This window comes from Macrosteles quadrilineatus, unplaced genomic scaffold (assembly GCF_028750875.1).
Source record: "Macrosteles quadrilineatus isolate MER2022 unplaced genomic scaffold, UCM_ALF_1.0 Scaffold_1__1_contigs__length_201487025, whole genome shotgun sequence".
NCBI lineage: Eukaryota > Metazoa > Arthropoda > Insecta > Hemiptera > Cicadellidae > Macrosteles > Macrosteles quadrilineatus.
This window is the reverse complement of record NW_026542594.1, coordinates 80,718,267-81,146,378: the sequence shown is the minus strand read 5'-3', so window position 1 is coordinate 81,146,378 and position 428,112 is coordinate 80,718,267. Positions and strand designations below refer to the sequence as shown.

At 36.0% G+C, this 428,112-nt stretch overlaps 2 protein-coding genes and 1 long non-coding RNA gene across 8 annotated transcripts; 2 read left to right on the top strand and 1 right to left on the bottom strand.

Moving 5' to 3' along the window:
* Positions 1-53,004: 53,004 nt before the first annotated feature.
* LOC128983669 (beta-mannosidase) lies at positions 53,005-307,710 on the top strand. Of its 6 annotated transcripts, XM_054403051.1 has the most exons (17): positions 53,025-53,324; positions 71,723-71,850; positions 86,048-86,197; positions 87,598-87,746; positions 119,193-119,392; positions 135,044-135,212; positions 137,429-137,500; positions 151,898-152,063; positions 205,019-205,122; positions 208,357-208,449; positions 253,007-253,197; positions 253,875-254,065; positions 254,390-254,655; positions 280,234-280,381; positions 288,218-288,432; positions 292,362-292,574; positions 307,412-307,710. In XM_054403051.1, exons 2-17 carry the CDS (start codon positions 71,730-71,732, stop codon positions 307,655-307,657), a joined length of 2,694 nt encoding a protein of 897 aa, XP_054259026.1. In that variant the 5' UTR covers positions 53,025-53,324; positions 71,723-71,729; the 3' UTR covers positions 307,658-307,710. The 6 variants fall into 6 exon arrangements, with proteins under 6 accessions (XP_054259029.1, XP_054259026.1, XP_054259027.1 ...); XM_054403054.1 differs by lacking the exon at positions 307,412-307,710 and having other exon boundaries at positions 53,005-53,324; positions 288,218-288,439; positions 292,362-292,556; XM_054403052.1 differs by lacking the exon at positions 208,357-208,449.
* Positions 307,711-320,000: 12,290 nt separating this feature from the next.
* Positions 320,001-324,863, top strand: LOC128982856 (uncharacterized). The gene is made up of 3 exons (XR_008489747.1): positions 320,001-320,274; positions 322,216-322,374; positions 324,720-324,863. It is a non-coding gene; the product is annotated as an uncharacterized LOC128982856 (long non-coding RNA).
* Positions 324,864-333,447: 8,584 nt separating this feature from the next.
* On the bottom strand, positions 333,448-426,695 carry LOC128983667 (ras-related protein Rab-8A). Its single transcript, XM_054403049.1, has 5 exons — positions 426,415-426,695; positions 415,732-415,792; positions 407,959-408,163; positions 383,582-383,722; positions 333,448-334,253 (listed from the first exon to the last, which is right to left on the bottom strand). The coding sequence occupies exons 1-5, from the start codon at positions 426,536-426,538 to the stop codon at positions 334,158-334,160; spliced, it is 627 nt and encodes a 208-aa protein (XP_054259024.1). The 5' UTR covers positions 426,539-426,695; the 3' UTR covers positions 333,448-334,157.
* Between the last annotated feature and the right edge of the window lie 1,417 nt (positions 426,696-428,112).

The following is a 428,112-nucleotide window of genomic DNA, read 5'->3' as shown; positions in this document are numbered from 1 at the left end:
ATACATATTTATAAAATATAAATTAGAACTACTTTTTCGATACCGATACTGCATATTTTCTTCCGATACCGATAAAGTATCGCTTCATTCGATACCGATACCGATACCGCAAGTATCGAAAGAAAAGTATCGATACCTACTGGTATCGATAGTATCGCAACGTCCCTAGTTGTACCCCGTCCAAAGCTGTAGAGACAACTTGACGATGGTGCGGACGTCTAGTTGTCTCTACGTCTAGTTGTCTCTACGTCTAGTTGTACCTCTTAAAAATCTACAGGTACAACTAGTCGGGAACGTCACCGTCTACTTGTACCTCATACGTCTGCGTCTACTTGTACCTACGACTACTTGTACCTACGACTACTTGTACCTACGACTACTTGTACCTACGACTACTTGTACCTACGACTAGTTGTACCTACGCCTACTTGTACCTACGTCTAGTTGTACCTGCGGCTAGTTGTATCTCCCCTTCAACTTGTCACCGGTTTAAGAGATTAATTTTATTTCTTTAAAAATCATACAATCTTACAACAATTTATTATAAACAACTTGCTACAAAAGCCAGGAAAATTTGGCTTGTCTGCAGCTCATTGAGAAACCCCTGTTCTTGACAACAACGTACTTGTGTCCCTTGGTCAGTCCTTTTCCATATTACACTTTGGTTTTCCTTATTTCTTGTCAAGATCTGCTATCATTGTTTTTTCCACTTAAACTCTACTTCTTAGGTTTATACACAAAACTTTTATCATCTGACCACCAAACCCCACCAAATTTCGATTTAAAAGACACAGCAGACATAGCTCAGCACGATAATTCACCAACTTCTATGACCACTGCTCAAGACGAACTGACATCTTGCATATCTGGCATTTACTTATAAATACGGGAGGGATGGGGGTGAGATGTATTTCCACGAAACGTCCCCGGCGCCGGGAATGCAGTGTATGGCATATGTTTCTTTTGAATCTACCTTTCAGTAAACTAAGACAATTGTAAAACTGGAGCCTTACAGGGAGGGCTGGAACTGCACTCACGGTCAGTCCCTGGTCCTAATCCAACTACGGAACTGCACTCACGGTCACTTTGAGCCTTTCTGGAGGTACTGGAACTGCACTCACGGTCAGTTTTTAATTAGCCTATATCACATTGTGCAACACCATGATTGAATTGATTAAAACTTATTAAATTAGTTGAAATATATTGAAAAGTTTTGATTAAATTAATCTAAACGTCAAAAAATAAACTTACTACTGACATTGTAAAAAATACACATATATATGTGCACGGAAAATTCTAGCATAGTATTTACGATAACATGATAGGCTATATTCTTATTATAACGAAGCTTCTTTTGTAAAGGTTAGGTTAGGTTAGGTTAGGTTAGGTTAGGTTAGTTATTGTTGTATTTATTGGGACAGACACTAAAACGTGTATTAAATATAAGTATTGGATAAAGTAAGACAGAGGACGGAATAAACAGATGACTAAGGGGCTAGCAAAGCGTTCAGCCGTGAAAGACCGATTTTTGACCGTGAGTGCAGTTCCAAATGGCTTAGGCGGGCTACCCTTCCAACCCTTGTAAATTCCTTTGACCGTGAGTGCAGTTAGTTGTCAGCCAAATTACACATCCTTAACAAACAAAGTGTTTCATTTAAATAATATTACTAAGGGCCTGGTTATAGTTAGTAACTGGTGTTGAAATATTAAAACATTGTGCATACTCCTAAGCCAAGCCGAGATCAAACATCACAATGAATTCTAGGTCTAAACATTGACAACACATATAAAAATAAGTCACATAATAAGGAAAAGTAATGTAAAGGTATATCTTATAAAAATAAATTAGATTAAAAAAATAAATATAGCGTATTCCAAATACACATTAGTATATAGTATACACATTCACAATTCAACAAAGCTGGTTTAAAAACTAAATAGGCATATAATATTGCGCATAACCGAACCAGTCCCTAAAAAGTCCCTAAAAAGCTCAAATACAAAACAAATTATTATAATATTTAAACAAACTCAGAATCAAATTATCTATGTCAGGTTAGAAATCCCAGTACAATATATATTTTGTACAAAAACAGTTTGTTATTAGTCTTTCTTTGCTTTTGTTGACGTTATTTTTAATAAATAATTTATATTACTCCAGAGGTTTAACTCTACTACTAAAGGCAGCAAACATGTTTGTGAATAAATATTGGTTTACTAAGGTAGCTTTGGTCTTGTGTTTGATGATAATGATGATAAAAAGGCTTCCCTGATTGAAAGATTGGAAATCGTCTTCGTCAAAAATGAAAAGGCAAATAAAGGTGTGTTGAGATAAGCTTAGTTCTTGGTCAAAACCGCTAAATTAGCATCCCTACGAAGTTATTATTTCTACGTTTATGCTCCTTTTGGAAAGGTTTAACAAAATTAGTGTAAAGTAAAAGCATCCCATTGACCAAACGTATCGCTAGATTTGTTTCTGATCAACATAAAAACTACTATTAGCCTAGTGTAAGATTATGTGGTGGTATTCCTCCTAAAGGTGCGATTGATTTTAAATATTCTATCAAAAAGGGGTCTATTCAACGGCTGATTCCTAACTATTTTGCGACTGGTTAGGTTTCCATTACCCAGTTAAAAAACAATTAATTACTTTTCTTCAGAATCTTCGACATGCATATTTTTGGTTGGTTTTAAGAAACGGAAACTACCTCTAGGTTTTACTGTTATATATGAATGCTTCCTTTACCACCGTACATGCTGGGCTATATTATTTGAACCTTTTTTGCAGTACCTGGTTAAAATCTCCTCTAAAAAATTATGTGTTTCCGCCCATTGGAACTTGTCATAGTACTTACTTGATGATTAATGAACAAATATATTGCCTGTCCTGAACGAACCTATTTCATCTTTATTCCCAGGTTGATTTCCAAGAGTGGCCGTTGAGGTTTATCCCTTTATACAATAATTGATTAAACACCACAATAAATTAATCTAAAATTAAAATTGGTAAAATAAAATATAAAAAATTGAATAAATCTTGAACATATGTTTTGAAATTAAAACAAAGCAAAAGTTTTCCATTAAATCCTGAATCGTTTATTTTTTAGTCAATGTGGTTATTTCAATGATGTTAAACATTCCTTCAACACAAAAATAACCTTCAAGTTATAAGAAAAAAACTTCATTATCTTTTCAGCTATTCTAAGTTAAATTCCTTTGATTTGAGCCATCTCCGATGATTCTACTACTTATCACGTGTTTAACTAATTTACAAAAAAATACACAAGTTTGTAAATTGCACAGTTAAATAATGATTTCAACATTGTAAGACTAACTAAAAAGTCTGAATTATTATAAGTAAGGTTATTCGTGGTTTTATATTGTGTACAGTAGGCTACATTGCAGAATTGGCTGGCAAATAAGTAGTCCAAAGGTAATATATTTAATTATTACTAGAGGTTAAAATACCTTATAATCCGTCAGTGTGATCAAAAAGTCACACTGACGTATTATAAGGTATTTTAACCTCTAGTAATAATTTAGATATTGTGGGAGGAAAAAACAACAAAAATGAAGTAACATATTGCTTACTGGCTTGATGATAAATCACAATCAGCTGTATTGAAGTAAACAAAAATCAGCAGCAAATGACTTCCAATGCTATTCTTATGGAGAATATTTTACGTTATATCTAATTTTGTGTTAACATTTCACTATTTTTCCCGCCGTCACGGGATCAAGACCTTTAATTTGAGCCCTCTCCCGTCGTTCTACGATTTCCCAGTCTCTCACCACAATTTTGATGCAAAGAATCGGCTTACGTAATTAATATATAGATAGAATAGATAGAGTGTAGATGTAACAGTCGCTCATACATTACTAGACAAATTTTACTTAAGCCAAATTCAAGTCTGGAAATGTATGAAGCGGCCTTTTGGTCTTTCCAGTTGTATTCCTATATGCTGTTCTTACCATGTACATTCTTAGCGGCCACTATTTACATCAACGTTATTAGTAATGTACAATATTTACAGTTTCTTAATTACAATTAATTATTTATCGCTCAATTCTGTTAGGTTTGAAGGTTTAACTAACCTGTTTTACATAGCTAAATGTAGTAACCAGCCAACGCGGAATACAACGTCGCAATCCCTTGTTAAATATCTTTAACTGTAAAAGTTATAGTAACATATAGGCCTAAATACTATTTTTAACATACACAAATCTGGGTTTCAATCAATGTTGCTTCAGATAAAAACGTTGAGCTACCATTAAACATTATTAGTTTTAGGAGACACTTTATTTTGGATACGTTATGATTTCTGGTCGCTATCTTATGCTGGACCAAAGGATCGAAAGAATACGCAAACAATACCGGTATCATTACAATAGAGACATAGCTCCGTGTTTAAAGCGATATTATACCTCCACAAACTTGGGTAGTAACTATATTTAACTAAGTTTGTTAAGACCAAAAGAACTGACTAATGTAAATAGTTTTAATTTAGAAACTGTACTATTGTAGATTACTAATAACGTTAATTGTAATAGTAGCCGCTAAGTATTTACATAATCAGAACTGTAAGTATGAATAAAACCGTCAAGGCCGAAAGACCGCTTATACATTTCCATACGTGACAATTCTGTCTAGTGTATGAGCGGCTGTTACATCCAACAATCACATAAGACCAAGTTACATATACATTTATTTATCTAAATAGTAATTTAAAAGCGGTATATTTTTATTACTACTTAATATAGTTAGTAAGTTTTATTTAATCAGTGAGAACTGATTGGTTGCTTTAGTCAAATGTTAGTCAAATAGTCAACACCTAGCCGTGGTTCTTGTTGGTGTACGCAAACTTCGCTTGTCAAATTCCACTGACACAAGGGTCAGGCCTTGTCTCACCCTCGTCAAACATCAACCTGGCGGGTCGTACCAAGGCCCCACTAGAAAAAGCAGGCCATGCTGCAGGATCCATGACGTCACACTAGTGGATAGATTTCATTGATAAATTCATTGCCATCACCATTCCCATATGTTTTAGGTAAATAAACAAGCTGGCTGTTTGTAAGATTTTAATGGTAAGAGTTTAGTACAACTATCCACCACTGTGACGTAGTGTTGCGCTACCCGCGCTGCAGCATGGCCTGTTTTTTCTAGTGGGGCCTTGGTCGTACGCAGTCTTCGCTAAATTCCAGCTGTACGCAAATTTCGCTGTACGCAAACTTCGCGACACCACTTGGTAGAGGTGTCCAAAGAAAGGTATGTATTGGTCTGTAGATAAGTTATCAAAAGAAAAACTAAGCAAAATCCCTTAGGACTCTGCCCTAGAAGCCTTTAAAGATCCCTCCACAGAGTTGTTTACATTTTGGCCATGTGAATCATACTTTTTAATGAAACAGCTGTTTATTTTTAAATTGTATTTCAAACAACGGAGTTAATGTTATTTTCTTATTTTAAAATTGTTTTTCTTATTTTTCAGCCATGTTTTGCAATGTAACATTCCATTACGAAATCAGTGCAAAATCCTTTTATCACAGCAATTCATAAATTATTTCTTATTGAACTATCTTATATCTATTGTACTGGATGGTGTCTGCCTTTTTCACCACTTTTGCCTACATTTTATCATATTATTCTACACATATCAAATATTTATGTACAAATATCTGCTCTTATCATGTCCAATAAAATCCAAACATAGAAACATTGCCTAAAATGGTACCTATCTTGACAAATTATTTGCACCTGCCTATATTACGAACGTTGGCGCACTGGGTTCGTAACATTATTGAAAATAACACGACATGTTGGCTGTAAGATATGGTACAGAGAGAAAATACTATTTATGCAGCTACTGTCATGACAGAAAGGTCATATTCCATTTAAACTAGATCACATAATCCTTTATAAAATACGTTGATTAACAATATTTAAACGTCAATGTATACGTACCGTAACAGCCAATTTACAGTATTTTTTGTTTTTGGAAATGTCCCATTGCTATGTCATTTGCATTATTTGCTGCCAATAAAGTCAAAAGGCCGTATGAAATAGGAGGCCCCTAACAGTTCAAGAATAAAATCCAACTTCACTTCAAGTATTACACTACACCTAACATTCCGTAGAGAGATTATATTGACAACTTTATGTTATTGATAAGGCTGAGACAACTAACTGACATCCCCCATGTCAAGAAATTCCAGCTTCAACAGTAACCTCAAAATAAATTTCTCAAAAGTAAGCTAGAGGGTGCATTCGTTGGCACAGAAGTAAGATATGAACTGACGCGACGTGACGAAGGAAAAATCAAACTTACACTGTAACGGATATACCTCCCTTTGAATATGTCTTCCCAAAAAAAGTTTTCTTTTCAAATAAAATCATATTACACTGATGAAATCACGGAAGTGTTTAACTACAAAAGATCCACCAATACGATTTTAATACTATTTAAAGGTTCTTCAAAAGGAAGAGATACCAGATGACATACTAATAATAACTCCGATGACGTACGGTAAGGGGAATATTTTATTCATTGAATGATCAACCGAATTTGGCGACTAACGCAATTAATATCAATATTGTTTTTACACTTATTATTCTTTAAACAATGCTAAATGCTCAAAATATGTAGCCTATATTTTATTCAATTTAACGCAGTTAGGTGAATTAACGTAATCCTTGAAAGTAACCGTCGATTTCGAAAAGTTTCACCTAGTTACTATTAAATAGTATTAGTTAATATATCGATGTTCACATGACCGGATGAGTCATCAGCTCTATCCCTAGTCCGTCGGTCATTATCCCTCGAGGCACCGGCCGATGGACCAGGGAACAGCTATGATTTACACTATCACCCTCTACTACGACATTTTTTTTTAGGTAAACATTCCAACGCTCATGATGACATCGAACACTCATGCATATTTGTATATAGGCCAGGCCTAGCCAGTCAAAAACCTGAATACACTGTAGGTATGAATCAGACCGCTTATATCATAAACAACTAAATATTAAGGCTAGTTTCCTAACCAGAGAACACACAAGAATGGCACTTTACAAGACTTTTTATACCAAGCCTTCATAAACTAAGAGTATTTCATAAGTTACGTTGCCTGTGTAGATTTAGACTTAAAATCAGTATAAAATCAGTAATGGATTGAAAATCTAAGTGTTATTTACGTTTTGTTTGCACTATAATGTAGTGTACCTGTTTCTCGAAATCGACTAATTTTTAAGCTCTGTGTATTACCAGGAATTATTTCAAAACTAATAAATAAATAACGTCTTTGTTGGGCAGCGTACATCAGATTATAGATCTGTTTTACATTAAAACTTTTGTCATTCAAGGAGTTTAAGAGTCTGTGGTACCTAGGGCCTTGGTCCGAACTGACGGTGGCGCGCTGGGCCGAGTTGGTCCAAACTACGTAGGTCATTTTGGTTTAAAGCAGGACGTTGTTTTTCCAGTTTTAGACAGAACGTTGTTCCCGCGCTTGGGTGACAGATGTGTGAGTTGGGTCCTAGGTGGCCGAGGGTGTTTACCCCAAACGTGATCGACCGAGCACAACTTTCACTTCTAGACCCCAAACCCCGGATGCTCGTTACCTACCAGCTACTGCCATCCAGCAGTCGTTGTGTTTTGACAACTCGATCCCACAGAGAGAGCATACGAAGATAGAAGACATAAAAATATTAATATTGATGTTGATGACACAACATGCAATACGGAAATCGATCAAATTAAGTATAAGTATAGTTTTTTAAACACAAACTAAGCACTTTCTGTAACCCAATTGAATATAATTTTATTTAATTTTGTATGTAAATGACACAATACTTTCTCTACTGCAGAAAACACACATACTCGCTGAATTTAAATTTACTGAAAAAGCAAAAACCTACATACCTACATATTACTGTCGGGGAAATAAATATGTGCACTCGAGTTTGAGCCTAAATATCTCTGAGATGAATTATCCGATTTTGTTGAAACAAAAATTAAATATAAGCTGGTTTAAATACGTTGATGACACAACATGCAATACGGAAATCGATCAAATTAAGTATAAGTATAGTTTTTTAAACACAAACTAAGCACTTTCTGTAACCCAATTGAATATAATTTTATTTAATTTTGTATGTAAATGACACAATACTTTCTCTACTGCAGAAAACACACACACTCGCTGAATTTAAATTTACTGAAAAAGCAAAAACCTACATACCTACATATTACTGTCGGGGAAATAAATATGTGCACTCGAGTTTGAGCCTAAATATCTCTGAGATAAATTATCCGATTTTGTTGAAACAAAAATTAAATATAAGCTGGTTTAAATACATTTTACGTGGTAACAATTAAAAAATTCCGTTTACCAGAAAATTTTATATAGTTGAAAGATCCTAAAAAGTACCGGGTTTTAAGAAACTCCACACTAACACTGAAGTTTAAAATGTAATTGTAAACAGACCACTGAGCCAATCTTTCTGAAATTTTTATGGCTTATTGGTAGGTTCCATGCATTTTAAAATTTTTACTAACAATAGTTTTTATGCTGCTGTTAATTTTAAAAACGTATGCTAACATCGTTAATAAGACGCTAAAAATCTTGTTCAAAATACCATCATGTTTGTCGTGACACAAGAAATAACAAAAATATGACAGATAGTAAATATGCAAACCAACTTCTGTTCTGAATTTAAGAAGGTTTCAACTTACTACAAGATTCCAGTACGTAGAAAGGGCACACAGGTAGTTACATAATAAAATTAATTAAAAAAAATATTTGACTGATACACTATTTTAATCAAACGAGCCTCTCACACACAGGCACACGCTTGTGTTGTTTTCCGTGCGCCATCCGTGACCCACTATTATAAAATTGATTTTGAATACACATGATGTCCGTTTAAAAGTAGTTTTTTTTTTCTTGTGCACTAGATTTTTATATAATAGTATAGAAGATTACTGAAGTGTCCAAAAGAAGTATTTACAATGTTATTTTCTGATTTTAAAATTGATTTTATTCTGTATCATGTCATGTTTTGCAATATAAAGTTCCATTACGAAATCAGTGGAAAATCCTAAAATCTATAAAGCAATTCCTGGGTGACATTTTCTTGCGAAGCATTCTTTTTGGCTTGAAATTGTCAGATATTGTATTTGCGAAGGTTTATACTTTATTTGAATTACTATACAGTAATAGTTTTGCCAGCATATTTTTTCAGATATGCTGGCAAAACGTGGTTTGTTTACAATTACATTTTAAACTTCAGTGTAGTGCGGAGTTTCTTAAAAACCGGTACTTTTTAGGATCTTTCAACTATATAAAATTTTCTGGTAAACGGAATTTTTTAATTGTTACCACGTAAAATGTATTTAAACCAGCTTATATTTAATTTTTGTTTCAACAAAATCGGATAATTCATCTCAGAGATATTTAGGCTCAAACTCGAGTGCACATATTTATTTCCCCGACAGAAATTTTATTTTTTTCATCTTTCTTTTGACCATTCTTTCATAGAAGATTATCTCCTAATGTTTTTTCAGATATGCTGGCAAAACTATTACTGTATAGTAATTCAAATAAAGTATAAACCTTCGCAAATACAATATCTGACAATTTCAAGCCAAAAAGAATGCTTCGCAAGAAAATGTCACCCAGGAATTGCTTTATAGATTTTAGGATTTTCCACTGATTTCGTAATGGAACTTTATATTGCAAAACATGACATGATACAGAATAAAATCAATTTTAAAATCAGAAAATAACATTGTAAATACTTCTTTTGGACACTTCAGTAATCTTCTATGCTATTATATAAAAATCTAGTGGTGTCTGTCTGTATGTGTGTTACTACTGCATAAACTACTGAACTGACTGGGCTTAAATTTTACAATAATATAGCTACCATACCAAGGACCATTATAGGACTATTCACACTTCGATACTGACCGTGGGCTTTGCTCCTTTGGCTTTAAAAGTTCTGAGGTGAGGATTTCAAAAGTAAATATTGATTGGTCTCCATGGCTGCCATGAGAACACATACAATGTTTGCAATTTGCTATGCCACCCAAATTTAAACTGTCAAACCACATTAATTCACAATTCCACAGCTGGTTTATAAATAGGCATATAATATTCTCTACAATCATGTGACGTGTTTATGTATTCTTATATTTGATGGTTCATTGATTATTAATGTTATAAAAAAGTGAGATTGTATATCTGTTGCTGTATCTAACCCTAATTAATTATTTAAATTATTTAAAATGTTGCTAATGTGAATGATTGTATTGAAAGATTTTGGTGTAAAAAATAGTGAAATTCACATTTACTTGAATCATTTTAACATTTTTGAACACTTAACATGTGTTTAGAGTAGGGCACCTTAAAAATTGAAACTTTTCTCAAGGAGATATAATTAATTGTATATTTTTGCCATTTTAAAAAGAGAAATATTGTTCACACCATTTGCCTTTTCACAAATTGTTTAATCATAATTTCATAATACTACCCATAGATTAGTTATGATGTTTTCTAATCCAGAGGTAGCTACTACCTATCTATATTATAACTTTTGACACTTCCTGTAGATTTCACATTCTATTCTAATAATGAATAACTTTTTACTAGCGTTTCATAGTCATTACATGTATATTATCAACCAAGTTCCTCTTAACTTAACCTACCCTTGACATAAACATTGTTTGAATGCCTTTAAATTTCCTAATTTTAAGCTGATATACAAATATTTCAATTTGAAAACAACAATAAAAAACTAAGTTGTATATACACTTGCCTTTGGTGCATGAATAGTAGGAGCTATAAATAGTAGGGCTAAGTATGTTTCTGTTTGTTTAAGTAGTAAGAGTGTTAATGTGGTTTATGGTAGGTACATTTATTGGAATTTAATCTTATTTTACACTGTTTTTCATTTCGGATTTCAAAAAGCACCATTTAAACATACATCAACCCCGGACGAAGGACGGGTACTCTGCTAGTTTCCAATAAATGTGTGTTGTTTAAAATACAATTAAAAATTAACTGCTGTTTCATTAAAAAGTATTATCCACATGACCAAAATGTAAACAAATCTGTGGAGGCATCTTTAAAGGCTTCTGGGGCAGAGTCCTAAGCGAATTTACTTCATTTTTCTTTTGATAATTCATCTACAGACCATGACATTTCTTTGGACACCTCTACCAAGTTTCTACGCCCAGCCGTTCTCTAAAATTAGCGGAGACAAAGTTTTCAATTTAATATTTAGATTCCCCCATGTTATGGGGAAATCAGTCGCGGGGCTCTTATGGGAGAAAACCCAACTTTGATGGAAGATCAAGCCCGAACTAATAAAGATTTCAAACAAATAAAAACACTTTGCAAAACTACAGATCAGGGCATTCTTTTGACACTTCCATCGTCAAAATCGGTCCAAAAATGAGGGAGGAGTTCTGTTCACAAAGATCGGAGCGTATTATACAGGGTGAGTCTTCTAAGCTGTCCTAAACAGATAACAGACGAATGGCTTGACATACAGAGATGAAACAAAACTTTTCCCCACTAATTCATACCCAAGGATATTTTTACGTTGTTCCTTGGGTATGAATTAGTGGGGAAAAGTTTTGTTTCATCTCTGTATGTCAAGCCGTTCGTCTGTAATCTGTTTGGGACAGCTTAGAAGACTCACCCTGTATATATAGAAGATAGATTACGGAAGATATATCGATAGATTGGGAGAAATTTGACAAAAATCTATCAAAATTGTGTTTTTTGATGGTTCGTTATTTTGTTTTCAATGAAGCGAGGCTATGTTTATATAGCCATAGGTAAAACATAAGTATGCTTTATCTATGATATAGCCAAGGACACTCTCATCAGTCTTTTAAATACAGAAAAATGCTTTGAACGTTGATCGGTAGGCCTACACTAGTTTTCTAGGAGTAGGCTGCGTAAAATGACATTTTGGCGTCACAGACATAATGACAGAATGGACAGACAGAGGTCCAATCCAAGATTTTAACCAAAGTGTTACACCTCTTAGAAATGGGCAGGTTTCCTCATTTCCAAGTACTGAGTAACTGTCCTGGCGGCTATTGTCAGTCGGGTGCGAGGGATGTGCCGCGCGGCGGACCGAGCCTAACAATAAATGGATGCCAGATGTAACAGCAATCCATGAGTTGTATAAGCTATTGCCAATCGGCTGGGTTGGAAATATGTTTTGAAAAAATGAACCAGTCATACAGTATTATTTAAACACATACTGTGTTTGGAGTTAGGCCTATATCACTTATTACTTTAGTTTTATGTTAAGAGTTCAGAATGTAAGTGTTGGCAGCACATTACACCTAGGTACGAGAACATTATACATTTACTTTATGTAAGTTACCATTATCATGGTTCATACTATTACAAGACAACTTATTTTAAACAATGCCCACACTTTTTAGATAATAAAAGATAACATTTAAACACAATGACAGCCTTATCAAATAGGCCTACAATGTTCATTTTGGGGTGACACCTAGGTTTGCATGTCTGTACCTATTTCGTTTTGTTTATTTCAGCTTAACTTAACCAATAAATGGTTTAATACTTCTGAAGTCAAACGAGGTAAAGCCCGTGGGTTACAGCTAGTATTTTTAAATTCAAAATACGCGGGGTTTAACTTCAGCCGTCGTGGTAGTTCGGCGCTCTACAGACAGACGGCGCGCTGATCAGTGGCTCGCTCGTGTTACTTCTTTGAAAACATGCATGACTTTAAACACATTTAATTAATGACATTTAAATCTTAGCTATTTGAAACTTTTACATGAAGGACTTGATAATATTTTGAAGGGGATTATGAAAGCAAAAATTGATAAAATGTCCGTTATTGGGTTGAAAAATAGTGATGAATTTCGACTTATATTTTTTTAATATTCTACGAATTTAAAAATAAAAATTAATTTATTGTTTCATATTTCACTAGGCATTAAAGCATTCTTCAAAATGAGACCAAATTCAAAATTTTACATCAACAAATAAACCCGTAGTTTGTGTTTAAATTTAACATTATTCTTATGGGACTAAAAATCCAATATGGCGGAGGTACCACAGACTCTTAAAATACTCAACTAAAAGCTTATGTTATTAATAAAAAAATCACACTGTTCATAACAGTTTGATATAATCAACATTTTTTTGAAAATGTTTAATACTGTGAGTGAAAGAGTTTTTTTTTAGCAACTACCACAGTACTACGTAAAATCAAAACAATATTTAGGTTGATTGGAGGCCAATCACTTTCTCGCAACTACGCGATAGAGGGCTGACCCAACACCCCAATAACTGGAATGGATTGTTGTGAAAGGAAACTCTAAGAATTTGCAAATGAAGTCCATTCTGAGTAACGTGTGGGGATTAACGGGACATTCTGTACGCTTTTTACAAAATATTTCCTTTGCCTTTCCAAGTACTGAATCTATATGGTTTTGCTTATATTAAACAATAAGTCAAATACGTTGTAGCAGATGTCTTTATCTGCATTTTACAACAGGTATTTCGTTCACCTTTCTCAGAAATAGCTGTTCATGGCGTGTTCCTGAATCAACAATAAGGTATATTGTGTTATTGTCCTAATAAACACGAGAGACATTCGCCTATCTTTATGGTCGAATTATATAAATAACATTGAACTGATTAATTGAACAAATGATCATTGTTAATTTATTGTAACAATTAGGCTATTTATGTACTGTACATTTATGTTTTATGTTTTACATTTATGTTTTATATGTTTGTTTTGTGCTGTATTTATGTTTTAGTATACATATATACTGTTTAAATATTTATTTATTCAATCAATGTCCTGACTAATCAATACACAACCTAAACTATATTAAATAGAGATTTGATCATATTGTCATAGCATCTCTTTATAAGAAATCTGTCCGGAGTATGTGCAATTTTGGTTTATTAAACTTATTGGTAAATTGGTGTAAGATTGTTTTAGGTTTATTCGTAATCCGGACGCATACGAAGTTGAAGCTTTTGCTTTGGTATTAACAGTCAAGTAAAATAAATAAATAATTAAAATAAATAAATAATTAAATAATCTTATAAATTTAAGAAAATGGGTTATTCGTTTGGCTCTGCTACCCGACCATTTTTATTATTGAGGTCTCAAATTAAAGGTATGCGCGCACAGATTTGCCATCAAGCATCGGCGTATATTTTTCTATTATCTCACTCGGCTTATACGTAAACGAAATTGCTCCCCATGTTTTTCTTATGGGAGTTAAATTTGGTTTTCATGATTTTCTTCGTTAGGCTAAACAAATCATGTTAACAATTTAATTTTTGAGTTGTTCTAATTCTTATAACGTAGTTTTCTAAAGTTATCTGTTGTGGCTGCCTAGAAATAATCGGACGTTTGTTTCTCCTTTGAAAATGTATTGATAATTATAGTAGTGGTAGTTAATTCAAGACTATGACAAATTGCCAATTATTGAGTCAACTTGGTCCCCACGCACAGGCTTCGCATATGTAGGCTCTGTCGATTTTCATAAATTACGTTCATTCTGTATCTATTATTCTTTTGTTATGAATTGTTTTTGATTTTATTTATTTGATTTAATTTTACCATGGTATTTTTCCGGACAAACTCCATTAAAAATATAGCACGGGTCGAGGTTAATTTAACAACTTAAAACTAATTCATTCAACAATAGTTTACCTGAAAACTATTTTACTAATATTTGTTTAAAGTTTTACAGAATACACTTACACATGATGCTATTGTATGTTTTTATTTATACATGATATAGGTACTTACAACAAAACTTGTGAATTTTTGTGTTTATTTATACATTTACTAGCTGTTGTACCCGTGCTTTGCAACGGGAAGAGGACACAAAATAGAAACATTTTAATCTTTACATCTGTTGCATATAATAGTTACACATCCGCCAACGCTTTTAGAAACAAAATTCAATTTTTATAGCCTTAATAGAAACGTTTAAGTTATATGACTTTTAAATCTGGTAAGTAGGGGATACCACTATTTTGGTTTTGATTAATGTTAAATCTTGTGTAGGCTGATATGAGAAAACATTACCAAATCTTCGAATAAAACATTGACATAGGCCTACATGATTTACCTTAATCTTTTAATTTATTATTGCCATTTTAAATTTCAATTTTGAAGTTACAAAAATACTAATTATTAAATTTTAATGAACATTTTTTTTAAATTTCACTCTTTTTTATATTAAATCACCCTTCCATCTTCAGTTTCTTCACTCACAATAAATCATTAGCAAAACTAAGTCAGCTGTTATAAACTTTAGAAATATTGCTGTGCCTTATACTGTTTTTTTTTTAATATTAAAGAGACTATATCTATAGGTACTATAACAAAATTTAAACAAATAATTTAGCATTAAAGACAGCAGACAAAACTAATATGATTATCAAAGCATCAAGGACTAAAAAATGTAATAGCAAATACAGTATATGTTTCATTGCATCTCCTGATTCTACTCTACAAAAATATCAACAAACAACTTAATATACAAACTCGTTCTTTTAATCAGTTCCATCATCCATTGCATTTACATTTTCACAATTACCATTATGTAAACATAGTATCAGATATTTCATTGATTTTAGAAACAAAAGAGCACTGTGTACTGATTAGTTTTATGATATTTTCCTTGGGTTAGTTTAATCAGTGGTTTGGCAAAACACAAATAATAAATGTATCAAATAAAGTAAATGTGAACTGAAAGCTGTGTTAAGATAAAATAAGATTATTTTGTATTAGCATTTGATAATTAAATATAGTTACATATATACAACAGATTTAAGAAAACAAAAATCAACGTACAATTTAGTTATTGATGATATTCTTTATTTTTAGTTTAAGCATTAAAAACAAAACACAATAACTTAATTTACCTAAATATACATATAAAAAACAATGTGATGTGCAAGTTATGTTAAGTTAATCTAACACATGTTAAGCAGTTTCAATTTATTTAAAGTAGCCTCCAAATTCATACAAACCATCTATACATTGTAATTTTCATACTGTTTCCATGAAAACATATCAATAACATTATTTTCATAACTTAGACGCTTTGAGTGGGGCCTTGAGTTGATACAGCAACGGTTATAGAATCTTTTTTTCTATAATCATTGACATAGTTTTAGAATAAATAATCCATGATAAAAAGTTAGATTAAAATAAACCTACCTCATAGTTATGGAAAATATTATATTTAATTTCTTTGTATCAGCTGTCTAAAATTGTGAAATATGCAGTTTAGCAGTTCTTCTTGTTTACATTTAAATGTCAAAGCAAATGTAAACAAACATTGTTAGTGTTCTCATCACAGCCATGGAGACCAATCAATATTTACTTTTAAAATGTTCACCTCAGAATGTTTAAAGCCAATTTAATCCCAGTTGGTTCAGTAGTTTTTGCACCTATTAGTAATACACATACAGACACCATTAGATTTTTATATAATAGTATAGATTGTATGGCAACAACGTAAACTTAAAGATAGGAGCGAGTGTATGCAATTCCAAGATAGAGTTTAGTATTCACCGATCCTACGATAGTTTAAGAGTATATTTCGTACCTGGGGCCGAAAATGACTTTTTTTCAGCTCGGGATCATTTTTAAGTTCGAGACGAAGATGAAATCGGTCCGTGGTACGATTGCTGTTTTTCACCCAACTATACAAAACTGAGAAAATATATCAATAATGTAGGCAAGCATGTTTCTTTACAACCTTTTTATCAGCTCGTGAACATCACACAGAAAATATCCGCATATCGGTGGAAATGTATTTTCCTGTCGATCTACAGAATGCCTTTATAAATTAAAATAGGCTAAAAAGACATAAAAAAAGAATTACAAATGTTTAAAACTAACATGGGTTTAACGGGTTGCTATGCTGGTGACGAAATAACAACTAATTATGAAAATAAAATCAAAACAAATGGAACATATTCCAATCACATTTATTATTTACAGTGTATGTTAAATGGAGAAGTATGTGTAGTACATTGCATAGTTTTTGTCGAGTTTTCAACCGCTGGACCTCAACTTCATTGTACACTTCATTGTTCATTGATCACTGGGAAATCCATTGTAAACTATAAGATATGCACACTAATCAATGCAAATACTTTAAGGTTATGTGAAAAAATATTTAAAGGAATCAGCAAAAATAGTAATACATAGTAATGGGCAGCGGTCTATTGCAATTCATTAGGGATATACTGCTTGTATATTTAATGATATATATAAATGTTTTAATTAAATAAGCGATTTTCGGTACTAGGGCTGGGAAATTTTAATCACAACTATAGCTGCCATTTCGACCCTGGACAGCAATGCGTAGCTTTCAGCCTCCAATTAACGTCTGTAAAACTACTAAAACAACGTATTGCGGTGAAAAATATTTGCCAATCATACTCAATCGACTCGGAACACTGCAGTTCCTGATTTAATTAAGGGTATTATAAAAAGTACTCATGCAGTAATCAATTAAACAGGGTAACGAATTGAAGGATAGATACAACTAGACTATAAGGACGCAAAATACGCGTAGGTACAACTAGACGTAGGGACTACTAGACGGAGGGACCACTAGTCGTAGAGACTACTAGTCGTAGGGACTACTAGTCGTAGGGACAACTGGTCGCATCCGTACAAGCTAGGTGATACTACTTGTCGGTGGGATACACGTCTAGTTGTACCTACGTCTACTTGTACCTACGTCTAGTTGTACCTCCTAAAAATCTGCAGGTACAACTAGTCGGGTGAGCCACCGTCTATTTGTCCCTCCGTCTATTTGTCCCTCCGTCTAGTTGTACCTACGACTAGTTGTCCCTAGGCCTCGAGGTACAAGTAGACGGAGGGACAACGAGACGGAGGGACAACGAGACGCGGTCCCGTCTGAATAAACTAATATACTATGTTTAAATTACCTGTTTTCTGTCAAAACGATCAGTTTAGTAGTATGATGACTACAGCTGTTTCGTGCTTTTCAAAAATAGCACATCTTCAGGTCCAGAATGTCTTGCTAATCCCTCATGTAGAGTTCGTCAAAAATATAAACAAATAAATAAACGGGACACACATACGGATATGTGACACACGTAATAGCTACTTACATTACAAGTGTAGTAAGAGCGTTTTTACATCACGCAGGTGAATGTTGTGCAACGAGCGAAGGCGAGTTGCATAATTCACCGAAGTGATGTAAACACGCTCTTGCGTAACGTGTAACGTACAAGATTTTACCTGACCCGACAATATTCAGGAGGTTCCGAGCAATATGCTTCATTATCAATTTCACTCATCTTCTAACAGTAACGTTCATTTACAAACAAAAGCTAGGTTAGGAAAATTCTTCAAAGCATAACAATAAAATTCAAACACACAGCTGATTTCTAGCGTTGAAGGTCGTTGGCTCCATAGAGGTATATTTTTTAAGTTATCCACTCAATGTTATTTAAATGGGTTTCATTACATCACCGAGTGAGTTTTTTCCAACTTTACATCACTCGAGAAGTAAGGAAGTTGTATACATCACGCTTGGGATAGGGAAGTTTAACATGGCGGGTTAGGTAAATACATTTAATAAACTGGTCGACCAGACGCTCGTGTGCTCCCGCTATCTCCGCGTACCGAAATCTCCGAGCCCAAATCTGTCCCGCTATCTCCGAATTCTTGAGTGACCCTTATAATCCCCTGTCACTGCCTGCGTTGGGAGCTGTCATTGCATCCACGGCTGCGAAGCCCCACCTCCTTATTACCTCCCCTCCCCCCTTGAAAAATTATAATTCCGTGTGCGGCTCAATAAGTACCACAAGCTTTGTCTGCGACTCCTGGTAATAAAAAAAAAAACAAAGTTATAATAGCTTTTTAACCGTAATATTTACAGCAATGGGGGTTACACTATTATGTTTACAATAATATGGACGATAAAAGCTGATTTTAATCAGAACAAGCCTTTTTGACAAATCCTATTTTCTGTTGTTTTAAGTTACAATCACTTTTCAACAGTAATTTTATAGCAATGAGAGTTGTACCCATTTTATTCAGAATTCAAAGGAATACGACCTGTTGGCCCCTCCTAATCGAGTAGTCCACTAAAACTGTATATAGTTTATCAATATTTCTATTCCTAATCCAAGCAAATAGTTTAAGCAGTTCAAAATGTATTGTAAAGAAAACGCTTTCAAGACAATATGGTAACGGAGAAAATTAAAGAAATTGTAAATTTAAAATTCCCATGTTATTCTTATGGAGAATATTGTAAAATGTTGTAGTTTGCTTGTTTATGGATATATTTTGATAAAACTTGGCAATTTTATTTACTTTTTACTAAGCTATCAATAATTTTCTAAAAAACACACTTTATTAGTTTCCTTGTAGCAGCAAACCTAGGTACTCGTTAAACCTAATGTTGTTTAAATATATTTAATTGAAAATCAATTCAGACAAATGGAAAGTCGCTTAGTCGGCAGGTTTGCTGCGGCGGGGGTATTTATGCAAATGCTGAATATGTGTAAAAAACGCTGAATGTTTACAGCTGCTACGTTAAGCAAATGGTATTATAGCTTTAGTCTAGAATGTTAGCGTCGGCTGCTAGACTTTAAAAAAATTAAAACTTAATTTTTAAAAACGGAATTCCTAAACTAACATTATTGCTTCGACATTCCCTAGTTCTCAAAATGATCTTTCTTTCAACACAAAACTCGTGAAAATCCGTTAAGTGGTTATTCAGAATCATGAAATAAAAAATTAAAAAAAAACCCTGTCACGTTTTAATATATACTAGCTGTTGTACCCGTGCTTTGCAACGGGAAGAGGACACAAAATAGAAACATTTTAATCTTTACATCTGTTGCATATAATAGTTACACATCCGCCATTGCTTTTAGAAAGAAAATTCAACTTTTATAGCCTTAATAGAAACGTTTAAGTTATGACTTTTATATCTGGTAAGTAGTGGATACCACCATTTTGGTTTTGATTAATTTTGAATCTTGTGTAGACTGATATGAGAAAAACTGAACAAATCTTTGAATAAAACTTTGACATACATGATTTACCTTCATCTCCCTTAATTACTTATCTTTTAATTTATTATTGACATTTTAAATTTCAATTTTGAAGTTGCAAAAATACTAATTATTGAATTTAAATGAACATTTTTTTAATTTCTTTCTTTTCTTAATTTCTTTATATTAAATTACAAATCCTTCCATCTTCAGTTTCTTCACTCACAATAAATCATTAGCAAAACTAAGTCAGCTGTTATAAACTTTAGAAATATTGCTGTGCCTTATCAATACAGTCTTTTGAAATATTAAAGAAACTATATCTATAGGTACTATAAAAAATGTTAAACAAATAATTTAGCATTTAAGACAGCAGACAAAACTAATATGATTATCAAAGAATCAAGGAGTAAAAAATGTAATAGCAAATACAGTATATGTTTCATTGCATTTATGATTCTACTCTACAAAAATATCAACAAACAACTTAATATACAAACCAGTTCTTTTAAGCAGTTCCATCATCCATTGCCATTAAATTTTCACACTTACCATTAAGTAATCATAGTAATAGATATTTCATTGATTTTAGAAACAAAAGAACACTCTGTACTGCTTAGTTTATGCTGTTTATGTGCTTAGTTTTATGATATTTTCCTTAGTTTAATTTAATCAGTGGTGTGGCAAAACACAAATAATAAATGTATCAAATAAAGGAAATGTGAACTGAAAGCTATGTTAAGATAAAATAAGAGTATTTTGTATTACCGTTTGATAATTAAATATAGTTACACATATACAACAGATTTTAGAAAACAAAAATCAACGACTACAATTTAGTTATTGGTGATATTCTTTAGTTTAATTTAAGCATAGGTTTAGCAAAACACAAAAACTTAATTTACCTAAATATACATATAAAACACAATGTGATGTGCAAGTTATGTTAAGTTAATCCAACACATGTTAAGCATTTAGAATTTATTTAAAGTAGCCTCAAAATTCATACAAAACATCCATACATTGTAATTTTCATACTGTTTCCATGAAAACATATCAATAACATTATTTTCATAACTTAGACGCTTAAAAAAAAATCCAAAGCAGAGCCGGAGTTGATACAGCAACGGTTATAGAATCTTTTTTTTCTATAACCATTGACATAGATTTAGAATAAATAATCCATGATAAAAGGTTAGATTAAAATAAACCTACTTCATAGTGATGGAAAATATTATATTTAATTTCTTTGTATCAGCTGTCTGAAATTGTTAAATGTATGCAGTTTAGCAGTTCTTCTTGTTTACATTTAAATGTCAAAGCAAAGGTAAACAAACATTGTTAATGTTCTCATCGCAGCCATGGAGACCAATCAATATTTACTTTTAAAATCCTCACCTCAGAGCTTTTAAAGCCAAAGGGGCAAAGCCTACGGTCAGTATCAAAATGTGAATAGTCCTATAATGGTCCTTGGTATGGTAGCTATATTTTTGTAAAATTTAAGCCCAGTTGGTTCAGTAGTTTTTGCACCTATTAGTAACACACATACAGACAGACACCATTAGATTTTTATATAATAGTATAGATGATGTTATACTAAATTTCTATAACAATCGTTCTGTGAATAACCTTAACGTCTATTCTTAGGAAATACTTTTGGAATAAAGATGAAATGGATTCATACTGGCAATTATATTTTTTCATTAAGTAATTACTATGATGAGTTCGAATTGGCGGAAAAATATTATTGTTTAGAGGAGATTTCAACCAGTTACTATCTGGTAATCCAAGGAAAAATGGTTCAAATAATATCTAACATGCATAGTTTGGATAGTAAAGGGTAAAGGGTGCATCCACTTAAGTAATACTCTAGAGGTAGCTTACGTTTAGCGAACTATATATGACGATATAAAATAACTGTAATATTATTTTTATAGTTTATTCATTTGTGAGTTATATCATTTACCCATTGCCCATGTCCTATAACCAACGACACAAAAGAGGGTGGTATTGGAATATTATGAGGGGTGTTGACCTGGAAAGGCCAAGAAGCGTCCAGTGGTATGGGTTTTTAGGAATGCATTAAGACCTGCACGAAATCTCGGGGGATGAATTCCATAGACTTCCTCCTTTCCCGGAAAGGGTAGTTGCATGTTATTTACTTTTTGAGTAGCCTTTAGCATAAGTGTCATTTTCGAGTGATCTGTTGACGCTTAAACATCGACATGGAGTTCACGACGGGTAAAAAAGGTGCGCGAAACCTAATCCACAATGGTTATAGGTATTACAAGAAACGTGAGAACAAGTCGGGGGAAGTGGTTTGGTGGTACGTTAAAGAAAAGTCGTGCCGCGGAAAAGTTGTGGTGAAGGAAGACCAAGTGTTGAGAGAAGAGGAACATCAATGTGTTCCAGACGTGGCCAAGTTGGAAGTGACCAAAGCAATAGCTAACGCCAAGAAGAGGGCTCGGGAAGACGATAACGCAACAATTGCTCAGGTATGTAAACAATACATTAAATATAATTTATATTGTATAATATATTTTGGCGAAACAGATATCTCACTTGGATTCAAGGGGAGCCGTTAAACTGTATTTTCATTGCTTAGGGCTACTTCTTCATTCCTCATTAATAAAATGATACCATACTCTATGTTAGTACCCTGAAAAATAACTTTATTATACTAAAGTGATTTCGAAATTTATTTCTAGGTCACAGTATAGTCACAGTACAGTATTAAGTATCTAAATAAAAAAAGAATAAAAAAGAGCTTTATTGGACAAGTATTTTTGACGCTATTGACATAATCAAAACTTTGACATGCATACTAAATACTTTATTACATATACTGTATTTTGAATTAAAATTACATTTTTGCTAAAATGGTTAGGTTGAGTACTATTGATAAAACATACCCCCTTAGGTTATATGGTTGTGGTATGTATAAATTTGGCATATCTCACATTCCCTCTTATGTGATGTCGATTTTACTTGACAAATTTATTTATTTTATACTAAGCTATTCATATTTTACTAAAAACACACTTAACTACCCTTCCTGTAGCAGCAATCGAAGGTACCTCTTCAACCTAATGTTAGGCTATATAAATATATTACATTGAAAATCCAATAAGATAAATGGAAATTCGCTTAGTCTGCATGTTTGCCACTACTCATGGCAAAAATCACCCTAATTGGTAAAGTAGTTTTAACGTTATTGATAAACTATAAACTTTCACATACATAATATTAGTTCATTTTATCCAAGTTATTAACTTGATCAGTAATCCACTAAGAAGTATTAATAGGCTACTCTTTGCTCAGACATTATCCTTTGGGAAACCAAACATAGAAACACAATACACTTTTATAAACATTATTAAAAAAAAGTTAATATTGCAAGTTGATTAGTTTTTACTCAAATAGCATGGAAATGTTAAATTTTACACTTTTTAGCGAATTTCCCATATAGGGAATAAGCTATTACCGTAGTACTCATGGTAAGACCTGGACCCGGGACCGATTTAATTTTTCATTTTGAGGTCCCTAGAGGCCAAAAACACCATCCGTTCAAATTCATATATATATATATGTGTGTCCGTTAGCGCGATAACTCGAGCAAAAATGATCCGATTTCGATGAAATTTGGTACAAACGTGTAAACCTACGTTTATTCGAACGAGTTCGCGATCCAGCATAATCGGACCATGGGAACGGGGGTTTGTGGGGGGTTTTATGGGGTAAAAATGGGTTTTTCCCATTTTTGACCCTAAAAACAAAAAATGTTGCAATTTCTTTCTAAACCGTTTTGTAGAGCTTAAAAAAAGAAATAATTTAGTATATTGAAGCGCTGTTGTATGCCTAACGGTCACGGAGAAAATTCAAAAATAGTGTAATTTAAAATTCCCATGTTATTCTTATGGAGAAAATGAAAATTGTTGTAGTTTACTTGTTTATGGATATATATTGATAAAATTTGGCAAATTTATTTATTTCATCCTATACTATTGACGTATGGTCAAAAAACACTTTTTACCTTCTCCGTAGCAGCAAACCTAAGCACTCGTTAAATCTAATGTTATTTAAATAGTGAATAAATATGTCTTATTTATGGAAATATTTTAGTAAAAATGTAATCAGACAAGTTGAAATTCGCTTAGTCTGCAGGTTTGCTGCGGCGGGGGTATTTAGAATTTTTTCGGAAGCGTTAGGCATACAACAACGCTGAAATATACTAAATTATTTGTTTTGTAAGGTCTACAAAATATATTGGAAAGGAATTGCAATTTTCTTTAAGTTTTTAGTTTCTTTTAGTTTAAGTCAGACCGTGGAATGGGGTTTATCCCCCACATTAACTAAAAAAAATCACAATTTCACCATTTCCGTTACTTCTATAACATTTTTTTTTTTTCAGATATACAAAGAAGAATTTCAACCTCTCCAACAAGCTGGGTATGAGTTTGTAACTCGAGTTCCGCAGTTGTGCAACTTAAAAACGGCATTACATAGAGCGCGGAATGAGTCGAAGGGTGGTCAAGCTGAACCTGCCAGGAGAGAAGACATCAACCTAGACCCTGCAACTTTATCCATGGCTGATGGGACAACATTCCTCTTAGCAGATGACTCCCAAGGGGACAGAATCATCATTTTTGCTAGCCAACAAGGAAGAGATACCCTGCATTCATGCAACACTTTTTTTTCGATGGAACCTTTAAAAGCTGTTCAAAACAATTCAAGCAAATCTACTCCATCCATGCGGACCTGGGCAGTACGGAAGAAGAGACGAACGTTGTGCCAGTGCTTTTCGCTCTTCTACCAGGCAAAACAAAGGAAACGTACACAAGATTGCTCAAATTAATAAAAACTGCTGTGCCTACGTGGGATCCTGCAACAATTTCACTGGATTTTGAAGCGGGAGCAATAGCAGCAATACGTGAAGAATTTGAGAATGCAACACTTCATGGATGCTTATTCCACTTTGCCCAGTGCAACTGGAGGAAGATCCAAGAGTTAGGACTGGTGAACCAATACAAGAACAATGCGGACGTGAGGCAGTGTGTAAGGTGAGTGAATAGAGTCCTGACCTTTTACTATTCACTTTTACTCTCTTACTATTCTATCATTAATATGAGGACTCCTAAAAAAATATATTTGCCATTCTACCAACAAGTTTACAAGTTAATCTTTACAGGTTTCCAAACAAGTGTTGGTAAATTAAATTACTGCATAACTAGCTTTTGGCCACGTCTTCGCTCACGTTATATTGGAGTTTTGTCTTTAAAATGACTTCAAAATCGGATCATTGTTGCTCGAGTTATCGTGCTAACAGACACACACACACACACACACACACATATATATACAGGGTGTTTTTAGCGAATTTCCCATATAGGGAATAAGCTATTACCGTAGTACTCATGGTAAGACCTGGACGCGGGACCGATTTTTTTTTTCATTTTGAAGTCCCTAGAGGCCAAAAACACCATCCGTTCAAATTCATATATATATATATATATATATATATATATATATATATGTGTGTGTGTGTGTGTGTGTGTGTGTGTCCGTTAGCACGATAACTCGAGCAAAAATGATCCGATTTTGATGAAATTTGGTACAAACGTGTAAACCTACGTTTATTCGAACGAGTTCGCGATCCAGCATGATCGGACCATGGGAACGGGGGTTTACGGGGGGTTTTATGGGGTAAAAATAGGTTTTTCCCATTTTTGACCCAAAAAACATAAAATTTAGCAATTTCTTTCCAAACCATTTTGTAGAGCTTAAAAAAACAAATAATTTAGTATATTGAAGCGTTATTATGCGCCTAATGGTTACGGAGAAAATTCCAAAAAATTGTAAATTTAAAATTCCCATGTTATTCTTATGGAGAATAAGTAAATTGTTGTAGTTTGCTTGTTTATGAACATATTTTGATCAAATTTGGAAAATGTTTTTATTTCTTACTAACTATTAACGTTTTACAAAAAAAAAAAAAACAGTTTTACTCTCCCTGATGCAGCAAACCTAAGTACTAGTTAAACTAATTCTATTTAAATAGAGAATAAATGTTATATTTTTAAGTAGACATTTCAGTGTAAATCCAATCAGTCAAATGGAAATTCGCTTAGTCTGCAGGTTTGCTGCGGCGGGGGTATTTTTAACTTGCATCTTTATTTATGTAAAAACCGCAATAGATAGAAATATGCAGTTGGCGGGAATCATCTATTGACGTAGGGGCCCAATTTTCTTGAATTCAACGTTACATTCACATTCACCCCCTTTCCCCCCTGCCCAAAACTTAATTTTTTTAAATATGTAGCATGGTACCCCTTGTGACATATCAAATGAAAAATAAATTTCATAAAATTCAGGGAAAATTAACCAACATTTAACCAACATTAATTAATTGATTTAAAATTAACCAACATTTTAAATGTAGTGAAAAATACTTATCTTGATTTGGCAAAAATATAAAATTATATCATTAATAACAAAGCGATATTTTACTTTTAAAGGTATGTGCCCTAATCCAAAAATATGTTAAAATATTAATATTATGAACGAAAACATATGATAATTAATTATTCAATTAATGTAAACATTATAACATTTCCATTGAAAATACAAATTTTGACAAGTACAAATTTTGAAATCGATTTTATACTAACTTCCTGATTAGCTAGAGACTTGAAACTTGAAACATAGCTCATAAATGGATGACAATGCAATATTATATCATTTAATTTTCATATTTCCCTTGGACTACGCCTCATGGGCTTGTTTCTATTAGGGAACGAAGTTCCCGATGAGCTAGATACTTTAAACTTGAAACATAGCTCACAAATGGATGACAATGCAATATTATATCATTTAATTTTCATATTTCCCTTGGGCTAAGCCCTTTTGGCTTCCAAATTTTCCATGTTTACATTGAAAAGAATGTAAACATATAAATTAATTTAAGTCAGCTGTAAACACTTAAATTTGACAGTTAGAAGAGCAGAGGTTAAGAGGGACAGGTTCTGCTGGGTCTGACTTAGGGGAGGTACGAATGAGGCATTTAGTTCAAAATTCCTCCGCGAACAGCGCTGTAGTAGAGAGCACTTTGTCAATGAAGGTTTACTATTCGCAAAAATAGTTCTGTTCATAAAATAAAATTATAAATGCCTCAAATTCAATTTTATAATTTTTTAATTATAAAATTAAACTACCATAACCTAACCGAACTAACCAAACTTGCTGATAATTAAATAATATAAAAAAAGATTAGTAATAGACAAAATAATTATGTTTATTAAATAAAACTAGAAATTGCTCAATTAAAATTTTATAATGACTTAATAATAAAATTAAACTGTCATAACCGAACCAAACCAACCAAACTTGCTGATAATGAAAAAAACTGAGACAAAAAGTTAATGCAACCAGCGAGATTCGAACCCGGGACCTTTTTTTTTTTTTAGGGTGAGGAGGGAAAATGCTTTTACGCACACAGGTAGCCAGCCTGTAGTGTGAGACTCCTGAGTTTATCACAGACTACTCACTAAAAAACCCCCTCTACTCTGTCGGACACAGACCTGGAATTGTTTGTCACATTACTTCAAGTCAGGCCAACATGTGACCTAAGCCCACAGGGCTCGCACCGTTTCTGGCATTATTTATTTTTTTGACCTACACCGCATCCCGGTCGAGGTCAAGCTTCTTCGCGCGGAGAACACCCTGGATGTAAAGTGACACACAGGTCCAATTGTCCTCACCCTCCATCATCATCGGTATGACCGTGTCCACCGACAGCAGTCCTACGAACTGTTGAGCCTCTAGGCGGGGCCTTTCCCAATGCTGGCAGTGGAAGAAAGTGTGTTCCACGTCATCGGGAATGCCTGGGCAGTATATGCAATCGGGTGACACGGCTTTGCCCATCCTGAACAGGTACGACTGGAAAAAGCCGTGACCCGTCAGAAATTGGGTGAGGTAGAAGTTCACCTCTCCGCACCGCCGATTAACCCAAGGTTGGACCTGTTGTATCAGTCGCCTGGTCCAGAGCCCCCTTGTCTCCTGTTCCCAGCTCTCCTGCCACAGCTGGAAGGTCCGGGTGCGTTCCTCAATTCTTGCCTGGTCCTCCCCACGGCGCTGATAAATTGCCTTCCTCTCCGCCGCCAAAAGTTTGACGGGGATGACTCCAGCAACCACCAGGACGGCGGGTTCGGACACTGTTCGATAGGCAGATGCTACCCTTAGTGCTGCCTGACGCTGCACTCGGGCGAGCCGCATCCTATATATCTCCTTATTGAGAGCGTCTGCCCAGACTTCCGCACCGTACAGGAGCACGGACTGGACCGCAGACATCAACAGCCTTCTGCGGCTGGACCGCGGACCTCCGACGTTGGCCATTAACCGACTAAGGGAAGAAACCATTTTAGCGGCCTTGTCCGCCGTATGGGTGATCTGGTCTCGCCAGCTGAGCTTGCTGTCCACCATGACCCCGAGGTACTTTGCGGCACGAGTGGTTTGGACTTCAACGTTCCCCACCATCAAAGGCACGATGGTGTCAATCCTCTTTTTAGTCAGAATCACAATCTCAGTTTTGCTCAGAGCGAGCGAGAGACCATGTTCTGCCATCCATGCGTTAATGGTTCGCATGACTCGATTTAGTTTCAGCTGGGCAAGCTCAATGCTACGTGCAGCTATTAAAGCCGCAACGTCATCTGCATACCCAACTAGGACAGTTTCCTCAGGCATCTCGGATCTCAAGAGGCTGTCGTAGGCGACGTTCCAGAGGTCCGGGCCCAGTATGGATCCTTGAGCAGCACCAGAAGTTACATCCATCGTCCTGGAGCCTTCTCTAGTGTCGTAAATGATGAGGCGGTACCGGAGGTAGTCCTCTATCATGCGCATGAGGTATGCCGGGACGTGGAAAGTGTTCTCCAGTGCGTCCAGCATATCGCACCACCTCGCGGAATTAAATGCGTTTCGCACATCAAGTGTTACAAGCAGCACAACCCGACGAGAATAGTTGTTAAACTCCTCAGCTCTCATTACGGCTCGCTTTACCTCCTCAATAGCGTCAACTTATGACCGTCCCTTCCTGATGCCGTACTGACGAGGGGATAGATTTCCTGCAGCAACCACGGCTGAATTCAGTCGGAAACGGATCAACTTTTCCAAGACTTTCCCAGCAGTGTCCAACATACAGAGAGGTCTGTAAGAGGAGGGTAGGTCTGGGTTTCCTTTTCCCTTCCCCACGAGCACAAGCCTAGCTGTTTTCCAGCAGAAGGGAAACTTCCCCTCGGCCAGACAGGCATTGTACGTGCTCAAAAGGATTTGTGGATTTATTGAAAAGACTTTCTTCAGGGCCTCACCAGGTACCCCATCCGGTCCAGGAGCCTTGTTGTTCTTCAGGGATAGAACGGCCACCTCCAACTCCTCGAGACTGAAAAGCGGTACGTCGTCCACCCTTCCGAACTCCCGCAATGGGCGCAGTGTGTGAGTCGGGAAAAGGGACTTTACGATCCTCTCCATAGAGGCCCCGTCCATAACGGAAGGTGGAGAGCGGGTGCCAAGCTTCTTGGTTACTATCTTGTAACCCAGGCCCCACGGATCGGAATCGACATCGTCCCTTAATTTCTCCCAGCAACTGCGTTTGCTCCGGTTAATGGCCCGGCGAAGAGACTTCCTAGCCACCTTGTAAGCGTCAGACTTAAGACGTCTATCTTCAGGTTCTCTGGCCCTGGTAGCAAGACGTCTGGCTCTCAATGCTGCCCGTCGCAGTTCTGCGATCTCGGTTGTCCACCAGTACACAGGTCGCTTATCGCACCGGGATCTCCTGCAAGGCATTGACTCTTCACAGGCCGAGACTATCAGCCTCATCAATGATGTAACTGATGTCTCTGCGTGAGCCACGCCAGATGCAGCAGGTACCACTGGCTCTCCCCGTAGTATGACTTCGGTGAATTTGGCCACGTCCAGCTTTTTGGTGTTCCACCGAACGGGCACCTGCCGAGACACGGTAGCTTGTCTCTGATGACTATCCATGACATCAAAAATGATGTACTGGTGGTCACTGGCCGTATAATCCTCTAGGACTCTCCAGGCTCGTATCCTCGGCAAGAGGGACTCAGATGCAAGCGTGATGTCTGGGATCGTTCCCCTCATTCCGGGACGCTGGAAAGTTGGCGTGTTGCCCTCGTTTATGACAACAAGTCCAGCCCTGGCAGCAAAGTCCAGGATGTACTTCCCCCGGGAATTAGTGAGAGTCATTCCCCACTCGACAGCCCTAGCATTGAAATCCCCCGCCACGACAACGTGCCCGGCGGTATCGCGCACGCTCTCTTCCAGGCGGTCTATCTTTCCACGAAAGTCACGGATAGCCTCGTTGGGGGTGAGGTATACACTAAAGTAAGTGACATCCCCGCACCGGACCCAAACGAATCCTCGGCCCTTCGCGTGACTCCTCACCTGCACTTTAGCTGTATTACGAACCCAGAACGCAGCAGTACCAAGTGTATCGGGAAACCAAAGAGATGGGTCCCTGTCCCGGTACTGGTACTGTTCGCTGACCAAGAGCGCGTCAACACCGTGTTCGAGGGCAAGCTGACTGAGAAGCGCGTCAGCCGTCCTGGATCGATCTACATTGCACTGGAGGATCCTTATCTTCGTGGTTGGGCTTTCGCTTGTTGTAGTGCGCCTTTAAATGCACTGCACTGCCCAGACCCAGCTATATGTTTAGCGTTTTTATCATTGAGGCCTTTCTCCTTACAGAGGAAACAGGTCTCAACTTTACAGTCCCTACGAGTGTGACCCACCTCCCCGCATCGAAGGCAGTTCTTGCCTCGGTCGGGCCCTTCGCAGTTTCGGGAGGAATGGCCGAAATCAAGGCATTTAAAACACCTCGTTACTTCCACCCTCCGTCTCAACCTGCAATTAACCCATCCAACCCTCAAATGCTGGAGTGCCAAAACCTTACTGGCGTTTGCGTCTGCCATTTCGGCGACCGCCATCCGCTGTTGACTCCGGTTTGGTTTCGTGAGCCACACCCTCAGACTAGCCGTTTGTCCGGCAAGCTCGGGGACAGCTTTTTTTAGGGCATCAATGACGTCATCCTCCGTTGACACACAATCCATATCCCGAACCTCGACGGACGTCTTGGGTTCGAGAGCACGAACGGTGCCCTGACCTTCCACAGCTGCCTTTAGTTCGGCAGCAAAGGCGGCTTTATCTTTAGACTTACCCAGTTCGAGGAGGACGTCCCCGTCCCGGGTTTGTCTAATCGACCGTACAACCGTGTCGGTTTGCTCTGGCTTAGTCTTGGCCTTGATAACACCCAAGACTTCGGCGAATGATCTTCCCTCCAAAGGCTTGACCAAAATTGCCTCAGTCCTGGGCTTTTTGGGCCGCGACTTTTTAGCGAGTGCCGAGCCAGGCACAGCTTGGGCCACGCCGGTCGACTGCGCCCTCACTGCCACATATGTCTTGGAGCCGACTTTCGCGTGCCTCAATTTCCTCTTCTCCTTTTTCGTAAGGCGCTTTTCCCACACAGTCCCAGATGGTGTTTCTACGACTGACCCCTTTCGGGAGCTACCCTCAATGGGTGTCGCAGGTTGCTGTGGCTGTTGAGGTTTCGCTGGAGCGGCAACTACGTCAGAGAAGGGCCTAGAAGTCTGGGTCGCCTTGACCTTAACTTTAGGCTTTGCTGTATGAACAACCTCTTCTCTTTTTGGAGGGCTTTCTGATGTAGGCCTCCTGCGTTTCTTGGAAGGTCGCGCATTGTCGTCAGGTAGGGACACCACCTTCTCGGCGATCCTTTCCATGGCCGCCTTGCTCACCAGCCGGCAGGCGAAGACAAAACCAAGGTCGTCCTCGAGCTTAGCCATACCATTTTTAACCACTTGGTTAACTCCTCTCTGCGTCTTAAAGGTTTCAAGCATTGCCTTTATGGTCTGCTCCATGTTTCGAAGCCGGTTTTCAATGTCATTTTCTGCGTCGAGATATTGCTGACGCAGAAGTACCATTCCCGACACTTCCAAATCTAACGCTGCTGTTAGGGATTCCTCCGGCATCCCTTCACCAGACTTTGAGGGTGGTCCACCGTTTCCTTCTCCACTTGTCAAGGGGGATCCCAAAGTCAAGTCCTTTGTACACCTGAAAGATGCAGGTGGAGGGGACGTCTTCACGCCTTTCAATGTTGGCGATCTCTGGACCTTGGAGCTTCGTCCAAAAGGGTCTCGCTCTACTTCCGACTTCTTTTCTTGCTCATTCGAGCTATTTATCAAAGATGTGTTCAGGGTATTTGTTATAAAAGCCATCTTGTGTTTACCAGCGCATCGTGCGGCAAGGGGCGGCCCGGAATAGTCAGGAACGGGTATACCCTCGGGGACAGCGCCCCTACCCCAGTTCCCCGAGGCCCAACCTCCGTTTTCCCAGCACCGGATACCTGACGTGCCGGGGGTCACCCGTCACAATGTAGAGCCCGACCTCTACATCCATGCCGCACTCCCTGACCAAGGACCGAAGTGGCTGGCTTCTCACGACTCACTGAGAATACCCATCGGCAGTGCAGAGCACACATCAACCCCTGCAAACACAACAGGGGCACTCCCAGGGACTCCCAGTGAGAGCGTCGGTCACCCTTTTAGTCGCCTCTTACGACAAGCCCGGGAAGGCTGCGGTTCTATTCTAACCCCGAAACCGCAGGGGGAACCCGGGACCTTTAGCACGCCAGCCCGGCACGCTAACCACTAGACCACAGAAGCCGTTGTCCACAAACTGTATCGTTACGGTAATAGCGTTCCCTCAGCTAATAAGAAGCCCACAGCTGTCATCGTAGCCTCTTCCGTACCTCCCCTGAGTAAATACCGGTTCTGCTCCCAAGATATTCTAAAATTTTTTTTTTTTAACAAGTATTTATTCACAATCTATTCTATACTAGAATAATAAGTAAATTTGATAACCATTTTAACATGGGTTAGTTACACTCCATCAAGTGCACTAACATAAAAAAAACTTTTAAAAAGTTCAACTAAAAACGATTTGGAAGGTCTATTGGATTAACTCTTTTGAGCCTATATGTGGCTTCACTATTGTCGAGGAGGTTGACTGCCAGGAAATTTGGATGGGTTTCTAATTTTCTTTGGTATTTTTCACTTCGTTTCTTTATTTCTTCTTTAACATAGGGTAATTTTGTATCTTGATGAATTACTTTATTTGTGACAAACCAAGGTGCTTGTAAAATTTTTCTCAGTGTTTTCGATTGAAACCTTTGAACTATTTCTATGTTTGAGTTGGAAGTGGTTCCCCAGAGTTGGATACCGTAGGTCCAAATAGGTTTCAATATAATTTTGTATAAAAGTAATTTATTTTCAACAGATAATTTTGAATTTCGACCAATGAGCCAATTTAGTTTGTTTGTTTTTAAATTTAAATGAAGTCGTTTGTTCCAAATGTGTGAATGCCATGTAAGCCGTCTGTCGAGATGCATACCAAGGTACTTAACTTCGTTGGATTGTGGAAGCATGACATTATTCAATGTTACTGGGGGACAAGTTCTTGTAGACATAGTAAATGTAACTTGAACAGATTTTGTTTCATTTACTTTAATTTTCCAATTCTGTAGCCACTGAGACAAATCGTCTAATGCAGCCTGAAGGTTTGATGATGCCAGAATAGGATCCTGATTTGATGATAAAAAAGCAGTGTCGTCTGCAAATGTTGCAACCGTAATACCCTGAGTACTTGGAAGGTCATAAGTGAACAAAATATACAAAATAGGCCCAAGAACACTGCCTTGTGGTACACCTGATTCAATTTCATGCACATCTGTAACTATATCTTGATATTTAATTTGAAAAAAGCGTTCGGACAAATACGATTTCAACACTCCATAGTATGTATGGGGCAGCAAAGTTTTAATTTTGAACAATAATCCTGTGTGCCAGACTTTATCAAACGCCTGGGCTACGTCCAAAAAAGCAGATGAACAAAAACGTTTATTTTCAAGATCTTCCTTGATTACATTAACTATTCTATGCACTTGCTCAATGGTGGAATGCCTTCGGCGGAATCCAAACTGATGGGAAGGCAACAATTCTTTTTCGTCAATTATAATTTGAAGTCTTTTTAAGAAAAGTTTTTCAAAAACTTTAGAAACCACAGGAAGAAGAGATATAGGCCGATACGAGGATGCTTGATTTAAAGGTTTACCAGGTTTCGGAATAACAACAATTTGTGAAACCTTCCACTGTATTGGGAAGTATTCAAGGCGTAAAACTGCATTGAAAAGTACTGTGAGGAAAACTATTCCTTTTCTAGGAAGCTCTTTCAACACTTTACCTGTTATCAGATCATAACCGGGGGCTTTTTTGCCGTTTAAATCGTCTTTTATTACTTTAGCTACTTCAGATGGTGTGAACAATTTTATTGGTAAATCAAGTTGATTTGGAGAATCGAGGAATTCCAAAATTTCTTGCTCAACATTTGAATTAATATTATATGGCTTGAACACTTCCTTGAAGTATGAAGCAAATACATCTGCTTTCTCGATGTTGTTTTTGGCCCAAGAACCGTCTTCTTTTAGAATAGGTGGAATGCAAATTTGTGGACGTTTTAAGTTTTTTGTAACTTTCCAAAGGGAGTAGTCACTAGCTTCAGATGGAGAAAGGTTTGATGTGAAATCTTGAAATCTGTCATTGTTTAATTTAAACAGTAACCTTTTTAGTTGTTGAGTGGCCCTAAAAATAAACAATCATTTCAAAGTATAGATAAAACATCTGATTACAGAAAATAAGGTTTTGGGTTTGGTTATGTATTAAGAGGCTATATAAAATAGATTTTCCTACAGTTACCTAACAATGTACATGTTCTCTCACTGATTTGAGAAAGCAAAGTGGCCAATTCGCTCATCAGTGAGACAATGTTAACATTGTCTCACTCTAATTACTTTGTCTCACTCCAGATTTGCAACGTGAAGGCACGAATTAGTGAGCGCGCATGCAGGCAACGTCGTATGCGCGCGAAATACGTTGGCAGCACTGGCTGTAAATCAGCTGGTCAGCTGTTGTACTGTTGTATTTGTCACTTCACGTTAAATGTTATATTAAAAGTTCACTTCTGTGCAAAAATAGGTTATGTTTCTTCACCAATTTATTTGTTTTATGGTACCACTGTAGGAAAAGTATAATGTGCAACTCGAGTTCAAAGTACAATTGCTCACTTTTCTCACTAGTTGCACAAATAACTATTAACATATTTACACATTAAAGACTAAAAACTAGATAATAATTTATAAATAAAATGCTTTTTAAAAATGCCACGTTTTTAAACGCACTAAAAAGTATAAAATAATTTATAAAATGTTGAGAGAATAAATACTTGTAAGATTTAAAACGAAAAACGTGGGGCGCATGCAATAGATCATAATAGTTCAATAGGTGAAGTTAATTGTAAATCAGCATGCGCCCCACGTTTTTCGTTTTAAATCTTACAAATATTTATTCTCTCAACATTTTATAAATTATTTTATACTTTTCAGTGCGTTTAAAAACGTGGCATTTTTAAAAAGTATTTTTATTTATAAATTATTTTTATTGAATCCCAGTCGATTCAGTAGTGTTACGTGATTTAGTAACATACACACGTAGACTAACACCACTATACATAGCCTGACTACATTTACTGACTTATAAACTAACGACCGGACGAAGGACCTTTACTCTGCTAGTATAATATAAGATATTGAATGTTGATTGAATTATGACACGTTTAATATAAGAAAGGGTTTTTTTCTTTTAGAATGTGCGTGGCCCTCGCGTTTCTCAAGCCTGACGACGTTGAAGAGGGGTGGTTGGAAATCTACAGCCAAGCTCCAGGACATCTCCAAGAGTACATGGACTACTTCGTTGAGCAATGGCTTGACAATCCCAGCATCCCAATCGAGATGTGGAATTGTCATGGAAGGCGTCACCGCACCAACAATCCAGTGGAAGGCTGGAATTCAAAACTAAATCACGCGATGAGGCCGCATCCTCGTATCAGGGATTTAGTGATGGGACTAAAGAAAGAGGCCGAATGGGCTGACATCAAAATCGAGAGAATGTTTTTGGGGTTGGAGGGTACAAAGAGGAGGAGAAAGTACCGCTCCATCGACGAGAGGATAAAGACATCACTTCAATGCACTTACTTAGGGCCAACAATATAATCAACATTTCTTGTAAATATTTTATCATTTTTCCCTGGCTTTTAGAGTATTGTAGAAAAGTTTCCCACATATAGCCGCAATAGGTTGTCCATGTTGGTCTTTGTAATTGATAATGTAGTCTGCATGGTTTCACCCATTATCGCAAGTTTACAAATTTCAGTCTTTATTTTAATAGCACCAAATAACCATTAACTTCATGATGGAATGGCCTCTAGATCGTCTGAATAAACTAATATAGGTTTAAATTACCTGTTTTCTGTCAAAACGATCAGTTTAGTAGTATGACGACTACAGCTGTTTCATGCTTTCCAAAAATAGCACATCTTCAGGTCCAGAATGTCTTGCTAATCCCTCATGTAGAGTTCGTCAAAAATATAAACAAATAAATAAACGGGACACACATACAGATATGACACACATGAAAATACATTTAATAAACTGGTCGACCAGACGCTGATTCACAAGACACGGCGCCGGTGGAAGGTAAGTCGCGACTGTCACGTGTCGGCAGCGTTGACCCCTACCCCTGTGTTATCCTTATCTCGCTCTTTTCTTGTCTGCTTACTGGTGATATGGATGGCGGTGTTATAAATAATGTTGGATTCGAATGACAATTTCTCGTTCAGGATGTTTTGTGGTTGACTTTTTGATGCTTTATAAATTTCGAATTCTTCAACAGTGTCCATGTAATGAATGCCCTTTGTTGCAAAAATGTAATACTTCTAAGTTATTATGTATGTTGGTGTAATTGTGGTTGGAGGATATAAGATGGTTTGCGTAGGCTGATTTTGAGTTTTTCTTCGGTATGTGTTCTTTAAACCTAGTGGAAAACGATCTTGCTGTCTGACCTATATAAAAATTAGGACAATCATCACATATCAATTTGTAAATTCCAGTTTTATTAATTTTATCAGAATCTGGTTTAGTTCTCTCAGTGATTATGTTTGAAAGTTTGTTCTTTGTTTTGAAAGATACTACGACATCTCTTTTTGCAAGTTCGTTTGTTAAGGTGTGGTTTAACACAACACCATAATCTGCGCTGATGTATCTTTTGTTGCCTCGTGGTTGGTTCTTGGTTTTATTCTGTTGTTTATTAATCAGTTTATCGATTAGGGAACTGTTGTAACCATTGGCGACTGCGATGTGTTTTAAGACATTTACTTCATCAGTATAATCAGTTGGGCTCAATGGGATGGAGAGTAGGCGGTGTACAAAACTATTATAAGCAGCGATTTTATGGTTATGCGGATGGTGTGATTGTGAATGAATAGTCTGGTCCGTGGTCGTTGGTTTTCTATAGATTTTGAACTGTAATTGGCTATTGTTTCTCGTTATTGTGACATCCAAGAAGTTGATTGATTTTGTATTTTCTATTTCGAGGGTGAATTGTAGGTTCTTATGTATTCTATTTAGGTATGCGTGGAGTAAATTGAGTTGCCTGCCGTTACCGTTAAATAATACAAGAGTATCATCTACATACCTGCTGTAGTGGATTATTCTGTGTTTGTGTCGGTTTGAATCAGACCAAAGATGTTTATTTTCTACGTTATTTAAGAATAATTCTGATAGAATGCTCGAAAGAGGTGATCCCATGGTCAGTCCTTCATTTTGGATGTAGAACTTGTTTTCAAATTCGAAATAATTTTGTTTTAGAACGGTTTGAGTTAGAGTTATAAGTTCATGCTTAGCTTCTGTTGAAAGTGATGAATTTTTGTCCAAATTGTCTTTAAGCAAGGCTATTGTTTCATCTACGGGAACTTTCGTGAATAAATTCACGACGTCAAATGAAGCTAAAATATAGGAGTCTTTGAGCTTTGCGTCTGATAGTTTGTTCACTAGGTCAACTGTGTTTCTTACGCTGTGATTGTTTTCCAATTTTATCTCATTCCTAATAATTGTGTCTAGTTTTTTGGCGATTTTATGAGTCGGAGCAGGTGTGAAGTTTACCAGAGGTCTAATGGGAATATTGAGCTTGTGAATTTTGGGCAGTCCTCTTAACTGAGGGGCTCTGGGGTTAGTTACTTTAACATTTCTTATATCTTCAGGTGTTAAAAGGTTCTTGCATGACGAAATTATTTGATTGATTTCTTTGGAGAAAGATGGGGTTGGGTCTTTGTGTAAAGTTACAACGTTGTTGGTCTCAATGACGTTCTGGACCTTGCTGACGTAATCGCCTTTGTCTATTATGACCGTGGAGTTTCCCTTATCTGCTTTTGCGATAACAGCATTATTCTGTTGTAACTTGTTCCTAATACTTTGAGCAATTTGTTTCAAGGATTTGTATTTTGACAAATATTTGATTCTAGGTTTGGGGCTGTTCATTAACTTGTGGATTTTGTTGGATATCATAGCTCTAGCAGTATCACGTTCGATATTGTTTTTTAAACACTTAACGGCAGTTTCTGCATTTAATAATTCAGAGATCAAACTGTTTTTTCTATCGTTTGGGAAGTTGAAGTTTAGTCCTTTATTTAGTAGTGACATTTCTTGGTCTGAAAATTGTATATTTGTTTTGTTGACAACTCTAGGATGGAACTTATGGTTGCATGTGATTGTTTCAATTTTTATCTGTGCCTTTACTAAAGCGTCGAATTTTTTGGATTGTGTTTTCTTTTTATTTGTACCTTATTTTGGATTTGAGTTTCTATTTGAGAAAATACATCATTCTGTTGGGAAGGATGTAGGCTATTTAAGAGTAAGAGATGTTTTCCTAGTAGTAATTTATTGGTCATGCTTTTTTTAGCATATAGAGATTTTATTTCACTTTTAATCCAAGTTTTCACACCAACTGTTTAGCCTTTCTGGCAGCGGTAGATGTATTAGAGATTTTTACAGAAACATATTTTGGCACAACTCCGTATTCTAAACATTTTTTATTGAAATTTATGTTTTTTATTGTCTTAAAAAGTTTTAGCTTGACATTCTTGTATGAATAGGCCAGTTTTAACTGACAAGTTTCCAATTTCATGATGGAATGGCCTCTAGATCGTCTGAATAAACTAATATAGGTTTAAATTACCTGTTTTCTGTCAAAACGATCAGTTTAGTATGATGACTACAGCTTTTTCATGCTTTTCAAAAATAGCACATCTTCAGGTCCAAAATGTCTTGCTAATCCCTCATGTAGAGTTCGTCAAAAATATAAACAAATAAATAAACGGGACACACATACGGATATGACACACACGAAAATACATTTAATAAACTGGTCGACCAGACGCTGATTCACGAGACACGACGCCTTCATTCACCACTTCCTACGTCGCAGACCTGTTTCCCTTCCCATAGCATTTTAAGATTGCAGATACCTTAATCTAGTCTTCAAAAACAGTTCCTACACTCCAGACTACTCGCCTTGTCTACTTCCTTCACCACTTCCTACGTCACGGACATGTTTCCCTCCCTTCCCTTGGCATTTTAAGATTGCAGATACCTTAATTTAATCGTTATAAACAGTTCCCACACTCCAGACTACTCTCCTTTACTACTTTCTTCACCACTTCCTACATCGTGGGCCTTTTTCATTCCCTTTCCATAGCATTTTAAGATTGTAGATACCTTAATTTAATCGTCATAAACAGTACTTACACTCCGGACTACTCGCCTTGATTACTTCCTTCACCACTTCCTACGTCGCGGACCTGTTTCCCTCCCTTCCCATAGCATTTTAAGATTACAAATATCTTAATCTAATCGTCATAAACAGTTCCCGCACTCCGCACAACTTGCCTTGACTATTTCTTTACCACTTCCTACGTCGCGGTTCTGTTTCCCTCCCTTCCCTTAGCATTTACGGATTGCAGATTCCGTAATCTAATCGTCATAAACAGATCCCACACTCCATACTGCTACCCTTGACTACAATGTATCAGTAATCTTCAGTATAATCTTTGCTCAATAGTAACAACTGATGTTTTCCTTTTGTACTGTATTTTGTTTTGCTAGTATACTGTGGATAGACAACTTACAAGTCTTTTGTTTACTTTTCCAAGATGGTTACTTACTCGGTAGGGCACACGGGAGGGACTAAGGCTAACATATCTTGTAGTGTCAGCGTTCGCCGCTAGAACCGCTAAGTTGAAAAAATTTAATTTTTTTTATTTTTAGTTATAAAATTAACTTTTAACTATAAAATATTGTTTTAAAATTATAAACTAAATTTTTAATTTTTAAAATAAAACTGTCACAACATAACCTAACCGACCAGACTTGCTGATAATATAAAAACTGTATAAGACAAAAATCTTATTAATGATTACTTATAATTTTTAATTAATTATAAAATTAATTTTAAAATTTAATATTATAAAATTAAACTGTCATAACCTAACCTAACCAACCAAACTTGCTGATATGAAAAAATTGTTGACAAAAAGTTAGTGCTACCAGCGGGATTCGAACCCGGGACCTCCTGAATACCAAATCGAACCGCTACTAACTATGCCACGAACGCCGCTGAAAACACATCGTTTCGTTACGGTACTCCTGTTGCCTCAAGAGTAGAAATTACCCACTAGGGATATGACGTCACTACACCTTTAGCCTTAGTCCCTCCCGTGTGCCAATTCCGTTACCTTACTTAGCAACCCATAAGACTAATGTTAAAAAAATGTGACTTTCAGTTTCATTTTTCTACGTAATTAGATTTTTGTTGGCAGTACTAACTGCAGTAAACTCTTTTTTAGGCCAGAAATAAACTATTTACAAGATTTGAAGAAAATCATCGGAGCCGTTTTCGAGATCTTTCTGCAAGCAAGCATACATATTACATACAAGCAAACATTGCTCGTATAGGATATAGGATTAGTGGACTGTGTACTGAAACTGTGATGAACAAAATGCTAGAACGAACCTATTGTGATTGTAACTATAAATGTGAATAAGAGTGATACAGTAGTGTTTTGTTTTGTGTCTATGGAAGTTTGTATTTACCGTAAGTCGATCCCAACGAGCTTCGCTTCCCTCCTCTCTATTACAGTACTACACACTAAATACAATTTATTGCTAAAATTTGTCTCAAATATGCTTAAATTAATCACACAATGAAAAATAGATGCTGTCCGCAGGCAGATGGGTGCCCGTGCAGTCGTAGAGAGTACGGTAGCGGTGGAGCGCGCGCGCAAGGTGCGGAGGAGGAATAATGGATGAGAATTTGGCGTTAAACTGCTAGTGCTGCAATTGACGGACCCCTGGCCGAGAAGAGCATCTCAAATCCAAACCTTATATCCTCAACCCTAGAATTATCCGTCTTGGGCAACCACAAGATGATAAAAGGATTATTGTATATTCATAAGTTTGTGTACAATTGACTACATGGTGTTAAAATACCAAGTGAGCCAAAGGCATTAAGAAATACCCCCGCCGCAGCAAACCTGCCGTCTAAGCGAATTTCCATTTGGCTGAATTGATTTTCAATTGGTCTATTTAAATAACATTAGGTTTAACGAGTACCTAGGTTTGCTGCTACAAGGAAACTAATAAATAGTGTGTTTTAAGTAAAATAATTATTGCTTAGTATAAAATGAATATATTTGCCAAGTTTGATCAAAAGATATCCATAAACAAGCAAACTACAACATTTTACAATATTCTCCATAAGGATAACATGGGAATTTTAAATTTAAATTTTTTTTGTTTTCTCCGTAACCAATAACCGTACAAAAACACTTTGATATACTGAATTGTTTGTTTTTTTAAGCTCTTTAAGAAGGTTTAGAGAAAAATTGGAAAATTTTGTGTTTTGAGGGTCAAAAGTAAGAAAAACCAATTTTTACCCCATAAAACCCCCCATAAAATCCTGTTCCCATGGTTCGATCATGCTGGATCGCGAACTCATTCAAGTTTATCCGCCTTACACCTTCAAACCAAATTTCATCAAAATCGGATAAAAATTACTCAAGTTATCGTGTTCACGGACACATATATATATAAATCTATATATATATATATATATATATATATATATATATATATATACATATATAAAAATTTGAACGAATGGTGTTTTTGGCCTCTGGGGACATCAAAATGAAAAAGTAAATCGGTCCCGGGCCTAAGTCTTACCATGAGACCTACGGTAATAGCTACTTCCCTATAGGGAAATTCGCTAAAACCATTGATGCCAGCGAGTGGCGAGACTGGGTGCTTTCTCGATTCTCCGCTAGGGACAGGATGTGATGGGGTTTTAGGCGTCGCCTAGGAGGGGAGGATTAAACATTAATAATGGGCGTCACCCAGAAGAAAGCTGTCTGGCTGGGCCAGAAATGGACAAGGAATGGAACTGGAAAGAACGTCAAACGTCATGAAATCGTGACGTAGGGCTACGTCATGGAGCGTCCCTTGAGTCTTGCCGGAACTTAACCCCAGTTGGCCTGGCCTGGCTCTAACGGGGCCAACGTAAACTAACGGGCCTGCAGGCTCTGGCTGTGACGTCACAAGCGGAGTCTTACCAGCCGAGCCACCTACGTTGCAAAGCATTGCGCGGGCCTGTCATCGCTCACTCTAATCTGCCCTCACTGGTGCACATAGGATTGAATGTATACAAATTGTACGTTAAAGGCCGGTCTACACGCAAGGATTTACCTACGTTTTAAATGCGCAAGTAAATCGTTGCAGTCATATCGTTGCGTGTGTACCGCAAAACTGTGCATTTTTTAGAACTGCGCGGAGACGGAAGACGGAGCGATAAAACTATTGCTGAGAGCATAGTTTTGACAACGTTTTCAGACAAGTCGTTGCGTGTGTACACTTATCATCCGTTTCAACTCCGTCTTCACGCTCAAAACCCCAGTATGCACTGTTGTCTTAACCTGCTGTCAGAGGTATAAGTGTGTTTTTTAATTACGATCGCAGATCTTCAACAATGTTTCCGTGATTTTATTGTTGAATTCATCGAACTGTGCAGAAGTTCCCTTAATTTGTGGAGGGTAAAGAGTAAGGAGTATAGTGACTGTGATAAGAAAAATACCTAGATACTTTTGAAAAATATAAGGCAGTAGAATCAAACGTGAACAGAGAAACTATTATGAAATTGGTTGTCTTTTTAGTAACCAACGTCTTGAACATAGTGGGTGCCGTCGTCTCTCAGACTTATTTCTTTGCTTTCTTGTAACACTGGCTGCAGAAATCGACCACAAAAACACATCTTCCATCATATTACATGCACATAAACTGAAAGTTATCACAAAACTGCACTAAAAGTTGGTGCTGAAACCTGTACCGTGTGGACGCATTTCTTTGATACGACTTGACCGCAACGTTTTACCTGCGCAGATAAAACGTTCGCGAAATCCTTGCGTGTAGACCCGCCTTTATTTTAATCTGCATGAATAAAGAAACACAATCGTGTCAACTAAATCGTATTACAATGAGCATGGAATACAATAAATATATTTGAAGAAGTGTACTTACATGTTCACATATTACTGAGATGACAACTTTTTTACTCTACGTTTGTCCTGTTTATCATTGTACAGTTTATCCCTAATGTTCTTTGAATAATTGTTCAACAAGATATTTCCAAATATCGAAACACATTTTTTTACTGTTACTAAATGAGGAATTTCACATGTACTACATTTAGTCAAACATAACACAGAACTCTCCTGTAGTATTTCCAAAGAAAGTGTAGTAAGAACTTTTTCTGTGACTTCACTTTAAGGAAACTGTCTTCATGTCGATCAATTATGCACTTAAAAAGCTTGAGTACTCCAATGAAAATATGCACGACTTCAGGCTTTGGTTTTTTTTCACCCCGACTAATGATTGACAAGTACTTGCCAGCCTCTCCCATTGCAGTTTCTTCGATTGACAGTTCCTTTTCATACATGACCAACTCCTGGCATGTGATACACTTTTGACATGATATTATTTTTTTCACTGCATATCCTAAAATATTAAAAAGATAAAAGTATTTTTAGACATGTGGTTTTCATATTTTTTGCATAAAGTACATTAAAAATATGTTACTTTACTTTACTTTATTACTTTTACTTATGAGTAGGCCTATACGAGTACACTTACATACAAAAAACATATCTAATTGATAGCTAAAATGAACAATAGCTAAATTAGTGTGCCTAGTACCTAGACCGAGCGTCACCTAGACCAAGAGGTTTATTCTTTTGCCGCTTCGAAAGAATAAAGTAATAAACATGCAGCTGATTAGAACATATTGAAATTGATTAACCGAGTTAGTTAATTTTTAAATCAACAGAATTCAGCACACATTTTTTTGGAATGTTCAGAATTAATTCCAAAATTATGGTTAAAAATACTCGTTTTGATAGATTTTTGAGTAAAGGAAAGCGTTTTTATTTATAAAAAACAATGCTAATGATAACATACCTGCTATCATATTTTGAGTTGTTTTTGTCTCTGGATCACAGAACAAACTATAAAAGGTATAAAATTACCTGAGTACTGCCAGAGTGATCCTGTTGGTCCTTACGGATTACGCGTTTCGAGGAGCTTAAGCCTTCGAAGGAGCTTTCGAGGACCTTTTCGAAGTGATAGATGTGTTTCTTGTATAAGATCTGATGATGAGGACTTAAGCTCCTCGAAACGCGTAATCCGTAAGGACCAACAGGATCACTCTGGCAGTACTCAGGTAATTTTATACATTTTATACCTGCTATGTATATTAAGGCCATATTTTTATTTTCAGACGTTTCATATTTCTTATCATCTTCTACATTGCAGTCTAATGCTGACTCATCTTCTAATTCATCCGGGAATAACTCGTTATCTCCACTATTTTCCAGACACAATTGCTTGATAGAAAACTCCCCTGCTTCTGATGACTTTAATTTAAGCAAAGACACCGCTTTGAGTTTTTTCTCAGACTACAGAAGTTCCGTTAAAGTAATACATGATAATTGCCACCACTCATTTGGCGGTATTGGGCAAACCTTTCCTCTATTTCGTCATTTTGAAATTTACCTAATAGCACGTACTGCAGAGTCTTTGTTTGCAAAAGATGTTTGCACATTGCTACTAAGGTCTGTGTAGTGTGGTTCAGAGAAAATTGAGTCTCATTACTAAGTTTGCCACAAAAGCTACCTTGTTTTTTTTTCACCGGCCGAGTCGAAAGAAGACCACTCATTTAACCACTGAACAAAACTGTCTAAAAATACGATAGCTGCATCTTCTTCACTCTTTATTGGCTGTTTAAAAACATCTCTTGATTTTATTCCAATGGTTGTGCTTTTCATATTTACAATTTTCAACCAATTTAATACTACTTTTATTAGCTGGCAGGTTCCGTTTGCTTCTTCTTTAAATAATACTTTAAGAGAAGATACATTTTTTCGTCAAAAAACTTTGTATACAAAGCAACATTTTGACGTTCTATATTGCTCGGATAAAGTACTTTTATATATGAATATATTATTTGTAATATCTATACCCCTTGAATATATTCTACATTCCAAACTTGTGCTTACACAAGCAGACAAATCTATACGAGGTGCTTCTTTTAAAGGAATGGAAATCTTTGAAAATGTTAAGCAATGTTCGTTTTTAATAGTTATGTAATCCAGGTTAGTATTGCAAAACTTTTGGAAATCAGTAGTAAGTTCATCAAAATTATGTATACAATCTCTATCGAAGAGTTCACAATCCTTTTGTTTTTTTATAATTTCAATTTCTTTTTGTCGTTCTTCAGGCGTTTTTCTTTTTTTGGACAGAACCTGAGACATATAACTAGGTTGGTTTTGAAATATAGTAGGAAAAGCACCATCTTTTAATTTTGGAACATGCCTTTTACAAGTTAAAACTGTCCCGTCCGGTCTTCTAACGGAATCTTCTTTAATTATGTCCGACTGAACAAAGTGGTCTTCGCAAATAACAGAATTCTTTGTTAGTTCAAAATTATCCCGATGAATACATCCAACCCATTTCTGCCTTAAAGCTGTGTCTGATGGAAACCTAAAAACAGACTTATACGCGGTTCCATCATAATTAGATTTGCAGCCCGGTACGCAACACCTCCGCGGCATTTATGACAGACAGAAAAGTATAGTTTTAAATCATTATTCTTATTACCTTCACCATAACACAGTTTCCTACTACCGCTAGTAAATGTACTGCACTTAAAAACTGTACACACATTAAACATTAACACAAACACCACTGTCACTGAACTGAAACTGAAGAGTGGCGAGTACAAACAGCGATCAGCTGGCTCGTGGCACCGGGCTACTCCGGCTCAAGTCAGACTCCGCTCGTGACGTCACAGCGGAGGCGGGAAAAAGCCTGCCAGCCCGTAGTTTACGTTGGCCCCGGCTCTAACCAAAAAAACAATGCTAAATTCTGACAAGGTAAGATAACATTACACAACAAGAACTGTGTTTATACCTTTGAAACTAATTTTGTTGTTATATAGTTTTACGTTTTTGGAATTTGGTTTGACCAATAAATCGACCCTGCTTGCAAAACATTAGTTATCTTCTTATTTTTATTTATCTAGCCTACTTTTTGATTTCTTCTGTGATCGTACAGATGACCATCAACTTATTTATTATCAGTTAGGGTATGTTTAACCTAACCATTGACTTTATATTCAACTTACTATGTTTAGGTTTAGATTAGATTAGAGTTAAGCTGCGCGCGCACTACGGCGGCACGGCACGGACGGGCGGGCGGCACGGCAATTTTTAAAAGTTAATAACATTGAATGTCATATGAGTGCGCCCACTACGGCGGTACGGCCGGCAACGGACGTTCGGCAGCTTCCGCCGTTTGTTAAAAAATCCGGGAGACAGAACTCCAGGACATTTCCAAGCTGCCGTGACGCCCGTACCGACCGGGAGCACTGCACACCGAGCGGGCGGGCGGCACGGTACATCCGCCATTCTCAACTGATCTCTGTCAAAGTAGCAGTGTTTTCGTATGTTGTAAACATAGATGTTAGTAAGTTGATTTTTCTCGTTGAGAAATACCAAGAACTGTACAACATGCGACATCCGGAATATTTTAATAACGTCCGACGTGACAATATATGGTCAGAAATATGATCTATTATGAAACAATCAGGTAAGTTTTACACATAATCCTTCTACAAGATCAGGAAACAAGGTGTGGAACCCTCCAAAACTTAGTCTTTTCCTGTTTATGTGGTGTATTTAAAATCTTTGCTTGCACCTTCTTGTCTCCTCTTCCTCTGCTAAAATTAAACCTACTATCACCACTTTATCTACATCCATCTTTACTCACAATTTTTAGCTCGCAGACTGTCAACTGTCCTAAATTGCGGATGTGCGGATGTCCCGTCCCGTCCGTCCGTGCCGTGCCGCCCTAGTGCGCGCACCCCTCTTAAAAATGCCGTCCGTGCCGTACCGCCCGTCCGTGCCGTGCCGCCGTAGTGCGCGTGCGTAGCTTTAGTCTGGGATTGGGAGAGGGAACAGGGAGGGAATCAAATCCGACAAGCCTTAGCCTTAGGCTTAGCCGCTTAGCCTGAGCCTGAGTAACAGTAATGTCCATTAGTCCATCCAATGAAAATTTTAATCTTTTGAGACAACAGAGAGATTTAATAACAAAAATATTGAATTATAAGAATAAGGTAGGCCGAAGCATTGCTCTGCACATTCATTCAGTTTCTTAACTGGGCTACGCTAATATTGATTGGAACTATCGAATTAAAAATATTGATTAGTAATCAATATTTTTAAATATATTACAAAATAAAACTATCATAACCTAACCTAACCAACCAAACTTGCTGATGGTGTAAAAATCGCATGAAGGTCTACTAATCGAATCGATAGTTTCAATCGATATTAGTGTTGCCCAGTTAAGAAACTGTACCCATATTTAGTTTTAGTTTGATTTTGCTTGCATTAAGTTAGTAACATTTAGTGGATTTGAAGGCTGTAACTTACTTTACTTTAGGCATCTTTAGGTCCTACACTCCTTTGAATGAAAATATCGATTATTCAATTGTTTCATTTGATATATCGTTTGGTTAGTTAGGTTAGGTTAACCTTACCTAACTAACCAAACGTTATAACTTATCGAACAATCAATATATCAATCGATATTTTCATTCAAATGAGTGTAACTTAGGACCTTAAGTAAAGTGCAGCCGATTTGAATTCCATATTCTTTCAACATCATAGGCTATCACAGAAATGTTAGTCAACCATGGAAGAATTGGGGAATATCTTAATATTTGGTATTTGTTTACTTTAGGGGCTTTCAACGAATTTTGAAAAAAAAATGGTTTTATCTCATTATTTGGCATATTTTGAACACTTTTCACATTTGGGGCAAGCGCCTAATCACCCTAAAAATCACGAAAAGTGCAAAAAATCTGCATTTTTTATACTTTTAATGTGTTTTTACTATTCCTAGGGCATTTTAAACATCCTCTGGCACTTTTTTGGCATCTTCTGTTTTTACCCAGAAAATCAGGTTTGAAAATCATAAAAAATTGCAAAGTGCCGAAAATGCCTAGCCCACTCCTCTACCAAACTAAATACCTATAATATAACTTACGCAGAGGTGAGAGGATACGCGTCCGATAACAGGACGTGGATTAGGCGTCCGGCTCGGCAGTTACTGTCATAACCTAACCTAACCAACCAAACTTGCTGATTATGAAAAAAATCAAATGAAGGTTCAATTCTCTTCATAACATAAAATTATAAATGCCAAAAATTCTAACAAAAGATGTGCAAAATGGTCGAAAGATATAATTACCGGCTAAATAAAATTGGAGCAACAACAAAATATGTTTATTGGAATAGACTGTCAGCCGTGCTGCGGTTGCCATGGTTACCGTAGGTTCCGGCGCACACCGCTGTAGTTTACGTAGCGCGTACGCCGTAACTACCATGGTGCTCCAAGCGGTGTGCGCCAGAACCTATGGTAACCGCAGCACAGCTGACGGTCTATATTTAATTCTTTTTGTCTATGGTTTAACCTCTATGGTCGTGATGCATGATCTTTCTTCTTACTCTTTACAAACATCTTAATTTTATGGATAGCGCTGGGTTCACAACGATATGGTAGGCATACGGTTAAGTATCGATCGTCGTAGTATGAAAACAGCTACTATCGAATATCGTAAATCGATTGGCTTCCATAGCGCCAACCAACCAACCAAAACGTAAACAAACCAGTTTAGCTGCTAACTCATGTTTTCCAATTTTTATTTTATTAATAAAAATGTCATCGTATTTAATTATTAATTGTTTAATGTAAAACAGATTGTAAATAAACTTTGTTAAAAAAACCAAACCAACCAACACCGACAGACAGAAGAGAGAAGACAAGAGATTACAAAAACTACTAGCACTAGCCTAAAAGGAGAGGAAAATATTTGATTTAATTTATTCCAACATTGTTCCTTTTGATCAGTTTCATGGTGCATAGTGCATTATTATGGAGGAAATATGCAAAGGTCATCTAAACGCTTTTAAAAGTAAGGGGGTGGTAATTTATCTGGCGTTAATTGCGCAAGTTACTGGAATATTAATTTTAAAATTCCTCCGTAATTTAAGTTCTTATATATTTATCATGCTGGTTATCAGCCTTACTGTAATTGGATAATAAACATTTTCATTTTGGCAAATGTTATGCCAGGTTCAGATATTATGTTGTACTACTAGTGAACATGTGCGGCTCAATGCCCCGCAAAATAACATATATGGATTTAGAAAACATCATTCATCGTATTATATACTGACTCGACGTCAAAAATTAAATACAGTAATAATGAAGCCTTGGAAGGGAAGCAGTCCAGCCATTTTCTAGCTGTATGTGTATTAGCCTATATTTAGTAAGTTAATAAGTGTTCAAGTTCAAGTATGTTATAGGCAGCGAGCAAGGTTGTAGGGTAGTTATTTTTTAAAGATTTTTAAAACACATTTAACAAAACATTTTATCATATCAAACCAATAGGCCTATGTAGCATATTTTGAGGGTCATAAAAATGCTGCTTGAAGAAAACACACTTTTAAAAATAAACACTAAAAAAACAATATTTTTATCACAAAAGCACTTCCATGAATACTACAATTTTAGCCTTAAAGTTACCTTCAGGAAGATTACCCTGGTCAGAGTTTTCCGTAACGAATATGCGTATCCTATTAAAAGATGTCCTTACTTAAAACAACATATAATATAGTTTCTCATGACTGAAATTGGTCTGGGTAAGAACAGCGCTGCAAATGCCAAAGGTAACAGAAATTAGCATCTTTCCATTTTAAAAGGTAAGTTTGTTTCAGACGGTTAATTTTTATCATCAAAATCAAAATATGTCCCCACTCACTTGTTCCAGTTAAGAGTGACTTTACATTCTATTAAGCTGTTAACCATTCTGATCACATGAAGCCTTGTGCCATTAATGAGGCACTTTTTGATATATTAATATTCCTTATCAATAAAACCACTGCCCCCTTTTATTAGTCTAATCTGTGTCTTGGCAATCCACTGACCTCTATATTAAAAAAAACTCAGTTGGATTTTCTGGATGGGTGTCTCCACCTTTGTTTTTTCTCAAGGACCCACTCTTCTTCCCCTTGGTATACTGACAATTAATTAGATAAAAGTTACTTGGCTTGGTGCTTTCACAACTGCAAACTCAAAATACACCCACAGCCAAAAAAGAATCAAGATATATTGGCAGTGTTCTTGGACCTATTTTGTATATTTTGTTCACTTATGACCTTCCAAGTACTCAGGGTATTACGGTTGCAACATTTGCAGACGACACTGCTTTTTATCATCAAATCAGGATCCTATTCTGGCGTCATCGAACCTTCAGGCTGCATTAGACGATTTGTCTCAGTGGCTACAGAATTGGAAAATTAAAGTAAATGAAACAAAATCCGTTCAAGTTACATTTACTATGTCTACAAGAACTTGTCCCCCAGTAACATTGAATAATGTCATGCTTCCACAATCCAACGAAGTTAAGTACCTTGGTATGCATCTCGACAGACGGCTTACATGGCATTCACACATTTGGAACAAACGACTTCATTTAAATTTAAAAACAAACAAACTAAATTGGCTCATTGGTCGAAATTCAAAATTATCTGTTGAAAATAAATTACTTTTATACAAAATTATATTGAAACCTATTTGGACCTACGGTATCCAACTCTGGGGAACCACTTCCAACTCAAACATAGAAATAGTTCAAAGGTTTCAATCGAAAACATTGAGAAAAATTTTACAAGCACATTGGTTTGTCACAAATAAAGTAATTCATCAAGATACAAAATTACCCTATGTTAAAGAAGAAATAAAGAAACGAAGTGAAAAATACCAAAGAAAATTAGAAACCCATCCAAATTTCCTGGCAGTCAACCTCCTCGACAATAGTGAAGCTACATATAGGCTCAAAAGAGTTAATCCAATAGACCTTCCAAATCGTTTTTAGTTAAACTTTTTAAAAGTTTTTTTTTTATGTTAGTGCACTTGATGGAGTGTAACTAACCCATGTTAAGATGGTTATAAAATTTACTTATTATTCTAGTATTGAATAGATTGTAAATAAATACTTGTTAAAAAAAAAGATATATTGGTTAAAAAAAACTATGTTTGTGTAATAACAACATTATTCACATGAAGTAGATGATTTGTTTGATTTGTCGATCAGCTGTTTAGTTTCGAATGAATTAATAATGTCAAAGATTTGTAATTTAAATACATAAATTATTATAGTAAAGATTTCTTAATCATGGTAACTTATTCTCAACTAAATTTTACTATTCCCAGCATTAAAATATAGTAGTAAGATCCATTATGGGTAAACTTTAAGGTACACAATCCTTGACTGAAATGTAGTAGGTATACATTAAGAGTCATAATACACAGAAATTATTATGTAGTAGACTTTGACTATTTTCAAGTAACAAACATATGTTTCTATAAATAAAAATTATCTCCCATGTTATCCTTATGGAGAAATACGAAACTTTAAAGGGCTCCAGGGCCTCAATCTCTCATTATTTCCCTAAAATGAAAGTTTCCTGCACAACTTCACGTTACCCTCTTTCCAATGACACCAAAAACATGTCAATCGGTTCAGTAGTTTCGGAGGAGTAATTGTCACAAAAAACCTGCTTGCGTATTAAATAAGTACGAGAGGTCGTCCAGTGGTCGAAACTCGACCAAAAATATGTAATGTACTCACTTCTCTATTTTCACCCCACACTGTAAATAAAACATGTGATTGGAGTTTCTTCCATTTTGTTTTGATTTTCTGTTTATATTTCGTTGTTATTTCGTCACCAGCATGGCAACGCATAAGATCCATGTTAATTTTTTCAAATTTGTAAACTCATTTTTTGTGCTTATCTTTGAGCCTATTTAAATTTATAAAGGGATTCTGCACACCTACAGGAAAATAGCTTTCTAACGGTATGCGTAGATTTACCCCACGATGCACACAAGCTGAGAAAAAAGGTTTTAAAGAAACATGCTTGCCTATTAATATATAGATAGATAGATAGATTTATTTGCATTCACTCTCACTGTAATATTGTGAATAAAATTGTGGCCTTCCGTCGTCAAGGCCACATTATGACGTTTGACGACAGACATAGGAGCTATAGGAGCAGCTGCAGCAAAGGCACCAAGGCAATAGTTTACTATTCCACCATATGAGTATAGAGTATGAGACAGCCGGTGCGGTGATCCAGAGCCGATGCCGATACTAAAAGTCGATGTCTGTCATCCGGTAGAAAACAAGCTCGATATTTAACCGAATGCCTACCATATCGTTGTGAACCCAGCGCTATCCTAATTTTATCTGTTTCTTTCTGTTATTGACATCTGCTGGGCTGGTACAAAAGTGTTTGAGGTTATATTTTCATATATTTTTGTATGAAATTAGGCAGTTTCTGGTCATTTTAGGAACTTCAAGCTCCAAAATTGCTGTATCACGGAATTAGGCTGATAAATCACGGAATTATTTCTGTGAATCACGGAATTAAGAAATAGAAGGAAAATTGAGTGTAAATAAAAAAAGGACATAAAAAATAAATTTTTTGGTCATAATACAACCTGAAACCATCATTTTCTTGAGAAACTTGCACACATTATATTGGTAAGAAATATTTGTTCCAAAAGTCGTAATTTTATTTGTTAGGCCTATAAGGCAAATTCAAGAGAACCGTCCTTAAGGTCACGTTATTTGGGCAGTTTACCTTAGTTTGGTAGAGGAGTGTAGTTACCAAACTAAATATAGGCTATAATATAATCTGACCCAGCCTAACCTAACTTAACCTAGCCTAACCCAACCCGACCTAAACCATGCTTAGGTTAGCAATATGCCGAAAATGACTATTGAACTGACTACTGAATGACTACTGAAAATGGTTATTGTAAGACTAATGAATTTAAATATGTTAGGTTAGGTTAGATTGTATTATATTTGGGAAGAGTGTTAAAAATGTCCTAAAGTAATAATATACCTAAATAAAACAAATTAAAAGTAAAAAAAAAAAAAAAAAAAAACGCCGATCTTTAGCACTTTTTTGGCAATTGTCAAATTTCAGGGTGAAATCGGCATTTGCCCCAAAAGTGCCAAATGTAAAAGTGTTCAAAATAGGCCAATTAATGAGATAAAACCATTTTTTCCAAATTTGTTAGAAGCCCCTAAAGTAAACCAATACCTATTTTTAACCTAACTTAACAGTGTAGCCTACAAGTTGTTTGTTTCCCATCATCCTCAATAGGTGTCAATGGTTTGCTGAAAAATAAAAAACTAAAATCTATTTAGGCCTAATGAATAAAATCTATAGACCTGAGTTTCTTTGGGTGCAATTTCAACTATAATAACCTATATCTGCAACTGTTACCGCTTCCTGGTTAGGCAGTGCATAGGCCTCTAGACCCATTTGCTGAAATGGGGGGGGGGGTCACCGGGGGGCCTGGGGGGTATGGAATACCCCCCAGCAAAGGAGGGGGGTCTGGGATTTGGAATCAATTTGGAATTTGGAAATAACGTGCTAAAACAAGTGGTTTTGAAGCTATTTTGAGGGCCTAGTTTAATGTGTTCAAGCTTCCCAGTATAGGCTATTTAAACGTCAAAGAAATGTCTAAAAATTAACTTGTATAATGTCATGTTTTTGCATTATTAAGACTTGGGGTTTTAATATCAAAGGAATACCGCAACATTACAACACATTCAAGCATTATTGATTTACGAAAACACCCTTTCAACTCATGGTGGATGTATTTTCCTTCCACCATGCTTTCAACTGCTATTCTTCCTGTGATATCTAAGGTTTTTGAGAGGGTCATGTACGATCAACTGGTTGAACATCTGGACCAGAATGAACTCTTCTTGGATTCTCAGCATGGTTTTAGGAGGGGCCACTCGACTTCAACTGCCTTGCTTCGAGTTGCTGAAAGGATATCTGAGGCGTTTGAGAATCAAGAGTCAATTAGTCTGACACTCCTAGATCTGAGTAAGGCTTTCGACATTGTCTCACATGACATCCTTTTAGGAAAGCTTGAATGTTATGGAGCAACTGGTGTCGTACTGGAAACCTTCAAGTCGTACTTGAGAGGTAGGAAGCAGGTTGTTGTGATTAGGGGTGCTTCCTTTGGTGAACTTTTGGTCGAACATGAGGTCCCCCAAGGATCAATTCTGGGTCCTCTGCTCTTTCTCCTAATGATAAACGATTTCAGTGGTGGGGAGGAAGCTCTCCTTTATGCAGACGATACACTGATTAGGGGAGGAGCGAGCTTGGACGGAATCAGAGATGCAGCAGCTGCTGACCTCGCTTTGGCAGAGATATGGTTTAGAAACAAAAAATTTCAAGTTAATGCCAATAAAACACAACAGATTGTCTGCAGTTTAAGTCAAGATTTGGCCGTATCACAACACCACCAACCCCAACAAGATAAACTTCTAGGCTTCGCCATAGACAGGAAACTAAGTTGGCAACCTCAAATTGACGAAACATGCAAAAAGTTATCTAGAGTTGTCTCTCTGCTGCGTAGGCTAAAGAGTAGCTTAAGTGATGCCTTTCTTATAAACATCTACCACGGACTGTTTCATAGTCACATCACTTACGGCATACTTCTCTGGGGCCATGCTTCAGGGTGTGATGAAGTGCTCAGACTACAAAAATCTGCCTTGAGAGCCATAACATCTAGCGCTCCTTTGGAACACTGTAAGCCAATCTTTAGAAGGCTAAAGGTGCATACTGTTATTGGTCAGTATATATTCTCCTCCCTTGTACACGTCAGGTCGAACGTTGAGCTACTAAAGACCAGAGGAGATGTTCACAGCTATAATACACGTAGCAGAAGCAAAATTGACATCCCTAGATTCCGCCTCACGGGAACACAGCGCCGTTTTCCTGCCTTTTCTTGGATGTTGTTCAACAAGCTCCCCCCAGAGATCAGCAGTCTTCCAGAAAAAAAAGTTTGCCAGGGTTGTGCAAGATAGGCTTCTTCAAGGAGCATACTACTCCGTGAGAGAGTATTTTGAGGACAAATGGTAGAGTGCACAATCACCTCCGTAGTCACCCGCCAAGTTTTTATTTTTATTTTTGAAACTTTCAAATTTATTTTCTTAAAAGGTAGGTACAAGTTTTATTTTGTTGTAAATAATTAATATTTATATTTCTAAAAAAAAAGAAAATTGACACAGTTTATCCAGCTATGCTGGTCAACGACGCAGCTTTGGTAATAAGGTAATAAGGTGCCAATGTGCATGCTAAACGGAAAATGTCCAAAATCAGACCAAGATTTTGAACCAGAGAACTTATTTTATCTAAGAAGTGTTTAAGAACTTGGACCCAAAACGACTGCATTATATCTGCCCAGTAAGCAACAGTTAACCTACACAAAGTACACTATCCAACTAATGTTGCCGTCGGCGTCCCGTCACTGCTACCGCCTGGAGAATTGGTTCTCAGTGTTCTCATTTTTTCTACGTCAGTGCCAGTGGCATTTTACAAGGGATCAACGTGAGAATAAAGTTTTTGTGCAACGATTTTGTGGTTGTGCTGGGAATTAAATCTGTCCCTTCCACATCTAAGTCTGAGACACTACCATTTTGTTGTTGTTTTGTGGCCAGCAACATGCCAATTGTGTTGTGGTATTCTTAAATATGATATCAGGTGCTCTAAATATGAATACTATTTAATATTGAAAGTTTTGAAATTTGCTACGGTAATCATTGAACATTACTGTAATTACAAATTCCTAACGCTCAACTCAGATAAATTAATATTCAACTACCTTTCAAGCTTTGACTATTGATACAACTTCTTTTCTTTATCCAATACCCAAACCCAATTCAAGTTTTCAATCATCTAGGTTAAAATGAATGATAACATTAAATGCCGAAAAAATAAATAAGAAGAAGAATGCGGCCGAACGTCAAATGTCAGCATCGGACACTGCCGTTGCTGTATATGTCTGAAAGCGTCCGTCGTCTGCTGATCTTCCCTACTTTTCATAACGTACAAAAAAACAGTCAGACTCGAACGATGAGTTTTAGGTTAGAGATTGTAATTAGTCCTTTCATTCGCCACAAGTGTAAAGACTACAATGAATTTCAATTTGGCAGAACGATTTGCAATAAAAATTATTCAAGTTCCCCTGGTATAATAGTTTATATATATAAAAAATATTTTGGGGGGGTCATGACCCCCCTGACCCCCCCCCTGGGACCGCCCTTGTGGGGAACGGTCCTGTTACGTCAATGGCGACTGCTCTCAAACGGGGCACCTACGTTGTATTTCCTCATTGGGGCTTTTCGTTTGATAACAGGGCCATTGAAGCTGCGCAGGTCACACACCTTCTGCACCAGTCTATTACGTTATCTTTCTGATTAGCCCAGTAGAAGCGCTCCCTTACTATCACCAGTGTACGATGTACCCCTAGATGGCCTCCAGAAATTCCATCGTGCACTTCCCTTAGCACTTCAGGAACCCTCTTCCTTGGAATAATTAGTTGGAGTTTTCGGTGCCCCCTTCCTCCGATTTGACGACTCGCTTCAAAACTCCTTCTTTCATTAAAATCGAGTTCCACTGCGCCCAGTAGGTCTTGGCGTTCTTAGACAATGGAGCAATATCCTGCCACGATCGTCTTCCTTTATTGTCCATCTTCCACCTTACCTGTGCAGTGCCACAGTTGTCCCCGCACGGTCTTCTAGATAGTGCATCTGCATTCCTGTGGCTCGGTCTCGCACGATGGATTGATTCGAAGTCATACTCCTGTAACCTTTCTAACCATCTTGCAACCTGTCCTTCAGGAGACTTAAATCTTAGCAACCACCTCAGTGCGGCATGGTCCATTCTCAAGAGAAACCTTCTTCCATACGGATACTTATGAAAGTGTTCTATGGACTTAAACACTGTGAGAAGCTCCCTCCTGGTGACACAGTAATCACGATCAGGCGCTGACAGGACCTTACTGAAGTATCCGATCACATGTCCTTCTCCATCCTGAAGCTGAGAAAGTTCTCCTCCAATAGCTGTATTGCCGGCGTCCGTGTCTAGTATGAACTTTACGTCTGATCGTGGATAGCTCAATATGGGTGCGCTGCATAATTTAGTCTTCAGCTCTTCAAAAGCTTTCTCGCAGTTGTTATCCCAAACAAAGGTCCTCTTGTCTTTGGTCAACTTGGTTAGTGGTTTGGCAATATTAGCAAATCCTTTAATAAATTTCCTGTAGTAAGCGCACAGCCCAAGGAAGCTTCTAACCTGGTGCTAATCCTGAGGTATTGGCCAATCGGTGATAGCTCTGATCTTCTCCGGGTCCACAGACACTCCTTTGTCTGATACAACATGGCCGAGGTAATTGACCTGTTTGCGGAATAAGTTGCACTTCTTGGGGTTCAACTTCAGATTAGCCATTCGCAGTTGCATGAAGACATTCTCCAGGTTCTTCAGGTGGTCTTTGAAGGGTTTGCCTTGGAGGATAATGTCATCCAAGTAAACCAGGCATGTCTCCCATGACAATCCCCTGAGGACGTTCTCCATAAGCCTTTCAAAAGTAGCAGGAGCATTGCAAAGTCCAAAAGGCAGCACAGTGAATTGCCAAAGTCCTGTCCCATAGAGAACGCTGTCTTCTCCTGGTCCTCAGGAGCAAGCCCGGTCTGCCAGTAGCCACTTCTGAGATCTAAAGTTGAGAATATTCTACATCCTCCCAGAGTGTCGAGTGTGTCATCAATCCAGGGGAGAGGGTAGCTGTCTTCCTTGGTGACATCGTTGAGAAGGCGGTAGTCTATGCAAAATCTTGTTGAGTCGTCCTTCTTTTAATGCTTTAATGTACCTTGAGACAAAGCTATTTACAAAATGGCATAGAATGATCTGGGTGGATGTCAAAGACCCTATTGATGTAGTCCATTGACATGACTGAGTCTTTTTTCTGTCACTGGTGCGCTCGGAGAATCCCAACATTATAGCGTGGTCACAAACAACCCTTTGACAGTGCCAGCTATTGTTGCACGGGGCCCCTGACTTAACAGTATCATGAAGTAGGCTAGGGTAGCTAGAAGTAACAGAAGGCGCATGCAGGAAGTGGATAAAGTGGCAGCATTATAATCCTCAATATAGACATTCATATTTTTTTATGATAGATAGGCATATTGCTTGCAGTAGGTGCACAGAACAGAGAATAAAGATTTTATTTCATTTATTTTATTTTATTTTTATTCTTTGCTCTGTGGGTAGGTGCTACAGGGCTGTACCAAGTTTTCCTTCACAAGTTCAACTTTTTTTATAACAAAGGTTCTTGTGTCTAGAACTAATTGACTTAGAGACTTGAATTTGTTAGCCTATACATCATCGTTGTACTATAACTTAAGTAATATTTAGACCCATTTTTATTACTGTCACGTTGCTATTTTTGTAAAAATAATTATATCTTGTGAAATTTTTATACTTTTGGTGTCTTACAAAAAAAAACTTAAGGTAACAATACGTAATTGAAATTTCTAAAAATTGGGTCTGTTGACTCATAAAAGGCTGATAATTATAGCCTACAATTCTTAAAGCCTTAGCTCTACACCTTTTGAATATAAGTGTAGGCCCTACCTAAAGAGATGGCAAATTTAACATTGGCGAGATAAGTCGGGGACACACTTGTCATACACCCTTCCGATCCGACTCCGATCATACTGTGGTACGACTGTCGGAGAGGGGAATGGTACTTAACTTTGAACGCGGTTGTTTACACCTCTCCGACACGCGTCACGTCATACTCCGATCCTACTCCGATTTTGGCTCCGATCACGCACCGACACTGCAGTCTATTCGTTTGTCGGATGCAGGATGGGTTGTTTCTTAAAAATCACCTTTATTCTTAAGATTTAAGAATAATGGTTTAAGATAAATATATGCCGATGCTTGATGTGAAATCTGTGCGTGCATACCTTCAATTTGAGACCTCGATCATGAAAATCGGACGGGTAGAAGAGCCAATCGAACTCAAGAGAGAAAACCCAATGTGCTTAATATATAAGATGGCACTTAAGTAAACCACCTAACTTTCTTTCCATACAGAATGAACCCAAATTCTTCGTTTTCCACTGCCCTTCAGAGATGTCTGACTTTCTTCCTCTTCATCTAGACAAACCACCATCATGGCTGAATCCCGTTGTCCAAAGTTTTTGAACATGTTTACCACCTTCCGCACGTAGCTTACAAATCAGACTGGCAACTGTTGATTGACCGGTGGAGGAAATCGGAGATGGGTCGGAATCGTGTATGACATGTGTGTTCACCCCCTCCGATCCCGCACCGATCCTTCTGGAATCCCGCAAATCTGATCGTAGTAGGATCGGAAGAGTGTATGACAAGTGTGTCCCCGCCTATAGACCGTTCCCACTCCCCTTTAGGTGAATTAGATTTATTATGTCAGTATAAAATATACAACATAATAGAAAAGAATAATAATTTGGAACATATATATAATATATTCCGTCTATTTTTATGCAGTTAAATTTCTTGTTAGCTGAACAATTCTAAAATTCTTTAGTAGTGCTGTAAGGTGTTTTTGCAATATCCAAAGAAAAAAAAAATAGGTACTGTTCATGTACCTGTAATGTAGTAAATGAAAGGAGCAAATTTTTTCCAAATGTTAAGTAATTCCCACACTAAAAATTGATTCCCGAGACATGCATTAGCCTATACTTTGTGGTTAAACCAGAATAATAGAGGAATAGAGCCCTTAGTAGGTCGGCTACTTTTATATTCTTGACAATTATAAATTAGAAAATCATTACAATTAATTTTTGTTTTAAATCATCACTATAGGTTAATGTTGAGTTTTTTGCGACTTTCACTTGGGATAAGCTATTATACTGTAGGTCTCATGGTAAGGTCTCATGATTAACGTGGGTTTACACGTTTGTACCAAATATAATCAAAATCGGATCATTTTTGCTCAATTTATAGTGCTAACAGACACGTATTAATTTATGAATTTAAAAAAAATGTGTTTTTGGCCTCTGGGGATCTCAAAACGAAAAAGTAAATCGGTCCCGGTCCCAGGTCTTACCATGAGACCTAGATAGTAATAGCTTATTCCCCTATTTGGGTTTGGATGATACCTAAAATAAAAACAAAACAAACTTAGATAAAATCGACGATTAATATATTTTTTATAAAGGCCCAAATAATTATAAATAACTTTAAGGCCAACACTGATCGGTGTAATTTGGTAAAACTCTCCAACTATCACTCATTCCTGGTTGGAGATTCGGTTTCACTACTATATCTTAGTTGTTGGTTAAATCCATACAAAATCTCTAAATCAAGTTGTGTTACCTAAGCTTACTTATAGTACTTATCTTTTATTGATTTATAAGATCTGTTGCAAAATACCCATAAACTAGTTGTTTCCAGTTAAAAATATGAACTACATTTAAATGTCATTTTAATAATTTAAATACAATTTTATCTTGTCACTACATAATAAATCAATAGTCAATACTCAATAGGCTACTGTTTTAATAAAGGTTTTAACAGAGTACCCAATACTGCCTGACAGAACAGTTAACATTTACATCTTACTTTTGACATGTTAAAGGTGAAACTCTTTCCATACAATTTTTTTCCGCAAACACTCTAATAACGTCTTTAACCAGAAGACCTTGGTTTCGTTGTTTTTTCACCATTATTTTTAGTTAATCAAAAGCGCGGTACGTACAATGCCCCATGTTGAAAGTAGGGCATTGGACTTTAAAGTTGTCATGTATTTTAAATATACAAGTCCAAATTTGTACCTAACATATGATTCATTTCTTAAAAGAAAACATCTGTCTTCATAAAAATAGCCCGTTTCTCTTCTGTCATTTTAATATTTACTTTTTCTGTTTACCTATCAAATACAATGATAACTTATGAGATGGGATAGTTTATTTATGCAGTTTCATTCATAGTGAGTAAAAACCAGTCTATTTCATTATGTGATTGTATTTTATTTTCAGATAATGGAGTGTTTAACGTTTTCATAGATATTTGTATGTGTTGTGTTTTCCAATTTTTAATTTTGATTATCATAAAATTCTACCTAGAAGAAACAATCCCGTGTTTGCGATTTGGCAACGTATTAACAACAGAGATGGTATGATAATAAATTGTGAAAAGTTACCTATGCCTATGCTGGTTTTTGAAGTTCAAAGAAATGTTATGCGACCGCTTGGTTTTTTTTAAATATTGCACAGACAGATGCTGTCACAAAACAAACTATTTTGACTTAGGAGATCTTAGCGTACAGTACAAAACAGATTTAAATTGCCAATAAAATTAAATGAGTCAGTCTCAGTCTCCGGAATAAAATCCAATAGTAACGAGGCTAAATATTTGTAAAATAATATTATAGGATGAAGCTTCTATCTTCTATACTATTATATAAAAATCTAATGGTGTCTGTCTGTATGTGTGTTACTAATAGGTGCAACATTTACTAAACCAACTGGGCTTAAATTTTACAAAAATATAGCTACCATACCAAGGACCATTATAGTACTATTCACATTTCGATACTGACCGTAGGCTTTGCCCCTTTGGCTTTAAAAGCTCTGAGGTGAACATTTTAAAAGTAAATATTGATAGGTCTCCATGGCTGCGATGAGAACGATGAGAACACTAACAACGTTTGTTTACATTTGCTTTGACATTTAAATGTAAACAATAAGAACTGCTAAACTGCATATATCACAATTTCAGATAGCTGATACAAAGAAATTAAATATAATATTTTCCATAACTATGAGGTAGGTTTATTTTAATCTAACCTTTTATCACGGATTATTTATTCTAAAACTATGTCAATGATAATATAGAAAAAAACTGATTCTAAAACCGTTGCTGTATCAACTCCGGCTCTGCTTTGGATTTTTTAAAGTGTCTTAAGTTATGAAAATAATGTTATTGATATGTTTTCATGGAAACAGTATGAAAATTACAATGTATAGATGTTTTGTATGAATTTGGAGGCTACTTTAAATAAATCCTAACTACTTGTTAGATTAACTTAACATAACTTGCACATCACATTGTTTTTTATATGTTTATTTAGGTAAATGTTATTGTGTTTTGCTAAACCTATGCTTTAATTTAACTAAAGAATATCATCAATAACTAAATTGTACGTCGTTGATTTTTGTTTTCTAAAATCTGTTGTATATGTGTAACTATATTTAATTATCAAATGGTAGGTAATACAAAATACTCTTATTTTATCTTAACATAGCTTTCAGTTCACATTTACTTTATTTGATACTTTTATTATTTGTGTTTTGCCACACCACTGATTAAATTAAACCAAGGAAAATACCATAAAACTAAGCAGTACACAGTGTTCTTTTGTTTCTAAAATTAATTAAATATCTGTGTAACTACATCATATACTTCCACGGATCTCAGTAATCCTATCCATGTCTTCCCGTCCGTCTATACATTTCCTGTCCCACGGTGGTGTAACGTTCAGCTGCCGATGCATCAATCGTGGAGAGAGACAGAAGACAATCTGCAAGCTGTGTACTTTTTAATTTAAAATGCCAATAATAAATTAAAAGATATGTTATTAAGGGAGATGAAGGTAAATCATGTATGTCAAAGTTTTGGTCAGTTCTTCTCATATCAGCCTACACAAGATTTAAAATTAATCAAAACCAAAATGGTGGTATCCACTACTTACCAGATTTAAAAGTCATAACTTAAAACGTTTCTATTAAGGCTATAAAAGTTGAATTTTGTTTCTAAAAGCGTTGTCGGGTGTGTAACTATTATATGCAACAGATGTAAAGATTAAAATGTTTCTATTTTGTGTCCTCTTCCCGTTGCAAAGCACGGGTAGAACAGCTAGTGTCCAATAAGTATGCTTTATCTTCTGCAGAATGATTACTGCGAGATATCGCCAGAAGAGAAGGCCAAGCAAAACCTTTTGGTGGAAAGGTTTTGGAGGTAATTTCCGGCAATGAGCTATCATAGTCTCTGGTGCGAGTCGCTGTGAAATGGTAGAATATTCAATAATTATATCACCTTTATGGTCAATGTTTAAAAATGTTTCACTTGCTAAAAACATGAGAGCAAATCCAAGGGAATCAATATTTGCTGAATATATCTTTTACGAATAAGGAATGGCCAAGAGAGCTACCCTAGTCCAACCTTGGGTTAGTCGGCGGTGCGGAGAGGTGAACTTCTACCTCACCCAATTTCTGACGGGTAACGGCTTTTTCCGGTCGTACTTGTTCAGGATGGGCAAAGCCGTGTCACCCGATTGCATATACTGCCCAGGCATTCCCGATGACGTGGAACACACTTTCTTCCACTGCCAGCATTGGGAAAGGCCCCACCTGGAGGCTCAACAGTTCGTAGGACTGCTGTCGGTGGACACGGTCATACCGATGATGATGGAGGGTGAGGACAATTGGACCTGTGTGTCACTTTACATCCAGGGTGTTCTCTGCGCCAAGAAGCTCGACCTTGACCGGGATGCGGTGTACGTCATAAAAAAAAAAATAATAATGCCAGAAATGGTGCGAGCCCTGTGGGCTTAGGTCAGATGATGGCCTGACTTGACAAACAAATCTAGGTCTGTGTCCAACAGAGCAGAGGGGTTTTTTTAGTGAGTAGTCTGATAAATTCAGGAGTCTCACACTACAGGCTGGCTACCTGTGTGCGTAAAAGCATTTTCCCTCCTCACCCTTAATAAAAAAAAGAGAACTACCCTAATGGTCTTTGTGAGACATTGATAAGTCTTCCACCACAATGTATTGCGAATAAAGATATCATTGACAAAATCTTCAGTGAAAGATTCAGTTGCTATAATAATATAATATGACTAGCTGACCCGGCGAACTTCGTATCGCCTAAGTTATAGGTTTCCCCTGAGACAGAGCGATGGAAAGAAAGTACCGTTGCGTTTAATTTTCAAGATGATCTCGTTCGCATCGCTCAATCACGTCCTGGTTGAAGTTCGTTCGCTACGCTCACTCACCTTTGGGTTGGAGCTTGTTCGCTACGCTCACTCACCTTTAGGTTGGAGCTCGTTCGCTGCGCTCACTTGCCTTCAGGTTAGCTCGTTCGCTGCGCTCACTTGCCTTCTAGGTTCGCTCGTTCGCTACGCTCACTCGCCTCCAGGTTGAAGTTCGTCGCTACGCTCACTCACCTTTTGGTTGCAAATTAGCTGTTGTCATAAATGTAAAAGAAATAATGGTGCTGCACCCTGTTGGTAATCCTTGTAACTTTAATGCTATTGAACATCATAGAACAGAACCAACTTGTTTAATTGAAACAGCTGTTAAGATTCATTAATTCCATTTCTCATAAGGTTAACATGGGAAACTCCAGAGCCACTGGGGCGGAGCCCTTTTAAGAATTTCGATTCGGGAAATAGTTTACGTCCGATTCGCATACCTACAGAATTTACACACCAAATTTCATAAGGATCGGTGAAGTCGTTCTGGAGGAGTTTGCAGACAAACACTGTGACACGAAAATTTTATATATTAGATAATATTATTATAGCATAATATAATATAATGCTATAATATATGCATAATATAATGCTATATATATATATATATGATTCAGTTGCTAGTTTAAATAATTATAAAATTGACATACTTTATGGGTTTGATGCACTGGACACTTCACTAAATAATTTTTAATATGCCTTTAAAGGCAACAGGCCATGTAGTCCAGGAGCTGAGGGGGTTTGAGCATGCATGAAAGTAGTACGCAATGTTATTGCTGATTATTGTAATATGGACTGTGGTGATCAAAATTACGTATGTCGCCTATTTCAAAAGTGGTCGATAAGGTGGGGGGGAGGGGGCAAACATGGCGGTTTGCGCTATGCGTTAAAACGCTGATAGTTCGAAAACGGTAAAAGATAGAACATCGGTTAAAACGTCGTTGGAATTCTAAACATGTGGACAACAATAATGGTTATTGGGTCCGAGGTCGTATCTCTATAAATAAACAAGTTATTGTATAAAATATGTAAAAATGGACTTTTCGTGTAGTTTTTTAACCGAAAGTAGAATTAATTTGTGAGTGTCGCAAAGAAGTAATATCAAATATCTTTGCTGATAGTTGTAATATGGACTGTGGTGATAAAAAATACGCATGTCGCCTACTTTTCAGGTGGTCGAGAACTTGGGGGGAGGGGGGCAAAGATGGCGGAACGCGCTATGCATCGAGACGACTGTAGTTCGAGAACGGTACGAGATAGGACATCGGTTAAAACGTAGTTTTAATCCAAAAAATATTACCAATAGAAAAGGTCATTGGGTAAAAAGTTGTATCTTAACTAATAAAAAAGTTATAACAATAATAAGTTTAACAAAATCTACATCGTACAGCTATTTTTTTTCGGAAATCATATGGATTGTCGATAAATAATAGTGTAATTCCTTAATTACTCGGCTATATATTAACTAGATGAATTTTCTTATAAGAAAAAAATATATTATTACGAATACATTTGGTTTAAAATGTAAAACACGGTCCTACGAACGCCTTGGGGTTCGTCCGATAGGTTGAGTCATAATTGCTGCGCAGTGCTGCTGATATCGGCAGTCGGCACAACTGTTAATAAGAACTGAATAACTGGCATAACTGAATAATAATCTGTTACATAATCATATTATAATAACCTACAACTTTATAATAATTAAAATTGGATTTGTAGTGGTAGTCTGTATTATGCATTTGATTGCGGCGAAACCCCAAGTATTATATGTAGTTTGGAGACCGTGTTTTACATTTTAAACCAAATGTATTCGTAATAATATTTTTTTTTCTTAAAAGAAAATGCATCTAGTTAATATATAGCCGAGTAATTAAGGAATTACACTATTATTTATCGACAATCCATATGATTTTCGAAAAAAATAGTTGTACGATGTAGATTTTGTTAAACTTATTATTGATATAACTTTTTTATTACAGTAGTTAAGATACAACTTTTTACCCAATGACCTTTTCTATTGGTAATATTTTTTGGATTAAAACTACGTTTTAACCGATGTCCTATCTCGTACCGTTCTCGAACTACAGTCGTCTCGATGCATAGCGCGTTCCGCCATCTTTGCCCCCCTCCCCCCAAGTTCTCGACCACCTGAAAAGTAGGCGACATGCGTATTTTTTATCACCACAGTCCATATTACAACTATCAGCAAAGATATTTGATATTACTTCTTTGCGACACTCACAAATTAATTCTACTTTCGGTTAAAAAACTACACGAAAAGTCCATTTTTACATATTTTATACAATAACTTGTTTATTTATAGAGATACGACCTCGGACCCAATAACCATTATTGTTGTCCACATGTTTAGAATTCCAACGACGTTTTAACCGATGTTCTATCTTTTACCGTTTTCGAACTATCAGCGTTTTAACGCATAGCGCAAACCGCCATGTTTGCCCCCTCCCCCCCACCTTATCGACCACTTTTGAAATAGGCGACATACGTAATTTTGATCACCACAGTCCATATTACAATAATCAGCAATAACATTGCGTACTACTTTCATGCATGCTCAAACCCCCTCAGCTCCTGGACTACATGGCCTGTTGCCTTTAAAGGCATATTAAAAATTATTTAGTGAAGTGTCCAGTGCATCAAACCCATAAAGTATGTCAATTTTATAATTATTTAAACTAGCAACTGAATCATATATATATATATAGCATTATTTTATGCATATATTATAGCATTATATTATATTATGCTATAATAATATTATCTAATATATAAAATTTTCGTGTCACAGTGTTTGTCTGCAAACTCCTCCAGAACGACTTCACCGATCCTTATGAAATTTGGTGTGTAAATTCTGTAGGTATGCGAATCGGACGTAAACTATTTCCCGAATCGAAATTCTTAAAAGGGCTCCGCCCCAGTGGCTCTGGAGTTTCCCATGTTAACCTTATGAGAAATGGAATTAATGAATCTTAACAGCTGTTTCAATTAAACAAGTTGGTTCTGTTCTATGATGTTCAATAGCATTAAAGTTACAAGGATTACCAACAGGGTGCAGCACCATTATTTCTTTTACATTTATGACAACAGCTAATTTGCAACCAAAAGGTGAGTGAGCGTAGCGACGAACTTCAACCTGGAGGCGAGTGAGCGTAGCGAACGAGCGAACCTAGAAGGCAAGTGAGCGCAGCGAACGAGCTAACCTGAAGGCAAGTGAGCGCAGCGAACGAGCTCCAACCTAAAGGTGAGTGAGCGTAGCGAACAAGCTCCAACCCAAAGGTGAGTGAGCGTAGCGAACGAACTTCAACCAGGACGTGATTGAGCGATGCGAACGAGATCATCTTGAAAATTAAACGCAACGGTACTTTCTTTCCATCGCTCTGTCTTAGGGGAAACCTATAACTTAGGCGATACGAAGTTCGCCGGGTCAGCTAGTCATATTATATTATTATAGCAACTGAATCTTTCACTGAAGATTTTGTCAATGATATCTTTATTCGCAATACATTGTGGTGGAAGACTTATCAATGTCTCACAAAGACCATTAGGGTAGTTCTCTTTTTTTTATTAAGGGTGAGGAGGGAAAATGCTTTTACGCACACAGGTAGCCAGCCTGTAGTGTGAGACTCCTGAATTTATCAGACTACTCACTAAAAAAACCCCTCTGCTCTGTTGGACACAGACCTAGATTTGTTTGTCAAGTCAGGCCATCATCTGACCTAAGCCCACAGGGCTCGCACCATTTCTGGCATTATTATTTTTTTTTTTTATGACGTACACCGCATCCCGGTCAAGGTCGAGCTTCTTGGCGCAGAGAACACCCTGGATGTAAAGTGACACACAGGTCCAATTGTCCTCACCCTCCATCATCATCGGTATGACCGTGTCCACCGACAGCAGTCCTACGAACTGTTGAGCCTCCAGGTGGGGCCTTTCCCAATGCTGGCAGTGGAAGAAAGTGTGTTCCACGTCATCGGGAATGCCTGGGCAGTATATGCAATCGGGTGACACGGCTTTGCCCATCCTGAACAAGTACGACCGGAAAAAGCCGTTACCCGTCAGAAATTGGGTGAGGTAGAAGTTCACCTCTCCGCACCGCCGACTAACCCAAGGTTGGACTAGGGTAGCTCTCTTGGCCATTCCTTATTCGTAAAAGATATATTCAGCAAATATTGATTCCCTTGGATTTGCTCTCATGTTTTTAGCAAGTGAAACATTTTTAAACATTGACCATAAAGGTGATATAATTATTGAATATTCTACCATTTCACAGCGACTCGCACCAGAGACTATGATAGCTCATTGCCGGAAATTACCTCCAAAACCTTTCCACCAAAAGGTTTTGCTTGGCCTTCTCTTCTGGCGATATCTCGCAGTAATCATTCTGCAGAAGATAAAGCATACTTATTGGACACTAGCTGTTCTACCCGTGCTTTGCAACGGGAAGAGGACACAAAATAGAAACATTTTAATCTTTACATCTGTTGCATATAATAGTTACACACCCGACAACGCTTTTAGAAACAAAATTCAACTTTTATAGCCTTAATAGAAACGTTTTAAGTTATGACTTTTAAATCTGGTAAGTAGTGGATACCACCATTTTGGTTTTGATTAATTTTAAATCTTGTGTAGGCTGATATGAGAAGAACTGACCAAAACTTTGACATACATGATTTACCTTCATCTCCCTTAATAACATATCTTTTAATTTATTATTGGCATTTTAAATTAAAAAGTACACAGCTTGCAGATTGTCTTCTGTCTCTCTCCACGATTGATGCATCGGCAGCTGAACGTTACACCACCGTGGGACAGGAAATGTATAGACGGACGGGAAGACATGGATAGGATTACTGAGATCCGTGGAAGTATATGATGTAGTTACACAGATATTTAATTAATTTTAGAAACAAAAGAACACTGTGTACTGCTTAGTTTTATGGTATTTTCCTTGGTTTAATTTAATCAGTGGTGTGGCAAAACACAAATAATAAAAGTATCAAATAAAGTAAATGTGAACTGAAAGCTATGTTAAGATAAAATAAGAGTATTTTGTATTACCTACCATTTGATAATTAAATATAGTTACACATATACAACAGATTTTAGAAAACAAAAATCAACGACGTACAATTTAGTTATTGATGATATTCTTTAGTTAAATTAAAGCATAGGTTTAGCAAAACACAATAACATTTACCTAAATAAACATATAAAAAACAATGTGATGTGCAAGTTATGTTAAGTTAATCTAACAAGTAGTTAGGATTTATTTAAAGTAGCCTCCAAATTCATACAAAACATCTATACATTGTAATTTTCATACTGTTTCCATGAAAACATATCAATAACATTATTTTCATAACTTAAGACACTTTAAAAAATCCAAAGCAGAGCCGGAGTTGATACAGCAACGGTTTTAGAATCAGTTTTTTTCTATATTATCATTGACATAGTTTTAGAATAAATAATCCGTGATAAAAGGTTAGATTAAAATAAACCTACCTCATAGTTATGGAAAATATTATATTTAATTTCTTTGTATCAGCTATCTGAAATTGTGATATATGCAGTTTAGCAGTTCTTATTGTTTACATTTAAATGTCAAAGCAAATGTAAACAAACGTTGTTAGTGTTCTCATCGTTCTCATCGCAGCCATGGAGACCTATCAATATTTACTTTTAAAATGTTCACCTCAGAGCTTTTAAAGCCAAAGGGGCAAAGCCTATGGTCAGTATCGAAATGTGAATAGTACTATAATGGTCCTTGGTATGGTAGCTATATTTTTGTAAAATTTAAGCCCAGTTGGTTTAGTAAATGTTGCACCTATTAGTAACACACATACAGACAGACACCATTAGATTTTTATATAATAGTATAGAAGATAGAAGCTTCATCCTATAATATTATTTTACAAATATTTAGCCTCGTTACTATTGGATTTTATTCCGGAGACTGAGACTGACTCATTTAATTTTATTGGCAATTTAAATCTGTTTTGTACTGTACGCTAAGATCTTCTAAGTCAAAATAGTTTGTTTTGTGACAGCATCTGTCTGTGCAATATTTAAAAAAAACCAAGCGGTCGCATAACATTTCTTTGAACTTCAAAAACCAGCATAGGCATAGGTAACTTTTCACAATTTATTATCATACCATCTCTGTTGTTAATACGTTGCCAAATCGCAAACACGGGATTGTTTCTTCTAGGTAGAATTTTATGATAATCAAAATTAAAAATTGGAAAACACAACACATACAAATATCTATGAAAACGTTAAACACTCCATTATCTGAAAATAAAATACAATCACATAATGAAATAGACTGGTTTTTACTCCCTATGAATGAAACTGCATAAATAAACTATCCCATCTCATAAGTTATCATTGTATTTGAAAGTAAACTGATAGGTAAACAGAAAAAGTAAATATTAAAATGACAGAAGGGAAACGGGCTATTTTTATGAAGACAGATGTTTTCTTTTAAGAAATGAATCATATGTTAGGTAATCTTAACAAATTTGGACTTGTATATTTAAAATACATGACAACTTTAAAGTCCAATGGAGCAAAGCACATTGAACTGAGCGTGACAAAAATTATTCCATGACTTCTACAGAAAATTCCCTTTAATTTGACACCTTAATCATCAAAATCGGTTCATAAATAAAAGAGTTTTGCTGTGCACAAGAAATTCCTTACGGAATTAGAATAATAGATACTAGCAGCGATGAAACCAAAGATTGTGAGTTTGCATTGCGTTGCTTAGCACACTCTGTGTTAAATTACTGTGATTTTTAAATTGTTATAATTTTAAGAGAAATGTAGTCCATAAGTGTAAAGGTATCGGTAAGTATTTTTAATTTATGCAAGTATTCGATAAAAGTATACTCATTGATGATATTCATATGAGTATATCCTGAGTGTGGGCTTAGTGATAACCTCAGAATATAGCTTAGTTTCCTTGCCATTTGTTGACAGTAGTTTGTGTTGTTTTGTCCAATGTCAGTTGTGTCCTTGTTGCAGTATCATCATGTTGATAGCCACCCTTGCTCTTGTTTTGATGAACTCCTTTAGGAGCCTCAGTGTCTCGGCACAACCTTTCACTCTCAACTTGAGCTCAAATTCTTGGTATGCAGAAAATGCAAACTCTAGTAAGTGCTTTGATTCAATTTTTACCATCTCGTAATGTTCAATTGCTTTATATTTCTTGCATTGCGCTTAGTGATAAATTTACTATTAATATTCCAACATTTGTCTCCCTTGACTTATATAGGCTACTCTATCTTTTTAATCTTAGTTATACAGTACTATTGTATAGTGTTGAGTGTACCAGTGAATAATCATTCCCGTCAATATTTGATTTGTATAAGAAACATCATATTATTAAGCTTTTGATTTACCTATTCCACAACAAACGTCTTAAGAGTAACTTTACAGCCTGATTAAAATCTACCCTTTCACTGGTTCAAAGAGAAAGTGTCAATCATCCTTTTATAATACAAACAAAATTAAGTGTTCCAACCAGTTCATCTTCAAGCTTCCCACTAAACTGTCTTGTACAAAAAAGGTTGGTTCTATTTATAAATTGAAATTTTACCTTTGTCAGCCAGCTCCTGATTTGTTATCAACTTGTTACGGCCGTTTCAGCATCACTGTGCCATCCTTGGACTGTTCAGCCAAAAGGCGTCGTTAAAACACAAAAACATATTTACACGAAACACACACATATTTGTCAAAACGGGGTTTTAAAAAAGGTTTTGAGGATAGTACATTCCCGCACTCGAGCAAGTAGCTGACTGGAGTCATCCTTGCATTGTCGTGTCGGTTGCAGTGTTATCAGCTGTACTTTGCCCCTTTGGTCTTGGTTCTCTCCACTGATTTAAAATACTATTGAAGATGAAGTGTGATTTGAATTGTAATTTATCGTTTAAAATTAGTTCACTATTGTCATTTTTTATGTGGGCTTTGTAGATCTCAAATTCTTCCAGGGTATCTAATTTGCTGCCTTTTGTACAGGTGTAAAGGATTTCCAAGCCAGTGTCAAGGTTATTTAAGTCGTGATTTTCATCTATCAGGTGTTGAGCAAAAGTTGATTTTTGTTTGTCATTTTTCGGGTTCAGATGATGCTCTTTATATGTTTATATGTCTCTTTATATGTCTTTATATGTTTTGAATGTTTTTCCTACATAAACACTAGGACAACTAGCACATTTAATTTTGTATACCCCTGACCTGTCACCCTTATCTATAGCCTTTCTTGTAATATTAAGTTTGTTTAAAGTCTTATTGTTTGTCCTAAAAGTTAACTCTATACCATTTTTCTTTAATTCCTTGACTAAACCATGCTGTAACGAATGGGAGTATTCTACGCATACATATATCCTATCTCGCGGCACTTCATTACACACATTACACATTACACTACACATTACATTACACAGTGAGGTTATGCGTCGATTACAAAACAGGCGTAAATGATCGTCTTGTTTCATCTAATTTCCCGATCAAACACATTCCAGATGTTTTACACTGTTTGCGAGACTCTAAATATTTTTGCAAGCTTGATATTTACAAGGCTTATTTGCACATTCCAGTTGATGCCCCAAGCAGCAAAATTCAAACTATTACTACACACCGTGGTACATACTTGATGCACAGACTTAGTTTCGGAATCAAGACCGCGCCTGCCGAATTCAATCGCATTCTAAGCCAAATTCTAAACAGGTTACCAAAGACTGAAGTTTATTTTGACGACATAATCGTGCACGGTACAACAAAAGATGAATGCTACAATAATTTACGGTTGTGTCTATTCCGTCTACATGCAAACGACTTGCATCTAAACAAAGACAAATGCAAATTCTTTTGCGAACAGATTGACTATCTTGGTCATGTGGTTAAGTACAATCAAATTTCAAAAAGTCCAGAAAAGATTAGAGCTGTTTGTAATATGCCTCAACCAAGGAATATTGATGAGGTCCGGAAATTTCTTGGAATGGTTACTTACTAGGCTCGGTTCATCCCAGACCTATCTACAAAAACAACACCTCTTCGACAGCTTCTACAGAAAAATAGAAGATTTCATTGGTCAATAGATTGTCAAACTGGCAGAGTCCTAGGTCAATATTGAAGGGGGGATAGTTCTATATGTATCCTCGGAGCGGTAGCTTCATCTAATTCATAAAGTAGCATAGAATAACACAGTGGTAATGACGCCGTTTTTTCAAAGTTCCAAGCCCGACTCTCTTACCATTCTTACCAAGATGGCGGAAATCGGCTTCACTACTCTTATAGCTGTAGGTATAGGAGTGGCGACTTTATATTTATTCTATGCTCTGTGGATTTCACTTAGTGGAAGAGGAAGTATGCAGCTGTGGAAAAATAGAGTATAGTTTAATTGTCCACTTCAGGAGGCAAATAGGGGAGAACAGAAAGAAGACTTGGATAAGGAAGGTCTAGAGATGAGAAAACAAAACTTGACAAGAGACAAGGAAACAATTGAGATGTTAGGAAAGTAGCTAGGGAAATAGGAAGAACCAGGGATACATACAGGAATTTAAACTGAAAAAAAAAAACAAAAACAAAGAATGAAAAGGAGTGAAAACTTTCTCATGAAGGGGAGAGGAAGGGTTAGATTGAATCCCAATGTTCCCATCACTCTGGGCGGTAGGGGGAAGGGAGCCATGCTGTTAGGGTTTTGGACACAAGTGTGTCTGGACAAGGATTGAAAGTGGCCAAAGCTTAAGAATAAAGATTTTTTACAGGGAATTGGCCTCGCAAATAAGTCCCATACTTAAGCCAGAGGTGGTGGTGGGAACGAAGGGCTTTAATTTATTATTTAGGTTATCATCGATTACCTAATCAAAAGAGAATTTGTTACTGACTTTCACAAAAAAAACCTTCAAAAACGGCACATAAAACTGCAAACTCAATTAGGCCTTTTACCATCTCCACCTTTAACAACCAAACCAAGAAACCCGAAAACGCCAAATAAAAAAGATCGATACAAATCCTTCTTGTCCTATGTCTAGATTGCGAATTGATGTTGTTTGTGTCAGTGAGCACTGGTTAATCGAATCACAAATTTCTTTGTTCACTCCATATGGGTTTGTAAATGCAGGAATATTTTGTAGTAAATTTTCAAAAACGGGGGTGCTGGCATATTTATAAGATCGTCCATTCATTTTAAAGAAGTTGATTTAAGTGAAAGCTGTTCAGAGCAAAATATTGAATTAACTGCAGTAATGGTCAATGGCACTTGTATTTTATCTTTGTATAGGCCTCCAAATGGAGACTTTAGAATTTCTTTTGACTAGTGTACCTGTTGCTCGAATTCGAGCAATTGCGAAGCATTACAGGCGACTCAAAGATTATGGAAATACTCACGATCTACACAACAGTTAGATATAATCAAAATCTTTTGTAAATACCGTATCTTATCTTTTTTCAATAAGCTGTTCTTGTTTTAGCGAATTTCCCTATAGGGAAGTAGCTATTACCGTAGGTGGTACGGTAAGACCTAGACTCGGGACCGATTTCCTTTTTCATTTTGATGTCCCCAGAGGCCAAAAACACCATTCGTTCAAATTTTTATAATGTATATATATATATATATATATATATATATATATACGTCCGTGAACACGATAACTTGAATAATTTTTGTCCGATTTTGATGAAATTTGGTTTAAAGGTGTAAAGCGGGATAAACTTGAATGAGTTTGCGAACCAGCACGATCGGACCATGGGAACGGGGCTTTACGGGGGGTTTTATGGGGTAAAAATTGGTTTTTCTCACTTTTGACCCTCAAAACACAAAATTTCCTAATTTATCTTTAGACCTTTTTAAAGAGCTTAAAAAAACAAATAATTTAGTATATAAAAGTATTTTTGTTCGATTATTAGTAACGGAGAAAATTTAAAAAATTGTAAATTAAAAATTCCCATGTTATTCTCATGGAGAATATTGTCAAATGTTGTAGTTTGCTTGTTTATGGATATATTTTGATCAAACTTGGCAAATTTATTTATTTTGTACTAAGCTATCAATATTTTACTCAAAAAAACACTTTATTAGTTTCCTTGTAGCAGCAAACCTAGGTACTCGTTAAACCTTATGTTATTAAAATATATTTAACTGAAAATAAATTCAGACAAATGGAAATTCGCTTAGTCGGCAGGTTTGCTGCGGCGGGGGTATTAACAAATAAATAAAAGGTTAAAATACCTGTTTGTCGCCTTGTGGTCCAAGTATTGTTCTAGTGGATTATGTACATTTCGGCGCGAGCGCCATCGTCGGATCCATATAAGAACTGTTTACACTAAACTTCCCTGAAGAGGTGCGTAAGATGTCCACAACACAAAACACATATAAAAACGGTGAATTAATTAAAACGACAAGTATACGTAATAATTTTTGTTAACTTGTCGTTAATTTTTGTTAATATGTATGTTAATTTTTTGTTAAACGAACGGGTTAGTAGTAATTTTGTAGTTGAAAATACAGTACTATATCCACCGCTAGTCACTGACCGGCAGGAACTGGGGAGTCTACTCTCAAGTCGATGAATTCTAAGCTATTAAATTTAAATTTTTAAAATCTAATTTAAGTAAGCGAGAATGAGTGGCAAAGGAGTGTACGTATGTTCTAAACGAAAATAAAATAAGCGTAGGAGAAAAAGTCTGAACACAATGAAGCTAACCTGAACGGATGGGATCGTGTTACTTCGTGGATCGTATTCGCGTCAGAGGCTTCTAGCGAGCTATTCGGTGGTCGAACAACAAATAATCAATTCTTTGGGCCAAATCACGATTTTCTCGGCCGAGGCCTATGCGCTCAAGCGGCAAACTATAAACTAAACTAGTCAACAGCTGTACGAAATTCACTTGTAGAGCCGGTATAGTTTTCGTCTGTCGTCTGTCAACAAACACCAGTCTTGAGGTTATGTTATGTTGTCGTCGGTGTTAAATATTGGTAACGGTCGGTTTGACTTTATTTGGTGGAATGGAGTGCTACTATTGATAAATATGTTGTGTGAGTGTGTGTATGTACTTCACTGTGATTAAAACTAGGCCTACGTTCTTTGGTCCATAGTCTAAACAAAGGCCAACACATAGGCCTAAGTGTACACACCATCCGTTCAAATTCATATATATATATATGTGAGTGTGTGTGTGTGTGTGTCTGTCAGCACGATAACTCTAGCAAAAACGATCCAATCTCTAAGAAATTTGGTACAAACGTGTAAATCTACGTTTATTCAAACGAGTTTGTAAACCAGCATGATTGGACCATGGGAACGGGGTTTTATGGGGTAAAAATAGTGTTTTTTCATTTTTGACTCTCAAAACATAACGTTTCCCAACTACTCTCTAGACAATTTTTCTGATCTTAAAAATACCAATAATTTAGTAGTATATTGAAGTGTTTTGTATGTGATTTACCGAGATTAAACTAAAGGAATTAATTCAAAACTTTTATTATTACAGAAATAGCACAACAAGATAACTAAAACAAAAACATTACAAAAGTAAACATTGCCATATGGCTATTAGACCATGACATTTCCCCCCTGAGATTAGCTACACATCTATAACTGTGTCCTTTTGCGGAGTTGATCTGCGTGGTTCTTAAACACTTGTCCTCCTCCTTCTATTTGCCAAATATTTCTTCCTAGTCTTTTAATGACTTCCAGCATAGCCTATATTGCCCTTCCTCACCTCAGACCAACAAATAGGTTGTCCGGTTTTGAAATCTGGTATAAGTATGTTTTAGCGAATTTCCCATATAGGGAATAGTTGAATGATAATTTATTATTATAATAAATATCCTTATTATTATATAAATCCCCATATAGGGAATAAGCTATTACCGTAGGTCTCATGGTAAGACCTAGACCCGGGACCGATTTACTTTTTCGTTTTGAGGTCCCCAGAGGCCAAAAACACTATCCGTTCAAATTCATATATATATATATATTTATATATGTGTCCGTTAGCGCGATAACTCGAGATTGATCCAATCTAAAAAAAAATTAAATTAAATTTAAATAAAATTAAATTAAAATAAAATTGATCCGATTTTGATGAAATTTGGTACAAACGTGTAAACCTACATTTATTCGAATGAGTTCGCGAACCAGCATAATCGGACCATGGGATCAGGGGTTTATGGGGGGTTTTACGGGGTAAAAATGGGTTTTTCTCATTTTTGACCCTAAAAACTTTAAATTTCTAAATTTCTCTCTAGACCATTTTGAAGAGCTTAAAAAAACAAATAATTTAGTATATTGAAGTGTTTTTGAATGTTCATTGACTACGGAGAAAAATAAAAAAATTGTAAATTTAAAACTCCCATGTTATTCTTATGGAGAATAAATAAACTGTTCTAGTTTGCTTGTTTATGGATATATTTTAATCAAATTTGGCAATTTGGTTTATTTCATACTAAGCTATCAATATTTCAATTGATAAAACACACCTCAACATCTTCCCCGTAGCAGCAAACCTAACTACAGTACTCACTAAAATTAATGTTATTTAAATAGGAAACAAATCTGAAAATTTATAGGGAATATTTTAGTAGAAATCAAGCCGGGTAAATGGAAATTCGCTTAGTATGCAGGTTTGCTGTGACGGGGGTATTTTTTTTATATTTTTAGTGTAAAAAAACATTATTTCTATTTCTTCTACTTGGTTGTGTTCTATGACTTTTTCTATGTTTCCATTGTTTGCAAATCGGTTATTTCAATGATTGTTCAAGAAATGTAGCACAGTGTTAATTCAGTTTTATTTTTAGCCTATATCAAATTGTCCAGGATTTCTTGCTCTTTTCCATTGTAATAATTACACCAACCCAAGTTTCGTCTACAGATGCAATATGCCAAAGAATATCACCTACGTACAATCTCCAAGAAGTGGTAAAAACGGCAGAAACCAACCCATACAATAGATATAAGCTTTGACTATTAATACAACAAATATAAGTTAACTCCATAAGAAATAATTTTAAACGTTACTGTGATATTAGGATTTTTCACTGATTTGGTAATTTTTTTTTTTTTTTTTTTTTTTTTTTTTGTCCTAAGGACGCTAGGCACGAGCCTGGGATTGTTTTTCACATTACTTCAGGCTAGACCTAGGGGTTGCGGCATTATCACTTAGATAAAATCCATTGGTGACTTGGCGGGGATCGAACCCGGGACCTCAGGGACTGAAGTCCCGCGCTCTAACCACTACGCCAGCTCGCTCCCCGCTGATTTGGTAATAGAACATTATATTGCAAAACATGACACGATGCAGAAGAAAATCAATTTTAAAATCAGAAAAATCCATTGCAAATACTGTACTTCATTTTGACAAATTCAATAAATCACAATTTAAATATTAACAGCTGTTGCATTAAAAAGTAGTGTAGAATTATGCATATGGTCATAATGTAAACAAATCTGAAGAGGCAACTTTAAAGGCTTCTGGGGCAGAGCCCCAAGGGAATTTACCTCTTTCCTCTTTTGATGACTCATCTACAGATCAAGACCTTTCTTTAGAGACCCCTACCAAGTTTCTACGCCCAACCGTTCTCTCAAAATAGCTGTGACAAAAACCCCGTTTTCCTCCATAAGAATAACATGGGATGGGAATTTAAAGGCCACGGGGGCAGAGCCCCAAGGGAATTCACTATGTTTCTCTTTTGATGGCTTATCTACAGACCAAGACCTTTCTTTAGACGCCTCTACCGAGTTTCTACGCCCAGCCGTTCTCTCAAAATAGCTGTGACAAAGAAAAACAGTTTCAAATTAATATATAGATAATTTTGACAGGGCTGTGAAGAAATTACACAAATTTGCAAATAAAATTATTGTTTGTGGTGATTTTAATATTAATCTTTTAAAAGACTGCGACCCTACAACAGTAACTTTCAACAACGTCATGAGGTCCCAAATTTAGTTGCAACTAATAAACAGCCAACTCGAAAAAACTCTTGTCTTGACAATATTCTCGTAAATTTTTCAGAAGCTTTTGTTTGATGTACAGTTACTTAAGGACTGCCTTTCTGATCATGAACCGCTAGTTTTAAATTTTAAGGTCATAAATAATTTGAATAACAATTGTGTACCAGTCACAGAGCTGGTGCGCAAGCAAAATGAAAAGCAGATCACACTTTTCAATAAATTGCTTGAGTGTGAAACCTGGGACATGGTTGGGTTGTATTTGAATAAAATAATAGACGTTAAAACTTTGTTTGACAATTTTTTCAATAGATATGTACATATTTGGTATTAGTGTTCAGCTTTAGTAGAACGTAAGGAATTAGTTGTTAAAAAGAAAATTAATTGGTTTAATGATGAACTTAAAAAGGCTAAAGATTTAATGTTAGGCTATTAAAATGTTTACAGGAGCATGGAAAGGGACAAATTGGGCCAGACTGAGGCAGCATATAATTCTTATTTGTTTTTTAAAAGACAGTACAAAGCTAAGATAAAGAAAGCAAAGAGACAAGCATATTCTGATTTTATTGAAAATTCAAAGAACAAATGTAAGGCTGCTTGGGAGGTAATATCTAAAGAAACTCTACCCACCACATCTACAAGAAAAATTACACTCAATCCAAATCAGTTAAATAACTTTTTTGTTGAGTCAGTCTCTGACATACAAAAGAACATACCTGATACTAACACCTTGGCACAAAATCTAGTTAAGTCATCACGACAAAATGCACCTGTGTTTCATTGGGCAGCAATAACAGCGGAGGAGGTAATTACAACTGTTTCTAAAATTTCAAATTCCAGGAGTACGGATTTTTATTGGATTTCTAATTACTTACTTACTCAAAGCATCGATTAATTATATTTACGAACCGTTGACGTTTGTCTTATATCAATGTTTAGTTCATGAATATTTTCCTGATTTATTGAACATTTCAAAAGTAGTACCTGTGTACAAAAAAGGTGACAGGTCTCTACCTCAGAATTATCGCCCAGTATCCATTGTAACAATATTTTCAAAAGTCTTTGAATCTCTTATTCATTCTCAACTTGCCAAACACTTTGAATTAAATGGTCTTCTCAGTGATTGTCAACATGGTTTTAGGGCAAAAAAATCTACAACATTTCTAGTCTGGTTAATGAAGTGCTAGTGTCTTTTGAAAATAAAGAGTCAGCCTCTCTTAAGCTTTGTGATTTAAGCAAGGCTTTTGATTGCGTCCATCATAAAAACATTTTAAACAAACTCCCTTCAGTTGCTGCAATCATATCTTTCCAATTGAACCCAATATGTTTCTGCAAATGGATGTCAGTCGTCAGTCTTCAATACTAACCAACAATACCGGTGTTCCGCAAGGTTCTGTTCTTGGGCCATTTTTATTCACTGTTTTTATTAATGACCTTCCATTTAACGTTGCCTCTAAGGTTGTCATATATGCAGATGACACAACCTTACTATCTTCACACAGGAACTTAATGTGTCTTGAGGAACAAATAAGTAGTGTCTTCAACACAGCTCAAAATTGGTTCTCTTCAAATAAGTTGCTATGTAACAGGGAGAAAACCCAAAGCTTGTTGCTTAGTTTGGCTCATGTTGAAGATGATCAAAATGTTAAATTGCTGGGATTTTTTATTGACAACAAATTGAATTGGAAGTCTCATGTTGAGTATGTGAACAGAAAAATTTCAAGAGTTTCTTATCTCATGTGGAAGCTTTAGGGATTTTGTGAGTTTTGAATATCTGGCTTACTATGCTTTTTGTCAGTCCCATCTTTCAATGGCATTGCTCTTTGGGGCCATTCAGGTTTTGTGTATGACATACTTAAAACACAGAAAAATATCATTAGAACAATTTTTAGAACAGGTGACACTGAACATTGCATACCACTTTTTATAAAACTCAAAGTAATGACTGTTATTAATCTTTACATTTACCACATTCTCATTTATACCAAACTACATATTACAGATTTCAATAATAGAAAAACATTCCATAGCCACAAAACAAGAGGAAAAACAAATTTGACCTTCCCCAGCACCGCTTAGCAAAAACAGGAAACTGCTTTAAAATTAACTACGTGAGATTTTTCAATAAACTGCCTGACACTGCCCGATTTGTGACTATGAAACAATTTAAAATTAAAATATCTGAGTGGCTTATTGCCAATCCTGTTTATAAAATAGAAGATTTTTTATCATGTCCTGTAACTATTGATTTTAAGATTTAATTCATGTTATTGTTATTATTGTTCACCACCTCTATGTACCGTTACTGTTAATTTAGCATTTGTAAGTACAAAGTACAAAGTTCAGTAATTATTGTTAGAATGTAATGTATTTATTTATTTAATTTATTGACCATGCCAATGTCTGTATATGTATGGACCAAAGGCAATAAAGATTCTTGATTCTTGATTTTGGAACTTTCTTTGTGTGTTATTAGCCACATAGTAACGCTTCAATATACAATAGTAGAAGAACCTCCCTAATCTGACCACCGATGGTCTAACTCCTTGCTTGGTCCGACCGTACCGATATAATACAAGAAACAAATTGTTACAAAACACGACCTCTACAGTACACTGGAGAGAACTAACAGCAAAATTGTCCTCAGCTGATCCATAAGGATGAGAAAATATCTAGGGAGTATGTTTAGCCTATCTAGTTATATATTGATGGTTTATATAGGATGGAACCTAGTATTCTTGCGTTACACGTTTTTTGGCCTATGTGTGTATGCGTTTGTGAGTAAATGTTCAGCTTGAAGACAGTGCCATAGACAAATAGAATAAATATAGACTGTCAAAGGAAAGTTCCGGCGCCCACCGCAAGGAGTGCCGTGTTGTTACGGCGCACACCGCCGCAGACGGGGAGTGCAGGAGCCGTATGCGACCAGCAGACGCTGCAGCAAAAATAATGTAAATTGATTGTTGATTTTAATAATAAATAATAGGCCAAGTAAATACCCTAATATTTTATAAATACCTAGCTGAATTTCTTCCTTCTTATAAATGCCAAAATAGTAAGAATAAAACTCGTTTACAAGAACCTAATAAAAAATAATCCCTCGGTAGAGGGCCCCTTCACAGCATGTAGCTGACGGCCCCAAGTGGTCTCAGTCCGGGCCTGATAACAAAGAAAAGACTGGGTATTTGTAGTAAACGTTAAATAAAACTTTGTTTTTCTTGTAAATAAAAAAAAACACTTTTACCCTCCCTGTTGCAGCAAACCTAAGTACTCGTTAAACTAATGCTATTTAAATAGGGAATAAATGTGATATTTTTAAGGGGACATTTTCAAATGAATCCAATCAGGCAAATGGAAATTCGCTTAGTCTGCAGGTTAGCTGTGGTGGGGATATTTTTATAACTTAGAGAGCCGTTCTTGAATTTAAAATGTTTTTGTGAAAAAACTAAATAGCGGCTATACGAGTAACTTTTTGAGTTTTTGAAATTTATGATATTTTGACTTGTCTATGTTCTATATGTTTTCTATTGAATGGGGAATAGTTTGTGTATCCTCAGAGTGGTAGCTTTATTTTTGTCCAATTTGAGTCTATTCGGTTCAGTAGTTTTTTAGTTTAGCTCATACAAATACACAGACAGACACCACCTCTTTTTTATAATAGTACTAGCTGGCCCGACAGACGTCGTCCTGTCCTAATGTGGTTTTATGTCAAATGCTCGTTCATTTTTAAGATGAGCTTGTTTGCATGGCTCAATCACGTCCTGGTTGAAGTTCGTTCACTACACTCACTCACCTTTAGGTTGGAGCTCGTTCGCTACTCACTTGCCTTCAGGTTAGCTCGTTCGCTACGCTAACTTGCCTCCAGGTTAAAGCTTGTTCCCTACGCTCACTCACCTTTTGGTTGCAAATTAGCTGTTGTCATAAATTTCAAAACAATAATAGTGCTGCACCCTGTTGGTAAACCTATTAACTTTTTAATGCTATTGGACATCACAGAATCAAATTGTTTAGTTGAACCAGCTGTTAAGATTCTTAAATTCCATTTAAATATGAGTAATCAAAAGGTTAACATGGGAAACTCCAGAACCACTGGGGCAGAGCCCTTTTGACGGATCTGCACCAAACTTCACACAAACCATCCTTGAATAATGCTTAATAATGCCTGAAAGTCTCATTACAATCTGTCTAGCGGTTTCGGAGTCCATAAAGGACAAACAAACAAACATACATTGGATTTTATATATATAGATAGATAACTAGAGTAGGGACCACATAAGTTTGCAGTTGAGGGAGGAGCCTATTTACCATATGGGTTTGAATGAACCAATGAGAACCGTGCGGTGTTGCCAAATCTAATAATACCAGCTGATTTGAAAATATTGCTCAGTATATTTTATTAGTGCGATGTGGCAACGTTGCACTAGCCTTGTCTTGTGATTGGCTGCCACCAACTGCAAACTTACGTGGTCCCGACTCTAAGCTTAATTCACTTCTTACAGCTTATCAAATTTTTTAATTATGTAAACAAACAAAAGTAAACAAAGTGTTTTTTTGTGTTTTCTTTAGAGTTTTATGACCTGAATCCAAAATCTAAAGTCAGTTTGGAAATATGTACACTCAGAGGCATGTTTAAATATACTGTACAGGGTTATTACAAATGATGTTCATGATATCAAGCATACATAAAATATAGTTTTATTTGTTATACAAAGAAATAAAATGGTTATATGTTATGAAAAACTCAACTAGTTTCGACACACATACACAGAAATGTGAATGTTCAATATGGGAACCCCTTGTGATACAACAGATATCCATAATGTAGTCAAGCCCTTACCATACTTTGAAAAGTGTGTCTTGATCTATTATTTCGATAGCATTGATAATCTGTTGCTTGATCTCAGGTATGCTATCTGGTAATGGTGGTGTGTACTAATGCATTAAATCTTTGATGAATGTGTCAATATTCAGACCACCGCGCCCGATCCATCTCTCAGGCAGCACATTGTTAAGTTGAGCCATACTACAAGTAACATTCAAATGCAACCATTTATCTTTAAATTCAAGTAACTTACCACTTGCCAATAGAGTGGTCATTAGGAGGATCCTCATTAAACCTGGTTCTGTCCATTGCACACTATTAATAATCGATTTGTTAATTTGATAATCCAGCAGACATAAACCTTTCCTGCCTTCAAATTCAGCCAATACACATTTACAACAATTGACTTGACAAACAGCTGATATGCACCCAAACCAATGTAAATGAAACTTGATGTGTTTTCCTTTCCAATGTTACCAACTAAATAGTCTTAAAATAAATTTACCCAGTAATATAATCAAAATCAGGAACATCAGCATTGGTAATAACCCTGTATAATATGTGTAAGTCTTAAAACAAAAAACCTGAAAGGGAACAAACTTTCCAAGCAGCGTATTAAATATATAAATTTTGTAACACTTATGTTATATACTTCTATAACATTAAGCTGAAAATATTTATAGTGTAATGGGCGTGAGGTCAATTTGAAATGCAAATATCAACACACACAAGTTTATTTTAATCCTTCTAAACTTTCAACTGTGTATGTTTATAAAATAACAGAAAAAAACTGGATAGGGTATGTATGAGTCTTAAGTTATGCATTGTTAGGCTACATTACTTTCATATACAGGGTGTCCAGCTTTGACTAGGACAAACTTTACCAGATTATTCGGGATGTCAAAACAAGCAAAAAATTCAATACAACATGTGTCCTATCTCAAACCTTTTCCGTCTGTCTGTCTGTCTGTATGTGCTTTTTACAAAAACATTCATAACTTGTTGAAATTCAGCAAATTAATAGGTTTATCGCTTTGCCCACTACCTTTGTGTAAAATATGAATACAAAATTTATAACCGTTTCAAAATGGCGCCTATTATTTTGTTTTCAAAGCTTAATATCTTAAAAACAATTTTAAAAAATAACCGCCATTTTGAAACGGCTATATATTTTTATTCATATTTTACTCAAAAGGTAGTGGGCAGAACGATAAACATATTTGCTGAATTTCAACCGTTAACAAGTTATGACTATGAATGTTTTTGTAAAAAGCACACACAGACAGACAGACACTAAACGGAGATAGGACACAAAATGTTGTATTGCATTTTTTGCTTGTTTTGAACTCCCAAATAATCTGGTAAAGTTTGTTCTAGTCTAAGCTGGACACCCTGTATATTTTGGTACAGCAAACTTACATACTCTGTAGCCAATATTATTCATATTTATTCTCTTTGTTTAGACATTTTCCATAAATTAGATTGCAGAACTGAAATCCCACATAGCCTACAGCTTTATATCCAGCTTTATTGTTTTAGTAAGATATTTCTTGTATTTTAATTTTTTTGTCATTGAAGGCATCAAAGTCGAGGCAAAAATCCCAGGAGGAATCTTCACAGATTTGCTCAGAAGTGGAATTTTACCTAAAGATTTGTTTTATCGATTTAATGATGAAGATTACCGATGGGTTTCTAAAGATGATTGGATGTACACCACCAATTTTGATGGTGAGTGTTGTTCAATTTCCATGGTACAGTTTAAGTTTTATCTTAGTTAACTATTGGTTTTGTGATGTTATAACCAGTGGCATAACAGAAGGGCCCTCAATGCGGGGGGGCCCGGGAGCTGAGGGGGCCCGCGAACCGGTGAGCGGGAAATGGCAAGCGGAAACCGGCGAGCAAAGAGGCCCAAAGAGACAAGTGGGGCAAAAAAATTGGGAGTTAATTCTTATTGAAATGTATTATCAATCATTTAATAATTGTATTGAACAAGTATTACCATTAATGGTACGGTATTAATAATATGTTGTTAACGTTTAATTTTGTTAGGCCTATTCAGTGATAAAGAACTAAGGTAACCAATTTAACGTTTTATTGTAACGTCGGTCATTGGTTACTATGCAATCTTACTTTCGTCACAGTTTACTTCTTTGTGCTTTCGTACACTGCTTTATGTCTGCAAACAATTTGAAACATTAATTTACTACATTGTTAGCAAAACGGGAGTGCCGATGGAGACCAGGTCAAGTCCCTTCAAACGCACGCATCCCCACAGGTCTCCATCGGCACTCCCGTTTTGCTAACACTATAGAGCCTGGAGTCATGAACGTGGACCGGTGCTATTAATATTGTATTATTTAAAACTTTAGTTTTGCCCTAATATTAATTGTATTTTGTTAAATATAGTATTGATACTCTACTGACTTTGTTTGTTAGCCTATCTTATTTTACCTCACAATAATTAATCAATACCAAGGACATATGTTTGTAAGGTCAACAATTGAAATCCGTTCAGAGATAAAATAAAAAAAATGCAATAGGCTATTTTAGCCCGTGATAAAAGTACATCAAGCTTTTAAATTGACCAACTTTTAGTGTATGAGTTAATTATAACCATACATAGTTAAAAACTAACCTAATAAATAATTGATAACATGTGTAATAAACCAAATATAAAACCTCCCTGATATAAATCATTCTAATACAGATAAAAAAATAAATTATTTTAATTTTATTTCAAAACTATTTACAAAAACCGATATTGATATAATGATGTATAGTCAACGTATAGTCCGTGTATAGTCAATGGTCCTACAGAAAATCTGTAAACATTGACTTTTTTAAGTATTAAAAATCATAAATACCCACACTTTTGGGTATTTACCCAGGCCTGGGGTGAATACCCATTTATAAGTACCCTACCCTCTACTAGGTATTTAGTTGGGCGGCCCTCATCACTATTGAAAAGTCTAGACAGATAAGATGATGGAACTTAAACAGTAGTACTATATAGAATTTAATTTTTGTCTATCACTCTCATGGAAAATTGTTTGATAGTGCAACCAGTTTTTATTTTATTCTTATTCTTATTATTATTTAAGGTGTTTGTATTATTTCTTTTGCTTTAGTTGATATGAATATTTTGAAGAAAGTAAGTGTGTATTTGGAGTTTGAGGGTCTAGACACAATAGCAAAGGTGATTCTCAATGGTAAAACACTCGGCCAAACAGAAAACATGTTTCTACTCTACAGATTCAATGTCAAACAGATTTTACAAGTAAGTACTGTTTTTATTATTGGGATGATTACTTCATATTTTAAGACATCGCCATCAAAAACACTGTACACTTTGGCCATTTTCTTACTATTTGATATTGGTTATGGTCACAGTGAAGAGGGTGTGTAGAGACAAAAAAATTATCACTTAAAATATTCTATAAACATGGACAATTGGAGCACCTTAAAACCATGATTTTTAAAATAATTCAATTTAATCTTAATTTCTTGAAAATTTGTTTCCATTTAAAAAAATCAGTGGTTTCTTTACTGGGGGAACCTGTGAATTTTTGCTCATCATTAAAATAAGATGACCCCTTCTTGTATAAATAGATCGGGACCGTGTCTCGTTGTACCAGCATCTAGTTGTACCTCATCAACCAAGAGACAACTAGACCAACGTCACGTTGATACAACTTAACATAGGTACAACTTGACAGTGGCGTACCCGACAAGTTGTACCTGTAGATTTTTAAGAGGTATAACTAGATGTAGATACAACTAGTAACTAGATGTAGGAACAACTTGACGGTGGCACACTCGTCAAGATGTATCTACCAGCTTGTTCGGATGTGACAAATTGTACCTACATCTAGTTGTACCAATGTCTAGTTGTAACTACGTCAAGCTGTACCTACGACTAGTCTTAGTTTAGTTGTATCTCCTCCTCAATTTGTCCTTTTGTTTAAATGGTTACTGAATGAGTAGTTTTATGATACCCTTAATTAAATCAGAAACTGCAATATTCTGTGTCAATTGACTAGCATTGAAAAATATGAAATACTAGCAGAGTACCCATCCTTCGTACGGGATCAGCATATAATTATAAAATGCTTATTGCAGTTATACTCAAGCTTTGCGTTTGCAATGGGGGAGGACACGATTTGATAACATTTGCTTCTTTAAATTTACGGTATACTATAGTATTACACATCTTCCATAGTTATAATGTACCGCTTCACTACAACAACTGGGTATGCTGGGTTTGGTTTTTGAACAATAGAGAAAAATAAATTGTTAAAGATTTGCAAAATATCACAAATGATTCATGAAATTAAAAACGTAAAAGTAACTGTAAACAATCCTACTTTGACAATTCTCATTGCATATCATAGTTTTTTTTTTAGTTCAAATTAGCTGTTTCCATAAATGCAAGCAAAGTATTAGTGCTGCACCTTGTTGGTAAATCTTATAACTTTTAAATAGTGTACCTGTTGCTCGAATTCGAGCAATTGCTAAGTATTACAGGCGTTATTTTAAAACGAATAACAGTCATAATTTCTGATGACTTAAAAAGATTTGTCTCAAAGATTATGGAAATACTCAAGATGTACCCTAACAGATCGATATAATCAACATTTCTTGTAAATATCTTATCATTTTTCAAAAGCTGATGTTTTTTAGTGTTTTCTACAAATATCCTTACTCATAGCCGCATTAGGCTGTCCATAATAACGATTATAAATGCTAAAAAAAAAACATTATTTCTATTTCTTCTCCTTGGTGGTGTTTTATAACTTTCCTATGTTTCCATAGTTTGCAAATCGGCTCTTTAAATGATTACTAAGAAATGCAGTACAGTGTTAATTCAGTTTTCTTTTTAGTATATCAAATTATCCAGGCTCTCTCGCTTTTTTCCATTGTAATATTTACGCCAACCCAAATCCAAATAGTAAATATTTCATTTCAACCAAGTCAGTAAATGTTTGTAGCAAACTGTTAAATTATCAAACTTATTGACTGTTTACAATTAACATGTGTTCTTCTCAACACTTTTAATTTCTGACAACAGTCAGAACTTTTAAGTTTCATAACATTTTTTGTTTCCCATGTTAATCTTATGGAGAAATACGAAAGTTTAAAGGGCCCCAGGGCCTCACTCTCTAATTATTTCCCTAGAAAGAAAGTTTCCTGCACAACTTCACGTTACGATCTTTCCAATGAGACTAAAAACATGTCAAGGGGTTCAGTAGTTTCGGAGGAGTAATTGTCACAAAAATCCTGCTTGCGTATTAAATAAGTACTTTACTAGTGTACCTACGTGTTGCTCGAATTCGAGCAATTGCAAAGTATTACAGAAATTATTTCAAATGAATAACAGTCATAATTGCAATGAGTTTAAAAGAGTAAACCCAAGAATTACCGGTGTGTAACTCATGGAAATACTCACGATGTATATAACATTTCGATATAGTCAACATTTCCTGTAAATATGTTATCATATTTCATATGCTGATATTGTTTTTTAGTGTTATTCTACAAACATTTCCTGACTTATAGCCGCATAAGGTTGTCCATGTTTATCTTCGTTATTGGTAAACCTGCATCATTTACAATTAATTTTGTATAATTAACATATGTTTTTCTCTTCACTTTTAATTTCTGACAACAGCTGGAGTTTTATAACAATGTTTGTTTCCCATGTTAATCTTATGAATAGATATGAAACTTTAAAGGGCCTCAGGGCCTCACTCTCTAATTATTTCCCTAAAAAAAAAGTTTCCTGCACAACTTCACGTTACGATCTTTCCAATGACACCAAAAACATGTCAATCGGTTCAGTAGTTTTGGAGGAGTAAATGTCACAAAAAACCTGCTTGCGTATTAAATTAAAGATAGATAGATGCTTTTGCATATCATAGAACCAACTTTTTAAGTTGAAACAGCTGACTAAATCATTTTATTCCCTTTAAATATGAATACTCATAAGGTTAACATGGGGAACCATAGAGCTAATGGGGCAGAGCCCGAAAGGATTTTTGAGATAAGAATATGCCTATATGTTAATCAGGTATGTTAGCTATAATCATGCAAAATTTCAGCCCAGTCCGTCCAGTAGTTAAAGCGTGATATAACTTCAAACAAACAAACAAACACACAATCTATCACATTTATAGTATTAGTAAGATTAAAAAAAAGTAGAATCGGTGAATACTAATTTACTAAACATTATCATGCAATTTCATACATTCGTTCCTACTAATACGTCTAATAACACTTGAAACTTGAAACATATATATTTACAATTATACTGTTAAAAAAAAAAAAAAAACGGTAAATATATTTAAAATATGGTAATGGGGATCAAATTTGATTGGACACAATCATCATCAGACCCAATAGGCGAATCATTCACCATTAAATCATCAAAAAATCGATCAACATTTACCATCTTGTTTATACAGGATGTCTTGCAACCATAAGAACAAACTTTGTCACGTTATTCAGCATGTAAAAAAAAAAAAAAAACAAAAAATGTAACACAACATGTGTCCTATCTCATTCCGTTTTCCGTCTATCTGACTGTATGTGATTTTTACAAAAAACATTCATAACTCCTTAACTGTTTGAGCTACATCGTTGAAATTCTGTAAATTTCTTTATCTTATTGACCACTATGTTTGTGCAAAAAAGGAATAAAAACGCTTGAATTAGCCGTTTAAAAATTGCGGCTTTAAAAATATTCTATGCCAAATTCCATGAAAACCGTTAATTTTACCATATAGGCCTATTCGCAGGTGATATAAAGTAGTCTAGTAAATGCAGATTTCAACGGTATCTCATAAGCTTAGTTTCGACAAAGAATAACTGAGAAATTGATTTTTTTCTTGCCATAATCTCTTTCTTGCTCATAATGTGCCATAATTCTTGCGTTTTTATACCTACATAGTTCAAGCAAATAAGTCCAAAATAGAGGAACAAACCTATGTATTCCCAATTCTTTCAGGAATATGTCAGGGAAGGTCCCCTAATGAATATACGATAGGTTAGAATAAAATCACCCTGTCGCTCTGGGTGGGGGGTGGTGGGAGGGGTAAATGCCCCAATTTGCGGTTTTTTGCTCATAACTTGAAAATGGTACGTCTTAGCTTACATTGTTTTATGATAAAAGTTAAAGCTTATTAAATTTGCAACAAAATGGTTCCGTACATTATCCCTGAAAAACGCATAGTTTCAGAGATATCCGTTGTAACTCATTGATGTTAATTTGTATAAATAGTAAATAGAAGAAGTTAAAACACTTGCTTGGCTATTGCGTGAGGGCCGGGACTGTGAATAAAACTAGAGTTACTAAAATAATTTACAATTTATTTAAAAGAGGAGAAGAAAAACTCAACCAAACAAAATACAATGATAATATATAGGTCGAATACAGTTAAACAAGGGGAAATGAACCAGCACAGTGAATAGTCAAATTAATAAGGTAAATTATACCTTATCCTAACAAATAAATTGGTAATTGGAGTTTAATAAAATTAAAAATGTAAAACAAAAATAATAAAATATTAATTATCGTTCAAATTCAACAAAGTGAATTGAATAGAATTTAATCAAAGTTTGAAAATCTAACTTTTAAAGCCTTAAATTATTTATCCCTGAGTAAGAGAGCAGGACTTACATTTTTAGTTTAAATAATTTTAAAATTGACATACTTTATGGGTTGATGCACTGGACACTTCACAAAATAAATTTTAATCTGCCTTTAAAGGCAACAGGCCATGGTTAAAATAACACTTCACTTCGCGAATCACTCGCGACCGAAAACTTCGACTCCCGAACGCGGTGACCCGACCGAAGACTTCCTGGAGACTGCCCTCTCTGGGTTTTTGGTGGAATAGACGTCCCCCTGTCCGCCTATAGAGACAGCCAATCAGAGGGTGTGATCGTTGGTTAATCTTCTCTGATTGGTTAAGACAGTCCACGTGGACTTGATGTGCAGATGTCAAAAAGTTCACAGCTTGCAGATTGTCTTCTGTCTCTCTCCAAGATTGATGCATCGGCAGCTGAACGTTACACCACCGTGGGACAGGAAATGTATAGACGGACGGGAAGTCATGGATAGGATTACTGAGATCCGTGGAAGTATATGATGTAGTTACACCGTGCTCAAAAAGATATAATGTTAGAAAAAATTTTTTCACCCCTCATTCTTTGTTAAAACCTTGTTTTTTCATATAATAGTTAAACACTAGTGTACATGTTGCTCGAATTCGAGCAATTGCAAAGTATTACAGGAGTTATTTTAAAACGAATAACAGTCATATTTAAAATGAGTTTAAAATAGTCAACTCAAAGATTACCGGTGTGTAACTCAGACCATGTTCATCTTCGTTGTTGATAAACTTAAAGCATTCCGGCCGGTTTTCTCCTTCTCAAAGTGCCTCGCTGTACAGGAAACACAGGTCATTGATAAAGGGCCAATTGAGAACGAAAAGTCGTTTTGGGGTAGTGTTAGAGCGCATTTGTAACCTAATATTTGAGGTTGTCCAGGGTCAGGTGCTGACTGTGATGAGTTAAGCCTATTACGCGCCACTGTTCTGTAGCTGCGGTCGTTATCACGATTACACCTCCTGTATGTTTCGTTGTCGTCGCGTCGGAACAACAAATAAACAAATTGAAGCTACACAAAACAACGATAAATGCACAAATTTAAGTTACAATCATGCTAACACGATCCGTCATAGCAACACAAAACAAAGATAAATACACAAATTTAAGATAAAACCATACTAACACGATCCGTCTTGGGGGTTATGTTTACACAAACTCAAATAGTAAATAAATGTACTCAATGTGTTTCATTGAATTGAAAAATAAATAACAGCAATTAAATTATACAGCTGAACAAAATGTAAACAATTAAGTTATCCATAAGGATAACATGGGAACTTTCAAAGCCACTGGGGCAGAGCCCAAGGGACTTTAAAAAAATGTAAGGCCAGTTTGCAAATCTACGCGATACGCTCTTTCCAATGAGACGTCAATGGATAAAATCGGTTAAGAAATGGCGGAGGAGTTCAACCGACAAAATTTCATGTAGCGTATTAATTATATAGATACCTCGTCAGACAATCCTTAACATGTAGTGTCGAAATTGCTACATATGTTTCGGCGCTTATTTACTGATCCCCGCCATCATCAGGCAAACAAAAGGATCCACTTGATGTGTCGTCAGAATAAAAAAATACCCCCGCCGCAGCTAACCTGCAGACTAAGCGAATTTCCATATACACAGCTGGAATTCCACTAAATTGTTCCCTTAAAATTGTCAGATTTATTTCCTATTTAAACATCATTAATATTAATGAGTACTTAGGTTTGCTGCTACAGGGAAGAAAATAGGGGGTTTTTATTGAAATATTAATAGTTCAGTATGAAGTAAACAAAATTTCAAAATTTCATTAATATATGTCCATACACAAGCAAGCTACAAACACTATATTTATTCTCCATAAGAATAACATGGTAATTTTAAATTTACATTATTTTGCGATTTTTCCGTAACCGTTAGGCATGCAACAATGCTTTAATATACTAAATTATTTGTTTTTTTGAGCTCTACAAAAGGGTTTAGAAAGAAATTGCAAAATTTTATGTTTTCAGGGTGAAAAATTAGAAAAACCCATTTTTACCCCATAAAACCCCCCATAACCCCTGTTCCCATAGTCCGATCATGCTGGGTCGCGAACTCGTTCGAATAAATGTAGGTTTACACGTTTATACCAAATTTCATCAAAATCGGACCATTTTTGCTCGAGTTATCGCGCTAACGGACACATATATAAATATATATATATAAATATATATATATATAAATATATATATATATAAATATATATATAAATATATATATATATAAATATATATATAAATATATATATATATATAAATATATATATATAAATATATATATATAAATATATATATATATAAATATATATATATATATAAATATATATATATATATAAATATATATATATATATATATGAATTTGAACGGATGGTGTTTTTGGCCTCTGGGGACCTCAAAACGAAAAACTAAATCGGTCCCGGGTCCAGATCTTACCATGAGACCTACGGTAATAGCTTATTCCCTATATGGGAAATTCGCTAATAAAACACACATTTTACAAAACACAAAACAAAAATTATAGGCCTATCAATTACACGCACTGCCGTGGACATGGCAGGAAGCAGACTGAACGTTATGTTATGATGTGACTTGACTCCGGGCTGTCGTCTGCGTTATCAACAGCTGATATTGGTCTATTGTAGTGACTGGTGGAGAGTATTGAAAATGTAATGAGATTCATAGTTGAGTTTTTCATTCAAAATTTGTGTGCTGTCCTTGGTTTTTATGTCTTTATATATTTCGAATTCTTCCAGAGTGTTTAATAAATTTCCTTTCCCACAGTAATGAAGACCATCATTTATATCTAGCATATCATGTTTGTTGTCAATGATGTGTTGAGCGAATTTAGATTTCTGCATTTTTAATTTAGGGGCTAGTTGGTGTTCTTTATATCTGGTTTTAAAAGGCCTCCCGCTTTGTCTTACATAGGTGCTCGGGCAATCGGCCCATTTTATACGGTATACACCTGTCTTCTCATACTTATCACCTTGTAGGTGTTTACCTTTAGATACGTTTCTTAGCCGATTGGAAGTTTTAAAAGCCAGTTTGAAACCATGTTTACTCAGATCTTTCTTCAGGTAGTTGTTTATTTGGTGGGTATACTCGACACAGCAATATGTTATTCTGTTATTATCAATATTTGTTGGTTTGTGACATGTACTGTTCTCTTTTTCTTTACAATGATTTTTTCCACCATATCGGATTTGTATCCATTGGCCACGGCAATGTGCTTGATTATATTCAGTTCTTTTGTGTAATTTTCTGGACTTAGTGGGACATTTAGAAGTCTGTAGATCATCGAGTTGTATGCGGCCAGTTTTTGAGAATATGAGTGATAAGATGTGCTATGAATGGTCTGGTCTGATGTTGTGGGCTTACGGTAAATACTATATACAAATTTATTGTTATGTTTCTCAACAGTGAGGTCCAGAAAATTTATTTTGTTGTCTACTTCCTTTTCCACAGTAAACTTAAGATTCGGTGACATGGAATTTAAATATTGTTGGAGTAAATCAAGTTGCCGGTTGCTGCCATCAAATATTACAAAAGTGTCATCTACATATCTAAAGTAATTCAGTATTCTATTTACATGTTTGTTTATGTCTGAAAAGATGAGTTAATTTTCTATACTGTTTAAATAAATTTCTGCCCATGGCAAGACCGTCGAGTTGTTTATAATACTTTCCATTAAACGAAAAATAGTTTTGGCATAATACTTCCTTTAGGAGACAGATTATTTCCTCTATGCCTTCAGGTAGGAGGCTTGAGTTTTCCTGTAAGTTATTTGATACTAGCTCAACAGTTTTGTCTATTGGAATATTGGTGTTTAGGTTTGTAATATCAAATGATGCAAAAGTATGGCGGTGTTGTATATATAGATTTTTAGTTTTTTCAATAAAGTCATATGTATTTTTTAGGCTGTAGTCGTTTTTTAGGACTGTTTGTTCCCTGAGAATCCTCTCTAAGCGTTTAACAAGTTTATATGTTGCCGTTGGGGCGGTAGTATAATTGACCAGAGGCCTGATAGGGACATTATCTAAAGAAAGGTAAACACCCACAAGGTGATAGTATGAGAAGACAGGTGTATACCGTATAAAATGCGCCGATTGCCCGAGCACCTATGTAGGGAGGCCTTTTAAAACCAGATATAAAGAACACTGACCAGCCCCTAAATTAAAAATGCAGAAATCTAAATTCGCTCAACACATCATCGACAACAAACATGATATGCTAGATATAAATGATGGTCTTGATATCCTTCATTACTGTGGGAAAGGACATTTATTAAACACTCTAGAAGAATTCGAAATATATAAAGACATAAAAACCAAGGACAGCACACAAATTTTGAATGAAAAACTCAACTATGAATCTCATTATATTTTCAATACTCTCCTCCGTCACTACAATAGACCAATATCAGCTGTTGATAACGCAGACGACAGCCCGGAGTCAAGTCACATCATAACATAACGTTCAGTCTGCTTCCTGCCATGTCCACGGCAGTGAGTGTAATTGATAGGCCTATCATTTTTGTTTTGTGTTTTGTAAAATGTGTGTTTTATTTTTTTTATTCTGACGACACATCAAGTGGATCCTTTTGTTTGCCTGACGATGGCGGAGATCAGTAAATAACCGCTGAAACATGTAGCAATTTCGACACTACATGTTAAGGATTGTCTGACGAGGTATGTTTAACCCTTATATGTCATATTACGCAATCCTGGGGCTATGAAAATGAATTTTTCTTGTTTTTTCTCCTTACTTTTTATTTTCTAATAAATATTGGCTTAAAGATAGTTGTAGATAATTAAATTTACTTAAATAATTTATACATACAGTAGAGTAAGATTGGAGTAGAGTCCCGCAAACTCGGCGTAATGTGGACTGGAAGGGTGCCGAGTTTGTGAAATGCCGGGTTATCGGGAACTAGGGTTAAAAATAAGAACAATACAATTTTTATTCCTTTTAGCTGCCTTATTTATTTATATTTATATTACAAGTCAGTATTAAGTCATCAGATATAGTACAACAAATCCTTGGTACGAGTTGCGAATGATTTGACTTGAGCCCATGTTTAACTTTGGACTCAAAAAATCACTAATTTTCTGAGCCAGGTGATGGCCGAGTTATCCAGACTGCCGGGTTATCGATTGCCGAGTTTGCGGGACTCTACTGTATATGTAAATATATATGATGTAGGTCAAAATTTACAGCGTTTTTAAGATTAAAAACAAAATAATTGCAAAGTCTTGATTTTTTATGATTTGTATGGTTTCTTATAATTGTTTAGACCAAACAAAAGTATATTTAAGGTATGAATTGGTAATAGTTGTGTAAATAATAATGCGACAAAATAAAAAGGTTATGTAGTTTATTACGATGATCCAAGTTAAAACAATTAAAACTGACAAAATAAATGCATATAACGATAAAGATTGATCATATTCTTTTTCACTGTCTTCTTCCTCATCATCACCACATTGTAGAGAGATTGTTGCATGGTTCGGAAAGGTCTCTCACAGGTGCATACCTGTGAACATTGGATGCCAGCTTTCCTGCATCCACACCTGGATCCACATCTAGTCACAGAAAACGTACTACTATAACCCAGAATGCCAACCGCATGGTAAAAAGCATTAAGTGTTTTGAGAGAGCTTTGCCTGTCAATCCGTAGGCAGCGCCACCAGCGTTGCTATTCTATTGCATGGCAACGCTGGTGGCGCTGCCTACGGATTGACAGGCAAAGCTCTCCCAAAACGCTTGCTTTTTACCATGCGGTTGGCATTCTGGGTTATAGTAGTACGTTTTCTGTGATCTAGTAGAGCAGCGACAGAAGATAGATTCCAGGATGCTGGCAGGAGCAGGAGGGTCCACGGTTTTAATAGGGTTGAGAATGTCACTTTCATCTCGACCCAACCCCATTGTGATTAAGCGACACATTAAGTTACCACGCCACTGTTGAGTTTGTAAATATACTCGTAGTGAGTGCTGCTGAGCTGTACCTTTTGGTGGAGGCAAGGTTGAAAATTACTTCTGGCTTTAGCAGAATATTTAATGAATGAAGTTAAGCGATGTTGTTCTAGGTCCCATTTATGTGGTGGGGTGCATTACAAAATAAGAAACATGTCTTCTACAGCTTTGGTTATGGCAGCCCGGCTTGAATATGGGTTGTAAAAAGCTTGGGCAATGGTTAATTTGGGCAAATGGCAATTTTTCTGCTTGGGTTTGGAAAGCTTTAAGAATTAATAGCTTACCGTTGCCAGCTATGGCACTGGTAGTGTCACACCCTGAGAATCCATGCAGAAAAAGTATGCATTTGATGAAGGGCAGCACCTGCAGTTGTTTGGAGGAGAACAATTTCGTTTGACAGTTACCCCATCCAGGCTTAAGGGAATAGACGTTTTTGTCAAGTGGTGTGAGTGCAGCAAGTAGGACAAGATGATCCACATCCTCCCAAACACCCAACAACAACTACAGAGGAATGAGATGTTGCCTAGTTCAGTCCTACATGACGATTGTTAAAAGTCAAAAATGGAAAGAGAAAAGGACTCGATACTGAGCAGAAAATAATTTAATTACTCACAAAAGAAAAGTATATTCAATCATAGTAAAATGCTACCAAACTACTATTCTGTAATCACAACATAACAATTCATCCAAAAATCATATGTGTCAAAATTATTAAAGTTCATATTTTTATAGCAGCTGGAAAAAGACAAAACAAAATATAAACCATAGATTATTTAAATCAAATGTTTTGACACTATATCTAATATCCTCCCACCTTTTGACTTGCAAAGTCAAAATATTAATTATTATTGATTTAGGTATCTCTGTGGTGGTCTAATTTGTCTTCCTCTTTGTGTGTAAAAAGGTTGATTATTTTCACGATCAACACCTTCAGCCACTTTTTCATCTTCCATTTCAAATGTTTCATTACCATCTTGAATGTCTTTCTGCTGAACCAATTCAAGTGGAAACACATGTTGTATGGGTCTCAACACTGTTCCTTTTAATGTTTTCATTTCCACAAGACGTATGTTGCCATCTTTTCCAGGAAGTATCATCTCAATCTTCGCCAAAGGCCAGTCCATCCGTTTGGTATTGTCGCTTCCAAGAAAAACTATTTCTCCAACTTGTACTTGACGAGATTTCTTCTTCTTCGAATGCAACACCAATTGACTTATTCGCTTCTAAATCTTTTTTCAAGATCTTCTTTTAATTTTAATTTAAAGTTCCAACGTCTAGCCCTCCAAAGGTCCATAGTTTAGGCCTTAATGTCCACCTATTTTTGGCTCATTTGCAAGGTTTTATTAAAACGGATCTGAGAAGCTTAAAACAATGTAAATTCTAATGTTCTATATACCATTTTGTTTGGAAAATCATGGGCTTCAATATTATATATAAAACATAAGGAACATTTTTTCAAAAAAAAATTTTTAGGTAAAAAAAATATAATTTCGAAAATTTTCAAAAAGAAAAATAAGTTCGCGCTCAATGAAATTGTATAAATTATAGGCCTATAAATATTTGAAAATAGCCACTTTGTTCTAAATTTAATGAGGATTACAAATATATAATCATATAGCGAGGTAAGTTATCAAATAAATAAGTTATGAGCGAAAAACGGATTTCAGTACATAGCGTTTAGCTAAGAATGCATAGCCTAACCATAGCTAGGAATCTGGCTGATAATTTACATCAATATCACTACCTACTTCTTCAGGATCACCAACCAGCACTTCAAAACCACTTAAATCTTCTTATAATGCACCACGTATATCACTACTTTTGATTTTTAACACTAAAACAATGATAAACATAATAAAACACATCAGTCATCGGTCCGAGTTTACCTGTTTACCTGTTTACTGTTTACTAATATGCACGTCAGCTGTCTGCTACAATTACGATCGGCTCAGAGAACAAACAGCGCTTAGAGACAGACCTTTAGAAAGCTTAGAATCTAATGAAAAGAACGATACCTAACTCGATCCAGTTCAATCCGATTCAGTCAGTCATAGAGCCTTCGCCGTAAACGATGTTTGTGCGTCTAAAAATAGACGCGTGACACTACACAAAGTGTGTTGTGCGTCTATTTTTAGAAGCGTGACCTTCGGAGGGCTAGACAAATTTGTGTAGTTGATCTGGTGCAAATCAATAACTCAATACTCTTTCGTACCATTCAAAAACATAGCTGGTGTCAAAACTTCCATGTCATGGCTGTCTTCTGAAATGTATGTCAAGGGTCTACTATTTATGACAGATTCACAACTGCACAAAACGGTCAAAGATTCTTCATAAGTCAAACTAGCTCATCCTAAGACTCTGCGAAGAAGCTGTTTCAATAGTCTTATGAGTCTTTCCCACCAGCCTCTCCACCATGGTGAGGCAGGTGGGTTGAATTTCCATTTTATACGTTTGATTGTGCTGTACTCAACAATCTTATTCCAATCTATTTGCTTCAACGCACTGTAAGCTCCTCAGAAGTTAGTGCCGTTGTCCGCAAACAAGACTGTTGGTCGACCCCGTCTGGAAATGAATCTTCTCAAACTTTGCAAGAATGAATCAGTCGATAATGAAGTAACTAACTCCAAATGCACGGCACGGTGTACTGCACATGTATATAATGTAATCCAAGCTTTTTGGCCTTCTCGAAAGAAAACAGGTCCAGCTAAGTCGAACTCCACAGACTTCAAAAACAGAAGCATCTCGAACCCGTTGCGAAGGAAGTGGTACTGGATCAGTATCCAAACTTTTAACACAATATCGCTTGCATTTGACACATTTGTCAATAACTGATTTTACAGTTCTTCTCCCACTAATAATCCAAACTTCTTCTCTGAGAATAGATAACAATCCTTGGACTCCAACATGTGAATTTTCTTCATGTTTGTATTGTATGTATCTGTGAACAACAGGATGGTTACTCGGCAATACGATGGGAAGATTAACATTTCTACTATCAGGTCTCTCTGTGATTTTTGTTTTTAACCTGAATAAGCCATCACTGTCTTCAAACGGACACAATGAGCTCAATTTTTCATCCTCGATACTATGGAAAGTGTCTTTCTGAATAAGTTTAAACACTTTATTTTGATCCTTAATCAATTCATCAACCGACAATTCTCCTGATGTCTTTTGTTTAGACATCTTTGCATTATAGCAAAATCTCAAAGTCCATCCTACCAATCTGACGATTTTATCAAATCTGGAAAAATATCTGTGATACCAACAATCTGGTTCAGGTTTTTAATTCATCAGAATCTTCGTAGTTGATTTAATCTTCCTAAGTTCAGAATGTACTTCTTTCTCATCACAATCATCACTGAAGTTTTGGTTAGGCCACAAGTTTGATGAGTTTCTTAGCCATTGTGGTCCTCCCACCATTTCGACTCCACTAGCTGGAGATGCTCCAGGTGCTTAGGAGAACATCCACGTGACGGCAAATCAGCCGGATTCATATGGCCTGGAACATGATTCCAAGATTCAATGTTACTAAGGGATCTTATTTCCTTTACTCGGTTCCAGACAAACACTCCCCAGTAATCTTCTCGACGAATCCATGACAAAACGGTGGTTGAGTCGGTCCAATAAAATGTTTTGACATTTTCAAATCCCATACTCTTTAAGACGAGCTCCAATGGTAGCCGCCAATAACTCCAGCCGAGGAATAGTCATCTTCTTGACAGGTGTAACTCTACTCTTCGCTTGAACTAATTGAACTCTGATAACTCCATTAGATTCGCCCCTCAGGAAAACCCCGGCCGCATAAGCGTCCTGGCTTGCATCACAAAAACAGTGAACTGTCCAAGAAATATTCCCTCCGATTTCATTTCCAAAATATCTTGGAATTTTCAAATTTGAAAGAATCTTAAGTAGCCTTGCCTAATCTAAAAACAAAAGTTTTATCTCTTCTGAAACCTTGTCATCCCATCCAATTTTACTTTCCCACGTTTTCTGCAGCAATATCTTAGGCAAGAGTGTAGCAGGACAAGTTATACCTATGGGGTCAAATAACTTGTGAGCAAAAGACAAAATAGATCTCTGTGACTATTTGAGGCTTTTTAAACTCAAAGTTTTCAAAATTCAACTCAATCATGTCAGTATTTTTGTTCCAATTTAAACCTAAGATAGGTGTCAAGGTAGAATCATTTTTGAAACTCTGAATTTCCGTGTACTCCCAACTCCGAAGACAGAATCTAGCATCTTTCATTACAGAAGTCGCTTGATCTACAAATTGATTCAAATCTGAAAAGTCATAAAACTTGCCATACAGTTATCTACATAGAAACTTCTCGACAGCGTCTCTACTACTTTTCTTGAGTAGTTTAATGATCCAGAGTCTATCAAGTCTAATATTTTTTCCAAATGAAGTTTGATTACTGCACTTAGCATAAATGGGCTACCAGGGCCGGTTCTAGGAATTTTTCAGAGTTAAGCGAACTCCCGAATCAGCGCCAATTAGAATCCCCCCCACCACCCCACCCTCATCCCATGACCATTACTTAACTCTATTTGTGAATTTTTTCCCAAAGATTTTGGGAAGAACTTTTTTACAAGTTTAGGTTAGAAGAATACTTGCAATAAAAGACTGTTTATTATTCCCAGGAATTTAACATTTTTACACTTTTACTCATCGTATAAACTTTAGCAAAACCAAGGCTATACCAAAGATTACATATGTAATCTTTGGCTATACTAAAAAAACAGGCCGTAATGCTCGTCAATCATGACGTCACGATAGAAGACGGCAATGATATAATGTTTGCCGTTTGTGATCAGCTGCTTGTTTTTATCTTTCCTTGGAAAATAAATAAATAAATACCTACGTCATTGCCGTCTTCTATCGTGACGTCATGCTTGACGAGCATCACGGCCTAAGTTAACAATTTATTTCTAAATGTGAAAACAATTTTTACGCCACACTACACTATTTTGACGAACTAAGGATTTAGTCTAGAAAACAGCTGTTTGCCGCCAGCTTAATCAAATGGGGGTTTCATTGCGTACTACTGTACTGTAATGAGTTTTACGCCACACTACACTATTTTGACGAACTTCCCACGCAAGGATTTAGTCCAGAAAACAGCTGTTTGCCGCCAGCTTATTCAAATGGGGTTTCATTGCGTAATACTGTTCTGCAATGAGTTTTACCGGACACCAATCAGCTGATTATACTGTATTTGCGTGGCAATGATTGGTTATAAACAAAAACATAACCTCTCTTGGAGGTTATTATGACTGGTGATGTTTAGTCCTTTAGTTGGTGGAAATATATAAGGATCTGGACGAATTAAGTAGTATATGGCGTAAATTATCGTACGTAACTCGTCCAAAATGTGTGTACCGGACTCGTATGGTAATCCCGTACTCGACTTCGTCTCGCACGGGAACGACCACACTCGTCCGGTAAACACTTATTTTCAGGACTAGTAACGTAATATACTATTACCCTACCGGACACCAATCAGCTGATTACACTGTATTTGGGTGACAATGAGTGGTTATAAACAAAAACATAACCTCTCTTAAAGGTTATGACTAGTGATTTTTTGTGAATAGTGGTAATAGGGTATAGTGTGGTGAAAAATAGCGTTCTTACCACAGACCGAAATGGTTTTGCAGCTCTCGATCGATTTAAAAACTATCTCGAGCCGGCAAGACCTAATTTTCGGCCCTAGGTACGAAATATACTATTACAGGATAACTTTGATACAGTATAAGTTAAAGCCTATTACAATGAAAACAGGTGTAGATAGATGACAAGAGAGGAATTTTTAATTGAACACATTAAACATGAAGAAAACATGAAAAACCAAATTTATTACCTTGACAAAAAGAATACAAAATTATCAATTTGAACAGTTCAAAAGCTCTTAGCAGTTAAAAATTAATTTTCCTAGCTTTGATCTTGGCAAATTCTTTAATTGCAGAGTTGGTATCAATCTGGTTCAGAACATCAGAATGTGGTCCAGAACATGAGTCATGAAATGAAACCCACAGGCGCCGCGCTGTAGTACGCTGCCGACTGCCAACTGCCGAGCGTCAGCTCACTACAAATCGAAACTACAAATGGCATCAAGTCCTTGAGTTGTAGTGCTGTACAAATATACGCATTTTTCATATGCTGTTGGTACAAACAGAATAAATGCCTTTATTGTGGTGCTTTGAATACTTTAACTCTGAGCAAAAATAAACAAAATTACGTTGTTCACTAAAAAAAGAATTGTTCCGTTGGCGCCACGGCGCCAATTTTTCGTGGCGCCATATGCGGCCGCGTAGTTCGCGTATGGGTTAAACCGGCCCTGTGGGCTACAGGTAACTCCAAAGACCACTCTAGCGTGTCTGTAAACAACCAATTGGCCCTCTTCATTAATCCACAAAAAACGAAGAAAATCTCTAACGTCCCTATGTACACCAATCTGTAGAAAAGCCTTCTCGATGTCAGCAACAACTCCATATCTGTGTAGTCTAAAACGATTTAATATGAACGGAATCAATTCAATTAGGTTGTCACCTTTTTCTAGACAATCGTTCAACGAGGGCTGATTCTTTTCTTTAGCAGATGCATCAAATACAGGTCTCAATTTCGTGGTAAGACTGTTTTCTTTTATCACATGTCCATGCGGTAGGTAGTGACCAATTTCCAAATCGGCATCGTTAACCTTCTCTATGATATCTAATTCCTTCCAGTCAGACAACACCTGTTGATATGAACTAAGATATCCACAGGGCCGGATTTAGCATTTTGGCAAATATTTCTTCCGCCCCCTGTTCTGGTCACAGTTTCTTTCCTACAAACCTTTATTAAAAACTAAAAACTATATCATGCCTAAAGGCCTATGTTAATTGTTTGAACACCACTCCTCGTCGGAATTTTATCATTGCAAGTTTTTTTAAGAATTGTCTTGGTTAGCCTTAACAAAATGTCCCGTCTTAAACACTTTAGGTAATTTTATGCTTTTAGCTCACGCTCACGCTTGTGGGACTGAAACAAAACAAAACAATCCAACCCACAGAGCGTTTCTGCAAAAAAAGCATGTCCATTGATTCCAATTTCGGGCCCCAAAACATGAACTCCATAACAAGTACGTGATACCATAGATTAAACATAGGCCTTTAGTAGATTTGTCATCCTTAGGGATTAGCTGAAAACAATTCTTTTTATTTAAGTTATATGTTATTTAAGCCTAGTTTGTCCAAAATAAAACGATCTAATCATAAACAATAGGTCGTCCCCTGGTTATATTACAAGAAACGAAAACTCTCACAACGACAACATAGAATAATAGACAATAATAGAAACAAAATTACGTCAAAACTAACTTCCAGTGTGACCAACATATATGAACTAGACATGAAAAACTATATTTAGGATTAACAATATGATAACAAGTCGACTTGAGTTTATGGTTAATTTATGGTGGTACTGCATTCAGAATATATTTGCAAAGCAATAGTCCGGCCAACCATAATTATCCTCAGGCCTGAGCTGAGGAGAAAATGACATCAAATGGTGCTTTGGAGGGGATTTAATTTTTCTAAAACCTCTTGCAAACTCTGATATTTTTTTCGTTATTGAATTTTAAAGATAAACTTATCATATTTTAAATATTCAAAACGTATTATATATTTTAACTTGACTCTGCAGGTTGCTGTAAACTGATCAAAAGATTAGTTAATACATTTTCTTTTTGTGAGGTAAGGGTGGTAACGGTGTCTAACACGCATACGCCCCTAATCACTCTGATCAGTGGCGCCGAGCCAGCATAGTAGCAGTGCAAAGAGTACAGTGGCAATACGATGCGTACCGCTCGGGCGCTCGACAACATCCCTACAGCCTACTCCCGTATAACCAATGTTCGTAATCAATGTTGTAACGAAATTGATGCGTAATGTTGAAAAACTGTTTATATTTTCTAACGGTTATTTCTTCTAATGAATTTAAAAATTATAATGCTTTATTGGCAAGAGTTTTTTTTTTTATATCAACTCGCAAAATATGTTAAGCTATGGCTATTTTTATGGATATTAAAAAAATATTTTTCCTCTCGGCCGTGCGCCCTCTGGGAGCTTGCGCCCATAGGCCCGGGCCTATTGGGAAATCTGGCCCTGGATATCCACTGGAAATAAGTTTATTTGTAAGATTACCGAGTCTCTTCTGTGCTACTTTCAAATTAGTAGGTAACGGCGGGTGATCTTCAACCCATGGCAATTTGACCTGATAGTAAAGAAGTTACTGCCATAGAACTGGACCTGTCATTCCCTTCAACTGTAGTTCTTCCCATTAAAGTCTAGCCCAACAAAGTGTGCATCGCAACTAACCCGTTGGAAAGCAGATATTGTTTCTCAGTATACCCTATCAAAACCGTGGACCCTCCTGCTCCTGCCAGCATCCTGGAATCTATCTTCTGTCGCTGCTCTACTGAATGAGAATCCAGTCCAGAATCCACAGGTATGCACCTGTGAGAGAGCTTGCCTGAACCATGCAACAATCTCTCTACAATGTGAAGATTATGTATAAGAAGACAGTGAAAAAGAATATTATCAATCTTTATTGTTATATTAATTTATTTTTGTCAGTTTTAATTGTTTTAACTTGGTTCATCGTAATAAATACATAACCTTTTTATTTCACATTGTTATTTACACAACTATTACCAATTATGTAACCTTCACCTTTTTAGCGAATTTCCCTATAGGGAAGTAGCTATTACCGTAGGTGGCACGGTAAGACCTAGACCAGGGACCGATTTACTTTTTAATTTTGATGTCCCCAGAGGCCAAAAACACTATTCGTTCAAATTTTTATATATATATATATATAGACTTATATATATATATATATACGTCCGTGAACGCGATAACTTGAGTAATCTTTGTCCGATTTTGATGAAATTTGGTTTAAAGGTGTAAAGCGGGATAAACTTGAATGAGTTCGCGAACCAGCACGATTGGACCATGGGAACGGGGCTTTACGGGGGGTTTTATGGGGTAAAAATTGGTTTTTATCACTTTTGACCCTCAAAACACAAAATTTCCCAATTTCTCTTTAGACCTTTTTAAAGAGCTTAAAAAAACAAATAATTTAGTATATAAAAGTATTTTTGTTCGATTATTAGTAACGGAGAAAATTAAAAAAATTGTTAATTTAAAATTCCCATGTTATTCTTATGGAGAATACTGTCAAATGTTGTAGTTTGCTTGTTTATGGATATATTTTGATCAAACTTGGCAAATTTATTTATTTTGTACTAAGCTATCAGTATTTTACTCAAAAACACACTTTATTAGTTTCCTTGTAGCAGCAAACCTAGGTACTCGTTAAACCTAATGTTATTAAAATATATTTAACTGAAAATCAATTCAGACAAATGGAAATTCGCTTAGTCGGCAGGTTTGCTGCGGCGGGGGTATTTTATGATTATGCCTTCTTAACTTAGGCCTACTTTAAATTTTACATTATACCTTTTTTAAATTGTCTTAAATAATAGAGCTAGGGTAGTTGCATGAGTTTCTTTTTATCAGGGAAGTCCCATCTTTAATTTCAAAGATGTTAAGACTTATGGGTTCCTGTGAAGCCAGTGAACCTAGGCAGAGTCAATGAAAACACTTGTTTACAAAAATTATTTTATTTTATATGAAAACTACTTATATACATACATGAAAGATAATGTCCACTATAAAATACCCTTAGGCCTACACCTAGCATCATCAAGATAGTTATTTTACTTAATTTGTCCTTGGCCTAGGCTAGTAAGTTACTGTTTTAAATGATTGATTTTCAGTACCATGTAACTTATGACTGAACTGAGCCCTTTGTAAAATTATTTAATAATAGAAAATGTTTATATATGATGACTCTAGAATTTCTTATAGGTGCCTATTGAAGATGTTAGATCACTAGGTTTGGTTACTTATCCGTTTTTGTGGTGTTGAAGATCCATGGCGTCTTTATGGCATACATTGGCGTAAATTAGTCCTACAAGTTCAGCCTGATATAATTTCACTTTTACTAATTAATTAACAACTAACTTTAACACATTTTATAGGCTGACTCGTTCATATTAAAATTTCTTGATGTTCCTGCATCTTGTATGTACGAACTACGATGCTAAACTTAGATTCTCCATTACTCATAGAGACCAAGAGACCAGCTACGGTCTTTACGTATGAAAGGTTACTTCAGCAATGACCGAGTCTACCGTTACAACTCACTACCCGCCATCCAAAATTTAATTCTTTAAGTTGTAGTTACAAATTTTGCAACATAGCTAGAGAAAATTCTAAAAGTCATTCTATTTTAATTTGGCTTTTATCGGACCTGTAATTCTCGAGATATTTGCTTTAATAACTTTAACTATTTCCCCCTTCTTCCATCTTTTTCGCGCCATAACCGCCAAATTAAAAACCATTCCTACACTTTTTTATTGTTTTATTTATTCTTTATGAAATCCATACAATCGTCTTCAGAAACATATTTTATCACTTTCATCTGATTTAAATTTTTTGATTAGACTTTCAATTTTCAAGTTAATTGCATTTTAGTCTCGGACTATTTTCTTGGTCAATTTTGCTCCGCGCAACGTCATGGCGGTTTTTGCTCGGACCTTGTAAATTAATATTTTTAATTTAAATTTTTTACTTAATTTCTCTAATTTGTCCGATCAATTTGATTTTTTAACACAAGTTAGGGAATTTCATATGATTTTTTTTGGTAACACTTTGAGCTCGATAGGACAAGTAGTTTTTTAGATATTCAAGTTATTTGATACGTTATTTTTCTACAATGGGCCTTTTTTTTAATTTAGTCTAACATATGATTTAAACAGATTTTGACCTCCCCGACAATTCATTACGAAGGCTATGTTCAATATCAATCTTCAGATGCAATGTTTTGACAGCTGAAAGCTTGTATCGTCAAAAGCTTTTGAAAAATAAAATAATGTTAGAATTGTACCCTGCCGACATTCCATTACTTGTCTAATGTCGTCCGTCACACGTAATAGTGCTGTGTCTGTGCTGTGAGCTGTTCAAAAACCAGACTGAAAGTTGCAAAGTATGTTGTCAGTCAGAAATTCCGTCATTTGGCAGTGCACAATTTTTTCAAGGCCTTTAGATAATGCGGGAAATATACTGATCGGCCTGATATCCTGGCAAGATGCCGGGGCTGGAATCTTATTTAATAGACGAATAAGGGCAGACTTCCAAGAAATAGGGAAAATACTTTGCCTTAGAGATGTGTTGAAAATGCATGTGATAGTTGGGAGTATAGCAAAGAGAATGTCTTTAAAGAAAACGAATTGGAACGCCATCCGATCTGACTGCATTGCTACGAATCCGACAAATTGCGTTAAGAACATCGGTCTACACTACAGGTCTGAAAGTGAACTTAGGATGTCCTAGGTCCTGATCATGGAGGTTTCCGAATTCGTTAATGTAATTACAACATGTTGTTGGTCGATACTTTGACCATATGAAGAGAAGAAAGCATTTAATTCATTGAGAGGGACATTATGTAAGGGAGATGTAGGTTTTATATTTGTAGATATTTGTAAACTAGAGGTTGTAGAGGTTGAATTGTAGATAGTGACCTTGCCAACTAGGAAGCGTGCTGGAGGTGTTTTGGTAAACACTGGGTGCTTTGCACTCAGTAGCTGTCTGGTCAATAAATAGGCCACCTGAGGTAGAGAAAGGGGTCAGTTGCCCGGGGCAAGGTGCCCAGGAGAGTTGGGTGAGTACTGGTTTCTCTATCTTGGGGTTAGGCCCTGTAGTCGGGAGTTTGTACGGGAAGGTTTGATTTAAGGGGACTGTAAGTTAGTTGGGGTTTTGTGTTTTGTTTTGAAGGAATTCTTTTGGGGATTAACACTTTGATTTGATTAGATTACAAGGGAATAGTTTCACTTCGTTTTTGGGGATTATAAATCTAAGATTCAAGCTACCTCCAGAGCGGTTCTTACCAGGCATTTGTTAGTAGGCTATACTTAAGAGTAACTGTCACTGTATTAAAGCTTGATTACTTTAGACAAATTAAAATCCTATTTGATGAACACAATCTGATTCTCTTATTGAACAGCTACCCAGCTCATAGCATAAAGTAGAATAAGTTTAAAGATTCGGGTTTGCTATAAAGCTACGCTCCCATGTGCGTATGCAGAATAACCTATGAAAAGCGAGGGGGTTTTCTGCATATCACAAGTGGTGGAGGCGCCGGGTTATCACAATTAACTCTCTGTTGCTCAGACTGCTTCCCAAGCCCAAGACTTTTTACATTACGCCATAAAACCCAAGACTAAGATCTTATCTGGGTGAGTTGGTTCTGGAGCCAGTCTGCGTTGTGTTTCACACCTCAGGCGGAAGGTCTGCCATACTCGTCGCCACGTGCTTCATCCCTTTGTTCAACCACAGCACCCTGCCGTCAAGAGTACATACATTTTTTTCGCCGTACTTTGACACGACCCTCCGATACACCTGCAGTCAACGATGTGTCAGGTCCTCCCTGATGGTTATGCCAGATCCTTTCAGCTTCTTCTTCGACTCAAAAACTGCATGCCGTGTTCTGTAGGATATGAATCAAACTATTATCGGTCAGTGTCGCACCAACTCACCAGGCTCCAACTCCTGATGTGGACCAACGCGATGCGACCGTGAGATGGCGTCTCTGGGTACATCGATTCTGAGTCTTTTGTGGCATAACTCAATCACCATAGCATCTGTATCTTCATCCTTCCTCTCTTCAATGCCGAACACACAAATATTGTCTCGTCGCTGCTATTGTTCCAACTCATCAGTCCTGTCCTCCAGGCTCCTGTTGACCACCTTTAGCTTATTTTGCAAATAACCAACTTCATCTTGCAGCATGCCTATAACTTCATTAAATGTAGCTAATGCTGCTTCGACTGCTACTCGTACAGCCTTCTCCACTACCGTCTCTATTGCTGTGAGTAGAGCTGTGTCGACATTATCAGTGCGGCCGGCTGGCATTGTTGTTGTTTGGCAGTACTCGTCCCTGGAGCTGCATCCGGGTCTGATAACGAGCGCTGGTGATTTTTTTTTTCCGCTACTGGACAGCAGCACCGACCTTGCCTTTGGTACCGGACCGCAACTTCTGTGGAGAACGATACATGAAATTGTCTTTGAGGTTAGAAAACTTAAAACGACTTTATATCCAGTAATATTAAATACACTAATAAAAGAAGTCAACCCCAGGTAGCATGGAGGGCTTGCTTGGCAAGCAGTCAGAGGAGAATGCGTTTAAGAGGGGAGGGTGTGTTTCAAGGTCACCCCCTCTGACGGCAGAAAATATATCGTTGGCACCTTCGCTGGTAAAGGGAGCGACTGTTTCCCCTCCACCGGTGCCAGCTTTCAAGTCTGGTGAAGGGCTGTTGGAGGAACACCTTACAACAACGTTGCAGTCGGAGAGCTCAGGGATGGTGCTTCTGCGTCAGAAATACCTTGACGCAGAGAGTAGCATCGAAACCCGGCTTCGAGACATGGAGGAGACCATTAAAGCTATGCTGGACACCTTTCGGACCCAGAAAGCTGTTAACCAAGTGGTCAAAAATGGCATGGCCAAGCTAGAAGATGACCTTGGATTCGTTTTTGCCTGCCGGTTGGTAAGCAAGGCGGCCATGGAAAAGATTGCGGAGAAGGTAGTGTCTATGCCCGACGACAGGGCACTGCCTTCCAAGAAACGCAGAAGGCCATCCACTACGGAAAGCCCTCCAAAAAAGGAAGAGGCTGTTCAGACCACAAGGGCTAAGGTTAAGGCTAAGGCGACCCAGACAGACCTTTTGTCTGCCGGGCCCAGGTCTTCCCCAGATGTAGCTACTTTCCCAACAAAGCGTCTACAACCTCAGCAACCCGTGACCCCTCTTAGGGGAAGCTCCCGTAAGGGATCAGTTGTTGAGACACCATCTGGGGCTGCATGGGAAAAGCGTCTTACCCGAAAGGAGAAGAGGCAGCAGAGGCGGGCGGAGGTCACCTCCAAGAAAAATGTGGCGGTAAAGGCACAAACGACAAACGTTGCCCAAATTGGGCCCGGTTTGGCCCCCGCTTTTAAAAGGTCGCGGCCAAAAAAGCCCAGGACGGAGGCAATCTTGGTTAAACCCTCAGGGGGGAGATCATTCGCTGAAGTCTTGGGTATAATAAAGGCTAAAGCTAAGCCGGAGCAGACCGATACAGTTGTGCGGTCGATTAGGCAAACCCGGGGCGGAGACGTCCTCCTTGAACTGGGTAAGTCAAAGGACAAATCCGCTTTTGCTGCTGAACTAAAGGCAGCCGTGGAAGGCCAGGGCACCGTCCGTGCACTCGAGCCTAAAACGTCAGTTGAGGTTCGGGACATAGATGGTGTGTCGACAGAGAGTGAGGTGGTTGATGCCCTAAAGGAAGCAGTCCCCGAGCTTGCCGGAACATCGGCTGTTCTTAGGGTGTGGCTCACAAAACCAAATAGAAACCAGCAGCGGATGGCGGTCGCCGAAATGGCAGACACACACGCTAGTAAGGTGTTGGCACTCCAGTATTTGAGGGTCGGTTGGGTCAACTGCAGGCTCAGACGGAGGGTGGAAGTAACCAGGTGTTTTAGGTGCCTCGGTTTCGGTCATTCCTCCCGAAATTGCAAGGGGCCCGACCGAGGCAAGCACTGCCTCCGGTGCGGAGGGGTGGGTCACGCTCGTAGGGACTGCCAAGTCGAATCTTGCTTTCTTTGTAAGGAAAATGGGCTCGCGGACAAAAACACCAAACATATAGCTGGGTCTGGACAGTGCAGCGCTTTTAAAACTGCGCTTCAGCAAGCAAAAGCCCACCCTCGAAAATAAGAATACTCCAATGTAATCTTGGGCGATCCAGGACAGCTGACGCGCTTCTCAGTCAGCTTGCCCTCGAACACGGTGTCGACGCGCTCTTAGTCAGCGAGCAGTACCAGTACCGGAATAGGGTCCCACCCTTTTGGTTCCCCGATAGTCTTGGTACTGCTGCTTTCTGGGTGCGTAATACAGCTCAAGTGCAAGTGCGGGGTCATGGAAAGGGCCGTGGATTTGTTTGGGTTCGGTGCAAGGACGTCACCTATTACAGTGTCTACCTCACCCCTAACGAGGCTATCCATGACTTCCGCGAGAAGATAGACCGCTTGGAAGAGAGCGTGCAGGACACCACAGGGCATGTAGTCGTGGCTGGTGATTTCAATGCTAGGGCCGTCGAGTGGGGACTGACCCTCACTAATTCCCGGGGGAAGTACATCCTGGACTTTGCTGCCAGGGCCGGACTCGTTGTAATCAACGAGGGCAACACGCCAACGTTCCGGCGACCCGGGATGAGGGGAACGATCCCAGACATAACCCTCGCATCTGAGTCTCTTCTGCCAAGGATCACAGCCTGGAGAGTCCTGGAGGATTATACGGCCAGCGACCATCAATACATTATTTTCAATGTCTTAGATCGCATCCCGAGACAAGTTGCTGCATCTCGGGAAGTGCCCGTTCGGTGGAACACCAAAAAACTGGACGTGGCTAAATTCACCGAGGCCATCCTGCGGGGAGTGCCAGCGGTGCCTGCCGCACCTGGCATGGCTCATGCAGAGGCTATAGTTACATCGATGATGGGGCTGATTGCCTCGGCTTGTGATGAGTCAATGCCCCGCAAGAGACTCCGTTGCGATAGGAGACCCGTATACTGGTGGACTGCAGAGATCGCGGATTTGCGCCGAGCTGCTTTGAGAGCTAGACGACTCGCTACCAGGGCCAGGGTACCCTTGGATAGACGCCGTAAGCTGGAGAGCTACAAGGTGGCGAGGAAGTCTCTCCGCTGGGCCATCAACCGGAGCAAACACAATTGCTGGAAAACACTAAGAGATGATGTCGATTCCGACCCGTGGGGCCTGGGTTACAAACTAGTAACCCAAAAACTCACCACTCGCTCTCCACCTTCCGTCATGGAGGGGGCCGCTATGGAGAGGGTCGTCAAATCCCTTTTTCCGGATCATATTCTGCGCCCACTGCGTGAGTTTGAGATGATGGACGATGTCCCACTCTTCACTCATGAGGAGCTGGAGACTGCCGTTTTATCCCTAAAAAACAACAAGGCTCCTGGACCTGATGGGGTACCTGGCGAGGCTCTTAAGAAGGTTTTTTCAATCAATCCCCTGATTCTTCTGAGCATGTACAACGCCTGCCTAGCAGAGGGGGTATTTCCGTTGTGCTGGAAAAAAGCTAGGCTCGTGCTCGTAGGGAAGGGGAAAGGAGACCCAGAATTGCCGTCCTCTTACAGACCCCTTTGCATGTTGGATACGGCTGGGAAAGTCCTAGAGAAGTTGATCCGTTCCCGACTGAATTCAGCCGTGGTTGCTGCGGGGGACCTGAGCCCTCGCCAATACGGCTTCAGGAAGGGGCGATCAACGGTCGACGCTATTGAGGAGGTGAAGCAAGCCGTGATGAGAGCTGAGGATTTTAATCACTACTCTCGTAGGTTTGTGCTGCTCGTTACACTCGATGTGCGAAACGCATTTAATTCTGCAAGATGGTGCGATATGCTGGACGCTCTGGAGAACAACTTCCACGTCCCGGCATACCTCATGCGCATTATAGAGGATTACCTCCGGTTCCGCCTCCTCATGTATGATACTACAGAAGGCCCGCGGACGATGAGTGTCACTTCTGGTGCTGCCCAAGGTTCCATACTCGGCCCGGACCTCTGGAACGTTGCCTACGACAGCCTCCTTAGGTCTGAAATGCCTGAAGAAACCGTTCTAGTTGGGTACGCAGATGACATTGCAGCTTTAATAGCTGCTCGTAGTGTTGAGCTGGCCCAGCTAAAATTAAACCGAGTCATGCGAACTATAAACGCATGGATGGCAGATCACGGTCTCTCACTCGCGCTGAACAAAACTGAGATCGTGATTCTGACCAAAAAGCGGATTGACACCATTGTGCCGTTGAGGGTGGGGGACGTCGAAGTCCAGTCCGTTCGTGCCGCCAAGTATCTTGGTGTCATGGTGGACTCTAAGCTTAGCTGGCGGGACCAGATATTCCGAACGGCGGACAAGGCCGCTAAGGTGATCTCTTCTCTTAGCCGGTTAATGGCCAATGTCGGAGGTCCTCGTTCCAGTCGCAGAAGGCTGTTGATGTCTACAGTTCAGTCTGTGCTCCTGTATGGTGCGGAGGTGTGGGCAGACGCGCTCAATAAGGAGGTGTATAGGATGCGGCTTGCCAGAGTGCAGCGTCAGGCAGCACTCAGGGTAGCATCCGCCTACCGAGCAGTGTCTGAACCTGCCATCTTGGTGGTTGCTGGAGTAATCCCCGTCAAACTTTTGGCGGCGGAGAGGAAAGCGATTTATCAGCGGCGTGGAGAGGACCATGCAAAAATGGAGGAGCGCAACCGCACCTACCAGCTCTGGCAAAAGAGCTGGGAACAGGAGTCGCGGGGACGCTGGACCAGGAGACTGATTCAGCAAGTCCAACCATGGGTTGACCGACGGTATGGTGAGGTGGACTATTACCTTACCCAGTTTCTGACAGTTCACGGGTTTTTTCGGTCGTACCTGTTCAGGATGGGCAAAGCCGTGTCACCCGATTGCATCTACTGCCCAGGCACTCCCGACGACGCGGAGCACACCTTCTTCCGCTGTCAGCGTTGGGAAGGTTCCCGCCTGGAGGCTGAACAACATGTAGGGCAGTTGTTGGTGGACACGGTCATTCCGATGATGACGGAGGGTGAGGACAATTGGACCTGTATGTCACATTTCGTCCAGGATATTCTCCGCACAAAGAAGCTAGAGCTTGACCGAGATGCGGTCTAGGTCATAAAGAAAATTGAATGCCAGAAACGGCGCGAGCCCTGAGGGCTTAGGTCACACGTTGACCTGACCTGAAGTAATGTGACAAACAATCCCAGGTCTGTGTCCAACAGAGTAGAGGGGGTTTTTTAGTGAGTAGTCTGACAAGCTCAGGAGTCTCACACTACAGGCTGGCTACCTGTGTGCGTAAAAGCATTTTTACCTCCTCTCCCTTATAAAAAAATAAAAAAATAAAAAATAAAAGAAGTCAAAGACTACAAAGATAAACTATGGAACTTCTTGTATAGAGGGTGTCCCGTAAGTAAACAGCCAAACTACGGGAAATGGTTCTATGGGTCAAAACAAAGAGAAAATCAAGAATAAAATTTTTCTCAAAATCACTTTGTTAACCAGATATTCGCCATCTATAATATTAAAACGAAACAGTGTTTTTTTATTTCACGATTCTGAATCAACCACCCGACGGATTTTCATGATTTTTGTGTTGAAAGAAAGATAATTTTGAGAACTAGGGAATGTCGAAGCCATAATTTTAGTTTAGGGTCCCAGTTTTTTAGAAATTAAGTTTTAATTTTTAAAAATTCTAGCAGCCGACGCTAAGATTCTAAACTAGCTTTTAGCATAAAATAATTTGCTTAACATAACAGCTGTAAATATTCAGCTTTTGTGTCACAAATTAAGCATATGGATAAAAATATAAAGACATACTTAGGGTTGACTTATTTATACTATGTGTAATGCTAATCATTGATACGTTCAATTCTTCTGTAAGAGGATGACAGATTAATTAAATATACATAGTAAAATACTATTATGTTCAAATGATTTTTTAAAGCAATCTTTGTAATCTTCGATTTGTTTTAGAGCAATATAGTTTGTTTTAATTAACAGCTGGTTAAATAAAAATTATGGAACTATGAGGTTATTTTATTGCTTTGTCATAGATTATAGGAAATAAGTAAGATTAGTAGAGATAATTAGACCACAGTTTAAACCAAAATTAATTAAACCACAGTACAAATCGAGGCTCTGTACACGAGTCTTAATAAAAAAGGATAAATGCAAATTATTTTACTGCTCCACTTTTCAAGGAAAGATTAGAAAAATAACAATGTTTACATGTTTTAATTCTTCATGGTAGCTTTCTGTTTACAATTAATGTTTGTCTGCTTTAACTTTGTTTGGATTAGGCCCGGAAATATTGATGTCATAAAAAGAAGATCAAGAATAATCAGGAATCTCGATTTTAAATTACCACCACAACCTCAGCCGGGTTTTATACAAAGATAAACAGGTGGATGACATAGATTGAACACAACATCAACATTGACCTAGGATACTGCAATTAGACAAACCATCCTTTTATGAAATCGTTTTCAGTTGTAGTTACGTTTGGGGGCGCCTATATCAGCGCCCCCCAAACGTGAAAATATCACTTTTATTTCAACTATGAATATATTGTTTAAACTAACTAATATGGGAAATTACGATGTACATTTATTCAATGAGGGTGGGTAATTATCAAGGATAGGACTGATAACGGTATGGATAATAAACATTGACAATTACGTCATTAGCTTTACTATCGTAGAGTGTTTACTTTTTATATTCCTGCTACATGTGACCAGTTATTTTTTCAAATGAATGTTATTTGAACCAAACAGCTGTTTCAAAACAAACTGTTATTGTTTTTACGTTTCTTTGTTTACGCTTATTTATTTAGCAATTAATGCAGTGAAATTGATATAAAGGATAGAGGTGTGACGATTAGTTTTGATGTTATGACACCAAAGTTAAATTATGTGTACCGCACATTTTATTGGATACTATCGTTTTATTTTAGGTCGTTTCTATTCAGACCTACTGGAAATTGTGTATAGTAGATTTTTGTATTGTGGTGATAATAATTATGGAAGAGGGAGGTATGCTATGGAAGGTGGTATCGTTGACTAGGTCTATACACTTCTCAATTGACTATTACTCTCTACTGTAGGTTACTTATAATCAGTGTGGGTCTGTGCGAATCGGCTGCAAATCTCACTTCAACGCTGTTTTATTGTAAAATTATCGGATTTAAAATGCATATCGTATAGGCCTATGATGGAATAAAAACATATTTGGTCACACAACATTTGTTTACAAGATGATTTTTCACATTAAAACTGCAAGAAATTTGGTCTTTATATTTGTAAACTAGCTGATCTGAATTGTACACGGTTTTAACTGACTACTGAATTCCCGTACGTAGGACGGGCTAACACCTCGTTTTGTTTATTTCGCATTAACATTTTTATCTTTAAAGTTTTTCAACCAATCATTATGAAACTTGGTATGCATGTTATGGTAATAGAGACCCATGTTAGAAAAAATTCATCTTGATTCATCATAAAATTTCAAAATGGCATTTAAATTTTTTTAACTTAAATTACTAAAAAATGGCTGATTTTAAGAAAAAATGACAAGTAAACTTTTATTTGGCATTTTTAATTCCCTATCAAATGACACCAAGTTCAAAAAGATTGAATAAGAAATAACTGAAATATTACGATTTTTAGTTGTAAAATGGGGTAGAAAAAGGCTAAGCTAGTCGATTTTGGAAAAAAATATTATTCTTGATTTTCTCTTTATTTTGACCCATAGTACCATTTCCCGGAGTTTGGCTGTTTACTTAAGGGACACCCTGTATACACTTAACCAATAAATAACCGTAAATTTAAAATAAATATAACAGCAAAAATTACGGAGCCGAACTAATTACACGTTCACTCATGCAAGTTCATCCCCTCTCTCTGCCCCCTTATGAATGTTTTTGTAAAAATCACATACAGACAGATAGACCGAAAACGGAATGAGATAGGACCCGTGTTATGTTATATTTTTTGTTTCTTTTACTTGCTGAATAACGAGCCAAAGTTTGTAAATATGGTTGCAAGACATCCTATTTACAGTCTTTTTTAAAACAGTATTAGTGTAAATATGTTTCAAGTGTTATTAGATGTATTTTCATTCACTCCATTAAATAGATAGATTTTCAAATTTAGGGATATTACCAGTAAATATATGCACTTTTGGACCAATTTATTCTTTTTTTTTATTACTTGGTCTATCCAACTACAGATATTTGCAAAAATCAACCATGCAATACAATATTTAATGGAAATATGGAGTATTTCATTTGGGTTGAAAAGAAAACTTACTTGATGGGTAATATGTAGTACACGTAAATGTGGTTGACCAGGTAAACAACAACAGTCTGACGGTAATGTTGACGTCACCAGTGACAGCTGCACAGCACGCAGCGCAACAGTCTGCGTACCAGGTGCCACCAGCCTGCGTACCCATGGAGTACCATGGCGAGTGTCATGTCAACTATCTACGCAAAATGCAGGCCTCCTTTGCCTGGGACTGGGGTCCAGCATTCCCATCATTGGGCATATGGTAAATAGCAAATAGTTTGTTGTATTTCCAAAATAAAAACCAGTGGCGGCTATTGGGATTGAGTGGGGGGGGGGGGGGGTGAAATATAAATATCTATATCTATATACTTATTTAATACGCAAGCAGGTTTTTTGTGTCATTGGAAAGAGCGTAACGTGAAGTTGTGCAGGAAACTTTCTTTTTAGGGAAATAATTAGAGAATGAGGCCCTGAGGCCCTTTAAAGTTTTGTATCTCTCCATAAGATTAACATGGGAAACAAACATTGTTAAGAAACTCCAGCTGTATTTAGAAATTAAAAGTGAGAAGAAGACCATATGTTAATAGTAAACAGTCAACAATTTTGCTATTAACAGTTTGGCACAAACATATACCGACTTGAAATGAAAAATTTACTATTTTGATTTGGGTTGGCGTGAATATTACAATGGAAAAAATCGAGAGAGCCTAGATAATTTGATATACTAAAAAGAAAACTGAATTAACACTGTGTTGCATTTCTTAGTATTCATAGAAAGAGCCGATTTGCAAACTATGGAAACATAGGAAAGTCATAGAACACCACCAAGGAGAAGAAATAGAAATAATGTTTTTTTTTTTTATATAATCGTTATTATAGACAACCTAATGCAGCTATGAAAATGCTATGTACAGTAGGAAACACTAAAAAATAAGACCAGCTTTTGAAAAATGACAAGATATTTACAAAAAATGTTGATTATATCGATCTGTTATGTACATCTTGAGTATTTCCATAATCCTTGAGTCAAATTTTTTAAAGTCGTCAGAAATTATGACTGTTATTCGTTTTAAAATAACGCCTGTAATACTTAGCAATTGCTCGAATTCGAGCATCAGGTACACTAGTACTTATTTAATATGCAAGCAGGTTTTTTGTGACAATTACTCCTCCCAAACTACTGAACCGATTGACATGTTTTTGGTGTCATTGGAAAGAGCCTAACGTGAAGTTGTGCAGTAAACTTTCTTTTAAGGGAAATAATAAGAGAGTGAGGCCCTGGGGCCCTTTAAAGTTTCGTGTTTCTCCATAAGATTAACATGGGAAACACATTGTTATGAAACTCCAGCTGTTGTCAGAAATTAGAAGTAAGAAGAAGAACATATGTTAATTCTTAACAGTTTGTTAATCTAACAGTTTGCTACAAACATTTACTGACTTGGTTGAAATGAAATACCGGGTGTCCGAAAAATAACTCCCTAGTTTTGATAAACGATTGTTTATTGTAGAGAATACATATTCTTATATCTAATACATGAAATTAAAGAGGGTTTACTCAAGTTTATTTTGACATTAGTACACTTCGATATGTGACCCATTTGTAGCGCTACAGATATCTAACCGGTATTCGATCTCTCTCCAAGTGTTAGTTAACATATCAGGTGTCACTGATTCTACTGTAGCTACGATTCTTTGACGAAGATGGTCAATGTCACGTATCTTTTCTGAATAAACCAAGTTCTTAACGTAACCCCACAGGAAAAAATCCAGTGGTGTTATGTCTGGGCTTCTTGGAGGCCCTTTCGGTTTCCCGGCAAGATGGATGGGGAGAGCTGGCCCGATAGCGTGGCCTCCAAGAAGCCCAGACATAACACCACTGGTTTTTTTCCTGTGGGGTTACGTTAAGAACTTGGTTTATTCAGAAAAGATACGTGACATTGACCATCTTCGTCAAAGAATCGTAGCTGCAGTAGAATCAGTGACACCTGATATGTTAACTAACACTTGGAGAGAGATCGAATACCGGTTAGATATCTGTAGAGCTACAAATGGGTCACATTCGAGGTGTACTAATGTCAAAATAAACTTGAGTAAACCCTCTTTAATTTCATGTATTAGATATAAGAATATGTATTTTCTACAATAAACAATCGTTTATCAAAACTAGGGAGTTATTTTTCGGACACCCGGTATTTACTATTTGAATTTGGGTTGGCGTAAATATTACAATGGAAAAAAGCGAGAGAGCCTGGATAAATAAATATACACTATAAAGAAAACTGAATTAACACTGTGCTGCATTTCTTAGTAATCATTGAAAGAGCCGATTTGCAAACTATGGAAACATAGGAGAACACGGCCAAGGAGAAGAAATCGAAATTTTTTTTGAATTTATAATTGTTATTATGGACAACCTAATGCGGCTATGAGTAAGGCTATTTGTAGAAAACACTAAAAAATAAACGGTATCAGCATTCTGACACATACTTTCTCCCATAAGCTTGTCAACAACCTTTATCATGGGTAAGCGGTGAGAGTAAATATGATATTTTATAGATAAAAATCACAAAAGTTGCAATAACTTTTGAACCGTAATTGTTACAGCAATGGGTGTTTTACTATTTTTTTAGAATTATTAGGACCATAACATATTAATTTTTATCAAAACCAGCTTTTCTCAAAAAATCAATTTTTTTAGCGAATTTCCTATATAGGGAATAAGCAATTACCGTAGTACTCACAATAAGACCTGGACCCGGGACCGATATATTTTGTAGTTTTGAGGTCCCTAGAAGCCAAAAACACCATCCGTTCAAATTCATATATATATATATATATATATATAGAAATAATGTTTTTTTATATATTTTATATATATATATGTGTGTGTGTCCGTTAGTGTGATAACTCAAGTAAAAATCATCCGATTTTGATGAAATTTGGTGCAAACGTGTAAACCTACGTTTATTCAAACGAGTTCGTGAACCAGTATAATCGGACCATGGGAACAGGGGTTTATGGGGGATTTACGGGGTAAAAATGGGTTTTTCCCATTTTTTACCTTAAAAACAAAAGATTTTGCAATTTCTTATATAACTGTTTTGTAGAGCTTAAAAAAAGAAATAATTTAGTATATTGAAGCGCTGTTGTATGCGTGGCGGTCACAGAGAAAATTCAAAAATAGTGTAATTCAAAATTCCTATGTTATTTTTATGGAGAAAATGAAAACTGTTGTAGTTTTCTTGTTTATGGATATATGCTGATAAAATTTGGCAAATTTATTTATTTCATTCTATACTATTGACGGTTGGTCAAAAAACACTTTTTACCTTCCCCGTAGCAACAAACCTAAACACTCGTTAAATCTAATGTTATTTAAATTGGGAATAAATATGTCTTATTCATGGAAATATTTTAGTAATAATGTAATCAGGCAAGTTGAAATTCGCTTAGTCTGCAGGTTTGCTGTGGTGGAGGTATTGTTATTTTATTGTTTTTTTTTTTTTTTTTTATGGGAAAATAGCATAAGTTACATTAGCTCTTGAACCGTAATTTTTATGGAAATACAATTTGTACCATTTTGCTAGGATTTTAAAGGACTATAACATACTAAACTTTTTAGAAATCGTTCGTACCATTTTTGAGAAAATCAGATTTTTGCGTTATTTTACTGGGTTTTATGGGGAAATCCCCATTAAAAATCAATCTTTCAAGAAAGTGAAAAAAACTTTCAAAATTTTAATGATAAGTTAAATCAAAACCGGCTTTTATTCTAAAATCCTACGTATTTTTTGTTGTTATGCGGTTTTTATGGGAAAATAACATATTTACAATAACTTTTGAACCGTAATTTTTACAGTAATGGGAGTCGTACCATTTTGTTTAGAATTTAAAGGGCTACAACGGGATCACATCATTTGTCCGAGTTTTCAACTGTCTGAGTTTGTTAAAAATTACAAAATATTTGAAAAATCATTTGTCCGAGTTTTCAACTGTCCGAGTTTTGATAAATAACTAATAATATCTCGTTAAATCAACTGTCCGAGTTTTCATTTGTCCGAGTTTTTAAATTATTTAAAAAAATATCAAAATATCATTTGTCCGAGTTTTCAACTGTCCGAGTAGGGGCAACATCAAAATGTGACAATGCGCGCCGAGACTAGCGTGTCTAAAGCGCCTGTTCAGAAGTCGATGTGAACCCCTTCTGTGAAGGAGTCAGGCATTGTGCGAGCCGCGAGAGCCCCTCACGTCGAAATTAGAAAAATTATTTTATTTTTATATAAGACTAATTTTACAATTATTAATTATAAAATTAAACTCTCATCACCTAACACAACCAACCAAACTTGCTGATAATATAAAATACCCCCGCCATTATTATATTATCAGCAAGTTTGGTTGGTTGTGTTTGGTGATGACAGTTTAATTTTATAATTAAAAATTGTAAAATTAGTCTCATAATAAAAATAATATAATTTTTCTTAAGTTATAGTTTTATATGCAGTTTATATAGTTTTATATAGTTTTAAATGCATTAACAATTTGATATGACATTAGGCAATTTTACTTACCCACCGTGACAACACTATGTGCTTCGTATATTCGTTAACTTTCAAAGTAAGTTGAACAACAGAACTGGCAAATATTATTCATCTCACCAAGTAAATGTGTATCTGGATGGGTATCTGTTAGACCAGGTCTCTCTTTTTCTACTCTCCTCATACACACAAGATATCTTGTTATTAATTGTCTCCTCCTCCCGTGTTCAATAGAAATCTTCTTTGAACTTGAGGCATTTTCTGTTCTTCCAACAAAACTGATTAACTGTTTAACTTGGCCTTAACCTACTCAATATTACAAACATTGATATTTACTCCCAAAAAGCTGATGAGTCTCTTTTTATAAACAGCTGTTTTTGTTTTTAAATTTGTTCTATGTATTTCTTATGGGAAAAACCCGACCTTTGAGAGTGTCTCACGCCCTTATGAGTAGGAATTTTAAAATTCTAAAACCGTATTGCAAAACTACATATTGAGACAAATCTTTTGACCAGGGCCGATTTACCAAATAGGCACGTTAGGCACGTGCCTAGGGCGCGAGGCAATTGGCATTTTTGGGGGGCGCCAAATAATTGGAAAATAAAAAGAATTGGTGGTTGTATTTGCATGATCGCGGTAAACTTTTGATGATCCCACCCGGCCGTGTAGACATTGTAACTGTCTGTCAGATTGAGGCAAAATTTTGACTATTTTCCAAAGTCGTGTATACATAATTATTACCTTCCATGATCGCGGCAATATATGAACATATCCCGCGGTCGTGAGGAGATTATCATCGTCTCGCGGTAGTGGCAAAAGTCTGATCACCCCTTGCGGCCATGAAGACATCATTATATCGTCCCCCGCGGTCGTTTGTACATAGTAATCGCCTCCCGCGATTGCGGCAAAATAGTATTCATCTCCCACTCCCTTGGCCACGTAATTTATAGATCATCGTCTTCCGTGAATGAGGCAAAATTCTTATTTTTTCCCGTGGGCATGTGGAGATTATCATCGTCTTGCGCGATTGCGGCATTCTGATCATCCCTCGCGGCCATGTAGAAATCATTATTGTATCTCAAGTGGTCCTGTAGATATCGTTATCGTCTCCCTTGGCCGTGAAGACATCGTAATTATTGTTTCCGGTGGTTGCGGCCAAATTTTAATCATTGCCGAGTTCGTGTGGACATTATCATCGTCCCTCGCGGCTCTGTAGATATCAACATCGTCTTCTGAGATCGCGGAAATTCTGATAATCCCTCCCGGCTGTGTGTAGACATATTATCGTCTCCCGTGGTCACGAAAACATCACTGTTGTCATTTGCGATGGCGGTAAATTGAAAATTCCAGTTGGATATACAAAATCTACGCATAATTCCCGGTTAAAAAACCCAATCTTAGTTCTCAGATTCCCGGTTTTCCCCGTCAGTGGACACCCTGTATATATATTGCAAAGGGGCGCTACTATTTGTTGTGCCTAGGGCGCTGACAAGGTCAAAAACGGGCCTGCTTTTGACACCTCAAACGTTGAAATTGGTCCATAAATAAGGGAGGAGTTGCGTTAAAAAAAACTGCTTCACGTATTATATATATAGATAGATTTATATGAGAATTAAAATACGTTTTTTATAACAAAAATTTGTTATAACCTGTATAAAAGCACTTGGACAAGTAGTTTACAACAGTTAAACTGACACTATTACTTGACCGATCGATATAAATTCTCTACCAACCTAGGTAAAAAAATTGTCATCAGTCATTCAGGTTGCATCAACTGTCCTCGTGGACTGTGTGAAGGCGCTACAATAGGGCCGTATTCAGAACCAATGTGGCCTCCGGCCTAGGAGGATAAAACATTAATGTTAATCCTCACCTCATGGCCCCAGCGGGTCACACCAGAGAGGGGCCTCTATGCTGATTGAAATAAATGAACTTGACAATTTTTTAACAATTAAATCGGCAAACTAACCTTAAGTGGCTAGAGCACTAGCTAATAAAATTCCATTATTTCATTGATGCTAAAGAAGGATTTTCATTTAATTTCATTTCTTACTATTAGGAGGCTGCACTTTAGATTTGTTTAATTCGAGTCAGGTAAAAAATGTTACTTACCTGTGGGCCTCAGGCCAAATGAGATTGGTTCTAAATTGGTTTGCTTTGGAAACAGTTAGTTTTTATATCATTTTATATTCGAGCCAAGCAGTGCCTGGCCTACAAGCTTGAGAGATCAAGCAAAAAGTCAGAAAATCTATCTAGAGCCGATTTTCTCAGTACTCAATACAATAATGCCCAATTAAAAGTAAAAACTTTTATGTCCGCGAGGATCGAGTTCATGAAATTGAAAGATTAGCCCTACGCTTTTGCCGCGATCACGGTTATCGGGGAGAACATTTTCCCGCGGGTGACGATGACGATGTCTCCGCGGCCGCAGGAGATGTTCAATATTTTGCCGTGATTGCGGAAGACGATCATATTGTTTATTTTACCGCAAGAGATATATGTCGAATTTTGCCCCTATTGTGGAAAAAATAATATCCTCATCACCACTGGTCGCAGGAGATATTATAGATTGGGCCGTTAACGTGGGAGACGATGATGTCGTTATCCGATGATGTTACAGGTTTGGTTGCAATCTTTGTTAGACTATGATAATAAATGTTTCACCCATGACTACGGTAAGTATTCACGATTTTGCCGTGATCATGGAAGACGATGATGAAGCCTCGGTGCCTCGGGAGATGCTGTGCCAAGCTAAAGTGCAAGTTTAGGCGGTAATACATGTGATAATGTTTATAAAAATTATCGGGAGAGGGCTCAGCAAACAAACTTGCGGGGGGGGGGGGGGGGGGCTCAATCGCCGCCACTGCAACAGGGGGACACTATAGTATTGTTGATACTGCGTTCTTTAAACATTATAATCTTTATTCTATTTTACTAACCTCAGAGGGCATGTCCTTGTTTATACTTTTCACTTAATACTGAAAGTTAATTATTGGTCACATGTTAATATTGTACTAGTAAGTCCTACCATATTCTATTTGTCTATGGTCCTACCCAGGGGTGCCCATCCCCCCCAAAGCTCACGGTGCAGAATCCCCCTCAAATTCGTTGTTTAACCCATGCCGGCTGGGGGCTAACCCATAGTTATGTTTATAATGCGGGGAGGGAAGGGGTGCCCCCGACACTTCTTAAAATTTATGGGAATTTAAGCGTTTTAATCAAACTTTTAACCCAATTTAAATGGACAATTTTCCTTTAAAACTCTAGTAGCAAACTATTTGCTAGTTTAGTTTTAATTTAAATGAGTTGGATTTTTAACATGCACACAATTTGAATCAAAATTGGCCATGTAGTTTTTTTTCAATCCGATTTTCCATGAGTTAAAAGGTTTTAAAAGGGAAAATCACAAAAGTTGCAATAACTTTTAAACCATAATTTTTACGGCATAGAGGGTTCATACAATTTTTGTCATATTCAAAGAGTATATAACATGTTAATTTTTAATCAAAATCGTTCGGGCCAATTCTGAGAAAATTTTATTCATCCATTATTTTATAGGGTTTTATGGAAAATCACTATTAAAAATCCAAAATGAAAAAAAAACATCTGGAGAGACCATGGATTGGTACCGAAAATACCAAATTTCATCTAAATCGGACTCGGACCACAGGCGTGGTCTGTAGCTCTGTACCATACATACACACATACAGACAGACACACACATTACTTCGAAAACCACTTTTTTGGGATCAGGGTTTTTACATAAACAATTCTTTTACCATATTAAATTGTAGAGGAGAAAGTACTTGAAGTTATGTCAAAAAGTTTGAGATATTTTCTCAATTGCCCTTTAATCCACTTCTGAGTTTGGTCCTTTTTAAATAAGTGTAAAATATTCAGTCTCAAAAATATTACTAGGCTTAAACTTAATAGTATATTTCGTGCCTAGGGCCAAAATGAGGTTTTGCTGGTCCGAGGTAGTTTTTAAGTTTGATACGAGGTCAAGGACTGCAAAACCATTTCAGTTTGTGGTATGAACGCTATTATTCACCACCCTATACCCTATTACCACTAATTCACCTCAATGATAATGCACTGCACACTGATATTGTTGAGGATTTTATATAGTATTGCTTTGCTTAATGCTATATAATCAAATATCTTTTTAATGTATCTTTTTATATCAGCTGCTTGTGATTATTTTGTTGTTCTAATATGTTCACAGTTTGAAGTGTTAATGTTTTAATATCTTTCCTTTTTACATCAATTATTAATAAAGTATTTTATGTATTTTATTCCCTCATTTCATCAGGTTATGGGCCCAGAAGACGTTTTTGATATAATTCATTTTGAATATGTATAAAACTACATTAAAATGAAGAATTCTGGACTGATTGTGTTTGGTAAGATTTCTAGGCTTATGAACAATATTTTGTTACCTAATTTCTTGAACTGAATTTTTATGTTGTTTGACCTAAAATGGAAACTACACAAGAAAACACTAATACAACTCCTACTATTACACCTACTTCAAGTAATACAGGATTGTCTAGTATGACAAATATTATAATGGGAGGAAATAGTAATGTTGAACGTCTAGAGGGTGTTTCAAATTATAACAATTGGAAATTTTCAATGAAAATGGCATTAATAATTGATGGACTTTGGGATTGTGTATCTGTTGATACTGAAATCAAAGATAAAAACAGGGATCAAAAGGCTCTTGCAAAAATTTGTTTAAATGTTTTGCCTACTTGTTATCCTTATGTTAGGAATGCTAACACTGCTAAAGAAGCTTGGGATAATCTCCAGAATGCTTTTGAAAACAAAAGTTTGGTTAGAAGACTTAGTCTTTTAAGACGTTTACTTAGAACTAAATTGGAAGATTTTAGCACAATCGCAGAATATATAAATGGAACTTTGTCCTTAGTTCAACAGTTAGCAGACATAAATCACATTGTTGATGATGAAGAAGTTGCAATGTTACTTCTGGGTGGTTTACCTTCAGAATATGAACCGCTTATTATGGGTATTGAAGTTACTCAAGCAACTGTCTCAAGTGAGTTTGTTAAAACTCGTCTCTTACAAGAGGATTTTAGGAGGTCTGAAAATACTTCAACTGGAAGTGAATCAGCTTTGGCAACTAAACATTCTTATGTCAAGAAAATTGAGAAGTTGAAAGATTCAAAAGGTAAGTTTAGACCGCAGAAGAAAATTATTTGTCATCTTTGTAATCAACCTGGACATATTAAGCCTAACTGTCCTAATCTTGGCAATAATTCTCAGCACAGATCTAAGGCAAATTATGTTGGGAAACACAAAGAAAATGACAATCTGTTGCTTACAACTGTTTTCCATACTGAAAATATAAAATCTTATGAATCCAAAGTTGATCATAATGATTGGGTAATTGATTCAGGTTGTACAACTCATATGAGTAATCAAATGGTGAAAAATGGTAAGTTTGAAAAGAAGGAAGTTTTGGTGGCCAATAATGCAAAACTTACAAGTAATTGTGTTGGTGATATTGAACTTTATATAGAAAATTCTAATAAAGTTACTGTTAAGGATGTTTTATACATACCAGAACTTACTACTAATTTGTTGTCTGTAAATAAAATTAGAGAAAAAGGAAAAATAGTAGTTTTTGACAAAGATTCGTGCAGAATTTATTCAGAAAATAACTGTCGAATAGAGGGAAATAGTGACATTTCTGCTGTGAATGACGGTGGTGTATATAAACTAAATTTAATTGAGCCAACAGAGTTGAATGGTCACTCTAAATTCAAAGAATATAATTCATCAGCTGCTCTTACAGTTGCAACCAAAGGTACGTGGCACCGTAGATTAGGTCATCTAAGTCATAAAGGAATGGATTTACTAAGAAATGGTTTAGTTAATGGAGTAAATTATTCAAAATCAGAAAAGGAGAATACTTGTACCGCATGTATTGAAGGTAAGATAACAAGAAAATCTTTTCCTAAAGGTCAAAGTATCAGAGCTACTTCATTACTTGAGCTAATTCATTCAGACTTATGTGGACCAATGTCAGTTAAAAGTTGGGGTGGATCTCTTTATCTTTTAACATTCACCGATGATCTCTCAAGAAAAACTTTTGGTTATTTACTTAAACACAAAAATGAGGTTTTAAGTAAGTTCAAAGACTTCAAAATGGAAGTAGAAAATCAAACTGGCTTTAAAATTAAGCGCTTGAGAACTGATAATGGCAAGGGTGAGTATGTTAACAAACAATTTGCAGATTTTCTACGTTTAAATGGCATTGTTCATGAGACCACTATACCCCACACTCCAGAGCAAAATGGTGTAAGTGAACATGTTAACCGAACACTAGTTGAAAAGACAAGATGTTTACTTCAAGATTCAGGTTTAGGAAAACGATATTGGGGAGAAGCTATAAACACAGCTATCTATTTGAAGAATCGTAGTCCTACAGCAGCTTTAAAGAATGCAACACCAGAGGAAGTTTGGACTGGTTCAAAGGTTGATCTAAGTCACTTACGGGTTTTTGGCTGTAAAGCTTATGTTCATATTCCCAAATGTTACGGAAAGAAACTTGACACAAAAGCAAAGCCTTGTATTATGGTTGGGTATTGTGAACATTCCAAAGGCTACAGACTAATTGATCCTAAGAAACCTTATTCTATTATAAAAGCATGTGATGTAATTTTTGTAGAAGACCAATGTCATTCCTCTGATGTGAAAGATGACCTGAAAAATGAAAGTCGACAAGTTGAATACACTGTTATAAACAGTAGCACAACTGAACTTGTGGAGGAACCAAACAATGATATAACATCTGTTGACAACGAAGAAAATCTTGTTCATTCTAACAGTGAAAGTGAACAGGAAGTTTCAGAAAATGAAAATTCTTATCTAGACAATTCACATGATGAAAATGAACAGCTAGTTTTGGAAGAAGGGAATTCTTTGATTGATGATAAAAGACCTGAACGTGATTGCAGAAAACCATTATGGATGAACGATTTCGTTTCATATCAAGCTGTCGATGTTTTTGATGAACCGCAAAATTTCAATGAGGCAATTAAAAGTAATTTCAAAGAAGAATGGATGAATGCCATGGATGAAGAGTATAATTCTCTGATTAAGAACAATGTTTGGGAGTTGGTTGATCGTCCTAAGACTGAAAATGTGGTTAAATGCAAGTGGGTTTATAAAGTTAAGAAAAATGCTGATGGTGATCTTGAGAAGTTCAAAGCACGCCTTGTTGCCAAAGGTTTTAGCCAAGAATATGGTGTTGATTTTACAGAGACTTTCTCTCCTGTTGTGCGGTATTCAACGATTAGATTATTGTTTTCTATTGGAAATGAACTTAACATGGATATTGATCATATTGATATAACTACAGCATTTTTGAATGGTTCTTTAGAAGAAACTATCTACATGGAACAACCTACTGGTTTTGAAAAGGGAGAAAATAAAGTTTGTCTCTTAAAAAAGAGTATTTATGGACTGAAACAGGCAAGTAGATCTTGGAATAAAACTGTTCATGAATTTTTGACGAAGTTAAACTACAAACAATCTAAATGTGAACAGTGTGTTTACATGAAGAAACAGAAAAGTGGTTTAACAATTCTAGCTTTGTATGTGGATGATTTTTTTATTTTCACTAATGATAAAGTTGAAAAACGAAATCTAATAACAGCTCTTCAAAAAACTTTTGAAACTAAAGTTCTAGGACCTGTTACCAACTGTCTAGGTATGAAAGTGACTCAAAACCGTAAAGAGAGAACCATATCACTCTCACAAAGTAGCTATGTGACAAATCTTTTGCAGCGTTTTAACATGACAGAAGCAAAACCTGCATCTACACCAATGGCAGTTAACTTGAAGCTTGAAAAGGTTTCTAATGAAGAGAAATCCAATTATCCTTATCAACAGCTGATTGGTGGACTTCTATATCTTTCAGTGTGTACAAGGCCTGATATATCGTATGCTACAAACTATTTAAGTCAGTTCAACACATGTCATGATAAAAGTCATTGGATTGCAGCAAAGCGAGTACTGAGATATCTAGTTGGGACTAGAAAATATGCACTTACATTCAAATCTACCAATAACTTCAATTTGGAAGCATATGTTGACGCAGATTGGGCTGGAAACACAATTGATAGAAGATCGACAACTGGTTTTGTCTTGAAAGCTGGAGGATGTGCAGTTTCTTGGGAATCAAGGAAACAACGTACTGTTGCTTTATCCAGTACGGAAGCGGAATATTTAGCAATGAGTGATGTAACTAAAGAGGTGTGTTTTATGAAAAACTTCTTAAGTGACATAAGTGACATGCTCTACACTGTTGTACTGTATAATGACAATCAAAGTGCTCAGAAGTTTATTCAAAACACTCAAGCTCATAATCGCACGAAGCATATTGATGTTAGACATCACTTCATAAGAGAAGCTGTACAAAAGAAGTTAATTGAAATTAAGTATTTGCCAACTGAAAATATGACGGCTGATATTTTAACCAAACCTTTGTCACGTGAAAAATGTAATCACTTTGTGACGGACTTGGGACTTAAAGACTCAGATTAAATAAAAAAAAAGATGTTTGATTAAGGGGGAATGTTGAGGATTTTATATAGTATTGCTTTGCTTAATGCTATATAATCAAATATCTTTTTAATGTATCTTTTTATATCAGCTGCTTGTGATTATTTTGTTGTTCTAATATGTTCACAGTTTGAAGTGTTAATGTTTTAATATCTTTCCTTTTTACATCAATTATTAATAAAGTATTTTATGTATTTTATTCCCTCATTTCATCAGATATAGTCAACACAACTACAACTTTAAGGTCATGTGGATAAATAATTTGAGGAATCAGCAAAAATAATAATAAATAGTTGCTAGGCAGCGGTGACAATAAAACAACTCTATTGCAATGCTATGGATACTGATAGCGGGCAGCTGATTTTGCGGCCCTAGGGATGTAAAAACCTGCTCGATCCCCGAATGACGATGGCAGCTGGCATGGCCTGCAAAACGTAACTTTCAGCCACCAATTAATGTACCTATATGTAAAACAGCTAAAAACATCATAGTGTGGTAAAATAGTATATTACGTTACTAGTCCTGAATCCCGTGCGAGACGAAGTCGAGTAGGGCCTAGTGGTTTTTTTTTTATACGAGTCCGGCCAACACATTTTGGACGAGTGGCGTACGATAGTTAACGCCATACTACTAAATCCGTTCAAATCCCTATATTACCACCAACTAAAGGACTAAAAATCACTAGTCTATAACCACTCATTGCCACCCAAATACAGTATAATCAGCTGATTGGTGTCCGGCAAAACTCATTACAGTACAGTAGTACTGTATGAAACCCCATTTGATTAAGGACAAACAGCTGTTTTCTGGACTAAATCCTTGCATGGGAAGTTCTTCAAAATAGTGTAGTGTGGCGTAAAAAAATAATTATATATATATATTCTAAGACTAGTACAATTTGTTTGAAGCTCTTTCTAGATTCATGAAAAGACAATAACAAATACAATTTAATTAGTCCAGAATCATGTGTTTCAGTTCTTGAAGTTAACGTAAACACATAGCCTATCAAAAACCTTAAAAATTAAATTGTCACAGTACTGTATGTCAATTTCTTCCAATGAATAAATGACCCAGGCATAATTATTTGGGCCCGAGCCAAAATATTATCACAAGCTTTCATGTTGTTGTTCATGTTGTAAAAATAGCAAAATGATTATCATTATCATAATACTGGTTTTTTATGAATCAAGAATATATTATAACATCATGTCAAACATGATACGAGTCAGAAAGTGGAAATCCACATAAAAGTATCTATATATTTTATAGCAATTATAAAATGATTTATTAATCAAGATAAAATGTCAAACGGGATTTTGATTGCATAATTACCCCAGTAATAAATTAAGGGGGTCGTAAAAATTATCTGATTAATCTTTTATGTGCTTTTAACCAACCACTAGCTTGAATCCCCCCAAAATCATAAAATCCCCCCAAATAAATTTCTGATGTCGCATTTTGCGACATCAAACCCCCCTGTGGGCACCCCTGGTCCTACCTACCCCCTTTTTCAAATCTTAGCTCATATGTTTAATCTTTAATAAAACTAGGTAAGGCCCTCAATAAAATAGTCTTAAAACATAACTTAGCTTTTGAGACATCAGTAAGTAGTAGCATTGAGTATACACTAATACCTTTGACATACCTTTGATTAATACAACTGTATGTATCCAATAGTCAATGCTAATACTCAATGGTTGTAGTGGCCTGTATGAAACTATCTGTAAGCTATAGGCTAGTGAATCAGGGGTACTATATAAAGTCCATTAATTTCACATCATAATCTAGTCATTGTTTAGAAAAAAAAACAAGACCTTAAATAGTATAGGTCTACTTCGGAAAATTAAAGAAGACTGAAAGTCTGATTGCCACAAAAGTAGTTTATTATAGACAAAGTAAATAAAACTGTTACAAAAGATAAAAAGTGAAACTTTGTGGTAATATTGGCATGACTAATAGACGTATACATGATACCGGTAGTGATTTGTTTTCCAGCCACATTCTTAACCTACTTTAGTAAAGTGTTAAATGTCTAGGTTTACGCCTAGCCGGCCTAGCAAATACTTCAACACATTCTTCAAGTTTTATGTTGTTGGGGGTCTCTTTTTCTATAGCCAGTATGGCTAAATTTGATAAACGGTGTTGGAGCTTTGAGTTCCTTAAATAGTTTTGGTCCGTTTTAAGACACTGAAAGTCCGTTCAGCGGTTGCAGTAGACACTGAGACAGTCAAAAACAATTGCAGATGCTAAAAGAGATTAGGAAAAATTAATTGATTGTGAACGTTTTGTACTTAAATTGTCGTACCAAATTTGACACAAGCTCATTCGGTTGGTCTGATTTAGGGTTTTTTCTGGAAAACACATCAATTTCAGAGGCTAAAGTGTCACTCACAGCAGAGCATGCTTCTTTGATACGAGAGTCACAAGCTGTTTTCTTCATAGAAGAAGCCAGGAAAGGTTCCATATTTAAAAAAATAGGCCTATGTTATAGTTTAATAAATATTCCCTAGGAAAGTGGGGAATATTAATGGCCCCTCCTGGCCCCCCCTAAACGCCGCCTCTGATAAAAACATTAAGTTTTCTTAAATACTTTTTGCAGATTTAGTAAGAAAAATCATTTCAATTATTTGTTAAGAATTTTGTCAGCAAACTCTTTTTGCTTGCCTAGCTGTTAAGTTGTTAAGTAATATAACAAAATCTCAGTTTTCAACATAGTTAATTTTTGAAAATGTTATAGCTATAGAGGTTTTAGGTAAGTAATAACTAATAAATACACTGAACAGGAAAGATGTAGTGTTGAGAGGGTACAATGCAGCCAATGCCAGACATGTGGTGGTGGAGACCAAACCAGAGAAGGTGGACTGGAAAGTGTCAGTGACATTGTATCTGGACGTAGACCTGCCAGTATCCGGCACTATCACAGCCACCTTGATGCTCAACACCACCAATAACGTGAGTTTACCGGGACTGAACAGACTTGACAATAGTTGAAGTGAGAATCAAATTAAGAAGTTTGTTATGTGCAGCAACTAGACAGGAAGTAAAATTTGACAGCCGAAAACCTGAGAAACAATGTAATCTAATCCCTGAATTCCTTTTTTAAGTCAATTTCCCATATAGGGAATAAGATATTACCGTAGGTCTCATGGTAAAACCTGGACCCGGGACTGATTTACTGTTTTGTTAGGATGTCCCCAAATGCCAAAAGCACAATCTACTTGACATCTGACAGCATGGCATACTAATAACCTAAATATTTAAGAAATTCTCATTATCAAATATTAACCCACCCCCCTTTAAAAAATAATTCAACCACTCCCCACAACACTCCTTAGATCTTAAACCACTTTCGTTGTGCTTAGGAATTGAAAAATCTTTCATAGTTAATACTTCTTGGTCATAACCAAGGAATACTTACGAAAGGTATACTAAATTCAACCCCCCCCCCCAAATTGAACCCCCAACATTTCTGTATAAAACACTTCAGGTGCATTGGACTAAATTATTATAGACAGGCAAAATACTTGACATGTAGCAAAGTGTGTAGTGCGTGGTGTAATCAGATTTCTGTATTGGTATTGTATTTCTGTATTGTTCAATACAATTATTGAATGATTGATAGGTAATACCATAGACATACTCCCTTGGTAAATTTCCCACCCTTATGGAACAGTTGAAGCCAATTTTATCGTTAGTTCTGACCGGTTTTCTGTAGATGTCGTGTTTTGTTTACAAATTGTTTCTTGTTATTATTTCATTAATTTAAAACCTCATTTAACCAAATAAAATTATCTAATCATAATAAGCAATAACTCGTCCACTATCTATATAACCAAACAGTGAGACACAAATAATGAGAAACTAACCCTAAAATAATAGAGACAAATTGTAAACAAAACACGACATCTAAAGAAAACCGGACAGAACTAACAATAAATTTGGCTTCAGCTGTTCCACAAGGATGGGAAATCTACTAAGTAACTATGTTTTATCTATGGTAATACATTCGAATAATGAACCCAAATTTTTCGGACCCACTCGTCTCACGGGTCTCTCTGCTCGCCGTTTCCCGCTCACCGGCTCGCGGGCCCCCTCAGCTCCCGGGCCCCCCCGCACTGCGGGCCCTTCTGTTACGCCATTGATTAAACTTGATTAAACTTGACTAAGCTATTAACATTTTACTCAAAAGCACACTTTATTTGGTACCCTCCCAGTAGCAGTAAACTTAGGTAAGTTACTTGGTAAACTTAATTTAACCTATTCAAATATGGAATAAATCTTAACGTTTAAGGAAATTTGTTGCCAAGATCAACAATAGTATACTCTAAGTCTGATATGGGAATTGATTATTTTCCCCATTTAAATGACAGGTTTAATGTATTTTTAAGTAAAAATCAAATCAGGCAGATGGGAATTGGCTTAGTCTGCAGGTTTGATGCACTACTTCCACTGTTGCCCCCACTTATCTGACATCCTTGGATACACTACCCCACCATCTCTTCCTGGGTATTTCTTAATGGTTGTCCATTCTGGCTTTCCTATGCTTGCTCCTTTTAATAGTGAACCCCGTTCTCTCCGTAGTGCATGTCCTGCCAAGGCCCCACTAGAAAAACAGGCCATGCCGCAAGATTCATGACATCACACTTGTGGATAGATTCACTGCCATATCCCATATGTTTTAGGTAAAAAGCTGTCTGTTGATGTCTGGTAACTAAAGTAAAACCATCCACCTCTGTGACGTAGTGTTGCGCTGCCCGCACTGCAGCATGACCTGTTTTTGTATTGGGGCCTTGGTCCTGCCCACCGTCGTATTCTCCTTGCTTTCACTACATGTGTGCTACTACATCATAATCATATTATACATATTCCTTATCTCCCTATTATGCCTTTTTCTTCGTTCTCCTTTTTTTGTATTGGGCCATATGTCATTCTTAAAGTTTTGTTTTCAAAAACAATTATTTTGTGCTCTTCTTTTTTGTTCAAAATCCAAGTTTCAGCTCCATATTATGTTAATACTGGTCGAATTACAGTATGCTATATTTTGATTTTGTTCAATACTGTAGATCATTGCTACAAAAATTATCTGTGAGTTCCCTTCAAATAGATTTACTGTGTTACCATGACTAATTTAATATCATAGAAATCCACTGAAATGTTTATATTTCCAGGTGACGAGTGAGCTGCCAGTTACAATTTCCCCTGAGAAGAATAATCCATCACTAGTTTTTTCTGTTCCCAAGGTTTGTATTTGACATCAAACACTTTTTTCTTCTTACTGCAGCAAAAACGGCTGTTTTAATAGGTTCCTTGTTGGAGTGGATTTTAGGAGTTCTTTTACTTCATAGAGTGAAAAAATCACATAAGAGTCGAGGACATAAGCTGTATATTTTTATAATTTAATACCTGTTGAAGAAGAAAATAGTCCTGACTTACAAATATACCTACTATTGTACTGTTGTAAAAATTTATTTGTGTTTATCATTATGTTATTGTATGTTTCAATAAGAATTCCATTAATATATATTTTTTTTTAAAGAGGTTGGCGGCCTCTTTTAACCTTGCATTTGCCCGTCCACATAGACTACAGATCTGTGCGTGGAACGTATCCAGCAAAGCAAGGGGTGAGCCGGTACAGTACAAAGGTGAACTGTACTGATAAAAGTTTGTGGCAGTGACCAGGATCCGAACCCATGACACTACTGCCTCGGGCCCGAAGTCCGCGACGCTACCGACTGAGCCACCGACTCACAAATATATGACTTTATTATTGTGTTGGTAGAGTAAAAAATATTGCATCTAAATAATACTAACAGCTATTTGTATGCAATGTCAAAACAAGAAAGAAACCACTTAGGCCGGGCCTATGCTGAGACACATGTAACACAACCCACACAAGCCAAGTTTCGCAGCGCAAGCCACACAGCATACGAATGACTAGCGAATGTTGGGGCGTAACACATGCACCACGCAGTCACCAAGATCGAGGGTAGTAGCAATCTACTCTGATTTTTGCGTATTGCCTTCGATTATTTCACAAATTTGTAATATTTCATGTCATTTCATTCATTATTTAGTATTAAGTTTCTTAAAATGTTAACTTTTGTTCATACACCTTTGTTAATAATCACTCCTCAGAAAGGCTGGCCTAATATTCATTTTCCTAATTTATATAATTTCATTAATATGTTCAATAATCATTAATAATATTCATTCCATAGCCTATATATATTTGATTTTTTTTACAAAGCCCACAACTTAATTATTTATTAAATATGTAAGGGAATTGCAATACATCGAAATTTCTTATAATATCATTTCAAAATTAGTCCTTAAGGAATCAAAATTTAATAAGCAGTGAAAGTGATCCCATGTGTTCAACAATAAATGATGTGAACAGTGAGTGTTATATATATCCAAGTGGTTTTGATGTTAATAAATCTAAACTTAAAATGTTTAACTGTGTTTTTATTAAAGAAAACCTAAAAACATAACAGTGAGATTGGAAGAGAAGGAAGCCATTGAGAAGTTGAAACTGTTAGTTAGAAGAAGGAGTCCAAATTTTATCTAAATCAAATTCATTAATATCATCAAGAAAACCAGTTTATATCAAGTTATATCACAGTAGCCTAAACCTCAAGAGGACTCAACTCCATCATTGTTATCTTAAAAATTAAGTATAAACTTTCTTTTAAACTCTTTTAAATTCAGTGCTAATTGGACTTACCTTTTGGACAACATCAAAATTAGATTTTTCATTGTTGGGATTTACACCTTAATTAGGCCTATTTGGACACTATTAAATTTATTAATTCTTAGCATTCAAGCCAGCACGACACCCTCCCCTGAGATATATCACATCTAAATTATTTGAACCTTTAAGTTATTATTCAAATTTATCTTTTATTTCATTTTAATTTCAACCCCAACATTTATAGAATAGGCCTAGCCTAAATTAATATTGTGAGGTGAGTTTACAAATTGTATACAAGAGGTTAAGTTGTATACAACTTACAGAATACCTTTATTCTGTCCAAGTAATCCTATAAGTCATCATTAGGGCGACCGGTTTCGATGCCTATGGCATCATTGTCAAGCTGAACATAAAATGTATTACTTGTATATGTGTTGCGTGTTTTTTAAGACTCATGACTATCTCCTAGGATTGATTTTTCGTTCAGCTTGACAATGATGCTACACAGGCATCGAAACCAGTCGCCCTAATGATGACTTAAAAGATTACTTGGACAGAATAAGGGTAACTTAACCTCTTGTATACAAATAATCTGAGTTCGATATGGAAATTGATTATTTTCCCTATTTAAATGATTATAACTTAATAAAGTTTAACATATTTTCAAATGAAATTTTAATAGCTAATTGTGAAATAAATAGCATAATATTGCCAAATTTAATCAATATATATCCATAAACAAGCTAACAACTGTAGTTAATTTTTCTCCGTATAAATAAAATATGAGCTTTAAATTTTCATTTTTTTCCTCCGTAATAAAGAACCTTACTATTTAAACCTTCTGTATTCTCTTTGGGTTAACACGTTGAATGCTGAATGATAAGGGCATACGGTCTCCTGTGGCTAAGTTCCTATGGTGTTTAAATTCTAAATTAACCATATTCTAAACTCATGCGCGCGGTACATACGTGAAAAAGGTAGAGATCTAAACAGGTGTGGTGCTCACAATAACAACTACCTTCGTTAATGGCTACACTTTCAGTAACCTAATGTATTTCAGATCATATGTACGCCGACTATCGTAGGTGCGAGCCCTGTGGCAACAGAGGTGGTGCCAACTTAGTCAGCGTTAGTATTTAAGCTCTAAAATTGGTTTTAGGAAAATTGCAAAACTTAATGTAAGGTCAAAAAATGGGAAAAATATATATTTTTTTTTTAACCCTCCCAGTGTTACTTGACGAAAATTCGACAAGCAGCACACTTTGTGTAGTGTTACTTGTCGATTTTTCGACACGCAGACATCGTTTACGGCGAAGGCTCTATGACTGACTGAATCGGATTGAACTGGATCGAGTTAGGTATCGTTCTTTCCGTAATATTCTAAGCTTTCTCCAGAGGTCTGTGTCTAAGCGCTATTCATTTTAGTTCCGAAAATATTGTAGCAGACAGCTGACGTGCGTGTATTTGTAAACAGCTAGGTTCCCCCGGACCGATGACTGATGTGTTTTATTACGTTTATCATTGTTTTAGTGTTAAAAATCAAAAGTAGTGATATACGTGGTGCATTATAAGAAGATTTAAGTGGTTTTGAAGTGCTGGTTGATGATCCTGAAGAAGTAGGTAGTGATATTGATGTAAATTATCAGCCAGATTCCTAGCTATGGTTAGGCTATGCATTCTTAGCTAAACGCTATGTACTGAAATCAGTTTTTTGCCCATAACTTATTTATTTGCAAATCTACTTCCTTATATTATTATATATTTGTAATCCTCATAAAATTTAGAACAAAGTGGCTATTTTCAAATATTTATAGACCTATAATTTATACAATTTCATTGAGCGCGAACTTATTTTTTTTTTTGAAAATTTTTGAAATTATATTTTTTTTACCTAACAATTTTTTTTTTTTTGAAAAAATGTTCCTTATGTTTTATATATAATATTGAAGCCCATGATTTTCCAAACAAAATGGTATATAGAACATTAGAATTAACATTGTTTTAAGCTTCTCAGATCCGTTTTAATAAAACCTTGCAAATGCGCCAAAAATAGGTGGACATTAAGGCCTAAACTATGGACACTTGAGGGTTAATTTTAAAGCTAATATAAGCCAATAGGTAGTCCAATCATAACAATTTGCATCCTCAAGGTTGAAACTGTACAGCACAGATAATTTGAGTACAAACTCAATCAACCGCTTGTTTGTTGCCATCTTGCACACTAGTTAAAGTCATAGTCAAAGTCCTTTATTAAGCCAGATTAACAATACATTTATTATGAAATTAACTAACTACTAAATACATTATATACAAATTGTTTTTGGGTTGTGACACACAACCCCTTGTGATGTTTAATAAAGTTAAAGACTACCAGCAAATTCCCGGACGCTGTAGCAGACCTTATTTATCAACATGGACTCAACATGGACTTAATACATTTCCTGAATTTTCCGATGTCCTGTTCGGCTTTCAAAGGGAGAGGGAGGTCATTAAAACGTTTTACTGCATTGAAGTGGAAGTTTTCTAAAAGAAAGTGGTTGAGTGTCGTGGTAGGCCTACTGAAAGATTGAAATTGTTGCGGAGAGGATTACTATGGATACTTGGAGTCTATATGATGATTGGTTTTTCTTGATAAATGATAATGTTTCTAAAACGTAAATGGAGGGGAAAGTTAGAACTTTATGTGATCTGAAGACATCTTTGCTTGATTGACGACGGTGAAGGGAAAAAACAGTTTGGAGAGCTTTTTTTTGAAGCTTGAATATGAACTGAGTCCTTTGGCTTTCACACCCCCAGACAGGTACAGCATATGTCAGATAAGGATAAACAAGTCCATATTAGGCTGTCAAGAGGACCTCAGACGAAACCGTATGTTTAAGTGTGCAGAGCATGAAAATCCCTACGGATATCTTGTTTGAAACGTGATCGATATGCTTGTGAAATTTGAGGTTCTCGTCAAGAATTAAACCAAGGAACTTTACATCTGGTGAGAGGCAAATAGTGGTATCATCAAGAAGAACGTGTATGTCAGTGTCAGTGGATGTGCGATGCTGAGAAATGCTAAATTGAAGGAGTGTGGTTTTTTGGCATTCAAGATTAGTTGATTATCCTCATCCTCACACCACTGAACCAGGCAGTTGGATTCAAGAAATAAGGTCTGTTCTAAGGCCTGCATACTGGGATTTGAAATGGTGATAGAAGTGTCATAAGCAAATAGACATATTGTAAGCGCACGACTTGTTTGCGCGTGGCCCCTCCACCGCCTCCGTGGCCAGGAGGGGCCCCCCACCACAGCCCGGTGCTTGGTTATCTGCTACTAGTTGCCCTAAAAATGTTGTCTATACTACTTCAACTCCCAGCGGATGCGTAAACCCAAGGCGTAAACCAACACAAGGTGCCTATTGGTCTTATAATTTCCCTCGTTTCACTGTGAATGGTTTGCCCTTTTTACCATTATTGGCATGATATTAATCTAAGTTATCCTAACACTTTTTTAACCCACGCCTTAAAATCTCTCATTAATTACTCAACCGCACTACTCGATTCCACAACATAGTCCAATAAACTGACAGTCGATAGAACACGATAGAGTACAACACTCTTCCTAAGTAATAAAATAAGATAATAATAAGGTTTAATAAAATATTGTCATAAAATAGAATTCGTTTTATCAACAAAGCTGCGCGCGCACTACGGCGGCACGGCACGGACGGGCGGGCGGCACGGCAATTTTTAAAAGTTAATAACATTGAATGTCATATGAGTGCGCCCACTACGGCGGTACGGCCGGCAACGGACGTTCGGCAGCTTCCGCTGTTTGTTAAAAAGTCCGGGAGACAGAACTCCAGGACATTTCCGAGCTGCCGTGACGCCCGTACCGCCCGTACCGACCGGGAGCACTGCACACCGACCGGGCGGGCGGCACGGGACATCCGCCATTCTCAACTGATCTCTGTCAAAGTAGCAGTGTTTTCGTGTGTTGTAAACATAGATGTTAGTAAGTTGATTTTTTCTCGTTGAGAAATACCCGAAACTGTACAACATGCGACATCCGGAATAGTTTAATAACGTCCGGTGTGACAATATATGGGCAGAAATGTGATCTATTATGAAACAATCAGGTAAGTTTTACACATAATCCTTCTACAAGATCAGGAAACAAGGTGTGGAACTCTCCAAAACTTTTCCTCTTTATGTGGTGTATCTAAAATCTTTGCTTGCACCTTCTTGTCTCCTCTTCCTCTGCTAAAATTAAACATACTATCACCACTTTATCTACATCCATCTTTACTCACAATTTTTAGCTCGCAGACTGTCAACTGTCCTAAATTGCGGATGTGCGGATGTCCCGTCCCGTCCGTCCGTGCCGTGCCGCCGTAGTGCGCGCGTAGCTTTAGAGATATCAAATAAATAACTACAATCCATTAAACATTTTACAGGTTGTTCGGAAAAACCGTCCGATATTATAACGTGTTATTTAATATAGGCCTACATGATAAGAAAATAAGCTAAAAGTTTCCATAATTATATGTACTAAACCTTATGGTTTTCTGTTTATAGGTATATATGTTTGTGTTTTTACATAAAATACTACAACTTAAGATATCACCTATAAACTCAATTAATGGTTTACATCTAATAAATCAAACTTTACAATTAAATTGGAATATACTAAGATTTTACCGTTTGGTGTAGGCTTACATTTTACATAGTTATATGAAAATTAATTACTCTACTACAGAACAAAAACAATACTATAGAACCTCAGTAATTGCATTATAATGTATTTGAATTATATTCTAATTTACATTTAAAAAAATGTAAGCAAAAAAGGAAATCAACGCGAACAGCGCTGGTTGAATGTTTTTAGAAAGCGTAGTCAGACCAATGCCACGGAAACTTTGGCTGCGTGGTGGGAGATTGCTACCGCCCTCCCCCCGCACATCCGGCTCGCAAACAAGTCGTGCGCTTACAATAAGTTTGCAAGATTCAAGCTGGATAGAATTTTTTATGAAGATGAGGAAGAGAATCGGACCCAAGACGGAACCCTGGGGCACACCTCTCCTGACTGGGGCTTCTGAAGAGGAATGGTTCTGCAAGTAGCCACTTTTATTTACAGCTGGTATCGTAACAAACTGTCGCCTGTCTTTCAGGTACGAAGAAAACCAGGCATGAGCTACTCCTCTAATGCCCAGATCATTAATTTTGCTCAATAGTTTGTCATGGTTCACGAGGTTGTTGGCACTACTGGTGCGGTTTGAACAACACGTCCGTTGAATCTGCTCCCGATTTTTACCACTTTATTGCTATTTATATTTAAATATGTTAAAATACTGATTTTATAAGAGATTTGCCACACACAAGCACTGTGTGTGGCAAATCTCTTATAAAATCAGTATTTTAACCTATTTGGTTCGTGATTACTTAGCTATAACGTTGATTGTTAGTGCTTAAAACTGGTTAACTCGAACATTGATAACAGCGGGTCCGACCACGTGTATCAGTCCACGCTCACCCGTGTTCGAAGGTTATTCTCAGATCTCGATCAGTGTTGTGTCGTGTTCAGTGGCTTTACTAACGGTTTGTGCATCCTAGTCAGATTCGTATGTCGAAGACAATTGAACAGTTTTTCACGCCAGCGTCGAGAAACCCTAAACGTCAACTTGGTTCGAGCTCCCCAGGTGATCTTAACCTACAATCGGACGACATGGAAAACGAGTTAGTTGGACAGCTCTCAGTTGCAGGTTTGAGTAAATTATTGGGAGAAAAACTTGCTAATTTAGCAACAAAAAGTGACTTGAGTGTACTTTCAACTCAAATTAATCTGCTGAAAGAAGAAAACGTTAGTTTGCGTGAGGAGGTTATGTCTCTGAGATTGAGTGAGAAAAAATCATGGACAAACTCACTGATCTAGAATCAAGGTCCCGTAGGAATAATCTGATTTTTAAAGGCTTAACATTTTCTCCTCAAACCAAGGACTTTAGGCAGTTAATTGTTCAATTCTGCAATGATAAGTTTGGAATGCGTAATACGTTATGGGTTAACCGCGCTCATCCACTAGGGAAGGACAGAAACCTAATAATCGCACACTTTCCCGATGATCATGATATACAATATATAATGGCGAGGGTGAGGGATCTTAAGGGCACGGGTGTTAGTGTATTTCGCGATTTCCCGCTAGACGTGCGATACAAACGTGCGAGACTAGCCGCAGTGCGGGATGAACTAGAACGCGTTGGTGGAAAGACTAAAATTCCAATGATTTTCGACCACATCATCGTGAAGAACTGCAGGTTCACATGGGACCAAGATCGACTAATGGTTGGAGACGAGGACGGAGCGGAGAAGTTAAGCAAGATGTTTAAACATGACTTCAGAGGATTTATAGAGAAGCTTAAGCAAGATGGTCCTACGAAAGCAAAGCCTCAACAAGCTCCTGATATTCCATCCAGAGAGTCAACAGCAGCATCCTTGCCTCTGGACGACGGGTCGGCGATGAGTCCGACCAAGCCCGCTGTGAACCAATGGAGTGTGAGGACGCCACGCCGATCTCGAAGACATCTCAGGACGAGCAACAGAGCAGCATCCGGTAACCGGCAGACACTTGAATGTATTGTGTTACAATGTTTCTGGTTTTAAAAATAAGGTAAATGATTTTGATTTTTAAAATTTGATTGTTAATTATGATTTAATATTTTTACTTGAGACGTTTATATCTGAGCGGGAAAAAGATTATGTTATCCAACGATTAAACAATTTTGAGGTATATTTTGTGTTTGCAAGTAGGGTTTCAAATTATGGTAGAAATGTAGGAGGTATAGTTTGCTTGAAAAACTAAAATTCACCTTTTGCCAAAAACATTAAACTTGTACAAGATAGTGGCTATAATTTGTTTGAAATTCACAATAGTTTACCTGAGAATCGTAAAATCTGTGTTATGCCTGTGTATCTTAAATTTTAATTCATGGGAATATGATTTTACTAATTTTGAACTGTTCCTGAATACAAAGTATAGAGACAATTTACTGATATTAGGTGATATGAATGGTATAATTGCTTGTGAACAAACATTTTCTGATAGTATAATAGAAATTCTAAACAATAATTTAAGTGATGTTAGGAAATCAAACGATTCGGTAATCAACACTTGAGGTAGAAAACTTTTAAGGGCTATAGAAAATCTAGGTTTAGTTATTTTGAACGGCAGGAGCAAAAGTGACGCAAGCAGTAATTTAACATTTATAGGGGAATGTTCAACGATGGGGAGTTCAGTGATCGATTTCGCCATGGTATCATTAAATTGCTTAAATTTTATCCACGATTTTAAAGTTGTGAACCATCCAGGGTCAGATCACCTCCCAATTGAACTGAGTTTGAAATGTGTGAGTCCGGTTGCAGTTGATGGTGAGGGTTCGGAGGCTGTGAAAACACTCCCATTGTTACCTAAATTGAAATGGAAGGCGAAAGACGACAGATATTACCGAGAAAAAATTGATGTAAACATTCAGACTGTTGAGATAGGCGAGTGTAATCAGGATAATATATCTAATTTAATTAAAATAATAAAAGCCTCAACTGATAATGTTACAAAACAACAAAAACATAATCTTACTTTCAGGCAACCATGGTTTGATATTGATTGTTTTTTACAACGAAAGAGAGTTTTTAAGTCATTAAATGTATTTAGAAAAAACAGTGAATATCAGTTTAGGATTGAATATATTTACGAGAGCAGAAAGTATAAGTCAATGTGCCAAGATAAAAAGAGAGCATATTTAGAATCCCAAATAAGTAGTATTACGCAAGCAAGCGATACAAATAAGTTTTGGAGGGCAGTTAATAGCTTTAAAAAGAAAGATAATAACAGGATTGGAAACATCACGCCCTTGGACTGGGTAAGACATTTTAAAACGTTGCTCAACCCTCCATTGCTGACTGGAAAGATACAGTTTGCCGAACCATTGATTGTAGATGCATTCTTAGATAGCGATTTTAGTATGGGAGAGTTGAAAAACGTCCTAAAAAAGGTTAAATGTAACAAGGCCCCAGGGATTGATAGGGTCCCATACGAATATTTTAAGTATGCTCCAGATTCATTTCTTATCAAATTATTATTGTTTTTAATAATATTTACAGAACTGGGAATGTTCCAGAATCGTTTAAAAGGTCGATAGTGTATCCATTACATAAAAAAGGAGATATTAACCTAGTTGAAAACTACAGAGGATTGTCGTTTATAGACTGTGTAGGAAAGATTTTTATCAGTCTAACAAATAACATATTAGTAAATTGGGTCAACGGTAAAAGTTTGTTCACGGAATTTCAGGCAGGATTTCGCCGAGGTTACTCGACTATAGATAACATTTTCAATCTCACTTGTATAGCTCATCTGCAATCAGCGGAAAAAAGGGTAAATTGTTTACTTTTTTTGTGGATTTCTCAAGCGCATTTGATACAATAGATAGGGAGGCTTTAATTTATAAAATGTCTTGTATGGGTGTTTCGTCAAAATACAGAAATATGCTAAAAAATTATTATCAAGGCACAAAAGCAACAGTGTGGTGTCAGGAGGGAATTACTGAGCACTTCAGCACCTCCATGGGTTTAAGGCAAGGTTGTATATGTAGCCCAACGAATTTTGCTATTTTTATAAACAACTTGCCAGATGTACTAGAGGGAGGATGTTGTTATGGTGGAGTAAGAGTCAATGTCCTGATGTATGCGGACGATATTGTTCTCTTATCTCCAACTGCAGCCGGCCTTCAACACATGATTAAACGATTGGAGAATTACTGTGAAACTTGGAATTAACGCTTAAATTTAGCTAAATCAAAAATTATGGTTTTCAGAAAAGGTGGAAGGCTTGGGTCCAGTTCTAAATGGTGGTACAAGGGTGAACAAATCGAAATTGTAAACAATTATAAATATTTAGGAGTAAACTTCACAAGTTCACTTTCGTGGAAAATGCATTTTAAAGAAAAATCGTCAGCTTCCAAACTAGCTATTAATTTAATCTGGAGTAATTTAATAAGTAATAATCAAGTGCCGATTAATGCAAAAATAGTGTGTTATAATTCAATAGTTAGAGCTTTGCTGGGTTATGGAGCACAAGTTTGGGGATTTATTAAGAGTGAAACGGTTGAATCAGCTCAAAATAACTTTGCCAAAAAATTATTTAGATTGCCACAGAATACTCCAAATTACGTATTACACCTAGAATGTCAGTTTGATCAGGTTTATTTTTACACATTAAGTTTGCATTGGTTATATTATTAGAGTATTGTTTTTACCAGTAAATAGGCTTCCTTATATCTTGGCTAGACAGATAATTTTGAAACAAATATTTTGGTACAGGGAAATGTTAGAAATGGGTGAAAGACGAGGAGTAGCGTTGGACGTTGATTTTAACAGATTGCAAATTTTTCAATCTCGATTGTTTAAATTATTAGAGTTAGAGAGAGCGGCTTGGCGACAGGATTGTCTGGGTTCGGCATTGACTAGTCGTTATCACCAGCAGTATCTGAACCTTGACCTCCACCTTAGAGATAGATCGTTCCTTTTTGCGGACCTAAATGTTAATCTTATGTCCTGGATTATAAAAGCTAGAACAGAGTTAATAAATCTTAACTATAAACCCTGGATGGAAAATCAAATTTATTCATGTTCACTTATCACTATGTAATCCCATCCGAGATGAAACGGTGTACCATTTTATAGCAGAATGTCCAACTTTAAAAATGTACGTCAATTTTGGTTTAACAAGTTACATTTAAATGAATATGAGTTTTTTTGAATTTTTAAATGGCAAAGATTGGCGGGCACTGGGAAATTATCTTAAAGAGGCGTGGTGTAAAAAGTGGGAATTGATAATGGAGTTTAATTATTAAATTTAATAATTGAGATATCAATACAAAAGTGGGAAAAATTTTTTTAATTTAAAAATGTATAAAATATTGTCCTTGTTTTTTTTAATTACTACTTATATTTTATTGCTGTTTGTAGAATAAATTCAGATTCTCAGTTGGCTATATTTCAATTTTATTTCTGATTCATTTGTTAACTGATCCTTTTTTACTATGTAGTGCTTTTTGTGTATTTTTTACTAGAAATCAGTTTATTTAATGAATTATAGTTTGTGATTATGGACTCTATTAAAGTGTTTTAAAATATTGTAAAATCAGTATGTCAACCACAAAACAGACGGTCTTTGACCATTGTTCTTTGTGTTTATGTAAAAACACTGTATTGATATTTTATTTCAATAAACAATTTTTATTCTTCTTCTCTTCTTCTTCTTCTTCATGGTTCACGAGGTCAAATGCTTTGCTAAAATCAAAGAACATCCCTGCTACTTGCTGATGTGAATCCATATCTCTCACCACTCTGTTTATTCATATAGAATGTTTTGGGACTCTAGGAAACTCCATAATCTATTAACAACTGCTTTCTCAAATACTTTCTTAAAGGTTGATATTAAACTGATTGGCCTGTAGTTATTGCAATTTGTTTTGTCCCCTTTCTTGAAAACGTGTCTTACCATTGACAGTTTTAGACTGGAAGGGAATTTTCCCTCAACGAAGGAGCAGTTAATCATGTGACAGAGTGGTGATGAGATCAGACCTGAAATGGTTTTCAGAAGTTTCATAAATATTCATCAACTCCTGAGGATCTTTTATTTTTTAGCTCACTGATAATGCTTTTGATTTCTTCTTCAGTCACTGGTTTCAAGAAAAATGACAACATTACATTTCTATTGTTTAAATTGCAGGAGTTAAGAGGATTTCTCGCACCTTTGTTGTTATAGCTACCAACTTCAGCAAAAATACTGTTAAAGCTGTTGCACACTTCATTGGGATTAGTAATTGTTACACCACTGTTATCCTTAATATAAATACCATCCATTGCCTTATTTTTTCTTGGTCTGTTTTCATTTATTACTTTCCAAATACATTTAGTTTTACTGTCTGATTCTTAAATCTCGTCAATTACCATTTTCCTCTTTAATTCTCTAATTAGTTTTCAATATTCAATTTTTTAATCTCATATAGTATTGTCTTAGAAGATTATCAGAGTTGAGGTGCTTTGTCTTCTCATAGTATAAAAGACATTGCTATAAAGACATTGGGCTGTTAATAAACTTATATGTGATGTAAGATCGGAGACTTCAGAAAAGAATTCATTGCTTTTCCCAACCAGGTCAAATTTTTTTTGTTTATTATACAAGAAAGAAGAAAATAATGTCCAACTCCAACGCGTAGCAGGGGTAGACGATCAGGATTAGTAGTCGCCTGTAGATTAATCGATGCAGTGCAGTAGCCTCTTCTGTTAAGCAAGTAATGTTGAATGTAGGGCGCCAGAGCCTGCAAAGGTGGAATACCGACAGAGCAGCAATCACGTGTAGGCAGGACTGCGGGGAATGTTGTGTCTTCCAGGGAAGAATCGTAAACCTGCTTCCAGTTAGTTATTGGAATGACGTAGCCTTCCCCCTCCTTCTCTACGCTGGTGGTTGGTGAGTCAGAAAAGCCGGTTCCAAATGGTTATTGACGACAGTTTATTTCACCCATAGTCAGTAAACTTACAATGAAGATTGTAGCTGCAGAGTGTTACCGTCAACGAAGCACTAGTAAAAGTGATTTTTAATTGTATAATAGCACTGGATTGGATAAAATAGTTTTAAATAACATTAAATGCAGGAGCTAGAAATCATGTGTATCTCACAGGGCAGTCAGTGCTGCGGCAGCACTGACTGCCCTGTGGCTGCCAACCCCCCCAAGTCAGTGCTGCATGGTGCCAAAAGCGTATCAGCCTAAGCCCGGTCTTACAGAGCTAATTTATAATTTTACAATGAGTTGCGTGGCATGTGTTCAAAATTCTGTGTCAGTCAGTGCTACAAACTGTGACATGCTGGCCGACGCACCAGACACATACATGCATGCGTCTCAGCTTACGTGGTGCTGCAAGGAAACATGGTGGCACGGTTTTCTGCTGTGTGCTGCATCGTGCCAAAAGCGTATCAGCCTACGTCCGGTCTTACAGAGCTAATTTATAATTTTACAATGAGTTGCGTGGCATGTGTTCAAAATTCTGTGTCAGTCAGTGCTACAAACTGTGACATGCTGGCCGACGCACCAGACACATACATGCATGCGTCTCAGCTTACGTGGTGCTGCAAGGAAACATGGTGGCACGGTTTTCTGCTGTGTGCTGCATCGTGCCAAAAGCGTATCAGCCTACGTCCGGTCTTACAGAGCTAATTTATAATTTTACAATGAGTTGCGTGGCATGTGTTCAAAATTCGGTGTCAGTCAGTGCTACAAACTGTGACATGCTGGCCGACGCACCAGACACATACATGCATGCGTCTCAGCTTACGTGGTGCTGCAAGGAAACATGGTGGCACGGTTTTCTGCTGTGTGCTGCATCGTGCCAAAAGCGTATCAGCCTACGTCCGGTCTTACAGAGCTAATTTATAATTTTACAATGAGTGGTACAGCATGACTAAAAATGTAGTTCATCACACAGGAGTAAAGTGTTTTTACCCTCTCTCATTTTCTGTTGAGTGACACTCCTAAGTCCATTTATATCGAACATAATGAGTTACATAACAAAATTTTCACTTAAAACTGCTACTTATGAGCACTCAACAAGCTTACAGCTCTCCCAAGCCAAGGGACAGCACTACAGATTAAGAGTTTGAATCCCTTCACAGTCAGATCTGTCAAGTTACTTTTGTACCATAAAACAGTAAACACAGCTTATTTGAGTTATTGAAATAAATTATAAACAAACACTACCGGTAGCACACGTGGTGGGTAAATGAAGAACTATTTCAAAGCAAGAAAAAGTTAGCTGATTGTTTTCCCTTGCTCTAAATTAGAGCTTGGGAAACAATTACCCGATTATTTGACATCTCAAGCTGAGTAGCTAGTTACTACATTGATTGCAGGAGAGTGTCCAGCTGTGGTGGCCCAATGGTCAAGGTCAACAACATCTGTACAGCCTCACTGTGGGCTTTGTCTCTGGCCAAGAACACACTTACAAGACTATCAAGGTCGGCTTCCGCACCGTGTCACTCGAACAGATGGAAGCTGTGGCTGGGCAGCCGGAGAAAGGTACCTACACAAAACAATCATTATTAAAAAAAAGTATCATTATTATACACAATTTAAGGCCTATAGGCTATATATTTTGCATAGTTAGTAAGCGTTATGTGTCTGCTTCTTCTTTGGTGCAAACATGTCAGACCAGCTCCAAAGACCTACCGGACTCAAGACAATCTACTCAACCACCATGAATCCAGCGGCAGCCATCCAGCCAGCCCGGTGAATCCAGTCGTCAGCAATTAACCTACCATCGGTGAAGTGACCAGTGATGTGTATGAAAAAGCCTTGGTTTCGTTAAATTCAGTACTTTAATAACAAATTCAGTAATTAAGGCAAGTGAGCGCAGCGAACGAGCTCCAACCTAAAAGTGAGTGAGCATAGCGAACGAACTTCAACCAGGACGTGATTGAGCCATGTGAACGAGCTCATCTTGAAAATGAACGAGCATTTGACATAAAAACATATTAGGTCAGGACGACGTCTGTCGGGCCAGCTAGTACAATTATAAAATTAATGCATCTTTTTGTAGGAAAAAATGGGGTAGCGGATTTTTATGCCCCTGGAATTTTACTTCCTGGGCTAACGTGACGTCACAAACCAGGGGGTAAAATCCGGCCGTGAACTTTTGAGTTTCGCGACATCAGTTCGATGGATTCAACGCGGAATTAAACGTATATTTTCACGGTTGTGAATTTAATCAGATCACATCAAATTATAAAAACCTAGAGTGTACGGGCAGGAATTTTATCCCCGGACTTTTACCCCCTTCATGAGATCAGCTCAAAATGTATGGTCCGGATTTTTCCCCTGGAATTTTACCCCCCGGATTTTTACCCCCGGAATTTTACCCCCTGGCCAGATATATAAATTAGTGAGAATGGTTAATTCTCTTAATTCAGTTTTAATTTAATAGTAAACATTTTATTGTTAAGTAGCCTATCTTAATTTATATGTAACATCAGTTAATCGAACAGGTTTTTAATTTTAATATTGAGATTCGAGTATCAGGATTCGATCATTGAAGCCAACTGTTGGTTAATATGATCAAAATTAAACAGCAAATTCTGTTTACTTAGTTGAGATTACAAGATAAGTAAATAAAGATAGGCTACTCAATAATAAAATGTTTACAATTAAATAAAAATAGAAATAAGAAAATCAATCATTTTAAAATATAGCTAGTTGTTTAGCCTCCGGATTTCTGTATTGTACTTAAAATGGTTTACAATACCTGCATATAGTAATCCGTTGTTGCTGATTTAGGCAACTAGTTTCGGTTCTTGTTTTGAACCATCATCAGGGCTCAAGGTGTCAGGTAATCACTTTATTCGAAGGTCGTTAACAAACAGAGTTCAATAAAAAAAATAGAAAAAATTATTATAAATTATTGGTTATTGTCTAGACTTTACCTCAGCCCGGTCACGATTGATTGTCAATGTCCCTTTGTGTTTTTGGTGTTTTTTGTAATGTGTGTCCGTTCCATGTTATCGTGTTTTGTATATGTTTTATTTATTGAACTCTGTCAACGACCTTTGAATGAAGTGATTACCTGACACCTTGCGGCTTGATGATGGTTTAAAACAAGAACCGAAACTAGTTGCCTAAATCAGCAACAACGGATTACTATATGCAGGTATTGTAAACCATTTTAAAATCAAACATCATTCATTTAATAATTTCTATATCTGACCAGGGGTTAAAATTCCGGGGGGTAAAATTCCGGGGGTAAAATTCCGGGGGTAAAATTCCGGGGGTAAAAATCCGGCCCATACATCTTCAGTTGTCTAAACGCTAGTTATATGGACAGGGGGTAAAATTCCAGTTTTTATTGCTAATCTAATTAATCACGCTCTGTCTATTTTCATTAAACTTCCAAATCCACGGGGGTACAATTCCGCCTGCGCACAAACTTTTGAGCGCTCAAGTTACTACGTCATAGTGACGTCAACTTTGCCCAGGGGGTAATATTCCAGGGGTATAAAATTCCAGCGACCTGAAAAAATCACACAAGGGAGGTGTCATGATAGGCCTACTATCACAAGAAAACATTGAATGGAAGAAGGTGGCTGTGCCTAGTTTTTGTAGTAGTTACTAAGAAGAAAGGCAGTTTAAGTTTTGTGCATCTAGTTGTTTAAAAAATAAATGTATGTTTTTAGTTATAGGTATTTATGGGTCCCCATGTTCTGTAAAAATATTTTTTGAAAGATTGAATATCTTAATAGATTTTTATAGTAAAAAATTTAATAATAATATTATAGGAGGAGATATTAAAATTTATATTTTAAAGAAAAATCATAATTGTAAAATGCTAAAAGATACAGTACCTAGAAAAGTCATGGAATGAAATAATCTAGTAAATTTTCCCACAAGAATAACTGTAGACTCAAAGACTGCCGTAGATAATTTTTTTGTTAAGACCAAATATTTTTATTTAATATTACTGTTGAAGGCATAGTGACATGTCTGTCAGACCATTAAGGACAAGTCTTAGAAATTAATTGCTTACATTTTAAACACCAAAATGAAAGGTCAGTGAAACAAGATATACGTATATTCTCTCAACAAAATACTGAATATTTTAGCATGCTTTTAAGAAATTAAACTTGGGCGGCGGATATATACTTTGCATCCCCATAAAAAAATATAATAATTTCAATGGTTATTTTAATTTTATATTTTAATGTGGCTTTTCTAAAAATGTTAATCACTAAAACTGAAAAAAAATCAGTGGATTACAGATGGATTACAGATGAGGGCATTGAAGGAAATGAAGCTGCAGATAGACTGGCAAAGGATGCCTCTGCGACAACAATGATAGGTCCACAACCCTTCTGTGGCATTTAATGAAAAAGTGCATGCTCTTCTATTGCGTTAGGGGCCAATGAAAAACACTGCCAACGTTGGGTTGATACTCCCCTTCTTAGGGTTAGAAAGCTAAGCTTACTCTCTTTAGGCCTTACAAAAGAGTTAGTTGCCTCTGACCTCTTGAGACTAGACAGGCGAAGAATTAAATTAACGGTGGAACTAATAACTAGTCATGGGCAATTCAGGAAACATTTACAACGGATGGGCTTATTAGATGGTGAACCGATCTGCTGGCATTGCGATAGGTCACAGGAAACAGCCGATCACCTGCTCAATGATTGTGATAATAAGATCTCTGACGCTAGAAGGACAACTCTTGGCAATCTGGTAAGAGGTAGATATCCTGCTGGTAGTAAAATAATAGTGCTGCACCCTGTAGGTAAACCTTAAAAAATGTTAATGCTATTAAATATTATAGAACTAACTTGTGCAGTTGAAACAGCTGACAAAATTCTTTAATTCCTTGAAATATTTATGAATATATTTTTATCAAACTTGGCAAATTTATTAATTCTATACTAAGCTAATAGTATTTTCCTAAAATCACACTTCGTAACCCTCCCTGTAGCAGCATAACCTAGATACTCGTTAAACCTAATGTTATTGATTTAGATTTAATTGAAAATAAAGTCATACAAATGGAAATTCGCTTAGGCTGCAGCTGTGCTGCGACGGGGGTATTATGGAGTTGTAATTGATGTAGAAAGAAGATTTTGTGGTAGTAAATGATTAACTCTAAGTTATATAAGACACTAAATAAATCAATCCCGTTAAGGTATGATAAAATAACTTGTATAATGGTTTGGACTGTAAACGAAAAGCTATCAAAATAGTTCCAAACCTGTCAATAGGGTAGTTTTTTTATCATATTTTAGGGAAATTACAATCAGGCAAATGGAAATTTGCTTAGTCTATAGGTTTGCTGCAGCAGGGATATCAAATTACTGTTAACACAAAAATAAATCTAAAACATAATTCTCATACAACTCAGGATACGGGCCTAGGTTGATACGGCAATGATTGTAGAATTTTAATTATTTCATATCCATGAATAATTTCTTTTTACAATGAAATATTCCCAAAAAAATATTATTGCAGCATTTCACAAATATTAGAACATAAACATAAACAAATTAAGTACCGGTAACTGAAAGAATCATATACTAATGAAATTACATTAACATATGGTTTGAAAGCTCCATTTAAGTAATGTTAAATAATGTTTACATTCGGGCTAGTGACATCATTATTTTAAATTTATAATCCTTACCCTCTCTGTTCTAATATTCGTGCAGTATTTAATATGTTTGAACCAGCTGTGTGGAATTGTGAAATAAAAATTCATTTGACAGTTAGTCTGCTTGTTTACATTTTTAAACTTTGTAGGTTTGTTCTTTGTTACCATGGATACCATCAATCAATATTTACTTTTAAATCCCTCACCTCAAATTTTTGAAAGCCCACGGGACATAGCCCTAGGACAATATCGAAGCGGGAATAGTTCTATATGTATCCTCAGAGCTGCAGCTTCATTTGTGTGCAATTTGAGCCCAGTCGGTTCAGTAGTTTTTGAGATTATCTCATACAAACACACAGACACCACCTCTTCTTTATAATAGTATAGATAGATAGATAGATAGATAGATAGATAGATAGATGTTTTGTTTACTTTTTAGTTTAGTCTGATTTGTGAGTTCAATAAATTTGGTTTTGTTAATTATGTTTCAATATACTAAACTGGCGACGAGGATAGTTGGATAATGATGGATCTCAATAAGCCTGATCGTTTTGACCCCCATAAGAATCCTGCAAGTGTCGCACAGCGTTGGGGTACGTGGATTAAGCAATTTGAGAGGTATGCTTTAGCTGCAGACATTACCAATGATGTAAGGAAAACTGCACTACTACTTAATCTAGCTGGTGAGGATGTGGCTTATATTTTTGACAGCTTACCACAACCTAATGAAATAACATACAAAAATGTGATAAATTTATTAACTGACTATTTCGCTCCTACCAAAAATGTCCTTTTTGAAATATTTAATTTTAGGAAGTGTCATCAAGCAGAAGCAGAATCGTTTAACTCTTTCTATTCCTCTGCTAAGAACATTAGCTGTGAACTGTGAATTCAAAGACTTGGATAGGGAATTAATTATGCAAATGTTGATTGGATGTAGGAATGATGAGTTAAGAAATAAAATCTTGAAAGAACCTACTATTAAACTTCAGGATGTTGTTATTGCAGCTAAGTCAAGTGAATTATTTCAAACTCAAAGTAAGGAACTTTCTTTTAGTAGCTCAAGCTTTGCTAATGCACATAAAATTGACCGGATTCAAACAAGAAATTTGCATTAAACAACAATCCAGCTCACTCTGATACGCCTAATGTTTGTCTTGGTTGTGGACTAAGACATTTTAGAAGGGATTGTCCCCATCTTCAGACTATTTGTAATATTTGAAAGAAAATCGGGCATCTAGCACGCGTTTGTAAAGGAGGGAGACCACGCCCTAAAGAATATTTCAACAAAAAACACGGATCAAAGGGACAACGGGCTCATGAAGTTTTGTCAGAGGAAACCAATTGTGAACAAGAAGAAACGTTTCCACCTCAATCAAGTAACGAAACAACTCAGTACGTCCAGGAAGTTAATTGCTCTAAAGTTCCAGAACTGTGTACAACTGTCAACATTAATAATCACAACGTTCTAATGGAAGTTGATACTGGTGCAGGTGTTTCTATCATAGGAGGGGAACTATGAAATAAAATTTCTCATAAGAACTGTAAACTGCAACCTTCTCTTTGGAAACTCAAGGATTACAGTGGTAAACCTGTAAGTGTTTTAGGTCAGACTAATGTTTATGTGAAATACGGTAAGTTCAATGGATTCCTTCCGTTAGTCATAACTGAAGGTAATAGAAATAGTTTATTGGGGCGTAACTGGTTAAAAAGTCTTAATATTGAAGTAAACGGGGTACTTTCACTCAACTGCCATGAATCTGATGTTCTAAGTAAAGCCCAGCTGGATGTTCAACATCTGAAAAGTGAATTTTCTGATGTATTTTCAAATTCTTTAGGGTGTTATAAAGGGCCTCCAATCGAACTGAAAATTGACCAGAATTATAACCCAATTCACTTAAGAGCGCGCCCTTTACCTTATGCATTGCAGGCCCCAGTAGAAGAAGAGCTGAATAAGTTAGTTAATCAGGGAGTGTTAGAACCTGTTCAGGTATCGGATTGGGCCACGCCAATAGTTGTTTCAGTAAAAAGCAATGGTAAAATACATATTTTCGGTGATTATAAAAGTGAGGAGTTAAAAGTGAGGAGTAAAAGTTTTTATAGGTAGGGGATTATTTTTCACGTGACCTCTCGAGTGAGAGGTGTATGAGTGCTGGTGTCGCAAAAAGCTTCAAACATAACTTTGGGAAACCTCTGCTTTCTGACCGCATCAACTCACATTTAACATGTCAAAAATCATATAAGGGTGTTTTTGTTTATGGACTAGCTACTAAAAACAAGTTTTACGAGAAGCCATCAATATTTGACTACCAGCTTGCTTTTCAACAGTTGATACAGGATTTTAGAAAAAAAGGATTAAAAACATTATATTGTTCGCCAATGGGATGTGTCAGGGACTTGATTCCACCCTCCATTTTTATTGACAACATAAAAAAATTTCAAAGGTCTACCGGTGCTAGCGTAAATGTCATAGTTTATGAGGAAATGTCAACTAGAAAACTAAGAAATGGCCTTTCGTATGTTGAATTTGTCAAAATGCTACAACAATCCTTCGGTGTCCCAAGACAGTCTCATATTTCCAACATTCAAGAAACCTTCTCAAATGGTACCAAAGCTGTTTGTGTTGATGATTCTGGCAACAGGGGAGACCATTCCTCAAGTGATCTTTCCCAACATGACACCATGTCTTCTGAATCTCTTGTAAATTCTACTGATCTAACCAACATGGACACTGCAAAAATTACATCACCAACTACTGAGCTGCACCCTACTGCCTCCGGTCCTACACTGCTAGAGTCTGCACTCAGTGATAAAGTGAGAGTGTCTCCGGGTGTTCTCACTTACAGTGAGACACTAAAGCAGAGTAATGGTATGTGTGCGGGGGTTGCTGTGATCAGCCCAAGTGTAAATATTAAGGAAGTATGTAAATCTAAATGTCAAATTAATGTAGAAAATACCACTGTAAATAGTACTATGTTAGATGAACAAATCGATGAAGTTTTTTTAGAAATAACAAAACAAATAACATATTACCGGTAGCTGCAATTATGGATGATTTTGATTTTACTGTAAATAATAATGCTAAAACAAATAATAATGAAAATCAAGAATACTTAAAAATTTTACAGGTTAATATCCAGTCTATTAGGAACAAAATGTTAGAATTAGAACACTTTTGTGCCATAGAGCAAGTGCAGGTAATATGTGTGTCTGAACATTGGTTAGAGGAGCGGGAAGTTGAATTCTTTGTTCCTAAAGATTTTATTGCTGCAGATATCATGTGTAGGAAAAGTATAAAAAATGGTGGGGTAGGAATATTTTTAAGAGAAGGGTTAACCTTCACCAAAATAGATGTTAGCTTATTTTGCATTGAGCTTCATTGTGAATTTAGCTGTATTAAAATAATTGATTATGATCTTATAGTTTTAAGTGTTTACAGATCCCCTAGTGGTGATTTTGGTTTGTTTCTGGAAAATTTTGAGCTTGCTGTGAAAAAGCTGTTAAAGTCATTTAAATTTGTAGCCATTGCAGGTGATTTTAACATAGAAATGATAAAAATGGAAAAAAAGACATCTATTGAATTTGCCAATCTGTTGCGAAGTCTAAATTTAGTTTGTACAAATAAAAAACCTACAAGAGGAAAATCATGTATAGATAATATAATTGTAAACTTTTCATCAGATTTATATAACATAAATAGAGTAGGAGGTTGTTTTGCAGACCATGAACCTTTAATATTAGATTTTTTTCAGAAAACTATAAAACAATGTAACAACTCAAAAGAAGGAACAAAACAAATAATACGAAGGCAAAATGAAAGTAATATTAAACACTTTTGTTGATCAATTGCTACAAGAGAAATGGGAAATGATAATGGACTATAAAATGTGTAAAATAAATGAGCAATTACTTTTTGATGAATTTTTTAAGAGATTATTATCTTTGTGGCATTTTAGTTCCCCATTAGTTAAGTGCAAACAAAACAATAGACATAAGAAAGGAAAACTTAATTGGTATAATGAAAAGTTAAGGAAACTTAGGGAAAAAATGCTTCTTTGTTTTTCTGTTTATAAGAGCTTACTCAAACATAAATCAAATAATTTGGAAAATGCCTATATAACCTAGATGCCTATTGATTGTAAAAAGGCCTACAATCGTGAAATAAAATTAGCCAAAAATTAAGCTTTTGAAAGATATATTGATAAGGCCCCCAACAGGTGCAAGGCTGCTTGGGAAGTTATATCGCATGAATATTCTCCTACATCAACTAAGTCGGAGGTTTTGGATGCTGACAATCTCAATAACTATTTTATTGAATGTGTTAATGAGCTAGAAAACGAAATCCCTCTCACCAACACACCTGCGCATGAGTTGCTGGGGACTCCCCCTATAGGACAATTACATTTCCAATGGAGGGAGGTATCATGGCAAGAAGTTAACAATGTTGTAGCTAATTTCTCAAATTCAAAAGCTATGGATCATTACTGGTTTTTCAAATTATAGCATCAAACAAATAATTCATTTTATAAGTGAGCCTCTGGCTTTTTGTATTAGTAAATGTTTGAAAATTGGTTATTTCTCTGACCTTCTCAAAATTTCTAAAATTATTCCAGTATATAAAAAAGGTGATAAAAATCTTCCTAGTAATTATCGCCCTATTTCAATAGTGCCAATCTTTTCCAAAATTTTTGAATGTCTCATGCATAAACAAATGAATGAATATTTTGAAAATAACAATTTATTGACAAATTCACAGTTTGGATTTCGAGAGGGTAAATCAACAACTGCAGCTGTCTTAGAAGTAATTAATAAATCTTTAAATGCATTTGAAAATAAAGAAACTGTTTCATTAACTTTATTTGATCTTACAAAAGCTTTTGACTCTGTACCTTTTGATATTTTATTCAAAAAACTTGAATTTTATGGTATTAAAGGTGAAACTTTAAAAATTTTAAAATCCTATTTAACTAATAGAAAGCAGTATGTATCTGTTGGAGGCAGTCAGTCTAGCTTAAGATTGGTTGAAGTAGGTGTTCCACAGGGCTCAGTTTTGGGACCCTTCTTGTTTTTAATCTCGATAAATGACCTGCCGAGGAATGTTGATGTAGGCACTGTTGTATATGCTGATGACACAACTTTGATTGCAACAAATAGAGATATCCATGAGCTTGATTTAATTTCTAATGAATCAATAACATCAGCACTCAATTGGTTTTCTTCAAATAAATTGACGTGTAATCAAGAAAAAACACAGAAAATTCTTTTGAGTCTATCCCCACTTGACAATGAATTAAAATCTGTAAAATTATTAGGATTCCAAATTGATTCAAAATTAAATTGGCAAGAGCACATAGAAATCACTTGTAAAAAAATTTCCAAAGTAAATTATCTAATTTGGAAACTCAGAGATTTTGTTAGTAATGAATACCTTCGGATTACTTATTTTAGTTTTTTTCAATCTCATATTTCTTACGGGATTATACTATGGGGACACTCCCCCCACACCCATGAAATTCTTTTATTACAAAAAAAAGTCATACAAACAATCTGTGGGGCTGGCCCTGTGGATAGCTGTCGACTTCTTTTTACAGACCTTAAAATTATGACCGTTGTAAATTTGTATATTTTTCACATACTCCTCTACACTAAAGCCAATCTTCATCAATTCACTTGTAGAGAGAGTATACACTCTTACAATACAAGAGGCAAATCCAATCTAGATATCCCTGCCCATAGATTGGCCAAAACAGATAACTGCCATAAAATAAATTGCATACGGTTTTTTAACAAATTAGGTCTGGCAGCAAAACAGGTTCCTTTTAATAGGTTTAAGTCTAAAATGTTTGAGTGGCTCATCCAAAATCCATATTACTGCATAACAGAGTACTTGGTTTCTGATGTTAATATTAATTTTTAAATTAGAACCCACTGTATTTTATAGCCTTAGTTTTTATTTCTATTGTTGACTATGTCTATTCCTTGTAAAAGGTCAATGACAATAAAGATCTTGATTCTTGATTCTATAAGGCAACGTTAAACAAAGCTATCCAAGATCATCCTACCCTATTCCCCCAATCTCTCAGCTCTTAGCCAAATTAAACCAAGGGAAATATTTTGCTAAGTTAGATTTAGCCCAAGCTTATCAACAATTGGTTGTTGATGAGAAGTTGGCGCTAGCTCAGACACTGATCACAAACAAGGGTGCTTTTAAACCAAAAAGACTACAATTCGGTATTAGCTCAGCTCCATCTATATTTCAACATTTTATTGAGGGTTTGCTTTCGGGCTTAGACAATGTAATACCTTACTTTGATGATATTTTGGTTAAAGCAGGAACAATACATGAATTGATTACCACATTAAGACAAGTATTCACTCGTTTTAGAGATGCAGGAATCACACTCCAAAGCGAAAAGTGTTCTTTGTTATCCACATCAGTGGACTTCTTGGGATTTGTTGTGAGCTCAGACGGAATTCGTCCTAATCCGGACAAAGTCAAATCAATCCAAGATGCTCCTGAGCCGACTAACAAGGAGCAACTGCAGGCATTTTTAGGGTTACTCAATTTCTATCACTGTTTCTTACCCAACAAAGCCAATGTTGCAGAACCTTTACATCGCTTATTGGACAAAAATGTTAAATGGCGGTGGGAGGAAAAACATAAACTTGCTTTCAATGCTTCAAAGAAGCTCCTTTCTTCCGATAGTATACTGGCTCATTACAATCCCTTCAGCCATCTTATACTAACTTGTGGTGCATCTCCTTATGGTATTGTTTGTGTGCTTAGTCAGGTTCGAGGGGAAAAGGAAGTTTCAACTGCGTTTTATTCCAGGACAATGAGTCAGTCAGAACGAAGATATGCTCAAGTAGACAGGGAAGCACTTTCGATCATTGGAGGGATTAAGAAATTTCACAATTACTTATATGGAAGGCATTTTGAAATTAGAACAGATCATAAGCCACTTCTGGGTCTTTTCACTGTGGATAAACAAACACCAAACACACTGTCACCTCGAATGATTCGCTGGAGTATCCTTTTAAATGGATATGACTTTGATCTTGTATACAAACCGGGGATTTCTATTCCGAATGCTGATGGTTTGAGTCGTCTTCCATGTTCCTCCAATGCTGTTGATCAAGAGATAAATGAAGTCTTGAATGATGTGCTATACATTGAATCCGATGAGGTTAAACCAATTACTGCTAATAGCAAAAGAAACAGAAAAGGATCCACTTCTATCAAAAGTAATCTTATGGACTCAACGTGGCTGGCCAACTCATAACTCAGATCTCAACCTTAGGCCTTTTGTTTCTCGTCAAAACTCAATTTCTCAATACAAACAATGTTTACTTTAGGGAACTAGGGTGATCATTCCATCTACTCTCAGGCAACAAGCTCTGAAGCTTCTACACATGGGACATGAGGGCATTGTTCGAATAAAGGCGTTAGCCTGAAGCTATTTCTGGTGGCCAAAACTTGATCAAGACATAAAAAACATGGTGAATTCTTGTCAAGCATGTCAACAAAGTCGTCACAACCCTCCAAGAGCAACGGTCCTTCCTTGGGAGAAAACAAAACAACCCTGGTCTCGTCTCCACATAGATTTCGCTGGGCCTTTCCAAAACAAGTTGTTTTTGATTGTTGTTGCACTGGCTACTCTCTACAACACGGGTGAATCTGTGATCTCTGTAATTTCTAAGTTTTTGACTGAGTTGGACTCATTGTGCAGTGTCTTGGATATGAAGAAGGGTTTATTTAAAACACTAACTGTCATTATTAGTGACTTGTTCTGTTGAACGTTAACTGTAAGTAGCTATATGTGATGTCTTCATGTGCTAACCTCACTATGGAAATGGACTTGTATGTGGTTTAACTTCTGGCCAGACTAGCCGTGTCGCCACTCATATGCAGGCTGCCACTTTGTGTTGCGGACACTAATTTTCCCTGTCCGAGTTTTGGTCAAGATTTGCTGCACTTCATCTGAAGGCGCTCGCCAGTGACACGGGGAAGCGCATTACTGCCACAGGACCTTTTGCCTTCAAGTTAGCAAACACTTCCTGCATCGCACAACTGAACTTCTACAGCATCGCAGAAACGGAAGGCGGTTAGGAAATTCAACTAATTCCAGGAACTGCAGGGGTGTCTACTCTACAGCACGGATTTAGCCTACCTCTTCATTTAGAGTTGACAGCATTTGAACATTGGATGGCCTTTTATATATTTATTTTATTTGACTAACATTTTTTGTTTTTAATTATTGTTGCTGCCTTTTTTATTTCTTTGTAAATAAATTGCCTTTTATTAGTTATCTGTTTTTTCCATTATGGTAATGACAAGAAGTCAGTATCAATCCAGGGATGTACTTGATGACAATATGGAAAATGTAATAATAAGTCTTACCTCTAAATTAAATTCTCTAACAGCTAACCACCCTGATTTAGACTTAAGTGACCTTGTTTCTAGTATTGAGTTGCTAATGCAGAAAACTGAGACTCTTAGCTTAGATTTTGATGTGCAGCATGAAAGCTTGGAATCTGCACAGGCTGAAGTTCATTTGTTAAAGTCTAAACTTGGTGTTGAACAAGAACTGAGAGCGAAGGAGATGAACAACTCGTTTAAAATTCAGGACGAAGTTGACGAAGAAGTTACACTTCTTAAAAATAAAATAAGTAATTTAGAAAGCAAGTTACATGATCTAGTACTCCAATGTAGGGCTGCGGAGTTAGCCGCAAACTCTGCTATAAGTGAGCTAAAAACTGAAAAAGAAACCAGTATTAAACTATCTGAACTTAACAATAGTTTAAATGATGCAATTTCCCATGCAAAAAGTAAGATTAATGTACTTAGTGACAAGGTGCTATCTCTAGAAAGTAAAGCTGAACCATCTTGGAACAAAAATTTATGGGCTGATGATAATACACTTAACTCTTATTTTGAAGCGATGTCAACAGCTATTAGTAACAAAGATGAAATTGTTCTTTTTGGGCCCTCACAAACTCACTTGTTAAAATTGTGTAGTCAGAGTAACGTCTCGTCTGTCTTTGAACAACTTGTTTCTAGTAAGTTGAAGTTTGCTCTGTTTTGCCTGAATAACTCTGATAGCCCAGATGAGGACTCTGGTTCTCACTGGAGTCTATTGTTTTGTGACATGCAGAAGTGTAAAGCCTACCATTTTGACTCTTTGGGTGGATTAAATGCTCATTCTAGCAAACTGTTAGCACACAAATTGAAAATCGATAATGTTATGGAAATGCCTTGTTACCAGCAAAATTCATTTGAGTGTGGGCTAAATGTTTTGGTTAATGCAAAACACATTTTACAGTTTTATTGTATCAATAAATCACACCTGTGTACATTTGAAGAGTGGTGGGGAGTAAGCAGATACACTCATCTGTTCTGCGGTGAATCACTCGTTGCTGTTCCTTCTGAGCTAGCATCGCAAAGTGATTCAGATACATGTGAAGATGTTGCAAACGTAAATTCAAACACGTCAGGAAATGATGAGTGGGCCACAGTGGGTCCCAAAAAGCGCAGAAAAAGGCGAGTGTGTCTGAGTACCCCTGATGTAGTATGTAAAAACAAGTTTGGTGTGCTCACAAACAATCCTGTTATTTTATGTGACCAGGATAATATTCAGTCTGATTTGAGTAGTGGCTCTGAGAGTGAGTCTAGTGTTACTTTAAGTAGGCATATGCCAAAAGCAAAGAAAAGAGTGTCACATTTGAAAGCTGGGACCACGCCATCATGCTGTCCCTCGGAGGTTCGTGAAAGCATGGATGATGAAATGAGTCAGAAGAATAAACAATCTGATTGTTCAGAATCCAAAATAAAGTCTAGTTTCAGTAATGTTTTAGTTATAGGTGATTCTATGATCCGTCACGTAAGGCCTGATTTGTTAAACAAAGGAGCCATTGTAGAATGTTGTCCAGGTGCTCGTATTCAGAGTTTAAAAAAAGTTCTGTTGAAATATGTTAACCACAAAGATCTAGATGTAATTCATATCCATGTTGGCACGAACAATCTGAGGAGGGGCTACAGGGGAGGTCCAGGGTACAATGGGGGCCAGGGCAAGCGCGAGGCTCTCCATGACATGGCTGACCTGCTGTTTACTGTAAGAACCAAATTTCAAAATTCAAAAGTTTATGTAAACAGCATAATAATTCGATCCGACCTTGGGTATAAAGCACTTCATGATTTTAACACACAACTTGATCTTATGTGTAACAATTTTGGAGTCATGTATGTGGAGGCCAACTGCTGGGTCGCTCGTGGTCATCTTGCCCGTGATGGAAGGCATCTCAATCGAAGGGGTGTGTTGCGTCTTGCTTCCTTGTTTGATGCGGTGATCTCTGGGGCACTGCGTATGATAGGGAGGACGTCACAATGCATTCCCCAGGCGGATCCGGTGACTCTCGGGGCGGACCCGGTGCCGAGCTCTCAACCTTCCCAGGAGGAGAGATCAAGGCCGGCCGTCCCTGGGGTTTCGGGAAACGAGCTGGCAGGGGCCTGTGCGTTGCGCATTTGAACATGCGCTCGCTCAACACAGGTTTTGAAGAGATGTCTGCACTGACAACTGATTTTGACTTTGATGTACTTGGCGTCACTGAGACTTGGCTTGGGTCAACTACCCCCTCCGATCACTATGAGATACCTGGCTATACACTCCTTAGAGCCGATCGCACGGTTGGAACTGGTGGTGGTGTCGCTGCCTATATCAAATGTGGTATAGTCTTTGAACAGGTCCCTTTGGCGAGTGTTGATCCAGGCATTGAATCTATCTCATTGATCCTCAGGGTGAGGGGTGTCGAGCTCTGTGTAGCCTTTGTGTACAGACCCCCGCATGTGAGCTACACCTGTCTTGGCTCCTTGCTTCGGGCATTGTTTGTGGATGTAGCAGTTCAGGTGGACTATGTGGTATGTTTGGGTGACCTTAATATAGATTTACTATCTAACTCCTGCCCTGAAGCTAAATATCTTCGACGTCACCTACGTTTCCATAACAGTGTACAGCACATCACTGAACCGACTAGGATCACTGACAGCTCAGCAACTTTGATTGATCATGTTATAACAAATAAATCGTTGCAGTTAAATAGATGTGGCATAATTGACACTTCAGCTATACTTGATCATAGAAATAAGAAAATCACCGACCATAAACTTGTTTATTGTGAATTAGAAGTAAAAAAAGATAAATCTATGTCCAAGTTTGTAACCTACAGAGATTTTTCTAAGTTTAACGTAGGAGATGCGATTTCAATGCTACAGAATGTCGAATGGGGATTAGTAATGGGCATGAGCAATGCTAGTCAAATAAATTCTTTCATTTGCTCTTCTATAAAAAATATTTATGATAAACATGCACCGCTAGTAACAAAGAGAGTGACAAAGAAAAAAGCACCATGGAGGAATAATGAAATTATTATGTTAACAAAAATGAAAAATAAACTAAGGAGGAAATTTTCAAGCTCAGGGCAGGATGTAGACTGGGTGGATTACAAAAAAGTAAGAAACAAACTTAATGGGGCTGTATGGAAGGCAAAAAGAATTTTTTTCTCAGAAAAACTGTCAGACTGTAAGGATACAAGGACTTTTTGGAAATGCCTAAAACAGAGTGACATAGTAGTAGGAAAGGGCAGAAATAATTTACCAAATGATTTTAAGGTCAGTGAAATGAATGATTTTTTTGTAAAAATGGGATCATTTTTTTTTAAGCTGATGCAGATTTGATTAAATCATACAGTGAAGATACACATAATACAAATACAAATAAATTCCAGTTTAAAAAAATATCAGTACCCGAAGTGAGGGAAACTATTAATGAAATTACATCTAGAGCTGTCGGTGTTGATGAAATAAGCATTGCAATGATTAAATCCGTCAGCCCATTTGCGATTGATGCAATAACTCACCTAATGAATGTATCTCTAGAAAAGAGTGAATTCCCACAGGCGTGGAAGAAAAGTATGGTACATCCATTGCCCAAAAAGCAGATTCCCTCGAACTTTAATGATTTAAGGCCAATATCAGTCTTGCCAGCTATGACCAAAATATTGGAAAAATTAGTAATTCGCCAATTAGCAGAGTTTTTAGATGCAGAGAATCTGCTTCCCAAACTACAATCAGGGTTCAGAAAGAACCATAGCACCTGTACTGCATTGCTAAATATGTTTGCAGACTTGTTTGTGGCGAGGGACGGAGGCAGGTGTAGCTCTGTAGTCATGCTTGATTTCTCGCAAGCCTTTGATTCCATAAGCCATAGTTTACTCCTGGCAAAATTGAAACATTTTGGTTTTCATTGTGATGCAATTGCTTGGTTTGGATCTTACCTGGAAAACAGACTGCAAGTGACCAGGGTGGGTACCGATATCTCACCTCCCCTTAAGAAATCAAGGGGAGTACCTCAGGGGAGTTGTCTGGGGCCCATTTTGTTTACCCTGTACACTGCAGATCTGTCCAGATGTGTGAGGCACTGCAATGTGCATTCATATGCTGATGATTGCCAGTTGCATTTCTCGTACGAGATTCAGGCCACTGTGCAAGCTTTTGCAGGAGTGAACTCTGATCTGGTGAGAGTAAGTGAATGGTCACGCAAATATGGTTTGAAATTGAACGCTGACAAATGCACTGTTCTTCATATTGCTCCACCCACTACTCTTCACAGACTTGCAATTGGAGGCATGCACGTTCAACTCACTGGAAACCCTTTAATGGTGAGAGATACTGTCAAGACGTTGGGTGTGGTACTTGACAGTGGCCTCACATTCTCGGACCATATCACTTATGTTTCCCAGGTGGCTTTGGGAAGGTTGCGTGGTCTGTACCGGTACAAAAACATCCTGCCAGAGACAGCCAAGCTGCAGCTGGTACAGTCACTAGTGTTGTCAGTGCTCCATTACTGTCTCCCTGCATTCGGAAACAGCATCTCAAGGGAAGAGATGTCCCGTTTGCAAAAAGTGCAGAACTCCGCCGTTCGTTTCGTTTACGGTATCCGTAAGCGTGAACGCGTATCCCCATTCCGGGATGCTGCGGGGTTGCTGTCGATGGGTGCCGTGTGCAGGGCGCAGACTTGTAGCCTCATCCACCGGGTCTTGGTTCAGCAAGAGCCTAAGTACCTGGTGGAAAGGCTTGTGGCACGTGGGGAGATGAACCAACGCAAGACCCGGCACAACGCCTTGCTCCACTTTCAAAAAGTGCGCCTGGAAGTGGGAAGGAAAGGGTTTTCATACTTTGGCCCAAAGATTTACAATGACCTCCCCTTGGACCTAAAACAGCTGGGGGTCCTGGCTTTTAAAAGAAACTTAAAAAAACGTATTAATACTGTAAAATAGTTGTATATATATATTTTATATTTTTATTTTATAAACACGATGTCTTGTATTATAATAGTATTGTATTTTTAGTTAGTTTTGACCTGAGTTACTCTGTAAAACAGTAATATTTGTACTGAGATACGCTCGGAAATAAAGGCATTTTTATTTATTTATTTATTTATTAGTTGTTGATTCTTTCAGTAAATGGTTAGAAGTAGTTTTTGTGCCTTCTACAGATTCAAGATCAACTATAAAGGTTCTCAGAAGCCTTTTTGCAACACATGGTGTTCCAGACACAATAGTATCTGACAACGGGTCGGCTTTCACAACACAAGAATTTCGAGCGTTTAATGAAGCGTGTCGTTTAATCCGCCACGTCGTGGTTGCACCATACCATCCATCATCGAATGGTCAGACAGAAAGGATGGTCCAAACGACAAAAAATTCTTTGCGACGAATACTTCAAGGAGATTGGCAAAAAAGATTGGCTCAGTTCCTAATATCATCTCATATAACGCCACATTGTTCAACTAATATGTCACCGAGTGAACTGCTGTTTGGAAGGCGTATTAGAACCATCTTAGACAGAGTTCACCTTGATTATTCTTCAAATGACAAAGAAGATAAAAGCTTTTATAAAGCGCTTCACGATTACCAACAGTCACCTCAGAGGAAATTTAAAGAAAATGATTCCGTATTTGCAAAAAGCTACAATCAGCTAGGACCAAAGTGGATTCCTGCTAAAGTCTCTAGAATAACCGGGCCGCGGAGCTACCATTTGACAACAAAAGAAGGCATTGAAATACGACGTCATATCGACCAATTGAGACCTCACTCAGAAATATCAAAAGCATCTCCTAACTCACACTTGGATAATCCTGAATCTCCAGTAAACCCACCATTCCACCCAATATTCCAGAATCCTATTCAGATGAGAACACCAGAAACACATCATATCACTCCAGTTCAACCACCATCAATGGTCCGCAATCCTATTATGATGAGAATACCAGACGTACAACCAATGCGACCATCAGTGATGCAACAATCTTGTAATTCCTTTAGTAGTATAGAAGGATCAATTAACCCTCATCAAGAAGATGCTGGTTTCAACGTTTCTGATTTAATCCAAGACTCCACTAGCATGAGCACGAGTCCACAACCTGTTCGGTCACGTGTCTCTAGATCAAACTCCCGAAACACTTCAATGAGCATGAGCCCTCGACCTGTTCGGATCCGTCGACCACCGGCATATCTCAAGGACTACCTGACGGGGGAGGAGTGTTATGTATGAAGAAATAAGTCCATATGTTTTATTTATAACATTTGTCAGATGACTGTTTATTATATTATTATGTTTTATTTACTTTTTAGTTTAGTCTGATTTGTGAGTTCAATAAATTTGGTTTTGTTAATTATGTTTCAATATACTAAATCATCCTCAGAGTAGAACGGCCATGTTGTCAGGTGCTTCTTGAAAAGATTGGGTGGTTCTCTCTTAAGGTGCTCTGGTAGGTTGTTAAAGTACAGAGCACCTTTGTAGGATGGTTTCTGCTTGTACAGACTCAGATGGTGTTATGGGAGGGAAAAATTGGCGGCATGTCATGTGTTGTGCTGGTGTATGTCTCTGTGTCTTGGCTGCGCTGTTTTAGTGGTGTGGATAATGACTTCTCTCATGTAGAGTGAAATTATTGATGTGAGAATTTTAAGGTTCTTGAAGGCTTCTCGGCAACTGTCTCTGTAGTTTAGGTCGGCAAGGCATCTAATTGCTCTTTTTTGCTTTAGGAGTACTCTTTCCAGGTTGCCTTTTGATGTTCCACCCCAAGTCGCAATGCCATATCTGAGGTGGGACTCGAATAGAGCAAAATATGCAACTTTGGCTACTTCTGGGCTGCAAGCTTGCTTGAACCTACATATAACGTAGAGACTTGAACTTAGCTTTTTGCAGAGCTGGTCTATGTGGGGTTTCCATGATAGCTTAGAGTCAATTATGATGCCCAGGTATTTTGTAGTTTGTAGTCCCGGTATTGTAATGTCTGTGTTGTTGTGTTTGGTGGTGAAAGTCATTTGAACGGTTTTGCTTTCGTTTTGCCAATGCTAAGGTCGTTGGAGGTACAGTATTCCTTTGTTCTCTGGAGTTGTGTGTTGGTTTTCTCTTCCAGATTTTCCATTGTTTTGTCTGCAAATGTGAGAACCGTGTCATCTGCGTACATAGTGGTGTGTCCATCTTCCCCAATCCAACTAGGTAGGTCATTCGTGAGAAGGAGGAAAAGGACTGGGCCAAGTACTGATCCTTGGGATACTCCTCTTTGCACGTCTACAGCTTTGGATTGGGCCTTATACTTTGTGTTGTTCGTTCTTTATGTAGGCTATTTCCACAATCTGTTTCCGGTTACTAATGTAGCTTTTAAACCATTCTGCTGCTCTTCCTCTCACACCTAGTGTTTCCAGCTTGAGTAGAAGAAGTTCGTGGTTTAGGCAGTCAAAAGCTTTATTAAAATCTAGGAAGAGGCTTGTTGAAGTGCTGCCTTCTTCTAGTTGGTCTAGTATGTGCTCCGTCAGTTGTATTAAGGCTGTGGCTGTCGATCTGCCTTTGATAAAAAGTGGTCTGTTAAGGCATTGGTTCTAGAGTTATTGTTATTTTGGAGTGTTCGGTCGGCTATTGATGGGGAAAAAATCATTAAAACAGTTTGAAACTTCTATTGGGTTGTCTATTGTTTTATTGTTGACTTGAAGATGGATTTGGTTTTCAGTATTTGATCTCGCTTCCCTTTCTCGGTTTATTGTTTGCCACAGTGCTTAAGACTTGTTTTCAGCCTGGTTTATATGAGCTGTGTTGTTTTCTTTCCGAAGCATTTTCAAATGCTGGTCGTACTCCTTTTTTTAATAGTTGTTCTGGCTTTGTCTTTCATAAGTCCGGTTGTTTGCTCCTTTTCTAAGGCCTTTATAATATATTCATTTTTAAGTCTAGCCGATTCTTGATTCCAGCACTGTCTCCTTTTGTGTTGTTTAACTCTTGACGTTTTAAGAGGGCAGGCGTGTTTAGTGTTGTCTGGATGATGTTGCTGAAATTGTTGTAGGCTTCATGAGTTAGGCTACGTCATGAATTTGTATTATAGTTTCCCAGTCTTGTTCTTGTAGTTGTGTCTTAAAGTTATCTATTGTTGTTTTGTTGAAGATTCGTTTATTTTCTTTGATGATCGGTTTTCTAGTGATTATTTTTGCGATTTGTGCCGTATGGTCAGATAGTCCTGATGTTATAACTAAGGTTTCTATGTGTATTATCAATGTTTGATCATATCCAGTCTATTGATGTTTCTGAGTCACTTGTAATTCGAGTGGGAGGTAGCCTCAGTCTTGAGATATTCAAGGAGGTTAGGAGTACTTCAATTTTTTCGTTTTCATTGTCATCAACTAGGTTGTTTACATTGATGTCTCCCATTATTAATATTTGCTTATCCGTAGTGAGCACTGTTTCCAGTTGTCCAGAGAGTATATCGATGGCTTGGTCTAGGTTTGCACTTGGTGGCCTGTATACTCCGAGGACCAGCAGTGGATTCCTGTTTAGCTTCAGTTCAAAGAGCACAGTTTCGCAAATTAATTCTGTTTCCTCGCTACTTGTGCATATGAGTGATACATGCTTTTCCCAGCCACTTCTTACATAAGCGACCACTCCTCCTTTGACATGGGATTTCCTTGAGAAGCCTCCAATAAGTGAGTAATTTTCTACCCACGTGTTTTGCAAGTTTTGTTGTGCTACGCAGTGCTCTGTTATTATGCTCAGGTCCGGGTCTTCATCTTGGAGGAAGTGTGCTAGTCTATCAGTTTTTTTAGGTAACCAATTTATGTTTTGGTGTAGAATTTTAAGTCGTTGTTGGCTATTAGGTGTTTGGAATTTTACTGTACGGAGTGTCGGAGGGGATGTGTTACATCTTTGAGCTGGTTTTTGTGCTTTTTCTGGGTTGAGGGTGTTCTTCTAAAAAATGATGTTGGGTGGTGGGAGTGTTTAGGGGTTCTTGTGTGCAACTTTGGTTTTTGTTAGTTTGTAGTGTGTTTTTATGCTTTGGGAGGGGTGGTTCTGCGATTTTCTCCATGTTGATGTGGTATTTGGAAAGTTCCTGGGAGCTAAGCAAGTTTGCTTGTTGTATCCAACGGCCTAGTTTATCATTACTGCTGGGTGCTGTGTAAAGGAATGAGTGTGTGTGCCTTGAGATAGCAACGATGCAGTGGTGCTGCGATTAATAAATTTCTTCTCTTTTAGCAGATGTTCGTATGACAGCTATGTTTTCTGCTTGCCGTCCTTGAAATTCATGTATCGTAGATGCGCTGAAACCTGGCTTGTTTAGTTCTCTTTTCTCAGCTTGTTTGAAGACCAAGCATTTGTATTTATTTTTGTTGTTTCTTGTTGGGTGAGGAAGTTCCCAGTGTTCAGGTTTATGATGGCGTATTTGTTTTTGGTTCTATTACAGAAGTCTTAAAGTTTAGGGTCGTCTTTTTGGAGGCTGCTTATATTATACTCCTTGTATATGGTGTTAAGGTGGTGTAGCAACATCGATTCTTTCGACTTCCAAAGTTCTCTTTGCTCAAGCATCGCTGCTTGAGCGAAGCTTTCCTCACTGTTGGATGGTAGACATGGAGGTTGATAGGTGTTAATTCCTGTGTATGTTCCCCGAGTTGTTCTCCAAGTACTGTAGTACGAGGTTTTTTCTTTTGCTGAATATTTTTTCTATTTTCCTTTGAAGACTACAGGCTTTCATCGGATGCCTGAATTTGTAGGGTCTATCAATTAAACAACTGCCTGGGTTGCGCAATAATTTGAATTTTCTGATGAAGTGCTTTATGGTCTTGGCCTGCCCCTGTTAGATAAGATATGATAATAATGACCTGATGTGTAAAAAATACACATCAGTTCAAAAACAAAAGAATTAAGAGAATGTAGACAATATGAGATAAAAGAGTTGCTAAGAAAAGAAAAGCTTGCTTGAGTTTAGGAAAGAACTAAATAAAGCTAAAATGAAATACTTTTTACAAAACAAAAATAATAAATCCTCAAAAGTCCAAAGAACTGTATGGGGCATTATTAATTCTGAAGTTGGAGCTAAAATAAAAGTATAATGATATTACTTTAGTTAAAATATGTTACAAAAGATTGTAAAAATGTCTCAGATATTTTCAACAACTATTTTATAGACATAGTAAAAGACGTAGAGCCAAACTATAAGAGTAAAGTGTACAGATGAAGCTATCTATTCAGGAATGGTCAATAAAGCCTAAGTTTAATTTTCAACCTGTTGATAAAAAGAAGGTGGACAATGTTAATGTTATGTCTTCATTAAAAAACAAAAATTCCAGTGGCCATGATGAAGTGCCTGTTACACTTCTTAAGAGTATAAAATATGATATAAGCCATAAATTATAGTTCACTTAACTAACTCATCTTTCACTAAAGGTATATTTTCAGATCAATTAAAGAAGGTAAAAGTCATTCCAGTACATAAAAAGGATGGCACAAAAATATCGCCCTGTTGTTACCAGCTATTTCTAAAATTTATGAAAAAATCTTAAATAATCAGCTTACATCTTACCTTGAAAAATTTAGTTTGAAGAATAGTAATCAACACAGGTTCAGGCCTAGAAGATCAGTTGTTACTGCTGCTGTGTCATTTATAGAATCAGTAATTAAACGTGTTCCGAATTACAAGTGACTCAGAAACATCAATAGACTGGATATGATCAAACATTGATAATCAACAAATAGAAACCTTAGTCATAACATCAGGACTATCTGACCATACGGCACAAATCGCAAAAATAATCACTAGAAAACCGATCATCAACAACATCAAAGAAAATAAACGAATCTTCAACAAAACAACAATAGAAAACTTTAAGACACAACTACAAGAACAAGACTGGGAAACTATAATACAAACTCATGACGTAGCCTAACTCATGAAGCCTACAACAATTTCAGCAACATCATCCAGACAACACTAAACCACGCCTGCCCTCTTAAAACGTCAAGAGTTAAACAACATAAAAGGAGACAGTGCTATAATCAAGAATCGGCTAGACTTTCAGAATAGTTAATGATATCATACATGAGCCTGATAAGATCAGCACCTTTGCCTTAAAAAGACACCTTTTTCTTCAAAACATCACAAATTTCAAATTCAAAATTAACTTGATCAATTGGCAGGATAAATTTGACCAACTTTGGACTTCGACTGACTACACAGGTAACGACATATTTTCTGTATTTTTTGAAATTTTTATGCATGTGTTTGACGAGTGTTTTCCTGTGTGCAAGTCTCGCTCAAAACCAAACCCAAAAGGGAAACGGTCACGTGCCTGGTACACTCCTGATCTTGACAGGCTCAGGCAGCAGGTAAGACATATCTATGATCTGACCTGTGTAAGTAGTGACAATCTTTGTAAGTTAGAGTATAAGACCCTAGTTAAGAACTACAAACGGGCAGTAAAGGAGGCCAAGCTCAATTATAATGCCCTATTCATTGAAAACTCCAGTAACAAATGTAAATCAGCCTGGGCAATTGTAAAAGAAAATTCCCAATCTCTCGGAAGCGGTAATAAGCTTCCATTTCATCCAAATAAACTAAATAGTTTTTTTATTAACTCTGTTAACAGTATTAGAAATAGTATTAAGAAACCTGCAAATACTTATGATCATTTCTTACAAAAAGTTCCTTTCAACAATTCAGAGTTTCACTTTTCTTTGGTCACTTGTAGTGAGGTTATGTCAGTCATAACTAAAATGAAAAATACCAAATCCAAAGATATCTATGATATCTCCAACTGGTTCATTAAAGAAATTGTTGATGTAATAATTTCACCATTGACTTACTGTGTAAACGCCTGTCTACAGGGGGGATTCTTTCCTGATTGTCTCAAAATTTCCAAAATTTGTCCAATTTTCAAAAAAGGGGATAAAAACTGCCCAGGAAACTATCGGCCTATTAGTCTAGTACCTGTTCTGTCCAAGGTTCTAGAACATATTATTCACAATCAGATTAACAGCTTTTTTGAAAATAATTCTCTCTTTAACAAACAACAATTTGGCTTTAGAGTTGGACAGTCCACTGTGGATGCAATTGATGCCATGGTTCAGGACATTCACAGGGCTTTTGAAAATAAAGATTTTGCCTGGGCCACCTTCATTGATCTTAGCAAGGCCTTTGATTGTGTTGACCATGAGATTTTGCTGCATAAGTTGGAGTTTTATGGAATCAGAAACAGTGCTCTAAATCTTTTGTGGTCTTATTTAGCAAATCGTAGACAGGCGGTATACGCTGATGGTGAATGGTCCTCCATCGCCCTCAGCAACTGTGGGGTACCTCAAGGCTCCGTCTTGGGCCCCCTTCTGTTTTTAATTGCTATAAATGATCTGCCTATGAATCTTAGTTGCAATTCCTATCTCTATGCGGATGATACCACCTTGCTATCTTGTCACAGTGACCTTTTGCATCTTAAGTCAACTTTCAGAAACCCAGTCAATACTGCTGCTGCTGAGTGGTTTTCAGCTAATAGTTTTCTTTTGAATAAAGACAAAACACAATCAGTCATATTTTGCCTTAGACCTCTACATGATATAGGCCCACTTGAAGCTGAACTGTCCAATGTGGTAAAGTTTCTAGGTGTCCATATTGACAAACGACTGACTTGGTCTGATCATATAACGCAACTCTGTACTAGGTTAAGTAGAATGATCTGCCTTTTTCGTAAGCTTAATGATTTAGTTCCTATTAGTTATTTAAGATCAGTTTACTTTGCTTTATTTCAGTCTGCCTTGAACTATGGTATCATTTTTTGGGGTAATAGTTCTCATGGCTCCCTGCGCATAATGGCTAGGGTTGATCCTGAGGAACATTGTCGCCCCATTTTTATTGAATTTAATATTTTAACCGTTATTTATTTATATATATTTAATATCATGTTAACTAGTTTTAAGGAAATGGACTCACATGCCATAAGGAGTGATTTTCATGATTTTCAAACTAGAAACAGACATCAATTTGATATACCCCATGTTAGACTGAGCAAAACAAAGAAAAGTCATAAAATTCTGGGCCTAAATTGATAAATTGCCCAACAAATTGCTATCACTTCCTTACAAAGTTTTTAAAGCTAAAATTCATATGTGGCTAGTAAAGAATCCGTTCTACAAACTTAATGATATTTTAGAATTTCCTAAACCATTAAATATTGAGTAGGGGAGAGTATGGGGATCCTTGAGACAAGGGGCACGTTGAGACAAAGATAAATTTAGGGTAATTTAATGTTTCCGGTTGGAAACACTGAGCTCAAACTGTTGTTTTCTTTCTCCTATAACCCCAGTCTGCATATTGTATCTCTCTGAATGGTTGTGTCTGAGTTAGTGAGTTAAACGTATTTGTGAACATTAAAAGTAAATACTTGAGTCGTTGGGTAAGTTAATACTGTTAGTTTACTTATAGTTCAAATTTGTTAAGATTTGTATTGTTGAACAGGCCATGTAACAGTGTATAATTGGCTGTGTTTTTATTCGCCAATTTCTATTCGTTTTAGTAGTAATGGTGGCTTTGTTTACAAATGCAGAGTGGGGAAGGTTGAGACAAAAGTAGGCGGGGAAGGTTGAGACAAACAAACTTCGATGTAGAGCAGGTTGACCTAGAAGATTTTGTGCTTGTTAAGTTTGTTCTGGACAGAAAAGATGTTTTCTATGCAGGAACACTTCTTACAAAAACTGAAAATGGAGACTTCGTTGTTAAATTTTTAAAGAAATCTTCTAAAATGAAAAACTCATTCTTTTTCCCAAATGTTGACGACATTGGCAGTGTAGCAATCAAAGATATAGTTATGATCTTGCCGTCTCCTTCAAATGACAAAGGAAAAACCAAACCAACCATCCCCACCATCCCCAACCATCCCCACCACCTGTCTCAACGTACCCCATAGGTGGGGCACATTGAGACATTTACAAAAATTTCAAATTATTATTTTTTTTGTTATGACTTAGTATACATCTTTGAAATTCAATGGAAGAGAAAGGTATATACTTAAGCTTAATAATAATACATAATCTAGCCCTTCAAGTCATATAGGAAAAAAATAAAATTTATATAAAAAGCTTGTCTCAAGGATCCCCACTCTCCCCTAATGATTGTACTTTTTTTTCTCTTATAGTTATCCTCATCTGCATGTATTTTATATTATCTTTGTATATTTTGATTTGACCTTGTACTCTACATCTATTGTACTCTTCCTTGACTAATGTTTACCAACATAATACCTTCATTGACCATTCCACATGCATTTGTAGTGTCTATTGGAAAATAAAGCTTTGATTTGATTTGATTTGTTGATAAAGGTGAAAATACAATAATTGGCATATTCATAGACCTTTCTAAAGCTTTTAATAGTGCAAACATTCTTAACTTAAAAAAAATTAACTATTGGATTTTCAAATAATCTATTGCAATGGTTTAATTCATATCTAACAAATAGAAAGAACTCAATATGGGAAAATCACACATAAAAAAACTATAAAATCATTAAGTCAGCATCAGATTTAAAGACAATAATATATGGCGTTCCCCAAGGGTCTATTCTGGATCCATTGCTTTTCATGTGGATCATAATGGATACCGATCCATTATTTGTAGCGATACTGGGCTCATAGGATCGATTTGAGGCTCAATTAAATTCTGAGATTTCTTGTGCGTGCTACCATTCTAAGTCAGAATATTATATTTAACTTAATTAAATAACTGCGCCAAGCCACATCTATATCACAGCCATTTTGATGATCTAAATTTTGTAATGCATTCAACCAATCTTACTAATAAATAAGAATAAGCTGAAAAACTCCCTTCGCGCCATCCCATAGGGGCCCGAAAGGTACTGTTATCTTAGTATTTACATAATATAATTATTTAATAAATGATAGAAACCCTAACCCCTTAGTCCCCCCCCCCCTTACTGAAAAGAATTAGAACATGATTAATATGTATTTAATAATTATGCTTAATACTACAACTTATCAGTCTCATTCCAGTTCCTCAACGCTACCACTCCAGTGCTCTCCAGGCCACGACTGCCCCTAACTCTACCCCTTTCCTACTCTCCTCCAGTGTACACGACTAAAGCAGATTGAACCGGTTGATAGCAGCTCGGCTGTGACTCAAGCGTCACACATTCCCCGGCTTGAAAAAAAAATTTTCTCGTTCTACAGCGCGGCACACGCGGCGTGGCTCCGTGGTGCTTATGGGCATTCCAGCGGCGGGCCAGAGCGACGGTCACCACTGTATTTCTGAGGGCTTTGGTGCTTTTCGTATGTCTGAGTTGTGTTTATGTCTTCCTTAATGCTAAATTGACTGTGTCTTGATAATGTGCGTCTGGTTACTTAGCATAAAAAAAACTATTAGTTCCCTACTTGCAGAATTATACTTTTTTTTATAACTTATGAACTTGTTGATGGCCCTAACTTATATTAATTTAAACTAATTAAAAGTAAGCTAAATGTTTTGGCGGGAGTATATCGGTAATATACAGAGGGGTGCAAAAGTAGGTATACAGTAATTAAATATGTTAAAGAATAAGTAGGTTTATTTCTACAAAAACTAAACTTTTACAATCTATTTTAAGAGCGTTAAGAAACAGAAATTAACTCTTAAAAGTGTTGTACTTCACCAATACACTTACTTCCTTTTGTGTTCAAATTGTTTGCCTTCACAGTCAACACACTGCTGTAACCTTGAAGTTACGCTTAAACACACTTTCGTTGATCGTTGGTCATGTAACCAGCCATGATGACAGAAGTGTAATAATAACAACAGTAACAATGAGAAAACATTGCCAGCTGTTAGTAGCAAACGTATTACACAGCTAATCAGGTGGCTAACTTGGGTATTACCAACCAACTAAAACTGTATACCTACTTTTGCACCCCTCTGTATATATTTATTTTTTATATTTTATATTAAGGAACGCGGCAGCGTTCCGCCCCGCCAAGTCCCCCAGCGGTACACAGCTGCTGCAGTGTATATATACATGACGTGACAAAGTGGCTTTTTTACTCGTCTATAGCTCTGAAGAAACAAAAGCTATTAAAATAATTATTCATCTACTGAATAGGGGCACTCATTCTCAACAAAATAAAAAAAAATTTTAAAATGGTTGTGTTAGAGCCAAGAAAAACTAGTTTGAAAATTCACAAATTTTCCGTGTTCTCCTTCTCCTCCTTCTCCTTCTCCTTGAATGTTGACGGACCTACATGTGCCTTTTGAGGGTCTCAAGTCGGTGCGCTGACCCATAAACCCTTTGCAAGCCCTCAAAGTACGATTTTGGCCCATTTAAATAACATGGGATTAAAATCAAAGCAAAAGAAGGACCAGCTGCGATTAAATCTCAATTAATTTAAATGTTAGAGAAATTCATATATAATAGGAACAGCTGAAAAATTATTTTAAAACTTTTATAAAATATTGATATATTGATAGTACGGTAGTGATATTCCCCGATACTTTCCATTGAAAAATTCAGTGTACCGATGGTACACACTGGTACAGCACCTCATCATTTTTAACAGTTTAATACTACTTGTCAAAACATATGAAACCTAGGAACTTGAAACTTAGTACTAGTAAGAATAAGAATAAGAATAAGAATAAGAATATTTTATTTCCATTGATCTGTTTGTACAGAAATAGGACAAGTCAATTTGTTATACAATGTTATACAAATGTAACATATAGCAAATAAAAATAAAACAAGACATTAATGTATTAAAAAGAAATACAAACTTGTGTATTAAAAAACTCCTCAAGTTTATAAAAGGGGTTTTCTACCAGCCAGGTGTACAATACAGATTTAAACCTGTTTAAACTAACCTCTCTTGCATTCTCAGGCAGCTTATTAAAAAAGTAAATGCAATTTAGTTTAAAAGAAGTTTTAGTTTTGGTAAGCCTATGTGGTACTATATCCAAATTCCACCTTCCCCTGGTATTATGATTATGAATATTTTGCCTAGTACGAAACATATTTAAGTTTGTTTTAGCATAAACCAGAACTTGAAAGATGTATAGATTGAATACTGTAGGAATTTTGAACTCTACAAAAAGTTGCTTACAGTGTGCTACGTGATCGACTCCTGCCATATTACGAATAGCTTTTTTTTGAAGCAATAGGATGTCATTAACATGTGGTGAGTGACCCCATGCAAGCAATCCATATATTACATGTGCCTGAAAGAGGCCAAAGTATGCTAGTCTCAAATAATCAGGACTAACAAAACTTTTGAGTTTCCAAAGCAGGCAAGTCACTCTTGAAATTTTGCTACAAACAGATTTGATGTGATCAGACCAGTTTAATTTTGAGTCAATATGTATTCCTAAAAGCTTGACCGATTCCATATTGACGTCTCTTTTTAAACTCAATGTTATATATTGTGTTTTTTCCAAATTACAAGATAGTTTATTTGTCGAGAACCAATCATAAGCCATTGTCTCAGCTTGTCGGGACATTTCTTGTAAATAAATCAAGTTTTCATGATTGGAAAGTAATGTTGTATCATCAGCATAAATAATGGAATAGGTATTTAAGTTTTTGGGCAAATCATTAATATAAACTGTAAAGAAAAAAGGACCAAGAATTGATCCTTGTGGGACTCCAGATACCACTTCAATCATCTTTGAACAATTATTTCTAACGGAAACATATTGTAATCTCTTTGAGAGGTAAGACTCAATCAGTTTCAAGGAGCTTTGCGCCACACCGTAAAACTGAAGTTTTTTTTAGGAGAATATCAAATGAGACACTGTCAAATGCTTTACTGAGGTCACACAGCACTAGAGAAACAGATTTTTTCGCCTCAAAAGCATCTAAAGAATAATCTACTAAATTTATTATTGCTGATGTTGTTGATTTATTTTTACGAAAGCCATGTTGACAGTTTGTAATTATATTATGTGATTCAAAAAAGTAATTGAGTTGATTATACATAATTGATTCATATATTTTTGATAAAATTGGAACAATTGAAACTGGGCGGTAATTTTGAACCATATTTTTGTCACCCTCCTTAAATATTGGTGTGACTTTTGAAACCTTAAGTGATTGAGCAAAATAACCTTTCTGCATGCAGTTATCTTTATATATAAAAGGCAAAGCCCTCACTGACTGACTCACTCGCTCATGGCTAATTCTCCCACTTCCCATTTACCTAGGAGGCTGAAATTTGGTACACTGATTCTTTAGGCATTAAATAGGAAAACTAAGTGGTTTTTATTCTGATCGGACTCTCGGGCTCCGCCCCAGTGGCTCTGGAGTTTCCCATGTTAACCTAATGAGTACTCATATTTAAATGGAATAAATGAATCTTAACAGCTGTTTCATTAACCCACGTGCTCCAACCTAAAGGTGAGTGAGCGTAGCGAACGAACTTCAACCAGGACGTGATTGAGCCATGCGAACGAGCTCACATATGAAGTTAAACGGGGCAAAGCCCGCGGGTACAGCTAGTTTAAGATAAAAGCAAGTGGTTTACTTATAAATTCAATTGTTTGTTTGATTATATGATTTGATAACCAATAAAAACCCATAGCCTTAGAGTTTGAAAATTTAGACACCACTTTTATAATGTCCACCGGTGAGACTTTTTGCCACTTGAATGAATAGATAGATTTATCTCCCAAAAAGTGTTCCATACTAAAAGGTGTAGTAGGAATACCGTCACTTAACTCTTTTATTGAGTTTTGAAAATATGTATTAAATTCATCTGGATCCAGGCTGACATCCGGGGTAAAAGAGGGGGAATTTTCGTCTCTAATTACCTTCCAAGCGGCTCTGCACTTGTTTGGGGCATTGTTAATATATTTTTCAACTGCCAATTTTTTTGCTCCTGCCAATTTTTTTCTGTACCTTCTTTTAATTTGAATATATGCATTGTAAGCTGCCTGAGATTGTTCTGATCTTATTGAAAGAAGATTCTTATAAACAGAAAATAACAGTAACATTTCATTTCTTGTCTTTTCTAATTCCGGTGTGTACCAGTTGATTAATTTATTGGTTTTAGCGAATTTCCCTATAGGGAAGTAGCTATTACCGTAGGTGGCACGGTAAGACCTAGACCCAGGACCGATTAACTTTTTCATTTTGATGTCCCCAGAGGCCAAAAACACCATTCGTTCAAATCTTTATATATGTATATGTATATATATATATATATATGTATATATATATATATATATATACGTCCGTGAACGCGATAACTTGAGTAATTTTTGTCCGATTTTGATGAAATTTGGTTTAAAGGTGTAAAGCAGGATAAACTTGAATGAGTTCGCGAAGCACGATCGGACCACGGGAACGGGGCTTTACAGGGGGTTTTATGGGGTAAAAATTGGTTCTCACTTTTGACACTCAAAACACAAAATTTCCCGATTTCTCTTTAGACCTTTTTAAAGAGCTTAAAAAAACAAATAATTTAGTATATAAAAGTATTTTTGTTCGATTATTAGTAACGGAGAAAATTAAAAAAATTGTTAATTTAAAATTCCCATGTTATTCTTATGGAGAATACTGTCAAATGTTGTAGTTTGCTTGTTTATGGATATATTTTGATCAAACTTGGCAAATTTATTTATTTTGTACTAAGCTATCAATATTTTACTCAAAAACACACTTTATTAGTTTCCTTGTAGCAGCAAACCTAGGTACTCGTTAAACCTAATGTTATTAAAATATATTTATCTGAAAATCAATTCAGACAAATGGAAATTCGCTTAGTCGGCAGGTTTGCTGCGGCGGGGGTATTTATATTTTGTTTGTTTTTTGCTTGTATTAATGGTGAACAAGAATGCCACAAATATATATATGTTTTTAAAAATTCGTCAAATAGGTTTTCAACATTTATTTTATTTTGTTTAAAATCACCAATCATATCCCAGTTTTATTGTTTCAGGTAAGTTATAAATAAATCAATATTTTCTTCATTTTGTTTTCTAAAATACAAATCACTGGAACACACCTTGTTTTCATTTCTTTGTGGATACTTAGTTGTACACATTTCAAAAAATAGAGGAATATGGTCAGCAAAATAGCTATCCCCAAGTGTAGTCTGATATAAATTCTTATTGAAATTTACAATAATGTTATCTATGCAGGAATTAATACGTGTGGGTTGTCTATTTGTTAAAAAAAGGTCAAGTGATCTCAAAATATTACTAAATCTAGTGAAACTGCTATTTAAGTCATTATTATTTTTCCCCATTTCAATGTTAAAGTTACCCGCAATAATTATTAAGGGGTTCTTAAGTAATAGGTTTTTAATACAACGCTCAAAACAAACAAAAAAAATTATTCACATCTCCACTTGGAGCTCTATAAATACTAAAAATCAAAACGTTTTCATCCGTAAGTTTTATGCAGCAAATTTCAAAATCAGACTCAATATAAAATTCAGTAACATCAATAACTGAAAAATTCAGACAATTTTTAATATAAACACCCACTCCGCCATTAAGCTTAGATTCCCTACATATAACACTGGCTGGAACAAAATCTTTAGGAACAAATAAATTAATCTGATCACGTTTCAGCGAGTGTTCACACAAGCAAATTACATTTAAATTTTTTTCTTTACATAAATATTCTAACTGTAAAGTTTTATTTCTTAAACAACATACGTTGACTTGAATTAATCTAAAAAAAATTTTGACATTTCTTTACCTTTTTCCATTACACTTTCACTTTCCTTCTTATCATCACAGGTTTCACTGCACTTGGGAGAACTTTCTGCTAATAGTGTAGAGGTGCTGGTGCTGATGGTGGATGAGGGTAGTTGCTGGTAGTCGGTAGTGTCGACTGGTGGGGAGCTCAAAGATGTAGTTGGCTGCTGCTGAGGTGGTTGCTGGATATTAGTGTCGACTGCTGTGGCTCTCATTGGAGTTGGCTGCTGATGCTTTGCATTCTGCGCTGGTGATGACTGTTGAGTGTGGGGGGCAGCAGTCCATTTAACCACAGAGTGTTCCAGGGCTCTCACAAAATCATTGTGAGAAAATCCATTCCTCAGAATTCGGTTCGATTTTTGGAAATAAGAGACAATGATTATTGTAGCCTCAGTTGCCTGCTGGAATTCCACTAATTTCTGTATAAAATGATCCACTTCAATTAGGTCACGGACACAACCCATTGGTGAGCACACCAAAGTCTTAAGCCCACTAGATTTAAAGTTTTCTGTTAGCTGTTTAAAAGCGCTGTCGTAGTTTGTCTTTGATGGCTTTCCCCAAAAGACTTCCTTCGTCACTAGACTAAAGACTGTTTCTCCCCTATTTAAGTATTGCTGCTTTGTTAGATTTTTTGAGATATAATCAGTAGATTGTGGTCTCCCAAATTTATTTTTAAAGATCACGGCAACACCTGCAGACATGTGCTTCGGATCTCCAAAATCTGCTGAGATAGTGTGTGCAAAACCCACTGAACTATCACTCCTCATTTCATCAATCATTGTTTTCATGTGTTCTTCAACAATATTAATTTTCCCATTGTCAAACATCATATAAGATTTTACCCGAGAAGCTCTATTGGACTTTGCTCTCACCAGCTTCAAGAACATGTCAGCTACCCTTACCTTACCCCTGGCATTGAAGTGCAATCCATGTGGTGTGAAAAGGTGGCAGGGAAGAGAGTGCAGCGGCAGTAGTGAAACCTTAGGGTGCTGGGCAACAATTTCTTCTAATTTCCTGTTAATAATTTTTAGGTCCAGTCCCATCTTGTCATATCTCCATGGTAAAGTTGCAATAACCAGGTTAGTGTGGTTAGTGATTGAAATGAGATGGTTAATTTCATTCAGGAGAGATTCAGAGTTGTGGGTCTCCATGTTGTTAGTGCCTCCAATCACCAGAAGAGAATCCTTTGCTCCTAGGTCCTTGCTTAGCTCTCCAGCCCTTTCAATGACATTGCTTAGCTTAGCACTTGATTTGACAACACTGAAGACATTAAAGCATGATCTTTGTTCTATTAGGTGTCCTAAATTTCTGCCATGGCTATCAGCCAAAATAGTGAGTTTCTGTTTACTTGAATCCTTTCTATTTTCATGTTTCTTTTGTGACTGACAATTTCCCTTATTTGGCCCATTAAGAAGGCTAGGTTGACTCTGTGCATTACTTTCCTCACTGATTTCTTCTAAGACAGCGAAAGAATTTTTACTTTCAAAACCAATTTCATTGTTAACAGCTGTAAATTTGTAGGTCGGCCGCTGGCTTCGAAGGATAGGTTGAAAGGGGGGGAAGCAATGGGTGCAATTAGATTTGTTGCTCTTTAACTGTTCATATTCTTTTTCCAATGTGTTGTAGTCAGATTGTAAGATTTCTACGGTTTTTACTAAGTATTGGTTTTCAATTTTTATTTTAGCCAGCTCCTGCTTCAATATTTTTGTATGAAAATCTTCTTTGAAATCCAGTGCTGTTTGAAGAATATTATGAAATTTGTTGTAGGAGGTTTCAAGATTGGGTGAAGAGTAAACATGTTCCCAGTTTTGTAGATGGAGGTGAGCCTTCAGATTGTTTAGGTTTGTGTTGTTTAGGCTTCTTTTCATTACAAATCTTTGGGAAGTGTCTTCTTGGTGTGTTTTCAGCAGGCACAGCTGCGCAGTGTGGTCAGATAGACCAGTATGCACAACTTGTCCAGTAATATACGCATATGGTATGTTTGAGCATATACAGTCTATTGAAGTGGCTGTGTCATGGGTTATTCTGGTGGCCTCTAGAGGAAATCTCCAGATGTTTTGTGTGGTTAACTCTTCTTCCAGCATGGTGTTTTTGGAATCTTGGGTGAGCCTGTCGATATTTATGTCACCGATGAGTATGCGGTTTTTCTTGTGTACTTCTTGTAGTTCTAGCGTGTCTGATAGGAGGTCAAGGGCAATTCTTGCATATTCGATTGGTGGTCTATAGATTCCCAGAATGTAGATATCCTTTTTCTTTGTTGTCTGCATGCGAATCATTGCTGCTTCGAAAATTAACTCCTGGCATGTGTTTGATATGTTAATAGCTGATACTGTATCAGCAAAGGATTCCTTGGAATATATTGCAACACCTCCAAGTTTATGTTCTTCTCTACTAAAGTGGGTAATTAAAGAGTAGCCGGGAATTTTTGTAGCTTCTAGTTCTGTTTTTTTCAGTCCGTGTTCAGTCAAGACTAGAATGCTTGGTTTTGTGTCATTGAGAATATGGTGTAGTCTGTTCGTCTTTGTAGCAAGTCCTCTAATATTTTGGTGCATTATTGCTATACAAGAATTATTTGGAGATTTGCAGATTTTTCTTTTGCTTTTTTCAGGCTGTTTGTTTCTAAAAAAGGGGTTATAGTATGGGACACTGTAGAGTGATTGGATTGTTGACTTGAATTGGGTTCTTGCAGCTGCTCATGTTTCTGTTCTCCTTGAGAAGAGAGGCAGTCCATCTCGGTCATGTTTAGTCGCTTGGTGTTTGACAGAAAATTCTTTTTATATAGGTCTATATTTTTCCAAATCATGTATGATGCTTAAAACATTGACAGTTAACTGTCGTAGGTAAAATACGTCTTGGATAGGAATATGTGGCAGCTCCAAGTTTTGCATGTAATCCAAGCAAACAGTTGTTGTCATTTTCACAGTTTTTTTCACTTCATCTAATTTTTTGAAAAACTTTTTAGCCCTTCTAATGTGTACTATTTTCTCTGCTGCTGCAGCTAGCTTTGCTCTGTCATTCAACCAAGTTCTTCGCAGGCTACGCATGTGTCTATTTGTGGCCTTCCGAATGGAAATCCATACTTTTCTTTGTATAGCTTATAGTAAAAATTGTACTTCACATCTTTTACCATATCTGGATACTTATCCAAAAACAACTTATACATAACTTTAACATTGAGCCTCTTGCTTAAATAGTTTAAAATTCTATTACTGTAGTGGGATGATTTAAGTGGGAATGACTCTTTATGATTACATACCGTCTGAATCACTTGGTCTGATTTTGCATTGCCTGGTCTCTGCTTTCCACGCATATCGATAGGTGATTTGCCCAGAGACAACAAAGTGTACAATCTTCGGATACGATTTTCTTCGTCAGACAACTGAGTAGTCACCACATCTTGCTAGAACCATCATCATCAACTTAGATATTATAAATCATTGCACTATCTCCATCACCAAGATCATCACCGCCACAGATAATCCATATGCATCTCTACAACTACATCTCTCCAGCTCAATAGTAGCAGCTTCAGTGAGAACGTCATACAAGAAATTTTTATGACCAGTCCCGAATAGAGTAAGGACAACACGACTGAATGGTATAAAATAGTACAAAACGTCATGTAATATTGCTGCAAAAGCCTTTTTGCATACAGAATAAGCACCTGAACTACATGACACTCGGTAAGTATAAGAATAAGACTTAGGCTTTGGATTTACTTCTTCCTTAGACCTTGGTCGAGCAATGTCATGCAAAGTAATAAGGCTTTGCAAGTACGAGTCCTGTTCATTCTTAGTATTTAGGCTATAGAACCTATTATTTATTTCGTCCCTATCAGTAGAGTTCACTTTTTCAAAACACTTCATTGTACAAAGACAGTCTTCTCCTTTCTTGGTTAGAACAACATCTTTACCTTTCCAGTTTTTGTAGTTTATTCCTTTTACACGACACTCTTTTATTATTTCACACTTGTACTTAACACCTTTTACACCTTTCCTTCTCTTCTTAGGAATTTCCTCACTATCTGACATAATGGAAGTAAGTTAAAATGCAATAATAAAAAACAAAATAAGCTCTTTCACGAAATAAGTCATACATAACCTCAAACGTGGAAGTAAACTGAAGAGTGCACAGCTGATTTCTGTTTGTTGGAGAAACCACACATGTCCAGGAGATGTGTGGTTTCTCAAAATAAACGAAATATTAAGGACCATTTTAGTTGCCCTTGGCAACATAGTATTAGTGCTGTTTCTACAGAAAACGATGTATTTACATTTAAAGAAGACATATCAGTTGTAAAGTGAAAATGTCAAAAAAATGGATACGTGTTGTTTCTCAAATAAGCGATTAATTTGTTTTGCCTTATGCTATTTCTAACAAACCTAATCTGTTTGATTACATTTTTACTTCTCTAATAAGGGCTCAATTTACACTAGTCTTTAGATATACAGGTTTAATTATCAGAACACTTATGTAACACCAACGCATTTTATGTTGTTCAAGATGACCATTGATGAAATTTGAAACTGAGTTAAAGCCCAGGGGGTTTGTTAAATAGTAATTTTGGTACGTGTGTCAAAAAGTTTCTAATCGGTTTAAAGCAGATAAGACCAAAAATGTAGAATTTAGTTCTACACAAACAATATTATTGAAATTAAATGAGATGTAGTTTTGCCGTGGTCTATATATCAGAGAAAAGAGGGTTTTTATTTAAACTATTAATTTTATACAAAAATAAATAAAATCTAACAAAAAAAACACTAAATGATGGTAACACTTTCCCCGCCAAGTCAGCAATCCAAAAAAGATAATAAATCATTACTTTTTCCGCCAAGATAAACAATGTAATGTATGTAAGTTTGGCAACTTGGCGGCAGACTTTTGCTCGATCACTTTAAAAAATACCACAAAACTAGTTTCATTGAGCGAGTATCTCTCCCATTAGTAGGCCTACATTGCTATGTGAGAGCTTATTTTACAAAATTTGACCTTATTTGTGCCACATTTCATAAAATCATAATAGTGATGGTTTTATATTTACTGATTACCTCGAAATTATTATACTTAGTTGGACTAATTAATTAGAGAAGTTGATTTGTGAAATTATCCAGGAACGTAACTTTAATGAAAATAAACGGTATCAGCATTCTGACACATACTTTCTCCCATAAGTTTGTCAACAACCTTTATCATGTGTAAGTAGTGAGAGTAAATATACGCAAATGGGATTTGTACAATTTTGTTCAGAATTTAAAGGACTATAACATGCTAAATTTTATCAAAATCGTTCGGGCCATTTTTGGGAAATCCGATTGTTCTGTTATTTTATGGGGGTTTTATGGGAAAATGACATAATTTACAATAACTTTTGAACCATAATTTGTACAGAAATGGGATTTGTACTATTTTGTTCAGAATATAAAGGACTATAACATACTAAATTTTTATCAAAATCGTTAGGGCCATTTTTGGGAAAATCATATTTTTCCGTTATTTTATGGGGTTTTATGGGAAAATCCCCATTAAAAATAAAAATTTCTAAAAAATTAAAAAAGACTATCAAAACTGTAAGGACTATAACATACAATGTTAAATCAAAGCTGGATTTTTTTCTGTAATCCTATTTTTTATTTTTTATGGGGTTTTTATGGGAAAATAAAATATTTGACCATAACTTTTGAACCATAATTTTTACAGATATGGGATTTGTACCATTTTGTTCAGAATTGAAAGGGCTACAACATACTAAATTTTTATCAAAATCGTTCGGGCCGTTTTTGAGAAAATTTTATTTTTCCAGTTTTTTATGGGTTTTTATGGGAAAATCCCCATTAAAAATAAAAATTTCAAAAAAATGAAAAAAACGCCTGGAGATACCATGGATTAGAACCTACATACCAAATTTCATCAAAATCGGACCACAGGTGTGGTCTCTAGCTCTGTACACATCCAGACACACACATCCCCGGTTACAAATCTTAGTCGGGACACCTGTATAAAACGCAGTTGTCGGGACTTTTGAACCAAACAGTATTATGTCCCCACTGCTGTTCGTACATTAACTACGTAAAGGTAGATTTTCTTTACACTCCATTTAAATGTCAAAAAACCTTAAAAATGGCTGTCGGGATGTCCCGACAAACATACAAGTGTGTTAATAGCCCCGACAATAGTGAAAGTGTGTTTGTCTGCCCGACAAACATATAAATCAAGAACTTGACACTTTCTGTGTGAACCAACTGCAGATGAGTCATTCCAACGTTGCCACATCGCCTGGTTTCTCAGCGCCAAGGCTACGCACCCCCCGCGCGCTTTCATGAGTGGACTGCCGGCCTCACGTTGCATTCTATTTCGCAACGTTTACGATCAACCCCCTCCCCCAACGTCCTTACGTCATAGACGTATTTTTGCTTAACGCTTATCGACATGCAGCATCTTTGTTTGCTGTCTATATTATGTTAAGGAAAAATTTATGTTTAAAATCGTTCTGTATGTGTGTCATTTTATACATGTACAGAGTGTCCCGTAATTAAACAGCAAAACTCCTGGAAATTGTTTTATGTGTCAAAACAAGGTGAAAATCAAGAATATTTTTTTTTTCCAAAATCGCTTTGTTGGCCAGATATCTACTATTTTGTATTTGTTTTTAAACATTTGTAGCTTTGGCGTTTTTAACCGATGTTTATGAAACTTGGTATGTACATTAAGGTAAACAAGACCAGTTTATGATAAAAACAATCATCTTGATTCGATGAAAAATTATAAAATGGCGGTTATTTTAATTTGTAAAACTTGAATTACTCAAAAACGGCAAATTGTATGAAAAGATGTCACGAATACTTATATTTAGCATTATTAATTTCCTATCAAACAATACCAAGTTCAAAAATTTGGAATAAGAAATGGCTTAAATATAACGATTTTTAGTGGTAAAATGGTACAAACAGGAATATTTTAGCCTTTTTAACCCAATAAAAGTATTCTTGGCATTTTTCATAAAATTTTCCGTTTTTGAGTAATTTAAGTTTTAAAAATTAAAATTGCCACCATTTTGAAATTTTAAGTTGAATCAAGATTATTTGTTTTTCTAACACTAGTCTTGTTTACCTTAAAGTAAATACCAAGTTTCATAAAGATCGGTTAAAAAACGTCAAAGAAAACAAATGTTTAAAAAATACAAAATGACGCTATACGCCTATCCTGGTTAACGAGGTGATTTTGGAAAAAATGTTATTCCTTATTTTCGACTTATTTTGACCCATAGAACCATTCCCCGGAGTTTTGATGTTTACTTACGGGACATTCTGTATACAAGGTGTCCACTGACCGGAAAACTTGGAAAAACATTATGCACAAATTTGTGTTTCAACAGGGAGTTTTCAAATTCGTGATTTGCCACATAAATTCCGTTCTTGAGCAAACTCGTAGCTGCAGTAAATTTCGCCGCTATTGTTACATATTTCATGTTCTTATCTTCTTTTATCTTTGATCTTCTTTTATGCCTATCGCAATCGTTTACAACTTTTACGTATCCTATGTAACCGCGGAAAAGAAACACCGACGCTGTTATTGGCATCAGCTTTTGTGTTTTCTATTGTAATCTATATCGGTGTAAACTAATGAAAACGTCGTTGCTGTTATTTTGGTATTGGTCTTTGTGTATATTGATGTCGTTCGTACGTAACTGCTGGAAACGCCACATCTGTTATGGTATCGGCGTTTTTCCTTGGAATCGTGAAGAAAATGTCGCTTTGACGTCGCTGTTGACTGTTGTTGATACTGGGTTTTGTGTTGTCTATCGCGAACGTTCCTAACGATTGCTTGCGCTGGGAATAATTGCGGAAAACGCCAACACTGCTAAATTGGTATCAATGGAAAAAATATTAAAAAACGTGGTCCTTATGGGTTGCCATGCTGATGATGAAATAACCACAAAATACATAAACAGGAAATCAAAACTAATGGTAGAAATTACTTGGAATGCGGCCCCAGGTCCGCCAATTGAGCGGAGTAAGCAAGCTTTGATAAAAACAAATAACTTTAATTTGTTTTCATGATTCAAATTGAATACATGATGACGTCACCATAGCAACAATCCAATTGAATTCTCGTGCTTGGGTGGAAGAGTTAAAGGAAATATGAATCCAGTCAGCTGTTTCTATTAGGTCATTGATTTTTACTTGTATATATGAGTACTTGTCGCTGATTTAGTTAGTTAGTTTTACAAGTACTATGAGTACTTGTAAAACTGTGTGTTTGTAATAGCATAAAGATAAGTATTATTTTGTCAATATCCTAATGTTTGTTTAGCTCCCATTTATGTAATAGGCTTATAGGCTTCCTTCTCATTTTCTCTAACTAAAACATTTAGCCAATTAGTAAACTTTGCTCAGCGAACAGAATGACAGAAGAAGGTGACTATATATAGCAATACCATAGTCAATGGTAACCACAGGAAATAAGGCGTGGCTAATTTCACGAGCTGATGATGCCCTGAAAAAGATGGTGGTTGCCGCGACGCTAGTGGCATTGAATTGGTGATGTTTGTGCTAGCTCCACCCCGTTGCCAAAATAGGCCTACTGTACTCAATAAATAGATTAGATTTTAAAGACGGCACTGGATATAGAATTGATTAATTAAACAAGAATATATTTATTCCTCATGCTAAATTACAGCATGATTAAGTAAAATACTGTATATGCATAATAAACTACTGTACAACAAAATTATTAAAATCATATACAGGGTGACTGCCGGGAACCGGACGAATTTGCAACAGCTGTTACATTGTTGCTACACGTGGTAGGGAGATTGAGGTTATGTCATTGTTTTGAGTGAGCTTTACCATTTTAGTCACGATGGATCAGTGGTCAGTTCAGCATCGTGTTTTTGCATATCGTGTTTTTGCATATGACACATTTATTAAAAATGGCGAATCCGTTCTCAAAACATAGCGTATCTTCCGACGCCATTTAATATTGCGCGAAATGACACGGTTCCAAGCCGGAATACATTGCTAAGATGGGTGCATAGGTTCAGAACAACAGGAACAGTATCAAAGAAAAAGCCACCCGGTCCAGCAAGAACAGTGAGAACACCAGACAACATCGCCACAGTGAGAACTGCTTTGATGAGAAGCCCGGGTCGCTCTGCACGAAGACACGCACAAGAGTTGTATATATAAGAAATAAACCCAAACCAGGATAAAAGGTTCCATAAAACATATGTTTTTTTGAAATGGTATGTTTTCACCAATATATATTCAACAATTAAATAATTTTACTATATAAAATAAGGTTGTACTATTCATTTAAAAAACGTCCGGTTCCCGGCAGTCACCCTATAAAAGACGTTTTTATATTAGACTATGGCAATTTAATTTGAGAACCTGCACTGTGTTGATGTAAAGCCTATTTATTGGGTTGTACTAAATTTCCAACCTGACATAAAAATGCCAACATTCTGTTCTGTTAGCTGTAATAATTCATCTTATAGTATTACGGAAAAAATAGGAATATTACATCAAGCTGATTTTATAACTAAACTCCCGTACAGGCCAAGCAGTCTAGGCTCTACTTTTTGTAATTATTACCTTATTATCTTCATCTTTTACCCAAAAGGGATTGATGGCGTCAGACTTTCAAATAAAAAATATATACATTTAAACAAACAGGCATAAATTACTGAACATATATTTACAACATTGGCATGTGTAATTGTAACTGTGTCTGTATACCTGCACAGAGAAAATTACTTCCACACTTATAAGTTATAAATTGGACAACACAAGTTAACAAGTTTAGTTAAATATTTAATTATAATAAATAGCTATAACTGAACTTCTGTATAGGCCTAGCAGTCTAGGCATTAGGCCTACGCATCGTAATCGTAACTGTTCAAGCCTAACCAATTATTTACACGCCTTAGTTTAAGTGGACTTCTATAAAATCTTAGGTAATTATTTATTTATTGTAGTCGCAACTGGACTTTAGTGTGCAAGCCCAGCAAATCACTGTATTTATTTAGGATAGGCTACCGTTAGTAATATTTGAAAATAATGAATTCCTGCTTCGGAAATACAGTTTCTATAGTTTTCAATTTGAATACTCTCTTTTACTGTTTATAAACTAAGCACCTGGAGGCAAAATCATTCCCCATTCTGCGATGCCAGCCTTTACTACTTCCTTCACCATTTCCTACGTCATTGTTTCCTTCCCTTCTCATAGCATTTAAGTATTACGGATACATTAATCTAACTGCCACAAACGGTTCCCACACTCTGCGATGCTAAACATTACTACTTCCTACGTCGTGGACGTGTTGTCATCTCTTTCCATTGCATTTTAGTATTTTAAATACATTAATCTAATTGCCAACAACATTTCCCACACTCCGCACTGCTAGCATTTACTAATTCTTTAACCAGTTCCTATGTCTTGGACATATTTCCATCCCATCTCATAGCATTTCAGAATTTCAATTTCAGATACAGAAATCGAACTGTTACAATTGGTTTCCAGTTCCCAGACTCCACAGTGCTCGCCTTTACTACTTCCTTCACCTCTTCCTACGTCGCGGACCTGTTTCCCTCCCTTCCCATTGCATTTTAAGATTGCAGATACCTTAATCTAATCCTTATAAACAGTTCCCACACTCCGGACTGCTCGCCTTGACTACTTTCTTTACCACTTCCTACGTTTCGGACCTGTTTTCCTCCCTTCCCATAGCATTTTAAGATTGTAGATACCTTAATCTAATCGTCATAAACAGTTACCACACTCCGGACTAATATTTACCACAAAACTAATAACAACAATTAAAAGAAATAATCTGCTTGGAATAATTCGGTAAGGCCGCCAGAAATTATGCCAATCGGTGTATTGTTAATCAACGCTTAATGTTATTCATCGGACTCCTTTTCTTTTGTACTGTCTTTTGTAAATTGGCCATATGTGCATTTGCAAGCTGAGGTGCCCGTGGGTACAGAATGTCGAGTCACATACGCTACGATTCTTTGTTTACATCTACGTTGTTATCTCGTAACCATCATGGCAACTCATAAGACTCATGTTAAACATTGCAAATTTTATGTCGGTCTTAAATTGTACAGGTATCATCAATTTGAAATTTGTTTGTTTCGAAACATCAAAAATATTTGTCGTAATACCCTTGGTAAGTTTGGATTCAATATGTTCAGCCGTTATTGAGTTAATTGATTACATAGTTTGCATAAGGTCCGATCTCAAAGAGCTTCGCTCGCTTCGCTCGCTCCGCTCAACAATCGCATGTTTATTGGGTGAAAATAGAGAAGTCTGTAGATTATTTAATTTTTGTCTAGTTTTCGGACGACCTCTAGTTATATATACTGTGTGTTTGAAAGGTCCCGGAACTGTGTAATGCATTTTTTTTTTAAATATTTTTAATGTTATGTTCACTTTTTTAGCGCTACTTTGATGGGGGCCCATCAGGAGTCAGACAAAATTCACAATGCCAAAAACCCAATCCAAGCGGACAATGGAGTAAAAAATTACAGCTGTTCAAAGATTCCTGTGATTTATGCGCCCGCTAGAAACCGGAAGAAAGTCATTATGAAAGCATAGGTCAATGAACATAAGCTTGAAGTTCTTTATTAGTAGAATACAGTTTCGCATTATTTTGGGCTCAAAATAACAGCTTGGTAAAAAATGACAGTCGGGCAAGGATAAAAAAATGTCCTGTATTTGAGCAAGACAACAGTCCTTTAGCTTATTTAAATTACCAAATTGCAGTATACAGTAGACCCACCTAATGGGACCGGACCTAAGTCGGATAACGCAAAAAGTTGGTTAAAACGGGCAATCCCATTATTTCGAAGTTGTAATTACATTATTATTTATAAAGTAAACTACACTTACCTCCTTTGTTTTGAATTGATAGAAAAATTACAAATAAACACAAAACACGGTTAAGTCAAATACTTTAAGTGGTATAAATTACCACTTAAAGTATTACTTTAAGTAAACGGTTTAACAACTATTGTAGGCAAGAGTCAATAGAAAAAGCTTATTTTAATAACTTTGGTACTCTAGGCTAATATTAATTTATGATTTAGAAATCTATCGTATACAGTACAGAACTTATTGTCGAAATTGAAGAAACTATTTTTACGACACACAGGATGATTTATGGCCTCTCACTGGAGGCTCCAGTCACAGAAACTATCTTGACCTTGGAGTTGTTAGCCTTCATCCCCTGCCCTCCATACAAGTTGCATTTTTCGTTTACTCTAGCGATCAGTTAATTAGCTATAAAAATTGTAACACACTCTATGATTTTGCCGCACAGATATCAAATCAGATGTGCTTGTGCTTGATGACGAACTGGCAACATGCAATATTTTTGGGATGAATACCAAAAAAACTATTCTTAGGCACATCCTGTGGAGATAAGCGTGGGAGCGGTAATACCCGAGATTCCTAGAAAGTGGTGGTTAAGCCGAACTGCTCACGAAGCAAGGTTGGTTAAAAAAACTGTAATATTTTACAATCAAGGGCGGATAATCCGATTTTCGGTTAATGCGGTGTTGGTTGAGAGGGAATGACTCTATTAGTGAATAGACATGCCTCATTTAACTATTAACAAAATAAATAAGTAATAAAAAAGTTATAATAGAATATATAGGCCTACAATTAATTGTTGCCTACTACTCTAAGTTTCATAATGTGAGTTGTAAAAAATGTGTGGGAAGAATTTAAAAACTCAACATAAAAAAATTCAGCCATTCAAATGTATGAAACTAGCTAAATTTTTTTAATAAATGACCTTTTCATTATATGACCAAAACAGTCATAAAACCACTCAGAGTTAATTTTCCTACTACTGGATATTGAAGATTTAAATAATAAAATAAGATAAACTTGTTGCCTTGTTTACACAGGTAACACACAACAAGGTATCAAGGTAACAAATTTATTCTATTATTATTATTTATTTTATCATTTATTATTATTTAAAGCTTCAATATCCGGTAGTAGGGAAATGAACTCTGGTCAATTTGCAAGCAAATAAAATATTCCTAGGATTACAAAAACTTAAAGTTAAAGTTACTGAACACTATCGAGAACATAAAATTTAACAAACTATGCCTGAAGAACAAAGTTGTGGCTAACTGCGTTAAAGTGACCATTAAAAATAACTCAAAATCAGCACAAATTGCAAAATTAAAAGCATAGACATTATGAATTACAGGAGAAATATATAATCACTTTATGGCAAAAAAAAAACATGATTAATCAGGAACTATATAGAACATCCTACCTATCTAGCCAACATTTTATGTCCTGAGAACACAATAGGTCTAATAGAAAATATTATTGACAAACTGAATAATATAATCAGAAAGGAAAAACAAAGTCAGAAGAACAAATTAACAAAGCTTATCGACAAATACAACAAATTTAACACTAACAACAATACTGAAGGCAAACATGAGTTTTTCCCAAAACTTTTAAACAAAACTGACATATTATGAGTTCCCTCCCAACTTTTTCTACATTTCTTAAGATATCAACTCCGAAACACGTCAAATCATTGTGGAGTAGAAAGTACTTCATTTTGGCTGGGTATAAATTTTTGGCCGCCATCATGGATCCGCCATATTGGATACAAAGTTTTTTTTCAAATTTAAAGGTAGGGTTGTGACCACAATTCGTTTTAAAAAATCTTGTTCCATAGTGCTAGATAAAGATAAATAATACCACCAGTCATTGTCGACCTATTTTCACTTGGCTATGATGGATGTATTTTTTCGGCCTCCATCTTGGATCCGCCATTTTGAAATGTGATAAATTATTTAAAATATGAAGGTGGTGTTGTGACCCATCATTTTGAATTACTTTTTTATGCTGAACTCAATTCCGCAATCTATTTTTTGTTATCAAGCTTTCTTGATGAAAATTTATAATTATTTTATTTACAATGTTAATATTTCAAAAACTAAATATGAAAATGAAAAACGGATTGCGGCATTGAGTTCAACATAAATATTAATTCAAAATGATGGGTCACAACACCACCTTCATATTTAAAATAATTGATCACATTTCAAAATGGTGGATCCAAGATGGCGGCCGAAAAATATACATCCGTCATAGCCAAGTAAAAATAGGTCAACAATGACTGGTGGTGTTACTTATCTTCATCCAGCACTATTTTTGATTAAATGGTCTTGGTTTGTAAATGCACAATGTTAAAATGGGCTAAAAATTAAGTTATAAAAAGTCCTCATAACTTTAGAATGGATAAAAATTTTTTTAAACAAACTGACATTGTAATCAGCGTAAAATTTAATTTGAAATGATGGATCACAACCCTACCTTTACATTTGAAAACAAAACTTTGTATCCAATATGACGGATCCAAGATGGCGGCCAAAAATTTATACCCAGTAAAAATAAAGTACTTACTACTCCACAATGATCTGACGTGGTCCGGAGTTGATATCTTGAGAAATGTAGAAAAAGGTAGGGGGGAACTCATTTAAAACTCACCCTGTATGTTTTAAGTGTTATAAGATGTTTCTTTTATTTACTTATTGTAAATTTAATAACACGTACAATGCTGATCAAGAAGTAATTTAACTTAGTTAGTAACATTTAACATTGTTTCAATAATTCAGTTATCATTGTTATCTTTCTACTGTTATCTTGTTGAAAACCTTAATTTGTTTTGTTAACTCTACACCGTGTTTCTTTGTTAATGTATTGTTAACGAATTTGAACTTTATTTTTTGTTACCTATTATTGTTATCTACTCAAATCAAATTTATTATTGTTATTCTTTGTAACGCTTTTATAGATTTTTTTGTTGCAACCGCTGTCTTTTTCCCATCTTGTTGCCGTTTCTCTTTTTTTGTTATTAGTTTATTTTGATTGTTTTTTTTCACTCAACTTTATTGTATATGTAGCTTCAAGTAAGTCTTGTTTTTTAATACACTGAATTGTACCAAATATCAAAATGGAGCCGTCCGTTGGAATGTAAAATAAATAAATAAGTAAAACCCTTCAATAGTTTCACTTGGGCTTTCTAATTAAATAAATAAATAAAAATGCCTTTTATTAGCAAGCGCTCCTCAGTACAAACTGTTTTACAGGATGACTCTTGTCAATTAACTAATCCTAACTTAAAACTAAAGACAAAACAAAATACTGATCCCCTTATTTACAAGATTTTAGCTATTTACAAAAATACATTTTCTTTAGTCTAGATCTAAAAGCTGGCACACCCAGCATCTTTAGGTCACAGGGGAGGTCATTGTACATTTTAGGCCCAAAGTACGAAAAATCTCTCTTTCCTACTTCCAACCTCACCTTCGGGAAATGAAGCTTTTTGTCTTGTTGGGTATTGCGCTGAGACACCCGATCGTGGGTGACCAGTCTTTCAATGAGGTATAGATTTTATTAAAGGTAAATAGCTTGGCATAAAATTAATTATTTTTCATGATTTGTTTAACTTAACATATATCATTTAAATACATCCCTGTACCTATTAAAATAAATAAGAAAAAAAACATGTAAGTCAAATAGAACCCTCCTAAATATAAATATAGGCTATTTAATATTTTGGGTACAGTTTCTTAACTGGGCTACGGTAATATCGATTGAAACCATCAATTGAGAATATCTCTTAGTAATAAATATATTTAACCTACTTATATAAGTTTTAAAATGAAACTGTAATAATCTAACCTAACCAACCAAACTTACCGACAGTGAACAAATCGATTTACGGTTTACTTATCGAATTGATAGTTTCAATATATATAAGCGTAGCCCAGTTAAGTTAAGAAACTGTACCAAATATTTTATATAACAAATATATGGTAAGATATAATAAATATTTTAACCATAGAAAATTAATTACAAAAATAATTGGAATTAATTACAAATTAATTAAATTAATTGCAAGTTAGCAAGGCCTAAGTTTAAGTAAATTAGTTCTATAAATTACTTAGCCTATCAATTGTATGATTTGCCATAAACGTAAATAACTGAATTGATTTGATTATTTTATTCCACTGATAGTTTTTCAGTATTTGGTGATCTTTTTGTACGGGAATAATCGGAATAACTGACTGAAAGTTATTAAATTCCTCACCGACATAAACAATAACAATAACATAACCTCAACTAACTTCAGTGAGTTGAGAGTTACTACAGTAGAAGAAAATATATCACCATTAGGCAGACAACAGCAGATCCAACTACAACGCTGTAAGTCAGAGGAGCAACCGCAACATGCAAGGTCAAGTCCGCTCCACTCCACGACACGACCACCAGCAGTCAGCACTAGATGATGCAAAAAACTGTTGGAACTTCAAACTGGCAACATTGCATCTCTTCAACATGAATCCTGCATTTGAAGTGAATGTCGGGACAACCACACACTTCATTAGTTCCGCAAATCACCACTGCCGCGCCACCGTACGTGTGAGATATAGGGCCCGACTAAGATAGACATCACTGACTCCGGGGGCGTACATTGACTGTCGGGACATTTAAAACAAAAATTTTCTAAGTGTTTCTGAGACCCGATTACAACGTTTCAGGCATTCTTTGCTTGTCGGGACGTGTGTGAGTCCCGACAACCGTGTGTTAGCCCGACTGTCTGGCCGTATGCAGGCGTGTGTCCCGACAATGATATGCAAACGTACGCACACACACACACACACACACACACAGACATCACTTCGAAAACCACTTTTTTGGGTCCAGGGGGACCCAAAACGAATATATCCACTCAAAACTCAAACTCAAAAATTTTGACGAAAACAATACTTTCTCCATATACTATGGTATAGGGGAGAAAGTAAAAACCAAGCAAAAGTCTGCCGCCAAGTTGCCAAACTTACATACATTACATTGTTTTTCTTGGCGGAAAAAGTAATGATTTATTATCTTTTATGGATTGCTGACTTGGCGGGGAAAGTGTTACCAATCTTCAAGAAGAACTGTTTATATTGGAATTAATACTAATTTGAAATAATAACTTCGCCAATATATCAAAATTTTTAATTTTTATTTTTATTTTAATAAAAATTAAAAATTCAGATATATTGGCGAAGTTATTATTTCAAATTAGTAAAGTGTTACCACTTAGTGGTTTTTTTGTTAGATATATATATATATATATATATATATATATAATATTTCTTGGTACTGCTGTAGCTGAGTAAATATGATGTTCTTCGGACGTGCCTGAGAGTTTTAGTTGACGATCCTGCCATGACGTTTTGTACAATTTTATACCATTCAGTCGTGTTGTCCTTACTCTATTCGGGACTGGTCATAAAAATTTCTTGTATGACGTTCTCACTGAAGCTGCTACTATTGAGCTGGAGAGATGTAGTTGTAGAGATGCATATGGATTATCTGTGGTGGTGATGATCTTGGTGATGGAGACAGTGCGATGATTTATAATATATAAGTTGATGATGATGGTTCTGGCAAGATGTGGTGACTACTCAGTTGTCTGACGAAGATCTTCAGCTTCATGAATGGAATACTTGATGAAGAATGCAGTTCTTGTATTCCCAAATGTCTTTATTACCGTCCTATTTGTTGCGGCAAATCGTTGGTAAAAAGAATAAATAGTACCGGACCCATAACAGACCCTTGGGGAACTCCTCGATTTATTGGTTAAAAACTTGATCTTGCTTTTCTTATTTGGCTGTTATCTCTGTGCCTTAATTCTACAAACTGACTCCTGCCTGTAAGGTAGCTTTGAAACCATTCTCTTTCTATCCCTGATACCCCAAAGAAATACAGCTTTTTAATGATTTGCTGGTGGTCAAGGCAGTCAAATGCCTTACTGAAATCAAGAAATATTCTTGTTGTTAGACTTCCTTCATCTAGGCTGTCAATCAGGGACTCAACCATCTGAATTATTGCTGTTGTTGTGGATTTCCCTTTTGTAAATCCATGTTGCAGGTTGTTCAACAGGTTGTGATTTGTGCAGCGGTCTAAAAGTCTTTTTAAAACAACTTTTTTGTTTATTTAGGAGAAGGTGGATACGAGGGAAATTGGTCTGTAGTTGCTTGCTTCTAATGTGCTACCTTTTTTGAATTTCGTATATACTTTGGTTATTTTAAGTAGTGAAGGGTCAGCTCAATCAGTTCAATCAGCCAAGGGTAGTGCTAGTTCATTGCAGCAATGCTTAAGTATTTTTTATGAGACTTCATCGATTCCAGACGAGTTTTTTGCTAAGTTTGTTTATAATCATTTTAACTTCCCTCTCGTCCGTGCTTTGAAAGGAGGAAAACGGTGGACCTGTTTGAGTTACGTGTGGGGTTTGAGCTGTGTTCTTTAGGTGTTTTTGTTTCTCTACTGTTTTTTCTGCTACCTGTGTAAAAAATTTATTCAAATGCTCTGCAACATGGGTCACATTACTTATAAGTTTGCCATCTACTTGAAGGGTTATTTCATTTAGGGGTGTTTCCTTTTTGGACCACACTGTGTTTATTGTTTCCCAGATAGCTTTAGATTTATTTTCAGCTTTCATCAACTGGTCAGAGTTAACCTTTTTCAAGTACATCGTTTTCAAGTACAGGTCATAGTTCTTTTTATTTTCAATTGAAACCCTTCTGTCATCTGGATTTCCCGTCACCTCAAACTGTTGTTGTCAACCTGTGAGTTGAAGTTTACAGTACAGAGTTGAGCAGTATGATCCGAAAGGCATCCTGCACTGATGACTTCTGGAGTGAGTTTGTTTGTATCCATATTTGTACATATCCAGTCAATGGAGGTTTGTGTTAGATTTGTTATTCTTGTAGGAGGAAGCTGTAGTCTCTGGATGTCGTGCATAGCAAGAAAGTTTCATTTAAGATAATGTGTTTCCTGTAAGGGTTACACAAATCGACGTTAATATCTCCCATGATAATGAGATATTAATGATGAGATATAAAAACATGAACATAACTGTAAACAAACATACTTTGACAGTTCTTATTGCCTATCACAGTTTTTTGTTGCTGCTTAGTTCAAATTAGGTGATTTCATAAATGCAAAAAAATAAAATAGTGCTGCACCCTGTTGGTAAATCTTATAACTTTTTAATACTTTTGCATATCATAAAACCAACTTTTTAGTTGAAACAGCTGACTAAATTCTTTAATTCCCTTTAAATATGAATACTCATAACGTTAACATGGGAAACTACAGAGCCACTAGAGAGGAGCCCGAAAGGATTTTTGAGATAAGAATATGCCTATATTATGGTAATCGGGAATATGAGCTATCATCATGCCAAATTTCAGCCCAATCCGTCCAGTGTAGTTAAAGCCTGATTGACCTTCAAACAAACAAACACACAAACTTTCACATTTATAATATTAGTAAGATAACAACAATTGAAATTCCTTTAAATGTAAATTAAAACCTTTCTTGACTGAAAGGGCTATTTAGGTACTCCCTAGAGAATTTTTATAGAGGTGCTGGTTAGTTAATTTAGTAAATTTAATTTAGTCTATTTGGTGCTGATGTTTAAAACCATTGTCTGTTACATAAGTTTTGTTCGGTATTTTAAGAATTTTTATTATTATTTTTGTTTGATTACATTTTTAAGTTTATGTTAAAAATATTTTAAATGTAATATAGGCTATTTTGACACTATTCAATGTACCAATCATGTACAGATTATGAATAGAGATATTTTGATTTGATTTGATTTGAATGTACCTTCAAAATTAGGGATACTTCCCTGCCCCACCATATATAGATTCTCTGGAAATATTATTTCCAGTAACTATATTATTTCTTTTAAGTAACTTAAAAAAACTTTTTTACAGGTTTGACCTTTTATTTCCGTGTTAATGGTGTGCCAATATTTGCCAAGGGCTCAAACTACATTCCAGCACATATACTACCTGAGTTGAGTGCAGATCCATTGCGGGTTAGTCATTTTTAATCTTATTTTTAACAACAAAAAACCAATTAAGTTGCATAATATATATTTTGCTGATTTATTGTCATCTTATTACCAAACAGAAATCCTTTGTCTTTATCATGACAGATTTTGCCTCAATACTTCTATATTTATTCTGATTCACTCATGCACAGGTATTTGTGCCCTCACTTCTCCTATAACGGAGCAAAAATTGATAGTGGATAATATTTTTACGGTTTACAAAAATAAATACTTAATTTGTCTTGTATAAGGGATGCAACAAACACTGGACATGGTGACGTCACTGTGGAGGGGATGACTGTCCAACAAACAAAGTCATCCCTTTCAAACCTTCAAGCCTTCAAACAAACAAAGTTATTATCTTTGTTTTCTCGGACCAAAATTTTATCCCATACTCTTAGATTTTTGTACATTCCAAACCCTGAGGTAACTGCAGAAATGATGCTTCTACTGTATATGGTAGTTTTAATATAACAGATAGGTTTAAAATTTGTTTTGGCTCACTAAAATATCTAACAGTCAAATAAGTTAAACACACAATTATTATTCTGTGTAGCAAAGACAAAATTATCATTGTGACATATGGGGTACCGGTATGTAAGTTTTACTGGGTGTAGTTATGAGCTTGAGTGGTCAAGGATTTTAAAGGAGATAAATATTTTTATTTACTACATCTTAAGTAAAGACAGCGAATCAGACTTCTTTATACTTGTCAAAAATATGTTTGAGCATTTAAGCCCGCGGTTTGCATGTGATGCGCCACGGGCCCAAGCAGGGGTGCCCAGAGGGGGGGTACTGTGGCGCGTTTGCGCCACAGGAATATTTGGGGGGGACTTTTATTAAGGAATTTTGGGGGGGATATTTTTTTGCTAGCTGTCATAATGAATGTATAATTTAAAATTTTGTATAAGCAGCCCGAAAAAGTGTTTCTAAGTAGCTCACTATCAACACCAACAACATTTTGCCGTTTATAATTTATTATGATTGCATCTAAGAATGGTAGAAACGCACCTTGTCAGACAATCCTTAATATACCAGTGTCAAATTTTACTTGCTACATACGTTTTTGTGGTTCTTTAACTCCACCATCGTCAGAATTTACAAAAGATCCACTTCTGGAGGTGTCGTCAGAATACGTTACAAACATTTAACACAAAACACGAAACGATTACAGATAGGCCTATCAATTCATGCGTGTACATTGCCGTCGGTAGGACTGGAAGTAAACTGAATCAGGTCCAGGCTATGACGGACCTACGTGGTCTCTGGATTGTCGTCTGCGTTTTCATCAGCTGATATTGGACTGTTGTAGTGACTGAGAAGAGTGTTAAAAATATAATGGGATTCCTAATTAATTGAGTGTTTTCACTCAAAAATGTTGTGCTGTCCCTAGTTTTATGTATTTATATATTTCAAACTCCTCAAAGTATTTAATAAATTTCCTTTCTCGCAGTACTGTAGAATTTCGAGACCATAATTTATATCCAGCATATAAATTGGTTATTATTGCCAATAGTTTTGAATGGAAAAATCAATTATGAATCCCATTATATTTTCAACACTCTTCTCCGTCACTACAATTAGTCCAATATCAGCTTTTGATAACACAGACGACAATCCAGAGACCACGTCTTTCCGACATAACCTGATTCAGTTTACTTCCAGTCCTGCCCGCGGCAATATGTACACGCGTGAATTGATAGGCCTATCTCTTCGTGTTTTGTGTACAAACGGATTGTCTGACAAGATGTGTTTCTACCATTATTAGTCATAAAAGGCTATCTTGGGGCTATCAAAATGAATTATAAGATTACTTCGTTACAAAAGTCTTTTGTACTGGTGGCAATTAAGGTATTGTGGGTATATTGTCGGCGATTTTTGTAGAAGGCAGCCTGGGAGTGGCGAGCAACAAGTCTGTCTTATTTTGTGACTCTGCCTATAATTTTGAAACAAGATACTTTTTGCCAATGTATTATTAATGCACTTAAAGCTGGTTGAATTCTTAAGCCCTGTAAAAATTAACGCCACCTATTATATTGTACAGTTACAGTACTGTGTTGGAGTAGAGTAATTCACCGAGTATATTGTTGTACGTTTTGAAGACGTTGAAGACAGATTCTGAATTGTAAATTGAAAAACTTCTATTTCGTCCATCAGTTAGATATACTGATGTATTTTTAAATGACGTTTCATATTAAACATTTAATTTTGATTATCAGCAAGTTTATTTTTTGTACCTCAAGTTTACTAAATACTTGAAACGCTCGTTTTATGTAAAGTTTTATGTTTTAGGTAAAGGGAAAATCGTCGGATAAATTGGTGGGGGGAGCCGGAGAGAGTAGGTTTAAATAGACGGCAGCATAAATTGGGGGGGACTACTCCTTTGGCTTGGGGGGGGGGGAGTATTGCGCCTCTGGGTTTGGGGGGGATGGGCACCTCTGGGCCCAAGGGATAATTGCGCCCCTCTTGTGGAGTACTTTTTTCTCTTCCTTGAGCCCCCAACAAACCTAAAGCCTCTTGCGCACCGGGCCCGTTTATAAAAGATATCCTGTGAGAATGCCGACCTTTGGTAAAGTTTATTTCATTTAAACTTAATTTAGAAAGTACACAATTTAATTTTGCTTAAAACTTGCATAAGAGGCCCCTATGAGTCTTTACAATATCTATGAGTATGACTTGTTATGTTTGTAGAATGTTACAGGTGCACCAAATATTGGCCAGTTCCAGAAATGCCAATATGAACGTTTTGCATGTTTGGGGTGGAGGCATGTATGAGTCTGACATGTTATGTTTGTAGAATGTTACAGGTGCACCAAATATTGGCCAGTTCCAGAAATGCCAATATGAACGTTTTGCATGTTTGGGGTGGAGGCATGTATGAGTCTGACATGTTATGTTTGTACGTTACAGGTGCGCCACATATTGGCCAGTTCCAGAGATGGCAATATGAACATTTTGCATGTTTGGGGTGGAGGCATGTATGAGTCTGACATGTTATGTTTGTATGTTACAGGTGCGCCACATATTGGCCAGTTCCAGAGATGCCAATATGGACATGTTGCGTATTTTGAGTGGAGGCATGTATGAGTCTGACATGTTATGTTTGTATGTTACAGGTGCACCACATATTGGCCAGTTCCAGAGATGCCAATATGAACATGTTGCGTATTTCGAGTGGAGGCATGTATGAGTCTGACATGTTATGTTTGTTTGTTACAGGTGCACCACATATTGGCCAGTTCCAGAGATGCCAATATGAACATGTTGCGTGTTTGGGGTGGAGGCATGTATGAGTCTGACATGTTTTATCAAGTTAGTCAATTCACCTTTGCACTCCTAGCTAAAGTACTTATTTGGCATTTTCAAATTTTGAATAGAATAGAATAGATTTATTGGTCATTCAGTATTACACTATAATCACAATAGACTGCTCGACATCTGTTGGTTGACCCGTCGATGAATTCTTCGTTCTTGGCCTTTTTTGCATCACTCAAGGCCCGTTTGTACTGTTATTTGAGGTACTTTACTTTATTTAATAGCTGTTCACTTCGTGATTTTGCATACACACTTTTGCAGAATAAAATCTGATTTTTCATTTTCTCAAGTTCGGGTGTGTACCAATTAGCACATATACGGGGCTTGCTTTTGATTTTAATTTCTTGTAAGGGAAAGCATAATTCAAAAATTGACAAAAAATTTTTAAAAAACTGACAAAACAAATCTTCGGCCGATGCATTATTAGGCTCTTTCAATATGTAATCCCAGTCCAGACTACATAGATGATGTTGGAATTTGATAATATTGTCCAAGGAAAATTTCCTATCTAATTTCATTTTGGGTTTATCAATATTTTCAGCTAGGCCTATTTTAAATTCAAATTGGAGTGCTTTATGGTCAGATAAATTTGGTTGTAGTACCCTGGTGTCACAGTCACTTTGTTGCAAGTCCGTCATGATGTTGTCTAAACAGGCTGAGCCTCGTGTGCGTTGAAAATTGGTACAGTATAAATTATATTGTCTTAAGAGATTCATTAGCTTAATAACACTAGTCTTTTTTGTGGTTACGTCAAAATCTGCGTTTACATCTCCACATATAATTATTCTGCATTTAAAAATAGTTAGAAATCTCAATAAGTCATCTAATATTTTCAAGAATAAATTCACTTTACCATTGGGAGATCTGTATAATTCCAAAATTATGACATTATACTTCAACAACTTAACAGCCGACACCTCAAAGTTTATCTCGTCGCAATACTTCTTAATCAAATCAAATCAAATCAAATATATTTATTTCCATTCGGTACAATAAAGTACAATAGGATAGGTCAGATTGCATTTTACAAATTGTCATGAAGCAAATTAAAGTAGATGTAAATATAAAATTAAACTTAAATTATATAGTATATAGAACAAAACAATTAAACAAACAATTTCTCCTTCAAGCTGGCCTGGAACGTCAATAACAGATAAAATAGAAAATAATTTCTGATAACATCATATCTTAATAAAAAAAGAGAGGATTAGTTTTCAATAATAGTTTTAATGTGAAGAATGATTTATAGAGACTATTAATTAATAGAGTGTGGGGATTTGTATTTAAGTGTATAGAACGATCTAGAAAGCAATTTGGCAAGAAAAAAACTCATTAAGTGAATAAAGTGGGTTTATTAATAACATGTTATAAAACTTTCTCTTGAATTGTTTGACATCATATTTTGAGATAAGGCCAATGAGTTTATTGTAAACCTTTGGAGCTACAACAACATGGCTGTTTATAGATTTTGAGAGCCTGTGGTAGTCAATGGAAGTATGATTTTTATTTCTAGTATTATATCTGTGTTCATGGAATTTTAGTATTTTTGTGTTATTTATTACATATACAGTTAAATCAAAGATATACAGATTAATAATAGTAGGAATTTTCATTGAAACAAAAAGAGGTTTACAATGTTCATCAAGTTCAGATTCAGCGATAACCCTAACGGCTCTTTTTTGGAGAATTAAGATTTCATCCACTCTACTGCAGTTACCTCAGAGAATTAATCCATATCTAATTATTGATTGAAAGTAGGCAAAATAGGCAGTTCTAACAGAATTTGTTTCCAAGCAATGAACCAGGCGTCTTAGGAGAAATATTGTTCTTGATAGTTTTGGTGTTATCTAATCAATGTGAGATCCCCAGGTAAGAGTACTATCTATTTTTATGCCCAAAAATTTCACCGAATTAACTGCGATATTAATATCAGTCCCGCTATTAGGGAGGGGTCTTAGACTGAAAACAACATTCTGTGTTTTACTTTCATTTAAGAGAAACCCATTTGCTTTGAACCAGTCTGATGATGTGGTGAGGGTATTTTTTGATAATAAATTTAGCTGTTCAAAATCATTATTACTGTGAAAAAAGGTTGTATCATCTGCATAAAGAATAGTTGAGGAATTAACTGAATTTGGGAGATCATTAATGCATATTAAAAACAAAAGTGGACCCAGGACCGAACCCTGGGGCACACCCACATTTATTGATATTTCTTGAGACCAGAGACCATCAGTGTAAACCCTTTGTCTTTGATTAGATAAGTAAGATTTTATGAGCTTTAGAGTAGAGCCTGTAATTCCATAGTAATTTAATTTTTTTATTAGGTCACTTGGATTAACACAATCTTGCTAAGAGCCTTGCTAAGATCACAGAAGGTGGCCTGGGCATATGACTTGGTCTCAAAGGAAGAAATAATTTCACGAACTAGTTTGTCTACAGCTTGGACTGTTGATTTGTCCCTTCGAAACCCGAATTGACAATGATTGAAAATTTTATTGTCTTCAAAAAAGGAATAGATTTGATCATGAACTATATTTTCATATATTTTTGAAATTACTGGAATTATTGAAATTGGGCGGTAGCTTAAAGGTTCGTTCCTTGGGCCCTTCTTATGAACTGGGCATATCCTGGATATTTTTAACTGATCTGGAAAGACTCCCTCAATCAATGAAAAATTTATGCAATATGCCAAGGGTACTGAAATACTAGGAATAGTAATTTTTAGACAATTAATTGTTACTCATATTATATACATCACAGCTGTCTGAATTACTAAGTCTTTTAGCAACCCGTATAATATCTTCAGGATTTACAAGTTTCCATTGGAAAAGATCTGGGGTTATAACTGTATTTCTTAGAAAATCACTGGAAGTAAATTTAGTGTTACCAATTTGTTTTTAGCGAATTTCCCTATAGGGAAGTAGCTATTACCGTAGGTGGCATGGTAAGACCTAGACCCGGGACCGATTTACTTTTTCATTTTGATGTCCCCAGAGACCAAAAACACCATTCGTTCAAATTTTTATATATGTATATATATATATATATACTAGTGGCCTATAGGGGCCATAGCCCCTAATTTAGACTACAATAAAAAAACCATACTTATATAAAATGACAAATATTCGAAATAGGCCAATGTTTTTAAAATTATAAATTTTATGTTACTTAAAATTAACAGTGTTTTTTTTTATATCTTGGTTTTCCTTCTGTTGGAGTCGTATATTAGTTGCTTCTGATGTGTCAATGAAATACAATTGTAAAATAGTGATTAAATCAATAACACAACATATTAACAAATGGAATTGTGCACACGGTTTGGCCTGAGCCCGGAGAACGACGAATCAGAGCTGAAACCATACAGCCAAACATTGCACATCTTTTCTAGTTTAAAATTTGAAGATTTGTTTTGTAATCTTACGAATTCTGTTATAGTTTCCATTTTGAGAACCACATGTAAAGGTCAAAATTATTATTAATTATTATGAAGGAAACTCCCCATTTCGTGGTAGTCAGTCAGAAATATCTATGAATTTGTCCCTGAATTGTAAGACTGTAAGGCCCATTTCCCGGAATCTCTTTTTGTGTAGCGGAAAGCGACGCACAGGCCATTGCACTGTTGTATTGCCTTATGTTTTTTATGAAGTTCGAATCATGTAAAAACAGTTCTTTTAGTTCGTCATTTTCTTGTGGTTGTGACATGTCCATTGTGGCAGCATGCGTTGAAATGTCCATTTGCGGCCTCCTCTGCAAAGTGAAATGCGCCACAATGCATGCAAGTGCTTTAAGACCTAGATTGTGAGAAACAACACTCAACTCATTTTCCAGCGTTCTTCTAAAGACAGGTTGTAAAACAGCTTCTGGATTTCTTTCACAGTTAGGCCCTACATGACGTTCTCTTTTGCATTTCTTAAGTCTGTTGAATTCCTGGACACTTCCACGTCTTGCATCCACGTCTAGCAGGTCTTCCCCTACCCTGTCTAGTTACTTCACTCATTTTAAAAACGTAAAACAAAAAAATTAAACACAATTCATTTTGAAACATTATTTACCAACATTGACTTTCGGAATAAATGTAAACATTGAAAATAAATAAGCAACAGCTGATTAGAATGCAGACGTTTTTCAGTCCCCATGCATTTCTTATGGTGGATATTTTACGTTATATCTCGTTTTCTGGCAACTTTATGGGAATTCTGCTATTTTTCCCGAGTCCCTGGGTTCAAGACCTTCAATTTAAGACCTCTCCCACCTTTCTGCGACTTCCCAGACGTCCACAATTTTCTGGTAAAAATTTTGTCTTACAGAATTATATATATAGATATATAGACTTATATATATATATACTAGGGGAAACCCGTCAAAATCGACGGTTACTTTCAAGGCTTACGTTAATGCATCTAACTGCGATAAATTGGGTGAAATATACATCGGTATTTTGAGCATTTAACATTGTTCAAAAAGTTGTAAGTGTAAAAACAATAACAATATTGCGTTAGTTGCCAAATTTGGTTGTTCATTCAATGATTAAAATATTTCCTATCCTGTACGTCATCGGAGTTATTATTAGTATGTTATATGGTATCTCTTCCTTTGGTAGAACCTTTAAAAAGTATTTAAATCGTATTGGTGGATCTTGTAGTTTAACACTTCCGTGACTTCATCAGTGTTTGAGAAAAAATATCTGTTTGTTGAGAAGACACGTTCTAACTTCAAAGGGAGGTATATCCGTTACAGTGTAAGTTTGATTTTCCTTCGTCGCGTAGCGTCAGTTCATATCGTACTTCTGTGCCAATGAATGAACCCTCTAGCATAGTTTTGAGAAATTGACTGTGGGGTTACTGATAAAGCTGGAATTCCTTGACATGGGGGATGTCAGTTAGTTGTCTCGGCCTTATCAATAACATAAAGTTGTCAATATAATCTCTCTATGGAATGTTAGGTGTAGTGGAAAAGAAGTAAAGTTGGCTTTTATTCTTGAACTGTTAGGGGCCTCCTAGTTCATATGATCTTGGCGGCTTCATTGGCAATAAATAATGCAAATGACATAGCAATGGAACATTTCCAAAAAGCAAAAATACTGTCAAATGGCTGTTAAAATACTTTAATCCTTTAATACGTTTTTTTATGGCGACCATTCATAGTAGGTATTTTAAGCCACGTATGAATGGAGATGAGTGTAGGATGAGTGGCGCGATCTTGTAGTCTTGTTAGTGACTAAGGCCGACATTCCTTAGATACAGCTGTTAATTAATAGCCCATACAGCGAATGGCAACCAAGGGACCTACAGTTTATAGTTGAATTGGAAAAATTTTTTTTTCATTGACATTTATGAATTGGTATAATTACCAAGATAGCACTGCGGGTAGTCGTAGTACTCACTCGTGCTGACGTTCAGTACCTCCTAGTAGCTGGATTACAGGACGACACCACCCGTCCCAGTCAAAGGATTATGTGATCTAGTTTAAAAGGAATATGACCTTTCTGTGATGACAATAGCTGCTTAAATAGTATTTTCTCTTTGTACCATATTTTACAGCCAAAATGTCGTGTTATTTTCAATAATGTTACTAATTCAGTGCGCCAAAGTCCGTAATATAGGCAGGTGCAAATAATTTGTCAAGATAGGTACCATTTTAGGCAATGTTTCTAAGTTTGGATTTTATTTGACACAATAAGAGCCGATATTTCTACATAAATATTTGATATTTTGTGGAATAATATGATAACATGTAGGCAAAAGTGGCGAAAAAGGCACATACCAACCCGTACAATAGATATAAGATGGTTCAATAAGAAATAATTTAAGAATTTTTGTGATAAAAGGATTTTCCACTGATTTTGTAATGGAACGTTATATTGCAAAACATGGCATGATAAAAAAGAAAATCAATTTTAAAATCAGAAAATAACATTGCAAATACTTTTTCACCACACTATACCCTATTACCACTATTCACCACTATAATAATGCACACTGATAGTCAACACAACTACAACATTAAAGGTTATGTAAAGAAATAATTTGAGGAATCAGCAAAAATAAAAATAAATAGTTGCTAGGCAACGGCGACAATAACACAATTCTATTGCAATGCTATGGATTTTGATTGTGTATTTAAAATGCATTCATGTTTTAAGTAAGCGGACAGCTGATTTTGCGGCCCCGGCCTGTAAAAACCTGCTCGGTCCCCAAATTTCGATGACAGCTGGTATGGCCAGCAAAACGTAACTTTCAGCCACCAATTAACGTATGTAATACAGCCAAAAACATCATAGTGTGGTGAAAATACTTATTTGGTAGAATTCAACTCCCAATAAATATGTGTTGTTTGAAATACAATTTAAAAATGAACAGCTGTTTCATTAAAATTATTATTCTCATGGCCAAAATGTAAATAACTTTGTGGAGGGATCTTTAAAGGCTTCTGGGACAGAGTCCTAAGGGATTTTGCTTAGTTTATCTTTTGATAACTCATCTACAGACCAAGACCTTTCTTTGGACACCTCTACCAAGTTTCTACGCCCAACCGTTCTCTCAAATTAGTGGGGACAAAGTGTCCAATCAAATATTTAGATTCCCCCATGTTAATCTTATGGGAGAAACTCCAACTTTGATGGCCTGTGGGGCAAAGCCCGAGAATTTTTACTACATGAATTGGTGAAAGGGGGCGTCTACACAAAAAGTACTTTATTTTGACACGTCGTTTGTAAAAATCCGTCCATTAGTAACGGAGGAGTAGTGTTTTCTAGAAATCGCCTTCACGTATTATATATAAGGATATACGTCCGTGAACGCGATAACTTGAGTAATTTTTGTCCGATTTTGATGAAATTTGGTTTGAAGGTGTAAAGCAGGATAAACTTGAATGAGTTCGCGAACCAGCACGATCGGACCATGGGAACGGGGCTTTACGGGGGGTTTTATGGGGTAAAAATTGGTTTTTCTCACTTTTGACCCTCAAAACACAAAATTTCCTGATTTCTCTTTAGACCGTTTTAAAGAGCTTAAAAAAACAAATAATTTAGTATATAAAAGTATTTTTATTCGATTATTAGTAACGAAGAAAATTAAAACAAAATTGTAAATTTAAAATTCCCATGTTATTCTTATGGAGAATATTGTCAAATGTTGTAGTTTGCTTGTTTATGGATATATTTTGATCAAACTTGGCAAATTTATTTATTTTGTACTAAGCTATCAATATTTTACTCAAAAACACACTTTATTAGTTTCCTTGTTGCAGCAAACCTAGGTACTTGTTAAACATAATGTTATTAAAATATATTTAACTGAAAATCAATTCAGACAAATGGAAATTCGCTTAGTCGGCAGGTTTGCTGCGGCGGGGGTATTTAATATTAGCGAATTTCCCTATAGGGAAGTAGCTATTACCGTAGGTGGCATGGTAAGACCTAGACCCGGGACCGATTTACTTTTTCATTTTGATGTCCCCAGAGGCCAAAAACACCATTCGTTCAAATTTTTATATATGTATATATATATATATATATATATAGACTTATATATATATATATACGTCCGTGAACGCGATAACTTGAGTAATTTTTGTCCGATTTTGATGAAATTTGGTTTGAAGGTGTAAAGCAGGATAAACTTGAATGAGTTCGCGAACCAGCACGATCGGACCATGGGAACGGGGCTTTACGGGGGGTTTTATGGGGTAAAAATTGGTTTTTCTCACTTTTGACCCTCAAAACACAAAATTTCCTGATTTCTCTTTAGACCGTTTTAAAGAGCTTAAAAAAACAAATAATTTAGTATATAAAAGTATTTTTATTCGATTATTAGTAACGAAGAAAATTAAAACAAAATTGTAAATTTAAAATTCCCATGTTATTTTTATGGAGAATATTGTCAAATGTTGTAGTTTGCTTGTTTATGGATATATTTTGATCAAACTTGGCAAATTTATTTATTTTGTACTAAGCTATCAATATTTTACTCAAAAACACACTTTATTAGTTTCCTTGTTGCAGCAAACCTAGGTACTTGTTAAACATAATGTTATTAAAATATATTTAACTGAAAATCAATTCAGACAAATGGAAATTCGCTTAGTCGGCAGGTTTGCTGCGGCGGGGGTATTTAATATTAGCGAATTTCCCTATAGGGAAGTAGCTATTACCGTAGGTGGCATGGTAAGACCTAGACCCGGGACCGATTTACTTTTTCATTTTGATGTCCCCAGAGGCCAAAAACACCATTCGTTCAAATTTTTATATATGTATATATATATATATATATAGACTTATATATATATATATATATACGTCCGTGAACGCGATAACTTGAGTAATTTTTGTCCGATTTTGATGAAATTTGGTTTGAAGGTGTAAGGCAGGATAAACTTGAATGAGTTCGCGAACCAGCACGATCGGACCATGGGAACGGGGCTTTACGGGGGGTTTTATGGGGTAAAAATTGGTTTTTCTCACTTTTGACCCTCAAAACACAAAATTTCCTGATTTCTCTTTAGACCGTTTTAAAGAGCTTAAAAAAACAAATAATTTAGTATATAAAAGTATTTTTATTCGATTATTAGTAACGAAGAAAATTAAAACAAAATTGTAAATTTAAAATTCCCATGTTATTCTTATGGAGAATATTGTCAAATGTTGTAGTTTGCTTGTTTATGGATATATTTTGATCAAACTTGGCAAATTTATTTATTTTGTACTAAGCTATCAATATTTTACTCAAAAACACACTTTATTAGTTTCCTTGTTGCAGCAAACCTAGGTACTTGTTAAACCTAATGTTATTAAAATATATTTAACTGAAAATCAATTCAGACAAATGGAAATTCGCTTAGTCGGCAGGTTTGCTGCGGCGGGGGTATTTAATATTTGCTACACTTTCTACAAAAAAGGTATTAAAGACATCAGGTACAATGTGATGGTTGTTTGCTTTATGTAAACCACAACTATGAGTTTTAATTATGTTCCAGGCCGCTTTACATTTATTTTTACTTTCTTCGATATATTTGGCATTATACACCTTTTTAGCCTTATACAAAGATTGCCTGTACTTTTTTTTATAATCATTTAAATAATTCATAAGATTTAAAACTGGCTGGCTGGAAGTTTTCAGCAGGCTCTTCAGAAACATAATTCTTTCCTTAATAGCTTTTAAGTCCTTGGTGAACCAACCAGATTTTTTGTTTACTTTACTTTTATGAAGTTTATTTTTTTTTTACAGAAAATTGCAATAGGTTGTTAATTATTGTGTTAAAAAGCGTATCAAAGGCTTGTTGTGAATCTGTGAAGCAGTTACCAAAGAACTGTTTTTCCCAATTATAAGACAAGAGGCTTAAGTTAATTTTTTCAAAAGCAGACTTAGGAACCACAAAATCTATACATTTACCTCTCTCATCATCGATTGGGTTGTCTCTAATTTTTTGAGATGGGGGTTTATTTTTCCTAAACTCCATTCCTACTAAAATACCATCATGATCAGAAAAGGGAAACTTAAATATCCTGCAAAACTTAACCTGGCCTTGTGGGCAATTAGCAAAAAAATTATCCAAACAATCTTTTCCTCTGGATGGGCTGAAATTATAACAATAAAAATTATATTGCTTTAAAAGGTTAAGAAAACATTTTGATGTTTTTTTGCCTTTAAGTACATCAAAATTCTCATTGAAATCACCTGTTACAACAGTCACATAGGTTTTCCACTGAGAGATTGAAAACAAAAACTTATCTAATATGTCAAGGAAAATTTTAGGGTTGCCAGCAGTTGAGTGATACAATGCAACAACAATTAATTTGAGCTCATCAATAATAATTGCTGTTATTTCAAAATTAAACTCATCATAAAAGTCTATCACATCAATAGGTCTACTTTGGAAGTTATTTAGGACAAATATCAAAGAACCACCTCGGATATGGTTGGTTCTACAGCTTGCACCAGCGCAGTAAAACCCCTTTGGTGATGAGAGATCAACAACATTAGCATCGAGCCAGTGCTCAGTTAGACAAATAAAAGCTAAATTAGGTTGATTATTAATAAAACTTTCAAGTACTGACGTCTTACTATTTATACCTTGTATATTAAGTGTAAGAAACTGAATGATATTGTTTTCTGAGTTAACTTTACTACTACCCTGATAAGTTATTGATCTAAAAAATTTCTGCTCGGTATCTTATTAACTAGACTACTTTCGTTATTACATTGCATTTTTGCAGCACACTCTTTAAGATTTGGGCTCATATTACTGCCACTTAGCACTTTACTCTGCTTTTGTTTCACATTTTCTTGATCACTTTCTTGACCACTATCTGCCTGTATCCCGCCAACCACTTCGTTGTACTGCAGATGTCCAGGGACAACTCTAGGTGTTGTAGGGTTCACACATACTGAACTCGATTGTGGCTGTAGTGATAGAGCTGAACCATAATGTTGAGTCTGAGCTATGATGTTAGAAGCGCTGTGCGAAGGCTGGGCAGGGGTGTTGGAAGTGCTCTGTGAAGGCTGGGCAGGGGTGTTAGGAGTGTTGTTTGAGTGACAGGCTGGAGTAGTTAAAGAGACTGTATAAACTGGAGATGAAGCAGGTGACCAACCCCTGAAGGGACTACTATCACTCAGATAAGAAAGATTAAATGCTTCCTGTGTTAACACCTCACTTGCACTCCCATTGGCCTTTGACCCCCCCACATCACTGATCACTGCCGCTGCAGGTGTATGGCATTCAGATGTCAAGGAACTGCTACTGATGTCAATGGTATTTTCATCCAACAGTGTGAGGTTGGGCTGAACATGTTGCAGAGTGGGTTTGCTGTTTATCTCAGGTAGTGAAGTCATGTCTGTTGGTGATGGTAATGTGTCCGTTGGTGGTGGTGATGATGTTGGCTCTGATCTTGGAAGTGCATTGTAATTTGGAGACAGTTGTGTAGGGTACTGTGCACCAATTAAATTATGCAGCTTTTTTACAAAAGTGGTATGTGGAATTCCCCGTCTCAATCTTTGCCTTGAAGTATCATCCGCTGTCACAACAATTACAGATGCACCAGTGTCATTGATGAAATCGAATAAGTTATCTATAAAGTGAGATGGACTGATGCAATCACGTACACAGCCTAGCGGCGAGCAGATCAATGTCTTAAATTTGTTTGTTTTAAAATCAGCAGCCAATTGTTTAAAAACTGAGTTATATGTTTCTCTGTAGTTTAGATGGTTGTTGGCATTTAAGAAATATTTTGGTTTAGTGACCAGTCCATACACAGCAACACCATTGGAAGAATTCTGACGTGTTAAATTCCTATCGCAGTAGTCAGTTACCGTGGGCTTACCAAATCTCTTTGCAAAAACTACAGCCACTCCTTCACTCATGTGTTTAGGAGATTGGAAATCAGCGGAGATGCAGTGAGCGAAAGTGACATCGGATCTTTTACAATACTCAGTGATGACATCATCCATTTCAGCTACTTTGATTGTGACATTTTTAGGAGAAAATGTAGACAGAGTTTTCATGGTAGTTCTAATTTCTTTAAGAACTAGGTCTGCTATTCTTCTACATAGAACACGTTTGCCAAACTTGTTCAAGTGATGGCCGTGCCCAGTAAATAAAGATCTTTTAAAGTCACTAATGTCAATCAAGTTTAAGTTTGAATGTTTTAACTCCATATTGACCTTATAGATTTCCCGATTAATTAGGCTGTTCCATGGAAGATCATGTCTGTGTGGTTGAGTGACATAAACAATGTTGGTATGTTTATTTTTAGCAGCAAATTCATTAAAACTTTTTGCTATCTCCTTAGCTGACTCTCTGTTTGAGTAGGTGACATCATTTAAATTGTTCGCACCTGAAATAACAATCACTGTGTCATTGGTGGAAAAGTCACGGGCCATGTTTTTCACGTTATTTAAAACATAGTCAACTGTTGCACCAGAGTTAGCGCAGGTGAAAGTGTCATAAGATTGAGGTAACAATGGTCCCAACAGGTTGCTGAGATCCTTGCCATGGCTATCAGAAAATATGTGAATTTTTTGTTTGTTTTTTAAGCGACAGTTATCAGCCATGGTTTTATCAGTTGCTGTTTGTACTTCAATGTTAACTTTCTTCTTCTTGTTTTTGTCAGGGGTGGGTTTCAACTGATTGAGTTTACTTTTCTTGGGGCTATGTAATTTATTTTGGGTTACTGAAGGCTGTGAGCCTGATTGGTTCTGGGATAAGTCATTATGAGCCGCTTCAAATAAGACGGAATATCTATTGTTTAATGCAAGTTGCGGCAGATTTTGTGTAGCAGCATTGGAGCATTTAGTGACTTTGTTGGATTTTTCCAAAAATCCGGGCTTTTCAGGTCTAATAATTAAAGACGAGAGAGTTTTTTCATCAATAATTTTTTCATCCAGAATATATGCCAGCAAACACCTTTTTTCTATGCAGTCTACTTCGTCATATAGAGGAATGGTTAAATCAGTGAAACATTCACGTTGAAGACACATTTTGATGATATATTCAACACCTAGGATGAGATAAATCCCACAATCATAGGAATTGTTCTGATGAGGGCCATTTACAATCTTGAATTCGTACTCAATGTTTGGCATGAGAAAGTTGGTTAGTTTACTTGCAATTAACTTGCTTTGCTCAATGTTATGTTGTGGAATTGAATCATATGAATAAAAACATTTTAACTCTTTGTTATATACAAGTAGACTCCAGTGAGTTCCACTTTCACTTTCAAAGTTAGTTGAATTATTCACAGGAATAATTATTACATTCTTGTCTCTCAAGTTCAAGGGTTCTAGGAGATGGTCGGTATTTATCAATGACTTTAAAGCGTGCGCTATTAAAGGATTCAAAATGTAGATGCTGGAGTTGGAACCTAGTACATGGTTGTTTAACTTATCAAAATATTTAGTCAAATGTTCATCAGTCAGCCAAACCGGTTGTGATACATCATTTTGCAACTTAGCATTCATCTTATTCAAGGATTCGTTCAATGACAAAATCTGATTATTTGCCTCAAGTAGTTTAGCCTGTAATTCGTTACATTTTTGCTCAAACCTATTTAATTCTTCCCTGTGTTTTTCAGAGTTTGTATTCCTTTCTGTACCGGTATCCTTTGTAATCTTACCACCAATATTACTAGCATTTTTTACATTGCTTTTTGGTGTACTCTTTTCTTGATTTGAACTAGTACTATCAGTTCTTTTTTGAAAATAAGAACGGGTTTTTATACCTGGGCTTATTTTTGATTTAGCCAAAACAGTTTTATTTTGAATGGTCATTTTTAATGTAAAACAACTTAAAATTCAAAAACATAAGCCTATATAATAAGAGGTCTGTAGAAATCTTATAAATATTTTACATTATTAGTTTATGTAATTCTCTTCAGGTATAAACATGGTTTCAGATGTTATGAGTAATAATTGTTTACCGTTGTGGTAACAATATTAACTGAATTAATAGACTCTTGTTATCCTTTCACAGAGAGCAGTAAACAAGCAGCAAGCCAATCTCTCAAAGTTATAACTAGGATACAAAGGAAACAAGTCTTATCAGTGATAAGAGTTCCAGGCCTTTGACCTAGGCTGAAATGTTTAAGGCTAATCAGTTTGTGAAATACCACCTTGGCAATAGCTTGGATACCTCTAGTACATAATGCAGTTTGTTTTTGATGATTATATTATATTGTTGTATCCAAAACCTCTTCTTTTATATAAACTATTATTAAGTAAAGTGCATTGGTAAGTTCCTCTATAATCCGCTTGTAGGTATATCCTTATATTACTTGCCTGTAATAATATTCCGCTTCTTAATAATATTTACTAGTCCTCTAATAGGTATTCAGTTTTCAATAGCCTTATTTCAACAGCTTTTTAACACATTGTCCAATAAAATAAAAATATTTAAAAATTGTTTGAAAGTAAAAGATAGGTTAACTTCATCCAGTTGGTAATTTAAGATCAGTTATATTTTCTGTATTAAAGACTATTTTTTTAAACTTACTTATTTAAAATATTTTTAAGCACTATTAAAAAACACTTTGATTCTTTTTTCAAACTAAATACATTTAAAACCACTTTAATAAGACTTTATAAAGCAGGTTTGTAGTGCCTGTCAATTCAGGTGCATGTTCAGGAAATAGCTGCTCAAAAGACTGCAAAAAAGGCTGCTTTAACATTAATTTCTTCAGTCAACAATGTTTTGGCTACAGGCTACAAACACACAAACTCCCCCTCTGATATGTTCCCTTCTACAAAAAGTAGTTGCTAAGTAGTAGCCTTCTGGAGCATGAAAGCTTATTTCATCAGCACCACACCAATGTTCACTAAAACATAAAACTGAGAAAGATTTGTCTTTCAATAAAACTTCTATTTCCATTACCTTTTCTCTTAAGCCTTGTATATTCATATAAAAAATACTTCTAGTGTCTAGGCCTACAGGTGGTTTAGTATTATTTACAAAATTTAGCCTAAGTCCTCCTGTACTAACCTTGATGATCTGATTTTGCTTTCCAACTCCAAGTTTCCAAGTTTTTTGACCCGGTAGCTTCTGATGATTTAGCTTTGTCTATTTCAGGCGTAGAAAATCCCTTAAAATCAGTGACACTTGTATTCACGTCCAGGCTAATGTTTCTTTCTTCTTCATTTACCATTGTGGGACATTCATTTTGCTCCTCAATAGGCCTATTTACAGTATTTACAGTTGCCTTGAGTTGGTTGAGGTGGTGAAATATTGACTAAGCAAACATTCTGGAAAATTTTTTCTTGCCCGTATGGTTTAAGTGTAGTCCATGATTGGTATGGTCCATCTTATTGAAAAGAGTTTTCTTAGCAGTCACGATATTTGTGCACCCAGATTTGTTTAGGCTTTCTAACTTTACATTTAGGCTGTGATTCATTTCTTTTATTTCTTTGTTCATGTTCATGCCACCTTTGTCAAATCTTAGGGGTATTCCACTAATGAGAATGTTAGTAGTCTTGGCGGTTTGAACAAGCTCGTCGATTCCAAATTGTGTTATATCAGGTTTAATTGACTTTACTGTATGGTTAATAGGGTTACTATATGTTGTAAATAAAGACAAGAGTAACCAAAATGTGGCTTTTATTCATTATAAAAATCAGCCATAATGTTGTTGTTTACAAAAACTCTAAAACATTAATATACAAAATAAAACATATGATTAAGAAACAGGCTTTAAACATTAAAAATCATCACATTCTCCCCCACTAGTTTTTCAAATAGGTGTAGCAGACATAATCTTTAAGATAGGCTGGAGGTCTGGCATTTCTCCTTGGACGAATCCTATCCAAGGGCATCTCTTCAGCTGGAGCTCCAGATGATGTTGGATCAGGATTGTTTTGTGTTTCTAGAACTTCCTGTTGATAACAATCGTCAGCATTGAACTCGTGATCATCCTCACGTTGATCGTTTGTACACTCATCAGATGTATTCTCACTAGTTGGTAGTCCAGCAGGCGCAAGATGCCTTAGTGATACTTGGGACTCGGAACCATCTTCCCTCCTAATTAAAGCATATTGAGGATTTGCTTCTAGGAGATCTTCTCGTTCTACTAGGTCATCGTATTTACTTGTACGGACACATTTCATCATCAATACTGGACCAGGGCTAGTCAGCCATGAAGGTAGGGATTCTCCGTTTGTGGTTCTGCGACTATGATTGAAAAATCTCTCATGAGGTGTACAATTAGTCACAGTACACAATAGGAATCTGACAGAGTGAAGTGCCTCGCGCAGCACATCTTCCCATGAGGTAACTGGCAGGTTATGTGTTTTCAGTGCAAGAAGAATGGTTCTCCATATAGTTCCGTTAAATCTTTCAATCTGGGAATTTCCTCTCGGTTTGCATGGAGTCGTGCGACTAGTTGCCACTCCGTAGTTGTGTAGAAAATTTGTCAGCTCACGTGACATAAATGAAGCTCCTCGATCAGAGTGTACGAAGGCAGGAGCCCCAAACATTTAAAATAGATTCAAAAAACAAGTAATTACTGTCGCAGAACTCATATCTTTACAAGGATATGCGAAAACAAATCTTGAGTACTCATCCACCATTGTTAATAGGTATCTATTCCTGGTCTTTGATTGCAGAGGACCTTTGAAATCAATGTTCAGTCTTTCGAAAGGAGTTGTAGCCTTTATCAGTTTCCCTTGAAAACGATGGAATCTTGGCTTTATTTCAGCGCACGTTTGACACGCAGATGTCATTCTTTTGACATCGTTGAGAGAGTAGTTTAAGTTTTTACTCTTTATCCAATGAAACGTTCTGGTAATCCCTGGATGACACAGGGATTTGTGGAGTTCAAGAAGTTTTGCACTATCTGAGTGTACTGAACACACTCGTGACAATGCATCTGCCTTTTCATTATCTTTTCCAGGGCGATAAAAAATGTCGTACTGGTAAGGTGCAAGTTCAAGGCGCCATCTCATTACTTTGTCATTTTTTATTCGACTTGTATGCCTCCTATCAAACACAAACGAAAGAGCTTGCTGATCAGTATACAGTTTGAATTCTCTTCCAATGAGGAATGGTTTCCATTTTCTGAGGGCTTCAACGATTGCAGTGGCTTCCTTTTCAACGGCCAGATACAATTTCTCAGATTTTTTTAAAGTCCTGGAGAAAAAAGCTATCGGTCTATTATTTTGACTCAAGGTTGCTGCCAGAGCTACATATGAAGCGTCCGTTTCCACCACCAGCGGTTCTTGTCCATTTCTTGGTGTAATAAGTGCATTGGCGATGTCTAGCTTCAGACTTTCAAAGTCTCTAACCGCTTCATGTGACAATGGGAATGACCTAACTTGAGTCAGATTCCTTATTCTGTCTGAAAATCTGTGGATCCATTTCGAATAGTGGGCGAAAAATCCCAAAACTCGCTTCAATGCAGTCTGATCCTTTGGTACTGGAAGTTCCATGAGTGATTGTAATCTATCTGGATCAGGGCGGATAGACTTATAGGAAACCAAATGCCCCAACAGTGTAATTGATGTTTGATTGAACTTGCTCTTTTCTTCATTTATTACTAGTCCATACTTGTTCAGAGCTTCTAAGAATTTTCTTAAATTTGTATCATGGTCCAATTGGTCCTTCCCACAGACAGTCAGGTCATCGAAATACGCATAAACGCCCTTTAAATTTTCGTTTCCTATAGGCCTAATCTGATCCATAGTCTTTTGGAAACAGGCCACTCCATTAATCACACCGAATGGAATTCTTCTAAATTGGAACAGGCGACCAGCGGCCTCAAAAGCTGTATATGGGTTTTCATCTTCACAGATAGGTATTTGATGATAAGCTTGTTTGAGATCAATTGCACTGAATACTTTATTGGTTGCTACTGTTGTCACGAGGTCGTCTATATTCGGTAGTGGATAGGCATCAAGTAGAGTGAACTTGTTTATAGTTTGTGAATAGTCCCCTACCATACGTTTCTTTCCTTTGTCATTTGTTACAACCAGTACTTGAGCTCTCCAGGGGGATGAGCTTGGCTCTATAATCCCTTCTGTCAACAGTCTATCTACTTCTTGTTTTATGAAGTGCATGTCCTCTTGTGAATAACGTCGAGACTTGGTCGCAATCGGTTTGCAGTCACAAGTTAAATTACAGAAAAGTTTTGGGGGATCAACAGGAGCACACCATAAGGGGAGGTTTTTTACCCCCAAACCAAACTTGTACATTTGAGTGTAGCTTCATAACATCATGTCCAATGAGTACATCAGCGCATAGTTCTTCAAGGACCGTCAACTTTAAATCATTTTATTTATGTCCCAGCAAACTTAAACTGACTTTAACATACCCTTGAACGATTGACTTCAAATTGGACGCAGCTAGAGATACTTGTCCCTTTTCTTTATACATCCTCAATTTATTCAACTTGAGAAAATTTAAGTTAATAAAGCTTGATGTACTCCCTGTATCAATTAGGCAACGTGCTTTGAGGCCATTTACATCAGCTTCAACTAAAGAATCATTTAATAGCGATGTATTGGCTGCAGTTGCAATTAAGGCGGCAGATGTTCCAGAATTCTTTTGATTTGTTTTAACATTCTGGGCTATACTTACTTTACACACTTTTGCATAGTGACCCACCTTTCTACATTTTCCACACGTTGCTTCTCGTGCAGGACAACGATCTCTGGAATGTCGGTCGAATCCAAAAAAAATAACACTTCCCAGAAACCTTTTTTACAGCTGAAACCTTGTCTATAGTCTCTCCTTCACCTGTAGTTGAGCGAGAATCACACTGACATTTCTGTTTTGTCTCAGCTACTGCACAAGTTTGCATTCCGTATTCAACTTGTTTATAATGATCAACTTGAGCTTGGGCCATTTCGAGTGCTCTTGACTGCTTAACTGGGCCAGTTAAGTCTAATGTTTTGTTCTCAAATAATCGCTGTCAGATGTACGATGAAGATAAGCCATTTATAAAGGTGTCACGTACATAGTGTTCCTTGTACTGAGCTGTGTTCACTGCATCAAATACGCAATCTTGGCTTAAAAGTTTGAGTTCAGTTACATAGTGATCGATGCTCGCTCCTTGCTGTTGTCTTCTTGTCATTAGCAAATATCGTGAAAATATTTCATTTTTTTTGTTTTAAATAAATTGAGTTCAATGTTTTAATAGCATCTTCATATGTCTCTGCATCTTTCATGTAATGAAATGAAATGAAATGTCTTTATTGCTTTTAACATCATATAACATGCATTGCAATCGTCAAAATACTTAGATTATAAAATAAGTAGCATATCATACAGTGCAAACCATGCAACAAAAAAAAAAACTCAAACTTGTATCTAAAAACTTTGAAAGATAGTCTATTATTCAACACTTTCAGTTTATCTTTCGTATCAGTTAGTTCTGTTATGGCTAGAAAATCTTGTAATGTATGTAACCATATCCATGCGTCTATTCTTCATTTGCAGTTGGAGATTCAGGATCAACCTCAAAATCTTTCTGGTTTAAGAAATGTAATCTTCTCCATACTGATGTAGCACTAGCTAAACTTATAATGAATAAAATTGTTGTAAAATAAAGACAAGAGTAACCAAAATGTGGCTTTTATTCATTATAAAAATCAGCCATAATGTTGTTGTTTACAAAAACTCTAAAACATTAATATACAAAATAAAACATATGATTAAGAAACAGGCTTTAAACATTAAATATCATCACACTATAGAAATCATTTGACCTAGCCTGAACTATTAAGACATCTCTGTCAGATAATTGTTGGCAATGGTTACTGACCTCTTTGACGACTTCATTGAATCCTGCATTTGGTTTGAAGATGGTTGTTACATTAAACTGAACGCCCAGTTCCTCTTGAAGTTGACTACTACACCCCCTTCCATGACTATCTGCCAGTAACAGAACTTTTCTTTTTTCACTTTTCGAAACACTTTTATTGAGCATTTGTTTAAAAGTCCTGTGATTTCCCCTCACCGTTTGTTGGTTGGTTAGGTTAGGTCCCTGTCTCGAGACTGTTGTACCCGTTACTACAGAATTAGTTTCTTCCAAGTTTGTTAGGGCATTAAAGCGGTTAGTTAGAGGCAGGTTCCACTCTGCAGCGGTCCAATTTCTACTGTTTTTAGTAGTAGACTTAGACTTCTTCCGATCCGAGGACAACATGGGAAAACAGTTAAAACAAGAGATCTTGTTTGAGGTTGAATCTGCGTTCTGAAGTTTAATTAGTTCCTCTTTGTCCCCTTGTAGAGTATCAATCACAACTTTCAAACTACTGATTTCTTCTTTGGCCGCCTTGAGTTCACTGTTTAAAATTTGAGTTTGAAAGTCCGGGTTTTTCTGATTTTTTAAGAGACTTTCTTGCATTGCTACTTGTTTTACCAGACTCCTACAGGGCAAATACGAGCCTACAGGGCACTTAAGAAGAATCAATTTTATTAATATCATCCCAACCTGTGAAGAAAATCACAGAACTATGTTTGTTTAACTGTTCATTGTATCAAAAAATAATAAAACATACCAGATGACTATATGAATGAATGAATGAATGAATGAATTATGAATTTATTCCACCACATATATAAACATTACACAACCAAATGTACAAAAGAAAAAAGGGCTTTATGCAAAACTAAACTAACTAACTATAACTAATTAACTATATACATGTGTAAAAGGTTGTTCCTATCTAATTAGTTCTGGAATTAGCAGACATAGGCTGTGCCTGTGCGTCTGCTAAGTTGCTATAAAGATTATGAAGTTAAAGTGGTGCAATTTAGTTTTATTATTTTGTATGAGTGAAAAATAAAATTAAATGAAAAGTAAAATTAAATGAAAAATTAAATGAATTTCAGCAGTTAAGAAATAGTAATGTAATAAGTGACAGTACTCTACACAAAAGAACATGCAATTTCTTATTAAAACCCCCAGTTTTAAATAAATTAATTCTTAAATAAATTCTTATAAATTTCTTATTATATAGCCCAGTCAAAAAAGGGATTGTGTCGGAAGTAATTAGTGAAAGGCTGATTTTTGGCCCATCGACTATTACCATTTAGACAAGTGTTCAGCCAAAAGTCCCCGCCCCTACCCCTCTTGCTTCCCCCCCTGTGCCCCCCTAAACATATAAAGTGTAAGGGTTTCGTAAACCACGTTTTTCTCGATTGTTAAACGACATATTGAATTGCAATTAGTTTTATTGTCTTTGTTATAAAATTTCCTAAAATCATGTTCGGTTAACTTTCGTCGTAGCTGTTACCTTTTGTTCATTATTTGTATACAAATGGAAAAATTTATATATTTTTGAACATATAATTTTATTTTTGCTGCCTTAACTTTTTCCGCTGACGTTTTATGAAAATATGTTTAGAACAAACGTTGTAGCTGCTTTCATTAGCTTTAAAATGATGTATAATAGTACTTACTTTAATGAAAATCCTGCGAGATTCAGCCGGTGTAATGGAGTATGTGTACTCAATCAGTGAGCTAAGTTGGGCTGGCGCGGCGTTGCAATACTATCATTGTTGTAATATGGAGAGTGTTTTTTTTTACTTAAGGTACACTATTGCATTATCTCCATTTCCCACCGCAGGAAACCTGCGACTAAGCAAATTTTCATTTACCTGGCTGGATATTTACTCAAACATTTCCTTAAAATCGTCAGATTTATTTCCTGATCAGATTATTTTAATGAATACTTAGGTTTGCTGATACAGCCAAGGTATTGAAGAGTGTTCTTTTATTGATATGTTGATAGCTTTTTATGAAATAAATAAATCTAATTAAAATATAATATCTATAAACAAGCAGAATACAACAGTTTTTTTATTGTCCAAAAGAATAAAATGGAAATTTTAAATCTTAATTTTTATGAATTATCTCCGTAACCGTTAGGCGTACAACGTTGCTCCAATATACAAAATTATTTATTTTTTTTAAGCTTTACAAAATGGTTTGGAAAGAAATTGTAATATTTTGTGGTTTTAGGGGGGAAATGGGAATAACCAACGTTTACTCCATAAAACCCCTTATAAACCCCTATTCCCATAGTCTGATCATGCTGGTTCACAAACTCGTTCGAATAACGTAAATTGATACGTTTGTACCAAATTTCATCAAATCGGATCATTTTTGTTTGACCCTAGTAGCACAAATATATATTAAATACATATGAATAAATATATTTAAAATCTATTTTATATATCTCAAGTGTGTATTAATGTCAATTTTATATAATATTTAAAATATATTAAATATATATAAAATGTGTTTTTGAATCTATTAAATATTTAAAAAATATGTTCCAATAATATATTTTAGTGAATAATATTTAAATAAAAAATGTATTTAATATCTCTTCCAAACATCCCATGGGGCCTAAACATAAAAACACAAAATAATAAAGATTTAGTATGAAAAACACAATTATCAGTTGAGTAAATTGATTAAATAGTTCATAAAAACAAATTTTGAAAAAATTACTGGATAAAATTTTTTCAGCCCAGGTGGGTCTCGAACCTGGGTCCTTCGACTTATGAGCCTCCAACCTTACCTCTGAGCTACTTGTGACTGTTGTTAGCATTAGTTTTCAAGACGTGAAAGAGTGGCCCTCAGTTGCAATGGTTGCAATACTTGAAATATTTTTGATACTACAGTATAATATGATTCTGTTAATCTGTTTTGGCATCAAGTAGTTGAGTTGAATAGTGCTGTAGTGAATAGTGAGTAGTCTCCACGAAATCAAATACAGTAAACTACAAAAATTAATTTAAATACTATGACAAATATTATGTAATTTATGGTATATGTAAATCAAATAATTATTTTTAGAACGTCATATACAACCGTAATTAGTTTCTTAAAAGGTCGGCAGTCTTTAGCACCCTTTTCTAGCCAATCATTCGAGATTTCTATGATCACATTCATTGTCACATATTGCAATTAAAAAAATAAAACCCATCAACACTTTTTTTCGTTTGACCCAAATGTAGCTGACGAACATGTATACTGCCTCTTAACTATATGCTATTTTTGTCTTTACGTGTATGATAGAGTGACACCATTCAGAGTACGTATTATTATTAACTTAATTTTAACGCTTTCAAAATAGCAATTATCATACAAAAAATGCATGTATAAATTGATAGACACTATAAAAAACAAAAAGATGCAAATTATTTATTTGCTAATTATAAAAGATTATAGGCTATATATTCTACAAATATAAAATTATTTTATTAATAAAAATATCTGACGTGTTTCAAAATATATTTATAAATAATTTAAATATATAATATAGTTTCCAAAATATTTTATATATATATTAAAAATATTCTCAACACATAATTTTTTTAAATATTTAATAGGAAAAATATACATATAAAATATGTATATTATAGATTCTATACTTGTTTTATCAATAGATATTATGAATCTATTTTATATATTCAAAACTTAAATTTAATTTATATTTTGCATTGCTTTTTGGTAATATTTAAAATATATATTTGAATATATCAAACTATTATTAAAGATATATTATATATATATATATTATTCGAGGTTCTATCAAATACAACTTTAAATATATAAAATATTTATAAAATACATATTTGTGCTACTAGGGGAGTTATCACGCTAACTGACTCATGTATATATATATATAAAGTGATAATATATATAGATATATGATTTTAAGTTTTACATTTTATTTATGAATTTTAACGGTGGAGGGTGTTTTCGGCCTCTGAGGGCTTCAAAATGAAAAACTAAATCGGGCCCGGGTCTTACCATGAGACCTACGGTAATAGTTTATTCTCTATGAGGAATTTTCTAAAAGAACAACCGAAACAAAACCCATGTACAGTTAATAAAATTTATTTCTATCCTTTGTAATTTAAAAGCATAAAATCATTTTATATGCACGTAATAATTTTATAGGATGTTATTTTTGAACAAAATAATTGCATTATCATGATTTGAAGTTCTCAAATCTCATACACCGAATTCAAAATTTCCCCTTACAACTTCTTTCTTTCCCGCCATATCTTATATTTTCAACACTGGGGTAAGACAAGTCATCATACACTCAGTTTGTAATTTCTTGTCTTATCAAAGCCGCAGCTGTAGAAACAATTCTCTTATTCTTATCATCGTTATGACTTTTATTTTAAGAGTACCAAGTTTCGGAGAAAATCTTGTCCACCCTATCTCTTAATCAAACTATGTAGGATTTATTTTTATGTTCGTAGTCTAATACGAAGTCTTTCACCAAGTGATTAAGTAATAATGTTTTGAAGTACTTCGTTTCATAAACCTGGTCTCTGCCTGATATATTTTTCATCAATTGCAAAAGGTTATGAATACTATGCTGGCAATCATCATTTTTCTCAATGAAATCGCACTTTTATCGCAACTTTTATGAATGATTCTTTTAATAAATCGTTAACTGGTCTACCACGACCTGCACACGTATTGGTGTGAATGGGTTGTTTAAAAAACCTAGCATAACAAGGTAAACAAATCCTTCAAGCCTAGACCTAACCTAATCAGCCCAATCATTTTTCCTATTTTCAATACATTTACTTATAGTTTGTTTAGTAGTTGAATTACAGTATGAACTCAATTGACTGCTTTCCTATTGTTTTTTTTTTTTTTTGGTGTCTTAAAATATAAAAAAATATAAAAAATAAATAAAAAATCGAGAAAATACAATAATGGGTAGGAACGTTGTGCACGACAGCGGTAACGGATCAGCTATGAAGCGCCACATAAAAATAGTGCACACGGTCCACTCACGGTTAATATCTGGTATTACATAACCATAAAGTACACGTTTCAATATATCATTTTAAAGCTGATAGCAACTACAATTTTGTTTGAAAAATACTTTCATAAAATGACGGTGTTAAAAGTTTTGAAAAAAAAATATAATAACGAGTAAAAAAATATTAATCTTTACATTATTCTACGGATAACAAACAAACTGTAACAGTTACGACGAGATTTAACATGATTGTAGGAAATGTTATTACAAAGGAAATAAAACAATTGCAATTCGATGTATGTTACATTTTTAACTTCCAGATCTTTGTTTAAAGATAACATCCTTTAAAAATACTACATACCTAAAAAAATAATTACATGTTTTTTAAATGATAAACTAAATAACATTTTTAAATGAATTTAAAAAAAAATTAACTTTAAATGTTATTAACTTTACATGGGGGTTTCGATTGTTTTTTTCTAGGATAATACAATAGTGTATCTTAATTTTAAAAAAAATCTCCACATTATAACAATGATAGTATTTCGCACCAGCCCCACCTAGACCAAACCCACTGATTGGTACACATACTGCATTACACCGGCAGAATCTTGCAGAATTTTCATTAAAGTAAGTACTATTATACATCATTTTAAAGCTAATGAAAGCCAGCTACAACTTTTGTTTGAAACATATTTTCATAAAACGTCAGCGGAAAAAGTTAAGGCAACAAAAATAAAATTATATGTTCAAAAATATATAAATCTTTACATTTGTATACAAATAATGAACAAAAGGTAACAGCTACGACGAAAGTTAACTGAACATGATTGTAGGAAATTTTATAACAAAGACAATAAAACTAATTGCAATTCAATATGTCGTTTAACAATCGAAAAAAACGTGGTTTACGAAACCCTTACACTTTATATGTTTAGGGGGCACAGGGGGGGGAAGCAAGAGGGGTAGGGGCGGAGACTTTTGTCTAAACTCTTGTCTAAACGGTAGTATTCGATGGGCAAAAAATCAGCTTTTTACTAAATTCCCCTCCCTAAAAACACAGGTTGACTTGACTAACTATACTCGCGGATCCGCGCCGCGAGCGCTCTTGCGCCCGACGCCGCCTCCCGTTTTTGGACTGATTCTGTCAACTGGCTGCAATTAAAATACGTAAAACCCATATCATTTTAAAGATTGAGAGATACGCCAACTTTTTATATAAAACATTTTTCTCTATCTCGTCTCATTTCAATACCAATCAACTTAACACACGAAGGTTGAAATTTAAAAGTGAAAAAATTTACATTCAAACTTAAATTACAAGAAAACTACTGAATATATCGATTACACTCTCATAACGTTTTTTGTAGAGAATATTTTAGGGATCGAAATGGCGAAACAAAATTTATTCTATTGCCGTTTGTTTCTGAGATATTGATAAAATGATAAAAGCTTACACAAATACACTTAAAAGGGTGTAGGGGGGAAGCAAGAGGGGGAGGGGCGGGGACTTTTTAGAAAATGTTCCTTATATGATCTACTAACATCCATGAAAAAATCAGCCTTTCACTAATTACTTCCGACAAAGCACTATTTTGTCCCTTTATTGACTGGGCTAATAGTTGGGAGTGGTAAATTAGCTGTTGTGTCAGTGTTGAATAAAAGAATTGTTTTCATGTCGTTGTCTTTTATTCACAATTAGAATTAACACAAAAATCATAACCACAAATGTAAATAATATTACTTATAACTGAAGCAGCTGATTATATTAAAACAGAAATATGGAAATCCTACAATCTCCCACGCTTGAAGGTTTGCCTAGGAGACATAATCTTAAGTCGAACGGAACATTTCTTATTCCTGTTGGATCTCCGGGAACTGGTCTGTTTTGATGAATTTGGGTTTATAGAGGTCAAGTGTCTTGTAGATAACGGGGATCGTTGGTGGTCAACTATCGTAGTGTTTTGATGAGAGATTGAGTCAGCTACATTATGTCGACTTGAATAATTAGGATTTTTAGTCATAACTATTTCACCTCTAGGTACAGTTGATGATGGTTGTGTGATGGCATTAGTAGGTGGTGGTTGTGCCCATGACTTATTAGGGGTGTACCATCTAGTTTGTACACAATCTCCCACGCTTGAACTTCTTACTCTCATATTTGATTGGTATCCTCTTGAGATTCCGTTTTGGCTTGTAGTGGTATTTGTTCTTGTATTTTTGTAATTTCTCTAGATCATGGAGTTCTTTCTCAACTGTATCACCTAATGCAAATGTAACAGGACGTTCATTTATAAAAATTGGTTTGAAATTTTCTCTTGGTTTTAGGGAACAAGTGATATTAGGAATGCATTTTATTACTGGTTTGAATATATCAGTGTACTTGTCTTCAATATTTTGAATCGCAATAATTTGATTTGAAGAAACTGCGTCTTGATGGTTGAATTCCTGGTCAATCTGGCCGAGTTCTATGCCAAATTTTCTTATCCATGTACGACCAAAGATTGGTTAAAATCTATCAGGAGCTACATTAAGTTCTTCTTTTGATGTTTGATTGTAGCACGTAACTTCAACTCCAGCTATGCCAAGTGGTTCAAATATTCCAGGACGTTTAAGATTGGAAACATATGGATGTTGGTCATAGTTTGGCTTGCAAATGAAGTTTGTGAAAATATTTTGCAGGGAGTAATGTTAGTCCAGCTCCAGAATCAACTTCAAATCTTTGAATTTTCCCTTCTAACAATACGTTAATGTAATATTTTTGAGTAGGGGATTGACGACTTTCTGGTGTATTTATGTCAACAAAACAGACTTGATTTAATTGATAGAATTCATCAAGAAGGTTGGATTTGTCACACATACATATTGAACTAGGTCTTTAATTACATCCAAAAAGTTCTTTCATTATCTAACTATCGCCTACCTTACATTCTAGCTAAACTTAATCATAAAAAAAGACATGTACTGGAGCCGCAAATTGAAATCAATGGCTAAAAAATGTGAGTTAAAAAATATTAATTTGAATTTGGATCCAGGTGATCTTACAGTTTTAGAAGAGGAATTGACAAGTGCAAAGGAACACTTAAAAGCCGTATGGTGGGGAGATTGTGTAGGAAGGGCTCGTACGTCTTTGTACCGCAGTCAGTTGCTGTCCCTTGACCTTGAGCTTGGCAACAGGAGTCCACTCTGTGATAACAATGTTGATGTTATCTCTTGGGCCATAAAAGCTAGAGCCAAACTTATCAATTTAAACTATAAGCCTTGGTTACAACAAAATTATTTATGTTTGTTGTGCAACCTTCAGGAAAATGAAACAACATTTCACTTCATAGCAAAATGTCCTGTCTTTCAGCATTTAAGAAAACAGTTTTTTGGGGAACAAACTTTAAGTCCAATGAATTATGAATTATATTTAAATGGGATGAATTGGCGGATACTTAATAAATATTTGAAAGCCGCTTGGAAATATCGATGGCCATTGATAAACAAATTTAACTTGGACTAGAGCATTGTTTAATTAGATATTGATTTTGTCCTTCTGTTCATTCCTTGTTTTTGTGTATTTCATATCAATCTATATATTTAAGGTGGGCCAGGAGTCGTATTTATGTAATGTACTGTGTTATGAGGGATAAATCTTGGTACTCCTAAAGGTTTTGTGATTTCTGGAAATTCCAATAACAGTGGAAAGTTTGATGGGTCGGAAGTAATTAATTTGATACTAAATTGCTGAGCATTCATGAACTGACATTTACTTTTTAATTGAGTAATATTGTCGATTAAGAACCCGTTACTACAATCAGGTAATAAAGAATAGTGAGCTAAGAAATCATAGCCAATGATTGGAGTGCTTACTTTAGCTATTGTGAAATTCCAGACTATAGTTCTTTGTAGACCATTATTTAAGTTGAGGCATAAACTATCATAAGTGGGGATTTCAAAGTTTTTTGCAGCTCTGAGTTCTATCCCAGATGGTTTTAAGGGTCTTTTGACTAAATTTAGTGGTATACAACTTGCGTCTGAACCTGTGTCTATAAGAAACTTTTAGCCTGAATTAATTGTTATCAATTACTTGTAACCTGTTGCTGTGGTTGCTGTCAACTCCAGGTGGTTCATGAGTTTGGCGTCTAGGCACATGACAACTAGTCGACACCGCATCTAGTTGCCTAGTTCTTTTTTTGTAGAAGGGTAAGTGCAAGGAGTCACACATTTGGTGGCTCGTGATCCATTACGTTATGATACGAGCAGTAGATGTCATTGTGGGGTGAGGTACTACGCTGGTTACTGGACTAGGACTGGCTAGGACTTTGTGATCTAAATCAAAATCAAATCAAATCAGTTTTATTTCCACAATATATGAAAAATTTACAATTTTTCAAAAACATAAAATACGAATATATATTGTCTTAAAGCATTATACAGTACATTGTTTACGTAAAATAATTCTAGTAAAATTAAATTTATAAAGTTATAATAGTATAAACTTAAATACTAGTTGAAATATGTTTGCTCCGGCTAGAATAATAACTAATGTAATAGGTAATGGAAATGAGTCTACGTAGACCTCAGTGGTCTGTGCGTAGACTCAAGTTGTTAAAAATTATATATTTTTTGAGCTAATTTACAATTGAAGAAAAAGTTTAAAATTAAATAAAAATTTACTATGTGCTATGGGAACGTGTAAAGATAAAGATAAAGTTTAACCCTCCGAGTGTTATTTGTCGAAGCTTCGACACATAACACACTTTGTGTAGTGTTTTGTGTCGAAATTTCGACTCACAAACACTGTTTACGGCGAAGGCTCTATGACTGACAAAATCGGATTGAACTGGATCGAGTTAGGTATTTTTTTATTTGACAGATTCTAAGCTTTCTCCGGAGGTCTGTCTCTAAGCGCTTTTTTTTCTCGAGCCGATCATAATTTTAGCAGACAGCTGACGTGCGTATTTGTAAACAGCTTGGTTAACCTCGCACCGATGACTGATGTGTTTTATTACGTTTATCATTGTTTTAGTGTTAAAAATCAAAAGTAGTGATATACGTGGTGCATTATAAGAAGATTTAAGGGATTTTGAAGGGCTGGTTGATGATCCTGAAGAAGTAGGTAGTGATATTGATGTAAATTATCAGCCAGATTCCTAGCTATGGTTAGGCTATGCATTCTTAGCTAAACGCTATGTACTGAAATCTGTTTTTTGCCCATAACTTATTTATTTGCAAATCTACTTCCTTATATTATTATATATTTGTAATCCTCATAAAATTTAGAAAATACCCCCGTCGCAGCAAACCTGCATACTAAGCAAATTTCCATTTACCCGGCTTGATTTCTACTAAAATATTCCCTATAAATTTTCAGATTTATTTCCATTTTTAAATAACATTAAATTTAGTGAGTAGTTAGGTTTGCTGCTACGGGGAAGATGTTGAGGTGTGTTTTTTCAATTGAAATATTGATAGCTTAGTATGAAATAAACCAAATTGCCAAATTTGATTAAAATATATCCATAAACAAGCAAACTAGAACAGTTTATTTATTCTCCATAAAAATAACATGGGAATTTTAAATTTACAATTTTTTTAATTTTCTCCGTAGTCAATGAACATTCAAAAACACTTCAATATACTAAATTATTTGTTTTTTTAAGCTCTTCAAAATGGTCTAGAGAGAAATTTAGAAATTTAAAGTTTTTAGGGTCAAAAATGAGAAAAAGCCATTTTTACCCCATAAAACCTCCCATAAACCCCTGATCCCATGGTCCGATTATGCTGGTTCGCGGACTCGTTCGAATAAATGTAGGTTTACACGTTTGTACCAAATTTCATCAAAATCGGATCAATTTTGCTTGAGAGTTATCGCGCTAACGGACACACACATTCATATATATATAGTGCTGTCAACTCCATAATTAAGGAAAAACAAATTAAGAAGATTCAATATTTGATGTCAAAACAAAATTCTGTAACAGCGAATACCACCAATGAAGATGATAGCACATTTAAACCAACCATGGAAAACCTTACAAATATAACATTTACAAAAGAAGAAACTGAAATGTTATGCAAATCAATCAAATACAATGTAAATTTAGACCATAAACCAAAAGTAATAGAAGATCAACTATTTGATTTTGAAGCTGAAATACAGAAGAAAACCGCTGACCATCAGGAAGCTATAAGACATAATTTTATTCATGAATATGAAAAAACCCAATCCCATGCTAAACAAACAAAAGCAATCAACAAATCAAAGAAAGATTTTAACACAATAAAAAATATAGCCAATAAATTAGAACAAAATCAAGCTATGATAGCTAAAGCAGACAAAAGCAATACTACAATAGTCTTAAAAATTGAAGACTACAATGACAAAGTACAAGACTTTTTAAACAATAATTCTTTTTCAAAACTCAAAAATGATCCTACTCAAGAATATAATAAACAAACCAACAAAATCATAACAAAAAGTAAAATAATTACTCCAGAAGAAAAATTAAAAATGAAAATGATAAAACCCAAAGCACCACAACTAAAAGGTAGAATGAAAACGCATAAATTAAACATACCAATACGACCTGTGGTTAATTACCGTAATGCACCATGCTATAAACTTGCAAAATTTCTAAATTACAAACTAAAGAGCTACATGACATTTGGAAATAACTATAGTTTATTGAACAACTATGAGTTGATAAACAAAATCAAAGATGTACAAATTCCTAATAACTCTGTATTCATCTCATTTGACATTACAAACATGTACTCGAATGTACCAATTAAAGAAACCCTTCAAATTATATCACAAAACCTATCAAAAAACAACGAACTAACAGATGGTAATATCAAAGATTTAATTGCACTCACCAAAACAACGGTAGAACAAAATTATTTTGAATTTAATTCGATGTATTATAAACAAAATGAAGGGTTAGCAATGGGTTCACCACTATCTGGTTTATTAGCCAACATTTACATGCAGCATATAGAAAACGAAAAAATCATTAACAATGTCAACCCAATGCTGAAGGATATCATATATTGGTACAGGTATGTTGATGACATCATATGCTTATTTAACATTGACAACCATACACCAAATCAACTATTGGAATACTTGAACACGATTTCAAAATCAATTAAATTCACATTAGAAGTTCAAAATTCATCTATCAATTTCTTAGATTTGACTATAACCAAAGAAAACAATTTACATAAATTTAAAATTTTTAGAAAGCCTACTGAAAACAATCTCATTATCCCAGCAAATTCAAATCATCCCTGGCAACACAAAATGGCAACATTCCATTCGTATATTGATAGACTTATCAACATTCCCATGAGTAACGAAGACTTTATTGAAGAAAAGGAACATATCACAAAATTAGCAAAGAGTCATGGATACAGCAGCAAAACCGTAGAAAAAATGATAAAGAAAAAAGCAGGCATGAAAAACCAACATGTCAAGAAAGAAGAAAGAAAACATGAATTTTTATGCCTACCTTACTCAACTACATTTAACAAAGCATATAGGAAAACATTTAACAACCAAAATTATAAGTTATCATACAGAACAAGAAACAATTCATTTGATTTAATTAACAAATTTTCACAGTCAAACAACAACGTATCAGACATAAAAGACAAATCAGGCATATACAAATTAAACTGCAGTTCCTGCTCAAAATTCTATATTGGCCAAACAGGACGAAATTTTCAAAGTAGATACAAAGAACATATTCAAGCAATTAAATCAAACAACAGAACTACACAAAAATCTACATTTGCAGAACACATACTTTCTACAGACCATACATACAAAAATTATAACGAAAACATTACCATACTAGACATTATTAACAAAGGAACCAAAATGAACATAAAAGAAAATTTTCACATATATAAACACTACAAAGAAGACAGAAACAACATTTTAAATATAGTACACACACAAACCACTAATCCTATATTTAACAAAATTATAAGTGTTAGAAAAACCAACAACTAAACATTCATTCACATAGGTACTAACAAAATTAACAGCTGTATTTATTCATAACATAATATTTTTGTTTGAAATTAGGTTAACACACTTGAAAATGTCCTTAGAGACGAAACATGTTGTGATTTATTAAATAAAAAAGAATATAAAAAAAGGGTACTCATGTTATTTTACATATTATTTATTAATATATATATATATATGAATTTGAACGGATGGTGTTTTTGGCCTCTGGGGACCTCAAAACGAAAAAGTAAATCGGTCCCGGGTCTAGGTCTTACCATGAGACCTACGGTAATAGCTTATTCCCTATATGGGAAATTCGCTAAAAGTGGCTATTTTAAAATATTTATAGGCCTATAATTTATACAATTTCATCGAGCGCAAACTTATTTTTTTTTTGAAAATTTTCCAAAATATTTTATTTTTTACCTTAAAAAATTTTTTTGAAACAAATGTACCTTATGTTTTATGTATAATATTGAAGCCCATGATTTTCCAAACAAAATGGTATATAGAACAGTATAATTAACATTGTTTTTAAGCTTCTCAGATCCGTTTTAATAAAACCTTGCAAATGCGCACAAAAATAGGCAGACATTAAGGCCAAAACTAGGGACACTCGGAGGGTTAAAGATTATATAAAAAATTTGAGTAAATATTAATGGCCTCTTCATCGCTGATATCCAATAACCATCTATTAACTCGATTTTTAAATACACATAATGTAGGAGAATGAAATAACTGAGTTGCTTTATACATAGTGGAATAATTCCGGAACAAAATATGTGCTATGTAGAAACAATTTGTTTTTGAAAAGGATTTGTGCTGCTGAATAGTGGAAATTCCAATTCTATTTGCATATCTTGTATTATGAGTGTGGGTTATGGAGGTAAAAATTGAATTGAAGTTTTTAAATATAAAAATTAGAAGATCTTTGATAAAAGATTTTGCAATGGGGAATATTCCAGTTTTATGAAATAGTAAATCTGAGGGGTATCTTTTACACTTTTTAAAACCAACTTTTAGAGACTTTTGAACCAGAATCAGACCTGTGAGATGTGAACTGTACGCCCCTCCCCAAGCTAATATTCCATAAGACAAAACCGACTGTACATATGCAAAATATGTTGATTTAATTTCTTTAAAACTAAGAACATCACTTAACTGTCTAAATGCAAATATAAGTTTTCTAGTTTTATTTTGCAAGAAATTAATATGCTCTATCCATTTCATATGTGAGTCAAAAATTATTCCTAAATATTTATATGAGTTAACTCTCTCTAAGGTATCGCACGAACAACTGTTATTGAATTGGTTGAGACAACTGTGCAAGATCAAATTGGTTAGGTTATAGTCAGCTGTTGACGCGAAAGAGATAGGCATGAATTTTGTTTTGGAAACATTAAGAGATAGTACATTTTGGTTGAGCCATTTTTTTACTAATTTGAGATCTGATTGAGCTTTACTTTTTACACCTTCCCATGTCTTATCCTTAACATAAATCAATGTGTCATCTGCAAAAAGAAACATTTTTCCGAAAATTGGTAATTTAGAAATATTATTTATATATATTAGGAATAAAATAGGCCCAAGGGTACTTGCCGGCGACGCAGTGGCGTACGTAACTAAATACAAGCTTGCACACTCACCGATTTTTTACCGATCGTATCGGCAGTTCTCGCTACACCATCATCCATTTTAGGCGACTGCTCTTCTGACATTTTTAATTAGTCAGTTTAATTAGTCTATTGACATTCTAAAATAATTTAAAATTTTACTGCTATCAAGCCTTAGTTCTTCAAAAAGCGTGTGGAATGTTCCCGTTTTTTTCTCTGCTTTGATTAATTGGATGAATCCAGAATATACGTTTAATCCTACTTAATACGTCGATACAATAACCACATAGCAACAAATCTTTTAGGATTAAGTATTCAATAGTCTCGTCTCGTCCTCGACACAACAACAAAGGCTGGTCGTTTCGCCGATAAAAATCCGGTATGTGTGCAAGCACCATGAACCGATAAAATATCGACCGACTTTTTACCGACCGTCCAAAATCGGTGTGTGTGCAAATGGCCTAACAAACAGTTTAAGTAACTGTCGTTTACAGAATTAATACTCAACAAATCAAAATTTATATCTCCAGTTAAAATAATCATCAAATCTTTGCTCAAATGGTTAAGATAATTTTCTAAATCGATTATAAATAATTTAGCTTCTGAATCAAAAGTACGGTATAGTGCTAACAGACAAAATTTGTTATTGTGCAAGTTGAAATTGAGTTGTATTCCATAAACGTCAGCAAATGAGATCTGTGATGCAGTTACTGATAGTCGATTGTTGAAGTAAACAATAACACCGTCAGGCCTACAGAGTTTTGTAATCAACGGTACTTTATTACTGTACTTATAATCAACTATATTTTCTGATATATACCTCAAAAGGCTCTATTTCGTCTGTTATCAGTGAGTACATAGTCAAATCCGTCAATCGTCTGTCCCCCTACCCCCTCCTGCAACCAACATTCTGTCAACACAATAATATCCATCTTGGGAATTTCATTTAAATAAATTAAAAATTCATCAAAGTTTTTGGAATAGCTTCTGATGTTTGTGCTTATGACTTTCAATTCGTCATCACCATTATTGTGTGAGAAAAAATTTTTAATTTCAGAAATTGATTTTAGCTCTAAACAATTGTTGTGGAAAAACAAAGAGTTGTCACCATCCACATTCATCTAGAAGTCTACGCACATACCACCTGCCCGGCCGGCAATTGTTGATTGTTGAGCCTACTGCTGTTCAATTGTTACATAATAAAGTGTAGTTACTAATAATTTGTTAATGAGAGAGAAAACGTTCTTACTAATCTAAATTTAAATTAAATTTCTTAGGAAATTCTGATTGCAACTATTGCATTTTGCTGCGGTACATAATAATAAAAGAGCGTACTATTATTAGTGAACAGAGAGAATTAATATTAGCTAACTGAAACTGAAATAAATAATTGAAAAAATGGAAAATTTATAACTAACAGAATTGTATGTGCACATCTTCAAACATATTACTAAGATACTAAGATTTACTAAGGTTTTAAGATGTCTAAAAATTGAACACATTCATACATTTTAATTTAAACACATTATCTTGGAGTTGTGATATTTTAAGATTAAATGAAATAGGCAAAATCTTTTAAATATAAAAAATGGTCTGCTTTTTTGTTATTAGAAAATTTAAAAGGTAATCTATGATTTAATTTTAATTTGTAGAGATTTTAACCTACGATACATTGATCATGAATAAAGTGTATGTCGGCCTATTTTGTATTTTCATGAATGAGCAAAAGTTAAAATAATAAAAATAAATAAAGCCATTTTATTTTAATGATTGACAGGATAAAATATAAATTTTAAAATGTCTAAAATAGTTTACTCATCTAGGGCTAGATTCGGCTAACAGACAAAACTTTTATTTGGAAGATATTTTGTAATATGAGATATTTTATCACGTCTTAAAATAAGTATAATCTTCTTTTTTAATCAATCATGAATTTGTAAAAAGTAGTATTGCTAAACATAATAAATAAATAAAAAGAGTTTTCTGTCTTCAAAAACTTTAAATAAAGAAAACCTACTAGTCTTTAGGATAATTATGTGAGCTTAAGGTCTTACATGTGGCAAGTCAAACTATTTGTTGTTGCTGTCGTCGTTCCCCTCCTCGGCGTCCTCGGCATCCGATATTTATAGGCATGCACTGTGGATGGGATACTCCCTGGTGTGGATTAACGTCCGCACTAGTGAGTACTACGACTATCCGCAGTACTATCCTGATAATTAGACCAATTCGTATATACCAAGGAAAAAAATGTGGTTCGGATTCCACTATAAACTGTAGGTCCCTTAGTTGCCATTAGCTGTTTGGGCTATTAATTAACAGCTGTGTCTAAGGAATGTCGGCCTTAGTCACTAACAAGACTACAAGATCGCGCCACTCATCCTACACTCATCTCCATTCATACTTGGCTTAAAATACCTACATTGTATGGTCGCCATTTCATAAGAAAGTATAAAGTATAAGTAAAGTAAGTCCTCAGCCCTCCTTCTCGGCTAGGCGCTCTGGATTAACAAACAAATCTTCTTCTGTATCATGATTTTATCTTGAATTTTCAGAGTCAACTCCAATGACATAGTTAAGTTGTTTTCTGAGATCTTGGTTTTGCTCTTCCAACAGTTTTAGTCTTGCCAATACTTCTTCATCGAGTTCCATGATATGTTTTTGATTTACTTGATTGAATAACAATATTTGTTGAACGATTGAATAATCTTTCAAATTCAAATCACGTCGGGGTCACCAATTTTTAGTGAAAAGAACCTCGTATGAATAGGAGACTCAATTTATCAGGAGAAATACGTGAAATAAAGGTCTGAATATTTCCACTAAATATGATTGTTTTAATTTAACATATGTACTTTTTAAAGGTAAGTAACAATTAATTGTTCAGAGTGAATAAATTGAACCACTTTTTGTTGGAAAGCCTCAAAATATTCCTTGTTTATTTATTATTGTTTATTTATCTCTTCCTAGTAACCAAATTTAACTTGCATCTGAGTCCCTTTTGCCAAGGATCAGAGCCTGGAGAGTCCTGGAGGATTACACGGCCAGTGACCACCAGTACATTATTTTTGATGTCCTGGATGGTCATCAGAGACAAGTAGCCGCGTTTCATCCAGTGCCCGTTCGATGGAATATTAAAAAATTGAACGTGGCAAAATTCAATGAAGCCATCTTACGAGGAATACTGGTGGTTCCCCCCGCAACTAGCGGGGCTCATGCAGAGGCGTTAGTAACATCCATGATGGGACTGATCGTCTCGGCTTGCGATGAGTCTATGCCTCGCAGGAGATCCCGGTGCAATAAGCGACCTGTGTACTGGTGGACTGCCGAGATTGCGGAATTGCGTCGGTCAGCATTGAGAGCCAGAAGACTTGCTACCAGGGCCAGAGAACCTGTAGACAGATGCCGTAAGTCGGATGCTTACGGAGTGGCTAGGAGATGTCTTCGTCGAGCCATCAACCGAAGTAAACGCAGTTGCTGGGAGACATTAAGGGATGATGTCGATTCCAATCCGTGGGGCCTGGGTTACAAACTTGTAACCAAGAAACTTGGCACCCGCTCTCCACCTTCCGTCATGGATGGGGCCACTATGGAGAGGATAGTCGAGTCCCTTTTCCCGGCTCACACGTTGCGCCCACTGCAGGATTTCGGAAGGGTGGATGACGTACCACTTTTCAGTCTTGGAGAGATGGAGGCGGCCGTCCTATCCCTTAAGAACAATAAGGCTCCTGGACCCGATGGGGTACCCGGCGAAGTCCTCAAGAAGATTTTGACTACTAACCCCTTGATCCTTTTGCGCATGTACAACGCCTGCCTAGTCGAAGGAGTTTTCCCCTCGTGCTGGAAAACAGCTAGGCTTGTGCTTGTTGGGAAGGGGAAGGGAGACCCAGACCTGCCATCCTCTTACAGACCTCTGTGTATGTTGGATACGGCTGGCAAAGTCCTCGAGAAGTTGATCCTTTCCCGACTGAATTCAGCTGTGGTCGCTGCGGGGAACCTGTCCCCTCGCCAGTATGGATTCAGGAGTGGGCGATCTACGGTTGACGGTGTTAAGGAGGTGAAGCAAGCCGTGATGAGAGCTGAGGATTTTAACCACTACTCTCGTAGGGTTGTGCTGCTCGTAACTCTCGATGTGCGAAACGCATTTAATTCCGCGAGGTGGTGCGATATGCTGGATTCTCTGGAGAACACCTTCCACGTTCCGGCATACCTCATGCGTATCATAGAGGATTATCTCCGGTTCCGCCTCCTCATGTATGACACTACAGAGGGCCCACGGACGATGAGTGTCACTTCCGGTGCTGCCCAAGGTTCCATACTCGGCCCTCTGGAATGTCGTGTATGACAGCCTCCTGAGGTCTGAAATGCCTGAGGAAACTGTTTTGGTTGGGTACGCAGACGACATTGCAGTTTTGATAGCTGCACGTAGCGTTGAGCTGGCTCAGCTAAAGCTGAACCCAGTTATGTATACCATAAACGCATTGATGACAGACCACGGTCTCTCGCTTGCTTTGAGCAAAACTGAGATCGTGATATTAACAAAAAACGGATTGATATCATCCAACGATTTATCAAATCGTTTGATAACTATGGAAGCTAACTATGGATAACTATGGAATGGAGCTTGTAAATGAGTTATTAGGTCATTACAATTTAATTATAATTGTGTTTTTATAATTTCCAAACAAGGGTAGGGGCCGTCGAAGTCCAGACCGTTCGTTCTGCCAAGTACCTTGGGGTTATGGTGGACAGCAAGCTTACCTGGCGGGATCAGATTTTCCGTACGGCGGACAAGGCCGCTAGGGTGGTCTCCTCTCTTAGCCGGTTGATGGCCAATGTCGGAGGGCCTCGGTCCAGCCGTAGAAGGCTGTTAATGTCTTCTGTTCAGTCCGTACTCTTGTACGGTGCTGAGGTGTGGGCAGACGATCTCAATAAGGAGGTATGTACGATGCGGCTCGCCCGAGTGCAGCGTCAGGCAGCACTAAGAGTTGCATCCGCCTACCGAACAGTGTCCGAACCCGCCGTCCTGGTGGTTGCTGGAGCCATCCCCGTCAAACTTTTGGCGGCGGAGAGAAAGGCAATTTATCAGCGCCGTGGGGAGGACCAGGCACGAACAGAGGAACGCACCCGCACCTACCAGCTGTGGCAGGAGAGCTGGGAACAGGAGACTCGGGGACGCTGGACCAGGCGACTGATACAGCAAGTTCAACCTTGGGTTAATCGGCGGTGCAGAGAGGTGGACTTCTACCTCACCCAATTTTTGACGGGTCACGGCTTTTTCTGGTCGTACCTGTTCAGGATGGGCAAAGCCGTGTCACCCGATTGCATATACTGCCCAGACATTCCCGATGACGTGGAACATACCTTTTTCCACTGCCAGCGTTGGGAAAGGCCCTGCCTGGAAGCTCAACAGTTAGTAGGACTGCTGTCAGTGGACACGGTCATACCGATGATGACGGAGGGTGAGGACAATTGGACCTGTGTGTCACATTATATCCAGGGTATTCTCCGCGCCAAGAAGCTCGACCTTGACCGGGATGCGGTGTAGGTCATAAAGTATCTAAATGCCAAAAACGGTGAGAGCCCTGAGGGCTTAGGTCACATGTTCGCCTGACTTGAATAATGTGACAAACAATTCCAGGTCTGTGTCCAGCAGAGTAGAGGGGGTTTTTTAGTCAGTAGTCTGTGATAGAATCAGGAGTCTCACACTACAGGTTGGCTACCTGTGTGCATAAAAGCATTTTCCCTCCTCTCCCTTAAAAAAAAAAGTAACCAAATTTAATAAAATAATTTAAAACATCTGTCAGCTCACTACAAACTCAAGCAAAAATTATCCGATTTTGATGAAATTTGGTATAAACGTGTAAACATTTATTTATTCGAACAAGTTCGCGAACCAGCATGATCGGACTATGGGAACAGGGGAGGGGGGTTTATGGGGGGTTTTATGGGATAAAAATTGGTTTTTCCCATTTTTGACCCAAAAAAACATCAAATTTAGCAATTTCTTTCCAAACCATTTTGTAGAGCTTAAAAAAATAAATAACGTAGTATATTGAAGCGTTATTATGCGCCTAATGGTTATGGAGAAAATTACAAAAAATTGTAATTTTAAAATTCCCATGTTATTCTTATGGAGAATAAGTAAACTGTTGTAGTTTGCTTGTTTATGAACAAATTTTGATCAAATTGGGAAAACGTTTTTATTTCTCAATAACTATTAACATTTTATAATATAAAAAAAATAAAATAAAATAAACACTTTTACCCTCCCTGTTTCAGCAAACCTAAGTACTCGTTAAACTAATTCTATTTAAATCCTACTAATATTATAAATGAGAAAGTTTGGATGTATGGATGTATGTATGTTTGTGACAAGTAAACGCGAAAAATACTGGTCGGATTGGGCTGAAAATTGGTGTGATGATAACTCACATTCCCGATTAACATATAGACGCATTCTTATCTCAAAAGTCATTTCGGGCTCCGCCCCAGTGGCTCTGGAGTTTCCCATGTTAACCTTATGAGTAATCATATTTAAAAGGAATAAAAGAATTTTGTCAGCTGTTTCAACTACTCAAGTTTGTTCTATGATATTAAATAGCATTAAAAAGTTATAAGGTTTACCAACAGAGTGCAGTACTATTAATTTTTTTGCATTTCGTGTCCTCTTTCCGTTGCAAAGCACGGGTTCAACAGCTATTAGGGAATAAATGTGATATTTTAAGGAGATATTTTAGTGTAAATCCAATCAGGCAAAAGGAAATTTGCTCAGTCTGCAGGTTTCCTGCGGCGGGGGTATTTTATTTACAGCGTGGGGTGAAAATAGAGAAACCTGTACATTACATATTTTTTCCTACAGTTACCTAACAATGTAAATGTTCTCTCACTGATTTGAGAAAGCAAAGTGGCCAATTCGCTCATCAGTGAGACAATGTTAACATTGTCTCACTCTAATTACTTTGTCTCACTCCAGATTTGCAACGTGAAGGCACGAAATAGTGAGCGCGTAACATGCAGGCAACGTCGTATGCACGCGAAATACGTTGGCAGCACTGGCTGTAAATCAGCTGGTCAGCTGTTGTACTGTTGTATTTGTCACTTCACATTAAATGTTATATTAAAAGTTCACTTCTGTGTAAAAATAGGTTATGTTTCTTCACCAATTTATTTGTTTTATGGTAACTGTAGGAAAAGTATAATGTGCAACTCGAGTTCAAAGTACAACTGCCTCACTCGAGAAACCATTCCTCACTCGCCTACGGCTCGTGAGTAAGGATTTCTCTCGAGTGAGTCAATTGCTCACTTTTTTCACTAGTTGCACAAATAACTATTTGTTGAGTTTTCGACCACTGGACAGCCTCTAGTACATATAAAATGCAAAGCCCTCACTGACTGACTCACTCATCACTAATTCTTCTACTTTCCATTTACCTAGAAGACTGAAATTTGCTGTTTCATTAAAAAGTTGTGTAAAATTATACATATTAATGGTGGTAATTTTATAATAAACTTCCCAAAGAAATCAAATTAGAAACTTCCAAAAATAAATTTAAATCAAAATTGAAAAAGTTTCTTATCAACAAGGCTATGTACTCCTTTGAAGAGTTTTAGTTCTATAAGTTATTAATTGCTCTATTTCATATAAATTGAAACTTTTGGTTTTAAAATAATTTTATCTATATTTTTTATTTTGATATTTTCATGTATAAACTTTCATATTGCACTGCTTGTTTTAATTTATTTGATCTAAAAAGCTATTAATATTGATGGTATGTTGTTATGCCATGCATGATAATGATGAGTATTTTAGTTAGGCTAGTTAGTTTTATTAAATTACTCTTGAAGCCATTCCTGTATCTATGTATTGTACTTAAATGAATACATTTATATGAAATGAAATGAAATATGGTCATAATGTAAACAAATCTGCTGAGGGGACTTTGAAGGCCTCTGGGGCAGAGCCCCAAGGGAATTTACCTCGTTTCTCTTTTGATGGCTCATCTACAGACCAAGACCTTTCTATAGAAACCCCTACCAAGTTTCTACGCCCAGCCGTTCTCTGAAATTAGCTGTGACAAAAACCCATTTTCCCTCCATAAGAATAACATGGGATGGGAATTTAAAGGCCACTGGGGCAGAGCCCCAAGGGAATTTACCACGTTTCTCTTTTGATGGCTCATCTACAGACCAAGCCCTTTCTTAAGACACCTCTACCGAGTTTCTACGCCCAGCCGTTCTCTCAAATTAGCTGTCACAAAGAAAAACCGTTTCAAATTAATATATAGATAACTAGTGGCCTGTAGGGGCCATAGCCCCTAATTTAAACTACAATAAAAAAAACCATGTATAAATAGACAAATATTCTAAATATGTTTTTAAATTACTTAAAATTAACAGTGTTTCTTATTTTAAATCTTGGTTTTCCTTCCGTTGGAGTCGTATATTAGTTGCTTCTGATGTGTCAATGAAATAAAAATACCGTAATTATTAAATCAATAACACAACATATTAACAAATAGAAACGTGCACACGGTTTGGCCTGAGCCCGAAGGACGAATCAGAGCGGAAATCATACAGCCAAACATTGCACATCTTTTCTAGTTTAAAATTGAAGATTTGTTTTGTAATCTTACGAACTCAGTTATAGTTTCCATTTTTAGAACCAAATGTAAAGGTTAAAATTATTATTAATTATTATGAAGGCCCCCCATCATAATAAAAATAAGGCCCCCCCCCCATTTCGCGGTAGTAAGTCATAAATATATCTATGAATTTGTCCCTGAATTTTAAAACAGTAAGGCCCATTTCTCGGAATCTCTTGTTGTGTAGCGGAAAGCAACGCACAAGCCTTTGCACTGTTGTATTGCCTTATGTTTCTTATGAAGTTTGAAGTTCGAATCATGTAAAAACGGTTCTTTTAGTTCGTCATTTACTTGTGGTTGTGGCATGTCCATTGTGGCAACATGCGTTGAAATGTCCATTTGTGGCCTCCTCTGCGAAGTGAAGTGCGCCACAATACATGCAAGTGCTGTTAAGAGGACCTAGATTGTGAGAAACAACACTCAACTTATTTTCCAGCGTTCTTCTGAAGGCAGGTTGTAAAACAGCTTCTGGATTTATTTCACAGTTAGGCCCTACATGACATTCTCTTTCAGCATTTCTTAAATCTGTTGAATTCCTGGACACTCTTCCACGTCTTGCAGGTCCCTACCCTGTATAGTTACTTCACTCGTTATAAAAACGGAAAACAAAAAAAAACAAATACAATTGAATTTGAAACATTATTTACCAACATGGCCTTTTGAATAAATTGTAAACATTGCAAATAAATAAGTAACAGCTGATTAGAATGCAGACGCTTTTCAGTCCCCATGCTTTTCTTATGGTGGATATTTTACGTTATATCTCGTTTTCTGGTAACTTTATGGGAATTCTGCTATTTTTCCCGAGTCGTTGGGGTCAAGACCTTTAATTTAAGACCCCTCCCACTTTTCTGCGACCTACCAGGCGTCCACAATTTTCTGGTAAAAATTTGGTCTTACAGAATTATATATATAGATGAATCTTAACAGCTGTTTCAATTAAACAAGTTGGTTTATGATGTTCAATAGCATTATGAAGTTACAAGGTTTACCAACAGAGTGCAGCACTATTGTTTGAATTTATGATAACAGCTAATTTGAACAAAGCAGCAACAAAAAGCTGTGGTACACAATGAGAACTGTCTATCTCAAATATTGAATTTGCTGTGGTATTGTGCGTATAGGGTAATTTTATTAAGTGCACAATTTATCAACTTATTGACTTTATTTTATAAAAAAGTATCATGTTTGTTATCCCCAAAAATAATGTCTGGGAAAAGGAGTCGCGTGTTAATAGTTTTAGTGCATTACTGATCAAGTCAATGACTTGAAAGGAACTAATATTATAGAATATGAATGTTTGGTACGGTATGTCAATAACATGAAAACTACTTGACCAATTGAGCTGATTTTTTCCATGAATAGAGTCAATATAACCACAGGCTTAATGGAGATAGTGTGCACCAGATCCTATGGTAACCGCAGCACAGCTGACAGTCTATATTTAATTCTTTTTGTCTGTGGTTGTACTGAGCATACAAAATCCCGCTTAGGGAAGCCAATAGGAAGAAGGAACTGGATACCATTGAGAAGATAGCCCAAGTTAATGGATTTTAAACCAAAACAATAGAAGACATTGCAAGATAGACAAGGCAAAAATTAAATAGCCTGAACAAACTACACACCAGAAACACATAAGAAGAGATAATTGAGGAAAACACCAGATTTGGTACAATTAGTTACCGTACACAGTAACCACAACACAACACAGAGGATTCCTAACAGATTCAAGATGTAAAAATAGTAATACACTGATTAATGAACAGGTAAATTTCGACTCCAGTTGTACTTATAGAAATGTCTTGGCCGGTACTTCTGGTAGCCAATAGGATATAAGTAGGGACGCCATTCAAGATTCTTGTCATTTGCCTATTGGGTCTGATGATGATAGGAGTGTCCAATCAAAATCGATCACCATTACCGGTTATCTAACGTACAAGATCTGTGGCTATGGATAGTCTAGAATCGACAACTAGGAAATCAGCTATTTTAGCGAGCGGTAATGAGCTATTTTGCGTACTGTTTACAGGTATGGCAATGTGATCATTTTCATGCAGTATATGTTTGCAGATGTGTGATGAGCTTGGTCTAATGATCTGGCAGGACCTGATGTTTGCATGCAGCATGTACCCGACAGACGACAGGTTCTTGTCCTCGGTGTCAGAGGAGGTGAGTCAGCAAGTGCTGAGGCTGCAACATCATCCCAGCATCACTATCTGGGCTGGCAACAACGAGAACGAGGCTGCTCTGATGGGCAACTGGTCAGTCTATATCTCTTCAAGTATATACCTAATAGTTTCAGTAGAGTATTAATTCACTAACTTACCAAAACTGGCCGCAGCAAGGTTGGATAAAACAGAAAATAACACATAGGTAACCATTGTAAACATGTTAAAATAATTTGATTTTTAGTTTCTCTTTTGTCAAACCTAATAATGGCTTTAAGTGGGTACTCCATTGAAACCCCTTAATCTTATTCCCTTTTGAAGCTATCCTCATAAATAACGTTGAAAATAACCGACACAGTAAAGACACCACTACTGTAACAGTAAAATATAAGATAAAGATACTCATACATAGGTCTTGGTTCGGACTGTGACTAAGACATAAGGGGAGGAAGAGACCAATGCAGGTATGAGGAGATGACGAACTGTGTGGTATGTAGCGCAAAAACAATCAGATGGTACAATCATGTGCAGTTTCCTCTAGAGCATGTCATGTTTATATGTACAGTATCTTTCAAAGAACAGACACCTGGGTCAGAAAAAATGTTTGTATTGGAATATCATCTTGAAATACCCACTTGTTGCTATGTCATAGTATGACTATATTTGAAAATAGCTTGAGATTTCATGGTACTGGTAGGGTTACCGGCTGGGAGGATCAATCATAGTGTCATAAACCCTTAATACAAACTAAAGATCATTTATTTTTCCAGGTATGGAACAGCTTCCAATTTCAGCTTGTTTAAATCGGATTACATAAAACTGTATGCTGATACTATAAAGCCAATAATCAACCACCTGGACAAGACTCGTACCTATGTCACATCCAGTCCTTCAAATGGAATTGAGACAGAGAGAGAAGGATATGTTGCTAAAAACCCATACGACAACAAGTATGGAGATGGTGAGACCACAGCTAACTTATCAGTTTAAGCGAGTTATAAAAGTATCTAATAATCAAAACAACAAATTGTGTGCCTTCAGTAAATACGTTTTTGCAGTGAACTTAAATTTTTTACAGCCAGTTTGAGAATTGAATATTACCTAATTACCACTAGTATGTAGCTAAATAGTTATACCATAAAGGGTGTAGAGTTATCATCCATCAGTGTTGTAACTGGGGAAGGGATTGTCAATCCACAATATACCACTATCCAGAATAGCCTGTTCTATTAGTGTTTTCTGTTGCATGTGTATGTACACCTTCAAATATTGTCACTTGTTGCAGTTCACTATTACAACTATGAGTTCAATTTATGGAACCCAGTGGTGTTTCCTAAGACTCGCTTCGCATCTGAGTACGGAGTTATGGCGATGCCCTCTCTTGGGTCCTTCATCAACATCACTGCTGCAGAAGATTTATCTTTAAGTTCTGAATTTATGAAACACAGACAACATCACATTGGTGGCTACACCCAAATGATTAATGAAATAAAGTATAACATGTATCTCCCAGACAACCCAGACCTGGACACTTTCATTTACTTAAGTCAGGTATGTTATTTAGAATCTACCCTTTGCCCTTAAGGGAGAAGCTGAAAGAGACACATAGGCTAGCTAGTTTTTTTCTAAAACTAATCCAAAGTGGAAAGTGCTTAATAATATTGAGATCATGTGTATTTTAGGGTGAAAGCAGAATTTCAAAATACACATGAAAACCCAGTGGACCCAAACTTATTGGAACTGGGCCTGGTTGGAAAAACAAAAATATTTTAAATATTGACAATTGTTATAGTGGGGACTGTGTAGTTACAATAAGAGAAATCAAGTAGGCAGGGTCTCCAAACTAAGGTCATATACAAGAGGTTTTATATGGCCCACAACTTTGAAGAATAATCTGTTAGGTATTTTCTGAATTATTTTACTAATCGTTCAGATAAACCAACAAGAAAATAATAACTTGAAATTACACCAACCCAAAAAAAGGGAGTTTTTCACTTAAACCCTCCTTTTCAGATTGCAAGAGATTAATTTTTCTTCATCAAACTACTTAAAATGTCGACTTTGCGAGTAAAGTTTTGCTAAAATATCCAGGGGAGGACCCACAGACCCCCCTCTGCCCTTGGGGGATTTTCCATACTTCCCAAGCCCCCTGGTAATAGTGGCCTGGCTGGCCTCCAAGATATTAAAATCTGGCCCTTGTGTGAACAGGTTTAGAGATTCCTGAAGTAGAGTAATGAAAATGTTTCTATATAAATTCATGATAAAAACAAAATACAGTAAAGATATTAGATATAACACTTGATTTTCTAAATTTAATTTCTTCCAAAATTGCTGGACTGGTTTAGGAATTGTTCCTCTTGAACCAATAAGTAATCCATTAACTTCAAATTTTGATACTTTATACTTTCCCGAATAATAGGGGATAGTTTTCTTATATATCTTCACTTTTTCTTCATGAACTTCCTTTGGCTGACTTTGGTTTGTCTCGAGACGAATTGATGTTGGGTCAATAATGAGACCATAATCTCTTGCCTTGTATGTACCAGAAAACTTACATTCTGATAATATGCAAGGAGAAAATCATAACAGAATCTTTACCGTTATTCTCCAAATTAAATATATTACCGTTAAGATATCTTTACGTATTTAAGGTCTTAATTTTATTTTACAAAGTAAGTGGAAATGTTGGTGCTGTTATCGATGATGACCCTGAGCGTCGCATAACTAGATATGCTCATAATGTAAAACTTCCAAAACCTAACACTTCTTTTTTCAAAAAGCCTTTCGCTTACCTGGGTCCTAAATATCTTAATATTATTCATAAAAGTATTTTAAATATAAATTCAGACCATTCCTTAAAGAAATCATTAAAAACATACTTATTGAGTATGTCGACAGACAATTTCCATCAACTATTTTTGATAATGCAATAATGAATTTTCCAATCTTTCTCAAAAGTCAAATAAAACAAGTTATCGATAAAATTTTCAGTAATTTATCTACGATAATTTGGAACATCACTTTATTTAAGAAGAGATTGTGTGGTTATATATTTTAAATTATATTCAGTCTGTAACAGGGGCTTCTTATTTTTTAATAATATATATAGGCTAAATACCCGTTCAATAAGATTTTGGTTAAATATCAAGACCTTTGTTAATCTTTATGTCCTATTTTTCTATAAACAGGAATTGTATTTGAAATTTTCAAGATGGGCCATTAATTTATATTGTCATTTCATGTTAGGTAATATTATATTTTAATCACTTTGTATTCAGACTTGTAACTCCTACGTGCGAGCAGGAAATCTTTTCCTAGCACGTTAGTATTTTATTTCCATATAGACTAAGTTGTAGGTAAGATTTAAATTTTGATTGTGTTTTAGTGTGCACCCCTCAGTCACCTATTTCAAAGTCAAAGTATTTTTTATTTCCAATTTTTTACAAATTTGATTGAAATATAAAACAATTTCTTAGCATGTATCTTAAAAATACAAACTGGCCTTTTGATGATAAGAAACATACTTAGACACATACTAAATTGCACACTAAAACACAATCAAAATTTAAATCTTACCTACAACTTAGTCTATATGGAAATAAAATACTAACGTGCTAGGAAAAGATTTCCTGCTCGCACGTAGGAGTTACAAGTCTGAATACAAAGTGATTAAAATATAATATTAGCTAACATGAAATGACAATATAAATTAATGGCCCATCTTGAAAATTTCAAATACAATTCCTGTTTATAGAAAAATAGGACATAAAGATTAACAAAGGTCTTGATATTTAACCAAAATCTTATTGAACGGGTATTTAGCCTATATATATTATTAAAAAATAAGAAGCCCCCTGCTACAGACTGAATATAATTTAAAATATATAACCACAGAATCTCTTCTTAAATTAAGTGATGTTCCAAATTATCCTAGATAAATTACTGAAAATTTATCGATAACTTGTTTTATTTGACATTGAGAAAGATTGGAAAATTCATTATTGCATTATCAAAAATAGTTGATGGAAATTGTCTGTCGACATACTCAATAAGTATGTTTTTAATGATTTCTTTAAGGAATGGTCTGAATTTATATTTAAAATACTTTTATGAATAATATTAAGATATTTAGGACCCAGGTAAGCGAAAGGCTTTTTGAAAAAAGAAGTGTTAGGTTTTGGAAGTTTTTCATTATGAGCATATCTAGTTATGCGACGCTCAGGGTCATCATCGATAACAGCACCAACATTTCCACTTACTTTGTAAAATAAAATTAAGACCTTAAATACGTAAAGATATCTTAACGGTAATCTATTTAATTTGGAGAATAACGGTAATGATTCTGTTATAATTTTCTCCTTGCATATTATCCGAATGTAAGTTTTCTGGAGAATAATTAACATAGAACATGATATGAGATTGTTATCGCTTTGGCTATCACGTAACAGCTAAACAGCTTATCGCTAAATGTTGATAAGTCTCATATAGACAATAGACAATAGACAATAGACAATTTCTTTATTACAATTTCATCAAGAAATGTTACAGCGTCAAATTTTACAGATACAAAGTGAAATGGAAAAGCCTCTTCAGTGTTGTGTGTGGTCTTGCCATGCAAAGAACTCATTTAGGGTGTAGAAAGCTTTGTCTACCAGCCATCTCCGTAGCTTCCTCTTCATCAGCAACGGGCCTCCAATTTTCAAGTGGTCTGGTAATTTGTTAAGCATCTTCACTCCTGCATACAGTGGTTTCTTTTCAAACATTGTTGTTCTGTGGCCAGGCAGCAAGTAGTTTCCTGCATATCTGGTGTTGTATTCATGTATATCTCTTTGTTTAGGCGGGTCTTTGGTTACACAGTAAAAAACAGTTTCTAGGATGTAGATGGAAGTCACCGTCAGGATGTTCAGGGTTTTTAAGGCATCTCTACAGCTTTGTTCTTTACTTATGCCTGCTATTATTCTGATAGTCCTTTTTTGCATAACCAGGATACATTTTCATCAATTATGACACCTAGATGTTTAATTTCTTCAGCTGCTGTCAGGTTGGGCATTTCAGATACTGTAGACTTTTTATTTCCAAAAGTAATTAATTTGCTTGGTCTTACTTTCATTGAGGACTAAGTTATTTTTCATACAGTAGTCCTGTGTCATTGAAAGCTATATAGGTGTTTACTTCTAGTTGATCTATGTTTCTGTTTTCTGTAAGCAGCACAGTGTCGTCTGCATACATGTACATGACTTGCTGTACTCCTCAAGGTGTTCTGGGAAGTCATTAATAAACAGGCCAAACAGAACTGGCCCTAGGACAGAGCCCTGGGGAACTCCTCTGTTAGTCGGTAGCAATTCAGATCTGACAGTATATGTAACCCCTTTTGTTGTGTGTTTTATTTCTACCATTTGGCTTCGCCCTTTTAGATAACTTGCAAACCATTTCAGAGCTGTTCACTGGATTCCTAAATTTTGAAGTTTAGTTAGAATAAGATCATGTCCCAAGGAATCAAAAGCCTTGCTTAAGTCAAGATACAGGCTGGTGATAGTGTTGCCATTTTCTATGTTCTCAATGATATATTCAACAAGGTCTATCAGAGCAGTTGTGGTTGATTTTCCAGGAACAAATCCATGTTGGCTGTTTGTCAATGCTTGGTTTTGACTAATATGCTCCTGGGTTCTTACTTTTATAATCTTCTCTATGAGTTTGGAGACAGATGAGAGCAGCGAGATAGGTCTGTAGTTAGAGATGTTTTGTAGATCCCCTTGTTTGTGTTTAGGAAAAACCAAGGCTGTTTTCAAGTTGGTTGGAAAAGTCCCCTCTGCCATCGACATGTTTACAATCTTCATTAGCGGCATTATTAATTCATCTGCACATGTTTTAAGGATGTTTGAAGATATTTCATCAATGCCTAATGATGTAGAATTCTTTAATGATTGAATGGTCCTGCCTATCTCGTCAGGTGTTGTTGGACGGAAGGAAGAGAGAGTGTTTAATGTGGTAGCTGGAGGATTTTGAGCTATTGGTGGTGTGTTGTATCATTGACTTGACTATATATACCTACTGAAGACAAACCACGCTTATGGGCCGGTAGTAGTGTGAGCCAGGTCTCGGGAGCAAGTATTTGGTGTAAGCTGCCGGTAAGCGCGCGATAGTAGGATTTTTTTCTATCTGCGCTCTCTCTCCCACATTCCCCCCTCGCCCCACGGCCTGCTCTGCATCGCTCTCACTCGCACATTCCTTCTCGTTCTCTCTCTCTCTTTGTCTCGCTTCCCCACCGACCACGTGCACGTGACTGACACTGCTACACTGCTACTGCTACGCTACGTCGCTACCGTCGCTACACTGGCTACACTACACTTACAACTTCGGGCAATGAATACAAGCTGGCGCTCGTCAAACACACGATAACATTAGCATGTGTGTTGCGCGATTGTGTGGTACGGGAACATATGGTATGATGTGAACGAGTACTCAAATAAATATAGGCATAATTAATATGTTGCGCAAAAATATTGAGTACTCCTGGTATTTTAATTGATTTGAGTTTGGCTAATGTTAAAAATAACAGCTTAAAAAGGGTAATGCTTTAATTAATTAATTAAAGTTGAGCACCCTTTATTTGCATTTCAGTTCTCGGTTAAATACAATATGTGCACATTCATAGACTCCAGAACTTTATTTTAAAACGTTTGTATTAGCTCGCTTTCTTGTCCGGTACAAATTTTGCAATCAATTTTATACTAACTTCCCGATGAGTTAGAGACTTGAAACTTGAAACAAAGCTCACAAATGGAAGACAATAAAATAGTATATCATTTAATTTTCATATTTCCCTTGGACTACGCCCCATGGGCTTGTTTTTATTAGCTCACTTTCCTACAAATTTTGATATCAATTTTAAACGAAGTTCCCAATGAGCTAGAGACTTGAAATTTGAAACACTAAGACACAAATGCGATGTTAGGAAACGTGTTTGCATGAAAATTTCTTAAGTGGATGACAATGCAATATTATAGCATTTAATTTTCATATTTCCCTTGGGCTATGCCCCACTGGCTGCCAAATCTTCCATGTTTACATTTTGAAAGAATGTAAATATCTCAATTAATTAAAGTCAGCTGTAAATACTTAAATTTGACAGTTCAAAAAGCAGAGGTTAAGAGGTACAGGTTCTGCTCCCAAGAGATTCCCTTAGATTTCCGACATGCCTCTGTCTTAATCTGATATAGATGCATGAAATAGATTTAACGATTTAACCATTAACTATATATACCTACAGTAGGTATATATAGTCAATGATTTAACATCCACACACATTAAAAACTAAAAAGTAGAAAATAATTTATAAACAAACTATGGAGATGGCCGACGGCCGAAACTGCAAGTATAAATCCTATCTTTCTTCGTCTTGTACGCCAAGTACGCCAAATACAAACAAATGTTATGTAAATACGTTTAATTTGAAGATAATTCCTTATTAAGGTGTAAATGCAGAATATTTTATTTTTGTTTTTATTTAAGTCGTCCGAACTATAAAGTTTATACTATTGTAATTATTTGACTTATACCACAACGCGGTGACGGCATCAGGCGTGATCCTTGTTAAGTTATTCTGTATGTTTTACGTGTTTTAAAATTATGTCTTCAAACTTTTCTAGATGACGATTCAAATGTTCATTATATAATTCATAATGGGTAAGTAGTCAAAATAGGCCCATATTATTTAATACTTCAAGTTTTAAATCCTCGTTATTGCTTATTCATTACATTTTACTGAAAATGCATGTAAAACATCTAGCAACACAAATTTAACATAGTTGGTAGGATAAAAACTTCTTATAAAAAGTCATGGTTTATTACTTCTTGAATAAAGTAAGGAGTAATTAGTCGCTGGTAACATAAGAACAAATTACACACACTTCAATCAATTGTAAGCTTCGAATACAAATTTAACAAATAAAAAATTGTACCAATAATAGTAGGCTTAGTGTTGTTTAACAATATCGTGTGCGTCTCAACATAATGTAAAGAGTATGAAACCTGGGTCTAGTCAAACCATCAAACACCACTAACGCACGAATTCATTTTTATGAAAATACGAAGTACGAAAGTAGGGCCAGGGCACGCGGTGAGACGACATTCACATAGTGTAGTGCGAGTGACGTGTCACCACAGCTGATCGAGAGTAGTTTTTGCTCAGCTCATTGACCTTTCATTCTGGATATTGTTGTAGTGACAGTGACGCATTGTATACTCTCTCCACTACTCCACTCTCCCGCCCCCTCACGGCCTCACAGCTATCGTTTGATCGTCAGCTGGAGAACGCTACTAGTGTCGTCTGTCTATGTGTTATTGTGTTCGCGGCGTGTTGGTTAGTTATTATCTCGTTTAAGTTAAAATGTTTGTATGTCCAATTTGTGACAAATCTTAAACTAGGCGGTGGATTGTAAACCGTCACTTACGTGAAGTGCGCGAGTATACCGCCGATGAGAGTCAGAAACCGAAAAGAAGACCTAGACCTAGTCCTCTGTTTGTTTGACAATTATATTTTGCATGGTTTGCTGTGTGAAGATTTTTGACAGAAGTGCTGTTGTTTGTTTTGCAGTGGATTATTTTATGTTTGTTTTTTTTTCAGGAAAAGACTGAAATATTATTTTTAGTGTAATATTTTATGTAAGACAAAGCCTATTGTAAATTACTTAATGGCCGAAATAAATCTTGAATCTTGAATCTCTGATAACCTGCACAATTTGTAATTTGTTATTTAATGAATGGAAATAACAAGTAATAAGTTTATATTTAAGTTACGATATCAATTTAATTAATGTTTATTTTCACTTATATAGGCTAGGTATTAGTTATTTTTAATAATTACGTATTTTAGAAATAATTAAAAAATTAATTACACATTATTTAGACCTATCTATATAATTAATACGCTACATGAAACTTTGTCGGTTGAACTCCTCCGCCATTTCTTAACCGATTTTATCCATTGACGTCCCATTGGAAAGAGCGTGTCGTGTAGATTTGCAAACTGGCCTTACATTTTTGAAAAAGTCCCTTGGGCTCTGCCCCAGTGGCTTTGAAAGTTCCCATGTTATCCTTATGAGGAACATAATTGTTAACATTATGATCAGCTGTATAATTTAGTTGCTGTTATTTATTTGTCAATTCAATGAAACGCATTGAGTAAATGTAGTCACTACAATATTGAGTTTGTGTAAACGTAAACATAACCCCCAAGACGGATCGTGTTAGTATGTTTGTAACTTAAATTTGTGAATTTATCGTTGTTTTGTGTAGCTATGATTTGTGTATGTGTTGTTTTTTTCTTTTAAATGCCTCCGACGCGACGACAACGAAACATAGACAGGAGGCGTAATCGTGATAACGACCGTAGCTAAAGAACAGTGGCGCTTAATAGGCTTAACTCATCACAGTCAGCACCTGACCCTGGACAATCTCAACTACTGTATTAGGTTACAAATGCGCCCTAACACTACCCCAAAATGACTTTTCGTTCTCAATTGGCCCTCTCACTACCCCAAAATGACTTTTCGTTCTCAATTGGCCCTCTATCAGACCTGTGTTGCCTGTACAGCGAGGCATCTTGAGGAGAAAACCGGCCGGAATGCTTTAGGTTTATCAATAACGAAGATAAACATGGTCTGGATTACACACCGGTAATCTTTGAGTTGACTCTTTTAAACTCATTGTAAATATGATTGGTATTCATTTTGAAATAACTCCTGTAATACTTTGCAATTGCTCGAATTCGAGCAACATGTACACTAGTTTAACATTAAACGGCTAGCCTACTTCGTTCATATCAGTATTTATTAAAGGTGATTTTAAGCTGATTGAGTTTGACACTGTCATAACAACAACAATATGCTGCGAACACAGCCGTTTCCAGACAGCTGAGGAGCTGACACGCTGACAGCAGTAGCGTTCGACGGCGGCGCGGTGGTGGGGGAAGGTGCGGTGGCGGGTGGTGTTCCGAGCGAGACGGCTTCGTCAGCTGGAGGAGCTGAGCGGTCGACTGCTCAGTACTCATCTACTCGTTTGCGCATGCGTCGAGACTGTTTCTAACCTTTACAGATAGATCGCACCACAAGCTAGCGCTGTTCTAGCGCTCCTAGCCAACAAACTGCTGGCGACAGGTCCACTATGGCTATGGGATGTCTTCTGTAGGTATATATAGTCAATGGTTGTATTGTATCTGCTGTTTTGTTTTAATGTCTCCTCAGCTATGTTTACAAAATAATAATTAAAGTGGTTTGCTACATCTTTAGGGTCAGTAAGTGTTGTGTCAGATGACTTTCCAGATGACTTCATTGAAATTAGTTTGTTTTTGAATGTTAGAATGTATCGTTCTACTAAACCATTAGTCGCTGGGTGTCCGGGTGCAATGAACTTTTGGACAATTCCGTTTTCTTCGCAAAACTGTTTAAATTCGTTGCTTGTAAATATTGTAGCATTGTCTGATACAATCACTTCGGGTAGCCCGTGGGAGCTGAAGATGTCTGATAGGTGCAATATGGTTGATTCAGACGTAGGTGCATTGTTATTGACTCTCACTTCTGGCCATTTTGACTTTGCGTCTACTAACACCAAGCAATGAAAACCTTCAACTGGTCCTGCGTAATCAATATGAACTCGCTGGAAATTTGAATTCGGTTCATCCCAGTGATGTAATGGGGCCTTTGCTGGATCTTTCTTAACTTTGGCACAATCTGGACACGATTTTACTAGATTTTCAATGTCTTTATCTAGAGTTTTCCACCAACAGTATTGTCTGGCAAGCTGTTTCATTTTTACTATTCCAACATGTGTTTTGTGTAGCTCTTGCAATACTGATTGTAGTATTCTTGGAATTATAACTCGATTGCCCTTCAAAATTATATTTCCCTGCACTGACAGCTCAGGATCTGATGTTTCCCCTTCTTTCAGCTTAAAGAGGAGACTGTTTAGTTCTGGGTCATTTGAAGTTTCTTGAATTAAGTTTTCTAATGTCAGTTTTGTGCAGGATATTTGATTTATGGTTTGATTGAATAGATCACGAATTTCCATGTCAATTGTCATGTCTTTACTCCATGATTTTGCTTGAATAGTGGCTCTTGATAAGCAATCTACATGTCAAAGCTCTTCTGCTTTTCGATGTTCGATCCGATAATTAAATCCTTGAAGGAAAACGGCATATCTCAGTAACCTGGCACTTGTCATTTGTGGAAGTTTGGAATCGTGGTTGAAAATTCTAGTTAACGGCTTGTTGTCACTTATTAAGATGAAAGATCGTCCGTATAGGTAATTGAAAAGTCTTCCCACTGTGAAAACAATAGCTAAAGCTTCCCTATCTAGTTGGCTGTAGTTTTGCTCAGCCTTTGAAAGTGATCTAGATACAAAAACAACTGGCCGCTCGACACCACTTACAATGTGGGAAAGAACTCCTGCTATTCCTGTTGGGCTAGCATCACATGTCACAGTTACTGGTAATGCTGGGTTGTAAGGGATGAGAATGCGATCACCAGCAATTTCATTCCTGAGTTGAAGAAATGCGGATTCACAATTTGTGGACCACTTAAACGGTCTGTTCTTTTGAAGTAATTCTCTTAATGGGTAAGTAATAGATGATACATTGGGAATGAATTTGGAATAATGTGTAACCATACCTAAGAAGCGTCTAAGCTCTTCTCTACCCTTCGGTCTTGGTATATCAAGTATTGCTTGAATCTTCTTTGGACATTTCAGTATGGCATTCTTTTTAACGACATACCCTAGGTAGTTGATTTCTTTCTTGAAAAATTGGCATTTGTTTTTGTTAACATGGATGTTTAAGTCTCTTAATCGGTCAAGGAGAGCACACAGTCGATTGTAACATTCTTCAAAAGTAGTGCCGTATACTGTTAGGTCATCAAAATATCTTGTCAACCCTTTTAGTCCATTTAGAGATTGATTTAAGATTCTATGGAAATCTGAAGGTGCAGTTTTAATACCAAAAGAGAGGCGGTTAACTTTATATGTACCTCTATGAGTTGAAATGGTTTGAAGAACAGCACTTTCTTCATCAACTTTAACGTGTAAATATGCTTTGTACAAGTCTATAGTGCAAAAATATTCAGCATCTTGTAAATCATTGAGGACTTCATCTATTTTTGGAATTGGGTAGTTAGAATCTTTGAGTTGAGGGTTCACCGTATTTTTGTAATCAACACAAAGTCTTACGTTTTCATCTGGTTTTGGTAAGATCGCAAGAGGTGAGCCCCAGTCACTGTAGTCAATTCTTGTGATGATTCCTGACTTTTCTAGATCGTCTAATTCTTTCTCAACTTTATCACGTAATGCAAATGGAACTTTCAAACGGTTCTTTCATGAAAATTGGTTTTGAATTTTCTCTTAGTTGTAGTGAACAAGTGATATTAGGAGTGCATCCTATTTCTGGCTTGAAAATATCAGCATACTTGTTTTCAATGTTTTGAAGTGCAGTAATTTCATTCAGAGAAAAAGTGTCTTTACTGTTGAATTCCTGGTCAATCTGGCCCAGTTCAATGCCAAATCTTCTTATCCATGCACGACCCAATATTGGTGAAAATCGATCAGGAACTACATAAAGTTCTTCTGTTGATGTTCGGTTGTTGCATGTAACTTCAACTTCAGCTATGCCAAGTGGTTCAAATATCCCGGATGTGTAAGATCGGAAACGTATTGACGTTGGTTTCAGTTTGGCTTTTAAATGAAGTTCTTGAAAATCTTTTTCAGGGAGTAATGTTAGTCCAGCTCCAGAATCAACTTCGAATGTTTGAGATTTCCCCTCTAACAATACGTTGATGAAATACTTTTTCCTACAGTCACCTGACAAAGTTGGCTTCCTTGTACTGTTTATAGTACAGAAAGCTGCTAATTGCTGAATATTTATACTTTGCCGTACGGTTTATACTTTGCCGTACGGTTTATACTTTGCCGCACATCAGGATTCCAACGAAACAACACAAAACAGCGTGGTTCTATTATGCACATAATCCGTGTACGCTTGGAAATAGGTTGGCAACACTTAAAAGAAAATAATACTATGAGCAGCTGATTGACTATTATAACTACGATTTAACCTGTCATTTCGTGTTTATAGTTTAGGTATTTCTGAACTTTCTGGACTAAAACATTCCTACGATCTTAATAAACAAGAAAATACCTTTAAAGCGTTTTTTTTAGGCGCGGAAACCACTTCAAATTACAAAAACATACGGAACTATATTCTCAAAACGCGGAGTACATTTCTTGCCGAGGAAAAATAGCGGAGTGATACAGACCGCGGGTACTACTTTCTCTAGGGCACCTATTTGTGTTGCCAGCTGAACCTAAAAACGTGTTGTATAGTGTTTGAAAGACTAATTATTTATATGCTTTATAGTGACTGTAGGAAAAATATAATGTGTAACACGAGTGAAAAAGGCCTTTGCTGCACTCGAGATCATTCCGCACTCGCCTGCGGCTCGTGCGTAAACATTGCTCTCGTGTGCAGCAAAGTGCCACTTTCACCACTAGTTACACAAATAACTATTGAGTAGGGGATTGACTTTCTGATGTATTTATATCAGCAAAATAGATTTGATTTAATTGATAAAATTCATCAGTAGAGTTGCTTTCATCACACGGATACATTTAACTAGGTTGGTTATCTATGAATTTAACTCTTTGTTTATTATGAATAAGAGTCTTAACCTTTTGTACATGACCTTTACGATTACAGGACAAACATTTGAGGTCATTGTAATTTGTACGACACGTTGAAGCTCTGTGATTGTTCTTTCCGCATCGAAGGCATAAGTCTTCTATTCCTAAATCTTTTAAGTCTATATTCCGTGTATAAGAAGGCCTGTTGAATTTTCTATTTGAATTTGAACCACTGTTATTTTGTTTGTTGTTGGGTTTGGAAATAATGTAATTGACTTCATCTTTGCTCATTGACTCATTCTGGCTTTTGATGGAAATAATCCTTGAATCAACTTTGGATGCTTCCAGAGCTAAGGGTTTTTTGATCATTTGACTGAAATTCAGTTCGGAACACATTAACAATTGTTCTCTTATGTAGTTTTGATTGATTCCTCTTATGAACTGTGATGCCAGAAATGTTTCTGCTGTTGACTCTTTACATGAACATGTAAAGGCACATGACATTGCAATATTTCGAAGTTCATTTATGTATTCTGATAAGCTTTGATTTTCTTTTTGGAAACAGCCAAGAAATGTATGACGTTCTACCATAAAGTTTTTCTTCGGACATAAGTAATTTATCAGTGCTGCACAGAGCTCATCAAACTGTAGTTCTGTTGCTGTTCTAGGTGCTATTAGAGTTGAAAGTAATTCATTGACTTCAGCACCAATGCTATTGAGCAAAAGCTTAGTTGCAATCTGGTCATCAGTCTTGATTCCTTTTATTTCCATGTAGTTTTTGAATCTTTCCAAATAATGTTTGAAGTTTTCCTTTTTAGAGTCGTATGATTCAAAACTGGGTACAATCATAATGTTACCTATTTGTTCCTGTCGTTCTCGGTTCAAAACAGCATTTAGGACTTTTTCATTGCTTGCTACTATGGTTTTGATAAGGTCTTCAAATTGTTGAGGATTCATCTTGGGTATTTGAATTGGTAAGTACAGTATTTGAATTTAAATTGTAAATGATTGAAACTTGATACTAACTGATTGAAATACAAAAACTTTCAATCTCGTCGCCAAAACACTGTTGTGTCAGTTTTAAATAAATAAAATTTGTTATGTACTTGTCTTTTATTCACAAATAGAATAAACACAAAATCATAACAACAAATGTAAATAATAATTATATCTGATCTGATACAGCTGACTATTAAGAAAGGTATATAGAAAAGAAATCCTACAGTAAGTTTCTTTCCATTGTCATTTAGTTCTATTGTAGAATTGTTGTCAAGCTCTTTCCTCCCTTTTCTCTCACTATTGATGGTGTTCCACATGGCTTTGGCTTTGTTTTCTGCTTGTTCAATGTATGCAGCACTTGTTTCTTGCCTTGCCTTTTTTAATTTTTGGTCGTAAGATTTATACTTATCTATAGCTATCTTCTTGTCATCAGGATGACCAGTTAGGAGAAATTTGTCTTGTGCTATTAAAAACTCCTTTTTAAGTGTCATAGTTTCTTCGTCATACATCAGTCGTTAACCCCTTTTTTGTGTAGTCCGAAATCTTTTTTTTGGACATGCATTATTAATTGCAAGCTGGAGCGTTTGGTTGAAATTAAAGTAGGCCTCTTCCACATTATTTGTTCTCAAAACAGGTTTCCACGTTACAGTGGAGAGCTCATTTTTTAAGATCAGCAGATTGTTGTGGTTAAGGTTCCGTCGTGATGTATATGTTGTTGCTGCTTTTGTTTTTGGAAGGTCCAGTGTGCAGTATTGTCCTGTGTGGTCTGATAGACCTGTGTGAGAGACCACAACTTTAATCATGGTGTGAATATTTGAGCACACCATGTCAATTGAGGATGCTGAGGTCCTTGAGATTCTTGTGGCTGGGAGCTCTAGTCTTCTTATGTTATACCCATCCAATAGCGAATTTAGTGTAACAGATTCTCTAGAAGCCTCATCCAAACTGTCAATGTTAATGTTCCCTATGATAAGTGTGTCAGTTCTCTGAGTAGGAAGGCTGTCTAGTAGGGTGGGCTGAAAATTTTTTTTTTTCTTTTCTTAATTCTCTACCGAAAAAACTTGTCTCTATGATGGGTTATCAAAATGCAACAAAGGAAAAAAATCTATACCTAACCTCCAGCTAGCGCATTACACTTGAAATTTCAAAATTTCACTCAAATCATAGGATTTTTTTAATTTTTTAAAAATATCTAAACCTTTATATATTAGTTTGCTATAGTGAAAATAATTTATTTTAGAGTTACAAATAGTCAATAAACTATAGGAAGTTTTGTATTTTTTAAATTTGAGGTGGCACAAAGGCCTTCAATATAGTAAATTTGTGACGTTTTTAATGCTAACCAACTGCAGTGCAGTACATTCTCTAACTTTTTTATACCCACTACTAATTTGTTTTTAGATCTATAATGTTGGTACTTAAATTAAAAAAACCTCTTGGAAAATTAAATAAAGATATAAGCAATTTACATACATATATCAAAATAGATTTAATGAATACAAAATAGATTGTTAAATACAAATTTTAACTCCCAAGCTGCAAAATTGTATTTGACTCTCACAGAATAGTTATTTACATATTTGGAACCTTGAAATCATGTTTGCTTGTAAAACTTGGCATTGAAGCTCGTGATAGCAGTGTTGTTCGGATGAAACCATCTCTGATCTTGACGCCAACAACTTTTGAGGAGGTTTCAGTTACCAATTTCACACAGCGCTCAACTGCTTGTGTGTGACACGGGAATTTATGAAAGTTCCATTCTTCTGCTGTGCTGGCAGTTGAAATCTTGGCCCACATTTCTTCTTCGGTTACTCTTCGTAACAGAGGTGGTGGATAAATAGCTGTAGTAGTCCAATCAATAATTTCGTAATATTCTTTTGCCTGGAAGTTGAGTTTTGGAGGTTTAAAAGTTCGGACTAGCTTTTTTTTGGAAGCCACGGCTCTTGATTTAATAACTCTTCTAAACCCCAATTCTCTGATATGAGCCCTTTCATCAACGATCATACTCAGTAGCAAGTTTTCTGGATGTGCGAAAAAAGTATTTCTTTCGATCACAGGATCAACCACCTTAATCAAGTTTTCTGGCAGGAATCTTGACGATGTTATTAAATCGAAAACATGTTTTGGTCCATCAGTAATGTATTTACTTTTTTTAATCTTAAACCATACAGGCATGTATGATTTAAGTATAAATTGTACCAAAGTTTGGTGTTCTTCAGATGGATTCTCAACACTTAAATAGAGACGCAGTACTCTGTTTGCTGTTGTCAGCCATCAAGAATGAGAAATAGGACCTGGTTCACAAACTGCCAAGTCTGCCAAGCAGGTGCCTGATTTTATAGCCGAACTTATGTCCAGAAGATACTGTTGGTCTTTACTTAAGATTTTCCTATCAATTTCTGGTATGTCACAATCAATCCTTTGAAACTGCACAACTGGAAGTTTTTCACAATTTTTGAGTTTCGAGCTAATATAACCACTAAAAGATGTAGGACCAGTCGTTTCACCATCCAAAGTTTGAAACAAGTGCCTAAACGATAATTCATTTAGGTGCAAAAGGCATACTCCCCACTGCAGTGGTCTTTTAATTTTCTCTTCGATTTTGCAAATTACCCCAGTTTTCCAGCCGGTGTTTGTGACAGTACCATCACATCCAATCACATCAAGCTCATCCAGCGAAAAATTTTGCTCATGTAAATAGTCCAAGACAGCACTGGCAATGTCCTTTGAAGTTCCAGTAGTTGGTGATACATGGCCAACATAAATTGAGCCAGGTTCCTGAATGATAGAGTAGTGTTCCTCTTTTACAGTTCTTCTAAACACTTTTGATTCAGCTTGTCAATCTTCAATGTGTTATCCTTTCGCCCATCAAAATATAGCCCTTGAATTACGTTCGGCTCATTTTTTATTCTATCTTGGAGATTCGATCTGAATGATTGTTTTTCCCTTCTAACCTTGTTCTTATCTATTATGAGGGAATCGTCCTCTTTAGTTGCAAGACCTAGGTCATGAAGTACACTAGAGGCAATAGCAGCTGTTGCTCTGTCCGAAACCCCAAATCGGTCACTTGCCAATACGGTATTTTTTAATTGTATACGCATTTGCCACTGCTGTTTAGTAGAACTCAGAATAGGAATGTAGTCGTCATCAGAATCATCAGACTTTTCTTTTTCCATTAAGATTTTGTCTGGATCTATGTTTGACTCCGTCAAATTCTTAGAGCATGAACGCTGGGAATATGAAACTGGTGGAATGTTAGACGACACAACCCGATTTTTTATTTCCTTACGTTGCAGTCTTTTGATTATTTTTTTCGACTCCTTCTTGTCTACATTTCCAATTTTTCCTTGTCTAAGATATCTTTGGAAATACATAAACTTAAGTTCAAGCACGGGAATCTTTTTGTCTTTTTCACATTTACATGAAATTGACAAAGGGCACTCACAGATCTCAGGGACTTTTTTGCAGTTGCATGAGTATGTTATTTTACATTTACATGCAGATACATCAAATAGTGATAAAGCCTTTTGCCTGAACTCCTCAACTTTTTGTTTGTACTTCTCTTTTTCCTTGTCACGCTTAAAGGACTTCATTAGATTACGGTAGCTATCATGGTATGAGTTTATTAACTGAACGATTCTGTAAGGCGTCACTGTTGGTATTGATGCTTTGTCAAAGACTGCTTTTACTTTTGGAGCAACAATATTTGATATCTGAGAGAAACTAACAGGCTTGTTACTTTCTAATGCTAGTACATACTGTTCATGGAAACAGCTCCTAATAACATCCTGGTAATTTGGAAGCTTACTCACAGGCAATTCCCTTGGACAGCCAAACAATGGACAATCAAAGTCACTCCGAGTCACTTTCTTTGCAACGGCCATCACGCACAATAAACTTAACTCAAAAAATTATAAACATAATTTACAAGATCAACTCACAGCAGCTAAACGTCAGTCCAGAATCGTACACAGATGGAAACTGCCGAGTGACAGGCCGTCTCAACGTCTCCCCGCGAAGTGCATTGTGGGTGTGTGGAGAGTATGGGTGGGGGAGCCCGGCAAGGCCGCCGGGTCATCGCCCGAACTCGCAGCTGTCATCCCGCACTTGACTCAAAAATGTGTCATTGTAATGACTATTGCGCTACCTCAGATTAATACAATTAAACTTCTGCAATTACTTATTGTATTTTCAAGGCTCTGTTCTAACGTAATATCACTATAGCAGTCCAATATGCAGGTATTTAGATGCTTGAATTACATTTACAAAAACTTATAATTTGAGTGAAATTTTGAAATTTCAAGTGTAATGCGCTAGCTAGAGGTTAGGTATAGATTTTTTTTCTTTGTTGCATTTTGATAACCCATCATAGAGACAAGTTTTTTTCGGTATAGCATTAAGAAAAAAAAATATTTTTTTTTTCAGCCCACCCTACTGTCTACTGCATCTGACAGAACTTGTAGTGACGTATCAAGGTCAACACAAGGTGGTCGATAGACTCCAAGGAGAAAAACGCTCTTCTTCCTGTTTATGTGTATTTTTATTGCTGTTATTTCACATACCATTTCCAAGCTGTATCCTTCTATCTCTAGACTTTCGGTTTTGTTGGTTATATTGTTATACTTGTAAATAACAACCCCTCCTTAATTTATCATGGTGTATTGCATTACTTTTTAGTCCATGTTCTGTAAGAATTACAAAGTCCGGGGTTAGTGCTTTGTAGAAGGTGTTCAAGTCTTTCAATTTTGTTTGTCATCCTGTCCATGTTTTGGTGAAAGAAGGTAAGTTGATTTGTATTTTTACTTATTGATTTTATTTGAACTTGCTGTCTTCTTTGTAGGTTAGCCTGTTTGCTGGTTGCATCGAGTTTACAAAGATTATGGTTTTGAATTTTTGTTTGAATTTGCTTGTTTTTCTTGGGTAAAGGTCTAAAAATTTCTTGTTTTGGTGTGTTTGGCCATCCCTCTTTTGTTTTGGTGGTGAATAGTCAATTGGGAAATGGACCTGTGCTTGTGTTATTATGTAATGACTATTATTGTGCGTAGGGGTGAGTGGTGGAGAAGGTTGGCTGGGTGGATTTATGTAGAGATCTTGTGGGTTGGTCTTGTGACGGTTTGAACGGTCTTGTGAAGGTTTTTGTGCCGGGGTTTGGCTGGCTCCCCCAGTATGCTTCATGAGAAAGTCATCCAAAGTTTCCTGGTCGTTTCATATCCTTGCTGTCGTAGGTGGAAGCCTCTCTTTTTGAGTCAGTTTTTTAGAAGGAGTTTGGCTGTTTCTCCTGGTCATATCCATGTTCAGTTTTTTAGAAGGAGTTTGGCTGTTTCTCCTGGTCATATCCGGGTTCAGTTTTTTAGAAGGAGTTTGGCTGTTTCTCCTGGTCATATCCGTGTTCAGTTTTTTAGAAGGAGTTTGGCTGTTTCTCCTGGTCATATCCGTGTTCAGTTTTTTAGAAGGAGTTTGGCTGTTTCTCCTGGTCATATCCGGGTTCAGTTTTTTGAAAGGAGTTTGGCTGTCTCTCCTTGTAGTTTCATGTGTCAAGATGTCAGCATCACATTTCTGTTCTACACCATCTACCTGTAAGTCTATTTCTACATTGGCAGGTTCTTCAAGCCGAGCTTTGTTTTTGGCAACTTGGAGAGATACACTGAAATGGTTCCTTTCCTTCCCAATTGGTTTTTTGCTCTTGCTTAGGTTGTGGTTTTTAGAACGAGGAAAAATCTCTTTAGTGGGTGTACTTTGTGTGACTGCTGATGGTGTAGCAGGGTTTGTTAGTTCACCTTGTTTGTGCAGTTCTTTTTGCAAAGTTTCCACAGAGCGTTCTAGTTGGTCTTGTCGAGTTTTCAGCTGAGCCAGCTCAGTAATTAAAGAGGCGCAGTAGTTGGGAACATACAAATCGGAGTGATTTGTTTGTGTTTCTGAAGTGCCAGTAGGTTTTTGTGTCCGAGGTAAGTCTGTTTTGTCATCTTGGTTTAGTTTCAGCTTGTTTATCATTCCACCTAATTGCTTAATCTCCTTTGCTGAGTCGAGTAATAGTTTTTCTGTTATTGTGTATTTAGGGTTGTTGGTTGATGATCAACTCAATTGGAAAGATATATTTTCCCTAAAGAGATATTTTTTCATGTTTTTGAGAAAGTTTTATTTCTTAAGACCATTATGCCCTGATAGAGTGCTGATCCAAATATACCACGCTTTTGTCCATTTTAAGTTTAGTTATGGAATTGTTTTTTGGGGTAGTACATACTTTAGTTATATTATGACTTTTTTTACCAAAAGGGAAGTAATATCATCACTTCCAGGGGATTTTCCTGATGTCAAGTTTGATATTAAATTATTAATTTCTTTTTCAGCTACAGGGGATAAAAATATTGAATTTCCAATGGGTTTACTTTTGAAAAGGTTGTGAAAAATTTTGACATCAATTGGAACATTTTGTGAGGAATATGACGATACCAGGGGGAAGTCAGAAAAAAACTTATTAAATTCTTCAGCGACTTCCTTTGGATCCGATACTTCTGTGTTGTCAATTATTAATTTTACTTCATCAGGCCCCTTTTTCTTTCGGCCACTAAGTTTGTTTGTAATATCCCATTGCACTTTGCTATTATTTTTATTTGTTTCAAATATTGAATTATAGTAGCTGTATTTTGCATCTTTAATCCATTTTGCAATATTGTTTTTAAATGTAATATATCTATTTTTAATAACCATATTGTCAGGTTGTTGTCTAACTCTTCTCCACATCTTATTTCGATTGCTAATAGCATAACACAGTCCAATAGTTATCCATGGCTTAAGTTTTATGATCTTGTGACTTTCTGATTTTTCTGATTTCTTTTTGGACTTGCTTATGTTACATATAAGGGTATCTATAAATATATCAAAAGCTTCATTTACACCGGTGGCAGAATATACAAGATCCCATGTCTAACTATTTAACGTATCTTGTAAAATATCGTAATCAATGATAAACTTAACACAATTTTTAGTAGTCCCTAAATCGATATCAATAGCGACTCCCACACTACGATGATCAGTTATATTAGAGTCAATAACAAACGATTGGAGTTTGAATGATTTGTTATTTCTATATAAAATATGATCAATGCAAGTTGAGCTGAGATCGGTTACTCGAGTATCAGCATCAATCAAGTTGTCAAAGCCTACCCGACTAATAACCTCAAAATCGGTATCAACTTCATTATTATTGATTTTAGTATTCTTTTATTATTTGGACTCATCTGGCAGACGTTCACACGTTTTGGAAATTCTTAAGCATTTATATTTACTCGTCGTTTTTTATGTGACCAGAGATGATGCTAACTACCATTTGTCATTTGTTGGTGGCGAGGGGGGGTTGTTGTTCGCTTATAACGGGTGACTGCTGGGAACCGGACGAATTTGCAACAGCTGTTACATTGTTGCTACACGTGCTAGGGAGATTGAGGTTATGTCATTGTTTTGAGTGAGCTTTACCATTTTAGTCACGATGGATCAGTAGTCAGTTCAGCATCGTGTTTTTGCATATGACACATTTATTAAAAATGGCAAATCCGTTATCAAAACACAGCGTATCTTCCGACGCCACTTTAATATTGCGCGAAATGACACGGTTCCAAGCCGGAATACATTGCTAAGATGAGTGCACAAGTTCAGAACAACAGGAACAGTATCAAAGAAAAAGCCACCCGGTCCAGCAAGAACAGTGAGAACACCAGACAACATCGCCACAGTGAGAACTGCTTTGATGAGGAGCCCAGGTCGCTCTGCACGAAGACATGCACAAGAGCTACGCATGAAGGGCGATTCTGTCAGAATAATTTTAAAATCAGATTTGAAATTTCATCCCTACAAAATACAGGTGGTACAGCAACTGAAAGAGAGGGACTATGGACAAAGAGAAGATTTCGCAGTACGTATGCAGGTGTTGTTTACTGATAATCCTGATGTAATGATGTTAATGAGCGACGAAGCTCACTTCCACTTAAACGGTTCAGTGAACAAACAAAACTTACGATATTGGGCTCCTGAAAATCCATGTAACTTTCATGAAAAATCACTCCACTCTCCAAAAGTAACGGTTTGGTGGGCTGTAGGCCACTTTAGGATAATTGGTCCGTATTTTTTTTAGGAAAATGGAGTCACATGGACAGTGCACACTATGCACGCTATGCGCTGCACGCTATGTTCACATGTTGGAAACATATCTCAAGCGACAACTTCGGAGGCGAGGAATAAACGTGAAAAATGTTTACTTCCAACAATATGGGGCCACAGCACATACTGCCACTGCATCCATGCGAGTTGTGAAGAAGATGTTCCCTGGCAAGTTAATTTCACGTTTTGGTGACGTGCCGTGGCCGCCGAGGTCACCAGATTTGTCGCCCTGTGACTATTTCTTATGGGCAGGGCATAAAATAACATGTTAACTGGGCGACACAAATGTCGCCCAGTGACTACGGGTGATGCCAGCATATTTTTTTTTAAATAATTCACATTTTAAATGTATTTGAATTAAAAATATAGCCTAACATTATCTAAATATTTTAGTATTGAGTATTGAGCTATGATTTTGGCCCAAGAGGTTGTGAAGGGAGCCACAACCTCAAACCTACAAAGTTCTAGAATACGTAATTAAATGAGATTAAATGGACTATTTGCAAGCAAATTTAATTGAAAAATTCATTAAAAGATACGTAGAAATGTGTAATTTTCACTTAAATTTATGCAAAAATTTCCAGGGGGGCCTAGGACCCCCTTTTTTGATGGGGGGTATTCCAGACCCCCGGTAAGTCCGGCACCACTGTCGCCCAGTGGAAATCCCTTAAAATATGCTCTGCTTATGGGGGTATTTGAAAGCTCGTGTCTATGTTCACAAATCACGAACATTATTGCACCTAAAAGATGCAATCACCGAAGAGGTGAATTTGAATGGACAAGGACATGTTGATGAGAGTGCGTAATGATTTTCTCCAGAGGTTGGAAACCTGTTTCCAGGTTAACGGCCATCACATGCATGATTAGTGCAGTAAAAATAAGAGAAAAATTCCATAAACCTAAAAAAAATTAGCACAACCGGGGAATTTGGTACAGATGTTGGGTGTTGGGTGTCCTTTTGAACATACAAAAGTCCCCTAAAATTGAAGCTGTGCTACGGCCGCCATATTGGAAAATGGCGGCATATTTCAGTATTTTTCGCTATAGTGACTTTATTGTTAGAGATACAGGAAAAAGATAAATATACAAAATGTAGGTCATCTAAAAATACACATTTTATGTATTTACCATCTTTCTCTAAACCCAACGGTTTTTGAGTTATTTGTTATTAAGTATATTTAGTTTTTTTCAGTTTATCAAAAATAGGTGAAACACGTGGAAATTGACCGTTGCTTTCAAGGATTGTGATAATTAATCCCATTTAGTTAAATAGTGTGATACTATAAAATCTTAAAATTTAAGCTTATTTTATAAGTAAAACAACTCTGCCACAGCAAACCTTCAGACTCAGCAAATTTCCATTTGATTGGATGTTTTATTAATTGTATTTAAATAAAATTAGATTCAACAGGTACCTAGGTTTGCTGCTATAGGTAGGTTATTATAGTGTGTTTTTTTTAGTAAAATATCAATAACTTAGTATAAAATAATTAATTTTCCAAGTTTGATCATAATAAATCTATAAACAAACAAACTGCAACAGTTAACTAATTAATAATAATAGCATGTTAGCTTAAGATTTACAATTTACAAATTTAAATATACAAATTTTTGTTGTGTTTACTAAAAAGATGGCGATTATTCGTCACGATTTTTATACTAACCGAAGGGGTTTTCAAAAGGAGATGAAGCAAGTAATTTAAGTACTGTAATATTAACTCGTACCAAGTATCGGAAATATTGTATGCAGTGAGGAAATCAACCATATTTTGTAAACTACGCAATAGTCATATTAATATTTTATACTCATTTTTACCCATTTAATAAATTAACATTTTAATATTTTGATGGCTTACCACTTACCACTATCACTCTGATATCAACTAAGTGGGATGAATAATTGTCGTAAACCTTGAAAGTAACCGTCGATTGCGATGGGTTTCACCGATTTTTGATAAATAAAACAAACTATACTATACCATACTTAATTAGTCACCAACATGAACTAGACACGAAAAACACCCTTCCAAATTTACAATGGGATGTCAAGTATAGTTAGTTAGTGTGGTGGTGCCATCAAAATACTAAAATGTTAACTATTAAATGGGTAAAAAATGAAGATAAAATATTAATATGACTATTGCGTACTTTACAAAATATGGTAGATTACCTTACTGCATACAATATTTTCGGTGCTTGGTACGAATTAATATCACATAAATAACAGGCTCCATCTCCTTTTGAAAACCCATTTGGTTAATATTCTAATCGTGACGAATAATCGCCACCTTTTTAGTAAACACAACCAAAATTTGTATATTCAAATTTGTTTATTGTAAATTTAAAACTCCCATGCTATTCTTATGAATTAGTTAACTGTTGCAGTTTGCTTGTTTATAGATATATTTTGATCAAACTTGGAAAATTAGTTATTTTATTGTAAGGTATTGATATTTTACTTAAAAAAAACACACTATAATAACCTACCTGTAGCAGCAAACCTAGGTACCTGTTGAACCTAATTTTATTTATATACATTTTTTAATAAAACATCCAATCAAATGGAAATTTGCTGAGTCTGCAGGTTTGCTGTGGCGTAGTTGTTTTACTCATAAAATAAGCTTAAATTTTGAGATTTTATAGTATCATACTATTTAACTAAATAGAATACATCATCATAATCCTTGATAGTAACGGTCAATTTCCATGTGTTTCACCTATTTTTGATAAATAGAAAAAACTAAATATACTTAATAACAAATAACTCAAAAACCGTTGGGTTTAGAGAAAGATGATAAATACAAAAAATGTGTATTTTTAGATGACCTACATTTTGTATATTTAGCTTTTTCCTGTATCTTTAATAATAAAGTCACTATAGCGAAAAATACTGAAATATGCCGCCATTTTCCAATATGGCGGCCGTAGCACAGCTTCAATTTTAGGGGACTTTTAGTATGTTCAAAAGGAAGGTACACCCAACATCTGTACCAAATTCCCCGGTTGTGCTAATTTTTTTTGGGTCAAAACATATTTTTTTTTACTGTACTAGATATCATCTTTAAGAAATAAACCCAAACTAGGATAAAAGGTTCCATAAAACATATGTTTTTTGAAATGGTATGTTTTCACCAAAATATGTTCAACAATTAAATAATTTTACTATATAAAATAAGGTTGTACTATTCATTTAAAAAACGTCCGGTTCCCGGCAGTCACCCTGTATTACATTAGCCAAACCAAAGACGCTTACAAAGACAAAGTTTTGTCTTTAGAACTGGCCCTGCTCAGAACAGATGCAACATGACAAACTTAGACTAGTTTTATTTGTTTTAGCATTTAAGAAGGAACAAATTTTAAGTATAATAATTGATTAAACTTTCCCAATCGTAACACCACCACCACCTCATTTAATTGATGGCGTCACGTCAGTCTTTTCTCTTGAGGGAACACCATTACCGAACGATACGGAGTAGAGCCATGAGCCTTGGCGGTGAAGTGGATAGCGTACTTGGTTAGTAAACTTATGGTAGCCGGTTCGAATCCCACTGGAGCCGTTAACTTTTTGTCAAAAGATTAAGCTTAGAATACTTTTTAACTGTACATCTTTTGTTATAATTTAAGGCCTTTATAATTTTATTTTATGAACAGAATTATTTTCCAATTAGTAAACCATCATTAGATTTTTTCATTATCAACAAGTTTGGTTAATTTGGTTAGGCTAAGACAGTTTAATTTTATAATAAAAAAATTATTAAATTGAATTTGAGGCATTTATAATTTTATCTTTAAAACAGAACTATTTTTTCAATCAGTAAACCTTCATTCAATTTTTTCATTATCAGCAAATTTGGTTAGGTTATGACAGTTTAATTTTATAATTAAAAAAATATAAAACTGAATTTAAGGCATTTATTATTTTATTTTATTAACAGAACTATTTTGTTGGTTAGTAAGCCTTCATTCGACTTTTTAATTATCAGCAAGTTTGGTTAGGTCATGACAGTTTAAACAAATATAATTTAAATTTAACCTACAATTTGCCGCGAACAGTTCGGCTATGCTCGTAATAATTCAGAAGTATTCAGCACGGCGCGGTGGTGGGGGGTGTTCCTGTCGGTAACGTCAGCTTTACAATTGCAATCATGTAGTTTAAAACTTGAAGAAAACTAAGTTTTTATTAGTGGGATATATTTTGTTGAATTCAGCTATTGATGAAAATGTTTGCAGTGCTTCATTATAAGATGAAAAAGTACAAGTGAATTGTATTTTTTTGTATTTAATACTAACAATTTAAACATTGTTTATCAGATCAACCAGGCAATGTCAATAAAGACAGAGACAGAGTGGTACAGACAAGGTAGGAGCAGAGTGAATGCTGTAGGAGAAGGTTATACCATGGGAGCCTTATATTGGCAGCTCAATGATGTGTGGCAGGCACCTTCCTGGTCATCTATCGGTAAGTTATCACACTGTCAGATTAACTAGTCTATGTAAATAAAGACAGGGACAGAGTGGTACACACAAGGTTGGAGCAGAGTGAATGCTGTAGGAGAAGATTACACCATATGGGAGCCTTATATTGGCAGCTAAAAGATGAGTGGTAGGCACCTCCCTGGTCATCTATTGATAAGTTATCACATTGTCAGCATTAAAGACAGGGACAGAGTGGTACACACAAGGTAGGAGCAGAGTGGATCCTGTAGGAGAAGGTTACATCATGGGAACCTTATATTGGCAGCTCAATGATGTGAGGCAGGCACCTTTCTGGTCATCTATTGGTAAGTTATCACATTGTCAGATCATCTAGGCTATTAAAGACAGGGACAGAGTGGTACACACAAGGTAGGAGCAGAGTGAAAGCTGTAGGAGAAGGTTACACCATGCAAACCTTATATTAGCAGCTCAATGATGTGTGGCAGGCACCTTCCTGGTCATCTATTGGTAAGTTATCACATTGTCAGATCAACTAGGCTATTAAAGACAGAAACCGAGTGGTACACACAAGGTAGGAGCAGAATGAATGCTGTAGGAGAAGGTTACACCATGCGAACCCTATATTGGCAGCTCAATGATGTGTAGCAGGCACCTTCCTGGTCATCTATTGGTATGTTATCACATTGTCAGATCAACTAAGCTATGTCAATAAAGACAGGGACAGAGTGGTACGGACAAGGTAGGAGCAAAGTGAATGCCGTAGGAAAAGGTTACACCATGGGAGCCTTATATTGTCAGCTCAATGATGTGTGGCAGGCACCTTCTTGGTCATCTATTGGTATGTTATCACATTGTCAGATCAACTAGGCTATGTCAATAAAGACAGGGACAGAGTGGTACACACAAGGTAGGAGCAGAGTGAATGCTGTGGAAGAAGGTTACACCATAGGAGCCTTATATTGGCAGCTCATTGATGTGTGGCAGGCACCTTCCTGGTCATCTATTGGTAAGCTATCATATTGCCAAATCAACTAGGCTATGTCAATAAAGACAGATCAGAGTGGTACAGACAAGGTAGGAGCAGAGTGAATGCTGTAGGAGAAGGTTACACCATGGTAACCTAATATTGGCAGCTCAATGATGTGTAGCAGGCACCTTCCTAGTCATCTATTGGTAAGTTATCACGTTGTCAAATAACTAGGCTATGTCAATAAAGACAGAGAAAGAGTGGTACAGACAAGGTAGGAGGAGATTGGATCCTGTAGGAGAAGGTTACACCATTGGAACCTTGTATTGGCAGCTCAATGATGTGTGGCAGGCACCTTTCTGGTCAGCTATTGGTAAGTTATCACATTGTCAGATCAACTAGGCTATTAAAGACAGGGACAGAGTGGTACAAACAAGGTAGGAGCAGAGTGAATGCTGTAGGAGAAGGTTACACCATGGGAGCCTTATATTGGCAGCTCAATGATGTGTGGCAGGCACCTTCCTGGTCATCTATTGGTAAGTTAACACATTGTCAGATCATCTAGGCTATTAAAGACAGGGACAGAGTGGTACACACAAGGTAGGAGCAGAGTGAATGCTGTAGGAGAAGGTTACACCATGGGAGCCTTATATTGGCAGCTCAATGATGTGTGGCAGGCACCTTCCTGGTCATCTATTGGTAAGTTAACACATTGTCAGATCATCTAGGCTATTAAAGACAGGGACAGAGTGGTACAAACAAGGTAGGAGCAGAGTGAATACTGCAGGAGAAGGTTACACCATGGGAGCCTTATATTATCAGCTCAATGATTTGTGGCAGGCACTTTTCTGGTCATCTATTGGTAAGTTATCACATTGTCCGATCAACTAGGCTATTAAAGTCAGGGACAGAGTGGTACACACAAGGTAGGAGCAGAGTGAATGCTGTAGGAGAATGTTACACCACGGGAGCCTTATATGAGCAGCCCAATGATGTGTGGCATGCGCCTTCCTGGTCATCTATTGGTAAGTTATCACATTGTCAGATCAACTAGGCTATGTCCATAAAAACAGGGACAGAGTGGTACAGACAAGGTATGAGCAGAGTGAATGCTGTAGGAGAAGGTAACACCATGGGAACCTTATATTGGCAGCTCAATGATGTGTGGCAGGCACCTTCCTGGTCAGTGGTCATCTATTGGTAAGTTATCACATTGTAAGATTAACTAGGCTATGTCAATAAAGACAGAGAAAGAGTGGTACAGACAAGGTAGGAGCAGAGTGAATGCTGTAGGCGAAGGTTACACCATGGAAACCTTATATTGGCAGCTCAATGATGTGTGTCAGGCACCTTCCTGTTCATCTATTGGTAAGCTATCACATAGTCAGATCAACTAGGCTAATGTCAATAAAAACAGGGACAGAGTGGTACAGACAAGGTAGGAGCAGAGTGAATGCAGTAGGAGAAGGTTACACCATTGGAGCCTTATATTGGCAGCTCAATGATGTGTGGCAGGCACCAGTTGCTTTGAAAGTTCCCATGTTATCCTTATGAAGAACATAATTGTACATTTTGATCAGCTGTATAATTTAATTGCTGTTATTTATTTTTCAATTCAATGAGACACATTGAGTACATTTATTTACTATTTATTATACTGTGAGTTTGTGTAAACAAAACCCCCAAGATGGATTGTGTTAGTATGGTTATTGGTTGTATCTTAAATTTGTGATGCCAACAATTTAATTTTGAATAGAGAAAAAACCTCCACTATGTTTTTTGGCCTGAGGGATCTTACCAAGGAGGAGGGGGGCATTTCAGCCAAGTTCCTTGGTGTCTGGCTGGATCCTACTCTTTCTTGGTTGGATCACTCATCGGAATTATGCATGAGATTGGCTTGTGACATTTTTGCTCTAAGAAGACTCTGTGGTGTCGTCTCGCAAAATGTAGTTAGAACAGCTTACTTTGGTTTATTTCATGCTAAGATTACTTATGGTTTGATTGTCTGGGGCAGTGCCTCAGCATCAAAAGATGTTTTTATCCTACAAAAACGTGCCGTTCGAATCATTGCAGGAGTTCATTATAAAACTCACTGTAAACCATGGTTTGTTCATTTAAAAATTTTAACTCTTTATTCTGCCTTTATTCTTCAAAACTTGCTATTCATTAAAGATCAACCAGATTTGGTGCATAATAATGACGTGCACTCTTACAACACTAGAATAAGAAATGACTTACAATTGCCTTATGTTAGATTAAGTAAATCAATGAAAAAGCCATCTGTATTAGCCATAAGGTTATTTAATAAGCTACCCCTTGCTATTAGGGACATGGACATTATTAAATTTAAAACTGTTGTAATCAGGTTCTTACTTGCAAATGCATTTTATTCAATTGATGAATATTTGACAAAAAAATTGACTTGCAATGATTTTGTGTAAGATGGGTGAGCCCTTTGTTCAATTTATTATTGTATAGATTATATATTGTAACCTGACATATCCAATGTATTCAAAAGAATATCTAATGGAAATAAAGATCTTATCTTATCTTATCTTATCTGTGTATTTATCGTTGTTTTGTGTCGCTATGACGGATTGTGTTAGCATGATTTTAACTTAAATTTGTGCATTTATCGTTATTTTGTTTAGCTGTAAATTGTTTATTTGTTGTTTTTTTCTTTTAAATGCCTCCGACACGACGACAACGAAACATAGACAGGAGGCGTAATCGTGATAACGACCGCAGCTACAGAACAGTGGCGCGTAATAGGCTTAAACTCATCACAGCTATAGTATATTTGATGATTTCATGTATTCAATATTTGTAAAACAGCGCGTTTCTTGTAGGAAACCACATTTGTATGATTAAAATGTAAATGTGTGTTAGTGTGTGTGTACATCACACCATATCACGCCACGTCTGTGACGTCATATAAGGTGATTTTTAATAAATTCCCATTGGCTGCCACAACCACGCTATACCCTTGTATCTAACCACTACGTCAGTCTGTCCTAGTCCAGCAACCGTTACACCTCTATCCCGGTCCGTGCAGCCCGTGGTATTAACTAATTATGTAGTTTTTATTTTCAGTAGTCCTGTCTCCTGTCAAGTTAAGACGTTGTCACAGTGGCGAAGTCACACTGGCGACGAGGAAGTTACAGTGATAACGATGGTGTTATTAAGAACGTAATTATTCGTGTGTGCTGTGTAATTATTGTTCGACCGTATTTTTAAATTTTAATAAGTATTAGGGTTAATGTCCGATATCGACAACCCAGTGTTAATTTTATCTCGTGTCTTCTTTGAACAAGATACAATGTCTGGAATCATCGGCGGAATCGGAGACTTTGATGGGAGTGAAGAATCTTGGACCTCGTACGTTGAAAGGTTTGAGTTATTTGTCGAGTGTAACGGGATTAGTGATGCCAAAAAAGTGAGTACTTTATTGACAGTAGTCGGGAAGAATATAGATTGTAAAAGTACAATCTGTTACGCGATTTGTGCATGCCCGATAAACCTAACGCGAAATCTTTTGAAGATATAGTGAAGTTAATTCAGGATCATTTACATCCTAAACCATCATTCATCGCGGAACGATACAAGTTTAGTAAACACATGACAGCACATGACCCTGTACAATCTCAACTATTAGGTTACAAATGCGCCCTAACACCACCCCAAAACAACTTTTCATTCTCAATTGGCCCTCTATAAATGACCTGTGTTGCCTGTACAGCGAGGCATTTTGAGAAGGTGAAAACTGGCCGGAATGCTTTAGGTTTATCAATAACGAAGATAAACATGGTCTGAGTTACACACCGGTAATCTTTGAGTTGACTCTTTTAAACTCATTGTAAATATGACTGTTATTCGTTTTGAAATAACTCCTGTAATACTTTGCAATTGCTCGAATTCGACACTATAATACTTGTTTTAATGTCTTGTTGTTTTTGTTTGTCATACTTGTTTTAATAATGGTCTTTATTAAAAAACTATATCAGGCATAATTTATTACCACTCCATGACGTAATTTTATAATTGCAAGTTTTTTGAAGAATTTACTTGGTTCTGGCCTTAACAAAATTCCATCTTAAACACTTATTAATTTTACATATTAAATAGTAGGCTATAGTTTGTGGGACAGAAACAAAGCAATCTAATTAACTCACAGAGCATTCCAGCAGAAAACCATGGCCATTGATGCTGCTGTAGTGGCTCCAGATCTCAGGCCAAAATCATAAACTCCGTCCGTACAGTACATGATACCATGTTATGTGATATTAAACATACTCCCTTGGTAGATTTGTCATCCTTATGGCACCTCGTTTTACCAAATAAAACAATCTAATGATAAACAATAGCACTTCCCTGGTTATATTACAAGAAATTAAAATAGCACACATAGAATTAACCCTACAATAATAGAAACAAAATTTTATTGAGGGTCACCCAGTTCCGCGGTTACAAATAGGCCCGGGCCGAGGGGCCCAAGAGTATTTTTGTTTTGTTAGGGGCGCAAGCAACAGGCACGATTTGGAAAATATCTGAAATTGTGCGACAGTAGAATCCTCCTCACTTCGTTTCCCACTCATCATGACTCATCTCTGCCACTGCTTGCTCTATACACCTCTATAGTCAATGATATTATGTCACTACTTGTTCCGCCTTATCTTTATATGTAGGCTATCAATTTTTTATGACATTTTTTCATTACACACCAATGTCAGTTCCTTTTGTCAAATCAGGTGAGAAACATACAGTAGACTCCCTCTTATCCGGACACCTTTTAAACGGACATCGGTTTAACCGGACTACATTCGGCGGAAATGACATCTCTTTAACTTGACAATTTTTATCAGCACATTGGTTTAACCGGACTAGATCAGCAGGAAGTGGGCGGTACTGAAACGATTATTCTCGTGGAAAAGAATTGAGACCAGGGATCACGTGTCTAAATGCAATGCTCTCCTAAATTTAAGTTGAATATCACAGTAAACGGTCCATTTTAACGAGTTTTTGGGGACGTCGGTTTAACCGGAAAAACTGTTATCCGGACTGGCCTCGGTCCCAAGGAGTCCGGATAAGAGGGTGTCTACTGTATTATCAATTGGTTAGTGAATAAAGCTACTGCTGTGTTTTTGCTTATGATTTTACTGTATTTAGTTAGACAAGTTTTATTTATTATTTATTTATTTATTATAATATCACACACTTTATCTGTGAAATGAGCAACAAACCAAGTGGAAGTGAATTTAGAAAGAGGGCAGCAACAAACTTTTGGACAGTAAAAAAGAGTTACAAAATGTTCCTTAAATAATTAGCTTACAGCGTCAACTCATTTAGGCCTATCATGTGTACAGAAAGTGATGTAACCCTAAAAATAAACATTGATAATGCTATTAACAAGTTTGCCGAACAAAATTTAGGAAAAAACAGTCGTTTAAGGTTTTTAACTGTTTAGTGTTTTAAATGTTTGCAATTATACATCTTATAGCCTACATCTTAAATTAAAACATTTGTTTTTGTATTTTTTACTTTTTTTTACAATGTAATGGTTTGGGGCACGTATTCATTATTGACAACAATAACCGACGTAACACTAGGCATGTCATGTCAAGTGTGTCCTAGTTCGTGACTCGACCGTCACCACCCTGGAGCGCTGACATTGCAGTGGTGGGGAGTAGCCGAGACCGCCGGACAGTGGACAATTTCTTTGGCAGTCGACAGCGAGCGTATGTGTCGCCCACAACTCTCTCTCGAGACCATATAACCCATATATATATCTCGAGACGCGCACGAGCGAGAGGTTCGCGCACACCAAGCACCCTTGCTTGGGATGTGTGTCGAATCCTTCTAACGTATCCGGACGAAGGTATGCGGAACATCTATTGGTCAATCGAGTATACTTAAATATTGTAAACCGTAAGTACACTGTATAGCTAGCGTATGCGTTGTATCCCTCCTCGTATCCACTTTAGCGAAAACTAAAAATAAATAAAAAAATAATAATAAATCATGAAAGTAGTTTTTATAGAAAGTACATTGGTAAATTTGTCAATATGCCACCATTTTGTTTCTACTAAGGTTAGGGGGTTGAAATTTTTCCAGAATATTTTTAAAACCTACTTTGTAAACTGTGTAAAGTTTAAAAAAGTTCGGTGCATGAATGGGCACGTAATATAAAATCAAACGTTTAAACCCCTTCGTGGGACTCCCTATATTATTGACCGACGCTGCGAGTGCAGTGTCGCAGTAGCCTACACCTTTTAGTTTATTTATCTAAAGCGATTTTATTTTATTTCATATTAAGTATTTTATTTATTTTCCTAGAGCCAAGAAGTGCATTGGCATACGAGACAAGACTTATTTTATTTCATTATTTAATTATCGCGAGTTAGCGACATTTCTGTTAAATACGAGAAGATTATTTTTAGTTTTATTTGAGAAGTGATTTCTTTCGTTATGAACAATTGTTGGATAATAGAGACTACAGTAGACTCCCTCTTATTCGGACTCCTTGGGACCGAGGCCAGTCTGAATAATGGTTTTTCCAGTTAATCCGACGTCCCCGAAAACTCGTTAAAACGGACCGTTTAAATGCATATTGTATACAGTATTTGACTTAAATTTAGGAGAGCATTGTATTTAGACACGTGATCACTGGTCTCAAATCTTTCCCACGAGAACAGTCATTTCAGTTCCGCCCACTTTCTGCCGATCTAGTCCGGTTAAACCGATGTGGTGATAAAACTTTTCCGGTTAAAGAGATGTCATTCCAGCCGAGTGTAGTCTGGTTAAACCGATGCCCGGTTAAAAGGTATCCGAATAAGAGGGAGTCTACTGTATAGGCTAGTGTAATCTAAAATCAGTTAGCTCACTTTGTTTCAGAATTCAGTGGTAAATGGAAAATGCTGCATTACTTTGCTGTAGACTTTTTCTCTCCAGTATTGGTTTCCCCGAGCAGAGACGCCCTTAATGAACTGCATGTGTTTGTGATCTCAGACCTCAAGCTTCACACCGCCATGAGCCTCGTGATGCGACTCAGTGTTTACAATTGGCACTCATTGCAGCCAGTGTTTAGTCAGCAATATCACTTCATGATGGTAAAATGTATAATGGAAATACCTCTTTGCTTTGTTGGCGTTATTTCTAGATCAATAGTAAACAACTGTAATCTACAATGTATATGACACCCAAAAATGATATCATAAAATCTTAAAATCTGAAATTAATCTATAGAGCTAGTGCATGATATGGCTATGCATCATGCATCTGGCAAACCACTATTGACTAGTCGCTAAAACTATTTCCTCCACTGGCAAACGTCACTGTATTAGATTCATTTAAGCCTATAATAGATCTTACCTCTGAAACTGAGTCTTGCCTGCAAATGACCGATGCAAATTTCAGCTCGGCCCTCACTTCCAACAGTATTTTCTGGCGTTCTAATTATCTCTGATCTAATTTTATTTGTTGTTCCTGTTCATTTCCTACAATGTTCTATTTAATCTAATTTCTTTTGATGTTCCATCTCTTTTAGTTTTAACTCTTTTTCCATTCTGTTCAATTCTTGTATTTTTTCTAATTCAATTAGTAATCAACTGCGATAACTTTCTTTTGAGGATTTACTAGCACCACTATGAGAACATAATGATTGTCTTATTGGTTTTCATAACTTTTTGTAAGGTCTAAATTCCTTTCAGTAAGTCATTAATTGGTGGTGTGTACCTGTCAGGTAATTTCTTGACCCTAGAAGATTTCCTGGTAGACATTTTATACTGATGTTCATGGATGGATAATGATGTTCATAGTAAGAATTATTTTTTTAAGAAGCAGGATTGTAACAAAAGATTTAAAATAACTAACACCACCAACAATCCAGCATCTAAAATTACAGTTTTCCACCAAAACATACAGTGTTTATCTAGCAGAATAGATTCATTAAAAATTACTATTGATGATTTAAAACCTGATATTATAATCTTGACAAAACACAAATTTACAATAGATGAGATAAATAGTTTTGTACTTAGTGGCTATAAAACAGTTAGTTATTGTGTTAGGAATAATAACCAAGGAGGTGGGGTTATGATAATGGTCTCAAATGTGATTAAATGCAAAAAAAATTACCAGTAAATGTATAGACAAATTAAATATTGATAAAGTTTTTGAATCCTGTTCCATAGAAGTAAAAACAAATTATGTAAAATTTATTTTAGCTGGTATTTACAGAACCCCATCTAGGAATATTGATAGTTTTTTAGAACATTTAAATAAACTTTTACATTGCTTAGGAGATATTAATAATAATATTTGCGTTGGTGGTGATTTTAATATAGATATTTTGTCTGAAGATAACAGAAAAATAGATTTTGTTAATTTATTAAAGTTGCACAACATGTACTATACAGTAAACATACCATCTAGAGTTACAGATACAAGTGAAACAGCAATAGATAACTTTATTACTAACATTGACAAAGCCTATATTAAAGTGCTGTGTTTAGTAACTGCACTCTCAGATCATGATGGGCAATTGCTCACAATAAATACTATGAGTAAAGAAAAATCCAATAACCCTAAAATATTATTGGAATCAAAAAGGATTTTTAGCAAAAATAACATTTTATACTTATATGCCAACCCCGTACGAAGGACGGGTACTCTGCTAGTAGTTTGATAAAAGATTTAGAATTTGAGAACTGGACACAACTTTACCAAACCCCTATTGATAAAAAATTTACATTTTTTTACAATATTCTAAGGTTTTACTTTGATAAGAATTTTCCTGTGACTAATGTTCGTACAAAACACGGATTTAAGAATTGGATAGATAGAGAGATCAAAGAAGAAAGGCAAAACTTATTAAACACGTGTAAAAACAAAAGGAAAAATAAAAATGTGACAGTTAAATTGAACATAAAGCAGCAAAAAAGAAGGTTAAAAAAACTCATAATTGAAAAGAAGAAACAATACTTTCACAATAAAATCACTTTATCTGAAAATGTACTTGGAATTTAATCAATACTGAACTTAGAAGAAATTCTTAAATTCTAGCAGAGTACCCGTCCTTCGTACGGGGTTGGCATATAAGTATAAAATGCTTATTGCAGTTATGGGTGAGGACATGGTTTAAGAAAGTTTGGTTCTTTTGTTCTACCACTGCCCCTGAACCATAGAAAAAAGTAAAGGTCTCATTGTGTACCACAGCTTTATGGCTAGGCAAAACTACCCCATAAGTTAATGAATTATCAAGCAAGAACAGGATGATTAAATACATGGGTAGATGTGGCAAGAGAAGGAATTAAAATTGCTTAGATCGAAGTAAGAATGTTACTGCTATCTGGAGAATCAGATATTTTTATCAAATACAAAAAAACCAATTTAAATGCTGATAAAATTCTGTATTTTTATGACCAAAGATGAAGATTTACTTATAAATCTGGATACAATCTGAATGATTTTTCTAAAGCAGATTGAATTAGTTGTTAGTAATAAATATTGACTCCTTCCGTAACATGATAGACTAATTATATGAACTCATTCTCCCATATAGTGAAAGTGGCTTTGACATCAAACAAACTCATGAACAAACAATTATAAAGACTCCTAAAAAACCTTTTGGGCAATCTAAAGCCGATAAAAAGGTAGGAAATATTGTGTTATAAGCGAATTCAACAATCACGTTTTTTAGGGAACACAATCGTTATACTTATTATTATGCTTATCCTCCCTTCATTTAACTAAGATTTTAACGACTTCACTCTATCTATCGCAGTTAGCTGAATTAACATAAAACCTCGAGATTAACCGTCGATTTCGACGGGGTTCCACTAGTCAAAATTAATTTGACAGTTAGTACTGCTTGTTTACATTTTTAAACTTTGTAGGTTTGTTCTTTGTTGTCATGGATACCATCAATTATTAAGTACTAAAGAATGACAAATTTATCTGATAGTTCATACTGTACCTTTGTAGTGAAACTGGCCATCCTGACCATTTGCTTGTACTTTGTAAATGGGCATAGCAGGATGTACTCGTGCAATCAACATTTGTTCTACAATCGTCAGGTCAGTTAATTCGTTCGGGACACTTGACACATCCATATTGTTTAACGCCGTGAATTTAGTAGCATTTGAACGACAACGCGAACAAATCGGTGATTGGTTTGAAGCTGTTAGTTGTTGCCGATGACAGTTAGTGCAAGTGTAAAATTTTAGTGCATCTAATTCATGTTGGAATTGATTAGCTAACTGTCTATCATTATCAGCTTCTTCCGCCACTGCTTCATCTGGTTCTTCTTGTTCACGACGCCACTCTCTTACAATATTTGCATTATTGGTGCGACGACCAATATTACGTTGGGCCTTTGAGGCATGCTCAAAACAAATATAGCAAAACTGTTACTTCCATTGATAAACTGTTACATTCCAACTTTAACCTAGGATGAAAGTAAACATTGAAATGTAAACAAAACAGTTACAAACAATTAACGTATGTTTATCTTATTTAAATGAAACGAGATAAAACCATATGTCATAAACCAAATATAATTTTCCTTTCAACTTACATTAAAATAACAAGCGAAATTGCGTGACCCGTAAAATAAAATCCAGAAGGAAATTCGCAAATATTTTTTACCAAAACATTGTGCTCAGTATTCTTTAGCTGTTGGCCAAATTTCATATCAATTGGTCAAGCCATTACATTCTGATGCTCTTACAAAGAAGTTACAAAGTGAGGGAAAGTGAGCTTCGCTCGCTCTGCTCGCTTCGCTCAATAATCTTATGTATGAAGACAAAGGCTTATGAAACAATAGTTGTTTCGAAACTAGTTGCTTGAGACTACTATAGGATTGCCAACGTATGATATGATAAACCTATTTTATTTGTCATACTCATAAATCAATCCTGGAGGCAATTCTGAATAAACAAAATAACAGTTCCTATGTTTTAAAATATTACCAAAATTTTTTCACACTATATTGCTGGGGTGCTTGTGATATAATATTGATCATATTATATTTTAACAGTTGGGAGCGGGAGTTGTGGAAGTGGGATCATGGGACATCAGCCACTTTCTACAGTCAATTGAGGGCTGCAATAAAGGAGGAAAGCCAGTAAACAACTGTTTTTTTCACTTCTCGGTGCTGCCAAACAATTCTTCAAGCAGTTTGGGTCCAGACAACTTCTACTTCCCAGTACCTCTACACAGTGTCAACTCTCCCTCTAAAGCCAATGTTCAGGTATTTATAAAAATAAACATTTTGTTATCAAACATAAAAAATACATTGTTAAAACTATAATAAGCCATTGTCTAGATATGAATAAGGTTTTTAGTTTGAAGCCCATTAATCTACAAGTATTTTTTAGTTCAGATTTACTAGAATGCCCGAGTTTCACAATAAGTTACAGTATTTTATTTTGTCTAACTACTTAATCCTATCACTGTTCTTCCAACCAGGGATTATTAACTTATTCAATGTTTTGTAAATGAATTGCAATAGCCATAATACAGTACTGTGATCTGCTGTAACCTAGTGATGCAATTGGATCCTCAAACAATCCTATGGTATACTTTTAATTGGAATGGTGACCATACGAAGGTAGGTCAGGTATTTTAAGCCAAGTAAGAATGGAGATGAGTGTAGGATGGGTGGCATGATCTTGTAGTCTTGTTACTTACTAAGGTCGACATGTTTCTTGGACGGGACTGTTAATTAATAGCCCATACAGCAAATAGTTGTAGTACTCATTAGTGCGGAAGTTAATCCACATCAGGGAGCATCGCATCCTCAGATCATGCCTATAAATATCCACAATTCGCTACCTCCAAGTACCTGGATTAATGGTACCTGTAGTCATGTTAAGTAAACTCCCTCAAGTTCACAGGGCCATCACGGTGGGTTTGTCGGACCCAGAGATATTATCTGACAACCCACCTAGCATATTAAATCAAATAAAATCAAATCAAATCAATTTGTTGTTGTAGACATTTCACAATGCTTTAACAATCGTCATAAAATACATAATGCTGTTATTAATACAGCAAATGAATACTTACATGTAATCAATCAATATAATAAGTTCTAGTATTAAAAAATATATAAATACAGGCACAATTAAATAGAAACCTACTACAGTATATATTATAACCCTTATAAGGGTTCAAACACCTACAAGATTCTGGGACTTGACACCCTGTTGCAACCGGACCACATCATTTGTCTGAGTTTTCAGTTGTTTAAGTATGTTAAAAATTATAAAATTATATTAAGAAAATCAGTTGTCCGAGGTTTGTTTAACAAAAATTATTATATTTGGTTGAATCAATTATCCGAGTTTTCATTTGTCCGAGTTTACTAAATTATTTTAAATTATATTAAAATATTAGTTTTTCGAGTTTTTATCGGTCCGAGGTTTGTTTAAATAATAATAATACTTCTCTGGATGTGGTGGTTCTTGAGGCCTGATACCAGTCTGTCTCGTAGATGGTCTGGAAGCTTTTCTTCAAACTCACAATGTTGCGATAGCTGCTTAAGTTGTACGATCTAATCACTCACTGTTTCGTGTTCTAACTGATGTCTGCGGCTGAATTTAAAACGTTCTGTAATAAACGACGCTTTCGGGTGTAAATGTTTACCGACCGTGTCTACTATTTCCTCGTACGTCTTGGACGAAGGTTTATCAGGTGTGATTAAGTCCTTTAACAATTTATACGTCCTGACTCCCATTACCGTTAGTAGTGTGCTCGCCTTCTTTGTGGCATTAATCCCGTTGCAGTCTACAAAAAGTTCAAATCGCTCTGTATACGATTGCCAAGTTTCTTCGGCGCTGTCAAAAGGACCGATACTACCAATTGTTTCCATGTTTGTTGAAAAATACGTTTGCGCTAACTGTCCGAATTGCTCGAAATAACTTTCATTCAACGGCATAAGTGCCTTTTTTACACTTATTTAACTGTCCGTAGTCTAATATTACGTCCATAAAACAAAGAATAAAGTAATGTTAGGTGTACCTTTCTACACTCACGAAAACGTTTCCGCCAAGAATATGAGTCTGAGTCAATATTCACGTTTGTTTGACGTTCATCGACCGTTTCTTCACGTTCACTTGTCACTTTGTTCACTTGCACTGTCACTGAGGTTGCGAATTATGTTTTAAAACGTGATACTATTCCGTTTTTCTCGTCGCCAGTTGTACAGTACGTCGACATCGCACTGTACGTCTATTATCAGGGATGGGGTGTTGTAAGTAAATACACTGGTTACATTTTAAAAAGGCTCAGAGGGCCGCAAAGGGTAAATGATGTTGACGGGTCTAGGACATGGTGTGAACTGACGTGAGGAGAGGGGATTTAGGCTGTGTTCGGAAAGGTGGTGTGATGGTTGCGTGATGTGGCGTGATATGACTTCACGGGAAATAGCCATGAGCTGCTTTATTGGAAATAATATGGTACAGGTAGGCCAAGGGATCTCATGCCCAGGCCTTGTAGGGCTGGGCACATAAATATCACATGGAATGCTGTCTCCTCCTCTTCTCCACATTTCCTACATAAGAGGCTTTCAACTTGAATTCCCATCTTGTGTAAATGTCCACGGAATACCCAATGGCCGCTAATAAAGCCAACCACCTTCCGCAGGGTCCTCCTACTCAGCCCAAGGGCATCTGCCGCTAACGCACCTGTAGGTGCCTGCAGCATTCTCTTTGACTGTGCATTTCCTTATGTTCTTTCCTTGTTCCTTCGATGTTATATGCCCATCCACTGGTGAACAGCTCTCCTTGCTGTGCTGTAAGCAATGCCACACGTCGGCTCTGGACCCATGCTTTCAGCTCCTTTGTTTGCCCACTTGTCAGCTCCCTCATTGCCAGCAATACCTTTGTGCCCTGGAACCCAACTAAGGATGATCCTGTTGTTCTTTCATGGCCTGATGACAGTCCCATACAGCCTTGGAGGTAAAGTCAAAACTGTCATTAGTGCTGCTTTGCTGTCTGAGTTCATGTATACAGTGTGGCCTATAAGACCGCGCTTCAAACACACTCTTGCACACTCAGACAGGGCAACAACTTCTGCCTGGAATACAGTGGCCATTTTTCCCAGGCTTACGCAGAACTGCGCCTTGGGTCTGACTCCATATATTCCAGCCCCCGTGCCCGTTGGCTTTTTCGAGCCATCCGTATACCAAGTGATCCCCCTTTTCATGTATTCAGGTTCACCCTTGTCCCAGGCATCCCTGTCAACAATGTCGACATTGTATGGTTTTTCTAGATCTGTGATCTTCACCATCCTGTCTGGTAGCATTTCCAAGGTGTTCATCTGCACCGTGTCCACAATTCTTGTGTGCTCGCTGGAGGCATTATACTTCCAGTTGCCACTGCAAGCCATTCTATAGGTTGCCATCCTTGCCTCTCCTTTCACAATGATGTCGAGAGGTGGCAGGTTTAGCATTACTTCCAGGGCTGCAGTTGGAGTGCCTCTCATGGCTTCTGTTATGCTAAGGCATGCCACTCGCTGGATCTTTTGTAGTCTCTTTACAGCGGTAGTTTGCATTACCTTGGTCCACCAGACCATCGAGCCATACACCATCATCGGTCTTGCAATCCTAGTGTATAGCCAGTTAGTCATTTGTGGGCTTAGACCCCAGGTCTTCCCAACAGCCCGTCTCATCATCATAAGTGTGGTCTGAGAGCGTTGTGTTATATGTGCCAAATGGCTGTTCCAGGTGAGCTTGTCGTCCAGCCTTATTCCTAGGTACTTGAACTCCCTCTTAACCTGGATCTGATTACCGAAGAGAGTTGCTACTCTAGTGATATCAACATTTCTCTTCCTTGTAAATGGTACCATTACAGTCTTCATTGGATTGACCCTCAGACCCTCCTGGTTACACCACCTCTCCACTATGGACAATGCTCTCTGCATGAGTTCCAGGCAAGTGTTCATAGAATCATACAATCAGAATCATACAATTTGCCGATGACACTACTGTGTTGGTCAAAGCCCCATCTGTTGCCCTAGCGTCTATCAAAGCATCGGAAAATTTGAACAAAATAGAACTTTGGTTAAAACAAAATGGTCTTCATCCCAACTGTTCAAAAACACACTTACTTCATTTTCACAATCCACAGTTAAATACAGAAAAGGTAACCATCAGCTTGGATTCTGGGGAACAAATCAAGGCTTCAGAAAACATAAAATTTCTGGGTTTGTATATGAATGAACATTTAAAATGGACAGAACATCAATTTCAGGTGACTAAATCGTTAGCCAAAGCTTTGTTTGGATTAAGGGTCATCTTCAAAACAACGGGACTAAATGCTGCTTTGACTGTTTACCATTCCTATTTTATGTCCAGAGCTTTGCTATGGCATTATATCTTGGGCCAGCTCTCCGATCATAGATGGGTTTTTTATTTTTCAAAAAAAGGCCATAAGAGTTTTAACTGACACTGCACCTCGTACTTCTTGTCGTCCTCTGTTTGTACATTTGAAACTATTAACAATTCATGCTGTGTATATATATCAACTATGTATATTTGTTAAAAAACACTTGACCTCATTCTCATCACAAAATCACCAACATCCATATAACACTCGACATAGAAACACTCTTCAGTTCCCTATCCATAGAACAGTTATTTATGAGGAAGCACCTTTGTATATGGGTAGGAAGCTATTAACCACCTCCCTAACCAAATCAAATCGACAGAAAAGATGGATATTTTTTAAAAACTACTTAGGGAACATTTGGAACTACTTTGTCCTTATTCAGTTGATGAATTTTTTTGTAACTAACTCTTTTTGTTATATTTTAATCTTTCGACCTTATTTTTTAATATATTACTACGGTAACTACAATGAAATAAAATAAATAATATCATGTATTTTGTTTGAAAAACTGACGTGTCATATTACTGGTGATGTTTCACAATTATGTAAATTCTATGTGACAAATAAATATTTAATTTCATTTCATTTCATAAATTTTCCTCTTATTAGGACATAATATCGTCAGCATATCCTTGAGCGTACATGCCCTGTGCATTGAGCTCGGACAGGACATCGTCGACCACCAGGTTCCACAGATTTGGTGACAAGACGCCCTGTGGACACCCTCTTTGAGCCTTGACCTCTCTCACCGTCCCACACAGAGAAGCTTGCGCTCTCCTACTTTCGAGCATGTTGCCTATCTACCTCACTACAGTGCTTTCCACATTTCTTGACACCAGATTTGATACAATAGAGCGAGTACTAGTGTTGTCAAAAGCTCCTTCTATATCAAGAAATGCAGCCACCGCTATTCCCTTATTCGAGATAGCATTTTCAATCTTGCTAACCAGCGCATGCAGGGCTGTTTCGCATGACTTTCCCTTCTGATAGGCGTGTTGGTTTGGATGCAAAAGACGGCTTACTAGGACCCTATCCTTTATTCGTCTATCCACTAATTTCTCCATGGTCTTCAGGAGAAACAATGTAAGGCTGATTGGTCTGAAAGCCTTAGGCACAGCATATGTGTCCCTTCCAGGCTTGGATATGAACACCACCCTTGAGGTCCTCCATGCTGTTGGTATAACTCCACTGGCTAAGCTGGTCCTCAAAAGACGCACCAAGGGGAGTATCAACTGGTCCCCACCTTCCTGCAAAAACCCAGGATAGATGCCATCGGTACCAGGAGCTTTAAATGGTTGAAATGCCCTAAGAGCCCATTTAATACTGTTAAAGGTAATCACAGCCCTAGCGCAAGCCCAATCTTCCCTTGCCGTCCGCACTCTAGTCTCTCTTTCTATCTCCTCCTGGACTGTGCTCTGCAACCGCAAGGATCCTGAGAAGTGAGCGCTCAAAAGGCTCTCCAGCACTTACAGGAGTGTACTACAGGAGATTATCCCAGGTATACTCCTCCAATTAATGACTTAAATACTGAAAGGAATTCAGACCCTACAAAAAATAATGAAAACCAAGACGACAATAAGACATCATGTTCTCATGGTACTAGTAAATCTTCAAAAGCAAGTCACCGCAGTAGATTACTAATTGAATTGGAAAAAATAGAAGAAATGAACAGACTGGAAAAAGAATTAGAACTAAAAGAGATGGAACGTCAAAAGAAGTTAGATGAAAGGGAATGTCAAAAGAAATTAGATGAAATGGAACGTCAAAAGAAGTTAGATGAAATGGAACGGCAAAAGAAATTAGATTAAATGGAACGACAATGAAAATTGGATCAGAGGGAACTAGAACGCCAGAAAAGATTGTTGGAGGTGAGGGCTGAACTAAAGTCTGCATCGGTCAGTAGCAGGCAAGACACACTATCAGAGATAAGATCTATTATAGGCTTAAATGATGACTTAGAAGAAGAGTCCCATAACAATGTTGAAAAATGGCTAGATGACAAAGAACAAGAGTCCAATGTCGTTCAAATGTCATCATCAGCTATTGTGTCTTCAGCAGTAGAGAAGTTTGCCCAGGCATTCCCGATGACGTGGAACACACTTTCTTCCACTGCCAGCATTGGGAAAGGCCCCGCCTAGAGGCTCAACAGTTCGTAGGACTGCTGTCGGTGGACACGGTCATACCGATGATGATGGAGGGTGAGGACAATTGGACCTGTGTGTCACTTTACATCCAGGGTGTTCTCCGCGCCAAGAAGCTTGACCTCGACCGGGATGCGGTGTAGGTCAAAAAATAAATAATGCCATAAACGGTGCGAGCCCTGTGGGCTTAGGTCACATGTTGGCCTGACTTGAAGTAATGTGACAAACAATTCCAGGTCTGTGTCCAACAGAGTAGAGGGGGTTTTTTAGTGAGTAGTCTGTGATAAACTCAGGAGTCTCACACTACAGGCTGGCTACCTGTGTGCGTAAAAGCATTTTCCCTCCTCACCCTAAAAAAAAAAAAAAAAAGTAGAGAAGTTAGCGGATTCTTTTAGACAAGCCATTCATTCAGATAAGTCAAATACCATCCAATCCTTGTGCAAACACCTTCCTTCATTTGGTGGGAAACCGGAGGATTGGCCTATATTCTATTCCGCTTATGAAAAGACAACGGCTTCCTTTGATGAGGAAGTCAACCTTAACAGAGTAAGAAATTCACTTGAAGGTGAGGCTTTCAAAATGGTAAGGCCCTTACTTGTTTGTGGAAAAAATTTGAATACGGTCATTTCCACTTTAAAAATGTGGTTTGGCAGGCCAGAATTCATTCTGGAATCAATGCAAAGGAAGACCAGAATGTTACCTCCAGTCAAGGAGGAAGACATCAATGGTCTCATAGAATTCTTCACTTGTGTCCTTCACTTTACTACGACAGCTGAATCCTTAAAAATGGAGCACTATATGACAAACCCTCAGAAAATATTATTGTTAATAAAAACCTGTAACCTGTATATAAGTCTATAGTTGCAATAACACTTTTATCCAAAATTATTAATATAGTATAAATTATTTCTAAAACCCCAACATTGATTATATACAAAAGCCTGATTATTAGTGCATGGGCAAGTGATGAAGAAAGAAGACAGCTGCTTCCACAATGGACTTTGATCATCCTGTGTGAAATTAAAATTTTCCTCCTTCTCTATTGGGACATGGCAGCTTCAACACCTTAAATTCAGTGAGGGTATAATCCCTAACATTTAAAAAGTCAAAGTGATAAAAATTATTTAACTTAACACTAACTTAACAACAGAATAACAGTTTAATATAGATATATATTTTATTTTCCTATTTTGTACTGCCACCTCAAGATTTATATTAATTGGACACTGTTACTGAAGATCTGGTGAGAACTCTCCATTTTGTATAAGGCTTAGCCTAATTTCAAGAAATTTAACTTAATACAGACCTATTTTATTTACTTTCTGATCGAACCTAATTATTTAAATTCAAAAACTACTTTATTTTCATCAAGAATAATTCCAGAAAAACAATTTGAACAAGAAAACTAAATTCAACCTTGATTAATTTTGCACCAATCCTATTCATTGTTGGACTATTTACCTACCTATCCAAGCCTCCCAAATTTTCATAATTGACATATTTTATTTTATAAATTAGGCCTAAAATATTTGAAAATCTTTTTAGCCAGCCGACTTCCCCTCCCTGAGAAGATTTATGTAATTAAACTTATACAGTATCTTATTGTAAACTCAATTGTTTTGTTTTACTGAGCTAGGCTAAACCAAAGATGGCGACCCTGTATCTGTTCATTTAAATATCAAACCCCATCCATCATTGTTATAGCCTATCCTAACCTAATCTTAGTTCATTAAATTTGTATTGTAAAGAAATCCTTCAGCTTCATCATTTGTCTTTCTATAAGTATATTTAATCTAGGCTTAACTTAGCTTAATAAATAGTAAGTAAGTTAAAGGTGCAAACCTGAACCAAATTGTATTAGTCCAAATTACAAGCACTACCAATAACAAATTTTGTAAACACATTCAACCAATTGGGTAGTGAGCTTTAGGCCCTGCATCACGTCCATCTTTGTCTTTGCCCCCGTTGTGGTGGGAACAAACACTGATACCTTCACAGCTTTCACAAGGTCTTTGGCTGGGGCAAGCTGTAGCGAGTTACCCTCAAAGGGGCTCAGCTCCTGAACCTGCTTGACCAGCCAGTCCTTTGTGGTTGCGTTAGTACAGCCGACCACTAGGCATCCGCCTTCAAGATGGCAGCTGCTTATCCTGACGTCTTTGCCACGAATGGTCCGTCTGGACAGCTCCCCCTTGACTTTATTGGCTTCAACCTCTGTCAGTTTCCTGTCCGGGTGTTCAGTTCTGGCGATTGCCATCTTCTCCACGGACAGTGTCTCCGAATAGGTGGGTGCCGGTGTTCTCTGTGAAACACCCGACCCCTCAGCATCCTCAGGTGTCAGGTGCTCTTGCCCCCTCCTTCCACCTGTCCTTCTGGAGGCTTCAATAGAGTCGGCTTTGGGAATGCCGCCCTCGCCCTGCTTTTCCCCCGCATCCTGGGAAGCAGAGTTCGGGTGCTTGCTCCCCTTACTTCTGGATAGCACCTTTTCGCCTTTGGCTGAAGCTTCCGCTATCCTTCGTCTTCGTAGCTCTCCCCTGGAAAGTCGTTTGTTTTTTTGTTCCTTTCCAGTTTCTGGGAGCTTGTCTTCATCATCAGATTTTAGTAGGCCTTTCTCCACGTTTACACTAGCAATAGGAGTGCTTTTGACCTGTTGGTCACACTCTCCTTGCTCATCAGTCTTGGTTTTGGCCACAAAGTGAACAAGTCTGTCATTGGACTACACAGGCCTGTACTTCATTTTGTACTGGCCTTCTTGGACGGTCTTGAGCACCATTTCTGATGCCCCTGGGGAAGAAATAGTTCCTCAGTTTCAGATATCAGTGCAGCCTTGGCTGTCCGAGGAACTACCCTTAACCCCCTGCACGGACTGTGCTAGCGGCTCGATAGCAGAGTCACTTTTGGCGCTGATACTTGGACAGTTGAAAAATCAGACAAATTATATTTTAAAATTGTTGTTTACAATTTAAAACCTCGGACAAATGAAAACACGGACAGTTGATTTAACAAAATATTACTAATTCAAATCAACCTTGGACAAATAAAAACTCGGACAACTGATATTTTAATATAATTTAATTTAATAAACTTGGACAAATGAAAACTCGGACAGTTGATTTATCAAAAAATTATTAGTTATTTATCAAACCTCAGACAACTGATTTTCTTAACATTTTGTAATTTTAACAAACTCGGACAACTGAAAACTCAGACAAACCTCACCCGTTCCAGCTTCCAAGAGGTTTGAGTCTATATGTTTGTTATAAAAGATTTGTGTACTTTTTTCATATGAATTGAATTCAATGTGTGTGCCCTAAAAGTGCAACCGATTGGGGTTTTTTTTTAAGGGGATTAGCAGTTGGCAGGGGATTTAGGGTGTAATTTGGGAGGGGGGGGGGTCTGGTGAAAATTGTGGAGAATTGTTAGACTCTAAAACGCATTTCTAGGCTATCTGAAAACTTAATATGAGAAATTATATTGTTAAGCAAGGCAAGCAAAAAAAATTAAAAGACAATTTTTATTGCACTATTTTAGTTTCTTGCTATTTGTGTAGAGAACATTTATCTTGTTTATTTAGCAGCCTAAGAATTCAGAAATAAAACAAAATAATTCTCTTCTACTCTACTATTTTACCACATTTTTCCCAAATAATACTGTAAATTCCTAAATATCGGTTTGGTGAAAATTATAGAGATTTGTAAGACTCTAAAACGAATTTCTAGGCCATCTGAAAACTTAATATGAGAAATTATATTGTTAAGCAAGGCAAGCAAAAAACATTAAAAGACCATTTTTATTGCACTATTTTAGTTTCTTGCTATTAGTGTAGAGAACATTTATCTTGTTTATTTAACAGCCTAAGAATTCAGAAATAAAACAAAATAATTCTCTTCTCCTATTTTACCAATTTTTTTCCAAATAATACTGTAAATTCCACCACCACACCCAAGAATTTAAATGACAACATTAGTGAAAAAAATTCATAGTTTGGTAAGTTCTATTAAAGATGTAAAGAGGAGTAAATAATACTGAGAAACAAATAAGCAATTTTTAAGCTGACAATTTATATACAGGGTGTTTTTTTTAAAACTTGCATCTTTATTTATGCAAAAACCGCAATAGATAGAAATATGCAGTTTGCGGGAATCATCTATTGAAGTAGGGGGCCCAATTGTTTTGAGTTCAACGTTACATTCACATTCCCCCCCAACTTATTTTTTTAAATAGCAAGGTACCGCTTGTGACATATCAAATGAATGAGCATGAATAAAGAAAATGTTTGATGAAAAAAAATTAAAAATCGGTTTATAAATTTGCGAGATATTTCCCCCCCTTCCCCGGAACTTGATTATTTTTTTAATAGCAAAGTACCCCTTGTGACGTATCAAATGAAAGAGCATGAAAAAAGAAAATTTTTGGTGGAAAAAAATTTAAAATCGGCTCTTGAATTTGTGAGATAATCCCCCCCTTTTACCCCTACCCGTAACTTGTTTTTTAATAGCAAGGTACCCGCCCTTGTGACATATAAAATGAAAAATAAATTTCACCAAAAATTTTCTTTTTTCATGCTCTTTCATTTGATATGTCACAAGGGGTACTTTGCTATTAAAAAAAATCAAGTTCCGGGGAAGGGGGGGGGGGAAATATCTCGCAAATTTACGAACCGATTTTTAATTTTTTTTCATCAAACATTTTCTTTTTTTATGCTCTTTCATTTGATATGTCACAAGCGGTACCTTGCTATTTAAAAATAATAAGTTGGAGGCAGGGGGGGGAAAGTGAATGTAACGTTGAATTCAAAACAATTGGGCCCCCTACAATCAATAGTCAATAGTTGATTCCCGCAAACTGCATATTTCTATCTATTGCGGTTTTTACATAAATAAAGATGCAAGTTTTTAAAAAAACACCCTGTATACTACTTTAATTATGTAAATTTACATTACATAGTTTACAATTTTTTTTTTTTTTTTTTTTTTTTTTTTTTTTTTTTTTTTTTTTTTTTGTAGATTACAAAACAAACTCGTGCCTATGTTTCTTTTTGCCTAATCTAACTATAACAGATTCGGTGTTGATTAAAACTAGCTATTATCCAAGGGCTTCATCCCATTTGACTTCATAAGTATTAATAAAACTATTGATTGGTTAAGTTAAGCTGAAATAGAATACAGTATAGTCGCTGAGGGGGTTTGAGCATGGATAAAAGTGTAATGAAATTTGACTTTTGATTATGGGTACCTCGTAGATGAAGAAAATCGATGTTGTCGCATTCCTAGGTAGTTAATAGCATGGTGGGAGAGGGTGAAGTTGGGGGGGCGCACAAAATAGCATATATCTCGAGAACCAAAAGTCAAATGAACACGTTAGACATGTCAAACTGTGCCGAAAAAAAATTCAAAAAATATGTTTTATTTTGACGGAAAACTACGGGTTGGTACACAGTACACACACATTTAGGGTTTGGATCAGTCTGTTCCTTTCTTTTACCTTATGTGGCAGCTATTTTCCATAATGTGTAAATTAGCCGATTACAAGGTCCTTCAAGTATGTTCACCGTGTTCACTGAATCCGTAATTCCTTTTATTTTGATTTCCATAATAGCCTAAAATACGCTTTGGAACTTATTTTTTTCAAACATTTTTGGGGGAAGGACCCCCGGTTTAGCCCCCCCACATTTTGGGGCCTAGATCCGCCTATGCAAACACCCTTAAGTAATAATTAATATACAGTATAACAGTCACTAAAAATCATTAAATAATTAATTTTTGTAAAAAATACAACCGACTTCAAACGCTCTAACGACTTTTGTTTCTCGAGATATAAGCTATTTTGTGGTGCACTGCGGCCCTCCCCCCAACTTCACCCCCTCCCACTCATGTTATTAATCATCTAGGAATGAGACAACATCAATTTTATTCATCTACTAGGTACCCATAGCAAAAATCAAAAGTCAAATTTCGTTACACTTTTATGCATACTCAAACCCCCTCAGCTCCTGGACTAGTAATACAAACACCTGATTTTAATAAGGTAATAAAATGTAAGAGTAACATACAAATAAGTTTCTGAAGTATTTTTAACATTTGGTATATGGAAAGTTCCCTTTAGAGAGGAAATACGACCTTAAAAGGCAATTTATGAAATAATGGATAGTTTTGTGCAAGGTTTCTCGTCATGACGAACATTTTAAGTGTATGGTTTATGGAGGCGTGACTTGTAGTTTTCTCAAAAGTTCATGGGTACTTTTGGCTTCATATATGAATATCCTGATGGACATTGAAAAGTGCCAACCATGTCAGTCTTTCTTCACCCATATTAGCCCTAAGCCATGTCTTCAGGTGCCTTTAAGTGGAAACCGCTCGGCTGAATTTAGACTTGTGTAATTATTATTTTAACTTACTTGGCAATTAACTTATATAAGGAAAAATAAATAAACGCTATTCGAGAGCCATTTCTTAATGTTTTCAAGAACATTTGGGCCCCCCCAAGTCATGACCCCTATAACCCCCTCCCCTTAAATCCGCCACTGGGTTTGAGGGGTACATTTGACTGGGACAGTGACATCGTCCTGTAATCCAGCTACTAGGAGGTAACAAATTTTGGATATTTATAGGGATGCACTGTGGATGCGATACTACCTGGTGTGGATTAACGTCCGCACTAGTGAGTACTACGACTATCCACAGTACTATCCTGATAATTAGACCAATTCGTTAATACCAAGGCAAGAATGTGGTTCGGATTCCACGATAAACTGTAGGTTCCTTAGTTGTCATTAGCTGTTTGAGTTATTAATTAACAGCTGTGTCTAAGGAACATGTCAGCCTTAAGACACTAACAAGACTACAATATTGCGCCACTCATACTATACTCATCCTTCACTCTTGGGTTAAAATACGCACATAGTGGCGTCCCCATCTTAAATAATTGATTATTGATAGTGTAGGAGTCGTTTCACAACCCTCAAGGTCACAAGAAGCCGCTACACATTAGCGAATGTGTACAGAAGATGCCCTTCAAGAGAACATTAACAAGGGAAGAGCTAGTGCCCACTGCTTACTGTTGGGCTGGTTTTCTGAAGTATTCGTAAAAATACAGTAGCTCAATTTTGAGGTAAAACATTGTTTCAAACTTGAAACAATTTATATCAAGCTCTGACAAAAACTATTTTAATCTCTACTTGTTGCTACACCGACACAAGCGTCTACAGCCTGACTGACCACTTATTGCAAACAAAAAAACTGGCCAACTGATAAGGAAGAACTAGTTTTTCTTGTGATCTGTCGTCTGTTTTGTTTAGCTCTCCCAGTCCCACTCCCGCCCCAAGTCCCGCCTCAGTTTAGTTCCCTTAGCTGTTTGATTAGACCTAGCTTAGCTTTCTTTGCTATTTTGTTGTTGGAATGTTTTTAAAAATAAGTTCTGTTTTACTTGTGGCAATTTACATTTATTGTATTAATGATACGTCTGGTAGGAAATGAAGAAAAGGATCGAAAGGATTTTGGTTTCTGCTGTGAACAGTGTGGTAAACACACTACTGTGAACGGTTACAAGCACAATTTAACTGTCTATCTAAAAACGAAGTCAAGAAACATGACCATGATAGTAATTTGGGCAATAATGGCAATGGCAAAACTATTCTGTTGACCTTTTGCTGTTATATTTTAATTTTTTGGTAGTCTTTTGCAAATACCCATCTTGGAAGGTAGGGGCCTATAATCAATTTACTGTATAAATTAATAAACGTTTTCTATGAATGATCAGTTTGGTTTAATGTTCAGCCATAAAATAATAATCCGGAAAGTTAAGTTAGGCCTGATGGACCCCTGGCCGAGAAGAATATATCAATTCCAAAACCATATTTCCTATAAAATTCTCTTCCTTATCCCCCATCTTTAAAAGCATTACATGAGATTTGAGGTTATTGGGATGGGATAACTCTCTTTCTTTATGCTATGATGTAGCAGACGACAGGACGCAGTCATCCTACCAGGAATGTTGTTCTTTTTCAGTGGCCAGTTTCTTTCGCTTGCAATAAGTGATCAGTCAGGCTGTATACGCTTGTTACACTGACAGCATTTGTAAAGGTTTCATCAGTCTCGCTTGGCTCTTGCCTGATTTTAAAGTTGTGACACATACATTTTTATTTAATTGACAAATGCAGGTACAACTCAAAAAAAGTTATGTATAACATTTCTGTATGTTTTACAGTTGTCAAAATCTTTATAAGCAGGCAAAACCGATGGTTTAATTTAGCCTACAGAAGATTGTAAACTAACACTTCAAACCAGAACATGTCTTGTGTATAAAAACAGTCTACTCAGTCATCAAAGTACCACTACTTCTGGGTATTTGGCTTTGTCATATATTTCGATGCAGGGTGTTTTGCAAGGTTCACAGGGTATATTTTTGGTCATAATACGGATTTCCCAATTAAGCATATTATTTAGTATAATGGTCCCTATTGTTTGTACAGGTACTATCAAGTTAAAATCAGCACAGGCCAAAGATTTACAGATTTTCTTTTGTTTCTATTCTTTACTGATTGTGGATTCGCTTTACAGGTCTCGGAAATCAAAAGTTTAAAGAGCAACTCAGAGTTTATAGTGACTGTGGTCACTGACTCAGTCGCTCTGTTTGTGTGGTTGGATGCAGTCGAGGTCGCAGGACACTTTTCACACAATGGGTTTCTAATGGTGAACAACGAAACACAAGTGACGTTTTCTGCTAAACAACCAGTTACAGCAGACACGCTCAAGACTGCTCTTCGAATACGATCCCTGGTCATGCATCCATCTCATCAGCAATAATGATAATATTTTATAGAAAGGAGCAAATATTTAGTGTATCTTTGTTTAAGTAAAAAAAAATATTTGAAATAACTAGTTTTAACATTTATTACCATTTTGTTTCAATCTGGGTCAAGTGTACATCCCCCCCTTCCGAAGAAGTGCTCTTCAGCAGTAAACTATGTAATAGTAAACATTCAGTAAAATACTGTAAACCCAATTAATTTCACAATTAGAGTTCAGTTTTACTAAATCGAAATATTACCTTAGTCAACCACCTCCTGTAAACTATGAAATAGTAAACATTCAGTAAAATACTGTAAACCCACTTAATTTCACAATTAGAGTTCAGTTTTACTAAATCGAAATATTACCTTAGTCAACCACCTCCTGTAGTGTAACAAAGGTTACGGCTGTTTCAGCGTCACTGTGCCATCATCAGACAGACGTTCGGCCATAAGGCGTCGTTATAACACAGAAACATAATAATATCACATGAAACACACACACATTTTGCTTAGTAAACTCAAATTTTATGGCATTAATTTAGGTGGGCACAGTTAGGTTTTGTTTATTCGTACGTATGTAATAGAAAACATTATGTTTCAGTTGGTGGGATGCAATCTGGCTTATTGTACCCATAAAGATATGCATATACCCTAAATTACAATTACCAAAGATTACATATGCTACGCAAAATAGATATTGCAGCCAAGCCATTTTTGTGATATAAATTTCCATGCGAAGCCTAGCGAATGTCTTCACAACCTAAGACTTCATTGCCGACATGACCAGCTGTTATTTACGTATTTTTTGTTGTTGTTTATTGTTATGGTTAACCTTTATTTGTGGTTGTTTGCTTATGTAAGTAACAGGAGGTTTATTAGAAGATGGATTTAGCAAGAGTGAAGAAGTATGTGTAGTGAATAACAATTGTATTATGATGTGGATATTTTCATGAACAATACCAGGTATTAAGACAAGTGTATGTGATAAATGGCAAACACGGCAATCAAAAAATGGAAAGGCCTTCCCGACACTGCTTTACATTTACGTTTAGTTTGTGAACTGCATTTTGAACCTAACTGCTTTATAAATAATATGAAAAGTAAAAAGGAAGCTGTACCAACTGCACTCAATACTGCCTCTACAGACGATCACCACCGTCTCTCGGCAGCCCCTTCACCACATAGCGATAAATTCACCAGTATTTCTACTGTCAATGTCTCATTACCTTTAGAGTCTGCCTAAAAAGAGTTATGATAGAGTTCCGAAATATATTATTAACTACCTTCGTCATACTATTATGCAATAATTTGTAATTTATTGTCAATTGAAAATTGACGTAGGTTGTGGTTTAAGTGTTTATCAACGAAGACCACTAAGAGAGGGAAATAAAGTATCCTAGACTATATATATAGGGTTCAATTTAGGAGAGGGGTAGTTAGGCAATTTCTGCTCCAGGGCGCTCCAGTCCAAACCTGGCTACGCCAATGCAATGCCCAGGAACTTACCATGAATATACTGGGATGGCGAACGAAATGCCTATTGTAAAATGTAGTTACAGGCTTCCGGTACAAAGTATTCGACGTATTGTTTAATACAATGTTTAAAACAGGCCATACCAGTAAATTGGGATGTCGGGTCACTCGGGTTAGTTCACTTTCGTGTGATTCCAACCTATATATAGTTTTTAAGTGGTAAAGATAACCTCTTTATTTTATGTACAACTAAGGTTCCGCCGTTGTTAAAACTATGTGGTCTTAAATTTATTTTATATAGTCGTCAGTTGAAAGATTTGTTATATAAAACAATCCAAATCTAAAATCTATATTTTATATCTTATGCTCTACATTTTCTTCAAAGCTCAGTTGCAAACGGCACTTAAAAACACCAATAATGTGACGAGATAATACGTAGTTTGAAAACAAATGCCGATCTGTGTAGATAAATGTTCTTCCTACAAACTATGTGTACATTGCTATGTTTAAAAAGGTCAAGTGGCTAGTGAATGGTTAGGTAGTAGTTGACTAACCATACATTCCTCATCGTGAGTTAGTAGCAAGATATTGCGTGGGTCTAGAAATCCGGAAGCAAACTTTGTGGATAAAAATTCCGAAAACAGAAAAGTCGACGAACTCACAAATAGTCACTAATTATTAAAAACTTGTAAGATTTATAAATTTCTAAATTGTTGAGGGTTCTCTAAACGTACGCTAAAATTCAATGCAGAAAAACTAGTATAACAAATTAAGCTTATTTTGTGACTGCAATTTTTGAAGATTTTTATTAATTCGTGTTTATATCAGTAAACCTTTAGTATTCTTTAGCTCTTTGTTACGTGGTCACTTTAATTTTAAATTAAAAAAACTAACATTTTTGTAAAAAGATAAAGATATGGTACATTAATGACAGCTGTGCGCTTTCAAACTAGAGATACGATGACGACGGGTCGGCGAGTGCGTTGCATACAGGCAAGTTAATCCCGAGCACGCGAACATTACCGAACTCACCCGAATTTGAATGGTACCGGTAATGCAGATCGAGACTTGACACAGCGCCTCTGTTGAGGGACCACCCAACTACGTGAAGGTGGCCCCATCCAAAAACGACTTGGCACAAAATTGCCGTAAGGTGCAATATCTATTTTGCGTAGCATATGTAATCTTTGCAATTACCAATGAAGCCATAAACCTAGCTTCTGTTTAGTTTTGGGCGAATAAGCTTGAATGTAATCAGGATGAAACGCAGAATATTTTAATTAATTGGTCTTTCCAATGAAATTGAAAAACATTCAGTCAAATTGCTGGGTTTTTGTATAGATTCTAGATTAAATTGGCAAGAACAAATAGAAAACATCTATAAAAAATATCCCGCGTCAATTTCCTAATCTGGAAACTCAAAGATTTTGTTACTTTTGATTATTTAAGGATGGCATACTTCACTTTTTTCAGTCACATTATATTCTATGGGCTAATGCTGTGGGGGCATTCGTTTTATTCAGATGAAATTCTTATTTTACAGAAAAAAAACTATTCAGGCCATTTCTGGAGCGGGTCCTGTGGATCAATACAAAGACCTCTTTTCATCAGGCTTAGAATTATGACAATTAATTTATACATTAATCAACTATGCAGTATACAAAAAAATTAACCTAAATGAATTTAATGTAAGACAAGATTTCAGTGGCGGCGATAAGAGCCCGCGGATCCCCCTTTGCCAATACAGTAGAGAGTCAACAACAGAAATTTACAACAAGATCGCAAAGGAAATAAAAAATATTACAGAAATAGAAAAATTCTAGATTTTACTCAAGGATTATTTATTGAAGAGGCCATACTACTTACTGGCACTGGAAAAAAAGTACCTGTTAAGAAGTGAAGTTGGTTAATTTGTGGTGCCCATAATTGACTTAAAATCATTAGTTTTTCAAGTACTGGGCCAAGATAAAGTAGTTCAACATAACCTTCAACTTACTGTTAGTGAAGTGTAGAATAGACTATAAACATAATTGAAGTATTTTTAATGTAATCCTTTCATAAAAATTTCAATATTTTTAACTTTTAATATTTGCTGACATTATTTCATGTTTAAACACACACAACTTGACAAACTGACAGGACATCTTTTGCGGGTCTGACTTAGGGGAGGTACAAATGAGGCATTTAGTTCAAAATTCCTCCGCGAACAGCGCTGTAGTAGAGAGCACTTTGGCAATGAAGGTTTACTAATCGCAAAAATAGTTCTGTTCATAAAATAAAATTATAAATGCCTCAAATTCAATTTTACTATTTTTTAATTATAAAATTAAACTATCATAACCTAACCGAACTAACCAAACTTGCTGATAAAGAAATAATATAACAAAAGTTTAGTAATCGGAAAAATAATTCTGTTTATTAAATAAAACTAGAAATTGCTCAATTAAAATTTTATAATGACTTAATAATAAAATTAAACTGTAATAACCAAACCAAACCAACCAAACTTGCTGATAATAAAAAAATCTTGGACAAAAAGTCAACGCTACCAGCGGGATTCGAACCCGGGACCTACAGTATATCAGCCCGGCACGCTAACCAATAGACCACCGAGGCCGGTGGCTATTGAACGTTTTGTTACGGTAATGGCGTTCCCTCAGCTCTCAGCTGTCATCGTAGCCTCTTCTATACCTCCCCTGAGTAAATACCCATCTTTTGCTGTGTTATGTATGGAGTAAAATCTCTGCACTTTTAGTTTCCATGTAGCTTTGTATCTGTTGTCTGGCTTATACTATATAACAAGAACTACCTTACATTGTTGAAATTATATAGTTTAGATTTTTACGAGATTCTTGAGTTGTTAAATACTTTTTTACTTAAACCCACTAAATGTCAAAGATAAGAAGGAGCAAAAAACCTTGACAATTTGATGTTTTTTTTACATTGTAATATGTACGCAACCCAAATTTAAATAGTAAATATTTAATTTCAACAAAATCAGTGTATGTTTATACATGCGTTTCTTTCTTTAAATTGAAAACTGCTTTTGGTTGCCTTTATTGAGCGGAGCGAGCGAAACTCTTATACGTCGACTCTTATGCATTTTGTAATACGCAAACTCCTCCTAGACGGCTGAATCTATCGTTTTCAAATTTTGCATGGTAATAAAGACCATATTGGTGAGTGCCAAAATCTATATGGCGTTAAAAAAGTCTCTCAGGAATTTGCCCCACTGGGTCTCAATGTTTCAATGTAATCCTTATGAAAGCAGTATTTGACACATAAACAAAGACATATGATCAGCTGTTGACTTTTGAATGCAGTAGATAAAGAAATAGCTGATAGCATTATTCCACAGATATTAGAACAGAAACGGTATGGATCATAAATATAATCAAATGACGACACTAGCTTGAGGTCCGTGACGTATGAAGTGGTGAAGGAAGTAGTGAAGGTGAGCAGTCTGGTGTGTGGAAACTGTTTATTACGATTAGATTAAGGTATCTGCATTCCTAAAATTCTATGGGAAGGGAGGAAACAGGTCCACGACGTAGGAAGTGGTGAAGGAAGTAGTAAAGGCGAGCAGTCTGGAGTGTGGAAACTGTTTATGACGATTAGATTAAGGTATCTGCATTCCTAAAATTCTACGGGAAGGGAGGAAAACAGGTCCGTGACGTAGGAAGTGGTGAAGGAAGTAGTAAAGGCGAGCAGTCTGGAGTGTGGAAACTGTTTATGAGGATTAGATTAAGGTATCTGCAATCCTAAAATGCTATTGGAAGGGAAGGAATCAGGTCCGCGACGTAGGAAGTGGTGAAGGAAGTAGTAAAGGCGAGCAGTGCGGACTGTGGGAACTGTTTTTGACCATTAGATTAAGGTATCTGCAATCCTAAAATGCTATGGGAAGGGAGGAAAACAGGTCCGTGACGTAGGAAGTGGTGAAGGAAGTAGTAAAGGCAAGCAGTCCGGACTGTGGGAACTGTTTGTGACCATTAGATAAGATATCTGCAATCCTAAAATGCTATGGGAATGGAGGAAAACAGGTCCGTGACGTAGGAAGTGGTGAAGGAAGTAGTAAAGGCAAGCAGTCCGGACTGTGGGAACTGTTTGTGACGATTAGATTAAGGTATCTGCAATCCTAAAATGCTATGGGAAGGGAGGAAAACAGGTCCCCGACGTAGGAAGTGGTAAAGAAGTAGTAAGGTGAGCAGTGTGGAGTGTGGGAACTGGAAACCGTTTGTAGCAGTTTTAATGTATCTGCAATGCTGAAATGCTATGAGAAGGGATGGAAGCATGCCCACGACATAGGAAATGGTGAAAGAAGTAGTAAAGGCTAGCAGTACGGAGTGTGGGAATGTTTGTGGCAATTAGATTAACGTATCTAAAATACTAAAATGCTATGGAAAGTGATGAATACAGGTCCACGACGTAGGAAGTGGCTTAGGAAGTAGTAAAGTATGAGCATCAGCATAGTGTGAGTTCCGTCTGTGGCAGTTAGATTAATGTATCTTCAATAGTAAAACGCTATGAGAAGGGAAGGAAACAGGCCCTACGACGTAGGAAGTGGTGAAGGAAGTAGTAAAGGCTGGCAGTGCAGAGAGGGGAACCGTTTGGGCTGTTAGATAAATGAATCTGTCTGTACTGTAATACTTAAATGCTATGAGAAAGGAAGGAAACAGGTCTATGACGTAGTAAATGGTGAAGGAAGTAGTAAGGCTAGCAGTGCAGAGTGTGAGAACTGTCTTTTGGCAATTACATTAATGTATCTCCAATCCTAAAATGCTATGGGAAGAGAGGGAAACAGGTCCACGACGTAGGGCGTGGGGAAGGAAGTAGTAAAGGTAAGCAGTGTTGAGTTTGGGAATGGATTAATGTATCTGCAATGCTAAAATGCTATGGGAAGAGACTGTAGACTGTATGTTAAAATGATTACGAAGCACGAATCGATACATATTTTTGATACATGCAATTGTTTACTATCTGAGTTGACAACAGCTGATTTTTACTCCATAAAGTCTAAAAACGATTTTTACTAGCTAAGAATTAAAAATGCTACTTTAGACCCGTAAGTGTGCATTAAAAACTACTGTTTTTACTACAGTATGACAAAAACAATATAATATGAACCCTTGATGGCTCCGCTCAATTTTGTGGATGCCTCTGCGAACGCCACCTAGTTAAGTATTTTCAAGAAATGCATAGTAGTTATTTGTAGTAAATTTTATTCTCTATCAGAATAGGTATCACATTCACTTTGGTAGATTTCCACTCCATTTAAAATTTATTGGCAATAAGCTAAGTGTGTCAAAATTTAGTGGTGAGATAATAGTGAATTAGATATATTTGTCTTAAACTTTGTACAGCTAAATCTAGACTCCTACCAGACCGATTTTGTTACTTAATGGGTCGTTGGAAAGCCTAATTCTTGTAGATTTGCAAATAATTATGAAAGTTTGATTATATTACTTATTTGAGGTGAAAAAATTAAAATAAACAATAATACATTTAAAACGCCTTTTTTCCAAGTTTATATTTGTAGCCAACTTTAGGCTGTCTTTATTAAGTATTTTCAAGAAATACATGATAGTTATTTTATTTGTAGGAAGTTCTTTTTCTCTATCAGAATACCACCGTCCACTTTGGTCGATTTACTCACCATTTAAAAGTTATTTGCAAATACGTTAAGCAACCTCCCATCTCCCAATTTATATAGTGGTGAGAAAATACTGAATGAAAGATGTTGTTGTTAAACTTTGTACAATTAAATCTACAGTTCTACAGAACCGATTTTATTAATTAATAGGTAATTGTAAAGCCTAATTCGTGTTGATTTGCAAATAATTATGAAAGTTTGATTCTTTAAAGATTTACTAGGTAAAACCCGTCAAAGTCGACAGTTACTTTTGAGGCTGCAAGAGCAAGATTGTTTGACTGTAAATCGACCAATTTGTTTACCAAGGCAAGAATGTGGTTCGGATTCCACTATAAACTGTAGGTCCCTTAGTTGCCATTAGCTGTATGGGCTATTAATTAACAGCTGTGTCTAAGGAATATGTCGGCCTTAGTCTCGAACAAGACTACAAGATCACGCCACTCATCCTACACTCATATTTGGGTTAAAATACGCACATAGTGGTTTCCCCATCTTAAATAATTGATTGACTGATTGATGATAAATAACTCAATTTTTTTAACAATTTGGGTTGTTCGTGATTTAGCAGTGTGCTTTAGGTACTGGGTACGTCCAATCTTAATAATCAATCATTAAAATGGAAGCTGGTATTTCACTGAAGGTTCTTATAGGTAAAAACAAATAGAATAACGTAATTTGAATTGAGTAAAAATATCTCAAACTAAATTCCATATCCAGTATATAATCAAATATTTATCTTTTCTGATTGAGCGATACAGTATCTTGATGTTAACTAACTGATTAAAACTGTGGTTTGGTAGTCTTTAGGTAGGATTATTAAGATCGGAATCTTAATAATCAATAGCTCAAATGAAAGCTGGTATTTCACTAAAGGTTTTTAGACCAAAACATATAGGGTGATTTAATTAGAACTGCTGAAATACATCTTTAATTGAAGTACAAAAAAAATCTTTGAGGAATACATTAGATTAATTGAGCGTAGCTCTTTGGGATCAACTTCAATGCAACAATAATAGAGAAACATCACTCAATAACGGCTGAACGCATTTCAGCCAAACTTAACAAAATTACTTAGACTAATAGTGAGATGGGTAATTATTTGGACGTAGTGACTACTCGCAAAAGTGAAATTTTTGTTTTTCATAATGACCTAAATTTCACGCTGAATCCGAAAATGACGTTTTTATTTTTCGGAAAATACCGAAAATTCCCGAAAAAAGGGAAAAACGGGAAAAATTTTTTTTACTCAAAATACGTCATGTGGGTACTCAAAATACGCGGGATATTGTGTATATTAAGAATATGCAAGAATTTTTTTGATCCGATGAAAAACACCGGAGATAGGGCGAAAAAACGGTGAATAATCGGTTAAGTTAGGCTTGGTTAGGTTAGGTTAGGTTAGGTTTGGTTAGGTTCGGTTAGGTTAGGTTCGGTTAGGTTAGGTTAGGTTTGGTTAGGTTAGGTTCGGTTAGGTTAGGTTAGTTTAGGTCAGTTTATCAATAACATGAGTATTGTAAGTACTGTAAACTAACCTAACCTTATCTAACCAAACCTAACCTAACCAAACCAAACCAACTCAATCTAACATAAACAATAATTATAAAATAATGACCAGCTGATCAGCTGGTATTTTAACACGGACAAAAGTTGGACAAAAAATCCAAAATAACATCGCACATTTTCGGGTTAGGTTAGGTTAGGTTTGGTTAGGTTAGTTTACTTACAATACTTATGTTATTGATAAACTAACCTAACCTAACCTAACCTAACCTAACCTAACCTAACCTAACCAAACCTAACCTAACCAAACCTAACCAAGCCTAACCTAACCAATTATTCACAGTTTTTTCGCCCTATCTCCGGTGTTTTTCATCGGATCTAAACAATTCTTGCATATTCTTAATCTACACAATATTCCGCGTATTTTGAGTACCCACATGACGTATTTTGAGTAAAAAAAATTTTTCCCGTTTTTCCCTTTTTTCGGGAATTTCCGGTATTTTCCGAAAAATAAAAACGTCATTTTCAGATTCAGCGTGAAATTTAGGTCACTATGAAAAACAAAAATTTCACTTTTGCGAGTAGTCACTACGTCCAAATAATTACCGTGAGATGGTTTTTAAACAAGCAAATTTCAATTAGATAATACTAATGCAATTTAAAACGAACTTAAAATTTCGAATTTTTAACATTAGGCTTATGGGACTAAAGTAGCCATATGACAGTTTTTTGTTTACAAGAAAAAAAATAAACAAGAGAATCATAAGGTATTTCTTAACTTTCTAGACCCTTCTTTTAAACGTTTTTAAACCATTCCTATGATTTTAATAAACAATAAAATGCCGTTAAAACATTTTTTCAAGGCGCGGAATTCACTGAAAATTGAGAAAATATACGGAACTACTTTCTCAATGCGCGGAGCATAAACAAGGAGCGGAGGGATACGGACCGCGGTGACTACTTTCTTGGGAACCTATTTGTGTTGCCAGCTGATTAGAATTTAGAAACAGCCAATGTTAGAAATCAGAATCTAATAAGCGATATATCGAACCGCATCGAAATCGATATTTAATCCGATAATACCTCACAGGTTATATTATGTTGAATTACATCGACGGTGCAGTAAGTTATTACACTTATTAATAAAACGCAGATTGAACACTGATCTAATTTCGGCATGTGGGGAAGGTAGGTCGAGGTTTATGAGCATGGTTTTAGCATGGTGTTTGGTGTTTGACACAGTGTTCTTCCCATGTCATGCATGCACACACACACACGCTCCCACAAATTATACTTTTGTTAATACTTCTGTAATATTTTACTGTCTTTTGTTATTATTTTCACAGTTTATAATTTGTTATCTTTGTTGCCATAGTCTATTTTGTTGGTCTTATTTAATCGTTGTTGTTATTGCCTGTTGTAAAGTTACCGTCATTACTGCTTGTTACTTGTTACCATTATTACTAGGCATAGTCTTCTTGTTGTTATTTATTGTAGTTTTCAGGTCCCACTCATGTATTTATTGCCAGCTTCCTTATTTATTATTATTGCACGATTTTTGCACATACACACACACTTCCACAAATTATACTTTTGTTAATACTTCTGTAATATTTTGCTGTCTTTTGTTATTATTTTCACAGTTTATAATTTGTTATCTTTGTTGCAATAGTCTATTTTGTTGGTCTTATTTAATCGTTTTTGTTATTGCCTGTTGTAAAGTTACCGTAATTACTGCTTGTTACTTGTTACCATTATTACTAGGCATAGTCTTCTTGTTGTTATTCATTGTAGTTTTTAGATCCCACTCATGTATTTATTGCCAGCTTCCTTATTTATTATTATTGCACGATTTTTGTAACCACTATATTAACTATTATTTGCTACTTATGTATAGTTCATAGTTTGACAAAATTGTATTAATGGAGAAACCGTTGGAATAAATAAATAAAAAATTGTATTAATGGAGAAACCGTTGGAATAAATAAATAAATAAATAAATGAGTATTCGTGGTTTATGAGTATTAGTGTTTTGAAGTAAGGTTAGATTATGAAGGTAAAGTGTAGGTTATAGGTAGGTGATCGGGTTGTTTATTTGTGTTGCACCATATAATTTTTATCTTTTGAAATAGTTGGTTAAACGGGGAAACGTTAATCGTTCGTTAATAAAAATGCTTGAATTATGGTATTAACAAGCCATCTACGGTATTCTAGCATTGTCTTTATATAAAGTCAATGATTCTAGAAAATTACTACATAAAAACTAAATGAAAAGAACATTTGGATTTGGACCTTTGACCATAGCAAAACTAACATGTAATTTATGAAATGTGAAAAGTTGTATATCATTAAATACTATTCTGTAATATTAATCATTGTTCGGCAAATCCTCATTTTAATGGCTCGGCTGAAAATGGAATCTGCATTTTGTGAAACAGTAATTTGGTAACAATTCAGTAATTACAAATGTTGATAACAGTACCCATGTAGCACAGATGGTTGGGCCAACGTTGGCCAACTGTGGAACAGTTGGTCGATGGTTGGTTGGAGCTTCCACAACCAACCAACCGTTGTCCAACTGTATATCTCGTAGTTGGGCCAACCAATATTTACAACTGTGGACCAACATTGGTTCATTGTTAATGAAATACATTAATATGCATTGCTGGGTATCATACATCAAGCCAACTGTTGTCCAACCGTTTTTCACTCCGCTGGACCAACAAAAGATACCCCAGTCAGCACACGAGGTATTATATACATATATTTTAGGTCAATCTTGGTAAACTATGTAAAGTATATTGAAATATGTAAAATTCACATATAATCTACTCGCTGATATTTACATAGAAAATATCGTTACCTTTTGTTTTAGGTCAACATGAAATACTGTCTTAATTAATATGTGATTGATTTAAACCTATTTTCTGGCCTATTTCTCGATACATTTAATGTATACTGAATGTAACTTATTCACATCCCATATACTTTAATATTGACGTAAAATATACATATATTTACGTCAAATATACATTAACCATTTTCCTGGATTCATACCAGATAGATTTGTAAATTTTGCTCAAAGCCTTAAGAAAGAGATATTTTCACTCAGACCAAACAGTTGCTTTTAGAGAAAGTTTTTCTTAGAAGAAGGGACAGTAGGAATTTACAATACAGGCAGCTAGACAAAGAACTGTAATACAAAGGGGTGGCAAGTGCGAAGGTCACTTGTAGAATTCCTTCACCGAGCCAAGAAGTGTAGTTAGACCGAACCGGTTTGGGATTGGGGTTGGGGTTGCAGCGTTGACTTATTGGATCCGAATAAAAATATCGAAGCCAGACTGATAGATACTAGAATTATATCGATAGTCAATATCAACATCGAACTTGATAGGCTCGATATTTCTATTCGATAGCTTACTGGGCAGTTATGATTAATTTAAATTTATGTAACTACTACAGTCTAAGTTAGAAAAACTAAATAAGTTAATAATAATAATTAATAACTAATATTATTATTACTAAGGTATAACTGAAATAAATCATAAATCCTTTCTACACGGAGCATTACTGGTCTTTCGATATGCATTGAAAATCGTATTAGCACGATAGTATCGAATGGGTCGGACAGTACCGTAACGCCGACTAGGACTAGCCGTCATCCGAGGCCGCCATTGTTGTTTTTGTTTTAGTTGTTTAGTTCTGTGTTTCTGCTGCAGTTCGAGTTCTTTACTTTATCTCTTCTACTTTTTATTCTGTGTAGTCTCTGCCCTCTTCGAGATCAATATTTCAATCGTTGTTTCCAAAACTTAGCTGTTAATTATTCAGTTTTTTAGTTAGTTTTAAAAGTTTATTTTACAGTTGTAACTTATTTAAGTTCAAGAATCAAGAAGTTTATTGGCCATCGGTGTTACCGTTGGTCCTAGGCCTACTTTTAAGATTTTCGCTAGATCAACCTAACTTATTTATGTTTTCAATTCATCATCAATTTTCTACAACCCTCAAAGGTAAGTGTTCTGCTTTTATTTATGGTCTAAACTTACAAATACTGGATTTTAATTAGGCTAGGCTAAGTTAAGTTACATCACAGACAATTGGATAAAGAAGATTTAAGTTACATCTTCATTTTTACTGGTCTTGGATGATATTTTCGGTAGGTGTGTATTCTTTCAAGATTTCGGTTGCACTTTAGTTTCTGTCCTACATTTACTATTATAGGACTACTAACCACGAATACTAGAACATGTTTTCTAGTACCTATTTAGGTACGGTACTACACAAATAGGTAGGCCTATTTGTGCTACCAGCTGATGAAACTGTTCTAAACTTAACTTAACCTTAACCAAACATGCAGTTAAGTACTAGGTAACTTGAGTTACCGTATGTGAGTAAATGTAGGACAGAAACTAAAGTGCAGCCAAGATTTTATCAAGTAGGCCTACGATATTAACTAACTTAGGTTAGGCCTATTAATTAGCACATTAGTAAGTTACAGGGTTTTTAAATTCGCAGAGGATACGCATCCGGTAACTGGACGTGGATTAGGCGTCCAGCAGTTACTGTCATAACCTAACCTAACCAACCAAACTTGCTGATAATGAAAAATGATAATGAATGAAGGTTAAATTATGTTCATAAAATAAAATTATAAATGCCAAAAATTCTAACAAAAGATGTACAGTTAATGGCATTCAAAGCAAAATCTTTGACAAAAAGTTAAAGTTACCGATGTGATTCGAACCAGGGACCTCTTGTGTTAATCAGCCTAGCACTCTATCCACTACACCACAAACACCGATGGTTGTACATCGTATCGTTGTGGTAATGGCGTTCCGGGCCCTCACAACCCTGTGACGTCAGTGCCGGACGCCTAAGTTAATCCACGTCCTGTTACTGGACGAGTATCCTCTGTGTTTTAAGTTACGCTTGATGTTGTTTAAATTTACAGTAGGTAATGGTAATTCCCAGGCCTACACTAAGATTTTAACGCAACTAATTAGGCCTATATGCTTCCTTATGTTAAATTATCAAGAGATAAGTTAATTTTTTGGCTAAGGGTTTTTGAACTTGTCCAGTTTTTGTTAGACGGTTTGTTTATTTACAAATGACTAATAGGTAACTATACTATATGCTAATTAACTTAGGCCCATGTTATACGGACAGCAAGAACGCGACAGATAAAACGCCGACGCTGATTCACAAATTCAGTGCTGTTATACAATCAGCAATCACGCTGTGTCATCGACGCCAGGGAGCTGTTATACGAGCAGTAAACACGCCGCGACAGGCTCCGAGGGAGCCCGAAGGTCGCCGAACTGTGAATTTCCACTCCCGATAAGTCGCCTGGGAACTATCCTGTCGGAGAAGTATGGTGGGGTGAAGCACAGATCTGCTGTGTAAAAGCTGCCCGTATAACAGTAGGTACTCGCATAATTTCTGTCGCGTTTTTTCCGCCAGTTTTACCGGTCCGGTCGCGTTGTCCACGCTGACGCCAGGTTTACAGTGTCCGATGCGACAGATAAAACGTTCGTATAACTTGCACATAGTGACGTCCATTGCTCGGTAGGCTTGGCGTCTACGCGGCGAAAAATCTGTCGCGTTTTTTCTGTCCATATAACATGGGCCTTAGGCATACACAATTTCATTCAACAATTATTACAAGGAATTAAGTTAGCTTATGCATGGATAGGTATATCTGTCATAAGTAAATAAGATAAACTTAATTAATTGTGAATGCAACAAATAGGCCTAATTTAAAAAACATACCTTCTGTTGCTGTATCTAGGTTATGTTATGTTCACTCCTAGGGGCCAGTTGTGGAATCAGGTCTGGATTTACTTATTGTTTCGGGAAATAGAATGGTTATAACAGTCAAACACACCTAAGAAGGACTTAGCCGAAAGTATAAAATGATTAAATATGACTAAAAAGTTTTTTTGTTTTTGTAGATCGACTTCTTTCAAAGGGTTGGGGGCGCAACAGTGGTGGACTCTGGCTGTCGAGCCCTCATCAGATCGCGGACAAACGAAGTAGATGTTAGCTTCAGTTGGGAGGGAAGGAAGGGAAAGAGGACCCTCCACAGCCTCAACTTCATAAAACACTGGAGAGTGAGTATAATAGTTGCCTACTAATAGTTACTGGAATCTAATGGAATTTAAATAATAGCCCCTGAAAAGTTATTTTACCTGGGGAGCAGTGATTAACTCTTTTGTTTGAGTTTTAATTTTAAATCTATTTTTAAAAAGCTACCCAACTTAATATTTATGAACACTCTTTTTTTTAAGGTGTGTGAAATATTTGATTTATTTAAATCTAATCTGTATCTAATCATGGGGAGACTGTGGGAGAAATTTGTAAGGATGAGATGCCGTTTTTTTTTTTTCTAAAACTAATAGGCTAATGTTAAACGTGAATCCGTTCTATATTCATCATTAGATTCAATTAAAACCCTCTTATGTTCCCAACCGGAGACTTTATTTGGGGCCCCTAATTCAAACCTACAAAAACAGAAAATATCAAAAAGAAAAAGAAGAAATAGTTATAAAAAAAGTTAAAGGAAAATTTTAACAAGCTAACAACAAGTTTAAATTCTTTTAGCGAATTTTCCATATAGGGAATAAGCTATTACTGTAGGTCTCATGGTAAGACCTCGACCCGGGACCGATTTACTTTTCATTTTTGGGTCCTCCATAGGCCAAAAACACCCTCCGTTTAAATTCATATATATATATGAAATATATACATATGTATGTATATGTCCGTTAGCGCGATATCTCGAGCAAAAATGAACCGATTTTGATCAAATTTGGTACTAATGTATAACCTACGTTTATTCAAAATAATTTGAACAGACTATGGGAACGAGGGTTTATGGGGGGTTTTATGGGGTAAAAATTGGGTTTTCTGATTTTTGACTCTAAAAACACAAAACTTCACGATTTCTTTCCATACCATTTTGTATAGCTTATAAAAGAAATAATTTTGTATATTGAAGCGTTGTTGTATGCCTATCGGTTACGGAGATAATCGAAAAATATTGTAAATTAATAATTTCTATGTTATTCTCATGGAGAAAAACTGTTGTAGGCTAGTTTGCTTGTAGGCTATATAAATATATTTTTGTCAAATTTGACAATTTTGTTTGTTTCATTCTAGTTTATGAACATTTCAATTGAAATAAAAAAACACTTCAATACCTTCCTTCCTTGTAGCAGCAAACCTAAGTACAGTAGGCCTACTCATTATAATCAATGTTACCTATGTAAATAGGAAATAAATCTTACAATTTTAAGGGAATGCAGTAGAGTCCCCAAAACTCAGCGTAATGTGGACTGGAAGGGTGTCGAGTTTGTGAAATGTCGGGTTATTGGGAACTAGGGTTATAAATAAGAACCATACAATTTGTAATCCTTTTAGCTGCCTTATTTATTTATAGGCCTATTTATATTACAAGTCAGTATTAAGTCATCAGATATAGTACAATAAATCCTTGGTACAAGTTGGGAATGATTTAACTTGAGCCCATGTTTAACTCATGTCGTACTCAAAAATCACTAATTTTCTGAGCCAGGTGATGGCCGAGTTATCCAGACTGCCGGGTTATCGAGTGCCGAGTTTGCGAGACTCTACTGTACTTAAGTAGAAATCCAGCCCAGTAAATGGAAATTTGCTTAGTCTGCAGGGTTGCTGTGGTGGGGGTATTTGATATCCATAACATAAAAAAACGTTTTGTAAATCATTACTTGGCCTCTATTAATCTAGGTAACTACAGTTGGCTCTCAATAATCGGACATTTACTTAAATAGGCCCATTAGAATGTCAGTTTGCCAAAAATGTTTGACTACCAATGTGTGGTGATTTTCCCAATTTCATGGCGATCGTAGGTGGCAATGGTTTCATGATCACAGGATATGTTAACGATTTCGCCGTGATCGTAGGATAACTGAGGTTAGTTTGACCTAGGTCCGCAAGTACTCTAATTACGGCACTGTTATTGGTAATGATTATTTCTGGATACACGAATAAGCTAGAGTATGTAGGCTATGTCTGAAACATGCAAAGGTCTACCAGACCAGTCCAAGTAGATGACAGAGAAGTGTTGATGAACGAGTCAATTTGTGGGTCTCCTTAATCCTGAACATTGGATGCGCCATTTTGCTTTGCTTCGACCACGTACTATGCTTACTACTCAAACCGGCCCTGCAAAACATTCCCGAGTTTATACTCGTAAAGTATTTAGTATTAACTAATTAGTGTCCAGTGGCATCACCGCCATGTCGGATTATCAAGGGTAAATTGTTTTGAACCCCCGTAAAAAGTCTTCTTCTAAGTTAAAGGACGAAGTAGAAACGACCTTATGAGAAAAAACTGAATCAAACACATTAACACTTGCTTATAACATAACAATTATAGTGAAAACTCTGTGGTATCACATTGTAAAATCATGTTTCAGGTGTTGTTGCAGCGTCTCACGGAGACAATGTCACATACAAGGCATTTGGAACCAAGGTTAAAGAATGGTTCCGGCAGGCTCGAAGATTAAATTTTCAAATGTAAAGCTGTACTTGATTTATTAAGATTACATTTTTATTGTAAAGCTGTACTTTGTACTTATTGCCTACTGTTCTGATTTTAGTTTTGTTGGGTACAAATTCAATTCTAATTACTAATTATATGATATTATGTTAATAATTCTAGAATGATTAGTTTTCCTTTTGATTAATGAGAATTTGTTTCCTATAAAGTAACACATTTTTATGCATTCAATTCAAACAAATACTAACACACCATGAATGAGTGAAGACAATTTAAAAAAATAAATTAGAACTTACCACAGTTTTCATAGTACTACCGTACTGACCATAGTTTATCGCCTAAAGAGTCACCCTTAAAAGTGCCTCAAGTTTTTAGGATGAGTAATATTTTTATAATAATTGACTTTAGCTGAGAACTAATCCATCTTTCTTATGTTGATTACTGACAGAACATTTATTATTATGTTTATTTAGGTGCTAAACATAATTGGATAAATTGATTCTTAATACAATTTAATTAGATTCAGATATTTTTTGCATTACTGTACATAATTAAGATGATTTACATAAATAATACTTAAATTTACATATTATTGCTTCAGTTTAGCTTGTACAAAATTTACATTCCATATACATATATCATTGACGTATTATTTTTGTATATGGTTTACGTAAATTGACGTATTAGTAATACGTATTATTTACAAAATAAAGTGGGACGTATAGACGTAAAATAGAAGTATTCTATATCAATTCAATACGTATAATTTATTTTGGATTTACTTTGGCTCAAAGTAAATAATACATATTATATACTTCTGTGTGCTGACTGGGACTTTTGTTGGACCAACGATGGTCCATAGTTGAGTTTACACGACTTTCATTCTCTGGGTCTAGTTTTCACAACATAATTATAATAAAATATCTGGTTTTACAATACCTTTATCAGTTCCAAAAGTTTCCAAAAGTTTTTGGAACTGATAAAGGTATTGTAAAACCAGATATTTTATATATTACAGTTCCGGGGCTACAACAATGAATTTTAATAATTATAATAATGCAAATATTTTTTAAATTAATATTCTTTAACTTATTTGCAACAATTTAAGGGGAAAGAGTAATTAATCATATAACAGTTAATTATAATAGCATTAATAATCTAACGGTAATTAATTAATCTATATTCAAATACCAGTATCCTCTCTAACTCAAAAAAAAAAAAATAACTACTTATGATGCCTTAACAGATTAACAGAATAATATTATACTGTGTAGTATCAAAAATGTTTGAAGTATTGCGACCATTGCAACTGTTGGCTACTCTTTCACCACTTGAAAACTCTCTAAATCAACAATCACAGATAGCTCAGTGGTAAGGTAGGCTCATAAGTCGAAGGACCCGGGTTCGAGACCCGTCTGGGCCAAAAAATTTTGTTCTAGCTTTTTTTCAAAATTTGTTTTTATGAACTATTAAACCAATTTACTCAACTAATAATTATGCTTTTTGTACTAAATCTTTATTATTTTGTGTGAAATAAAACGGTTGGGCCATTGTTGGACAATGGTTGGCTGGAAAACAGTTTAAAGAGGTGACATTTCTACCGTTGGCCAACTGTGTGGCTCCACAATTTACCAACGTTGGCCCAACCATCTGTGCTACATGGGTAGCCTATCATGTATAAAAACTGTTATTTGATTGCCAAGCCACGGGCTATACATACGTCCAGTTACAACCATAATAATAAGTAAATAAATTAATTACCTAGGCTTATAGAAGTCCACTTTTAACCACGGTATGGATAATTGTCAAGGCTTGTCCAGAAGTAGGCTACTAATTTCTAATTATATTATCTACATTGTATATTTAAGGCATGTCTTCCCTTCTTATTATTATTCTGTTTTCACTTAAATCAGCTGAATGCGATGTTTACTTATTACTTATGTTTAGGCCTACATTTCAGCCATTTTATGTTGCACGGTTGAATTTAATTGTCAAATTTTCCCTCCAGTTGTTATACTTTAATACTAGTTTTTTTATAGTTACTGTACTGTTTTTTTTTATACTTAAATACATTAACCGATTGTAAGGGTGAAAAATGTAGCCCTATGTTTTTTTGTTGTAGGCTACAGTTGCATTTGAATGTTAAATTACCTTTCTCTTTTTTATACTTTACTTTTTGGATGTTAATATCAGATTCCAACTACTGTAATATTTTCATGGTCAAAACTACCATAATGCACTTCTGGAAGAGGTATCTGAATAACAAGATGTAGTAAAAACAAATTTGAATTATTATAATTTTAATCAATAAAACCAGCATTAGTACATCTATTGACCTTTTTACATTTAATTACTTATACAGATATCAAATCACGTTTGTTCCGCTCAACTGGCTTTCACCTCTCTGAAAGCAACCCTAGTTAATGATGATGCTTGATCCCAAATATTTACATGCATAGCTTTATTTTAAGACCAAAATTAAGAAAATGGGGCGGGTAGAAGAGCCAAACGAACTTGAAAAAAAGAAATTTAACTCCCATAAGAAATGTACAGGGACATATTTTGTGCATAACTCGAAATATACGTAAATAAAATTGAATGCCGATTCTTGATGGCAAATCTGTGGTGCGTCCATACCTTTAGTTTGAGGACAAAATTATGAAAATCGGTCGAGTAGAAGAGCTAACCCGACTCGGAAAAGAAAACCCAAATAATTTTATAGATGACAATAGGTGGTTTACCAGTATGCATAATCTAATCATACGAAACCTGTGTTAATAATTAAACGGCTTATTGTTGTTTATTTGATTTTTCTTTAATTAAATGTTGTCGTTAACAATTTGCATTTCTGTTTAAAGTGTGTTCCTTATGTTAAGGATGCGATTCTCATTCTAATGTTATTAGTGAGTATTAAAAAGTGGTGTATGGATTTCAAAACCATTATTTTACCAGAGACCGTTGTAGTGGGGTCGTATAGCTGCATATAGTGGCAGAATATTTCAGTTCTGGCAGACAGGCTGCAATTTTAGGTGGTTATAGTATACAAGTTTCTGAACCTAAAACCGCCCAGACCCCAATTTTTAAGGACCTCGGTCGTCCGTAATGACGTCATCAAAATGGCGGCCGTAAGAGGATGCTGGGTCCCCATGAATTGGCTATAACGACCGAAAGCCTGAACCGATTTTCATGAAATTTGGCACACAAGTGCTTGAATACATTATGTCGGCCTGGGTTGAAAATGGTCAAGTTTCATCAAGTCATTTCAAAATGGCGGCCATTCAAAACTAAAAAAAATATGAGGAAAATAATTGTGAATTGTTTTATACAGGAAGAGTTTTAAAAGAGTTCCCCCCCTACTTTTTTATACATTTCTTAAGATATCAACTTTGAACCATGTCAGATCATTGTAGAGTAGCAAGAACTTCATTTTGACTGGGTTTACATTTTTCGCCGCCATCTTGGATCCGCCATTTTGGAAACAAAGTTATTTTTTCAAATGTAAAGATAGGGTTGTGACCCACCGTTTCAAACAAAACCTTTACGCTGAATACGATGCTGCAATCCGTTTAAAAAAATGTTGATCCATTCTAAAGTTATGAGAACCTTTTATAACTTTATTTTTAGTCCATTATAACATTGTGCATTTACAAACTAAGGCCATAATCTCAAAATAGTGCTAGATAAAGATAAGTGGACACCACCATTCATTGTTGACCTATTTTAACTTGGTTATGACGGATGTATTTTTTTCAGCCGCCATCTTGGATCCGCCATTTTGAAATGTGATAAATTATTTTAAATATGAAGGTGGTGTTGTGACCCATCATTTTGAACTAATTTTTTATGTTGAATTCAATGCCGCAATCCGTTTATCATTGTCATGTTTGGTTTTTGAAATATTGACATTTTAAATAAAAATAATTGTTATATTTGATCAAGAAAGCTTGATAACAAAAAACGGATACAATAAAAACTGGTCGAAATGAAGTAATCGCTACTCTACAATTATCTGACGTGGTTCGGAGTTGATATCTTAAGAAAAGTAGGGGGGGAACTCATTTAAAACTCACCCTGTATAAAACAATTCACAATTATTTTCCTCATATTTTTTTAGTTTTGAATGGCCGCCATTTTGAAATGACTTGATGAAACTTGACCATTTTCAACCAAGGCCGACATAATGTATTCAAGCACTTGTGTGCCAAATTTCATGAAAATCGGTTCAGGCATTCGGTCGTTATAGCCAATTCATGGGGACCCAGCATCCTCTTACGGCCGCCATTTTGATGACGTCATTACGGACGACCGAGGTCCTTAAAAATTGGGGTCTGGGTGGTTTTAGGTTTAGAAACTTGTATACTATAACCACCTAAAATTGTAGCCTGTCTGCCAGAACTGAAATATTTTCCTGCTACCCAACCTGACTATTGTATTTAACCACAACAGGCTCTGTTGCTAGTATAGATATAGATACAAGAAAATAAACATACCATTTACTAACAATAAATAATCGTGGAATAGATATGAAAATTGAATAATTATTTTTTGTAGCCAAGCAAGTGTACGGTAATTTGTACAATTAATCTGAGTATCGGTGAAGGAGAAAACAGTCTCTTTAGTCAGCCCGCAATACAGCAGTGGTTTGGTAAAGTATCCTACATTTTGCAGGCGTAATTACGAGTGAAGTAGTCTCCAGTTGTCCGCCGCACCGTTTGGTTAGGTCGGCCAAACCAAACTGTGCCACTCAGAGGCAAGTGGGAGGGATTGTTGGTCTCATGCCCCGCCGGCCGCAGATCTTGTGTAAACTAGCGCGGGGGAGATTTACTGCGGTGGACCTAGGTATGACTCCCTTTCAAACCCTTCTTTACTGTTTGTACATACCTTTCGGCTTGACCGTTGGTTGATGGATGGGCTGGATTTGTAAGTTTGTGTTTAATTCCATTTGTCTTGAGAAATACTTAGAATTCTTCAGATGTGAACATAGTTTCATTGTCTGTCACAATTGTAATAGGTAAGCCTAATCTAGCAAAATTGTATCTTAATGTACAGATAGTTTTCTGTGAGGTTATGCTTTTCATCGGAACTACTTCTAACCATTTTGTATATGAATCAACAAGAACAAGGAAGAATACCCCCGCCGCAGCAAACCTGCCGACTAAGCGAATTTCCATTTGTCTGAATTGATTTTCAGTTAAATGTATTTAATTAACATTAGGTTTTATCAGTACCCAGGCTTGCTGCTACATGGAGGGTAAAAAAGTGGGTTTTTTGGTAAAATAATAATAATTACTTAGTAAAAAATAAATATATTTACAAAGTTTGATCAAAATATATTCATAAACAAGCAAACTACAACATTTTACAATATTTTCCATAGGAATAACAAGGGAATTTTAAAATAACAATTTTTTGAATTTTCTCCGTAACCAATAATTGTACAAAAACACTTTGATATACTAAATTATTTGTTTTTCAAGCTCTTTAAAACGGTCTGGAGAGAAATTTTGGGTTTAGAGGGTCAAATATTAGAAAAACCAATATTTACAACATAAAACCCCGACCAAACTTGCCAAATTCTGTATGGTATTCCCCACATGCCTTTTCTGTAATCAAACGGAATAACTCAAATTAAAATTACAATTACATAGCATCACATTTTGCTAAGGGGGGTAGTATTCCAGTCGCGGACACGGCTCCCATATTGGTTAGTTGGCAGATTTTGTGACGTCACGTTTCATCTAGGGGGGATGGTTTTTCGGGGGGGGGGGGGTGTAGTATTCCGCATCCCCTGAAATTTCTCTGAAAGTTACTGGTTGGTTCTTTTTTAATTTAAAAAATATTATTCTTTATAAACTCAGTGACCTTATAATTCATTTTTGTACATTATGACAACAGTTTGTTCATTACTCTGGTTGACTAAGGTAATATTGGTTTTCGATTTAGTTATAGAACCAGTTCAGGGGCTAGAAAATATAGATTGTAATTCAGTTTTACGTTGGGGAATAACAGGATACAATTTTTATATTATTAAAAGAGCTTGTAGGATTTTTGTATTCAGCAAATCGACCCCTAAATATTTATTTTAATAGGCATACTGGGTATAAATTTAAAGCTCTTATCCTCTAGATGTGTCTTTTGCGGGTTTGGGTGATATGCCATGAAAGCCCTTTGTCCTAGGCATTTAAAATTTTAGAGTTTGTGCTGAATTCTGTTGTCAATCATCTGAACTTTTTCAAGTTTATGTTTGTTTACATCAAAACAGATGGCCATGATACAATTTTGTTTACATCCATACAAAAATGGGGTTATCATTACAGTTGGTGATGTTTTAGTGAATTCAAGTAAAATATTTTAATGTTATTTGTTTGAAATGTAAAGAAGAAAATTACTTGCGTTAGATTTTGTGTTTTCATAGTACTGTATGTTTCATTAATATTTGTAATTTTTCTAAGATGCCTCGGAAGAGATCGCGCACACAATGAATATAATAGGGCACGCAAAGCAAATAATAGGGATATGATGAGAAATTTTCGTTTTCACCCTTATCAACTGAACTTAGCCATGGATATTGAACAATTCAGATTTTCCTTAATTGCCCCTCTTTTTTAACATGGACTAATGAATGGAGTATGTAGCTTTTGTGATGCTTTATATTTTAGACGTGTTCACTTTTTTATGCATGATTTCATATTGTACGAGGGCTCAGAAAGTAAAGAACGGTTTGTTCTGACAGGTTCAGGTGGGTGCCGATCTCGTACATTTTGGTGTGTGCACACTCGGCAACTCAGTCGGTATCCAGCCGTAACCGGAAACATCCCCGCGCTGCCCTTTTTTTGAATTTCAACTTAAGATGTGCGCTGCGATTCTTCCAGGAGGTGCGATCAGTAATAAGGTTTTTGTTGGCAAAAAAATTAAAACCAAAACACATTTATCACCAAGTGAATGAAATTAATGAATGAAAGTTCTGTTCGTAAAAAGTGCTTTCAGTTTTTAAATGGCCAAACTGACTTTCATGAGTCATGACGAAGCGAAGAGTGGACACCTGAGTATTGTGACTGATGGAACTGGTCACTATAGTTGATGAAAAGGTTCGCGAAAACCGCCAATTTACGATAACAAAGTTTTCGCTTTGTTTCCCCCAAGGTTCACGGACTTTGTTATTTGAAATTGTCACACAACAAAGCGGAAGTTCCTGCAAAGTTCCAACAAAGAGATAGGTTAATGATTATCACGTAAAAAATAGATGATTTTCAACTTAACTCAGAGCAATAGACAGTAAATTGTAAATTGCAACGAGCGGGACACTCACACGACGACGACAACGATAGGGGTCAGTGCGATGAGCCGGATTCCCAGATGACAGCATCGACAGGAATCTGTGTGAGAAACCAGATGCCCAGATGACAGCAGGGACGGATGGGAAGTCCAACTCGAGTCTGCAGTAGCATCGACGGTGGTCACAACAGACCCAGCCTGCAACGACGGCCAGGTGAGGCGGATGAGCCCCAGCCTACTACGAGTGGGGGGGCGGAATGAGCCTCAGCCTGTGGCTGTGACGGTGACGACAGGAGGGCGACCGTGGACCCCAGGCTACAACGGCAGATGGAGTTAGCCCATACTTAATTGTGCCGAACCCAAGTGCCTGGCTGAATGTCGTGTGCTGAACGAGATGACGATTTCGGGGGTGGCGACGGCTCGGCTGAGCGTGGAAGTAACATCTTGACGCGAACCCTGGAAGGCCAACCCAAATCTCCGTACTGAGGCCTATCCGGAAACTAAATGTGCTGTATAGCACATGGTACTTAAACCTGGCATGTAAACTAGTGTTATATGTTTCAGTGTGGAAAAAGTACGTCACAAATTCAAATATATCATGGATTTTGAAGTGATGAAAAGACGCTGGCTGCTAGCATAGACAAAAAGAATTAAATATAGACTCTCTTAAATATAGAGCGTGAAAGTAACATCTTGACGCGAACCCTGGAAGGCCAACCCAAATCTCCGTACTGAGGCCTATCCGGAAACTAAATGTGCTGTATAGCATGTGGTACTTAAACCTGGCATGTAAACTAATGTTATATGTTTCAGTGTGGAAAAAGTACGTCACAAATTCAAATATATCATGGATTTTGAAGTGATGAAAAGACGCTGGCTGCTAGCATAGACAAAAAGAATTAAATATAGACTCTCAGCCGTGCTGCGGTTACCATAGGTTCTTGCACACACCGCTGGGAGTGCCGTGTAGTTACGTAGCGCGTACGCCGGAACTATATGGCGCTCCCAGTGGTGTGCGCCAGAACCTATCGTAACCGCAGCACAGCTGACAGTCTATATTTAATTCTTGTTGTCTATACTGCTAGTTAGGATTAATAAAATTACAGGATTTGAGCAGGATTATTTATAAAGAGTGGTTGAATAGCAAAAACTCATTTTCATTGATAAGTCATCCAAATTACACAAAAATAAGCAACTCTTAACAAATATGTTTTAGTTTTCAATTTTTTTTTCTTTGAGGGTTTGTCACATGAAACAAGTTGATGTGTGATTCAAGTTTTATTCAATTAATAGGTAATTGATCTTTATCATGTATTTATAATAGTTCCACTCAATAAAAATCATCCTGCACAGTGTTAATAGTAAATAAATAACAGAAAATACAGCTGGTTTATTATAACAACATTTTATATCCAATTTTACAATATAAAATTTATCCTAATGCCTGTAATGAGGATGAAAATAACCCCTTTTGAACCTTGCGTTATGTTACAAAAGCTGGCTTTTCTATACCACTACACTGGTCAATAAAATACAACACCATTATTTCAGTATTGTGCTGAGATTTGCTGCCTTGAGATCAAGAAGTGCAAGTTATAAACCTGACTCTGATTTGTAAGTACAGGCACTTAACATTGGCCCACACTGGAGGGTCCTCCAACTCCTTGCAGCATCAACAAAACAGTTATTCATTTTTCCAATTAAATCTATCGGGGTTTTCCTTCTAAAAACGAACAATAACACCAGACAAATATTAAATAAATGTAATATTAAAAATAGAATAAAAATACAACTTAAAAAAATAAATATAGAGCTTTTATCACATACAATATACCTTAGTTCGACACAAAATATATTATAAAATTAATTAAATAATACATACAAAACAGTATTTAATAAACATGGCATATCTTTTTCAAACAAAAGTTTTTCAACGTTCTTGATTTGAAAAATTGAAGAAAGATATTATGTCAAATATCTGTGTGCGACATACTATATTTATATACATATTTTCAGATCTTTATTTAAAAAAATCATACAAATATGTTCAGTTAATTGTCTTGTGACACTTGCTGAGGTGTCAGAGCAGAGAGCAGCGAGACAGCCAGTTGGTTGGCTTGCGGTGAGGCTCGGACTGCTTCAGCTGGTGTCCTCCCTTGGGTGGGTTGCTGGCCTCCTGTCACAACAAATACACAAGACAATAAATACCTCCTCTTGCTCCTTTTTAGGGATGGATTTTTATAGTAGTTTCTAGTTGTACAGGTATGAAACAGGTTGGACAAATAAAATCAAAATCGAGAATTGATGGAAAATGTCACTTTAATTTATCGGTTGCTGCACAATTGCGATATCTTTGCAACAATTGCAGGATTTTGCTGCAATTGCGGGTGACGACAATGATGCCCACATGACTGCGGTAGATATTCAGTATTTTACTGTAATCTTAGAATACGGTGATGATGTCCATGGGGCACGGTAGATAATCAGCAATTTGCCATGATCATGGAAGTTGATGATGAAGTCCACATAATCACATGAGATATTAAGGATTTTGCCATGATTGTGCATTGATTGTGGTACATCGTTAAGATGTCCATGTGATTGCAGGAAATATTACGGATTTTGCCATGGACACTAAAGACGAAGATAATGTCCACAAGATTACATATTCATGATTTTGCTGATCAATACAAAATAAAATCGCTATGAGTTAAAATTTCATGTTTGATTATTGATGTTCAACTGACATGCATTGGCCATTAACACGTTCGCTACCGAGCGACGCACATTTGCGTCGGTCCGGTCACTCCTACAGACCAAAAGGAATGATCATGACGTTGCTTACAGACCAAGTGATATAGGAATAACATTGCCGACAGACCTAAAGAGAAATATAGTTTAAATGGACTAATTGACTTAACCTTAAGTGAATTAGTAAGCAATAAATATTGTTTTTATTTATCGTTTTGAGCAAATTTTAAAACACCGCATATATAAGTCGGTCAGTCTATTTAATGAAATCCAGTTAAAAAGATTACATTTTCGTTTCAATAGACCAGGCGACGCACGTAAGCGTCGTTGTAAATTTGGTTGTTTCAAGCTTTTACACAAACAAATAAAGAAACTCCACTAAACACTAGCCAAAACTGCAAAGGTTATAACGTTTACATCTGTTCTGTGATGTCGCGGAATACACAATGTAAACAACAATGTTGCCAACTGTTGTGTGACGTAACCAATCGTCATATCCACAGACCAAGCGACGCACATTTGCGGCAGATATCCCTCTAGACCGATACGATAAAATCAGGGCTTTGAAATAGACCGTTGCTAAGAAATACGCTGATTAATAACATTGAACACCAACGCAACTGTGCGTCGTTAGTCTATTTCAATGTGACCAGCTGACGCAAATATGCGTCGGTGGGAGAAACGAGTCGACGCACAATTGCGGCGCTGGTCTATGCGAACGTAAATTCCATATAAATGTGGTAGCGAACGTGTTAAAACCCTGTTATAGTAGTTTATACTTCAATTTTCTACCACACAACTCTTCTGATCACTTGGAGTGAAGCATGTTCACTGTGATCAATTCATTATTTTACTACGCAATTAAAATATGCCACCGTGTTGAAATACTATCTCATTGATATTTTAGAGCTTTTTTATATTTATTTATTTACTTTTTAAATAATTCGAATCCAACCTGTAATAGTTTATTAATAAAAACCACTTAACACAGAACAGTGGCTGTATAAACAACTTGTATCATGCAAAAGAAAAGTTATTATTGCTAGGCTACAAAAATCTTAAAAACCATGCAATTACAAATAATTACAGTATTAACTTTGTAAGTCTGCAAAAACACCAACACTAAACAAAAATACTATCCATTGAAAAACCAATTAAATAAATAATTTTAAATCTGTGGATGTATTTAAAGGTTGTTGGCATTGGAGAAGGACATTTCCCGCCCCGCACCAGTGATGCCGGTACCACGGGGCGAGTATTTTTTTAAGTTTTTTTGAGCCAACACGGATAACACCTACAACTAATACCTGTATAGATAATGTATTAATTAATATGAGAGTTGAACAACACCAAACTTTAAATATGGAATTAGGAGTATCAGACCACAGAGCTTTATTTATTACATTAGATAGTATATTGATTTTAGTGGTGACTCTGTTAATTTTAAGAAACTAAGCTATAGTAGGTCTTTTTCAGCCAAAACAATTGATCAGTTTATGGCTACTTTAAATGAGGAAAATTGGAATTTTAGTGAAAATAATTCAGTTCAATGTAATTTTAATGATTTTTTTTCTAGATTTAAGATGATTTTCGAGAACCATTTTCCACTAAAAACTTGTAAAGCAGGACACCGAAAAAACAACAGAAAAAAATGGGTTAATTCAGAGATTAGAGAATTAAGTGTTAGAAACAGAGAATTGCAAGCCTTAGCAAAACAATCTGACAACCATGCCTTTAAAGAGTATTGTAAAGTTTTTGAGAAAAATTTCAAAGCTGTCTGTTCTAGGGCAAAAAGAAATGCAAACACCTCTTTTATAGAGAAAGCAGACGATAAAAGTAAGGCAGTGTGGTCAGTTGTTAATGGAGAATTAGGTTTAAAGGCAACTCAAGAAAATAGCTTTTCAAACATTGTTTTCCAAAATAAGTGTTTAGAAGATGGAAATAAAATAGCTGATATTTTTAAAAATAAATTTACTGACATTTGTTTAGAGAATGAGATTTCACCATCAAGTGAAATGGCAGTTAGATTTGCAATGAAAAATAATGAGTGGAGTCAAAGTTTACCAGTTTTTCACTTCAGTCCAGTAGATGAAAACCATGTTAATAAAATGATCAAATCATTGAAGAACAAGCGATCTTCAGGATGGGATGAGGTTCCTTTGTTTTTATTGAAAAAAAAAATTATCGGCCAGTGTCCTTGCTTCCTGCATTTTCAAAGGTTTTTGAAAAAATAGCTAATAAACAAATCTTATCATTTTTTGAAGACAATAATTTATTTATCAAGGAACAATATGGATTTAGAGAAAATAAGAGCACAGTTTTAGCGATAGCAGATTTAACCAGGTGTGTATCGGAGGGCTTGGATGGATCGCAGACCACAGCTGGTGTTCTGTGATCTATCCAAGGCTTTTGACTGTGTGGTACATGATATTCTTCTTGATAAGTTAAAAGTTATAACTTCTCTTCTTCCATATTATCTTGGGTTAAGTGTTACCTATCTGGTAGACACCACAGAACTGTTATAAAAAAAATTATATGGTTTTTAAATCTGAATGGAGGAAAGGAACGTGGGGCGTTCCCCAGGGCTCTATTCTTGGTCCTATTCTGTTTTTAATCTATATAAACGATTTAGCACAAAAATTTGATTTTTAAAATTGTTCTGTATGCAGATGATGCTACAGCCATTCTTAAATCAAACAACATTTTAGATTTACAGGAAATTATTCAGAATTCCCTAACAGATTTGCAAGTGTGGTTCAAGGCCAATGGTCTTAAATTAAATAGTAGCAAAACTAATGTAATCAATTTTAGCACCACACGAAGACAGGAACAAAATCTTATTCAAATAATATTAAATGATGATCACTTTCCTATTGTAAAGTCAACAAAGTTCTTGGGTCTCGAGGTTGATGAAAAACTAAACTGGAAAACATATATTGATATTTTGATAAAAAAATTAAATTCCCTTTGTTTTCAAATGTTTGTTCTGCAAAAAATTACTGACTTACAGACGAGATTGATTGTATATCATGCATTGTTCGCTTCTTCAATGCAGTATGGTGTTGAACTTTGGGGAGGTAGTTCAGGTATGGAGTCTGTTTTTAAATTACAAAAAAAGTATCTTAGAACCATGACAAATTCTGAACCTAGAACATCCTGTAAATCTATTTTTAGGGAACTCAAAATTTTAACACTACCATCTATGTACATTAGTAAATGTCTGTTTTATGTCAAATCTAACTTTAATATGTTAATGGAAGATCAACACATTCACAATTATCAGACTAGGAACAGAAGTGATTTCCAGTTTCCTGTTCATAGATTAAGTTCCTTTGAAAAGTTGCCACAGTATTTTGGGAAAAAATTATATAATAAGCTACCAAACAGGATAAAGAATATTGATAATGATCATAAGTTTAAGAAAGAAGTTCAGTCCCTGCTGCTAAACAAAGTATACTATTGTGTAAATGATTTCTTATGTGACACTTTGTAATATGATGTAAATATGTATATAAAATTAAGGCATTTGATTAAGTTTTAGTCAACAAAACAATTGTATCATGTATTTTGCTTTTTTAGTTTTTAAGATGTTGACATGTCACCCAGCTGTGCTGGGGAGGAAAATGTATTGTGACAAATAATAAAGAATCTGAATCTGTATTCCCACCCCTCACACTGAACGTGTTAAGAAAAGAAGACCTATTCTAGGAAAACAATTATCACAATCAAATTTGTAGAGAATTTAATTACCTACTAAATGCTTCTATTTTTCTTTGCCAACTGTTTAAAGTCGTTTTGGCCAATTAATGCTTTATGTTTCGCGTAGGTCTACGTGTATGTGTTATTTTTGTGAACCTTCTGACGACCATTCCATGGAATAAATCAATGTAACATTGGCCTGAAGATGTGTTTATAACAACACGAAACAGCTGTAGTCAACTAACTACAAACCAGGATCACTTGACGGATATAGGTAATTTAAAACTTTTATTGTTTAAAGTTGTGCGGAAAAACAAAAACAATTAAAACAACAGGCCTGTTTTTTTTGCTTTTGTGACTCCACATTTAATCTAAAAAAAAAATCAATTATTTTTTAGTTTTGGCTTGAATTTTTAATTAATAAAAACCTTACTTAAGGTACTTAGATGTTAAATTTCAAGCAACCTACCAATACAGCAAGTACATTTTTAAAGATTCATTCATTTAAACAAAATAAGATCAAGTACAGTAACATACATTCGCATATGGCTCCACGAAAAAGTGGCGCCAACGGGACACAATTTTTTTTCTTTCAGAAGACAAAATTGGAAACAGCATTACTGACAAGTGAACAACTTAATTTTGTTTTTTTCGCTCATAGTTCAAGTATCCAAAGCACTATACCAAAGGCATTTATTCTTTTTGTACCAAAAGCACTTGCAAAATGCGTATACTTGTACAGCACTTCAACTCAAGGACTCAAGGCATTGCTTTGCTGTTTCGATTTGTAGTGAGCTGAGGCTCGGCAGTGTACAGCACGGCGCTTGTGGGTTTCATATCATGACTCATGCTCGAGATAAGCGCTCAGCGCCACTTGTCACAACAAGAAACTTCCCACTCCCTTCTTCCCCTGATCACTCTCCCCTCATAGAGTAGAGCAGTACGTTGTATTGCACGGACGCGTTGCAGTAAGTCAACAGTCCCGGAAGGTCAAATAATTTATACCTGTGCCGCTAGGTCAAAAACTACAATGTTTGCAGTGTCTGTAGATCAAAAATCCCAGTAAGTCAAATAGTACAGTCCGAGCTAAAAACGTGGTCTATGTTAAAGCAATTGACTTATTGGGAATTTGACCTAATGCAACAGCAGTTTTAATATAACGAAATAAGATAAAATATAAGTTCAGTTTCGCTGAGTCAACAGTGCCGGAAGGTCAAAAGTACTGTATAATCTGTTAAAAACAACGATAGTCCTCTCGACGCATGACTTCAATAATTTCGCGTTTTGGTGTACTTAAAGTTGTGCTAAAATTTTGAAAATTGGCACAGAGCTTCTTGGTTAGTCCTACTCGATGACTATTTTGTTGGAACTTTAAACTATTTACCGATCTAATTAATAAAAATTGATATGTATGGTGAAATAGTTTTAAATCGTGATTTCTAACATGAAAAAGTTAGCATGCGAGATTTTTTTTTTGTTTTTGGGTTAGAGAGGTTTTGTCTGTGGCAAAGTTGTAGCCAAAAGTGTGATGCGTAAAATATATGTTTTTGAATTTTTTACAATCAGTGGTTCAATAGATAACTTGGGTTGAAGAGAACGGCAAATTTAGCATTTCGCAACGCATGGAAAGAACTACATCGTACGATGCGACTGCTGAGTGGACTTATAATTTACAGTTCTAAGAATAAAAAAAAGATGAATATACAGATCACCAGTACATTCATATTATTTATAAAACATCTTTCTGTATTACCAGCTTACATTTTTCACTTATAAGAATACATCATAAACAGGGTGTTAAAAATAAGCGGGGAGATACTTCACCTAGTAATTCCTTGGGTCAAAATAAACAGAAAATCAAGGATAACATTTTTTCCGAAATCGTTTCGTTAACCAGATATCCACCATTTTGTATTTTTTACATACAGATATTTATCTTTGCACTTTTCCAACCGATGTTTATGAAACTTGGTATGTATGTTAAGGTAGGAGAGACCCATGTTATAAAAAAAGATTCATCTCGATTCACCCTAAAATTTCAAAATTTAACACTTAACTACAATATAATATACTTTACTACACCACAATATTTACGTATCACCATAAATCTTTAACACAATAAAACGTTAACATTTTTAAAATCCAAAGTAAATCAATATAATCTTTCTTTTTTGAAAAATATATTTAAAAAAAGGCGATGGTAAAATAACGACAGGCGAGTTTCGATCTGGGTGTTTCAGGTTTGAATCTAGGAGGATTTAACATTAATTAGGTAACATTAATGTTTAATCCTCCTAGGTTTGAACTGATTGAGAGGAATACATGAAACCGAAGGGGGGAGGTAGCAACAAGTGCACTAGTATTTACTAGTGTCCAATTACAATTTCATGGATTTAACCAAAACCTTTTCTATTTCACTTATTTTCAGCTGTTAAATTTCAAACGATACGTTTTAGCGACATCATTAACGTTATTATCATCATCATCGTTTGAGTTTGGGTTTGCGGCAATGTATTTTTATGAATAAAACCTTTAATTTGATACCAAACTTGACCTCTGCTGCTATTAATTGACTGTATGCACTATTAATTAACAGCTGTTTCTAAGGATTATGTCGGCCTTAGTCACAAACAGGACAACAAGATCGCTCCACTCATCCCACACTCATCTCCATTCATACTTGGCTTAAAATGCATACATTTGTATGGTCGCCATTTCAAAGCAACATGGCTACATTATCAATGACAAACGTGGAAAACCTTATACGAGTGTGAGTAAATCCGAAAACAGTGTAAGTCCGAAAACAACTCTAAAAAACAATAAGCAATAAATTGCAAGAACCGTTGCTTATATCATTGGGTAAACTTATACACGTATGTACTGACGTGTATACTCAATGCTTATATCGAACGAATGTACATCGTGAGAATTTCCATTAGTTGTTCCATTTAGTTGTGTGTCCATTAGTATAATAGTTTAGTTGACTCTTTTAAAGTCAGCGGAAATTGTGACTGTTATTACCCTTGAAATGATGTTTGTGTAGTACTTTGCAATCCTACCAATGCTTTTAGAATCATACGATTACAATTTTCTGGTTAGAATATGTCGCATAGAGTGGTGACTACTGTATCTTTTTGGTTTGCTTGTAAAACAGGATCAACAGAGATTTTCCATCGACTTAAACAATACGATACTCTCAAATTGTTCATTGCTATAACAAACTATCACACAGTTTGATGAATATTTGTGTGTAAACCGCACCTGTATTCTATCTATTTTACCTTTTATTTTTCCAAGACTTTATAGAAAATCACGCATCAGTGAAGAAAGGCTGTATCCCATGTGTTTTATAGGTAAAGAAGACAAGGGTGGTCCTAGACATATATTTTGGGGGGTCACCGGGGGCCTGGGGGGGTCCTGGGGTTCCCCCCGGGAAAAACATATAAATAAATAAATATAGGCTATACAGGGTGATCAACTCAAGGAGGCCACCATTGGGATATCGGAAACGGTAAGAATTAGAGAAAACTTAAAATGGAGGACATTCCTTTATTTTTTGTGGCAGTTAAAAATATGATTTTAGTTTTTTGAAATTCAGCCACCATTTTCCAAAATGGCGGCCAAATTTGAAATTTCTTATGGAACACCCTATATTTTATCATGTTTTCGGATAGAATAGGCAATTTAAAAACTTTTTTAGCCTTGACATTTTTTCGATAAACCCACTCGTTTAGGAGTTACAGCCTATGGAAAAATGACTTCCGGTGTACATTTTACATCATGTAGCTCCTAAACAAGTAAGTTTATAGCAAAAATGCGAAGAGTAAAAAAGTCTTACAATTGCATCCACATTCCAAAAAGACCATACAATTCATTAAAAATATGAATTATATTATTTAAAAAATGGCGGCAAACTTGAAAAGTGGAAAACTTTTTATTTTATAGTCTTTAAGGAATGTAGATGCAATTCTAAGACGAATTTACTTTTTGCAATTTAGCTCTAAACTTACTCGTTTAGGAGCTACATGATGTAAAATGTACACCGGAAGTCGTTTTTCCATATGCTGTACTCCTTAACGAGTGGGTTTATCGAAAAAATGTCCAGGCTAAAAAAGTTTTTAAATTGCATATTCTATCCGAAAACATGATAAAAAAACTAAAATCATATTTTTTACTGCCACAAAAAATAAAGGAATGTCCCCCATTTAAAGTTTTCTCTAATTCTTACCGTTTCCGATTTCCCAATGGTGGCCTCCTTGAGTTGATCACCCTGTATATATGAATTTGAACCCCATGATATATATGAATTTGATATTTTGTATGTGTTTTTGGCCTCTAGGGACCTCAAAACGAAAAATTAAATCGGTCCCGGCCCCCGGGTCCAGGTGTATAAGTACTACGGTAATTGGTAATAGCTTATTCCCTATATGGGAAATTCGCCAAAAACCTAATTGTTATGTAGAACAATATTACATTCAACCAGCTGTTATAGTTAAAACAACTTATAAGGGACTAAAACAAATTGATGATTACAAAGATTCCTTTAAACAATAATTTGAACATCCTACTATTTTACTATGCATATTTAATTAATCTGCCATCCTCATACCTAAATTGAATGTATCGATGGTCAGCATTACACATAGTATAAATAAGTCAACTCTAAATATGTCTTTAAATTTGTTTCCAAATGCTGAATTTGTGTCACAAATGCTGAATGTTTACAGCTGTTATGTTAAGCAAATTATATTGTACTAAAAGCTAGCTTAGAAGGTTAGCGTCGGCTGCTAGACTTTTTAAAAATTAAAACTTAATTTCTAAAAAACTGGGACCCTATTTATAATTATGGCTTTGACATTCCCTAGTTCTCAAAATGATCTTTCTTTCAACACAAAAATAATGAAAATCCGTCGACTGGTTGATTCAGAATGTGAAAAACCCCCATTTACGTTATATGATAGTTTGGACAGGTTTCAACCCTTCCGAGGCGTAATACATTTACACAGTTTATATGTAGACTACATTAGAGCTCATAAAATAGTTCTACAATTAAATGGATCTCCTTTTACAAAAGTATAATAATAACCAGAAATTTTCAGATCGTCCTTGCGGGTATTTTATGCCACAAAATTTGACGAAAGGCTATACCTATTTACAGTGTTGACGAAACAGTTGGCAAGAAGCATTAATAGATAACCTATATACCAAATATGATAATTTTAGCTCTATTCTAATTATGACAAAACACGAAGTAACTAAAAGCGAGTTTTGTTTGTGTAGTAAGCGTTGCAGGAGGTCTACTTTACACTGAATCGACGTTCACTTTTATTGCTTTTGATCTTCCGGCACTGTTGACTCAGCGAAACTGAACTTGTATTTTACCGTATTTCGTTATATTAAAACTGCTGTTGCATTAGGTCAAATTCCCAATAAGTCAATTGCTTTAACATAGACCACGTTTTTAGTTCGGACTGTATTATTTGACCTACTGGGACTTTTGATCTACAGACACTGCAAACATTGTAGTTTTTGACCTAGCGGCACAGGTATAAATTATTTGATCTTCCGGGACTGTTGACTTCCAGCAACATTCCCGTATTGCACTCTAAAGCAGGGAACCCACTAGTCCGACACCATCCGACACGACACCTTCCAACAAGTCTCCTACACCTTCCGATGCCTTCCGCACTTTTTAAAGGCAATAACCCATTGGTCCGACGGGCTCTGTCAGTAAATGACGAGAAATTAGATATTTCAGGCTTTTTATAAATTTCTTGGCTGCTAGAGTAGTAAAAGAGGTCAGTATTTTTTGTCCATCCGATGGTTCTTTGTTCGCGTAATCTTTTTTTATAATAGTCGTCCACAATTTAAGAACCAATCTCCAATCAAAGCCACAGAACTTGCATCATTGAAAGCATCACAATATGTTCAGGCAGCTTTTATAACGTACTGTTTAAAGAAAGGGAGGTTCCCAAACCGCTTCGATCATACGTTTGTCAATACTCATGTCACACACAAAGCTAGGCAGTGACTAATCTATGTCTGGTGCACGCAGAGTGGAGAAATGTCCGATCCGACATCCGACAACAATGCCCCAGATAGCAATGTGTCAAGTTTACGATTATCACTGTATGATGATGAGCTACAAGCCGCTCCAGTATCAAGTTCCATATTCAATGACTTCCCTTGAATAGAAATGTTAATCATGAACTTGTCATGACAATTGGTGTTCCCACCATGTAAACCTCGTTGTCATTATCATCTCCAACATCAAATTTATTTGATTTTAACCCGATAGCGTTCTCACTTGCATTGCTAACCCTGTTGAGTGTAAGACAAACATTTGCAATGCGTCAAATCTATTACACTTCCCACCAAATTCATTTTTAAACTTCCAAGTATCATATGTTGAGCACTGCCACATCTGTAACATTTACTTCTTAAATTTTGAAGGTAATATGTTGTTTGATTTCATTTCTAATTGTTCTTGTTAAACCAGATTGTTTACTCACATGGTTAACATATTAATTTGTTCTTCAACATAATGAGAGTACATAGGTTTTATAAATAACTTCTTGATCAGCATCGTACGTGTTATTAAATTCGCCTATTGGGTCTGATGATTATTGGAGTGTCCAATCGAAATCGATCACCACTTACAATCTTTTATATGTACAGTAGACTCCCTCTTATTCGGACACCTTTTAACCAGACATCGGTTTAAACGGACTACACTCGGTAGAAGTGACATCTCTTTATCCGGACAACTTTTAACAGCACATCGGTTTAACCAGACTAGATCGGCAGGAAGTGGGTGGTTGGACTGTTTTTTTTGTGGAAAGATTTGAGACCAGTTATTACGTGTCTAAATATAATGCATTCCTAAATTTAAATCAAATACTGTATACAGTATGCATTTAAACGGTCCGTTTTAACGAATTTTTGGAGACATCGGTTTAACCAGAAAAACTGTTATCTGACTGGCCTCGGTCCCGAGGAGTCCGGATAAGAGGGAGTCTACTGTATTTACCGTCTTGTGAGTAAGCAGTATAAGTGTAAATATATTATTATAAGTGTTACTTGACATATTTTTTGCGCTTTTAGGTTTTATTGCACAACTTTCCAGTTTGGATTGTTTAAAAGAAATAGCCATTCCTACCACTTCCTTAAATGATTGTTTAGTTCCTTTTTCTTGAAGAAGCCTTACTCTTACTTCATTATCCTTTAACCCTCGAATTAATTGCATCTTCAAGAAAATATCACAGACTGAATGTTCACAGTTGTAATACTTAAAAGTCACAGTCAATTGCCAAACATTTTAATTCTCATGGTATGTAGAAATTACCTCTTCTATATCTTGAAATTTACTGATGAACCTATTCTGATAAACAAGTACACTAGGAGTTATCTTTGGTCCAAACAGTTTTGCAATATATCTGAAAGTTCTTCATACGATTTGTCACCTGGTGCCTCGGGAGCAAACACGTCACATAATGCCTGAAGCATTTCAGGTGTAAGAGTACCAACAAACAGTTGTGTTTTGGTTTTAGACTCTGTGATTTGTTTTAGATCGCATTTTTTTTTTACATCAAACTTTTAAATCACATTAGGAAATTCTTCATTTTCTGTGAAGGATGTGAAACTCACATTCGGTATGTTCAACTTGTTCAGATTATTTCCTTCGCTAGAAACACTCCTTTCTATTTCTGTTTGTATAATATTGACAGAGAAAGGTTGTAATAAAGCTCTTGCTTTGAGGTATGTTTCCTCTACATCTGTACGATAATCTTCTTCTCTCTCAATTTCATCTTCATCACCTGTAGTTTTTATAATCTCTTCATGAAGCATGGTGAATCTTTTCCACATTTCCTATTGTAGAGTTTGTCTGCCCAGAGCATCGTATATTGACTAACCTTTGGTTTTCAGCGCATGCTAGTCCTTGTAATTTGTGATTATATGATTCCTCTTTGTTGTTTTAATTTTCTAGTTTCATTTTCACTTTTATCACTAGTAACCATGTTGATATGTCTTCACAAAATGTACAAAATACATGTAAATTACTTGGTAACTTTATTCTAGGATAAAATTAACACAAAAGAGAAAATGTAAACAATAAAAATAATAATCATCTGACTATTTAACGAGTAGACTATTTCTAGATTCGGGTCCAATCCAACATCAAATTGAAGAGGGTTTAATCTGACACACGTCTTTGTCATTACCGACACAACCGATGAACCATAATAACATTTAAAGGACATTTAGGACATAAGCCTCTCACACGTAAAATTAAAAATAACCGACGGGTACAACTCAATTTCTGAGACTCGCTGTCTTTAACTAGATGTCTAACTTGAAAATGAGTCATTTTACTCAAAACTATAGACAGAAGGCAGTCAAGGTATGTAACCAACAGAAGAACCTCGATAACAAGTGTCTCAAAGGGATTAGGAAAATAGTCTTGTTATTGTGGTGCTCTTCTTGTCGAGGGTCATGTTATCAAGGTCATTTCGGCCAGCAGTCGTGTCATGAAGGTTAAAAAAAACAATCATCTTTATAATGATTGCATTTCAGAACTTATGCAAACGCATATTTTCTTTCATATTATAATATAGTGCAGCAGGCTACTGTTATTTTGTGTAACAAATTGAATTAGGTTATTAAATAAAATGTGTATATTCAAAAACACCTAAGTTTAATTTTTGAGTTATGGTACATGAATACAATACATACATTACTGACAAAAAAGTATGTTTTTTTGGACTTGCTCCAGGGCCGATTTACCGAATGGGCACGGTAGGCACGTGCCTAGGGCGGGAGGCAATTGACTTTTTGGGGGGACACCAAAAATTGGAAAAAAAATAATTTGGTGGTTGTATTTGCATGCGATTACAGTAAACCTCTGATAATCCCTCACGGCCGTATTGACATCATTATCGTCTTGCGCAATCATATCAAATTTTTGAATATTTCCTACGGTCAAAAGTAGTATTAGCCCCCACCCCTCAGTATCCACCCTGGCAATATTTGTGAAAAATCTAATGAAGAAGCAAAATAAATCTCTCTGAACTGACTTAGTTGCAAATATACCTCTCTCTAATGTAATATTTGATATTTGAAATCTCCTAATTTCTTGGACGTAAACGGTGTTTCAATTATCCAACAAACAACATTGTCCTGAGGTGTAAAATGGCTTCAAGTTGGTATGGTATCCTATAAGAAGACATTGGGTAGTTTTAGCAGTTAGAAGTTCTATAATATTTAACAAAAACCCAATTTAGAACGTTATCGAGTAATAAATATTAGACAAATTTGATTTATTTTAGTGGACACTTTCTTACTAAAAACTAAGTCAGTACAATGATTTAGTTTCATATACTTGAAAAAAAGGATACAAAAAGTGGACTAGCTTCGAGTTTCAAAGAGACAATGGCACTGAGTACTTTCTTAAAAATTTAACATTGAGTGTCTTGTCTACACAAATAGTGTATAATGTACATGGCCAATACTTCTAGTATGTTATCTTCAATACATAACACAAACAAAAACCACAGTGATAGTGTATCAATTAAAAAAAAGTCACTACAAAACCAAAATATAAAGAAACTCAAGCAAATAACACATGCCATTAAATAATGAAAACTATATCACTCAAAAGTACAATATGTATGTAACAAAAAAAACACAATCATCCTTTTACCTTCTTATGATTCCAATGGAGTCAAAGCAGAAACATAAAACATACATGTTTGTTTTAGTCTCATATTTCAAAATATTTATAGTGCATCAGTTATTAATAATCATTAATGTACTGTATTCCTATTGTTAATAACGGCATAAATTAGATAATTAGTTTTGTATAACAGGAAGTACAGTATAGTAATAATAAAAAAATAATTGGACTAGTTAACATTATATACTGTAACTATTTGTATATTTAATATGCTACTTGGAAAGTTTGTTCTAGATAAGGTTTTTTTTTGTTTTGAGACTCACCCAAACATATTATACATAAAAACACACATCTATTTGTGCAGATTTGCTAGCTGACTTTAGATTGTCGTTTCAAGTAAAAAAACTGGAAAAAAATTTGTCGCCTGCCTCTTTGTCTCCTGCGGTGTCATTGTTTTCATCTTAATTTTCCTGTTCATCCATGACAGTCACTGGGATTTAATCATATGCCATTATCTGGTATCCTTGATCGTTCTTATCACATTCCAATGACTCTTCCATATCATTGACAACACACTCAGAACAACCCGCAATTTCCTTAGCCATGTTTACTAATGTTGGAATTTTTTATCTTGTTCCTCATTGCCTTCTTGGTATTAAGTTTAAAGCAGGTGTCATGTATGATATTATATGCCATGTGTTTGATGTGTTTATTTTGTTGTTGTAAATAAACTTCAATTCCACTATGGACTTTAGAAACCATACTGTGTAGTAAAAAATATCAGTTTTTCAAAATACCCTCTCCTTAAGGGCACGAGCCTCATTAAAAGACACCATGTTTATTCACATTTAAATCATAAATAAGGAGCAGTTGTTAAATTTGTTTTTATTTATAGTTTGTTTGTTTACTTTTCCTTAAATTAATCTTTTGCTTCTGCCACACAGTTTAGTGCAAAAATACAGGGGAGTTTCGTTGAAATAAGCAACAAGTACGGTTGAGATTTGTCTGCAGACATTGCATGGTAAGTAAGTAGGTATGAGAGACCCCAGACCCACATTATTCTATTAAGTATTTTTGCCCAGTTGCGAAGTATGGGCACAACAACTAGTATATATGTAACAGGCCAAATGTTTAGGGGGGTAAAATAACTTTATTTGTAATTACAAGCAGTTATCTCAAACTGTTCGTTATTACCACCGTCACAACCACCATTTAAGTTAAACAGCTAGACGTTGGCTGTTGTGAAGGCCTAGTCGCGGCACTTAACTGGCATCGTAAATAACCTCTCTGAAGTCCAAGACTGCAGATGACGTCAGTGTCAGTGTTTGGTTGTTTGACTCAATCTGGGACAGGCTCCGGGAGGAAAAGGAGGACGAGTCAACTTTTGAGGGATTTTGCTGCTTGGATCAGCATCTCGTGCCGGCCTTCGATGTCGCGAGTCTCGGCCTTTTTCTGTTTTTTTCGTAACTCGCTAGCCAATCAGTGGGTGACTTAATCTTCGTCTTGAATCGTGAAGTTGGTGAAGACTGACGAGTGAATAGTCTGTCATTCTCGTCCCGGCTTTTTGTTTTTAAAGTTTGTTCTACATCGTCTCGATAATTCGTTTCGTAAGCTCTGAAAGCTTGAGTGTGAGTTTTGACTTTACTGTTTTGTGTGTATATTGTTTGATATTTATTTTGTCATTTGGTGAGTTCTGTAATAAACAATTTAGGTTTACGAATATTCCTCGACCAGTTTTCATTAACAGAACATTGCCGAAACTTGAAGGCTAGGCTTGACTCTCAGACCTAGTCCTACATTATAACCAACCAATTTAGTGGGGAAATTGAAGTTGGTGACCTTATTTTAAATTTACGTCTTGTAATTTATATTGGAACTTTTCTTTTAAGTTTTTAAATCTTTTTTAAAGTTTTTTGAACGTCCCTAAGTTTGCCCCAGCAGACAGGTCTCTGCTTGTTGCTAAAGCAATATCTATAAGAGCAGCTGAGTTTTATTTTCTTAATGTTTTGACTTAAATTACTATGGAAATAATTTTGATTTGTAAACTCATACTAAGCAAAGAAAGTTAATCCAAAACTCAAACTCTTTATTTATTTAACTTATCTATCTAATATTAATAGGCAAGCATGTTTCTTTAAAACCTTTTTTCTCAGCTCGTGTGCATCGTAGGGAAAATCTACTCACACTGTTAGAAAGATATTTTTCTGTAGGTGTGCAGAATCCCTTTATAAATTAAAATAGGCTCAAAAATAAGCACAAGAAATGAATTTGAAATTTATAAAAAATTAACATGGGTCTTATGGGTTGCCATGCTGGTGACGAAATAACAACGGAATATAAACATAAAATCAAAACAAATGGAAGCAATTCCAATCACATGTTTTATTTACAGCTTGGGGTGAAAATAGAGAAGCCTGTACCTCATTGACTTACAACTAGACACATTCCATCCACATGTTAAAGTTGTCACAAGTTTTTTGTTTTTTTTTTATTAAATTCGTCTTAGTTGATGTGAGCTACCAACAGTTCAATTAATTTCTGTCGAATAAACAATGTTTTTTACCAAGTCTACTTTTGGAATGACTTATTATGAGCTATAGCAACCTGTTATGACCCATCAACTGTGTCAGCAACAAAAAATAAGGTAGAAAAAGAATATAGAATTTTACACATGCATTCTGCATGGCTCGCACAATACAGTATACTCTCAGTAATCCGGCAGATATAGGACCATGATACAGTACTGCCGCATTAGTGAAAATGCCGGATTATTGGAATGTTATCAATAAAAACACTTAAAATGCAATTAAAACACGTCTCCGAAGATCGCGCGATCGGAAACCGCTTTTGCCGCGATGGGGCATGACGACGATGACGTTTCCGTGACCGCGGGAGATCATGAATCATGATCATGATCATTTTCATGATTTTGCCCCGATCGCGTAGTAGAAATGAGTAGACAATGATATGTTTACACGGCCGCGGGAGATGATAGTCTTTACCGCGGCTGCGGAAGACAACGATAATGTCTACATGACCGCGGGAAATGTTCATGATTTTGCCGCGATCGCGCATGACGATGATGACGTTTCCGTAACCGTGGGAGATGTTCATGATAACTCCGGGATAGCGATTGACGACGATGACGTGTCCTGCGCTGGGAAACCTCATCGCGAAGAGAAAGCCTCTAGCGTAAATAGTTGTGCTCACAAAGAGACAACACTCGGTGGCTCATGCAGCACGTCAACAACCTGCACATGGCTTCAACGGGATGCAGACTAGCTACTTCTTGAAAGGGAGAGACATGATCAAATTTTTTCAAAAAGAAAATGAACCGGATTGTGGAGTTTTGCAGACGTTGCAACCGATAAATGTCTTCCCGAGAAATGCTATTGCCATATGCAGGGAAGCAGTAGTAAAATACTGAAAGTATTAGTGACTGCACGAGCTGAAGTTTTGCAGCCTCAGGCAATAAGCCTCTGAACCTATACAAACCTCTTAGCCTCCCTAAGGCTCGCTGGAAAACAAAGGTGACATGATCTGAGAAATTCAGGCATCTGTCAATCACGACGCCAAGAGTCTTTGCCTTCTCACACACTACCAGACTACGGCCGTCGAGACAGACAGATACTCCAGCATCTCTCAAGGTCTGCACTTGGTCCAGAGGCGCTGCATGTAAAACAGTGCACTTATCAGGGTTCAGTTTGAGCCCATTGACAAATGACCACTTGGAGATGCTCTTCAGGTCAGCGTTGAGTTTGTCAATTGCTTCTTTCATGAAAACAGGCTCAAAAAACAAGTGCAACTGAGAATCGTCTGCATACAAATGTGCCGTAGAGTTTTGTACACAGCTAGGGAAGTCAGCTGTGTAAAGTGTGTAGAGAACAGGGCCCAAGCAGCTGCCTTGAGGAACACCCCGTTGTTTGACGAGGGGTTCTGATGGCTCATTTCCAGTGTTGGGGAAGCTACTTTTAAAATGTAGCTAGCTACAACTACTGCTACATTTCCAAAAAAGTAGCTTAGCTACAGCTACAGCTGCAGTTCCGAGAAAGTAGCTAGCTACAACTACAGCTACAATGAAATGTAGCTATAGCTACAATTTTAGCTACTTTTCTAAAGACGTTACTTTTATTCCACGCACATTAGGTAAATGTAAAATTAATTGCAACTATATAAACCTAACATTACAACAACAGAATCAAAATAAGTTAGTTGGGTGTTCCATCATATTTAGTACTGTACTTATTTTTAAATATTGCATTATTTTTAAGCATCTTATATGTAAATTTCATTATGTTCAAAGGACATACAAACCTATATTTTAAAAGCCCATTTTATTTCTTTAATATACATTCATTTATAGATGTCTTTTATCAACTATTAAAAACAATAAAACTGTAAAACGATTATTTAAAAATACTTTTTTGTGTTACGGAGCCTAGCCTACTAAATTAGTTTATTGCCTTTCTTTATTTTTGTGTTGTTATTCATATGTGTTTAAAAACATATGGTGTTAGAATATTATTTGTTTAGTTTTTTGTAGGTAAACATTCTGGATCTTGATTTATTGTAAAAGCTACCTAATAAAGTATTTGTCTTATTAAACTATATTTTAATTTAACTTGCGATAACACTACATGGTGGCAGCGGGTTTTTTATTGTTTTAGCAATACAGTACATAAAGATGAAAGGCTTTAGTGTTCCTTCCCCAGAACATTTTGATTTTAAAGGAGAAAACTGGTCTAAATGGAAAACCCGTTTCTTGCGCTTTCATGCGGTATCTGGGCTCACCAATGAAGACGAACCATATCAGGTAACCTTACTATATATGATGGGCGAAAAGGCCGAAAGCATATTTGAATCATTTAATTTGACATCTGAGGAAAGTAAAAGTTTCAAGACTGTTTTAACAAAATTTGATACATATTTTGCTCCTTCTAAAAATTTAATCTATGAGAGGTACATGTTTCATACTAGGGTTCAACATGAGGAAGAGCGTGTTGAAAGTTTGATTCATGATCTTCATGAGATGGCTTCTAGATGCGATTTTCCTGCTTCTTATAAAGATGAGGCTATACGAGATCAACTTGTTGTAGCGATTAGAGACAAAAGTTTATCTGAAAAACTACAAATGAATGCAGATCTAACACTCAATTCTGCTGTCTCAAATGTTAAGCAAGCCGAATCGTTTAAAATGCAACAATCATTGATGAGGTCCAGGTCTTCTGAACATGCACTAACTGCAGATAAAGTCACTTCAAGGACTTGGGGCACTAAATTTGCTCAGAAACCTCCAGTTGATTCCAATTCGTCCAGTAACAGATACTACAATCAATGCCAGTGGTGTGGTAACGCTCAACATGAACGACCAAAATGTCCTGCCCGGAATATTTTCTGTCGAAACTGTAACAGGAACGGCCATTTTGCTAAATGTTGCCAGTTCAAAAATGTCAAGGAAATAAATTCAAATCCTCTTCAAGATGAAGTTATTAAAAATGACAAATTTGTGGGGTCTATTAATCCTAAAAAAAAATGGTCAGCTGAAGTTAAACTAAATGGAGTATGTATTCAAGCTAAGATAGACACTGGAGCTGACGTTTGTGTTTTGCCCCAATCACTTTATAAGTTGAAATTTTTTATGTACCCACTAAATTCAAGTAACAAAGTTTTAATTGGGTCTAACGGATCTGTCCTTAATATCTTAGGCATATTCGAGGGTACAATCCAGTACAAGAATCAATATTGTAAGTCTCAGTTTTATGTAATATCTGGTGCTGATAGAACCCTTTTGAGCAACGAAGTTAGTGAAAAATTGGGTCTAGTTAAAAGGATGTTTCGAGTCAACTCAACTGGTTCATTTGATCCCTTTACATCATACCCTGAACTTTTCAGCGGTCTTGGTGATACACAAGCTCATTATAATATAAAATTAAAGCCAAACGCTGAACCGTACTCTCTCAAAGTTCCAAGGCGTGTTCCCCTACCCTATAAAGATGCTGTAAAAAAAGAACTGGATGCAATGTTGGATAAAGGTGTTATCGTGAGACTAGACATTCCGACTGACTGGTGTTCACCTCTTGTCATTGTCCCTAAAAATGACAATTCAATAAGACTTTGCGTGGATTTTACTAAACTTAATGAGAGTGTTAAACGAGAACTATATCCTGTGCCTTCTGTAGACTACACTCTGGGACAATTAGATGGTGCTAAGGTGTTCTCGAAACTAGATGCTAACTCGGGTTATTGGCAAATACCCATAACAGAAGAAGCTTCATATTTGACTACTTTCATCACACCTTTTGGAAGGTTCAGATTTTTACGACTTCCTTTCGGAATTTCCACTGGTTCAGAAGTATTCCAGCGTCAAATGTCTGAACCACTTGAAGGGCTTCAAGGTGTTGTTTGCCATTTCGATGACATAACTATATACGGGAAAGATATGGAAGAACATGACAAAAATTTGCATAGTGTTTTGTGTAGGCTCCAGGAAAAGGGCTGGACAGTTAATAGATCAAAATGTGTGTTCCGGCATGACAGTATCAGTTTACTAGGCCATCTTGTAACTAAAAATTGTATTAAGCCAGATCCCTCTCGTGTTGAGGCTATCCAAAAACTCAAGACGCCAACTAATGTTAAAGAACTAAGGAGAATTCTAGGTGTTGTACTATTACAATAAATATAGTAATAAATAATAGGAATAAATATAGTAAATAAAAATTGAAGCAATTTACTGTTTATGTACAAGAAGGAAATAAAGTATTAATTTCTAGCTTAGTTTATTAGTGCAGTGTTGACTGAGAGGGAATAGCAGAGTATTTTGCCTTATAATGTGGTATCACTGATAATTTAAAAATTAGCCGTTACATAGGTCAGTGGAAGGTCAGCACTGGGCTAAGTTTGTTGAGAACTCGTCGACAAGGTACGAAATTATTTTAATTAATTTTAGATTTAAGTATTATTGAAAATTATGTTTTGTGATTATGTTTTACAGGTCCCCTATATGTTCTGTCAAAGAAAGATTTTAGTTATCAATGAATGTGTTAGAACGTAATATTCAGTTGAGTCCTAATGTGATTTTACTCTAAATTTTGCTTATTTTATCCTTTTGAGAAATATTTAAATAAGTGGCTATATTAATACCTGAATCACTGTAATTATTTGATGTCTTAATGTATTACAAACGAACAATGTTTTACTAATGTTTAATAATGTTTAAAGAGTCAATATTTAAACAGTCATGTGTTATTTTCAGGTTAGACCATGTTTAGAATACATTTTATTTGTATATTGGGTAATGTTTCAGACGAGATTCAAGGTGTAATAATTGCATTATGTACTGCCATGGGGAGGTGTTAACTAGTATGAGTAGCAGTAAGAACAGCCCAAGTCTGCCTAACCACTGATTGAATTGCAGTTTTGTAAAAGTAAGATCCACCCATTTATTTTGTTTTGGAGTAGAATATAACCAACTATTATTTAAAGTATTTTATCCTTGAAGAAAGAAATTATTTTTGTTATGACATGTTTTGAATTTGAGTTCATGTGAATAAATAGCAATATCATTGAAATGATTGGGATTTATGCACACTACCTGACTACCACTAAAGGATAATTAATTTGAAGTTTACAGCAAGATATACTATGATTTATTTTAACATCTACTTACAAATCTGAAGTGTCCTCAATGAAAAATATTTTTCTTAAAATTGGTTTTGAGTGCATGTAGGCTACAAAATTATCTCAGCATAAGGTTGTCTCCGACCTAATTAATAAATTAATTTCCAAACTATTAAACCCACGGACTATTGGTATAGTGTCTGAGGGAGTATAGTGTTGTCAATTACGTAGCCAAGTTTATTCATAATTTGTCGACCATAGTTCAACCACTACATGCTTTACTGCAAAGAAATACAGAATTTGTTTGGGGGCCTGATCAAGACCAAGCTTTGGAAAAAATTAAACTGTCATTGATGTCCGAACTGTGTCTCGCTTTATACAGCATTTCTAAAGAAACCTTCCTCTCAGCGGATTCCTCGTCATACGGTATTGGAGTTGCACTACTTCAGCTTCAAGAAGATGGAACTAAACGTCCTGTGGCCTATGCTTCGAGAAGTTTGACATCAGCCGAACGTAATTGGGCTCAAATAGAAAAAGAAGCTCTAGCGATTGCATGGGGGTGTGGACGATTTGAACACCTCATTTTAGGGTTGCATTTGCATATTGAGACAGACCATAAGCCCTTGCTCTCCATATTCAAGATAAAGGACTTGGACAATATTACTCCCAGGCTTCAGAGAATACAACTCCGACTGATGAGATATACATATGATATTACCTACACGCCCGGTAAACAGTTGATTTTGGCTGATGCTGTCTCGAGACACAGAGAACTCTGAAGAGGAATGGGAACTTACAAAGAAAATCCTTGCATATATACAAAATATTTACACTACTCTACCATCAGTTTCGGATAAAAAGTTGCGAGAAATAAATCAAGAAACTATGAAAGACGAAACTCTAAAACATGTGTCACAGTATTGTGTGAAAGGTTGGCCAGAAAAATCTTAGATTCCAGAGGATGTATTGCCCTACTGGTATCATAGAGAAGATATAAGTGAGCAAAATGGTATACTTCTCTTTGGAAGTCGTATTGTATTATAATACCAAATTCTCTAAGAGCTAATGTACTAAGAAGTATTCATGAAGGACATCAAGGCATAACAAAGTGTAGATCTTTTGCAAAATTGACTGTGTGGTGGCCTCGTCTTTCTCAACAAATCAAAGAACTAATAGAAAATTGCAAGATATGTGCAGAAAATCGCGCTACGAAAGCAGAGCCGCTGATACCAACCCCTTATCCGGACAGACCTTGGCAAATAGTGGGTGCCGATTTGCTGAAGTGCAAAGGTCACTGGTATCTCTTAATCTCAGACTATTATTCCAGGTTTATGGAAATTGCTAGACTAAATGACTTAAAAATGGGCACCATTGTGACATATACAAAGTCCATCTTCGCACGTCATGGTGTACCTGAGACAGTAAGAGCAGACTGTGGTTCTCAATTTGACTGCTGTCAATTCAAACAACTTGGTCGTGATTATGGATTTAAATTGATTACATCAAGCCCAAAATTTCCACAAAGCAACGGCTTCATCGAAGCTCAAGTAAAAAACTTTAAGTACCACTTAGAAAAAAGTGATGATCCCTACAAAATGCTACTTATGTTAAGAGCAACCCCTCTAGAAAATGGGAAAAGTCCAGCGGAATTACTTTTCGGGAGAAGGATCCGCAGTTATGTTCCAATAATGTCTGATCAACTAAGACCCTATCTGGTAGACGCTGAAAAGTTAAGGGAAAAGGAAGAAGCAAGAATTGATCGTCAAAAGATTTATTTTGACAAAAGACATGGAGTCAAAGAATTGCCTACTCTACCTGATGGAGCTCAAGTCCATATAAAGGACAGGAATCAAGAAGGAACTATATTAAACAAACATCCTGCACCTCGATCCTATAAAATTCAAACGCAAGATGGTTGTTTGCGGAGGAACAGAAGATCACTGCAAAGATTTAGCTCTACTATGCCTTCTGATCACTCTCAACCAGCACTGCAGACCAGTCCTTCAGAACACCTCAGAAGATCAGAACCTTTCGATCATCCTGCAATGGCATCGCAGACAATTCCTTTAGCGAATCTAAGAAGATCATCAAGACAATTCAAACCTACCCAAAAGTTTGATCTTTAAAGGGGAGATGTGTTGTTATTCATATGTGTTTAAAAACATATGGTGTTAGAATATTATTTGTTTAGTTTTTTATTGGTAAACATTCTGGATCTTGATTTATTGTAAAAGCTACCTAATAAAGTATTGGTCTTATTAAACTATATTTTAATTTAACTTGCGATAACACTACAATTTTTAGTGTTAAAAACGACATTGCTATAACTTTTAAACATAGTAATATGTTACTTGTTCTATGAATAACACTTTTCAATGTCAAGAAATCGTCCTTTGTCATTATGCATAGGTCAAATTGTGCTTCAACAAACGTTGGTGCAGAAAACAATATTCAGCAACTTATCCTGAAATCGGCTTTTAATTTAAAAATGTTGAAAATTGTTAAGTAAAAATAACATTTAGGCATACTTGGCTTTGTAACAAGTTGGCTATAGTAGGCTTGTTCTTACAAGGACTAAACAGATATATTCCTATTAATTGAACTTGGTATTCGTATTAATCCAATAGCATAGCCTAGGAATAGTCCTTGACAAGAGCTGTTAGCAGGAGCAAACTACTGTATGCTACTTTTTCAATGCAAGTTTCATGTTATATGGAGATTTTTTCGTTGCAATTATTATGTATTAAAGGCATATCTTAAATCTCATCAGGAAATTTCCTCTTCGTTCATTTAGTAAACCTTTGAAAAATCTTTGTAATCTAACCAAGGAAGGGCTTGTGATGATGAACCACAATCAACAGCTGAAGCAAAGGTTGATAGACCAGCTTTCTCATTATTTTTTAAGGTTTAGTGTTGGTTTCCATTAAAACCCAAGTTTAAACTAAATTGATACAATAAAGAAACTAAATTGGTTACTAATTTCCCTGTCAATCACTTGCAAGCATTCAATAGCTTCTCTTGTCAAACGCAATAACGCACCGTGGTTCAGAGGAACCAAGGCTTAAATACTATGATGGACTGTGAGGAGGTGCTTGCACAGCTTACAGTAAGACTAGATATTTTTCTATCTAATAAACCTCAGGCAACAGTGCCTGATATGTCTTCCATTCAGCCAAAAGGACTACGGTGGTTGGAGTTTTGGGATAGTTTTGAGTCTGCTATTCATAGCCACCCCACACTCAGTAACGTTGTGCTAAAGCAATGTCTTTAGACAGCTGAGATGTTCTTAATGTTTTGATTTTTGGTTTCTATGGAAATAATTTGTATTGCAAATAATACTGAAAGAAAGAAAGTTAACAAAAACTCAAACTCTTAATTTATTCAACTTATTATTAACTTAAACTTAGATTAAATGCAGGTAAACCTATTTACAACTTAAACTAATCCACGGATTCACTATATGGTAGCAGAGCGTGGTTTCCTGCTTTAACTTTTTAAAACTTTCTTTAAACTTAACTTCTTTACTCAAACTTTTTACAACTTTGAACTTAACCTTCAAGAATAACCAAAAATTTCTTCAAGATGGGACCTTCGATTGAAATCTGCCTTACTGCAACTGAAGACTTATATAAAGGATACAACTACAGTATTGGACACCACGGAATTCACGGAGCTACAACTTGAAACAAGATTACAAACTTTGACTAGCTTTGTGAGCATGGTGGACATTCAAGATAGACTGGACTCCGAGCCTATAACTGATTATGGACCAACAGGTGAGATCTTCACAGAGCATGAACTTACTAATACCTTGATGGACTACGACGAGGTCGAAGCTCAAATCTCAGTACTGTAATATTAGATAGGTCCCGATCTGCTCATCAACAGACAACTGAACCTGGTTCATCTTTGCCGTCATCTGTTCCAAATTACTACGTTCAACTTCCAATATGGATTTTACCGATTTCCGATCACAGCCTCAATACTAGTGATGACAAAGATGTAGGATTTAAATTACTTGACAATGACCTAGTTGAAGCCGAGTCGCTGACAATTGCTGAGGATATGTCATTACCTCTTGAAAGTTAGAGTTCTATTCGTCAGGAATTGATAGATAACAACGAGGAAACAACACAGATAAGTTCTGTAAATTGTGAGACTTTCAATCTGATATCAGCCGGTGAAGGGGAAGTACATGAGGTACCAGAAATCATCACTTCAAATGGTTTAAACAACAACGTCTCACTGAAAGAACAAGCCATGACCTCAGTCAACTCTGTCTATGGTCAGCTGATTGTGATAGGCTCCTCACAGAAGCAAAGCAATACTGTACTTATATATCCCCAAAATGAGAAAATCCCTATCGAATCTGTCAGAGCTACCTCCTCTTCTCATTGTCGGCCTTTAGACGACAGACGAATAAGAGCCACTCACAAGAAGATGGACAGTTTGAGAAGAGACAAGATCAACTTGTGGATCATGCAACTCAGAGAATTAGTCCCAGCGTGTTACCAAGACTTTGGAAAATGTAGATATAAAGCCAATGACGAGTTTCACTACACACTCTATCGCCCAGTCAAGAAAAAGGGGCCCAGAACAACTAAGGATGTGGGAGTGTGCTAAAGCAATGTCTTTAGACAGCTGAGATGTTTTTAATGTTTTGATTTTTGGTTTCTATGGAAATAATTTGTATTGTAAATAATACTGAAAGAAAGAAAGTTAACAAAAACTCAAACTCTTAATTTATTCAACTTATATTAACTTAAACTATACTGTTATTGCAGGTAAACCTATTTACAACTTAAACTAATCCACGGATTCACAATAAACGTTGACAAATTTAACTATTTAATGGCACAATTAAGAGGTGACGCCAAACGTTGCATCGCTGGACTCCCCATTACAGAACATTATAAGTATAAATAACTTCTTGATCAGCATTTTACGTGTTATTAAATTTACGGAAAGTAAATAAAAGAAATGTCTTATAACACTTAAAACATATTATTGAATTGGAAGAATCACATTCATAACACCTCTAAAAAGTTAAATTCAGTATGTTTTCAAATGATGGTGTCTTCAGAAATGTTGTTGATTTAAACACTAGACTAATGATTTATCACGCTTTATTTTTGTCAATTTTACAGTATGGAATAGAGCTTTGGGGCGTCACCTCTGATTCGTATTAACTTTTCAAACTTCAAAAAAGAATACTTAGAATTATGACTTTTAAACCCGTAAAACATTCTTGCAAACAACTTTTTAAAGAACTAAAGATTCTAACCGTCCCTAATTTGTATATTCTTAAATGTTTATCGTATGTGAAATCAAATTTTGAAAAACTCCACAGTGAAAATAATCGGCACAATTATAACAACACTATATTTCACACAGATTTTCAAAATCCTATACACAGAATAAATCTTGTGGAAAGGACACCTTCTTATATGAGTAAAAGATTTTTTAACAATTTGCCTGGGTATTACAAATCAATGATAGGATTAGTATCTTTTAAAGAAAAAATTTTTGAATTTTTGTTGGAAAAGAATTATTATAGTATAGATCAGTTTCTCGAAGACAAATCAATGTGAATTGTTTGTTTTGTTACTATGTATTTATTTTTACCAATAAGCTAGTTTATTTTAGTATAGTTTGACAATGTCACCTGTTTTGTCTGGCTGTGCCAGAGCATTTAAAAAAACGTTTTGTGACAATAAAGAAGACTTTGACTTTGACTTTAACATGAACCTAAGATGTTGGTCTTCAAACTCAAAGACACTGATGACACAAATACCAATGGAAAAAACTACAACTGAGAATCCTACTTATGTTAATGTTCTTGGATTAAGATGGAACACCAATCTTGACAATCTCCATATAAAACCTGTTAACAATGACAGAAACAAACTTATTTCAAAAAGTCAAGTTTTAAGTACTATATCATAAGTTTTTGATCCCTTAGGGTTATTATCCCCGTAACACTGAAGGCTAAACTCTTTCTCAAACAGTTGTGGGAAGACAATTTGGAGTGGGACGAATTACTAAACGAGAATAAATGTAGGGAATGGAACATTATATGAGATGATATTCTTAAAGTAACTGAAGTTTCTATTCCTCGGTTCACAGGATTACGAGCAGATCATGTAGAACTCCATTGTTTTACGGATGCATCAAAGGATGTATATTCGTGTGCTGTGTATATCAAATTAATTAATAAGGAGACTGTCAAAGTGGGATCACATCATTTGTCCGAGTTTTCAACTGTCCGAGTTTTGATAAATAACTAATAATAATTAGATAAATCAACTGTCAGAGTTTTCATTTGTCCGAGTTTATTAAATTATTTAAAAAAATATCGAAATATCAAGTGTCCGAGTTTTCAACTGTCCGAGTATGGTTTAAATAATAATAATATTTCGTTAAATCAACTGTCCGAGTTTGTAAATTATTTTAAAAAATATCAAAATATCAACTGTCCGAGTAGGGTCAACATCAAAATGTGACACTGCGCGCCGAGACTAGCGTGTCTAAAGCGCCTGGTCAGAATTCGATGTAAACCCCTTCTGTGAAGGAGTCAGGCATTGTGCCTGTGTGTGAGAGCCCCTTACGTCGCATTAAGAAAAATTATTTTATCCTATATATAATACGAGTAAAGTTTGAATAATTGTCAACTCGATCTGGGAATCGGCCCTAACAAAAACGTTTATATTTACGGAATAACTAAGTTCTGAGTCAAAAATAAGTTCTAGACCAGTGGTATAGCTAGGAAAAATCTATTTTCGCCATAATATGAGTACAAACTTTTAAAAAATTAACATGGGCCTTATGAGAAAACATTCCGCCATTATTGTCATTTTGTTTACATTTTAAGACATCACGTGACGTTCTGTACCCACGGGCACCTCAGCTTGCGCATGCGCAGAAAGCTCTTGAAGCACTTTCCGAGGTCCAGGTGACTGTTACTTCTGAATCTGATGTGTATTGATTCATTGATTGGCTTCTGACATCCAATTTTGTCAACTTGTGACAGAGAGAAAGGGAACGACTCGACTTTGCTCCAGTTCATTAAATCGTTTGATGTATAAGAATTTGTATTATATTATAAAACTTTAGAGAGTAATGAGTTTCTAATCCATGAAAAAACTATTCTTATATTAGCCTTAGCCTCGGCTTTATTACTATTTATTTAATACTTTTGCCAATATAAACGAGCGATATATCTTATTTTTTATATTTTTAATGGTTTTAATGATAACTAGCTGTAACCCGCGGGCTTTGCCCTGTTTAACTTCTTAATTTTCAAGATGATCTCGTTCGCATGGCTCAATCACGTCCTGGTTTAAGTTCGTTTGCTACGCTCACTCACCTTTAGGTTGGAGCTCGTTCGCTACGCTCACTCACCTTTAGGTTTTCATGAATCACTAATACCCTATATCTAGGTGTGTTCAGTACATAATAAAACTCTAAAAAAAGTACTAATCCTAATCCAAATAAAATATGGTAGCTTTAGGCCTACAGAGGATGAGTGTTTATATTACTTCTCTGTGGTATTAGTTATGTATGCCTTAAGATGGCTATAAGTTTAGGACTAGATATTAAATAAACTCCCAATTAACTTATAGGCCTAGGGCAGCCTAGCCTATTATTTGTCAGTGTCAATAAATAGTGCAATTAGGCCTATATCGAGGACAGCCAAACTTGGATATACAACCATGTTTATACCTAAGTTTCCTTTTTGGTACTCACCAACAAGGATCAACCCGGGAAACGTTTACCCCTTAGTCGAGCTAAACCTAGCCTATGTGGCTTAGCTACAAAACTTTACTCAAATAGGTTATAAGTTTTCAAACTGAGCTAAGTTTGGCAAATTGATATGATATAACATTTCCCAAGTTAAAGCAAAGTTTTAAAATAGTGGTGTAGCATGCGTCGCCTGTCATAAAATGTTGCAAACCGACAAATGTCACCAGCTCGAAATTTCTCTGGAGAGTGGAGGCTATCTATTTTATTTTAAGCATTATAACCTATGTTATCTGTACCCAAGACTGTGATGATTTTGAAAAGTGTGTAGGGATTTTTCTCCTAAACTGCCTAAAAAGTTTTAAAATGTTTGTGTTGCAGCGTGTCGTGTGTCGACAAATGTTACAAAACGACAAACGTCAAAACATGAATTTGCTCTGGAAGCTATCTATCCTTAAGCATTTTAGCCTATATTATCTGTAGGCATACACAAGAGTGTGATGACTTTAAGTGTCAAGTGTTTTTCTCCTAAACTAGGCTAGGCTACCTACATTTTTGTGTGAATAGGCCTAAGTAATACAACTAAACCAAGCCAAAACAAACTAAATATCCAGGAAATATTTGTCAATGGAAACCCCAATCAAGGGCTGCAAAAGATTCTTCAAGGTTAAAACTACTCATTATCCAATCCTAAAGTGTCTTTTGTATAGATAAAATAAATACTTAACTCTTTATTTGATGTCAATCAATATTTTCATTAATTATGCCATAAACACAATAACAGTCTTCAAGAAGAACTGTTTATATTGGAATTAATACTGATTTGAAAGTTATTATTTCAAATCAGTAGCATAACAGTGTTGTTATTAGGACAATTTGTTCTATGAAAGAGTTTAACACAAGGTATTTTAAATTAAAGCTTAAATTCATTATTATTTATTCTTTAATGTTTAGTTTCCCGAGCAAAGCTCGGTCCCCAGGTACTTTTTATTATAAGACTCATTTTACAATTATTAATTATAAAATTAAACTCTCATAACCTAACACAACCAACCAAACTTGCTGATAATATAAAATACCCCCGCCGCAGCAAACCTTCAGACGAAGCGAATTTAAACTTGTCTGATTACATATTTACTAAAATATTTCCATAAATAAGCGAGTGCTTAGGTTTGCTGCTACGGGGAAGGTAAACAGTGTTTTTTGACCATATGTCAATAGTATAGGATCAAATAAATAAAATTTCCAAATTTGATCAATATACCAATAAACAAGAAAACTAAAACAGTTTTCATCTTCTCCATAAGAATAACATGGGAATTTTAAATTTTCATTTTTTTATTTTCTCCGTAACCATTAGGCATACAACAATGCTTCAATATACTAAATTATTTCTTTTTTTAGTTCTACAAAATGGTTGTAAAATATATTCCTAAATGTTATGATTTTAGGGTCAAAAATGGGAAAACCCCATTTTTACCCCATAAATCTTCGTTCCCATTAAACCGATCATGCTGGTTCGCGAACTCTTTTGAATAAATGTATGTTTACACGTTTATACCAAATTTCATTAAAACCAGATCACTTTTGTTTCATGTAGCGTTATATGGATAGAAGATAGATTCTCTCGCACAATGCCTGACTCCTTCGCAGAAGGGGTTTACATCGACTTCTGACCAGGCGCTTTAGACACGCTAGTCTCGGCGCGCAGTGTCACATTTTGATGTTGACCCTACTCGGACAGTTGATATTTTGATATTTTTTTAAATAATTTAAAAACTCGGACAAATGAAAACTCGGACAGTTGACTTAACTAAATATTATTATTATTTAAACCATACTCGGACAGTTGAAAACTCGGACACTTGATATTTTGATTTTTTTTTAAATAATTTAATAAACTCGGGCAAATGAAAACTCTGACAAATGATTTTTCAAATATTTTGTAATTTTTAACAAACTCGGACAGTTGAATACTGGACAAATGAACCTCACCCGTCAAAGTGACTCTCATGTTTTGTAAAAGCCATTTAACCCCAAAGTCAAAGCCGAAAATTACCCTTCCAAGACTGAACTTTTAGGCGTGTTGATTGGAACAAGAGCGTTACGTTTTGTGGAAGAATCCTTAAAACTTCCTGTTGTAAATAAGATACTGTGGACTGATTCACAATGCGTGTTACATTGGCTAAACACAACAAAGCTGCTTCCTAAGTTTGTGGAGAGACGAGTAATGGAGATCAAAACCAACACCGAGACGCAATTTAGATACGTTCCTACTGACAAAAATCCAGCTGATATGGCGACTCGAGGTAAAACTGTGGATAATCAGAAACACTGCAATGAATGGTGGTCAGGTCCACAATGGATGTCTTGTAGTCAAGATTTGGGGCCGGATTGGTCTTCTGATTTGAACAAGCCATTAATTGAAGACGATATTGTTGAAGCTATTGAAGAAAACGTCGTCACCTTGACTACAAAGACTGAAGACGTGATTTCCGGAAAGAAAAAAGGGGCCCAGAACAACTAACTAGATGTGGGAGTGTTGCTAAATCAATATCTGTAAGAGCAGCTGAGTTTTATTTTCTTTATGTTTTGACTTTAGTTACTATGGAAATAATTTTGATTTGTAAACTAATACTAAACAAAGAAAGTTGATACAAACTTTAACTCTTTATTTATTCTACATTTATTAACTTAAAACTTAATTTAAAACAGGTAAACCAGAACATAACTTATCCACGGATATCACAATACTGCTTGACTTTTTGGCAAAGGTTTGCTTAAGTTGTCCACGTGGGGAAAGTTTGTGATGCAAAGCGGCAAGCAAATTTTTTATAGTGTGCAGAGCTTCGCGCGACCGGGCTTAATGGCAAGCTCGTCGTCTGCCGTGAGTGACAGATCGTTCCCTGACTCCTTTTTCCCAACTCTCGCCCTCTTCAACCAAAAACCTCAGATTAGGGATCGTCTTCATCTTCATTTTCCATCGTGATGAATTTGTCGATTATTGATGATAAGTAGTGCCTAGAATAAGTTTAATAAATGTCTGGCTAAGTAATTTAACGAAGGGGGAAACCCACAAAGGTCTTGTGAAACTTGGAAATGTAGGAATCGCAAATTGAACGGCTTGGAGCCTTTTGCTCAAAGCCATGTAGGACATGAATTTAGCACGTTTCACCAGATTGATCATCACAATTTTCCACCAAAAACCATAGATATTTCTGTTCTAAAAGTTTAAGTACTAATTTATTATAATTGTTATTATTTATTATAATTGTTTTTATTATAATAAAAAAATAGCATTATAATAATGCTGCTTTTATTATAAATAAAACATTATAATAAAAACAATAGCAAAAACAATGGATACAACCCTACCATAATTGACCCCATTATAAACAAAATGAAAAGGAAAATAAAACACGGGTCTGAAAACGAGACTGCAACCCAAAACCTCGAACCAAACCCAAAATATGTACCAATCAAATACACTGGCAAAATATCAGAGAAAATTGGCAAAGCTTTCAAGAAATCTGGCTACACACCTGCGTACCAAGTCAAAAACAATCCTATACCACTATACGACATAGGAGCAAGTACAAAAGCCCGACCAATAGAAAAAGACAGAGGAGTGTACAAAATAACTTGCAATCCACCACGAGACTGCAACCCAAAACCTCGAACCAAACCCAAAATATGTACCAATCAAATACACTGGCAAAATATCAGAGAAAATTGGCAAAGCTTTCAAGAAATCTGGCTACACACCTGCGTACCAAGTCAAAAACAATCCTATACCACTATACGACATAGGAGCAAGTACAAAAGCCCGACCAATAGAAAAAGACAGAGGAGTGTACAAAATAACTTGCAATCCACCTTGTAACAAACAATATATTGGCTACACAAATAGATCATTTTCCCAACGCTTCAAAGAACACAACACTAGTCACTACAAAAATCCCACATCAATAGTAGCAAAACACCTCAAACAAAACCATACTCATTCAATAGTATTCCCCGATTCCCTTACCATCCTGAACAGAACCCAGTCAAAAACCACAGCCATAATACAGGAAAGCTACCAAATCTATAAACAAGTTACCGAATCTGGACCCGATAGCCTACTTAACATAAAAGAGGACTTCAATAACTCCATCATTTTTAAGACCATGTACGAAATAGAAACTAACCGATTTGGCAACCCCGCAGAAATTAGACAACGTCGCAGATACAACAATTCTGGGAAATCTACACCCCAACCCGTCCATCCACCAGACACTGTCTCTGTCAGTCTAACAACGGTCCCGGCACAAGCAAACTCCCCGCGCTCGCAACACACGCCTGCCGCGCCGCGAGTGCAAATGCTACGATGTGAACCGGTACAGTGACTATCGTGTATATAAACTGTATATATATTAGAATGTAAGTGTAGGATAGTGAACTCTGAAGATGCTACAACCTGTGGCGAAATGCGCATCAGACATAAAAAAAAAACTACACAAACTTTAAGGCAACAAAAACCAAAAAGGTAATCTAATTTTAACTAAATTATTGGTAGCAGATTCAGCACGCTTACATATGGTTAGGACTCAGCAACTCTCAACCTTACCCAGTTATCCCTCAGTAATTTCCATTTCCCTCAGCCCCCCCCTCATCCCCGTTTCTCGAGAAGGAGCTTCCTCTCTTCGATGCTGTTGTGGGACCCACTGCGTGGACTGAGCATGTCATTCGGCTCAAACCAAACGCGGTCCCTATCAAACAGCGCCACTAGCCTCGTAACCCTGCGATGCAAGCGGTCATCAACGATGAAGTAGCTGCCATGTTGAAAGATGGTGTGATCGAGCCATCTGATAGTCCTTGGAGCTCTCCGATTGTGCTGATCTGGAAGTCGACAGGAAAATAACACTTTTGCATTGATATGCGTAGGGTGAATGACTCCTCGATCAAGGACGCGTACTCCCTGCCTAGGATAAATGCCATCCTTGAGAAGCTCGGGCAAGCCAAGTTTATCAGCACCTTGGGTCTCGAGCAAGGCTACTGTCAAGTGCCATTGGTCGACGACAGTCGCCCCGTTACTGCTTTCACTGTGCCAGGACTAGGCCTGTATTATTTCAAGGTCATACTTTTTGGCCTACACTCGGCAGGTGCTACCTTCCAGCGCCTACTGGGAAGAGTTATCGGGCCTGAGCTGGAGCCACTACCTTGTGGTAGTGTCAACGTCTTTCGACAAGCATCTGGAACTTCTGGGGGTTGTTTTTCACCGCCTACGGGAGGTTGGCCTTTGTTTAAACCCCCAGAAGTGTCACTTTGCCCGTAGGGAGCTGAAGTATTTGGTACATATCGTGCCAAGATGGAATTGCCACGGATCCTGAGAAAGTCCTCACCATTCAGGATTTCCCCGCTTCCAAAAACGTCAAGGGACTTCGCAGTTTCCTAGACCTTGGGTCGTGGAATCGTCGATTTGTCGAGAATTTCGCTTCAGTAACCATTTCGCTTTGAGGTTTGCTGAAGAAGAACGCCAAGTGGCTCTAGGGACCCGAACAAACTAAGGCATTTGAACCGTTAAAACATGCCTTGGTGACAGCCCTGATCCTCGCCAGTCCCGACTTCAGCCAACCCTTTGTGCTCCAGGTCGACGCCTCGAATTATGGCCTGGGAGCAGCGCTCACTCAGAGTGTAAACAATCGAGAAGTGGTCGTTGCGTACGCCAGAAGGCTACTCTCTGAGGCCGAACAGAACTACACGACTACCGAGAAGGAGTGTCTCGCTCTCGTGTGGGCTGTTCGGAAGTTCAAGCCTATTCTCGAAGGCTATCACTTCAAAACAATAACCGACCATGTTGCTCTAACATGGCTGCCTAAGCTCAGTGAGCCTAGTGAGCACCTGGCTTGCTGGGGCTCCATCGTGATGGAGTTGCAGCAATTCGACTTTGAGATAGGGTACCGCAAGGGGGTGTCGAAACGAGTGACAGACGCTCTTTCTCGTCAGCCGGTCTCTGACGTGCCCAGTCTGTCTGGTGAACCCGTTCAACCCACGTTTGAGGTCGGAGTTTTAACTAGACGCGGTGCAAGGGAACAGTTGCGGTTACAACGTCTAACCGAGGTTGAAGGTGACGAACCTTCACTCGGTGATGATCCGGCGGGTGACGATAGCAACGACGAAGCTTTTGGTCCTACGCTGCAGGAGACTGACGACCCATCAGCTGATGTTGAGAACGACCGTAACCCACGGACTTTTAACACAAGGAACACTAGACCTCGTCTACTGCAACATAAGCCCCAGAAAATGTCAGTACACTGTTCAATGTACTATGTAAATATGTATGAAATGAAAACAATTTTATTCCCCCCCCATCAGAATTTACTTCAAATTTCTGGTGAGCCGAAAAGGGGTACGCATTTCTGGCACCTCTAGAATCTTATGTCACAATTTCATACTAATCTAATTTCAATAAAAACTATCTTCATTACCGTACCTTACCCGTAGCAGAACACCCAAGTACTGATTTATTTAACCTTCCATCGGGCGCATCACGGAAGTTACCTCCGGGTCACTACTTTTTTCGTTATAAAACCATAGTATGTGTTCGGGAGGGCTGTGGCCTGATTTACCTCACGAACCACTTTTGCGGAATCGGTTTTGTATACTCTTACCCCTTTCCCAGTTGTCAGTCCACCTTGGGGAGTGGTTTGCGTTACTACTGGAATTAACTTCCGTGAGCGCCCTGTGATGCAACGGGTTTCCCGGAGCCTAGTTCCGTGTGCGCCCTTGTGTTTGACCGTATTTAGCAATATTATAAAATGGATGAAGAAGACCTAATCGCGAGATTGTTGGCTAGTGTAGAAAGGGATTACAAGGAACAACATTTATAAGAAAGAACTAATGGTGCGTGAGTTCGTTAAGCTTTTTTTCAAGATTGACAAAATGTGTGGTCTTTCTAACAAATGATTTTTTGTAGGTGTTTTATTTCAAATACCATTGTAATTTTTTCTAAAGAGCTTTGACAAAGTAAGTTGTCCTTATGAAATAATTATCTTTTTTCATAATACCATAGGTGTTTTTATGTCATACACTGATGCAATTTTTGTCTAAGAGCTTTGATTGAATGAGTTGTCCTTGTACAAAATTATTATTTTTATTAGACCATGTTTACGTGTTTTTATGTCATACAATACTCAAATTTGTTTTCTAATATACAATAGTACTGTATAAGTACAAAATGTAAATTTTTTTATCCACAACACTTACGTATTTTTATTTGTTTTTATAGCATTTTCTATTTGATATACTACTTGTATAATAACTCATAAAAAATGTTTTTCTTACCGTTTGATTGCTATTAAAATGTTTTTTACTCATCATTGCATAGTTTTTGTACTCCCGGAGATAACTTCCGTGAGCGCCCTTTGGTGTTTGAAAATCAATGCGCCCGACGGAAGGTTAAATAGGAAATTAACCTGACAATATTTACCCTAACCGCGCTACAGATATGTTGGATGGCCTTGATCGCAAGGCTACATATAGGCTACCTATAAAATATTTTTTTCCCAAAAGTCAAAGCTGATTTTTAAAATAATTATAATTAGGGGTGTGCGAATACCACTTTTTCTTTTCGAATTTTTACTAAGTAGGGATTTAGGCCTACAACTTACTGTCAGCCCTAAGTTTATGTTTTAGAACATAATCTTTAAAAAGGTATGCCTAAAATAAAACCCATAGCCTAATCTCATGACTTGGGCTTAGGCTACTGGACAACTAGGTTTGAAGGTAAAAGAACCTAGGCCCTATTTTTAACCATTTACAATACCTAGTTTCAATCTTCAATTGAAATAATAAAGCCCCTTTTAGCCTAAATGTAGGCTAACTTAAACTTAGGCATTTTTAGAATGAGTTTATTATGTTACATAGGAAATGTATAATTATTAACTTCTAACCTACTTTTAAGGACCTTTTACACGTGTTGCATTCTGCAACAGAGTCCTTTTTGACAAAAAATCCCAAATTAAACTCCTTTGCTTATTTTTTAATTCTTGTGATGATGTTGAAGGCACATTTAGGCCTAAATCGGCTTCTTCATCTGAATCCATCTTGTGTCATTCAACCAAACTTAAATGAAGCCTAGGCCTACAACTTTTAGGCAATATCCAACTGTATAAAAGCAACTGTTGTCAAAATATACAACAAATTTTACTAAGTTTAGCTGAAATACTTAGCGCAGACGTGCTAAACAAACTGTCTCTAAACTCCAACCTCAAAACTTTTTGTCTTGTAACACAGCTTGCGATAATGCAAATGCAATATAAAAAAGAAAGAACAGAAATTGTGGTCTGCTAGAGAAGCAGAAGAATAGAAGCAGACTTCCATAGCAAGTGCGAATTACGTTTTACTCTGGGATCACGACGAATCTATCTAGCAGACAACATTTGTATATAACATATTTCAAGTTTATTATAAAGGTGACGGTGCGTGTTTTGGTACCATGTATAAGAGAACTCAGTATAATTTGTTCCAGTATCTTATTCGCCATCACTTTTTAAGTTTTACTTCACTCGAAATAGACACATCAATGTCGTATGCTAGATTTATGTAGGTCTACCGTGATCCCAGAACAAAACGTAACTTGAACCCGATCGCCATCGCCAAGAACAATGAAGGCAGATGAATGCTAATGTAGTGTTTTGCAGCACATAATGAGTTTAATAATGTTGAAAAATAATAAAATAAAATATCTAAGTGAGTTTTAATTAAATATTGTATTGCATTTTTATTTCATCTGAAGCAGCTTAACAGTTTTTATTTATTTTCAAACCAAGTTAGAACGGAACTATTTTACCGACCTTGTTTATTTGGCTAATGGCGGAGGACATTATTTAATCGGAAACTCACGATCACAACACGATTACACAATAGTTGAAAATGAAACGTCACTCGATAGTCGATAGAAACTGATTACTATTCGTGTTTTAGCCCAATGGTAATTTTTTATTAATTACTTGAAACACTATTTTGGCCAACTTGATTTTGTTTTATGTTTTCCAAAGCTCCAACTAATTATGTGACCAGATGCGAAGTATTCGAAAAGGTCCGAACTATTCGACCACCGTCGAACTATTCAAAAAATCGAATACTCGCAGATAGAACGAATCGTAGTTTTACTATTCGATTCAAATCGAAATTTCGAATATTTGCACACCCCTAATTATAATAATATATTAACACGTTTGCTACCGATTGCCACACATATGCGACGCTGCGGTCATTGCCACAGACCAGGTATACATTTTAACATTTCACATAAACCAGGTATCACTTGGTCAACAGTACACGCAGACCACGAGCCAGTGATGCAGCAAAGTAAAAATCAGTTTTGCCAACTATCATATGACGTCACTAATCATTAAATCCACGGACCAAGTGACACACATGTGTGACAGACATCTCTGTAGACCACTGCAAAAAGTTCAGGGCCTTCAAATAGACTGTTACGAAGATATATTAGATATATTTAATAACATTGGACACTGACGCAAATATGCGATGTCAGTCTATTTTAATATGACTATATGTCGCATATATGCGACGGCAGTCTATGTAAAAACCGGCTGTCGCATATGTGCATATGTCGCTGGTCCATATGAATGAAAGATTTAGTACTATTGCGGTAGCAAACGTGTTAACTATAATAAAGCTAGGCGCCCACCGGGCAACTCAGCGGGTGACGCGACGCGGCGCGACGCCGTGGAAAAAAGTTGCCACGTATCCGTGCCATGTTATCTTATGGACTGACGCCCACCTAGCAACCCAGCGGGTGGCGCAACGCGGCGCGGAAAAAAAACTTCTTCTCGAATCCGGCAGTGAGAATTCGGTGGAGAATTTCTTCCTCTCGGGTTGCCGCGCCTCCGTTGAGTTGCCTGGTGGGCGCAGGGTAGAGGCACGGAAACGGCGTCTGCCCCTCGTCTGCCGCTCATTCGGGTGTTTTCGGAAAGTATCGTGAGCCCTTCGGGAGTGTTCGGGTCCGAATCGAAGTGCACTGTGCATCCCCTCCAAAAGAATAATTCTCCGCGCTGCCCCGCGCTTCCGCTAGAGTTGCTTGGTGGGCGCGAACCCTGGAGAAGCGGACGGAAGTTTTTCTTCGCGTCGCGTCACCTGCTGGGTTGCCCGGTGGGCGCCTAGCTTAACAAAGTTTCCCGCGAAGTCTGTGAGTGAACTCAACACTTGTGAGTTAGTCCGTCCACAGCGCTGGCGTCTCTCATAGCAGAGACCGGCAAGTGTAGCGCGCTGCCATGTTGAACAATCGGAGGGCGGGGAACGTTGTTGTTGTGGTTTTCCATCACGAGAGATGTTCCCCAATAGCTGCTGAACTCTAACGGCAAAACTGGGAACTACCCAGACCAGCCAATGCACTCTGTATTAAAAGGTGAGTATAGTCGTCCATAGTGTTTTGAGCAAAGGGAATTTTGGTGAGTATATTTGTCTACAGCACAGTAAGGGTTAAAGGAATATTTTAGTGAAAATCCTACCAGGTAAGTGGAAGTTCTCTTAGTCTTCAGGTTTGCTGCGGGAGCTGGGGTATTGTGACCATTTTATATTTTATAAAACTATTTAAAAAAAATTTCACATTTCAGCTCTTCAATATTTTAGTTTAAAAGGAAGTGAATTTCCGAGCATCTATTGTCTACAGTTGGACTGTGTACTCGACCATCCTTATCTCTACATTCCATTCCTGAATTCCTAAAATTTCCTGTCTGCCAACTTGAACTAACCATTACAGAGCGTCACTTGGGAATTGACTACTGCTGAAGCAGGATTTAATGTGTTCTATGTTGAGTTAAATAACTTTTGTAGCCTTTTGTTGGGATATTAAAACTCAAGAATACATACCTATTTCTCAAGTGAAAATGAAATGTTAACTACCTGTAAATATGTGCAAATAAGGAAATTTTGTCTTTTTATGATTAATGTATTTAAGGAATTTTTATCTGTGAAAAACTTATCTTCAAAAGCCCATAGGGTGAGTACATTTGTCTATGCTTAATTTAATTTCATTTCAAACTGTATTACTATGAAGGAAAACTGATGAAAAAAATCCATTCTCTTGTCAATATTGGGAAAAATGTATTGTGTTTTAAATAATCAATTTTTATCCAGAAAGTAATGCCATTCAACTCAGGATTTCACATGTGTAATCTCAAAACTTTTCCTGCAAGTCTTATGTAACTAAATATTGAATCTTATGGTAATTTTTTGAATATTTTATCCTCTCATTACAGGTAATAGTGTTTGTATAAATTAATTGTTTCACCTTCTTTAATTTGTAAAGGTATTGACATGTTAGCTTTGTAGTAAAGAAATAATTTCTTAATTGCAATCGTTTACCGTTGCAGTAACGGTAATGCCAATGATTTATGGAAATTAAAGTTACATGATAAATTTGTTCAGTTTTGTGATTAATCAGTTATTATTATGTGAATCTCACTGTATAACCTTGCAAATAGAATTTTTATTTCATATACAAAGATTATTATTAATGTTGATTTATGAGTACAATAATTGAGATATTTTACTACAGTAGTATATGATTGCTGAAGGAAAGGTACTTATTGAATTTGTCATATTAACTCTTTTAATTTGTTCTACTTACAAATCATTAATATTATTAATGATGTTGCAATTTAATGTTTGATGAATTACCAAGATAAATTTATATTGTTTCTGTTCCATACACATTGTATATGTAAATGAATATTTCAGGATTCACAGAACTATACTTTTATGACACTGTTTAATGCTAGGTATACTACATTTTCAGGCTTTTTTGAGTATACCCTGTTGAGATTAGCACTTATTGAGGAAACTTCTAGAAGGTTGTAATTTGAGACCAACAATAATCTACCTGGACCTTAGGATATATTATTGATAACTTGTGGTGACTACGCTTCAACACTTAAGGTCAGACACTTATGTTTTTCCAATTTTCTTGTGCTGTGATTCTCTGGGACAGTTTTTCCAGCTGAGTAACCGATCATCGAACCTATGAACTGTGTCGTGCTACTGCACAGTTATTTAATGGCTTTAAGCCTAAGTAATTCTTAACTTTTATTCTAAACTTGTTCTATATTGGTGTATTGTGTATATATAATAATTATTTGTTCTCTTATCTACTTAAAACAAAAAAAAAAGGGTTTCTGATTTAAATATATAGTAGAAGGACGTTTGAAATATTTTGTAAATTAGGTATTTACTTGGTATTGTATTATAATTGTTGTATTCTGAAGCAAGTCATAAGCTTAGGGGTTTGGAAATATTTTTGAGTAACAAAATACTTTGTAACTTGTATGAGCTCTGAATTAATGGTTCACATTTATAAAAAAAAATTGTGTTTTGTGATTTATTGATTGAGTAAATTGATATGTATTCGAATTTAAAAGGGGGTTTCTTGTTTTCACCTTAATCTTTAAAAAAAACAAGTGGCGCTTTTTCCTGACCTAGTCTTAGAAATTCAACCCCTAACCCAACCCACTCACCCACTGAGTAGAGCTGAGGTATAAATATAATTTTGGAAGGTAACAATAAAATGGCGCCCAACGTGGGGCCTAGGTTGGATTTCTACTCAAGGTTTTATGGACTTGATTTTTTTAAGAATTTGAAGAATTTGTATCGATACAGTCAACTTATACAAAACTCTTGATTGAACTTGGAGATTTTAGGGCACACATTATCGAAGTTTTGTTACAATGTGTTGTGTCTACACTTAGAAGAATAACAAACTTATATGAACCCTGATTATTATTGAACTTATTTGAATATTTTGGTCCAGTTTTTGTAGCTTGGAGAAATATTGTACAGTTCTTTGTAGAGGTTATTTGTTGTTTATCACCTCTAAAAAATTGTTGATTATTGATTGTGTCGTACATTGTACCTTGAATAATTTGTTGCTTTGAATTTATTCTGAATCTTTGGGTTTATCTTTGAATATTAGCCTTGAAACTTTGAATTTATTTTGGGAGAAAAATGATGTACAAGTCGTCACACATTAACCATCTGGGCAGGAATGAACTTGAACATGAGTTAGATGTTCGGAGCTTTAAGGACTATTCCTCGATTAGGATGGAAGATTTAAGGAAGAAGTTGAGAAAGTTTTTGAGGCAAGAACAGTCTGGGTCAATACCAATACCTATTGCGTACGATGACGAAAATGAGGTTGACATCTGCAAAGATAAAATAAGTAAACTCTTGGAAATGTTTAATCTCCTCGTTTTACCTTTGGAAACCACTGACGTACCAAAATTGAAGCGGAGAGTGGAAGCATTGATCTTTCATACTTATCAGAGAATTGGAAGATTAGGTGGCCGTTACGAAGCTGATAGACAAAAACTTGGTCAAGAAATAAAGGATATCGTGAGACGCTATGAGAAACTGATTGGTCAATCACTCCGTGATATGAATGGTGACTCTGATAAGATGGATTCTCCCAGCGACAGTGAAGATAAGGAACTTATGGACCAAAATAAAGTAGATGAATCTACAAAAACAGTTAATGCTCGACCTTCTACTTCGTCTAGTGAAGAACATGGGGCAGGTCTCCCTAAGCAACTAGCATCAAAAGTAATAAGGCCAAATGTGAGAAGAAATAAAGACTTTCTGGATGACTTGAAGATGAGAAGAAAGAAGATGGACCAGCTGATTTTGTCAGATTCTGAGACCTGCGCTGAAGAGGATGTAGATGGGAAGCTGCGGAAGAAAAAAAATAAGAAGAGTAAGAAGAAGAAGAAGACTCGTCATTTTAAAGAAGAATTATCTATGTCATCATCTTCTACTCTATCTTCAGATGAAAACGATGGACGTAACTCTAGAAGGATTATGCTGAAGAGGACCCCGGTGAGATTATGGAACTTGAAATTTTCTGGAGATGATAACACAAGTGTTGGGGCATTCCTAGCCGACGTTGAAGATAGACGTGTCGCAAATCATATGACCTTCCGAGAGTTATTCCATGCTGCTGGTGAACTCTTTACTGGCTCCGCCTTAGTAGTTTACAGGTCCTGCCGTGGAAGAATAAAGGACTGGCAAGGACTCGAGACAAAATTGCTCTACGCCTTTCAAGATCCCGACTACGATCGAAGACTCATGAGAGAAATTGAGAACCGAAAACAAGGTGCCGAAGAAACCGTCACAGTGTATATTGCAAAAATGAGGAGTTTATTTAGTCGCTTGACTAGGCCAAAATCTGAAGAAGATATGCTCGATATCATTGAGGAAAATGTACTTCCGGAATACCAGTCAGCACTCTGCCTCCAAGATTTCAGGAATGTTGATGAGCTTGAAGTAATCTTACGTAGCCTAGAAAAAGGACGTCTCAGAGCTCAACGTTATGACACAAAACCCCAAAGAAGCCTTCTCGAGCCTGATCTCGCTTATAAACCTCGTATTAAGAAGGACAACATTAAAATATCAACTGTAGAGTCTTCTAACCCATCGCTTAACAGAAGTAATCATCAAAGATCCAAAAATTCATTTACCTGTTGGAATTGTCACAAACCCGGTCATGTTTTCTCAGATTGTTTTAAGCCTAAGACAATGTTCTGCTATGGGTGTGGCAAGGAAAACACAACCAAGTTAAAATGTCCCTCGTGCAGTTCCAAGACTACTAATAATTTGGGAAACTCTCCGGCGGAACGCCAGACATCCGGCTCCCGTTCCGCTCCAGTCAAAACCAAAATGGATTAAGTCCGGATAGCTTTGTTGTAAATAATTCTGTAAATATTACTTCTTTGTTAACCTTCAAGGAAGGAGATGTAAGGCCATATCTCAATGTAAATATTGGTGGCTCTGAAATTACAGGTTTATTGGATTCTGGAGCAAATAGAACAATAATAGGAGACAAGACTCGAAGAATGCTAGAACTTTTAGGACATCGGATCAGGTCTTCAAACATAACCCAAGCTACTACTGCAGATGGATCAAAATGTTCTATTGGAGGGGCGGTGGACGTTCCAATTGAAGTATCTGGGAGAACTATTGTAATGGAAGTTTTGTATTTACCTCACACTACAGTTTCATTGATTCTTGGTGCCGACTTTCAAAGACTTTTCGGCATTATGCTTGATTTATCTAGGGGTAGGTGGTATTTTTCTGACCAACTCCACTTCAAGGAACCAATTGATTGTGCTATAGCTAGCTGTGCTACGGGTGGATTTCAAAGTAATTCCCAAGCAATATGTGCTAGAGAGCACTTAACTATAGAGCAGAAGGAGCAATTGACTGAGCTAACTAACAAATATTACCCGCAAATGACAACAAAATATGGTTGTACTTCTCTTGTAGAGCATCGGATTGACACAGGTGATGCTGCACCAGTCAAGCAACGCTACTATCCTGTCTCGCCAAATGTTCAACGACACATAGACAAGGAATTGGATGAAATGCTACAGCATGACATAATAGAACCTAGTACCAGTGCGTGGTCGTCACCCGTGGTTTTAGTCAGAAAACCTGATAATACTTATCGCTTTTGCGTTGACTACCGGCGCTTGAACGCATTAACCAAAAAGGATGCATATCCCATCCCATATGTCAACCAAATATTAAATCAGCTGCGTGATGCAAGATATTTGAGCAGTATTGATATTAAATCAGCATACTGGCAAATTAAGATAGCTGAAGAATCAAGAGAGAAGACTGCATTCACCATACCAGGCCGTGGACTTTTTCAATTTAAACGGATGCCATTTGGTCTCACAAATGCTCCGGCTACCTGGCAAAGGTTAATCGATCAGATCTTAGGACCAAAATTAGAGCCTTCAGTTTTCGTCTTTCTGGATGATATCATCATTGTCACTTCAACTTTTCCTGAACATGTCAAAGTTCTTTCTGAAGTTTTTGAACGTCTCATCTCAGCTGGCTTAACCATCAACAAAGAGAAAACCCAACTATGTCGATCAGAATTAAAATATTTAGGATACAAGGTCAACTTCAGAGGTCTTCATGTTGACCCGGATAAAGTTTCAGCCTTAGAGAACATTCCGTCACCTACTTCAAAAAAGGCTGTTAGGAGTTTTATCGGAGCAACATCTTGGTATAGGAGATTTATACCTGATTATGCTACAAAGATAGCCCCATTGACTAAACTTTTACACAAGAATACTGTGTTCAAATGGAGTGAAGAAGCTGAACAATCGTTTCAGAAAATCAAGCAACTTCTTATTGATGCCCCAATTTTATCTTGTCCCAAATTTGACTTACCCTTTGAACTACACTGTGATGCCTCTGACGAAGGAATTGGTTGCGTACTTACACAGAACTATGAAGATGGCGAACATGTTATTTCTTATGCAAGTCGCACACTCAACCGAGCTGAAAAACATTACAGCACAACTGAAAAGGAATGCTTGGCTGTAATTTGGGGAATTGAGCATTACAGATCCTATCTTGAGGGAGCCAAATTCACCGTCTATACCGACCACCATAGCCTTATATGGTTAGCAAACCTTAAAGACCCTAGAGGACGTTTAGCAAGGTGGGCAGTTCGTCTCCAAGCCTTTAACTTCGAATTGAAGCACCGCAAAGGGAAGGATAATGCGGTAGCGGACCTACTTTCAAGAACAGCAACAAAAGAAGCACAGCAAGAAGAAATTGATTTGGCTTTGATTGAAGTGAAACAAGGTGTCAAAGATGGTTGGTTTCAGGCAGTGTATGATAATGTTCTAAACCATCCAGAGAATTATCCTTCGTGGCAGATTAAAGGAAATACTCTGTACAAATATATTAGGCCAAGACAACCAGAAATTGACCACCGCTTTGAATGGAAACTTGTAGTTCCTAAAGATTATAGAGAGCAAGTTTATCGTGAATGTCATGATGATCCTAAGTCAGGCCATTTAGGATTTTACAAGACCTACCATAGAATTCTTCAACTGTATTATTGGCCCAAAATGAAATTTGATATCGCTAACTATGTTCGAAGATGTACCATTTGTCAAGCGGCAAAGCCAGAACAGAAGCGTCCCGCAGGAATGATGGGTGAAAATCGCTCTGTATCGCAACCTTTTGAAATAATAGCAGCTGATGTGATTGGTCCACTTCCTAGGACTCCTAGGGGATTCAAGTATATTCTTGTCGTCACTGACCTGTTTTCTAAATACACTTTGCTTTTTCCTCTTCGGTCTCTATCATCAAAGCTCATTGCTCAACACTTGGAAGAGAGAGTTTTCCTTATATACGGTTCACCACGTGCTCTTATTTCCGATAATGGACCAGAATTCATAGGAAAGGAAACAAGAAATCTGTGTGCCTCTTATGGAATCAAAATGTTTTTCAACGCTCGCAGACATGCGCAAGCTAATCCAACCGAGAGGTATAATCGTACAATAATAACTATGATTAGGTCTTATGTTGGTGATTATCATCATAAGTGGGATGAATGCCTTCCTAAACTTGGTTTTGCCTTGCGGACTGCAAAGAGTGAGGTGACTGGATACACCCCTGCAAGTCTAGTGTTTGGAAGAGAGATAACCCGGATGGAGAATATTGACGGAAACTGCAATTCAGGAATTGGTCAAGAGGTCTCTCCTTACCGCTCTCACAATTCCAAGCTGAAGAAGATCTATGAAGATGTTGAAAAGCGTCTGGCTCTTGCTCACATAAGAAGCGCACGGCAATACAACCTCAGGAGAAGAAACATGGAATTCTATGAAGGAGATCATGTATGGAAGAGGAACTTCGTCCAGTCTAGCAAGGAGAAGAATGTGATCTCAAAATTTGCACCTGCTTTTGTTGGACCTTACAAAGTTTCAAGAAAGGTGTCACCCCTCATTTACGAACTTGAAGACAATGTTGGTCGAATGGTTGGAAGATGGCACATTGAGGACTTGAAACCATACACATCATCAAACGCGGAACTGATTCCAGACTAAGAAGATTTCTGAAGATCACGAGCACTTCAAGTGAATGGATTTTTTTTCTTTTGAAGAAAGGGTGGAGTGTGACCATTTTATATTTTATAAAACTATTTAAAAAAAATTTCACATTTCAGCTCTTCAATATTTTAGTTTAAAAGGAAGTGAATTTCCGAGCATCTATTGTCTACAGTTGGACTGTGTACTCGACCATCCTTATCTCTACATTCCATTCCTGAATTCCTAAAATTTCCTGTCTGCCAACTTGAACTAACCATTACAGAGCGTCACTTGGGAATTGACTACTGCTGAAGCAGGATTTAATGTGTTCTATGTTGAGTTAAATAACTTTTGTAGCCTTTTGTTGGGATATTAAAACTCAAGAATACATACCTATTTCTCAAGTGAAAATGAAATGTTAACTACCTGTAAATATGTGCAAATAAGGAAATTTTGTCTTTTTATGATTAATGTATTTAAGGAATTTTTATCTGTGAAAAACTTATCTTCAAAAGCCCATAGGGTGAGTACATTTGTCTATGCTTAATTTAATTTCATTTCAAACTGTATTACTATGAAGGAAAACTGATGAAAAAAATCCATTCTCTTGTCAATATTGGGAAAAATGTATTGTGTTTTAAATAATCAATTTTTATCCAGAAAGTAATGCCATTCAACTCAGGATTTCACATGTGTAATCTCAAAACTTTTCCTGCAAGTCTTATGTAACTAAATATTGAATCTTATGGTAATTTTTTGAATATTTTATCCTCTCATTACAGGTAATAGTGTTTGTATAAATTAATTGTTTCACCTTCTTTAATTTGTAAAGGTATTGACATGTTAGCTTTGTAGTAAAGAAATAATTTCTTAATTGCAATCGTTTACCGTTGCAGTAACGGTAATGCCAATGATTTATGGAAATTAAAGTTACATGATAAATTTGTTCAGTTTTGTGATTAATCAGTTATTATTATGTGAATCTCACTGTATAACCTTGCAAATAGAATTTTTATTTCATATACAAAGATTATTATTAATGTTGATTTATGAGTACAATAATTGAGATATTTTACTACAGTAGTATATGATTGCTGAAGGAAAGGTACTTATTGAATTTGTCATATTAACTCTTTTAATTTGTTCTACTTACAAATAATTAATATTATTAATGATGTTGCAATTTAATGTTTGATGAATTACCAAGATAAATTTATATTGTTTCTGTTCCATACACATTGTATATGTAAATGAATATTTCAGGATTCACAGAACTATACTTTTATGACACTGTTTAATGCTAGGTATACTACATTTTCAGGCTTTTTTGAGTATACCCTGTTGAGATTAGCACTTATTGAGGAAACTTCTAGAAGGTTGTAATTTGAGACCAACAATAATCTACCTGGACCTTAGGATATATTATTGATAACTTGTGGTGACTACGCTTCAACACTTAAGGTCAGACACTTATGTTTTTCCAATTTTCTTGTGCTGTGATTCTCTGGGACAGTTTTTCCAGCTGAGTAACCGATCATCGAACCTATGAACTGTGTCGTGCTACTGCACAGTTATTTAATGGCTTTAAGCCTAAGTAATTCTTAACTTTTATTCTAAACTTGTTCTATATTGGTGTATTGTGTATATATAATAATTATTTGTTCTCTTATCTACTTAAAACAAAAAAAAAAGGGTTTCTGATTTAAATATATAGTAGAAGGACGTTTGAAATATTTTGTAAATTAGGTATTTACTTGGTATTGTATTATAATTGTTGTATTCTGAAGCAAGTCATAAGCTTAGGGGTTTGGAAATATTTTTGAGTAACAAAATACTTTGTAACTTGTATGAGCTCTGAATTAATGGTTCACATTTATAAAAAAAAATTGTGTTTTGTGATTTATTGATTGAGTAAATTGATATGTATTCGAATTTAAAAGGGGGTTTCTTGTTTTCACCTTAATCTTTAAAAAAAACAAGTGGCGCTTTTTCCTGACCTAGTCTTAGAAATTCAACCCCTAACCCAACCCACTCACCCACTGAGTAGAGCTGAGGTATAAATATAATTTTGGAAGGTAACAGTATGTTTTATATGGTAGGTAAAATTATTCTAGAGCCATTATACATTACCAGTTTTTTCTCAGTTTTTGTTTTGATGTCTCGAGCTAATGTGTAAAATGCCTCTTCAACATTGATTGAAGCCTTAGCACTTGTCTCCATGAATTTGATTCCATATTCTATTGCTAGTGCCTCGCCTCTTTCCTTAGAAACCTGTAAAATAAATTATTAAAACTAGAAATAGAACTAAATATGTTGAAGAACTTTTTCTAAATTCACAAATGTTGAAACCTTCAATTTGGTATAGGTTTATTGATGACATTTTCATGGTTTGGGAACATGGACTAGAAAACCTGCAAACTTTCCTTGAAAACCTAAATCAATTCTCAATCCTTAAATTTACCTGGAACTTCTCAGAAGATATTGTTACTTTTTTGGATGTTGACGTTTTTGTTAGAGATGGTATGTTAAAATCCAAAATCCATGTAAAAGATACGAATGCAATGGATTACTTAGCTTACTCAAGCTGTCATCCTGCACACATTAAAAATCCATACCAAAAAGCCTATCAATACGAGCAAAAAACCTTTGTTCTGAAAATCGTGATTACCAAAATTATATTGAAAAACTCAGCAATTCACTTAACAGAAGAGGTTATCCTAAAAATTTAATAGACAGTCAAATAAAAAGCTCAAAAAATCCTAACACAGATAATTTCAAGAAAGATCCAAAATTCATCACCCAATACTTTCCTGGCCTTTACAAAGTTAATAATGTTTTAAGAGTGGCACATAATATTCTTTCAAATTCACCTCTGACCCATAATTTGTTTTCCAAACCCCCAAGACTAATATACAAAAAAGCTCCTAACTTAAAAGACATTCTTTCAAAACCCAAACTACCTCCCACTTCCCAACCCTCAGCAAAACCTTCGGGCTGTAATCAATGCAACAAACCACGATGTGCCACTTGCAAATTAATCATCCCATCAAAAACTTTCACAAGCAGGCAAACAAAAAGATGTTATAACATAAATAGTAACATCACCTGTGAGTCTACTAATGTAATTTACCAAATTTCATGCAAAAATTGTCCTAAAGACTACATTGGCAAAACCACAAATGCTCTAAGAGTTTGTATGAATGGCCACAGATATGATGTAAACCATCCTGATAAACAAAAACCTTTGGCTATTCATGCGAGAGAGCATTCTCAAAATTTTGAACAATGTTATTCATTAAAAGGAATAAGAAAATTGGCAAAAGACGCACCAGACTTGAAATTAAGATAGCTTGAGCAAGCTCATCAATTAATACTTAAATCTAAAACACCTTACGGTCTAAATTTGAGATAGTATATATATACATATATATATATATACATATATATATATACATATATATATACATATCATTTTTTTTTTCTTTCTTTCTATCAAAACATTTTCTTTTTTATTTCTTCATAAATTATATGTATTTTGGATTTTTGCTAAAACCAAATGATTCAGAGTGGTAAACACTTCTATTTGTTATTGTGTTTGTTCCTGAAGAAGGCTAATGCCGAAATATAGAAATTTTTTAAAAAGTGTGTGATAAGTTTATTTTGAAAATTATTAAGCCGTTTGGCAATATTATGAAGAAACAATGTTAAAACTAGAAATATAAATGTTACAGCTTCAAGAGTCACACTATACTAAACCCTGCTACAGTATTACAAAAACTCTTCTATTCCAGACTAAAGTTCAGAATTTTTTTAACAAATGTACCGGTACAAACGTAACTTAGTACAAATGTAACAACCATGTCATTGCAATTGAAATTCAAATTGAATTCAAATTTGAATTCAAATTGAATTGTAATTGCAATTAGTTTCATGACAATGTCAGTTAAGTTTGCAATGTTGTGGGAACATTGACGGAACTAGCAATATGGCCAAATACCCCCGCCGCAGCAAACCTGCAGACTAATGAATTTCCATTTGCCTTATTGGATTTTGGATTTTCACTAAAATGTATCCTTAAAAATATCACATTTATTCCCTATTTAAATAGCATTAGTTTAACGAGTGATCTAGGTTTGCTGCAACAGGGAGGGTATAAGTTTTTTTTTTGTACAGTGTTAATAGTTTAGTCTATAAGTATAGAGGATGTTTGTATATATATATATATATATATATATACTAGTGGCCTGTAGGGGCCATAGCCCCTAATTTAGACTAAAAAAACCATATATAAAAAGACAAATATTTGAAATGTGTTTTTAAAATTATCAATTTTATGTTACTTCAAATTAATAGTGTTTCTTGTTTATATCGTGGTTTTCCTTCCGTCGGAGTCATATATTAGTTGATTCTGATGTGTCAATGAAATACAATTGTAAAATAATGATTAAATCAATAACACAACATAGCCTATTAACAAATGGAAACGGGCACACGGTTGGCCTGAGCCCGGAGAACGACGAATCAGAGCTGAAATCATACAGCCAAACATTGCACATCTTTTCTAGTTTAAAATTGAAGATTTGTTTTGTAATCTTATCAATTCTGTTATAGTTTCCATTTTGAGAACCAAATGTAAAGGTTAAAATTATTATTAACTAGTGTACATGTTGCTCAAATTCGAGCAATTGCAAAGTATTACAGGAGTTATTTCAAAACGAATAACAGTCATATTTACAATGAGTTTAAAAGAGTCAACTCAACGATTACCGCGGTATGTAACTCAGACCATGTTTATCTTCGTTATTGAAAAACCTAAAGCATTCCGGCCGGTTTTCTCCTTCTCAAAATGCCTCGCTGTACAGGCAACACAGGTCATTAATAGTGGGCCAATTGAGAACGAAAAGTCGTTTTGGGGTAGTGTTAGGGCGCATTTGTAACCTAATAGTTGAGATTGTCCAGGGTCAGGTGCTGACTGTGATAAATAAGTTAAGCCTTATTTACGAGCCACTATGTGTAGCTGCGGTCGTTATCACGTTACGCCTCCTGTCAGTCCTGGTTATGTTTCGTTGTCGTCGCGTCGGAGGCATTTAAAAGAAAAAACAACAAATAAACAAATTATAGCTACACAAAACAACGATAAATGCACAAATTTAAGTTACAATCATGCCAACACGATCCGTCATAGCGACACAAAACAACGATAATTACACAAATTTAAGGTACAATCTTAAATAATTGATAATTGATAATTGATACTAACGCGATCCGTCATGAAGGTTATGTTTACACAAACTCAAATAGTAAATAAATGTACTTAATGCGTTTCATTGAATTGAAAAATAAATAACAGCAATTAAATTATACAGCTGATCAAAATGTAAACAATTATGTTCTTCATAAGGATAACATGGGAACTTTCAAAGCCACTGGGGCAGAGCCCAAGGGACTTTTTCAAAAATGTAAGGCCAGTTTGCAAATCTACGCGACACGCTCTTTCCAATGAGACGTCAATGGTTAAAATCGGTTAAGAAATGGCGGAGGAGTTCAACCGACAAAGTTTCATGTAGTGTATTAATTATATAGATTATTATGAAGGCAACTCCCCATTTCGCGGTAGTAAGTCAGAAATATATCTATGAATTTGTCCCTGAATTTTTAAACAGTAAGACCCATTTCCCTATTCAACATTGCTCTAGAGGAAGCACTACAAACAATAAAAAATGCACACATAGGACTAAAACTAGGAACGAATATTAATATATTAGCTTTTGCAGATGACGTAGTACTGATGGCTGAAAGAAAAGAAGATCTTAGGGTTTTAACGGAGATACTAATAAATGAAACTGAGTATGTAGGGCTAAAAATAAATGATGCAAAAACCAAATTCATGATAGTAACAAGAGGAGAAGCTGGAAATAATGAAGAGTTTTTTCAAGTCAACAACCATGAATTCCAAAGAGTAAATAATTTCACCTATCTAGGCGTTCTACTATCTGACAAAAATACGGAAGACATGGAAATTCAGAATAGGATAAATTTAGCAAATAAGAGTTGGTACGCATGCAGTAAACTAATAAAATCAAAACTTTTAACAAGAAAGACAAAAATTAGAATCTACAAAACTATAGTAAGACCTGTACTTTTATATGGAGGGGAAAATTGGATCCTGAGCAAGAACTCAGAAAAGAAAATAATAACTTTTGAGAACAAAGTTTTGAGAACTATATATGGGCCAGTATGTGAAGATGGAGTATGGAGAATCCGCCACAACCGGGAGCTAAGAGAATTATTTCAAGACCCTGATATCATTGGAGAAGTTAAGAGTAGAAGATTAAGGTGGGTTGGCCATATCCTAAGGAGAAAGGAGGAGAGTCTACTGAAGATAGCACTCAGAGGAAATGCGAGGGGAAGAAGACCATTAGGCAGACCGAAAGCCAGGTGGTGGGGTCAAGTACGAAAAGATTTGGAAAGGATGAGGCTTGTAGAGGAAGATGCATGGGACCGAGACTATTGGCGACAGCGTGTTGGCGAGGCCAAGTACCAGCTAGGGTACAAGTGGCCATGGCAGTAAGCAGTAAGTAAGACCCATTTCCCGGAATCTCTTTTTGTGTAGCGGAAAGCGTCGCAAAAGCCATTGCACTGTTGTATTGCCTTATGTTTTTTATGAAGTTCGAATCATGTAAAAACAGGTCTTTTAGTTCGTCATTTACTTGTGGTTGTGGCATGTCCATTGTGGCAACATGCGTTGAAATGCCCATTTGTGGCCTCCTCTGCGAAGTGAAATGCGCCACAATGCATGCAAGTGCTTTAAAAGGACCTAGATTGTGAGAAATAACACTCCAACTAATTTTCCGTTCTTCTAAAGACAGGTTGTAAAACAGCTTCTGGATTTCTTTCACAGTTAGGCCCTACATGACATTCTCTTTTGCATTTCTTAAGTCTGTTGAATTCCTGGACACTCTTCCACGTCTTGCAGGTCTTCCCCTACCCTGTGTAGTTACTTCACTCATTATAAAAACGGAAAACATAAAAATTAAACAGAATTCATTTTAAAAACATTATTTACCAACATATACTTTCGGAATAAATGTAAACATTGCAAATAAATAAGTAACAGCTGATAGAATGCAGACGTTTTTCATTCCCCATGCATTTCTTATGGGGGATATTTTACGTTATATCTCGTTTTCTGGTAACTTTATGGGAATTCTGCTATTTTTCCCGAGTCCCTGGGGTCAAGACCTTTAATTTAAGACCCCTCCCACTTTTCTGCGACTTACCAGACGTCCACAATTTTCTGGTAAAAATTTGGTCTTACAGAATTATATATATAGACTAGCTGACCCGGCGAACTTCGTATCGCCTAAGTTATAGGTTTCCCCTAAGACAGACCGACCCGGCAGACGTTGTCTTGCCTTTGACTATTTATAATTTAAGTACCGTTACGTTTAATTTTCAAGATGATCACGTTCGCATCGCTCAATCACGTCCTGGTTGAAGTTCGTTCGCTACGCTCACTCACCTTTGGGTTGGAGCTCGTTCGCTACGCTCACTCACCTTTAGGTTGGAGCTCGTTCGCTGCGCTCACTTGCCTTCAGGTTAGCTCGTTCGCTACACTAACTCGCCTCCAGGTTGAAGTTCGTTCGCTACGCTCACTCACCTTTAGGTTGGAGCTCGTTCGCTGCGCTCACTTGCCTTCAGGTTAGCTCGTTCGCTACGCTAACTCGCCTCCAGGTTGAAGTTCGTTCCCTACGCTCACTCACCTTTTGGTTGCAAATTTGCTGTTGTCATAAATGTAAAAGAAATAATAGTGCTGCACCCTGTTGGTAATCCTTGTAACTTTAATGCTATTGAACATCATAGAACAGAACCAACTTGTTTAATTGAAACAGCTGTTAAGATTCATTAATTCCATTTCTCATAAGGTTAACATGGGAAACTCCAAAGCCACTGGGGCGGAGCCCTTTTAAGAATTTTGAAACGGGAAATAGTTTACGTCCGATTCGCATACCTACAGAATTTACACACCAAATTTCACAACGATCGGTGAAGTCGTTCCGGAGGAGTTTGCAGACAAACACTGTGACACGAGAATTTTATATATTAGATTTGGCAGTGATAAACTCAGACACCGCTGAATCGATTGCCACGAAACTTGGTACATACGTGTAGAATTTTATGGAATAGGTTTATACACCATCAATTTTGTGATCCGTCCAATCGGCTCCGCCCCAGTGGCTCTGGAGTTTCCCATGTTAACCTTATGAGAAATGGAATTAATGAATCTTAACAGCTTCTTCAATTAAACAAGTAGGTTCTGTTCTATGATGTTCAATAATATGATGTTTTGTACATTTTTTATGTTTTATTTATAATTAAATTCTATAAATCTTGTTATTAAGTTTTAAGCTTGACGTTATCTTTTTTATTAAACCTTTTGACTAGTCTATTTTAAGAGTTCCTCAAATGTTAAACAACTATTTTATTTATTATTAATAAATACATTGTAAAAAAGGACATTATATAATAGATGAGTGAACGAAGTGAACGAATCTATGTATCGTGTATAGCGGAGTCGGAGAAAAGTTGTCCGCTGGAGTATGTGTGTGTGTGTGTGTGTTCGCACCTAAAACTCAAGAACCGTTGCACTTATAGCGTTCAAATTTTGCACAAATAGTTATGACACCAGTGTAAAGACACCATTAAAATTCTAGACGATTCCGCTCAGTAGTAATTATAAAATACTTAAAAAACTTTTTTAAATTTGTCCCATAAGAATAACATTAGGAGCTACCTTCTTCTTCTTTTTATTTGTTTACGTTTTGCGACCAACACTTTTGTTGTCTACTTAAGACAGAGAGAACGACTTTTACTCTAAGCTCTTTCATTCATGGAGTAAACAGTTTGGCGTCTATGAATATATATCATTATAATTTCACAGCTTTCAGAATAATGTTATTTAAGCTAATTAAATCTCACAACTTTCATAATAATAAATTTAACTTAACAATATTAGTCGGCAGTTATATACCGTTTATGTTCAGTATTAAAATTTTGCCTTTTAATTAAAATTATATAGGTATGTATGTATTTAGAACGTAGCAGCTTTTTACATTATTCAATTTAATGTTGGCATTGAATATTAAATATTCAAAAATGTTGGTATATTTTTATACTAAAATGCTATGCGAAGGGGGGGGGGGGGGAACAGGTCCCCGACGTAGAGAGTAGTAAAGAAAGCGGAAAGGTGAGCAGTGAAAAGAAAGGAGTACGGAAACCCTTTATGACTGTTAAATTAACGTATCTGTAATACTTAAATGCTATGGAAAGATAGGGAAACAGGTCTACGATGTAGGAAGTAGTGAAGGAAATAGTGAAGGAAGTAGTCAAGGCGAGCGCTGCGGAGTGTGGGGGGCCTTTATGACAGTTAGAATAATGTATCTGCAATTCTAAAAATGCTATGGGAAGGGAGAGAAAAAGGTCCACTATGTAGGAAGTGGTGAAGGAAGTAGTCAAAGTGAGCAGTCCGGAGTGTGGGAAGCCTTTGTGACAATTAGAATAATGTATCTGCAATTCTAAAAATTCTATGGGAAGGGAGGGAAACAGGTTCACGACACTTAGGAAGTGGTGAAGGAAGTAGTCAAGGCGAGCATTCCGGAGTGTGGGAACCCTTTGTGGCAGTTAGATTAATGTATCTACCATGATAAAATGCTATAGGAAGGGAGGGAAACAGGTCCACGACGTAAGAAGCGGTAAAGGAAATAGTCAAGGCGAGCAGTCCGGAGTGTAGAAACCCTTTGTGCCAGTTAGATTAATATAACTGCAATTCTAAATTCCAATAGGAAGGGAAGGAAACAGGTCCACTACGTCGGAAGCGGTGATGGAAGTAGTCAAGGCGAGCAGTCCGGAGTGTAGAAACCCTTTGTGACAATTAGATTAATATACCTGCAATACTAAAATGCTATAGGAAGGGAGGGAAACAGGTCCACGACGTAGGAAGTGGTAATGGAAGTAGTCGAGGCGAGCATTCTGGAGTGTAGAAACCCTTTGTGGCAGTTAGATTAGTGTAACTGCAATTCTAAAATGCTATGGGAAGAGAGGGAAACAGGTCCATGACGTAGGAAGCGGTGATGGAAGTAGTCAAGGCGAGCAGTCCGGAGTGTAGAAACCCTTTGTGACAGTTAGATTAATATACCTGCAATACTAAAATGCTATAGGAAGGGAGGGAAACAGGTCCACGACGTTGGAAGTGGTAATGGAAGTAGTCGAGGTGAGCATTCTGGAGTGTAGAAACCCTTTGTGACAGTTAGATTAGTGTAACTGCAATTCGAAAATGCTATGGGAAGGGAGGGAAACAGGTCCACGACGAAGGAAGCGGTGATGGAAGTAGTCAAGGCGAGCAGTCCGGAGAGTAGAAACCCTTTGTGACAGTTAGATTAATATACCTGCAATACTAAAATGCTATAGGAAGGGAGGGAAACAGGTCCACGACGTAGGAAGTGGTGAAGGAAGTAGTCAATGTGAGCAGTCCGGAGTGTCGGAAGCCTTTGTGACAGTTAGATTAATATACCTGCAATACTAAAATGCTATAGGAAGGGAGGGAAACAGGTTCACGACACATAGGAAGTTATGAAGGAAGTAGTCAAGGCGAGCATTCCGGAGTGTGGGAACCCTTTGTGGCAGTTAGATTAATGTATCTGCCATAATGAAATGCTATAGGAAGGGAGGGAAACAGGTTCACGACATAGGAAGCGGTAAAGGAAGTAGTCAATGCGAGCAGTCCGGAGTGTAGAAACCCTTTATGACAGTTAGATTAATATACCTGCAATACTAAAATGCTATAGGAAGGGAAGGAAACAGGTCCACGACGTAGGAAGCGGTGATGGAAGTAGTCAAGGCAAGCAGTCCGGAGTGTAGAAACCCTTTGTGACAGTTAGATTAATATACCTGCAATACTAAAATGCTATAGGAAGGGAAGGAAACAGGTCCACGATGTAGGAAGTGGTAATGGAAGTAGTCGAGGCGAGCAGTCCGGAGTGTAGAAACCCTTTTGACAGTTAGATTAATATACCTGCAATACTAAAATGCTATTGGAAGGGAGGGAAACAGGTCCACGACGTAGGAAGTGGTAATGGAAGTAGTCGAGGCGAGCATTCTGGAGTGTAAAAACCCTTTGTGATAGTAAGATTAATGTAACTGCAATTCTAAAATGCTATGGGAAGGGAGGGAAACAGGTCCACGACGTAGGAAGCGGTGAAGGATGTAGTCAAGGTGAGCAGTCCGTAGTGTGGGAACTTATTGTGAAAGTTAAATTAATCTATTTGAAATTCTAAAATGCTGTAGGAAGGGAGGGAAATAGGTCCACGACGTAGGAAGTGGTGAAGGATGTAGTCAAGGTGAACAGTCCGGAGTGTGGGAACCCTTTGTGAAAGTTAAATTAATCTATTTGAAGTTCTAAAATGCTATAGGAAGGGAGGGAAACAGGTCTACGACGTAGGAAGTGGTGAAGGAAATAGTTGAGGCGAGCATTCCGGAGTGTAGAAACCCTTTGTGATAATTAGAATAATGTACAGTATCTGCAATTCTAAAAATGCTATGGGAAGGGAGGGAAACAGGTCCACGACGTAGGAAGTGGTGAAGGGAGTTGTCGAGGTGAGGAGTCCGGAGTGTGGGAACCCTTTGTGACAGTTAGATTAATGTATCTGCAATAATAAAATGCTATGAGAAGAGAGGGAAACAGGTCCACGACATAGGAAGTGGTAAAGGAAGTAGTCAAGGTGAACAGTCCGGAGTGTGGGAACTCTTTGTGACAGTTAGATTAACGTACCTGCAATAATAAAATTCTATGAGAAGAGAGGGAAACAGGAAATACGTTACGTATATTACTAATGACTTTGGTTAATTGATGGACGAGAAGTTAGGATTGTTGTTGACTGAGATTTGGTTTTTTTAAGAGGTTGGTCCAGCCTCTTTTAACCTCGCCCGTGCGTGGATCGTTTACAGCAAAGCAATTGGTGAGCCGGTACAGTACAAAGGTGAACTGTACTGATAAAATTTAGTGGCAGTGACCAGGATCCGAACTCACGACATCGCTGCCTTGGGCCCGAAGTTCGCGTGACGCTACCGACTTGAGTCACCGACTCACCATTATTTGCCCCGACTCATGGGTCGATTTGCCCATACAAATAACATTATTGTGTACACCAGTGACACCGGTAAGTGTGCTAGGTGTGGGTAAACTTTTTCATTATTGCGCTCATGTTCACTCATCCTGTTACGTGCAGAATAAGCGTACTACTAGTATTAGACTATAAGAAGAATGACGAAGCACCTGTGCATTATCTAAAACCTCTGTACGTTTATGTGCTAATAAACATGATTTGATTTGATTTTTTGATTTGAATAGCATTAAAGTTACAAGGATTACCAACAGGGTGCAGCACTATTATTTCTTTTAATTCTTTTACATTTAAGACAACAGCTAATTTGCAACCAAAAGGTGAGTGAGCATAGCGAACGAACTTCAACCTGGAGGCGAGTTAGCGTAGTGAACAAGCTAACCTGAAGGCAAGTGAGCGTAGCGAACGAGCTAACCTGAAGGCAAGTGAGCGCAGCGAACGAGCTCCAACCTAAAGGTGAGTGAGCGTAGCGAACGAGCTCCAACCTAAAGGTGAATGAGCGTAGTGAACGAACTTCAACCAGGACGTGATTGAGCCATGCGAACGAGATCATCTTGAAAATTAAGAAGTTAAACGGGGCAAAGCCTGCGGGTTACAGCTAGTATGAAATAAATGCATTTTCCAGATGTGATCAAAATATACTCATAAACAAGCAAACAACAACAGTTTACTTATTCTCCATAAGAATAACATGGGAATCTTAAATTTAATTTTTTTTTTCTCTGTAACCATTAGGTGCATAATAACGCTTCAATATACTAAATTATTTGTTTTTTTAAGCTCTACAAAATAATTTGGAAAGAAATTGCTTATTTTTTTTATTTTTAGGGTCAAAAATCGGAAAAACCAATTTTTACCCCATAAACCCCTGCTCCCATGATCCGATCCTGCTGGTTTGCGAACTTGTTCAAATAAATGTAGGTTTACAGGTTTATACCAAACTTCATCAAAATCGGGTAATTTTTGCTCGAGTTATGGTGCTAACGGACACATATATATATATATGAATTTGAATGGTTGGTGTTTTTGGCCTCTAGGGACCTTAAAACGAAAAAATAAATCGGTTCCAGGTCCAGGTCTTACCATGAGTACTACGGCAATAGCTTATTCCCTATATGGGAAATTCCCTAAAACTTCGCTGAAGCTGGTAACATCACCAGACTTAACGATAACGATGTGCTGTTCGTAGTACTTAACTATCAATGTCGATAACAGTGAACATTCTTGCGATAACTTCGGGGACCCCAGCAAGGCTATTGATGTCGTCACAAACGTTGGCAATGTACAGGATATTGCCAGAAATATCCTTGAGTCAAGTTATCTCCGAAAACGGATAAGAATTCTGCGATACTAGGAATTTCAGAAAAATTACAATGTTGCAGCGAACAGTAAAGATTCTGGTGATATAACAAATCTTGGCGAAAGTAGTAATATAACTGCAAATGTTGACGTAGAGTAGTTTATAATACACTAAAATGTTACAGCAATATCGTCATCACTCTTGTGATTGAAGCCATAATGCCAACATCCTTAGTACTTGCAACTCATAAAACAACAACCGCAATCACAACAATTTTGGAAAAAGAAAAAACGTGTAGGAATTTTTAAATAACTATGTAAAGGAAAGAGCATATTAAATGTGGAATTGACTCTAAAACTCATGAATATCAAATTAAATTTAGACAGAATAGAAAACTAGTGTTTAATTGAATCAAGGAAAAACACAAAGGCAATAATCAAATATAAAAACATAAACATATGACTTAAATAAAAATAATAGTCACATGCTAGCTTATATACAGATCAAAGTGAAAGTCCAACACCCCCCCCCCTCCCCTCACAAATGATCTTGGTGAAGTTATTTAAGTCCAAGTTGTGTCACATGTCTTTCAAAATTAGGTTTTCCAAGAGCTTTGGTAAGAACATCAGCCGTCATTGATTCTGTAGGAAGATACTTCAGTTCAATAGACCCTTCTTCAAATTTTTCTCGAACAAAGTGTAATCTAATGTCTATATGTTTTGATTTTGCACTGACGACAGGATTTGAGGCTATGTGTTGCGCTGCTTGATTGTCATTGTAAATTGTTATCTTCTCATGAAAATCTCCCATATCATGAATTAATCTTCTTAAGTGAAGTGCTTCTTTAGTAGCTTCTGTGATGGAGTAAAATTCTGCTTCAGCAGTTGAAAGAGATGTACTCTTCTGTTTTCGAGATGCCCAACTAGCACTTCCATTTGCATACATGAAACAATATCCTGTGAATGATTTTCTGTTTGTTGACGAAGATACCCAGTCAGCATCAGCAAGTCCTGCAAGTGGTTTGTTTGATTTTTAAAATACGAGTGACTTATCTTTTGTTCCTTGAAGGTATCTTAGAACACGCTTTGCAGCTTTGCAGTGCTCTTCAGAATGGCTATTGTTAAATTGACTCAAATAACTGACGCTATATGCTATGACGGGTCTCGTTGCAACTGCTAAAAACATCAGACTTCCTATCAGACTTTGATAAGGTTGGTTTACTGTTTCATTTAGTGTCGGTTCATTTAATTTCACTTTAGGATCTATGGGAGTTCCAATTGGTTTACAATCAGTCATATAAAACTTCTTTAAGACATCATCAATGTATTTTGATTGATTTGCTATCAGTTTTCCTTCTTTTTGTTCAAATTTTATTCCTAAGCAATGGTTCAACTTACCTAGATCTCGAATTTCAAATGACTTCATCAGTTTGTTTCTTAATTTTTGAAATAATTCTTGATTCTTAGATGCAATGCTCAGGTCATCAACGTACACTGCTATTATTTCATCTTTATATTCAGATACATAAATACATGGATCAGCAAGTGAAGCCTTGAAACCGAAGTCTTTTAATTTAGCATCCAGTTTGAAAAACCATTGTCTTCCAGCTTGTTTAAGACCATATAGTGCCTTGTTGAGATGACATATTTGTTGATCTTCTGGAATTTTGTTTAAATCAGTTAACATTTTTTTTGCTTGCAGTTTTACTTTGTTGTTTTCTTTGTTATCATCTATTATTTCTTTGAGGTAGCTCTTCAATTTTGGTGGTACTTTCATGAAAATATTTTCTTTTATATCACCATTTACTCATTTAGAAAAGCAGTAGATACATCCAATAGATTCAATGTCATACATACTGAACTCAATTTTACTACAGGAGCAAATGTTTCTTCGTAATCAATATGAGGTCGTTGAGAAAATCCTCGTGCTACGAGACGAGCCTTTTTTCTTTCTAATGAGCCATCTGAATTGAACTTTTCTTTCAGGACTAGTTTGCAATCTACAACATTTATATCTTTCTTTTTGTTGGTTATGTCCCAAGTTTTATTTTTCAGGTGAGATATTATCTATTCTTTAATAGCTTCATGCCAATATAAGGGATCATTTTTTGTTTCAGAGCTATCATCATCTGGATTTTTTGTAGGGGAACTTTTGTGTTCTCTGCCGAGTCATCGTTTTCTTCTTGATTTATTAAATCATAATCAAAATGTACATTTAAAATAAGAAATTGCCGAAGAATTTAGACATCTCGACTTTCAATGACATTTCGAAAATCAGGAACCCGTGTCCCATATTCTGTATGCTTTGGAGATCTCTGAATATCCAACAAAAATTCCCTGTATATCTCGAGGAGCAAATTTACTTTTAGTTTGTTTCTTGTTCAGAACAAGGGCTTTGCTTCTAAATACATGAAGATGATTTACAGATGGTATTCTTCTAACCCACATTTCAAAAGGTGTTTTGTGATCGATTGCTCTTGATGGACATTGATTCCGCAAGTAGTTTGCTGTGTTCAATGCTTCAGCCCAGAACATTGGAGCAAGTTTCGACTATGAGACATCTTGATTTGTTAGTGTCCTGTTAAGTCTTACGGCAAGACCGTTTTGCTCTGGTGTATAAGGAGCTGAAAGTCGTCTTTGAATGCCGTTGTCTTGTAGATATTTCTTAAATGCATCACTACAGTATTCACCACCATTGTACGTTTGTAGAAACTTAATCTTCTTATCTTTGAAGTTTTCCATTTCATTTTTGTATATTTTGAAATATTTTAGAACTTTTTCTTGTGTTTGAGGAAATTAACTTTACTATAACAGGATTTCTCGTCAGTAAAAGTTACAAAGTATTTAGAACCACCTGGTGATGTGACTTTTATCGGTCCACAAACATCAGAGTGTACTATTTTCAAATAATCTAATTCCTTTAAATAATTTTGTACTGGGAAGGGCAATTTTGTCATTTTTGACTGAATACATACTTCACAATCACAGAGTTTTTCATTTGGATTGAAGTCAAGTCCCTTAATCGTTCAATTTTTAAGAGCATGTTTTAAATCCAGGGTGTCCACCAGGCCAACCAGAAAAAATTCATGAGTAAAAAAAAATTCCAGGTAGTTCAGGTCGTACTTTTCATACTAAAATTTTTTTTTTGCGCCAACTCCCGCAATGCTGTTTTAGCGCTCTAACACAGCTCGCTATTTTAGTTATCGGAAAGAGCATTCTCAGTTGAGGGGGAAAAGATATGATTGCTGTAATATTGCCTGACACAAGTATTCAATTTTTATAAATTACTGATAAAATAATACAAAAATTACTCTTCACTTGCTGCAGGAATTGATCCGCAGGAAGGGGACTCTCAGATCCCCAACCAGTATCAGTAAATTCATCTAAGTGATTTCTTACATTATGTCCATCTTTCAATTTGTGTAGAATAAATTTTCTTCAAAAGTGTTGCCTTATGAAAAGGACCTTTAGATGCATAAATATTATTCAAAGTGTCCCAAATATCTTTTGAGGTGTTGCAGCTTTTTGTATTTCTAAGCTCACCTGCAGAGATTAGTAGTATTAAATCTGATTTTGCTGTCAAGTCTTGATTCAAGCAGCTTTTCTTCTTTTCAGGATCTTTATCATCAGGACATGGTTCTTCACCACAGACATATTTCCATAGATCTGATTTTATTAATATTGCTTGTGCCTGAATTCTCCAAGTATCATAGTTATTTTTGTTTAGAGGTTCACTTTTCACTTCAACCTAGGCTGACTGATAAATTATTTAGATTGAAAAAGATTTTACTTGGGAATATATTAAATTCATGAGTATAGAACCCTCTGGGCCCATAACCTAAAGGGGAGAGCATATTAAATGTGGAATTGACTCTAAAACTCATGAATATCAAATTAAATTTATACAGAATAGAAAACAAGTTTTTAATTGAATCAAGGAAAAACACAAAGGCAATAATCAAATATAAAAACATAAACATAAATTAAAAATAAAAATAATAGTCACATGCTAGCTTATATACAGATCATAAGTGAAAGTCCAACACTATGAAGTTAGTCTAAAAATGTGGACAAAACTTCTTAGAATCTAATCCTACATTTTAAAGTACCTATCCAAAAAAATTAAATCTATTCCAGTTTTAGGAGAAATACAGTACAACCCTTTTTAACTGAATTCGGTTTAACCGAAACCCGGGTTAACCGAAATGGTTCTATAAAATAATATAGGGCTGTAAAATGCTTTAATAACTTCAGTTGTCTATTTTAAAATAATTTGTATCCCATTGTAACATTTTTGTAGCTGAAATAAAACACTGAATTATATAGACATTCTCTTAAATTCATTTTTCCTACACACTGTGGTGATTAGGGGTCTCAATCCCAGGATCCAATATCCTGGCCGATTTTTGATACCTAGAAATCCCGGGATTGATGACTTTTAATCCCGGGATTAACGGAATTGCAAAACTTATCTTTATGTTAATTTTTTTTGAATTTTGGGACAAAATAAATAAAAATACGTCCAATAACACTTGAAACACATATACTCTTTATTTTTAGGACGATAAATAAATATATATATATACTAGCTGACCCGGCGAACTTCGTATCGCCTAAGTTATAGGTTTCCCCTAAGACAGACCGATGGAAAGAAAGTACCGTTACGTTTAATTTTCAAGATGATCTCGTTCGCATCGCTCAATCACGTCCTGGTTGAAGTTCGTTCGCTACGCTCACTCACCTTTGGGTTGGAGCTCGTTCGCTACGCTCACTCACCTTTAGGTTGGAGCTCGTTCGCTGCGCTCACTTGCCTTCAGGTTAGCTCGTTCGCTACGCTAACTCGCCTCCAGGTTGAAGTTCGTTCGCTACGCTCACTCACCTTTGGGTTGGAGCTCGTTCGCTACGCTCACTCACCTTTTGGTTGCAAATTAGCTGTTGTCATAAATGTAAAAGAAATAATAGTGCTGCACCCTGTTGGTAATCCTTGTAACTTTAATGCTATTGAACATCATAGAACAGAACCAACTTGTTTAATTGAAACTGCTGTTAAGATTCATTAATTCCATTTCTCATAAGGTTAACATGGGAAACTCTAGAGCCACTGGGGCGGAGCCCTTTTAAGAATTTCGAAACGGGAAATAGTTTACGTCCGATTCGCATACCTACAGAATTTACACACCAAATTTCATAACGATCGGTGAAGTCGTTCCGGAGGAGTTTGCAGACAAACACTGTGACACGAGAATTTTATATATTAGATATATATATATATATGTATATGAAATGGTATGAGTAATGATGTATTTTGATTGGAAAATTAAATTATCATTAAACTCAATCATAATAACTCAATTAAACTTTCTGTAAATGTTATTACATTATTTAGAACTTAATTACAGTAGGCTTATAAGTTATTTTGAGTTTTACTTTTGACATTAAACGTAAACAACGCAATTCGTGTACAGGGGTGTCATTTGGGGGGGGGGGGGGCAAGGGGGGGGCATTTGCCCCCCTCTGGATCCTGGGCTAGAGAAAAAAATATGCTGTACTAGCCAAAACAAATATTTTTTCCTGTCAAATCCTAAAAAGCACAGCAGACAAAAATCTGTATATTCTTGTACAGTAATTTGAAACAAAAATTGTTATTGTTTTATTGTCTTAGATAGCACATTTTGAGTTTACATAAATTAGTATTTTTGTTATTCATTTACTTTTTCTGTTTGGTGCTGTACGATAAATCACTTACTTCTAGTTTATATATGCAGTATACATAAAAATTCAGATTTTTTAGAAGCATTGCTTTGTCATTTACTTTTATGAATTATTCAAGCATTAAAATTATACATGTGTATACATTTTACGTAATTTTTTTAACATTGTAGACTACCAATTTAATATAGTTAAAAAGAACCTTTTGTACTTTTGTGTCAAATTATTTTATTGGTGATAAAATTCGATTTGCTTTTAAGTTCTTAAATACTTGTATTTTATTTAAAAAACAAAATAAACTGTTAAATACTATAGGCTATGAACAACCGTATTCATTGCTAAATGTTGTACAAGAGAAATTGGTCATGAATCTAATAACAAACATAATATTAATACATCATGGAACTATTGATCACGTTTCTTAGATGACTAACTTACCAACATAAAATTATTGTGTTTCTGTCTGTTGTCAATAATTCTTAGTTTGATCAATTTTCTGCCTAAATTTAAATAAATTTTACTCATAATTTTTTTTTTTTATTTGAAGTGTTTTTGACAATTAAAAAAGTTTAAACCCCTCATTTTTGTTTCAAAACTGCAAAATTTTCTCCCCTTGTGACTGGGGGACCCCCCGGTGTTTGCCCCCCCCCCCCCAAGGATTTTGTGAAATGACGCCACTGTTCGTGTAGCAAACATAACATCGCAATCGGAAATTGAAGTATTATTTTCATTGTAGCTATAAAATATAAGTATACACACCATTATAATTTCATTATTAAGATTGCTTTCATACATACGCTACTACATAAGCAGATGGTTTATTGTTTTTCTCCACACTATGATGTTTTTAGCTGTTTTACATATGTTAATTGGTGGCTGAAAGTTACGTTTTGCTGGCCATGTAGGTGTCATTGTCATTTGGGGACCGAGCAGGTTTTTACATCCCTAGGGCCGCAAAATCAGCTGCTCGCTTACTTTCTTAAAACATGAATGCATATTAAATACACAATCAGTATCCATAGCATTGCAATTGAATTGTTTTATTGTCACCGTTGCCTAGCAACTATTTATTATTTTTGCTGATTCCTCAAACTGTTTCTTTACATAACCTTAAAGTTGTAGCTGTGTTGTATCAGTGTGCTTTATTGTTGTAATAGTTTATGGTGTGGTCAAAAATAGCGTTCGTACCACAGACCGAAATGGTTTTGCAGCTCTCGATCGTTTTAAGTTCTCGACTTCGTCTCGAGTAAAAAAAAGTAAAAAGTATCTCGAGCCGGCAGAACCTCATTTTTGGCCCTAGGTATGAAATATACTGTTACAGTATCTTTATTGTTTTATTGCTGTCAGCCAAAATAAAATTTTTAAGCTGCTACTCGTTATTCTTCCCATTTTATCTTAGTTGTCATTAATCTATCTATTAGCGTGACGAATAGGCTACGTGGGAGTGTTTTTGCTCGTGATTTTTTCAATGTACCTATTTATTATATTCTAGAGTGACATATCAACATTTATACACTGTAAATAAGAAAGACGGGTGATGAAAGTTCCGGCGAAATTCCGCAGTGCAACACTGGTAAGGCCAGTTTAAAACATTAAATTACTCAACGAGGGGGGACTTCTCGCTCATTTAAAATGGCTAAAAAGTTAAAAATCATAATATCATATAATCCCAGGTTTGATCCTGGGATCCCGGGATCGGCTGAGGCGAATCCCGAAATCCCAGGATTGGATTGAAGGCCCGGGATTGAGACCCCTAGTGGTGATACATTGGCTATTTTTAGCATATGATGGGTTAACCGAAAAATTGGTTATCCGAAACGGTTCTCCCCCCTTTATTTTGGTTAACCGGGGTTCTACTGTAGTTATAAACCATTTTAAAACTATGAAGTTGATAAAATATGTTTTTTTTTTAACATTCAAGTAGGTATAAATTTTCTATCCTATATTCTGTAAATGGACACATTGATAACAGTAGTTAAGAAATAAAATAATTTTGGAAATTAACTCTAGGCCCTACTATTTATTTGTCTGACCGGCTTGTATATTAGTACATGACAAAATTAGACAGTAAACTGTACTAAAATCTTGATTAAAAACTTTAGTCAATGATATATATTAAAACGTGACAGGGTTTTTTTTATTTCACGATTCTGAATCAACCACTTGACGGATTTTCATGATTTTTGTGTTAAACGAAAGATAATTTTGAGAACTAGGGAATGTCGAAGCCATAATTTTTGTTTAGGGTTTAAGTTTTTTTTAGAAATTAAGTTTTAATTTTCAAAAAGTCTAGCAGCCGACGCGAACATTCTAGACTAGCTTTTGGCATAATACTGTAGTGAGCTGACAGATTTATCAGCTGACATATGTTTTAAATAGTTTTATTGAATTTTGGTTGCTATGAAGAGAAAAATAAACAAAGAGACATTCTTTTAGGTTTTTCAACCAAAGTGGTTCATTTTTATTTGCTCTAAACAATTAATTGTTAATTACTTTTAAAAGTATGATAAATTAAACAATAATATTTAGTGGAAACCTCTAGACTTTATTTCAAGTATTCTTCTATTTAAAAGTGGTTCTTTCGAGACGTAGGAATTGGCTAACTCAGGAACTCGCTAACTCGGTCGTGTGTCGGAACTGGCTAACTCTGGAACTGGCTAACCGTCTCAGTCAGGAATTGGCTAACTCCGGAACCCGCTAACTCGATTTTGTCTCGAGGCGGAATTCGCTAACTCTGGAAATCGCTAACCCGGCCGCGCCCACTGCTCGGAGCGTTGCCAACCTTGTACGACAAAATAATCGTACACTGCCGTATTTCAAAATGTCAGTGTCTATAAAGATACAGTAAATGTTATTGTTTTTTGTTATCAATTCCACTTTTAACAGATAACTAGCCCAAAGTAATTAAAAGACAATTAAAAAATCATGAAAAAGTGTTTTTTTTATTAAACTGTACAATGGCCAGTTAAATGTTCATGATTTCGATCTTAAATATAAATGCCATCAGTATAAAGGAAAATAATAGAATATGAAAAATATTCAAAATTTAGTTTAATTGGTACTAAATAATTAAACCTCTACGAAATTAAGCTAAAATACACGCAAGTTCTTAAACACGGAAAACAGATTTAATTGTAATGTCGTAATAAACCAAAACTATTAATTATAGTCATCAACCATCGTAACTTTCATAACTAATTCATAGATTTTAAATTAAATGTTCGTCGTTGAACCGTCCAACTTACGTGTACAAATATGATGACATAGACTAAGTTTTTATCTAGGCCTAATAGTTTGAACCAAAGCATTGTAGGCCTACTAGTAAATAGTTGCCTAATTCTAAAATGTGTTGAATTCTTTTTGCAATTACATGTTTTATAACCGTTTTTATATTGTACACCTAAGCACCACTAGTAAAAAATAGGAGAAGATATAATATTCATATTATAAAACGAGACAGGGTTATTTTAATTCACGATTCTTAATAAACAAATTGACGGATTTTCCTGATTTGAGTGTTGGGTTTCCTTTATATTGCTTTCACAATCGATATAAACGATACCAAGCCATTGCTCGGTTCACCGTTCCCCAGTACTGAGCTACACAATAGACAATAACTTTGTTTTTGGATAAGATCAAGTAATTTTAGCTATGGCCACCATTCATAAGAATTGTAACAAACAAAAGAACGCTTGGGTCCATTTAGAACCAGCCTGGAGAAAAACTCCAGACTTTTAAAAAGTAGGCCTACTTAAAGACGTAAAATTAATATTAATTCAACAAAATTAAGGGATGACCCGGGTTCTACACTAATAGCCTACGATAAAAGAAATTTACAAGTTGTATTTATGCATAGACTAACTTTTAATGCAATCCATGAATACATTAGGCCTACCACTTTATAATGTATTGATAAATATTTATTTAAATTCAATAGCTCTATTTAAAAATGCATTACCACTACAATGTAATTCTGTAATGAAGTTTAACGTGTAAATTTTATTATGATTTACGATTTAAGGTTACAAGCCCAGTAGGCTATATAAAATACGAACTCAATAATTTTATTTTCAGAAGTTTACAAAATGGTATTTATTCAAATTAAAGAAACAAATGGTGGACTACGAAAATAGATATTTCATAACATGTAATAGATCCAAATTAAATGTGCATTTTATCTTTTTGCATATCAATAAGCTACTATTTAAGTAAGAAACCTACGTATAAAACATACTCCCTTATATTAGTACATTTCTCATCCTTATGGATCATCTGAAGACAGTTGTATTGTTAGTTCTGTCCGGTGCACTGTCTTAAGAGATCGTGTTTTGTTTACAATTGTTTCTTGTTTCCAGTAATTTAAAACCTCGTTTAACCAAATAAAACGTTCTAATCACAACTAATATCACGTCCCCTAGTTATATAACCAAACAGTAAAGAACAAATCATGAAGTTAACTATAAAATAATAGAAACACAATTTTGTCGACACTAGCGATCAGTGTCACCGGACATGAACTAGACACGAAAAACGAGCTTCAAAGTTTACAATGGGATGTAAAGTTTACTTGTGTTGGTTAGTCTATGGTAAGACTATAATGCATTTTCCACCCTAATAATCATAAGAATAATAATACGATATAGGTACTACACTTTCGGCAACACTGGCCAAAAATATTCGTGCTTGGCTCCCATTGGACGGCCCGCAAGGCTTCTGATTGGGAGTTAGCGAGTTCCACCGAGGGACCGAGTTAGCGACTTCCGTACAGGGACGGAATTCGCTAACCCGGCTCTAGAGCGGGTTAGCGGGTTCCGGAGTTAGCCAATTCCGAAACCAAACAAATTAGCGAGTTCCTCTCATCGACCAAATTTGAAGATAGGGCGTTTAACATCGGGTTAGCGAGTTCCAGAGTTAACCAATTCCGCGGACCCGTTCTTTCCACTAAAATTTGTGACCCCGATTTGAACACATCAAGAATGAATACATAATGGAAATCAATGAAGAAGTATTTGCAAGACTAAAACTGATGGAAGAGCAAAACCAAGATCTCAGAAAACAACTTAATGATGTCATTGAAGTTGACTCTGAACATTTAAGACAAAATCATGATTCAGAAGAAGATTTTTTGGTTAATCCAATTAATCAGAAAACTCAAGAAAGAAACAATTCAGTAAATCCAAGACCATCTGACAACATAACTTCAATGCAATCTCCACAATTAAAATTTCCCCATTTTTGGTGTGAGAAACCAGCACTTTGGTTCATAAAGATTGAGGCGATTTTCTCTTTATGGCACATTTTTTATGAGAACCTTCGTTTCACACACGTGACACACTTAGATGAGATGACTGCTTCCGAAATAGAGGATTTACTCTCAAACCCAAATCTGGAAAACCCTTACATGAGCCTGAAGAAACAGGGTGTCCACAGAAAATTTGTCATTAATTTCCATGACTTTCCATGACTATCCATGACCATTTACCATCGATTTCCATGACTCACGAACTTTACTCAAATTATAATATAACAAACACACACAAATAAAACTGCCTAGATTTTGCAGAAACTACTGAAATATGTATTAACAGACAACAATGGAGTACAATGGTACAACAATGAACTAATACAAACTCAAAAATCATAGAATAATACAACTGTAATAAATTGAAATGTCGAAAATTGTTGAAAAATCCAGAAAAATGCTACAGTAGTCGGAGTTACGGCGGACTAGAGCATTGAATAGTTCCCTCAAATCATCCATCATGGGGAATTTCCATGACTTTCCATGACCTTTTGCCTATTTCCATGACTTTCAATGACCAGAATTGTTTTCCATGACTTTCCATGACTATCCCTGACTTTCCAGAATGTGGACACCCTGAGAAAGAATTAATAAGAAGATTATCAGTCTCGGAACATAAGAGAATTAAACAGTTACTCGAAGAAGAACTCGGTTCAGATACGCCATCACACTTTCTCAGAAGACTGAAATCGTTAGCTGGCAGCAGCGTTCAAGATGACTTGCTGAGAATCATCTGGAGTCAGCGACTTCCTGCGCACATTCAAGGCATCCTGCAAACCCAGTTAGGCGCTGGGGTCAGCACCGAATCATTGGCCGTTACAGCGAACAAGATTCAGGAGGTTCAACCTTTGAGTTCTCCTGCAATAAGCTGTGACGCTATTTCGTCAAACCGAGGTAAGCCAACGAATACCTTTTCTCAGACCCCACATAGTCACAACAATCTCAATCAAGGAGGAGGTTTAGAGGCAATTTTGGAGAAACTTTCAATGCTGGAGGAGAATGTTAACTGTCTTTCAGACGACTTGATGACATATAAAAATAGTAAGTTCAGATCACAAAGTCAAAGCCAGCCCAGTAAACAGCATAGTACCTCACCCCACAATGACATCTACTGCTGGTATCATAAACGTTATGGATCACGAGCCACCAAATGCGTGACTCCAAGCACTTATCCTTCTACAAAAAATGAACTAGGCAACTAAATGTGGTGTCGACTAGTTGTCATGTGCCTAGACGCCAAACTCATGAACCACCCGGAGTTGACAGCAACCACACCAACAGGTTACAAGTAATTGATAACAATTCAGGCTATAAGTTTCTGATAGACACAGGTTCAGACGTAAGTTGTATACCACTAAATTTAGTAAAAAGACCCTTAAAACCATACGGGATAGAACTCAGAGCTGCAAATAACTCTGAAATACCCACTTATGGTAGTTTATGTCTCAACTTAAATATTGGTCTACGAAGAACTCTAGTCTGGAATTTCATAATGGCTAAAGTAAGCACTCCAATCATTGGTTCTGACTTCCTAGCTCACTATTCTTTATTACCTGATTGTAGTAACGGTTTCTTAATTGACAACATTACACAATTAAAAAGTAAATGTCAGTTCATGAATACTCAGCAATTTAGTATTAAATTAATTACTTCCGACCCATCAAACTATCCACTGTTATTGGAATTTCCGGAAATCACAAAACATTTAGGAGTACCAAGATTTATTCCTCATAACACAGTACATTACATAAATACGACTCCTGGCCCACCAGTCTCATCAAGACCAAGAAGGTTAGCTCCGGATAAATATAAAATTGCCAAATTAGAGTTTGAATCCAAGGTAGCAAATGGAACTGCGTGTCGTTCCAAAAGCCCATGTCATCACCATATGGTACCTAAAAAGAATGATGAGTGGCGACCATGTGGCGATTACCGAGCATTGAATGCCCGCACTATTCCAGATTCTTACCCTGTTCGACATATAAATTGTTTATTTGATTTTTTATTTGAAAGATTACCTGTCTTTTCTCATTCAGTTCACATTTGTTTCCCAAGAGCATTTTCTCGACATCTGCAGAAGCATTCTCTTCAATGTTTCGTATCCAGTTCTTGATATTTTCAAAGCTCTTCTCGTTAGTTATGTCATACACCAGCATTATGCCCATTGCCCCTCTGTAGTAGGCAGTTGTGATGGTTCTGAACCTCTCTTGGCCAGCTGTATCCCTAAAAGAGAAAAATGTATTTAGTTTTTCTATCAAACTTATTCAAAATATTTAGGACACACATAAAAATAAGCTGGTATTTTTACTTTACCAGTAATGATAGTTAAATTGCATTTCCCGAGGGTATTGTACTCTTTCTGTGGATTGTTTCAAAATGAAAACTGAAATCGGTCCCATTAGACGATACCTAAATGAGTACATAACCATGGTAAGACATTTTGTCAGATGGCACCAAATACAACACAACTTTTGAGATTTTTAAAAGCTGCTGTTCACTAAAAAGAATAAGATACAACACACAAAATAACTAACAGCAATTTTTTGTTTTATAGGCCTAATTAAAATACAATCCACCATAGCCAGAGGTAACATGCAAACAAACTTGTCAGAAACCACTGTAGGCCTAGGCTAATACGGAGAAAAATAGCCAACCGAAGGGTAGATAGACCTAGATCCAGGGACATATTTAACTATCTGCCGCCTCTAGGCAGGGAATAAGTTAGCCGCCCCCTCCCCCCATCATCGTCAGTGTGCTCACCGACCACAATAAAATAACCCCAATACATGCCCTGCTGTTTTTGTAGAAAAGTAATTGGCAATTGCATATGCTGCATCAATAAATCTAATAAAATTTTGAACCCTCTTTTACAGACGTTTTTGTCTCCCCATTTTTATGAAAAACGCGATCCTGTTTTGCATACATGGAATGCAATGTCAGGATCCAATCAGGAAGGTCATAATCGCTACTTCTACATTTGGACAAACTGATTAATGATCTTCTTCTCTATTATATTTCTTTCAAAAGCCTTGGTGGAGGGATTTTATTAGGTTTTTTACTTGGACATTTGGACATCAAGTTTGAGTTTAATATCATTTTTGTTCTCATCTTAGCTGGGGTTTTCTTTATTTTTCAAGTCTTGCCTTGACACTTTCAATATAGGATTTATGGTGTAGGCCTACAATCTCATCAAAGAAGCTATCTTCAACATCTGATAAGTGATCAGATCGAACAATAGCTTCTCTTAGTTTATGTCCATATTACAGATGTCAATGTCATACGCGCTGCTGCTGCGTAGTAACGAACGATGGCAGGGTGAGGTGGATAGGTAGGCCTACACTATGCGTACGCAGCGGCCGGCAGCCCACGCCCGCGAGCTGCGACAAGTCCGCCAGACCGACAGGGCAGCACGGAAAAGAAGGCAAAGCCATATAATAAATTATCGACTTTGACTTTAATGTGTTCTGAAATCATTTTATACTCAATCAAGTAATAATAATATAGGGTGAAGTGGGGTAAGTGTACGCGCCAAAACGACTAGTTGCACTTTAACTTACAATAACTTCAATTGTATTTCAGATATCTTAATGAAACTTGGTGAGCAGAAAGCTTGGAATGTTTTGTGTATGTGGTATTTTTTTTTAATTGTAAATTAATTATTTAACTTTTTTTTATATAAATTTTTTTATAAACTGATGTCCTGTGCGTACACTTGCCCCTGAAATCGGGGTAAGTGTACGCACCCCCCTTATACTTTTATTAACTCACATTAGGTGGAATCTGGGGCAAGTGGAGCATAGCTTAGAATCTGCTGATTAAAATGGTTTTTTATTTGTTAAATTAGCTCCAACTGTTCAGGAGTTATGAACTTTTTTGTGGAACTCCGCATACAATTTTCGTGAAACACACACAATTATTACATTTACAATTATTATTATTAGTGTGTTAATAAATTATTTTAAATGAATTAAATGCTGTAAAAAACTTATTTAATATCTCACAAATAATGGTAGGCTAGTTAGAATCTAAAAACACAATTTTAAATATGCGTATACAATTTTTTCCTGGAGGTGAATTCTGCACTGTAAATGACTTTTTTTAAATTCCGCCAAATAATTCTTAAGCAGTTCATATTAGGCCACATGACTATTTCACTAACACTATATTTAAGGAACTGTTCCCTTGCTTTGAAAATACTTATTATTTACATATTTACAGCTAGTTTAAAAAAAAATTTTTTATTGAACGTTGACAGAAAAGAGAGAAGCATCAAATATTAACCCCCCCCCCCCCCTTCTGCCTGGTGTAGGTTCTGGTACCATTTTGAGCACATCCTCTTCAGGAATGACTGAACAGTCTTCTTTTTTAGGCCAGTAAAACATGTTGTCACATTTTTTTCTTATAAACCTAACGACAGGCCCGATGTCATCGAATGCATTTTTTGTCATTGCATTTATAGTACAGGTAAAATAGGGTTTTATAAACAACAAAATTTGTACATTCATGAAATTTCACCTGTGAGGTACTAATAATATGGGAAATGAAGATCCGATGAGTCCCCAAAATTTTTGGCATCCTAAGGCCCTTTTTGGGGCTCTTTGTGTTCCGAAGGGCCCTTGTTCCTGAATAATTTTGTTTTTACGTATAAGGTCGAGTGAGGTGTGGTTTTCGATGGTTTTAGTTATTTTAAATCGATTGGGACTAGTTTTAAGTGTATAAAACCACTCCATACAGGGTGTTTCGAAATATTATTACTTTTAACGATATTTAAACATTTATTCATAAAGTAATGAAATTAGTTACCTCCATGCTCTATATAAAAGGGGATTATTTAAAATAATTGTAATTCTTTACTACGTAAGGGAAAAGGATCACAAGGAGTAAGAGAAAATATTAAATACCCCCGTCACAGCAAACCTGCAGACCTAGCGAATTCCGTTTTACTTACTTGATTTTCAATTAAATCTAAAATAGCATTGCGTTTAACGATTACCTAGGTTTGCTGCTACAAGGAGGCTAATAAAGTGTGTTTATAGAAAAATATTAATAGCCTAGTATAAAACAAAAATTTGACAAGTTTGATCAAGATATATCTATTAAGAAACAAATAAAATCATTTTACATTATTCTACATAAGAATAACATGGGAATTTTAAATTTACAATTTTAGTATTTTTATCCGTAACTAATAACCATACAAAAACACGTTAATATACTAAATTATTTGTTTTTAAACTATTTAAAATGTTCTTGAGAAAAATTGGGAAACTTTGTGTTTTGAGGGTAAATTGAGAAAACTTAATTTTTACCGCATAAACCTCGTTCCCATTGTTAAGGACAAAAATGCTTGTACCAACAATGCTGCTCTGATGTCTTAGTGCTGTCCTGGTCGTCATAACCATCAAAGACAAATTGATTGAAAATAATTTTGGGGAACTTAAGATACAAGTTGCAAACGTCAGTATGTATGAAAGGTGTTTTTGCACCACATTGTCCGTGCTTTAAGATTGGTGTTGCCTGTTCTCAGTGCCGGATTTAGGGTACTTGCGGCCCTAGGCCAAATTACTTGAGCGGCCCTCCCCCTGTGGTGGAAATTCCTTGAGATAGCGGAAGTAATCGTGAATATCTCCTATGCATCTAGAGGACATCATTGTCGACACCCGTGATCGTGGACATCTCTCCTAAACCAAGACAAATCCATCATAGGTATCCGTGACCTAGGCAAAATCGTAAACATCCCCCGCGGGCTGCAACAAAGGGACATAATCCTCAACAGTCACAACCGCGGCGAAATCATATCCCGTGGGCTTTGACCTTGAGGACATCATCACCGTCACCCGCGACCACAGTAAAATCGTGAACATCTCCCGTGGGCCACAATCACGGGGACATCACCATCGACACTCGCGACCGTGGCAAAGTCGTGTTAAAAACATCTCCGGTGGACTGCGATCATGACGACATCATAATTGTCCCCCGCGGTCGTGCCGAAATCGTAAACAACTCCCGTGAGCCGCAATCACGGGGACAACATCATCGACACTCGTGACAGCGGCTAATTCTTGAACGTCTCTCGCGGGCTGCGACCATGAGGACACATCGCCGTCACCCGCGGCCGCGGCTAAATCGTGAACGTCTCCCGTGGGCCACAATCATGGGGACATCATCATTGACAACTCGCGACAGCGGCTAATTCTTGAACGTCTCCCGCGGGCTGCGATCATGAGGACATATCGCCGTCACCACAGAAAACATACTAATATAACCTTATACTATAAGGTTATAGTAGGATGTTTTCTGTGCCGTCACCCGCGGCCGTGGCAAAATCGTGAACATCTCCCTTGGTCCGCGGAGACATCATTAAGGTCACCTGTGATCGCTGCAAACTGGTGGTAAAAAAAATATTTTTTATCTAAAAAATGTTTTTCTCAATCCTCTGCGGCCCCCTTCTGCTTGCGGCCCTAGGCCGCGGCCTAATCGGCCTAGTGGTAAATCCGGCACTGCCTGTTCTGCAATATGCAAGGTTTGTAAAGGGGAATCCCGCTTGAACACCAACTTGGACAAAATCAGTAAAGATGGACAAGTTGCTAAAGAATAATAAAATTGTTAATGAGTCGTCTGAGAATAATTATTGTGATAATGAAATTGAAGAGAGAGATACTACGGAAATTGTAGAAAAATAGCATTAGTTTAAGTAAATTTTTAGTTTAAGTCATTTTAATATGTAATGTAAGGTTTTATACAACTACAATTGTTTTAATTTTTAATAAATGTAAAAAAATATTTAAATAACTACCTAAGAAAAATACATATCAATTTGAAATTGGTCTTAATAGATTTGCATAAAAACACATTGTAAGATTATTCACACCACCTTAAAAGTTGTAATTTTTGCGTAGTAACCTATCTTATTATGTTATAGTGTAAAACTTAATCCATACCCTTTTTACCCACCAGATGACCTAACCCCCCTCCCTTAAGGGGATAACTTATCCCCCTTTAACTCCCCATATAGGAAATAAGCTATTACCGAAGGTCTTATGGTAAAACATAGACCCGAAACCGATTTACGTTTTCATTTTGATGCCCCCAGAAGCCTAAAGCACCAACCACTCAAAATATTATATATGTGTTTATATACATATATATAATATAATATATCCATGTTATATACGTGTCCGTAAACATGATAACTCAAGTAATTTTGGTTCAATTTTAACAAAACCGGCAAAACCGGTCCATGGAACAGGGTTTTATGTGGAGAAACATTTGTAATCTTTGACCCTCAAAACACAAAGTTTCCCAATTTTTCTCTAGTGCATTTTAAAGAGCTTAAAGAAAACAAATAATTTAGTATATTAACTTGTTTTGTAAGTGTATTAGTTACGAATGAAATTCAAAAATTGTACATTTAAAATTCCATGTTATTCGGAGAATTGTAAAATGATTTTGTTTGTTTGTTTATAGATATGTCTTAATAAAACTTGTCAAATTTATTTGTTTTATACTAGGCTATTAATATTTTACTATAAACACACTTTATTAGCCTCCTTGTAGCAGCAAACCTAAGTATTCATTAAACTCAATGCTATTTTAGATTTAATTGAAAATCGGGCAAATGAAAATTCGCTTAGTCTGCAGTTTTGCTGTGACGGGGGTATTTAATATTTTCTCTTACTCCTTGTGATCCTTCCCTCTTATATAGTAAAGAATTAAAGTTATTTTCAATAATCCCCTTTTATATGGAGCATGGGGGTAACTATTTTTTTTACTTTATGAATAAATCTTTAAATATCGTAAAAAGTATTTATATTTCGAAACACCCTGTATTGAGTGGTTTAATACACTTAAAACTAGTCCCAATCGATTTAAAATAACTAAAACCATCGAACACCACACCTCTCTCGACCTTAAACGTAAAAACAAAATTATTCAGGAACAAGGGCCCTTCGGAACAAAAAGGGCCCCAAAAAGGGCCTTAGGACGCCCAAAATATTGGGGACTCATCGGATCTTTATTTCTCATATTTTTAGTAACTTACGGGTGAAATTTCATGAATGTACAAATTTTGTTGTTTATATGGAGTGTTTTTGTATTATTTTACCTGTACTATTAGGGCTATGTACACTTACCCCGGGGCTGGAAGACCCCAACCACTGTTTGGCCCGGGGAAAGTGTACGCCCCCCCTATTTTTTTTTAACAATACATTTTAGAGGCACATAAACCACATTTTTGGATTCCTCTTACAAAACTGTATCAGTGTACCAATTTTCAAATTTCTATTTCTATTTTTTTGATTTTATATGATTTTTCAAAATTTGAAGGCGGTACTTTCGTAGTAAGTAGAAATGCAAAGGTGTTTTAAAACTTAATTTTCATGTATAAATAATTATAAATGCTGATTTCTGACTTCAGAATCTGAAAGATCACATTTCAAATCATATAAAAAGATGAATTAAAAATGTTTTTCCCCATTTATGGCCTATTTATAGTCAACGCGTCCACTTGCCCCGTGCGTACACTTACCCCACTTCACCCTATATGGTTCTTACCGTCAACGCAATCAGGGGTAATATTCCACTACGGCCGTTTCGGAGATGACTCCATTGTCAGGTGCGTAGTGGTACACTAAACTATAGTCTTGTCACATTTAACACGAATTGTCTTCATTTGCATTGCGTCAGGGGTTGAATAAATAATACACATATAAGCACAGGACGGACACACGAAAACATTTAGAGCGCGTGCACGGCTTGAAAACTGACGACCGACTGTTCAATCCTGGTCACTGCAGGAGTTACATGGATGACTAGAACAGCTGATAACACGGCCAGGAGTTTACAAACTTAAGTGTGGAGAATGTGACTCGTATTATATTGGACAGACTGGTAGGTGCTTTAAAACCAGATATAAAGAGCACATAAGCGCCATTAAGAAACCCAACCCTACTTCAAACTATGCTGAACATATTCAACAGTATTGCCATGATTATTCCGACAAACAATTTAGAAATACTACATATTGGCAATAAAAGTCACAAACTTAATTGCATCGAAAATTTCCATATCTACAGCAGTACAGCTAAAGAACCCAACTTAGTAATTAACTGCCAAACAAGTTCATCTGCCAATCCAATTTTTGAGAGGATAATAGAAATCAAACAGGAAAGAAATAATTTGAGTAGATAAGGTTGGTACACCGTGTTATCAGCTGTTCTAGTCATCCATGTAACTCCTGCAGTGACCAGGATTGAACAGTTGGTCGTCAGTTTTCAAGCCGTGCACGCGCTCTAAATGTTTTCGTGTGTCCGTCCTGTGCTTAAATGTGTATTATTTATTCAACCCCTGACGCAATGCAAATGAAGACAATTCGTGTTAAATGTGACAAGACCATAGTTTAGTGTACCACTACGCACCTGACAATGGAGTCATCTCCGAAACGGCCGTAGTGGAATATTACCCCTGATTGCGTTGACGGTAAGAACCATAGATATTATTATTATATTTTCACGCAATCTGCCACACTTAAGAATATCAATCAAAGTACCTATTAAAAATATCATCTTTGCAGTTCTAAAAATTAATTTCTAAACATTTAGAATTTTTTTTAGATTAACACCACCTTTTTTATAATTTATCTTTCAAAATTTTGAAATATTCGGAAATATGTCCCTGCCTAGATCCGATAATGGTGAATTAAAATTTATTAAAAATCACAGCCTGCATTTTTTTCATATTTAAGTTAACCTAATAAGATAATAAAACCCTCACAAATAGAAATAATAACTTACCATATTTGTAGTTTAATTTTCTTCTGATCTAGTTCTATTGTCCTTATTTTAAAGTCTATGCCTGGAAAAAAAATATTTTTAGTTTTCTTTTAATAATAAACATATAGGTCTGTATTTATACTGTATATTCATTTTTGATATGCGTTTGTCACTCACCAAAATTAACTTGCAGGTACAATTTTCTCTTTGCTAGGGAAGAGCATTGAAAGGCCAACCATCGAAGGTAACTTCAACATCTGGGCCTACCATTAATGTACCAATAGCATTATGAAGTAAATGGGATCAGCAATCTAGCACACCCTATATTTTGTCAACAACCTATATCATGGGCAAGTGGTGGTAGTAACCTATGATATTTTATGGAGAAAACCACAAAAGTTGCAATAACTTTTAAACCGTAATTTATACAGCAATGGGGATTGCACAGTACCATTTTGTTTAGAACATTAAGGACCATTGCATAACCTAATAAATTTTCATTAAAATCAATAGAGCCGTTTTCTTTTTTGGTGTATTCCCCTATAGGGAAGTATTAGCAAATTCCCCTCTGGGAAAGTAGCTATTACCAGTAAGACCTGGAGCCGGGACCAATTTACTTTTTCATTTTGATGTCCCTAGAGGCCCAAATCACTATTCGTTAAGATCGTTATATATATATAAATTATATATTTATACATGTGTATATGTATATGTCCGTAAACGAGATAACTTGTGTAATTTTTGTCATATTTTGATGAAATTTGGTATGAAGGTGTAAGGTGGGAAAAACTTGAATGAGTTTGCGAACCAGCATGATCAGACCATGGGAACAGGGTTTTACGGGTGGTTTTATGGGGTAAAAAATGGGTTTTCCCACTTTTGATCCTCAAAATACAAAATTTCCCAATTTATCTCTAGACTATTTTAAAGAGCTTAAAAACAAAAATAATTTAGTATACCAAAGTGTTTTTATATGGTTATTAGTCAAGGAGAAAATTCAAACAATTCAAAATTTTCAAGTTATTCTTATAGACAATATTGTAAAATGCTGTAGTTTGACGCACTCTGGCGAGCCGCATCCTATGGGCTACACCTCCTTATTGAGCGCGTCTGCCCACACTTCCGCACCATACAGGAGTACAGACTGAACGGTAGACGTCAACAGCCTTCTGCGACTGGAACGAGGACCTACAACATTGGCCATTAACCCGCTAAGAGAAGAAATCACCTTAGCGACCTTGTCCGCCATTTGAAATATCTGGTTCCGCCAGCTAAGGTTAGAGTCCACCATGACACCAAGATACTTGGCAGCACAAACGGTTTGGACTTCAAAGTCCCCCACCCTTGGTGTCAATCCGCTAATTTGCTCAGAATCACAATCTCAGATTTGTTCAGTGCCAGTGAGAGACCGTGATCTGCCATCCATACATTTATAGTTCGCATGACTCTGTTTAATTTTAGCTGGGCCAGCTCAACACTACGAGCAGCTATTAAAGCTGCAATGTCATCTGCGTACCCAACTAAAACGGTTTTCTCAGACATTTCAGACCTAAGGAGGCTGTCGTAGGCAACGTTCCAGAGGTCCGGACTGAGTATGGAACCTTGGGCAGCACCAGAAGTGACACTCATCATCTGCGGGCCTTCTGTAGTACCTATCATACATGAGGAGGCGGAACCGGAGGTAGGCCTAATCCTCTACAATGCGCATGAGGTATGCCGGGGCGTGGAAGGTGTTCTCCAGAGCGTCCAGCGTCGATAAACCTACCTAATGTTATTTAAATCTATTTAATTTAAAATCAATTCAGGCAAATGGAAATTCGCTTATTCTGCAGGTTTGCTGCAGCAGGGGATTTGTTATCCGATCATTTTGATATTTTAGGGCTTCATTAATGGCAAAATAGTATTGTAACTCACTTGAGCAACTTCTATATCGCAGGGAAATTGAATGACTATTGTCATGAACTGTCGTCATACTAGGTTGACCTGGTATAACAACCTGGTCCTTTCTGAGCCTTTCAACCTGATTTAGAATTTCAGGGTGTCTACTACATTCTGGATAAAAAATTCATGGACAATTCCCGTACATTTAAGGACACTTTGTCGTAACCGTTGTCGCACCGATTACCGAATATATTTTCCTGATTTGTCAAACTGTATTAATATTGTTCTTCACTGTAGTTGTACCAGAAAGAAAAGTAAGTAATAATAGACAAGAGTTAAATTTCAAAATAGAAATTTATTGAAATGAGCAAACATTTACTTTGGGTAAAGCTTTAGTGTAAAAGAGAAACCCAATCATCGTCTACCGCAATAGCGACAAAATCCTAAACATCTCGATCAGTCATGGAAACATTATCATATCATATCGGATCTATGTGGATTAGTTAGGCATGATTCGCCCTAGCACAACGTTAAGTTCTCGACTACTTTTGAAACAAATCTTTAATACATATATTGTACCTCGGTTCTCAATACAAAATCGGTATGGTAAGCGGCTACCAGTAAGCACAGAGAAAGATTATTGTCTTTTTCATTTGCAAAGTTATTGGGATCAATTACATCTTTTTAGTATATTCAACAGCTCTTTCAAAGAATAAAAATACCCAGACCTAGACCTAATTATTTAGGGGGGGGCTATATCAACTGAGTAACTAAAACAATGAGGTTATAATAGCAGCAAAGTCACCATCATCATTCTAGTTCATAAGATTTAGATTGCTTAAAGCATATAACACAATAAATAAATATGGGAAACAAAAACATTGAAACCTGAACAGCCAACAATATAAGACAAAGATACAGAAAATGCAATGCGTTACAATTAATGCAAACAACAATGCTTGTGGTTTTGTCAATTGACAGTAATATCCATAAAAAAATGTTTTAACTTACAAAAAAATACTGTAGATTAATTACAAGTTTAGTATGAAACCATAAACAGTTTTATGACAGTAGGCAATGGCCAGCGGCAAATTGAATGTTCAAGAAGATAAAAGTACAAGTAAGAAGTGAAATTTAACAGGTTACCTCCCGCTATCTCCGCGTCCCGCCCCCTCCAAATTTCAGAGTGACCCCTATAATCCTCGGTTACTACCTGCGTTAATACTTTCTGTCCTAACCTAACCTAACCTAACCCACGGGTTAAATTTTCATTAAATCATGGGTCAATCCATTTCAACTCATACAGGCATAGTTGCTCAACATTTTTAATTTTTATGAAACTTTCATAAAATGTTAACTGTATCAATAGAATTGACATGCAAGTGTTAAAAAAATTTTTTTATCTCAAATTTTTTTTTGGCGGCCATTTTTGTTTGCGCAAAATGCGCGTTTTTTACGAAAATCGACGTTTACTAAATATTTAATAGCTTTCTTATTTTTTAAGATATCAAGACAAATTAAAAACCAAAATATTCAGCAAGAAATGGGCTTAAAATTGATATATAATAAATGACATAAATATGTTGTCTAGCATGTAAAATGCTAATACATAAAAAAAAGATTTCAGCGGTGAAAATTTCATTTTCCCTGCAATATTTTCATAAGAAAAAGTAATTTCTCACCTTTAATATTTTTTGTGTTTTAAAGTTGGCATATGAGACAGTCTAAATCTCAAGTTTGGGTTATGAAAGTCTTATCCTTTTTTCTTTATACGTCTATAAATATGGTGGATTATCCGATTTCCGCCATTTTCAAGATCTTATATCACAAAAGGGACTGAACCAAAATCAATCAAATTTCTGTCATAAGTACTTGTAGTTGTTGTAATTATGATGTATAAGTTTGATCACTGAGACTCAACTAGTTTAGAAGATATGCAACATCAAAGTTGGGCGAAAATAGCATAGCAAGTTAGCGTTAGAACAAGTAGTCGACTAAGCTAATCAGTTTATATTTACTTGTTTTGAAAGGGTATGTTACTATGTTACAATCATATACACACAAATAAAACTTTATTAGATTAAATTAAGGCTTACAAAATAAACTTTCATGTTCATCTTGGTTTTATTGGCACTTTTTTGGATTGAAAATGTTTAACCACCGGCATTAAATAGAGTGTAAAAAAATGTCATAGGGATCACAATGCCTTATACAGTATTGATTCAATATTTAATCAAAGTGTTGAATAATGTTGAAATCTCATTGCACAGTTTTTGTGAAATATTGTAATTTCTTCCAGATGTGGTTGATAACTCTAATGGAGTAATTTTCCGTAGAACTCTTTTAACTGGAACCCAAACAGTGTCATTTGTTGAGAGTTTAAATGATGTGTTAGGTCCTGATGGATGGAAAAAGTGAACCAGGACGTCCTTGTTGTCTTCATTCTTGTCTTGTATTCTGCCAATCCACCACTTCTCATCATAAATACACGCTATGTTGTCTTGATTGTTAAATGAGTAAGTGTTAGTGAACTGTATTGATGTTGGCTGGTCTTCGAAATGAGTAGATTTTGATGTTTGAAAACATCTGATTTGGTTGTCACTTAGCGGGAAAAACCTATGGTAATTTCTTGTACCTGTTACAGGCAAGCAGCATTCAAACCTACTCTTGAGTCGCTCTTCCCATTCTTCAATTTCTTTCGATGTAACGTATATGTATTTTATACCCGTAATTTTTTCAGTGCAGAATGTGAACATTTCTTCTGGGGTCAGAATTTGATTTTGATATGGTCGTTGCATACTAGCACGAGTTACTTCTCGTTTGGTAGTACCTCCAATTCCATCGCAAGAGTTTTTCCCATGGGATGAGGCAAAAAAATTCCATTCAGCAGATAGTTGAAAATCGTTCAAATGTTGGCACAAATTTATAAAGTTTTTCTTATTTTTGTATTGGCTGCTAGCACCATCACTGAAATAGATCAACTTTTGTACAGTAGGCACGGTCAGTCTTATTTCATTTATTAAATGCTGCTGAAAAGTAAACACAGCAGTAGTATCATGAGTTAAACAATCACTAATTACGCAAATACTCTTACAAGAAAGTGATCCTTCATTTTTGAAATAAAACACAAATGGATGCAGAGTAGCTTGTGAGTTTGTCCAATGGAAACTTTGGATTTCATCTTGAACTGTAAAAGTAAAGTTTTCAGAAAAATCACCAATAACTAAAACTTCATGGTTGTTGAGATTTTCTTTCAGTTCTTTAAAGTGTGTTGATTGTGTTTTGGATATAAAATGGTGGGCCTTTAGGGACATAAGTTTATCAATCAAGCCTTCTATGAACTCCTCACATGGCAAGATTTGTGTAATGAGTTCAGCTCTGTCTGTTTGAACCCACTGTTTGAATTGAATTTCATCAGGTAAGTTGTCTATTTCATGAAATAAAATTTCTTTCAATGCTTCCACTCCAGGGCATTCTTGACAACCGTTTAGCATACACTCTTCTTTTTCAATGTCGCACACGAGAAACTCAATTAAATCTCTGTAGCTGGTATTTAGTTTGGCCCCCTCAATCATCAGTTTTGTGTTTTGGTGGTATTTGCAAACACAAACGCTATGCGTTCCAGATGAACCAGGCAAAACACACCACTTTGGTCTAAGATAGCAAAACGTCGATCGACCAATCTTGTGTTCTGGATATTTGTTTTTGTAAAGGCTAAAAAGTTCATTTAAGGAGATCAAGATAAGTCTCTTTTGTTTATGAACTTTAACATTGTCTATGATGGTGGAAACACACTCTTTTTTTCCTGGGCACATCCGACTGTTTTCATCATCTTCGTAAAATGAAATCACATTTTTAATTATTTCTTCACTGATTTTTTTAGTTTTGATCTTGGATAGGTGTGGCATCACACCTTGTTCTTTGACCAATTGCCTTGTTATGTTTACAAGATGATGGGATACCCCAAATTCTTCCACAATTTTGTTTCTTGACCATGAATCTGGCAAAAGACTTATGATTTTTATTTTATCGTCTTTGGTTGCTAATGCACATTTTTCTTTCAATTTAGTTATCAAAATGTCATATTGATTCTCTTCATAACTAGTATTTAACTGGTCCTCCGGATCAAATTTTTCAGAAAACGATGCCTCTAATTTCCTTTTCACAGCAGGTGTGATTTTTTCAGTTTTCTTTTGCAGTGCAGAATGTCTTTGGTCTTTGTTAAGTTTCATTAATTTACAAATTGGAGAGAGTTCCAACGTTTCACAAACAGAGCTTACCTGCCGCAAAGTTTTGTCCTCAACATATTCATACGCATCAGGAATAAAATCATCATCATCAGTGGGATGCTTTTGTGTTTGCTTGGAAAATATCTTTGAAGAACATGTTGGACAAAGTGATTTACCGGGTATCAAACTTACGGGAGTATTTGTTGGCTTACTTAGGTGGTCGATTAGGATTTTCTGCAAGCCATTTTTCACAGGATGTTTATGTAAATTCAAAGGGTCGCAACATTTTTTCCCATATATATGGCTGAATTTATCTAAGTACTTAAATTTGTGGTAATGACAGACATTGGTTATCCCTACAGATACTCTTAGTTTAAGTAAAATTTGTTCATCTTCCAATAAATCATTTACATTTATTACCTCTTTAGGCACTACCTTATAGTCCTGTTTGTGACATAATTCTTTGGTTAGCTCACCCACAAAACACTCCATGATTTGAAATACTATATTCCTTTCACATGATAAAAAAACTCACAATTTAACTATAGAAAAGATAACATGTATTAACATTAAAACAATTGTCACTAAACATCCAACTACTGTACTATTCACTGGAGTAATACAAAGTGAAATGAATCAATATTTACTACTGAGATAGTGTGTGTGAGGTGGAGGGGAGGACAAGTCTCTGCAGGCATGATTGTATACCATTGTTCACAGGCTGCAAGTATGAACAGGAAAGCTTTGAGTTACATTGTTGTTGTTGAGTTACTAAAAGTTACATTAAATGATGCATCTCTAGTGATTGTTAAAAATTATAGAATTATAAAATAATATTGCAAATAATTTAATTTAATTTAATTAAGATTTACTTAATAAATTTGTTATTAGTGGTATTATTTTTTTTTTAGAAAATAAAGGATTAGATTTGGATCCCTACAACTTTAGCCAATTTTTTAAATTGACTATAAGCCTATGCATTTTGTAAGACAACCATAATAATAGGTTATTTTTGGCTTTTTTCTTGTAAACTTATGCTCAAAGCACACTAGCCGTATTGTAATTTTCGCCCAACTTTGATGTTGCATATCTTCTAAACTAGTTGAGTCTCAGTGATCAAACTTATACATCATAATTACAACAACTACAAGTACTTATGACAGAAATTTGATTGATTTTGGTTCAGTCCCTTTTGTGATATAAGATCTTGAAAATGGCGGAAATCGGATAATCCACCATATTTATAGACGTATAAAGAAAAAAGGATAAGACTTTCATAACCCAAACTTGAGATTTAGACTGTCTCATATGCCAACTTTAAAACACAAAAAATATTAAAGGTGAGAAATTACCTTTTCTTATGAAAATATTGCAGGGAAAATGAAATTTTCACCGCTGAAATCTTTTTTTTATGTATTAGCATTTTACATGCTAGACAACATATTTATGTCATTTATTATATAGCAATTTTAAGCCCATTTCTTGCTGAATATTTTGGTTTTTAATTTGTCTTGATATCTTAAAAAATAAGAAAGCTATTAAATATTTAGTAAACGTCGATTTTCGTAAAAAACGCGCGTTTCGCTCAAACAAAAATGGCCGCCAAAAAAAATTTTGAGAGAAAAAATTTTTTTTAACACTTGCATGTCAATTATATTGATACAGTCAACATTTTATGAAAGTTTCATAAAAATTAAAAATGTGAAGCAACAAAAAATATTCATTCTGTATGATTTCTAATGGATTGACCCTCATCCACGGGGCTTTAATAAAAAAATATATGGAATAAGATTAAAAATGTATTAATCTCGGTAAAATTATTAACTCACTAACAAAATTCAATCTGCAATGACAGCTACCAACGCAGGCAGTGACGGGATTAAGGGTCACTCAAGAATTCGGAGGTGGCGGGACAGATTTGGGTTCGGAGATGGCGGAACGCGGAGATAGCGGGAGCACACGATTTAACAGCCATTATAATAAAACTATTATTTCCATGATTAAATAGGTTTGGGATCTCATAATTACCCAAGTAATAAATAATGGAAGTTGTAAAGGAATAAAATTTATAAAACTTTTATGACCTAAGCTACTTTCACAATGGTTCTTGGAAGTACTTGAATTGACACTTGATTGTGGTGATAAAATGTTAATGGGGTTGAGCTTCTAATAGTTTTTTATTGCACAATTATCCTAGTAATAAACTTATGAACATTTCAACTAAACAACATCTGATAAACCTTATATGTGCTCCTAACCAACTAGCGATCGATAAAATTACTGCCCATTAAAAATTTAAGGACATGGTCTGGCATTTAAGGACAATTCCCGTACATTTCATGGCCAGTAAAAAATTAAGTACAATTCCCGGTTTTCCCGGATTTCCCGGTTGGTAGACACCCTGAATTTCCAATCAACTTAAATTTGTCTTTGCTATTTAAACTTAACTATAAAGGCACAGGGGCAGACACTAAAGGTGCGTTTTCACCCAACATTAGTAACTGTGCTGTGTGTTACGCGATTAAGCTTAGGAACATAGCGGGGTCAGGAACAGCATATTTAAAATAGGACGCAGCGCCATCTTGCTTTTATGTTGATGGTCGAAAAGGAAGAGATGGACAAAGAAGGACTTAGACAAAAGTTGAAAATCCTCAAGGGAACTGTTTGAATCTAGAAACTATGAGGGTGCCTTTTAGTATTTTTATTAATAGGCACCTGATAGACGAGGACGATGAAGAAAAATTTTAGGAATAGGCCTACTAAAGGTACTAAAGGTAGGTTGACTTAAGGTAGCCTATATCAGTTTCTCTGTCTAATCGACTTGGTGCGTAGGAACATAACTTATAAATCAGACCTACAGTTCATTAATAACCTATCCTCATCAACAGTGAACTTAGTACATCACTCAATCTACTTAGTTTTTTCCATTTATCTAATGTAAACAATAGCCGAGTTCGGCAACGTGATTCGTAGCTGACTGCTCTCAAAGCAGTGTGCTCCCAATCACGCCGTGTGCAGGGCCACAGGTTGACAGTTTGTTGCGGATTGTGTCAGTAGAAAAACAGTCCCATTGGTCTCAAAGGGATCAGTGTGCTACAGAAACCACGAAGCACGCTTTAAACTGCATTAATTGCATCACTGGGTAAATGCGACTTAACAAAGTAGCCTAAGGAGTGCAAGTTAATTTCCTGAGAATGTTTTTAAAACAGTTTTACATTTTCAAGGGTAACTTACGCTCTTTTAGTGACATCTAAGTTATGTCTAATCTATATCTCTAGAACTTAATTATTCTAAGATAATCTATATATCTATCTGTGTAAGACAAACACAATAACAAACAATCACAGACTAGGCTAACATTAATTATCATCATTTCTGTGATTACTTGTATAGGCCTACTTACTTACTTGTATATGTAGGCCTACTTGAATTCTTCATCTTTGACAGAACTAGTCTGATAGATTGCGTTATATTTGTTAATGATAAAAAATAAAAACTATGTAGGCCTACATTATTTACAGTAGGCCTAATTATAAGTTACCGAGTCACTAAACTTAACTTGGCCGTTTACTATTGGCAAGGCGAACAGAAACTCATCTTAACAAGGGGCTCATCCTCAAGTTCCTTTAAGGAGTACAGCGGCCTTTTAATCAATACATCTTTTAATAACTTCTTAATTGTAACCTGGGCAATAAATTGTACTTAAGTTACACCTTGTAAACAATTAAAAGAGGTCCCATGTAATAACTTATTTTGTAGTCCTTAACTTAAGTTAATAATGTACCTAATTTAAATAGCCTATCTTAACTTTCTGGTTGAAAAATAAAAAAACCTAACTTAATATTTAAAAACATCTAACTTAGCCTAGCCTATACCGGTATAGGCTAGCCTAATCCTTGCTTCAACCAAATCATACCGTACATCAATGGGGCACTAACTAAACAATTATGTAGGCTACTTTAATTAACTCAAAAGGGATTTGGGGAGGAAAGGGCCTACATTTTTAATGCATTGCACAGGTCGCCTTGTCAGAAGAAAAACATCAGTTAACTTAACTTACCTATTTCTAGACTTTTGACGAGATCAATCAAGTAACAGGCTTCAGACAAGAAATGAACAAGGCATTTGAGGGTACTTAACTGGTCTATGCTATTATCGATAGAAACTATCGAATTGAAAATATTGATTAAGTTAATAATCGATATTTTTAAATGTATTTATTATCAAACTAAGTAAACTATCATAACCTAACCTGACCAACCAAACTTGCTGATGGTGAAATAATCGCAGGTTTACTAATCGAATCGATAGCTTCAATCGGTATTAGCATAGCCCAGTTAAGAAACTGTACCCGCATTTGAAAATATGAAAACACATAGGTTAGGCTACATAGTACTTAGGCCTAGTCCTACACCTACAGTGTCAACGTAATATAACTTTGTTATTGTGATTAAAGTTTTTTGTGATAGGCCTAACTAACAAAATAAAAATAACAAAGGAAACTCCCTCAACAAACTGTAAATCAATCAATTTTCTGTTTTGAGATCAATTTACCCTATCATTAAGGTTATCATTACTGTAGCTTAAAGATTACCAATTGTAGAAATAAAAGTTGTGTTGAAGGCATCTTCTGAGAATCGAAATAATACACAAGTTTTACCAACACCAGAATCACCTATTAACAACAGTTTAAAAAGATAATCGTAAGATTTAGCCATTATTTCAAAGGATTGTACTGTACTAGTACTATGCTATGCTCCTGGTCCTAATCACGTCAATCACGAATCTGTTGCTGGTTGCTGTTGCTGTTGCTTGCTTTTTTTACGACCGTGAAGACAGCTGTCGCCACAACATCTTTCCGCATCCCACCCACAACCACTTCCCCTCCTTTGACACTCGACCAATCAGATACTGAATCGCACGGAGGTGTACAGTTGCTGCAACCAAAAAGTAGACCTCAATTATTCATAATATTATTTGTTTAATATTCAGCCAGAAGTCCCGCTAACGTATCCACACTTAGCATACTAGGAATGAGACATCATCAGAATAAGTTGTAAACATATTGCGCAACTGTTTATCGTTCCAGATGTTAGTATGCACTTGACTGTACAACATATTAAAAATTACGAAAAAATAAACATACCTATATATTTAGGTTAATTTTAGCTTGAAGTCTAGCTAACGCCTCCACACTGCAAGTACTCAAAACTGTAGGTATTTACTCAGGGGAGGTATAGAAGAGGCTACGATGACAGCTGATCCCAGCTGATGGCTTCTTATTAGCTGAGGGAACGCCATTACCGTAACAAAACGTTCGGTAGCCATCGGCCTCGGTGGTCTAATGGTTAGCGTGCCAGGCTGGTAAACTGTAGGTCCCGGGTTCGAATCCCGCTAGTAGCATTAACTTTTTGTCCAAGATTTTTTTATTATCAGCAAGTTTGGTTGGTTTGGTTTGGTTATTACAGTTTAATTTTATTATTAAGTCATTATAAAATTTTAATTGAGCAATTTCTAGTTTTATTTAATAAACATAATTATTTTACCGATTACTAAACTTTTGTTATATTATTTCTTTATCAGCAAGTTTGGTTAGTTCGGTTAGGTTATGATAGTTTAATTTTATAATTAAAAATAGTAAAATTGAATTTGAGGCATTTATAATTTTATTTTATGAACAGAACTATTTTTGCGATTAGTAAACCTTTATTGCCAAAGTGCTCTCTACTACAGCGCTGTTCACGGAGGAATTTTGAACTAAATGCCTCATTTGTACCTCCCCTAAGTCAGACCCAAAACTGTAAAGTAAAGCATCATAAGACAAAGTTGTAAACATATTGCGCAGGTTTGTATTGTTTGAAATATTAGTATATACTTGTTTGTTCAACATATAAAAAAAATCAAGAAAAAATAAATATATATATTTAGGTTAATTTGAGCTTGAAGTCTAGCTGACGCCTCCACACTGCAAGTACTCAGAACTTTTTAAAGCATCATAAGACTAAAGTTATAAACATATTGCGCAGGTTTTTATTGTTTGAAATATTAGTATATACTTGTGTGTTCAACATATAAAAAACCAAGAAAAAATAAATATATATATTTAGGTTAACTTTAGCTTGAAGTATAGCTAACGCCTCCACGCTACACGTACTCAAAGTTTTTAAAGACTAAGACTAAGTTGTAAACATATTGCGCAGGTTTTTATTGTTTGAAATATTAGTATATACTTGTGTGTTCGACATATAAAAAAATCAAGAAAAAATAAATATATATATTTAGGTTAATTTTA

Excerpts from the sequence above, each read along its gene's own strand:
- LOC128983669 (XM_054403051.1), top strand. The coding sequence starts at position 71,730 with ATGTTGATAGCCACCCTTGCTCTTGTTTTGATGAACTCCTTTAGGAGC. Across the intron at positions 205,123-208,356 it reads TGAGTGCAGATCCATTGCGG|GTGCACCACATATTGGCCAG; the intron begins GTTAGTCATTTT and ends TGTTTGTTACAG. Across the intron at positions 292,575-307,411 it reads CCTCTAAAGCCAATGTTCAG|GTCTCGGAAATCAAAAGTTT; the intron begins GTATTTATAAAA and ends TTCGCTTTACAG.
- LOC128983667 (XM_054403049.1), bottom strand. The coding sequence starts at position 426,538 with ATGGCTAAATCTTACGATTATCTTTTTAAACTGTTGTTAATAGGTGAT. Across the intron at positions 383,723-407,958 it reads AACTGAATGAGAAAAGACAG|GTTTCTAAGGAAAGAGGCGA; the intron begins GTAATCTTTCAA and ends TTTATTTTACAG. Across the intron at positions 334,254-383,581 it reads CAAAAACTGAGAAAAAACTG|GAGGCCAGCAACCCACCCAA; the intron begins GTAATGTATAAT and ends TTGTTGTGACAG.